The 493,015-nt window shown below is 53.9% G+C and overlaps 131 protein-coding genes across 131 annotated transcripts; 69 read left to right on the forward strand and 62 right to left on the reverse strand.

The window, feature by feature from the left end:
• Window positions 1-4,074: 4,074 nt before the first annotated feature.
• On the forward strand, window positions 4,075-6,144 carry sec2 (Rab guanine nucleotide exchange factor sec2; the record flags this gene model as incomplete). Its single annotated transcript, XM_037327641.1, has 1 exon — window positions 4,075-6,144. The coding sequence occupies one exon, from the start codon at window positions 4,075-4,077 to the stop codon at window positions 6,142-6,144; it is 2,070 nt and encodes a 689-aa protein (XP_037173833.1).
• Window positions 6,145-7,332: 1,188 nt separating this feature from the next.
• PMT1 (Dolichyl-phosphate-mannose--protein mannosyltransferase 1) lies at window positions 7,333-10,577 on the reverse strand (the record flags this gene model as incomplete). Its single annotated transcript, XM_037327642.1, has 5 exons — window positions 7,333-7,899; window positions 8,091-9,560; window positions 9,620-9,903; window positions 9,956-10,245; window positions 10,309-10,577. The coding sequence occupies 5 exons, from the start codon at window positions 10,575-10,577 to the stop codon at window positions 7,333-7,335; spliced, it is 2,880 nt and encodes a 959-aa protein (XP_037173826.1).
• A 2,252-nt stretch (window positions 10,578-12,829) lies between these two features.
• On the forward strand, window positions 12,830-14,485 carry sap114 (Pre-mRNA-splicing factor sap114; the record flags this gene model as incomplete). Its single annotated transcript, XM_037327643.1, has 2 exons — window positions 12,830-14,114; window positions 14,175-14,485. 2 exons carry the CDS (start codon window positions 12,830-12,832, stop codon window positions 14,483-14,485), a joined length of 1,596 nt encoding a protein of 531 aa, XP_037173653.1.
• A 1,319-nt stretch (window positions 14,486-15,804) lies between these two features.
• SNX3 (Sorting nexin-3) lies at window positions 15,805-16,494 on the forward strand (the record flags this gene model as incomplete). Its single annotated transcript, XM_037327644.1, has 3 exons — window positions 15,805-15,882; window positions 16,014-16,335; window positions 16,466-16,494. 3 exons carry the CDS (start codon window positions 15,805-15,807, stop codon window positions 16,492-16,494), a joined length of 429 nt encoding a protein of 142 aa, XP_037174218.1.
• Window positions 16,495-17,648: 1,154 nt separating this feature from the next.
• CGCA056_v012401 (putative mitochondrial carrier) lies at window positions 17,649-18,966 on the reverse strand (the record flags this gene model as incomplete). Its single annotated transcript, XM_037327645.1, has 3 exons — window positions 17,649-17,879; window positions 17,949-18,699; window positions 18,800-18,966. 3 exons carry the CDS (start codon window positions 18,964-18,966, stop codon window positions 17,649-17,651), a joined length of 1,149 nt encoding a protein of 382 aa, XP_037174667.1.
• Window positions 18,967-19,722: 756 nt separating this feature from the next.
• Window positions 19,723-21,824, reverse strand: CGCA056_v012402 (uncharacterized protein; the record flags this gene model as incomplete). Its single annotated transcript, XM_037327646.1, has 3 exons — window positions 19,723-21,149; window positions 21,209-21,322; window positions 21,710-21,824. 3 exons carry the CDS (start codon window positions 21,822-21,824, stop codon window positions 19,723-19,725), a joined length of 1,656 nt encoding a protein of 551 aa, XP_037173984.1.
• A 5,452-nt stretch (window positions 21,825-27,276) lies between these two features.
• lsm7 (U6 snRNA-associated Sm-like protein LSm7) lies at window positions 27,277-27,824 on the forward strand (the record flags this gene model as incomplete). The annotated part of the gene is made up of 3 exons (XM_037327647.1): window positions 27,277-27,490; window positions 27,554-27,625; window positions 27,694-27,824. 3 exons carry the CDS (start codon window positions 27,277-27,279, stop codon window positions 27,822-27,824), a joined length of 417 nt encoding a protein of 138 aa, XP_037174678.1.
• Window positions 27,825-28,546: 722 nt separating this feature from the next.
• Window positions 28,547-32,937, reverse strand: PAN3 (PAN2-PAN3 deadenylation complex subunit PAN3; the record flags this gene model as incomplete). The annotated part of the gene is made up of 8 exons (XM_037327648.1): window positions 28,547-29,631; window positions 29,679-29,831; window positions 29,887-30,031; window positions 30,080-30,262; window positions 30,322-30,422; window positions 30,472-30,632; window positions 32,082-32,187; window positions 32,892-32,937. The coding sequence occupies 8 exons, from the start codon at window positions 32,935-32,937 to the stop codon at window positions 28,547-28,549; spliced, it is 1,980 nt and encodes a 659-aa protein (XP_037173983.1).
• Window positions 32,938-33,229: 292 nt separating this feature from the next.
• On the forward strand, window positions 33,230-34,846 carry ucp10 (UBX domain-containing protein 10; the record flags this gene model as incomplete). Its single annotated transcript, XM_037327649.1, has 2 exons — window positions 33,230-33,367; window positions 33,434-34,846. 2 exons carry the CDS (start codon window positions 33,230-33,232, stop codon window positions 34,844-34,846), a joined length of 1,551 nt encoding a protein of 516 aa, XP_037174663.1.
• A 2,473-nt stretch (window positions 34,847-37,319) lies between these two features.
• On the forward strand, window positions 37,320-39,123 carry CGCA056_v012406 (uncharacterized protein; the record flags this gene model as incomplete). Its single annotated transcript, XM_037327650.1, has 5 exons — window positions 37,320-37,386; window positions 37,488-37,564; window positions 37,619-37,654; window positions 37,716-38,090; window positions 38,146-39,123. The coding sequence occupies 5 exons, from the start codon at window positions 37,320-37,322 to the stop codon at window positions 39,121-39,123; spliced, it is 1,533 nt and encodes a 510-aa protein (XP_037174664.1).
• An 8,629-nt stretch (window positions 39,124-47,752) lies between these two features.
• On the forward strand, window positions 47,753-49,458 carry CGCA056_v012407 (uncharacterized protein; the record flags this gene model as incomplete). The annotated part of the gene is made up of 3 exons (XM_037327651.1): window positions 47,753-47,842; window positions 47,922-48,175; window positions 48,231-49,458. 3 exons carry the CDS (start codon window positions 47,753-47,755, stop codon window positions 49,456-49,458), a joined length of 1,572 nt encoding a protein of 523 aa, XP_037174665.1.
• A 9,676-nt stretch (window positions 49,459-59,134) lies between these two features.
• Window positions 59,135-60,404, reverse strand: CGCA056_v012408 (putative transcriptional regulatory protein; the record flags this gene model as incomplete). The annotated part of the gene is made up of 2 exons (XM_037327652.1): window positions 59,135-59,839; window positions 59,892-60,404. 2 exons carry the CDS (start codon window positions 60,402-60,404, stop codon window positions 59,135-59,137), a joined length of 1,218 nt encoding a protein of 405 aa, XP_037174315.1.
• Window positions 60,405-81,561: 21,157 nt separating this feature from the next.
• On the forward strand, window positions 81,562-83,525 carry CGCA056_v012409 (putative methyltransferase; the record flags this gene model as incomplete). The annotated part of the gene is made up of 4 exons (XM_037327653.1): window positions 81,562-81,599; window positions 81,883-82,120; window positions 82,307-82,393; window positions 83,025-83,525. The coding sequence occupies 4 exons, from the start codon at window positions 81,562-81,564 to the stop codon at window positions 83,523-83,525; spliced, it is 864 nt and encodes a 287-aa protein (XP_037173787.1).
• Window positions 83,526-83,623: 98 nt separating this feature from the next.
• On the reverse strand, window positions 83,624-84,731 carry SHB17 (Sedoheptulose 1,7-bisphosphatase; the record flags this gene model as incomplete). The annotated part of the gene is made up of 4 exons (XM_037327654.1): window positions 83,624-83,717; window positions 83,793-84,011; window positions 84,164-84,427; window positions 84,553-84,731. 4 exons carry the CDS (start codon window positions 84,729-84,731, stop codon window positions 83,624-83,626), a joined length of 756 nt encoding a protein of 251 aa, XP_037174570.1.
• Window positions 84,732-86,231: 1,500 nt separating this feature from the next.
• Window positions 86,232-86,783, forward strand: CGCA056_v012411 (uncharacterized protein; the record flags this gene model as incomplete). Its single annotated transcript, XM_037327655.1, has 1 exon — window positions 86,232-86,783. The coding sequence occupies one exon, from the start codon at window positions 86,232-86,234 to the stop codon at window positions 86,781-86,783; it is 552 nt and encodes a 183-aa protein (XP_037174569.1).
• A 48-nt stretch (window positions 86,784-86,831) lies between these two features.
• CGCA056_v012412 (uncharacterized protein) lies at window positions 86,832-87,154 on the forward strand (the record flags this gene model as incomplete). The annotated part of the gene is made up of 2 exons (XM_037327656.1): window positions 86,832-86,945; window positions 86,996-87,154. 2 exons carry the CDS (start codon window positions 86,832-86,834, stop codon window positions 87,152-87,154), a joined length of 273 nt encoding a protein of 90 aa, XP_037174112.1.
• A 473-nt stretch (window positions 87,155-87,627) lies between these two features.
• On the reverse strand, window positions 87,628-89,334 carry ubp6 (Ubiquitin carboxyl-terminal hydrolase 6; the record flags this gene model as incomplete). The annotated part of the gene is made up of 1 exon (XM_037327657.1): window positions 87,628-89,334. The coding sequence occupies one exon, from the start codon at window positions 89,332-89,334 to the stop codon at window positions 87,628-87,630; it is 1,707 nt and encodes a 568-aa protein (XP_037174103.1).
• An 821-nt stretch (window positions 89,335-90,155) lies between these two features.
• Window positions 90,156-90,951, forward strand: Arpc4 (Actin-related protein 2/3 complex subunit 4; the record flags this gene model as incomplete). The annotated part of the gene is made up of 5 exons (XM_037327658.1): window positions 90,156-90,158; window positions 90,224-90,550; window positions 90,654-90,779; window positions 90,843-90,887; window positions 90,943-90,951. 5 exons carry the CDS (start codon window positions 90,156-90,158, stop codon window positions 90,949-90,951), a joined length of 510 nt encoding a protein of 169 aa, XP_037174345.1.
• A 2,383-nt stretch (window positions 90,952-93,334) lies between these two features.
• Window positions 93,335-96,085, forward strand: CGCA056_v012415 (uncharacterized protein; the record flags this gene model as incomplete). The annotated part of the gene is made up of 5 exons (XM_037327659.1): window positions 93,335-93,616; window positions 93,675-94,814; window positions 94,874-95,290; window positions 95,344-95,730; window positions 95,807-96,085. 5 exons carry the CDS (start codon window positions 93,335-93,337, stop codon window positions 96,083-96,085), a joined length of 2,505 nt encoding a protein of 834 aa, XP_037174582.1.
• A 9,674-nt stretch (window positions 96,086-105,759) lies between these two features.
• On the forward strand, window positions 105,760-107,185 carry sfh5 (Phosphatidylinositol transfer protein sfh5; the record flags this gene model as incomplete). Its single annotated transcript, XM_037327660.1, has 2 exons — window positions 105,760-106,421; window positions 106,492-107,185. The coding sequence occupies 2 exons, from the start codon at window positions 105,760-105,762 to the stop codon at window positions 107,183-107,185; spliced, it is 1,356 nt and encodes a 451-aa protein (XP_037174581.1).
• Window positions 107,186-110,940: 3,755 nt separating this feature from the next.
• On the forward strand, window positions 110,941-113,540 carry Ash1l (Histone-lysine N-methyltransferase ASH1L; the record flags this gene model as incomplete). Its single annotated transcript, XM_037327661.1, has 3 exons — window positions 110,941-112,135; window positions 112,188-112,567; window positions 112,617-113,540. 3 exons carry the CDS (start codon window positions 110,941-110,943, stop codon window positions 113,538-113,540), a joined length of 2,499 nt encoding a protein of 832 aa, XP_037174580.1.
• A 4,989-nt stretch (window positions 113,541-118,529) lies between these two features.
• On the reverse strand, window positions 118,530-119,086 carry CGCA056_v012418 (uncharacterized protein; the record flags this gene model as incomplete). Its single annotated transcript, XM_037327662.1, has 2 exons — window positions 118,530-118,845; window positions 119,028-119,086. 2 exons carry the CDS (start codon window positions 119,084-119,086, stop codon window positions 118,530-118,532), a joined length of 375 nt encoding a protein of 124 aa, XP_037174100.1.
• Window positions 119,087-119,288: 202 nt separating this feature from the next.
• Window positions 119,289-119,534, reverse strand: CGCA056_v012419 (uncharacterized protein; the record flags this gene model as incomplete). The annotated part of the gene is made up of 2 exons (XM_037327663.1): window positions 119,289-119,370; window positions 119,428-119,534. The coding sequence occupies 2 exons, from the start codon at window positions 119,532-119,534 to the stop codon at window positions 119,289-119,291; spliced, it is 189 nt and encodes a 62-aa protein (XP_037174099.1).
• Window positions 119,535-122,361: 2,827 nt separating this feature from the next.
• PFA5 (Palmitoyltransferase PFA5) lies at window positions 122,362-123,672 on the forward strand (the record flags this gene model as incomplete). Its single annotated transcript, XM_037327664.1, has 3 exons — window positions 122,362-122,476; window positions 122,533-122,967; window positions 123,017-123,672. The coding sequence occupies 3 exons, from the start codon at window positions 122,362-122,364 to the stop codon at window positions 123,670-123,672; spliced, it is 1,206 nt and encodes a 401-aa protein (XP_037174007.1).
• A 4,149-nt stretch (window positions 123,673-127,821) lies between these two features.
• On the forward strand, window positions 127,822-129,841 carry eso1-0 (N-acetyltransferase eso1; the record flags this gene model as incomplete). Its single annotated transcript, XM_037327665.1, has 2 exons — window positions 127,822-128,039; window positions 128,089-129,841. The coding sequence occupies 2 exons, from the start codon at window positions 127,822-127,824 to the stop codon at window positions 129,839-129,841; spliced, it is 1,971 nt and encodes a 656-aa protein (XP_037174008.1).
• A 241-nt stretch (window positions 129,842-130,082) lies between these two features.
• On the reverse strand, window positions 130,083-131,437 carry CGCA056_v012422 (uncharacterized protein; the record flags this gene model as incomplete). Its single annotated transcript, XM_037327666.1, has 7 exons — window positions 130,083-130,131; window positions 130,212-130,297; window positions 130,872-130,955; window positions 131,017-131,125; window positions 131,185-131,243; window positions 131,326-131,350; window positions 131,394-131,437. 7 exons carry the CDS (start codon window positions 131,435-131,437, stop codon window positions 130,083-130,085), a joined length of 456 nt encoding a protein of 151 aa, XP_037174720.1.
• A 2,407-nt stretch (window positions 131,438-133,844) lies between these two features.
• On the forward strand, window positions 133,845-135,096 carry CGCA056_v012423 (uncharacterized protein; the record flags this gene model as incomplete). The annotated part of the gene is made up of 4 exons (XM_037327667.1): window positions 133,845-134,087; window positions 134,146-134,227; window positions 134,291-134,830; window positions 134,885-135,096. 4 exons carry the CDS (start codon window positions 133,845-133,847, stop codon window positions 135,094-135,096), a joined length of 1,077 nt encoding a protein of 358 aa, XP_037174006.1.
• A 1,261-nt stretch (window positions 135,097-136,357) lies between these two features.
• Window positions 136,358-136,788, forward strand: CGCA056_v012424 (uncharacterized protein; the record flags this gene model as incomplete). The annotated part of the gene is made up of 2 exons (XM_037327668.1): window positions 136,358-136,605; window positions 136,719-136,788. 2 exons carry the CDS (start codon window positions 136,358-136,360, stop codon window positions 136,786-136,788), a joined length of 318 nt encoding a protein of 105 aa, XP_037174005.1.
• Window positions 136,789-140,701: 3,913 nt separating this feature from the next.
• On the forward strand, window positions 140,702-144,538 carry CGCA056_v012425 (putative importin; the record flags this gene model as incomplete). Its single annotated transcript, XM_037327669.1, has 7 exons — window positions 140,702-140,791; window positions 141,168-141,246; window positions 141,335-141,801; window positions 141,857-142,041; window positions 142,093-144,136; window positions 144,188-144,314; window positions 144,366-144,538. The coding sequence occupies 7 exons, from the start codon at window positions 140,702-140,704 to the stop codon at window positions 144,536-144,538; spliced, it is 3,165 nt and encodes a 1,054-aa protein (XP_037174719.1).
• Window positions 144,539-147,280: 2,742 nt separating this feature from the next.
• On the forward strand, window positions 147,281-148,787 carry tdiE-3 (putative methyltransferase tdiE; the record flags this gene model as incomplete). Its single annotated transcript, XM_037327670.1, has 8 exons — window positions 147,281-147,337; window positions 147,387-147,416; window positions 147,614-147,677; window positions 147,735-147,889; window positions 147,959-147,996; window positions 148,059-148,196; window positions 148,248-148,667; window positions 148,727-148,787. 8 exons carry the CDS (start codon window positions 147,281-147,283, stop codon window positions 148,785-148,787), a joined length of 963 nt encoding a protein of 320 aa, XP_037174003.1.
• Window positions 148,788-149,559: 772 nt separating this feature from the next.
• Window positions 149,560-151,282, forward strand: isn-1 (IMP-specific 5'-nucleotidase 1; the record flags this gene model as incomplete). The annotated part of the gene is made up of 5 exons (XM_037327671.1): window positions 149,560-149,584; window positions 149,636-149,671; window positions 149,905-150,063; window positions 150,126-150,431; window positions 150,495-151,282. The coding sequence occupies 5 exons, from the start codon at window positions 149,560-149,562 to the stop codon at window positions 151,280-151,282; spliced, it is 1,314 nt and encodes a 437-aa protein (XP_037174004.1).
• A 1,121-nt stretch (window positions 151,283-152,403) lies between these two features.
• Window positions 152,404-154,239, reverse strand: CGCA056_v012428 (uncharacterized protein; the record flags this gene model as incomplete). Its single annotated transcript, XM_037327672.1, has 1 exon — window positions 152,404-154,239. The coding sequence occupies one exon, from the start codon at window positions 154,237-154,239 to the stop codon at window positions 152,404-152,406; it is 1,836 nt and encodes a 611-aa protein (XP_037174009.1).
• A 10,163-nt stretch (window positions 154,240-164,402) lies between these two features.
• On the forward strand, window positions 164,403-166,234 carry roqT-0 (Efflux pump roqT; the record flags this gene model as incomplete). Its single annotated transcript, XM_037327673.1, has 5 exons — window positions 164,403-164,627; window positions 164,684-165,071; window positions 165,140-165,669; window positions 165,731-165,840; window positions 165,901-166,234. The coding sequence occupies 5 exons, from the start codon at window positions 164,403-164,405 to the stop codon at window positions 166,232-166,234; spliced, it is 1,587 nt and encodes a 528-aa protein (XP_037174287.1).
• Window positions 166,235-179,950: 13,716 nt separating this feature from the next.
• On the forward strand, window positions 179,951-182,253 carry SAT4-8 (Serine/threonine-protein kinase HAL4/SAT4; the record flags this gene model as incomplete). The annotated part of the gene is made up of 2 exons (XM_037327674.1): window positions 179,951-180,020; window positions 180,188-182,253. The coding sequence occupies 2 exons, from the start codon at window positions 179,951-179,953 to the stop codon at window positions 182,251-182,253; spliced, it is 2,136 nt and encodes a 711-aa protein (XP_037174051.1).
• A 6,843-nt stretch (window positions 182,254-189,096) lies between these two features.
• On the reverse strand, window positions 189,097-190,237 carry ATG3 (Autophagy-related protein 3; the record flags this gene model as incomplete). Its single annotated transcript, XM_037327675.1, has 3 exons — window positions 189,097-189,150; window positions 189,206-189,677; window positions 189,732-190,237. 3 exons carry the CDS (start codon window positions 190,235-190,237, stop codon window positions 189,097-189,099), a joined length of 1,032 nt encoding a protein of 343 aa, XP_037174050.1.
• Window positions 190,238-191,147: 910 nt separating this feature from the next.
• On the reverse strand, window positions 191,148-192,149 carry cwc24 (Pre-mRNA-splicing factor cwc24; the record flags this gene model as incomplete). The annotated part of the gene is made up of 1 exon (XM_037327676.1): window positions 191,148-192,149. The coding sequence occupies one exon, from the start codon at window positions 192,147-192,149 to the stop codon at window positions 191,148-191,150; it is 1,002 nt and encodes a 333-aa protein (XP_037174599.1).
• A 4,034-nt stretch (window positions 192,150-196,183) lies between these two features.
• Window positions 196,184-201,929, forward strand: apsA-0 (Anucleate primary sterigmata protein A; the record flags this gene model as incomplete). The annotated part of the gene is made up of 3 exons (XM_037327677.1): window positions 196,184-196,639; window positions 196,695-201,753; window positions 201,808-201,929. The coding sequence occupies 3 exons, from the start codon at window positions 196,184-196,186 to the stop codon at window positions 201,927-201,929; spliced, it is 5,637 nt and encodes a 1,878-aa protein (XP_037174598.1).
• Window positions 201,930-207,635: 5,706 nt separating this feature from the next.
• On the reverse strand, window positions 207,636-212,848 carry rev3 (DNA polymerase zeta catalytic subunit; the record flags this gene model as incomplete). Its single annotated transcript, XM_037327678.1, has 2 exons — window positions 207,636-212,560; window positions 212,614-212,848. The coding sequence occupies 2 exons, from the start codon at window positions 212,846-212,848 to the stop codon at window positions 207,636-207,638; spliced, it is 5,160 nt and encodes a 1,719-aa protein (XP_037174601.1).
• Window positions 212,849-213,240: 392 nt separating this feature from the next.
• SLU7 (Pre-mRNA-splicing factor SLU7) lies at window positions 213,241-214,626 on the forward strand (the record flags this gene model as incomplete). Its single annotated transcript, XM_037327679.1, has 1 exon — window positions 213,241-214,626. The coding sequence occupies one exon, from the start codon at window positions 213,241-213,243 to the stop codon at window positions 214,624-214,626; it is 1,386 nt and encodes a 461-aa protein (XP_037174600.1).
• A 261-nt stretch (window positions 214,627-214,887) lies between these two features.
• RPS9 (40S ribosomal protein S9) lies at window positions 214,888-215,695 on the reverse strand (the record flags this gene model as incomplete). The annotated part of the gene is made up of 4 exons (XM_037327680.1): window positions 214,888-215,299; window positions 215,390-215,488; window positions 215,567-215,623; window positions 215,688-215,695. 4 exons carry the CDS (start codon window positions 215,693-215,695, stop codon window positions 214,888-214,890), a joined length of 576 nt encoding a protein of 191 aa, XP_037174603.1.
• Window positions 215,696-216,040: 345 nt separating this feature from the next.
• CGCA056_v012437 (60S ribosomal protein L21-A) lies at window positions 216,041-216,760 on the forward strand (the record flags this gene model as incomplete). The annotated part of the gene is made up of 3 exons (XM_037327681.1): window positions 216,041-216,076; window positions 216,141-216,256; window positions 216,430-216,760. The coding sequence occupies 3 exons, from the start codon at window positions 216,041-216,043 to the stop codon at window positions 216,758-216,760; spliced, it is 483 nt and encodes a 160-aa protein (XP_037174602.1).
• Window positions 216,761-218,257: 1,497 nt separating this feature from the next.
• end4 (Endocytosis protein end4) lies at window positions 218,258-221,692 on the forward strand (the record flags this gene model as incomplete). The annotated part of the gene is made up of 5 exons (XM_037327682.1): window positions 218,258-218,289; window positions 218,365-218,505; window positions 218,560-219,041; window positions 219,100-221,510; window positions 221,606-221,692. 5 exons carry the CDS (start codon window positions 218,258-218,260, stop codon window positions 221,690-221,692), a joined length of 3,153 nt encoding a protein of 1,050 aa, XP_037174605.1.
• Window positions 221,693-227,882: 6,190 nt separating this feature from the next.
• On the reverse strand, window positions 227,883-228,898 carry CGCA056_v012439 (uncharacterized protein; the record flags this gene model as incomplete). Its single annotated transcript, XM_037327683.1, has 2 exons — window positions 227,883-228,553; window positions 228,604-228,898. 2 exons carry the CDS (start codon window positions 228,896-228,898, stop codon window positions 227,883-227,885), a joined length of 966 nt encoding a protein of 321 aa, XP_037174604.1.
• Window positions 228,899-231,143: 2,245 nt separating this feature from the next.
• On the forward strand, window positions 231,144-231,986 carry mta-1 (mating type protein mat1-2-1; the record flags this gene model as incomplete). Its single annotated transcript, XM_037327684.1, has 3 exons — window positions 231,144-231,343; window positions 231,410-231,735; window positions 231,787-231,986. 3 exons carry the CDS (start codon window positions 231,144-231,146, stop codon window positions 231,984-231,986), a joined length of 726 nt encoding a protein of 241 aa, XP_037174651.1.
• Window positions 231,987-232,868: 882 nt separating this feature from the next.
• apn2 (DNA-(apurinic or apyrimidinic site) lyase 2) lies at window positions 232,869-234,944 on the reverse strand (the record flags this gene model as incomplete). The annotated part of the gene is made up of 5 exons (XM_037327685.1): window positions 232,869-234,511; window positions 234,566-234,698; window positions 234,748-234,793; window positions 234,847-234,859; window positions 234,917-234,944. The coding sequence occupies 5 exons, from the start codon at window positions 234,942-234,944 to the stop codon at window positions 232,869-232,871; spliced, it is 1,863 nt and encodes a 620-aa protein (XP_037174042.1).
• Window positions 234,945-235,743: 799 nt separating this feature from the next.
• CGCA056_v012442 (Cytochrome c oxidase subunit 6A) lies at window positions 235,744-236,570 on the forward strand (the record flags this gene model as incomplete). Its single annotated transcript, XM_037327686.1, has 4 exons — window positions 235,744-235,891; window positions 236,032-236,056; window positions 236,297-236,464; window positions 236,528-236,570. 4 exons carry the CDS (start codon window positions 235,744-235,746, stop codon window positions 236,568-236,570), a joined length of 384 nt encoding a protein of 127 aa, XP_037174043.1.
• Window positions 236,571-236,773: 203 nt separating this feature from the next.
• Window positions 236,774-239,247, reverse strand: apc5 (Anaphase-promoting complex subunit 5; the record flags this gene model as incomplete). Its single annotated transcript, XM_037327687.1, has 3 exons — window positions 236,774-238,274; window positions 238,326-238,419; window positions 238,467-239,247. 3 exons carry the CDS (start codon window positions 239,245-239,247, stop codon window positions 236,774-236,776), a joined length of 2,376 nt encoding a protein of 791 aa, XP_037174044.1.
• A 772-nt stretch (window positions 239,248-240,019) lies between these two features.
• On the reverse strand, window positions 240,020-240,916 carry CGCA056_v012444 (Complex I intermediate-associated protein 30; the record flags this gene model as incomplete). The annotated part of the gene is made up of 2 exons (XM_037327688.1): window positions 240,020-240,777; window positions 240,838-240,916. 2 exons carry the CDS (start codon window positions 240,914-240,916, stop codon window positions 240,020-240,022), a joined length of 837 nt encoding a protein of 278 aa, XP_037174045.1.
• Window positions 240,917-242,001: 1,085 nt separating this feature from the next.
• Window positions 242,002-244,697, reverse strand: RIM4 (Meiotic activator RIM4; the record flags this gene model as incomplete). Its single annotated transcript, XM_037327689.1, has 8 exons — window positions 242,002-242,958; window positions 243,016-243,086; window positions 243,147-243,566; window positions 243,619-243,709; window positions 243,768-243,897; window positions 243,945-244,199; window positions 244,252-244,366; window positions 244,487-244,697. The coding sequence occupies 8 exons, from the start codon at window positions 244,695-244,697 to the stop codon at window positions 242,002-242,004; spliced, it is 2,250 nt and encodes a 749-aa protein (XP_037174046.1).
• A 3,492-nt stretch (window positions 244,698-248,189) lies between these two features.
• CGCA056_v012446 (Trichothecene efflux pump TRI12) lies at window positions 248,190-250,185 on the forward strand (the record flags this gene model as incomplete). Its single annotated transcript, XM_037327690.1, has 4 exons — window positions 248,190-248,417; window positions 248,472-248,530; window positions 248,584-249,257; window positions 249,308-250,185. 4 exons carry the CDS (start codon window positions 248,190-248,192, stop codon window positions 250,183-250,185), a joined length of 1,839 nt encoding a protein of 612 aa, XP_037174047.1.
• Window positions 250,186-250,909: 724 nt separating this feature from the next.
• Window positions 250,910-252,221, forward strand: CGCA056_v012447 (putative aspartate-semialdehyde dehydrogenase; the record flags this gene model as incomplete). Its single annotated transcript, XM_037327691.1, has 3 exons — window positions 250,910-250,937; window positions 251,104-251,358; window positions 251,419-252,221. 3 exons carry the CDS (start codon window positions 250,910-250,912, stop codon window positions 252,219-252,221), a joined length of 1,086 nt encoding a protein of 361 aa, XP_037174048.1.
• A 605-nt stretch (window positions 252,222-252,826) lies between these two features.
• CGCA056_v012448 (uncharacterized protein) lies at window positions 252,827-255,828 on the reverse strand (the record flags this gene model as incomplete). The annotated part of the gene is made up of 4 exons (XM_037327692.1): window positions 252,827-255,290; window positions 255,343-255,397; window positions 255,457-255,477; window positions 255,528-255,828. 4 exons carry the CDS (start codon window positions 255,826-255,828, stop codon window positions 252,827-252,829), a joined length of 2,841 nt encoding a protein of 946 aa, XP_037174049.1.
• A 6,128-nt stretch (window positions 255,829-261,956) lies between these two features.
• On the forward strand, window positions 261,957-263,240 carry CGCA056_v012449 (uncharacterized protein; the record flags this gene model as incomplete). Its single annotated transcript, XM_037327693.1, has 1 exon — window positions 261,957-263,240. One exon carries the CDS (start codon window positions 261,957-261,959, stop codon window positions 263,238-263,240), a length of 1,284 nt encoding a protein of 427 aa, XP_037173760.1.
• Window positions 263,241-263,523: 283 nt separating this feature from the next.
• CGCA056_v012450 (Zinc finger protein) lies at window positions 263,524-266,183 on the reverse strand (the record flags this gene model as incomplete). Its single annotated transcript, XM_037327694.1, has 4 exons — window positions 263,524-264,545; window positions 264,598-264,859; window positions 264,924-265,651; window positions 266,027-266,183. 4 exons carry the CDS (start codon window positions 266,181-266,183, stop codon window positions 263,524-263,526), a joined length of 2,169 nt encoding a protein of 722 aa, XP_037174155.1.
• A 376-nt stretch (window positions 266,184-266,559) lies between these two features.
• On the reverse strand, window positions 266,560-267,732 carry CGCA056_v012451 (UPF0173 metal-dependent hydrolase; the record flags this gene model as incomplete). Its single annotated transcript, XM_037327695.1, has 3 exons — window positions 266,560-267,418; window positions 267,490-267,637; window positions 267,708-267,732. 3 exons carry the CDS (start codon window positions 267,730-267,732, stop codon window positions 266,560-266,562), a joined length of 1,032 nt encoding a protein of 343 aa, XP_037174633.1.
• A 282-nt stretch (window positions 267,733-268,014) lies between these two features.
• Window positions 268,015-271,582, reverse strand: pheA-0 (Phenol 2-monooxygenase; the record flags this gene model as incomplete). Its single annotated transcript, XM_037327696.1, has 4 exons — window positions 268,015-268,020; window positions 268,071-268,756; window positions 268,818-269,663; window positions 270,364-271,582. The coding sequence occupies 4 exons, from the start codon at window positions 271,580-271,582 to the stop codon at window positions 268,015-268,017; spliced, it is 2,757 nt and encodes a 918-aa protein (XP_037174632.1).
• A 347-nt stretch (window positions 271,583-271,929) lies between these two features.
• On the forward strand, window positions 271,930-273,023 carry CGCA056_v012453 (NAD/NADP-dependent indole-3-acetaldehyde reductase; the record flags this gene model as incomplete). Its single annotated transcript, XM_037327697.1, has 3 exons — window positions 271,930-272,399; window positions 272,464-272,615; window positions 272,677-273,023. The coding sequence occupies 3 exons, from the start codon at window positions 271,930-271,932 to the stop codon at window positions 273,021-273,023; spliced, it is 969 nt and encodes a 322-aa protein (XP_037174631.1).
• Window positions 273,024-273,403: 380 nt separating this feature from the next.
• PDAT9-0 (Pisatin demethylase) lies at window positions 273,404-275,060 on the forward strand (the record flags this gene model as incomplete). The annotated part of the gene is made up of 4 exons (XM_037327698.1): window positions 273,404-273,596; window positions 273,656-274,014; window positions 274,072-274,671; window positions 274,728-275,060. The coding sequence occupies 4 exons, from the start codon at window positions 273,404-273,406 to the stop codon at window positions 275,058-275,060; spliced, it is 1,485 nt and encodes a 494-aa protein (XP_037174636.1).
• Window positions 275,061-275,713: 653 nt separating this feature from the next.
• On the forward strand, window positions 275,714-277,811 carry cocE-3 (Cocaine esterase; the record flags this gene model as incomplete). Its single annotated transcript, XM_037327699.1, has 5 exons — window positions 275,714-276,434; window positions 276,502-276,691; window positions 276,755-277,157; window positions 277,232-277,353; window positions 277,439-277,811. The coding sequence occupies 5 exons, from the start codon at window positions 275,714-275,716 to the stop codon at window positions 277,809-277,811; spliced, it is 1,809 nt and encodes a 602-aa protein (XP_037174635.1).
• A 1,314-nt stretch (window positions 277,812-279,125) lies between these two features.
• On the reverse strand, window positions 279,126-279,641 carry CGCA056_v012456 (uncharacterized protein; the record flags this gene model as incomplete). Its single annotated transcript, XM_037327700.1, has 3 exons — window positions 279,126-279,185; window positions 279,250-279,423; window positions 279,486-279,641. 3 exons carry the CDS (start codon window positions 279,639-279,641, stop codon window positions 279,126-279,128), a joined length of 390 nt encoding a protein of 129 aa, XP_037173997.1.
• Window positions 279,642-281,847: 2,206 nt separating this feature from the next.
• On the forward strand, window positions 281,848-282,530 carry CGCA056_v012457 (uncharacterized protein; the record flags this gene model as incomplete). The annotated part of the gene is made up of 3 exons (XM_037327701.1): window positions 281,848-282,346; window positions 282,410-282,438; window positions 282,492-282,530. The coding sequence occupies 3 exons, from the start codon at window positions 281,848-281,850 to the stop codon at window positions 282,528-282,530; spliced, it is 567 nt and encodes a 188-aa protein (XP_037174634.1).
• Window positions 282,531-282,929: 399 nt separating this feature from the next.
• Window positions 282,930-283,786, reverse strand: CGCA056_v012458 (uncharacterized protein; the record flags this gene model as incomplete). The annotated part of the gene is made up of 3 exons (XM_037327702.1): window positions 282,930-283,312; window positions 283,380-283,469; window positions 283,528-283,786. The coding sequence occupies 3 exons, from the start codon at window positions 283,784-283,786 to the stop codon at window positions 282,930-282,932; spliced, it is 732 nt and encodes a 243-aa protein (XP_037173650.1).
• Window positions 283,787-285,561: 1,775 nt separating this feature from the next.
• On the reverse strand, window positions 285,562-286,405 carry CGCA056_v012459 (uncharacterized protein; the record flags this gene model as incomplete). Its single annotated transcript, XM_037327703.1, has 3 exons — window positions 285,562-285,567; window positions 285,617-285,711; window positions 285,763-286,405. 3 exons carry the CDS (start codon window positions 286,403-286,405, stop codon window positions 285,562-285,564), a joined length of 744 nt encoding a protein of 247 aa, XP_037174637.1.
• Window positions 286,406-289,890: 3,485 nt separating this feature from the next.
• On the forward strand, window positions 289,891-291,818 carry MET3-0 (Sulfate adenylyltransferase; the record flags this gene model as incomplete). Its single annotated transcript, XM_037327704.1, has 2 exons — window positions 289,891-290,059; window positions 290,263-291,818. The coding sequence occupies 2 exons, from the start codon at window positions 289,891-289,893 to the stop codon at window positions 291,816-291,818; spliced, it is 1,725 nt and encodes a 574-aa protein (XP_037174568.1).
• Window positions 291,819-294,901: 3,083 nt separating this feature from the next.
• CGCA056_v012461 (uncharacterized protein) lies at window positions 294,902-297,559 on the forward strand (the record flags this gene model as incomplete). Its single annotated transcript, XM_037327705.1, has 1 exon — window positions 294,902-297,559. The coding sequence occupies one exon, from the start codon at window positions 294,902-294,904 to the stop codon at window positions 297,557-297,559; it is 2,658 nt and encodes an 885-aa protein (XP_037174024.1).
• A 1,623-nt stretch (window positions 297,560-299,182) lies between these two features.
• On the reverse strand, window positions 299,183-299,500 carry CGCA056_v012462 (uncharacterized protein; the record flags this gene model as incomplete). The annotated part of the gene is made up of 1 exon (XM_037327706.1): window positions 299,183-299,500. One exon carries the CDS (start codon window positions 299,498-299,500, stop codon window positions 299,183-299,185), a length of 318 nt encoding a protein of 105 aa, XP_037174093.1.
• A 905-nt stretch (window positions 299,501-300,405) lies between these two features.
• On the reverse strand, window positions 300,406-300,852 carry CGCA056_v012463 (uncharacterized protein; the record flags this gene model as incomplete). Its single annotated transcript, XM_037327707.1, has 1 exon — window positions 300,406-300,852. The coding sequence occupies one exon, from the start codon at window positions 300,850-300,852 to the stop codon at window positions 300,406-300,408; it is 447 nt and encodes a 148-aa protein (XP_037174094.1).
• A 4,892-nt stretch (window positions 300,853-305,744) lies between these two features.
• Window positions 305,745-308,274, reverse strand: rga7 (putative Rho-GTPase-activating protein 7; the record flags this gene model as incomplete). Its single annotated transcript, XM_037327708.1, has 5 exons — window positions 305,745-306,022; window positions 306,070-307,221; window positions 307,270-307,882; window positions 307,940-307,993; window positions 308,047-308,274. 5 exons carry the CDS (start codon window positions 308,272-308,274, stop codon window positions 305,745-305,747), a joined length of 2,325 nt encoding a protein of 774 aa, XP_037174096.1.
• Window positions 308,275-311,467: 3,193 nt separating this feature from the next.
• On the reverse strand, window positions 311,468-311,866 carry CGCA056_v012465 (uncharacterized protein; the record flags this gene model as incomplete). The annotated part of the gene is made up of 1 exon (XM_037327709.1): window positions 311,468-311,866. The coding sequence occupies one exon, from the start codon at window positions 311,864-311,866 to the stop codon at window positions 311,468-311,470; it is 399 nt and encodes a 132-aa protein (XP_037174097.1).
• A 1,980-nt stretch (window positions 311,867-313,846) lies between these two features.
• On the forward strand, window positions 313,847-314,861 carry CGCA056_v012466 (uncharacterized protein; the record flags this gene model as incomplete). The annotated part of the gene is made up of 2 exons (XM_037327710.1): window positions 313,847-313,984; window positions 314,046-314,861. 2 exons carry the CDS (start codon window positions 313,847-313,849, stop codon window positions 314,859-314,861), a joined length of 954 nt encoding a protein of 317 aa, XP_037174095.1.
• A 1,208-nt stretch (window positions 314,862-316,069) lies between these two features.
• Window positions 316,070-316,964, reverse strand: CSM1 (Protein CMS1; the record flags this gene model as incomplete). The annotated part of the gene is made up of 3 exons (XM_037327711.1): window positions 316,070-316,357; window positions 316,417-316,640; window positions 316,733-316,964. The coding sequence occupies 3 exons, from the start codon at window positions 316,962-316,964 to the stop codon at window positions 316,070-316,072; spliced, it is 744 nt and encodes a 247-aa protein (XP_037174026.1).
• A 1,428-nt stretch (window positions 316,965-318,392) lies between these two features.
• CGCA056_v012468 (putative RNA-binding protein) lies at window positions 318,393-319,570 on the forward strand (the record flags this gene model as incomplete). Its single annotated transcript, XM_037327712.1, has 3 exons — window positions 318,393-319,005; window positions 319,071-319,299; window positions 319,381-319,570. 3 exons carry the CDS (start codon window positions 318,393-318,395, stop codon window positions 319,568-319,570), a joined length of 1,032 nt encoding a protein of 343 aa, XP_037174424.1.
• A 793-nt stretch (window positions 319,571-320,363) lies between these two features.
• Window positions 320,364-321,235, reverse strand: ced-10 (Ras-related protein ced-10; the record flags this gene model as incomplete). The annotated part of the gene is made up of 6 exons (XM_037327713.1): window positions 320,364-320,427; window positions 320,480-320,712; window positions 320,765-320,945; window positions 320,999-321,057; window positions 321,111-321,143; window positions 321,206-321,235. 6 exons carry the CDS (start codon window positions 321,233-321,235, stop codon window positions 320,364-320,366), a joined length of 600 nt encoding a protein of 199 aa, XP_037174021.1.
• A 5,243-nt stretch (window positions 321,236-326,478) lies between these two features.
• On the reverse strand, window positions 326,479-326,910 carry ARI1-0 (NADPH-dependent aldehyde reductase ARI1; the record flags this gene model as incomplete). The annotated part of the gene is made up of 1 exon (XM_037327714.1): window positions 326,479-326,910. One exon carries the CDS (start codon window positions 326,908-326,910, stop codon window positions 326,479-326,481), a length of 432 nt encoding a protein of 143 aa, XP_037173896.1.
• Window positions 326,911-328,992: 2,082 nt separating this feature from the next.
• On the forward strand, window positions 328,993-330,555 carry cnp20 (Inner kinetochore subunit cnp20; the record flags this gene model as incomplete). Its single annotated transcript, XM_037327715.1, has 2 exons — window positions 328,993-329,840; window positions 329,901-330,555. 2 exons carry the CDS (start codon window positions 328,993-328,995, stop codon window positions 330,553-330,555), a joined length of 1,503 nt encoding a protein of 500 aa, XP_037174383.1.
• A 263-nt stretch (window positions 330,556-330,818) lies between these two features.
• Window positions 330,819-331,905, reverse strand: shy1 (Cytochrome oxidase assembly protein shy1; the record flags this gene model as incomplete). The annotated part of the gene is made up of 3 exons (XM_037327716.1): window positions 330,819-330,918; window positions 330,975-331,080; window positions 331,137-331,905. The coding sequence occupies 3 exons, from the start codon at window positions 331,903-331,905 to the stop codon at window positions 330,819-330,821; spliced, it is 975 nt and encodes a 324-aa protein (XP_037173898.1).
• Window positions 331,906-332,443: 538 nt separating this feature from the next.
• On the forward strand, window positions 332,444-334,034 carry ubxn-4 (UBX domain-containing protein 4; the record flags this gene model as incomplete). Its single annotated transcript, XM_037327717.1, has 4 exons — window positions 332,444-332,522; window positions 332,575-332,627; window positions 332,677-333,942; window positions 333,993-334,034. The coding sequence occupies 4 exons, from the start codon at window positions 332,444-332,446 to the stop codon at window positions 334,032-334,034; spliced, it is 1,440 nt and encodes a 479-aa protein (XP_037174661.1).
• A 324-nt stretch (window positions 334,035-334,358) lies between these two features.
• MIX17 (Mitochondrial intermembrane space cysteine motif-containing protein MIX17) lies at window positions 334,359-334,928 on the reverse strand (the record flags this gene model as incomplete). Its single annotated transcript, XM_037327718.1, has 2 exons — window positions 334,359-334,623; window positions 334,732-334,928. 2 exons carry the CDS (start codon window positions 334,926-334,928, stop codon window positions 334,359-334,361), a joined length of 462 nt encoding a protein of 153 aa, XP_037173971.1.
• A 617-nt stretch (window positions 334,929-335,545) lies between these two features.
• On the reverse strand, window positions 335,546-336,183 carry CGCA056_v012475 (Exosome complex protein; the record flags this gene model as incomplete). The annotated part of the gene is made up of 3 exons (XM_037327719.1): window positions 335,546-335,734; window positions 335,784-335,956; window positions 336,006-336,183. The coding sequence occupies 3 exons, from the start codon at window positions 336,181-336,183 to the stop codon at window positions 335,546-335,548; spliced, it is 540 nt and encodes a 179-aa protein (XP_037174659.1).
• A 673-nt stretch (window positions 336,184-336,856) lies between these two features.
• CGCA056_v012476 (putative 2-dehydropantoate 2-reductase) lies at window positions 336,857-338,125 on the forward strand (the record flags this gene model as incomplete). Its single annotated transcript, XM_037327720.1, has 1 exon — window positions 336,857-338,125. One exon carries the CDS (start codon window positions 336,857-336,859, stop codon window positions 338,123-338,125), a length of 1,269 nt encoding a protein of 422 aa, XP_037173895.1.
• Window positions 338,126-338,398: 273 nt separating this feature from the next.
• Window positions 338,399-338,964, forward strand: CGCA056_v012477 (Uncharacterized protein; the record flags this gene model as incomplete). The annotated part of the gene is made up of 3 exons (XM_037327721.1): window positions 338,399-338,422; window positions 338,500-338,603; window positions 338,682-338,964. The coding sequence occupies 3 exons, from the start codon at window positions 338,399-338,401 to the stop codon at window positions 338,962-338,964; spliced, it is 411 nt and encodes a 136-aa protein (XP_037174660.1).
• Window positions 338,965-339,204: 240 nt separating this feature from the next.
• On the reverse strand, window positions 339,205-340,062 carry CGCA056_v012478 (Ubiquinone biosynthesis protein coq4; the record flags this gene model as incomplete). Its single annotated transcript, XM_037327722.1, has 1 exon — window positions 339,205-340,062. The coding sequence occupies one exon, from the start codon at window positions 340,060-340,062 to the stop codon at window positions 339,205-339,207; it is 858 nt and encodes a 285-aa protein (XP_037173947.1).
• A 773-nt stretch (window positions 340,063-340,835) lies between these two features.
• set11 (Ribosomal lysine N-methyltransferase set11) lies at window positions 340,836-342,015 on the forward strand (the record flags this gene model as incomplete). Its single annotated transcript, XM_037327723.1, has 2 exons — window positions 340,836-340,955; window positions 341,011-342,015. The coding sequence occupies 2 exons, from the start codon at window positions 340,836-340,838 to the stop codon at window positions 342,013-342,015; spliced, it is 1,125 nt and encodes a 374-aa protein (XP_037173931.1).
• A 336-nt stretch (window positions 342,016-342,351) lies between these two features.
• On the reverse strand, window positions 342,352-343,912 carry CGCA056_v012480 (uncharacterized protein; the record flags this gene model as incomplete). Its single annotated transcript, XM_037327724.1, has 3 exons — window positions 342,352-342,461; window positions 342,910-343,478; window positions 343,530-343,912. The coding sequence occupies 3 exons, from the start codon at window positions 343,910-343,912 to the stop codon at window positions 342,352-342,354; spliced, it is 1,062 nt and encodes a 353-aa protein (XP_037174136.1).
• Window positions 343,913-345,368: 1,456 nt separating this feature from the next.
• CGCA056_v012481 (putative protein transport protein Sec61 subunit gamma) lies at window positions 345,369-345,636 on the forward strand (the record flags this gene model as incomplete). Its single annotated transcript, XM_037327725.1, has 2 exons — window positions 345,369-345,453; window positions 345,509-345,636. The coding sequence occupies 2 exons, from the start codon at window positions 345,369-345,371 to the stop codon at window positions 345,634-345,636; spliced, it is 213 nt and encodes a 70-aa protein (XP_037174283.1).
• Window positions 345,637-345,959: 323 nt separating this feature from the next.
• LE14B (LEC14B protein) lies at window positions 345,960-348,034 on the reverse strand (the record flags this gene model as incomplete). The annotated part of the gene is made up of 4 exons (XM_037327726.1): window positions 345,960-346,108; window positions 346,158-347,624; window positions 347,681-347,815; window positions 347,884-348,034. The coding sequence occupies 4 exons, from the start codon at window positions 348,032-348,034 to the stop codon at window positions 345,960-345,962; spliced, it is 1,902 nt and encodes a 633-aa protein (XP_037174138.1).
• Window positions 348,035-349,182: 1,148 nt separating this feature from the next.
• Window positions 349,183-350,847, forward strand: GDT1 (GCR1-dependent translation factor 1; the record flags this gene model as incomplete). The annotated part of the gene is made up of 3 exons (XM_037327727.1): window positions 349,183-349,800; window positions 349,853-350,726; window positions 350,777-350,847. 3 exons carry the CDS (start codon window positions 349,183-349,185, stop codon window positions 350,845-350,847), a joined length of 1,563 nt encoding a protein of 520 aa, XP_037174285.1.
• A 974-nt stretch (window positions 350,848-351,821) lies between these two features.
• Window positions 351,822-354,369, forward strand: CGCA056_v012484 (uncharacterized protein; the record flags this gene model as incomplete). The annotated part of the gene is made up of 3 exons (XM_037327728.1): window positions 351,822-352,464; window positions 352,526-354,306; window positions 354,361-354,369. 3 exons carry the CDS (start codon window positions 351,822-351,824, stop codon window positions 354,367-354,369), a joined length of 2,433 nt encoding a protein of 810 aa, XP_037174133.1.
• A 2,311-nt stretch (window positions 354,370-356,680) lies between these two features.
• On the reverse strand, window positions 356,681-358,215 carry CGCA056_v012485 (uncharacterized protein; the record flags this gene model as incomplete). The annotated part of the gene is made up of 2 exons (XM_037327729.1): window positions 356,681-357,550; window positions 357,607-358,215. The coding sequence occupies 2 exons, from the start codon at window positions 358,213-358,215 to the stop codon at window positions 356,681-356,683; spliced, it is 1,479 nt and encodes a 492-aa protein (XP_037174718.1).
• Window positions 358,216-359,747: 1,532 nt separating this feature from the next.
• CGCA056_v012486 (uncharacterized protein) lies at window positions 359,748-360,413 on the reverse strand (the record flags this gene model as incomplete). The annotated part of the gene is made up of 1 exon (XM_037327730.1): window positions 359,748-360,413. The coding sequence occupies one exon, from the start codon at window positions 360,411-360,413 to the stop codon at window positions 359,748-359,750; it is 666 nt and encodes a 221-aa protein (XP_037174134.1).
• A 753-nt stretch (window positions 360,414-361,166) lies between these two features.
• CGCA056_v012487 (Secondary metabolism regulator LAE1) lies at window positions 361,167-362,662 on the forward strand (the record flags this gene model as incomplete). The annotated part of the gene is made up of 9 exons (XM_037327731.1): window positions 361,167-361,283; window positions 361,338-361,370; window positions 361,427-361,520; window positions 361,576-361,617; window positions 361,671-361,825; window positions 361,882-361,919; window positions 361,982-362,119; window positions 362,164-362,583; window positions 362,632-362,662. The coding sequence occupies 9 exons, from the start codon at window positions 361,167-361,169 to the stop codon at window positions 362,660-362,662; spliced, it is 1,068 nt and encodes a 355-aa protein (XP_037174135.1).
• Window positions 362,663-369,397: 6,735 nt separating this feature from the next.
• Window positions 369,398-374,079, reverse strand: srb8 (Mediator of RNA polymerase II transcription subunit 12; the record flags this gene model as incomplete). The annotated part of the gene is made up of 3 exons (XM_037327732.1): window positions 369,398-372,568; window positions 372,615-372,819; window positions 372,869-374,079. 3 exons carry the CDS (start codon window positions 374,077-374,079, stop codon window positions 369,398-369,400), a joined length of 4,587 nt encoding a protein of 1,528 aa, XP_037174139.1.
• Window positions 374,080-378,491: 4,412 nt separating this feature from the next.
• CGCA056_v012489 (Uncharacterized protein) lies at window positions 378,492-379,071 on the forward strand (the record flags this gene model as incomplete). Its single annotated transcript, XM_037327733.1, has 4 exons — window positions 378,492-378,528; window positions 378,598-378,709; window positions 378,809-378,906; window positions 378,968-379,071. The coding sequence occupies 4 exons, from the start codon at window positions 378,492-378,494 to the stop codon at window positions 379,069-379,071; spliced, it is 351 nt and encodes a 116-aa protein (XP_037174286.1).
• A 473-nt stretch (window positions 379,072-379,544) lies between these two features.
• On the forward strand, window positions 379,545-380,543 carry APA2-0 (Diadenosine 5',5'''-P1,P4-tetraphosphate phosphorylase 2; the record flags this gene model as incomplete). Its single annotated transcript, XM_037327734.1, has 2 exons — window positions 379,545-379,667; window positions 379,719-380,543. 2 exons carry the CDS (start codon window positions 379,545-379,547, stop codon window positions 380,541-380,543), a joined length of 948 nt encoding a protein of 315 aa, XP_037174715.1.
• Window positions 380,544-380,806: 263 nt separating this feature from the next.
• On the reverse strand, window positions 380,807-381,415 carry CGCA056_v012491 (uncharacterized protein; the record flags this gene model as incomplete). The annotated part of the gene is made up of 1 exon (XM_037327735.1): window positions 380,807-381,415. The coding sequence occupies one exon, from the start codon at window positions 381,413-381,415 to the stop codon at window positions 380,807-380,809; it is 609 nt and encodes a 202-aa protein (XP_037174714.1).
• Window positions 381,416-382,249: 834 nt separating this feature from the next.
• On the reverse strand, window positions 382,250-383,143 carry pip-1 (Proline iminopeptidase; the record flags this gene model as incomplete). The annotated part of the gene is made up of 1 exon (XM_037327736.1): window positions 382,250-383,143. One exon carries the CDS (start codon window positions 383,141-383,143, stop codon window positions 382,250-382,252), a length of 894 nt encoding a protein of 297 aa, XP_037174713.1.
• Window positions 383,144-390,472: 7,329 nt separating this feature from the next.
• Window positions 390,473-391,099, forward strand: CGCA056_v012493 (uncharacterized protein; the record flags this gene model as incomplete). The annotated part of the gene is made up of 1 exon (XM_037327737.1): window positions 390,473-391,099. The coding sequence occupies one exon, from the start codon at window positions 390,473-390,475 to the stop codon at window positions 391,097-391,099; it is 627 nt and encodes a 208-aa protein (XP_037174712.1).
• A 49-nt stretch (window positions 391,100-391,148) lies between these two features.
• On the reverse strand, window positions 391,149-392,269 carry CGCA056_v012494 (Anthocyanidin reductase; the record flags this gene model as incomplete). The annotated part of the gene is made up of 2 exons (XM_037327738.1): window positions 391,149-391,792; window positions 391,879-392,269. The coding sequence occupies 2 exons, from the start codon at window positions 392,267-392,269 to the stop codon at window positions 391,149-391,151; spliced, it is 1,035 nt and encodes a 344-aa protein (XP_037174711.1).
• A 4,337-nt stretch (window positions 392,270-396,606) lies between these two features.
• Window positions 396,607-398,202, forward strand: CGCA056_v012495 (putative aspartic-type endopeptidase; the record flags this gene model as incomplete). The annotated part of the gene is made up of 4 exons (XM_037327739.1): window positions 396,607-397,023; window positions 397,106-397,543; window positions 397,597-397,819; window positions 397,889-398,202. 4 exons carry the CDS (start codon window positions 396,607-396,609, stop codon window positions 398,200-398,202), a joined length of 1,392 nt encoding a protein of 463 aa, XP_037174710.1.
• A 637-nt stretch (window positions 398,203-398,839) lies between these two features.
• CGCA056_v012496 (uncharacterized protein) lies at window positions 398,840-399,193 on the reverse strand (the record flags this gene model as incomplete). Its single annotated transcript, XM_037327740.1, has 2 exons — window positions 398,840-398,911; window positions 399,005-399,193. The coding sequence occupies 2 exons, from the start codon at window positions 399,191-399,193 to the stop codon at window positions 398,840-398,842; spliced, it is 261 nt and encodes an 86-aa protein (XP_037174709.1).
• Window positions 399,194-400,495: 1,302 nt separating this feature from the next.
• Window positions 400,496-400,902, reverse strand: CGCA056_v012497 (uncharacterized protein; the record flags this gene model as incomplete). Its single annotated transcript, XM_037327741.1, has 3 exons — window positions 400,496-400,588; window positions 400,646-400,811; window positions 400,871-400,902. 3 exons carry the CDS (start codon window positions 400,900-400,902, stop codon window positions 400,496-400,498), a joined length of 291 nt encoding a protein of 96 aa, XP_037174708.1.
• A 1,321-nt stretch (window positions 400,903-402,223) lies between these two features.
• Window positions 402,224-403,397, forward strand: alcB-1 (Alcohol dehydrogenase 2; the record flags this gene model as incomplete). Its single annotated transcript, XM_037327742.1, has 3 exons — window positions 402,224-402,375; window positions 402,434-403,158; window positions 403,216-403,397. 3 exons carry the CDS (start codon window positions 402,224-402,226, stop codon window positions 403,395-403,397), a joined length of 1,059 nt encoding a protein of 352 aa, XP_037174717.1.
• Window positions 403,398-403,530: 133 nt separating this feature from the next.
• Window positions 403,531-404,754, reverse strand: CGCA056_v012499 (uncharacterized protein; the record flags this gene model as incomplete). Its single annotated transcript, XM_037327743.1, has 1 exon — window positions 403,531-404,754. The coding sequence occupies one exon, from the start codon at window positions 404,752-404,754 to the stop codon at window positions 403,531-403,533; it is 1,224 nt and encodes a 407-aa protein (XP_037174716.1).
• An 820-nt stretch (window positions 404,755-405,574) lies between these two features.
• On the forward strand, window positions 405,575-406,988 carry asaE-1 (MFS transporter asaE; the record flags this gene model as incomplete). Its single annotated transcript, XM_037327744.1, has 2 exons — window positions 405,575-406,022; window positions 406,081-406,988. The coding sequence occupies 2 exons, from the start codon at window positions 405,575-405,577 to the stop codon at window positions 406,986-406,988; spliced, it is 1,356 nt and encodes a 451-aa protein (XP_037174362.1).
• A 6,658-nt stretch (window positions 406,989-413,646) lies between these two features.
• CGCA056_v012501 (Glucan 1,3-beta-glucosidase) lies at window positions 413,647-414,747 on the reverse strand (the record flags this gene model as incomplete). The annotated part of the gene is made up of 3 exons (XM_037327745.1): window positions 413,647-413,885; window positions 414,024-414,382; window positions 414,482-414,747. 3 exons carry the CDS (start codon window positions 414,745-414,747, stop codon window positions 413,647-413,649), a joined length of 864 nt encoding a protein of 287 aa, XP_037174768.1.
• Window positions 414,748-415,461: 714 nt separating this feature from the next.
• Window positions 415,462-416,937, reverse strand: SAP8 (Candidapepsin-8; the record flags this gene model as incomplete). The annotated part of the gene is made up of 3 exons (XM_037327746.1): window positions 415,462-416,360; window positions 416,410-416,658; window positions 416,715-416,937. 3 exons carry the CDS (start codon window positions 416,935-416,937, stop codon window positions 415,462-415,464), a joined length of 1,371 nt encoding a protein of 456 aa, XP_037174057.1.
• A 3,553-nt stretch (window positions 416,938-420,490) lies between these two features.
• On the reverse strand, window positions 420,491-422,351 carry CGCA056_v012503 (uncharacterized protein; the record flags this gene model as incomplete). Its single annotated transcript, XM_037327747.1, has 6 exons — window positions 420,491-420,678; window positions 420,741-421,116; window positions 421,162-421,728; window positions 421,776-421,865; window positions 421,918-422,171; window positions 422,228-422,351. 6 exons carry the CDS (start codon window positions 422,349-422,351, stop codon window positions 420,491-420,493), a joined length of 1,599 nt encoding a protein of 532 aa, XP_037174052.1.
• A 1,454-nt stretch (window positions 422,352-423,805) lies between these two features.
• ecdD-1 (Major facilitator-type transporter ecdD) lies at window positions 423,806-425,813 on the forward strand (the record flags this gene model as incomplete). Its single annotated transcript, XM_037327748.1, has 8 exons — window positions 423,806-423,909; window positions 423,972-424,207; window positions 424,263-424,342; window positions 424,404-424,816; window positions 424,880-424,994; window positions 425,049-425,339; window positions 425,406-425,552; window positions 425,622-425,813. 8 exons carry the CDS (start codon window positions 423,806-423,808, stop codon window positions 425,811-425,813), a joined length of 1,578 nt encoding a protein of 525 aa, XP_037174035.1.
• Window positions 425,814-426,013: 200 nt separating this feature from the next.
• Window positions 426,014-427,021, reverse strand: CGCA056_v012505 (Zinc-type alcohol dehydrogenase-like protein; the record flags this gene model as incomplete). The annotated part of the gene is made up of 1 exon (XM_037327749.1): window positions 426,014-427,021. One exon carries the CDS (start codon window positions 427,019-427,021, stop codon window positions 426,014-426,016), a length of 1,008 nt encoding a protein of 335 aa, XP_037174357.1.
• Window positions 427,022-427,479: 458 nt separating this feature from the next.
• On the reverse strand, window positions 427,480-428,523 carry terF-1 (Kelch-like protein terF; the record flags this gene model as incomplete). Its single annotated transcript, XM_037327750.1, has 1 exon — window positions 427,480-428,523. One exon carries the CDS (start codon window positions 428,521-428,523, stop codon window positions 427,480-427,482), a length of 1,044 nt encoding a protein of 347 aa, XP_037174360.1.
• Window positions 428,524-431,132: 2,609 nt separating this feature from the next.
• RTM1-4 (Protein RTM1) lies at window positions 431,133-432,098 on the forward strand (the record flags this gene model as incomplete). The annotated part of the gene is made up of 4 exons (XM_037327751.1): window positions 431,133-431,184; window positions 431,245-431,493; window positions 431,546-431,953; window positions 432,034-432,098. 4 exons carry the CDS (start codon window positions 431,133-431,135, stop codon window positions 432,096-432,098), a joined length of 774 nt encoding a protein of 257 aa, XP_037174771.1.
• A 2,030-nt stretch (window positions 432,099-434,128) lies between these two features.
• CGCA056_v012508 (uncharacterized protein) lies at window positions 434,129-434,461 on the forward strand (the record flags this gene model as incomplete). The annotated part of the gene is made up of 2 exons (XM_037327752.1): window positions 434,129-434,260; window positions 434,327-434,461. 2 exons carry the CDS (start codon window positions 434,129-434,131, stop codon window positions 434,459-434,461), a joined length of 267 nt encoding a protein of 88 aa, XP_037174366.1.
• A 679-nt stretch (window positions 434,462-435,140) lies between these two features.
• On the forward strand, window positions 435,141-437,289 carry CGCA056_v012509 (uncharacterized protein; the record flags this gene model as incomplete). Its single annotated transcript, XM_037327753.1, has 4 exons — window positions 435,141-436,034; window positions 436,081-436,138; window positions 436,200-436,407; window positions 436,458-437,289. The coding sequence occupies 4 exons, from the start codon at window positions 435,141-435,143 to the stop codon at window positions 437,287-437,289; spliced, it is 1,992 nt and encodes a 663-aa protein (XP_037174365.1).
• A 176-nt stretch (window positions 437,290-437,465) lies between these two features.
• est-0 (Esterase) lies at window positions 437,466-438,670 on the reverse strand (the record flags this gene model as incomplete). Its single annotated transcript, XM_037327754.1, has 2 exons — window positions 437,466-438,559; window positions 438,610-438,670. The coding sequence occupies 2 exons, from the start codon at window positions 438,668-438,670 to the stop codon at window positions 437,466-437,468; spliced, it is 1,155 nt and encodes a 384-aa protein (XP_037174622.1).
• Window positions 438,671-439,176: 506 nt separating this feature from the next.
• Window positions 439,177-440,043, reverse strand: CGCA056_v012511 (uncharacterized protein; the record flags this gene model as incomplete). Its single annotated transcript, XM_037327755.1, has 1 exon — window positions 439,177-440,043. One exon carries the CDS (start codon window positions 440,041-440,043, stop codon window positions 439,177-439,179), a length of 867 nt encoding a protein of 288 aa, XP_037174623.1.
• Window positions 440,044-440,912: 869 nt separating this feature from the next.
• CGCA056_v012512 (Isoflavone reductase-like protein IRL) lies at window positions 440,913-441,824 on the forward strand (the record flags this gene model as incomplete). The annotated part of the gene is made up of 1 exon (XM_037327756.1): window positions 440,913-441,824. The coding sequence occupies one exon, from the start codon at window positions 440,913-440,915 to the stop codon at window positions 441,822-441,824; it is 912 nt and encodes a 303-aa protein (XP_037174620.1).
• A 565-nt stretch (window positions 441,825-442,389) lies between these two features.
• On the forward strand, window positions 442,390-443,593 carry ddh-1 (D-2-hydroxyacid dehydrogenase; the record flags this gene model as incomplete). Its single annotated transcript, XM_037327757.1, has 4 exons — window positions 442,390-442,697; window positions 442,760-442,812; window positions 442,864-442,941; window positions 443,001-443,593. The coding sequence occupies 4 exons, from the start codon at window positions 442,390-442,392 to the stop codon at window positions 443,591-443,593; spliced, it is 1,032 nt and encodes a 343-aa protein (XP_037174621.1).
• A 1,277-nt stretch (window positions 443,594-444,870) lies between these two features.
• Window positions 444,871-445,786, reverse strand: FUB8-2 (Oxidase FUB9; the record flags this gene model as incomplete). Its single annotated transcript, XM_037327758.1, has 6 exons — window positions 444,871-444,983; window positions 445,037-445,111; window positions 445,164-445,331; window positions 445,389-445,407; window positions 445,623-445,725; window positions 445,779-445,786. The coding sequence occupies 6 exons, from the start codon at window positions 445,784-445,786 to the stop codon at window positions 444,871-444,873; spliced, it is 486 nt and encodes a 161-aa protein (XP_037174698.1).
• A 1,171-nt stretch (window positions 445,787-446,957) lies between these two features.
• qutD-2 (Quinate permease) lies at window positions 446,958-448,676 on the forward strand (the record flags this gene model as incomplete). Its single annotated transcript, XM_037327759.1, has 7 exons — window positions 446,958-447,060; window positions 447,113-447,777; window positions 447,826-447,996; window positions 448,060-448,085; window positions 448,136-448,276; window positions 448,328-448,392; window positions 448,447-448,676. The coding sequence occupies 7 exons, from the start codon at window positions 446,958-446,960 to the stop codon at window positions 448,674-448,676; spliced, it is 1,401 nt and encodes a 466-aa protein (XP_037174187.1).
• A 2,909-nt stretch (window positions 448,677-451,585) lies between these two features.
• On the reverse strand, window positions 451,586-453,485 carry CGCA056_v012516 (uncharacterized protein; the record flags this gene model as incomplete). Its single annotated transcript, XM_037327760.1, has 4 exons — window positions 451,586-452,175; window positions 452,310-452,405; window positions 452,455-453,149; window positions 453,202-453,485. The coding sequence occupies 4 exons, from the start codon at window positions 453,483-453,485 to the stop codon at window positions 451,586-451,588; spliced, it is 1,665 nt and encodes a 554-aa protein (XP_037174170.1).
• Window positions 453,486-459,016: 5,531 nt separating this feature from the next.
• nucS-0 (Nuclease S1) lies at window positions 459,017-460,169 on the reverse strand (the record flags this gene model as incomplete). The annotated part of the gene is made up of 3 exons (XM_037327761.1): window positions 459,017-459,261; window positions 459,333-459,992; window positions 460,106-460,169. The coding sequence occupies 3 exons, from the start codon at window positions 460,167-460,169 to the stop codon at window positions 459,017-459,019; spliced, it is 969 nt and encodes a 322-aa protein (XP_037173863.1).
• A 1,158-nt stretch (window positions 460,170-461,327) lies between these two features.
• Window positions 461,328-462,595, forward strand: CGCA056_v012518 (putative vacuolar amino acid transporter YPQ3; the record flags this gene model as incomplete). Its single annotated transcript, XM_037327762.1, has 4 exons — window positions 461,328-461,471; window positions 461,516-461,615; window positions 461,770-462,321; window positions 462,384-462,595. The coding sequence occupies 4 exons, from the start codon at window positions 461,328-461,330 to the stop codon at window positions 462,593-462,595; spliced, it is 1,008 nt and encodes a 335-aa protein (XP_037173775.1).
• A 2,474-nt stretch (window positions 462,596-465,069) lies between these two features.
• On the forward strand, window positions 465,070-466,109 carry CGCA056_v012519 (uncharacterized protein; the record flags this gene model as incomplete). Its single annotated transcript, XM_037327763.1, has 4 exons — window positions 465,070-465,212; window positions 465,274-465,283; window positions 465,346-465,614; window positions 465,701-466,109. 4 exons carry the CDS (start codon window positions 465,070-465,072, stop codon window positions 466,107-466,109), a joined length of 831 nt encoding a protein of 276 aa, XP_037173776.1.
• Window positions 466,110-466,774: 665 nt separating this feature from the next.
• Window positions 466,775-468,721, reverse strand: het-6-5 (Heterokaryon incompatibility protein 6, OR allele; the record flags this gene model as incomplete). Its single annotated transcript, XM_037327764.1, has 1 exon — window positions 466,775-468,721. One exon carries the CDS (start codon window positions 468,719-468,721, stop codon window positions 466,775-466,777), a length of 1,947 nt encoding a protein of 648 aa, XP_037174329.1.
• A 1,293-nt stretch (window positions 468,722-470,014) lies between these two features.
• CGCA056_v012521 (Secondary metabolism regulator LAE1) lies at window positions 470,015-471,358 on the forward strand (the record flags this gene model as incomplete). Its single annotated transcript, XM_037327765.1, has 5 exons — window positions 470,015-470,047; window positions 470,110-470,148; window positions 470,554-470,638; window positions 470,689-470,711; window positions 470,759-471,358. 5 exons carry the CDS (start codon window positions 470,015-470,017, stop codon window positions 471,356-471,358), a joined length of 780 nt encoding a protein of 259 aa, XP_037174328.1.
• Window positions 471,359-472,590: 1,232 nt separating this feature from the next.
• On the forward strand, window positions 472,591-473,689 carry npcC (Hydroxyquinol 1,2-dioxygenase; the record flags this gene model as incomplete). The annotated part of the gene is made up of 3 exons (XM_037327766.1): window positions 472,591-472,818; window positions 472,882-473,363; window positions 473,416-473,689. 3 exons carry the CDS (start codon window positions 472,591-472,593, stop codon window positions 473,687-473,689), a joined length of 984 nt encoding a protein of 327 aa, XP_037174327.1.
• A 1,624-nt stretch (window positions 473,690-475,313) lies between these two features.
• On the forward strand, window positions 475,314-475,971 carry SUI1 (Eukaryotic translation initiation factor eIF-1; the record flags this gene model as incomplete). The annotated part of the gene is made up of 4 exons (XM_037327767.1): window positions 475,314-475,341; window positions 475,494-475,568; window positions 475,682-475,774; window positions 475,823-475,971. 4 exons carry the CDS (start codon window positions 475,314-475,316, stop codon window positions 475,969-475,971), a joined length of 345 nt encoding a protein of 114 aa, XP_037174326.1.
• A 775-nt stretch (window positions 475,972-476,746) lies between these two features.
• Window positions 476,747-477,937, reverse strand: eos1 (N-glycosylation protein eos1; the record flags this gene model as incomplete). Its single annotated transcript, XM_037327768.1, has 4 exons — window positions 476,747-477,013; window positions 477,084-477,231; window positions 477,292-477,347; window positions 477,407-477,937. 4 exons carry the CDS (start codon window positions 477,935-477,937, stop codon window positions 476,747-476,749), a joined length of 1,002 nt encoding a protein of 333 aa, XP_037174333.1.
• Window positions 477,938-479,572: 1,635 nt separating this feature from the next.
• On the forward strand, window positions 479,573-480,595 carry CGCA056_v012525 (uncharacterized protein; the record flags this gene model as incomplete). Its single annotated transcript, XM_037327769.1, has 2 exons — window positions 479,573-479,855; window positions 479,919-480,595. 2 exons carry the CDS (start codon window positions 479,573-479,575, stop codon window positions 480,593-480,595), a joined length of 960 nt encoding a protein of 319 aa, XP_037174332.1.
• A 223-nt stretch (window positions 480,596-480,818) lies between these two features.
• Window positions 480,819-485,781, reverse strand: dur3-1-1 (putative urea active transporter 1; the record flags this gene model as incomplete). Its single annotated transcript, XM_037327770.1, has 5 exons — window positions 480,819-481,906; window positions 481,959-482,303; window positions 482,921-482,953; window positions 483,079-483,158; window positions 485,579-485,781. 5 exons carry the CDS (start codon window positions 485,779-485,781, stop codon window positions 480,819-480,821), a joined length of 1,749 nt encoding a protein of 582 aa, XP_037174331.1.
• Window positions 485,782-488,666: 2,885 nt separating this feature from the next.
• On the forward strand, window positions 488,667-489,140 carry CGCA056_v012527 (uncharacterized protein; the record flags this gene model as incomplete). The annotated part of the gene is made up of 1 exon (XM_037327771.1): window positions 488,667-489,140. One exon carries the CDS (start codon window positions 488,667-488,669, stop codon window positions 489,138-489,140), a length of 474 nt encoding a protein of 157 aa, XP_037174330.1.
• Window positions 489,141-493,015: the final 3,875 nt, after the last annotated feature.

Consider the following 493,015-nt stretch of genomic DNA (forward strand, 5'->3'; position numbering starts at 1 on the left):
GGGGCTGCCTCGAATAGGTTCCAGGGTCCAAGAAGTTGCTATTCAAAATGAGACTCTTCGGACGAGGACATCGGTGCCGTACCAAGACAGGATCCGGCGTCGGCATCGAAGACCTAAACGGAGAAACCACCCAAATTCGCTGCCGAAATGCGAGGGAATGCTGAATGGCTCACCGGTCGGATGTCTGTGAAACAAGGTCGAGGACAAGGGGAGATGGGATGAAGGAAGCTCACTGAGAACGGACGGACAGGGGAAAGGCAAGTATGGGGAGTGGCACGGATGCATTCGCGTCAACCACGAGGCGTCAGCCGTTTGGCTCACAGCAGGGGCTGGGAGGAACAATGTAGTTGTAAGTTTTGAGTCGAAAAATAGCAACGGCGCGGGATGAGGCGTTGATGGCGCTCCAAGGGCCGGATGACTCCGATGGTTGCTGCTCGCCGTCCGAGTGCTGGCAAGATCGCGGCTCTTGGGGAACAATGGAACGTTGGAAGAATGGTCAAGTCATTGGCGGGAGCCATTGTCCGCCAAGCCAGGTTAGGCAAAGAAATCAACCCCAAGGCGGCGGCAAACTTGCCGGACAACGCGGGAAATCGAGCCAGGCCCGGGCCAAAGAGGATGCCAGAGACGGCCGTGGCTGGAGAAGGCTTGAAGGGTGCCGACGGTGAGGCCCGAGGCGTCTGATGGAGCCAAGCCGGCCCTGGACAAAGAAAGTTAGCCAGAGGCGGGCAAATGCGCAGGCCTGAGGACAGTTGGACAGGTCTAGACAGCCGCGACGTTTGTTTGAGCAGAGTTTGGGGCCATTGGCTATGCTCAAAGAAGACGCGTCCGAGTAGCCGCAAGCATCGAAACCAAGACGCCTGATGCCAATGGACCAAGGAGATAACAACAACAAGGTGGCAGGCGATCAGGCGCCTCAGCTTAAACGCAGAAGCACTGCGCCGGGGCCTAGAAGGGGGTAGCCATGTTTTGTGAAGGACGTAGATTTCGGCTCGCAAGTAGAATTTGAGTGAAGACGCTAGGGTCCTTGTCCCCGGCTCTGGAAGGCACAAAAGGAACGTGCGGAGGGCAAGGTATCCATCCGTACGTGTTCCGGTACCTTGGATGAATGAATGGTTGTCGTCTTTTGTTGGGTCAAGGTTGGGTACGGATAGCGTAGGCAGGTTATGCAGCAGCAACACATCAGCAATCCCTGGGAGCTTGACCTGTTAATGACCGGGCTGCTCGGTAGATGCCGCAAGATATGGAGATGGAGAAAGGAGTGCTGCATACGCGAACACAGGCATTGTGAAGCCGAAACGCGAAGCAGACGGCGATACAGAATTGTTCAGCAGGCCTCGGAATGCAGGGTGAGCAGGGCCCCGAGGATGGGCTGCTAGTGTAGGACATGGAAGGCAGGCAGGCAGGCTAAGTAACAAACAGATGCCATGTCGCTCATGTTAGTAGAAGATGCCAATAATAGAATAGACTCGCTGGTCGTCGGTGATGATTGATGGGCCGCGACCTGAAACCAATTGGAGCGACGTCGCAGCATTCCACAAGAAAGATGAGCGCTGCATATGTACCATGCAGTACAGTAGGTATGTACGGATAGGCTGAGGGGGAAGGGGGATGACAGCGCAGATCTGAGGAAGGTTGGACACGAATAGGTTGGGGCAGGGAAGGATGGGATGGGATGGGATGGGATGGAGCCTCAAGATGGAAGCCGAAGAGTGGAAGGAAGTTCTCAATCTGGTTCTTGTCTGGGGGTCGTGTTCCAGAGATGCGTGCGCGTCAGGGTCCCAGGCGCGGGTCCGTTTGAACGGGCAGTGCGTCGGCCCTAGTTGCGGCGTAGCGAAGCAATAAAGCAGGGCAGATTTGACGATGTGTTCAGGAGAAGGGAGGCGAGAGGATCTCATGAGCTTACTCGAGTGGGTTTGTGATGCGGTTCACGGTTCGCGGTTCACGCTGGCAGGTAGGATTATCCATGCATTAAGCAGCAAGCACATTTTACATGGTTGTATAAGTAAGATGAGCGAGCGGTTCATAACTCTGACGGGGCCACCTTGGCACGTAAGGTAATTAAGGTATGTATGTATGTATGTACGGACAACGTTGTGACCAGCCAGCTGACCAGAGGATGGGACACGGGACACGGGACACGGGACACGGGACACGGTAGACCTGCCTTTTGTAGAAGTGCTTGTTTGGCTGGTGACAGCGTGGAATTGCATGTAATTGTCACCAGGCGCGCCGAGGTCGGGTTGAAATGCACGGGGATTACAGTATACTGCTGTACGGGTGGTTTTTGCGCATATTAGGTGAGACTCCTCGGCGCTGGACCCAATCAGATACGAATCGCTCCGAGGGCGGGTACCTTTTTACGCGGCGGGAATGACGGAGTTGATTTTTTGATTGATTTGTGGCTGTGGCGGAGGCATCTGGGGGCGAATGCGAATCATTCAACAGAGGTGGTCGTCATCTCAGGTACGTCTGCCCACTTGAATTCACCTCACCTCAGCTCACCTCACCTGTGCTGGGCTGGCTGGCAGGCCCGTCATCCACTCCCGACCAAGCGGCAACCGACAGCAAACCCCATAGCAACATCGTCACAAGCCGCTGCAGCATCTGCTTTTCTCGGGGCCCGGTGCAACACCGCAACATGCGATCCATGGATGGCAATAGATGCGCACACTAAGAACCAAGTGGTTAGGTGATGGTGCACTAGTCTAGTAAGGTAGTCCGTGGTTCAGCAAGGTAAGGTACCTACCCAAGGTAGGTAGGTTGTCGTCACACTCAGCTACCGCCTGCCACTTTGGCACTGACCTGACCGACTGACTGCCTGACTGACTGATGGCTGATGGGCGATGACGGACACCTGCATCGCTTCGTTTCGCTTCGCTCACTTTACTTCGTCTTCCATGTTTGCTGGCTGCCGCTGGCAGCTGCACACACTCTGCACTGCACTGCCTCCACCCCTGCTCCGGCGTGGCCCTGATCCCGGCCCAGTCCAGCCCGGCCCAGTACGGATACCGTTCCCGCCGAGCTCTTTTACGGGCGTCCATTTGTGTGTCAAGTGCATTGTGGCTAGCTGCAGAGGCTCCTTGGCTCCTGTCTACACACTCGCCTTGCCTTGAACCGGCGGGCGCTGGCACACTGATGAATAGGTACTGTAATGTGCCGTCAGGAAACTCGGGCGTGCGTATCAACATTTGCCCGTCTTTCAGATGGAGGTGGAAGGAGGGCAGCTGGACATGGGCCTGGACGGGGACGAGGACGTGGACCTTTTGAGACCTGGAAAAGTGCGTGCGCCCGGCGCTCCCACCACCCCAGTAAGGATGGTCCCTGTCACGTTTGAACCGTCCAATCCATGCCACCCATGTCATCCGCCCAGTTCCAGTCCTGGTCCTTGTCCCCAGTCTTTTGCTGCCCATCTCATTCTCTCTCTGGCTGGCTTCTTTTCGCATTGCCGCCGTCGCTCTTCCACTTGTACTTGCACACTTACTTGCATTTGCACAACCACCGCCGGTCGCCGCAGCGCAGCCAAGGTAGGTAGCTAACTCAACGCACAATGTACCTTGCTTGGTAGCTCGGCTCCTGCCACGACTGGAAAAGACTCAAAGGCTTGCTTGGCCCGCTCCGCTGCTCCCTCAGCTTCATTTCTATTCGCCTCTGCCTCTGCCTCTGCCTCTGCCTCTGCCTCTGCCTCTGCCTGCCTGCCTCACTTGTCACCTCTTCTCCTCTTTCCCATCTTACTTGATCACCACTGCAACGAACCCCTCTTCTTGCCTGCCTCGATACGAATAATCACGCTGCCATTACGATCACGAACCACCATCCGCCATCGATACCACACCACCTACCCTACCTACCTACCGATCTAATCAATCACCTTGCTCGCCATCATTCCCTCAACCGTCGTCGACTCAACCGCCGGAATTCAGTTCGAGAACCTGCATCGACACCACCGCCATGTCGTCTTGCTTCATCTGAGGCTCACCAACGCCCCCTTTTAGGCTGCTATAGAGACTTGTTTGACGTTGCCGTCTCATACAGCCCGTTCTGTCACAACAAATAGGAAAACCGCCATTGCCACCTATGGATTCCTTCATCGCGGTTGCTGGCTGGGCTCAGCACGCGAGCCCCCAACCCGGCTCCAGACCTTTCGGCCATTTCAGGTCCCTCTCTTCCATCGCCAGATCGCCATCTCCGAGCCCTAAGGCTACGAGAATCACAGGCAAGGCGCCTTCCGTTGCCGACGTCCCCATCATGTCCTCATCGTTGGCGTCCACACCTTCATCACCATCTCTTCGACCCACACCCGTTTCGCCCCCGGAAGATGAAGGCGAACTTAGTACTCTACCCGATCCCCGTAGCCGCGCTATGAGCCCTGCGAGCGACGCCGATACCTCCCACCATCCCGATCTCGACGACGAAGTAGCTACTTTGAGCACAAAGCTGATCAACGCCATTAATCACCAGACGACCCTCGATGACACGTTAACCGCTACGAGACAGGAATTGGAGAGAGCCCGCGAGCAAATCAGGCATTTAGAAGAGCAGAATGCGTCACAACGGGAAATGCTCGCCGGCGACATTTGGGTGCGTCGAAAAGTTGTCGAGGAGGAGAAGAAGACTATTCTGCTGCGCGTGACAAACGAACGGAAGTTGCGAGAGGACGTCGAAAAGGAAAAGAAGAAGATCGAGCAGGAGCTGGAAAACCTTACTACCGCCTTGTTTGAGGAGGCCAACAACATGGTCATCTCAGCCAAGGAAGAGGCGCGAATTGAGCAGGAGGCTTTGCAAAGGAAAAACGACAACTTGAGGTCTCAGTTGGGCGATATGGAGGCTCTGCTGACTTCACAACAACAGCAACTTGCCGATCTCAAGCATGTCATGGAGCAGATGGCACTGGAAAGGGAAGAAGGCACGACCGGAACAGCACCCTCATCTCCCGGCTTCAGCAAATCTGAGTTCAAGGATGACGAACGACCCGACGGCGTGCTCGCCTCGCCTCTCGTTGACCCCTCCTCACCAACCTATCCAACAAGCCTCACCCACCTTATCCAGCCTGTTCTCAGGACGGACTTGGGATCCTACGAGGATTTTGTCGCTCTTACCCGCATCTCGCGCAATCGTGCTGGCAGTCGTGTTTCGTCTGGCTCTTTCAACGGCATTAGCGGGCTTGGTCTTGGCATGGGCGGCAGCACTTCGAGCGCACACCCTTCAAATGCATCAACAGCTTCCCTCTCCACCGCTGGAACACCTGCTTCATCTTCGCCGCAGACCCCCAATACCCCAGCTTCCGTTTCTAGCACCGCCTCAGCAAACCTGGGCCCGCCTCCACCAGCACTGAAGGAGACCAAATTCTTCAAGCGTGTTCTGGCAGAGGATGTCGAACCGACACTTCGATTGGATATCGCCCCCGGACTGTCTTGGCTAGCTCGACGCAGCGTGCTGAACGCCATGAGCGACGGCTCGATTGTCGTGGAGCCCATCCCTGCGAATGCGCCATTTGCGGCAATCGTGAAGCCTCAATTCTACCCTTGCTCTCTATGCGGCGATTCGCGCAAGGGCGACGAACATCTGCGGACGTACCGCTTTCGAACCAGCGAGTCGGAGTCAGCGCAGCGCTACCCTCTCTGCAAGTACTGCTTGGGGCGCGTCAGATCCACATGCGATTTCCTCAACTTTCTTCGTATATTGAAAGATGGTCATTGGCGTGCAGATGATGAAGACGCCGAGAAAGCTGCATGGGAAGAGAGTGTCCGCTTGAGGGAGCAGATGTTCTGGTCTCGTATCGGCGGCGGAGTTGTCCCAGCAAGTCAACCTGCTCTATCCGCATCAGAAAAGAGCCCTCGCTCAAGCCATGAGAGTGACGCAAATGACGTGGAGCCGGTGGTTGCTCAAGTACCGGCTATCGTCGAAGCCGATGAGAAACCAGAGGAAGACAAGTCCGATGTCAAGGACGCGGACACACCGGAGGAAACTGAAGCACTGCCTGCGAGGCCAGAAACCCCGAACACAAGCAACCGAAAGTCCACACAGTCACTGGCACCCGAAACAGCTGCCAATGAAGGAAAGGACGGAGCAAAGGACGGCGAGAAGCGTTTGTCGCTCAGCATTCCCAGCTCTCCGGAACCGACAGCAACTATTACATCCGATTAGACGGCGCGCGATTGCGAGCTTTCATCCCTAGCAACAACTGAGTTGCCAGGACGTACACCTAATATTCAATGCTGTATTACTATGCCGTATGCCACGAGGCTGGAATGCCGGGGCTACTAATGATGGCCTCATGGGAGGGTTTGGCGGGGATCCTTGGGAACGAGAGTGATTCTGGTTGGTTCGGATGGGTTGGGAAACAACCTTACTGGCTGTTCATTTTCCTGGAATGGCAACGGCGTTTTGGAGAAGGAAAACCTGAGTTGTGAAGCGCACATCAACAGTAACAGTGATCATCGGAGGTCAGAGGACAGGCATTCGTTAGACGGACAGAGTAGGTCGACGGGACACAGACAATAGTCAGTGCGCGCTGCACTGCTGATAATACCAGACACAAGGAGAAGTTGTTGTGTTGTTCACCCAGTCACTAGCCCTAGTTCTTGTGCAAATGTGAATGACAGACAAGGACGCCCTTTGCGCTGCTTACTTTAATTGCCAACTTACCAAGCATGCTCGTCAATTTCCGCTCCGGGTCAAATTGCATGTCCCTTGCATCTAGGAGAACAAGCAAAGGAAGTGCCCACTAAGGGGGGTTGAGGGGGCACCTGAAGGTATGCTTGAATCTTAGCCAGCACTTCGTTTTATTTCAAAAGAGAAAAAAACGATCTGAAACCGAATGATGGATTTCAGACAGGCAATCCTATCAACACGTCGACCTTGACCTTGCAGTTGTGTCAACACCAGCTTAGACCTGTCGAAAGGAACAACGCAACATAGCTTGTTTGGTCCTTGTTGAATCACGAGGGGGGAAATGCAGACAACACCATCATTACGACGTGGGTTGAACCCCCCCTGTGATGACTGTTTACATACATGGGCACGCACATCTTGCTTAGCTCTGGACAACAAATGAAACCTTGATTTTTATGGCCTTATTCGGAATCCCCTTCTACTCCGTGGACAACGGGGTTATGTTGGGTTTTGCTGGAAAAACAGTTCGTGACATCCATCCCCACTGGGTTTGGTGTAAAGGACGATGCTTCAACGCCCATACCTCCGCTTCTGCGTCGCTTGCCTCTCCCCCCGAACGTACCACTCGTCGTCCTGGATCTTTCCCCGGCATGTGGTAGCTCCAGCAAGCGGAGAGGTGATACATCGTATTACATCGCCTCTAGATAGTTTTCCTCATACTCAAAGCTCCTCCTGGGCGGTGGCCTCCTTGCCGCCCTCGCTAGCAGGCTTAGCCTTCTTTTGCTCAGCCTCCTTGGCACCCTTGACGCTCTCGGCAGCCGGGGGAACGACTGAATCCTCTGCCTTCTCTGTAGACTTGGACTTGGTCTCCTGGTCGACACCCTGGACATCAGGGTGAGGCGGGGCGACGCTGTCCCCTTGATCTTGACCAAGCTCTTGCGGCCATCCGCCTTCGGGCATTTGCACTTCGTTCCCACTTGCGTCGACGACGCGCGTCCGCGTTTCGTACTTTGTCTTGAATTCGACCTTGCCCTCCAAAGCCTTGACCTGCTCCTCGTCGAGCAGGTTGCCGTCCTGGTCCCGGTACTCCACGCGCTCCTCCCGAGAGAGAACCTTTTGGGCCGGTGCTTCCGACATCTCGGCTGCCGCTGGTTGCTCTTTTGGGGCCTCGCCAACTGGAATTTGGCCGACTTGGCCGCCGGCCGGAGCAGCTGGAGCCTCGGACTTGGCGGGGGTTGGAGCCGCAGCGGCGGAGGTGCGGGTGAGCAGTTCAGTATACTGAGAGTACTATGCGGCAAGAAAGTCATGTTAGCCTCAATTTACCGTCACTTTGACCCAACGTCTCTCAGCCGAATCGAAAATGGCATTTGGCTATGAACTTTCCCGGACCAAAGCGCATTACATGGGCAATTGGCAAACTATTACAGTCCTCTCTCGGGCATGCCCTGTCCCGGCACATGAGCGGTAGTGTTACTTACGTTATCGTAGAAGGTATTGCAGTCAAAATCCCACGAGCTGAACAACTTGACCCTGTTACACTCGGCCTTGGTCCAGGGGTTGCCGTAGGCCAAGGGGGAGAAGAGCATGAACACCGCGATGGTGAAGGCTAGGAAAGCAACAGCGCTGGCGCGATTAATAATTGGGTTGTTGCGAATGCCGGCAAAAGAAACGCGAGCGGTGGCGAAGTCGAAGACGGAGCACAAGGCCATGACGCCGAAGTAGAGGGCCGGGAAATAATGGTGAAGGAAAAGCTGACGTTCCATCAAGTAGAATGGGAAGTAGTGGAAGGCCCAGCCAAGTACTGCCGTGCCGACCTCGTAATCGAAACGCTTGAAGGTGACGTTGCTGTAATCGTTGCAGCTACGTTGCCAACGCAGAGTTGCGACACCCTTGAAAAGGACATAGACAACGATGGCTAAAGTAGAGCTCCACCAGACGATTGGGTTGCCCATCAGGTAGATCTGACGATGGTCTCTGCCCCAGAAGTTGATACCGCGTTTGAGGACTGGCCAAGAGGGAGGACGGGAATCCCATGCGTGGGATTCAACCAAGCCAGCATTGGTCTTCCACATGACCTTCTGCAGCTCCCAGAACTTGCCGAAGAAGCCCGGGTGGCGGTAGTTAACCTTCTCAACGTTGTCGCCAACCAATTGAGGGTGCTCGTTGTACTCGACATACCAAAGACTGTTGGGAAGGGTACCCCCTCTGGCGCAAGTGACTTCCTGCTGCTCAGACGCCCAATCAGGAAGCTTCACTTTGTGCGAGAAGAGGACACAACCAGTCATGATGTGGACGAGCCTGAACTTGGTTTCGATGGTGCGAACACGTTCCTTGGATGCTAGGGTAAGAGACTGCTTCTTAACAATCTCAATCTTGAACAAGTCGTTGGCATCGCCCTCGAAGCCTTCGTAACCATAGGCCGAAACCTCGTTCTGCCAGTCGGCCTCCGTAACAGGGGGGCGGACATCGTGGGAATGGAGGCGACGGAAGGTGGGCAGATGGTACAAGCGGATGACATCGCCGTCCTTAATATGAACAGGCTGCGGCAGACTGTCCCAGGCCAGGGTTCCGTTGATCTGCTCGCCGTTGACACCGAGGGGCTGAGTCTGGTTCTCGAGCAGCCACACGTTGTTCTCGTCCTTGTGGGGGTACAGAGTGATCTGCTGCTGCTTGCTACCGGTAGGGTACATCAGGGGGTGAGAGTGCAGGTAGCCACCCTGGGTATTGACGTGTCTGATACTGACGCGACTGCCAAAGGCGACATCGGCCGCGACATCCTGCATGCCCTTGGAGTTGAGAGTGGACTGGAATTCGGAGCTCATGAAACCATCGCCGTCGCCAGGGTTGACGAGGCAAAGAAAGTGGATGGCGAACATGGCCATGTAGAAACCCCAAGGGATGATGATCAAGCAGAAGGCGCGAGACATGAAGTGCTTGGCCCAAATGCGCTGGTGTATGTGTTAGTTCCGAGTAGTACACACAAGAGGTGAATGTGAGCGACACGTACCGGCGTGACGTTCTTCGTGTCTCCGAGAAGCACCCAGAGCTGGACTAAGGTCAAGCTTCCGACCCAGGCGATGGTAAAGAGACCCACCCACTTGATGCTGAAAGTAACGCCGAGACCGAGGCCCGTCATAGCAAGCCAGAACCACCAGCTCAACTGAAAGGCCTTCTCAGGGCCCTGTTCGTGTTGATTCGTGAATGATTGGAAGGCAAGGGCGGTGAAAGCAGTCGCGACCATCAGCGGGGAGTCAAGCAGGATCAGGCGGGCCTGGGTTAGGAGACCGTTTTCTATATGTCTACGTTAGCGGACCATATCAAAAATGAATTACGGATGCCGTACCGAAAATAATGAGACCGGAGCCCAGTATGGCAGTGGTTGTGCGACACCCGGTGGTCTTCAGGGTCAGAAACATGAGAGGTGCAAGAAGGATTCCGCAGACGGCAGGGAACATGCGCATGGCGACATACGGGACGCCAGGCTCGAGGTAGTCCTTGCCGATCTCCTTGAAGTCGAAATCGCCATTGAAGCCCGCCAACCAGCCGGTCAGCGCAATAAGCATCTTAGCCAACGGAGGGTGGACATCCATGAAGAATTTGCCCTTGATGTATTTCGAAGCGAAACCACCGAAGCTGGAGAGCAGACCTAATTAGAGACGATTCAGGCTGGGAAGTTCGGAGGCTGTGTGGACTCACTGGACCTCGTCAAAGACGACGCTGGTGGGCTGGTAGATTCTGAACAGGCGAACGGCGGCAGCGAGAACGGTCAGAAGGATCATGATCTGGTAGTCGGAGACAGGCAGGAGAAAAACATCATTGTCATCAACGCCATCTGATTTGTAGCTCTTGTCGCGCCTCACGGGGGTCTTGCCATTGGCGCCATTGACACCGTTGGCACCATTGGCACCGTTGGCGTGCTTCTCGAGCTTTGGGCTCGGGGAGCGGACGGGCTTGGTAGCAGCCATGGTGTAGGTATCAGATCGCAGTGGAAAGGAGACCAGGTGGGATCGATGGGGGAGGTGGTCTGGTGGTCGTCCTTCGAGGGAAGGGGCGACGACGACGGGGGACGTCGACGGCGATGGTGGAGAGGGCGATACCTATGGAGGGTTTTTTTTTCTCTCTCCCCGGCAGGATGGATCGCAAATGAAGTGGGAAGAGAATCAACGAGAGTCAAGAAGAAAAGACAAGCATTAAAAGGCCGTCATTCGTGCAAGGCAGGTTGACGGGCGACCTTGATGAATGCCCTCAACGGGAAGTTGTAGTCAAAAGTATGGTGAAGGCCAAAGGAAAAAAAAAGGGAGGTTCAGGGACAGAAGAAGTCAGGACAATCCGGTCTGGTGACGGAAAGTTTAGCTGATGACAGCTGGGGGGAGAACAGTGGACAGGCTGGAAGGGAGTAAATGGAGGGATTAGGGGGTCAGGGTGAAAAGCGAAGTGGCCTGTTTGGCAGCCAGCAATTGGCTGAAGCTAGGGCGTACCCGGGAGCTGCCTGGTTCTCGCGATCACCCCTTGGATGATTTCCACGCCCCCTTCGCATCCTCTCTACGATTCCCCATGGCTATCCACCCTGGCTGGCCCACATCTGTCTTGTGCAGCCAGCATGCGGCTTGTCCTTCGACGTCGCGTCTGCTACTTTGGGCTTTGCCTCACCCCTGCTCTAGGCCTTTGGGGGCACCTTCAATGGATCCAACGTGTCTAATTTTACGCGCTCCACTTTATCACAACAGGGTCGTGTCCTTGGGCCTCACAGCTCACGGATTGCTTATTGCCCTGAGGTGCACGCGTCAAGACAAGAAAGCCTGGGATGTCTCGAGGCACTCGGCAAGCATCGAGGCAGGGCAGGAGTAGAAGAAGGAGAAGAGGCTAAGTCTGAAGATAGAGTGAAGAGATCGAGGTCGATGGCCAGGTCTAGGTGTCCCCAGCGATGTGGACGCGCATACTATGAAGGCGTGCCCCCACTCCCACTGATCCATCGGGGGCTGTCTACGGAGACCTTACCTGAGCTGAGGAAGCACTTTAAGCGGTTCGCTTGTCATGAAGCTCGGCCCTCGGGGCTGATGTCGCATTGGCATCCGACCCCCAAATCAGATCTGACGCTCATGTTGGCTGAACAAGACAAGTGGTCACATCACAGATTACATTCCCAGTCGGGAGGCGTTGGGAAAAGCTACCTGCATCGTCGTAGCTTCTGCGAACACCGGCACAGGTGCCCGTGCTCCCTCTCTAGTGCCAATCCTGTGGTGCAGACGGCGGGCGTGGCTGCCATTGTTTTCTGTCAGCGTGCGGCCTCTGTTCTCCAGCTGCTCCGTGAGGAATGACCGTGGACACTGGATGCCCTTGGATCCATCCGTTTCATTCCCACTTTGGATGTAATGTGGCCAGTGCGTGCTGCCATGAGGCTGAAAAGGACATCCAAGCAAGCTGGCATACGTAAGGCATTCTACTTCACACACTACCACCGCGCCATCCCTTCCACTTCGACTCATAAGCTCCGCATCCTTCATGCTCTCACCGAATTCCCACCTTATTTGACGTATATTTTGTCGTAAACCACCTTTGACTTTTCGATTTTTTCCCTTCTTCTTTTTTCGCCCCTTCACCTCCGTCTTGTCGGTCGACGGGCGATTCCTCTACTCAAAGGCCAGGTTTCTTCGAAGTTGGCTGTAGGTAGTGAACGGGTCTACTTGAGATCGATAGTTGCCCAGCCCAATTAGCGAGCGAATGGCTTGACACATGGAGACCTTTGAAAAATACATTAGTGAGATAAGATGACATCAGCGCCTTGTTTGTGGCAGCTATTCGTTCAGCCAACTGCCCTCCCTGGGCCCTTATGTCTCCTTCGCTATACACGCAGACGGCATTTCTTTCTGTTGGGAAAATAACATAGCCAAGAAATCTAGAGCTATATGAACAAGCAATGAGAATTACTGGTTCATCTTAGCACTGTTTTGCATTTCCAGCGTTGGTATTATATTCAAGATATCGCAGTTCAAGACAAACCCGAGTTGAGCATTTCGCACTCACATATCGATAAGTCAATGGCCCGTGCACCATGGGCCCACTACTGACTAAGGCAAACACTGGCCAATCTGGCTGCGAGCGTCTCCTAAAAAAAGTATCCCAAACAGGTTTTGTTCTGCGCGCTTGACTCCTAGCAAAGCTCCACGCGCTGCATCTTCACTTCACAATCTTGACTGCGCGCGCCTCTGTCTCCGCCATGGCCACAACTGCGACGAATGGCGATGCCACCGCTGCTCTCGACAGTCTGAAACCTCCTACCGGGGTTGTCCTTCCCCCGCGCGAAATTCGCAACGTTCTCGAAAAGACGGCCGGATATGTCGCCCGAAACGGCCTGGTTTTCGAAGACAGGATTCGCGACAAAGAGCGCTCCAACCCCAAATTCAGCTTTCTCAACAACGCCGATGCCTACCACGCTTATTACCAATGGCGACTCGACGAAATCAAGGCCGGTCGCGGCACCGCCATAGCCGCTGGTCGCGCGAACGAAGCCGCTGCCCCCGCCGAGCAGAAGCCACAGGGCCCTCCCAAACCCCCCGATTTCCAATTTTCCGCCCGCATGCCTAGAATCAACCAAAAAGATCTGGAAGTCATTCGTTTGACAGCTCTTTTCGTAGCGAAGAACGGCCGCCAGTTCATGACCCAACTCGCCCAGCGCGAGGCTGGAAACCCGCAATTCCAATTCCTCATTCCCAACCATACGTTCCACAACTTCTTCCAACATCAAGTTGACCAGTACACTGCTTTGTTGAGGGCCAGTGGTTTGAGTGGCGAAGGCGGAAAGCTGGAACAAGAGCGCATCGCCCATCTCCGGCAAAACGTCGACGACAAATATCATGTCCTGAGTCGCGCGAAGCAACGTGCCGAGTACTCGAAATTTCAGGAAACAGAGAAGCAAAAGAAGGAGGAAGAGGACGAGAAGAAGCGAGCTGAATTCGCCCGAATCGACTGGAATGACTTTGTTGTCGTGGAGACCATTGTCTTCACCGATGCCGACGACCATGCGAACCTGCCGCCCCCAACGAACCTTTCTGATTTGCAGTACGCGTCGCTTGAAGAGAGAAACAAAGCGTCTATCAGTTCCAACCTCCGTATCGAGGAAGCTTTCCCAGGCGAAGAAGATGCGACATATAATGCCTACCCCCAGGCGACTCACACGCTGCCAGTTCACACAGGCTACGCGCCTCAACAGCAGTACCAGACACAGCCCCCGCCGATGCCTCAACAATACCAAAACGGACCACCACGGCGATCGGCAGAGGAGGAAGAAGAGGAAAGGAGGATACAAGAGAGATCTGAGGCGCGTGCCAGAGAACAGCAGGCTCGTGCGGAGGCTCGCGGTGGCAACGCGCCGATGAAGATCAAGGAGAACTACGTCCCCAGAGCACTGCAACGCAATGCAAACAAGCAAAGCGTGCAGACGGCGTTATGCCCAAACTGCAAACAGCAGATTCCCATGAATGAGCTCGACGAGCATATGCGAAGTAAGTCATCTGCTGCGCCTACTACGTCTGCGACAGTGTGAATGTTAACGATACGTGCAGTCGAGCTTCTTGACCCCCAGTGGAAAGATCAAAGAGCTAAAGCTGAAGCGCGATATGCTACAACGAATCTGTCCACGGCGGATGTAGCCAACAACTTGAAACGTCTGGCAAGTCAGAGAAGTGACGTTTTCGATGGGGTAACTGGCCAGCCCATGTCGGAAGAGGAACTCGCTCGGAGGAAGAAGGCTGCAATTCACAGTTTCGACGGAAATCCCGACGGCAAGAGCCAGGCGCATATTAACCATCTGCACAGCCTAAACGTTGAGGAGCAGATTCGTGCCATTCACCAACGGTTCGCAGACAAGAAGTAAGCGGTGCAGACGGCGCACGCAGTCTGCGAAGGTCCTTCATGTGTCGCAGCGCTGCGAGCCTTTCATATTAAAACGAGGCATTCGGCACTGAGCTTGGCAGCGAGCATGTCACTGCCTTTGCCGCAAAAACCCGATTTGCGAGCGAATGTTCTCCACGAGGTCCCGGCCATGGGAGGCTCGCCAAAACCAAGGTTTAACAGTCGCAACTAGCATCGTATGCCAAACAATCAAGAAGAGCTTGGAGGTGAGATTTTGGCATTCAAGTTACTCGCGTTCACAGAACTTATGTAATGCTTCTTCAGCATGTGCTTCCGACCCAACTTCAACAACTGTCGGCCACCGGGCTGTTTTTCTAAAGATTGTCAGGGATCATTATGATCACGGGGCATATCTAAGCTACTGAGACTGCTTTGCATCGGAAGAGTGGTCGTAAGCAACATGTTTTGTAATTTTATATCAGATTGGGAGGGGCGCTGGGATCCGGGCCGAGCCAAGCTGGGCGACACCGTGGCACACAGGACCACGATGTTCTGTAAATGTATAATTCAAAATATGACAAGATTGACGAGGACTGAATTTGGTGATCCCAGTACTCCAGATTGTAGAGGTGCTTACAGCCGTCGCCGCTCCCCACTTGCTAAATCGGGCAGCGCGGCTCATGAGCGTCGGCGTCGTACATTTGTGATGTTAGTGTGAGTGTGTACGAAGAGCCGAAAACATGCGAGCGGGGGTGGCCCCCACAGACATTGGCTCAGCCTCCCTCGTCTTACAGTGCACCGTCTCATGGCCAGTATAGGCAAGATGTGGTACCTCAATCGCCGGACAACGGCCGGGCACCATTGGGCGGGCTTGATTGTAGATTGCTGCTCCCCCGCAATCCAACTCAACACCACCCGAACTTCTTCTATCGTAATCGGCCGCCTTCGCACCATTCCCCCGCCCCCTCCCGCACTTCAACTTTTTTGGCAAAAGCCACTCGTTCACGCCAACCTCGTGCAGCTGCGCCTCCTACACGTCCACAAGCCCAATCCGAAGCGACTCATTTGCAGCCTTCAATCGACCTCACGCGCGAACAACTAATATCCAACCAGGGGAAACAACAGCAACGTCGCAAACCCGATATCGCGCCGACGTCAGCCTCCAGCCAGGCTCCCTAAGACGAAGCCCTCGACGATCGATTTGCTCCCCAAACAGCCGTCAAAACGGATTCCGGAGGCCAGAACGCAGCTCGCGCTACTGGCGCTGAGCCATCCTCTCCCACATCTCCGACCGGATCACAGGCGGGCAGCCAGGCCTCGCCGCGCTTTCATCGGCCCATCATGCAGGCAATGCCTGATACGCGACAGCAGTCGTTCGATGAGATCTACGGCCCACCCGAGAACTTTCTCGAGATCGAGGTAAGAGCGACCACTCCCTCGTCTCGCCCAATGCGCCATCACCGCTGCCGCTCAGCGTTGACACTCAACTCGTCTTCCTCTGCCACCCCAACCCACCTGTTCTGTCTCTCTGACATAGCACCTCGCCGCAGGTCCGCAACCCCCGAACCCACGGCATGGGCCGCGGCATGTACACCGACTATGAGATCGTCTGCCGCACCAACATACCCGCCTTCAAGCTCCGAGCCTCGAGCGTGCGCCGCCGCTATTCCGACTTTGAGTACTTCCGCGACATTCTCGAGCGCGAAAGCGCTCGCGTGACCATTCCGCCCCTGCCCGGCAAAGTCTTCACGAACCGATTCAGCGACGACGTCATTGAGGGTCGCCGCGCTGGTCTCGAAAAGTTTCTCCGCATCGTCGTCGGCCACCCGCTTCTGCAGACGGGAAGCAAGGTCCTGGCAGCCTTTGTGCAAGGTGGGTTGTCTCTTCGGCCTCCAAGGGGTTTTGCGTGGAACGAAAGTCATCCGAGAGGGCCCTCCGGCGACATCCCTTCAACAATGCTAGCAGTGCCAACAGGCGAGAATTTGGCTAACACTAGAAACAGATCCTAACTGGGACCGTAATGCATGGTGACTGAAGCTCCGGGCCAGCTGGCCAGGCACCTTCTCCTCTTCGTCTCCAGCTCCGCGAACACCGAACAAATTGCGCAAACGACCACCCAAACACCATCGCTTCGATACACAGCTGGAGGGACTGACAAAATGCTCGGGGCGCGGTGGCGGGAAATGAGAAAACGGTCTCGATAATTACGAAGAAACTCCCCCCATCTTGAATGATCAGCAGAAGAGGGGATAAAATGACAATCCTGCAGGGGTGGGACTTGGTTGGTGGTTGCTTGTTTCGTTTTTCCAGTTTTCTCTCATATCCAAATGGTCATTTCATCATTTGCTGCTCCTCTGCGTTTGACCTTCCGTGTTATCCTTCTGCTCATAGCTTTTATGTCCCGCACGCCGAGCACAAAAAGCCGCCGAGGCGGACCGCATCAGCGTTGCTTTTCTCCTCGAGGAAGGGGGAGGTTGGCGTTCTCAAAATTGAAATCAAAATTGAAATCAAAATCGAAACAGTTCAGCTTCGTGTGATTTTGCAGTTGATCGGGGAAGAAGCAAGCCGTCTTTCCAAGGTGACGTCGAACTAGGGTTTCCTTGGCTCTGCGCCCGTTCCTTTGAATGGAGGGGGTTTCTGGTCTGCCGCGATGACCCTGTCTACTTCTCCCAGTAGTGTAGTATTTTACTTCTTCTGTTTATATACGTTATGCACAGGTTTCTCCTCTCTTGAATGACAGGAGATCACCCGGGTGCATATACCGTTTTCCTGTGTTCGTACATGACCAACCCCCTTAATACGCCTTCACAGGATGTGAATTTTCTCCAAGGCTCATTATTTTCCCCTCCAAATCCCGTTCGAGCCTCGCCAAGTCTAGGGCCACTCGCTCCATATCGTACATCCGCTTTAAAGACATGAGGTTATTTGGGATGAGTACCGTCATTGTTGAAGACGTGTCATACAAAGAAAAGTTAGTGAGAAGGGAATGGTGTTGATATGCAAGTGCGGGGTGAGCATGAGTGAAACGTATCTGTCCCAGAGTCGCAGTCGTTCATCGTCGTGGCTTATAGTACAAGAGACACATATCCAAGAGTTGGGTGGTGGTGGTGGTGGTGCCCAGTTTTCGTTTGATGTTGTGACTTGAGCCCCGTCCTTGCGAGGACGGAAACCCCGCCTTCGTCTTTTCATAGGCTGGTTCCGGTCTTGGACGATGTGTTGAACAGGCGGAGGATGCCCTCGTACATGCCGAACATGATGGCAGCGCTCGGCACTGTACGCATGAGATGAGGCGTGAGACCGCCGTAGAGCCCCATAAACCCTTCCTCAACCCACACAAGACGGAAGCACTGGATCAAGCCAGTGTACTTGAGCTGGCCGTTAGCCATCGGTGCCTGGCGTAACCTGGTTCGCGCAACCTGTTAGTTAATGTTAGCAATGTGTTTCCTACATGTCCCAGAAGCGACGCTGTATCGTCCACAACATACCTCATGAGGATACGCCAAGATGGCCGCGACTAATTTGGCACCACCGGCAGCACCAGCATTACCCATCCAATCCACCGTGCGGTCCCAGAATGTCTTTTCACGGCCGCTCCGGATGATGCGCTCCTCGCGAGTGGCCAGCTTGTTCTTGATCTGCTCGTACAACACCCACTGCAACGTGCTCTCGGCAACACCAAGGTAACTCGCGCTCATGCCCTTGTACAGGCCGGTGAAGCCCTCCGTACGGAGGACCTGCCGAATACAGTCCAGGCTGTTGCGATACTGTCGCTTCGTCACCCCGCCGCTCTTTTCCGCCACATTCTTGTCGAGCTGCAGCCGCGTCTTGACGAGCCAGATGGGATTCGTCGCAGTACTCGTCGTCACACCCGCCAACACGCCGGCAGACAGGTGCACCCACGCAGACTCTTGGCCTCCGTTGCCGTACTCAGCGATGAGGCGCTTGCCGTTGCCGTAGGTATAGAAGTTGATACTCCTCGCGGGGATGACGCCGACTAGGTTGGGTCCCAGGCCCTTGAACAGAGCCCTCGGCCCCTCGATCCTATAGACGGAGCCTAGAATTTGAAACGTTTCCTTCAGGTGGAAAGCAGCAGCTCGGAGAGGGCTAAGGCTGCCCACTGCCTGGGCGCGGGCTTGATGGGAGGCACGCAGTTGGGCTTGGTAGAAGTCGGATTGGAGACGGGTCTTCAACACGTCGAGAGGTGCTGTAAGAGTTGCTGCTGTCATTCCACCGACACTGTGTCAAGCAATAACTGTCAGCACCGAAGATTCACAGGTTTTCTCTGCCCTTCTTCTTTTCCTCTCACGGGAAGAGGCAGGCCAAGGTGCAGACATACCCGCCAGCAACGAAATGTACCCATGACTTGGCAAATGGCGACTCTTTGCTGTCAACAGCGGGGTTCTGTTTTGTGTCGGGAATGACATCACCCGTTTCTCTGGATGTTGGGTAGGATGTTGTGCCCGGGGCGCGGCTTGAGGCCGCCCGGTCGCCTGCTGCAGACATGTATTCGGCGGCCACGGGAGAATGGGCCATTAGACGAAGTGGCGATCGCAACCGACGAGTTGGTTTGCGGGGACTGGAGGGGGACAGTTCTTATGACGGTCGCTCGCAATGTCTAGGATTGAGAGTGAATGGCGAAAGCGCAACGTTTGTGAGATCCCACGTTGATACCAGACCGTGGAAATCAAGCAGGCGGAATTGGTGGACAAGAGAGCGGGCAGCTGAGAAAGCCGTCATTGATGGAGCTGGGGCAACTTTTTTTTTTTCCTCCCATCGATAAGTGAACGCGCCACGCTCAGATTTGATGCGATCCACTTAACCCCCTGTTGGCGTGGCCCGTGCGGCATCCGTTTCCTGTGGCTTCATAACGACATTCGATTGGGCGTATCGATTTCTTGCGGTGCCATCACCAGGCACATGCGGACGAGGGGACTCATCTCATGGCGCGCAGGTCAGCTCATCTGTAAATCGCGGAGGTAGCAAAAGGCGAGTTTTACAGGCGAATTTATTGAGTATCATTATGAGTATCTGACTTTTTCTTGGTTTTTTAATTTCCTTTCTGCTTTTTTCTTCATCTGTTCTCGCACTTCGCAATGCATCGCGCGCACACACATACACACGCACACAACGCACATACTTGTTTCGCTCATTCGATCTCGAACTCTCGCTGCTGTCTTTTGCTCTCGCAGGCGACATATGGGATTACTGAAAGGTTGTGACCCGTATCAGGTGTTTCGGCGGCAGAGCATTTCACATGTCTTACCGTCCCGTTAGGTTTCCTGTTGGCGTAATGTTGGCATCCCTGGCATCGGCCGCTGCAGTCGCTGCCGACGCCATATGACTCAGCAGCAAATGGTCTCTTTTTAGGCTGGGAAGCTGCTCGCCGCGATGCGGCTCTGGCATCCAGGGTTTCGCATTAGGCGGCGGCTCGTGTTCCACATCCATGAAGCTACTCGTTCGGCTGCGGGATCCAGCCTCCATCGGAGAGCGCTGGCGGTGTCCTTGGTGACTCTGGTGGCTCTGGTGGCTCTGGTGACTTTGCTGACCTCGGCTTGCCGGTCGCGAAACCTCACCAGGCACTAGACTTGCCAAAGGAGGCGCCTCGTCGTTGGATCGACCATCATCCTGAGTCGGATCGTATCTTAATGTTCGCGGCGGCTGCTGACTTGATGGGTTGGACTCGACGTGCGCCTCATCGGCACTGCTGCTTGCCTCGCGATTAAGCCAAGCAATCTCTTCTTCTGTGATAGTCTTCCAGCTACACTTGGCGTGCTTTTTCGTGCAGCCTTGGCAAGCTGTCAAATGCTTTACACAAGGCGACTTGAGTCTACGACAGCGGTCGCACGGGGGCCAAATCTGATCCCCTTTGCTCAACTTCTCGATTCGTGCTGTGATAATGCCTCTGTGCGCGGATGAAGGGTCGTATGAAGAGTCTCGCTGAGGGATGACCGGTGGATGCACTGCAACCGGCGGACGGCCCTGAAGAGGAAGCGAGTGCGGATGAGAGTTCGTTGCAGGGGGTGTATGCTGCCCGGACTGAACCTCTAGGCCGGCACTGGATGGAACGCGCGGAGGATAGATCTGAGATGTCGACAGAAACTGCTGGAGCAGGTCGGCATGTAGGTCATAACCGGAACCGTGGCTGCCTACATGACGTTGAGGAAGGTTGACGGAGGAGAACGTGGAGCTGTTCGATGTTTGGCCCCCATGGCGTGAGTTGATGCCGGCTTTTCGACCACTCAGATGGTAGTTTAATTGTCGCGCCCTCTTGGCAATTTCGTCGGCCTTCTTGATGAGCACCTGCAGTCGTTGTTCCACGATTTCCAGAGTGGCTACTTCGGCCGTCTCGTCCTCTTCCAATGGGGCCGTAGAGACGATGGAAAACCTGTCCAGAGCACCATTCATAATGAGTCGCCAGTCGTCCTCCAGGATCTGGACCTGCAAGCCGTTCAGGTAGAATTGGCAAGTGCGCTCTCCATCGTGGCCGGTGGTCAAGACGAACTTCTCTGGATTCGTCTTGGCAAATGAGACGATGTCCAGCCAGCCCACAGACGGCGCGCCGTATGCGGCGGGCGGATTTGTGATGATGGGGCCTTCAAAGGCACCCTCCATAGCCTTGAGCAGGCGAGGGCCTGTCAGTTTCGCGCCCAGGTTGGCGGCCAGACTCTCATGTCTATTGAGTACCCCTAATCATGGCTAAGTCTTGGCATTCAATAACACGAATCAGGACCAGGGCAAATCTTACCTTCATACTGGTTTAATAGGCCAAGAACATCGGAAAAAGTGTCAGGCTCGCCCTGGATGAGCCTGAGCTTGCCAGCACTGGCTTTGGAGAGGTAGTTGATGATGGATGAGTTGCCTTGGAGGTGACGATTAGCACTTGCTCCATGGCAGCAGTCTGGATCGCGCGCGAACGAGGCCGAGGGGAGAGTGGATTTGGTTGGGAAGGCAAGGTGAGCAAGGGCTGTGAGGCAACGGGCTTCGGGAAGAGAGGCCTCGATGCAAATTCCGAGTGAAAACATGCGAAGAGACAAGACGGAGGGGAAGGGGCATAACAAGGGCGGCGGCGCTGGCAGGCAGGCCGGGGCGAGGGATCAATGGCGAGTCTAACCTCGATTGCCTCCGGGCGCGATGACAAGATGCAGTTGCAGTTGATGGACGAGATCGACGGCTCATGCTTTCCGCTTGTCTTGTTCTTGTTGTTGGAGTTCGGCATGGATCACACACACTGGCGCACCGCACATACCTGACTGAGGCGGAGGAGGCTGGGGAATGCGATCGGAGTGAGCTGGCTGGCTGCCGCTGTCGTCTGCGTCCCGTTTCCGTTTATGAGGTTCTTGGGAATCCTGGGCATGCGCCATGGCGAGCAGATCACCAGCGAGTTGGAGTTGATGATGGGTCTCACGGAGTGGTTGGAGTCGCCAGGTGTTTGTGTGTGTGGCTCTCCTACTCTCTCTTTTGCTTTTCTGTGGTTTGCTTCTGCTGCAGCCCTCCCCCGGTCAAAGGGCACAACAAAAGATGGGAAGGATGAGTTGTCGGCGTCGGGTTGGAAAACGGGGGCGGCAGAGAGGGCTGAAGGCTGAAAGCCTTGGAGGGTAGAAAGAGAGATCAGGAACCTAGTAGTAGGTTGTTTGGTTCATGGCGAAGCAGCACCTTAATAGGTGCAGTGGCAACGCAAGCCGAGGGCTGGCAGGCGAAGAATGCCTGAGGTAACGGCGGAGTGGGAGTTGGAGCTTGACTGGAGCAAGCTTCGAACGAAAGAGGAACGAGAGAATTGTTGATGGAGGGGAACGCGACAAGGCGGCCGGGCCAAGAAAGACGGGGGTGGTGGTGGTGGTTGTGTGGTGGTGGGAGGGGGGGACCCAGGTCAGACAGAGTGAAGGAGAGAGGGAGACTGGGAGAGCGTGGAGTGAGAAGAGGGCGAGGGTTAGAATTGGGATTGTTACGGGGAGGTAGGACGTTTGGCAACGGCAGGCCTGGGGTGGGAAACGACGAGGGACTGGACTGAACAGGACAGGCTGGAGACCAACGGGGGCGAGACAGGGCGAGGGATTGCGGTGCAGTGCAGCAGCGCAGTGCCGTAGGTAGGTAGGTAATTAGGCATGGTACAGTGCCCTGCCGACTACCTAAAGAGAATGAGAGAATGAGAGCCCGACGGGACGTTTACCTAGGTACGTACCTTAAGGTAGGTAAGGCGTGGTAATTAACGATTGGAGGCGTTAGAGCGAGACTTACAGAGCACCTCGCCTTCCCTTTACTCGACGGGAACCACGGGCTCACTGCCCGCGCAAGAGAGAAGAACGGCGGGCGCAGCTTGCAGCGGCGAGGGGGAGGAGGAGGTGGAGGAGGAGCAGGAAGCGGGGAGGAATTGTCCAATTACAGGCGCGGAGGAGACAGCTAGCTCTAGGTGCCGTGTTTCCCACCCCCCTACACTGTGTGAGCCTGTGTGAGTCTGTGGCGGGTTCACTCACTGAGGTGCTGTAGGTAAGGTACCTACCTATGTAAGTGTAGGTGCTTGCTCGTGGGTGCTGAACGGGACACTGGGACTGAGGTGGACTTGGGGGAGAATGAGATGCAGCAAGGGCGGCGGGGTTCCACTAAACGGATGGGGCCAGGGGTGGGAGGGTGAGGGGGCCCGGCGTCCTCTTTCGTTCGTCGGGAGGGAGGGAGCCTAAAAAGCTTGGACAGACGGAACCCGAGGAGGGCGCGCTGGCGCTGGTTGAAGCTTTTGAGGAGGGTGGAGGACGCCTAAGAGGGACAAACGGGAAAGCGGGCACCGGCAGCAAGCAACTGGACCACCACCACCCCCCATCGGTCCCTACCCATCTACCTTATCCACAGGTCCAGCGCAAGGGATAATCACCTACCTACCTTACCTACCTAGGTATCTTACCTGCCTTACCAGATACCTTATAGTACCTTACCTTACCTTAGGTACCTACCTAGGTAAGGGAAGTGACGGCACCAAAAGCACGATGGATGATGGATGACCTATGGACGTGCCAAGTACGCTGCGCGGTCCTGCCTTCTCGACTCGGGACTGACGATGATGCGCCTTTTTGCGTCCCCGACTCTTGCGACTCTGCGGGCGTCTCGTCTCGTCTCGCTCTTGTCCCGAGGCAACCCAGACCGGCCCAGCCCAGCTCAGCCCGGCGGAATAAATGTCGCAAATATCCTACTGCAATGAGAAATAAACTGCGACAGGAACTACCTTACTTGAGGTAATAGATCGCTACGGGGGTGGCGCGGGGACCCGGCGCAACAACCTCCAGTCCTCTTCACGAGCCCAGACACGGTACGGATCTGATGCGCCTTAGCTAAGATGAGGTAAGATTGAAGGGCATCCATGTCACTCGGAGGGCAAGGCGAGTACTAATAAGAAAGACGAGACAAGGGACGGCACCACGGCAGCGGCACCACGGCAAGGCGGCGGCGGCGCGGCGTCGTTGAACGAGCTCCTCGCCGGCCCTTGAGAACCGAAGGGGGCCGCTGGGCGCAGTGTACTTGGGTAAAGTCCCTGCCTGCCTCCTCACCTCACCTGGCGCAGCAAATCTGAAATTAAGAGATCAAACAATACGACGAGCGGGCCTAACAATCTTTGGGGTGCCTGTCTTGTTTTCAAAGGTGCCGACGACTCCAATAAAGTGCAGTGCACAGCCTGGAAACTGGGGAAATGGAGCCCGCCGCGCCTTGTTTCGACCAGTCGGCTTGGACATGACACAAAAGAGAGAGACTTTCAAGAAGGACCGACGGCGCTGGCGCTGGTAGCTGGACCATCATCTGGCGTACACACTACACCGCAACCTGGTGCTGTGTGTCCACTGAAGAGAAGTAACTGTACATTCATTCATTCGATGGCTGACCTTGCCGTGAGACACGCCCGCCCGCCCGCCTGGATTGTGAGACTCCCAGTAGCGATCCGCCAACAGAACGAATGGCAAGGTTGGCGGGTGGGAAACCGGAGCGGCCTTGACCATCACTCGTAGATCCTCACCTGTTCACATGCCGCTTCAGGACACCGAGCCTCTGCACTGTGGAAAACCCCCGGTGGAATCGATACACCGTGTGTGTCCTGAGGTATGCCCATGTGTGAGTGTGAGTGTGGTGTGCGGACTGTGGAAGCAAAAAGCCGTGCCTTCGCCCGCTCATGTGCGCAAGGGCACCCGGGTCATGGCACAGAGCCTTGGATGGATGGAACCTTTCTAGAACTGGCACTGGAAACACACAGAGACCCGACGGTTAGGAAGCTTTGTCTCCTTCGGACGGAGCGGAACGCGAGGGAGACGTGGGAGTCTGGAGACGGACGGTGGAAGGGTATCGGGACATCAAACTTACGCTGAGCTGTCAAAGTATCTACACCAACTTTTCCATTACCACACACGGTACATACCATACACCAAACCATCTTGCGAAAGGTACTCCGACATTCTCGGGCAAAGGCAAAGGTACCCGGCAACATGCTTCCTCCCTCCGCCTGGGATGCCTGCCAGCGCGCCGGCCCCGTCGTGTCGTGTTTCGGGGCGACTCAGCAGGAGTCGGGCGCAGGCCATGGAATGGAATAGACGGCACTTGAGAGGATGCCGTATTAAGGCATGTTCCTAGGGCCGACCTGAAATGCTCCCGCAACGCTTCTAATTATGTCTAAATCTCACATGGTGTGTGCCCGCCGGCTCATCCCTGCTTCTTTTCATCTAGATAGTCTCAACTTTTGCACTCCTCCACAGTGTCTTTGCCGGATCTAGCCTGACTTTGCCGTTGTCTGTTTCCTGAACAAGACAGGAAGTCCATGTCCAAACGTCCCAAGTTCTTCTCGTCATGCACGTGCGGATCTTGAGGGCCGCTGAGGTGGGATGCAACACCTTGTAATGCGACAGTGATGGGCGAGAAAGAGTTCTCGGCAACCAACGACTGACCAGACCACGAGTACTAAGTAATGTTCTGTCTCACAGCATACCACCGTTTCTGAGCTCTCCCCCAGTGAAGTAACATATTTATTTTTGGGGGGCCCTGTCATGTTTGAGACTGTCGGCCGGGTCTCTCCTCCGTCGCAATGTAGATTGTTTGGTTTGGTTTGGTTTGGTTTCCCTAGGGTGTTAGTCCCCGTCCGTCGTTCTTGTCGATTGCGACCCCCTGTCCCGACTCTCGTGATCCCCCTCGCTTCGTAACTGCGGTACGTAAGGCATGTGGTCCAGAACCAGATTATCGGAGAACCGCAATTTCGACTGTTGCGCCCGGAGCCCGGCCTTCCTCTCTGGCTTGCCGTAAAGCAGAGATTTCCCACTGGCATTTTTGACCTGCCTTACGCGACCTCGCTTTGCCTAGGTACCTAAATAGGATATGAAGTAGGTATGCATGTACTTGCTTAAGGTAAGTTCGCCGTAAGTAAGGTTAGGTAAGGTAAGTAGGCACTTGACAAAAACCCTGGCTCCTGACGTAAAGCTTAGCGTGTCCCTCTGCATGGCAGACCTCCCGTGTGGCACGGAGCGGTGTGCCAAGACTTGCTGGAAATCAGAACAACGGCCGAACCTCACACCAGACACCACAAATATCGCTCACCACGCGTCACGGTTCCCCCAATCAGGCAAGAAAATTGCATCCCGCCACGATCCTGGATGACCAGTACCTGGACCAAATCTTCTGTACATGATGCATCTTGCATATGACAGTGGCAGTGTGCGTAAGGTTAGGTAGGCCTAGGCCTCCCCGTCCGCCCTCTTCCGTCGCCATGCCGGGCGCGCCCATCTCCGCCAGTCGACGCATCACTTACACGACGATAAACTGGCCGTCGCTGCCGTAGCATTTGAACGACACCAACCTAACCCATTCGCGCCAAGACGTTTCACTTTCCCCTGCCTTGCTGCAAAAGTCGCCAGTCAGACTGGCCGATCTGAACGAAACTAGATTGCAGTTCACTGCATTCGCAACGGTGACGAGTCGACCACACTGGTTGATTTTGATTTGTCCTGCACTGCAGAGACGTGCTCGGTATCGCTTGGGTTTGCACCTTGGTCTTGGCGTCGAGATCATCACTGTGCTTTTTTGGGACGTGTCTTCCGCCGCTTGCCGCTGTCGCTGCCTGAAATCAGTCATCCATTGGACAAGTTCCACTGCATCCTCAACTGCTTCAGCTCCGGTATCTTGGTGACCTATTTGAGTTTCACATGGCGGCCAGGAAGCGCCAAGTGAAAACGAGTTCATCCCGTGAAGCGCAAGCAATGGATGTCCATACTGCACACAGAGCAGAGTTCTCGATCGCCATGGTGTGGTAACAAACGCCGAAAATAGCTTCGGGCCCCTGTGTGAATGCGACAAGTCCATCTACGAAGCAAGCAAGCAGCGAGTGGAATGCATGCATGCAATGCAGTTCAACTCGTAAATCTCATCTCACCTCGCTTCATCGAGAAACCCGGCCGGAGAAGCTGCCTCAGTGCCTGTCCCGTCACGATCTCAAAATCATCGAACCAAGGTTCCCCGCCAATCACGGGGAAGGGTTACTTGACGGCGGGGGACGCGGGCCCCACTACAGCCCGGACCAAGCTCAAGCTTCCTCTTTTTCCCCTTCCCGCCGCCCACCACCGACCTCACCCCAGCAAGTCCAACGACGACCAGCGGCGCGACAGGCACACCACGACGTCACACCAGCCAGACCCGTATCGAGCTCGCGCATCAGCCAGGTACTCGGGCGATTAAGCACACCGCTTACCACGCACGAGATTACGACGACGAGCGGCCAACTGCGAGCACTGCAAAAAACAACCACGCACACACAATCATAACCCCGCCACCACTACTACACACCTTGACTGCGCGACGATGGCGGACAGAGGATCCCACAGAGGCGGCGGTCGGGGGGGCGGAGGCGGCTACCGCGGCGGGCGGGGAGGAGGAGGTCGCGGCGGCGGAGGCGACCGCGGAGGAAACCACGGTTCCGGCGGCGACCGCGAGAGACCCAAGAAGGAAAACATTCTCGACCTGTCCAAGTACATGGACAAGCAGATCACCGTCAAGTTCAACGGCGGGCGTGAGGGTACCGATTCGCCGCCCTCCATCACCCGAACTTAGTCCCTTGTTTCGCTGACCTTGGTGATAGTTACTGGTACCCTCAAGGGTTATGATGCCTTGATGAACCTGGTTTTGGACGAGGTCCAGGAGGTCATGAGAGGTAAACGCACCCAGCTCCACCCACCGCCTTACGAGCCGAATGTTTGCTAACCCGATTCCTTGAACCAGATGAGGAGGGAAACGAGACCACCCGATCGTTGGGCCTCGTTGTTGCTCGTGGAACTCTGCTTGTCCTTGTTAGCCCCGTCGACGGCAGCGAGTCCATAGCCAACCCCTTCGCTCAGCCCGAGGATGATTGATCGGCCTAAGCAACCAAAACTGGAAACGAGTCTAGACGACATGATATGTGGTGGAAAATCAACGCTACCGGCGCCATGCCCGGGTTATGCTGCATGGTGTCCAACTTATACCCACAACCAAGGGCATCAATGAATCAGGACATGTCGTAATGTTTGTGGTCATGAGAAGTAAAGGAAATACTCCCGCGCATCAAAATTGCGCAAGATATTAGCAGCGATGGGAACCACCCTTCTTCGACATCCTGGTGGCCAGTTGTAGTACTGGTGGTGCGTCTAATTTGATGGATACCCCCACATCGACATGCGCAAGAAAAGAAGGAACAGGAAGAAATCTGTTTCGCTGCTCTCTGCATCACCTCGTCTACCGATGTCTCGAAAAAGGGGGGAGAGTGAGATGTCAACCCCTCTCGTATCTATATCGCTTCCCCCACTCGGGGTCGCTTGAAACGCACTCGCTGTGATAACATTTGAACCGTGCAAGTGCTCTGTTTCTCGCTCCCGTCATACATCCAAGGATAAAATCCTAGCCCCGTCCATTCAGTCATTTCCAAACCTCAATAGGCCAGCGTCGATATTCGGTTCCAGGCCGTGAGTGTCTTGTCGCGCCAGAGACTTCCCGTTTCACACGCAACCTCGAGATCGAGATCTCATCTTCCACCTCGCCTCTTCTGGTACTTGCGCGCCCGTGTGCTCCATGATTTCCGATGCAGAGCATTCCGGTCCTAATGGGATGGGCCTTGAAATCCCCGACCCGCCGGCTGTTTCCCCCCCTTGAGAAGCTCCCCGAATGCATTGCCAAGCTGCTTCTTCAGCTCCTTATAGCTGACCACGAAGCTGGTCTGTTCATCCCGGCTTGTCAAGCAGATTCGGTCATCACTGCCAGCATCTAACCTGTTCAGACACCGGATGATGTGGCCCATATCAACCACAGGGTTTCCGTTGGCGTCGACTTGGTGGAAAACATAATCGCGGAACAGCTTCAACATGTACCTTTCGCCGTTCTCTGACCATGCTCTGTCACCGTCGAATTCTTGGCGTTCATTGACCGCACCCAACTTCGCCATGAGCCGCACCAATCGGCCATTTTCTAGTTCCCTGAAAAGCTCCGACTTGAGTGTGTCGGCTTCGTGGAGGCTAGCATCCAAGGTTGCTACCATGTGGACAGCGATGCCTCTTACGAATTCTTCGATTCCCTTGGGTGTAGCGCCTGGAGGAGCCGGCGTCAGAAGCCATAAGACAGTATCGGTGATTTCCTTAGAATACGTCCGGCCCATCTGCTCAATCGGCCCCTTTAATTGACTTGCTTGCAGGTTGGTCAGCTGGTTTGGTAGCGTGTTTATCGCCAATGACAAAATCAGTTTGCCAAAGTGGATCAAGTCCTCTTGCTGCAGATCCTGTATAGGCCGACGTGTTTCAAAGTGAACTACATCCAAGATGGAGCAGGCGCCAAGGCGAATGCGGTTTTTGTCTGTAACTATGATTTTGCTCATATCGAGACACCGAGCGGCAAGGTTCAAAGCGTGGATGGCCTTCAACGCGTTGGCTATCTGCGAAACATAGCCCCACAAGACGCCTTCGGCAATCGGCGTTTTGGCGGCAAACCTGCTGGCGTGGGCGGTGCCAGCGTGTGGGAAGTGTAGCTCGGCAAGGGTCTTGGAGAGCGGATGGTAGTCCTGGACAAAGAACAGGGAACTGTCCCCGAACGCGCGCGTGGTGAATGCATCATGAATCGACACCACGTTGCCGTTGTTAAGTCGTCGCCACTCCTTGACCGAGCGAATGGCATGCTCGTTTGTCAACCGAAAACCTGATACTGTCAGCTGATGTACGAGTAAATCTGGAGTAAGCCACCACCTTCTAGTCTTCGGAGGCAGTAGGTCCTGCCATTCTTGGACGACGTTGCCTTGTACACCCACGTCGTATATCCAAAAACACTAGAGCTCTTCCTATGGCTAGTGTCCAGGGGAACGAGCGAGAAGTAATTGTCCAGCGGAGGCAGTGTAGAGTCTGCCGGGTCGTTAGCATTTCTGGCCTCCCCCGTCGTTCCTGTGGTGATACTCACTTGGCATAACTTGCTGCAAAGCTTCGGATCTGCGTTGCATGTCCTCACGAAGCTTATCAGGAATAAAAAAATCATGAACCTGTCTCTGGAAGGGGGCCAGATCGTCTCGATACGGACCAACAGGAGCGTATAGATGATATTGCAGCTACAATTGTCAGTAACCGTGAAACCCTGCGGGCTAGCTATCTCTTACGGGTTGAAGGGGTCCAGTGTAAGCATTTTGATGTTGGAAGAACGCTGCATTAGAACCGACAAGGACTGTCGGATCATCTGCATAGGGGTTGAATTGTGTTGTCGGCAGGGCCTGGGCAACACTTGTCATTGTGAAGGGATCATAATTGATCCCCGTGTCAGAGGCAGCACCATTACCGGTGATCTGGTACAATTAGCCATGACTGTTTCTGATTCCTGACATGTTCCGCTGACTCTTCTTACACCAGTGCTTAACTCAAAGTTTTGGGGAGTGAATTCTCGCAACGTGGCGGGGTTGAAAACGGTTGATGAGGTTTCACTCTCTTGTGCAGCAGGTGTAGCAGCTGGCAGGCATCAGCAACAACTTCATAGTTTCAAAACTTCTAGACTTACAGCCGGCTCCCCTGGGAGTAAAGACTGCTGCACTCGCAGCCTGCGATGAGAACGTTGATTTCTTTGTCGGAGCCCCAAAGACATTGGAGCTTGGAGATGCTGTCGAGGGTAGACCAGCGGGAGTGAAGGAGGGTGAGTCGACATTAAACGTCTTCTTCGAGCTATTATAAACCTGTTAGCTCTGCCTACCCATTGCTTGTGTGTGCTATGTGTGTTATTTGTTTGTGTGTGGTGTTTCTACCATCGTTTTTATGGCAGATGACAAAGTAAAATGCCTGCACCAGCTTTCGGCCCAAGGCTACCTCTGACATCTCTCGATTATCCCTGGACTTTGTTGTGGGAAACCTTAAGATATTTGTTAAGCAGCATGTCAAGTCTCATTCTTCAACGAGACTTGATTTCCTTGCCCCCTGGCCTTTATCTCTTCCAATACCGCTTGGTTCAAGGGTTCCCGATATAACGGCCCACCCTCTACGCGAATCTTCCCCTTCACTATCTGCCTGAACATGTGTCGTGGAAATGACGCGCTCGTCCCTTGCAATGGCACAGTGCAGTAGTGATGCCTTGTTCGCCTTATTTGTAGCTATGGAGCAGTTGTTCCACTGGGGAGTCCTCAAGATGCGGGGGTGACGCCTAGTGTATCCGAGTGCTCGCAACAGCAAGATTTGACAGTCTCGTAGTGGTACCAGAACGCGGCGGAAGGTGGGCAATGGGAGGAGTGCGAGGCGGAGTGTATGAGAGAGAGGGAGACCACCTACAATTCTGATTGAGTGCTCTGCCCTCCCGGGCTATTCTGGGCCGAGTTGGGTCGATTTTGGTCATGGTTGAAGGCGCAACCAGCGTTTTCGTACCGGCAGTGGCCGTATATCATCACGTTTCGGCATTGCGTATCCTTGTTCTCTGAGCGAATTGACTACATGTCAGTCATACAGGATTGGACGGGTCGGGCAGGTAGCAAGTTGAGTCGCGGTTGTCTACTCGCCTCGGGTTTTGGGCTTTGGTGATCCGACTTGTCGACGGAGGTCGGACTGCGGGTATCGCGAGGTGGCCATGATCAGTACGGTTGATAGGTGAAAGTTTCGCCCCCTTGGTCGACGCTACGACGTCTGCAGAGAGTCAGCCAAATGCTAAGCCCATGGTCTCGACAGCGAAGGTGGTTCCTTGTGTTGGTTGAACGCGCGCGCGCTGGACGTGGAACTGGAACTGGGACGGGGCCTTGGACTGGGCGGGGGAGACAAAGCGGGCAACAGAATGGAAGCAGAAGGACTGGAGCTCGCGTGGGGCTGGGGCGACGGGGGGGTGGTAGAGTGAACAATTTTGGCCCGACGCACTTGATCCTTGCAGACATTTCCCATGCTTCGAACAATGTTGGTGGGGTAGGCTTCTCGGTCATGGACACGACATGGGCGAAGCTGAAGCTGGCTGAGGTTGGCCGACGGCGATTCGCAGAGAGAATTGGTGAAGTGAGGTCGAGCGGCTGGTAAACAATGCAAGGCGACGTCGGAAGAGTTGGAGGAGGGTGGTGACGGGATAACGAATGGGATACCAGACGACCGATATGCGCGCACCGCGACGACGCAGGTGGAGGAGACAAGAGATCTGCAGCTCACCGCAAGGTGAAGTCGGGCGGCGTAGCGACGTCGGCGGCAGCGACGAGGACGATGAGGACGTCGAGTGGTAGCCGCGACGATGCGAGGACGATGATGCAGGCCAGGCCTGTTCTGTTGTCTGTCAGGTGGAAGACTGGGAGAAGTGCACGCGCGGGACAGCCAGCCAGACACCTTCCCTACCTACGTGCCTAACCGTCGGTACCTTGCCTGCAAGCGTCTCGCCTTGTCCTAGGTAGTCGAGTCCTGTCCCGTCTCAATTTCGGGGGCAGGAGGAGGGGAGATGATGACACTGGACTGGACCCGACACCTGCATGAAAGGCCTCCTCCGACAGACAACTAAAAAGTGCTCTCTCAAGCCTACAGATGTGCTGAAGCCACTGGACTGGACGGACAGCCCTTGGAAAGCACCTAATTACCTAACCTAGGTAATGGAAAGCGCCAATGTCCTCCGCTAAGTGCATTAAGCGCATTGGACATGATTCATGTTCTCCGCGATAAGCGATAAGCCTCTTAACACGTTGCGACGCCCCGAACGCGGTGCATTGCAGACGCGATTCCAGGTATGTAGCCTGTAAGTTGGGAACTCTCCTCGGCAGAGCAGATACGTAGATAGACACCTACGGATACCTTAGGTGCTTAGGTAGCTTCCCTGCCAGGCAGCCTCCACTCGCGGACAAGTGTCGTCACCGGACGACACTCGCCTGCAACGATTATTGTCTTTCGTGGCAGCATCAAGTGGACCGCTCTTGGCTGCCCGCCTTCAAACACCTCACCGGTGCCTTACCTGCCTCCTCAAAGCCAGCTGCTTACTCTTCGTTTGTTTCTGCAGCGCTTTAGCCTCTTCCCTCTCAGCCATTTCACCTGTGCGCGGCTGGCTACCTTGTTGGCTCATCCAATTACCTAAAGGTACCTATACCTGCCTTTAGACGACCACCGTCGAGTTGGTTTCCTCCAACAACCGCCTTCTTTCATCCTTTGTTCCGCCTGCGACATTGGCGTCGCCGCCACCGAGCATTACAGTCTTCACGACCCTGTCATAAAAATCTTCCAGATCATTGCCAAGGCACAACCCGCTTGTCATCCACGTCCCTCATGGGCTGCCGAACCGATTCTACATCAAGCGCACCAGGACAGATCTACAGCTCAGCATGGCAGAGACCCAGGACATCGACATAGGACAGCTGTCCGCAAGCGAGCAAGAAGCTTTGCAGCAGTACACCCAGGTTACGAATCAGGAATTGAAGGATGCGATACCGCTACTGCGAAGATCACAATGGAACGTTCAGGTATGCACCAGTTCCACCACAAATAGCATCTAGCTCCGGCTTTCGCTCACAAAAGTCTTCCTACAGATTGCCATCGCCAAATTCTTTGACGGCGAGGGGCCTGACCCCGTCGCAGAAGCCATGGCACAAGAAATTCCCAGAACAGCCGCACGACACGAGAACCTCCAAGAGAGTCTAATGGCCTCCTCAGGTCGCCCGCAGCCGCCCCGAAGAGATCGACCCGACCCCGCCCCGCGAATCGTCCCCCAGCCGAACAACTACCACAGGCCACCATTTCTCGTCGGACTGTTGCTGGCCCCATTCTCTATCGGCTACACCATAGCTTCCAAGCTGTTTCGCACCGTCTTCTACTTGCTCAACTTTCTGCCTGCGCAGCTAAGGCCACGAGCGATTACGGCTGGGTCGGGTGCCGGCCTGAGAAGTACAAATGGGCGTCGCATGCTGATGCCGCGGGACACCGCTGCCCGATTCAAGCGGGAGTTCGAGGAGGAGTATGGCAACACCGAGCTTCCGTGGTTTGAAGGCGGAGTCGCCCAGGCGCAGGACCTGGCCAAGAAAGAACTAAAGTTCCTACTGGTCGTCCTCATGTCACCCGAACATGACGACACCGAGTCTTTCACCCGCGAAACTCTGCTCGCTCCCGACGTCGTCAGTTTGATAAATGACCCGGCCAACAATATCATCCTTTGGGGCGGTAACATCCTGGATTCGGAGGCCTATCAAGTCGCGCAGGAGTACAATTGCACGAAATACCCCTTCTCGGCTATTGTCTGCTTAACCCCTAAGGAAGGTAGTACCAGAATGAGCATCATCAAGCGTCTGGCCGGGCCCATGCCCGCATCGACGTATCTCTCAGAAGCACAAGCTGCGATCAATAAGTATGCGCCGGACTTGGCTGGTGTCCGGGCCGAGAGAACAGCACAAGAGGTGGCACGGAGCTTGAGAAATGAGCAGGACTCTGCGTACGAGCGCTCACTGGCAAAGGACAGAGAGAGGGCACGACAGCGACGCGACGCAGAAAAGGCTGCTGCAGAGGCCGCGCGAAAGGCGGAAGAGGAGGCAGAGGCTGCGGCGCATTTGGCAGAACAACGGGATCAGTGGAAACGTTGGCGGGCAACGACGATCGAGGACGAGCCTCCCGCCAGCAGCAAAGAGATTGTCCGCATTGCGTTGAAAATGCCCGAGTCGTCCGGAGCGGGCAGAATTGTGCGCCGGTTTCGCAGCGACACTACCATGGAAGCACTGTACGCTTTCGTGGAATGCTACGACTTCGTGGGGGCGTCGGAGAAACCTGCGGCGCAGCCTGAGGGTTACGAGCATGAGTATCAGTTCCGAATTTCATCAGTCATGCCCCGGGTAGTGTACGAGCCCAGCAAAGAGGAGACAATGGGTCATAAGATCGGGCGGTCAGGAAACTTGATTGTTGAGGAAGTATCAACAGACGGGGACTCTGATGAGGGCGAGGATTACTCGTCTTGATTGGCACAGGTCATAGAACACCACCCCATTCTATGCAGGACGCGTATATGATGAATCGGTTAATAGAGTAGACGGCGGCAGCATAATGATGTACAGAACAATTCAGCAGTATTTACAGCCATACTTGGTCCCATGAGGCGGCTTTGTCGGTCTAGACCGCTACTGTGCCGGACCCTCCGAACAGAAAACTTATCGCCGAAGATGTCAAGCGGGAGCCGTCTTGAGTGAAGTGTGTTGTCGCAAAAGATGTCAAAGCTTGAAATAGGCAGCCAGGGCCCGATGATGAAGTATCGCGGGGGCGCTAAGAGGGGTGATTTGCGTGGCCTATGGGTGTCTTGGGAACCCCACAGGAGAGGACCTACAGGTGCGTGAAGCTGCAGGTGCCGTGGCGCTGTTGATAACCACGTAAGTGGTCAGCTGTCATGAGGGTGTACGGCGGCAAGTGCTTGCGTGGAATAATGAGGCTGTGCAGCGAACGGCTTGGCTGGTGCAGCCGGAGTTTATGGACAGCAAGGAGAGAGTGAGAGAACTAGGCGGACACGGTGAAGGAATTAGAAAAGTGTGAGCCGTGTAAGACAAGAGAGAACGAGAGAGAGAAAAAAAGACAATCTACTTAGCTTCTGGCATGGGCTCGAAATAAGGGCGAGCGGTTCTGATGGCGGCATACAATGGCCGTCCGATGATTACATCGCCTTGCCTTACCGAGTGCGGGTAGGTAATACCTTAGGTACGGAGCGGGTGGAGGAGGACCCTGAATTATGGCATGAATATACTTTCCAAGTTAGACCTTTACCGGCACATGTCCAAACGGGGGCTGTCTCTGGTTGATGCGACTCCAGTTTTTGCTCATATTTTTTAGTTTCTTTTTTTTCTCCTTCTGTTGTTTATTGCTGTTATTTTTACAATTTGCGGTGTTGTTTTGCTGCGCATGACAGCAGAGCAGCAGGTGCGTGGTGTTTTTGATCTCCATGTCGTCTGTTTTGACTGGAATGCCATGTTGCAGATTACATGCGGGTGGACTGCTAGACCGGTCACTGGTCTGGGGACGGCATTCGCCCCGGTCTTCGGGACTGCTACCTACCTTACCTTAAGGTAGGTACATAGTAGGCACGGTTACGGGTAAGGTACGATAGAGTATCTGTACCTAATGGTGGAGATGGATGGGGATTTTGCGATGGCGTCGCCTCGTCGCCGTCGTCACGTCTGCACACGGGGCTGGACGCCGTACGAATACCTGGCGTTGGCACCTTGCCGCAGCAAGCAAGCCCTTCTTTCCGATGCTCCAGCCTCTCTCCCTCCTCCTCTCTGATACTTCAACCCCCATTCCTCCAACTTTCTCTCCGCAGCGGTGAATATCCCTAGATCTCGCAGCGACCAAACCATAAGCTTAAACTCATTGCCTTATCTTTCGTACCCTACTTACCTATACTTACATACCTACCCGTGTTACCTTGGACACAAGACCGCTACCGCCGGCTTCCGCTGTCGCACATCGCAAAAGGAGGCTCAGACTCAAACACCCGACCCGGCCCTGGCCCTTGCCGTCGACTTCTGCTGTCTCCCGTGGCTGCCGAGACTGAGAAGGTAGCAGTAAGGTGTCTGTCTGTAGGTAGGTAAGGTAGTACGAATAGCCACACTGCCACTGACAAGCTGCCCAGAGGCTAGCGGTGGCCCTGTCAGCTACCTACCCTTGCCTACCGGGTGCCTAGGTCGAGTGCATTCGTAGGCACGAAGACTAGCCCCTCTAACCACCCCCGCACCGACAGCAGATCGTCTCCAACGGTCGAATCCACTGCCCATCTAACACCCACCAACATCCAACACACACTTGGCACCGGACAGAGACGCACGTACGCACGCACTCACTCATTCACTCCCGTCACTCACTCCACGCACTTAAAGGGACCCCGTGGACCACAGAGCGCTGGGACGCCGGGCTGAGGTTTAATTTAAAATAACCCCCCAGTTCGTCTGGCCCTTCCCACCACCGAGCGTCACTTCCAGGCTGCAGCTCGACAGGCCCTGCGCATCCGTACATTCTTCTTTCCGACAAACAACAGCCCGCTGAACTTCCCGTCCTGCCCGTCGCTTCTTGTTACGGACAATCCAATCCAGTCCTGTCCCAATCCCAAACAGCTGCAACCTATCCGTACCTACCTCACCTACCTTACCTCTGCTGGGCCTGCACCCGCTCGCTCCTACCCTTCGACCCAGACCCAGACACAGACACAGACATCTGTCACTTCTGTCTGTTCTTTCGCATCAGCTATACTCGTCCGAGATATCCCCCCTCCCACCGCTCGTCCGCCATCAGTTTTATCCTATCCCCCGACCTAGAATCCTGACCGCCCTGCCTTTTTTTATTCCGCCGGTTGGTCCGCCTCTCCATCTTCGGACCCTTGAAACCCGTGCTTCCTTCATCTTTCCCCTACAACCACTCAGGCGCTCCGACGCCCGCCTACCAGACGCAAAGATGAAGGCCATGAAGGGGCTTAGCGTTAATCGCATGATGAGCACGCTCAAAAAGCGAACAACCACAAGTGAGTAAAGATGCGCCTGCGCGCGTGCCCGCCCTCCTTCCTCGGCCGGCACGGCATGCACGGTCATCGCGAAGGGAGTGCTGATCGACGTCCCTCCGCAGGCTTCAGTGGACCCGGCGAGGTGTCGGCGCCGGACCCGCAGAACGATACCCCCGAAGCCATCGCAGCTCGCAGCGTCGTACGCCAGTCCCGCCTCTTCCGAACCAATCTTCGCCGCTAATAATCTTCTCAGAGACAATTCTGCGAGTCTGGAGGTCCCAATGCCCAAGTTCGTTCTCTATCACGACGCACGCGACTCTCAGGAGACACCCGCTGACCCGAACCTCTAGGGCGATGAAGTCCTTTACCTCCCGCCCATCGTCGAGGCCGCCGAATCTTCTCCCGCAGCCGCGGCCGAGTGCGCCCGCATCATTCGAAAATACTTGTCAAAGGATAACATGGCCAAGGCCTCGTGGCAGTACAACGCCATCATGTTGATTCGCATTCTGACCGACAACCCGGGCCCAACCTTCACTCGGAACATGGACAAGAAGTTTGCCGATACCGTCAAAGATCTCTTCCGTTCTACGCGCGACCCTAGTGTCAGGCAGATGATAATGGAAACGCTGGATACCTTTGAGATGACAAAGTTCGATGATCACGGCCTCGGAGAGTTGATTGCCATGTGGAAGAGGGAGAAGGAAAAGAGCTTCAAGCAGCACGGGGTAAGGCTCACAACGTTCAAGTCACACATATGCCCCTTAGCTGACACTCACACAGCAACCCAGGCAGCAGCAGCCTGTTCAGCCTGAACCGCGATCAATGAATGCGCCTCCCTTTGATCCCCATTCACAAAACTACTTTGCCCGCCATCACAACAACCTGAGCTTGCCGAGTCCTTCAGAACTAGCAAGCAGGTTAGAAGAAGCCAGGACGTCCGCGAAACTGCTCTCTCAAGTTGTCATCAACACACCTCCTCAGGAGGTGCTTGACAACGACCTGATCAAGGAGTTCGCTGATAGATGTCAGAGCGCTTCGAGAAGCGTGCAGCTGTACATGAGAGCCGAGAATCCCTCGCCTGACAACGATACCATGGAGAACTTGATTGATACCAACGAACAACTTCAATCTGCTCTGAACCAGCATCAAAGGGCAGTACTTGGTGCGCGTAAGCAGCTTGGTATTGGTGCGCGTTCAGAGAACGCCAGCCCAATCAGTCCACAGTCAGCCACCGGCCAGCATCCGGAGCCGCCACAACAACAGTGGTCGCAGGCGCAATCATCATCATCTAGCTCAACGCCCGCTCCCGTTCTGCCAGCCCGGCCGGCCGAAGGTAACGGGAAGGGGAAAGCAGCTGAGTCGTTTGCGCCGCCTCCCGGCCCTCCGCCAAAGTCTCAGCCAGAACCCCCGGCCGAAGATCCCTTCAAAGATCCCCAGCCACAAACCAACTATTCGTCTTCTAGCAAAGCCGGTGGATCAGGCTACGCAGCGGAACTTCCATCCGAAGAACCACGCCTTGCTTTCGATCCATACCACCCAGGCTTCAATACCACCCCGAGCTATCTTGGAAGGCAGGACAGTGCCGTAGGCAAGGTGACTATGCATGGTGCTGATGCCGCCACGACGCCTGGCCCCCTTTCAGGTAACCCAATTCAGACTGTTGACCTTCGAGACCGTCACGAGGCGCCTCAGGAGGCATCTGATGACGATCTCTACGAGTCCACCCCGAAGAAGAGAAACCAAGGTCAAAGGTACTGAGTTGGCTGATAAAGCTCAGGCGCAGAGTGGTGGATTTGTTCCTGAGGCCCATTGGAGGCGATCCTCTTGGCGTATGGCTTTGAAGGCCCACTTGGGATAGAGTGAAGCCTTTTGCGGCGATATATGGGTAGCTTTGGCGTGGAGGAGTCACGCACGCTGCATAAGCGGAAGTTGTACAATGATTTGGAACTAAGGCATCAACAAAGCATGGCGTCTGGCTGGGGAAGCTTTGGGTGGAATCGGGCCGTTTACAACTCATGAATCTGTTTTTCAATTCTATTTGACAGTTTCCATTCACGATACGCTTCTTGACAACCCAGCTTCTTTGTTCTTATTTCCATTGTTTTTTTCCTTCATTCATGAACCATGACTTTTCGCAACTACTTCCCGACTCGTGCGGCTCTGCATACTCACCGACAATGTCGTGATATGCAGACAAGCAAGACAAGGACCCATGTGCCACGACATGCCTTGGCCTCGAGGGTTGACATCGCCGGGGTTATATCCGTCGAGGAGCAAACAATCGCCAGGAGGCGGTGGGCTGATTGCAACCCGAGGGAGGGCTTTTGTGGATCGACAAAAACCATGTGCCATCCCATCCACTCCGGTTAAGAGCCGGGATCATTGCTTATTTCTCCGGGCGACGTCGTCTTCAGCCTCCTGTATTGCCCGTCCCGGTCGTAACTTGATGCGCAAGTCCGCACAAAGTCTACTCAACATTTAGGTGTCAGATTTGGACGAGCAACTCATACGCTCAAGGTTGCCCGACAAAGACAGAATCACCCCACACGCAAGAGATGGGACTGATGGGGAGCAAGGCGTCAAGTCGAGAAGTCGAAACGTCAAGAGAAAATGGTCAGATTTGCTGCGGACATGCCACAGGGCCCCTCGCCTCGTGGTATTTCGGGCCCGAAGCCCAGATGATCCGATCTCTTCTTCCTCGAGGGCCGCCCGTGATGTATGCCGGACATCACCTACCTGCGCAGGCGAAAGCGGCAGTGCCTGCCGGGTTTACTTGAAGCTCCGCGTTGCTAAATAAAGAACGAGGTGCGCTTCTCTTCCTGCCCAACCGGCTCTGTTTCGGCAAAACGCCCTGACATTGCTGTCTGGCAAAGCAACGTCCTCATCTGGAGTCCGAGAGCAGACGGGACCTGGTGAGGGCTTGGGACATTCGGGTGCTTGGACCCTCTGGCGAACTGCATGCTTTTGCGGTCGACTTTCGGCTTGGAGTGGCTCGTCTGAAGGCATTTGCTGAGAACGCGAATGGGGTAACAGTTCCGGTGCAGGTACGGCGAGGAGATCGGATGGTGGAGGCAGGGGCTTGAGTCTGGGCATATGGAGAATCTTGCATGGTGAGAATGCAGACTTGTCGAGTTGTTGTTGAAGCCAAGAGGCTCGCAGAGAGATGGTCAAGAGAGCAACAAGTTTTATCACGGCCGGCAACCTTGCTCCCAATGTGACTGCAGAGGATCATAAAACAACGCTACCGGCAAAAATCAGAAAACTACCCATAAAGAGCACAAAAACATACAACACCGGGTATTCGCTGGTCGTCACCGACCCAACTACTAATCCAGCCCTCACTGGCTTATCTATGGGAGAGCGGACGGGATCCCGAGTTTTCCAGTGGGTATGGTCGTATGTGATGGAGTCCAATACCTGTTCTGGCTAAGTTGCCAGAAGAGCACAAAAACATACAACACCGGGTATTCGCTGGTCGTCACCGACCCAACTACTAATCCAGCCCTCACTGGCTTATCTATGGGAGAGCGGACGGGATCCCGAGTTTTCCAGTGGGTATGGTCGTATGTGATGGAGTCCAATACCTGTTCTGGCTAAGTTGCCAGTCGAGCTGTGCCCAGACTCCTGAATGGCCTAGCCGGACAGCCTCTGGCGATAGAAGGGGATGGAGGCAATGAAGGCAAGACAGACTTGCCAACGTAGCCGACATATGCTCGTGAGGTGAAAACCCTGTCATTTGAGATATCCATGCCAGAGGATAGTGTCTACGCCTGCTAATAGAGTGCTCGAGGCCATGACAAAAACGGCCAGAGGCTGCTCGAAGATGGCAAGCTTCCTTCAAGAGATCTCTCACCCTTGCTAGCTGTTCACATCCGGAGATCCGACCCGAAGCAACATGCAAGACGAGATGAAATCTGACAAATGGGGAGTCTAGCTCACGATCACGGGCGTTACCTGCGGCAATCAAGATGAAATCTTCACTCACGTGTCCCCCCCCGTGGCTAAGAACGGTGGTATTTCGCCGGCAGTCTCGGCGAACGCTGGCCGGGTCTTCTCGATCTCGCATTGAGCGAATAGGAGGGCAAGAAAGACGATGATCGTGAGCTCTGCATATATTGGCAGCCACCTGGAGATCCCCCCTCCTGAGGGTTGCAGTGGACTCGTTTCCATGAGACGGACGAGGTTGGTAGGAGGAGCGGAGCAGCATGGTTTAATCTGCGGGAAGGGGGGGCGTCATCCCAGGCATGGAGTTCGGGATTCGACATTGAAAATTTTGGGACGATTGATGTGCCTCTGTCTCTCTCTTTCTCCTTAGAGATGGGACGGAATCGCCTACCATTCTCCGACGTTGACGAGGAACTGTCAGATTTCTCCGTCTGCTTAAGAAGATGAATATGGCCGGATCGGATGATTATTGCGAGGGCAGATAGTTCAGCTGATCCCGTGTGGCTGACTCACTAAGAATGCAGCGTTGCGGGCTCTGGCATACGTCCGTACTTGAAAATGCGGTGCTATGGAGGAAGAGCTTATTGGTATGAATACCTTTGGGTAAAGGCAGTTCTTTTCCCCCAGACGGCAACACGTATTTAGATAAATCATATCCGATTCCACTGAAGCTCCCGGCTTTAGAAATTCCAATAGCGTTCTTGGTTACCGCCGTAGCGCGGGCAAGAGCCATGGAAGCCATTTCGAGCCGCAAGCCAGTCCTAAAAGGGGAAACGATGGAAGGCGTGAGCGCCACCAATCGCGACTCTTGAAGCGCTAGAAGCCCTCCCTCGTCGCCACTGTGCTAGGTTGATCCATTGCGTAGTCAGACCGTCCCTCCTTGCCCCGACTCTAAGGTCGGCAGGCAAAGACTTCTGTATGCTGGGGAAACGCCTGGAGATGGGACGTGCTGGGTGCTGCAAACAACACCCGTCTCGGCAGATGGGACGATGAAGTCAGCGCGAGCCCCCTTCTACCCACGGACGTTAGAAGCCTGCACGACGACCCTTTTGCTGCCAGCGTCCATAGTAAAACCTTCTCCCGCGCAAAGGCGGCAAACCATGCCAGGTTCGCCTGGCCTCAACTCCCGGGTTTGGAGGGAGAGCTTGGAACCCTCGTCCGCCAGCCTTGTTTCAACGACGCCCTATCAAAGAGGAGCAAGTGCCACGATACTCGGGCGTTGGAGACGCAAGGTCTCAAGTAGGCTTAACGCTCATGAACTCCTTGAATCAGACATTGTGCGGGCGAGAGAGGGAGAGAGGAGGGGGGGGGGGGGGGGGGGGGTGACGAGGCGGATGATATGCACAGAGCATGTTCGATCATGTCAGCGAGGGGTACCTCCCACAGATCACGTCCAAAGGTCCATATCGTGAGTGAACGCGAAGGACAGGACGGAAGTTACCAGCACATGCAGCTGCAGGAGAGCGGATTCGACAGATTGTTTCGTTGGTTGATAACCCGGGCTGTTGAAACCAACCACGCTATTGTTTGCGTGCTGGGCATCTTTCCAGCAGCAGCAGTCTGGGCGAAGAAGGAAATGACAGTCGTTGGTATCCATAATTCATTGCAATCGACTGCGATGGTGTTGATGGAATCAGGCCAGGCCAGGCCAGGCAAGGAGGACATTGTGAAGAAAGTCGTCAATGGCTGGTTAGCCAGGATGCAACGTGGAAAACCTAGCGGCGGGCTGTGCAGGGAGCTTGACATGGGTGCGATGGACCACTCGCATCTCTGGAATCTTTGGGCGGAGATCAGACGATGCGGCTGATGGAACAAGATCGACCAGCCCCTCAGCAACCTTAGGCTCCGTGCGCCCTGTTCTTGGGGTGTTATCCTTTTGTTCTGGAAGGAGAAATAAAAGTAGGAACGTCGAGTTTGATCGAGTGTCGGTCAGGGATGGTGTCGGGCCGGGTATACATACTTGGTGCTTGGCGGCAATGGCCAGCGTGCCTCTCGGTACCTATCGTTGTCGGCGGGCCGATTTAGAGTTCGCACCTATGTTCTAAAATCAGGGCCACCCGCCATGGCTTGCGGAAACGTCTTGAGATGAAGTGGGCAAGTTGCCATGTTGGACGTGGTTGTGCTGGAGCCTGGGAGTGCCTTTCGTGGTGCGCGCTTGTAAAGGGCTAGCCTGGTATCCATGTGTTTGACCGACGGTCTCTTTGTTGCAGAGCGGCATCGCCACGAGACGAGATCGGGAAAATGCGAGGGACTCGGACCGAAATTTGTGTCGACCTACGCATACGTAATACACAAGGCGGGTTTGGGTCTTCTGTATCGTTCCGATCTCTTCTTAGGCATGGAGGCGCACTGAGGGCGGATGATTGAGAAGTGGAATGACGAGCTCGTCAAAGTGAACTCGACATCAAGCGCCCCCCATTCAAGTACAAGGATTCCATCGTCAAAGTACAAGGATTTCGATAGCAGTGTCGTTGCGGTGTGTGGGGCGGGTCATTCACCTAAACGGTGTTGGAGCCGCCGCCGCGTTTGCCCGTCCGCCCGCATGCTGCCCTGCGCTGCAGCCAGTCAAAGGCTTTCTTGGTACCGACGTCGCGACTCGAGCCAAAAGCGGTTTCGCTCGTTGACGTATGCATGCATATGTGCACGAATAGCGCGGCGGGCAGTCGTCGCGACGGCTAGTCTGCAGTCAAGACGCATATTGACGCAGCATGTTCTGACATTGCGGCTTCTCACTGACTGACGTGGATGTTCCTCTGGCTTGGTTGGGCGCAATCATTCGTTCGTAAATAGCAATCCCGCGACGAGCGTGCACACAATGAGGTGGGATGTCATGCCGCACATAAGGTGGTGTAGGTAGGTACGCACGTACTGCATATGCATAGTATGCATGTACCGTATGCATGCATCTATCTTACGCGTGGAACCGCCGACGACACGAAAGTGTGAGCGGTGGCAGCCGGGATTGATGCTGCTTTTGCCCCGAACCACAACGTTGTTTTTGGGTGCCTGTCAATCCTGTGCCGCATCGGCGCGGATGTTTCTTGCGGCAGTGCAGAATCGGTACATCGTTCACAACAGCCCGGGGGGTTGAGAGAGATGGAGAGGGAAAAAAGCAAGAATAAAACGAATACTAAGCAGGCCGACCTTCAGCACAAGTCGCGCGCACACAGGGCAGAAGGCACGGGCGATCCGGGGGGCCCTGTTCGACAACGGATGCATCAGCAGGGGTGCGGCCGAGAAACCAGACGAGCAAATCGCATCCATTTGCTGGCCAGCAGCCCGGATAACGGAATATTGCCGATTGTGCCTAGCTGGTATGAATACTGCGTGCTTCGTACACACAGAGTTGAGAGCCTTGGGCGTAAGACAGAAAGAAGTCTTGCTACCAGTTCCCAGACAACGTCGTAGGAGACAATCCAACCCACCATGGCTCTGGGTCGTCATGGGATATGGGATATGGGTCCCGTCCCGGTTGGTTTGCGCGGGTCGGTCACTGGGTGGGAGTGTTCAGTCACGACCCACCCCAATCCAAAACGACTTGCGGGCCGCGAGTCGCAGGGAGCACGGAGGTTGTCGAGCAGGGGCTCTCGAGTTTGACGGCGGGAATCTGAGCGTCACAAGTCAAAGGGTTCACATTTCTTCATGCGTTGTGAGAAGAAATCGAAAGCATACCATAACACACATACCATGCCATATTGCCTCCTGAAAAGTGAGATGGCTTGACATGACATGCAGGGAAACCACACTTATGTCCCATCCCGTCTTCAGTCGCCAGCTTTCACCAGCGATTGGGTCGTGAAGTTGAGAGTTCACGTGTCAGGTCCTACACCCCTACGACCTCATGTCTGTTCGCAGCCCGGCTCGCGATTGGGTTGTGGGCTGGATGACAGGTGTGCCAGACGTGTGCGGAGTGAGGCAGATGACTCGAGCGTCGTCGAGATCAACATCTTTCTGTCGCCCGTCGCCCGTTGGGCCGGGTTGAATGGCTCGACAAGGCACCGACGCCCATTTCTCAAGCAGGGAAGAGCAGGTTTGCACGGCCATAGTACCCGAGAACGAAGTGGCTCTGTCTCGGTCTTACAGCCGGCGGGGTACCTCAAATCAGCGAAGAACGAGATGCTTGTCATCTCGACAAACATATGTGGTCATCTTGTCAACCGGGCAAGCGTCACCGTGGCCGTGGACTGTAACAGCAGGCCCCAGGTCAGACCCAGAGTCGCAGATTACGAGGTTAAAGATTGGCAGTGACTGCTAGGGCGGCAACGTTGGCATACGCAGCGTCTGCCATGTTGGTTCCAGCCAACGTCGTCCGATGATATGACGAGCGGATGGCTGGTGGTCGAGGGTATGCCACATGCGTTACCTCAGGCGGACAGGATTGGGTAACAGCGACGAGACAAGACACAGAGGTGGCCGCGGGAATCCACGAGCCATTGCGACGTGCCGAGCGGTAGGCTCCCTTGCTGCCAGCCAGCTAGCCGGGTCCTTGGGAAAGTTGGGAAATGAAGATGGATGTAGCCAGTCTAGTAGCGTAGTGTGGAAGGCCAGAATGTTTGGAGACATTGAATCGCGGGTGAACGATGTACTAGCAATACCCAAGGTTGGGTTGGAGGCAGGTTCCGTTTTGCTGGGAAGCAGTGGAGAGGGGCACTTTGCAAGGAAGCAAGGCTCTGGGATTGGAATTGGGATCGTGGTTCCATCCGGAGACGAAGACGCGGAAGATTTTTTTTGGTCTTGACGAGAGGAGACGACAGCGAGACAGGGTCGCAGAGCAGGGCAGGGAGCAGGGACAGGGCGGGCTGGGAGTCCGGGTAGCGGTTGATTGGAGGGTCATGAACGACGGGCGGTGCGTGGGACTCGCGAGTGTCGAGGACTTTGGGGAGTCGAGGAACTCTGATATCTGGTGCGGATATGCACAAATACCGTGTTTATGCATGCAGACGGCGGCGATCTTCGGATTGCTGCAACCCCCGCATTAGCCAGGGGGTCTTTCTAGACTCTGCCGGGATCCACCCATGTTGCTGAAATCTCCATTTCCCTTTTGGGACATTCTTGCGAAACGTCCCTTGACCTACCGGCTGCTCACCAATGGGCGCGCTCCCTTCTTCTTCTCTCTCTCCCTCTCTCTTTCTCGCGGCCGTGTCTCTCCACGTCCACCACGTCTGATGTTCATTTCTCTCACACCTTCGCTTTTGCAGCCCTCATTACATACACCTGTCTTCTTCTATTCGTCTCCTCCTCCCATGTTTCTTTCCCTGCCACTGGCTCATTGACGTTCCTTAGCACCAGGGGGTACACATTTACTATGCAGTCAGTACCTCACCTCCAGTAACCAGGACCCCCGTCTCAAGGCGGACCAGGTCAATTGAAACATGTTCTATCCACTCGGTCTGGTTTTCTATGTCCAGGGTCCCAAACCTCTCCAATCCCTACCTGCTTTTTTCTCTGCTGCTCCCAAAACCACCAAATGTACGAGGTACGGGGCACCCGGCGAGCTGCCCGCAGGTTCGTGAGTATCTGGTATCTCTCTCTCTGTGCCTGTCCGTCTCTCTGTCTCTCTCTGCCGTTGCTTCTGATGGCCTGCGTGTCACGCATAGCGCTGGCACGCTTGTTTGGCCTGTCTCATCATTTCACCTCCTTCAATGGCGCTTGTCGTGTTAGTCTTAGAAAAGTGTCTACTGCCCCGACCTCCGTCCACATTTTTGTTCCTCTGTTGACCCATTCGCCTCTTTTTTTATGACTGTGGCCTCCCACAAACGCCGCCTGGGCCACCATTTTTGGGCCTCTGTCCTTGTCCCTTTCCTTCATCACAGTCGCCCGGTCCGAGTCGGGAGTCGAACCAATATCAAGACGCCATATTCGCCTCTCCCACCAAATCGAGACATCGCGGCAGCCAAGAAACCTGTCAACATCTATACGTACATACGCATACGTACCAACCAAGACCTGGGCTGCATCTTGCTACGCCTTCGTCTTGCAGGCGGCTTCCGCGAGTTAATGTAGATGGCCCCTCGTTGACTCCATCACATCCCTATCCCGGCCCTGGATCTGTCCAGTCTGCCTCCACCTGGACCTCCTCCTCATCCTCCGCCTTTTCGTCGCCGTCGTCGGTGCCCCTCTGTGTTCGCTTCCGTCCCGCAGTCGCCACACGGCTAGTTAGCTTGCTGCTGGCTAACCTGGGTCATCTTATTGTACCCGCTCGTGACATTGTCCGCAAACAGATTAGCCCCGTCTGTCAACCGGCGGATCATGACTTCGGACCATCCCAGCTCTCTTCAACAGCACGCTTTCGCATTTGATGGAACCGTTGATAAGACCCTTACTTCCCCCCTCGATGCCAACCAGGAAGCTTCTCTGCTTGCCCCTACCTCCCTCCCCCTATACCTTAATCCAGCCCTGACTCTCTCCTGCTCCTTCATGTGGAAGCGCCACTTGTTGGCGAATGGCTACCGCATCCTCCCTTCGCTCACCTCCTCAAAAATGGTCTCTTAACGACCTGAGCTCTGAGCTGCTAGCTCTGATTTTCGAGCAGGTATGTATCTCCTGCCGGTCGAGCTCAACTGCTCCACAGGCAAGACAACTCGAAGCATTGACTTACCAGAAGCCTGCAGCTTCGAGAAATTGACGAGCGTGCCGTTTATGCATCACGATGTATATCAAAACGTTTTGATGCGATAGCGACCCCCGTAACGTACCAGACTTTACGTCTTAATGAGCGCATTGTGGCGCCCGACGCCGAAGCGCTGTTTCCTAATCTTCTGCGCCATGTTTCGACCTTTACCAACCACGTGGTCGTTCGCAGCGACCTGGACCCGGACGGCATTCGGAGAGTGCTGGATCGGGTTCAAAGGCTCAAAACTGTGCGGTAAGCTGATCTACGCATCGGCAGCGGTTCCAACACCCACTGACTCCTTTTGTAGGTGGCAGTATGTAGACGCGGAGTTCAGATCAGGGCGACTATGGCTTCCGTCAGACGTGCTTAACCCACAGCATACGCGGTTCAACGGGACCAAGCTGTTTGTAGAGGATCTTCCACTCCGAGAGTTCGAGGGGCAGCTGCGAGACACCTACGTTCGAGCGATACCGACCGACCTCCTTGTTTCCCTCAAACTGGCGAGCCCTGCACCACCGCTCACGACCCGGCTCAACTCGCTGAAACAGCTTCTCCTGCTGTCGCGCCGTCTCCAGACCTTTCACTACGAAGACCGAGGCCAGGGCACGAACTTCAAGTTTGCGAACGGTGAGCGAATGCCTCCGCTGAAGGACCTGGTGCTTAAGTCGTACGATTGGAACCACTCCAAGGAGGAGACGCGTGCGTGTTGGGATTTCGCCAATCTCGAGTCGCTCGATCTGATATCCGTCCCGGTCTTCAACTTCCTGTCTTCCGTCGACTTCACCGATTTGACAGGCCTACGACGGTTGCACTGCGAGGACTACAGTGCACACTTGGTAGACAAACGCCAGGAGGCGACAGGGGGCATGTACTTGCTTGTAGCCAACCACATACGGGCGCTGCAGACGCTGAGCATAACATGCCACGTCCAGCTCTTTCCCTTGGACGGTATCTTGAGGCATGGAAACTCGCTACAAGAACTTCGATTCCGCGATCATGTGGGATTTGGCGAAGAGGACAGACGATGCCCGACCCTCTGGGCTGAAGACATCGCGACGTTAGCGCAAGGACTGCCGTACGTCCATACGCTCGAGTTGGACATGGACGTGGCTCTCTGCGACCCTCCCCAATTCCTGCGCGCCCTCTGCAGCTTCCGCAGTTTGCAGACTCTCACACTCCACGTGCAAACGGTCCTCCATCCCCTGGAGGTCGTTCACCCGGGCATGGACCGCGACTACGACGCAGCTGTCCGCACCTTCCAGTTCCTGTTGAGCGGAAGGGAGCATACCAACCCCGAGCTGCCCTGGAAGCAAATCACCATCAACGTGGGCGGCTGGCGGAAAGTGATGGTTCGCCGGTTCAGCGCCGCCTGGCGCCGGCAGAACGAGAACGGCGTCTACGCCGAGCGATGTTTTGTGCTTGAAAGGAATGAATATGGACAGATGAACTACCGCGAGGAGATGAGCGTGGAGGGACGCTCGTCAACGCCAACGCCTGACCCACCAACACCTAACATGAATACTGATTACGACTGACGGAAAGGCAAGGGTCTCAGGGATCACAGCATTACGTGCGCGGATGGATGAGATGGTGCAAAAGCGCATGCGAAGAATGCATAATAAAATTAAAAACGAAAGGAAGCCGAGATACAGAGCCATCACCGGAACACAGGCATAGATGGAGGCTGGTCGAGACTAGCTCTCTAATCTTAATGATACCAACGACGTTCATGATCTGTAAATCTGGCTGTCCGGTCGCCCTAACCACTACGGCCGCACTATGAGTATCTGTGACCTTTACTGCGCTTGGTATGACTTCCCAGACACCAGAAACTATCCGCACGATGCAATTGGCTTGGCAGGTTAACCGAACAGCACAAGGTTTGCCATGGATGACGTCTCGACGGCCAGAATTGGAACGGCATCCCAAGACGGGTGTCGTTCGCGACTTGACCGGGCAGAAGATTGGAAGCAAGAGCAGACAGCCGTAAAGCATAAAAGAGCAAAACCACATGGCTTGAACGACGTTGACTTTTCATGGTGTGAAGCCAAGCCTTGTCCAGCCCGCTGGTTCATTCGTTCCGCCTCGGCAGGTTTGACAGGTGACAGCTCGCACCAAAACCGCAGACGGCCCCTCAAGCTCTCCCCCATACATGGCAGGGGTTGGTCGAACTTTGTGTTTGTCGCGACACGCGGAACCGGACTGGAACCCCCCGGGGCACCCCTGGTCGTAGCTTCGCTTGGGCATGGCGGCATGGCTGCCGCCGGCTTCGGGAGCCGGTCTACTAACCGTCCCGGGTATCCACAGTCGTCGGTGAAGCTTTCGGTGAAGTCTTTCGGTGAACAGGCTCTCACCGGTTACCACTCGAGCACAGACACCTTCACCTGGGTGAAAGGTGAGGATATCGTGGGTCAAGCTGCTATTCACCGAGACACAAATGAGAGGTGGGCAGAAAAAAATTAATTTAATTTGAAGCCGTTCCTGAGAAGACTCGATCCTGGTGACTTGGTCTTTGTATTTCGCTTGCCTGCTGAGTGTTGTGGTGGACTTGAGATTCGCCGAGAAACTTGAGACATGAAGGTAAATATTAGTTATTTTGGAACCCACAAAGCACACTGCAAGCCTGATAAGCCCATAGGTGTTCTTGATTGCATGATGATACCGTTACATCTGTAAAATGGCATCTGTCTGAGTCAAAAGGGCCTATTTGGCCTAAATAACGGACCCTTTAGGTCCCTTGACAGCTTCGCTATTCACAAAGTGCAAAACAACTCAAGGTGACGAAAGATTCATATCATAATCAAATTAGGAAGCTATGAGAGGGTATTTATGCATTCTACTTCAAGAGACAGAGCAGATGGCGAATTGAAGCCCCTTGTTGTAAGAGGAGTAGCGGCCTACGGGCATGCCAATGCATATTTCCACCGGGACGAGGGCACCGGCTATCAGTCTTCAATGCGTTCAAGGTCTCCGAATGTTTTTCCTTTTCTTTTACGAGAGTGAAGGAGACAGACGGAAGGAACGCAGATGTTACAGCGAATGGTGCCTTGCTTCATGACTACGACTTTTCTCCTGTCGTCATTGGTTGGTATGCGAACTGCAACAAGCAGACGCAGAGCTTCTCTCTTGCCAAGTCCACTTTACCTTTTTCTTCGCTTCTCTTCCCTTGTACCCAAGTTTTGCATGGACTACACTCGAAGCTGACTGGAATTTGTGGTCGAGGGACTCAAATCGCAAAATGGATCATTTTGCTGCCTGTCGGGTATCCTCAAAGTCACATTCGACCTAGCAACCACTGCTGGAATCTCGACCGCATACAGTTTCGATGAATCTCCATCCAGGTCGGTCATTGCCTTGTTGGTTCGCAATGATACGATTTTGAAGAGGGTCCTCAGCCGCAAACATCGCCATAGAGACATGGTGGTCAGCACCAAAACAAAAGCTCCACACGGTGTGGGAAACCCAATGTCCCGTGACAGATTGCTAGTCAAACATGGCGGTCTCCCCATGAGGTACGTATGGCGAGACATTGCATTTGCTGGGCAAACAAGCCGAGACCGAACGCTCCTGAGCGTTGACTGAATACGGCAAATGTCTCACGGCGGCGTCGGGTGTCGACTCAGAATAGACTATTGCCACTGAGCCGTATGCGTAAACAGTGAGACATTGGTCCCGACAGTCTGGTCCAGACTGGCTTGTGCCATGAGACTGGAATGGCCCGCAAGACATGCCCCAGCCGTGCCGCCTTCGCTTAACCCCGGGATGCTGGCGAGACCTGCTGGTATCATAGCTCAGACATTCCTCAGTATGCCCTCGAATGACTCGAGCGGAGACTGTACTCGGTAAACAAAACCTACATTTGCATCAGCGATTGCAACCCTAACCCTGGAGAGAACTAGAAGACATGACAGAGAGAGATACTGACAGAACCATAATTGCAAGTAACCATACATGTCGAGCATTCCAACATGAATATTGATTCTTATGTCTCTGGTGTCCCATCACACCCTGCCAGCGCACGCCTCAGGAAATATACCGGATAGAAACTTGCAGCTTCGGAGTAGACGCCGCGAAGCTGGCTTTGGATCGCGCAAATTCTTCTTCTCGATAACGTGTCTCGATCGATATTATGGCTGTCTCGCACAGGAATTTCGGTCTGTGTTCCTCGATCTGCTGCCTTTTTTCGAAGCCACACCAATGATGCTGTCAGTGGCACTTTAGGTCCCAAGGAGTCGGGCCTTCGGGCGGGAGGAAGATTCCGCAAGGGATCGGAAAGGGTAGCGGTCTCGTTTTTGATCGTTTTTGGCTAGCCCAGACCATCAGGATGCTTGAATAGCTGATGTGAGACAGAGGCCCAGTAGTTGATAACCATGATTCTTCTTGTTCGGAATGTCTGTACTGAAAATGTCGGTCTTCTCCGATCTCTGTATACGCTTTCTCATGAGCCCAAAATGCCATCGTCAGTTTGATGATTGGAATTCTTCGTGACTTCGACACTAGCCGTCATAGTGACTCTCCCTTGATTTCTCGAGCGGGGAGAGCCGAGACACAGGCGTGGGCGGGAGGGACAATCCGATCCCTCCCAGGAATGCGCAATGATAATTATGATCCATCTGGGATCGACAAGTATCCTCGGCTGCCTAGCGCGAACGGTTCAAGGGAGAACCAACGGAGTAGAGAGATGGGGTATTAAATTAAGCATAGCCTGTTGGTGTTGCTAAGGCTTGTCGTTTGCAGTCTCAAGGACAATTCGCCTTGCTCTCGAGTTGTCTCGGCCCTCGGCGCCTTTCACATCACATTTCGCTCGGATGACTTTCCTCTCGATCGACGGAAAGGTCTGCGGTTGGATTGGCCTTCGGCGGGCTATTATTGATAACAAATCGCTGTTTGTCTTCTGGAGGAATGTAATTAGCTAGACATAGTTTGAAGCAAAGGACGGGTAGAGGGAACCGTGAAACTAGAGGGAAAGATGATGGTCATTGAATCAAAACCATTGGACTCTGGAGAGACATATGCGTCCTCTGAAATCGCCACACGTGCTTGGCCCATGGATCTACCGCGATGTTGTCAGCCGGCCAGGGATATATCGAGTTCAGAAGCGGCACAAGAACTCCACCATAACAAAATCGATTGGAAACCGGATTGTGACAGCCGCAAGATGGGTGAGCAAGAGGAAAAGCACAGCAGCACGTGTCCGAGATGCCCGTGGTATCCTTCGCACGTCAGAAAGTAACTTCGATGCACTTCACCGGTCGAGTCTCAAAGTTTGCTCTCGCCATTATACGTTCAAGCACTGCGGCACCATACCATCCAAAATAGCTTGCCGCCTCCAGCTGAAATGTTGCTACCGCCTGCCTACCTTATTACGTTTGCTACGGCGGCGTGGTTTTCAGGTTCTTTCCTGTTTGTTTGCTGCCAATCCAAGACTGCAACGCACTCCCCTTCTCTTCCCTCGTTCGTACCTTGGCGCGGCCCAAACGTTCGTCCTTTCCCAGAACTTTAGCTCTCCAGCCAGGCTGGGAAAGCCACAACGTAAACCCAACATCCGTGCCGCTTGGGAGAGAGACACATCCATGGCGCCGCCGTTTTCAGTCAGCACGCCTCGTTCCATCCCTTCCTTCGTTGCCCCTCACGCCCAACTCCCACACCACCCCCTTCAGAACCAACTGGCCGCCCTGCCGTCATCTGCGGCACGTCCATCGTCCGAGCTTCGGGTTCGTATCGTCCTTTCCCCCTCCAACCCCGTCTCGTCTGTCCAGTGTGCGTCTTTGGACTCTTCCCGGGTTCTCTCATTCCCAGAGACTATGAATACGTATGTGCCTGGCCACAAGACGACACTCGGGTCAAGGCCGTACAGCCTCCGATGTCATCTGACACACGTACCTCAGGGTGTTTGTACTGCCCACGGCGGCAGGCGGCAGGCAGAGACGTCGCCATATCCTGGGGAATTGCGCCCGCATAGCGTCAAGGACATGTGACGTCCCTTTTCGAACCAGTCGGCAGAAGACCACCCAACCACAATAGGTAGGAAGACCCATTGGAATGGCCGTTCACAATGCGCCTCGACGTTTGCTGTAACGAATAGAGACAAAAAAACCACCCTGGTGATTTTAAACGGACAGATCGAAGACCAAGACTCATACGGACGTACCTTGATGCTTCCGGATGGACAGCTGTTCTGCAAGATTGATGCACGGCAGGATGTAACCTCAGAGCCAGACGAGAACGAATAGAGGCCAGATGAACGTCTGGTGTTTACGTCCCGTGTCCCGCCCGCCCGTCGGCCTGCCTCCTCCAGGTCTGTGAATAGGGACATTCGGATCTTCCCCTCATTCCTCGGTGGCCCCGAGCCGTCAAGTCCAGGTGCCGCTTGGTGCCCAGTGTCTGGAGCGAAGTAGATGGTACCTAACGATTACACCGCTCGGATGGCTTTTTCTCTCGTTCCCCCTTCTCTATTGCCCCCCCTCCACACCATGTGGTGGTGTGCGCGCTGCAAGATCCCACCCCCTTCCCCTCCCATCTTCCCAACTCTACACCTCCTCTTCTATTCGTCCATTCTATCCCGCCTGGTTTTCTGACCGTCTGTTTCAATCTCTTCATGGCCAAAAAAGATGAGCCCCTCCTCGCCTAGCAAACCGAACTAGAGCCGCTGGACAATACGGCCCAAGGGAACTAACGCAAGGCCGCTAATATCATGTCATCTCATTCATCCGCTTCATACCGCCAGATAGCGCCTTTCCTATCGGCCTGTAGCACCTCTGCCCCTCCTCTCTTGGCCTCGCTAGCAGACCACCAGGCCCGTCATCTCGCCGCCACCTTTCCAAGCGTACCAGGAGCCGGGTGGATGGCCACGTCGCCATCAAATTCCTCTAGTCCGCTGCGTTCCTTTGTCTTTCCGCCGGCTAGCAAGCCCTTCCCTTCGGACTTGGCCCTAAAAGAGCCAAAGGCCTTTTTAATCGGCTGAAGGCACGTTTTAGCACATCACGAGTCTGGCGCCATGTACACACAGAGATTCAATGCCTGGGTTGACTCTCCCGACCCTGCTCCTCTTTGAACATCTATCCACTCCATGTTTTGGGATTTAGATTCAGCGTCTCTCCTGGTGCTCCCCTTCTCCCCCAAGAAATGGACAAATAAGAGAGCACGGTGTCTAGTGCGCTGCTTGTGGCGTGGAAGTTGATTGTACGTCCATGTAGCTCCAAACACACCAAGGATATTTGAGTCCAGAAAGTAGCTGCCACATAACGTTTCTGCACACGCCATATCCACTTTAAGAGGGCAAAATGGACTTGATGGAGAAAAGAAAATAACAAAAAAGCGAGAGACCAGACCTGCGTGCCATGCGGACCTGCGTCCGAAGGATTTCCCACGAAGCAGGGACGGGGATAGGAGCGAGTAGTATTAACCCGGCGGCTTATCGCCCTTCAGCTTCCCCGTAAGACGTGTCCCCGTAGTCGATGTCGCCCTTCAGGCTTCAGCTTCAGCTTCCCCCGTCGAGTCTTGTCCCCGTCGTCGTCTGCTGTCCCTGTAGGTGACAATGTAGCCCCCTTTCACACCCTCCGTCCCCATCAACGACTGGTATTGCTGCAGACGCACATCTCTCTCTCGACTCGCTCCGCCCACTGGTCTGCCTCCTACTGGGCCTGGCTGGCTGGCCGGCCGGGACAAGGAAGTCGGGCCAAGCGCGCCCAAACCGAACTAAGTCCTTTCTAGGGACTGCTCTCCAAGTACATAGAAATGCGTTCCCTGCTCGCCCGCGCGCACTTGCCTCTGGCCTCCGCTTCAATCTTGCGGAAACCTAGCTCATCTGCAAAGCATCGGGAGGGTGCTTGAGTTTAGTCATGTACCTCATGGTAGTAGTTCGCCTTTTTGGACTGGACTGGCTGGGGCTGGGCTCACCGTTGAACTTGGAACGGCCCATGAACCGTCCGCGCGCAACGCGGACACACTGACCAGGCAAGGCAGAGGAGCTGCTCACTTGGAAGCCGCCACCTTTCCTTCCCTCCTGACTTTGCGTGTGCGGCGCTTCGGACCCGACTGACTTGCATCCATCAAGCACAGACGTATGTGAGTAATTGGGCCTGCGGGTGACAGAGAAGCCGGTGTTCGCCCTAACTGCGAGCTAGAGCTATGGGAACCTCCCATCAACTTTCAAAGATCCAGAATCTGCTCTTCCCTTCTTTTTTGCTAGTGTAGTTAGCAGTGATTGGTAGTGGTGGTTGGTAATGGTGGTGGTGCGTGTGTGTGAGTGTTGCTCTGTTCTGATATTGAGGGCGACAGACAGACAAGGGAGCTCCAGCCTCCTCACCCCTCGTGTCATGTCGGTGAGCAACGTATGCGTGCGTGTGTGGTGTGTGTGTGACTCGAGTGTACATACCGGTTCTTCGGACCACAGTGCTCGACGACGCCAACGGCATTCTCCTTTGGGTGACCGCCCTTACCCCCTCTCCCCTCCCCTCTTGAACACCCCCCCTTGCCTTGGCACGCTCGCGCGGTCTGCGCAACTAGGATCAACCCAATCCCAGTTCTCCATGACTGTTGATTGCGGAGAGGGGCACCGAGGCCCGGCCACCTCTCATCCAACCCATCACTCATCCGCTTGCTCCTCGTTTGTCGTTGACCCGCTGGGGAGCTGGGAATTGGCGGGAGGGGAAAGGGGACCAAAAAAAAAAAAAAAAAAAAAAAAGGTTACAGAGAGAGAAGGTGACCGAGCGAGTGAGAGAATGTGACAGCAAGAGAGACAGACAGAGAGGAGTAAGAACGAGCACTAGCGTCAAGGGTCCCCGAAATCTCGACAAATGGCCTGTCGAGTCCTCGTCCACTCCCCAAAATGTACCAGCCTTGACCTGGCCTTTTGCCTCGAACTGCTTGCCTGTCTCGCGCAGCAGCGGCCATCCAGCGCGGAGTTGTTTAAAGTGGCCCTGCCCAGAATTGGGACACCGGACGGTAAACGGTGGTACTGTTGCCGCCCGTACCTGACCTTGACCTTGACCAACATCCATCCGTTACAAGGAGGTCCAAAAAGAAGGGGAAAGAAGAGTGAACACGACTTCCATCCACCACCACCACCAACCACGAGCACCACCACCACAAACACCAGTCCGCCGCCGCCGCCACACAAATAACAGAAAATACGCACAGAGGGTAGAACGAACAATGGGCGTTAATTTTATGTGGGCCAATAAAATTCGAACCACGCAGATCCAGCTGACATCCTTTTTTTATTTTTTATTTATCTAATTCCTATTGTTCGTTCATGTTGGATATCCTTAATTACATTCCATTCTTGTCAGTAATAGTTCTCGGCTTTGTCTGGTGACGTGTGTTTTGAGCATCTTTGTTCTTTGTGACCTTTGTGTGTTGTTGTCTGGGGCAGAGCTGTTGCAGTGGCGTCGACGTGGTCTTCCTTTGTCCGAGTTGTGTTTGTATTCTCCTCTGGATACCCGAAGAGCTGCTCTTCTGACCCATTGGAAACAGAATCAGTCCTTTTTTTCTTTCTTTTTACCCCCTCTACTGATTCGCTCTGTTCGAGTCTCCACGAGGAACAAACTGGCTTTGTCGCCTTTTTTTTACTCTCTGGTGTCTTACCATGCCGTAGACAGCAACCTCACCGCCGGCTTTTGACCGAAGGAGGCAATGGAAAAACGGATGGATACCTACCAAGAGAAAGGCACGGCACGCACACCGCGCCGTACCACACAAGGAAAAACCGATTTTTAAAAAATAAAAACAAAAAGAGCGGAGCAAACGATAAAAAAAAATACGTCGCTTTTCACAGTTCTTCCCAACCGCTAAGACGGGACGGCCAACGGCTGGCTGGCATCGGACCGGCCCCAAACCTTGGCTTGGGTTTGGTTTCTGGGCTGGGGAACTGCCACGCGCGTGCGCTGACCTGTCCGTCCGTCCCCCCCCCCCCCCTTCCCCCGAGAGTCTCCCCTCCCCTCCCGTCCTTTGGCCCCCAAACCGGATTGGCCGGCTCAAGCTTTTCGGTCGGGGGGTGTGTGTCGTTGGCACGTACGTTTCCGGTATCGATATATTAGTGCTTGACGTCCGTTTTGGCAGACGTATGGCGTGTAGCAGACAAATGAACTGCATCTGGCATGTCAAACACGATTCAGAGATAACACGCAAGGGCCATGAAGTTCAGCAGCAATTGCAGTAGACGCCCAACGACGCCGATGCAGGCCTTTGACATTTTTTGTGTGTGGCAAAATGTATGCTACGCTCCTTTCATCTCATTACTGCCGCTTCTTCTGTTCCCCTCCCATTTTCACGATTGTGCGTCATTATATCCGACGATGGTGGACGGGACAGATACATGAGAAACAAGATGAGAAAACAATGTGGTAAATGAGCAGAAGAGAAAAAATGGGGGAGGGAACACAAAGCTGAATTTTGTAGCCCTCGCGGTGCCATTCAATAATTTCTGCCAAGGTCGATAATAAACGCAAAAGTGATATCTCTGCCGCCCAGCCCTACCGCTTGCGCGATTTCACATCGTAATAAGTTCGAGGTTTTTGGGTAACATAAGTTTCGGAAATGACACAATGAAAACTAAGAAAGCACAATTGACGCAAGAAAAACATTCCGTGGCAATGAATTGTGGACGATAGGATAACGTAGAAGAGCGCACCAAAAAATCAAAAGAAACGACGTGTGCCGTGAGGCAGACCATTCTTAACCCTCTCCGTTCCTTCGGGGAATGACTGTATGAAATGAAACAAGCGCAAAAGAAATCGATGTTGGCCATGTGATCGAGGCCTCATGCGGTCTGTAAGCAAGCAAAATACCTCCCACCATTTTCCCCCAGCAAACACCTAAAGCATAAAATCAAGACGATGCTGGCCCGTTTGGCTGTATGCCGATAATCGAATGGAATATCGTCCTCGCCCTTTTCTTTTGCTCCAAAGAAAGCTCTCCGTTTGCTTCGTGCTCGCAACAAACAGAGCCGAGTCAAGTTCGTCTATATGCGCCCAAGATAATACCACAATACCACATACAACGCCTTTGTTGCTGCCGGTAATCAGCGGCCCACCAGCAATCGCCAAGCATTAGGTAAGAGTGGAGATTTTTCTTGTCGTCTTCGTCTTCGGGAATTCAGAGACCGATTACCTGACCAGCAGATTCGTCCTTTTTGGGCCGGGCGAGGCGGCCGAGATCAGATATTCATGTTGGCGGGCTGGGCCAGAGCGACTTTGCGGTTCTGCCGATTTACCTCCTGGGAGGTGGTCTGTTCAACCGTCCCAGCATGTTTCTATCAATGTCATGAGGCGCAGGGTTGTCCACCAGATTGTTCAGGCTCATGACAGAGCTTGAGGATGCGGCAGGAGTTGATGAATTGCTCTGGCGCTGAATTGCGGCTGCCGCACGTTCGTCGCCTGTGGGCTGCGAAGGAGCCGAAGACGGCTGTACTGGGCTGTGTCTGGCCGGAGGTGCTCTCGGGTCGTATCCACCGGGCCCAGGTGGCTGATAGTTCATGTAACCCGGACTGCTGTGGTTCGAGCTTGATGCCGGAGATCGTCGGCGAGGATCATCTGCCGAATTGGGGTCAGGTGGTGGGGGTCGAAGCTGCTCATCACCATCGTCATCCCTTGGACGCCTTCTGCCTCGCTGCGTATCGTAGGGTGAGTAACCGCCTGTCGGCGAGGGCAGGGCCTGTTGTGGGTAATAGCCCCCGTTGCCTGGCTGAGGAGCGTATCCCTGACCAGGTGGCGGAGGTAGCGAGCCCTGAGGCAGTGGTTGACCGTAAGCTCCGTAGAGTGGTGTGCCGGGAGGAATACCACCTTGAAGAGCAGATACCGGAACGAAGGCGGTCGAGCTAGACGAAGACACAGGCTGGAAGATACATTCCTGGTTCATCCTGCTGCAGTTCACGCATTTGCCGCCAGGTGCGCTTTGGTAGCCACTGCAGCGAATCTAGATACTGGTGTTAGCAAGAGAAGACCTGAATCGGCGAATCTTGACCGACCTTTCTTTTGCGGCAGTATCTGCATGCGATGGAAGTTCGCTGTCTCGGAGCTGCTTGTTGCATATTTGGGCCTCCCGGACCATACTCGTACCTTGGCGGGCCCGGGGGACCGTAGTCGTATCTCGGAGCACCCGGACCAGGCGGAGGGTAGTCGGGATAACGCCCTGGGGGCGGAGGACCCTGGCGGTTGTAATGGTCCTGATAGTAGGGGTCATACTGCTGAGGAGGAGCCTGTTGCTGCTGTCTCCTGTAGAAATCATCTCTCGATTCAGGCGGTGGTGGGTAACCTGGAGATCTCGGATCGCCTCCTTGAGGCTGCAAGGGTGGCAGCTGCTGGTGAGCGCCCGGCTGCGGCGGAGGATATCCGTTCACAGAGTTAGGAGAGGCGTTGTAGCCGCTGGCACGTGGATCGCCTCGCGGGTCAGGATGCGGCGGGTATGACCTCGCATAGGTAGGCTGGCCGTATGCGCTGTGAGGATCTTGGATGGATGGGAGAGATACTGGTGCGGCCATGTTTGGTCTTTGATGTCTGTCGTCGTGATATCTAGAATCTTCAGGGGCTCCTACAGGAGGCAGCCGGTGACGAGCTTCGTCTTCTCGCTGTTGGACGGACAAGTCTTCTCTGTGTGTAGTAGAAGGCGGCCCTCGTCCTTGCTCCTCTGCCATGCCTTGGTTGCGGTTAATCCAGCAGGATGCCGCGACTGAAACCTGCCCTTTGGACGCCTTGCGATGCTAAAGTACTGAAAGTGAAGGTGAAAAAAGGTAGTAGAATGTGCTGAGGTCTTGGCGTCTAGACTGTCGCAACCAAGAAGCTTGCTTTGATGATGGCAAGCGCGTAGGCTAACCGTCAAAGCCCACTATCAGAAAAACTCGGCGGGCAGGCGCAGGAAGGTCAAGAATCATGACCAAGCAAAGCGTGGCGAAGAATTGGCGCAGTCAGCGAGTTGGCGATTTCGGGTTGTCCGTACACGGCCTGTCGTGCGAAGAAAGTCGACCGTCACAGAGTGGTGCGCCGTGTAAGCCGTCAGACTGCGCAGGCGCAAAAAATAATAATAAGCGGAGCGGCGCGGCGCGCGATGCAGTGCGGCAACAAAAGAGAGAGCGCGCAGCTTTGACTTTGAGCACGGCGCAACTGGAATGATTAATCTTAAAAGAGGCCGAAATCGATAACAGTCCGACTTTCTTGGGCGACGGCGAATGACGCAAAGGCGGGCGACAAGTGGGACAGGAGTTGGAAACTGCTGCTGTCGAGGAATGGAGGTGAGCTCGGGTCAGCGACAGTCAGTCACAAATGCCGATGCTGTGGTTGGCGCGCGAGAGAAGGCGGCGCGGTGATGACGAGTGCTTTCGTCGGGTTATTCCCTTCGCCGCGGGAAGCAAGAGACTGCGTCGCTGTCGTTGTCGTTGGTGATGTTGGAGAGAATAGTTGTGGCTGCGATGAACGCTGGAGGACGAGATGTTGGTCAGTCGGCAGGTAATGTATGGTCAGGTGAGGACGACCAGGTTGGGAGGAAAGGTAGAAGCAAAGGTCGGAAGTAAAAGCCAGACAAGGCAGGCAAGGCGGGTAATGTAATGTTAAAGGTCGGTCGGTAGGTGCCAGGCCAGGTGCCAGGTAAGGTAAGGTAAGGGTATTGGCAGTGGGGAGAAAGAGAGAGTGAAAGACGGAGTGCTAGGAGGGGGGGGCGTGTGGAAGAGACAGACTGGAGAGAGGGGAAGGATTGCGCCAAAAAGATGGGAAGATGTAAGAAGAGAGCAGCGGCAGCAACTTCGCACTAAGAAGTACGGCTAGGTAGGCGAACCCAGTATTCGTACTTGGAAGGGTTGCCGTGCGGTGCGGTACGGAGCGGTACTAGGAAGGTACGGACGGCACTGGGCTAGGGACGGTAAGGTACCCAGGACAGGGCAGAGACCAGCGACCAGGAGGCCAGGACAGACCAGGAGAAGGAGAAGAAGAAGAAGAAGAAGAACAGGGCCAGGGTAGGGCAGGGTAGGTAGGCGTGCGCGCGGTGTGTGGCTCCGGCCCAGGGGGGTGGGTAAGTTGTAAGGGTACGATGCGGTGCGGTCCAGTGCGGACGGGGGTGTAGGGGTCAGGTACGTTAGCTTACCCAGGTAGGTTGGAGGAGCCAGGCAGGCGGAGGCGGCAGCGGCAGGCTGGCCCCAAAAGAAGGAGAGGGAGCGGCGGCGGCGGCGGCGGCGGCGGCGGCAGCAGGGCAGCAGCAGGCAGTGGACACACGCCGTGGCTGCTGTGGCAGGGACCGTGGAAGCACGCCCAAAGGCCCAGATGCGCGGTGAATCGAGTGTGTGCGGAAGATTCCTACTACCACAACCATCCGTCGTCAGCTCAAAGTGCTACATACATTGCGGTGAGTAGCAGAAAGTGAAGTAAGTGGTCGACGTTTTCCAGAGCATTAGGTAAGGCAGCGAGGGTAAGGTGAAGAGACACCATGGTACTGGCAATAACCCAACGACATACCTCTCGTATGGACACTCTGAATAAGCGCGTCCTTGCTGCTGGCCTGTGGTTTACCAGGCAGTGTATTGGCAATAAACAACACACGGAAGGTGCCAGTTGGCAGAGTCGTAGACCAAGATGAGACGAGTTATTGTGGTTGAGGTCAGGAGAGATGCCGTCCAAAATAAGAGATGGATGGTGAGAAGAGCGAGCGTGCGTGCGTGCGTGCGACAGGCGTCGTGAGGTAAGGTAGGCAAGAGTGATGAAGCGTGTCGATGATGCAGGAGGTGCAGGAGTTGAAGTAGGTAGGCAGGCTGCCTGGGCAGGTAAAAAAAAAAAAAACGACTTGTTGCGCAGTCCCAGTCTCTCAAGGTCCAGGTCTCAATCAAGGTACGTGCGAAAAGTAGGTGAGATGAAGTCGGCAGGGTGCTGGGTAGGTAGGAAGGTAGGTAAGTACCTGACAAGTTAGGTAGGGTATCACCTGTGCCTTTGCTGCAGCACGTAAGGTACCTTATTTTACCGTGTGTACGCAGCAATTAAGGCAAGGTAGCTAGGTAGGTAATAAGGGAACAAGAGCCTTGAGGTCCCGTCGATGAAAAAGAAGGGCGGGATAATACACGGGGATGCGGCCGGGGAAAGGCGGCGATGGACGGCAAGGCAAGGCAAGGAAGGCAAGGCACGGAACGCACATCCTTTGAATATCCCAAACGCTCCCTACCCTACCCTGTCTGCACCTTCCGCACCTTTTTTTTTTTTTTTTGCTTCTCTTTCAATCGAGGTTCCTTACTGCATGTGCATGGTACAAGTGCCTGCATACAAAAGTTTACGAAAGGTGAAGGTGAGAGTTGAGGAAGGCGCAACGGTGTGGACACCAAGGTCTCGCTCGTCAAGAAAGGTACGATACCTTCCTTACCCTACCTACCTGGGAAGTGGTAGCCCAGGTAAAGCAGGTAAGGTAGGGGAAGGTCCAAAAGCAGGGAAGGTCCAGGTCCAGGTCCCAGCTGCAGTCCGAGGTGCCTGCCTGCCTTTTTGCATCCTGTACCCAGTACCACCTTTACCGACTCCTATCACCAGTGCAACAGTAGAGGAGAAATGTGCAGCAGGTCGCGACAGCAGAACCAGAAGCACCATCGCATCTTGCCTCTAGCTCTACTGTACCTTAAGGTAGGCCCTGCGTCCGCACCCGCATCCGCACACGCTGCAAGCACCTGCAGGCTGGGCCAGCTGGAGCTGCGAGTTCCTACACTGCACTGCACTCACTACACCACACGGTAAGGCGAGGTATTCATTCGTAAGGGCACCTTCCTTACTGCCACAGTACCTACCGTAAGCTAAGGTAACCACCATTACAACCTGAGGTGGGCAAAGTACCTACCCGTTCTCTCCTTTACACACCCCCTCCCCCTCCCCCTTCCCCCGGCCGCCAGGGTCACACGCCCCCTAGTCGACATCACGGTGCATCCCATCCCATCCCATCCCATCCCATCCCATCCATCATCACTCAACCTGGAAAGTGTGGATGGTGCAAGTACGTGGTGGAGAGCGGGCATGGCAGAGCGGGCGGATGATGTCGCGCCGCCCAATGGGTGACTTTCTTGAAGGCGGGAGTATCCCCCCTCCCTTCCACCCTTTCCCCCTTCCCCCTTAGGGGCTCCCGTCCTTGGGTTCGGTTCCACGAGACGGGCTCACTTCCAACTTCCAACAGGTAGCACACTCCGTTGGCACTTGCCCCCGCGAACCACTCACAATCCAGAACACATCACCGACCCAAACGGTCTGGCATTAGCACTCCCCCGTCGCTGCACTTCGGTTTGCATCGCGCAGTGCAGCCGCCCAGCCCTCTTCTTGAAATGCTCTTCGCACCAACAACAGCTGAGCCACGGCCAAACCCGTCTTGAAACTTCATCCAACAACGGAATTCAGTCACACCCTCTCGTCCACAGTGTTGCCCAAGGGAACCCGCAACACCACAACCGGCCATACACAGCCAGCCATATCGTACCCGATCCCATGCTACACAGAGACTGTATTCCCGAGGTCAATGTCTTTTTTCACCAAAATGTCCGTCGTAATATGGGCAAGCATCGAGGCGAACCAGCCCGCAACCCAGCTGCCTTCGTTGGCTCCCTTGACCGGCCCGTCTGTCTTCTTTCTGCCGCCTCCCTTGCTCGGTAGCTTGCCATGCACCGTGGCACTTTCGACATGGTACCGATCCATTATACCCTTCAAACGAGCCGCCTTCCAAAGACGTCGGTGGCCAAGTCATCATTTGGATGGCAAGGTCGTACAAACCTCTTGGCCTTGACAGATGAGCCCTCCAAGGGTGTGTGTATTATGTGTGCCCGCGCGAGGGGCCAACAAAGGGATTGAAAGGGTACTTCCGCCGCTTTGCAATGTTTTCTGCCGGCTAGGTATGAATGGCCCAAGATAGGTCTAATCCGCAATTGTTCACCTTGCGGCGACTTCCGCGAAAGAGTCGCAAATCCTACACGTAAGTGGTGGGAAGCACCTGACGGGGTGGGGAGACGACCCGGGTTTGCTGTTGGGACTTGGAACTGGGAACTTTGGGGCGTCGTGTTGGTTCCGGCTTCCGTATACCATCCCGTCCATCGCCTTACTAGACCGACAAGGTCTGCTTCCAATCCCTTCTTCCCCGACTGGCGACCCCCTCGCTCGGGGCGCACCCTCCTTCTTTTTCACCCTCTACTTCGCACGCCGAGGTAGCAAAATTTCTTTGCTGCAGACCCTAACACTTTGCGGGCCGTTGGCGGTGGTCGCCGGCGTCGTTGCTGTTGCCGCCCCGTGCTCGGGTTTGCCCGCTGATTTTTGGCCGCCGTTGTGCCAATCCTGGGTAGTAGTTCCCCCAAGCATCGCCATTCCCTGAACAGACGGACAATGAATGACTCTCGTCATTGCTTGGTCCCAGCGCGCACCGGATCGTTGGATTCGGACGACCTCGTGACAAAGACAGACCAGGGTCCGGGGACGCGGCAATAATGTAGAAAGGAATCAAGAACAAAGGACCTCCGCAGGTACCTGCGGCTGGACGGCTGGCTTGGGGAACGGTTTTGGGATGGGCCTCGAGCTATTGGATGTGTCACCTTCCAGCCAAGCCATTACGGGATAAAGAGTCAAAATCACTATCGACGGGCGGTTGAGAATGGAGGCGGCCTGGGTCCATTTTAGACCCGCGTCGCTCATCGTTGGCGGCTGAATGCTGGTTCAATCTTGTCCAAAGTGACGTGGGCGCCTGTCTGCTCGACGCATCTTGGGGAAATCGGACGCGTGCCCGTCCGTCTGAGCCCACTTGTTGCTGCGGATTGTCGTGCCGCGTTCACGCAGGTGGTGTTGGTGCATGTGTCAATTTTAGGACATGGTGTTGAAATGAGGAGCGTAACCTCCACGGAGTCCGACGATGGCTGTTGGAATGGTGATGGTGATGGGGCCCTGAACGCAGCAGAGAGCGGCGCCGGGACGGGAGGACGGCTCAAAGGCGACCAAGCTGGTTGGCTTGTTGGTCAGTACGGACATCGCGGGACACTCCCACAGAATCTTATAGCCACCTACGGCGTTGATCCCTTCATGGCGTGTTCACAAGTGCATCTTTGGACCCGTGGAAGTCTCGCGGCCGGTCTTCTCCAGTGGTTTGTCTCTGTTGCCCGTCATCCAACACTGTTGCTGCGAGCCGGCCCCCTCATCTCACCCCCCTGCTTGTGTGGCCTGGCCTGCCCTGTCCCGTCGGGCCCTGGCAAGGCAAGGTAGAGAGTGCCTTAGGTACGGCCCTGGCCGGTGTCGTCTGTGGGTGAGGTGCGTGGTGCGGTGCAATAATGTGGTGGAAGCTGTGGAGTGCGGTACCAATCAGGGTAAACGTGCGCCTTGGCTGGACTGGCCGCGCCTAATCCCGTGTCTGAATCCACCAGCCCGGGCGGTGGTCGCAGATCTGGCCGCAGGCAAGCCAAACAGTGTGTTGGAACTTGGGTAGTTGGGGGCGGCCACCACCGTCTGCTGTCTGAAGCACCGCATTGCCTCGCCGCAAGTCAGAACAAATCGCAGCGTTGCCTTGGGGTCGTGGCTTGTTGCCGTCCTCGTCAATGATCATAGGGGCTGCTGTTGACGTCTCTCTCCGTCATCTCGACACGAATTCGTTCGGTATGTCGATTGCCTTGATAAAGGGTTAAGACCGGACTGCGCAACACAACGCGACGCGACGCGACAAGAGTTAAGTTTTCGTGGTGTCTGCAGGGATGGACACGGGCCGTTGCTCTTTCTCATCACTTCCTGAGCTGATCTTTGTGAGCACCGTCTCTACACTGGCGACATGTATTTCCATCCTTTGCCGATGTGTCTCAAAGCGGGACGCCCCTTCTCACACAGTCCTGTCTAGCCTCTGTGTTCCTCGATCTCTGTACACCCACGGTGCAATCACTGCCGATCCCACCACCAATCACGAGTATGTCTCGTAAGGCCTTTCAAGTCCATATTGGGTTGGGAGGTGGAGTGAAGAAGACCAGGCTTCGCAATGATTAAACCACGTTTCATGACATATGCCATTGCTTGATGGAACCTGGCGAAGTCCAGGCCCTGGAGCGAACTCGTGTCGAAGCCACTACAAAGTAAGTAGTTCGGCTGGGAAACAGCCAATATCGGCCCGAGCGAGCCAAAGAAAATCAGGCAAAGCCTACCTAAGTCAGGTCAGATCGGTTCGAGCAACAAGCAGAACGGCTGCCCAAATCTGACGGGTAGCCCGCAGGGCACACGCGGGTGTGCAAACTCTGTTGTTCACTTGTGTCCGTGTCTCTCTGCACTGCGGATCTTGCCGCCGACGTCAAACGGTCGCGAGATTTTTGCCGTCATGGCCGGGATCCCGCTGTCTCCAAGTCCGTGAGCTCCGCCGTGGTAGCGAGAACGGATGGCGTTAATGCGGAGATGAAGGCTGAAAAGACCCGGCACGAGAATAAGGGAATCACCCAGAAGACAGAATGCGCAGTCAAACCAAACCCGCCGATGTTGAACAAATTTCGGCGCGCACCTGCAGCGTTAAAACTCGTCGCAGAAAATCGTGAAGGGACGGAGATGCTGCAGAAGCAGGCTCGCGGTTCTTCGTGCGGTGAGTACAGCTCACAGCGGTATGCTTGGAAGTGTCTCAAGAAGATGGCAGCGGGCGGTGAAGGCAACAGGGAACCATGTACGCCTGTGGGTGTGGACATGCAAGATGCGTGCCAGAGTAATGTACCGTTTGTACTCGGTGCACATACGCCGAAGGTACTTCCATGTTGACCTTTTTCTTGCCTGCGTATCGCCAGTCCCGGGCCTGCGCGTCCCAGTCAGCAGCAACGCCCCCTTGCCCGATTTCGAGCTGCGTCACAGGGCGCCGTGGTCCTGTGATGTCGACCACCTGCGCCTCGCCGCCATTCGCTTGTTGGTGGACAGCGGAAGTATGGATCACCGGGTCTCGATCCGAGCACACCCAGTCCACTCAGATGAGCTGAATACGCTGAGGAATTGATGCGTAAGATGGGGTGCGTCTCCGACGCACGCTGTTTAAACGGGGGCGTCGTTTGTGGTCATTCCAGGCCTAGGCCTTTCAATCCCCGATCCTAAACACCCAAGCAGGTCTAATCGCTCAAATCTAAGGGCTCAAGTTTTATTCTGGTCTTGTCCTGGTCAGCCCAGAGCTCCTCCACACCTACCGGGGCGGGAACTCTGCGATGATCGGGTTTCAGAAACTCCAGACGACGTCTTTCGTCAACTCCTTCAAGGCTGGTCCAAATGGAGCATCTCCTGGAGATACGAGGTTTCCAGGAGCAACCTTCTTGTAAAGAGTTTCCAATATCCCTCATATTACTGTGATTAGAAAGGGCAGCCCTGCTTGCTCCCACTCCATGCCGGGCTACGCCGTCCTGCTGACCGCATGTGGCTTAACTCAATTTTCCGGGAACACAAGATCGCGCGATGAGCCGCGTTCGACAGTGGTGGGACGGGAACCGTTGTGTCAACCATTACATAGATCGAGGTTTGTGTGGCGGTCGAGGTAACTGCCCCATAGTGCCAACTCAGGTGGTTGGCGCCCGAGGAGGATTTTCTCAACCTCAAAACCTTGGAAAGTGGTCAATGCTGATTCGTGATGATAATTGCTCGGATCAGCTCGCTCAATTGATGTCAAATTGAGGCTAATTATGGCCAATCTCGTCGTCTTCGAGAAAGTCATGCTGCATGACGAGGGTAATTCCAGTGTTAGGGATTTCGGGCGGTTTGGAGAGGTGAGCAAGGATAACAGTTGGAGTGGGTTTGATTGAGTATCGACTCGGGGATGATGTCTTGCTTTGGCGGGGGCTCTCCTGTTCTGGGTCCCTTTTGACAGCAAACGATCCGCACCCGTCCGTGTCTTTGCCTGCGTCTTCTTCTCGCCCAATTTCGACGTTGTGGTATGCCTGGCATGCTGTGTGCGATGAGCAGGTGAAGTAGGCATTAGCCTGACTCCTCCAGACAAGCGGTCTTTTCTTCCTTCACGTCGCCTTATTCTCCGCTTATTATATATTCCGGTGGACTGTTGTTGAATTCAGACCATTCAGTTGAATTGTGCGTCGTTTGTTGTTGTGTTGGCTCTGGTCTGATTTCGGGGTTGTCGCTCTGCTCAATGCTTCTTCTGTGGCCGCTGCGCTGCACGGCTGCGGTGGACATGGTGGCTGGAATAAATTGACGGGTCGTACAAAGGAGGCTCAGCCACCAGCAAAAACCCAGGGGTCGACAACGGCTGGGGCTTCTCTTCCGCAGCACCCAATGCGACTCGGGTACCCTCTCCTGAGTCTTATCCTCGTGCCTGGCCCCATGTTGCTTCCAAACCGCGTGCGGATGGAGCCTTGTTTTCCCATCAGCCCTTCCCGGTCCCTGTTCTGCTGCCCTGGCTTGTTGACGGCCGCTTTGTAGGTCGCCTGGGATGGGATGGCCTAAGACTGGGACAGCCCACAGGAACCGGCGGCAATCTGACGTTGACAAGGACAGCCGCTCTTGCCCCAACTGTGGGGTAGGGATAGTGGGTGGAACCGGTCGACGTGGAATGGGCCTGGTACAAAAGGTGCAACTCTCAAGGCCGACATAGGTATTCTTCCGATGAAAGTCGTGCAGGAGATGCTGTGAGCCGTGGTGCCATACCATCTTCACACACCAACAGGAGTTGTAGGTCAATATTGCAGGCAGCACAGCGCAGCTCGTACGCGTAGCTCCGAGGTCCGATCGTCCTCCGAGATGGCGCATCATACAGAGTTGTCGCATGAGAGCACGGTGCCCTGTGTTACGACGGCATGGTTGAGGCTGGGGTGAAGCTCGACCTCGTTGTATTAAACAAATGCCTTGGGCGTGCTCGAGAGTGTTAGTCTGCAGAAGGCCCAGGAAACAGCCATTCGCGCTCGTAGAAACTACTGGGCTTTGCGCATGATACCTTGCATGGCGGTGGGCGGTGGCATCCACTGCGAGGAAATGCCCGATTCCGTCCGCCCACGAACCATCGTCTCTTGCCGCAAGCCCAGGTTCTAGTACAGGGCCCTGCACGCTCCAAGCATTGCATGCCGTCGCTATGAAGGGTGACGGAGAGATTGGTACTAGCCAAATTCTGGCTTTAGTCGGAGGAAGACCCAGGATATCGCACCATCATTGTGACTAGACGCGCAGGCAGTTGACCCCAGTGGTGGTCGAAGGTCCTTGTTCCGGCTCCAACGCCGTTCATCTTCCATCAACTCGCTGAGCTCAGCTGAGCCAAACCTCGTGCTAGCCTGAGATTTCGAGTCGCGTTGGATACGAGCCAATGATGGACTCTATCCGGGAGGACGCAGGCTAGCTGTGAGCATGGGTATGCCAGGGCGGCAAGGTAGGCACGGTGTGGCCCTGGCGCATGTCGACTTGCAGATTCCCTTCCCGCCCGCGCCCGCGGCTCACCACCGAGTTTCCTATGCCCCCGTATACACATGGCTGTCAAGGCCGGGTGATCCACGAGTAACCGTTGTCCCGCTAAAGATTGAGTCGTGCTGAATCTGAGGAAGGCCGGATGGGATCTCGTAGAACTCCACGACGTTGCCGTGGCCCCCAACGGAAACCTATTTTCCTTCTTCCCTCTGTTTTCCACGTTGACCGAGACATTCAACATGTCACAATTCGCCGGGTGTGGCCGCGCACTTTTCCATGCAGGCGACGCAACGGCGGCAGACTTTGTCAGTCATAGCCAACGGCGGAGGGATGCGGTGTTCCCCCAGGACCCAGAGCTGGATGATGTCTCGGTGTCACATCACATTTGCGGCATTGCACAGGCAGCACCCCAGCGTTCCATCACATTCGGTGTGGCCACCATAGCGGAACCGCAAGCACAGGTTGGTTAACGAACGTTGTTTGACCAAACAGACGAAATCCATGCGACGTCGAAAGTATGGCGCGGTGCATGATACAACGGCGGGGTTGAAGGGCGCAGGAGGCAGATGGGACGGGCGGGAACTCCCAGAGAGGTGCCATGTGCTGCTGTGGTGCCGGCCGCTGATCAGCCGGTTCAAGACGTGTGCTAGACGGTGCGAGACCACCAATACAAGACAAGGCGCGTCAACGACTCGTCGCGTTCACGGATTGGCCCCGGGAACACGCCTGTTGATCGTGTGCCTGGTTGACTTGACAGAGTTGAAAGACTCGGTCGCGTGAGGTGGAGAGCAGAGTTAGTGCGGTGGTGTGTCTGCTAATCGAACTGCGCCCGTCAGACGGCGGCGATGTCGTGGGTGTTGAATTCGCGACGCGGCCTTTCGGGTGTCGTCCGAGCCGAGGAGGGTTTGGCCGCTAGCTGACACAACGAGAAGCTGAAGATTTGGAAAGGCACTTTGATGTGTCTGCACCATAATGAACGATGAACACGCGGCTCGGCCGATGATGCGAACGTGAGGACGGCGGCGGAAAAGTTCACCAGTCTTGGCAGCAGGTAGGCGATTCACCTATCTGCGAAGGAGCTTCTTTCCCTTCCTTCCATTGCTAGAATCCATCGCTACCTTCCCTTCAGATTGTTGGCAGGAAGGAGAGACGGCCGGTGCCTGAACCTGGAGGAAGGAAGGACTGTCCCATCCTCAGCGCCTGCCTTCATCTGACCCAGCACTCCGTACCTGAACTTGTTGCTGTGCAGACCGACGGGAAGTAAGGACCCTCCCTCCCTGCCTCGATACCTGCCCAAGATGACCAGTCTCTCCCTGCACCGCAATTCGTCTCCGTCTGCCATGGATCTCCATCCACATCTCCAACCTCCCTTCTCTGCATCTAACCACTCCCTCCGCCTCCGGGTCTCCCATCCCGCCCGACGCCAATTTTGCTCACTTCTTGACCGGTGCCCCCCGGCCATCCGTGACCAAGGCACGATCGTCGCTTCCGCACTCCTCGAGTTCCCCGCCTCGTCGCTGCCGTTGCCTTCGTCTTGGATTGCGTTCCATCTTTCCGGGATATCCATCCTCGACTTTGCCTTTGTTCAACTAAGCTTGACCCTGACCAACGTTACTCACGTCCTCTCTCAACTTCCCCGATCCTCACGCTACGTCTAGTACGTCTCTCGCTCCGCCTACGTCTCGTTCTGCTTGCCACACTGCAGCCCGTCCTCGCCGAGTGTTTTCCCTCCACCGTCGCAAATACGACACTCCCATTTCTTCAGACGCCCCTCACTTCTCCGGTTGTGGCTCCGCTCGTCTGGCCCCTCCCGAAAACGCAAACTCCCACGCGGTCCTGAAGCCCCAAATCTGGGCCGACCGAGGCATTCCGGTACCGCCGGTGATTGGTCGCTGATGCTACTCCCCCTCCCATCTTAGAGCTCGGCTGTGACGAGTTCTTTGGATGCGAAGCCGACAGACGTCCATGATCCAACAAAACACCACGACCAGGGGATTGGCTCCGCTGGGCGCGGGAGCAAATCGGCGCACATTCTTGCCATTCTGCCCGCCCATCCATGATCATGATCCATCAATTAATCACCTCAACTTCTCCTAGTCAGCCCGCCAGCCAGCCGTATCCGACATGACTTGCCCGGCTCCATACCGGCGCCAAATTTTCAACCAGTACGAACGTGCCCTTCACCAACAACTTGTTTGGCCAGTCATACCGATGCCATGGTGTGCTGTGCCCTGGACTCAGCCCGACGCCGTGCTAGTGGCGCACTCCAGTTCCCCTCTTCGTCATCCCTTCTCTCTATCACCGCGAACCGAGCTGATGGAACGCCGACGAGCCGTCTGCTAGCTACCGGGTGAAGACCCGCATCTCTCGATGTTCGAACCAGCAACCACTGCACCAGCCCGCCGTCCTGCGCAATGAGCCCTTCATTCGTCCCATCTCCGCGCACCCAGGCAAATCACCAAACCACGCCAGCAAGCACTAGGCCAGCTCCCGTCCACCAACTTGCCAACGATCTGCGACGATCAGGTCACGGAGGAGTTTCCTAGGTGCGAAAATCATACCCTGCAGAGCGCGAAACAGAACACCCGCTCGTGCCGCTGCCGCTCCCTCCACAGACCTAAAGCTTTCGCAGAGTCTTTTTCTCAATTATTGTCAGAAGAAAACCGATTGCAACGAGGGAAGCACACCAGTGACAGAGGCGGTCCACTCCGCGTCGTCAGAATGCGACAGGCGACATGACGTTACGGCCAATATTGGCGAGGATGGAGCATCCATAAATGGTACAGACTTTGGTCAAGATTGCCTTTGTTCTCTCTCCCTCTATCCACACACACCAGCTAGAGATCACTTGACTGATTTACCTGTCCGATGTGCGCCCCATCGGCTGGCAAACATGGGCCATTCAACGCCCGTCCACACCCAATGGCGGCGAGATGTCCACCGCCCCTGGGCTTTAGAGGCTTGTGCTGACAGCAGCGTCGGGCCATGGGCGACTAAGGCAGTCCCAATCGCCTGTCAGACTTTCTTTTTCCGTCCTTAGCGGTCCATACTGGCGGGAGGGGCTACCCCCCCCCCCCCCCCCCCAAGTTCCACCGGGCTCATGGATTCTCTTGGTGTTTGCCAGGCCGGCGACCCCAAGTAGTCTTGTACCCGGTACTTCCACAATACTCGTACCGAGCTCATGGGTCGGACAGAGACAGCCCCGCCCCCCTTTGTCTCGCGTCGCTTGACGCCGCTCTGGACACTCCTTGTTTGGTTCGAGTGGCGCGTGTGAATTGCGCCCTCAGACGAGTTTGGATTCAAGCCGCCTTGAGAGCTCTGCTTGCGAATGATCTCATGGAAAAGAGGTTGAGAGACAATTGCGACGGTGCACCAGTAGGGATTCTGACGACAAGTGCTGACATGGGTTGGTCGCTCTCCCCTAATCCCAGTCACACGCTAAGGCAAAAGAACAGGGGGCTGGCGCAAGGACCGGGGCCTGCCGACCATGCAACGCCGCGCCGCCCGCTCCCTAATGGGTACTCCCGTTTCTGCCGTTTCGTCGTACATATCCCGCATATCCATCTCCCTCGCCAACGCGAACGGCCCTATGACAATCTACTTCGCCGCGGGATCAACGCCTCCATTCCTACGCACCACTACACAGTCAGGGCACCAAAGGTCCATGACGGAGCAGCGAGACCACCTCTGCTGAACTTGCATCCGCAAACTAACCGATTCCGCTATCAGCTGCAGTGTCATACCATTTGTTGTGGCTCCAGGACAAGAATTCAAATAAATGACACAGCACTCAGCTTGACCGCTTGATATAGGACGCCACTCAAGACCGGGGCTCCATTCTGTTGCATTTTCACAAAGCGACTGATTGAGTCTATTTCCATCGCTCGCGTCTAAAGCGCGATTCAGGTCGAAAAAAATCGGACTTCGGGGAACCTCAGCTTCTTCATCAATCAGTTACCGAGGAGATGTTTTGGATACTAGGCGCAAATTCCAAGATTGAACCTCGAATCGCGAATCGCGTAGCCGACCTTGATTCGGGCATCGTGAAATGGACCAAGCAGTCCTAGCCCTTTCCAGCACATTCTCAATTATTCCAAACATTCAGACACGGCAACCCCACACTGCAGCTCCCCGTGGCTGGTGAACAGAGTAGCTTGGACTGATTGGACCTTCCTGCCGAGGCTCCAATGTGTGAATCGGAAGCCATGGTTCATCTGGTTGGCCGAGGCGCATGAGTTCAGGCGTTGAAAAGGGCCGTGTTGTCGGCCTTCCCCACAGTCTAACCACGAGGGGGAGTCCAGCCAGCTTTCTGAGGCCTGTGTTGATCTTCAACCGCCAGTGGACTCATACGCACAGAAGCAGACAGACAGCTCAAGGGATCTCAGCTACTGTCCACGACATTTTACTGACGCCCCTCTCCAAGTTGACTCTTGCATGTGTCAATGGAAAGTTTCTTCGCCGAGGGTCCATTTGGACGGTGACATGCGTCTAAAAGATCCTGGTTGGCCGACATCTTCTTGCGCATGCTGCTTATAAGCCGTAGCATTCTGTAGGCTTTGGGGTAAATTTCACCGCTTGCATCGATGCCCCGCGCCAGACAGCCTCTCTTTCAACAAATTCACACGGAATCATTCTATCTGCGAGGTGCTCCATTTTGCACACAGCAGATGTCAGCGTAGCGTGTTTTCTGGTAGAGGCAGGAAGTCACTGATCGTAAGATAAGGTCACTAGGAAACAACACGAGCTCTCTTAGGTTGACGATCGGGGGAAAGCACTCCACCAGATTAGGACGTGCGCTCAATTCAACTACCAGCGATAAGGTTGCCATCTGATGGCGAGAAACCTCTCAGCTGTGGCACGACACAGTTCTCTGCCACAAAAGCTCGACTCCCGATCCACAAGGGCGAGCTGGCAGTTGGATTATGACTTCCGTTCGCGTTTCCCACATCGGCACGAGCCTTAGGCTTCTTAGGAGGCCTATGGAATTGCATTAGATTTTATGCCGAGTCTCCTATCCGAAAGAGCCTGCTCTTGTCTCGTGATCAAACTTAGCTCTTTGCATCTCTATCGCGACCTTTTCAGCGTTGCAGATCGGGTTGGAGTGTCCGACGACCTTGGACGCGGGGAGCATACCTTGGGCTGGTGCGACAACGAAGCGCTATCAGTAATAGGGGTCATATGCAATAGATAGGGGTCCTGTTGACTACGGGAAATCGCAACAATGCAGTCGGATGAGAGGTTTCTGGCATATGGAAATCATCGATTGTGCCGTTCGCAACGAAGCTGGCGGCGAAAAGTCGTATTTCTTCGCGCCAGTATTATCCTGTCAAGCAGACACTTCAGCCATCCCGGGCCACTGCAAGGCGCACCGGAACCGAAACCTACCCGTTTCTTTACTTTTGCTTGTGTGTTCTTCGATTTATTGCTGCGTTTACAACGATGAAGCTGTGCCTGTCGGCCTGTGGCGATGACGTTGAACGTGCCTCTTAAGATGCCAAGATGAGTTTTGGTTTGGCAGAGCAAGCTCAGTGTGCGCACCTGACAATGAGAGAAGATCCGACCAAAACCGAAATCTATGATTAAGTAGAAATCAAGAAAAAAAGGCACGAACGGGCCAACCCGATTTCGTCCGGGAAACACGAACGGATGATGGTCCCTGGCTCTCAACGAAACGAACCAGTCCCCTGAGCGGCAAAGATGCAGCCATGACCTTCTGTGAAAATCAAAGTTGGAGCGGACGCTGTGTTGAGATGAATCAAACACTCACTCCACTGCCGCCGCAGCAGACAACCTCATAATACTGCTACTATTGCTGCGATGCAGGTTAGCTGCACGCCCGCCATCCATTGGCCCGGGCTGACGGATTGAACTTTCAAATCATTCCACAATCAATGTGGCTTGCTTTGTGACTAGACAGATTGAGCGTTGGCCCGGCTGGGTGTCGGAAGAGGTTCAACTTGACAGCCATCTTTCTGCTTTTTGTCGACTGTGCTGTGCATATTCCACCTCAGCCTAAATAGCAAATCTCCGTTGGCCACAGCAAAAGTCAACGCCTCGAAAAGCGACCTCGAGACTCGAAATTGAAATGCCGGTATTCAACATGGGGCTATGAAAAATTGACTGGGGCAGGTCAAGGGGATCTCATCAAGCAAGCCATCTCCAGGTTAATCAGGACCCTACCTTACAAGCCCATCAACGTGGCACAAAGATCTGGCGCTATCTTCCCTGGACGGCAGGACGGTGATTACGATGTACTTTGCGCGGTACCTCGCTCTACCTGCCAACCTGGCCGACGACTACCTGGGCAGACGGGGACGACGGGACGGGGTGGTGGTGGTTTGGGTTGAAATGATTGGATGATGGAGCAGACATTGAGTTAGGGAGGATCACGTGACCGTAAGCGTATGCATGCAGCCGCCTCTGGCCCGTCGCTCCCGCCCAGGTCCCCAATTTTACCTTCGATTCCCTTGTTTTGGCACTCCACGGCGGGCCACTGGAAAAAGGAGACGAGAGCCCGCTTGCCCCGATCAAGACCACACCTTGGGATCACGGACCTCTTCTCAGACAACCTCCATCCCAGCCTACTCGCCACCTACCTGCCTGGTCCTTGCCAGAGCCTGCTTCTCTCCCCTCGCGGCTTGAAGTTGGATTGGATGCATCTCGGTAACATGGTAGGCGACTGGCAAGTACCGCACGACGCCAGTAAGGGAGGGAAGGGATGGATCGATGGATGGGGGCCAATGTGACTGCGGTCGCCCCCCTCAACGCTGCTCTCGCCTTGTCACCGACTTTCAACCATCCATCTCTGATCTGTCGTCTCTGATTTCCGGTCCCTTACCACCAGGTGTGGCGAGCAGAGGTGTGCCTTTGCTGTACATACGGACGCTACTGGCAATTTGGGCTCAGAGGAATGGATGCATGGGTGAGCGGATGGATGCAAGGGAGGCGGCCCTCGTCCTCGCACCCTCGAAATGGATCAATCCGACCATGCGGCGAATTCAGACTGAAGAAGCAAAGGAACGACACGGGCGACGACGGCGACAGCTTCTGTGACGTGTCAACCGCTCCGAAGACGCGAACACGGACGCAGCCAGCCTTGCAAAACCGCACGTCCCTGTCGCAGCGTGACCACACCCTCCCTTTGCAATGAGAAAAACTACCCGTCCCTCATCTTCAGGCTCTGGGCGTCACATCGGGCTGAGGTTGGAAGTCTGCTTGGTACGGATGCCTTGCCTGGGACTGCGACACCAGCAGACAGAGCTGGGAGAGAAAGTGACTTTGTGATACAGTGCGAAAAGCTTCTTGTCACACATGCCAGGGTGCCACGACTTGACAGCCCGGCTGACCTGGCACGCCTGGCGGGATCGAAACAGTAGGGAAATTGCGGCTTTGTTGAGTCAGGGCCACCGGTGAAATTTCATGATGGAGCAGCCTCAACAGCTCCGTTCAATGAATATCAGACGGGGAGAGAAGGACAGGCGACTGGATTCAGTCATGGTTCATGGGTGAGGTCTATCTACCACTTGAGTGCTAAAGACAATTGTCATCTACAGCAGAATCATCTTGGTATGGTACACGAGCTACCTGGCCTACATTTCATCCAGTGATACGTTTCTGGCCGACACGATTCTGGAGATTTGTAACCGAGACGCCGCCGACAATCACCAATCGAATACGCACTCAAGTACGCACAGCATACCACCCTACGCAGCATACTACATGGCGCGTTGGCTTGCTTTCTTGGGCCCAAGAACCTGCCCACACGAAATGTCCATTGATAGGCAGCGTTTAGGCAATAGCATGCCGCCGGCGTTTGCGTGGCGCCGACAGAACCGCTGAGTACCTCCGAGATGGAGATGCAGATGCATACGGAGTACCTAGCTAACGACTGAGCTGCATCCGTGTGTCTAGTCACATCAACCGTCTTCCACGGGACCTCGGCGGCATGCAGGCTGGACGGGTGGATAGTGGAGAGACTCACCCGCAGTCAGGGCAAGCTCAGAACGGTGCCATGCCATGACAGCGCCCAGCGGAGGACAGGACAGCCGGCCGAACACGCTAGGACCCATGCCGGATGGACGATTGACGATTGCTCGACAGACTTCCCGCTGCGCATTAACCCCCCCCAGCCAAGGCGTGTGCCGCATACGGTTCGCTAAACTGAAGAGCCGGCTAGCAGATGGCCTCCATGTCCCAGGTTCAACGGCGACTGGATACCTACTACTACTACTGCATTACCCTAACCAGAAGCTATGAGACGGCATGCCCAAGTGGAAGATCTCGAGACTTTGTCGTTGGCTAATGTACTCATTACGGCACGGCACTCTAGCGCAACCTGACCAGGCCTAACGCGGCACTCATGGGTCTGTCACGGTGTTAGCGAAGTACGTTAATGCTCTACTTGCTATGAAGGCACAGAAATGGCTGTCGCCTTGCCTCACACAGGCTTCATGATAGCTGAGTGAATGATATTGCAGGGACAAGTCTTGGGGCCGAGGCTTAGGTGATGGACCGTCGACTGGGAAGTGGAAGTGGACATGATCAATCAGTACTGACAGGGAAGCAGAACACTTTCGCGGTCTGGCCAAAAACATGGGCGTGCTGAGTGAGCGCGCTGGACGCGAGATGGTGGGGGAGAGATGGAGACGAGCCATCGCGAAAGCAACGAGGATGGCTGGTCCAGGTTGAACAACATGGGATGAGCAAGGCAGCAGACGCATTACGGCGGCAAAGCAGCGGTGAGCAGAAAATCTGACCTGTTGCGTACTCTCAGCTCAACAACGGCCACGAAGTTTGGTTCGCCACGGCTTTTTCTTTTGTCAATCATTCTCTATGGTTTGTTGTCCCCCCATTTCCTGCCCGGTTTCTTATCTTTCGCGGACTCGACTCGGTGTTTCCCTTGAAGGTCTTACTTTGGCCGCTTTTTCACTTCAAGCATACATGATGCAGCGTCTAGGCCCAGAGATTTCGCTGTCGTGCGATGCGGGAGTTTGTTGTTGGTTGGCAAACGAGCAAAGATGACCTGTCAGATCTGACAAGAATTTCGGCGCAAGACTCGCAACAACAATAACAGCAGTACTCGTTCGCAGACAAGCGACAGCGGTATGTACCATGGTACCGACTAGACTCGTGTGGGAAGTCAGGCTCTAGCATCGAGGACGGCAGATCTGGGGTCCCGGGGTTCCTGATTTCTGCCCTAAGCACAGAATGCGGGTGAACCCTCGACAAGGCATCGAAACGGCAAAAAGAAAGCAATGGAGAGAGACTGAGAACGCGCCGTCATCTGACCGCCTTGCTATGTACGGACACTGCGAGTACACGGATTCGCTGCGCAACGCGGATACGTGGACGGACGGCCTGCGTGAGGGGAGGGGAGCTGCTTGCTTCATCTTCTTCTCCTCATCACCCGCCCATTCCCAACCCCAGTCCATGATCCAACATGTTCTTTTTCCTTCCTTCCCCCGCTTGTCTACCGACCAACCGTTCATGGAGGAAATGCTGTCGCCCCTCCCTCCGGGTCGTGTCCGTGGCTGCCGACACCCTGTAGCAGATGCAGGCTACAGAAAAAATGGTCCTGCGGTGCCCTGTCGTGCTGTCGCAGCCGGCGACTGATGTGGTGGTGATGATGCATCATGTCGAGGCATGTATGGTACTTTGGTCACTCTCTTCGCGCCCAGCCCCCAGGCAACCGGGCATCGCCCACCGACCACGTCGCTCACACCCGAGTCGGACCTCAGACGGGCCTGCTTGCCTAATCGTCCCTTCCGGGCCACCTGCATGACAGGTTGCACTCAGGGAACGGGTCGGACCAGTCAGGCGCGGCGACGATATTTGTGCTACTCCAGCTTGGGCCCGTCACCGCCCGCATGGTGCTGCAGTCACAAGCGGCGGACCGATGCGGCCTGCAGCAGGATCGGCGTCGATCCGCTTGTTTTTACCACCAAACCTGTCCACGGCAGCTGTCTTGGTCAAGTCCGGCGACCCGTAAGCCCCGGCCACGGTCACACCGTTTGGGCCCCCGTCTCTCCGGCTCTTGCACCTCCACGTCTATCGTCTTCCCCCTCGTGATGGGGATGCGTCGTCCATTGCGTGCCAGTGCGTCCTGTACGAAGCAGACGCTGGTCTTCGTTTTCCAATCCCTCTCGGCGACGGCGATGGCGACGACTCTTAATGACCGTGTGCGACTCGCTGCGTGCAGCTGCGTGTGAAGGGCACATAATCCTTCCCTGTACAGAGTACACACACAATATCTTAGCTGTTGGTATTATGGCGTACGTGTGAGGTGTCAGTTCCTGTCGTCCGACCTGTCACGCTTGCAGTGGGTATTTCGGACGGCCCTGCCCCTTTCTTGCCGGCCCCGTAGCTGTAACCTGATTTGGGCCCCGGATGCGTCTTCGCATTCCGCCCGGAGCGGCCTCGGTCGCAAGAACCAGACGCACCACAGAAGAAACCCTACTATGCTACAGAAGTGAGGAAGAAAGCATGGTCGCACATGAGCGGCTACATCCTACGCGCGCAGTCGGTGGACTGCGGAGGGAGCACACCCATATCCGTCTTCGACCCGGGAAACGATTGAAGTCGTCGTCTTGAACCATTTCTGACATACCCCAGGTCTCCAGGTACGTCCGAGAAGGCATGATCTGTCTGAGACAATATCATTCACGTGATTTCGAGTCTCGCTGCCTTTGGCAGTAGGCGTCGTCCACCCACCCTGCACTGCACTCTACGCAGTAGACCCCGCGCCTAGTCACCGAGTGTGTGTAATGTGTGAATGGCATGGCGCGCTGTTGTGTGGTGTTCGGGGACCAAGTTCGGGGCCTTTGAAGTGGGTCCACGCATCTACCTTAGGTACGGTACGGTACGGTACGGTACGGTACGGTACGCACGGTAGTGCTGAGCAATTGGGGTCTCCCGTCCGGACCAATTCCGCGCTGAAGTGGCCGAGAACTCTCCGCGATGTCGATAAAAGCAACTTCGTCGAGTCTGCGTCGCCTTGTAGGAGGAAAAGGAAGCAGACGGGAGCGTGTCACAGTTCAGCGCTTGATTTGACGAGTCAAGCAAGAGCACGCTATCTTCTGCCGAAGGTCTAAGTCCAGGAAATTTTCCTTCTTTTTTCCATATCTCCCCAACGAAAAGGCGGGGAAAGAAGAAAGCAATCCGCAAAAGAGTTTGCAAGGGAAACATAGACCAACATCTACCGACAGAATTCAATCAAATCCAGTCCAGCACCAACACCCAACGAGTCCACACGCACCCCTAAGTCCTAAGACCGTGACTGGCCTACCTCAGTAACAGCAAGTCGCAAAACTACCACACACCATGACGGACACGGCCACCGCCAACAAGGCTTACTTCAAGTGCGTATAGAGCAGCACCCTGCTCCAGATCACCTACCTACCTACCCACACAACCCCGTCCTTGCGGCGCCGATTCAGGCCCCCCAATCACGTCTGATTTGCCCACTGTTTCTCTCGCGGGTTCCTGCAGATACACCCATCGCGTTTCCATTCCATAACCGACGGGAAGGAGGTTTGCATGGTGATACGACGTGCCCTTGATATATCGATGGCGTTTGGCAAGAGAGGCACCATATCTCTCATGCCTACACTGCCTTCTCTGACTGACGTAATGTCGCCATAGTAAACTTGCTGCCGAGTACGACACCAAGTACGAGAAGACCATTTGGCAGCTTGAACGAGAGATTCGCAAGCGCAAAGATTTCATCGGCGTGGACTGGGTCGACGAAGACGACGACGAGGATGAAGATGGAGGCGACGAGAACAGCGGGAAGCCCGCCGCCGCCGAAACAAATCCGGCTACCGACAGCAGGCCGGTGAGACTGCTCGACTACGCTTGTGGCACCGGCCTGATATCAAGGGTAAGTTTGCTTGCCTCGACTTATGTCGAGTCTCAGCACCGCGCCGGCAATTCTGTTTGCTGGCGCGTTTGTGTACAACGCTCTCGCCCAAGGTCACAACCTGTCTCCCCGACAACAAACACAACAAGAGGAAGGGGGACGAGGCATCACTTGGTTCACTTGACTGACAAACATGGTATTGCCCAGGCTCTCGCCCAGTTTACCACGCATTGCGTCGGCATTGACATCTCGGGGAACATGGTGGCCGCTTACAACGCCCGGGCCGAAAACCAAGTGAGCCAGAGCTTTCTTCCGTTGTTTGCTCCTTTGCCCTTTACACACAGACGCAACCCAAGTTGTAAATACACCCGAGTCTTCCGAACGTGGCTGTCTTTCTTGTTTTCGCAATGGTGAGAAGGGCGCAGCAGCAGCAGCGAGCGAGAGCGAGCAGGCAGTAAGTGATTGCTGGGAGACATGACACACAGAATCTATTCGCGTGCGCCGCCTTGAATCTCTGCTCTGGTAACTCCAAGCACAGACGACAGTCTGGTCCGGTCTCTCGATCTCACCTTGGTCTCATCTCAGCCCTGCTGACCCCCATGACGTGGACGCGGACGGCGGTGCTGTGACCACTTTGACACTCTCACACGCCGCCGTCGCGCGCACACACACCCGACGGGACCGACGGCGGCTCATCGAACCACCCCTCCCCTTCCCTCCCTGCCTCCATCCCTCTCTCCTTGTACTTACTGCATTTCCCCCTTCCTCGTCCGGGCCACCCTTCCCCCGCGCCCAATGTCATCTCATCACATCCCAGGAGCAGGGCGGGAATGCACGAAATAACCTGTGACCGGACAAACTTCGTGATTACGTTGCAAAAACAGATGTGGCCTTTCAGCTGACCCCGAAACCTCTTCCGGCATAGGGCCTGAGCACCGACGAAATGCGCGCGTATGTAGGGAACCTCACGGATTCCGCCGACCCGGACCCGGCCGCCTTCGCCGGCGCCGGGTTCCGTGATTTCGATGTCGCCGGCGTCGGGCTGGGTTTCCACCACTTTGCGGACCCGGAGTACTCCGCAAAGAAGCTGGTCGAACGGCTCCGGCCCGGCGGCGTCTTTATCATTCTCGATTTCCTGCCGCACGAGAAGATGCACCACGGTCTGCCGGCCGCGCACACCGTCATGCACCACGGGTTCTCGAAGGAGAGGATGCGTGCCATCTTTGAGCAGGCCGGGGCCGGGAAGGACTTTGCCATGGAGGAGCTTGGGAGCGGCGTTGTGTTTGGTGGGCATGGGCATGGGCATGGTGAAGGTCACGGCCACGACCACGGTGACGGGCATGATCATGGCCATGGTCACGGACATAATGCACCGAAAGAGGGGATGAAGAGACGCGTGTTCCTGGCTCGTGGAACCAAAGTTTAGAAAAAGATAAAGGCGTTTAATGTCTGGTACGAATCGATCACTCGACGAACAAGAAGGAAGTGGGTGAATTGATACGCTGGCCTGCCCAACATAAGACTCTACTGCTGCTGCGCTTGTTCCTTCTCAATGATATCGACGGCGAAGGCACCTCCGAGCAGGATAGCCGGCTCCTCGATGCTGTGGTGTTCGTAGCTGCAGCATATGTGTTAGTGTCTCTGCCAGAGAAGTGAATTGCTGCTGCCCGCGAGATTGTGTGATGATACTCACCTCAAGGTGCCGACACCGCCGGCCTCAAGCAGAAAGGCCGGGCCGTCTTGAAGTGTCTTGCCGGCCCAACGCATGGCAAAAGCGCGGAGGATGTGACCGTGGGCGACGATCAGGACGTCTCCCTTCTGCGCCTCCTTGTCGCCGATGACGGGGCGGTGCCATCTGTCACGGATGTCCTTGATCAGTCGGTCCAGACGTTCCGTGACATCTTGGGGGCTCCTATGTGGTGCACGCGGTCAGCTGCGGTACTCATTTCACATGGTCTCCTTCCACTTCCTTCCCTCGAATATCCCACGTAAGGTGGGTTCTTCAGCAGGAAGCATGGCAAGGGGCTGATCCTCCGAGGATTGGGACAAGCGGAAAGTACTCACTCGCCACCCGGGCAGCCATCGCGCCAGATGTCCCAGTTCTCGGACAGGCCCTGCTCCTTGCGGATGCGACGGATCTCGGGGGACGTGATGCCCTCGTAGTCGCCGTAGTCCCACTCGCGAATGTCCTCGGTGACCTCGACACAGGCGTCGCACTTGGGTCCGTCGCCCTCTACTTGGCCATGCTTCTTCCAGGGGAGCTCGTCGGTGAGGCCGAAGTTCAGGAGCTCAAATGTGCGCTGGGCACGCTGGCGCGGAGAAACGTAGCTGGTGATGGATTTAGTGTTCTTCAGGGCAAAGGCAACACAGATGAAGTCGAGGATTTCAACAAAGTATGCGTAGGGTAATGTGGTGGTTGCAGTAGAATGAAGGAAGGAAGAAGGCAGACGTACATGTGTGATATCTTCTTCGGCACGATAAGACGGTCACTTCCCACAAGAGCCCGGCCGGTGGCCCGTACACGCTTCTCGCCGTTGGCCGTCAGGGGAATGTCGGTGGAGCCGGTATGGCGGCCGTTGAGGGACCACTCCGTCTCGCCGTGGCGGATGACGAAGGCGCGCGGGGTCGACATTGCGGCGGTGCGGTGCGGCAGAGCCTCTTTTCTCTTGCACACTAACGGGGCTTTGACAGCGGATGCAACCTCGGATGAGATGGGAGGAAGCCGTGGGTGGCGGCGTGACGGGGGGCCGACGGTTGGATGGTGTGGAGGAAGTCAATGCAATGCTCTACGGCGCTCCTCTCGTCGGGCTGGTGGAGGGGAGACAAGGATATCGAGTTAGTCTGCGTGGCGTTCTGCGGCAAGATGTAGGCAGTTCTGTGACGTCCGCGCATGAGGAAGAAATATCGGGCAGTAGGGGAATAGGGCCGGAGAAGTTGAGACGACGCGCGGGAGAGGCAGAGGTAGGTGTCGAGTGACGTGCCCCTCGGCGGTTTGGCTTTCCAGCCGTCCCGCCTTCCCGCGGTTCCGCCCATCTTCAGCCCAGCTCCGCACAGAAGAGCGGGATCTCTGGAAAGAGGGTTGAACCGGTGCTTTAACATGGAGCCCAGTAGAGTTCGGCAATCGGACATGCGAGCGCCAACTTTGGCTGATGAAATCGACGGTCCCAGCCCATCATCCCGCGTCCCGCGATATCATCCAAGCCAACGAGCCCACCATCAACTGCAACTGCGGGGGAGGCGGTGTTTGAATCGAACTCTTGTCGTCCTCTCGATTCGACTTGACGTGCAGGCCAAAGAAAAAAAAGACAAGCCTTCTTTCCCACGTCTTCCGCGGATCCTCCACCCCTGTATCCTGACCTCTTTTTCTGGCCGCGAGAACGAGACATGGTCCGCAACTCCTTTCGCGTGCACTTGCCACAAGTTGCGTCCCATCAGCGGTAGTCACCTGGCTCTGTGACAGACGTCTGGCTTCATGCGGGCCAGGAAGACCGGGGGAAGAGAGCTGGACAAGTGCCAGAAGAGAGATTCCTCCGTTGCGGTGCCATGAGATGGATGCGTTTCAGCCGGGGTTGCGACAGACAGGGGGGCCGCACACTTGTCTGCTCAATCCCCCCATGCAGGCAGATCAGACAACACAACACATCCGGGTAAGCCACCGATAAGAGGATGGATGGGAAGAATCCCGCCGTTGTCTAGCGGCGCATGGTGCTGAACAGGGCGAGCAGGGGGGAAGCAAGTCGCGATTGTCAGGCAGGAAGACGCAAAGAAAGGATGAAGGGTGGAGGAAGAGACAAAAGAGTTGCGGACGAGGGAAGGCCAAGGGGTGGTGGTGGAGGGGGGCCAGAAAGAGCTCTCACGAAGTTTGTTTCAACGCACCAGAGATGAGTGGGCAATGAATAAGCCCGCTGAAATGCTACCGAAGGACAACCAAAAAGGCAGTTTGGTCCTTATCTCTCCCGCTCGGCCGGTCGCTTTGGGTGTTGCAAGCGAAGAAACGCAAAACTTTTTTTCAACACTTCCTCTGTCTCTCTCTGTTGTTTGAAAAGGTAAAAGGCACGGGATATATATTGAATAACTCTCTTTTTACCTGCTCTTCTCCATTTACCGAGCGCCTTGCCCTTTGCAATCAGTCATGGCCGACGTCACGCCCGCCGCCGCCGCAGCAGGTCGATTACTAAGGACGCTGGGGCTGCCGGAATCACAGCGACAAAGTCTTGGTCTTCAGCGGGGCACCGGTGTTCCCGCTCCCGGCCGCTGCTCACACGGCGTCGCCTCTGCAGCAGTCCACGCTCTCCATTGTTCGACAGAGGAAGCCCCTGAGGCGATCTCGCCAACAACTTCCCTCGAGCTCGAAGCTTGGCCTTCAGAGCCATCGACGCCATCCACCGCCGAGTCGTCCGAGTGCGATTCCGTCGGCCCCTCGACGATCCCCCCAGCCCTGCGACGCAGGTACTCGCACTATTCGCCGCTTGGCAGGTTACGAGGCCATTCGCGAACCAATTCCCTCGACTCGACGGCGACAGACTCATCCGTCGCCTCGTCTTCTTCCACGTCCTCCACGCGGTCACGCTGGAACATCTTCGCGCCGGTGTTGGACGAATTGACGGCCTCAAATCACCGATCCGACTACGCCAGCGACAAGAAGAGCAGGCAGTCAAGAGAGGTTTGGAGGGAGTACTGGTGAACTCCTGCTCGTAGTAAGAAGGGAGGGAAAAAACCAGACACCGTCGCAATGAGCGGATTCACAAAGTTCCGCGCCGGCCTAACCGCTGCCGGCTGCGCAGCCATCATCTTCACGGGCGCCACATACGGCGCTGGGCTCAAGACTCAGGAAGAATGGACAGAGGTGGGTAAAATACACCTGGCTCATGCTGCCTGTATACTGATTCCTCGCAGGAACGACAGAAGTTCCATGGGTCGCCATATGACGAGCAAATTGCGCTCCTGGAGGGCCAGCGAGTCCGCCTTCTTTCTGAGCGTCGAAACTGGGAGAGAAAGTCGACGGCCTTGGAGGAGAGGATACGAGAGAGAGAAGCGAAGAAACCAGAGAGCTGATCGAGTTGGGACGTTACTCGGCACTCGACCCAAGTTGCTATGCGATGGTCTTGAGGGTGTCTTTGGGCCTTGAGCAAACCTGAACACGCCCCACACTACTTAACAGGGCCAAATGGAAGAGAGGCGAGCGAGAAAGATTTAGTAGCAAAGAACCGCGACGCCCGGTATCTTGCTGAATCTACTGCTCAGATATACAGCAGCAGCAAACCTGCATGCACATGTAATCACGCAACGGAGACCACCCCGACAAATGGGCGGCAATGTAATTGTAAATGTATTACAGAGATGGGAGCATCACCAAAAGCGATAGCGAGTAGAGTAATGAACTCTGGCCATTACATTCACCGACCTTTCTATCTATTCCCTAGTTTCATGTTCTTGTGTCATTGTGTCGTTTTGTATGCCACCCATAAGCTCGTTCCGCTCGTAAACGCCAAGGCCGATGCTCTCAACAGCTTTTCCGGCTGCAAAATCTACTCCGACTTCTCCTCGACGGTGGGCAGCGGGATAGCTCTGTAGAGAAGAATCAAAGCAGAGTGGGACTCGCCACCACCCGCCAGAGCATCGATCTTGTCTGACGTAACCTCCGAAACCTTGTCATCGTTGAACCACCACCACTTGCCGTCCTCCTCACCCTTCGCGCCGGTCTTGGGGTCGATGGAGGCAGTCTTCTTGACGTATGCAGTGTAGTGACCGCTGTCGGCGCTGGCACCCTGGTGGGTGACGACACCGCGCAGCTCGTAGATTCCAGACTGGTTGGAGCCTTCGTCCTTGGCCAGATCCTGGTTGACAAGTGCATAGAGCTCCTTCTTGGCAGCGAGGAGGGCGGCGTCCTTCTCGGCCTCGACTTCGGCGTCGGTCTTGAATGTCTCCTCCATCTCAACATCGCCATCAGAAGTCGTGGCAACCATCTTTCCAGCGCGCTCGGCCTTCTTCTCGTTCGCCTTCGCCAAAGCCGTCTTCTCCTCCTTGCTGGGAGCTCCGGACGCTCCCGCAATGTCGCCCCGGTCGTTGGGGTTGATTTTGCGCCTCTTGCGGGCACGCTCGATATCCTCCTCATCCTTTCGGATCTCGCGAACCTTGTCGCGGACGGGGATGAGCGCCTTCTTCAGCTCATCGGTACAGAATTCGACGACGTCGAGCTCGTGGGGGAAAGTGACCTTGCGCATGATCTTGGCCTTCTTCTGAACCTCGCGTTTCCAGAAGAAGCGAACAAAATGAACAGTAAGGTACTTTGGCAGGCGAGAAATCTGCGACTTCTTGGTGTAGGTGGTGTCTCTGTCCAACACGGACGACTTCTTCTCCAGCTTCTCCGACAAAGCGGCCAGAATACCATCACGCAAGTGGTTGATTGTTTGATCGATATGGCAGTTGAGCTTGAGGAAGGTCTCGCTGGACTTGATGGGCTCCTCGCCGCCGTCTCTGGCGGCTTGCTCATCAGCCTCGAGTGTAGACTGCAACTCTCCAGCCATGTATCTGTCGATGAAGGAGGAGCCTTCGGACTCGGCAAGCTTCTGCTTCAGCTGAATGAGAATCTGAGACCAGGCCTCCTCGGCATCCTGCTGAGCATATCCATTTCCTGTCTTGGACTTTTCGGCGAATTGGGGGTAGACCATGCGCAGAGTGCTCAGGAAGGTGAGCGGGGGAATGCTGCCCTGGGTCTCCGACATGTTCTTGTAAAGGTCCGTCAGCTGGGTAGCCAGGTCGGTCGATCCCATGCCAAAGCTGCTGCTGCCACCGCCGCTACCCGACTTGTGTGTGGTCAATGCTGTCTGGAGTTCGGGAATCGATCGGAGGGTCTGGAGGGTCGAGTTGAGGTAGCAGGTGTTGCCCAAGTTGGTGAGACCAGCGGGCGTAGCACCCTCCTGTTGAGCAGCTTCGGCTTCGGTCATGTCCTCGACGAACTTGACCGCTTCCTTGGGTCGGGCGAGATCGGCGTTCTCTCCGGAGGGCTTTCCCATCATCATGAGGGTCGCGCCCGCCTTGAGGCCGAACTTGGCCATGTCGTCATCATCCTTGACCTGCTTGCCCTTCACCAGGATCTTCTGTCGCTCGGGCTCGACGCCGGTCAGGCTGTAGAGCTGATACTTGAAGGTCTCGCCGTTGGACGAAGTGTCGACCTCGACTTGGTACTTGGTGCCTTGGTGGCTAACGGTAACTACCCCCCAGTTAGTAAGCATTGAAGCTGCCGATTGCTCCTAAACGTTCTCACCTGGTATTGACGCCATTGTTGCAATGCTGGCTGAACTTTTTGCGGAATGGAAAGGAAAGTATGTGTGCGGTATCTAGAACAGAACCCAACTGCAAGACGTGCAGGTACAGCAGAAGTTTGTTGAAGGCACCAGAGGTTTGCGTCAGTACGGGCAGCTGGTGGCAGAAAGACGTAGTACAAGGCACCGGGGGGTACGTAGGCGGGGAAGCGGTGTACCTGCAGGGCCCGTTTCAGCTGCCGATTCGTTTATTGGGATATCCCCTTGTTGCACCCTTTATCGCCTCTTATCACCTGCATTCGACCATCTTCGAACGTCTTCGGAAGGCGAGAGATGCTCCTGTTCGTTGCAGCAAAATCCAATGCATGCGGGCTCTGATGCTGTTCCAGTTCATTGATAGTGAATCTAGGAATCTTGGCACCCAACATGGCCCAGATTATCTCCAGAGGCACTTGTTGACTGAAAGTGACGTCGGCTGAACACCTCCATCTCGACATGCGTCTTGGCTTAACGGGGACATGCAACAAACAAGCACAGGCGGGGGATCGCCACTAAGGAGCTTGCTCCCAGATCACGTGGAGAAGTTTGAGGATGACTCAGCAATGTTGCGGTGACAGCTTGCGCATGAGCACGGTCGATGGAGCTCTGCGGCGGTGCTAGTCGCCCCACTACGAAACGTCAGGCTTCCGGCTGTGCCAACCTCAGTGCTCAACCTCACGAACCCCGCGGTCAACATCCAACTCCAACCTCTCAATATCACCAAAGGTTGGACGCGGCCAGGCTTCGCCATCATGGTAAGAGCTTCTGTGTGATATTAGGCTTTGTCTTTCGACTCAATTCGCTAACGTGACTCTGATAGTCTCAATCCTTGCGACCCTACCTCCAGGCCGTCCGGAGCAGTTTGACGGCCGCCCTCACGCTCTCCAACTTCGCTTCCCAAACCGCCGAACGTCACAATGTCCCCGAGATTGAGGCCCAAACCTCCCCCGAGGTCCTCCTGACCCCCCTCACCATCGCCCGTAACGAGAACGAACGTGTTCTGATCGAGCCGAGCATCAACTCCGTGCGGATATCCATCAAGATTAAGCAGGCCGATGAGATCGAGCACATTCTAGTCCACAAGTTCACCCGGTTCTTGACACAGAGAGCCGAGTCTTTCTTCATTCTCAGGAGGAAGCCCATCAAGGTATGCCAGATGCCTCAGTTGCTGGCCGGTCTCGGCGGCAGTTCGATGCCACGTGGCACACGAGCCCCTTTTCCAGGTTTAGGATGCTGATGGTTTTATTCAGGGATACGATATTTCTTTCCTCATTACGAACTTCCATACCGAGGAGATGTTGAAGCACAAGCTGGTCGACTTCATCATTCAATTTATGGAGGAGGTTGATAAGGAGATTTCGGAGATGAAGCTCTTCGTACGTGCTACCGACAAATTCAGGGCCACTCCGTAGGAGGACTTCATTGCTAACAATCCCCAGCTCAACGCAAGAGCGAGATTTGTTGCCGAATCTTTCCTCACTCCCGTAAGTTGATTTGTTCCTCACACTCAGCCTTGACGTCATTGACCGTGTACCTTAGTTCGATTAACTACCCATCAAAGCGTAACAAAGTCTGAGAGGTTAGTATCGGGAAACAAGTGAACGTTTCCCGCCTACTTCGCCCAAGATACTAGCCAGATCGAGGTTTCGAGCAAGGATCATGAGTTGGAGTTAGATGTTGGCTCGAGCGTAACCGGAATACCGGGATCCACATTGGGTCCGACTTCGACATCGGTCCGCAAATCCGGGGCCGTGTGGGAATGATGATTGGGACATACTTGATACACAAAAACTCAGATATGATCATGAACTTTAACCTTCATCGTGCGCTGAGAACGTCAAGTCGAGGTCCGCATCTTTCTGCATCATCTTGAATCAATGATCTTGCCAAGGATGTTGCTAACTTGGCAAGAGATGTACGATGGTTCACATTCCTAGCTGCGCTCGAGATTTTCCATGCACCTTCATTCAAGCGAGCTTGATGGAATTATCAAAAGACCGCCTAGTCCTTTCCTATGTGCGCGGCTAGATTTCCTATGTACTTAAATACTTGTATTATGGGCGATAGCAACGACGACGCAAGTGACGTTACCGATGATACTGACGACGGCGATGACGGCGACGACAACGAGAATAGTAACAACAACGACAATGATAGCAAACCAGATTAAGGTGCATAGCCACAGGAAAAGCAGTCGTTTTAGCACAGGAAAAAACAATCAGGCGGTCTCATTAGCAAAGCTTCTCCGTGGATCAGGTCGCGGTCACAGAACAATGACTTGTCACCCTTCTACCGAATCGACAGGAACTCGTCAGAGGTAGCGGCGCAAGCCAATTCTTCATGGTCCTGAGCTTCTGCTGTCTTCAGGTTAATTCAGAAGCTTGGGACGGGTTTGGCTGCACCTGCCTTCCTGGTCCAAAGTTATTTGTGCCAGTATTCACTATGAATTCGCCAGCACAGATAGGAACAGTGAGATATCTTATTCCTAGTGAGCCACGAGTCCGTCGTGGTCGTTCCTTCCGTCTTCTGGAGAACCTCTGGGTATCTGGTTTTCATCCTCGCTTAGGACCTCCCAGTCAGCAACCCTCATTCACTACCGAGCAACCAGGAGACCAACCTCACAGCAACTTTATCGCCCTGCACGGTCCTTCGCCTCCCGTCGTTTCTTTTCACTCCTCTCTACCTTGTCGGAACAACCGCTTTTGTCCTTTCGCAACTGGCACACCCCTACCTTCACCTCTGTCATCACCATCACCATCACCTTCACCACCACTACTCAGTGTGTTTGGCCACGATTTGGCCAGCCCGCCAGCGGGATCAAATCTACCTTCTCGGTGGACTTTCTTTTGGCCTTCACAAAATTTGGTTTTCGGTCGCAACTCTGGTAAGACTCGCTCTTCTGATCCCCGCCTTCCTTTTCAGTCTCGTTCGTCTGCAACGATGTGTGTGGCCTTGACGAGCAACTTTTCTCTTCCATGCAATTTTCACTTTCTCCCCTCCTCACCTTCTCACCTCCTTCCTGTTTCAGACCCCCTCCTGACTTCGTTCTAAAGAAACTACTTGCGGTCACTGAGTGTCAACAACTCCTTGCTCCCACCCCCCCAAAAACAATCAGCTCATTCCTTTCCCACCGACCACAACCTCCCACACTTGGATTGGTAGGTGACTTCTTTTTCTTTCGAAACTTCTTCCTTCCTCTTTGGTCTCTTGCCTTTTGTTTTTGTTTTCACCCGGCACGTTCGGTTTTCCTGCCTCGACCCAAAACAGCGAGAACCCAAACTCGTACTTCTTCCTCATTCACACCTACCACGCCCCTTCGCAGCCCACCAAAACACACCCTTCTTTCACAATCTTGCTCTCAAAACAGTTTCTGGTTGTATTATATACCTAGGAAACTGTCTGAGCCGGCCGCGCGAAGGAAGACGTTGCGTCATCACGCCGTCTCTGTGCTTGCCCTGAACTTGCGCCTCGCAAAAGTCGTCCCTCACATGTAAGAATCCATCCTAACACGGATACCTTTTTTTCCAATTTATTTTTGCACTGGCAAAATTGTCGTATCAATCAGATCCGAGGAAGGAGCACTGGGTTTGTCTTGCTCTTGCCTCTTTTCTTCACTTTCGTCTGTCGTCCTCTCGGCAACCGAGCACCTGTCACTCTCATTCACCAAGAGAATTTTCTTCTGCCCACATTGCAATCTTTTCTCTCTGTCTTTTATTTTTCGACCCTCCCTTCGACACTTCTTACCAACTCAACTTCCTTCCCCTCTGTTTGCCCTTTCCCTTCTTCGCTTCACCAATCCTGTCGCTAACCTTGCTCACCCAGAACACCTACTGTTCTCCCTCTCCTTGCCGACCTCTGCTCTTCATCCGCCTCTCCATCCTTACTTGTCAGCCTTATTCTTTCGCCCGAGATTATCTGGCTGTCGCTTATCATGGCTGTCCCCAAATTTGCCGGCATAGGCAAGGTGGATCAGAAGAAGATGCGCAAGCAGATGCGCGAGATGGCCCGCCAGGGGGCCTTCAAGGTCACCGATCTGCCTCAGACTGTCTCTGAGGAGTGCGAGGCCGTCGATGAGTCTGGTGGTGTACGTCTCAATGGTATATCATTCACTGCCCATTCGGACAAGTTCCAAGACAAGGCCTCGTCGGACCTGAACCCTGCGTCCACCCCTTGGCTTCCTAACGGATCCAAGGCCGACAACAACGACAAGAAGGTATGTAACAACTCCAGTCTTCACGACCAGAGATCGCCATGACTTACAAACAGAACAGGTCAACGGCCAAGTCTCTCGCAACCAGTCCTTCAACGGAATGACGAGCGGCTCTCACTCGGGTGCAACTTATCAGGATGGCGAGATCGACGAGGACCAGGACAAGCCCGACATTGTCAGTCAGGTCTCCTCTCCTGCTACTACAATCTTGCCTCCAGCTGTGTACAACAACAGCCAGATCATGTCCGGCTTGCAGTTCGCCCCCGGCCACTGGGCTGCTCCCCAGCAGAACGATCCTGTCTCTACCAGCAGTGTAGCCACTGGTGGACACCTCAGCGGCAGCGCTTCAATGGGCAATCTCCTTTACCACACCCCCACCCGCCAGAACAATGCTCTGGGTGTTCATCTCTCTCATGGAGGTAACCGAGCTACTCTCGACACGGTTGTCTCTAGCCCAGTTGGCAATGATACCCCCACAACGTCCAACCTTGGCTTGATGACCGAGCCGCGCAACTTTGCTCCCCGTGTGACCGACAACTTTGCTCATCTTGGCATGCCGCCCAAGTTCACTTTGAAGAGTGCGGACGGTAACCCCACGACCCCTGCCGACTCTCACGATCCCTTCGCTGCCCAAGCCAGCCAAGGCGGCCCTGTTCAGATGCCTCTTTTTGGCTCTCAATACAACGCTACGCAGATGTTCATGAATGGCCAGGCCTCCTTTGGCACCCCTACTGGCGAGACTCTCAACTTTGACAACCTCCCTCATGATGACCAGTCAGCCAGAACCATGGGACCCAGCCCCCAGCCTTCTGTCAACAACGGAGGCCACACTCAGAATGCTCAGGTCCACAATGTTCAGAATGTGCCTCTTCAGCATATCCTCGACAATGGCAACGTCACGACGCCGCAGGGATCGACTCAGTCCTACACTAGCCAGGGCGAATTGGTTCCATACCAAGTGGGTTATCCGCCGCGAAATGTCGCGCCTCAGACTGTCGTGACGCCCTACCTGGCCCCTCCCGAGGCGCCTCCTACCAATTACATTCGCAGCCAGCGGTCTCCTCAGCTCAACCGTTTGACGGGTACACCCACAGGTCTCCCCTCCGTCGAGACAGCTCTGAACCATGTCAACTTCCCGTTCATCGAGCCAGCCAATCGCCCGGGCAACTCTGTGGTTCGAGGTGTTGTCAAGATTGGTAACGTACGTTGGCCTCAAGACTTACTGTAACATCTTATGCCACGGATACTGATCAGCTATAGATTCCCTTTGTGACCAACCGTTCCGAGATCATTGCTGTTCTCGGCCGCAACTCCCGCATCCTCAACGATACTGAGGAGCCCGTTCACATCATCATGGAGCGTGTCACTGGCAAGACCACTGATGCTTACGTCGAGTTCCACACTCTGGAGGATGCCACCAAGGCCGTTGAAAAGCATCAGCAGAACCTCAGTCGCGGCAGAGTTACTCGCATCGGTCAGCGCCCCGTCGAGATTGAGCTCTCGAGCCAGTCTGCTCTCATGAAGGACCTGTTCCCTTCCTCTCGCGGTGTCTTCTGGAACGGATGCAACCCTCAGGTGCTTCCGGACAACGCTCAGGAGCCTTGGGAGAACTTCAAGGGTTTTGTCTCGAACGAGGAGATGACCATGCTCGTCAAGCACGTCGAGGTGCCTCACCGCGTAAGTCTGTCCCATCCTAATTGCCTAAACGGTACACTAACACACCGTGTCAGTCCCCCTTCTCCAAGGAGTGCCCTCAGCGTCCTTTCGAGTGCCTTATTAGCACCTTGACCAAGTTCCCTTGGCACATGAAGACGCACATTACTGTGCAGCAGCGCCATGCCATGCACAAGGCCACATGCGACCTGCTTCGCATCCTGGTCAGTAGCATCCGGGATCACCGTGACGAGGTCAATTTGACCCAGCGTCTCCTGAAGCGCGTGGTTGCTGCAGCGATGCGCTGTGAGGGCTTCTCGGCCACCCAGAAGGACGACGTCGCCTACCTGGTTGACATGGAGGAGATGGAGCAGAGATCTTTCGGACAGCCGCGTTTTGCCGAGAGCTGGCGCCACCTCTATGTGCTTGTACCCAAGAACGGCGTTCCCCTGGACGTGATCGAGGTAAGCTTCCCCCACCCCGAGCTGGATAAGATTTCGTGAAACTTGAGGGTCCAGAGCTAACCGCTTGTGTCTCCAGTGGTACATTTCTGTCATTCGCGACGAGACCAATCGATTCCTAGAGTCGCAGCCGTTCCAGGAGAAGTGCCAGACCCGCGCTGTCGGCGACGCCACGGATGGCTACTTTGGCTACTTCTGGCGCGAGCTGAACCACCCCGTGGGCCCGGTCTTTGACACTATGACTCTGGCTCAGCTGGCCTCTCATGAGTATCAGACGATGGAGTCGATCATTCGTCGTGCTTTGATCACTGCTGACGTCCACCACCGTTCGGCGCTGCCTGGCATTGCTGCCCACTGAAGGAGTACGCGTTCATCGAGAAGATAACCCAGCGACAACGGCGAAACTTGATTAGGGGGGCCGCTGCTTTCTGACTGGAAGAAGCTTGACGCGTTGCACTTTCTGCTCTTGGTACTTGCAATTTTGCGTTTTTGACTCTCGTATACATACACATACGTCGGGTCAGCTTTTCTTTTCGCTGCAGTTTGCATCCATACAGGTCGTTTTCTTGGGCCCGTTCGTCTTTTTTTGCGCTTTGGACGAGTCAAGGATAGGGCAGAAGGTTGCCAAAGAATTACGGGCTGAATTTGGTTTGTCTCAGGCTGAAGCTCACAGGAACAATGGGTGTTTTCTGGGTTTCCTTTCATCACAGGCGGGGGATTGCTTCGGATTGACTTTTTTTGAGGTAGACTTGGGGGTTCGAGACAGGCTGATCTCTATACCCGCTCAATGAGAATCCTACGGTAGTTTCTTGCGTCCTTTAGTTCGGTTGCCCCTTGAGTTCCTTTGTTTGAAACGAGAGTGCCACGGCATCTAGCCCGTAAGTTTAAGTGGCGTCGCGACGGCGTGGGTGGCAGAGCGAGAGGTGGGCAGTATTGGTGGTGGTAATGGTGAGGTTGAAGTTGGCGAGTGGAGTGCCGTAGTCGCGCAGTGTTGGTGGCACGCCTAGCGGCCCAGTCAGATGCGGCTACGGGCCACCGGGGTGGGGGACGTGGAGGGGGGGAGGTACCCGTGGACATGCTCTGGCTGCAGGAACCAGCGCGGCATCAGGACGGCATCGGCCGGCAGCTGCAGGTTGAGAGTGCAGGGCCGGACAGGACAGGGCCAGAAAGGGACGTGATAGGGCGACGCTCAGTGGGAATGGAATTTGGAGGGTTCCATAGGTTCCCCTAACAGGGCGTTCTACCGGCCCGCCACGGTGGTTTTTGGACGTGTAGCGTGCGTGCCCAGGCGTTGTTTGACGGGCTGCCCTGGCGAGCGGGAATTGAAGGGGCACGGGCCAGAGGCGGGGCTCGTTTGCGGTCTGGGGCCACTAAGACGACGATGGACCGTCACAAGGAAGCAGGAGCCCCTGAAATATTCCATGCAGGCTGGCTGCAGGTTGGCGACGACAGGACAGTGGAAGCAGTACAACAACAAAGTGTGATGGGCCGGATGGGCTCCGGCATGGCTCATTACGGAGGGCGGGGCGGATGGAATATTGGCAATGGAAGGGTGTTGGGAACTTGGTAAATGGCGACGGGGTGAGTTTGATGAGTTGAGGAAGAAGTAAGGCAAGTTGCCGGTATTTCTCCGATGTTCGGTTTGATCAGTTCAGTGCACCGAGAGCAAAGGAAATCTTGTGGAAGCCGTACATAATTGCCCAGACGATTGATTATGCCGAACAGCCAACACAGACTTCCGGGGTAACATCGATCAATGACTAGCCAGGCAACGTGGTACGTATGTCCAGTACCTTAACTAAGGTAAGGTAGGTATATCGTTGTTCCATTAGCCCAGTTACCCACCTCAGGCGCAGAATACGAATGGGCCACGCTCCGCGGCGCGCCCCTATTGTGGCTAGTGAGGCGTATATCTCTAACGACTAGCGAAACGCTAACTAGGCGGTTAAAATAGAGGCTTCTAATTAGCTTAGATTAGCTAGAGGATTAACTAAGGTTTTACTAAGTTATTAAATAGTTTAAAAACTCTTTAAATTTAAATAACTTAAAGCTTAATAGCTAGTTTTTTTTCAATTTTAATTAAAATACTATTATATTATACCAAGGAGCGGCGTTTCTCTCCTGCTACTAAATCCTTTTAGAAGAAAGAAAAATAATATTTTTTTAACTATTAAGAATTTAATTAAGTTAATTTAATTATATTAATTAGAAGTAATAATAACTATTAAATACTACTTTAACTATTATATTAAAAGCTAATTAGGCTAGTTAATTTATTATATTATAAGTGATAATATTATTTAGACTAAATATATTAAATATATACTTAAGGTTATATAAAAATCTAATACTTATAATATTATATACTTTTAGAAAATTATAAAATTTATAATTAAATCTATATAGAGAAGACTTTATATTATATTTTATATTAAGATATATTATATTAATAACTTATTCATATTATTCATTGTTTATTAAATATTAGTTTTTAGTTCTTAGTTTTTAATTATTAGTTATAAACTATGAAAGAATAACTATTAAGTTTATTACTCTAGCTTTTAGAAATTATATATTAGTTATAATGTGTTACTTTTTTAGTATTAATTACTAATTATTAGATATTAGTTAATAATTATTAGTTAATAAGTATGAATTATTAGCTTTAAATAATTATATATACATATAACTATATATTAGTTAATAATTACTATTTACTAGACTTATTCTCTTTATTATTCTTTATTAAGCTTTAAGTAATAAATATTATTTATTAGTTATGAGCTATTAAGCGTTTTTTAATATTTATAAACTTCTATTTATTAGTCATTTTATATTAAGTATTAAGTATCAGTTATTAGTTATTAAATATTAAATATTGAATATTAAATATAAACTATTAGTTATTAACTATGAAGTTTTAATACTTAATTATTCTATATTTATTCTTAACTCTTTTTAATTACTAAATTATTAAACTTTTAATATAATTATTTACTATTAACTATTAACTATTAACTATTAACTATTAACTATTAACTATTAACTATTAACTATTAACTATTAACTATTAACTATTAACTATTAACTATTAACTATTAACTATTAACTATTAACTATTAACTATTAACTATTAACTATTAACTATTAACTATTAACTATTAACTATTAACTATTAACTATTAACTATTAACTATTAACTATTAACTATTAACTATTAACTATTAACTATTAACTATTAACTATTAACTATTAACTATTAACTATTAACTATTAACTATTAATTAAACTAATTAGCTAATGAAATAAATTAAGCTTTTTAGGCTAGCTCAGCTAGTTAAGCTAGCTAAGCTAGCCTTATTATATACATAGAGCCCCTATAAAGCTCTAGCTAGCTAATAAGGCCTTGAGCCTTATAATATAAGCTAATAGATCTAGAAGTTCTTTCTCCTACTTTATAGAAGCTTTAGCTAATATATTTAAAGGTTTTTTCCTCTACCTTATAAGAGCTTTAACTAATATATTTAGAGGTTCTTTTATAGCTAATTAGTTTTACTTAATTAAAATGAGGTCTAAAGATAGTAGATTAAAAGTTATATAAGTAGTTAAATATAACCTTTCTTCTAAAAAGCATAATTTTAAATAACTATAAGTAAATATAATATATTAATTAATAGCTTAATTAGTTTTAATATTACTTAACTCCTTATAGTTTAGTTTTTTTTTCTATTTTTTCTATTTAATTAGTTTCTATTTTATTAATAAGATAGTCTGACATACTTCTCAATTTAAAGTGAATATAATATTATATTTACATAGTAATAAGTTATATATATTTTATAATATATCTAACTATATAGATTTACTCTTAATTTATAACATGTACTTAGTTAGTATAAATAGGTATTATAATAAGCTTAATAGTATATTACTAGTTAGATTAATTATTTTAATATTATTAATATATTTAAGAATAGTAGTAGCTTAATTTAATAATAATAATACTTAATATTAACTTTATATATATTATTATATTTAATAACTTTAAAACTTTTTTAAGGGATTATTATTTTATTAAGTATAGTTAACGCTATTAATAGTAGTAATAAAGCTTTAGTAACTTTAATAGTAGCTTTAAACTTAAAATAAGAGATATTAAATTTAGTAAATATATTATTAGTTTTTTTAATGATATAAAGATAGCTTTTAGCCTTAACTTATAGAGAGTTAAGTAAAAGTAAGCTAATAGCAATAATTATAAACTTAAGAGGCTTTTATAGCTAGAACTAATAAGAATAAACTTTTTAAAATAGTATTTATTAATATAAGTATTATTTATAATACTAGAGGATATAATAGTAGAACAAGCTATATATTTTATTTATAAATAGAGCTTATAACTATATTTTAGAAGTTAAATAAAGCTAGTTTTATTTATAATAAGTAGCTTAACTAGCTTATTACTTAGATTTTCAAGTACTTTATAGCCAATATAATATCTAATTTTATTAACTAATTTATTAAAGTTATTTAGCGCTATATTTTAGTATACATTATTATTAAGTTTATAGTTATAACGCAGCCCCCCTATAAAAAGACTATAGTAAAATTCATCTTATATATAGGCATAATTCTAGAAATACTATATAAGCATTTTAACTTATACTTTCTACTAATTAAGAAAAATAGTATAGAAACCTTGTATATTCCTGTTAGTAAGTAAACTTTTATATAAAGTTAAATGTACGCTCTAGCTAAATAGACTAGTAGAATAATAATAATATTAGCTATATAGCATAAAGCTAGTAGTACTATATATAGTAGAGCTAATTATATTAAAGCTAAAGAGGTTATTAAGGCTTTTATAGCTTAGCTAATAATAGCTTTATTAAACCTTTTAATAAGGTATTATAAATACTACTAAATAGAGATAACTTTTTAACTAAAGAGGTTATTATAAGAAGGTCTTATAGCTAGAAGTATAAAAAGCTTTACTACTATATATAAAGCCTTATACTTATCCTTTTTCTTTTTCTTTACTTTTAAACCTATATTAATGGTTAACACAGGTATAAGCGCATTCAGGGGCGTGGTATATGCGCCTATATAGTATAAGGTTATAGATGTGGTAATGTTATGATAAAAGGTAATAATTCTGAGCATTTATGAGCATTTAATTGTATAGATAAGAATAAGGGAACAGATGTATTGTGATGAGTCTGGTTGTTGTTGTTCGCAGGTTGCATCCTCTAGTAGGGAAAAGTGAGGGGAAAGATAACCTAAAACGTAACCTGCTAAACTGCTAATTACATAAGGTGCTTACGTAACTGTACGTATTACATAATCAATGTCATAGTTATAAGTTATAATAAATCAAGTATTTTTATATAAGGGTTTATACCTTAAACTTTATTAGTTTATTTTATATAGAGTATTAAAGTAAGTTTAGCGTTATTATTATTCTTATATTATTATTATTATTATAAAAGAATGTTATATGTTAACAGCAATATATTATTAAAGTAGCTATAACTAGAACTTTTATAAATGCTTTTAGAGGAAACCCTCTTTATATTATAATTAAAGTAACAGATAATAGCTTTATATACCTCTATATAGAGGCTATATATTTTTCTAGTTATCTTAAGGAGTAGCCCTTCTTTATATAAGCTTTCTATAATAATAAAGCAGAGGTAGCTTAAGTTTAAGCTTAGTAAGGCTTAAAAATTAATAAGTATATTTTATACTAAATAGAGAGAGTATTACTAATAATACTATAGCTACTATAAAGGCGTTAGCTAACCTAATTAAATAAGAAAACTATAATAATAGTAATAACTTACTTCTAAAGAAGCTACTATAATAGATAATAAAATAGTAATAGAAATAATATTTAATAATAGTATAAGTAATATATAACAGAGAGAATAGGTTAATAGTTTAGTAGTTAGTAATTAAGTAATTATAAACTATGTTATTACTAAAGTAAAGTTAAAGATTATGAGGTTATTAACTAATATATATATATAAGTATAGCTGAGGTTAAGAGAGGTAGTTAGAGATTATAATTATATAACTAAAGGCTATATATATTATTAAGAGGCATAGAGTTAAGAGGTTTATTGCTCTAAGTAGGTAAAAATCATAGTAAATAGCTAGAGGCTATATATATTATTATAGTAGTATAAAGTTTTATTTTATTTACACTAAAATATAGCTAGCTTTTTAAAGATATTTTTAAGGTTATTAATATAGCTATAAATCTAACGCTTAAGAGACGTATAAAATAACTTGATAATTAATATTATAATATAGCTAAAATAAGTAATCTAATTAGTTTAATATACTACTAGCTTTTTAAATTAAAGATAATCTATATAGAGAGAGTATAGTTAACTATAATATTGAAGTAGTTAGTATTCTTAAAAGTAGCCTTTTATTAGTTATATATATTTAGTATATTAAAGTATAATAAGTTGTTTTAGTTTTTAATAAATTAAGTAAACTGTAAGTAATATATAAATATATTATTAATATTCTTTATAGTATAAAAGAAGTAATACTTTATTTTTATAAGAATATTATATTAATATATTAGTAGTAAAAGAGGTATAATATATTATAAAAAGTAAGGCTAGTATTAAGCGTTTTAATTGAAGTAAATGTATAATTAATATAAATAACTTATAAATATTTAATATTATAGTCTTTAAATAAGTTACTCAAAGTATTAACTACTTATTTATTATTATACGTTTTTTTACTAAATAGGAAATAAAAAGCTATTTAGAAAGTATTACTATTATTAATAGTACTATAAATATTAAAAAGTAGTATATTAAAGTAGTTAGTTTTATATTTTAAATCTATTAATACGATATTAAAGCAGTATTTAAAGTAAATAATTACTCTATATAGCGCTATAAAAAGAGTAGTAATATGGTTTTTAAAGTTCTATTTATAGTAATATTAATATTAAGAGGAGTTTTATAGTTAGTTAAAAAGCTATTTAATTAATATATAGCTAATAAGTTTTATATAGTAATAACGCGCTAAAATATTTATTATATCATAATAGCTAATAATATTAAATTTAAAGCTTTTAATATATAATAATATAAATGTTTAAATAGGTTAAATACTATATTAGCAGTCTGGTCAACCTATATAAGTAGGTATCGCAGTTCACTCTATACTTTTTTTCACAGTACTAAAACTTAATAGTAGCACTTTGACTTATACTTAATCTTAATAAAGTAAACAAATAAATCTCAGTATAACTAGTTATTAATATTTAGCTTAACTTATCCCTAGTAGAAAAAGGTAAGTAAGTAGGCAGTAAAGCAGTAAAAGATACTAATAAAAGCGTTATTTATAATATTATAAAGATATTATCTATAATATAATGAGAGGTTAATAATAGCTTAAATCTATACTTAAGGGTATAAACTTAATAATATAACTTTTTATGTAGTCTAAAAAGTTCTTATAGTTATAGTAAAAAAACTTAACTATTTAAATAAAGCCTTAAACTTATTCCTTATATCCTCCTATATATATAGTAACTGTAATAACTTTCTTATTTTTCTTATTTCTTATAACTCTATATGAGCTAAATAAAGCTATACTAGATAACTTAATCTATAAAACTAACGTTAATAAAATTAAGAACTCTAAATATAGCGACTTTCTCTTTACTAAGAAGAAAACTCTCCTTAAATTCGCTTAGAAGTACTTACTTAAGATAGCTAACGAGAGCGATATATTAGAGTTATATAGCCTTAAGATTAATATAGATATAGTTAAAGTTATTAATAACGATCTTAATACTTATAATTACTTCACAGGCTTCCTCGAGATAACTAAAGCAGCCTAATTAGTTAGTAAGTTAGAAAGGGCGAATATGTTAAGAGTATAGCTAACGGCGGCAGGGCTATTGAGACTACGCGGCAGGGCGGAAGATATTATCTAGGCGTAGACGTCTGAACAGCAGAGGAGACTTTAACGGAAGACGGGCGTGGATCGAATATAGCGTAGGAGATAAAGGAGACTGATAGAGATAGAGGCGGCTAGAGGAAGACAGTTGAGGCTTATGATGATGTTTGAAGTTGGAGGAGCGTGGAGGCGAAGAAGATGTCTAAGTCTACAGTCATGTAACCTGAAGGTCGTTAGCAGAGGGCGAGGGGACCAGTCTAGCTTTCGCAGTCAATACCAGTCAAATTTCATAATATAAGGCCAGCGGCCTAGGTTTAATACTATAGTTCTAAAGATATATAATTTGAGAAGTAGCTACTTTAAAAAGAGGTTTATATAACTTATAATAAGAAGTAGTACTAAAGAATTTATAGTAATAATAGTTATAGTATTTAATTTAATGAAGTTATTTTTCTATTATATATGTAAAATAGTTATTATTAATAGAGTTATACTAAATAACTACTTATTATAAGTAAGTAAAAGTATAAAAAGAGATTTTTTGCTATTTTAATATATAAATAATCTTTTACTATTTATTAATTTAAACACAATTATAATAAGGTATATAAATATACTAAAAGATAATCTTATACTTATTACTATACCATTTAATATACATAACTTATATTTAGAAGTTATTAATAAAACTAATAATAAATAAAGTATTTTTAGCTACTTCTCCTAAGAAATATCTTTTATTAAAAATAAAGTTATAGTAAAGTATATTTCTATAGTTATTATAATTAATAGTATGAATATAAATAGGATTAAAATTAATAATAATAGTGATAATATTATTATTACTACTATTTTTATTAATAGTAGAGAAGTTAAAAAGGATAAAATTAGTAGTAATAATACTAATGCTAGAAGTATATATTTTAAGTTCTTTTTTTTTTAAACTTAATATATTTTTATAATAATATAGTAATAACTTTAAAATTAGTTAGTAGTAGTAATAATAAAGTTAGATTAATAGGATGTACATAATAGTACTAAAAATTAGTAGTAAGTAGGGTAGAAGGCTAGTATTAGAGTCTAGGTAAAATTAAGCCATAATGGGGGCGCGCCGCGGAGCGTGGCCTATACGGATAAGTCTAAGGCAAGGCGGCTGTTGATGAGCAACGGTAAACACAAGTTAGAGCAAAAGCACAGAGAGACGAGCAGCAGAAGTCGGCTTGTCAGCGAACAAGGAAGCAGATGTCCGGACTAGAGTGCTAGGTAAGGACAGAGGCCCCAAAGCAAGCACCGTCGAAACAGAAGGCGCGAATCACTCTCAGGAAAAGGGGGTCCATCCCCACTCCACTCTCCCGAGCTGCACGGTGCAAGCTTGAGCAGGAGCAGTTTGGGATTGGACAGATGGAAGCACTGATTGGATCAAGGTGGATTGGCACCCTCGAGTTCCCCGGAAGCAACGCACGGGGCACTCGGCGGTTCGATAAGGTACGAAGTAAGGAAGGCAGGTATCTGAGGTGAAGGAGCAATGGATGTGAAGTAACAGACCGGGCAGACAGTGTACCTGCCTATGCCACCCATACCTGTCACTTCTTTTGTTGCGGGCTGCTCATGCTGCTACGGGTGCTGTCGTATCAACTGTAGCCTGGGAAGTCATGTAGAATGGGATCAAGAGCAGAGACAGAGTAGGTAAGGTACCTTGCCTTACGGTAGCAAGGTCCCATGCCGACGTGATGATCGTGGTGGTGGTGTGGTTTGTTTGTTGCTGCCACTTTCCGTGCGTTTCCTTCATTAATAGTACTTACCCAAGCTATTCCGCACCTCCTGCCTCCGCCGCCCTGTTATTACCCAAACCCTTTTTTTTTTCCCCAAAGGAAGAGGGAGAAAAAAAAAAAGACACCCCAACGCGCACTCACTCAGCACACGGCACACACCTCAGGCAGCTTAACGCGACTTGCAGGAAGAGGGGCGGTAAACCTTTTTTATTTTTAATTTTAATTTCTTTCCGTCCTTGTACAAAAATACAGCCAGGAGTTGTCACTCGGTTTACACACGCGCACACACTATACAGATCACATTCTCACGGATTTTTCTGTCGCCATGTCTGCTCAACCTGCAAACGACACGCCTGCTGCCGCGGCGGCTCCTGCTGCTGCTCCCGCAGCGGCTGCTGACGCTCCTGTTGCTGCTGCTGCCGGTGCTTCTGCTCCTGCTGCCGATGTTGCTGCTGCGGCTCCCACCGCTCCCGCAGTCGCCGCTGCCCCTGAGGCCCAGCAGCAGAAGACTGAGGACGCTGCTCCTGCTCCGGCCTCCCAGGCTACCGAGACGAAGCCAGAGGAGAAGAAGGAGGAGAAGCCCGCTGCTGCTGCTGCTGAGAAGCCTGCTGAGGAAAAGAAGACTTCTCTTGCCTCATTGTTTGAGAAGCTTCCCGGCATTCTCGAGGCCGCTAAGCACAAGGAGATGTGGGGTGTCCAGCTCTCTGACAACACTCACGTCCCGACCACTGTTGTCCTCCAGAAGTTCTTGCGCGCCAACGACGATGATGTCGCCAAAGCCGCTGACCAGCTGCAGAAGGCTCTTGAGTGGCGCCGCGATACTAACCCCGGCAAGCTTCTCGACGATGTTTCTTTCGACAAGAAGAAGTTCGATGAGCTCGGTTATGTGACCACCCACAAGGACACCGAGGGCAAGGAGATCATCATCACTTGGAACATCTACGGCGCTGTCAAGGACAAGCAGGCTACCTTTGGCAACGTTGATGAGTGAGTATTGGTCCCATCATATAAGATTCTGATCTCGCCGAGAAAACATCTTAGCTCACCGATTTTGTAGATTCATCAAGTGGCGTGCTGCTCTCATGGAGCTCAGTGTTCGCAAGCTGGGCTTGGACAAGGTCCAGACCCCCATTCCCGAGGGTGGCGAGGACCCCTACCAGATGATCCAGGTCCACGACTACCTCAACGTTAGCTTCTTGCGCATGGACCCCGCCGTCAAGAATGCCTCTTCCCAGACCATCAAGATCTTTGCCATGGCTTACCCGGAGCTGCTCAACCACAAGTACTTCGTCAACATTCCTGCCCTGATGGGTTGGGTCTTCAAGGCCATGAAGGTGTTCCTTGCGCCCAAGACTGTTGCCAAGTTCCACCCTCTTGGCTACGGATCTGAGTTGGGCAACGAGCTCCCTGCTCTGAAGCAGTCTCTCCCCAAGGACTACGGCGGCAGCGGCGAGAGCATCAAGACCACCGGCCAGACCGTGAAGCTTGCTGATGCCGCAGCTCCTGTTGCCCCCGCCACCGAGACCAAGGCTGCTGAGACTCCTGCCCCCGCTGCCCCTGCCGCTCCTCAGCCGGAGAAGGCCGCCGAGGCTGCCCCCGCGGCCTCTGAGCCTGTCAAGGCGGAAGCTCCCAAGGAGGAGGCTCCCAAGGCAGAGGGCTCCGAGGTCCCCAATGTCGCCGACCTCAGCATCAAGGACGATGCTGAGGCCAAGGAGGCTGGCAAGGAGGAGGCTAAGCCCACCGCTGCCTAAACGGCGGCCTGTCTTCGTTTCCTTTCTTTGTATTCACTTCCTCCGGCTTGACTTTGGGATCGTTGTGGGTTGATTTGCGGTACAAGGAGATTTGGTGGCCTCGCGGAGGTCGAGGAGATGGATACCGCCGTTAGACAGACTGGATTCGCCTTTTCCCGGCTTGGGGTTGGTCTGTGTTTCTCCTTGCGTTCATGCCATAATACCCATCTTGTGTGTGTTCGTGGCGTTTTCCGAAATTCGTTTTCGATTGGAACAGAGATCCTCAGACAGACAGAACTCTTTTAATAGGAACAATCAAACCATGTGATTTACACTCTTTTTCTCCCCTTGTCATTTCAAGGTTTTTATTTTATGGCCCTGCCTGACTCGGTGATTTGTCTGCCGTCTGAAACAGATTGGTGAAGACGCACATTGGTCTTTTTTTGATGGACTTGCTATGTTTAGGCAGACTGTGTGCGATCGAGGTCACAGTGCTGGTGGTGCGCACCCACCTCGTCGACCCGCCCAGGGGGCATCGCCTGAAATCTGACATCCGGAGGTTTGGGTGCCATCGCTATCATTGGCACGACTTCGTCATGTTAGATTCATGGCAGCTTCAACTAGCTGGTTCGATTTATATTGCGGACACGGTCTTCTGAGCAGATGCGAATTGAACCAGCGTGATTCACATATCCATCTCATCACCGGATGGCGTGCTTCTTCGCTTGGGGCATGGCTTAAGGCGGCGTCCGTTTCTGCTGGAGATCACCTGTTTTGACTATGTTCTGCCGTCGTCATCTCTATCTAGTACTATCGCCGCTATCTCTACTTTTATTGACGTCCTTCAGCCTCGAGAATATGTACCTCGAACACGGAAAATATTGTCGCATATGCGCAGTAACGAAGGGCGGTCTGTTCTACTGCCACTGGGTACCCGAGCACTCAGCTAGCTTGCAGGGGCAACGATTCAAATACTGCTGCAAGCCGAGCGAAGCTACCTTGAATCCTATGTCAGATATGATCTCGCCCTCGAGAGTTCGCGCAGGCAACTCTCGTTCGGTAGTAACAATACTGACCTCTCATCTCCCCCATGAGTTTTACCTATATCAAAATATCGAGAATAAGAAAAACAATTGAGAGACGCCTATGTCCTCTGTGCTTGCGGTACTAGATTTTCCATATCCGAGGCGTAGATACTCGGTAAAAGTAGGAATATCGACGATAGTAAAGACGGCCATAGTAGAAATGCAAGAGACGTCACGGGATGTGCAGTCGCCAAAGCACAGCCGATAACAGGTCGTCTCACTATTAAGTCAATGGGCGATAGATAGTGCTTCGTCATGAAGTTGAAACAAGTTTGAGGTCAACATCTCTTGTTGTCCTCATATCCCGTTGAGTCTGCGGTCGAGATGTGCTAATGTGCTGAGTTATTTGACTTCACTCCGCCAGTGGCATTTTGGTGCGAAATCCCACGTCTTGGAGGTCTTACAGCATGCACTCCTTTCATCACTTCGGCCTGTTTTCACCACATGGGTTGTTTGAGGATTCTAACTGCAACTCACTTTTTCAAACTCTTTCCTCATACATGGAATTGAGTCGATGTAGGCAGTTCTCACGGAGCAATCCGTGGCCCGTATTGCACCTACCTTGCAGTCAAGTCGCTTGCCTGTCTGTGTGACTAGGCATCATGGGCGAAAGTCCAAGATTCCCTCTGAAGAGTTGAAATTGAGTCATTTCAATGCAGATATCGCAAGCCCGTGAGACTGAGGTTTTGTTGTGAACGGCTGGTAACTAACATTGTGGTGAATCGACTGAGACTCAAACTAGACAGTGCAACCTGGAGGGCGGCATGCAGCTGGGGCAAAAAGGACGATACGTGCGGGAAGTCCGAGGTGTGGTGTTGTCCATCATGCCTCTATCGGGGCGAGGCTCGGCCAGCACAGGCAAGAGTGGCGCGCCGGCGACAGAGACAGAAAGTAGGAGGTGGTCCGAGGAGATACAAACAGCACAACCAGATAAAACTTGAACATGTTCAACTCGAAACCCAGAAACCAACCACACATGATGCGATGGAAGGCTTTCAACTTATTGAATAAATTCGTTCTCCCCGCAGCATTTTGACTATATACAACTTAAATGCCCCGGGTCAGCCGGGAACTTGGTCAATTGCTGCGTAGTCAGCTGATGGAAGGATCCAATGTTCAACTTGGATGTATATAAGTGGAGGAGGACAGGATAGGATAGGACAAGAGCTGAGGAAGGGACAAGAGGAGACGACAGGAGAGGAGAACGGGGGACAGCCCGAGGGGAGGCACACGCACGAACCGTGGGTTTCTGTTTACCTTTTTTTGTAGAGACCAGGTCGGCGGCCAGATCACGCTTCTCTATGTACCTCGCTCATCCTTCCGTGTCTGCAGTCTCACTGCCCAACCTCATTCTCGTTCGCACAACCATTTGCCATCCGCATCCGCATTTACCTGCTTTGACTCGGCTTTTGACGAAGGACCGGACCTGACAATACTGGCCGCAGAGGAAAGCGAGGCACTTGTAAGGAGAGACCAGACTGCTGCGGCGTATCCGTCCACAATTAAGGTCCTCTCTGACACAGCGCCTACACCTCGCCGCACGCCAGACAAGCCTTCCCGCCCTGGGCCCTCTCGCTCTCTCTTTCTTCGAATAAAGACTGCGTGGTCTGTCTCCTCACCCCAGCAAGCACTTTACCCACCACAAGCACCTCCTGCGGGAAGTCTTCTCACAACCACCGGATCTTGACCACCGTCTCCCACTTCGTACTTCTTCGCTCAACCGCCTTCTTCGTCTTCACTGCTGTTGGATTGCCTCCTCGCACAACCTAGACAGTCTCTCTGTCTGTTCCAGAAGACCGTGACACTTTCACACGAGATCATCGCAAACAGTCGACGAGGAGTAGCAGCAGCAACAGTGCGGTAGCAACGCAAGCAATCAACCGAGAGGACAAGCGGGCGAGCAGTCACATCCGTCAATCAGCTCGCTCCATCCCCCCAACCATCCACGCATCCATCCTCCTCCATCAATCAATCAATCAATCAATCAATTCACATCGGTCGCGTCCCCACTCTCCGCAACACGACACGGAACGTCCCTCAAGCCATCCCGCCTTCCATCAAACCGCTCACTCACTCACATACCGCGTCTCCCACCTCATCTCTCACACCTTTTCGCGCCTCTAGCCGCGCAACCTCTCTTTACTCCCACACATCAGCCCGCTCTTACCACAACCCTTTTTGCTTATCTGGCACGGTCCAGAAAATTTCATCAACCGACAAGCTGCAAATTCAAAACTATTTCTCAACAACAGCCAACCTTTTCAAGTTTCTTGTCTTTGTTGCAGACTCCAATTTTTTCCGCCTTTCCCTTGTCAAACAAACAACAGCCCCCTTTTTTTCTCCCTCAGGGCGCTACTGTTCTTGCACGGTAGCTTCTTCAGCACTTGCAGCACAGAGAGTACCTCGCAGACCAGCTCCGGAGGTTACCTTATTGCCACTCAATGCCCGGCGAGTAAGCTAAAGGGTAGCGAACGAACGAGCCAATTCTGCGTGCCTGCCCGTTTCCGCACCCCTGTCCAATCCAAATCCCTCCTTCCGCTTTTCGTGTCGGGACCTCTGCCACCCCCAACTTTCTTCCACGCACACACCTCATTTTGGAACGCGTCGCAACTCGACTCGAGATACTCTCGAGAAGCTTGTCGACTTTGCCAACGCTCAAAATCGCGTCGAGACTGGGCTTTTCATCCCAATATGTCTCTTTTTCCCAGCGAAAGCGGCTTGTCCGCTGCCGCCACTGATTGCTCTTCCAACATCGCGTCGTCGAGCTCGACACCCCCTACTAGCATCTCCGACGTTGCCAGCCAGGCCTCGGACGGCCCCAAACTCGACGATATGCCCGTCCTCCTCGAGACCGAGACTCACATTGAAGCCCATATCGAGGCTCAGATCGAAATCGCTCCCGAACCTACTATTGCAGAGCCCGCTGCTCCGGTCGAAGAACCTGTTGCACCTACCGAAGAGCCAACACCCGAAACTTCCTCAGAACCGCAGTCTGCTCCCCGTTCACGTCGGTCTTGCTCCGGAAAGGCCGTATATAACTTGTCTCAACTGAGCGGTACCGCTAACCGCGGGCACCGACGCGCCAAAGGCGATGATGTGGCCAGCAGTCGTCGCAGAACCATTTCAGGCGACACACTCGTCAATGGCGAAGCTGATGCCGTCTCTCGTGTTGCTGGCAACCTGATTCGCGACGGGATCGACGCGTTGGACCTTCAATGGTCCGTCGGCGAGCTCAAGGCCCCGCGCGCGAAGAAGGCCAAGACGGAGAAAGCAGAGACTCCCAGGCTTACCCGCCACACTGCCCGCATTTTCAACACTCCTGTCGACTCGCTTGCGACCAAGGTTTCAAGCCTGGGCAAGCGAAGTCGCAAGACTTTTGAGCAAAAGATCACCAAGATGTCACGCGAGCTGCGCCGCCTCCAGGACACGAACGAATTTGCCGGTATCGAGGAAAAGCCCGTGATAAGGACGGTCTGGTCGAACGGAAAGATGGTTATTGTCGATCAAAATGGCGATCCGATCCAGCCCAAGAAAAAGGCCAGGTCTGAGGAGCCGAAGAAGGAGGAGGCAGCAGTGGAGAAGCCTGCAGAGGTTGAGAAGCCCAAAAAGACGAAGCGCACAAAGAAGTACCTCGATCGTGGACTGTATGCTGGCCAAGCGACTCCTGCCGACCTGACCAAGGGTCTGTCGAATGCGGAGCAAAAGAAGCTCGCACAGACTCCCGAACTTCAAGGTTACGGGCGTCCCAACAAGGCGCTTCCGCTGCCCATGTTCAGTGGCTTGCGATTGCTTCTCAGTGGACGCGACTTCAAGCTTCCATTTGATGTCTGCAACCCTCTGCCGCCCGGACAACCGAAGCCTGACGAGTTCAGGAAGATGACGAAGAGTATGTTTCGATTTTGTACGCTGGAGTACTTGCTTATACTAACTTTTGGTAGACCGTTTCATCGGCGATTCCATCATCTACTGGAAGAAGACTCCTCATTTCCTGGACCAGTCCAAGTGCGTCTGCACACCCGACGATGGCTGCGGCGAGAGCTGCCAGAACAGAATCATGCTCTACGAGTGTGATGAGAAGAACTGCAATGTTGGGCGCGAAAACTGCACGAACCGCGCCTTTGCCGATCTTCAGGAGAGAAAGGCGGGCGGTGGAAAGTACCGTGTTGGTGTTGAGGTCATCAAGACGGCTGACCGTGGCTATGGCATCCGCGCCAACCGTTGCTTTGCGCCGAACCAGATCATCATGGAGTACACGGGTGAGATCATCACAGACGAGGAATGCAGCAATCGCATGGAAACCAAGTACAAAGACAACAAGGTACGTCTCCGACCAGTCACATGTTGCGGACATGAAGCTTACATACCAGTGCTACTATCTCATGAGCTTCGACCAGAACATGATCATTGACGCTACGACTGGTAGCATCGCTCGCTTCGTCAATCATTCATGTGCTCCCAATTGCCGTATGATCAAGTGGATCGTATCTGGCCAGCCCAGGATGGCGCTTTTCGCAGGAGACAAGCCCATCATGACTGGAGAGGAGCTCACGTACGACTACAACTTCAGTCCTTTCAGTGATGAGAACGTCCAGAAGTGTCTCTGTGGCGCACCGAATTGTCGCGGCATTCTAGGGCCGAAGCCTCAGGAAGTCAAACAGCCCAAGCCGCCCAAATCGACTCTGAAGGCTGTGGTGAAGGGTGCTATGAAAGCTAGCAAGCGCAAATTCGAGACGCTGGTTGGAGATGATGACGAGACTGGCAGCGCTGTCAAGAAGCGCAAGATCAAGGCTGCTAAGGGAGCGAGACATTCGCTGTCGGCTACAACCAGCCTGAAGGCCGTCAGCAAGGCCGCTACAAAGGGCGCCGCAACTGTTAAGAGACGCGTGTCGGCGATGGCAATTTTGAGCGGCAATACGAAGTCGACTCCGGCAAAGGCGACGCCCACGAAGGCAGTCGCCAAGAAAGCGACACCGAAGAAATACACGGCTCCCAACCCGGCGCGCAAAGCTACCGCTGTCCGTAAGTCGGGCAATGGAAAGATGCTCAAGACGTACGGAAAGGGTTCGCCCAAGAAGGTGTCGAGCCGTGCACCCAGCATGACGATCGTGGCTGCGGGGGCAGAAGATGACGAGACACCCGTGAAGAAGACAACGATCGCTACCAAGCTGCACAGGAGCCTTAGCAAGGCCTCGCGCAACGCGTTGGAGGAGCTCTCTCGCGAATCTACTATCAGGCTCGTTAGCCCCGAGCTTGTGAGCCCCGGGGCGACCATCACAGCGCGACAGGACTAGAAGAGGGAGCGTGGCGGATGAGCTGTAGCTTGTGCACGGCCAGTGCTTAATCATTTAATCGAGTTCTGACGTCGACAAACGAGGGCGGTCCGGATATGTTTGGCGTTCGCAGGTGTTTTCGGTCTCTCAACAGGCGAACGGGGACTTGTATATTATGGTATGGACGGACATGGGGACGACGACGAAAGGGTTGATGAAGGGGTGGCGGGAGGCAACAGCATCAGCTTGTCACTCGCGGAGCAGAAGGCATTTTCTCCATCTCGCTGCATACGTACGATCGGGCCACTTGGCCAGTGCCGGGTCATGTTTTTGATAGTATTTTTTTTGCGGTGGCAGCAGAGACAGGTCTGGGCATATTTTTTCTACTGCATCATTTCCGATTGGCAAGGGTCTCTCCGGCGGCGGTTATCGTCGACGCTCTGAATACATAAAGCACACATGTTTGATGATGAAGTGGTTATTTTGCATCGAGTTTCGGTCTCAGCAGCGCAGGGTTTGTGGCTCACCGTGAGCTCACCGAAGGGTAAATTATAAGGCGGCAAGCGCTGATTGATGACTTGATGCCTTTCGAGGCGTCAGTTCTGAGGCGGCGTACTCTGAGCCATTCGTCTGACCGAGAATCGCTGAACGTGGATCCGTCACCGACCGGAAAAGGGACTTTTGTTAGCACCCCGGACGGAGCCTTTGTCTGGTCTTTCACCGCCTGAAACAATTGATACTGGACGTTGCTGAAGCGTGGCGGTGCTTCTAGAAGCTTGCCTGATTGATGTGCTCATCACCTGACGACGACTTCATGCCAGGGAACTTGCTGCGCATCTCTGTCCCGGGTTTCCAAGGTAGAGCGGCAACCAATCTATGTTGCCCGTTTGTGTGGTTCGAGCAAATGGATTATTACTTGAGACAATACGGGCCGAGATGATGATGTAATAGATTGTATGCCTTGAGCGAGACCGAGTGAGAGAGGCACAGAGGCAGAAATGTTTTAGTGTCACTTGGTTCTTCTATGAAAGGACCGCTGGGTGTGATCTGGTTGGTTGGTTCCAAGTCCGCCGAGTCTGTGCCCCAACAACGTCCAGTTGAAATGGGTAGGGCGCGCCATGGGGCCCTTGCAGCAGCTTGATTTCCTGACAAGAGGCACGGATGCGTTGAATTTAAAAGGTGCTCTGAGGCGTTGCATCCATAGCACCCAGTGCACTTTAATGAGCCAAGGATGGTGGGTATTGGAAACAGACTGTCGGGTTGGGCCTTTGCCTCGAAGGAAAGCAACTGGAGGGGAGGCGGAGCTGGTTGGCTGGTGATGATTCGACGAGGATGCGCGTTAGAACGGTTAGGCAAGGCGCGCGGCACAGTACTTTGTAGCGCCCTCCATTACGTAAGTGGGCTTGGGGAGGCTCTGCGTGAAGCGCACTCAGGTACCCAGATACGTGCTTTATCTTATCTACTTGAGCCTCATTCAATGTCCGTCCAATCAGAAGCTTACCCCACCACTTCCCAAAAGACCCCGCCATCTTCGTGTTCAGGGATTTCACATCACCCTTCTTTTTCCTCTGCTACTCCTGACCGACGACAGCAAACAAACCGAAAGCTTCGCGCGCTCGCCCTGCGCAATTCTGCCCACGATAGTGTCAGAAAACGGGTAAGCAAGGCATCTTTCATTCCTCTAACGCGAAATTCCAAGTGGATCTCAGCGTTGCGCAGTGGCGCGTTTCCCAGATTTACCTTAGCGTTATGGACTAAGTAGGCTTCCCGCAACGGACCCACGCCGTGGGCGAAAGGTACGGTGTATCGACGTCACATCCTCTTGGACTGAGGTCCAATTCGCGTGCTGCGGACGGCGATGCGTCACGAACGTCACCAAGATACCGAATTTTTTGAATTGTAAGGGAAATGACATTGTATTCTATCTGCTATCCAAGAAAAACAACCCTGTCTATCCTTCTATCCCGAACTCCACAAACAAAAGAAACTGTCGATGATGGCGGTCCCCTACCAAGAGAACTGTTGCTGGTTGTTTCGTAAAGTTACATAATCTCATCCGTGGCTGAGCAGTCGTTCTTTTCCCTTGCTCAACTATTTCCTTGCGTTTGCTCTCCGGATGCGGACCACCTGCTATTCACCGCTAGTCGTGAGCTTGAGTGAAGGCGACTGGGGTGGTGGCGGCAGTGCTGGTTCTACACCGAGCGATGTTGTCTTGAGATGATGATGCTCGGTCCGCCGTGCCATGGGCGGAGTTGTTTGCGGAAGTTGGCGGGCCAGAAGTGATGGGCGGCCAAGCTTGAGCTCACTCTGCTGGCTGTCCCATTGACTCGGCCGAGCAGCTATCCATGTGTCGAGATGGCATTTATCGGTTGGCTGGCAGAGCAACCTGCTGCATGCTGCAGTATTCACAGCGCCAGTGCTGGCAGCTTGGGCAAGCTGAGTCTGTGGAAGCGTTCAAGGGACCAGTGCTGCAGTTGCTGCAGTACCAAACCCAAGTGTAGGTCACCGCGGGCTTGCTGGATCGCTTGCTGCTGCCGCCGGTTCCACGGCTGGAGGAAGAGGAGTGCTTGTGGCTGTGGCTGGGCATCTTGACTGATTTGAGTGTTTGATGAAGGTCGAAGGTAAATTGAGAATGAGAGAAAGGTCTTTGCTCGAGTTGCTGCTGCTTGAAGCTGAGAGGAGTTGGTGGTATCTGAAGTAAGTCGATGATGAGGATGATGTGATCTTGTTCGGAAACTTCAACAACTCTGGATATCACAGCTTTCTTATAACTCCCGTGGGATCCCCAGAGAACGCCTAATGGCGTACAAAACCTTTCGCGATATGGTATTTGGTGTCATTGCGCACTTGGGCATTGTCGTTGAGGCACAATCCCAGCACAGGGCGGAGCCGGTTCCGGTTCGGTAAGTAACAATTCCCTACAATAACGTATATATCGAATCGCGCAACTGCGCTTCACGCAATTTCAGCACCAATTCCCAAGTTGAACTTGTCAATGCCCTGTCTACTACCGCAACTGTCTGAGACTCTACGACAAGAATACGTGTGTGAGCTTTTCTTTTGCAGTTCGTGACAGGGCGAGAGGCAGTGCCTCCGGTGTGTGTACCTCAGGTATCGGTGTCAGCTCCGCGATCTTCCAGCCCGCCCCGCCCCGCCTCGTGTGTCTCCGGCACCGAGACCTTGGACCGGTCCTTTCACACCTCCTTCTAGTGTGTGCACTTCTGATTCTGGTGCCTGGCGGGGGTCTTTTCGAAGCACCCTCGAAAACTTCTTGTGCGTGAGACTACCGACCCCGCGGCGCTTGATCACACCCTTAAAAGGACTATGCGTGCTCTAAAAACGGCGACACCCAATCGCACGTCTCAAAATGTCAGAGAGATGTTGGTCTCTTTGCGGGTAGGCGCGGTCCTTTTGGTTTCTGTGGGTTGCATTTCGCTTCATGCGGTTACGTGGGGCCTATGACTCAATATGCAATGCGAGAGAGCTTGAAGTGACTGCACTTTAAAAGTACCGGTGCAACAACACCATGGCCGTGAGAAATCGGGATGCTGCTGCTGCTGTCCTCAGCCGTGGGCTTCACTTCTCGCGATAGCTCTTCAGGTCGAGGTGGCGCTGGCTGTGGCTTGAAAATGAGGTTGGTTTCACGAACGAGGCACCGGGGGCACCAGAGGCGATGCAAACTGTCTGAGACTTCTTCCTCAGGCTGAACTCAGCGACAGAAAAGAGGCGTGTCTTCTTGCCAAGGATTACTGTAGCACGAGATCTATTAAGATGCGCTCTTATCTTCATCTTTGGACGAAGAAGCCCCTCGGACAAACCCATTCGCATCTCACGTCGACGTCATTTAAGGCTGACTCGAGGTTCTCAACGTTCGCTCACATCGCACAAACTTCAGGGGAGCCTTCGGAATATAGAATTGTGGCTGGAAACAAGGGAGTGAGATCTATTGTAGAGAGTGTGTCGTGAGACATCTAACCTGTAGACATGACCCCAGACCCGGACAGACATGGATGGAAAAGGAAAAGTGATACCAGAACCGCGCCAAGAAGTCTAGATGTGAGCCAGTCCATCAACAGGAAACCGCGAGCATGTCCCCATCTTGAATCATCCGACAGCTAAGAAACGTTGCCAAAAGAAAAGAAAAAATCATCAATGACACAGTTCCCCGTGAGAAAAAAGGTAGGTACATGCAGATCATAACTCCAAAAGATCAAACCCCCCATTCGTATGCTCACAAAACCCCCGAGTGGCAAGAGTCCACCTCGGCCACTTCGATTGGTCCAATTGACCAATGAGTCTTCGCAAGTTCCGTCTAATCCCGCTCTTCGACACATGGCAATTGGGTCGAGATTTGACTTGTCAGAGCTGCATCAGACGATTCTCTTCGTCGACCACTCCTCAAGTGCAAAGCGGCGAGGTAGTAACATGGTTCATGATCGAGGAAGCTCTTAGGCGACCCTGACCTTGACCTGCTGCAGAGGACAGTTTGCGCAGCGGAAGATGTTACAGTTGGGGCAACCCGGAGTCGAGTTGCAACTCATGCCCGAATCACCACATTGGCACTAAGAATCATGAGCATTGATAAAACATTATTCGGGATCGGGCTTCCACTTACGCATGTCCAGACCCATTGGTACTCGTACTTCTTGGAAGAAGACTTTGAAGAATGCTTGTGAGAAGATGCTGAAGGCATGTTGGAGTAGAAGAGACGAAACACTGGGAGCCAGTAGTGAAGATGGAGTAGTATCGGGGGGTGATTGAGATCTTCAAAGCTCTGTGAGGAGTGACAATAGAATCTGGAGGTCGATGATAATCCAAAACTTCAGGCCACAACAGCAGCAAGCTCTATCTTCTTATACATATCCTCCCAGAGGTAGATTCGAGACTTCTCGCGGGCTCCCATATGAATTCGAGGCCAAGTGTCATTGACATTGTAAGGCGATGTAATTACAGACAACCGAAGCTATCAGCCACATACGGCGACCACTAGACGCCTTTTCACGCGATGCCTTAGGCGGTCTCGCCGAAGATGTGAATGAGTCCTTGCTCGGTGGGGTCCCTTTTGTGAATCGGTGTCGGTAGCTGCTGCGGAAAGGCATCCTCGTCCAATATCAAGGATTCATAGTTCAAGACAGGATGGAGCAAGACATCCACCCCCGCGTCGTGCCCAGGCTTGAGGTTTGCGCCTCTCGATTGGAACGTCTCTGCGCGATTCATTGGCAAGGAGCCTCGCTCGTCATGGCCCTGCGCGTTTTGCGCCTTGAGAGCCAGGGCCGTCAAGGCCGATGCTACGGTCCGCCTAGGCAGATATGGCATGCTGCAGTCCCTGTGGAACAGTTAGCTCAAGACAAACTAGCCGAGTTCATCCACAGGGCATGGGGCCAGATGACTCTCTGGTTGCCGAAGCTACGGAGAAGGATGGCCGAATGAGAGGCGAACAGCAGGGTGCGAAGAAAAAAAGGACCGGAGAGCGAGGACGGGAAAATAGCAAGGGACGAGGCGAAAGACCTTGATTGCGGCTCTGCGCGCGAATTGGCGGTGGGGGCAGGTCTGTTGTCTGGCTGCATTGCCAGTTCTTGGTGAGGAGTTGGCAACCAGGAGGCTCAGGGATTACCACACACCAAGAAGGAGGCTCTGCGGCTTATTTCGGGTTGGTGCGGATTAATTATGCCTATTTGGTACTTTGAAGGCTGGCATTGGGAGAGTCCTCTTTGGCGAAGCGCAGCCGCCTTGGTTCCCAAGGGTTCCCAAAGTCCTGTACACCGACAACTAGGCAACCGGACTCCACCAGTAACCATGGAAGGCGGGCTTGTCTTCGAGTGTTGGGCAGCGCAGAGCCGCAAAGGAATCTCTTCGGCTGAGTTTAGCTCTGTGGCACACTGCAACCCGCGACAAAGTCGACTCATACGGCTGTTGCGGTCGTACATTCCACCAACCCGGGCCCGATCTTGTGTCTCTGTCTCCCTGCAGGCGTGCATGGTCGAGAACGGGGATGTGAGTTGCATGTGTTGACATTGACGAAAGCTTGAAGGTCTTTCTCGCTCTTTTGGCTAGACCCGCATCAACTTGCAGGCAGCAGTACCTTCCCATCAGAAAGGATAACGAAGCAGGCTCTGGTCTCACTGTCGGACCCCATGTCCCAAGTCTTGGGACAGTGTAAGCATGCAGCTGAACCCCGCCTTCTTCATACATCCCATCACGTGACCACTGAACATCCCGGTGATCGGCTCTTGGCCACAGTTGATTGACATTGGGGTTATTGTTGTTGATATCTCGGTGTGGTTGAATCTCGGCTGACCGATGGCAATGCAGTACATTGACGATCCAACTTGTCGAGGAATGTGAAAGCCGGGGGTGTTTTGTCGTAATGTAGAGGCTCGCCGTTCAGGATCATACGACGGCAGCGACATCACACTGCTATACGAAAGTATAAAGTTAGAAGGGGGGAAGGAAAGGGTGGTAAACATGATGAGTAGGATGGGGAAAAAATAAGGATAATGTCGACGATAGGAACAAAGCGGAGGTGAGATACTCCCTGCTCCAAAAGTGTCCGCCCTTATGTGTAGCAGAACTGTCGTTCGAGAAGATCGATAAAGGGGTAAGGAGGGTCGGATGCAAGGTTGGAAGCTGAATGAGCATATATGGCTTTGATGGGTTCCGATATCTCTGATAACGAGCACAGCATCGTTGGAATCTGAATTGTTGATGCGTTGGTGGTCGTCGACGGTCTCGACGTATTGAGAATCGGCAGCTACTCTCCTGTTCATCTTGATTCTTCACCGTCTGGTCGTCGGCTGGTGATGAATGCCACACAAAGGCACACTGTAAGTCCATTAATCGACAAGACTTTTCGTCGATTCAGTCGGCGGATCGGCGGATCGGTCGGTCGGTTTGCTTTAGGCGATTTGTGACTGAGATTCGGGTTGCCGTTGAGAAGACATTGAGAGAGGATGTGCCGTTATATACTCGATGTTGAGGCTCAACACCACACCACCTTACACTTCAGGCCAGCAAGCTAGGGCATCCCTGCAGCAGCCGTGATCAAAAGGCTCTCGCATTGAAGCCCTGCGAGACTGACCAGCTGACGACTTAGGAATAGAGGCCTTAGGAGGCTGCAAACTTGCAAAACTAACAAAAGTACTCGCTCGAAAGAGCCTCGGCTGAAGTATAGCAGAGATCCACTGTGAATGGACCCATCTGGTCATGCCGTTCTGGCGGTGGCTGGCTGTCTGGCTTACTGTACAGGCCTTAGAGCCGCAGGTCAGAACCACTGAGAGACGACAAGATGGTCTTGGTGTTACCTCACTAAACGTTTGCGGCTCCTCCGCAGCTCCTCCTGTCATCGTTCAAAATTGTCAAGCAAGGATGTGAAGCAAGCTGTGCGGCTTCTGAGGCACGCAGGCGCCTTGAGTAGCGAATGACCGAGCGCATGGTTGATGAATCACGGCTGGAAGGAGAGAAGATGTCTTTGAGAGAACAGTTGTGGGGCTGGTGAGCCCACACATCTGTGTAAAGTCGAAAAAGTCGTATTATAGGTGTGATACACAGGGTTTGTGAAGCTTGATGTAGGAAATGTGTGCCTGGGAGTTCACCGAAAGGTGGTGTGCTGCATCTCGACCGATAGTAAATCTCGACATAGAACCAGCATATTGACAGTATACTTCTATTTAACCAGAGCTGCTGAAACAGTCCTGAGAGAGGTCTGCAATAGGCGTTGATGGCTCGTATATCAGTCGGGGTCACCGTGGATGCCTAGATGAGAGCTGAAGTGAATGCGGTAATAAGAGCGCCGGTTGTGAAGTGCGCCGCGAATCGAAGTCCTGTGACCACCATGCCCAATTCAAGTTGGCGACATCGCTGATTACAGCAACGTAAACACTCGCAAAGCTACTTTAGTTGACGCCCAACTTTGCTGGGCAGCAAGACGGACCTCAGGCCACGCTCTGTTGCAATGTTTGACGCGCGTTTGTAAACAATCATCGTGATTCGCTGCCGGCCATCAATCTCTGCAAACGAGGGTTTGCCGGATTTCAATACCTGGACCGTCCGGGGGAAAGGGAAGGCCTGCCATTCGATGTAGCGAGGGGAAGAGGAAGAGAGAAAAGTAGCAGTTTCAGGGGGCTCCCAATGGCGAAGTGTGTAGACGAGACATACACCGAAAGCAAGATGATTCGCATGAACAGGTGGGTGTAAATGACGACGATCGATGAGTGATGGAAAGGCAGTGTTTCCGGTTCAATTGCCCAAGTAGGTCGGGTGTGACAGAGACGGAGGTTGGTACGCGAAAAGTGTTGCCCGAGAGGCAGTAACGAGACAATAAAGTTGCGAAGAGAACACGCGATGTCCCTATTCGTAGAAGGAAAGTACACTGTAATTAATGAGGTACCTAGGTGGGTGGGTGAGGTGATAGGGCTGAGTATGTTCCACTTTGGCAGGCGTTGTTGCGGCATTCTTCTGCAGCGCGTCTTGCCGTTGCATGCCACCATGTGTGAATGGATCGCTGTTGCAAAAGAATCTGAACAGTACGCCAGCCCTGTGGAAATTACAACGGGTCTTGCGCGGACCGGACGGCGGAGCAGTACCCGCTTCAGCGTCTGTCTACCTGTGGACACCGACACCCCTGCTCGCCTAGACGCTTGCTCGGCTGTCGTCCCGCCAGATGCATGGCACTGCGGCCTCCCAGCCAAACTTGTCTGGTGACGACAAACCCGATTGCCCGCGCAAACTTGACGCGGCCGCAAGTCCGCCGTCGATGCGCCGACCGAACCCTCATTCGTACACCTTACTCGTCACCAACTTGGAAACAGAACCTCAATGGTCCGGCAATGAATGCGCAACCGCCATGTCGGCCGCCACAAGCACAAAGTGCGCTTCGCGATGGGTGACGCGATTCATCCCAATCATCATTACCAGCACCAGCGGCTATGCCACCTACGTGATTATTGCGTACTTGGGAGGTTGGTCTAGCTCTCCCTTGCTTCATTTTCCAGTTATTAACCACTCTGCTCCGCAGTCGACTACTTGTACAGGACTAGACATGAACACGGTACCGCCATCGCGACAATCACGATATACCTCTTCTTCTACCTCTTAACGATTGCAACATACCTTCGAACCTTTCTCAAGATCAAAGAAGACCCCGGCCTGGTCCCGCTGGGTCCTCAGGCGCAGTTGCCCGATTCCAACTCGAAACGGAGGCGGAAGAAGGACGGAGACTTGGAGAGCCAACCGTACTTCACTGGTCCCGACCAAAACCCGGATAGCCCCGGCTTGGAAGACTTTTACAGCAGAGATGTCTTTGTGTGTGAAAACGATGGGCGTCCCAAATGGTGCTCGGAATGTCGCACTTGGAAACCCGATCGCGCCCATCACTCTAGCGAAATCGAGCGATGCGTTCGAAAAATGGACCATTATTGCCCTTGGGTTGGTGGCATGGTGTCAGAAACCTGTCAGTGATGAATCCCTTTGTTGGTGACGGTGATGCTGACCATGCACAGCCTTCAAGTTCTTCGCCCAATTCACCTTTTACTGCACCCTCTACTGTACAATCTCACTAGCGACCGCGGCCTATTGTTTGTCGAGACAAGTGCGGGAGGGCGGAGCTGACGGCCGGACAATATCTGGTGTTGCAATTGCCGGATTCTTTGGCATCTTTACATTCCTCATGACCGCAACGTCGTGGAGGTTCATTTTGCTGAACATTACTAACATTGACGCGCTCCGCAAGTCCTGGGTGCATCAACTCGCAATCCGAGTCCCCAACGACACGGGCCCCGGCAATGGATATGGTATCGTCACATATCCTCTGCCAAAGTATCCTCAGGGAGCACATGAATCATCAGATGCCACTGTTGACAGTGATACGCCTAGAGATCGCCTGGCAACCCGAGTGTTCGCTATTGTCAGCACCGACCCCGACGAAAACCCCTGGGACCTGGGCTGGAGGGGAAATTGGACGTCTGTAATGGGTTACAGCCTGATCGACTGGCTTCTTCCGATACATGGCTCGCCGTGCGCTGTACACGATAGCATGGTGAGCGATTACGAGATGGGACCTGTGGTGCAGGTCCTGAGAGAACGATACGGACTCCGGGACCCGAACCAACCAGCCTCGCAGGTTGAGATGCAAGAAGTGAGGCCAAGCGCACGTTGAGCACATATCCGAGATACCCAGTAAGACATGAGTTGGCGTTGGTTGTTCGATGAACATACTTTGACGAGCGTCTGCTTTGGAATACGCGGCACCGGCCACTCCATGCTCAGATCCGTTTTGTGTAATACTTAATCTAGTACAGAATAACCCTCATGCTTTATTTCCCCGCCGCCCATAGACATACCAGTGAAAGAAGTGTCAATCGAGGGGTTTCGGAGGATGGCTCCCCCCCCCCCCCAAAAAAAAAAAAAAAAAAAAGTGTCTAAACTGGGCTCCGAAGCTGTGATCCCTGGCAGCCACTCACACTTCTGGTCAGTTGACCAGTTGAGCCAGTTGGACCCAGGGCAAGTCCGATAGCGCAGTTATCAGATCTGAATCCGAATCACTCTATAAGGTGAGCAGGCAGTCGGTCCTCTGGGGAAAGTGCGAGTTGAGAGAAGCGAATAGTGACGTGAGCTGGGTGGAGTAAGGCAACATTTTCATGAGGCAGACGTCGGTTCAGCTACATGCAATATATATATTCCTGCTTATCAAAGCCTTAGATTTAAATATCTTGATCAGGAATAGTTGGAAATCACTCATGGTGGGAATGTCCCAACAGGGAAGGAAGTCAACCGCCACATCTGATTCTACACGCATCGCTTCATGTAATATCAGTGCAGGAACTGCACTTCATGTGCTCGCAGCCATTAGAGCACTTCATGGTGCCCTCGTCATCTGTCCCGCACATTTCGGCATTGTTATCCTGTTCGCAACTGCAGCATGTCCAAGACCCTTCAGGCATCCGTTGCCGGCTGTTGTTGGGAGGAAGGGATTCGGCGTCAGAATCAGAATCAGACCTGCCCCACGATTAGGTTAGCAAGTCTACATAGCAGGCATTGAATAATTCTCACATCTTGTGTAGTTGCCTTCCAGTTTGACGACAGATCGGAGAGTGATATTAATGATCGAAGTTGTTTGTTTTCTATCTTCCAGACCAAAAGCCGATGTGAGTTGAGGTATTGAGATGGGTTATTCTTGAAAGGATTCATATGTTCTTATATAATTCTCCTGAAGGTGTTTGTCTAGCACTGTCGCGAATTCGACTGTTTGAACTCTTGTCTTGAGCATGCTCGACTTTATACCACCGCCGCGCTTCGACGAGTAACGGCACGACAGAGCCGCCCCTGATGTTTCTCACCTACCTAGTAGCCACAATTCTTGGCCTGCGGTGAGAACTACGGAAGGCACTCGATTTCAGGAGATCTACCCCCAGTCATCAACATCGATGAGCACCCGTCGTGGGTAGGAGTATCTGTCTCTGACGACTCCTTCTGGAAGAGTATAGCTAGTCCAGGGGTGCATCCATTCTCCAAGATCCGATGGGTGGGTTGGATATTGCAGCTGTCTCAGACGCAGCAGGCAGAAGTTATGGGATGGCCCCCTCTAGGCTGGTTCAGTGATACCTTGGCCTCGATATTCCTGGTAAACAACCCATGGAGGACGACTTCTGACTGGTCTAGCTGCGAGATCAACTCTGGGAGATGACCTGATACCGATGACCGGGTACATCGTCCACCTACGCAGACCGACAGCCACCGCGGGATGCCCGAACTCTAGTCCGAGAAAGGGGCTAATGAGATGAGAAAGCTCGACCGCCGTGCTTCTTGACTTTACCGAGCCTTCACCCTCCCGGACGATGGATTGCTTGGGGTCCATGGGGCCGAGAGACAGAGACAAAAGTGCCGATTCTTTGCTCTCTTGCTCGGACAAGGCGACATCAGAAGGCAGCCAGAAGACCCACCCCATACGGCGTTACAGGACAGCATAGAATAAGGTTGCGTCAGGTAACTCGTTACTAGACTTCCCCCTTTCTACCACAGATACCACCTCCAGCCTTTCTTCTCTCAGTGCATGCTGAAATAGCTAAGCCCACAATGGACCCAATTGGAAGGGTCCACAGCTTGAAGTTGTCGTCCGTATGATAGCAATTCGTCCCAAGCATAAGATACCTACAAATAGGATACCAACAAACCAAATCGGAGTACAACTCCGTTGGATGACCGTAGTCGTCCAATCTGGCTTTGGCATCACAATATTGCTTCGACATTCCAAGTGGCTGGCGGGCCGCAAATTAGAGGTTTCAGGTAGGGCCAGTTGCCTGGTGCTGTTGGCGAGCCTCGCCTGTGACTTTGAGTTCTTACATCATAACCCAGACACTTTTTGCACTTCTACGGCCCCCCTCTGTCCGTAGGATCACGGGCCTCGAAAATTCACGCGATGGAATTGATATCGAATTTGTCGAATAGGTGAAGGCGATGGTCACGGCGTTACGTGAAGCGTGGGGTCGGGAGTATGGAAACTGACGCTCGTTGGCCATGTGAAAGCCCATGTCTCATTCCCCTCTGTCATCTTGGAGTACTAATCTCCAAGGGGTGTGACTTCGGGGCCTAAGATTCTGCACATGGTGATGGTTGGACCTGGAAGCCTTCCGTCAGCGAGCGGATGCAGGAGAACCAGAGGCTTCAAGCATCGGCGGCGTCGGATTGGCCGAATAAACGCTAGGGCAGCATATACGCCATGTGGTAATGGTAGCATTGGACAAATCTCAGCGCATAAGGCTGTAGGATTTCCCACAGCAGATGACGATGTCTTGCTTGAAGCGGCGAAAAACGGAGGTGTGAAGCGGGGGAACCGGAGCGGGCAGCCAGTCTGACTATGATGGCAGCTTGTGCCACCTTTTCTTTCGGAGAGGTGGGCAACCCGAATAGAAGCTGCAGCCTTACGAGCAGTATCCAAGAAGATGCTGAACGTGTTCGGGGGCTGCGTCTTCGCAAGGTAGGCTTGATTGAGGATGGCTGCCTCGCTCTCGACGCAGGCCGTTGATGACGCCTGATTGCATCAGCCTGCTCGACGTTGAGCCGTCGGTTCCAGCGGATAGATGTCAAATATGAGCAGCATGGGAGTGGAGAAGAGGAGTCGTCGTCACTGCCCGATTGGGAACAACGGTTTCTTGAACTGAAGAAGCAGGCCCATCAAGCTTAGATTTGCAGGTACGTGATGCTAGAAAGGCAGGACCATCCAATGGCGCATCCATCTGTGTCTCGAATGCCTAGAGTAGAGAAGGCCGTGTCAGGTCTCTCGTGGCATGAGGGGCCAAGTAACACCACCATCCCGATGTAGGAAATACTGTGTCTTTCGTCGATAAGAGCCCCAGTCTCCGGGAAAGAGTGTTGCTGCCAGTATATCGACCAATCAAGAAGACTCAACTGGCATCGTTCGCGTGGGGATCCATTTGTCGTCCACCGCCTCGCGAGACATCGGGTAACGAAGCTGAATGAAACGCCGTGGGGGAGGCAGCAACTATCGTTGCGCAGGCTCCAACTCCGAAGACCTGCAGGCCTGTCTTTTCAAAGCGTTCGGTTGGAATCAGGCTGGGCTTGCACGCCGGGTGCGCCAAAACTCAGTGACGTGTTGCTGGATGATAGTAGTGTAGCAAGGCAGGTTGGTAAGCCTAGACAGAAACAACGTTGACTTTCTGAACGATGTGGAACTTTGACACAGGTACCAACTAGGCGTTGCCAGCCAAAGAAGTATGTGAGAAGGTTAATGATTGTGACGGTCTTGTATTAACGAGTCCCACGGTGTTGGTCGGTATTGTTGGAATCCTGACAGTTAAGTTCGAAGTGGGAAGGTAGCAGGGGAGATGATGGATCGGAAAGTGACCCACGTCAAATCTGCGGATCATCGTTGGAGAAAGAGTGGGTCCAGACAGCCACTAAGCGCCTTACGGCAAGCTCGTCTCGGTGTTGAGGACATTGCGCGCCGCTGCGACCAGCACTTTCACGTCTGTTCTTAGTACACTGTGGTAGTGTGGAAAAGATAGGCGCGTCAAGGATCGCGTCTGCGTTTGCTTCGACTACCTACCTACTCACTTAGCAAGCGCAATCCAATATCTGTGCAGCGACCTCCAAACCTCAACTTACCTGCTTTCCCTTTGTATCGTCGTTGAGGCCCACTCATATTGCACACTTTCAGCGTGCTGCTACCATCAAAAACTCAAACCCCCTTGTCTTTATGCCAATGTCTATCTCACCCGGCCACCACTGAACTGGGGCAACTACGCCGACGACGCCGGCACTTGTTGCCACTGCTGCGACTCTCGAAAACATGTCGTCCTCCCAGCCCTTTCGGGATTCATCCCCCATCGCAGGCACTGGCAGACGCAAATCACACTTCACCTATCGACATCTGTCTCAGCTTGCCTCATACAATACCTCTTGTCCTTTGCGAGTCGTTGCGCACATCGATCTAGATGCCTTCTACGCTCAATGTGAGATGGTACGTTTGGGCGTGCCTAAAGACCAGCCTCTGGCTGTCCAGCAATGGTGAGTATGCCGCCTACACCATCTGCTTGCCTCTACTAACATGGCATAGGCAGGGTCTGATTGCTGTCAATTACCCAGCACGGGAGCATGGTATCGGCCGCCATTGCACCTTGACCGAAGCTAAGAAGATGTGCCCGAATCTAATTTCTCAGCATGTAGCCACATGGCGAGAAGGCGACGACAAATGGGCCTACCGCGATGATGCAGCAGCCAACATTCAGAGTGACAAGGTCTCTCTTGACCCTTACCGCCTGCAGTCCAGAAAGATCTTGGCAGTCATCAAGGAATCCTTACCCCAAGACCTCCAAAAGGTCGAAAAAGCCAGCATAGACGAGGTTTTCTTGGACCTGTCTGCGCAAGTGCACTCCGTTCTGCTGGAGCGGTTTCCGGAACTCGGGAACCCACCTCCATACGACGACCCTACTGAGAATCTGCCCAGCCCGCCTGTCTCAGCACTAGATTGGCAAGCAGATGCTCTCATCGACCTGAACGAGGAGGAGGAGTCCGTGGACCCGGACTGGGACGACGTGGCGATCCTCATTGGGTCCGAAATTGTACGAGACGTTCGACGTCAGGTCCTGGAAAAGCTCTTTTACACATGTTCGGCCGGCGTTGCCAAGAACAAGCTGTTAAGCAAGTTAGGCTCCGGTCACAAAAAGCCCAACCAGCAGACTGTGATCCGGAACCGAGCCGTGGATCAGTTCCTGTCTGGTTTCAAGTTCACAAAGATGCGCAATCTCGGGGGAAAGCTCGGCGAAAACGTTGTTACGACCTTCAACACTGAAGCCGTCAGTGAACTGCTGCCCATTCCCTTGGATCAGATGAAGGCAAAGCTGGGGCATGAAACGGGAACATGGGTATACAACACCATCCGAGGTATCGACAACAGCGAAGTCAACTCTCGTACACAAATCAAGTCCATGTTGTCAGCCAAATCCTTTCGACCTTACATCAACACGCCCGAGCAAGCTGTGAGGTGGCTTAGAATCTTTGTGGCCGACATTTTTACCCGACTGGTGGAGGAGGGCGTTTTGGAAAACAAACGCCGGCCAAGGACAATAAATCTACACCACCGTCATGCCGGTCAGATGAAATCACGGCAAGGCCCGATCCCTCAAGGCAGGTCTCTGGATGAGCAGACTCTCCTTGAATTAGCAAAAAGCCTACTCAACCAGATCATAGCAGAAGGAAATGTCTGGCCTTGCGCGAATTTAAGCTTGAGCGTCGGGGGATTTGAGGATGGTATCACAGGTAACATGGGCATTGGAGCCTTTCTGCTCAAAGGAGAGGAAGCCCAAGCCCTAAGGCAGGGCGCCCGTGAAGCAAGCTGCACATCGATACCGGAAGAAAATCTATCAAAACGACGGCGGACTGAGGAAGGGGCCATCCATCGCTTCTTTACACGGGGTGTTTCCACCGACGACGAACTGCTGCCCGACGATGCAACCATCAACGAGGATGTCAAATCCCGAAAAAGGGCCACCACGGCAGACTCGCCAGCGGCTACACTTACGGCGGATCGACGGCAGGAAGCAGTCAACGGTAGCCATGGCCAACCACCAATCACGCCCTTCTTATGTACGCGCTGCAACACAGGCTTCGAAACGCCAGAAGAACACCAAAGCCACGCAGATTGGCACTTCGCCAAGGATCTACAGGAAGAAGAACGTGGCAGTGCCACATTTGCCAATCGATCCACTGCTGCACGCAACTCTGGCACAAAAGCATCGGGTGCATCGGCCAAGCGAGGCGGCCGCGGAGGCAAACTCGAGCAAGGCCAGAGCAAGTTGAGGTTTGGATGAGTCCTGATCACACACCAAGGGTATCACTACGTCAAAAGTTTGTCGAGCGGGTCCTGCCGCTTGATACCTGATCTGACCAAATTGAGGACCTCGCGCCCTGAGACTCGGTTCCAGGGTCATCGCGGCAGAGCAAATTAATGATGTTGTCCCCGGCGAACCTCAAAGAACGGTTCCTGAGGATTCCGAACTCATATCTGCCCACCACACGAAGGGCGCAACAAACCTTGGATGAAGGGATCCATTAAGCAAGGACGTTGTTGGTTCGGATGCTCTGCAATGGCCACTTTTGGCTGCGATGCAACAAGTATTGTCAACTGAAATGCTGGTTCGATGCCGACCTGACGCCCTCATCTAGTATGTAGTTCCTCACTGCATAGTACAGGCGTATGCTGGGTCACATTTCATCGAAGTAAGCGGTTTCGAGACAATGAGGTCGGAGAACTTGGCCGTGACAGCCTGACAAGACAAGGAGACACATGCTTCCCGTATTGTAGGGGAGCGACGCTATCGATGGCTTAATGTGGATATACGATACCCTCCAGTGTCGTCATCCCATCTTCCGCCTGCAGCTATCCGCGACATGGTTGGGTCCCCGCGTGTTGGATATTGGGAGCGTCAGGGGCGATGTCTACTGAGGAACAGGGCCTCAGTCATGATAATTCCAGATGGCCCAAGGATCGATGCTGAAAGTCATAGAAGAAACATTACAGCCGCGCTTTTTTCGGAATGCCAGGACCGGGGCACATCGTGTCTCTGATTGAGGTCGTTGCCGCGAGAATGCCAGGTCTGCTCGTCGCGTATGGTTTTGGATGTGTCGGGTCGTCTTGTCAGAATCCAGATGGCGTCTGTCGATGATTGGCCATGAGTTAGGCATCTTTTGGGCTAATGTGGGTTGGGCCACAATTATTTTGGCGCGAAGCATTGATACCCAACGACACCAACCACCGCCCGCTACCAGGTTGCGATCGAGTTACCTCAGCACGGATTGTCTTCTAAGGCGGATGAGAGACGCAGAACACGCGTGACCAACCGCACATACCTTCTTGACAATAACGGAGCACCGAGGATGAAGGGGGAGATCAATCAGCGAGGGATTCTTTCGATGGAAAATACTCTTATATCGTTGTCAATGCCGCCCGCGCGTAAAAGCCTCTGGTCGAAGGAGTATTGCTCACCGGTGTCCGACAAGCGTCAACCACACCAAGCCGCTGGGATACGTGGGCGTCAAACGGCAGACGAACCCGACGCAAGGACGTGCCGACCATACTGAGTACGACCATAGTACTTCGCACGCACAGGGCCTTGGTTCAATCAGCTGGAAAGTGAAGTCAGGATCTGCCTACCTCACGTTACGCCGTTGCCACCGACTTGTCGCCGTTTGAGCAGCTGGGATGACCCGGCTCTGTAGGGTATCAGCAACTGTGACGGCCAAGTTGATAAAAATGGAAGAAAAACGGAAGAGAAAATGACAGGCATCACCTCACTTTAACCCGCCTCACCTTGGGCAACCTGACGAAACAATGATCATCAGGGTCTGGCAAATGAAGCCTACAGCGCGACAAAACTTTGGATGTTTGTCTCCGCGCTTTTGAACATGGAGTGCGCAAGGGGTTGGCGAGAAAAGCCTGATGTTTCGAAAGAGCCGGATTCGCATCCTGATTTCAAGTGGAAACCCATACTCATGGCATATTTCGTGTGGCATTGTGGTCCGAAGTTCAAGAATTAGAATTCTCATGGACCCACCCCGGCAAAAAAGCACCGGGGAGACAACCGACAACACCCTTTGGTGCGGTTGCCCAACGCCACTGTGCGCTAGCAAGCCGTCATTCTCGACACATCCTGGAGACGACCAAACGCTTGTTGGTCTAGAAGGGACTACTCACGAGCCACATCTCCCCCAAACCTCATCATCCCAAGCCGACGAACAGCATCTCAGCCTCAGCTGCATAGGATTCCTCAAACGAGAGTTTTCGGCACTAACGGTCTAGATCTCTGTCGAGCGCTCCCGCAGACAGGAGTGATGGCGATTTACACGATGGAGAGACACGAGTAACAGCGCCTGAATCACATTCATCTGAGCCAAGTCTCCCATCAAGGCCCCAATATCCGTGCTGGAACGCGAGAGTTTGTCGGCTTTGTGTTATTCGCTGGTCCCTTGGGCACTCGCTCCGTCGGCTCTCCCGCGTGTTCCACTGATCCGCAACATCCTCTATTGGGCACCAAATAGCCTTGTCGCATTAGACCGGAAAGGCGGTGGCAGTGACAAACAAACCATGGCGTCGCCAGACCGTACAACGACATTGAGAGCCCTGTTGCGACCCTTGTGTACAGCCGAGCCGATAAACCTTGCATTGGATCTCACCGCAGCTCGTCGCCTTTCTGCTGTCCCTGGGGTTCAGGGACAGACAGACACGCTGGAAATACCGATTCCTGGGCTGTGACCGCAGTTGATGGGGAAGCCACTGGCAGTGCTGAGTGCCGAGCCCTACCAGACCGCCCTCACCTCGGTTGTGCTGCCTCTCTGACTCGCCTTACTCTTTACGTATTGCGCCCACAACGGCTACGGGATCACCAGCCGCAGGTAGCATCCGGTCGCTTGCTCACGACGTTTGGGGGCTAGAAACCTGGAAACCCCAGAGGAGAGGATTACCTCATCTGACGCTCTCACTTAGCAGGCAGTAAACTGTGCAAGGCGGGCATTGACGAGCCAACGTCAGTTTGCTTCTCGGGTGGCTCATCTCCACCGTGGAAAAACGCTCATTGGATTTGCTTCTTCTTCTCCCGACGTCAAATACTGCCTTGCGAACCCACGCAACCAATTAACCAAGGCGGCGACGACGTTGGGATTGGCGCGTGCTAGAAGCCGGCAGCCAAAGTCGCTTCGAATTCTGCTAGTGCGCGCACCGGGCAGGGAAGCGGGAAGTACACGCCAGATACTCGTTCTAGACGAAGTACAGTCTCCTCGGTATCCTTTTTGGGGCTGCCCAACCTCCAGCAGCTGCACCTCATCCCGTCTCCATCCACTCAGAGCGGCCGCCACCCAGCTTCCTTGCTGCCGCCCAACCGCTGTCCGCCTCTTGTCTTTCTGCTGCTTCCCAACTTTTGTCTGGCTCGTCATCTCTCAGTGGCTCTCTGCTGGTCCTTTTTCCCCACCAAACCAAGACGCAGGCTAGGCACGGGCAGGCTCTCATCGGTCAGCCAGGCCAGACTTGGCCGCACCAAAAGACGCACCACCACCCACCCCTCCCAGCCCCTAGCCCCTCCCAGGCAAGGTCTAGGGAGTCACAGAGTGGCAGATTTGCCAGGTTGCTGGGGTTTTGCTGGAGCGCCTGGGAAAATCCGCACGGGACTGTCAGCCAACAACGTGGTGCCAACAAGCCCTGTTTCTCAGATCAGTCCCGAGGCCTGCGGTTACCGTTTCCTGTGTACCTGCTGTACCTCTGCGCTGGGCCACGCACAAGACAGATAGACAGCCAGTCAGCCAGAGACACACACACGCACCCTCACACACGACGCACACATATCCAGAGTGTGAGGACGAAGAGGGCCTCCCATCCAGCGAGTGTACATTTACGGTACATCCAACCCGACCGTTCGCTCGCTCTCTCCCGCCTCCCGCCTCCCGTCTTGCGTTTGTCCTGTCCAGTCAGAACGAGGACGAGGGTGTGCTGGTGACCACTCACCACTCACCACTCACCACTTAGCACTGACTTGATCACTGGCCACTGGTCCACGTCGGTGACTTACCGCTGGGGGTCCCGGTTTTTCGAACAATCCCCACCCCCAAGAGAAGAGCCAGACTCTGGCCTGTTCCTTTTCTTCTCCCACCACCCACTCCCTGCCCGCCTTTGCGCTTCCGTCTTCTTTTTCTTTCCGCCATCTCGCCGACATTTCCATCCTGCCGTCCCTCCCCTCTCTTCTCTCTCGTTCCCCCTATACCATCCTCTCTTCACATTCCGTCCGTGTCCTCGTCTCCGTTCGACCCTCACGAAACCCTTCGATCATGTCGTCCAGAACATCGCGCGGTGCCCCTCCTTCGGGCAGCTCCTCTGCGGCACCCCCCTCCAGCGGTCGTTCCAACGAGTACTTCGTCCCACGAGATGGTATTGATCGCGAGGTCATCACGGCAGACATCTGCCGCTACCTCGGAAACGATGCTTTGGTGCGACCCGGTCACTACGAGAACCCTCAAACCGGCCAAGTGGTTCAAGGCTACTACATCACCGCGTACCGGAACCTAACAACAGTGAGACTTCCGACTCGTCATGCCACCACAATACGCATGCTAATACGAAGCCCCGCAGGCTATGATTGATGATCTCAAGGCCGACTCTGCGCGTTGGGAGGCAGAGAGGCGGCAGCAGGCCGCCCGGAACACCCAAGGAGGTACATTTGCCTCGAGAGATGCGGCGGCTCCCTCTTTGTCGAGACGATCTAACTCCCCTACAGCAGGGTACCGCCAGTCGGAGACTCATTCCGCGCGCCAACACTATGGCCCCACGGATCCCGCTGGCTACCCGGACGTAGGACGTGACTCCTATGAAAACACACCCAGATACCCAGGTTCTCAAGCCCCAGGATACTCGGGAAATGCCGCACAGAGCTACTCTGGATCATCTGCTGCTGGTTACTCCCAACAGGCTCCGTCTCCTTATTCTTCAAGTGCTGGGTACTCCTACCCATCGGGAGGTTCTGCTTTCTCTCCCCAGCCGGACCCGAGAGATCCCAGATACTCTGGAACTCCCCAGTACGGGGGAGAGCCGTACACTGCCGTCAACGCGAACATGGCCGCTTCGCGCAACTTTGACTCCTATGGTTCCTCTGGACAGCCCGCAAGGATTCCCACCACTATGGCTCCTCAGTCGGGACAGACTTACATTCCATCCGGATCTCAAGCTCAGGCAGGTTACCCCTCCGGCTACTACCCGCCGTCATCGCAGGCGCCCTACGGAGCTGCGCCAGTATCCCAAGATCCGTTGTATGGACGCGGTGCGTGTAAACTCTCACATTCCCTGTCCTCGCCGACATCATCTAATTATGTAGCGTCCCCAGCAGGTGCCGCTCACCCTTCGTCGTACAGCTCAGGCCAAGGATCACAGTATGATACAACCCCAACCCCCCGCGCTTCGGCTACTCCTTCGAATTCCAATGCTCAGATGGGAAACAGTGGATCATCCTCGTCGCACTCCCGCCGCAGTGAGAGGGACTCCGACAGGCATCACACATCCGACCGCCACCGCCCTCCGCGCCGCTAATACGTTCTCTACCCGGAGTTTGATCTAGCCATCCCGACTGCATGAGATACCTGTCTCGTGAGTTGTCTGTTATGAAATTTCTTCCTAATGACCCTTGGATTTGGACCCATTTCCGGCGTCGGCTTCTTTCATCATTTGTTTCTCCCGGATAGAACCTCCCAGGCCCGGAGGAGGTTGTGGAAACCATCTCGAGTTGCAAGTCTGCATCTCTTGTACTCCGTTGTCTGGCTTTGCTGGCGTTTTGGCTTCGCGCCCTGGCTCGGAGCTCCTTAGCTCTATTTCCACTTGGACCGTTCCTGGACTTCTCTGCCATCTTTCCCGGATATCGCCCCAAGAATGGATTCTTGCCGCATTCTACTCCTGGACGTTTCACGACTGCATACATGGATGGGCCCAACGATTTTTGCTATTCGATTTGAATGCCCCATTGGCAAGCAAGACTGCGCCTTGCACATTTTTTAAGGCCCTGGACCTGGATCGGAAAAAAAAAGACGCGCTTTTCAGATGAATTATGTCGGCAATTTGCTCATCATCAAGGACCACCTTGCTGTCTGGATCCGTCCTGAAGGTGGGATGTGATATCGCTTGCTCTCTTCTCCTGGTCTGGGTTTTGTTTTTTCTACTACTTGGACTTCCGGAGTTCTGGGTGAACAAGGCTTTTCTAATAGAACATTGAGGTCGACATCTGGACAGCAAGGTGAGTCCCCGGACTGTATATACTATTGAACCCTTTTGGGATTCATTCTATGGACGACCTCAAGCCCTTCTCGAGGGGTCTCGTGGGTTCCTCCTTTGAGACTTCTCATTTACTGAGCGCAACAGCCTTCAGTTGGATTTGCACACCCCTGGACGTCAATCACCTTCTCGGAAGTCTGCCTAGACACAAATCTGGATCACTGGAAACCTTCAAGCCCTGGACAATATTACTGCCTGGAAAACACTGCCTGGACAATCTCATGGAGTTCGCCCCATTGCAAATGATGCTGGATAGCTCCTCCCGGACCCAAACGTGGCAGTACCACTACCTGCACACAGCCATCATGGAGACCCCCTTGACCTGTTCACTCAGTCATATTGTCGTGTCTACCAACAAGGACCAATGGCTCGTTGAGCTCAAAAGAAATTCTATCATGGAGAGCCAACTCTCCCTTTTGGGTAAGCTCGGATCATATCAGGAAGCACGATCCAACTGGGTACCCACACCAGTACACGTCCGTGGATTGAGTGAGATAGCTGTTGCGATTTTCTGCTCGGTTCAGCAATGAGCTTCTGGTTTCCCGGACATGCTTGTAGCTTTGATGCCTGCAGCCAGCCATGGGACATCAAGTCTGGCGGTTCAGATGGTACACTGCCCACGGGGAACTCTACGGTGCGGTCCCAAGTTGCCTACTTGGCTCCAGGAGACAAGCCAATTCCCGGATCAACCACCCAGGAGCATTCTGCCAACCCGAGGATCATCTTTCCCGAGCCACTCGTGGGAATGTCCGTCGCGACCTCGCGGGAAAGCTCGTTAGTTACCACTATTTCTTGTCTTTCGCTGTTTTCTTCATTTCTAGTTTGGAGCAGCCGTTCTGCCAACCAGGAGACCACTGCCGGAGGACTAGACTAACTCATCACCACAGGTCGGACCACAGGCAGCAGAAGCAATCAGGATCATGCCAGAGGGGGGATTGGGTTGCGTTGGAAGGTTGATGCTTGAGGGTTGTATGCATATTTTGTGCGAGCGTTGGTATTGTGAAGTGTTTCTCTACTTTTCTGTTTGAATTCAGGGAGCTGATATGAGTCTGTGGACTCGGTTTACGATTATCATTATTGATGTACTTGGCGCTAGTATTGGACTATGGGTGCGGCACTTGTCAGCCGTTGATTGAATGACACTTCAGAGTTTTTATGACTGAAAAACAAACCCGGGTCTTCCCGCGACTCGAATGCTGATCGGGAACATTTGTCAACTCTACTGTGGTATTTCACGCAGTGCCATGATACCGTGGAGGTCGCATCGCGTCCACGTTTCCGGCATCAACCCGGCTCGGATCGTTGCTGTGTGATGTCACCCACTACTGCCACCACTCAGATCCCTCTGCGGATATTTTGGATCATAACTGAGTAGGCGTGTTCGCGTGCGTGTCCCAGTTTTTGAAAACCCAACTGTCAGGCACCACTGTCCTGGGCCGCTTCACGTGGGGGGAAGGGGAAGGGATGAGAGAGCATAGTTGGGCAAAGTTGACACTCGTCGGACAGGGTCCTTGGGTGCAGCCTCTGGCAACCTTGATTTCTGTATAGGGTGCGAGTTGGCAAGGCACAGGGGATTCAGGGCGAGGACGCCTACACGCACTCTTGGGATATGAATAGAGTTTGTGATTGCGACTCATCGCATCCGTAGTGGTGTACGGGTTTTGAAAGTCATCGATGTGAGAAAATGGAGATGAACTGCTTCCCATCTGTTAGCCGCCCCCCTTCGAATTCGTATTGAGTATCTTTTGAGTTTCTCTCTCATTTTCGCCACGTTGATCTCCGCGACTTCAGACTTTAAGATGTTTCCCCATCCCTTTTCGCAATGCAGAATTTGAAAAATCGAATGTGTGCGTTTGAAGCGGAGAAAGGTGGCGAGTCGCTACAGGGAACATCCGCGCCGGGCGGAAGCTGTTGAGCTGAACGGCTATGAGGAGGGAGAGTCCTGGGATGAGGCTTGAAGCATGATTAGACGGTGACCCTGAAGATCGCGGTTTTATGCTTTCAGAGGGATCTGTGGAGGAAGGGGCCACGGCGGTGTTCCTTGCTTGGTTCTATTCACAGATCGCGGCGGCAGGATTGTTCGGATTACGTGTCAACTGCCGGAAGGAAGTTGAGTTAGTTGGGAGATGGGACATGAGGCTCTCGCTCACTTCAGGGGCGGGCCGGGTTCCCCGACTATGTAGCACAGGCCTCGATGAAATCTAAGTCTTGTCACCGTGTTCTTAGTGTTCAATATCTCACTTGTCATGGTCGCTCTGGCAAACAAATGAGGAGTTACAAAGCGTATTACGAATACGATGCTGAAAACATTGCCGTGCAGGCCGGGAAAGGGACGGTTTGCTCGGTGTCCTTCTGGAAAGGCTCATCGGCTGTCGATGGAACTCATTGAGGGGTGGTCCCCTCCCCGGCTATTCCACTCCGGTCGGTGAGGTGGGTGAGGCCCGCACCGACGGACGGGGCGATGGCGTTCGATTTCCCAACGATGAGACGGAGGGGCAAAAGAAAGGAAGAGGCCACGCACTCGGGACGGGCTGATGAGTAGGAGAGAGTGTAAGTAAACACACGCGGCGCCGGGAGCCTATTTCTTTGCCCGTCGATCTGGTGGCACGGTACGCACGGCATGAAATGATTGTTGGAGATTTTTTTCAGGAGGGTTACAGCGGGGAGCAGCCCTGTGAATTCAGCGATGGCACTGATGGGATGGACGGAGGGGGAGGGGGCTCTCTGAGGGGGCCGCGCGCAGGGCAGGACGGTGCCTCAGCGGGAGGGGAGGGGAAGGGGACGGCGGCGGTAGTTGGTGGCGACGGTAGTGGCAGCCCGGCTGGGCAGGACACTCGGGGCAGGCCAGTTTGATGGGTCGGGTAAGACGAGGTGGGAAGAGAGTCGACGAAGCAAGCGTGGAATCGTGGGAAAGGGGACGGGGACCCTTGGGAGGGGGGGGGGGGGGGGGGGGGGGTTGGGGGTTTCGGAGGGGTCGAACACTTCACCTAAAGTTGACCGGGGTCCTGCTGGGTTCCGGGCGGTGAAGAGAATGAGTTCTCTCTGCGAAAGGGAAACGAACACCAACCAAAAAAAATGAGATGCATTTATCGCGGCTGTGGAGACAGACACGGCTGGCCGATACCCATAATTACCGGGAAGGGGCCAATCAGATACTCGGGTTAACGCCTCGGGCTGCCCTGATGCCATACCGCTTTCGGGGGCCAGTGGAGGCGGTGGGCGGCGCACTTTTGCGCTTTTGCGCTTTTTCTGCCGACAATAAGCTCCATTCCAGCGCGGCGCCGGCGTCTGTCTGGTCTGCCATGGATCGCGGTGACAATTGACCCGCATCCTGGAAGATGCTTAGACAATTACCAACCACCGCATTGCAGAGCAGCACATGGACACAGAGATGCCACACGACACACAAACATCTGGGGAACTGAACCAACGAGTTGCGCTAGCTGGGAGTCTGTAAGTGTGTGTGTGTGTGTGTCGGTGTCGAGTTGCAGGCACTGGAATTTTCTTCCAACAAGGCAACCTCGGGGAAAATACACTCGAATCCAGGAGCCAACCAAATCAATGCAGGCAGTGTGTGTATTGTTGCATCCACGTCCAAATTCATGGATGGCCTTGTGCCTTAGCCGTCGGTACCCTGCTTGCTTGGGCCTTTTTTTTTCTTTGCTTCTTCACTTGCGGCGACAGTACTGCGTATGCCCACACACACACACCATATATACACAGGTACACAACACGTCTGCCGCTCCTTGTTTCCATGAGACGCGCTGTCATCTGTCTGGGGAAATGTGTGATCAAAACAAGCCCAGCAGGCCGACCACTGATGCGAGGGCTAGGCAAGGCAAGTCAAGTCACCGCGATTTCCTTCGGTGAGCCCACGTTTCGATGCGTTGAGCCGAAAGCAAACATCGTTTCTGCAGCAGTCAGTCAGTACCTTAAAGTAGACAAATATGACAGCATCGTTATAAATCAAAGATCATGCGCTGGTTATCCGGCATCCATGGAGATGCCACTCTGATAGCGCTCATGTCGAGGCATAGAGACAAGAAGAGCGGGACACACAGAGAGAGGGCATGGTCAAATAAATTGTCACGATACAGCCAACACACCGCACTGCTCACCCGCCGGCCTGAGGTCCGATCCTGAATCCGTCAGAACCAGAACCAGAGTCGCGGCATTCCAGCCAGTCCGGCGGCTGCCACCTGGGAACTCGGGGTTGCTGCCTCTCTTTTCTTCTTCTCTTTTGAAGAGAGAAGGGGCGCGGATAAACACACACAGCGATAGCCTGGACCTGTCTGACTTTTTTTCTCCAGGTCTCTTTCTTTTACCTAGACATTTACACCATTGTTGGTCTTGGTCTTGACTCTGATCCCCCATCACCTATCCACCCAGCACTTGCACCCGCACTCACTTGTACTGATACTTGTACTTGCACCCGGCGCCGCCCAACTCGTCCAGTCTTTTCTGCCACCCGACCTCTGGAGCGACCCCGAAATCCAGCAGCGCCTTCGCATTCACTCGGCGACCCCTTCTTCCCCTGACGCCTTACGTTATCCCGCCCACGATACGCCTGGACTCACTGCTACAGTCTTGTCCCTCCCCAACTAACTACCTACCTGTCCTGCCAAATACATAACCAACTACCACCTAGATAGGTACGGGCACGCACAAAGGTACCTCCCGCCTGTACCTCAACTCAGGTACCTCCTACCTCTACCTTACCTGTCGACCACCGCCGCCGTGGCATGCCCCGCCATTTCGAGGCAACACAGACGACCCGCCCAAAATTTTGTCTTCACCTCCCGCACCGCTTTCCTTCCTCTCAACTCCTATCCCGCCTTCGCCTCGACATCACCCCGTCAATTCACCCAAGATGGACACCACGGCGATTCGAGGCCTCCTCGCGGCCAGTTTGGACCCCGATGCCGACACGAGAAGGAGGGCTGAGATCCAGCTGAAGCAGGTACGACAACTCTCGTTTATCTCCAGTCTCCCACCACCCCCCGATGCCGTCCAACATGGACGTCGTCCTCCTTCCTGGCCGTCCCCCCTCCCCCACGAAATGGCCCCCCTACCGCTCCGAACCGATCCGCACCATATCGCACGCACGTACTGCACATATCACACACGCCCATACCAGACGCACACGCACACAAATGCCTACACGTCCATGGGTGGCTGGCTACCTTCGCGTCGTTGCTCTACGCTTTGTGCTGCCCGCTCCGATGAAGACGCCTACAGTGCCGAGCGCTTCGGGGGAGGAGGGCGGATGGACTATGCGCACTTGGCGACTCTTTGTTGAACCGGTTGACTGACATCATGTTTCTCTGCAATTATAGATCGAAGAGCACCCGGGGTTTATGGACGTTCTCCTCGAAGTCCTCCAGAACGAGCAGGATAACAGTGTACGACTATCAAGTACGTTGACGAAACACCCCTCCTTGCCATCGCCTCGCTTCTCTGGCACCACACATGCAGATATACTAACGCGCTCTCCGCTCTACAGCTGTCATTTATATCAAGAACCGCGTGAACCGGGGATGGGAAAAGTCGGATCACAACCCCAACGACACACCAATCGCCGAAGATGAGAAAGCGCGCTTTCGCGACCGCCTGCTGCCCATCATGGCCGCCTCTCAGGGGCTGGTCCGGCAGCAGCTGATTCCCGTCCTCCAGCGCATTCTGCATTTCGATTTCCCCGAGAAGTGGCCCAACTTTATGGACTACACAATGCAGCTCCTCAACACGAACGACGCCCCCTCCGTCCTCGCCGGCCTGCAGTGCCTGCTCGCCATCTGCCGTGCCTACCGATTTAAGTCTTCCGACGGCGACAACAGAGTTCACTTTGACAAAATTATCGAGGCTAGCTTCCCCAGACTGCTGGCCATCTGCAACGAGCTGGTTGCTCAGGAGAGCGACGAGGCTGGCGAGATGCTGCATCTGGCCCTCAAGGCGTACAAGCACGCGACCTGGGTAAACACGGATGTCTCTGCATCTGATTTGGTGCCGTTGGCTGACAGGATATTAGCTCGAGCTCTCTGCTTTCCTGCGCGCGCAGCAGACCAACTTTGGCTGGTGCACCGTTTTCCTTCAGACCGTTTCCAAGACGATCCCGGCCAGCGCCATGGTCGACGACTCATACGAGCGTGAAAAGCACCACTGGTGGAAGGCGAAAAAGTGGGCGTACTTCAACCTCAACCGCCTGTTCATTAGGTAGGGTCTACGCAAGAGTCGGGCGTTGAAGGTTTTGCTGACATTGCTTAGACATGGCAACACGCAATCTGTCGCCAACACCAAGGACGAAGATGCGGTTCGCTTCGCCAAGGAGTTCTCCGCCACGATTGCCCCCGAGATCCTCAAGCACTACCTGCAGGAGATTGAGAAGTGGGTTGCAAAGACAACCTGGTTGAGCAGACCCTGTCTGTCCTACACCCTCGTCTTCCTCGACGAGTCCGTACGCCCCAAGGAGATGTGGAACCACCTGAAGCCCAACCTTCAGAACTTGGTGACACATTTCGTGTTCCCAGTTCTCTGCCTTTCCGAGGAGGACATTGAAAAGTTCGAGGACGAGCCCGACGAGTACCTCCACAGGAAACTCAACTTTTACGAGGAGGCATCAGCACCGGATGTGGCGGCTACCAACTTCCTCGTTGGCCTGACCAAGAACAGGAGAAAGCAGACCTTTGAGATCCTCAAGTTTGTCAACGCCGTGGTCAATGAGTACGAACAGGCGCCGGATGACAAGAAGAACCACATTGCCAAGGAGGGTGCCTTGAGAATGATCGGTACTTTGGCGCCTGTCATTCTGGGCAAGAAGAGTCCCATCGCCGACCAGGTCGAATACTTCCTCGTCCGCTACGTTTTCCCCGATTTCACCAGTCCCCAGGGCTATCTCCGTGCCCGAGCTTGCGACACGATCGAGAAGTTCGAGCAGCTCAACTTCCAGGACCAGAACAACCTCCTCACCATCTACCGCCACATCCTCGACTGCATGGCTGACGTTGCCCTGCCCGTCCGTGTTACTGCTGCCCTCGCTCTTCAGCCCCTTATCCGTCATGACATTATCCGCACAAGCATGCAACAAAGCATCCCTACTATTATGCAACAGCTTCTCAAGCTCGCCAACGAGGCCGATATCGACGCTCTCGCCAACGTCATGGAGGACTTTGTTGAGGTCTTCGCCACTGAGTTGACGCCTTTCGCCGTCGCTCTGAGTGAGCAGTTAAGAGACACGTACCTTCGCATCGTGCGTGAGGTGCTCGACAAGAATAAGGACAACGGCGACGATGAGTATGGTGACTACCTCGATGAGAAGAGCATTACTGCTCTTGGTGTTTTGCAGACCATTGGAACTCTTATCCTTACTTTGGAGAGCACTCCTGACGTTTTGCTGCACATTGAGGCTGTTCTCATGCCCGTCATCCAGGTCACCCTGGAGAACAAGCTGTACGACCTGTACAACGAGGTATTTGAGATCATTGACAGCTGCACATTCGCTGCCAAGGGCATCTCCCCTACCATGTGGCAAGCTTTCGAGCTCATCCATGCTACCTTTAAGGCCGGTGCGGAACTCTACCTCGAGGACATGCTGCCTGCCCTCGACAACTTTGTCCAGTACGGAGCTGGCCAATTGGTCCAGAAGCCAGAGTACATCGAGGCGCTCTTCTCCATGATCTCTGACATGTTCAACGATAACAAGGTTGGGGGCGTCGATCGTATCTGCGCCTGCAAGCTGGCCGAGGCGATGATGCTGAACCTGCGTGGCCACATCGACAACTACGTTTTGCGCTTCATTGAGTTCGCCATGAACGTTCTCAACGCCCAGGATGTCAAGGTCAAGGCCTACAAGATCCACCTCATGGAGCTGGTCATCAACTCCATCCACTACAACCCCATCCTCACTCTGCACATCCTCGAGACCAAGGGATGGACTAACAGATTCTTCAGCCTGTGGTTCGGCAGCATGGGCAACTTCACCAGAGTCCACGACAAGAAGCTTTGCATTGTCGCCATCTCTGCCCTTCTCAGCCTCAAGGCTGATCAGGTTCCCCAGAGCGTTTCCGTCGGATGGCCCCGACTGCTCCAGGGCATCACTGAGCTGTTCAAAACCCTCCCGGCTGCCATGAAGAATAGGGAAGAGGCACTCCGTGACGATTACCACCTCGAGGCCGGCACCTACGATTACGGCGACGAGGATGAGTGGGCCGAAGACGAGGCCAACTGGAACGTCGAGGATGAGCCTGAAGAGGAAGAGGCTACTGAGGCCCGTGATGAGAGCACGGCATACCTTGAGTTCCTCAACGAGGAGGTCAGTAGAAGCCCATTTGCTATTGAAGTCATTCGAACTAACTGCCATCAGGCCCAGAAGTTCAGCCGCGGTGTCGAGGACATCGAGTCTGAGGATGACTTGGGCGAAGATAGCGTTCTTCTTGAGTCTCCGTTGGACAAGGTTGACCCTTACCAGCTGTTCAGCGCTACTTTGATGAGTAAGTGATGGCTACAGGTCCTAGAATGGCACATGACTAACAAACGTGCAGAGATGGAGGAGGAGCAGCCTCAGTTCTATCAGTCCCTGGCTTCTCATCTGACCGCCGAGGATCAGGCTGCCCTGCAGGGTGTCATGCAGAAGGCCACCGAAAATGCCCAGGCCGCCCAGCTGGCCCTTGCCCAACAACAAGGTGCTGCCCCCGTCAACGGCGGCGCCAGCTAAAGCCCTACCCGCGATTTCATCGATGACCGAGCCGGGCCCCTCCACGACACGGGGTTTTTTTCTTCTTCCCGAGCAAGAACGTAGTCTTCTCTGACCGCCCCGGTATGATGACGTGAGAGGGAGACGCGAGATGATCCGAGTGAGCCGCTGCCGCTACGCACGCCGGTGGACATGGCGCGCAAGTGCCGAGGAGCTGTTGTGGACGAGCGGTCACAGGAGAAAGATTGACGAGGCAAAGAATTACGATTATCCCCATCCCCTTAAGAGTACAAGAGGCCCCAAAAAGGAAAGATCTTCAAGAGCATTAGAGCGTGCAAACGATGGCTGGAGGCCAGCTGGATATGAGAGATGATGATGCAGCGGGGAGCTTTGGTAGGTGCTCAGAGCACGGCTTCCCCCTATTTGTTGTCTGTGTGGGAAGCCCAGGGGAGGAAAAATAGTCTTGTTGCAGCTTATTAGGTGTCAATGAGGACACTTCGATTGTCATCATGGCCGTCGTTTACTGTCGGCAGGCATAGCGCTGTGGGAGGCCTGCGTGTGGAGGTTGAAGCTCATGATGTCAGAGTTTTCTAGGTAGTTTAAATTCCCCCAATACTTCAAGAATCAGAATCAGTTCACAATCACCCGTCTCGTTGCCGTGTCTTATTGCGGGAGTAGTGATATCAACGATGATATCAACTCATAGCTTCATGATTTTGTAGCTTCGTGTTTCCGTTAGCCTCAGTTGTCTCCCGAAACCTTTGCCTAGTGAAAACAGCTACATGCCCCCGGGCAGTGTTGATCTCGGAAATGATGGCTTTGCTCGATCACTAGTCATGGTATAGTTGGCATTTGCCAGGTTAGACATGCGTCTTTCGAGAGGTTAGGTTGCACATTGCCCTTGATCATGCCGAGTGGAAGTTCTTGCAGATAGGCAATCCGCTAGAGGGCGGCGGGACGACTATTATGGCTACGGTGCTACAAGACGATATTCCTACCTTGTGGCGCACATGACGGATTGCGCGGACCTCATTGACGCAAATGTGATGAACCACGTAGATGCTTCTCATTCCGAGCTGGCAATTTTGTTCACTGCATCTCGAACCCGCCTCGTGGGTTCGAGTTTGGCAATGAAGGTGGGATTGCTCCAATCCAGGATTGTCGCTGTTGCTCCTTCTGCTTGCACCTCGGAACAGCACGTAGTTGATTGGGCTAACTTGGGAAGTACGAACAAAGGCTTGTACCGGCGGGCATTCTAACAGAATCGATTGGCAGAGCCAAAGTGGTTCACCTCTGACGTTTCTGCACTTTCGTTTGTAATGGCACCAACAGAGACTGCAGGTTGTCAATGGAATAAGCCTCCTAGTTTTGTTTTCGCTTTGGGGGGGCGGGGTTGAGATGATATCAACACACCAGGCACGTAACCGTTTAGAAATATAGGTTAGCTTCGATCTTCACTGCATTTTTAAACCGGCCCGAAGTGTTCTAAGTGTATCGAGTTCATTCAAATAAGAGTTGCTCCGGGATCCCGTCCGCTCTCCCATAGATAAGCCTATACGCGGGGGAGGAGGACTGGAGTAGAGAGAATAGCCCAAAAAGGAAGAGACATACAACACCGGGCATTCGCCGGTCGTCACCGACCCGACTACTACTCCAGCCCTCATTGGCTTATCTATGGGAGAGCGGACGGGATCCCGAGTTTTCCAATGGGTATGGTCGTATGTGACGAAAACAAGAAGCAAAGTCAATTATATCGTGTGCGACAGGGCGTATGCGCAAGTGATACCCTGCCCGCTGGGGTTCGGCGCATTTGACGAATCAGATGGATTTTGAGGTCATTCAAGCTTTCGGCGGATGGCGTTGGTTGACTGAAGGCTATTTTGAACATGTTAACTTGAGGTTGGCCATTAATAGTGACTTTTTGGTGAATGTCTCTCTGGCAGATATTCTTTCCACGTCGACGTGTGCTGCGGTTGTCCCCAACGTGTTGCATGGCAGGCAATATGTTTTGCCCACTGTCCCTGGATTTAGTACCTCAGTCGTCGGTTTGCCCATTGCAATCAGCAACTGGGCCGCAGGTCAGAATCTCAAGGTCTAAAAGTCCATGCTACTCGTGGGATTAGCTCTACTGTGATTCCAGCTTGTGGTTGTGGCGTCACGGGAATATCTGAAAATGTCCCTAATTCAAACCAACACCGAGAGGTGCGACTGCAGAACTCTCCGGTTGCGAGCGTGCGGTGTTTCGTTCGCTTCAGGCGGCAGCCCGACGGTCAGGTTCTGTTTAGCATGGAGGACAGTTGCCATTTTCGGTATGTCTCTCGTGGTTCCTCACTGGCTACCCTGTCCGCGGAGGCGGGCGACGGAGCCGAAAGAAGAGGTGCAGCGCAGCGATATCTGGACCGGTCCAACGGCGAGAGCAAACATGCAATCAATACGGGTGTTTCGCTTACCTTTTTACCCCTGCGAATGTTTTCCCATTCGCCGTGGAGATTTCTTCAGCTCCACACCGATCGCTGCAAAGAGGTAAATGTGCCTCGGCGCGCATATGCATGTTGACTTCCGTTGGTTCCTTCTCCCTGGTCGACGAAGAGGGGGGCTTACAGGTAGGATTGTCTGGCCACCACAAAAGGATTGTGCACCCCTCCGAAATCCCCAGGAGCCCCGTTCGTTTTCACATTTGAATTCAAGGTTTCATCCAGTATCGTACTCGGCAGTTTGATCTCAAAACTTCGTCGAGATTCGAACGCAAAGCGATCGTTAAACATGGCTGAGGCTGAGACTCGTGCGGTCGACCACGAGGTGGCGATCGCTGCTGATGAGGTGCGCGTTGCTCTTTCGGATGTTGTGGATCTGCTAACAATGTTACCAGGTGACCGATGATAGCGCATCGGAAGTAGGAGTAAGCTTAGATTGCCTATCCTTTCGCCTCCTGCTGCTGCATTATGGTTGAATTCGATCGCTCATGCAGGGTCTGCCCAGAGTCTCGCTTCTTCAAGCACAAGTGTGACCAGTTCTCTCCTTCAATACCGAATCGAGAATGGCAGAACCTATCACAGTTACAAGGAAGGCAGTGAGTCTACTTATTGTTGCTTCTAGGGTCGCAACTCACAGATTCCAGAATATGTCATGCCGAACGACGCGAGAGAGAGCGACAGACTAGGTATCTCTTGGACAGCGGAGAGTCTCTCTTATGAAGTGACTGACGAGATAAATGCAGATTCCCAACACGAGCTCATGATCTACACACTGAGGGACAGACTCGGCTTAGCTCCCCCATGCGACCCCAAGGCCAAGGTCGGCCGCGTCCTTGACGTGGGTACGGGCACTGGAATCTGGGCGGCTGACTTTGGTGAACTACACCCCGAGGCTGATGTAAGTCATCCACGTGGAAACTACATTACAGTCGCTCGATTGTTCTCTAACTCGGTCTCTGCGTCGCAGGTGCTTGGCATGGATCTCTCTGCTCCGGCGGCAGAATTGTAAGCATGCGGCTGGTCCTATGACGGACTATTTTGCTAAGCTGATCATTGTTATGTTCCAGCGTCCCTCCCAACGTCAAGTTCGAGATTGATGACCTTGAGGAGGATTGGACCTACTCGCGCCCGTTTGACTACATCCACCATCGACTCCTCAACTCGTGCATCAATGATTGGCACGCGTATCTCACCAAGATCTACGGGTGAGGCTCCTGGTTGCCTTTGCCATACTCTTTACATTGACAGCAAAATAGAAATCTCGTGCCTGGTGGTTATGTCGAGCTTCAAGAGGGCGAGATCCACCTGCAGTCCGACGACGACACTCTTCCCGCCGATAGCGACCTGGCTAAGTACGCAGACCTGATCCAAGAAGCCGCGGAGAAGGCCGGCCGCAAGTGGCAGGACATCCGCGACGTCAAGGCCATGATGATCGAGATTGGCTTCGTTGACGTCGAGCTGTACTGCTACAAATGGCCAATCAACGACTGGCCTAAGGAAGAGTACTACAAGATCCTCGGGACCTACAACTGCGAGAACACCTCGAACGCCTGCGAAGCCATGTCTATGGCCCTCTTCACCCGTGTTCTCGGATGGTCGCGGGACGAGGTCAACGTCTTCCTCATCAATGTCCGGAAGGATCTGAAGAACCGGGCTTATCACGCCTACTTTCCAATGTGAGTATCTACCCGAGGAAAACATGTCTTCCTGGTGAGCAGTACTGAAGAAGCGTCAGCCCCATTATTGTTGGACGCAAGCCAGAGGCCAAGAAGACTCCTGCGAAGACTGATGCCTAAACGGGCAAAACCAGGCATTTTGATAAAGCATCCATGATCTCTATGACGTGTCTACAATCAGAAGGAAAAGAAACGCTGGACAGCAATAAACTCGGACTCAGCTGGGATCGAGTGTTTCCTGGGAAATGACTGACGAAGCGATGTCAGGACTTCAGCACTACTCGCTGCGGTCAAGTACTTGTGCACTTGCCGCAACCCTATATAAGCCAATCATGTCTTGCATCTTCAACGTTTTGATAGATCAACCAGAAAAGAGTCACACATATCTCATCGTCTTAGTTTCAATTACACTGAAGAGGGGAAGTCGTCCAGGAAAGCGGCCCAGGCCAAGTCAGGTGCAACAATCACAAGGTACAGGGATGGCGGGGAAAGCTGCCAGCGCCGCGTTAGTGGTTGGCGCCGAGCCCAAACCGCGGGTAGCGGCGGCCTCCGGGCGATGGTTTAGCGGGATCCGACCCCTGATTACTGGTGCATTCCGGCGACAGCTGCAGCGGTGTCGCGGGGCGCCTGGGCTCTGCAGTTGGTGGTGGGGGGATCCACCTGTGGAATCTCAAGTGTCAACATCACTTCACCTCTTGCTCACCGTGTCAACTTTGACTACACTTCTTCTCTTTTCCCTCTTCTCAACCTCTTGAATCTACCAATCTTGTGTGAAAGCGTACTAATCGAGGGATACCCGGATCGATTAACACAAACCGGGCACCTAGCGTCAAGACTCTACCGACCTAAGAGACACCTTACTCCTTCCCCGCTCTTCCTCAACACGGCCAACATGACGACCAGATACAGAGTAGAGTGTGAGTAATACCTTCCGGTATTCGTCTATCATGTAACTAATACACGCTCAGATGCTCTGAAGACTCACAGGAGAGATCAATTCATCGGTAAGACAACACCAGTGATGGTTCTCGGCAGCCCGTCCCGCAGCACGTATCCAAGCACTTCATGCCAGCTTCACCGACCCCCTCTCTCACTAGCAAGGGCCGAGGTATCACCAAGCTCATCACCTGGCAATTCATCTCAAACAATAGCCCGGATGAGATGAGAACATCTTCAAAACCATTTGCCAAAATATCACCACAAACTGCATGAAACGACTCACTGACATGTCCCGCAGAATGGATCAAAGGCCTCCTCGCCGTCCCCTTCGTCCTCTACTCCCAACCCACCGGAGTATTCGACACAAACACAACAAACGTGGACCGCATGCGCGAAGAAGCTCACCGCCGCTACGCCGAGATCTTCCGTGACGTCGAGCACATGATTGACGACCACAGTAAGCCTCAGTCTCACTCACTCATCATCGGTCACTCACTAATGCTCCCTTCCCCCGCAAAGTCGGCCGCCAAAACAAGACAAACAACCTCCCCTCGAAACTAAAGATGCTCGTCCCCAGCGCGGGGCCCTTCTTCACCCGCCTGCCCCTCGAGGCGGCCTTCAACCACATGGACAGCAAGCGGTACATCTCCTCGCGCCGCTACGTCTCGCCCTCGTTCAATGACGTCCGTCTCATCCTCAACTCGGCCCAGATCATGGCCGTCACGGCTGGGTCGCTGCAGCTCGTCACCTTCGATGGTGATGTCACGCTCTACGACGATGGCGAGAACCTGGAACCCTCCAGCCCCGTCATCCCCCGTCTCCTCGGTGAGCAGCCGCAACACCCTCCCCTTCATCACCTCTGAGAAGCATCTAACACCCCTCCCGCAGACCTCCTCCGCAAAGACATCAAAATCGGCATCGTGACAGCAGCGGGCTACACCACCGCAGACCGCTACTACGCCCGCCTCCACGGCCTCCTCGACGCCATCGCCGCCTCGGAAACCCTCACCCCAACCCAAAAAGAATCCATCGTCATCATGGGCGGCGAGGCCAACTACCTCTTCGAGTACTCCGCCGCCTCCCCGCACCGCCTCGCCCCCGTGCCGCGCGACCGCTGGCTGACGCCCGAGATGGCCGCCTGGTCCGCCGACTCCATCGCCGCGCTCCTCGACGTCGCCGAGGCCGCGCTGCAGGACTGCGTCAAAACCCTCAACCTGCCCGCCACCATCCTCCGCAAGGACCGCGCCGTCGGCATCATCCCCACCGACCCCGCGCTGCGCATCCCCCGCGAGTCGCTCGAGGAGACGGTCCTCGTCGTGCAGAAGATCCTCGAGCTCTCGGCGCTCGGCAGCCCCAACGCGCAGGCGGAGGCGGGGGAGCAGCACGGCAGCGCGGGGCGTCCTGGCGTGCCGTTCTGCGCGTTCAACGGCGGCCGCGACGTGTTTGTGGACATCGGCGACAAGTCGTGGGGCGTGACGGTGTGCCAGCGGTGGTTCGCCGCCAAGGCCGGGCAGGCGGACAGGCCCATCGCCGGGGAGAACACGCTGCACATTGGGGACCAGTTTCTCAGCGCGGGCAGCAACGATTTCAAGGCGCGGTCTGTGGGAACGACGGCGTGGATTGCGTCGCCGGCTGAGACGACGGAGTTGCTTGACGATCTGAACGAGCGGGTTTAGACGGACGGACAGATGGACTCGAAGGGGGAGAGGAGGAGAGACCGCAGCCGCATGAAGAGCGACCTGTTACTGCAGGTGTGGGGCTCATCTTTTCGAAGAGGGCTCACCATGCAACAGGGATGATGGTGAGAGGAGGAGGGATAAAAGGGCCAGGTCCGGGAGAATTTGTTTTGGAGAGGGGATATGCATTGCCTTGCCTGTTTCTTGGTGCATTTTGATTTTGCCAGACGGGCGCTATTAAGGGAAATGGAGGGATAGGGAAGACTGACTTGCATTGCCTCTACTTGTAGTAGAGTATTAATTTATGACTTGCTTGCTCGTGGCGCAAAACACTTCATGAGCTTCCGACATGCAGCGGTGGAGGAGGATGACTATATTGAGGCCATCATGATGATGAGCAAAACGAGCAAGGGCGTGAGCATCAACATTGGAGATCACCAAAAGCATGTCACATGTCAGGCATTGTTTCGCACAAGGTTGACAAAAAGCGGCCGTCAGTGGCCGCATAAGCAATGGTATTTTGTATGACCAAACACTACATTGCCCTTTGTCTTTGGTGGCAACAGACAGCTTTGAAGCCGCCATTGATCCAGTGTCATTCTACCCCACCTCCTCCGTGTGGTTGGCATCTCAGTCCAGCCATGACCACTTCCGCTCCGTGCACTCCTTGCCTTCTTGGGCGCCTTTCAATCTTGGGTCGAGACGTATGCGCCGCGGTACCCATATAAAACAAAATCAAGCCAAGTCATGAGGATTCCTTGTCCTCTGGGGGTATTGTGCATTTTGTGTCGAAACCATCAAATCCGTCCCTGAAAAGTAATGTTGCTCCGCGGGGCACTGGTCATCTCATCCAGTCGCCCCTTTCTATCGCCGTGGAATCGAAACGCAAACCGCTTGTCTCGCGGGAATATACAAAGGAAAAGTTGTTGAGGCCGGTCTATTCTGGCGACCTATGCCAAGTAGTTGATGGAAGCCCATGACTGTGTACAGAAGCCCGGGACCGTATGTGCAGAAGGGGATCCGAGGATTATGAAATGTCTATGCGTTGTGTTGCGTCTGTAGTGTCGTGGAGACTAGCTCCAAATGAAGAAATGGAAGCGACGAGAATGCCTCGTCAATGTTTAGAACATGGAGCCCAGAGGCGCGCCAAAGTTGGTGCTCTTCTTAAGCTTCAGAGGAATGTCAACCTCTTCGATCTTTGGCTGAGACTCGGAGTCGTCGTCTTTGTCGATCGTAGAGCCAATGTCGCTGGCCGCGTCGGTGTCAGCCTTGGCACCGAGGTTGTTTTCTTTCTGCTCCGAGGGGCCAGCCAGGAGATCATCGGTCGAATCCCTCATACAGGTTGGCAGGGCGTCCTCGCCGCGACTAACGTCCTCCAGCTTCTCAGACAAGCGGCGGAAGAAGATTTCATCGTGAGCCGGAATGTTGCGGATCATCAAAGGGCCCTTCAATCCCGTGTCGTCCGTTGCCTCCATGGGGTACTCCTCGTAGTCGTCCCCGAAAACGTCATCCTTGACATCGGACGACTCGCCTCTAGCCCTGACGTCACAGAGGGTTGCTGGGTTGGAGCTCATGTCCGTCGGAGCCAGAGTAGGTGTAGAACCACCGGTACCATCAGCAGCAGTGGGAACCTCAGTGCCAGGCGCAGTTCCCAAGTGAGACAACGAGTGACTAGGAGTGTGGCCGGCGTGCATCACGAGCCTGTCAGTCTCGGGCGCCGCGAGAACTTGCATGGTTTGCTCCTTGGAGGGGCTGCTGCGGCTTGCCTTGCCAGGCTCTCCGGGGGGCGACACATTCCGAGAGGAGTTCTTGGAGTTTTCCGGGGTGACGCCAAAGTCGGTAAAGGTAGGTTTCTCAATGGCAGGCACCTTCAGAGGAACACCTTCAAGTTGAGGATTGATAATCTGGATGTCGACGATGGGAACCGGCTCCTCATCTTTGGGAGAAGCAAGGAAGTCGACGGCGTTGCTCGTGGTGGGCTGCATATTGGGGTTGAGGGGGATGAATGGCGAAGACTCTGGTTGTCTTGTGGGAGAAATCCTGGAACTGCCGGGGCTAATAAAGTGAGATCGGACTTGAGCCGGCGAAATGGAGGCTGAGGCAGAGCCGTTTGTTGGCCTTGGCTCGCCAGTGTGAGTGCCGTGAGAGAGGCCGAACCGCGCGTCATTGGGGTGCGAGGAGAAACCTGGGAAGGAAACTTCTGTGGGGCACTCGGCCCCACCGCCGCTTGTTCCTGTTCCTGAAATTGCAACAGTGACGCCGGCAACTTTGCCTGCCCTCTCTAGCTCGTAGCGGTGCAGCGCTCCTTGCAGCCGGTTCTTGTCGCCTTCGATCAGCGCGACTTGTTGCTTCATTAGGCGAATTTGCTCCAGCAGGTCCGTCTTCTCTGCATCCCAGGCGGATCGCTCCTCTTCCATAATGACGCGCTCCTCCTTGTAAACCTCTTCGACTCGCTCACGGTTGGCTTCCATGTACTTGCGCTCCGCTTCCCAGGCCTCTCGAATGCGTGCATTTTGCTGGGCGAGTTTGCGGATGATCTGTGCTGACGCTGGAGCCGAGGCTGCATCGGCCGAAACGGACCGTGGGTGAGGCATGCCGTTCGTTGATACCCTTCCGACGGCGGGATTGAGACCGACAGCTTGGTCCAGGTTCGTCGGCGAAAACGTCATGGACCTCGGCTCGTAGGGGTTGACACCGGGTTGGTAGTTTGAGCCGTTGGCGCCGTTAAAGCCGTTGGGGAGGAGGTTCGGGGAGAGGAAGCTCTGCGGGTGACGCACTGCGCCAGACGACTGAGGTGAGTAGATGGAGGTTGCTGGGTTGGACGTCGACTTGGTGTCGAAGTAGCACGAGGAGCCGGCCATTTTTGACAGTGACAGTGGTGAAATGACGGCCGAGGGTGGCATGTTGGGATCGTGGTCGGTGAAGCCCGAGGGCAGGAAAGAATCGGAAGCCAACATGGTTGCCGGCCGTGGGATAAGTCGAGGTAATTAGTCTGGGTTTTAGGCCCAGGAACGCAGCATCGAAAGTAGTGGTGCACTGGGCTGAATGTCTTGGGGGTGTGCCTGCGGCGGCAGGGAGCGAGGCGACGCAGGATTCGCAGGTGACAGTGCAGCGCGGTCGCAGGGGGATGACGCAAAGCTGTTGAATGGCTTGTTAGCGCAGTTGCTTTTTGGGGCGGCGGCAGGTCCTTTGAGCCGTGCTCTTTTCCGCCGGGCGCCTTCCAATGTATTGTTTTTTGCCCTGTGATTCTCGTTCCCTAGGGAGCTGGAGACCCCGCGGATCGCATGCCAAAACTAAATCAAATGACTTACAATATGTGCTTCCTGCGGGCGGAGTTGATTGTGTATCAAGACTGTGCAATGTGTACTTGATTGGTGCGGGCGAACTTGGAAGGAGACCAGGTCTGTGGAGGATGTATTGGCGCTGGAGTTTGGTTGGCGTGTGTATATATGCGTGAATCAAGGGCTTGTGAGAACCCGGAGATTCTTGTCGAGGGATAAGGTTCGTAGTCTCGTATGGTTCAGTCGCGATCCAGGTCACAACATAACCAGTATAGTAGCGGGTGAGTCATTCGCGGTTCGGTCGTGAGGGAGAGGAGGAAAGAAGAAGGGTGCGGCGAGGGGCCAGGAGTTATTGTGAAAATAATAATGGGTGGTGAGCCGTTGCGGTGGTTCAGTCCAGTCAATTGAGAAGCGGAGGTGACCAGGGTGACGACGGGTTCTTGTTCTTGGTGTCCCTGGTAGGTGGTAAGGGCCTTGGTTACTTGTAAGGACCTTAGGTTGGAAAGGTAAGGTAAGGTACCTTACTCCGCAAGGTCAGGCAGGTACCTCGAGGTCAGCCGGACATAGGTGAATTTCGCGGCTAGTGGTGACGGGTCGAGAAAGCGGGTTCGCGGGTCGGGTGGATGTGGACACTGGATGAGGGTGATTGTTTGGCTGAGGTTGGGGTTGGGCTGGACCGCCTTGCTTGCTTGGGCTGGGGGGCGGGCAATTATGGGAAATGCAGCAATTCGATTGTTTCGGTAGGGCAGCGGTTATTGTTATTGTGGGCGACTGACTCCAGTGCTCCACGTCCCATGCCGGACACTACTGCCTCTTTTTGTCCCTCCTTCTTGGGTCTTCTTTTTTCTCCCCCTTTTTTTTTTAGCTGTCGTCTCGGGCGGTCTCTATCGCTCTCGTGACACGCGATCAGCCGGGGAGGCGGCAGATCAAGGGTCGTTGGGAGCGGCGCAGACGGTAGGGTAGGGTACGGTACGGTACGGTGGGTGGACAAATGGGACGAAGGGGTCCTGTAGAGGATTGGCGGGATGTGCAGCCCGTCGGTCGCCAGACGGAACGGTTTGCCTGGTAGCCGAACGCCCCTGTTGTTGCGACCTGCGCCTGCTTCCTTTGGAGCTGGACCCTGAAGCTGAGCAGCCCAAAGAGGGAAAGGAAACGCTGCTCGATTTGTCCGTCGGGACAAAAGCAACGGGAGGAAAGGTCGTTGACAGCTCAGAGTGCAGGAGGCCAATCGACGACCACCCTGGAGAGACAATCGGCTGCCTTTGTTGCGGCTGGCCTGGGCTGGGCTGGAAGGGAGGGGACAAGACGAGCAAAGTTGGGGTAGGCGTGCCGAAGTCGTGGAACCAAGATGGTAATTGGTGGCAATATATTTGGTATGGCTGGCCGGGGGGCTTGCTACTGGTAATGGAAAATAAGTACCTGCCCTGGGGTGCAATGGTCGTGCTCGTGTGCAAGAGAGCTAGGAAAGGTAGGTAGGCAGCTGAAAGAAGGAAATGTAGTCGACCATTCGGTAAGGGCGGGAAGACGGTTGAAAGAGAGCGGATGGAGAGTTGGAGAAAGTGAAGGGGGGTCTGGGAAGGAGACGTATGAGAAAGTGGAAAGCTGACGATGCTAACTACGAACGAGAGTCCAAACTCTCGATAGAGGAAAGAGTCCTGACCGGAGACTAGATGCGCCCCGCAGCCTTTGGGGAGACACTTGATCAATCACATGCGCCTGAGAGAGGGAACAAGTGAACGGAAAGCAACACCTGAAAGTGTCTGTTGCTTTTTGGCTCTAGGTGAGCAAGCATGGAGCAACAGAAACAACCCGAAGTTGCATAACCGGTGCGATACGAATCGCATTTCCCAGAATCCCTCATCCCCCGTCCCTTTTTTGCCCTTCCATCTCCCTCGACCCGGCTTAGCCTTTTTCCTTACATGAGCTCCGATCAATTGTCCATTCACACTTCATCGCCGCAATGCTAGGTAGCCAAGGTACGTACGGCGGTACTTGATGCATCTGCTGGGTTCCTTACCTCTACACGTGTACAGTCGCACACAATTGGGTAGCTCCATGCCAAAATCGGGGTCCTCCATCCTCCATCCGACCCTTGTCAAGGTACCCGTACCTACACCACGGACAAAGTCTCTTACGCCTGGCTGGCTGGCGTCTGGAAGGGACGGGAGATGAGGACATCAGAGATGGTAGGGTGTGCCTCAGGTTCCTGATTGCGCATGGCATGCCTGCCTGTTCTGCCAAACAAACCCACGTCCGTTTCATCTTTGACCCCAAGTTGCTCAAAGAATACATCCGTGACTTGGGGAGCTCGGCTGGCTCTCTGGCTTCCCATTCTTTTTGGGATACTAGGCTTGGAGGCTTTCCGATTTTGGCGTCGGAGTGGCCTTTCCTCGTTGTCCATTGCTCTGAGCGCAGGTCTGTCAGCCCGCCGGGCAGCCCAGGAACGGCATCGCGGGGGTCGTTGCTGTTCCCATTTGTGTCTTCGTCAGCTCCCCCGTCTGTCTGCCTCACGCTCCGGATGGTGAGGCTTTCAAAGTTCAGGCACCTCTACAGATACCACGGACTCAAACACGTTCTCGTCGTCCAAACCGTGTAGGGGACAGCTGGTGCATTGGATCGAGCTGGTGTTTGAGTTCCAATCGGGGAGGGAGCGGCTTCGGGCCGTGTGGTTTGACTGATGATTCAACTGACTCTTGTCCGCTCTTTGTGATGGGCGTCGCAAGCCCCTCGTCCCTGGACGTGTCCACGTTGCTTCAGATTTAAGGTACAAAGAAGTCATTGGAAACGGGCGTGGAAAACGCTTGCTTGCTCTCGTTTGACACGTGAAGAGGCCCTGGCCACCGCTGGTTTGTGCTTGTGCCGGTGCCTCTCGTTGAGCCTGAGAGCCGGTTGATGCGACAAAGCATACCCGGTACGTATTGGTCATGGTTCGAAACGGACGGGAGCTGTTCTTGCTGCTCCGGAAGTCTGGCCTGCGTTCCTGGACAGCATACATTGGCTGTACTTGTCTTCCCCGCATCGTCATGGTGGTGAGCCAAGTACTGCGTGTGCTGTCGGTACGTAGCTGCTAGCAAGCCAATCAGCTGGCTGTCCTGTCTGGAAGAGTGCCGTGCCTGGGACGCGGAGCCCGTTCCTGATGCTCCTTCCCCCCTTCTGTTTTCGCTGCAGTGGTGTTGGACACCCGCCGAGACGTTAGTCCGGGGCGATAAGATGCTTCGACCACGTCGTTCGGGATTGCATCTATTGGATCACTTCCTATTGGTTCGGCTTCAGTGGTCTCAGCTTCCCTACGGAGTCGGGTCGGAGGGGCAAAGGGAAAGTGACTTGCGTCTTGTGCCCCCCTCTGTCCTGCCCCTGTGCAACACGTCGACAGCCCCTCAATCTCGAGAACTCATTCCTCACAATTTGATACCCCTTTCGGACTCATCTAGGTGCAGTCCAGAGGTAGCGCAGATAGCGCGCAGTGCGTTGTGAAGTCATCATTCCTGCCCAACGACTTGACCAGCTCTTCGGAAACCTCGCTCTGCCTCCAGCTCGCTCGCACCTTCAGGGCTAATCCCAACTCAGCCATGAGTTAGACAATTATTAGGGTCTCCATGGAATACTAACCGACACCATCGACGCCGGGCTTTCTGCTCCGTCAGGCTGACCTGTGTCCCGCCTAGCCGCAACAAAGGTACTGGAGCCACGCACGCAGCACTGGCTGGTCGGTTCGGTTTCAGTACGATACACTGCGCAGCTTGAGGCCTTTGACTCCCTGGCTCCCAGCCCTCAACTCAACTGTCACCATAGGCCAGCCCAGGCGTGATGAGCCCGGACGCAGTGTCTGGACCGCGAGATAACGGGTCTCGGCCAGCCAGAAAGAACTAGTCAGGGCGACTGAGACGAGCGAACCTTGGCCAGGGCGCGACCTCACAATCTTGAGTTTCCATTGCAATGGCGAGAGGCAAGCAATCGAGAATCTGCGTACGTCACAATCACCAGCAGCCAGCCCACTAGGCCGCAACCACCAGAGACAGCATCATTCTCTGCTTTGCTGCTTGCAGAAGCCCCGCCGGGGCAGACATACAGGCCCGCATGTGAATGATTGCAGATACACCATGGACAGTGAAGATCCAGCACGCACGGGAGATCTGGCAGTCCATGTGGTGCCGGTAAGCCTGCTCCAAACTTGCGACGAGACGGACGGGAGCGGGAACGGAGCGGGAACGGCGACTGGCCCTTTCACCATCTGCGTCCTTGTCCAATGTGAACGCTCCGTCGACGATAGCCCCTCAACAGTGGCAGCCCGAGATTGACAACAAGGCGTTTCGTCCCAGGAAAAGATCCAGAAATAAGCTGCATACCGCCTTACAACTCCGACGGGCGACTGCTGCAGCTCCTAGGGCCGGTAACACCCAACCGCCACGTCGGCCAGCGTCGCCTGCGTGCCTGAATCGTCTCACGCCAACAGCCCTCACCGGCGTTCACGCCACCGGATTGGGACTGACGGGCGATAGGAAAACCACATGGGGCGCCCGTCTCTCGCTGTCAGATGCCAGCCACAGCACCTTTCGTTTTCTTGTTCCTGAGACGACTGGGGCGGTGTGGCCCTCCGGAGCTTGTTCTTCTCCTTTCTCGGTCAGGTTCCAGGATCGCTGGCCAACCAATGAATGTGTCTTTCGGGATATTTTTCTCTCGCTCAATCGATCGGGCCTTCTCCGAACCACACACGGATCCACTGTCTTCATGCCCATTTCTTCAACTTGCTATCTCGACCCTCGCAGTTACCGCAATCGTAATTCGGCGCAATTCCTGATGCCGCGATACTCGTTGAAGAAAAGCAGTCTCCGTTGACGAGGAAGCTTCCTCACATTAGCGCTGTCTGGGATTCATATGACGCCTTCGTCACTGCCCAGCCATTGTCCATCTAGCTTCGTTGCTGTTTTTTCGCCAGTGGTCTTACTGGTTCAGACGGATGGAAAGTCTCGTCGGTTGAACAAGTCAGCAGAGTGGTCCCTTGGTTCCAATTTCTACAGATGTGCCAGCCACCATGAGTCAAAACCTGGTGGCAAAGGCAACATGATTGTGGCAGAGGCGACAATCATTTCCACCGTCAGCAGAGTCGTTGGAACATACCAGGTCACCAAAGTTGCCTCATCCACGTCTGACTCGCCCGCCGCCGAGCAGGCCCGCTTTTGTTGGCCGACGCCTCCGGGGGGCTGTCCCGAGCGCTGTCCCGAGCCGTCGCCGGACTTGGATACACGTACGGAACGCAGGACACCTCGGCAACCACGGCAGACTGTCGGCCCTTTTCCGCATTCCGATGGCAACGGTGTCCACATTGCCTACCAGGGGAAAGGAGAGAGATCCGCAACCTGTGGTCCTTCTAGAGTCCACCTAGAACAAAAATCCTGCGGCGCCGTCGAGCGGCATCAAAGAGCCTCCTGCGTGCATCCACATCCTCTACGCTAGACTCGAAACTCGGGATGTTATCAGTTCGGCCATTGCCCGGCAAAACTCTGCTCGGGTCGTTGGGGCGATGGGCTCATTCGTTGTTGAGGCTACATGACAACTGGTCCGTCAAACTGGTTTCGCCCGCATGCATTCGTGCCGATTCGGTGTATCATCGGTTTACAGTGTTCACTTTGCGGTGTGGTCTATCAAGCAAGCACTTTGTATTTGCTTAAACCGCCTGGGGGGGGGGGGGGGGGGGGATCCAAGGTCATGCGGCTTTGCATGGTCGGGAGCTAGGCCCAGTCCTGCAGCCGACCTGCCTACCTAAGACACGCGCGTAACAAACCAAAGTTGACGATGTTTCGAGCGCGTAAACCTTCGCTGTGCCTTGAATTGGCATGGCGCTAGACTGAGGAGAAGCGGACCGGTCAACCATCGCACTTCGACCAAGGTAAACGTCTGGGCATGCTCACTCTCTCTCTCACCTCTGATGCCTGCAGCACCAACGCGCCAAGGTCGCGCGTCCCCCTTCACCGACACTCTAGAAAAAAAAAAGCCAACCCCCCAGCTCTCGCCATTCCAGACCTGCATCGTGACCCACTTGGCCAGCTCACACCGTCTGCTCCTCGCCTCTGCAGCTCTGCCTAACGCCGCAGGCCAGTGTTTTTCAAAGGCAAAAAAGGCTGGTGCGTGTAGCTTGACTGCAGAGTACTCGAGGGAAAGTTCAGGTGACTCATTTACGATAGGGGTCAGTGACATTTTCTGGATCAGGGCGGCTGGCTTCGACCGGGCATGGCTGTTGTGCGGCCATCTGCCAGGGCTCTCGAAGTCGAGGAGGCTGGCGCATTGGAATACCTGGTCCCGTCGAGGAGATATCGTTTCTTGAGCTTGGGTAAGTTGGCTGGCTCCCAGAGCCTGCGGTCAATGATCCTTGGTATTGAGGTGCAGTCCCTGTTTGGAGTGCCGGTAATCTGCTGTGATGTTCCGTTCATCCCAAGTTGCAAGTCTGTTTGGATGGTCAGATATGGATCACCTATCGCCGCTTTGGACTCTTGCTCATATGATTTAGCCTGAGGGAAGTGAAGTTACGCGACAGGCAGGCGCTCCTGATGTTGAGACGACTGTTCGACTATTGCTTTCAACGGCCTCTGGATCGACCGGGTATTCGGTGCTCACGTAGAGGCTGCTGCAAAAAGGACATGCGAATCTGCAACCTCCAAAAGCCAAAGAAGACGTTGACGCAGCGGCAATGCTTCGTCACTAATATAATTTGGCTGTGTTCAACCATCCTGGACCTTTTCTGTCTTCAAGCCTTCCCAGGTCTTGTGCTGAGACGTGCTGTTGATCCAAAGTAAAGTAGCTTATATCGTGAAATCGTCCATTGCATGCGTTATATCCAGCTATTCGTTCTATACAGCTAGAAAGGCTTGCAGAAGAATTGACAATGACATATTGCCACTCTGTGAACACTGAGAAGCGTGTAGTTGACAACGCCCTTGTGGTCTATGCTCAGGTGAGCTGGATTCAAGTAATGCAAAGCACCTCAAGGTCGGAGCAGAAATCAACTTTACAGTATTCAGACTTTCCTCCTCGGAAAGCGAAAATACCTGTCTACAACATATTCGATCGTCGCGTTAATCCTAGGAGGCGGAGAGGCATGGAGGTGTCCAGTCGGCTCCACAACTTTGGATCTGGCTACTTAGTCAGACTTACCACCTATTCTGCCATAACCAATCACTACAGTCGGATCGATAGCTCAGTGGTAGAGCGAGAGATTGCAGTTTCACGCAGTTATCTCTAGGCCCCGCGTTCGAACCGCGGTCGGTCCTTTCCTTTTCACCTCATTCACCTGCGACTTCCATTTTTGCAAGCGACAATTCGTTCTTTGTGAGGGAAATGGGTTTTTTTTCTTGCCCGGTGTCATCTCCCAAGATGACAACTCGTGACTAGCCTTACCTTGTAATCTTTCTCGCTGCACGTGTAAAGACCATCTGGGTAGTTTCAATGTTCGATTGCTTACTCGGCTTTGGAATAGGACAAGATTGAGTCAATTTCAAATGATCGGAAAGTCCAAACGGTATGCATCAGTCGAAATTTGTGGCGATTAATTCAGATGATGTATGGAGGTGAACCTGTTCCGCGTAATCACCAAAAAGTCCGTGATACCGGCCATTGCAAGTCTAGTTCCATGCCCACGCGAGACCTCTCTCTGGCCGTCGAGCTGCATAATATACAACCACACAGCATGGCAGCTTCGGCAGTCTCGCTAGACTCATCAACAGGAACCCCGAAACTCAAGTGTTTGGCAGGGCTCCGTAAGTTAACTCCGACAACTGTTGCCAGAACTCAAAGCCTTCAGGCACTGCTACGCCGTCCGCAAACACGGGGTCCATCATTGCCGGCAATGTGCTGGTAGCCCCTGCAGGACCAATATTGGACAGGAACCAGCGCCTGATCGCTCTGTAGTGCTCCGCATACGACGAGAGTAAAGGTTGGCGGTTGACGAGGGCCGCGCTCCCAGGGCCGTGGACATGCGTTGCCGCATCGAAACGGTCGCCCAGAACCTGGAGAGTGTCCGCCAGGTTCAGACTTGCCCGTGCTGTTTCCAAGTCCCAGTCGCAGTCTTCCATGCAGAGCAGGCCGCAGGCTTTGATGATGGCGAGCGCGAGGTGGAGGATGGAGATGAATGTGGGCGACGCGTACGTTTCCACGGGTATGGCGAGGAAAGCGTCGAGGAGCTCTTGTGTGCTTGTCAGGCACTGCCACATCATTCTGGACCTGAGATGGGGAGTTTGCGGTTGAGTTTCTCCGTCAGCATGGATGGCGGGCTTGAACAGCCGTATGCGAATGGCAGCGCTTTGCTCTCGCAGGAGGTCTATGCCGGGATGTTTAGTCAAATGCCAGGCCGGCTGTGGTTTTGAGGATACTGACAATGCGAGCTTATAGGGCCCGGCAAAGAAGCAATGAACGCGCCCAATTCCTTCTGGATGGTGGCGATGGCCAGGGCGTGAAGTCCGCCGAATGGTTTGTCGTTGGTCACCTCGCTCTTTTCTCTAAATGCCTCTTCCACCTTGAGGGCGATTTTCCTAGCCTGAATGAGCTGCACAAGCAGTAGGTCCGTCGGGTACTCGTGAGCGTTTGCCCGCTTCTCGCAGCAGTCTTCAAAGTAACGCACAAACTCGAGCCGTGATGACCTACCCAGGAGACCGGACAACCTTGCGTCAAGTCAGTCGTTGCAAGACTGAGAGATCGCAGTCGCATATTGCTTCTTGGGCAACTTACACGGAAGATATGTGGAAAAGACCCAGCACGGCCCGTCGAGAGGTCGTATGCGTTGTGGGTGGGCAAAGGGACAAAAGGGAACTGTGGAACAAAGTCGGACGTGTAAAGTTGAAGGACGACGTCGGCTTCCTGGAATGTCGCTTGATAGCCAGGTATGATGGTAATAGCCTCGGTGAGCGAGGGTAGCCGAGCCGAATTCGCTTGGAATGAATGATACGAGCCGTCGATTTTATCCTGTGGCACCATTCCGATGGAAGGTGACGGGTGGCTTTCTGACGCCTGGCTGTTGAGGGTGGATTGCTCCCGATCCCGGTTCAAGAGAAGCATGATGTCGTCCAGTTTCCGCTCAGGGAACTTTGCATGGCTTGTATGTTATTGAAGGTCAGCTCTATGTTTCTCGTGTGAATATGGGGTGTTTCCTTACGTAGCTTTGCCTCTCTTCCTCTTAGACTGAGGCTCCGACGTCGAACACTCCAGTCCGTTGCTTGAGCATCTGGATCAACTGCAGTTAGCTCACACCCACCAGAGACGTCGCCTCACAAACCTGTGGCAGACGGGAGAGTCGCGATCATCTTCATCACCAGGCCAGACACATTTTGCCTTGGACTGAGAGCATTTAGTGCATGCCCTCTCTTTGTCGCTGCGAGGAGCATCAGGCATTGTCAAGGGTCTGGTTGGCTTCCCGCCACCGTAGTGTGACGACGTGTATCCGGAGCCGAGTGCACTCCGAGAACGATCCGCTTCGGGTACCTGAAATTCCAATTTCTGATTTTGCGGGATGGGAATTGGAGACGGTTGTGGGAAGACAAGAGTAGGAGTGCGAAGAGACGCCCGGGCCCGGGAGCCAAATAGCTCTCCGGGGCAGAGTGTCCGACCGCCACACATCCATGGACAACGTTCACGACTCCTCCGGCGAGCGTTTATGCCCTCCGGAAGGCATTTTGCTTCCCGGCACCGGAGAAATGTTCCGTATGACAGCAATCTCTCGAAAGGGCGAGAGTGATCGTTCTTGTCGACGAACAGATGTGATTTAATTTTTCTCCATTCAAAATATTTCTGTTCGTACGCTCTCTTGACTTTTCTTTCCTTCTGTCACCGCAATCCCATCGAAGCCTGCGACAATGGCTTACAACCAACCCGACCAACCTCAGCTGGGTGGAACTTCTCCTGAGGACCAGGAGAAGGAATTTGCCCTCCCCAGCAAGGAATCTCCTTTGAACGAAGACCCAGCAAAAGATTTGAACGACGAAGGCAGCTCCGTTGACGCCTCAGCCAGCTACGTCCAGGGTATTCCTCTGGCCTGCGTCGTCGCTGGTCTGACCCTCGCCGTCTTCTGCTTGTCGTTGGTACGTTTGCACTGCTCCCCTCTCTCCAGAAACCACAATTAAACTCGCAATGCCAGGACCGAACCATCCTAGCAACCGCAGTTCCCCGGATCACCACCGACTTCAACTCCCTTGGCGATGTGGCCTGGTACGGCTCTTCGTACCTCCTGACAACCTGCTGCTTCCAGCTCATGTATGGAAAGCTCTACGCCGAGCTTCACGTCCCCTATGTGTTTCTTATCGCGCTTGCCATCTTCGAGGTGGGCTCCATTGTCTGCGCCGCCGCCCCGAACTCGGTGGCCCTCATCATGGGCAGAGCGGTTTCCGGCATCGGCTGCGCGGGCATGCTGTCGGGAGTCTTCATCATCATCGCCCTCAGCCTCCCGGTTCACAAGCGTTCCATTTACACGGGCATGATCGGAGGCATGGCAGGTATCGCCGAGATCATTGCGCCCACCCTGGGAGGTAAGAACCCCCTCTGAACCAGTTCGATGCTGGAAGATGATCAGCTAACACGTTTGGCAACATCGCAGGTGCTCTCACCGACAACGCCTCGTGGAGAGTGTGCTTCTGGATAAACCTTCCCCTTGGCGCGGTAACAGCTATGATGGTCTTCCTGTTCGTCAAGCCTCCCCGCAAGTCAGGAGAAACCAAGGCGATTGTCCCGCTCCTGAAGAGCATGGGCCCCGTCGGAAGCGCTCTCTTAATGCCTCTTCTCATCTCTCTCCTTCTGGCATTGCAGTGGGGAGGAACCACGTACGCTTGGAGCAATTGGCGCATCATCCTCTGCCTCTGCCTGTTTGGCGTCCTAACCCTCGGATGGCTCTATGTCCAGTTCCGTCTCGGTGACGAAGCCACCCTGCCTCTCCGACTCATCCGCCTGAGGTCCGTCGCGAGCGGGATGATCTACATGCTGGGAATCAACGGCGCCGTCTTCATCATCGTGTACTACGTCGCCATCTGGTTCCAGGCTGTCAAGGACCTTACCGCGGAGCGATCGGGCATCAACTTCCTCACCTCGTCAACCTCCGTGTCGGTCGCCTCCATTCTTTTGGGAGTATTGGTAGGTCGAAAGCCAATCCTCGTAGCTCCCGATACGATTTCTAATCCCGTGCTTCTCACAGGTATCAAAGACCGGATACTGGGTTCCCCAGATGTTCTTCAGCGTCGTCGTCTCGTCTATCGCTTCCGGCCTCATCTTCAGATACGACATGAATACGACTATAGCGTACAGGTAAGCCCGGAGCCCCCCCTGTCGATCACACGTTTTTTGCCCTAACATGACTTCAAATAGGGCCGGAACGCTCGTCATGTTTGGCTTCGGCGTCGGAATGGGCATGCAGATGCCCTTGTCAGCCGTCCAAACGGTGCTCAAAGGAGCAGACATCTCTCTGGGCACATCGGCCCTCATCCTCGCCCAGACCCTCGCGGGCGCCATCTTCCTCGCGGTCGCGCAGAATCTGTTCCACACCAGACTGCTGACGGAGCTGGCGAAGCAGGCGCCGCAGGTCGACGACGGCGAGGAAAGCTGTCAAACATGTTCGAAACGAGAATCCTACGGGTGTCATCACACCATAGGTTTTCTTCGGGCCCTTTCTTGTACCATATTGCTTGTAATCGTCCAATAGACTTAAACACCTTTTGAGCCCGAGACGGCATCACCAAAACCTGACCTTGACCGCAGCCTAGTTGCAACGTGCACCTCGCTTGATCATGAACCATCGTCACCGAACGAGATAGATTGTGAGTGCTTTGCAAACGAATAGATTTGAATTCGCAGCCGATCAAAAACCTGCACTTGCAGTCACACGTGGGCGACCAAACGAATTTGACTCCAACTTGGTATAAAGGAGAACACTTTAACGCGTGCTTCCACCTCGACTACAGTCTGCTGAGCGAACAAGCGCCGGAAGCATATCCATCGAGACCCAATACCAGTCTGACACCACTTGGCCCGCCAGATTGGCCTAGCTTCGTGACGAGAATCATGACTTCAGATATCTCTCCAATGAAGTGAGGTGCACTTGCTCTCCAGCACGGTCAACTTCGAGCAAACATCCGTCCACTCGAAGCCTCCTCTACGGTCTTCTCGCACATCGGGAGCCAGTCGACGAGATCGACCCAACCCCTCAAGACCTCACTCAAGGCAAAGACGCAACCCACCCTCATCTTCCCAAAGATAGCAACGCCGCGTAAACCCCTCAAGCCGCCCTGCAAAACCCGTCAGTCACATCCCAATGACCTCCGTCCACTTGGCAAGACGCGCACATCGCCGCAGTATCCCAACAACGTCCAAATCGATGTCCCCAATAATCCTCAACCAAAAGATCCAATCGGTGCCGCCAACGAGACAAAGTTGTCCTCACAGCCACCCCGTTCCCGCCACGGCCCGCACAAAGATCGCCAAAAACACAGCCATCCCGCAACGCAAGCTTTCCACGTCAACGCCGCGCGAACGCCCCTCTCACCGCAAAACCGTCTTTTTCTCTCTGTCTCCGACAAGAAAGCACACGCCCCCTCTTGGCAAAAATCTTATACCAAGCCCCCCAAAGAAACGGATTGTCCATCACCTTGACAAGCCTAGATTGCTAACGAAACGAGACAGGAACCATCGAAACTCTCTCTGTGCGTCTATCTGGCTCAGTCTCACCAATATCAAATCCGCGTCCTCGAACGTGGGAAAGATCTTCTCGGCCAGGCCAAATGCACAACCCCCTTCGCCTTTCCCGCCAAGAGACTTCGCCAAGAAGTGCGAGGAACGCATCGGGAAAAGAAAAGCACGCTCGAGCGGAATGGTGCGAAAAAGGTGCACTTTCAAAACCAATGCCAAGAGGAACATCATCATCATGCTAACCCGCCGCTATTGCTATTTTTCCTTTTCATCCCATGAAGTCCTTGAGCCGTAGACAGCCTCGAACGGTAAGGGAGCTTGATAGCCGCGCGGACTACGGGCCATGCCATCTTGGCAACGTGCAGAGACACACGTCTACGTGAGTACCGCTCTGCACAGCAAAGGCACGCACCGGGAAGCCATCCCCGGGAATGTGTTGGGATGGCGCAGGACGCAAGAGAGCTCCGGGTGTCGGAGGGCGCATTCCCCGGGGCCGCACAGGTAGACGCCTCCTTTCTCCCCTTTGCCCACCACGTCCGAACTTCGGGGTGGGTGTCTGAGTTGCGTACCGTAGATTTCGTCCTTGCTTTTGCCCTGTTCTTACTTGTTCGTCCTGTTGTAATTCGCCTTGTCAACCTTGAGATGGTATTCGTAGAGAGCAGTAAAACCGTCGTCAAAGGGGACAAAAAGCTTGACACGTGGATTACACGAGATCGACCGTCGCCTATCGTTCAATAGGAGAGCCCGAAGAAGCCAAGATTTGGAGATGAAAATCAGAGCAGACAAAACTGGTGTTACCTTGCAGAGAGACTTGGCAAGGTCCGGTGGTCTGTTCGGACTCTGGGCATTCAGCTCTGCTGACTGGCTGCCGGCTGGCTTGCCTTTGCAACTTGTGTGGTAGCGTCTGGCAGAACGCCAAGCCGCCATTCACACATGTTCAAGTCTCTTTACTTTGAGTGGTTGATCGCCGTCCACCGCACTAGATATGCGGACGTCGCCGACTCGGGAAAGGCAGGAGAACCGTTCTAGAAGATCTGGCCCAGACATCTTGAGCATGCCACTGTTTCTTTGCCACTAGAGATAAGGTACTGCCTCCGAATGCTCGTAGGCTTCATCACCCCACTCAGGCTGGTGACGCCGTATGCAGAATGAAAAGTTTGTTATCAAAGGACCGCTCTGGAGACGCTCCAGGCTGAAGGGAGCAAAAAAATCAACCCGACCTGCGCATTTGGACAGGCTAATCTGACCATCGCTTGTTGAGCCGCAGAAGTCTCTACGGCAGATGGAGAGAGGCCAAAGATGTATCCGTGACTTGGACTCCCTATGAGCAGTACTTCTAAGCCGTGAAAAGGCAGCCACCACCTCCAACATCATCTTCGCCTTCGTCATCATGGTGCATAGAATGTGAGGGATTTTCCGGTGCTGTCAGGGAGAATGGACTGTTCCCTCGCAACAACGAATAGAGTTCCTTGGGTGTGATTGTGTCGGGACAACGGAGCATCGTGATAGGGCTCTCCATTCAGACCTCTCACCCCGCGAACCCCAGACTTTTGCCATATTGAGGGGTGTGGTGAGAGCTCACCCGCGTATTCCTGGAAAGACCCGGCGCAGCTGCCCGTCTGCGGTGCGAGCAGGACATCAAGCAACAGCGTTGTATGAAATGGCCAGCCAGGAGCCATGCTGCTGCGGCACGGAAAGCTGCGGTGAGAGGCGGCTCGACAAACAGCTCTTCGAAAACAGAAGGCAGTCGCATGAGCTCTCAAGGGTTTGAAGCCGGGGGCAGCGGCTGAGTATCATTGCGTCCGGTGTTCGCATCTCCTACAGCGAGATGCAGCAAGCATTGAAGCGAGATTCCCAACCCCTTTTACCAGCAGCATACCTACTGTACAGCACAGCGCAGCACAGCACCTCTGGCATCCTTTCGCTGGCACCGCAAGGCCGGTAACAGTTGTTCAAGGCCCCAAGGGCCCGCCCGCTCTGGGAGACTCCGGTGAGCAAAGGCGGAAGGCGGCTTCCAGGACGGGGATTGGAAAGAAACGAAAAGAGGGGCGCGCCGCCGGGCGAGCGAGTGCGAGGATCAGATGCAGGCGGACGCTTCCAGGGCTTGACGGGCCATTGCTACGCAGTAGCTCACCGCCACTTGGCTTGGCGGCAAAACCGTCTTCAAGGCGTGGAGAAGCCGCCCGAGGGGGGGGCTTGAGCGGACGGAGGGACGGCGAAGTGAGCGGCGGGAAGAGGAGACAAGCTCGGAAAAGAGGCTGGTGCTGGAGGTGATCGTGGAGACGATGATGTGGTGGTGGATTGGCAACGGAGAGCCTTCGATTGGACAAAGACGCCGTTTTGACAGCTTCTTCTCCGAACGCCGAACCAAGTGTTCGTCCGGATGCCCGCCCACTGACAATCGGCAACAGCCAGCCACATTCGCCCACAAATCCCATCTCATTCCACACAATATGTTTATCTTCCACCTTTTAAGCCCAGCTACATCTAATTTGTAAAGGTTTATACTATACCATAAAAATTCTATTTATATTTTAATATAGACTTACTAAATATTATAATACTATTTATAATAACTAAAAAAGCTTCAATTTAGATTTATAAAAATATTATTAATAACTTTAATAATCTATAGATAATCTACTATATAAGATTATATAAAAAGAAAAATATTAACTTATTTTTCTTTTATTTATTAATTATTTCTAATAAAATAATTTATTATATTTAAGCTTATATTAGTTAAAATACTAATTATAAAAATAACTGATAACTAAATTAAAATAAAATATTCCTTTATCTAAATAATAAAAGAAAATAAATATAAGTTTAAATAGTTTATTAATAATATTTTCTTTAATATGATAACTAAAAATAATTATAAAAACTACTATAAATATTTTATTTATATCCTATAAGTTACTATATATCTTCTATATCTATAAAATAATAAATTAAATACTAAATATATCTATTTATAGTTCTAATAGATATATTAATAAGTAAAAACTTTATAAAAACTTAATAATAAAGAGCTTAAAGAGGATATTAATAAATTAGAGGAAATTTTATAATACAAGGACTATATAAACGAAATAAGTATAGTAATAGCTATATTTCTTTTTAATTACTAAAAATAGGAAAAGAGAAGAAAAAAAGAAAAAAAAGTAGCTATAAAAGTAGCTTATATACTAGTAGAGTTTCTAAAAAATACACTTTAATACACTATATCACTTTAAAGTGAAACATAATGTGTTTCCTATTAGGACACCGAGAGACCTAGTGAATGGAATGGCAACACGAAAAAATTGGAAACTGTTCCCCCACCTTAAATGTTATCAAATGCTGCTGTCTTTGGCTGTTTGACTTGTACTGTACTAATACTGGTAGCATCGTTGAAGTCAAGGGTACCCCGTCATGAAATCCTTCACCTCATCAGGAATATCGGCATCCGTCGCCATCCCGTGTGGTTCTCTGCCGCATATCTCGATGCGAGGCAAGCTGCTGCAACCCCTCATATCTCATCAAAAGGCCCGTCTCTGATTTGTCGCCGTGGTTCAGTGTGGCATGCCGCATCAGCATCGAGGAGGCATAGCTCGCGCGTCTTGGCTGAGGCTTTACGAGATCAAGAGCTCTCGCTTGGCCCAAAAGGCGTCCTGATCTGCGATTTTTTGGCCAAGGCCAGACCTGTACTTGCCGTTGCCTTTGCTGTTCCAGATGGCTGTCCCCCCATGCAACAATCAACTTGCAGATATGCATGTCGATGTCGAATGTCCAATCCGCTTAGAGCTTCCAGCTGGGGAAAATTGGAGTTTCGGCGGCGCCATCTCAACAAGTCGCAACCACGGAGTTGGGGGTTCAATTTTGGGGGGCCAAGTCGCATCTGCTAGGGACACCAGAATCATCAATGTGAACCAGTGTTAGTGGTGCAAGCCAAGGCTCGCAAGGAGCAACGATAGAAAGACGGCGCTAGAAACACCGAGGCTCGAGCGAGGCACCGCTGTCTTGGACGCGGAATCGACGGGCGCGAAACGATCCCAGGAGAGTGTTGAACAGTTTCCGCCCTGACCCTCGATTATTATTCATATCGCCTAGCCCTGGTTGATAAAGGCGTGTGCGTGTGTCCACCGGCGGCTCCAGCGCCGTCGGCAAAAAGTCAGAAGAGGGCATATTAATTTCTGGGGCCGACTGTCGGTCCCTCAGTGACAGGAGACTCCGGGGCTCATTTCGGAGCAACTCGGTCGCCAAGTCATCGGCGAGAATCAGAGCGCGAGGTGTCTTCGGGTCCAGACGATCAAGTGATGAGACCCATGATCCGTCCTCTACTCCCTTCCACCCCTCTACGTCGCGCGCATCGCCAGCGGCCAGCGCCAATGCCAGCCTTAATTTCGTTATGCGTCTCCCGCCTCATTTGGGCCACCTGCAGTAGTGCATGAAGCGAACCACTCACCGGCGCTGTTGTAGGCGTCGCGGTCTTGTCCAGCGTGGGGGACCAAATGCTCGCGGATTTGCGCTGAAAGCCTGAAACAAGTCGTGGCCAACAGGGCTGTCATAAAAACCACTTTCAGCACACCCTCAGCTCCTATCGAATGCCGCCTTGGACGGTCCCGACCCGCGCGAATGTCACTGGATACGACGCGGGTGACCTGTGAAGCAAGCTCGAGTAGCAAGAGAAGCGGTGACTGTTTGATGATCGGGACCGACCTCCGCGTTTGCAAGCCTGGCACAGTATGATTGATGGTAGACGCCAGCAGAAAGGATCGACCGTCGGGGAGGACATGTGGTACCGACGAACATCGTCGTTCTCCAGTTCAGCTTCATTTGGCCCCATCCTCCATTTGCCAGTTGTCGTTGGCCTTGGGCCTCCGCGTCTGGGGAAAAGACTCGACAAAGAGCTTCCAGGCGAATGAAACAAGCCGTCAGCCGAAACAGGGTTCGGCCGGAGGGATGCGCATTTGCAGGGTGACAAGTGCTTGGCGTACGCAGCGCGCCTCTTGCTGGACCACCAGATTTGAGGCGCCGAGCCTTTGGTACGCTGGCCAGCGGTGCTTCTGAGGTTTTCCATGTAAGGTACTGCAGGGCCTGGTGCTGCACGCATTTCGATTCCCGGTACGGATCCAGCCCGGCCCAACTCTGTTGACAGTAGCCGCGTTGGCCAAAATACCATTGATGTTGATCAACGGAGGGCATTCGTGAGCGGAGGGTGAAACCGGCACCGATCAAGACATCCGGTTTAGGTAATTGTCGACAATTGAGACAGAGCGCAGAGGGTTAGTTCGCGGTCCAACAGCTGGGTATGCTTATCCCCGTGCCGTTGCAGATTCCCTGAAGCAGGCCGCGTGAGGAACGCAGCACAGACAACGCACTATGGGTTGGCGGTGCAAGTGCCAACGGCAAATTTCACCCTTCATGAACGCCCTTCTCGTGATATTGGCGATGTTCTGTTGCGTAGCCAGCCACCAGGTGTGAAAGTCTCCTTGAAGCTCGCAATGCTGGGTTAGACCGCAAAATACATCTCTTGGCAGGCGGCTCTCGTTGCTGGAATATGAGAGCATGTCTTGCTGTTAGATTTGGCTTCGAGGCTTTGCTGAGATTGAGTTGCTGGGCGTGCGCTTTGCTCCCAATTGCCAAGCGCTTCCTGACGATCTTCACAGCCTTATTCTGATATGGAGTGCAAGCTCTTGGAGATTAAGCAGCTAAAGAGGCGGAGCTCTGGCCGCAGCGAAGTCTCAAACCGCATATCGAGCCCAGCCGACAGCATGAATCCGTTACCGACGTTGGCACAAAGGTACTGGCCATACCACGACTTTGGCGGTGCAACGTCCTGGAACAACTGGTGTTGTTAGATGTAGCGGGAGCAAACAAACATTACTCGAGGCACTGCCAAGAAGGCGCTGCGCCTTTCCCTTGCGTCCTATGCCGAGAGAAGCAAAAGGCCAAAACATGAGACGACGGCACAAACCGTTCAACTAGTCTTGTCATCCCAAGAACGGTGTGGCCAAGGAATTTGCCATCGTATTGTGTCAGACAGGATTGCCCCCTTGAATCGGTGTCATATGGAGATACCGATGACTGTATCTTCCCTCGACCCAACCAACGGTCACGATGTACCAATAAGGTAGACGTGACGTTGGATTGCTTGGTGAGGCAAAGCGGTAAGCAGGTGAAGACTGGTTGGCACCCTCATATGCTATCAGCAGTAACGTTTCCGACGGTCGGTATTGGTGAGGTGTGGGAAAGACCTCCACCGCAACCTGGGGAGCATGACGCACCTTGCATCGTGAACCGTACCCCTGTCATTTTGTTCCCAGTCTGGAGGCTGGAGCCATCGGAGTCTCGGCACCTGCTTCAGCGACCCTGGTGTATCCTATTTGATAATTGAGCCGCTGCAGGCGCTTGCAAGATATCTTTGCCCTTTGTCTTGATGGCATAGAAAGCTCCAGTATCTCCGCCTGACGTCTTGATGATCTGTGTCAAACATCACGCGGTGTGGACACGTGCTTTCTGGAATAGCGACGACAGGTGATGATGGACGAGGACGGACGCGACTGCAGAATAATGGATGTCGCTTGTGGAAGATATGAGAGATGATGCCGAGGACGGACAGCACTCGGTACGTATTTGGTGTACCGAGTAAGGTGAGGTCAGTTCACAGGAAGGTATCGGCGCAGGGTCCAGATTAGGGCCGTTTATTTTCAAGCTAGCATTCCCTTGCGGGTCGCGATACCGGTTATCGAATGGCGATCCACAGACAACTGGGGTATTGGAGCATTCAAGGCGGGCTTGGCTGCGACTGAGAACAGATGCCGCAGAGCGCGAGAGATACCGAGGCGTGCGCAAGAGGATCCAGCAGAGTCGAGCTTCGTCCCTCTGTGTTGGGAATATCAATCACCATGTCCGTGACGGACCAAGACTGTCAAGACTCGCATGACGGTGATGAGGATCCGTTGAGGCAGAAAGTGGTGAGATTTGATGGAGCGAATACCTCTTCGCCAGAGTTTATCGTCTTCGGCCCTTCCAGAAGGTCTTCTTTCCGAGATCCTGGGGCTGCAAAGTCAATCGATGACAGCGAGCGAGAGCGACAACGAGACTTGTGGCATTATCGTCCGTCGGGAATCGACAATCTTTAGCCAAATAAAAAAAAAAAAAAAAAAAAAAAAAAAAAAAAAAAAACGCCTAACCAGGATGTGGCGTCCAGCTGCTAGGCTGTTCCTGGCTGTGACATGATGATAGACTGCGCCTGGCGTTCGTTTGGATTTGCGCCCAAGACCTGGTCGGATTGAAGTCCGTGTCGGGTTCAAACTCTACATACAATGTTGCCATCATCCGTAGGCGTAGGTATGCCGTACATTATTTTGAGATGTGTTTTCGTGTTTTACTTCTTAGATCGAATCAGACCGCCAGCACCATTACACCTGGTGAAGGGACATGCCCAAAACAGGCACTCCGAAGTGTTTGGTGATGGACGCGCTTGTCGTTTGGTAGGTGCAATCAGTGCCGGGTCTGCCGAGCATATCCAATCGGCGGAAGAGGTACACACGGCGGACGCTGGATGCTGGAGCAGCCGAGGGGACATCGGCCCTGCTGGTCCTCCTCGAGGGCGCTATGATTATTATCGGGGCCTCCATCTCGTTTAGCCACTGACGATGGGCACTGTGGCGGGACTCTGTCTGTCTACCGTGTTCTCTGTCCAGGCTCCATAACTCAGGGAGTGTTTCTTCTTGTGCTTCTCTGAGGCCTTGGGGTCTCTGTGGTCAGCAGCGCCTCCGAGGAAGGACCCTGACAGCCTGACAGGTCCACTGTAGGATAGCGGCTGGTTGGACGAGATGCTAAACAGAGGGTCAGAGACAGCAGAGACATGGTGTGTGTGTGGGTGCCGAGGCGCTGGACGGTGGATGGTTTGATGGATCGTGGGTGGATGGCGGCGGACATGAGGACGACAAAAGAATGCCGGGATTTTCCCATGACGAGGCAGTGGACGTGGACCCTGCGGAAGCGGCCCTGGTCTCCTGTCCTGTTCCTGTTCCTGCCCTGCTGCTAAGCCCGGGACTCTCACTCCAGGCTGACTTGCTGAGCACCGCAGGCGGAGGTTCCCCTGCCAGTGCCTGCCGTGTCTTCCTTGCCCATTAATACATTGTAGGTATTTTGGGTGCAGCAGGGAGGAGCAGCAGCAGCAGCTGTCACTGTCGGTGGTGTCGGGTAGGTCTCGCGAGACACGTCAGGTACCGCCGTACCTATTGTGCCGTGTACCACCCGGGTTCCTGCCGGAGCGCGTATTAAATCACTCACCCAAACGCTTGTCGATGGCCACGGTCATCCTCCGGCAGAGATATCTCGAGGCATAACTCATGTACTCTCGTAACAGCTTCTAATGGCAATCAACCAACAGAGTGACTGTTGTGTCTGCATCCACCGATCTGCTGCTGCTTTCCACTTGCCGAGGCATTTGCACCAAGACTGCCGCTGCTTGCTTGAATGCCTGCAGCATCGTCATCATCACCAAGGCTGTGGTGATGAACAGACCTGAGCCAAACAGCGGCTCAGCATCCATGACCTAAATGGAAGCCGCAGCCGCAACTCCAGCCACGAAGCACCTGGCTTCCCAGTGGCGGGCGAGCCTGCGGCCAGCAGGAGCCAGCCTGGCGGGTTCTCCAATGGTGCCTGTGACTTGAATCCCGTCTCAGCAAATTTGCTCCGCAATAAGCAAAATGCCTGCTGGCGGTAAGGCCTGTGGACAGTTTCAATCATGATAGTCACAGCCAAGAAGCGGCCAAGGACTGCAAATGACTTGGTGTTAGTCTTCAGAAACAGACCTGACCCTTACGGTCTGAGGTAAGAAGATCCAAATCACAAACTGGTAGGTATCCGTAATGCTGTCAGGTCAAAACACTGCACAGGTTGTGTCGGTGCTCGCCTCCATTCATCCCCCCCAAGCCCGTCGAGCGGAAACACGGGCAGAAATACGGGAATACGGATACCTCCACGGTCAGGAAAAGCGCACGGCCGGGATGACGATGGGTTCGGTTTCCCCAAACAAGCAGCGCCATCGTCATGGGCGGGTTAGCAGGCCCGGCATGGATGTGCATGTGGATGCATGCGCGGATGCGGAAGCAGCCCTTGGACAGGTACCGTGAATAAGACGGTCACTCACTCGTGTCGACGACCAACGAAGAGATGGACCCATCCCCAAAAATCAGTTGGCTGACGACCAGGTTTTCTGACTTGTGATGAGGCGAGGCGACTGAGGAACGAAACGAGGCAGAGAAGGCACGAGGGCAGGAGGAAACCCCAGATGACGCTGCGCGCTAGAGCAGATACGCGAGGGCAAAGTTCCCCATTCGCAATTCCTTTTCTCCAGAATCAGCAAGACAGCCAGGCAGGATATGGAACCATGAAGGATGATTTCCAGGAAAGCCGAGCATGGCATCATCCACCCCACAAAGAGGGAGACGTCTTATTCGCCCGTCTTGTGAAGGAATCGAGTCGGAGTCGGGAAACCCCCATGCAATGCGATGCAGGCCCCCTGGGGGGGTATTGTCTGTCTTTGTCTCTCCCACTTTGCAGAAAGGCAGCGACTGGATTGGCCTGGGCCAGGCTTGACGGGGGTTGACGATGGCGGTCACGCATGTTGGGTCTCGCGCTCGCCCACCTACGCCCCTCCCCAAATACACGCAGGCGAGGGGATGGTGATTCAGACACGACGGATGGAGCTGGAGCTGGAACTGACTTGGAAGTTGGCCTGTTGCTTGCTTTCGATGCTGGTCAGTGCCAATACCAAATGTCATTAATAGTAATAGTGTATGATAGTGCTTCGAGTAATGCCAACACCACAAAAGCTATGTATGGCAGTTGTCGTTACAGATACATGTGCATGTTGTACGTACTAGATTGGCTAACAGATATAGATGTGCAAAGTCGCAGTAGTATTTCGCCAATTCCGTGACATGAACACCGCTAGTAGACGAGAAAGAAGGTCGATATCTGAGGCGTCCGAGTCGTTGGTGCAGGCCGTTGCGATCGACAGTGTCAACAACGAGACTAGCAGTAGCAGGAGCCGGTCACTGCCGTAGTTGGACGTGGTTTGGATCTTCTCTCGGGACTTCCATGCTTCTCGGGGTATTCTCGCCCTGTTGCTGTCCCTGGCATGATGTGCGGTTTCTTCCGTGACTGTCCTTCGAACAATGGTATTTTGTCAGTTATCGCCTCGAATGGGACCGGTCAGGTCAGCAACATGGTGACAATGACGGCGGTGGGAGCGTGTTGTGCTGCGGCATCGCCATCAGAAGCCAGTGGAGAGGACCCAGGGACCCCGACTTCGGGGTCCCGTCGAGAGGCACGCACCTCAGCAGTGGAAGCGCCTAATGCGTGTAAGGTAGGATGTGCTGGGCGGCCGTCTGATGTCTGAATTGTGCCCTGTCTGGGCTGAAATGCTGTGCTGTGTACGGCGTATTGGCTGCGGCACAAGAGAGGATACCCTTACGCAGTGGTGAGTTGATTGACGGGCAGCCCAGGCAGGGCAAGGGCAGGGCTCATCGGTGCAAGTGGACGACCAGTGGAGTGGATCCCCAGATACCCACACTGCACCGTGGAGGACCCGCCTTTTCTTCGTCCCAGCCCAGGGCAGGGCAGGTGCAGGTCGCGGTGCAGGTCGCGGTGCAGTGTCGTGTTCGGTGCAGCAAGATGGAGGAGATTGAGCGGGTGCAAGTGCCAAGTGTCAGTGTGAGAGACGGGAGTGTGTCGTTGTTGGTGGTCACTGGTTACTGGAGGAGGTGGTGCAGCAGGTGCGAATACTCGCTCAAATCCAAAGCCTGTGTCTTGTGTCTTTCTTGGCTGCGCGCTGTCTTGGCAGCAACTCTCGCAAATTCTAGACGGGCATTGGACACGCTGAGATTGATACTGGAATGGACGAGGCTTGGCTCTCGGCACCAAATCCAAAATGTTTTTTTTTTTTTTTTTTTTTTTTTTTGCTTCGATGCCATCGTTGTCTGCCAATCTGCCTTCCCTCAGGTTACCTATGTGATGGTAAGGTACATATCGTTCTCACCTCTGATGCCTCCGCGGAATCGCAGCAACAACAGACAGACAGACTATCAAGGGAAAGTGAAGCAGGCCGCCACTTGTAAAGTGAGAGCGCACCGCATCCACTCCTCCAACTCCGTCTTGGCCAGTCAAGTCCATTTGTTGCCTCCAGTGTCTCCTCCCCCCCCCAAACCACCACATCCACCAATCCACCGCTTCCCCCAATCCCCATCGCCGCCCATCCACAATCCCCAATCACTCCAAAGTCATCCCGGCTGGCCCTGATTTCCCGGGTACCTTTCGCAGCACGCAGTACGTACGGCGGCACTCTCGCTCGCTCGCTCCCTTCCCACCCAGACAGACTGGAGACAGACGCCTTCCCGGAACCAGCCCAGTATCGTCCAGTAGTACCTACTCAGTACCGTACCCAATATTTCATAGAGTCCAGTGTCCCAGGCCTACCACCTAAATAAAACCCACTTTCACACAGTTCTACGTACCGCTTTTTGTACCTCACACCCGCCCCGCGGAAAATACCTTACAGCTAGCTAGACCACTCTACGACTTCAGATTTTTTCCAACACACACCCCTCAGGACCTGGTCCCTCCTCCCCTCCCCCCCCTCTAAGCGCAGCACCGGCAGCGGGGGGTTCTTGCTCAAGCTTGTCTTCATCCAAATCGAGAAACCGCTGCCCCCCTTCTCGTTCTCTCGCGAAGGTGCCCCTCGACGATTCAAAACTGACAGCCTTCCCACCACCCGCGCCGCCAAGCTGATTCCAGAAAAATGGATGCCTGAATATTATCACGCCCATTCCCTCCTCTCTACCCATCATCTCGTTTCCCTCTCTTCTGACCTAACTTTCTCCTAATATTACTTCCAAAGACCTTCAAACTCTTACCTCATCGCCGAACCGGACCCCGACTTCTCTGATCGTTGCTTCTCACCTTCAAGTACATCACCAAAGAAGTCGGCGTTCCTCTTCTCTACATATACCTCGACGGCAACCCCTCCAAAGAAGCACAATCTTCGCAGACTTCCCCAGACGAGCTTCCCGGGTTGTTTCCTTCTTCAACACTGCAATCCTGCAGACGCTCGCGTGCTCACCCTTCGTTGGACTGCGCTTACACACTCCCGGGCAAAAGGGTCGATTTGTCTGCAAGAAGCAACACCTTGAAAAAGCCGCAACAACCGTTTGGTTCGATCAGAAACACAAAAAAAACTGGCGGAGTCTGTCACCCACGCGACACAAGCACCCAAACACCCCTACAGCCACGAGCAATGGGATAAAGCTGAACGGAATTCAACTCCGTTGTCGTTTCGTCGTCTTCTTCTTTTTTCCTCCCTCGCCCTCACTTCTCTTGGCCTCCAAGGCTTATCACCCTCGCGAACTCGCCTTGGCCGAACACACGACCCGACTTATCGATTCGCTCACGTTGTCGCACCAAGACCGATAATTGGGGGGAGTCTGTCACCACTCCGCCCACTGGCCACTATCCTCTGCTACCGCCTACCCACCCCTCGGTAACGCCGTGGAAGTACCTAAACCCATTCTTAGCGACAAAAACGACACCGGTACCGACACCAAGCATTTCTCCTGGTGGTGTGCTGCCCAATTACGTATTGGCCCATACCTGATTGCACCCAGCACTTCGCCCTCAGCTGTCTTGTCGTCCTGCACACCGGACCCAAGCCGACCCGACAGGCGCTCCAACAATGGCAACCGTCATGTCCAGCAGTAACGTGCCTAGCATGGCAGTGTCCCAACCCCAGCCCATCCCCCAAGGTACGTTTCGCTGGTCACTGCACCCCCCAAAACCCAATGCCATGCCCCCTTCCCCCCCTGTTTCTCACTGTCAAAGCCCTTCCGTCATTGAGCTGCCGTTTCCAATCCGCCCTGTTTCCGTCCACCGCATCCCTGGCAATAGCCGCTAACAACGCTTGCGACTCCAGTCAAGCAGCCTTCTGCCCATCAACAAAACAGCAGCCTGTCTTCGTCTCCTCGTCAATTTTCCTCAGACCTCACTTCTCCCATCCTCGAAGCCGATGAATCCGAAAGCGAGTCCCCCAATGAACCTGTGACCCCCATTAGCAGCGGGCGACAGTCGCAAGAGTTCACCACCCGTCCTAGTCAGGACCACGACCTTCACCAGGCCCAGACCACCCCTAAGCCCCTGCTGGTCAACAACGCTGCCACACCTTCGGCCACGACACTGAAGCCCGCTAACTCGGAACTCCAAGCCCCATCATCAGCTCCTGCTGCTGACCAAGAACCGCCACCGACTCCGCTGTCCAGGCGGCCCACCCGAGGCTCTACTTCAAGCTTTAAGCGGACCATGTCCAACATCTTCCGGAGATCCAACTCGTCGCTGACTAGACCGGATTTCGGCTTCACCACTGACCAGCTGGCTGGCGCTTCAGAGAGTGCCTTGGTTGATACCCAGCCTCCTAAGAGCAGCGGAAGACGGCCCTCCATGAACACATCACATAACACAACGAGGTCCAACTCGCCTCCTTCACCGGGCTCCCCCGTCGACCATCCCGCCTCCTATAAAGAGTCTTCCCACATGCCTACCTCGGATGACTTCAACAAGAAGAAGAACAGGGCGTCCACCGGCCTTTCTCTTCGCGGACGCGCCGTCAACTTTGTCAACGCCAACGTTCCCGGGCGCGAGAAGCATGCGTACAAAGTGCACACAGTCCGGCGCCGCGCCAGCAGCTTCGACGATGTCCCTCGACAGAGTCCCTCAACAAATTACCGTATCAACGCAAACTCAGCCGTGCTCCCTCTCGACCACAACACCCCGTGGGCGCAACTCCCCGACACCGGTGTTGGTGTGAAGGCTCGCCGTCTGAGCATCTCTCTTCCCGATGACCTTCAGGTCGACGTCGCCGAGCTTGCGTCCGAGTTTGAGTACTTGTCCAAATTTGGCCGCCATGGCAAGCATCTCGGCAAGGGTGCCACATCAAAGGTCACATTGATGTGCCGAAAAGGATGCCCTGGCGAGCTGTACGCCGTCAAGGAATTCCGCGCCAAGCAGAAGTCTGACGACACACCGACTTACGAGAAGAAGATCAAGTCCGAGTTTACCATCAGCAAGAGCTTGCATCACCCCAACATCGTTGAGTCCATCAGACTCTGCACCGACCATGGCCGTTGGAACCACGTCATGGAGTACTGCGCGGCCGGCGATCTCTTCTCTCTCCTCGAGAAGAAGTACTTGATAGAAGAAGACCGTCTCAACGACCGTCTATGCTTATTCAAGCAGGTCATCCAAGGCATCAACTATCTCCACAGCAACGGCATCGCTCATCGCGATATCAAGCCCGAGAACCTCCTCATTACCCAGGACAGCAAGCTCAAGATTACCGACTTTGGCGCCTCGGAAGTCTTCAACGGCAGCCACCCAGGCTATCGAGAATCAGGCGGACAGTGTGGCAAGAACATGAAGACCGACATTGAGCTGTGCAAACCTGGTGTTGTGGGCAGTGAGCCGTTTACGGCGCCAGAGGTGCTGGCCAAGGACTGCGAATACGACCCTCGCTGCGTTGACGTGTGGTCCGCCGGTGTCATCGGCATCTACCTTTGCTTCGGCGGCGGATTGTGGAAGAAGGCCGAAAGGAAGCCTTCAGAAGAGTGGTACATCAAGCTCTGCGAGGCCTGGGAGAAGTGGTACAGAAGAAACCCCGAACCCGACGCAAAGGTCACAGAATCGAGCTACCCGGCCTACCTTCCCTTTGACACATCACTCAAGCCACCCGCCTTCCGCCGCGTCTTGCTCAAGATGCTCAACCCTGACCCCAAGAAGCGGGCTACGATTACCGAGATCATGAACCATCGCTGGGTCAAGACCATCGAGTGCTGCCAGCTGGAGACGTATGACGATCCGGCGACCATGATCGATGCGTCCAAGAAGAACGATGCCAAGCTGGTCAAGAAGGTTTTCTGCCACAACCACCTGCCGCTTGTGAGCCATGGACATTCCCTGGGAAAGATGCCTGGCCAGGCTGGGTATTGACTTATATACTCGGCCACGAATGTACGAATTATTACATGTTGGATCTGCATAGCTGCGATCTTCCTCTTTGGCGTCGGTTCTCTTTCATGAACCCGCGGGAAGATATGCTCTCAACATACACGGCGTTACAAGGGTTCTCGGAACAATCCTGGACGGGTGGCTTTTTTTTATTTCACTTGGATGGAATACATCATTAATCGTTTTTGGCACCATGGGCTACGAGCCTTTTCATGCCACAAAGATTTGTGCACGCATGCGACCCGGACTGAAGGTCTTTGGGACTCCATGTGCTGCAGCCGTACATAATCGATTCTTTACTTTGGTAAAGGCGCGCGCAAGAAGTCTGCAGTGACAGGCACGCGAAGAAGGAGACGTGTTGAAACAAACACTAGTATAGCTTCCATGGCATAGACAAAAGTCAAATAAATCCAAAGAGAATTACAGAACAAAACCATGATGCAATCAATTTCCCATATGTTGAGAAGTCATGTCTTCCATTGGCTCTATTCCTGGCTGTCTGCCTCTCAACAACTGCCAACCTGGTTTCGGTACTCCATACTTGCAATGATGGCCGCCATTGCTTCGGGCCCGAGAAGGATTCGCCAAGTTGTGTCGATACTACGTATGTGGCTCTCTAGAAAAGAGGGGGAAGGTGATATATTCCCCCGCAGCCCAGCCAGGTTAGGTAGGTGAGGTACCTTACACAGACATACCCAGCGATCCGGGGCGAGCAGTACGGAACATGTAGGTATCCGTGACACGACCACGACCCGGAAAAAATGTCCTGTGTTATCGTGGAGAGGGGGGGGAAGGGTAAGCTCGTTGGCACTAAACATTCAGCCAAGATGGAAAGGACCGGGCTGGGGAAGTGTTTGTTTGGTAGGCGGCCCAATCAGCCGGCGCTCGGGGGCTAAAGAATGACGATGTACCGAACCCCGATCCAAGCGCTTTCCCGCCTGGTGTCTCTGCCTTTTGGGGAGTCTTGTTATTTCTCGCTTGCTGGTTTTCTAACGGTGTAGATAGACGTTATTTTCCGTCTCTATTCACGGGGGTTATTCGGGATAGGTTGGGAGCTGGCCCTGTGCGTATCTCACGTTGCTCGAAGCTAGCATCTCTCGTTCCGGGGGGCGGGATATGCAGCCATTTGCTTGGTTTTTTTTTTGCAATTTCATCGGGGGACTGGATACACGCCCCTCTCTCTCTCTCTCTCTCTCCCGAGCGGTTGCTGCTCCTGCTCCTGCTGCTGTCCGTCATTCGGTACTTGTCCGGGACGGCTATGTTCCAAGTAACTTCGTGGGCAGGCAGAGAGCTACGGCACGCTCATTGGTAAGGACCGGTGTGTTGGCCCTGACCGTCGTTGCATGGGACAGTCGCAGGCCGAGTCCGGTGAGAAGGCAGGCGGGCATGCACGATCGTGCGTGGGGTTTGGAGTGGGAGAGGGAGGGGGGAGGAAGTTGGCGAGCGATGCAGGAGATGTGAAATGCAGCAAAAGATGGACGCAATGCACACGAGACACACGAGTGATGCGTCTTCTAACTGCCTTGTAGCCTGCCCTCTTCCTCATGTAAAGCAGTCGAGAATGGGGGACCAAGGTAGCGCGCAGTTTTGTTGGTAGCACAGCACCAGCACCAGCACGCGGCGCGATATCTGCATTGCAACGGTGCCGGTCTGCTGCTGCAGTGCTGTTGTGCACTGGTTTGGCGCTTGCTAGAGGCCAACGACCTAGCAAACTCGCTGCTGGTGCTGCTGCTACTGCTGCAGGGTGAACATTTCTAGGTGGTGACAAGCTTTTTGCCGTTTTCTTTCGAACTTTTCGATCGACGCGGGACCGAAGAGCTCGATGCCGTCTTGGCACACGGGGAAACCCCGTGTGCTGCCTTTGTCTTGGGAGCGGCGGTGTGGATCACTGGGATGGGATGGGATGGGATGGATGGAGGGCGAGAGCGATAAGTCCGCGGCGACGGCGGCGGCGGTTGGGGGAAAGTCGCGGCCTGGGGGTTCGGGATGCCAAGTCGGGGATGTCGCGCCTGTACCTGCCTCCAGTCTTTTCTTAACTCACATGTTCCCTCTCACACTCTGTCTCGCGCTCCCCCCCACGGATATATCGGGTTCTGATAGTTAGTAATCCGGACCCTGGTGACGACCTATGGTGGGAATCTGAGGATTTCGAAGGGAAAGTGTAAGCAGCCTCGGACGGGAACGGCTGGGATCTCGCTCTTGTCTTTGGGATTTCCAACCTCTCTCTCTCTCTCTCTCCCTCACTCACAAGGCCTCGACTCGGGCCGAAGAAAGGCGAGGGTACTGCTAGCCAAGTTAGGTAGCCCCGAGGAGCTGGGAGCTGGAAAGCCGGCGGCGGTTTTGAGGCTCGCGTGGTACTATTATTGCTTGATCATGTTAGACTGATCGCAGACATCGAGTCAAGCTTCTGCCAAGACGGCGGTGGGAAGCGGGTATGTCGGCAACCCTCTGGTGGGAGGCCTGTCAGACTTTGTTGTCATGCGGTATTGTTTCCGGCGGCGGCGGGGGGGAGTGGGAGTGGGAAGTGGGAAAGGATGGCAAAAGGCTGGACCAAGTACCCCCTTTGGAGGATGCATTAGTTTTTTTGGTTAGGGGGGGCGTTCTGGTTTGAGGTGACCACGGCGTCGGGCTGGTGATGGGCGGTTGCGTTAGCGGCGTGATTAGTGTTGCTATCTCTCTGACTGTCTCTCTCTTGATCTGCTGCGTGTGGTGTTTTGGGTGGTACGCGTGGCCCTGGCGAATCATGACTATAGCGGTGGGAAGATTGGGGGTCAACTCGCGAGGTATAGCAAGAATGCTATGCGTATTGGGTGGTAATGGGCATGTATTGTGTACCCGGGCTCGTTGAGAGTGTTTACTGTTGTCTAGTTCGTGGGACAAACTGCATATTGCCCACGCTTTTCAGACGCTGTGTGACGAGCGGGGCAGCGTAGGACAGACTGAGGGGAATGTTGCGGAAATACAGCGGGCATGTGAAGCGAGGCATGCGGTTGAGGAACAGCAGGCTCTGTTCGGCCAGGCTGGTTGGCTGTGCTGTGCGCGGATGACTGACACCTGAGTCCTGAGAGCGAGTGAGGGTGCGTGGCGTCGGCCGTCCAGTAAGGGGGAGTAAGGCTTCGCGCCGGTCACGGTGCACATACGTCGGCCGCTCCGGGTGCGGAGGCACGGAGGCAGGAGGGCTCCATCCCCGCTTGGTTGGCAGATGTTGTGTCTCTCGCGGGCGGAGACTAAACTTGCACTCTGCCGGCTGCCGTTGTCGGGTTTGCTGGGCAAGGGGGGTTGTGAAGTTGTGTCACCCTGGAGGAGTCTGGCGCTTCCAATCTTGGTTCACCACTTGGCGTGCTTTCGCGAGGCCGAGGTGAGATTAGTTCTCGAGGCATCCTTGTATGTTGTGCTGCCAGGGACGAGGTGGCTAGTGGTGGCTGGGGGTGTCATACTTGCCGATGATATGTCGGTTTCGCTGTTGTCGTACTGGATAGTTAAAAAGTGAGACCTGTCACGCGGAGACATCCATGACACTGGACAAGGTCATTTCTGGTGTCTGGCATGTGTTTCCTGTCATCTTACATGTGACGGAATATCGGGCGAAATCGTGGGGGTCCCGGGAACGAATGAGACTTTGAACACAGACGAAGGAATTATTACCGGGCAACGTGGGATCCAGGTTGTGCTGAGCGAGTCTTGATGCTTGCGATGTCTGAAATTTCGTCGGTAAGCCGAGGTATCAAGACTGGATTGATCGACCAAAGCAACACAGTGACAACTACGGATCAGTTTTCCCAGGAGTTGGTTTGCACCAGTATGTTGAAGGAAGAACTGTGAACTCTGACCAACTATTTACTTCGACAACTCAAATTACTTCAGTCATCTGTCATTTCATATATGGGAGAAGCTGGTTCATAGCCATGTCGCTTGACACAAAGTCTTGGATACAGGATACTTGAGGAGTTCGTAGCCCATGGTTTCCTCCACTAGTGTATTACATGTTCTAGTGATAGCTAACAGGTCTTTATGCCTTGAAATTGTGTTGAAAGTCGTCACGCAGACAATAGCAGCCAAACGCAACGTTTAAGAGGCAGCGGTCGACTTACAACGATATCAGCTCAGCAAGGGTAGATCACAATTCGTCCTCTGAACCTGAAAACCTGAGTTCATAACCACAGACTTTTATTCATTATGCAAGCTTTACTTTCATGTGCTGCAGACAAGTTCAGTTTCCTTGTCACCATACCCTGAGATACTTGGAACTGCGTTGAATTTTGTAGGAAACCAGCGTTCGTCAACTTTCTCATAGACTCAGGCGATCTGGCTATTTGCGTCTACTGCCAGTTCCAAAACCAGCCTTGTTGTAAAAGCTAGCTACTCGACTGCGCGAGTAGGATTAATGACCGACTAGGCAAATCTAAACATGGGATATGTTAATTTGGTAAAACATCAAATCAAGACATGCGATGACTTCTTCGCTGCTTGTGCACTGTCCTCTGTCTTCAGATGCAACAACAATTCTATCAGGACTACTCTCGCAGCCAGAGTTCTGATGACATCGAGATAGATTGGGTAGAGGAATGGTTTGCCGCGGTTTCAATAAGTGGCCAAGTTATTGAAGTAGTAATATCGCAGCGTCAAGAATAAGTTCAATCTGGTGAGGATTTCATACGGGCTCTTTCAGGCTGCCGCAGATCGTTTTCTCGATGCTCATCACCAAGCCTGTTGGAAGTTTTCGGAGCTGGACCTTGGCCCTGCTGCTTCATCTCGTAGACTCCAGAACCTACACTGAGATGAATGCCGTCTTGAAATAAGAAATCATCAGCCTTGCTCTTTAAGGCTGGTGGAAATCTTTGTATAGAATTCAAAACAGCATGATTGAGCTACAGCCCATGGAATAAGAGCAATGCACGTAGTTTACCTAGGTGCCGCGTGACAGAAGGGGCCACAAAGACAAACAGCTATTGAGGTTTAAGCCTAAGAGAAACCTGGCTGATCATAAGAAAGGTACTGTTTTTCAAAATCGTGATGCTTTCATGGACATATTGACTAGGTGGTCTCGGCAGGTCTTCCATATCTGTCTGTGGCTTCTACGACATTAACGGCTTATATGAGCCAAAGCCCAAAGATCAGTGCATAGAAAGAAGCTAAGCAATCGGAACTACAAGATGTAATGACATGCTGACTACATGGTTAATGTCGTATGAACATGCAAAGCCATGCGCATGCGCTATCGAGGCAGCTAGGAGTTGCGCAAGATGAAGTTTTTCGCTGTGCAGAGGGCTCTCGATCTCTACCAAAACGCCAAGTCCCTGGAGCAAAATAAGAGAGAAAGTAAGCTCTGGCCCCGAACTACATCAACGTCTCTCAGAAACCCCCCATCGCCCAGATCCGTCCCCATCATCGACCCCCACCCGAATATGAAGCCGCATCCACCCTCAGCCCCTCATCGATCCTAGCATCGCCAGGATCATCCAACCAGCGCCGATGGTTTAGTGGTAAAATTCTCCGTTGCCATCAAGCAGCGTCGGGGAGCCGGGGGTTCGATTCCCCCTCGGCGCAACTTTTTGGCTCGATTACGTGGGTTAGCGGTTGTGGGCGTTGGGATGTTGGCTTTTTGTTTGTCTTCGCCCTGAGGCCAGTAAGTCAGACTTTCAGATGGAAATTTGCGTGGAGCGAGCGAGAATCGCTCTGAAGTAGCGGGAGAAACGAACAGCGGCGTACAGTTCGTGATGTAGGCTTGAGCTGGGTATTCTGCGCTGTTAGCCGGAAGCTGAGCGCTGTGACAACTTTCCGCCACGGACCGCGCGGCTACAGGAAGAGATCTATCCGCGTTGAAGCAAGTTCTCAGCATAAATAGAACTAGATACGAGAAATTTCTTGGACTGTATTGGATATGTGTACAACAAAGGCAGTCCTGTTCGTGAAGCCAGATGATCAGATAAAGACGGCTACATAGATAGGTACAATTCAAACGTACAAGATATTGCATGCGCCAAGCACACATTGGAACTTGTGTATACATGGCTCAATAACGCTACGAGGTCGGTTGGCTTTGCTACTCTCTCTCGCGGCCGAAACATTACCAGACGGCGAGTCTGTCTGCAAAGCGGAGTTTCCTCACACGCAAGTTCTCAGAAGCTTATTAATAGGTGTTGCTTGGAATGGGTTTCAAGAAACTTGACTGTCTCAGGAACGAACAACCTCTATCTGATCCTGAATAAGGTAGTATTAGGAAAAGAAGACGAACCCATGTTTCCTGTTCTACGCAGCTATGGTTTCTACGTGCTCAAACACGACCACATGCTTGCAAACTCCAAAGAGAACCCACAGAGAAAATAAGCGTTTGTGGATCGACGCCATGTTTTTCAAGGTGGTGATTATCACCAAGACAAATTGAGGAGGCGCATGGCGAGGCACATAGACTCTGGACGGCGGCAAACCAGAGAATGTGACCGTGAGTAAACGTCAGAGACGTCTAGATGCTAGTCGAACTCAGCTGAAGTTCGTCTGCGCTGGAAACTTGGTCCGCTGTCTACGAAGAATCTCACTTGCCCCTGCCTCATACCTCTCTTGCTGGGTGCTCCCCTCCCGAACACACAATGTTAAGACCGAAAAGACGCCGCAACTCACGCAATGCCTGTCCATGCTCATGAACGCACGATGACCCGAGTGAAAAACAATGCCATAGTGTCTTCTTGACTTTGTAGTCTAATGGAATTCTCGTTATCGCCGTTACCCGTAATCTAACCCCGTGTCCAAATCTGATAATGAAAACCCGCAGTGGTGTGCAAGCCGTGAGGAAACAGACTCCTAACCCAGAACCGTGCCAAAGGGCATTTACACTCCCATCGTGAAATCGTGTTCGATGCCAGGTGTCACACTGGCCATAAACTGCGTTTCTGTTAGCAAACACACCGGCCATGCCCCCAACTTGCGTGATGCGAACCTTCAAGAAAACAACCAGGTACTGATCCACCCGGATAGCAACCTCCTGGTCGTCAACCTCGCTTTGCTCGACCTCCTCCCACTCGTCGTTCTTATCGGCGATGGCCTGGGCGTCCTTAACATCGAGCTTGCCGAGTTCGTCTACAAGGCCTTCCATGCCCTGGTCACCTCCCACAGCCTTGCCGGCCCTCAGCTTCTCCCGGCGGATGCGGAGCGCGGCGTCGGCGCGGTCGAGCAGTGTCTTCATGACAGAGGCGTGCTTGCAAGGGTGCACGCTCGCCATCTTGATGTTGTTGGCGAAGAAGGGGAAATCCTCGAGCGTCACCGTCTTGTCCTTGTAGTCGCCGACGATGTCGTCCATCATCGACTTTGGGGGAAGAGGCTGCCCGTTGGGGTTGTAGCCTGACAGGTAGAGGCGGGGTGTGCGGTAGTAGGCTGAGTACATGATGTAGAGGGTGTATGTTCGGCGACCACTTTTGCAGGTGTCAGCATCACATTGAGACGATTAACCCGGGGCCAGTCCATACCTGTTCTTGTTCTCTCCTGCGTCGGGAATGATAGCCTCGTCGTCATCCTCGTCCTCCATGTCCGGGATCTCGTCGTCTTCAACAACCTCCCTCTCGCCGACGTTGCCGGAGTCGTCCACCGTCCGAATCTCCTTCACCTTCAGCGGCTGCGAGCTCGCCAGACCGCCCGTCCGCAGCCAGCCATCCTCGTCGTCGTCACCGCCTCTAGCGCCTTCGACGACAGCCTCCTCGTGTCCCGCGTCGCCAGCAAAGTCGTCGTCCAGCCGGCGGTTGCAGGGGACGTTGCGGGTGACGAGATATTGCTTTCCAGGAGGCAGGTAGCTGACGCGACGGCTGTCGGCGTCGGCGTCGCCCCAGGACCAGGTCGGGAACTTGTAGACGAGGTAGTCGCCCGCTGCGACGAACTCGTCGGGGGTGATCTCGCCCGTCTGGCGGAAGGTCGACTTGTTCGATACCGGGGCGTAGCGGTCGCGCAGGGTGTTTACGGTCGAGTAGAGGAGATTCATGGTTGTTTGCTGCGGGCACGTGGGTGCGTGCGGTGTGTGTTCGGTCGTGCTGTTGCGTTAAAGATGGCGGGGTATGTTGGATAGTCTGTACTCGTTGTGATGCGATGCGATGCGATGCGCGCGGGTCTGTTGCGGTGCTCGGCTCGCGGGGCTGGAGATGTAGTTGGTAAGAGTGAAGTCGGCGTCGCGGCCCGGCTCTCTGTCGTCACCGGAATGATGTAGCCTCTGAGGTTCCGCCTGATGTGATGACTGGGAGTAGAGCTGTGGCAGCTGTTCCGGCCGATCACATGGATGGCGGGGTTGTCTCACGATTGGACAGGGAAGCAGGTGGCGGGGTGACGCCTGCCTAGGGGCTTATCTTATCGGTGCTGGTGGCTCTTCGGTGAGGTAGGGAGCTCTTGACTTTGAAATGGAGGTGACGGGATCTCGGAAGACACTGGCACCATTCATAGTGACTGAGGAGGAGCACGGATCTCATTTGCCAAAGCCGTTTGAACCGTCTTGAGTGTGCCTCTGCCACCTACGCAGTGTTTTGTGTAGGTGGTGCAGCACAGGCACTTGCCGATCCCGCCTGAAACTCGCGTCTGCTAGCTTTCTTGTTTCTGGGCGTGGGTGTTCTCAAATTCCATTTAGAAATCATGAAGCAAATCGGAACTATGGAGTCAAGGATGCGATGAAAGAGACGGTCATGCAAACTAAACCACAGCCTGCGAGACGATTCTGCGCACTTCATGAGTTGGAGGACAATCTGTAGTTTGGAGCTTTGTTGCTGGTGACTGGTTTCAAGGTCAGGTTTGCATATTTACATGGAATATCTCCCACGCCCAGATTACACTTCTGATGACGCTTTTTGCAAACCTCATTGGTCGACCCTATTTTGGCCAAATAGACACTGGTATCTACGTGGGACTCATTCTTCTTCCTCATCGCTGACCTCTTCACCGGCTTCAATCGCCTCCTGGCGCCTCTTTGCAGCGCGTTTTCTCTTGCGCTCCAACAGCGTCTTCAAGCGCGAGGCAGAGTTGAAGACGCCGTTTGTGCCTGCCCCGCAGGCAGCACACGTCGGGTCTTTTCTGTACCTCTTGAGCGCGCATGGCTCGCAAAAGTAATGCCCGCATCTCGTGATGATCGGCGCCTTGTACGCTTCTGTACAGATAATGCACGCGAATGGGATGTTCTCCAGCATCGCGTCCTCCTCATCGTCATCGTCGTTCTCCACGTTGGTCCTGTCCGCGCTCGCTACCACGGTGCCTCCTACGTTCTTCTTGCCCTTTGTGACACTCTCCCATTCCTTATCGAGCTGCCAGCCCGCCTTGTAGTCTTCACGAGCGTGCAGATACTTGCAGTTATCGCCAAATCCACAGAAACCCGTTTTTTTATAATCTTTGCATGTGTCCGGAGCGAAGTCGGTTACGGTGATGGTTCTGATATTCGTAGGTGCCTTGATGGGCCCTACTGTTCGGCTTGGCGCATCGGGGTTCTTCTGGATGAACGATGTCTGGTTTGCGAGCCCCTTGTATGTTCCGTCAGGCGCTTGCGATGGCTTCGACCGTGTCGAACCAAGAAGGTTCTTTGCGTCGAGCGCGTCCTTGCCGTCCTCGTCATACCAGTTGCTGTGTTTTGTCGCATCATTGCTGTCCGTTATGGGTACATTACGATCGGCTTTGAAGACTGTGGCTGATAGCTCCTGCCTCGAGGCGGCTTGGTCTTTTGAGGATGCGGTGATGGCGCCGGTCTTCTTCCGTCTCTTGACCCTTTGGCCCGTTTCGTCTTCGGAGGAGTAGTCGGAATCGGAGTCGCTGTTGGCGGGTGGTGGCGTGGCGGGCCTCTTGCGGATATTGGCCTTGCCCTTGGCGCCTCTCTTCTTGAATACGGCAACGGGAGCAGCCGCTGCGTCTGCGCCTGCGTCCATGTCTGAGGTGTCACCTGGACGGGCTCGCTCGTGGGGGTATGTGTGTTTGATGAAGGACGGACAGTGTGTATCTCGCCTGCGGGAGATTTTGTCTTCGCTCGCGGTGTGCGTGTGTTTGATGAAGAATGGAGAGTATTTATCTCGTCTGCCGGAGATTTATCAAGTAGTAATTGGCAAAGGCGGTAGTTGAAATGAAGTTTGGGTGATCCTGGGGCGCTTCTTTAGCTTGGGCGTCGATCGCAACTGATGAACTTCTAGAAGGCTGAAGATCAAGCCACAAGGCTGACAAAGCGCGTGGCTTGAGCTGGGCGACAATGGTGACGGGCGAGGCCAATCAGCTGACGGGCGGGGCAGCTGGGGCTGGGCCGGTGCCGGTTGACAGGTGCAAATCAGCGGTATACCAGGGCATGACATGATTGGGCAACAGCGGGGTCATTACGAGAACCTTGCAGGGGTGAGCTTCCACGACCGGCTAGCGCAGACTCATAGCGGAACCACTGGACCAGGCTAAAATTGGCCAAAGTTATGCGGGCAACGGCCAGCAGCCTGCAGGCAAAAACACATCGAGCAGATCGCGTGTCTTTTTTGTTTTGAAGCGATGAGATATGGCGGTATGGATTGGCGGGGGAAGAAGCGAGAGGTGGTGGATGAGTTATGCCTTGCCGACGCCATGCCATGCCATGCGCGATGCGACTGATTGCTTGCATGATGCCGCGCCGCGCTGGGGAAAATTGGCTTGGGGGCGCACCCGCGGGGACGAATAATCCGTACTTTGGAGGTTATCGCTCTATCTACTGCGCAACTTGTTAATGAGGAGGTTGGGAACAAGGTCGCCAGGGTCAAGGGCCGTGTGAGGACGAGGTTGTGTTGTTGAATCTGACCCCCTCGATTGGCTACGGCTTTGGTTGTGGAGGGATAACCAGCTACAAAGAGTGTATGACTCTGAAGGGTAAAAGATGGGACGAACGAGTAAACATTGCCCCTCGATGGTGCATGAAGCCATCGTAAAACACATGCCACTGAAGTCTAGTCAGACTCCCGATAGGTGCTCCGGAGCTTACCTTACCTGAAGAGCGCAGTAGCATGCAGAAGCTGTGCTGCGTGCAGCAGGAGGCGCCCCAGCATCTGACCGTACAGTGCCCTGTACTCATTCTGTGTAACTGAGGAGGAGGAGAGTGACACCCTGTGTTTGTGCTTGTGCTGCGATCTGATTCCCCAATGCCTGGCTGCAACCGGGTGCGGCGACCCTGCAACTGTCGTCACAGTGGCTTCGCAGTGCCTCGCCGGATGGATCCCCAGAAGCTTTCGCTAAGGCATGCTGAAATTGAAGGCTCCCCAGAAGGGGGTCGAGCTGAGCTGGGGCAGTTGTGGTGATGATGATTATGATGCGCCGGATGGATGACGGCCAGGGGAGTTTGTTGCTTGGTTCTGGGAAGTTGGCTCTGCCCATGCCATCATGCCGTCTTAAGAAGATTCAGGAAGCAATAACGGTTGGCGAGGGGAGCTTTGCACACCAGCTCAATAGCGCTACCGAGGGTCAGGTAGTTAGTTGGGTAGCTACGCCATGAATAGGCGTGCGGTGGCTTGACGGGAAAGGCGAATTATCGAAAAAGGCACGCAGCGTACTGCGCGAGAGCACACGATGCGTATGTAAGGTACATGCGTTGTCGGCGCATCCCGGCGAGAGTTCATGTACCTGATCCGCCAACACCCACATACTGTAAGGTACCCGAGTTGCACACTTTCACACTTGCACAACTCAAGAGTGGCAGCTCCACGGTGGAACCCTGAAGTGCACCTGGTCGTGGTTCATTGGAGAGGATGGAGACGTTGCCAACAATCCCAGGCAAGTCGCTGAGAAAACCCTGGGTCAGACAGGCATTCGCAGGCAAATGGGACAGGCTCAGGCTTGGGGCCTAGTTCACAAGCGAACGGGCAGAGAGGAGCTGGCTCTCTCGTCAAAACCTCATGTGCTGGGTCCTGCTCTTTCTGGTCCTGGTCTGGATCCATTCTGCGGTCGAAGAGGACGGGAGGAAAACACATTCTCAATATCCCCTCGCGTCTCCTCTCTCTCATTCTTTCTCCTCTTTCCCATTAACCCTCGCCTCGCCTCGCCTTACTAACCCCCTTCTCCCTCCTTTCCCTCCCTCCACCCCTCTCTCTGTTTTTCGTGCCGACGCCGACAACCGCGACCGCGTTTCTTTCGTCCCTCACTTCTCTTTACGGACCGCCACTTTGTATTCGTAGTATTCGTATCACGAAGTCGAACTGACGACCGTAATCGGAAACCAACCACGCACAGGACACAGATCAGATCAGATACAAGAGACGTAATAATCTCTTTTCTCTCTGGGCTGTTCATGTCTATGCTGGTTCGGGGCATTTTGTTTTAATTTTACCCTTCTTGTCACCCATCTTTTTTTATTTCGTCTTACATCACCTTGCCCTGTACACATTTAGGTGTCGCGTTTACTCCCACCTTCCCTACCTCACCTCACCGCGCGGTACCAACCATCATCCAGCTTGGTCGCCAACCTACAGGTATCTTACCTGCATCTACCCGACCCTACTACCCTCACTACCACCTCCCGTTACCCTTTTTTTTTTTCATTTTTTTTTTTTTTTTATCTATTATTCTTGTCACTCTTTTTTATCTTTGCGCAAGTCTTCGTCGTCCGCCCACAGCCCACTCCGTCCGCCGCAGCGCACTCTCATTCGTTTCCGACCGATCGACCGACCGACTTGCGACCCTGCGAATACCCAACCAGCGGCCACACAGAGAGAGACACAGAGTCAGTCACCACCTCGCCAATTGGAAAGCTGCAGTCTGCTTGTTGCCCGTCGCCAATCCAACGGCGACCTGTCACTGTCGCTCCCACGCCCACCTGACTCCTCCACCGCCGCCGCTGCGCACACCGTATCGCACTGCATTGCGGGCATCCATCGTACAGCTCAGTGCCGCAATCGCTGGATCTGCAGATAGTCAGCCTTTCCCAGGGACTGACTGAGACTGAGACCTCTGCTCCTCCCGAACACGCCAGATCATTTGCTTTTTCTCCCCCTGGCATCGTTCGCCCGTCCCAACCGAGACTCCGGGAAACGGCAGACCTTTCCTAGTAATACCTTTGTCTCTCCTTCTGGCGGTTAATTCCTCATTGTCTTTTTTACCCAGCTCTTCGGCAACACCTGTCTAAAAGACGTCGTCTTCCGCCCGGTCTTTTCAGCTGACCTCATTGCGTCCGTGTGTGGAGAGCAACCTGGAAGAAAGAGAGAGAATTCCGCTGGGACCTGACGTTCTAGCGCTGCAAGCAAAGCAAGTCAGTGGTGCGGGCGCGTCTAGCTTAGGGCCATCCCACCAACCCCGTCCCATCCCATCCCATCCTCTCTAGCTGCAGCCCCCGTGCAGATACTCTAGGCCAAACAACAAAGCCGACAGGCACTGCCCTGCTTTCCTGGGCACATCCTGCTGGTCGCGTAGCCCATTTCTGGCCAGCGGCTCGATCACACAACCCGGACCGGGAACCACCACTGCTGGGGACGCATTCCAGTCAACAACACACAGCCTGCACCCGCTGTCTGGGGGGGAAACAAACAACAAAGTCAAAGGTCAACAAAAAACATCACCTCTCCCCTCCCCTCGTCCCAAGCTGTTGTTTTTTCCGTTTTCGACCATACGGCCACCGCGATCCCCTCTCCGGACCCCTCTCCTCCTCTTAGGTTCTTGTCCTTCTTTTTCTTGTCCGACCTGTTGTGTCGACAAACTTCCTGCTAGGTTCTCCAGCAGAACGGCAGCCGGCTCTGCACGCCCCGCGCTTCCCTTGCAGCATCAGCAGCAGTAGCAGCAGCAAACACAACCTCGTCCACCTCGGCCAAACTACCGGAGCTTGCTTGTTCTCGACCCGGCCGCCAATTGCGACAACCACAACCACCACCCAGACACCGAGGCGATAATAGGACAACAACCTACACCGGATAATTGCACTGAATGTGGCCGCAACGAATCTAACGGCGGCGCCCCCCTCGTTACCACCAACATGGCTACTTCACTCGCCGTCGATAAACCACATTTGCCGCCCGGCGATGCGGATGCGAACGACCCCTTCGTCTCTCCCCCGGGTCCCGCCAACCAGCGATACTCTGGATACGACAGCCAATTCTTCGCACTCGGCCCCGGCGCATCGCCCGACCAGGCCAAGCGCGCATTGCAAGCACACATCGCCGACACCGAACGTCGCCTAGATGAGGCCGGAAAGCTGGGAACAGCTTTGGTTCAGCAGCGCAAGGAGCTTGCCGAGCGCTTGAAGGAGGTAGAGGAGCAGCAGACTGAAGGAAAGCTCACACCAGACCTGCGCTCAAAACTAGTCGAAATCGAAAAGGAATTCAATGATGTCGCCCGAGAGACTGCACGGGCATTTTTGCCCAAGCAAAGGGTACCCAGCAACGAGGCTGCTGGAGGTTCGCCCTATGTTCCGGACGGCAAGATGGGAAGAGTAAGTTTCGCATCTTCTGATGATGCGCGCTCTGGCGCTAACCTCGACGCTGCAGCGCTCCGTCAGCCCCTCAAAGTTCGAGAACATCGCCACAGGCTCGCCCTCCAAGTTGGGTGTACCAAATCGCAAAGTCCGCAACCAGCCTTCAAGTCGCATACACGATATCGAGTTCGCCGCCGAAATCAGCACTTCGCTTATCGCACAAGTCCGCAACCTTCAGTCCCTCCTCGCCGAAAAGGATGAGGAGCTCAAAGACACCAAGGCCGAAAAGTCAAGGCTAGAAATCGAGACGGAGAGCTTTCAGCAGCGCGTGAAGACACTAGACGAGAGCGAAAACAGGTACAAAGATGAGAACTGGAACCTCGAGACACAGGTACACGACTTGGTCGCTGCCCAGAAGGATGCCGCCGATCGCGAAAAGAAGTTGACGCAAAGTCTCAATGTCCTGCAAGCAGAGAAAAATTCGGCGCAGAAGGAGCTCGACGAGGCTAAGGTCTCTATCGCCAAGCTGACCGAGGAGCACGAGAGATTCGCCAGGCATCTTGACCTCGACTTGACAACGGCCAAGAAGAATGCCGCCGTCGCCGAGACGGAAAGAAACGCGCTGCAGCGCAAGGTCGATGACCTGATGAGCCAGAACCAAGAGCTTGCCAGAGCCATCTCCTCTCAACGTGGACGCCTGTCTGACCGCGATTTCGGTCGTCTCCCTAGTGACGAAGACCTGGACAGCGGAGCGGACGGCTTCACCCCCGAGCACTCACCGCCGCCGTCCCCAATCAAGGGAACTCCCCGCCACGCCATGCTCGAGTCCGAGACTCTCAAGAGCTCTCTTCTGCACGCTCAGCGCACCATTCAGAGCCAGAAGACGGTCATCCACCGCGAGAAGACTGAGAAGCTCGAGCTTAAGCGACTGCTTCAGGACACCCGCGATGAGTTGGAGAAGCTTCGCACCGACGCCGCTCCTGCTCCCGCTCGCCGCAACCGCAAGGTCGAGTCTAGAGAGTTCAAGAAGCCTTCCCGCGGACTGCTTGGAGGTCACCGTCACAGCCGCAATGAGATCTACACCGACGACGCTGAGTGGGAGGAAGCTACAGAAATTGGCAGCCCCAGAACATCGCCTACCTCTTACTCGACCTCGACTGTTCGCAGACCCGGCAGCAGGATGCAGATCACGGACACCAGTGATCAGTTCGACACAGCCAATGAGACTAGCGATGCCGCCTTCGAGACCGCGAACGAGCGGGGAACTGAGACTGAGGACTTCCAGACCGGCGCCGAGGATCTCTCCGGTTCTGATTCCGGAACCGAGACTGAGAGCCCGTCCAAGGGCCGCGAGCTCCGCCAGAACTTCGCGCTTAGTGGTGGTCGCAACTCCTACGACAGCACTGCATCGACCTCAGCGGATGAAGACGACGACTATGTCGAGTACGTGCGAACACCGACATCGCAACACTCTCATCAACGCATGCGCGTCAAGCTTAGCCGGGGACTTCTCAACCGCCGCTCTAGGCAGGCGAGCGAGGAGCCAGCCTACCAAAGCAGCCCGGCCAGCGCCGCCACCGGCAGCGCTGCTGGAACACCTCAAGCTGGTGGTCAAAGCCTGTTTGCTGAGCTTGCTGAGCTCGAGACCAGCGATGCCGAGTCCGTCGAAGGCACTCCCAGCCGCGCGAGATCTGCTACCCCGAGTGCTGATTCGGAGGTTTCTCAAGCCACGACGACCATTCCCTCGTTGTCTCTCACCACTCCCGACACCAGCGGCATGACGGACCCCGTCAAGAGGCCAGCTGCTCCCAGACCTGCTATGGTTGATTCCGGAATGATGACTGAGCCGATGGTCCGCTCTCCTCCGATGTCACCCGTCAGCGTTGTCCACGATGACCGAGATATCCCATCACTTGGTTCTTTGGTGGCCGCAAACCAGATCTCCGACGGACTCAAGTCTCGGCCGCTGTCCACGATTTCCTACAGCGATGCAGGCGCTCAGTACGACATGGACGAGAAGCTCGCGCAGTTCCCTATGCCGCCATCCCCCGACAAGCAGTTCGTCCTGCCGCCACTGCCCGAGCTTAGCATGTCTTCAATCGATATTCAGGACATCGAACCCGTCGTGGAGCCTGAGACGCCTCTGCCGGCGCCAGCCCCGCTCACTATGACATCGATTGTGTCTGAGGCGGTTGAACCCAAGGCTGAGCCTGAGATCGTGCCTCCAGCCCCTGTCTTGGCCTACACCCCTCTTGTCTCGGAGGTTGTTGAGCCCAAGGCTGAACCTGAGGTGCCGCCTCCCACGCTGAGCATCTCATCCTTCCTTTCCGAGGCGGTTGAGCCCAAGGCGGAGCCGGAGGTGCCACCTCCAGTGTTGAGTCTTTCTGCACTCCACGCACACAACCTCGAGCCCGTGGCCGAGCCACCGGTTCTCCCGCCGGCACTCAGCCTGTCTGCGCTGCAAGCTCATGACATCGAGCCAATTGCGGAGCCTGAAGTTCCTCCTCCAGCTCTCAGCCTTTCGGCCTTGCATTCCCACAACCTGGAGCCGGTTGCTGAACCCCAGGTCCTTCCTCCAGCTCTGAGCCTTTCTGCTCTTTACGCACATAACCTCGAGCCCATCGCCGAGCCCGAGGCTGTGGTTCCTACGCCCGACCTCACCATGTCTGCTCTTGTGTCTGAGGACATTGAGCCAAAGGCTGAGCCCGAGTCCGAGGCCGTCAGGGCCGTGCCCGCACCTATCCCGGTTCCGACGCCGGCGCCGGCTCCAATTCTTAGTCTCTCGTCCATTGCCTCAGAGCACGTCGAGCCCAAGGCCGAGCCCGAAGTCGTTCAGGAGACTCCTGTTCTCAGCCTCTCTGCGCTCTATGCCCACAACCTTGAGCCTAGAGCAGAGCCTGCCGTTTTGCCTCCTGCCCTCACTCTGTCGTCCATTGTGGCGGAGAATGTCGAGCCCAAGGCAGAGCCCGAGATCGTTCCTCAGTTGGCGTTCTCGTCAATCGCGGCCGAGAACATTGAGCCGAGGGAGGAGCCTGAGATCATCCCTGCTCCGCCAACTCTCAGCCTCACAGCGATTGCCTCTGAAGACATCGAGCCCAAGGCTGAGCTCCCCCCGACTCTCACCTTGTCTTCGCTCTCATTCGCCAACATTATGCCTCTTGCTGAGCCTGAGGTACTGCCACCGCCGCCTCCTGCGCTTAGCCTTTCGTCCATCGCGTCGGAGAACATTGAGCCGAAGGCTGAGCCCGAGGTCCTCGCGACTCCCCCTGCCCTGGCGTACTCCAACATTCACTCCCAGGCCGTGTCGCCCCGCGCCGACCCCGTCCCCTCCTTGGACTTCTCTACGCTTCTCTCCCAGCAAGTCGAGCCTGTTCAGTCGCCTGAGGCCAAGATTCCCAAGCCCAACTTCGCGTTCTCGAACATTGAGTCGATCGAAACTCACCCAATCTCGCCTCGCAGCCCCAAGCGGGACGGCTTCATCATCCCTGCCGACATGGAATCGCCATTCGATGAGGATGTGCCCAGAACGCCCAAGAACGGCCTCATGGGCTCTGTTTTCGGTCGCGGCAAGAGCAAGGCCCAGGCCGACCCCATCATTGCGGAGGACGAGACCCGACAATCCCCTAGTGAGGTTCGACCGTCTGAGACACCTGAGTCTCAGCGGCCCTTCAAGGAGATCTCGACCAACGCCAACGGTCGCCCTGCCCGCAAGGCCACGATCCAGACGACTGACATGGGCGCCCAGACTTCGCTCACAGCTGAGGCAATCGATGAGATGCTCTTGGCCAAGGCTCAGCCTGTCGAGGCTCAGGACAAGTCGTCGGTTTTCATTGGCACTCCCAACTCTTCGGGCACTGTTCGCATTCGCCGCCCGTCTCACGACAGCCTCAGCAGCATTTCCACCGAGCAAAAGATGGGAAGACCAAGCAGTGCTAGCAGCAACCGCATGCTTAACCAGCCGCTCCCACCGCTGCCGACGGGCCACAAGGAGGCTATCGAGGCGGCAAGGACTGGCTCCAGAGCTGGATCGTCACAGGGAAGCATGGGCCCCCCTCTGTGGCCCGCTTCTGCCATGAGGAGCCAACGACCGCAAACCCCTAACGGCGGACGGCCGCAGTCTCCCCTGTCAATTGTCACCAAGAACTCGGCTACTCCTCGCATGGCTCGGGCTGGTCCTTCATACGGAACCGCCGAGGTTGCTGTTCAGTCCCCGACTAAGCTGTCGACCATGAGCAGACAATCATCGGTGTCCTCCTTCGTCTCCGAGATTGACCATCGCTTCAACCCTCGTAACGAGCTGGGTGGCATGGACCCATCTGGATTTGGCGCCAACACCGACCCTCGCATGATCCAGGCCATCACTTCCACCATGATTGGAGAATACTTGTGGAAGTACACCCGCAAGGCTGGCCGTGGAGAAATCTCCGAACACAGACACAGACGGTACTTCTGGGTCCACCCATACACTCGCACCTTGTACTGGAGCGACCGTGACCCGGCAGCTGCCGGTCGATCTGAGCTCCGTGGCAAGAGTGTCCCGATTGAGGCTGTTCGTGTGGTGACGGACGACAACCCCATGCCCCCCGGCCTCCACCGCAAGAGTTTGATTGTTATCTCTCCTGGCAGAACGATCAAGTTTACATGCACAACCGGCCAGAGACACGAGACATGGTTCAACGCTCTGTCTTACCTCTTGCTCCGCACAGCCGATGAGGGCCAGTCTGACGTCGAAGAGATGGCTGGGCACATTACCCAGGCCGATGTGGACGAGTTCAACCCCCAGTTTGGCCGTCGCACCAACTCCACGGCTCGCCCACGGCCGCCTCCATCCGTGTCCTCGTACAACTCGAGGACGACCCGCAACCAGTCCCCTGCGATTGACATGTCGATGAATGTCCCTACTCTGACCCCCAACAAGGGTCAGGCCCAGAGACCTTCCATTGGGACCCTGGGAAGGATCAGCGGCTACTTTAACACCTTCTCCAGCATGAGGAGCCGCAGTGGAGTTGCCCCCAACTCCAGCATTTACGAGGCCAGCGAGGTGCACGATAGTGCGGAGGACCTCCGGGAAATTATTGAGAGACAAGATCGGGATGCCGACCGACTGGAGAACGTGCGCGCCTGCTGCGATGGTAAGTCTGGTCCGCAAGAAGCCTCACATTGCAACGATGCTAACAAGTTCACAGGCAAGCACGACGTTGGTACACTTCATCACCACTCTAAGAGAGGCCAGCCTTCTGGCTCCCACTCCCACTCTCAACCCGGACGTTCTGCGTCTGCCATGAGCACCTTAAGGTCGCGAGCCTAAGCTGGTGGTTCGCATTCCCATCGAACATCTCCACGCGGCTGTTGAGCAGCCTTCCTTCCCAAGTAATTTTAAAAGCAATGAAGCATTCTTCCCATCCACTCGCTACGCCACAACTGGCCCGGGGGTACCATCCCCACTCTCATGATCAATTCGCTCGCACGCAACGGATCACGACGTCTATGACAACCTTCTCCTTGCCGTCTAAACAGCCTGGGATTACCCTGCATGCCCAAGGCACCATTCTCCTTCCGTTTCCGACCTAATCAGTCACGACTTGCATCCAGGACACCGCGTCCTACGACCAATTTCCTTTTTGCGCGTCTTAGTCGAATGACTCTTGATCACGAAACCAACCACCACCACTACCGCCACCACTGCTAAAACCAACCCGCGAAAAAAAACCACCGGGGATTGCCAAGATCCAAACTTATCTGGATCATGCTGGCTCTTTCTTATCTTTTTTTGTGTCCGTCTCTTGTTGTACTACGGGGAGCAACCTGTTCTTGTTCCGTATGGGGAGTTGGGTTAATCAAACTTGCCGAGCTCTTCATTTCACCGGCGTGTCGAGGCGAACTGGGGGGACCCGTGGATTAAAGCATGCATGGATTGGCATTGGGCAAATGTACCACAAACACAAACCACCGCGATGGGAATCAGTGTGGAGTTTTCCTCTTTACCGTTTTGCTTTACACAGCGCGGCACTCTATTGTGTTTGTTGGCACTCACACACCAAAAAAACAACAATCTTCTATGTACAACCTCTCTCTCTTGTTCTCTAACTCTCTCTTTTTTTACGTTCAGTATTAAGCTGGGGCGTGGCTCCGGCAGTCTAGTGTAGATGTAATGCCTAAAGTTGATTCTGCCCTTGATCATTTGGCGCGCGCACGCGTTTGCGTTCTAGCGTGACTCGGGAACAGCTCCGACTGGGATCATCCCGCGACTTGACATGTGATATTTCAGGCGCCGTTTGTCATCTGTCACCGCCACCCGTAAACGGGGGATGGCATTTCGAGGTTAGCTTCTTTGCTTGTCGTAATTTCGGTCCGGACGGATGAATAGGTCCACTGGCCAGGCACAAAGTCGACGGTTGTCTTGATAAAGTGTGGATATGCTATTCTCAGCCCGGGGACACTAACCATCATATGTACAGGAACAGTTTTTCAAGCGTCTGTTGCGTGCTCTCTTTCCTCCTTTATGCTGCTGCTGCTGTTTGGTAATGATCATGGTATCCTGAAATAACGCCCCTTCCGTTTGCCCGAACCCGATTTACCCTAATCCCAGAAACCCTGATGCCAAAGAAACAAACAAAAAATTCACTATTTAGCTCGTCGCTGCCGTGGGAGCCGCAGTTCCATTACTTCCCGTGATGATGGGCTTCTTGTTCTCTTCCTCGTATACGTCGTTGGTGTTATCGTCTTCCATCCACGCGGAGTAGTCATCGTCATCGTCCATGTTGGCGGGCACCGCCTCGATGGGGCTCGTGCGCCTCTCGGGGAGGGGCGGCGGGGTGCGACTTGCTTCTTCGCTGGCGGTGCTGCCGCTGCTTCCACGGCTCTCGCGGGAGGGAGCGGTCGTAGAGATCGGTTCCTCATAGTCTTCCGTGTCTTCGGCCCATGGCTGGACGTATGCCGGTGGAGGGCCGTCCTCGTCCATCGGGGTTGTGGGCTCAGAGTCGAGGGGCGCTTCGACGACAAGCATGTTTTCGCCGCCGTCGTTGCTGTTGTCGATGTGGCGGCGTGAGGGTAGCGGGGGAGGCGGCACTGGTCTGCGCTCCGAGCGGTCCGACTTGCTTTCAACCAACGGGGGCGGAATCGGCTTGCGAGCCGGCCGGCTTTCGGACAGCGCAGCTGAATGGGGTCGCTCAGGCAGCTCTGGAGGGGATATAGGCTTCCGCTTCTGCACAGGGATCGTGGTGATTTTTGAACCCTTCACGGGAGGCGGGAGGGGTGTGCCGGGTGGTGGCAGAGGTTGTCCTCGTCCCATCGGTTGGTTCAGGTCTACCGGCGGATTTTGCTCACTGGCGTTTCCATTCCTGGCGTCCTTGTGTTTTTGGAGAGCGTTCCAACCCCACTGCCTTGCTGTGACTGCAGCATTTGCGACGGCAGCAAGCGTGGTGCGTTTTCCTTCGCCGTTTGTAGAAGCAGCGCTCGATGCCACCGTGCTATTCGTATCTCGCCTGAACAAGCCCTTGGAGATTGAGCCCGTAGCGCTCTTGATCGAGGCTGCTTTCGAGGATGCCGCCGTTGTTGAGCTTGGATCTGTTGACTCGGTCGCTCGTAATGACTCGGCGGACGATGTCGTGCTTCGTCTTTTGTTAGCTACTGGCGTTTGATCGGTCTCGTTCTCATTGTCAGTAGCTTCGCGAGAGGACGCAGAGGACTGGCTTCGTGCTTTCGCGACGGGTGGTGGCTTTGCGGGAGTATCGGTGGGTGTCGCGGCAGCGGAGTTGCCTTGGGATCTTGCTGACAGCGCTGCCATCATACTGGATGCGTGATCCGGCGGTGAGCTGGACGGCTTAAACATGTCTGCGTGAGCCGCATCCGTTCCGACCACTGGGTTCGCTGGACTCGATACGGATGGCGATCTAAACGGCTTAGGCTTAGATGCCGGTGATGTAGGCGAGCCCACGACATCGACGCTTGTGGACGAGCTGTTCAAGGGGCTGCTAGTTCCCTTGCCTTGTATCTTCCTGCCGAACAAGCCAGGGTGTGACGAGTTCTCAACGATCGGCATGCTGTGACTCTTCTCGAACGGCCTCATATCGCTTGGTCTGAGGTCGCTTTGCAGGTCCCCTGTGTCCTCCAAGCGGTCAACCCCCTCCACATCGCCCTCTTGTGCGACGTGAGCCTCCATGCTAGGCGAGCCGACGACAGCGTCATCGTCTTCCCAGATTCCGCCTCGCCACTTCTTGTGCTCCGTGTTAAAGAACGGCATATCGTCCCAGAACGGTTGCACCAAAGTTTCCGCAATAACCTCCTTAATCCGGTTTTCAATCTGTCGTAGAATAATGGTGTAGGTGATTTGCCTAGCACTGACAATGGGCTCGATGGTCATCTCCACTTTCGGCTGGCTCTGGAAGGAGAGCCAAATTCGGTTACTCGGTGGCGGCTTGATCTTGAAGAGCATGTGTCCTTCAAGCTTCTTCAAGACGACGGCGAGAACGAGGTCGACCTCGCGGACCTTGAAGCGTGACCCAAGGTCGATGCGAGCTGTCGCAGCCACCTCGATTCGGAAGTTTCCAGTGTACCGTACATCTGCCTCCATCACACACTCGCCCTCCACGTTCAAGTCCCTGTGGCGAGGGTTAGTGATGATGGGGGCTGATTCGCCAGTTTCAATCCCGCGGATGGCAATGTTAGTGAGGAATGACGGCCGCTTCACCCGCGCAATCTTCTTAGTGAGCTTCTCTCGAATCAGGTGTTCCAAATCGGTCGTTTTGTATATTCCGAGGAATATGCGTCCAATCATGGCATTCAGCCACCGAGTAGACAGATGCTCCTCGGACGAGTGCAGCTTCTGGACCAAAGAAATAATGTTCTTGACCTCAAATTGCTTCGGTTTGGGCGCTATCCGGTCATTGCCAAAAGTCTGCTCCTGGTTGCGGAGCAAAGCGAAGTAGAAGTCTTCCTTTGCTGAGCAGTTCTCCGAGAAGAGGTAGAACGGTTTGGAGAGCTGACTGTCCGGACCAACCTCCGGGCCATCTGGCCTCCTCGACAAACATAACGCGTTCCGTTTGATGTACAACTCTCCCTCAGGCGTTACGTCTCCTCCGGAGTATATACTGACATCGTGGTGCGCAAGTGATATAACGTGTCGGACCTCGATCTGCTCGTCATCGTCAAAGAGCATCAGATGCCCATGCCTGGTACTTGTCAGTCAAAGTCGTGAGGCGCATGGACAGGGTGCACCGACCTGAGAACAACATAGAAGACGTTGCCGGCGTTCTTGGGACGCTGGCTCAACCCGTTCCTGTCCAAAGGTCCTGGTGTCGGCTTCCGCTCGAAGATGCTCTTATACATGGTCTGGTAGACGCTCTGGCTCGGCGCGGCGACGGTAGTCGACCCGGTGGGCGTGGCTCGCTCGATGGGCTTCGCGTTGATCCCCATGGGCGTGTATTCACGGCACACGGCGAAGTACCCCGCTGCTACGTCGTTATCCTGGGTCGCAGGCCGCTTCGCCGAGCCGTCGTCCTTATCGCCAGCCTTTGCGGCTTGCAGAGCCGTGAGATCGTCCCCGGGCTGCACGACGGAGTCCTGACCGCCATCGGCGTCAAGGCTTGTGTCGGCATCCTGGCGGTAGGGCAGAGTCAGGTAGGCATGAACGAAGACGGCGACGACGACCAAAGGTATGAAGGTCAGGCCTCCCAGGAGATAGGTGAACAAGAAGCCGGTCCAGCCCCCCATGGCTGCTGTCGCTTCACCTCCGTCTCCCAGGCGTTCGTCTGTCGCGCGGCTGCACTACAATCTGCAGTGCTGCTAGCAGATGGGTATGACGAAGTGGAGGGGTGTTGTCGGGAGCATCGGACGCTTGTTTCTGCTGGCGTGAATCTCGGGGTGGTACGATTCGATGTTTCGCGGGGAGGGAATGGAAGCTCTTGTTTCAGGACGAAGGCAAATAAACACACGATTTAGCAAATGCGACTTTTCAGAAAGTGGACAAAAAATCCCACGCGGGTTTCTAGGTCTTGGCCGCAGGACGGCGTTTCTGGATCGAAGATGGATCAGGTAAGACCAGTGGGAGGTCAGGTAGGCAGGTACTCTGGTCACTTTTGGAGCTTCCGGCGTCCAATGAGTTGCTCGAATGCCGTCATGTGATGGAGTTGCGGCGGGTGCCTTCCATATGACAGCTGGCTTGTAAGCACCTGGGCAAGTAAAGGTAGGTACCTACAGACAGCCTGTACAAAGACCCTTTGACTTTGGGGGCGAGAGTGAGCGCTGTAAGGTTGAGTTGTGGCCGGCCCTTCGGAGGCGTTCTCAGGTCTGACCTTGTGTGGATACGCAGGGCGGCTAGTGGGAGTCGTAGCGCACCAAGAGCCTGAGAGTGCCGAATGACCCGCAGACCGCTGTTCGTCGGCGGGAGAGCAGCAGCTCCGATCGGGTCGGCAGCCCACATCCCTGTCTACCCCGCGAGAATCACTGGGAATGGGTCCCCTGAGCAGCGTGAGGTCACTGAGGAGCAGCAACCAGCACTACGCACTACGAAGGTAACGGGTCATGACAGAAGCCCAGACACTCTAAATTTGGGTTGACTGTTTGGCTTTGAAGAAAGACTTCTCAGGCTTCATTAGGTGTCGATACCTAGTCATAGCAAGTCGCCTCACTTTCTTCAAGACAGGGTCAATCTGGCGCGACGAGATGAAGGGAACCATTTCATTGCGGGGACCAATCTACATGCCACTCGCTTGGTGGTGTATCGCATCAGCACTTGAATCGCCCTCTTCTCATCTCCTTAAAGCACAATGAAGTCAATAACACGTCTTAGCGTATTTCTTAGTCCATCGTGTTGGACCAGTTGTATCCGTGCAATCTCCAGCTACTTTCCGTGTGTCTTTGTTGCGACCTTCCAACCGAAACCACCGCCCGCCCAACAGTGACATCATAGCTCTTTATCAACCCAAGGCCGTTGCATCAGCCAAACCGTCCCTCACAAACGCCGGGGAAGAGGCATCCCACACCAACATGGTATCTTGATTAAAACAAAAAAGCCTCACCATTCCAACGATCCCTTCCCTGCCTTTAGTACTAGTTCCTGAATGACCGGATCCAATGCGCTCTTCTCTGTCTTGAGTCTCGCGCTTTGCTTGACGCGCGAGTAGAACACGGGGCAGTCTTTGCTGTCGCAAGGGACGTCGTCTGCTGCAGGGAGTCCCGAGCAGCTTCGGCAGATTCTGACCACTTCCATGTACTTTCTTTCTTCGTGATTCAGGCGCGTCTGAAGGTTGAAGAGAGACGACGGCGCGTCTTGCTCGCACTTCGGGCACAAGACGCCCTCCACCTGCATTTTGGCGTTGCATGAGATGCAGGATGCAGACTTCAGATACGATTCTAGAGTTTTCTTGGCCATCCCACCACCGAGTGTCTGGTCGACGCGACGGATTCGCTGCACCTTGGGCATCTCGTCGTACCACTGCCGGACGTTGGCGCCCACCAGGTTGAAGATCCTCTCCAGCGGCGGGATGAGGTTCTTCGAAATGTAGTATTCCGCATCTAGCTGGGAGTGCGAGTCCTTGAGGAGGTCTTCCGGGGCAACGCAGCGATCGATGAGACGCGCTCCTGGGGCACCAGTGATAACTACATACGGCACTCGCTCTCCGTACTGTGGCTCTGCTCGAGCATCTTCAAGCATCCTTTTCGTGCTAATCAGTGCGCCGGGCGGCGGTGGGCCTTTGTCGCTGTATGTTCCGAGCTTGACTTCTCTCGCGTAGCAAAAGTCCTGGACCGAGACGGACCCACGCATAATCTTTTCGCATTGTTTCTGGAAATACGACTTGACCTCGCTCAGGTTCGCCGTCTCAAAGAGAATCTTGAGCGCCTTCTCCTCGATCTTTTGCTCTGCAGGCGTACCGTCTCGTCGGACAGTCTCGATACCTTTTGCATCAAAGTCCGGCTTGACCTGGTCCTTGCTCTCGTATTTGTAGCCCACGTAGCGTTTCTTCGCAAGCAGCACGCATGGGTGGTACACCTTCTCGAACTTAAGTTTGATAGGCCGCGGGTTCATGTCGGTGATGGCCTTGGCGATCTCGTTGCCAATGTCGAAGGCTTGGTCTTTGGTCCGGCCCTTGAGGTAGACAAACAGACTGTCAGTGTCACCGTACACAACTTCAGCCCCCCAGCGCTCTTGTGAGTGGATAAACGCAATGGCTCTTTCCAGCGTTTCTCTTCCTGTTTGCACAATGCTGTCGGCGATTTCGGAGCATGGCATCCGACCAGAGAAGGACGCCGATGTATAACCGTAGGTGACGTTGGCAAGGAGCTTCAGTGCGAGCTGTCGGTTGTTAAGCAATTGCTGCAACGTCTTGTCGTCCTTGTCTTGCTTCATCCCACTCTTCACCATGACTCGAGTTTCCAGGATCTCACCAAGCATCTTTGCGAGCAAAGACTTGCGAATCTCAGGCCTCACATACATCATCCCGTTGGGGGTAATGTTGATGTGGTCTTTCAGGAGCTCCAGAAGTCGCTTGTGTCTCTGATACTCTGTGAATCCCATCTTGTTCATCCCTCTCCAGTTGACAATACGGCCGAGGAAGGTTGAGTAGCAGAGGTTATAAGCGATCATGACGCTGGGATACAGACTTTGGAAGTCGAGCACCAGGAGTGGGCTGTTGTAGAATGCGCTCTGAGGCTCCATAACCAGTGGGAGACACTCAAGTGCATTTTGACCACCGACCTGCTTTCGGCTAGGAGAGACAAGCATGAAGTTCTCGGGTTTGGCGATCCTGAACATGATAGACTCGACCTTGAACTGCGACCCACGGGAGAACACGGAGAAGAAGTCTACTCCCAGCAGTCGGGCCTGCTCACTGGTCCTAGGAATCAGTTCATTTGATTCTAGGATCTGAATGTCAATCCGTGTGCGAACAAGATAGTAGCGCAGCAGCTTATCGAGATCCCGTTGCTTGCTGCTCTTGTACCATTCCGTCAAGGTTCTCCAGGAATAGTGAGGTATGCGGCGGTGGAGCACATGCCACACTACGTTTTCCATGGTGTACTGGAGCAAATTCAGCTCCCCTCGCATGGCTCGCCAGATGTTGATCATATGTCTCCCTGTGACACGAATAGTTGAAGTCGTGTTGAAACCCCAACGATCATTCTCTTTTCCGATTCGGCCATGGGAGTTGCTCTTCATACGAGAAAACTCGTCGCAGAGGTCATAATCGTACTTGAGTCGGGCCCTCTCAATAAGGTAGCCCCATGAACTGCCGTGGACCTCGTAGCCCGTCAAGATATCAGGATCGTGGGCCCTGACAATCTCCACCATGCGGACCATTAGATCCAGCTCAGATGACTCTTCCAAGATTTCTGCTGCGATGTATCGTCTCATCCGCGCAGCAAGCTCACCATCGGGTGAAAGAACGACAACACCAGCAATAATGCCGCCAGCCGCGTTCTGGCTAGCGCTGATCGTGCCGTCTGCCTTGATAGACCAGAAGATGCATTGAACCTCGTCCTCTTCAGGATTCGGGACAAATTTGCCTCTCGTGTTGACATGCACCTCCAAAGCCATGGTACTCATATACTGAGCCTCATGTTTGACGCTCGTTGACTTCCTTTTCGGCGAGTACTTGAAACCATGCTTGTTCTTTGGCGTAGGGCCGTCGATTTGAGAAAGGTAGCGTTTTGAAGCTTGCGGGGTTCCTGCAAGTTTTCCATCGATTTTCTTCGGGCCCTTTTTCGGAGGATGCTTCTTCTCCCACCATTCTTGCACTTCCTCAAATGATGGTGGTGGTTGAGCTATCTCCCAACTTCGGTATGAGCAAATCCTACCTTGCGCCTCATAAGCTTGGTCTGTCTTGGTCCTATCATACGGCGTGTCTGGCTTCATTCCCACACTTGCTGCAGATGTTCCAGACGGATCAAAGTCTGCAAGGTAGGGCAACGTGTTGCTCTCGAGCCGGAACTCCCGACCAGCATATTCTCGTGGCCGAGGAGGGACATCCTTTTCCTCGCCGTAATATGCATCTTGGTAGATCGCATCGGGTATTTGCAAGTCCTTCAAGGATGACGTGATATCCTTGAGAACGGGAGGCAGCGTTCCGATAATGAAATGTCTCTTGTTTGAAAAAGTCCCAAGCGCCGTCTGCGCTCGATGAAGAAGAGTTTCCGTCCCAGTCGAATCTTTGGGCGGACTCGCGATACGGACTTTCTTGGGTGTAGGGTTAGAGTCAAGCTTGGTACCTACGGTATCTGGAGCGAGGTTGAAGGACACGTGCTTCTGGGACTCTTTCTGCTCTTGCTGGGACCCCCGAGGCTGGCTCTTTTGGCTCAGCCGAAGCCTGGTGGTTGGGTCTTCCTGGCTCTTGACTACCGGGAAGGACAATTGTTGATTCGCCATCGGCTTCCCATCAGGGCCTTGAGAAGAGCGGGGGTTGGTTTGGGAGTTGGAAGGAAGCATCACAACCTGTTTCATTTCCGAGTCTCCTTCTGCTGGAAGGCTCGCTTTTGTGGTGACAGGAGGCGCAGAACGTGGTTGTTTTGATGGTTCTGTGGTGTCTGTTCGGGTACGTTTGATTGAAGGCGCCGCTGGATGAGGTGACACTGACCTCTTTGCTGCCACTTTCCGTTGCGTGCTTGAGCGCGCCTCTTCCTTCGATCTGGAAACGAGACCCTCCGCCTCGGCGGCATCAAGCAACTCCTGCCAAACAGGCATTACAGGCGGAGTGCCAGTTTTGAGACTGCTTGTACAGATGCCCTCGTATGGTGGGAGCGAAGGATCTCTCAGGCCCTTCACTGTGGTGTTTGGAGCCTTCACAACATGATCTCCATTGGCCTTATTGCCTGCCACATTTGCTTTCGGCTTTTGACGCCCCGGTCTCTTACTCTCATTTTCAGCAGCCGGGTCTAATTGGTCACCCTTCTTCAGACCAAGTTCGTCCAACTGCATGAGGGCCTCCCCATCAGAATCGACCGGAAAGGGGTCAAAGTCTTCACCGCCTAGTTCAAGAACGCCCTGCTCGTCGACTTCGATACTGCTCGCGGGGTTTTGGTTTGATGGGGCGTGGTTGGAAGGCAAACCTAAGGCGGGCAAGAGGTTGGTCGGGTACAAATCTTCTACAGACTGGAGCGCTGTTTTGACGTTGGATTCCAGGGGTTTATGCTCAACAAAGGTGTCGAAGTCTGGCTCAGAAGTGTCTTCTGGGTCCTTCTCGGCTTCGATGAGCCTAACCACTTCTTCTTGGTACTCCTCTTCGTGAATCCATCCTTGCGGCTGCGAGTCGCGTGCATTTGCTGACATCGAGATCAGAACTTCAGCTGGAAAGGGACTGCTGCCAGGGTCTGCGTTTGGCATCTTCAACTTCCGCCGGCGAGTCTCATCCTTCCAAAGCCCTGCCATGCTGTAGACCAATTTGACATCCGCAGGAAGTGGCTTCACCCGCTCCACAAAGTCATGATGTAGCCTGCGTTCTTTCACCATCCGGCGGTTGATGATATTTTGCACGCAAATATCAACTTCGACAGAGCAATGACTGACCCTGGGCAAGCTCAAGTCCTCCAGCACACGGCCTCTTGGGATGGAATGGTCGTGCCAGAGGTGCTGGGAGTTTCCTTCCACATCGTAAGACGGTATTGGGCCTCTGAAGAAGACATCGGACGCATCCAGATACCCGCAGCCGTACAGGTTGTAGTCTGTCATGAACTGCAACAAGTACTGAAGGTGCGCTTCGTAAGGCTGGAACTTCTTCTTCAGAATGACACCCTGTTGAAGCAAGTCGGCCAGCCTTGTCATGACGATCGGGTTGAACATGTAGATCTTGAGAAAGAATCTGTAACCGACATGAAAGCCGTAGAAGGGAACACCCTTCACAAGGGTGATTCGCGCCACGAACTTGGCATTATCTGCATATTGATCACGCCGATAGCTGACAGCCAGGGCATGATCAATGGAAAGATGAAGGCGATATATGTACGCTCCCACTGTACACTTGATGAGATTGTGATATGAAACAAACCGGAGAAAATACACTTACCATCCTCTGGCTCCAAGCTGCCTTGATACTCGACGTACAAGTACGGGAAAGCCCCATGTATATGAGCGCATACTTTCTGGCCAGTTTCCGTTGAACCAAAAACTCTAACGACCGGGACCTTGGGGCCCTTCTTGGCTTGTGCAGGGCCTATGTCATTGCGAAGCTGGGGGTCGTAACGTGTTGGTGTCGCCTGGTAGTGGTCGATGCAGTTCAACCTCACCCTGAACAGGTCCATCGTGGCTGCGAGCGAGACTCATGGAGGATGAGAGGAGGCGGAACCGACAGAAATCATGGTAAGCAGGCACCGAACATGCTGGAGCACATACTGAGGGCGTTTGTCTCCTTTGGGAAGCTCAGCGGCGACGCGACCTAGTCGTGTTGTTGCCGATGGGAAGCGCGTCACTAACGCCTGGGATGAGCGGTGTCACGTGGCGATAAGATTGGAACCAGCCACAATCTAATATCTCAGCCACGCTTTCGGATTTGCTCAAGCTCGGCCTCACTTTCGTCGCGTTCGCCATTTACCTCGTCAAACTTGCCTACCTATTTCTTTGCGAGGTGCGCTCGGCATATCTCGTCCCCCCTTCCCGACCAAGCAGAACGACGCACTCCTGTTCAAAAGCCAAGATGCCTCCACCACCCCCCCGGAAACCCGACCCGAAGGCCTCAGGCGCCGCTTCAAAGGAAGAGAACATCTACATCCCCTCTTTCATCAGTAAAAGGCCGTTCTACGCCGGCGAAGAAGGCGACCAGACCGATTATCTCGAGCATCAGCGTCTCCAAAACAAGAAAAATGATCAGTCAAAATGGTACGATCGTGGCAGGAAGGCTGGTCCGGCTGCGACCAAGTACCGCAAGGGCGCTTGCGAGAACTGCGGCGCCATGACACACAAAGCCAAAGACTGCCTCAGCAGACCGCGCGCGAAAGGCGCAAAGTGGACTGGCAAGGATATCCAAGCAGATGAAGTCATTCAAGACGTCAACCTCGGCTGGGACGCCAAGCGAGACCGCTGGAACGGATATGACCCCAAGGAGTACCGGAATGTCGTGGAAGAATTCAACGAGATGGAGGCGCTGAGAAAGAAGGCACTCAAGAAGGGCGACGCTGAGGACGAAGATGACGGCGACAAGTACGCAGAAGAGAACGATATGAGCAAGCACCAGAGTACTGCTACGCGCCAGCTCAGAATACGAGAGGACACCGCCAAGTATCTCGTCAACTTGGACCTGGATTCGGCTAAATACGACCCGAAGACGCGATCCTTGGTGGACGGAGGTGCGACTGCGGACAAAGCGGCAAATCTCTTCGCGGAGGAGGGCTTCATGCGCGGCTCGGGCGATGCCAACGAGTTTGAAAAGGCTCAAAAGTATGCCTGGGAAGCGCAGGAGAAGAGTGGTGACACCACGCAGCATTTGCAAGCGAACCCTACCGCCGGAGAGTTTTATCGCAAAAAAGAGAAGGAGGAGGCAGAGAAGAAGCGCGCGGAGAGGGAGAAGAAGCTCAAGGACATGTACGGCGACACTTCGCAGTACACGATGCCTGAAGAGATGAAGAACCTCATCACTGAGTCGGAGCAGTACGTTGAGTATGACGAGAGCGGCCTCATCAAGGGTGCGCCGAAGGTTATCGCGAAGTCCAAGTACCCCGAGGACGTCTACATCCACAACCACACCTCCATCTGGGGAAGTTGGTGGTCTAACTTTCAATGGGGTTACGCTTGTTGTCACTCGGTAGTCAAGAACAGCTATTGCACGGGCGAGGAAGGCAAACAGGCATGGGAAGCTTCGGAACGCCAGCGAACTGGCCTTGCCTTGGCTGCTCAGGAGGAGGCTCCTGAGGCTCCCAAGGAGGAAGAGAAGCAGGAGATCCCTCCTGAGAAGGTGGCAAAGAAGCGAACGGTGGAGGAGATGATGGGAGGTGTATCAGAAGCCGAGATGGAAGAGTACAGGAGAAAACGGACGGCAGCAAACGATCCGATGGCAAAGTTCCTGGGCAAGGATGAATTGGTTTAGACTATCGAGGCATTGCATTGGACAAATATGATACCCATTCCCTTCATCACTGGCGTGCAAGGGTGAACTGTGTTTCCTGAACAAAATCGACTTTTCTGTAACATTCATTCGTGGTATCCCGTATTTGATGCAATCATTCCATTTTGCCTCTGGCGAACGCCGTGACTATGAACACCCCAATTCCCACATGGTTGGTTTTGTTTTCCAGCCAGTCCCAGAGCTTTTGTTGACCTATCCTTAGCCTAAATGGTGGCGTTGCATTTACTCCTCATCCTCCTCCTCATCACCACCGTCGGCCTTCTCGGCGGCGGCGGCCTTCTTTCTGCGGACACGGCCGGGGCGGCCACCGCCGAAGGGCGAGGTAAGGGCGAAGTCAATGTGCTTCTGGGAGTCGAGACGGACGATGAAGGAAGGAACGTTGACGATCTGCTTGCCGACACGGATGTGGCGCTGGCGGATGAGAACGCGGGCGTGGTGGATGGACTTGGCGAGGCCGAGCTTGTAGACGCAAGTCTGGAGGCGACGCTCAAGGAAATCCTCGACCTTCAGGGCAAGGACGTAATCGAGCTTCATGCGGGACTCGTCGAGGACACCGACACGCACGAGACGGCGAATCAGAGCGTTACCCTCGAAGAGGCGCTTGGGGTCCTTCTCGTCAAGGGTCAAGAGCTGACTGTGATGGGTGTTAGCAAAAATCGTGCCCCTCCCACACCAAAGGCGCAAACATGTGTTCACATGCGCAACCAACAAGAGGAACACATACCGGGCAGCACGACGGATCTTGGAGAGGGTAAGCTGGACGCGCCAGACCTCACGCTTGTTGCGGAGACCGTACTCGCCCACGAGCTTAAGCTCGGAGTCCCTGTCATGTCGAAGTCAGTTTTCGGAATTCGCGACGTAAACCGAGCAAGCTCAAGTTCAGTGGCCGGAGAATACTGACAATCGGGCGGCCTCGAAGGGGCGACGGGGGACCTTGGAGGTCTTGGAGTAAGTGAGACTGTTGCGCAGTCATCGTCAGCAAGTCGAATTGCAATGCGCCATCACCATCGCCAGCAACTTACGGAGCCATCTTGCCGACCCGTCGATTTTCCTCGTTGTCGTTGTCGTTCGATACACGAAGAAAAAAAAAGTGTCAAGGCAGACAGTAAAATGCAAAGGTGGGCAAGAAAGGCGTGGGACAGGGCTCGCTTGTGGTGGAGACGCCCTGCGCTGGCCTTGCCCAATTGGGGATGGCGGGTCACGTGGCAGACCCAGGTGCCCTAAGGAAAGTGCGACCCCCCCCCTCGGGAAACAGCTCCCACACGACGGCTGCCGAATGCGAAATTTTGCCTGGAGTTTTTTTTTCGCGATCTCCCCAGGACCTCGACGACAACTAACCATCACCAACCGCCCTTAACGACAAAACACCGGCAAAATGGGTCACCCAGCGGGTCTTCGCGCGGGAACGCGCGTATGTCTAACGATTCCAACGAATTTTCGAGATTGCGGGCGGATTGCTGACGGTTCGTTTGCAGTATGCGTTCTCCAGAAACTTCCGTGAGAAGGGTATGATCAAGCTCTCCACGTACCTCCGCGAGTACCGCGTTGGCGACATTGTCGACATTAAGGCGAACGGTGCCGTCCAGAAGGGGTAAGCAATGAACCCGTCCGACCTGGGAATTACAATGGCACGACACACGGCGCAATCGAGGAAACCTTGAAGTTAGCCGAAATTGTGGCCGTGTGTGTGTTGTGTGTGGTGTCAAGGGTCTTGTGTGTCTTTGTGTGTGCGCAAAACAGGAGACTGACAGGACGGGTCTGCAGTATGCCTCACAAGGTCTACCACGGCAAGACTGGTGTCATCTACAACGTCACCAAGTCCGCCGTCGGTGTCATCATCTACAAGAAGGTCAAGCACCGCTACATCGAGAAGCGCATCAACCTCCGCATCGAGCACATCCACCCCTCCCGCTCCAGAGACGACTTCCTCCGCCGCGTTAAGGAGAACGCTGCCCTGAAGAAGAAGGCCCAGGCCGAGGGCAAGCCCGTCCAGCTCAAGCGTCTCCCCGCCCTCCCCCGCGAGGCCCGCACCGTCTCCTTCAAGGAGAACAAGCCCGAGACCGTCACCCCCCTTCCTTACGAGACGACGATTTAAGAGTGTCTTTGTGGGGGGTTTGGCAGTTCTTCTTTTGCATGGGGTGTTTACGTGAGGAACGGAAAGAATTCTAGCATGGAAAGGCATCACGTTTTCGGCAACGTCCATAGGGAATGGAAAAAAGAAACCAATGACACTTCTTCGTCTGCCCTTACGCCGAAATGCTACCCGTGAGACCCGTTGGCCCCTCTGCGACCTTGCCGCCGTGCCTCGGGGTCGTCCCTCTGGGTCGGGAGCGCGGTACAGGTCCGGTGTCTGGGTGTTTTGTGTTATTGAGGAAACCACTGTCAATCCAGTGCGCCTGTTTGGTTGACAGGCAGAATAGATGGCCCAGGTCCTCCGCCGGGCTTCATGATACCCTCGATCAATGGAAGAACATGACCTTGCGTGTTGGATGCAATCATTGAAGTGTGATGACAAAGCACGAAGCTTCCCTTGCCATCCTTGAAATCCCATCGGATCCTCTTCGTCTGGGTTTGTCATTCTCTTATTCTCTCAGCGCTACTCCCGTACCCGTTACAGTACCAATCAACAAGGTTCGGGGCCGGCATTGCATGAGTAACGGCCAAAATTGTTCCATCACAAGCTAATAACTGCCCAGCATATGGAAACAACCAATTGGCTCCGGGTCTGGTCTGGGAAAGAATTCAATGCACTTGGGCAACTCACTTGAAACCCGCCGTCGATGCGAGGGGCGATTCCTGGTGCATCCGCATATGCACTGTAGCTGAGTTTATCCCCTTGACTACAGTCATTAGTTTGTTCTTGATACATGCAATGCGCTGTTGTAACCGTGTGTCGAAGGAACGGCTGCACAAAAGCTTCCACAATCGCTTGCATGTCTTCTGTCTCATTCCAACTGTAGTTCATCACTTCGCTTGACAGGATTGTCGAGATACACATCTTCAAGAATCTGTCAGTGTGCATCGCAATTAGAAGTCCGGGCAGTGCCGCAGGGACCTCTTGGGGCCAACTTTGATCGTTTTACCCCACCATTATCGTCATCAGATCAGGCATCTGTCCGGACCTTAGGTACCTGGCCCCTCTGTGGCAGTGGTAAAGTGACAGCCCGTGTCACTGACATTTGCCCCGGATTAGCGTTGTTCCATGGCTTTATGCCCAACCCGACTGGAGCCGAGCCGAATCGCAACCTACGGGGTCGTCTTGGCGCTACTATCGCCGGAGCTTGCGCATGTTGCAGAACCCAGCCACACTCGAGCTGCCAAACGTTCTAGAGCTTTGTCACCGCTGACGACTCTTCCCGCCTCTCTCTCCCTCTCGGCACGGAAGTCGCTGACGATTTCTTTTCACGATTCTCTCGTTAATCGCTGCTTCCTGTAGTCTGGTCCCCTGCGACCGTCAGGCAGCATTGCACGTGGAGCTGTCTCCTTTTAAACGTTTGGGAGACGTCATATCCTCGGACCATTTCGATTAGAACACCAGCGTCAACCACCCCCCTCACGAGTTCCGCCCTCGCGCGCGTACGAAACCGACAAGATGGCTGCCGTGCCTGATACCAGACATACCAAGTCCGTCATTTTCCTCCATCATCAGCTCAATGCCTGGCTTGATTTCGCGGTGACGGTGCACTGACACTTCTTCAGGACCGACCAGGAGTTGGCGATCAACATTAAGAAGGCCACGAACCCCGACGAGACTGCGCCGAAGAGAAAACATGTCCGAAGCTGCATTGTTTACACATGGGACCATCGCTCTTCCCAGGCCTTCTGGGCCGGGATCAAGGTGTAGGTGAATGCGCTCGTAACGAAAAGGCAAACGCTAACAATGCTGCTCTGCAGCCAGCCTATTCTCGCTGATGAAGTCCAGACGTTCAAGGCTCTGATTACCTTGCACAAAGTCCTCCAAGAAGGACACCCTAACACCTTGAGGGAAGCCATGGCGCAGAGAGGGTGGATTGATAGCTTGAACCGCGGGATGGGCGGAGAGGGCGTGCGAGGATACGGACCCCTGATCCGTGAATATGTGTACTATCTCCTGGCCAAGCTTTCTTTCCACCAGCAGCACCCGGAATTCAACGGCACCTTCGAGTACGAAGAATATCTCAGTCTGAAGGCCATCAACGATCCTAACGAAGGTTACGAGACGATCACCGACCTGATGACCCTCCAGGACAAGATTGAGCAGTTCCAGAAGCTGATCTTCTCGCACTTCCGCCACGTCGGAAACAATGAGTGTCGTATTTCTGCTCTTGTGCCTTTGGTGCAAGAGAGCTACGGTATTTACAAGTTCATCACGAGCATGCTGCGCGCCATGCACTCCAGTGAGTCCCGCAATCCCTTTCTGTTTGAAGCGATGACCGATCGGACTGACTTTCGTAGCAACCGGCGACGCTGATGTGCTCCAACCCCTGCGCGAAAGATACGATGCTCAACACTACCGTCTCGTCAAGTTTTACTATGAATGCTCAAACCTCCGATACCTGACCAGCTTGATTACGATTCCTAAGCTGCCGCAGGATCCGCCTAATCTGCTGGCGGAGGACGATGAGGCGCCCGCGCTGCCCGCCCGACCGAAACAGGAGATCGAAAGACGCCCGACACCGCCGCCTGAGCCGAAGTCGCAAGAGCCAGATGATATCTCTGAGTTCTGGAAGAATGAGCTCGAGCGTCAAAACCGCGAATATGAGGAGCAGCAGAGGGTGTTGGAGGAGCAGGCACGACAGCAGCAGGCTATGCAATTGGCGGCACAGGAGCAAGCGCAGCGCGACTTCGAGGAGCAGCAGCGTAGGTTGGCTGAACAGCAGCGCCGCGAACAGGAGGCGCTCATGCAGCAGCAGCTCCAATACCAGACGCAGGGTAGACTTGCGGAGCTGGAGCAGGAGAACTTCAATGCCAGAGCTCAGTATGAGCGAGATCAGCTCATGCTGCAGCAGTACGACCAGAGGGTGAAGGCGTTGGAGAGCGAACTTTCTCAGATCCAAGGACATTTCGGCCAGCAACTCGGCAGCAAGGACGACCAGATCCGGGCTCTGCAAGAGCAGGTCAACACATGGCGCACAAAGTACGAGGCCCTTGCGAAGCTCTACTCACAGCTTCGCCACGAGCACTTGGACCTTCTTCAAAAGTTCAAGTCTGTTCAGTTGAAGGCAGCCTCTGCGCAAGAAGCTATTGAGCGCAGGGAGAAGCTGGAGCGTGAGATTAAGACCAAAAACCTTGAGCTCGCGGATATGATCAGAGAGAGAGATCGCGCGCTCCACGATAAGGACCGCCTTTCAGGGGCCAACAAGGATGAGCTTGAGAAGCTGAAGCGCGAGCTCCGCATGGCCATGGACCGGGCCGACAACATCGAGAGAAGCAAGGGTAACGAGCTCTCAACCATGTTGTCCAAGTACAACCGTGAGATGGCCGATCTCGAGGAGGCTTTGCGTCTGAAGTCTCGCGCTTTGGATGACGCGCAGGCTAAGCTCAGGGATGGCAGCAGCGACCTCGAGCAGCTTCTCCGTGACAAGGAGGAGGAGCTCGAGGTTTACAAGGCCGGCATGGACCAGACGCTTATTGAGCTCAACGAGCTGAAGCTCAACCAGGGCGATACGGATCAGGTTATTGACGGACAGATTGATGCCCTGATCATGGCCAACCTGGACAAGATCAACGACATTATTGACTCGGTGCTGCAGTCGGGTGTGCAAAGAGTGGACGACGCACTGTACGAGTTGGACTCTACAATGCAGGCAGGAAACCAGAACGCCTCGCCTTCGTACGTTCTGTCGCAAATCGAAAAGGCCTCTTCCAGTGCCATGGAATTTGCCACGGCATTCAACAACTTCATTGCTGATGGCCCTAATGCCACTCACGCTGAGTTGATCAAGACCATCAATGTCTTCGCCGGTGCCGTCGCGGATGTTTGCACCAACGCCAAGGGTATCACTCGCTTGGCTACCGATGAGAAGAAGGGCGACTCCTTGATGAACGGCACTCGTCAGTCTGCCATGTCGACTGTCAAGTTCTTCCGCGGTCTCCAGAGTTTCCGCCTGGAGGGCATGGATCCCATCCAGAAGACCGATGTTGTCATTAACAGCAATAACGAGGTGCAGATGAACCTGCAGAAGCTCAACAAGCTCGTCGAGACCTTTGCTCCCAATGCCGGCAAGCTCGCAGGCAAGGGCGATCTTGGCGACATTGTCGACCAGGAGCTCAGCAAGGCTGCCGATGCCATTGCGGCCGCCGCAGCTCGCCTGGCCAAGCTCAAGAACAAGCCTCGCGACGGCTACTCTACCTACGAGCTCAAGGTTCACGACACGATCTTGGACGCCGCCATGGCCATTACCAACGCCATCGCACAGCTCATCAAGGCTGCCACGGCGACTCAGCAGGAGATCGTCCAGGCCGGTCGCGGCTCCTCATCGCGTACCGCCTTCTACAAGAAGAACAACAGGTGGACGGAAGGTCTCATCTCGGCAGCCAAGGCCGTCGCGACGTCGACCAATACTCTCATCGAGACTGCGGACGGCGTCCTCTCGAACCGCAACAGCCCCGAGCAGCTCATTGTGGCTTCCAACGACGTGGCGGCATCCACCGCGCAGCTTGTCGCTGCCAGCAGAGTCAAGGCGGGCTTCATGTCCAAGAGCCAGGAGAACCTCGAGCAGGCCTCCAAGGCCGTTGGCGCCGCCTGCAGAGCGCTTGTGCGCCAGGTGCAGAGCATCATCAAGGACCGTAACGAGGAGGACGAGGCGGTCGACTACTCCAAGCTCGGTGCTCACGAGTTCAAGGTCCGGGAGATGGAGCAGCAGGTACGTTACCACTCGGCATCGTTGCCTTCTTGGCAGACGAGGCTTTTTTATGGCGATAGTTCGATGATTTTGCTGACGCGTTACGCTACCACTAGGTCGAGATCCTGCAGCTGGAGAATGCCCTGTCGGCGGCACGACACAGGCTAGGAGAGATGCGCAAGATTTCCTACCAGGAAGAGTAGAAGTCGCGCTGGCTACAGTAGTCAGTCCTGTCAGATGATGGACATATTTTCCGCCGTCAAGGGAGTTCCGACGACATCGCCGGTCACTTCCCGAGAGAGGAGCCATTTGTGTATTCCTTTTTTTTTTTTTAGCTTCAAAAATCACATCGAGGTGGATTGGCGATGGCGGGCACTAGTAGCATTCGTTGGTAGTCGTTGTTTATTTGCTCTTTCTTCACACCCAATCTACCGCGCGAGCATTTACTCAGGGCGGAAAGGACTGGCAGAATTTTGATGAAGTTTCTTGGCTTTTCAACTATCCGCGTGCTCTGCTCACCCGTTACCCGGTCTTCTCTCCCTCCGTTTGTGGCTTGTTGTCTCTTGTCTCCCTCTCCCGCCCTTCTCTCCGCCCCGTAGCGCCGACGAGAGAAGCTAGACATTAAAACGGAAAACGCCCTTTCCACAATCCAGCCCTAGCTAGTCCCCTCCCCCTCAACGGATACAGGACACATCACGAGTAATCAGGTTGAGCAGCGCCTCGACGTCCGAAAGCCCGGTAATGGGAACAGGTCCGTCGGTCTAAGGGTCTAGGGCGTAAGCGGTGAAAGGGCAGAGGCTGGGGGGAGCGTCGGAGCTGAGGCCGTTGGGTTTAGTTAGTTGTTGTTGGCGAGGGGATTCGGACCTGAGTCCGAGGCATGGTGATGTGGCTTTTTGGTGTGCGGTTGGCGTTTGCAAAGATTACGGGTCATGGTTCGTTTGACGAGTGAGGATGCTGCACTGTGTTAGGGAATATGGAACTTGTCCGAAAGATGGGTCAATCTTGGCAGTCAGCTTTAGTTTCTATGGCTCAGTATTGCTAGAGGAGATATCATATCGACAATCACCCGAAGCTAGACATTTTAATATGAGGTTGTAGCCACGGTATTGCTGCCGTCGCCGCTACTACTGTGGGGAATATGCGAGCAGCCGCGGGATCACGGAGCACTCTCCCGTCGAAACAGCAGGTACCCGTGTCACAGCAGCCTCGCATCCCAGCGTCGCAGCGGCTCCAAAGTGAAACTTCACGACATGTCTTGATCTTTCATCTCCCGCTTCCGCCAGGGAGAAAACAAGAGCGGTTCCGCGGGTCGTGGGAGGCACGCGAGAACGCCAGCTGACGTGCTAAGACAGCCCGAAGGCGGGCTATCGTCTCTTGCCATCCAATCATCAAGGACTCAGTTGTCACTATGAATCAAATTGCCATACTGCTTCCTCGCGCCGGTCCTTCCCTCGCGTCCGCTCTCGCATCCGCTGGCTTATCTGCTGGACGGGACGGGTCTCAGCTGCTAGAGTAAACCAAACGCTTTCCGTCGATAAATGGCAAAGGGGGCTCTCAGACATTTGACTCCGTTCTGAGTCGCCCGAGATCCCGCGTTGAGTCAAAGTGTCTTACAACACGCCAACCGGGGCGGGGTCCGGCCCTCCGAAGAACGTGGTTTTGTCGACTTCATCCCGGAGGTCGAGCCCGCCTCCGATGGAACCTACACGAAAGTTGTACAAGATGTTTCTCCGCGGTGTCAGACGGATTACGCATCGGATATACTATCCGGCCTAGGCCATCCTTATGATCAAAGCTACTGCTCTTTGTCATTTGAGAGAAAGACTGAGACGTTCAGGAGACCCAGAGTGGCAACGACAAGCGATTAATCTCGTTTTTCGGGATTCCCGTGACCCCGAGCGTTGGCTTCAAAAGTCCAGACTGAACTACAAGATCAAAGTCAGGTGAAAATCTGGACATGGTACCCAATCACGCTCCTCAGAAGATGCCGTCTGGAAGACGTTCATCCCCGAGTGTGGGCTCGGGCACCTCCTACAACCCCGGTTCGCCCAGAGACTACGATGAGATCTGAGCATCGAGACCTGTCCATGCGTGAGTACTGAATCGTCTAGCCGTTTGCGTGCCTGTATCATCAATGGGTGACTCCGGGGGGGTTAGCTTCTGCCGTGGGCACCGTTGAGAAAGCCACCAGGGGTATCAACCGTCCTCGTGTGATGTTGTTGCAATCGGAAGGGCTCCTGTCAGTCATTGTGGCGTACGTTGGGGGTGATCGATTGGCCCGGAATCAAAGGCCTCCTTTTGCCAAGGAGGGGGGCTGCAGGGCATGGCGGACGACATGGCGAGCAACTCCTTGGGGAAGCGGCAAGGAATGCCAGGGTGCTGGTGAAGAAGGGCGCCGCTCTGGTTAGACATGAGCCGCTTTTCCTAGCTCTGTGAGTGACGCTAGGCTTGGCTGAGACGAGTATGATGGCCTTGGGGGTCCCTCTTTCATGTCTTGTCGGCATGTCCTGGTCCTAGCCCACTCCTTTCCTCCCTGCTCCCTGGTATGTCTGCCTTGTGGCATTCAAGTACGAAGTGAACTCTAGTGCGCTAGCCAGACGAGGAACCACGTAGTCCAAGCAAAATGATTGGATATTCGAGGCAGGGTTGACGCGTGTTGTCGGAGAAGGTTATGTGTCGAAGAGAGTCTGCTGGTGGTCAGATTCGGAACGAAGGCATGGATTCTGAAGCGCAGATGACAGGTCATTGCAGGGGCTATTGGCGACCAGTGCTCGCCTGGTCTTTGAGTGCCTTGTACTGCTGCCTGTATACTTCATAACAAACGAACCTTTGTGCCACCACACGTAAATAGGCCACTCCAAGACCATGAGATCCCAAGCGCGATCGTATATCTCACCAATCGCCCCATTATCGATCCTCGCGCTTGTCCGCCACCTCCTCAATGACAGCCGGCACTTTTTCCCTTGCTGATACTCACTCTAGAGGCTCATGAGGTATCGTATTGGGTAGAGAATGTACTTCATGCAAGGCCGCTGAAAAGCGCGCGTCCCGCGCCAACCTGTTGGTCATTAGCGACGACAAGTCTCTGCGCCCGCTGCTGGTAATTTGTGACGCGCACCGACTTGTTGCATGGTGTAGTTCCCTCGTCTATCATTCCCAGCACATGCCTAACTAGTTGAGCCCTGGATCGGTCACTTTGGTCTCCCGACGCAAGAGAGCGATGAATCTGACAACCCTTCCGTTGCTGGCGCGACAAATGGAAGAGCTGCTTCAGATCTACCCATCTCTCAGGCCCATCTGTTCCTTTACTGGTCTGTCAACTCGGTAAACCAAGCCTCTAGTTTGACCGCATTCGTATCCACAAGGCTTTGTGAGGCAAATTGTGAGGTTCGAGAGATGAAAAGAAGGTAAAGGCCCCCATAAGATTACCACACAGCGACCGTAGCTAGCGCTGGAAACGCCAGGCCGTGACGGGAGTGTTCTCCAGGCTAACGGCCTCATCCATTATGTCTTGTTCCCACCTAACATCGGTCCCCTGTTGCCTTACGGCCGTACGTCTGTGCTGGAGACCAGGTGTAAGATCGAGTGCCGGGATCTGGGCGGTTGGACAGGGCGGTGACTTCCAGAAGGCAGGCGACGCTGTCCTTGACAATCGCTTGGCAGCAGGAAATTAGACGCCGATAGCTGATGGCAGCCGTTGCGCGGAGTGACCAAGGGGATCGTTTCCTGTGAAGACGGGAATCCCAAAGGGGTCCCTGTTACGTTCGTACCCCTGGACCTCCAGGCGTGTTCCTTGGGGGCCGTTACCAGGCGGTCAGGGAGGCCCGCAGGCTCGGATCATTTCTCACCAATGCGGGGGAGTAGCAGCGGCAGTCCAAAGCGGTAATGATTGGTCGGTAGAAGCGTACAGTATCCTGATTACTGTGCCGGGGCGGTGATGAAGAGTGCCGATGAGTCGAAGATGCTGGACAGATTGCGTGGGGCATGGGTCGATGGCATCTTCCAGATTCTTGGCGATGATGTCGGCAAGGTCGGTGAAAGCCTCCCTTCTTTCCTGACAAGGGCAAAAATAGGTTGGCAGGTGCGCGAGGATCACAAGGGGGACACGTTGTTGAGCCCTAGCAGCCAGCTCCTGCCGCAGCTGCAGAAGAGTGTCGCAATTTGGAGAAGGCGAGGGGGAGAGAAGGTCAACGGTCATGTATGTCTGGTCGAAGAGGGAAGGCTGCAACAGTGACGATGGCGCCTTCTTTGCTCCGCCTGATGAAGACAAGTGCTGGAGATCAAGTGGGAACATCGGCGACCACGGGGACCAAGAGCTGCAGGGCCAGGGTTCCGCGTCCAACCCTTGAGAGCGTGAAGTGATGGTAGGGGCGGTGCTCTCCACCACATATCTCGGATTGGATCGAGTGCCTCAAGAAGCAGAGCGGCTTGCTCAGACAGACCCGGCATAGCCAACAAGACTGTGAACAGCCCATTTCTCAGGGAGACGACTGCAGTGCCTGGGTCGTCATCCCTGGCGGTAGAGGCAGTCCTCCCTCGAAAGTGCCAGGACACAGGCGTCTATCTTGCTCAAAGCGGCAATGTTGTTTGCTTGCGCTGGTTCGGTATTGGTGGCTTTTGAAAGTGGGCTTTGAAGACGGTCAGCTTCTCCTGCATGAGTTTGGGGGGTACCCACCACACCAAGCGCACGTCTCAAGCAGATACGAGGGGCGCAATGATGTTCCTGTCGTCTGTGTTGTCACGCAATGCTGTTGTTTCGCGGCCCTTTTCGCGCATTTCTTTTTTCGCAGATGAGACATGTCAAAGATTTAGAGAAAGGAGGGGGGCATCCGTGGAGGCTTTCGATCGCAGAAACGGGGCCCAGAGGAGCCCAGTTCGGACGGCATGTGGGGCGTTGCAGGGGTCCTTCTGCCGCTAAGCGCAAGAGGCTGATCTAATTCGGCTTGGTCTAGATGCTAATCTCGACGACGAGGGTCTTGCTGCTCTTGGGGGTTACAACGCTTATTTGCTCTTTTCACTGTGAAGTGACATAGTGTATTAAAGTGTACTTTTTAGAAACTCTGCTAGTATATAGGCTACCCTTATAACTACCCCCCTTCCTTTCTCCCTTCGTTTCTCTTAGCTTTAATAGTTAGAGAGGATTATAGCGATCGCTATAATTACTTTTTTTTATATTCTTTAAATTTATTTAGTTTATTAAGTTTATTTTAAACCTCTTTTATTTTCTTATCATTTCTAAATATTTTATAGAGTTATTATTAATTAACTTAGTATTTTTTAATACTAAGTATCTTTTTATTAGATTAAAAAAAGAGGAATATTGCGATTTAGTAGATAAATATTTAGTAATAATATTTATTTTTAGATTTATTTAAAGATCTATTAAAATTTATATTATTAGTAAAAAGCTAAAGTTATTATTTATATATTTTTACTAAAGTAATAAAATTAATTTTCTATTTTATTTTCTAATTCATTAACTTAGTAATAAATATTTTAATAAGTTTAATTATAATAAGTTAATTTAATTAGAAATAATTAATAAATAGAGGAAGACGTATATTCTTTTTCTTACATAATCTTAGTTATTTATAAGCTATTAAAGTTATCAATAATATTCTTATAAACCTAAATTAAAGCTCTCTTAGTTATTATAAATAATATCACGATATATAGTAGGTATTTATTAAAGTATAAACAGAATTTTCATAGTGTAGCGTAAACCTCCACAAATTGGATATGGCTGGGCTTAAAGGGTAGAAGACGTTTGTTTGCTCTCGCAACCAGTGTCTCAGTACCTAATCAAACGCATCCCATGATTTCCAGCCAAGATTTAATTCGTCAAGCATGTTTGCCAACCGCACTCACATGGCTCTTGAAGCCCTGCCAGCAACAGTCACGTCAAGTGGCCCGCTTCGCGCTTCGCCGCACTGAGGCAGGGGTAGAGGGTAGGTTGAGGGTATGCTCGAGTGAGGAAAGTATCTGTCATTTCTGTCTCGTCTTTCGGCTGATTTCTATCTAGTGTCTAATCCAGAAAATTGCTAGAAACATGCGCAAAGCCTGATCATTGATCACACAGAAATGTATGGCGATCCAAAACCCCAACCAACTCCCCCTTCCAGAAGCTGAGGTTGAATGTCCTGCAATCATAACCCCAGTCGATAGAGCCAAATTCTGCTGAAGACAAGCTGCCATTTCTGGCCCTCCCAACTGGTTTTTGGCAGAAAACATCAAGCGTGCTGACCTTGTTCAGGACCAAACTGTGCCCAAGTTGAAACATGTTTGCCCAGAATTACAAATGATTGCATCCAAACACACAGTTTAGAAAGAAAAAAACCGTTTGCCACGTTTTGTTGATAACTCAAAAGGGCACGTTTGATTGGGAAGATAAAATTATCTCTGCGCCTTGACGGGAATAATCTCGCTCTCTCCGTGAGCGTCTTCGTTGTCGTCGTGGCTCTGGTCACCCCTGCTAGATCCGTTGCCTGTAGGGAAAATGTCTTCCAGGGCCAGCTCAAGGAGGTGCGTCGTCATCGGAAGGGCAAAACCCATGTCAAATGAGTCGCTCGCAATCATTGCCTGGCCGTGAATGCTGGAAGAGAAGTCATGTGATGTAAATGATTCAAAGCCGTGAATTTCTTCCGATTCCGGGCTGTTACGGAACGAATCGTTGAACATCGTGCTGGCAAAAGAGCCCGCCCCTATCGAAGGGTGCGCTTGAAATTCGCCGACGATGCTTTCTTCCGAAAAGCTGACGAAATTCTGGCCATGCATCGGCGCGGGCGGCAAATCCGTTTCTTTGTCTCGACGAGGTGCATGCAGGTGGGCGGCCGTAGCGGATGCGTAAGAGGGAGGACTCGCGAAGAAACTGGTGTCACCCGAGTGAATGAAGGGATCCTTCTTTTCTGAGTCGAAGCGATACTGATCGGCAGGTTGGGAATGGGGCCGCAACTGCTGGTAGTTGCCGTTGGTTGCCGCCAACCCGCGACCGAGATCCTGTTGCGGTTGGTGGCTGGCTGCGTTGGAAGCGCCGTGGAGTGCTGTGTCACCTCGGCTTTGATATGCTGGTGGATGTCAGTCATGGTCCCCGAGTGATGATGATGGTGTAACTCACCAGGGGCAAATTGATAGACGGTGCAGTGGTTGTAGATTTCCTCTTCGTTGGTGACTGCCGAAATATTGACTGGAGGCATAGGCGCGGGAACCAGATGTCCTCGCTGATTTGGAACGCAGTAGGCTGCCTGAAACTGATGAGGACGCCCGACTTCTGAGAGAACCCAGTCCCCTTCGGAAAACATGCGCGAGGTGGTGAAAATGTCGAGATCGCGGCGTGGTAAAACTTCGTTCATTGCCTGGGCCCTCAAGATGCCAGGGCTCTCGCTTGATGCAATGTCTTCGTCCCGAGACATGTTGGAATGAGGTGGCGGCGAAATACTAACCAAAACCGTAGCAGCCGTTGGCTGAAGAAATGCGGCGTAAATGGGTTCAAGAAGGGGATGAACAAGAGGCTATCGTACAAAAGAAGAAAATGTCGGATGGGGGCCAGTCCAAAGATATGCCGTGGATGTCCTGAAATGCGAAAATAAGGAGAGATGGAAGAGACAGAAAGGTCCAACGCTCGTGAAATGTAACAAAAGCAAGCGACCCTTGACCGAAAACAGCGTCGCGATGACATCCGGCAGAAGTATTTTTGGGGAATGACTTTTGGAGAAATGAAGAAGAAAAGAATACAGAATTGTGGGCACCAGATCGATTCCCTCTTGGTCGCAGCCTTATTGATCTAACCAATCTGGAGTCCGGAGAAAATGTCGAATGTACCTCGAGGGCAACGTAGGGTGTGAGTCCGAGCAAGACGTCAGGAAAGCTTCTCGAAAACATCAACTTGGTGTAAAACTTCGTAAAGCCTGCCCTGAACATCGCACGGCTTGAGGTTGTGATACGTTGATTTACGAAAGCAACAAATGCAGGAACGTCCACAGAGAAGCCCGGGCGATGTCATTGATCCCGGATCTTAGGGTTGAGATGGCGACCGCTGCAACCATGATGCATCAGAACTAACATGCCCCCTCTCTGCACAGGGCAGCATGCAGCACTTTCGTGACCCTCGCCGGGCAGACTAATATCTTTTGTTTTTTCTCTTGCCTGTCACCGAGGTGGATGCTGGTGCTGGCTGGCACAGGCGGTGTTGGCACCTCTGCCTTCCCTTCCAACACCAACCACATCAGAGGTGCAGCAGCAAGCCCGGCGGGGTGGTGTGCCTCTGTTGGTTGCTGTTTTCCACCCAAATGTGCTGAGAGCGCAGAGAGCACAGCCCGTAGTGTGCACCCAGGAGCAAGACTCGTTAACAGATGCCCAAACCGTCATTAGCTGTTCTATTTTCCTCGCACATCATCCATGCCTGGTCTTCTCATCCAAACATGCACCATTGCATCGTGCTGAGAGCAAGGTAACGTATCATGGATTGCTGCTGATATCGCCATCCCTTCTATAGCATTTGTTGTGCTGGAATACCATTTCAATGTGTATGAAGCTGGGCACGATATTTTCGCGAGAAAATGGGGAAATGATGGGGTTTCTCACTGCTCAGCTCTGGGAGTGAGGCACGTACGGGAGATAACACCGAACGCAGGTTTATACCCGAAGGATCCAAGAAGCCCAGCTACCTATGCCCGCAACAGAAAGCCAAGACGACGGTAGTGAGGAAAGACTGCAGCTAGCAGTGCCGGTGGATTAAGGTCGACCAAAAACTGCATGGTTGCATGGAGACGTAAGCGGCCGTTGAGATTCTCTTGACAGCTGGGCAGGCTGGACTTGCTTCTTCTCCCCAAACCGGTGCGAGGTACCTGCATCTCGGGCCGTCATCCAGCAAAGTATCTCCCTGCCCTTTTGCCTCCTTCTAACTACTTGGAGACAGGTGTCGCCGCGTCGTAGGGACAAACATGATGTGTACAGTGCAGGGTCGTGGTTTCGTCTACAGTGGATGGAAGCCAAGGAAGGTAAGGTAGACAGACAGGTGCAGATACCGAAGGACCGCCCGACATCGATGCACCTCCACGTCCTCGTCCAGGGCTGGCGGGTTCCTCCTCATCTGGCCCTGACCCTGGCCCTGGCCTTTCATCCCCTCTCCAAGAGTCCAGGGCAGGCCCCCAGACACATCATGTAACCGGAGCTTGCCATGGCCATCCAGACCTGCCACAGCAAGATGGATCCCCTGCAGTGATTTCTGGTTTAAGACACTGCCCCACACCAAAAGGCTGGGCACTCTCGCCAACCCGTTCCTCGTCCGTCGTCCTGAGGCATTGCGGTATGTGTTCTATGAGCTTGGTCTGTGATGAGGGGTGCTTTCCCCAAATTTAGGACCCTTCTATGAACGAGCCTTTCCCTATGCGATTTGCACTGCGTATCTTGCCTCTCGCACCCTCCTCATCACTCTCCCCGAAAGCTGTCCTGGACTACCTATGCCTCGTTTGTAATTGGCACTTCCTCGACAGTATATCTTGCCCGAGACCCCATCGATCTTGGAAGATCTTGTCTCCATCTCACGATCCATCCTTTCATCTACACACACCACTTCCCATACCCATAATTCTAGCAACGTCTGCGCCAACTTCAACCCCGCATCCTGTCCGTCTCACACCGCCTCGCCAGCTCGCCATGTCATTCCACGACTTCAATCCCGGCCAGACCATTGCCGGCTGCATGGATCCTTCTCGCTTACAACATGATATTCTACAGATCGCAAAGGAGACACTGGACCTTCAGCTCAATAGCTTCCAGTCCGTTGTTGCTGTCTCTCAAAAGGATTACCTTGGTCTTGGCCAGGACGGGCAAGCATTCATGGCTTTCTACATGGGGTTGGTCTACCTTCAGCCTCAGTTCCTTCAATCGACATGCCAAACGCATCTAACCATACGTCGCAGACGGATTTTCAGGAAGCCCGTCATGTGGGCAAAGGATGGCATGGACGGCAACGCAGACAGATGGGTCCTCGGGCCCTGCGAGAAGTTCGTCTCTGGCCCCCACATGATCGTCTCGGTCAACGGCATCGCTATTGTTGTCCAACGGCCACCGAGCCACTTCCTTGAGGACGCTTCTGGTTCAGAAGCTGGCGCCCATTGCACCGAGAGCCCAGAGCCTGTTTGCAAAATCAAGGTTCCTCGACCTCCCAATGCCTTCATTCTCTACCGCAAAGATCGCCATGCCACCATGAAGCAGGAAAACAGTCACCTAAGCAACAACGATATTTGTGAGTACTTTGACTTGGTTCCCCTCGGGAACCGGCGCTGACCAACAACAGCCATTAGCCTAGGCAAGAAATGGAACAGCGAATCACCAGCCGTGCGCCAGAAGTATACCGAGCTTGCAAAGATGCACAAGGAGCGCCTCTTGATGATGTATCCCGACTACCGTTACACCCCTCGCAAGCCGTCTGAGAAGCGCCATCGAAAGCCTAGTGGCCAAAGCAAGAAGACCAGCTTAGCAGCGTCGATGAGGTAGAGGCCGCCTCCTACCCGAGAGCGACAAAACCATCAGCGCGCCGACTTGTCGGCTCCAGACGGAGGAGTATGAGTTATACCTACCGACTGCGACAAGTCGCTGTAGTATCAGTCATGGAACGGAATAGATATCGGCGCTGCCAGACCACCTTAGGTCGTCCTTGTGTTCTAGACTGGCAGCATCAGCGACCAGAGGAGCCTCAGGACATGGCGCCTTTGGAGGCTGTCTTCGATCTCTATCCAGTCAGCGTGACCCAGGAGGCGACCACGCATCTGGTCGTCGATTCACTTCCCGCATGCTGTGGCAAGAGTTACCTGCGCGAGAAACCAACAGACCTTTGTGCGGCGATACTTAGACGTACGAACGCTAGGAGATCACCGGATCTGAGGAACCAAGAATCATCCTGGACCATCTGCTTCGATGGCAACGCGAAGCAGAGATCTTCGATTTGATGAACATATTGGTGCAAAAATGTACTCACAACCCATGTATTCGCATATCAAGCGAACACGAATCTTTTTCTGTAATTATAATCTGCAAGCCAGTAAATATCATCTTCATGGACCATCTATTCCAGCCCGATACCTAGAGTGTCTTTTGCCCCCCGCCATGAGGACCATTGATTCGCCCACATGTTGCTCTTCGCCACTGCAGACTGCCAACGCCATCCATGATGCCCAGCCACTGTCTCGACTGTGCATCACGGGAATAACTACGCCTGATCTTTTTTCCAGTCGCTGCTCCAGATGAACGTCCCGCATCTCCACTCCGTCCCCGATTCTTTGACTCCCGACTTCCCCAACGGGCGGGCACATACGTAGAATGATCTCCCTGTACAGATCGTCAGTACCCATTGCACCAATCACGACCCCCGGCATTCGCCTAAGTTTTCCGAATAAGGAAGACGTTGCTTGGATAGATCTCACCACAATTGATGCCGGGCTTCTTGGTCTGGAAGCTGACACAAGGCTCGCCGTGTTCGCATTTGGGCACGACCCTCTTGCCCAGGCTGAACTTGGACCACGCTTCTTTGGTCTCGATGGGATCAAAGACCTTCTCAGAAGTTTCGGTAGCCGACGGGTCCAGAGTTGATGCCGGCTGTTGCTGTTTGCTGGGCAAGGGCGAGGTCAACGGCTCCGCAGCCGCAGGGACCTCTGCTACTGTTGAGAGGGAACCGGCTAGCACTGCAGCCTTGTTCTCCTGTGACTGGTCCTCGGGACCATTGTTCTTGTCGCTGGAATCGAGGATGATCTCGCTGTCTACGTGGGCGCCTGTCGGCTTCGCAGCCGGGGCCTTGGGTTTGAAGAAGCCAGTCAGAGTGCTCTGCTTGTTTGTCTTGGAGTCGTTGTCGTTCGTCTTTGTTCTCTTCAGGGACCGCTTTGTGTCTTTCGCTTCGGTCTGCCTTTTTACGGGGGCAGATGAGGATGGAGGTAACGTTCTATCAGCGACGCTCGGATGTATCTTGCTCGTGTTCGACAGGGCAAAGGTTTGTGAGGGAGGATCGTCGGGAACATTGGTAAATAAGGGGCTCTTTGGCTGTTGAGAAGGGGTATCTTTGGGGATGGAAGAGGGAGGGGTATCGGTCGTTGGCTTTGTGGTCGGCTTCTTCATGAACATGTCTCGTATACTTCGTCGCTTGTCGAATTCGGGGATGAGCTTCGCGGAAAGAGGGAGGAGGTCCTTTGCGGCCCACTCTCGCAGACGGTCGCCCTGTCGAAACATGTCGCTCGGGTTCATCAGATCGACGATGGGAACCTGCTTGTCGTCCTTCTTGACCACATCCCCGATGATTGCGTATACCGGGCAGTGATCCGATCCCATTAGCCCCTCTTGGATGTTCGAATCCGTGAACCAGTCCTTGATGCCCGACGAGCAGAGAACGTAGTCTATCCTGCTCCCGTTGTTGGCTGGGCGGGTGTTCCGCTTGGTATCCCAGCAGGTGAACATGCCCTGTCGGTCGGGGTGGAAGATGCGCGTCAGGTCGTGTAACACAGGCTCCTCCCGCCCCTCGTCCCGGGCTCCGGTAACATTGCCGCCGACGACCAGCTGGTTGAAAATGCGTCGCGACGGCATGCCCTTCCAGTCCTCGACCGTCATGCCCTCCTTGCGGAGCATCTCGCGCAGGTTGCAGGTGTCCAGCTCCTCGAGGATGACGTTGAGGTCGCCCGTCAGGATGACCTCCTTGCCCTGCGCGACGAGGTTGCGCACGCGCATGTCGAGGGCGTTGAGGTAGCCGAGGCGGAAGTCGTCGCGTGAGGAGTCGCGCGTGGCGGGGCTGTAGGTGCCGATGAGCACGAAGGCGGGGAACTCGAGGACGACGCAGCGGCCTTCGGAGTCGAGGGTCGCGGCGTCGACTTCGGAGGACAGCTGGCCGGCGCGAGGGTACCCGCCGATGTGCTGGTCCGGGGGCAGGTCGCGGTAAGGGATGGAGGAGCCCGGCGGGGTGAGGACGCCGAGGATGCCTTCTTCCGCGCGGATGGGGGCGCAGGTTGCGTTGCGGGTGTAGATTGCCACGCCGGAGTATCCTGGGTGTGTTGGTCAGAGGTGAGAGAACAGGGCGGCTGCGGGGGAGGTGTTACCTTTCTTGTGTTTTGGCAGGCTGAAGAAGACATCCCAACCGGGGACGAGGACCATCTCATCTGTGAGGTCTTTTCGCTGGATTTTACATTCTTGCATGATTACAATGTCCGCCTCAAGGATGTCGAACATTGCCTGGGCAGGAGGTCAGGGAGGGATGCAAGTGAGGATGGGGGCGTCGGACCTGGTATGTTCGCTTCTCCCGCCATGGTTGGTATCCGAATGGGTTTCTGAACTTTGTTAGGCTGGCTTTTTATGGGCGTGCATATGGAGGCTTTCAAACCTGATGCCGTTGACTTGAGATGAGTTAGCGACGCCGGCCTTGAAGGGACACCAGATGTGCGCTCACTCACCGTTCCATGTCACGATGCGAAGCCCCATTTTGACGAACAGTCGCTCTTGAAGTTGAGCTCTGCAATTCTTAAATCAAATGGGTATCGCTCAAACGCCGGTATCACCTCGCTTCAACATCAAAAAAATCCCAGAGATGCCGAGTGACGTCGATGGAAGGACCAATACAGAGAAGATGCAGAAGCGAGCGGCGAGTCAGTGACTAAAAGAGGAACACAGCCCAAATACTGGCGCCTTTTCGTTCACGAATGCGAGAAAGTGAGACCAAGGCGTCTGGCTGGAGCAACTTCGCCCTCGACCGCTTACACGTCGTGAGTGACCGCGCGACGTCGCTGCCGTCATGGACGCGGCACGACCTTGAGGCGGTGTCACGTGACCCAATACAACGCTGCTTCAATTCAGCAATTGGCGTCCTTCTGATGACAATTCAGTCCATTATTTACACCCAAGAAGCAAGCGAAAACTCAGGTTCGAATTACGCCAATTTTGGGTTTCCCTTTTGGTAAACTCTGACCGTTTGCAGGGGGTTAAATGCCTTGCTCACCCAGGAAACCAGTTCCTACTTCCTCCGCAAATGACCTGACATCATTTAGTCATCCCGCAAAGCCCGCCCACCAAAAAAAGAGAGAGCGACAGATCCCTGCCCTCCATCTCTGCCTAACAATCCAGGCCACAAACCCGGCCATCACCAGCACCGGTTCCCGCTAACCGAGCTCCATGACCTGATTCCCGTCCCGCAACGAACCTCAATCTTCACCACCGCCGACCGACGACCGAACGTCACAAAAATCTCCCCTCCACCACCCACACCGGATACCGCACACACACCATGAGCGCCCGCCTCTTCTCCGCCGCCGCGCGCAGCGCTGCCCGCGCCCCGGCCGCCCGCTCCACCGTCCAGCGCCGCTTCGCCAGCACCGACAACGCCTTCGTCAGGGAGCGCGAGGCTGCCAAGCACCACGCCGCCGGCACCACTGGTTCGTCATATCATTCCTTCTGCTGTTGTGCGGGATTGCGAGAGGAGAAGAGAAGAAAGACATTGGGGACGGAAGCCAATTGGGCTTGTGGGGAGGAAATCGATTGAGTGAAATATAGAAATGCTAACGACCGTGAACAGAACTCTGGCGCAAGATCTCCATCTAGTATGCCACCCCCCTCCGGCCCCTCGAAGAAAATCAGCCCCTCAGATTGAGTGAATCCCTACGCCGTCGAAGAAATTGTTGATGCAGGATGTTGCGACGGAGGAAGTGTCGGAACTCCCATAGGGATTGGAGGGGCATGAATCACGGACTCGACGGCACGCGGGATTTGTCAATCGGAGATCGAGGGAAACCTTGAGCCAAGGAGATCGTGGGCTGACCATTTTTGTGTGTGTGATACAGCGCCTGCATTCCCGCCCTCGCCCTCGCCGGCGCCAACGCCTACGTCCTCTGGAACGAGCACTGGGAGCACTGGAGCCACATGCCCCCTCTGGAGGAGCGCGTCGAGTACCCCTACCAGAACATCCGCACCAAGAACTACCAGTGGGGTAACGGTGACAAGACCCTCTTGTACGTATTCACCCCTCCTGCGGGCTATGAGAGACGGGGCGAGTGTGCTAACGTAGTCCACAGCTGGAACGACTCCGTCAACTACCACAACAAGGACAAGGCTTAAATTGCCAGAACTCGGGCACCAGAATGCGTGAACTCGCATCGGGGAGGGAGCGATCCATAGACTCAGGACACGCTTGTTGGGGGGTAGACTATTCTGTACATTTTCCCTACGTCACAGCAATCGAAGAGATGCGGCCTTAAAGAAACCCCCATTGCATTACTTATGCACCGTCCCAATGCAAATGAACTCTGTCGGTCTATAGCCTATGATACCGAGAGCGAAGCAGCGCTTCTCCGTAACGCTACATATGCGGCCGCATAGTCGGCTGCGAGGACCTTGTCTCCCGCCACCTTCATGATGGTGGCCTTCTTGGCCATCATCTCACACTGCCGTGTGATGTCCTCGATGCTGGAATAGTAATCAAACGCCTTTTGGATGGCGCTGGTGGCTCGAGTCAGATATTCTCTGCGCTTCGCTGACTGTGGCGCCATCTTGCCTGCCATGCCCATGTTGGCGTCTGCGAGGAAGGAATATAGCTGTCCTGCCAGGGCCGCCGAATCACACTCGAGGCTGCGTGGGAGGATGGCGTTGAGCAGCTGGATGGAAGCCTCGAACTCTTCCAGCGACGTCAGGATGTTGGCGATGGCACCAATGGCCTGCCACAAGCTCGCTACCAGCCTCGACCTCCAAGCCATGCTGGCGGCCCGCATGGCGATGGTGAACCCTCGCTGTGGCCGACCACACTTGTCGTAGAGATGGACTTTGAGCAGCATCAGCCTCACGCGGAGCTGGATGTCCCTCTTGTCGTCCCGAAGCGAGGCAAGCATGCTTTCTACCTTGGAAAAGGCTTCTGGCAGGTTGCCCCGTCGGATGAGGCAGTCGACGTGAAGGAAGTCGATGACGAAGGCCATGTCCACCTCGAGGTCGTCTTTCTTCGACTGTAAAAGTTGGGCGAGGAGCTGCTCCGCGCCATCAAGGTTGTTATGGTGCAAATCTCTCCTCAGCTTGATGATTCCTCGGTACTTGAACCAGTATTGGTTCGGCTTCCAAGCTCGCAACGCGTTTTCGTCCAAGGTCTCCATCTTTTGCAGCGCCTCGTCGAATTTGCCCCTTGCCACGAGCTGTTGAGCTAGGCGAGCCGTGATCTTCAACTCGTCCTCAAAGGTCGAATGCCTTGCGTGACAGCGAAGAAATATCTCGCAGTTCATGGCCGAGAGCGACGCGAGACCGATCCTGTCCCACAAGGCAATCATGATGGAAAGCTGACCCCCAAACATGCTCTTCATGTTCCGCTCGACAACCAGGTGCGAGCTGCGGACCATGAGCTCGATGGACGTGGCCACACTCTCTCCGTTTGCGAGACCGAGCTTTGCCTCGCTGAGAAGCACTGAAGCCCATAGCATCCACATTCCCGTCTCCTTGGCCTTGACTCGCAGGTAGGCAAGGCTCTCCTTCGCTGTACCCAACAGACTGTCCGCTTCCAGGTCCTTAACCAGATCTGGATGGGCCATACCGAAGTGGAAGAGCCAGCTAAGGGCGAAGTTCAGGCAGGACATGTCGCGGTTTTCGCGGGCCGTGGATACGGTCTCGAGCATCGCGGCCACGGCTTCTTTGTAGCAGCCAAAGTCTGCCTGAAGCACGGCCAGGTTCATTAGCGCGTATTGGTAGAATGCTCTGTCCCGGTTCTGCATTGTGTAGTCAAAATACTGGTGGAGGAAATCGAATGCTGTGGGGTAATCGCCGGATTTCCACGCGTCCAGAAAGCTGTCAAAGGTCAGCAACCTAGCTGCAGCAGGAAGGGCAAACGAGACGAACCTCAAGTAATGCCTCAAGCTGGGTACCAAAAAGCTGTCGCCCAGAAGGTCATGGAATTGGTTGCGGAGTTCGAGCGGTATTCGTGTGCCGAATTCTGGTCTGGTCAGCTATGCTTCGGGCTTCTCGACGCGATGGACTGACTCTGCATCTGATCGATTTGAAACTCCAGTAGGAGCTCAATATCATCTGTACTGACTGGAATAGCAGAGGGCGTGCCGCTTGACACCATGTCCCCGTAGACAACAGAAGTCAGCGCCGCCACACCCTCCGGATCCCAGTCCGCCTGGTCTCCTGTCATGAGCACATTGTCGAAGCTCAGCCGTCCGAATGACGGATTCCTCCGACGCAGGTATCCCGCCGTGGGTTGTCGGTACTGGACAAAGTCTGTCCAAAGTTGCGTCACATCATGAAATCGCAGTCGTGAGAACTCTAGCTGACTCCTCCTGACAAATTGCCCGAGGGGCGAATTCCTCGACAGCGTGATGCCCGCCCGTTTTAGTTGCTCCTGTGCCGCCGCATCACCCTCAATCCCAAGTCGGCGCAGTTCCTCTTTCGTCTTGACCAGGCATTTGGATTGCCGACCAAAGAATTCATGGAGTGCATCCAGAGAGTTGATGTCCCATAGCTTTGCAAGGAACGTGTCCCACAGCTTTCTCCCGGGCAGACCGACGACAACGGAGTGAGCGCTGAGTAGCTTTTCGAAATCCTTAATGCCGATGACAAGGCTGACGGTGCTCTCTGCCTTCTGCCAGCGATTTTCTATGCTGGCGGCGGTTGTCAGACTCTGCGGGTCTGGGTCGAGAAGACGGGATGTGATGAAGGACAGGACCGGGATGATGGCTGTGCTGGGGACGTGTTCGTCTGTGTAGAGCTCGACGAGGGCGAGGAGGCCAATCTTGGCTGGCGTGAGGTAGCGCGCCATGGCGTGCCCTCTTCAGTGCGAAAATGCTTTGGTCTCGCTTCGGGATGAAGTTTCGAATTCAATCATCTAAAGTTGTGCCGATAATCGTCAGGGTCGTGGATGACCATGTTTTGGAGGTTCCAGGCAAGTGAAGGCGGTAGGCGCGTCGGGACCGCGCCAAACGAAACGCCCTTGAGCAGGAGCTGAACCAGCGCGTTAGGAACGTGGCAGCTTCTTCTGCCTTGTACAAAACAGTGATCTTACGACTTTTCGGCGCCTTCCACCTTCACTCAAATTACCGGTCGTGATGCGATGAGTGAGTTCCTGAGTGATGCTTCGAGGTCCACACTGTGACCTTGGCGGGGTATGATTGGTCATAAATGCCGGGGAATAACACCGTCATTTTGACCAATCATCAACACAGCTATCCTCTCTTAAGAAAGTGGAAATTCCTCCGATGATGGTCATAGGAGCACCTCTGAGCGGGATGATAAAATGGTAAAAGATTTACGGCAAGTGTTTCCGATCATCTTTATTATCACCCGATTGGAATGTTTGGGGTTGTTCCAAGAGCATTGATCTTCGTTTGGTATTTTTACAGAATATTTCTACACTGTCCAATCCAGCTCCAAGCATGCCATCAGTCGTCTCTGAGCTGCCCATGCTGCATCACTGGCAACTGTCTCTCAGACCTGCCTGCCAGCTCCCGCCGGCGATCTAGACGTGAGCAAGCAAGCTCCGTACTTGCAAGTTCTCCCAAGCTCCTCGTGCACCCTTCTGCAGGACTGGCACATCACCTAATTGACCACCGGATACTCTGCCCCTGCTTATTCCTCAACTCGCTTTCTCTCGCTTGCCTGGCCTTCTCCGTAGCAGCCGCATCGGCTTCCGCCTCTGCCGCCTCCGCCTCCTCGACATCGTTCGTAGCCCATATCCTCTCGATGCAGAGCTCAAACGGCCCCGGCCTCCGATCCGTGAGTCCAACGCCCACAGTCGTGACCTTAGACCTCAGCATCTCCGTCTGCGGCTCCACCACGAACCCGTGGTTCGTCCGCACAAAGTCGTTCCACTTGACAAACACCGTCTCCCACTCGCCCGGCCGCTTCGCGAACAGCCTGTGCTGGTGCAGATCCGTCGGTACGACCGAGTCCGTCTGCAGGTTGATGAAGTAGCTGCGCCCGTCCGACTTGACGCGCATCGCGAGGTATACGTAGGGGTCAATGTCCCATAATGACTTGCCGAACACCGTGGGCTGCTGGTTGGGCGTGCGCCATGCCGCGAAGCCTGTGCGCTGGATCTTGGGGTCGTCTTTCGGTAGGGCGGTGGATATCGTGCCGTGGAAGCGGGCGTAGCCGGTCCTTGTTGGTGGTATGCTTTCGGAGGGCTGTGTCGGGGAGGTTGATGTTGAGGGGACCCAGTCGAGGGCGACCTCGGAGAAGCCGCCGATCTCGCGGTCGGAGAGGAGTTTGCAGTCTTCGGTCGAGTTGGGTGCGCGGAAGTCTTGGAGTATGTAAGGGCCTTGCGCGCCTTTTATGCCTTCTGCTTTGAAAGCTGCGACGGACGAGGGTTAGTGGGGGCCGACGAGCAGACCTGGGGGCAGGAGGAGCTCACCAATGGTCGCGCTTCGCTTGAAATGATCCAAACTCCGAGCCCAGAAGCCCTTGCCCATGAGTGATGGTGTTGCCCGCATCTTTTTGGTATTTTGCCGGCGTAGCCAAGGCGTTTGGTGGTGTGGTTTTTGGAGCCGAAGCTCAGTCTGTGATGCGCCACCAGTCGCGGGGCTTGTTTCTTCGATCCCTCTCGCTGGGTAAATTCCGTGCTTCGAATCGCTGGGGAGCGCGGGATTGAATTTTCGTCGGGTACGCTCGAAATAGTTCGTCGGCGAACTTGAGAGATCTTCAGTTGCTTCCTTCAAGCTCCGAGGATGTACAAGGGTACATGGAGCTGAAGCTTCTCATCGGGATAAATATGGCCCGCGCTACGGCTATTTGACGACATCAAGACTCCCCGATTTCAACCTAGATGTCAACACCATATGACTTCCAAGCCGCAGGGAGCGTTCAAGCTCTTCATGATCTGTGCTGTATGACCCAATTCGCCGGATCAAACTTTGGATTAGTTTGGGCGGAAAGAACCCCCCAAAAATGCGTTTCCATCACATCACGCTGGGTCGGTGCCAGGTCTCCCATATCTGCAGCCGTGCTGGCTCTTGAACCATCCCGATAGCTTCAGAGACGAAGATGATAGCAATCTTGCAGCATATTATTATCCGTGGACCGAACTTTGCGCTCGCAAACAGGCTACGACACCCGCAAACGTCCTGGTCACGAGATCAATCGCACGGAAGCTTTTACTCAAGACTGTATTGCTAACTAGATGAAAGTCGGCCTGACATCGAGAGTAGACAAAGTGCTCTTTGGCACAAACCAAACCTTCTATGACTCCATTTTGTTTCCATTTCTCTATTACCGAACCTTGAATCCATCAACCATTACCCTGTGTCACAAGAAAAAATCCCATCTGACCACACACCAAATCCCAACACCAATTTTGTTTGTTTATGGTTTGTAAACCACGAAAGAAGGAAAGAAAGATGAGATTTGTCGAGCAATACGATTGGGTACCAGTCGATTTGGAACCGAAATGTTGGATTTCCGAATAATAAGCCGATGTGTAAGTAGTCGAATGATTGATTCGGATCGTGGAAAACCGAAACTTTTGGGAAAACCGACAACTGGAACCGGAATGATTGAAAATCGAACAAGAGAAAGTGGCCTAAGCCTGGGTGATGCTGTTGTCAGTCATGACAGGCTCAGACTGGGTGACCTGGTTGGCCTCAACCTGGGGACCAGTGGGAGCGACGCCGTTGGAGCGAGCCGGGGGAACAGGGCTGGTGAAAGCCATGAAGGCGGCAGGGTCGACAGGGAACGGGGTCCAGAGAGGAGTTCCGTGACCGTAGCCCCAGAAGGGAGCACCAGGGGAAGGCTGAGGAGTCATGAAGCCGTAGGCAGAGCCAGGACCCTGAGAGAAGGGACCCTGGGAGAAGGGACCCTGAGAGAAGGGAGTGCCCATGTAGGAGCCAGACTGGGGCACCATGGGGGTGTTCATCTGAGGAACGGGGGGAGGGCCCATCTGCTGGTGAGGATGATGGCCCATGGGAGTGCCCATGTGCTGCTGGTTAGGGTGGTGACCGATGGGAGTGCCCATGTGCTGCTGCTGAGGGTGAGGACCCATGGGGGGAGCCATGTTGAACTGCATCTGTCCCTGAACGGGAACCTGGACCTGAGCAGGAACCTGCTGGGCAACATAGTTCTGAACCTGGTTAGGAACCTGGTTCATGACGGGGCCAACCTGCTGCTGCTGGGTCTGGGCAGGAATCTGCTGAACGTGCTGGACTTGCATGCCGTTCTGGTGCTGAGGGGTCTGAACAACGGTGGGCTGCATGACGTTCTGGGTCTGAGCCATGCCAGAGTTCATCTCGTTGCGGAGAGGAGTCTGGCGAACGGGAGTGTTCTGGACAGCATCCTGGCTGAAGCTGGTACCGGCCTCGATAGCCAGAGGACCACGCTGCTCGCGAGCGGGAGTAGAAGGGGCTCTGCCGCCCATGTTGGAAGGGCCAGCGCCGTTGAAGCCGTTGCCATGGAATCGGCCAGGGGTGTTGGAGACACCACGACGGTTCTGGTTGGTGCGACGCTCGACGCGGATGTAGTAGCCCTGGATATTGTTGTTATGCTTCGAGGTGTCAGTCATCCATCTTGGTAAGTTGTCAAGGGAAAGGCGAATACTTACATAGCGCTCGATGGCCATCTCAGGGACGGTCGGGTTGGTGAACTCGACGAAAGCGATGAGCTTGGGTCCCTCTATTCATGTGTTAACTTGACTCTTGGGTATGGAAAGGAAAGGGAGAAATGGCAGCTTACCGCGGTGGTAATCAAGGCGCTTGACCTGAACGGAGACGACGCTGCCAACGTCCTCCATGAGAATGCGAATGTCGCTCTCGGTAAAGTTGAGAGGCAAGTCGCCGATGAAAATGGAACGACGGTCGCGGTCGTAGGTGTCGAGGTACACGCGCTCAGGGTTGCGAGACCTGGCCTGCATAGCCTTCTTGAAGTCGTAGGCTTCGACATGGTAGACTCTGTTCAGGCGGAAAGCCTTGAGAACCTGCTGGGTAGAGTCGAACTCCTTGAACTGGACGCGGATCGTGACGGGCAGACGCATCTGCTGCTGGATCTCGTCATCAAGGAAGCGAGCGGTCTCGAGATCGCCGAAGGGAGTGAGCAGCTCGTTGGCCTCCTCGACGGTGATCGCAGTGCGATTGCGACGGTAGATGATGTAAGTGCCTGTGTCAAGAGTTAGTATGGGAAAAAGATGAGGCAGGAAATGGCAACGTACGGTTGGCGCGCACAGTCTCGGTGCGGCAAGGACGGCCAAGGATCATGGCACCCTTGCCCTCGATGCGGGCCTCGTTGGCGTTCTCGTCGTTCTTTGATTGAAGTCAGTACGTTGAGGAGGTAATGCGAAACGACGAAGGAAGTACTTACGGTGAACTGGACGAAAGCGAACGGCATTCCGTTAGTGTCGCGGCGAATCTTGACAAAAACGACGCCGAAGCGCTGGAACTCCTTGGTGACCGCAGCCTCGAGAGTGTAGTCCTCACGATGCTCAGGGAGGCTGTAGAGGTTAGCAGAGGACCGATTAGACCTCCTGAGAATACTTACTTGGCAACGAAGATGCAAGCAGTTGCAGGCCAAGTAGCCTGAGGGTCAACGAGCTTGTTGCTGGCAGAGCGGGGCTTCGTGGGAGAGCCCTCGTCGTAGTTGCGACGAACGACGTCCTTGCCCTTGAAGCCGGCCTGCTGAATGTGGCTCTGGTTGAGCTTGTAGGCAGAGGAAGACATGCCCAGGGGCTTGTCGTCGGCGGAGCTGTCGTTGAAGACATCACCGTCATCCTGAGCAGGGCCCTTCTGGGCGTGACTAGGAACGAGTTAGCTGAGGTCGAAGCGAACGATCAGAAGTGTTGACTTACACAGACAAGGTAGCAGTAGCCGACATGGTAGGGCGCAGAGCCTTGCCAACGGCCTCGGAGCGGCGAGCCAAGCTGTTGGGGCTTCCGCGAAGGGAAGACACGTCCAGGCGGACACCTGTGATTGACATGTCAGTATTTTCCATCGCGAAGGAAGCGAAATCGCGTAAGATGGAAGATCGCATCATCGAAGCTATCAAAACAGAGAGGGGGAAAAAAAAAACAGAGGGAAGCTTACCACCGCCGCGCTCAGGGTCGCGATCCTCGGACGAGGCCGAAGAGAAGTCAGGCGACTTGCTAGCCGAGACAGACAGGTTCTGGAGGCCGTAGACAGGCTCAGCCATCTGGGAGGCCGCAGAACCAGCCATCGAGGCCTGCTCAAGCTCGTGCTGGAAAGAGAGCTTCTGGAGCTGCTCGAGGAGCTTTCTGTTATCGGTAGAACCAGACATGATGGACGATCTTGGTTTTTTCGCGACGCAAAAAAAGATGCAGCGAAGTAGTCAAACGAAGCTCGTGAAGCTGGGGATGCGCGAAGAAGGGAAGGATTTGGGTAGATGGAGATGGAGAGATGGATGGAGTAAGATGGTTAAGGTGGAAGAGGGTAAATGGAGGTGGGTAAGTGTGTGTGGGAGAGAGATGGGGAGTTGGAGAGGCAAGGTAGGAGATGGGTTGCTTTGGGGAGGTAGAGAGACCAAGTCTGGGGGTGGGTAGGGTTTCAGAAACCAGCTGGGTGGTGGTGGACGGAGGGGATATTCCAATATCTCAAAACGTGGGCTACATAGGGCTTCAATCGTGGTTAAGAGAGCTCTCGGCGTTTATGATAATTACAAGAATGGCGAGAGCAGCCTCCAGGGAGAGAAGGCCCGCCAGCTCTCGCCCTCTGTGAGATCAAGAGTAGTGGCACTCGCCTTTTGAAGCAAAAGAGATTCGGTCTGTGTTGGTCACGATGGTGGCAGAGGTGGTGGTGATTGGCTCTTTCAGAGGTGACTTAAGGGTCACACGCGCTGAACAGCCCCTGAGGTGTTTTGCACTAATGTTGGTGCTGGCCGGAGCACACCTCCGAGTTTGTGGGCCCTCCGAACCGGTAGTAGTCAAAGGACCTCCGGTGCCTCCGGGCATGTGGGTGCAGAAGTTCACAAAGTGGGGTGAACAGCCCTGGTGCTTTGTTGATATCAAGGCAAAAGAGTAGAATGGCACTTGGATCTTCACCCTGGAATGCAATACTTCATCATCCAGCCTTTGTTTATGCAGACCCCCATGAGCTGGCCCAAAGCACTCACTTCTTTGCTGGCTAATCTTCTTATTCATGAACTGGAGATAGATAAGTTGTGGTATGTCTTTTGCTCCTTGGAAGGCTATGGAGTTCCTGAGTCTGCTTGTTTATGATTTGGGCGGCTATCAGATGAGCTGCAGGTGCTAGTAAATCCTTCCGTCTGGGCCTTCACTCGCTGCATAATTGTGGTTCAAATTATTGAATAAGACAAGAGACTGTAGCTGGTCATGATGGAGGCAAGATTGTCGCTGTTTGTCATGACCGCAGAAGAACTATGCTGTCAGAAATAAGCTGCCTTGATCACACAATGACGAAGAAACGAATGCTGTTGGGTGTGAGGAGAGGTTTAGTCACTTATGTTGACGCGATAAGACGATGCGATGTTGACCTTCATTGAAGCCAAGAAAACCCATCGTGTTGGTTGTTATGGATATGGAGCAAATTGGGAATTAAAGATAGCGTCAGGTTTGGAGGCACGGGTTCTGAATATCGGAGTTATAGATGGAATTTCAACACTGGCGGTCAAGTCTTACGGATCCATAGGATGATGTGCAAAGCCTTGCGTCAAGTAAAAATCTCAGGTTTCGACGAAGTCAGGCCAAAGCTGAAGTATCTAGCCACCGATACCCGGCCTGGGCAGGCTCGAAGATGTCTCCTCGGGAATCTACTCAACATCGTAACTCTGCCATGCTTCAGACTTGACCCCCCTCGCCTTCGTCCGTGATATCACACTTGTTGTTCAAGCGCATCATCGCTGCCTGCTAACCTGACATATGTTTCATTTCCTTGCGAGATAAGGAAACAAAAGATCCTATGCAACGAGGGAGAAAACAGTGTCAAAAAGACACGAGGTAGAGTAATGGTGACAGAGACGGCGACAGAGACGGCGAACTTGACGGCAATGACAACTATGGGAAATATGTAGCGCTACGCGCAAGTAACAATCCCCATATTTGGGGCTCTCATGTTTCCTCTCAACTAGTGGCCGCGTCATGCACTCTTCCAAGAGCCACCTTGGAGTTTGAAGGTTGAGACGCGAGAGATGACCAACAATGGGCTGTCTCTTGGATAAATGCGTCACGTAGAGGCTTCTTTCCTTCTATTCTATCGGTCTACAAAGCTGAGCACCGTTTGGTTGCGGGACATGATGAGTGCATGGTGGCCGTCGGTTCTCGTCCGACTTGCGCGGATGGATGGCTAATCAGTGCCTTGAGGCGGTATTGTCGAACATGTGAACGGGCTCGAGTTGAACAGCTGAGACATATACCATTCCGGAGTTGATTTTCCACTGCGAGGAGGAAAGTTTCGTGGCTTAACTTTGGTACTTATCCATCCAGCTTTTGTCCTTGACGTTGTCTTCCACTGCAGACATAACACACCGTCGGACTTGTCGGGGAATCTGGGAATCTGGGAATGTGCTCAGAGGCCTTCAGGTAATCAGGTTCATCCAATTCAGCGTCCTGCAGCTTGGCTTACATTCGACAGTCGATTCCCAATACGGAGGTCAGCTACCCAACGATTGGCTCCGCAGCTTCATCTCTTGGCGGGTGGGCATTCCCAAGCACAACCGTCTTTCGACTCCAAGGTTTACGCCCCTCGCTTCTGAGCCACTTTTCTAGCCCGAAAAGACCAACTATTCTCGATCCCAGTCTTTGACGTGAACGTTGGAGAACCGTGTGTTCGGGACCTTCTCCGCATCTCCAAAAACCCTTGTCACAGCGAAGCTAGGAGGCAAGTACCGGTCCCCGGATTCCCCAGCCCTGGGATGTTTCTCCCCCCTCCGGAATTGGTTTTCCTCCTCCCGGTCTTCAAGCTCGCTCATGTTCATCCGAGCCCAAACATGCGGAACGATGTGACCGCAGCATGTATGCCACACCATGCGCCTCGATGATTCAGTGTCTTGTCTTTTCTGAATGCCACACGCAGGGTGGTAGCCAGGCTACCTTACCCAACCCTTCGAGTCCGACTGCCCCTATGACATGAGGACTGGTGCTCACTGCTCACTAACACCTGCCCTACGACACGAAGGCTTGGTGAGCTGACTGGATGTCATCCTGGCTGCGCCATCGCCTTGTCTACTTCAAGCCACTGCACGTTTGTGGCCCGCACTAAATCGCATCGATGGAGGTCCATCTCGAGTACGCGGATCCAAGCGAGACAAGTCCTGACTAAAAGACGCTCTCTCAGCCACTGGTCTAGCCGATGTCTCGCCCTAGAGCGCCCGAGGAATGCGACGTCCCAAGCCTATCTATCTTCTGTACCACCTCAATGCTGCTAGTTTCACTCGTGAATGCACAAGAGCCCAATCGCCCTGGACTCTTCATCATCCATGTCTCCAGCCTCTCACCTGCCTTGGGGAGGAACCCCCCCTGAATCACCCTTTCTGCCGACCACGACTTCCCCAGATCCCTGGATTCCGGGGTTGCGTGGGGAAAGGATAACCATCCTTTCCCTTGAACTGGGGTAGCACATTCCGGCGATCCATACGTTTGGATGAAGGCGTCCGTCTGCTGAGGGGAGGGTAGCCGTGCTATTTAATATTGGTCAACGTCCCAACTCCATGGTAGCGAGACCCGCAGCCAGCAGCCTGGATCTTTTCTTCGCTGGATCTGAAGACTCTACACGTCCAAAGATCTCCGCCGATATTCGATCTCCAGTCTCAACAGCCATGTCTTCCTCTGACGGGCAATCCGGCACAGAGGCCAAGGAGCCTAATACGCGCCATCTCGAGACCGAGAATGATATCAGCAAAGTACAGACCCACGATGGCAACGTCACGAAAGTGGTCCATGCCGATGGAACCGTCGACTACATTGATACGAAGGCCGTCGGTGGCAACTACGATGCCATGCCTGCCGGTTACTTTCGCAGCCCACAGTTCCTTGGAACGTTGACCGTATGCTAGATTGACGGGATCGATGTCTTTGGATTGAAACTGATAGGGTCTTAGGCTCAATGCCTCGCAAGTATCTGCGCATACCTGGGATGGGTACTACCTGCGAACACACTGTAAGTCTATTCATCAACAACGTTCGCTTGAAGAGATACTGACCTAATTGAAGCACACTCATCAACGCAGACCTCGGTCCCTCCAAAAACATCAACTGGGTTGCCACCATGTGGACCATGGGCAGTTCGATTGGTTTCCTTCTCGTTGGTCGACTCTCTGATCTGTACGGACGCAAGTGGATGGTACTGGGGACTTCGATCCTCGGGCTCGTCGGCTGCGTTATCGGCTCATGTGCTCAGACGGTTGAGACCCTTATTGCCGCCAATATTTGCAACGGCATCGCGGCGGCCGGGCAGTTGTCGTTTGGCATCGTCATGGGAGAGCTTGTGCCGAACAAGTGGAGAGGGCCTATCGTCACTATCGTTTTCCTTTCGTCGCTACCATTTGCTGTCTTTGGCCCCGTCATTGCTCGGTCCCTCTTTGACAACACCGTTTCAAAGTGGCGATGGAGCTACTACATGGGGGACATCCTTGGCGTACTCTCTTTGGTTCTTTACTGGTTCTTTTACCACCCGCCATCATACGATCAGCTCCATGTTCACGGGAAGACCAGACTCCAGATGACCAAGGATTTGGACTTCGTTGGCATCTTTCTCTATGTTTCCGGGTGCGTGTTGTTCCTCATAGGTCTCTCATGGGGAGGGTCCACGCATCCATGGGCGAGCGCGGAAGTACTCTGCACTCTTCTTATTGGCATCGCCACTCTTGCTGCTTTTGCCATTTATGGTAAGTGTCAAATTTGTTCTCAACGTGGTGCTTCAACTTACTTGCGGCAGAGGGTTTCTTCTGTAAAGTCCAGCCTTTGATGCCTCCAAGGATGTTCAAGAACATCGGCTTCGTCGCTATCATCGCCATCGCGACGGTCGGGGCGATGGTCTACTACTCCCTCACCGTTCTTTGGCCTACCATCATCGGCAGCATTTACACCACAGACTCGATGAAGATTGGGTGGCAGAGCTCGGTGGTCGGCGGCGGAATTCTTCTCGGCCAGACTATCGCAGGATTTACCATCTCTTACGTGCCCAAGGTAAAGTGGCAGTGCGTTGTTGCGTCAGCCTTATCATTTGCTTTCATGACTGCATTAACCACGATCTCGCCCGATCGATGGGCTGCGACGATCGCTCTGGGGACCCTGGTGTGTACCTGGATCGGCTTCGTCGACAACATTTCGTTCCCTGGAATCACACTGGTCTGGGAAGCTCAAGATATCGGGCTCGCAACAGGCGTCATGGGATCCATTCGTGGTCTTGGTGGTGCAGTTGCGCAGGCGTTGTACACGTCTGTTCTGACAAATGAGCTGAATAAGAACCTGCCAAAGTATGTGGTTCCGGCAGCAACGGAGGCAGGTCTTCCGTCTGCGTCAATCGAAGCTCTCTTCGCAGCCATCACAGCGGGTGACTTTTCGACTGTTCCGGGCATCAATGCGGACATCATTTCGGCAGTGGGGAGCGCGCTCAAGACGGCCTACACGAGCTCATTCAGGATCGTGTTCTACACAACAATCCCGTTCTCGGTCATCCTTCTGCTGAGCTCGTTTCTGGTACCGAACATGGAAAAGTTCCTCAGCTACGATGTGGCGAAAAAGCTGCAGAGCAGCGAGAAATCTGATGTTCAAGGGAAGACCGAGAAGACAACGACACCGTCTCAGGTCTGAAGTCCGTGGGTGTCGTCAGTCTAGAGTCAGCAATTGTGTTCAATGACATACCGAAGTTCTATCATCGTCGCTGTGAACAGTGCAGCCCATGATACCATTTACACTTGGCCGTCATCTCAGCTTGAAACCGTGACAGCATGCGGGGTTGAGATACACCGGGGCAGGCATCCTGTTGAAGCAGGCACAATGCGATGGGAGTTCGTGATGGGATGACAATGCACCGGGAACTGCTACTCCCTGGGCATGCCACACTCGTGACAGATCACCTGCAACTACTTCGTGGTTCCAATCGCCGGCCGGCGATATTGACAGACACCAGATCCCGACCGGTTTCTGGACCCTTGCCATCTGCTGGCGCAAGACCGGCTGGAGAAGGGCGGGAGATGACAGTCGCAAGTATGAAAAAAATGAGGGACAAAAAAAAAAAAAAAAAGGTCAGTTCCCAATCAGAGACGACCGATTTACCGCGCTACAGGTGCTCCGTCCCCTGCACTGCACAGAGACGCAAGCTCCGATGGCGGGGCATGGCGGGGTGCTATGTACCGACGTCGCTCCCTCGTCCCCAAAAAATAATCGGGCCAGGGCGCGGCACGACATGCCACTTCCCTCTTGACTCACATCACCGTCGCCCATATATCAAGCCCTCCCGCTTCTCGGACTGGTCTGTCTCTGTTTTTCTCACCTCAATTGATACCCTCGATACCCCCCGAAACCCTCAGACACCATGGGCGAATTCCCCGTCAAGAAGTGCGGTACGTGCGAACGCAATCCCGCCCAATTTGCCCCTCCCCCGCCATGAACCGCTGCCGCCCCTACGCTCCTCCGTCAACGGTACCTCAACACCACGCACACGAGACCACGATGATGAACCCCAGACTCGAGAATACACACAAATACTGACATGATCCGATAACACAGGCGTCCTTGGCTGCACCGGCTCCGTCGGCCAGCGCTTCATCCTCCTCCTCTCGCAGCACCCCTACCTCAAGCTCGTCGCAGTCGGCGCCTCCTCCCGCTCCGCCGGCAAGAAATACCGCGATGCCGTCCGCTGGAAGCAGGCCTCGCCCATGGGCCCCTTTGGCGACCTCGTCGTGCGCGAGTGCAAGGCCTCCGAGTTTGCGGACTGCGACATTGTCTTCTCCGGCCTGGACTCCGACGTCGCTGGCGAGATTGGTTCGTTCCCTTAACACACCTCTCTGTACATCGTCACAGCTAACACAATCCCTACAACAGAGATGGAATTCCTCAAGGCCAACCTCGCCGTCTTCTCCAACGCAAAGAACTACCGCCGCGACCCCCTCGTCCCCCTCGTCGTCCCCACCGTGAACCTCCCCCACCTCGACCTCATCCCCCACCAACGCGCCCAGCACAAGCTCCAAAAGGGCTTCCTGGTCTGCAACTCAAACTGCGCCGTCATCGGCCTCGTCATCCCCTTCGCCGCTCTGCAATCCGTCTTCGGCCCCGTCGACGCCGTCTCCGTCGTCACCATGCAGGCCGTCTCCGGCGCCGGCTACCCGGGCGTCTCCTCCATGGACATGATCGACAACGTCGTCCCCTTCATCTCCGGCGAGGAGGACAAGCTCGAAACCGAGGCCCAGAAGATCCTCGGCAACATCACGAGCAACCTCACCGCCTTCGAGGACCAGAAGGACCTCAAGGTCAGCGCCGCCTGCAACCGCGTCCCCGTCCTCGACGGCCACACCGCCTGCGTCTCCCTGCGCTTCGCCCGCCGCCCCGCCCCGAGCGCCGAGGACGTCAAGAAGGCCCTGCGCGAGTACGTCTCCGACGCGCAGAAGCTCGGCTGCCCCTCCGCGCCCGAGAGCCCCATCATCGTCTTCGACGAGCCCGACCGCCCCCAGCCCCGTCTGGACCGCGAGCTCGGCCGCGGGTACACCGTCAGCGTCGGCCGCGTCAGGGAGGACGAGAGCGGCATCTTCGACATCAAGTTCGTCGCCCTCAGCCACAACACCGTCATCGGCGCCGCTGGCTCTTCCATCCTCAACGCCGAGGCTGCCGTTCTCAAGGGCTTTGCTTAAAACGTTCTTGGATGGGTTTCAAAGATATACGCATATTCACATCAGGTGTCGGGCATGGGACGGGGTGCATTTTCTGGAAAGTCAAAAAAGATGTATAGGGAATCTTGGACATATATTTTACGGTAGATGAAAATGGTGCAAGCGGTTTTCGATGAGCAATTCCCCAAAACATGTGATGATCACTGCAGACTTGGAAGGTGAACGAATTACTTCAGTACTGAATTTCTACTAATTCTAAGCAGCTAGGCTCTATCTTGGGATGCCAATGACCACTTATATCTGCAGATGTATCCACGTGCTGCCTTGTCCAAGGCCGCCAAATATGTGCTTGATGCCATCTGGTTGCAAGCAACCAGCCGCTCCTTCCTAACACTGTGGTGCCATTACAAAATATTCTTTCTTCTAAATGAGTTCTTTTTCCCGTCCAACGCCTCATAATCCGTTTCTCATGCAAATTCGTTCAGGCCGGAGTGGCGGCCGTCTATGCAATGCTATGCAATAGTGCGAAGAAAAAACGCCATCAAGGCGTGTCAAAACGATGAAGTCGCAGGCTTGGCACACGGCGTCGTGGTGCCGTTGAAAACAATTGGTGTGTAGAAATCAGTTCAAGCCTTCTGGTCCTTCTCTTGGATGGGCGAAACATCCCCCTTCGTCTCAAAATACTTGTCCTCGTCTCCCTCATGGATTGGTGAGATCGTGGACTCATCCGACTTGCTGTCGCGCTTTTCGTCCGCAACCATGGCGCCAGGAGTCATAACGTGCTCCTCCGGAACCTCTTCGGTGGGCGTCATGATCCGGCGAAGCTCATTCGTTGACGCTGACCGCTCCGGAAGTTGCGTGTTGTTGTTGGATCCACGACCAAGATCTGGCTGGGATTCCGAGTGAGACACCTGTCGGAAGGAACCATTTCGTTGATGGCCGTTGCGGTGGGTAAGTGAGCCAGACCGCTCACGGGTCACCTGCTTATCCCACTCGGCGAAATCGGCTGAACTCCATGACGCGCGGTGAGAGTTTGCTCTGGCACGGCGCGGCAAGGAGTTAACCGAGTAGCGCGAACTGGCACTATTCGCTCGGTTTCTGGTCTTCGTGCCCGGTGCAAACTGAACAACCGATGCATTCACAGGCCGAATGACGTCCTCCATCTCACCCGCTTCGTGCTCATCTTCAATCTTGCGAGCTCGACGAACACTGGTTACGTTGAAGTACGGCTGTGGGGGCTCCCGAGGGGGAAGTTGGCTGTGGTCGGGTTTTGGGGGCGGAGGGAGATCGTCCGCTTTTGCTGCCATGTGCTCGTAGTATCTAATGCGAAGTCCGTCCAGCTTCTCGGGGAACTGCTCGCGGTTCCGGTTGAGCGACATCCATGACGAGATGCAACCGAGGACGATCAAAACCAACACCGCGACGACGAGGAAGCCCTGAACCACGATGATAATGATGCCAAACACTGTCGATAGGATGCGACCAATAGCAAAGGCGGGCAAGAAGGCGATGGAGAAACCGGCAGTCGCCACCTTTGCAATGCCGAGCATCCAAATCGCCAGGGAGTTGTTTCGCTGGCCCTCAAACGGGTTCAGTTTGATAAACACCAGGAAGGCGATGATCTCCCAGATGAAGAGTCCAAAGACTTGCGCAAGCGGGTTTCGGGCTCCACCGCCGACGAAGCATGCCCGAATGAATTGGTAGCCGAGCCAACACGCGAAAAACCACCATCTCGTCCGGCGGTATCGAGCAGCAAGCCAGCCGAATCGCTTAATGTACGCCTCGTCCTTGTGGACTGTCGTTCGGTTGGGGTCGTCATCAACGTAGCGAATCTTGAAGAAGGGCATCGATCCGTATCGTTTCGCTGTCGTTTCCTTCTCCCCGAGGTTGCTTGCGCGGGTTGCTGCGACAGCCGGAACCGAGCTAAATAGCTTGCCTTGCTCAAAGACGATCGTGTCAGGACCCATTTCGTACTTTCCGAGGCGTAGACGGAAGAAACAGGCATAAGCGGCTATGCCACCAACGCCCACCAGTAGTATGAGAAAGACGATGGCCGCAATAGCGGTAGGGCCGGCGGGTGCGCGGATGTTGAATTGGAACAGGGCCAAAGTCATCAGAGAGAAGAACGCAACGAGGAGCGTTCGCAGAACACCAGCCGCCAGGTACCCTCCTAGATGATTCCTGAAGTACAAGAAGCGGTCCTCGTTCATCAGCTTGAACCGTGCCATTCCATCAAGAGAGAATTTGAGAACGGTAATGGACACAGCAACAAGGCCGACTGCTACCAACCACCAGACGAGACCGATGGTGAAGGCATCCGCGGCCGGGATGCCAAGAGCTGACAGGTCTCCAGCAAATCCAATCCATTTACCAGGTGTAGGCATTCCAGGGGCTACCGGAGAGCCGGACCAGTAGTATTCGTAGGGATTGCTTGTGTTGAGCTCTCTGACAGCGAGCTTGGCGATTTGCGGAAGAGGGGCAACTTCGATGGGGGTGTCCGAGAGACTATCAAGTGAGCGCCCGTAGATCTGTTGGACTATACCGCCGCCGGTGTTGATGACCGTCGATCCTGCACCACCGACTTGACTAGCATTACCAGTCACTCCGGCAAATCCGTCAATCGAGTCAACCATTTGCTTGCTGTATATCATGCCCGCAGCCCATCCAAAGTTGCTCCACCAGGCAGGCAGAACGCTGGGCCAGTCGACAGATAGGGCGCCGGAGAAAAAGACGGTCTGGAAAGTCTCAAAGATGACAAGTACTGATAGAGAGTGGGCGTAATGCGTTCTGATGTGAGTAATGCTGACGCCGTAGATTGCAGTTGCAACCGAAGCAAGGATTGCGGCCAGAGTGAAGACGCCGAGGATCGAGGAAATGGCTGCAGGATGAGAGAAGCTGTTACCGTTCCGCATAACGGCCTGGAAGCAACCGATTTGAGTCTCGCTCGAGTTTGCAAAGATCTGGATACGGGCTGAACCTTCAAAGTCGGGGATGTCGAGGGCGATGGAGGGAATGCCATCGATCTGAGCTGGCGTGAGCCTGAACTCGGCGAAGGCAGTAATCGGAACGCTCGCATTCAAAGGGCAAAGACTACACAATGTCAGCGAGTCATTGCGAGGAGGATGCAGGGACGTTGACGCACCTCGCGATGTTGGTCATGCACGGGTTAAAGTTCATCTCGAATCTTGTCTCGCCATCTGCGCCAAGTCAGCACATCCCCATTTCTTGCATGCAAGTTCGTCTCAAGTCGGCTTACAAGCTTCGACGTTGATGTGCACTATTTCAACGTCAGTAGTCTGGAGGAAGCTGGGGGTCATTCAAGCATACTCATCAACGACTCGTTTCGGATGTTGGTTGTTCCATCGAGATGGAACTGGACCGTCATGTTGTCGGCATAGTAGGCGGCGTCGAATTTGGTGACGTTGAAAAGACTCTGTCCTCCAAGGCAGTCGCCAAAGTCGCCAGTGAACAAGGCAGGACGTCGGTTGGTGGCGAGCTCTGCGGTGTTGCCATCCTTATCCTGCCCGGTGATGTAAATGGTCTCCGTCGCAGCAAAAGCTGTCGTGAACGAGGCGAATACGGCGAGCCAACTCGCAGCAGCCGATAGTGAAGCCCCCAATCTGGCCATCCTGGGCAATCGAGGCAAGTGACGACAGAACGGTTCGGTGGGCTCGCAGGGCGAAAATGCCCGAGAAAAAAGATCGGGTGTGACGATGGACGGGTGTTATCTGGCAGCTGCAGAAGCGATGTCTAGGGTGTATCGAACCGAGCTGATGGTGAGCCAGGTCAAAGACATAGAGATGTTTCAAGCTGCGAGAAGCTGTGTTGCAGGTTGAGACTCGAGGTTGTTCGGAGGTCGCGGAAGATCGTGTACGCTCCCGAGGAGACGGAAAGCGGGTGGTGGAGAGCTCTAGGGGTGTCTCCGAGACGAAATGGAGCTGTTTTAGATGGTGTTGACCGGGATTCTCGGTACTTATTTCGTCTGTACGGTGATGACGAATGCGCAATGTTGTGGTGAGCCGGCGAAGCGGTTCTCAGTCGGAATTGGATCGCATTCACGACGTTTGGAGAAGACTGGTGATGTTTGACTCGGAGTGTTTTTGGCAGACGCGGTCGCAGCGGCGAGACGTGGCGACGAATGCTGGCAAGAAAAGGGTGTGTTGCTTTGGCGGGAGGCAGGTACAAGATATTGAAAGAAGTTGCAGGGGGGGCCTGTGATGTTCAAGAATTCCCCCAAACCGGCGGCAGACCCGATGGCAAGGATGAGTGCCCACTGCCCAGATATCCGCAAGGCGGTTCGCACCTGCAGTCTGCAGTGGTCAATCGTAGTGAACGTCAATCGCGGGAAGGAGGAGCGGCCTTCAGCAGGTCAGGGTTCATTCACCTCTCCCGGTCTGGTCAGGCAGTCTGGGGAAGAGGGAAGGATGAGGCAGGCCTGGCAGGAAGGACATGCATGGTGGAAGTCAAGTATTGGCAGGCACGGGTTGGCTGGAAAGCTCGTATTCTTAAGATGATTCTACGGCGGCAACACTGGGCGGGCTTCCTGGTTGGAATGCCCATTGCCATGTCATGGGCCTGTGGACAGCACTGCGGACGACTGTGGATGTGGACTGACATGGGTGGGTTTGGCCGTTTTCCCTCTGCACCATCACTTGCCCGAAACTGGTCGAAACTGGGATGCGAGCAGGGATAGCCCTCCCAAAGGGGACAAGACGGTAGGCGTTTAGCGGTGTTTTTGTGCACATATCTCGGCCTATCGAGCAGCCAGGCAAGGAATCTTATTGCTGCGTAAGTGCGAATCAAATGGACCTGGAAGTGATGGGCATCAGGAGCACGGAGTGAGCAAGCAACCGAGTGGTGCAGTGTAGGTACTGCGGTAGGCAGTACGGCATCCGTACCTGACAGGCAGTTGGCAGCTGCAGCGGCGCGCAGAGCTCGGGAAGGAAGCGCAAAGAAAAGAATTGAGGAAGGAATAAAAGAAGGTTGGCGCCATCTTCGCACGTGTAAACAGACTAATTCTGACCTGGCAATCTAGCTTGTCAAAGAGATACGAACCGATGGCGTTTATTGGATTGACAGAATTCCTGCTTTGGCTGCATAACTAGCTAGTGCCTACCTACCTTACTTAGGTACTCGTACCCAAGCAACCAAGCAACCACCTCAACACTTCCTACCTATGTATCTATATGCAAGAAGGTAAGCCGCCTGAGTCTGGACCTGATTTGCACCGCTCTGCTGCAGATACGCGGACACACACCTAGGTACACGACGAGCCATCGCCCGGCGATGTCACCCTGTGCGGTGCCCGTCGGTCGGTCGATTCCAGGCACTTAGCGTTTGCTGCGTTGCCCTGTACAAAACCCCCAGCGGATCGGTCGGACCGCAATGCGACGAGGGTGTGGTGATTGCCATTGCCACCACCATCTCTGCCCGCTTTTAAGCTTGCTGCTGGCGCTTCCTTCAAGGTACCTACGAATACGTTCCTATCGAAGAGGTACGTATCCATTCTCTGAGTTGTCGCTGGCCCATGCGCCATCGTGGCCGCACAGGTGCATCTTTCATCCATCTTTCAACCTTTCAACGTTATCTTATCTTTCCTTCCGCTAACGCAGTTGCCTCCTGCCAGAATCATGGGATGGGATGGGATGGGATGGGCCAGTCTGGAGCCCAGCCCTGGCTATTCCTCTCCGCTGGCGGTGCTGATTGGCGCTTGCAGCTTCGAGATAACCTCATCGCACCCTCTTCTGCGGATACAGCAGACGAATTCGCCATCGGGCTTGCGAGCCTGGAATTCGACACCTCTGTCATGTCTCGATTCGCATGCACAAATTCAAAGACCGTTGACCGGACTGAAACCAGCCACCTGAAGACTGCGGTCCACTTGTCGCCAAGCTGGAACACCATTGCCATAGCGCAGTTTGCGGCTTCAAAAAAAAAGAACACCCGTCGAGAAAGCAGCGGCCAGTCTATGGTCCATCAACGGATGCTCTTGTCTCACAGTTAGTGTTACGCGCGCTACTCCAAGCTCACCGCGGCTCTGGTGTTGCTCGAGTGCCAACCAAACGCACTCGGGGCCCCCAATCCTTCTGCAAGTCCGGCAACGTCGGGCTTGACTCTTGTCCGTCGTTCCAATCCAAGACACAAAACCCCTCGCACCCCTCACCCCACCACGGCGGGAAACCAGCATTGTCGTTCCACCCAAGGCCCATTCCCAACCACCCGGAAGCTTGCCAACAAACGTCCACCGCCCAATCTGACCGTTTTCTCTGTCCAGCAATACCAAGCCGGGATAGCCTATCCATCGCCGCTGCCAAAGACGGTCTCTTGGATCTTGGCTCCATCCAACTCCTCACCGCAGATCTTCGTGTCCATCTCCCGACCACTCGTCTGCACCGTCGCCCCGAATCCTACCTTGAAAAGCTCCGTTTCCCTCGTTGCGCCTCGCCATTGGCTGAGCAACCTTTCACCACGAGGTCTGGAAGTCTTTTGGCTCCTTCCCTGGTCTCGAAGCCGCTTGCCCTAAAACCGCCGCCACCGTTCCACGAATGGTAGTGGCGGCTGTGTTTGAGAGGTGCACAATGGATGCATTTTCCCTAGGAATAGGGCGAGTCGGATCATGTCCATTCCTCAAAAGCGATGCTGATGACGGAATCAAGCAGGTCTCAATATTTGCATTCGACATCTTCAGAAATGCATCGGCCGCATATACCCATGCTTCGTGGCTGCGCTAGTCGGCGTTAGTCTCACCATCAAGCATGCCAAATCGTGATTACGCAGAGACGGTCAAGACGGTTTCCCAACCATGACTTCACCATTTTGAACAACGCACAACCCGTGGAATTGTTCTCTTCAGTCTGGTTTCGGCTACGAATGAAGCCATCAATAGTTTGATGGCCATGATGTTGACACATGCTGCGCAAGACGATGTTGCCCGATCCGGCGGACGTATAGCCGATCTCGTCGAACAAACACATGGACAACCGCGTTGAACTCGTTGAAATGCAATGTTACTTGCCATCCTTTTTGTCGTCCTCGTCCTTGTCTATGTTACCACGATCCGTTTTGAATCATCAGAAGTTTCTGCGCGGATAACATGACCTTGCCAATTTTTCTAGAATAATCACATGTAGAGGCAGAGGCAACCTTGGACCGAGAGCTACCAGTGGTCATCGAACGGAGCCCCATTCACAAAGACGAAAGCGAGTTGAAAGATTGATGAGTCGTCGGAACCGTGAAATCAGCTCTGTCTTCGCCCGTGGGTAAACACCCGGTTTTATCATACTTACACAAGACTTCTACCAACAGCAACTCAACATCCTTCTCAGGTCCTTCTCAGGTAAACTGAAGTAGTGTTTGAGAAACTGCCCTCGCGGCCAAGGAGCGCCCCTCTAATCAGCTCTTCTAGCTAAAGGAAGTCCTCAAGCCTAAGCCCCGGCTGGAGACGTTGTTGCCTGGATTACACCTGCCGACCTAGGCCAGCTCACCGAAGTACACCAAGTGGTGCCGGCTGATGCGTCCCAAGGACATGACTTTGCGCTTCTGAGCCCCCTCACTGCAAAATGCGAAGCAGATGAAGCAAAGTTTCTCGATAAGGTTGCCGGCTCTGAGGTACTTGAGCTTCTCGCCCTAAGAGCGAGGTTCATGGCCTTACCTGGTACAGTTGCCAGACTCCGTCTCTCTTCTCTCGCCGATGGGTCCATTCAGGAGCCTGGTAGTGGAATAACACCTCTTGCGCAGGGTTCGAAGCACTCCGAGGTGCACCCCAGATGATGGCGGAGCCGTTTTCTACCGCGCAAAGTTCGGTCGTAAGATATCATACGTTGGACTCTGACCTTTTGTACGGTTGGAACATTGACATCTCGGAAATACTTTTCATTTGGCAGTCGTTAGCAACCCCCGTGACTCAGTCTCATTGGCATTGTGGCTTGAGGACATATCTGGCCCGGTTCGGCGAGCATGGCTTCGTTTGGTATGATTCTGGCGTCCCAAGCCTGTCAGTCCCAAGAAGCCATTTGGATTTACAAGACCACCAAGAGATTGGGTGAATGTTGGACGGCGTGAACCGAAGCCCGCCGGAATCACGTCTCTCCTCGTATAGAAGCAGTCACGGTGATTCAATGCAGACCCGTACGCGATCGTGGGCGCGTATAAATCGGTTTCAGCAAGGGAGAAGTTCTGCGTCGGCATGGTCCATGGTCTTCAGGTCGGACGAAGCTGACGAACGTGGGGCCGTGGGCGTACATGTCGATGGCTATATGTGCCGAAATCGTATTCATCAGCCCACGGCTAGTAATCGCCAAGTTGAAACAAAGGTGTACGCGAGAGATAGAGGAAGCGGGTCCAAGGGGATGGCGCGGAGCGACATGGACCCGGCTGCAGCGACGAAGGGTCGGGTCGGGTTGGATGAGAATACCACATGGTTGCGTATGACGTTAGCCGAGGAATATGGACAGGCAGATAAAATTATATGCCCCAAAGGCTCTATGTAACCCGGGTTTGTGCTCCCTCTTCCAACCTTCTTTTAGCTCCTGCCTACTAACCCAAGAGTCAAGCTACGGCTGGGACCATCACCAGTGTAGCGCTTTCGGTTGACTCGCCTCCAGGAGGCCAAAGCCAGGGAGAAGGAGTAGTCTGAGAAGATGGGGCGCGACGATAGCTCGGATACGGCCTCTCCTGAGAGCGGTGTAGCACAGTCTCTATCATTTTCGCTTCAAGCGGAGACGCCTGAGCAAGATCATGCCATCTAAACAGCAGGCAGTGTCTTTGGGGATTGATACCACCAGCCAGACGCCATGGAGTCGAAGCCACCCTCACCCTAAGTAGAGTTACGACAAGGCTGGCGACAAGAGGGATATCGGATATGACAGAAGCATGGCCCTGATTCGCGGCGCAGACGTCGCTGGGTGTGATGGGATCGTTGATGGTGTGTCCATTGAGGATCAGGGGCTTGGCGGCCTGTCAGATAGAACGTCTTTCTGATTCGTGCATTCTGTCAGCGCAACGATGGTCGGCGTGTAGCTATATGAGTTGGACTTCAACCATGATGAGAGGCTTGACAGCCGTTTGACCACCTTGCACCGCTCCCTCGCGTCACCGTCCCAGATACTAAGCTCCTTACAACGCATCCTCGAAGGCGCCCGTTTACTGCAGGCTCTGACCCTATAACTGCTAGTCATCTGGTCGCCGGCTATTTATGGGTTGAGGCTGAAGCTCAGGAAGGTCTTGTGCAGGGGTTATGGGTGGTCTCCTCTCCTTGGCTGCTGCCGTGATGGCGTAGGCCGAGCACATCAAGTCCGCGGTTTCCGAACAGCGGGCTTTGCTTTCAAAAGACAATGCATGGGGTACCGTAACCGCCTGGACTACACATGAGTCTATTGCAGATAAGGTGTGTGCCAGGTGTCACCCGACATCAGGCGCTGCTTCAACGATGCGTGATTCGTTTCCACCGTTCTCGTGGTAACGTCTTGTGGAGATTGCGAAGGACCATATCGCGACATACACGCCGGTTCGAGCGAGATGTGGATGAATATACCAATAAGGAACTGTTACATCCCCATGCGGCGAGGGCCCCGGTTCCAAGGACGGATACGGGCAGGGGTTGTGATAGTCAATCAGGCTGCGCTGTTTCAATATAGACCAGGCTGCGTCTTTCCGGTATAAGAAGCTTGTCGCCCCCACCAACAAGTTTCGAGGCTTTTTCACTGCGTTTCTGGCAGCCTTTTCTTTCACCGGTGCCGGCGCGCCCTCCTTTACAGCATGCGTGGCTCTACATTCGTTCGCTGGCATTGGTTGGTTGCCTTCATCATCGTCACAAACGTGCCCTCAACTCTCGCCGACGGTCCATTATTCCAACAGTTCTTTCCAGGATGGGATGGTCTCATAAAAGGGTACTTAAACGAGAGTTGCTCCGATGAACTGGGCAAATACATCGAAGACCCTATGGGTGAAGGGAAATGGATGGTGATCAACTGTTTGTTCGATGGACCGTTCTCAGAGACGCGAAAGGCAGAAGCTGCGGCCGCTGCACTCACGCTGGGTCTCGCCCCAATGGTTCTGCAGACCATTGGGCCCAACACCTCTGAGACGAGCCTCTTGTTCCTGCGAAGGCCCCTTCTTGCCTTGCTGCTCGCCATCTCGTCACCCTGGCCGCGCAACCCGGACGACAATGCCATTTACGAGAACCCATCCGTGGACTACCCGGTATGGCCTGCAATCGACAATGAACCTTCCAGAATCGTGGTTGTGTTAGTTGAGTACGTGGTGGCGATGGGTGCGGCAGCGAATGTGGCGTTGCTGGCATATCAGCTTGGCCACTGGTCGTTCTTCATGTCTGCGAACAACGTCAACGACCCAGTGTGGTGGACGTACTGCTCGTTCCTTATTCATCTGATTGGTATCCTAGGGATCTTTTTCAGGTTCAGGATGTGCAGGTCCAGAGGAGCTTTTGATCGTCAGAATAAGGCCGCCGGGAAATACTGGTTTCAACGGTGGTTTTATCGCGAGTTTCGTCCAGCGGCTTACAAGAACGAATACAACAAAATTGACGAGGAAAACGAACAGCAGAGCAACGGCAACAGCAGCAGCAGTAGCAGCAGCAGCGATGACGACGACGAGAAAAACAACAGCAACAGCAACGACAACAACAGAGAAAGCAACAAGACCAGATTGCGACTTAGGGAGAGGAAGAAAAAGCACTGGATACTGCTGTCAGTGCTAGCAACGTGGGTTCTGTCGATTGCACCAACACTGCAGGTCCTCATGGGGACGATCATGTTGTCTGGGTCGCTGCTTACCAACCAGGCTGATGCCCGCAACTGCCTGTTCAGATACGTTTGTAGTGCAATCGCTGCTCGCGCTCTGCTCTCATACGAATTCGCATATATGTCGCGCAAAGTTAAACGTCGGCGTCCGAAGTGCTGGGAGAAGGAACCGGAACAGGACTCTCAGAGTCGCTCTTCCACAAATCAACCTAAGCAAAGCTTTTTGTACAGGCCAACCTTTTCGTCTTCCAGAAGAAAGAACTCGGGGACGCTGCGCTAGGAACAACCAAGATCAACGAATGGCTGGGTGGGGGTTTGAGCTTGGAACGATTGGAGGGGGTTCGGAAGCTTCGTCACCAGCTTCTAGAAACAACCTGTGGTCGTCGGCGTATAAATGAGATTCATCTACGCTGCGATCAACTCGCGGCAGCATGGGCCATATGTCGTGGGTGACTACCATGATGTTGGCAGTGTAGTAGACGAAGTATTGCGATTAATAGAGACTAAAAGCTGTTGAACAATACAAAACTGCCGATGCACCTGAACCAGCCTCACACCGTCCTCTATCCGCCCTGTCGGTGAACTAGCTCTGGAGGATAACCTTTACCTTGCGACTCGAGAATCATCGACATCTCCTTAGCCATCCTCGAGACCGAGGATCCGGTTGCCATAATCCGCGACGCTTCTTTGTATAAACGAGGCACGCTGCGACCGCTGTGCAGGAGACCGACGCCAGTAATGTGAGGTCTCCTATGGTTTCTGACCTCCAACCAGCCGTTTAAAAGATCCGCATCAACGACTTGGTCGAGTCGGATAATCTCCGTGCTAGACGTGCTGGCGCCGACCCCGCTTCCGGCGGAATTGGGGTCTCGCTGCTCAAAGATATCTGCGTACACCACCATGTAGAGCACGCATATCAAGACGCTCAGAATGTCGAGTATTGTTGCGACTCTGGTAGTTCGAAAGTACTGAAGAACCTGCGCCGCGTAGTACAAGCAGTGCCTTGCTCTGCTGAAGTTCTGCGGTATGATGTCCAATAGTACGAGCCGGGCGTCGCTGTGGCCTGCATCTGTCGTCTGCCATTTGCTGTAGGAGTTGAGTAACCGCAACGGTGTAAATGAGCAAATGGAAAGAACTCGAGACAGTAAAGCGAAGTCGTTCGAGTTGGTGCCGGCGTCGGTTTCGCGCAGCACCTGAGAGCATCCTACTTGGGACAACGCATTGAAGGCTTTCTGGGAGAGCATTGTCCCCATTCCTAGAGCTAGACCGGGTTGACTACTTGTACTGCCGGCAGAGCCGAGTCCCATGGCTCGCAGCAAATCGCTCTCGGCAGCTTGCTGCACGATGGCCGAGAGCAGGATTGTAGACTTGATCGGTTGGTCCAGACTTGCCGGCACTACATCGCCGAGACCAACGCGTGCAATTAGAGCACAGATAGTCGATGAAGGCTGCGGTGGCGGGTGAAGGTGCCACTGCTCGTAACTCAATGACCAGTGCGCATCAGCTGTGGGCACCGGCGTTTGCAGCTCAGCAACTGAGAGCAGAGGAGGCAGCATGAAGAATGTCGCCTGGAGACACTCCCACCCTTTGTTTTGTAAGTTTATTAGCCGAGGATAAGTCTAGTGAAGATGGCTTACTCCAAGTGAAGTGGATGATGCGGCGTTTAGCTTCGGCTTGTATCCACTGGGACCACGCGTGGTTCGCGTCTTCAGCGGATGCATGCGTGTGCATCAGAGTACCCTCTCGAGACAGAAGCTGGCGACAAAGGGTGACGAGGATATTCCGGTGGAATTGCACCTCCATGACAATGTTCCACTCGCCCGAGAGCCACTGGCTTTGATGAAACAATAATAGGGATTGCGCACATGTCAAAACATCATTGCTCGATAGCTCTCGAATCTGCAATATGTTGAAGGTCTTATCAGCCCGATGTCATGACGAATAATTTGATGATGGGCCTTACGTCTCTTTTCAGCATATGCTGGGCAATTCGCTGCAGTAGTAGAACATGATCGTGATGCTGGTGCGCTAAGGAGTATCGACTGCCGAGACACACCAAACTGAGCACCAACTGCCACGTCTCAGACGACGCCTGGAATGTCGGCTTGTGTAACAAAGGCATGCGTGGATGAAAGTGCTCAAAATACAACTGCATGTATGTATCAAGGTGCCGCAGGGATGGGAAGTTGGCGTCAAGCCCTTGGGCTTCGTGCTGTGGCAGTCGGGCTTTGATGGATTGGATCATGTGTGCTCGCGTTTCTGCTGTCATAGGAGGTACATGAGGAATGTGCTCCGCGATCAGGATGTCTTCTTCTTCTGCTGTCAGGTTGTCTGGTACATTGAAAACATCAACGGCCTCTACGCCTACTCTTGGTGTTGCTTTGGCACCGAAGCTGTTTTGCACGCTCTGGTCATCCGCAGATTGACCGACGACAGCCAAGGCGGTGTCTCCGAAGCCGAAGTCTGTCGATGTCCCAGGTCCAAGAGAGGGCACCGGCGAGAAAGGAAACAGGAATTGCGCCGGGGTCAAGAGGGCATCCCAAAGGAGGTCTGGCTCGAGCGAAAGCTGGTCTGAGACGCAAGATTGCGAAGTGATGGGCTGCAGGTGCTGGCGAGGCGGAGAGAGGGCGGCGGATACGTCGCCATCGGCTGCAGGTTGCGCAACGAGGATAGTCTCGTCGTCAACAGAAGCTGGTTGGTACAAGCAGCGACGACCTTTGTTTGTACAGTTGGTACAAGGTGCCGGCCTGCGACCATCGCAGCGTTGTTTAGCTTTGGCGCAGGCTTCGCACGCACGACGTTGGTCTCGTGAGGAGTTATCATCATTGTTTTGCGTCCATTCAGCGAGGACTGCAGTGCCATGTGTGCGGACATGCCGTTTCAAGGTGTCCCTTTTCCCGCTGAAAGTCAGTCACAGACACACGAGACAAACAACATATTGAATGCGGGCTGTCCAAGGCACGGAAAATACACACCTCCGAGAGAAGGCTCTCTTGCAAATACTGCATGTGTGAGAACGGCGGCCAGAGTGGCGGTCCAGATGCCGACTTAGATGTTCGTGCCGACGGAACGTCTGCCCGCACTCGGGGCACGGCAGTGATGCGGAGGCGGTGGAGGAGGAAGGGGAAGACGGGGGGCCATTGCCGTCGCCAACGTCGTCGGCAGCGCCGTCGTTATCGGTGTTATCGCCTCTACCGGCAACTGCGGAGGCACGCGATCGCATGTTGAACGATGTAGTGAAGTGTGAAATTGCGGTATGTCTGCGGAGCAATAGGGGAAGTGTTGGGGTTCCGAAATCTCGGGGCGGCGGCGGGGGTGGGGGAACCCGAAATATGTGGAGAATGCGGCGGGCGGCGGGGGTGGAGGGATGCCGAGAAGCGACTCTCGTCTTGCACTCTACCGACCGCCACCGCAACTCGTTAGTGTTGAGGAGCTGAGGCACACTCGGTCTACTCAATCAAGCTCGGTTAAATCTGTATCAGTAGATCAAATTGCCTCACATGTGAAAGAAGTCATTACAGCTGAAACGTTATGAAAGACATCGTGTTGCTCTGAAGCCGTAGCTTGAAATCCTTTGTATTACAACCATTTTGCAATTTTCAGAAGAGTATATCCGATGTGCCCAGCTGCAGTGCAGCCACCGTGGAACCCGTCTCCCTCTCGACCGCTTGCGTAGCTGGGCTTACGTCCACCGTCCACGGCTTGATCGGCGCCTCATCGTGCAAGCACCAGATCACCTTCTTGGGCTCTCCCAGAAGCTTCGACACTTGTACCGCGAACTGCGCCGCCGACCCATCAAACGGCCTCCCGTTCAAGTTTGCCCGCCCAGCAATCGCCTGAATGAGCACGTCTGGCTGTGGCTGCACCGTCTTCAATATTCCATCGTATCCGCCCAGATGCCCGTTCCACAGCAGTGTCTTGCCCTCTCCAAACAGGAAGTTGTACATCAGCTGCCCTCCGTCAAAGTGAGACATACATCCCCTCGCCGGACCGTTGACGTAGTCGACGAATGAGCGCATGCCCGTGTCCATAGCGTCGCGAGGTATGTGGTCGCCGATCTTGAGGAGGCCGTATTTCATACCGAATGTGATATCCAGTGTGCAAGCGTACTGGCTTGCTCCTCCAATGTATTCCTTGCCTGTATCCATGATCGCAGGCACATCTGCATGCGAGCCACCAGGCATCAGACAGTGCAACGAAGGCCAGACATGGACGGAAGCCGCGGCGAGTTTAACATCTGGAGCCGCAGGTGCGCCTGGTGGCCCAGGAGCGATGTCAACTTCACCACGAGCCGCGGCTCGGCGACACTCAAGAGGGAAAAGAGGAATGCGCTCGCCACCAGATACCGGGATCAACTGGTCCTCGGGCACTCCAGTAAGCCGAAGGACGTTGATAGCTTCGCCGTTGGCAACTACATGCGCTCCGGTTTTGATTGCGATCTTGTCGGCTCCGGGAAGACTGAGAGACACCTGGTGAGCCGATTTTGTGTGTACGAACTGGCATAATTACAATGCTAGTGTGAAACTCACTGGTCAAAATGTGCGTGGGAGATGAAAATATAATCCGCGTCGGTCACATCGTCGATAGCCAACACTTTGGGCAGGACATCTGGTCGCTCAAGCCACGTGTCCAAGAAGATGACGAGGCCGTTGACTTTCACACGAAATGTAGTAGCACCTGGGTGATTGATGAGCTTCGTGAACTTCGGCTGGGCAGTCAAGAGATTCTGAATGTGGTGGCAACTTACCGAACCACTCGATTGTTGCATCCATGCTGTGAAGTTGTTGCTGCTCAGCACCGCGGAGTGGAGAACGAAGCAAGTTACAGTTCAGATTGACATGGCTTCGTCTGGATTGAATCTGATGCATCCACCTAAATATAGCCAGGTCGGAATCGGAGACCCTCCGGTGACCAAGCCCGGGGACCCCCGCAACTCCGCACCGCAAGACGAACGAGTCCCACACTCACGGCTTTGCTGACATTATCCCGTCCAAAGCGGCCTTTGCAACTACTAAACGACTTTCAGAATCCTGTCGACAAGCCGTGCCCAGCCATCATCTCTGGCTTGTGTCAATGATCCTCGCCAAGCGACAATCCCGTCGGGCCTCACAAGCACACCGCCAGACCAGTCTACACCGCGGTACTTCTCCCATTGCCCAGTCTTATCTTGCCATCCATCTTGTCCAACAACCACCACTTTCACCCTGTCGTCGTCGATCCCCTCCTCCAACGCATTCTCTACAAATAGGGTTAGTGCGTCCAAGTCCAAGAGATCACGCAATGCCACTGTCCTGTCGTCGCGCGTCACCCACGCATGGGGAAGATGATGCCCTGGAATCGTCGACATGTAATACGTGTGATGTACTAATGTGCCATCTGCGAGCTGTTGTCTTCCATGTGTCGCTCCACCTTCAGAGTTGATGTCTGCGCTTGGGTAGAACCAGCCTACTTCGTACCCTGGTGCCTTGAACTCAGTATCCAATGCTTGTGATGCCAACTGGATAAGGCGCTGCTTCTCTGCGTATTCGGGGTGTCCTTTGTCGAAGAATGACGCGCCTGCCGCGAGGTTCTCGGCTTGACTCTGCGACGCGCTAACGCCCATGACACGATCAATCTGACCTGAGTGAGAGCGCATGTTGTTGAGGCTGGTCTGTCCAACTCGTTTTCCGACCTCTGAGCGCTCTTCGTAGTAAGTGTCCAGGAGACTGTCACAATGCCTGCTTGAATCCTTGAGAGCCATGGACAGTTTCCACATAAGATTATTTGCGTCTTGTATGCCAGAGTTCATTCCCAGGGCTTTTCCAGATTCAGCATTGTCCGAAGATCATGTCACATCAGACGCGTGTGGTTTACTTACCGCCCCATGGTGGAATGCGATGAGCGCTGTCGCCCACCAGGAAATGACGTCCGACACGCCATTGCGATGCGTAAAGAGCATTCACCGTCCACTCACTTAAGGAGATCAGCTCCATGTTGAGGTCCGGTATGCCGATGGTCTTCCTCGCTCGAGCCAGTGCCGTCTCAGCATCAAACTTGGTTGGGTCATCTGCTGCCTGGGCGCAGACAAACATCCATTCCTCTATTTCTGGACTGGTCATCGCTTCTGGCCAGGGTCCCAGCTGATAAAGGTAGCCGGTGAGCGTGCTGCCGCCCATTGCCGGGTTCGTGAACCACGTTATGAAGTTGCGATTATCGGGATGCAGGGCTCTGATCGGAGAGCGAATATGTGCGCTTATCATGGTCAAGAGGTCGCCCTCGCCGCTCCATTTGACTCCCAGCTGTGTTGTGAACTGACGACCGCCATCCGCAACCATCACGTACGTCCCTCTGTGTCGGGAAATGTCACCCGTGCTGCGGTTCTTCACAGTAACTTCCGCGAAATCGCCATGATCCTCTGTCGTCAACACCTCATGGCTGTAGAAGATTTGATGAGGATTCAACTCCACGGCGCGTCGTTTCAAGATCGGTTCCAATTTTATCTGCGGCAGAATGCAGTATCTCGACGGGCTGTGCTGGGCGTACTCCGCTGCGTATTGGCCGCCTCCCCACGCATCTCTGGAGAAGACTTCTTTCCCCTCTTCTCCAAGCGACGTGTACCAGGCGGTTCGTCCGGCTATCTCGGCCGGTGCTGAGATTGCGTAGACGTCCTCTTCTACTCCCATGACACGAAGAATCTCAGTCGTACGCTGGTTGATGCCGCACGCTTTTGGATGGATTGAAGTTGACGGATGGCGTTCGAAAAGTATATTTGATATGCCTCGCAAAGACAGCAGTATGGAACATGTCAGGCCAACTGGGCCGCCACCAATGATGACAACAGGAACGACTCTATTATCCTCTTCACTGGCCATGATTGCAAGTCTCACTGGTTCATTAGCTGAATTACGCAGCGAGAGCGTGCTAACAATATATCAGATGTACGAAGAAAGCGAAGGTTAAAATGAATAGCGCAGGTGTTCCGCAGCACACCCCGCACGAGAGAACTCGCCTTACTACACTACGACGCTGCAAGGAGATTACGAAAGCACCGTGTGATTGCTTCTGGTGATGAAGCGGCGGGGTTCCCCGTTTGCTGCGGAGAATGTTTTGTTGCGGAAAATGTGCAACAACATATGCTCATTCCAGGATATCCATCACAAAAGGGGGTCGGCAAAATGAATCCCTTGTTATGCTACACTAATAACATCCTTCGCGTTTATGTACACATCAACTCAATTGCTAGATACAGATCTCCTATGTGCACTACTTCTCATGCGATACATAGTCTACCTTCACCACGGTTTTCAAACCAACAGTTTCCAAGGCTGAAACAAACCATCCCATCGCGGTCAATGCCATTCCAATGAAACTTATGATCATCTTGCCCGACACCGTCGTCAAGTCCAGCGAGGTTACAGTCTCACTGGCCTTCACCATCTTGAATGCGCGTGGGTACATCTCCGCATCGAATGTGCGCACCAAAGCGGCAAGCTCTCCATCAGACGGCACGTCCTTCTCGAATATTGCTTGGTGAAAAAGCTCGACAAGATTTCCAGCGTCAGTCAGTGCCTGGTTTGCACCCATACCTCGGCCCGGCGTCATTGGATGCACGGCGTCGCCAAGGAGGATTACCCGCGAATTCTTGTCGATACCATTCCGCCAATCCGTCTTCGGCTTGAAGGAGCTGGTCACAAGGCCTGTCCGGACAGCCTCAGTCGCCGATCGCATAATAACTTCCAAAGGTTCGCCGTAGCCCAGTTCGTTTCGGAAGTAATCTATAAGGAGAGGAATGATCTTCTGAGGATTCGAGCCGGCCTTCGCTATCAGTTCGTCTCCCCGAGCTCTAGGTATACCGACCGACCAGAACAACGTGTATGACTCTGTATCACCAGTATTAAGGTCCTTCTTGGCGTCGTAGACAGATGAGAACCCAGCAACGTCTTTTCCGCCCAAGAACATCACCGAGCCAGATTCGACGAGCGACTCGGGTAGCTCAGCCAGTACGGATCGTGAAATGGTGCCGCGAGACTGAATCAAGGTCATGGCCTCCAGCTTAATTTTGTTATTTAGGCCAACCTGTCGGTTGACCTGGCTGCCGCTGCCGTCTGATGCGATGAGAATGTCGGCCTCCTGTGAAGCTTGGCCATCGAAGTGCAGCAGCACGCCACATTGCTCGCCCGGCATGAGCTCAAAGCGCGTGAAGGTATGGCTGAAGTGGACCCGCCCTTGAACGAGTAACGGCTGCAGGAGAGCACCACGCAGTCCTGTTCTGGGTATGGCCTGACTCTTGGGATACAACTTGAGATCGCCTAAGCGTAGGCGAGCCGCGAAAGTCTTGGGGTCAACAATCGTGGGCGCTTCCGCCTGATCACCAGCCCAAACCTCGCGGATCAAGGACCAAAGTTCAGGGTCGGAGACTGTCTTCAGAGCGTTCAAGCCATTGGCACTGATGCGGAGCTGATACCCGCCACGCTCTGAGTTGAATGCAATCGTGTCGCGTTCGAAGACCTGGACATCGAATCTTACAGCTGGGTCTTTCAGCAAGCCGTTGGCGACGGCAAGGCCAGAAATGCCTGCGCCGATGATGGCGACTCGAATTTTGCGATGATTCCCTTCGTGAGGAAGAAACTTGGACGAGGCCATGGTGACTTATATGGTTAAAGTGAATGAAAGGGCTATATGCGTAACAACGAACCGCGGTAGTTAGAATGAAGAGAAACTTCCCATCTCGGAAGCCATGAGGTCTATCTAAAGTAACTGTCACCTGTGCCAAGAGGCCCGCATTATGGCCTGGTTGAGTTGCTCTGGAGGCACGGCACAACACCACATCGGAATACCCCACAATGCGGAGGCGTCCGTACGAAGCACGGAACCCTGGACGACGGCGTCATGTCCTTCTCCTCACCGTAAAAGCACCCACCCACCGTACGAGCGCTTGTTGTGTGCTGCCAGCATACAACGCATCTGACGTCCGGAGACACACAACAGCCATGGCAACAATCAACATTTCAGGAATAGCCATACCCCGCCTATGCTTCGGAGTGGGAACCCTCATGAAGTGGGCACCCGGCCACACTCACCCACTTCCTACGGACAGCAGCGTCGAAATTCAACAGGCAATTGACGCTGGCTTCCGCCACTTCAATACTGGCGATATCTACACCAACAACGACAGCTTTGCGAAAGTCCTCCGCCGCAGCAATCTCAAACGCTCCGAGATCTTCCTATCCTTAAAGATCAACACCTACGCATTGTTAGGATGTCGAGGGCGCGATCATATGATCCAAGCCGTAAAGCAGGAGGTTGAGCGGTTTGGGATGTTAGAAGGTTATGTCGACATTCTGCAGTTGCACTTCCCGCCCCGCGGTTACGCTGAGAACATGACAAATCGCGAGGCATGGCGTGTGCTGGAAGACCTCAAGGACCAGGGAGTTGCTCGGATTATTGGTGTGTCGAATTGGTATGTTGTCAACAACACGACAGTGTGGTGTAAGCAGATCAAGGCTCACAGGCGCGACTTGTAGGACCTTGCCCGATTACCATGACATCTTCAACGCCAGCGACCTCAAGCACCCTCCGCAGCTGAACGAGTACGAATTCAATCCATTCTTGCTGTCTGACCCCAAATTTCGGCAACTCCGCGAGTTCGAAGTCAAGCACAATGTTGTCGCAATGAGTATGAACACCATCCAGCCAAGTCTTTGGGGAATGAATCTCCCAAGCTGACAGCCGCGCAGACTACGGGATTTTGACACCCATCAACGGTCGCTTGGCTAGTAAAGATAGCACAGCATTGTCACAGAAGTTAGAAGAGCAGTCGAAGCAGACGAAGCTGTCCACAGCTGATCTGCTGCTCAGCTGGGCATACTACAGGCTTGGCGGCATTCTTGTGACATCTACATCGAAGGCAGACCGCGCTAGAAAGACCTTCGAGCTTCTTTCGACTAAGGATGCGCCAGTCAACGATCAGATCTACGAGGAGATAGAGAAGGCAGCAGCACTGGATGGCCCCGAAGGTAAGGTGTTCTATGGCCATCCTCACATGGAGAAAGCTCGCCAGGAGCATGTGAGCGCTCAGAAGTAGGACAGCAAGTAGTAACATCAACATCCACACCTACCAACGTGAGATGGCTTGGACACCTCATCCTTCATAGTCATTGGATCACACGTGAGCCTTTAAACCATGTGCGCTGCCAACCGAAACGTTTCGCTACAGTTGCGTCTTCTACTGTTTTAATGTAGGCTACTGAAGTCTCATGATATGACTTCAACCCCGCGTTGACATTCTCTTCTACAAGAGAGTTCAACTACCCCACCGCCACTTACCATGAGAGTTTCGGCACCCCACCACATCCTGCGACGTCACTAGTGTTTCCCCGCGCACTCATTTCTCAGGAACCATACGTTATAAGCTTTGCCTACACTACGAATTTCCAAACAAAGCATCTCCAGGCGAAAATTGCCATGTCTTATTTTATGCTCTTTGGTTCTCTCGCGCTCCTTGCCATCAGCTGGCTGCTCAGCCACATCCATTCATGTCTTTCGCTCCCTGGAGCGTACGGACCTGCACTCGCCAAATGGACTGACGCATGGTACATCTGGAAATTATGGCAGGGCAAGTATGAGGCATACGACATTGAAGCACACAGGGATGGCTGTAAGTGACTACTATTTGGCTCTACTCACTTCCTGGCCCGTTGTTAACGACCACCAAAGCCAGGAAGATCGTTCGCATCGGGCCTCGCATGTACAGCATTGATGATCCATCCATGGCCCGTGTAATCTATGGCATCTCATCTCCTTTACCAAAAAGCAAATGGTACGATGCCTGGGGAGATCCTCGCATCCCGAATCACAACCTCTTCAGCGCGCGCGATCGCGCCGTGCATGGCCTCATGCGCCGAAAAGTCGCCAGCATGTACTCCATGTCGACAATCAAGTCCTACGAGCCCTATGTGGACAGCTGTGTTGCGCTTCTTCTGAAGCGTTTCGATGAGTTCGCCGAAAGCGGAGAGACGTTCGACCTGCAGCAGTGGATGCAGTGCTATGCATTCGATGTGATCGGTGAGATCACGGTGAGTTTGGTGTTGGCTTGCTTGCCCGATTGCATCAATTTCTGACTTTCATGACAGTTCGGCAGGCGAGTGGGTTTCTTGGAATCTGGCGGGCAAGATGTCGACGGCATCATGCGAGGTCTAGAAAACGCCAATGCGTTTTCCACACTTTCGGGCGTCAACGCTGTCTTACTGCCAATACTTTTTATCCTTTACGGTAACCCTGTTCGTGGCATCGAAAGTTTTGCGCGAAAGCTCCAATCTGAGAGCGATGAAATTGACATCAAGGAAAAGCATGGCGGAGAGACCTTCCTGGCAAAAGTTCAACGACTGCGGAAGGAAGACCCGGAGGAATACGAAAAATTTCGTATCCGAACGATTACTCTGACAGGAAACGTCGCAGCCGGAAGTGACACCACAAGCATCTCTCTAACAAGTGCGCTATACCACCTCCTCACCACAAATCGTGTCGCAGAGCGCTTGCACGAAGAGCTCGATGCTCAAGGCTTCTGCTCTACTCTCGACGAACATTTCACTTTTGACCAAGCCCAGCAACTTCCGTACCTCCAGATGGTCATCAAAGAAGCCCTGCGACTCCATCCAGCCGTCGGCCTGCCCATGTGGCGCGAAGTCGTAGGGCCAGGTCTGGACGTCGATGGAACCCATTTTCCACCTGGGGTACGTCCTTACAACATGGCACAGCCGCAGGAAATTTCACTGACAACTTTTGACAGGCACTCGTCGGTATCAATCCCTGGGTAGCGCACCGGAACGCAGATGTCTTTGGCACAAACGCCACAGACTTCGTACCAGAACGGTGGGATCCCAAACACATCTCCTCGGAGACGTTAGCGGCCATGGAGCAGTACTACCTGCCTTTCGGAGCGGGCGCAAGGACCTGCATAGGGAAGCATATATCACACCTGGAGATGGTGAAGTTGATCTCAGAGCTGATCAGACGGTATGAGTTAAAGTGTATCGGTGGGGAATTGAAGACTTTGAATAGGTGGTTTGTAAAGCCGCAGAAAGTGCTCTTCAGCGTCAGGCGAAGAAGAACTAGAGCTTGAGTTTGCATAGCACAGTAAGGGGTTTACAAATTGTCTCATAGGCAAAGGGAAGTTAAGAAGTCCCCACCCATTATTGCGGGCGGTATGCCATAATGCTGTAGTCTTAGACAACTCTTGCGTGGCGTCCCACTATTCCAGTGTTATAACTGACCACAACTCAAGCTCACAAGCTAATTCTGGATCCTCTAGGTCAAGTTTAAGAACGGCTTGATGTCTGGAGAGTACACAAATTGTACATCTTCCTGGTTACTTGTGCGATTCAAGCCAGCTGCTTGGTCAACTTGTCTTTCTTCCCTTCTAACTTTTTTCTTCACAGTTTGCCGCCTTTGGTCAACTTGTAAAACCAAGCCACGTCGCATCATAGACGACAACGGAACCAGGCTTGTTCTCCTTCTCCCCCCACCAGTGGCTCCTCCCATCGCAAGTCAAAGAGTTCAGCACATCCTTGCTCATCCCGGCTTCTGACCTGGATGCGGCGCGTCTCCGATTGCGGGGGCGGGGGCCCGTACTTGGAGCATCGCAAAACGAAACTGGGGATTGCGGAGTTCTTATTTGGTAGTATACTTTATAATACGTAGAAATCTGCGTTTATGTCTCCAAAACCCCGGTCTTTTCATTATTATTGTGTGTTGAATTACGAAGAACTTCCCGCCATGGCACAAACTGCACAGCCGTTCTCTGTACCCGTCTTGTTTACCGAGCTCGACCATGAGCCAAAGAATACCTGGGTTGCCTATGGCTCTTATGAGAGGCGAATCATTGCTAAAGGATGGGCCAAAGAAGAGGGTCGCAAGGCTTTTGCCGTCGATACGGTCTGGGAGAAGGATGTCCGCATTCCGCTCCGAGATGGTGTCGAGCTCTTGGCTGACGTTTTTCGTCCGCTGACATCTGACGACAAGCCTGTCCCAGCCATCATGCCCTGGAGCCCATATGGCAAGACTGGAACCGGTATACTGCAGCTCGACATGTTCCCGTGGAGAGTCGGCGTGCCTCGCTCTGCGACGAGTGGTCTGGAAAAGTGGGAGGCTCCTGACCCTGCTGAATGGGTCGCCCGCGGTTACGCTGTTGTCAATATCGACGCTCGAGGGTCGTTCAAATCCGGCGGGGATCTTCACGTGTACGGAACCCAAGAAGGCCGTGACGGATATGACTGTATTGAGTGGATTGCGCAGCAACCATGGTGCAACAAGAGGGTCGCCATGGCCGGGAACTCGTGGCTTGCGACAACGCAGTGGTTCATCGCTGCTGAGCAGCCTCCTCATCTGACTTGCATGGCACCTTGGGAAGGACTCGGAGATTACTACAGGGAGTCTATCTGTCGTGGCGGCATTCCTGACCATGCTTTCTGGGACGTGTTGATGGGGTGGGCATGCGGTAAGCGTTGGGTGTTTCTCATGTGGGTGTTATTTACGAGCCTTTTCTAACGTAAAGTTTGTCATAGGACCTGGGATGCGCGAGGATGTTGGCGCGATGGTGGAAAAGTATGGTACTTGGAACGACTACTGGGAAGACAAGAAGCCGAAGCTCCGCAACATTACTGTTCCGATGTATGCCACTGCCAGCTTCTCAACTGGACTGCATACTGAGGGGTCAGTCAGAGAATTCCAGCTCTCTCGATCATCTGAAAAATGGTACGTCTACCGTCGGGGTGAAGCGTACTAACATCCACTTCAATTACTGAAACGCCGGAGTAGGTTGCGCTGGACTACAACCCAGGAATGGCACGACATTTATAAGCAAGAGAATCTTGACGACTTACAGCGATTCTTCGACAAGTACATGCTCGACAAAGGCAATGGCTGGGAGACTACGCCCAGGGTCGGATACTCATTGCTGGGCTACAATCGGCCAAGCATAGTCAACCAATCGGCTCCTCAGTTTCCGCCGGCCAAGTTCAGGTACGAAACCTTGTTCCTCGATGCGACGGAGGGCGTTCTAGGACATCAAAAGCCCTCGACTGAGGGCGTGGTTGAATACCAGGCGGATTCGCCTTCCGACGATGGATGGTCATTCCTCCACACCTTCGATGGGTACACCGAACTTTGTGGTGTATCGAAGGCCAAAGTGTACATGTCAACACTTGATCATGACGATATGGTAAGCTCTCCCAGTGCAAGGAGGTCATGTGTGTGCATACATCATAACGCTTAATACTGAACGATCTCCCGCAGGATGTCTACGTCGTGCTACGCAAGCTCGATAAGAACGGCAAAGCACTGTGGCACCAGAACATTCCCATGGAAGACCTCCCAAAGGGCACAACAGCTGACGATATTCCGAATGAGAACATATGGTAAGTAACAACCGTGCTTAAGTTTATCATCGTAGTCAGAAATCATGCGCTCTAAGGGCTTCTGACACTGACGAACCATGTACAGGCGCTACATTGGGCCCAACGGCCGTCTTCGTGCATCGCATCGCGCCATCGCAAATGAGTCGCTTGAGGGCCTTAGTCAAGATGCATACCAGGGACTAATGGGACCCGCGTACGTGTACCATCCACATACCGCACCACAAGCATTACATCGCGGCGAAGTTGTCGAGCTTGAGATTAGTCTTTGGGCCGGAGGTATGATCTTTGATGCTGGAGAATCTATGAGGCTCGAGCTGAAGGGTCGGCTCCCCATTGTGCCAGAGTTTGAGGGTCTGGACAAGCGCATTGTGAATCATAATGTTGGGCGGCATAGACTGCACACAGGTGGGAGATATGAGTCTCAGTTCTTAGTGAACCTGTGGAGGAGCGGTAAGTAAGGGCCAGACAGAATCGGTGTTTGACGTAGCTATTCTCATGTGAACATTGCTTGAATCAAGCCAACCAAGACATTTTCAGACTGACTTGCAGGTTGTATGTCTTCCAAGAAGGCTGAGTATAGTCACGTCGTCGGGTGTCAGCTAGCTAAATGAGAAGACTCACGGGTGCATGACAATATCTAAAAGAGCGTCGTGTCTTACATTCGTAATTTAAGTGAATCCCTAAAGCCAGTCGTCCCAAATGATGGCTTGGCAATGATGGCTTGGGAGGGATTTGCCACGACCTTTCGAGACATCTTCGCCTGTCCGCCCATGATCCTATTTCGATCATCGCACCGGAACTCAAGCATTTTGTGTCACTATTCAGGCCCGACACAATGCGCAGTCCTTGGAGACATTTACTCCGAAGGCACTTGGCTTCGGCACGTCCGTGGGCATATAGATCGAGATCGGTATGAACGACATTACGGCGGCTTGGCATGCCGGTGGCATGAAATATTCAAGTCAACAGCAGTAACAGTACTATAGCATCTGGAAACGCCCCTTCGGTCCATTTCTGAAGTAACACATTAACGTATCCATTGGAACATTCTCGAGTCTTGGTAGGGGCGATTGAGTTGTCGGTGACGATCAACCCAACCACCATTCAAAGTCAACTCCAACTACCTCCTCTACCACATACGACCATACCCATTGGAAAACTCGGGATCCCGTCCGCTCTCCCATAGATAAACCAATGAGGGCTGGAGTAGTAGTCGGGTCGGTGACGACCGGCGAATGCCCGGTGTTGTATGTCTTTTTTTTTTTTTTGCATGTGTTAGGTACTCAACTAGGGCGTCAATGCCTTCTTTTCAATTCCTGTGACAACCCACTTAAGACTTTTTGTCTTGGATATGCTGTCTTTCAAAATAAATCCTAGCTATTGGATATTGACTTGGGAGTCGTGGTTTTAGGCTTGAACATCTCTTGTGGACCAGGAACTTGGCTGGCCACGATCACAGGGAACCCTAACCCCCTTGGTGACGTGTCAGCCTTTTCGAGCCTTGGCTGCTGTCCTGCACACAACTAAACTAGGGTATGTAGCTGTAGATGAGCAGACTGCTGCGGCTCATGTCTACAAATCCTAACAAGTTGGGCGATTGCCCCAGCTATATAGCCCTTCGGTCAGTTCAACAACATACATAGAACAACTTGCTTGCATTCTCAAGGTCACATTTACAATGAAATGAACGAGCTGAGATTGACTGAAATGATGCATTTTGTGGCTAGAACGAAGATGGTATATTGACGAGTTGAAAAAACAATTGAACGAGTTTAGCAGGTTTGGCAGACGTTACCACTGCAGACCTGCCCTTTGTCTGCGCACGACTCAAACTAGATATCAAATGTCAGCTTGACTTGCTCTGAAGCTCCACACAATGTGAGGCAATGGACTTACGAAGTTCCATGTCATCTTGTCCCTGCCCGGGAAAACGTTACACTGTACGATATTGTTCCCAGAGCACCCAAACGCGTCCTTGTATACGCAGTCTTTGCCCTGATCGGCTTGCATCGCGACCGTTTCGCAGTTTCCGGTGTTGCAGATTTGTCCTTTATCGGGGCATGATGTCTCCTACGTAGAAAGGTCAGCTTTTGCTGTTCTTGTTGGAGCATGGCTCTGAACAGGGAGCTTACAAAGTTCCAGGTCATCCCACTGCCGCCTGGGAGAACATAGCACTTTACAACGTTGTCGCCTGAACAGTCTATGGCATCCTGAGTATCGCAGCCTTTGCCTTGGTCTGCCGCCAATGCGGCCGTGGCGAATAGTGGAAGGAGGAAGGAGAAGCGCATTGTGAGAATTGATGTGTAAGAGGGCAGTTGTTCAATGACGAATGACGAAGTGTAGTAATGACGATGGAGTTGAGGTGATTACGTCTGATCTTTGTAAATGCGGAAAGTCGGGCCCACGCACCTGGGCAGGCCATGTTCTTTAACTCTCTTGACCGGTAACATTAGAGCAACTCCCGTAAACTAGAGTTTGCACAATTTTCGATAACACATCGAATTTGTCTTGGCATTCAGGTACAATCCCATTAGTCGGATAGGCCGATGAGCATAATTGAAAATTTTATGCATAAGCGAGTCAGGAACCGTCTACTGCCTCGCATTTTTAATAGGGGAAATGAAGATCATAGGTGCATTGACATAATTTTCTAAGGCCCTTCACAGCCACGTTGATTAATTCGAGACTCGAGTCAGTTATGAAAATGTCTATTAGATTGATCTCCTGACAATACACGGCTCTAAATGGGTTCCCCGAGTCTGTTCTACCCCAGTGAGCCTAAATTACAGGCTGAACTTACCTCTACCAGTGCTTCAGACAGAGCACATAAAGTCTACAGCTCAGAACCCTCCGGTTGTGCTGAATCATGTTGCTGTCGGGGACCGAGACCGAGTCTTTGGAATAAAGACATAACAACTGGCACAACGCATCACCAGGTCTTCCAGCGCACATCTCGTCTCTCCACTATTCAATTCATCTTCTACCTTTAAGAAACCATGAAGCGCCACATCGAACTCAACAGCTTGCGAGCCACTGCCGCAGCCTTCCTTCTTGTCCAAGGCGCCAACGCCGGCAAGGTCTACTGCGCCAATGCAGAGGAGAAAGTCGTAGCCGAATCAAATTGCGACGGCACCGCACCACCAGGAACTTTCTACATGTTCAACAGCGAAGAAGAACTCGGCATCGGCTCCAAAGTCTCACTAAAGAACGCCGAAGTATACGACAGCAACGGAGCTTTCGAGAAGCGCCACGAACTATTCCCGGCCGACGAGCCTATGCAAGATCTCGAGGACAATGGTTTTGGGAAAAGAGCCTGTGGAACCGGATATGGTGGTGGTTACCGTGGGGGTGTATTTATTCCTATTGTTGTTCCCGTTATTGTTGGCGGTTGAATAGGCTCGTTACGCGCCTCCCCAACATACAAACTTGTCCCCTCACGCTTCAGCTGAGGATGGTCAACCGAGCGATACCCCTGAGTTGAAAAAGCAATAAATCTGATTCGTTACATCTTCAAACTTCAGCGGCACAAACGCAGAACGTGACTTTCTTGATATCGTGTGATCAGCCAGAGACAACTCCCCTAAGCCTTACTCTGTCCTGCTCGTAGCCAGACTGTGCGAACGTCATTACCGTTCCTGCCGGTTGTGGCACATTTAAGATTGTACTTCAAGGCCGTTCGTCTCATGTTCGTCTCATGCTGGCAACTTTGATGACACACTGATCATCCTGCTGCCCTGCGCTGGCGCAGTTGCAGGGCCCGAAAGGCCCCCACGACATGAGCACACTTAAGCACTTAAAGAGCCCACATGCTGCGACTTCTTTAAAAATAGCCTATTTCAAGGGCCCATTAGAAGCTGAGCTGAGCTGGGTCGCTCGTAAGTGGATCGAGTTGCGAATAGTGTCTCGATTACTCATCGCCCACCTGCAGTAGCCCCTTTGAGAAGGACCTTAAGGGAAGCGACATTCTTGTCTCAGTAACTCCACAAATTTGCGTATACGAGCCAGTCTTTAGAAACCAGTGAGACCAATGTCAGCTTACAATCACGAAAAGGGTAAGGCTATTTGTTCCTAGGTGGTTATAAGTCAAAGTTGGTCTTACTTGCAGTTGCAGCTGCCTGAATGTCTGGCGCCACGATGCAACCCAAGGGATTGGGTGCTTAGTAAAAGAAAGACATCGTGAAATGACAAATGTTGAGCCGATATTCTCGGAAAAACTCGGAGTCACGATGTTTCTTCGATCGGGCCTCTGTCCCTTGGCCAGCAGTTGTTGAAGTTCAGCCGTGGACGGTGGACGTGGAGATGAGTTGTCAGTTCGGAGAATGAAGAAGCCAAAAGTTCTTGCCATGTGGATGACCTCCGTTGCTGTTTGGGTATAAGTAACATAATATTTCCCCCTCTGCGCTGTTTGTCTTCACCAAGTCTGGCCTGCCATCACAGATTCTTCAGAACATCTTTCATCCGCACAACAAATAATCTCAATCTCAGCTACTCGCAATGAAGCTTTCTTCCATCTTTCTCTCCGCGACTGCCGTTGGCTCAGCCCTGGCTGAGACCATTCAGCTCCCCGACCTCGCTGATGGAAGCTACATCATCAGCATTGACGGAGAGGGCAAGCCGACTTGGACCGACATTACTGTCAACACCATTGACTCTGCCCCGGTCGCTATCGCGAAGCGTGATGGTGCCAGCAACAGCTTCCGCGCCAACAAGCGGTACAACTGGCCTTCTGGAACCTACCCGTGGTGCCCCGGTGGGGACTGGTTCTTGGAGAACGACTTCTACCAGCACGGTTGGGACGCGTTCTATGCTCAATGCAAGGCGAACGGCGATCACAAGTTCCCTAAGAACACTGTCTTCGCGAATTACCAAGGAACCTCCGTCTCGTACATGTGCGCGTACACTACGAACCCGTGCAACGTCAACGAGTGGGCTGATGCTGTCGGCTGGGCCGCTTCCAACTGCAAGGGCCGCAGTAATGGTTGGATGGAGCCTGGTATGTGTTCTAGCCAATGCTTTAAAGCGGACTGCTGAACATGGAACTGACCATTTAACACAGGATATCTCCATGTCCCAGGATGGAACAAGGTAAGAGATCTCAAAAGTGTTCGAAGGTCGAGAGAAGCTGATTGCGGTTATAGAGATACGGCTATGCCAAGTCGGGAGCTTCAATCTGCTAAATGGGGTTTCCGCCGTAAAATCCCCCTCGAAAGTCGGAATAAGGCAACCAACCACCATTCCACCGACATTGTCAATCGGCACAGATAATTCTTGTTCACGTTGGTACTTGTTTCACACATTTGGAAGAGATCGCATGGTAAAATACGTAACTACGCCGAGCCTCTGGGTCATGTGTTTCTAGGCAGCATTGGCACTACATCCGAAACAAATAGTAGCTAATCACCTTAAATGCTTATTTAAATACAAATACATGTGCCCTCATCCAAGCTAGAACTTATGTGACCAGTAGAACGGTATGTTTAGGGTTGGTATGTACTGAAGGCGATGAACATCAGACGTGGCCTTCCAAGCTATACACACTGACGTAGCCCAAGCCTTGTTTCAGCCGACAAAGATTCCTAAAACTTCTTCTCGAACTTCAAATCAATGACATCTTGAGGCTTGATAGCCTTGACCCTGCTCCCTCTGATATCCGTCCTGTTAAGTAGCTTCTCAAACACAGGGGCGAACTCTCTGCTAGTGGTGATCGGGAAACCGTGGAAGTTTGTCATGCCCGGCTCAACCTCGAGCTGAACCCGGTAGGCGAGGTAGACTTCATTGAAGCGGATGTTGGTGTCCTCGTTCTCGCGAGCCGCCGCGACGGCAAAGCTGAAGAGGGCGCCCTGGGTCACGGCCGGGGCCACGCGAAGACCCCACTCGCCCTGAGCGCCGGTGCACATTGTCCATGTAGTTCCAGGAAAGCCCTGATCGAGCAGGTAGGGCACAGTAGCGCGGTAAGCAACTGTAATATGCGTGAGTTAGCTGCTAATTTATCTATTGAAGAAGTGAGTTTTCGAGGGTTTACTGACCGATGTACGTCTCAAAGTTCGCGGTCATACTCGCGCGGAACGCGGCCACGTCGAGTTCTAGGATCTTCGCGTCCGCGTAAAGCCAGCCAGCTAATGACGATATTTCAGCTTTATGGTCTAGCGTTTCTGAACTTTTGATGAAACTTACGCGAGGCCCAGACGTGTTGGAAAGCAGGCAGCTTGCCCTCCCGCACTTGGTCAACCACCCCCTTAATCGAGTCTTCCGAAGTCGTGTCGGCCTCGACCGTCGTAATACCCTCGCGAGTGCCGACATATTTGAAGATTTTCTCCGCGCTTGCCTCGTTGCGTACGATAGCAATAACATTGTGCTTGGCGTTGAGGGCGCCGATAATGGCGGCAATGCCCATGTTGCCAGAGGCGCCAAACACGAGAACAGTTTCGGTCATGTTGTCTTTGATCTTGATGCGTCGTTGGAAAATTGTGTGTTAGTCTGTGACTGATGATCTGAAGTTCATCCCAGCGATCTCGATGAACTCCAGGCCTTTATATGACCTCACTCCCGCCCACTATCACCATCGCTCAACCGAGTCTCTCGCAAATCCGGACGAGCGGCCGGATACGACTCGATTGAATACTAAGCAGCTTACACAGCAGACGGCGCAACCCGGAAATTCGTCGACGTTGAGGCGACAGTTTTTTATTTTGCAAAGTATTCCTCGGTCTTTTCGCGTGTTAGCAATGGCCGAAAAGGCCGTATGGTGGTGATTTGGGTGCTCGTAGACCGAAATGTCCGTGCTGCATGGGTTGACGCGGTTCGCAAACGCGCGGGGTTCCATGATTAATAATGAGTCATCTTACTCCGAAGGCAGCGGAATAAGACGGCGCAACCCTACCCAAGCATGAACAGTTGTAAAGTCAGAGTACCATCGTGTATCGGCAAGCGTTTGAGGGCCGTGACGGGGTCTGCCGGAAAATTGAACAGTCCCCCGGCCATGCTCAGACGAAATCTGGTTGAATATCCTTGTGGAAGGGTACAAGTTTATTCGAAAAAGCTTTCAGAACGCGTATGGAATCAGAATGGCGTGTTCTCGGTAACTCTGTATACAGTTTCGAGTTCGGCATCCCACTCCGTTAGTAGAGGGCCCGGTTCGTTTCCCCCGGTGTGAACGGATCGGCACCCGCTATAAAGCCCCACAGGGACCGACGCAGCTCCGCCGGCCGGGCAGGCAGCCAAAGACATGCTGACCTTGGTTAGCTCTAAGGAATGAGCAACAACAATGTATCTGATCGTTTCTCCCAAAACAAACCATGAAAAGGCGTTGTGATGGTATTTGCAGGAAACAAATGAAATCATGATTCACTAATTTCAAAGCCCTTGAGCGTGACGTATAAATAGCGTCTGTAAGTGTTCCGACAAAATGTGAGATCTGTTTCTGGGAATACACCTAATGATATTCAAAACCAGTCACTTGGCTGACTTTACTCGAGTTCGGGGCATATCATCTGCGTGTGACGTTACATGCTTTCAGTCCTACGACCGATCGTATGTCTCCGTTCTCCATTTCTCGACCAGTGCCTGTTTCTTTTCGCTTAGTCCGGTAATTCTACTGAAGTCGTAGCCCTCTCGGGGCCAGTAGCCGTCAGCACCTGCCAACCAGAGGTCGGCTCTCTGTCTTTCAGATCGCCTGACATCTTCGTCGGTCCAAGAGGCTCCCAGCCGTTGGGTGGAAGGCCCTTCTCGTCTGATCGCCGAGGATCTGCCTCGCAACCGCATCTCGGGCACCTCATCGACATCCCACATAATGTAACCACATTCCCAGAAGCTTTGGTCCAAGGGGTTGAAATTTGAGCAGATGGTTGGTTCGGTCCAGTGCATAGCCAACCACACACGGAATGGAGTCGAAGAGAGTGAATCCTGTGGACCATCCATTGGCCCGGCTAGTACATCTAGTTTGCCCTCTTGATAAAGTTGAGACAGCCTTGCTTCCTCTTCAGTATCGAATTCAAACAGCATTTCCGGATCTTCCGGATCGTAATTGTCGTATGTCGTTGTTGCCGCCAGACACAGCTGTCCGAAAGGCTGGTAGTCGGTATCTACCATCTCAAAAAAGTCGATTAGATATAACAGTTCAAGTCTCTCTTCGTAAGTTTTTGCCTTCATGACCGACACCAGAAATGGAAGACCATTGCAAAGCTGCAACTCAGACGTAAGCTAAGGTGTCTATAACTAGTTTCTGAGAGATCGAAGACGCGGAAGAACTTGGTGCATAACTCACATAGCTCTGGACTAGGCCCAACTCCTCAGGGTCACGTCGCCATTTCACAGGAACTCCGCCCCACACGACGTCATGTGCAGCAATCTCATCGTATGCTCGGGTGTTAGTTAGTGATTGGAAGCTGGCACGATACCTTCTACACGTACCAGTAACGACCTTGTTCTCAAGATAATAGTACACGCAGATGAGTTGCTCGTTGACCCATGGCGAGAATTCTGAGAAGAAAGGATATTCACGGTCGATGGGGGAGAGGTTCCTTTCAAAACCCTTCCTCCCGCAGTATAGGTTACACATGATTTGGTAACGATAGAAGGCCCTGTCCAGACGGAACGTTTCCTGCGGGTTAAGATGCTCGGCATGCTCCAGCTCGAATCTTTCGACAAACGCAGGAATCGCCTCTCTGGAAAAATCATCGCGGAGAGACTCGACGGCCGCATGGTTCTTGCTGAGGATTGCGTACTCGTCTAGGGAAAGGTTGATGAGAGCTGCTGCGGCATGGCAGGGCTCGGATATGTCTGTGATGAGATGATCCAGCAAATTTCGGATGCCATCGTGGTTATCGCCACTGAGCCTTGCTGACTTGAGCAGTACAAGGGCGAATGGGAGAGTGACGTGAGAAATCTGATTTGTGATAATGCTGCGGGCTACGTAGTGAAGGTTATCGTGAAGAGCATTATGGAATACACGATGACTCAGGATTGCGAGCCCGAGCTGTTCGAAAGAGTCCAGGTGAGTCAGGATTTCGGCTACCACATGCAGCGACACCCGCTGAAGTGGATTCGATGCCATTTCTTAACAGATGAGGCCCCGTGAATTTTACCGAGGAAAAGGGCTGGGGGAAAACAGAGTATGACAGCGGGAGACGAGATGGGCTGGGTATGAGCATATAAAGCGACGGGCTATCGCAGGCAGCAGGACAGCATGCCAAGAACCGGGAGGTGTGCTTGCCGCCGAAGGAGGATTGACTTGGTCGGTTCTAGTCAGGCCAACAATAGCACTGCATACTGTAGCTGATTGGCTGCAACCCTGCCATATTAAACGCCCTCTATCACTGTGATGTTGAATTCCTCTAACATTACTCAGCTTCTCGGCCGCTCAAGCTACAAAGCCCAAATATAAACCAAGTGTGATGTATGGCTGTGACATCTAACCGTCAATTTGGAATTTATCTCTGAACAATGTTTGTCAATCTTATATGCGACCAGTCGCTCATAGATTACGAAGAAACAGTAATACAAACGACAGAGGCAACTTGATAGTAACTTTGGGAACGTCGTTAGAAATGAAGAAGAGAGCAAGGCGGGACCCTTGATCAACACGAGACGAAAGCGAGAAATCAACCGTCGCGGCTCCAAGCTGCAGAGGAAGACTGAGAGTTAAGTAAATGTGAAACAAGGATGAGACATGCGATATATTCAGTCAAAAGCCCCAAGGTAATTGTCTGTGTAATTACGATTGGCATAGTGAAGGCCTCACTCTGTCGGTGAAGGGACAGATTTTGTGGCGGCCGGTGAGAGCCGGTCATAGCCCCACTCCAACCGTCGCGGGGCCGCTCCACGGGCCGGCGGCTAGATCGGAGGCAGCACCGAGCCATCGTTCCAAAGCTTTCGGCGACGAATACGATTGTTCAGTATGACGATTGCTTCTGCAGAACACCACGGCGAATTATGGAAGAGCCATATCAATGAGAATCGAGACGAAGATATCGGTGGCGACGGCGGCGGCAGCAAGGACGAACAATCGCCACCTTCAGCTTTGGGGTAGTGAGGTCAGTGTTTGCGTCCGATCTAGTTTCAGCTCTTTGCCATGGACAGGCGGCTAGGTAATTCCAATCGGCCACGTCCTTCTACGACCGGTTCTTAGCGGGTCATCTTCGACCAGTAACAAAAGTCCTCGCTCCGGCCGACGACGCTGGTCTCCGAGTCGCGGCTTTCTGGGAGATCCGCCCGTGTTCGGGTGAGATCTGCTACCCACTGAGCCAAGATCCGAGTGATCTCGAGAGATTGGGTATCAACCCCAGTTGATGTGACGTTCGAGGGCGGATGCATTACTCCGACCACTAGTGCTACGCGGCAAGAAGACACGACCGTCCCCTCGCCATAAGCCATATGGGTCAAACTCGAGACGACTGAAATACTTGCGAATATCCGCAATGAAATGAATTGACCAGGCAACTAGCTTATGTTTGTGAACAGCAACTTCATGTTCACTTGCGAAGCCGAAACCATCTGTCGTCTCTAATGGGTTTGTCGTCAAAGTCTTCAACAACCAAGCTAGGCAGAGCCCCAGTCAACTCTGCATAAAGCCCGATTTGCTCTACACAACCTTGAGGGTTTCCATCGTCTTTGTCATCGTTTCCGCGCCGCGCCAAAGGCGGGCAAATGGTCCGCAGCAAGCCCAGTCCGTTTCTTGTGGCTGAGAGAAAACGGTAGCCAGCCATCTCCAGTCGATTGGCCAATTGCGTCAGCGGATCGTCAGGAACTGGATCTAGCGTGTAGAATGTTGGCGACGGGTGGGTGTCACGGTGGAGAATCACGGAGCCGAAAAGTGGACATGGAATGTCATCGTTGACCAGGCAAAATGTGCGGCGTGCCATCTTTTGCCCATCTCCGCGCAGCAGCTCAAAAACTGGAGATGATGGCTCTCGGTGTACCGCTAGCGATATCGGGTCCGACCCCGCAGGCCCCGGCAGCCGCGAACCGACAGCCGCTAAGCCGATCGACGCGGACGTCGGGGGGGTCTACCCGTACCCCACCAGCCCTGACCGAGGTGACCGACGACGTTTGTCCATGCTTTCGCTGGAGCGATGGGAGGCAGATTTGGGGTCAAGGTTAAGCGGGCATGATCTGCGAGCTGTCAAACTTGCTGCTGTCGAGGATCCTGATCCAGAATATTGGGTTCATGTTGGTTGGAATGAAGTGCGGCTTTGTAAGACACGCAAACGCCACATGTGACTCGCCAAGCAGGACGTTGGGCGCGGTGGGATCACGACATAATCATCACCGCAGACAAGTCTGTTGGAACCAGATATCTCTCGCTGCTTCCCTGTATGATACATAGCGGTTTGCTTCTTGGTATGTCTTGCCAAGGCGAGTAGATCCTCGGTGCTCTTAGCCCATCCCGCGCGATGGGCGGGAGGAGGTTCAGTTGAACGGGTGGTTGGCCCGCAGCCAAGAGACTCGGCACCAGCACGCCAGACGAGGCTGGGATTGCAACTTTGACGAATTTGCTGCATGCCTCTTCCAACAAACGTGGTCATGCTTCGCAATTGGCTTTTGGGCTAAGGGAAGACAGCGTGGCGCGGGGACCCTGAAGGACGAGTTCGGTGAACAAGCCACATTTGGCGGGGTAATTATCTCGCTTTATCAACGCCGCACCGCGAACCAGACCCCGGCAGGACACCACGTCGTTGTCTCGTCGTCTGATCGCAGCTGGCGCCTGTTAAGGTTGTTTCTCTTACAGCTGGCTAGGCGTAGCTCAGAACACAAGGCACAAGCAACCACAAGGTGTTGTCTCTCTCGCGGCGGGCTTACAAACCTTTGCGCCCATTACCAATCCGTCGTGTCTCCGGTGTGCAACGGATGGATGCCGGAAGACCGAGCCGCCGCTCAAGAAGACTTGCGACACAACAACAGAAAGGGACCCCACGGCTCCATGGATCTCCCATGGGTCGTCATCGGGGTTCATTGTGTCAGCCATGCGTGGGTTCAGACTTTTCTATCCCTCCCGCGGCTGCACCACGAAAATGGCCATCTCCATTGGGACGGGGAGGATGGATCTTACGGGCACATATCGTGGCGATACATGACTTATGCGTCGCTACAGAGTGCTAAACACGCCGCCAAGGGGGGGGTACATCTGCAAGGTAGCGATCACGTCATTTGAGCTAAACAGCCTCCATTTTTACCTTGGACAATGGGCATGCAGCACCAGCAACCGCAGACGACAGCAACGCCGATTTCACGCCGGGGGACACTTGAGGGACAATTTTTCTTTCTCTTTACGTGTTGAGCCCGCATTTCGCATTGAGGAAATAAAAAGACACCGTTGCGCCCCTCTGCTCTGCCGCATTGTCTCTTCCTCCTGCTGGTTCTCTCCTGTGTCTCTGTCCTCTTCCTCCTCTGCAACTCTCCCTCGACCAAGCCAATTGGTTGTACTGTGTCTCTTCTGAGCTTTTCAGGAGCTTCGTATACCCCCTCTAGCGTCTTTGTTTCTGCTCAATCCCGAGTCTTGTCTTTGCCCCGCGCAACTACTCTCAATACTTCACATTCACAATGGCCAACTCTCCCCACGGCGGTGTCCTCAAGGACCTCTTCGCGCGCGATGCGCCGCGTTCCGCTGAGCTGCTCGCCGAGTCCGAGAAGCTCCCCTCGCTCGTCCTGACCGAGCGCCACCTCTGCGATCTCGAGCTCCTGCTCAACGGTGGCTTCTCTCCCCTCGAAGGTGCGTTGTGTTTTGCTGCTGCTCCCTTGCTTGTCTGCGATGGTGGGGTTGTTGCTACCTGCTGCGGCTGCCGCTGCTGCTGCTGGACGGAGACGACCCCGCCATGATTTTTTGGAGGGGCAATTCGTGCCCGACGATTACGTTGCGCTGTGGAAAAAAAACAGTGGGAACCGTGAACTGACCGAGGCACTCCCGCATCGCAGGCTTCATGACCGAGAAGGACTACAACGGCGTCGTCAAGAACAACCGCCTCGCCGATGGCAACCTCTTCTCCATGCCCATCACGCTCGATGTGTCCCAGAAGACCATTGACGAGCTCTCCATCAAGCCCGGCGCCCGCATCACGCTGCGCGACCTGAGAGACGACCGCAACCTGGCCATCCTCACCGTCGAGGATGTCTACAAGCCCGACCGCACCGTCGAGGCCATTGAGGTCTTTGGCAGCGACGATGACACCCACCCCGGTGTCAAGCACCTCTTCTCCAACACGGAGGACTTCTACGTCGGCGGCAAGCTCGAGGCCATCCAGCGCCTCGCCCACTACGACTTCCTCGACCTGCGCTACACCCCCGCCGAGCTGAGGCTTCACTTTGAGAAGCTCGGCTGGAACAAGGTCGTCGCCTTCCAGACCCGCAACCCCATGCACCGCGCCCATCGCGAGCTGACCGTCCGCGCCGCCCGCTCCCAACAAGCCAACGTCCTCATCCACCCCGTCGTCGGCATGACCAAGCCCGGCGACATTGACCACTTCACCCGCGTCCGCGTCTACAAGGCCCTGCTCCCCAGATACCCCAACGGTATGGCCGCCCTCGCCCTGCTGCCCCTCGCCATGCGCATGGGCGGCCCCCGCGAGGCCATCTGGCACGCCATCATCCGCAAGAACCACGGCGCCACCCACTTCATCGTCGGCCGCGACCACGCCGGCCCCGGCAAGAACAAGAACGGCAAGGACCACTACGGCCCCTACGACGCCCAGCACGCCGTCCAGAAGTACTCGGACGAGCTCGGCATCCAGATGGTCGAGTTCCAGGAGATGATCTACATCCCCGACCGCGACGAGTACCAGCCCGCCAACGAGATCGCCGCCGGCACCCACACCGCCAACATCTCGGGCACCGAGCTGCGCAACCGCCTCAAGACCGGCAAGGAGATCCCCGCCTGGTTCTCCTACCCGGAGGTCGTCAAGGTCCTGCGCGAGCAGAACCCCCTCCCCGCCCAGAAGGGCTTCACCATCTTCCTGACGGGCTACACCAACTCGGGCAAGGACCAGATCGCCAAGGCGCTGCAGGTGACCCTCAACCAGGGCGGCGGCCGCTCCGTGTCGCTGCTCCTCGGCGAGACGGTGCGCTCCGAGCTGTCGTCGGAGCTGGGCTTCAGCCGCGAGGACCGCTTCCGCAACGTGCAGCGCATCGCCTTCGTCGCGTCGGAGCTGACCCGCGCGGGTGCCGCCGTGATCGCGGCGCCCATCGCGCCGTACGAGGACGCGCGCAGGCAGGCGCGCGAGCTCGTCGAGAAGAGCGGGCCCTTCTTCCTCGTCCACGTCGCGACTTCGCTCGAGTACGCCGAGAAGACGGACAAGCGCGGCATTTACGCCAAGGCGCGCGCCGGCGAGATCAAGGGCTTCACGGGCGTCGACGACACCTACGAGACCCCCTCCAAGCCCGACCTCGTCGTCGACGTTGAGAAGCAGACTGTGCGCTCGATTGTCCACCAGATCGTCCTGCTCCTCGAGAGCCAGGGTCTGCTTGACAGATTGTAAAGGGAAAGCGCATTCGTTTTTGGGAGGGGCATAGCGTATCAGAGATGAAATGAACACACCGGGTGGGCAAAGACTTTTGTTCACGGAGTTGATGAGAAAAAAGACTTACATGGATATGGGTTTTTAGAAAAAGCCGTTGGGTTTTTGTGTTTTTGGATTTTTTCATATATTACATACACTTGAGATGAATATCATGGATATGGATATGGATGGCATTTGGCATCTAGGTCAGAGTCTTCATCTTTCCCCCTAGGGGAGAAGAGAGAAGAGGATTGAATTGACGAATATGATTGAGCCATCGTTAGTATTCACGTCTCGCTGCATGGTGATGAATAGTTTGAGTTCCTTATCGCGATCGTATTGTTTAGCCTCGCATTCGAGTACCGATTGTCGAGGCGATCAGATTTGATAAGCATGGACGACACGGCGTTGCAGGGCGGACGGACGGACCCCCCTTCCCAGGCCAGGAACCCGAACGATCGCAAACGGCCGAGCTCAAGTGCATGATGCATTCCCGCCGACGCGGGTTCAGAGGCGTGAGTTCAGGCTTGGTGGAGGGTGGGAGTTGGTTCGGTTTGAGATGTTGGTGTCTGTACTGCTGCCGTGCGTGTGTGGTGGTTCAAGGTTAGAGTGATGGTGGTGATGGTGATGGTGGTGGTGTGGTACGGCCTGGCTGCAGTGGTGGAGTGGGGGAGACACACGGTTGGGCGCTTAGCTTGACGCGGGTATTGGGCGGGAAGGGCCATTCTTGGTGCCCGACGATGGGGTTGGCGCATTCGTTGGCGGGTAGCAACACATGGAGAGGTGGTATTGATGGGATGGGCATGCAACCGATGTGAACTGGTGAGGGGTTTAGTTAAGGTGTGTTTTATTTTAGGAAGCGGCCTTCTTTTCGGCGTTGAGGGGTAGTTCCGATCTTGGTGATGATGGGTGGTGGTGGTGGCCTGCTGTGCTCGTTGAAATGATGGGTTTCGAGAGACAGAGAAGATTAGGACTGCAAGACAGGTGCTACGGTCGGTGAAGTGAGACGAGTGCTTCGGGATGGCAGGTGAGAGAGCTGTGTGAGGCAGATAATTATTTGGTGGTGTTTGCCGCGTTACTACCATGGTACCAGAAAGAAGCTACGAGAGCTGTCTCGCGGGGTGTCAGACCCGTGGCTCGTTTGCCTTGGGCCGAGACATGGCATCGCGACCATTGACAGAGCTGCCAGTGACCTACCTCAGGTCTGCGGCTTCGATCAGGAACAGAAGGTCATCTGCTGCTACCTTACCCAGAGACATTCGTTGCGTAAAGTAGCCGACAGCTCCGCGTACCTGACGTGGGGCCCAAGACCAGTTGGTTTGCAGCAAAGCGATGCGATGTACGGGCCAATGATTTGCAGATGCGATCCAATGGGCGGTGTCCTGCTTGCCTGCCTGTCTTACCTTGGCCGTAGTGTAAAGCATCTGTGCCTGAAGCTTCTCACCCGTTTCCAGGTGTGTCTTTCTTGCCTTGACCAGCAGCTCAGACGGGGGCTCAGGAACGCAAACCCACGGGCCTTTTCCGCCATCCCCGGAGGCTTCTTCAGATTCAGCCAATGTTATGCCTTTCGGAAACATGCGGAAAATGAGCCACTCGCTGGGCTTCCTTGGTCGCCTTTGGCCGGCGACCGTCCGCTGCCTGCCAGCCACGCCCGTCGGATGAAGGATTACAGTGTGCAGTGTGCAGTGCGTATGACGATGCGGTGGTTCAGTGCCTGAAGTGATTGACCTTTTTGCCGGGTGACTTGGATCTGGGCCAGGCCCGAGCTTCTGCCAGTGACCGTTGTGGGGCTCAAGGGACCTCACCACTTGAACCACCTCACCTCTCACACACACCACCACTCAGCCCAGTACGGATGCACTAAACCTGCGACTCTGCCAAATGCTCAGCCCGGGAAGTTGAATGCGCCCGCCACGTCAGGATCTGGCCACTGTGCAAGCCAGCTGCTCTGTGTCTGTCTTATGGTTTGTTTCTGGCGGGAGGAAAGAAAAGAGGGAAAGAAAGCAGTTTGCAGCCAACAGCCAGCAGCAAAGTGAGTGACTTGTGTCACCGCCCCAGCCCTTTCACATCCTGACGGGAGGGACAAGTTCCCACTCGCCCCCACAGCCCAGCCCGTCGACGGCCAGGTTGCCAGCGTCTAGTGTGCAGCATCTTCCCACCGCCCACCGCCCTCCGCGTCCACCCCCTTCCCAAGTGCCTTCCCAAAGTGCGTTCCCTTCCCTCTTCAGTGACGGGTGATCCACACTTGCCGGCCCTGCCCAGCCTGTCCAGCCTACCAGATCCCCCAGGCATCGAAGCCCGCAGCACCAACGCTGGCAACGCAGCAGCCGACAGGGGTTGTTGCCTTTGCCTTTGCAAACCACTTACCACAAGAGAAAGGACACTCACTCGTGGAAGGTACGCCGCCAGTACGGATACAGTACAGAGTAAGGTACTCTGCTGTGTGCTGTTCCATTCTCAATTTTTTTGGTCGAATCACACCCGCCCGAGCTGCCTTGTGTCAACGAACACCTCCCGTCCTCCCTCGCAACCGCCCACCGCCCATCGTACGTACGGCTCCTTCTCTCCTCCGTCTTCCTCTCGCCGCTCTTGCCTCGCTCCCGAAGCTCTGCTACCTCACCATACATCATCCCGACGGCTAAAACCAGCCTCGACGGCGAACGTCACTGACGACGGGACAGACACTAAATCTTCCAGAACCCTGAACCCTCGACCAACGCTCGCTCGCTCAAAACAGGGGGGCTAAGGGGAAAAAAAGTCACCGCAATCCCCGGTTTTTAACGACTGCCGAGTCGCCTTCAACCTCTTTTGATCGGTGAACCCCAGACCAGGTCCTGCCTGCTTCCTACCCGCACCTCTTTACAAACTCGTCCAAAACCTTGACCTCGACGACGGATCGCCCGCCGACGGGCCCCAAAACCTTCCCACCCACCATCTCCTCCCTCGACAAACAGGTTTATTCAATCCCTCCTCACCCGTCGCCCGACGACGCCCACGCCTAAGCCTAAGCCTCGCCGCGCAGCTACCTGAGCTTCCGGGCTCGCATCCATGCGCCAGCCACCATGTCTTCCGTAAACCGTGACGTCGATACCGTCGTCGACGACCTTGACAAGCTCCCCCGCGAGAAGAAGTCCTCCCGCATCAAGTCGGAGCGCAGCCTCAGATCCGACAAGGGCGACAAGGAACACCGCTCCTCCCGTGTGAGCTCACGATCCTCGAAGTCGAAGATGGTTGACGGCAGCGGCCTCGGAAGCGATACCCACTCGCGTTCCCACTCTCACCGCCGTCACCGCACCCGCGAAGAACGAGACCGCGACCGCGACCGCAGAGACCGGGACAGGGACAGAGACAGAGACAGAGAACGTGGCCACGACCGCTCCTCCTCCATGACCGACCTCGTCCCCGAGCTGGCCAGAACCTCCCTGACCAACTCTACCGATCGCGTTTCCGTTCCCTACCCGACCTTTAGCAAGGCGCACAGCAAGGAGGCTGTCCGCAGCAAAGATGACGTCTCGGCCGTCGCCGAGAAAGAAAAGCAGAGAGATCCCTTTACCCCCGAGGCGACCGACCTCGGACAGAGCGACGTCCACCGATCCAAGAGCGTGAACGATGCCTCGCGCAAGGTTTCGACCAAAGAGAGGCCTCCCAGCCCGCCCGAGACAGATTTGTCCGACAAGAGACGATCTGAGACGCCCGAGTCGTCGCGCAAGGAGCGTTCAAGCTCAAGATTAACCGAGAAGAGGGATAGGGATGACCGACCGATCTCGCGACTGAGCGGCCTTTCGATTTCAAGGTCGGGATCTAGAGCCGACGAAAGATCCCGGGTGAGCTTCAAGTCCAAGAGTAGCAGTCAGGCCACCTACGTCAAGTCGCCCTCTTTCCCTCCCGGCGTGCAGGAGAGCCTCAACATCAAGCCGAGCAGGTCTTCCTCCAAGCGCAGTTCGTCGAGCAAAAAGAGCCGACGATCCGATATCCAAGATGGCGACTCGTCCCCTGAGAGCGTGATGGATTCGTCCCCCAAGACCCCGACCCAATGCCCGAACTACCCCCCGCCCTTGCCGCCGGACCAGAAGCCGCACCCTGGATTGGCTCAAGTGTATGCTGAAGAGATCACGCCCTCGGGCACCCCAGCGACCGACCTCCCTGGACCTCCTCCCCCGCCGCCACCTCCTCCGCCCCTGGACGTCCACGAGGCGCCTAGAGTCGACTACCTCTTGCAGAACGGCGGACTGCTTCAACCTCTACCAAAGACGTTTTTGTCTGTTCTTCCTCGTCAGAATGGCGCCAGGCCTTCCAACCCTCCTCTCGTTGGCGCGCAAACGCTGTTCGCCCCTTTCTTCAACCTACTGGATCAGTACAACTCAGTGCTGAACAGAAATGGCTCGGTAGCCGTTGCAACCGGTCACCGATCGGTTGCTCGCAGACTCCTGGACCGCCTTGAGAATGTGTTCTCTCGGGAACTGCCCGAGTATGGATGCACCTGCGTTTTGTGCGAGAGAGGGCCCGATATCCAGCACCGCGGCCTGGGCTGGGGCGAGGTTCTTGAGTGGGTTAGCGGTCGCATCGAGCTCCCACAATGGCCTCCCTTTGACTTGGCGACCTTGGGGTCTGCCGCTGCGGACATTGCCGCGGATCTCCCCCCTCGTCCCGATTCGCCCATCCAGATCGACCCCGATATCGCCGAGGAGTTCCGCGAGCACTACCTCCAACGGTCTAAGAAGGTCAGGGGAGCTGTGGACAAGTGGTTGAACAAGTGCGGTGACTCGACCGCCCCGACGCCACAAGACGTTGACGACGACACACTCACGTTCGCCATGCTTACGAACCTGGACCCTGAGGACCAGCCGTACTTCAACGCCATTCTCACCGGCTCTAGCCAGCTCAAGCCCACGACGAGAGCCCCTACACCCTCTCACTCTCACCGTCCCCGCCCCGACTTCATTATCAAGGCTGGTCTTTCCCTCCAGCGTCTGTATCGCTTGCAACAGACGCCCCGCGATGCCGAAGTCGCAATGTACCTTGTCAAGAACCCTCATACCCACGATCTCGTTGTGACAATGTCCGATATCAACACCCAGGAGTGGGAGATCTTGACTTCGGGAAGATTCGATGGCTTCTTGTGGTCTGGCGCCGACGGAGACGACGTCAACACCCCGATCGCCGACTCCCGGGGAGCCACTCCCGCGAGCGGCTACTTCCCTTCTCGACCCTCGACTGGAGGGCCTTGTCGCAACGCCACCCCGTACTCTCGTGGCGCCACTCCAGCTTCCTTCGTGAGCGGTATGTCAGCCGCCGCGAACCGTCAGGCAGTGTCCCGTGATGAGGAGATGGAGATGGCCGTCTTGGCGGAAGTGGAGCGTGAGATCTACCAGGGTATGGAAGTGCTGGAGGATGCCTTCGAGGCACTTCACCTCAGGGCGGAAGTTGTCCGGACGGCGCTGCGCAACAGAGGCGCCGGTCTCGCGCACAGCCTGCAGAGCCGCCGACGTATCGATGTGCTGCCCGGCTCCGGCAACTCCCAGTCTTCGGGCTACGAGCGCCCGGGATGGGCCCAGGGCGATTTGGACAACAGCGATGACGACTGGATGGGCGGCGACGACTTCGAGCTCGCTCCCGACGACTCGGCCAGCAACATCAGCAGCTCGAGACACCGCCGACCCAAGCGCCGGACGGAACGGCGCACACCCGCTCCGATCGAGGAGGACGATGAGGAAAACTGAACTCAAGGATAATGAAATGCGATTGTTACTGCTCGGCTTGTTTTGATGTCAAAGTGAGCGGGCGTCATGAAAAGCTGCATGTGCGGGGAATACCAAGGATTGATGAGTAAGGACGCCTGGACATGATGGGATGAAGTGGAAAGTTTCTGTCGGAATTTGCTTTGGTTTTTTTTTTTTTTTTTTTTTTTTTTTTTTTTTTTTTTTTTTTTTTTTTTGGTCACGACGTGTTCATCCCAGTGTTTTGCGCCGGGGAAGATTCGAAATGCCTCCCGGTTGGATGGGATGATGACATAACGAGGGTGGTGGAGGTCTGAACGAAAACGTTTGAAATTGGAGGTTTGAATTTGCAGCGAGATTGAACATCTCGCGTTGCGTGGCATCCGTCTGCGTTTGGATTTCTCCCGCTCCCCTCTCACAAACACACACAACACATACACACATACACACCTTGTTCGTAACGCTGAGCTTGGCTATGCCGGATCTTGGTGGTAGCTGCATGGTCTTGGAGTCTAGGTTCATTACTGCCCGTCCTGGGCCGGTTTTCTGTTGATTTTTAATGACAAAGTGTTTTGAGATGAGGATGCTTGCTTTGATGATTAGACTTGTGATTGTGAGATGTCCATGGTAAGGAAGGGGCAGGCGGGCGGGCGAAGGTGATGGACGGACGGCCTGCCTGCCTTACTTGGGTGCCGATGCTGCCTTGGTTGTCAACTCCCGGCGAGAAGAGCAAGATGGACCCAGTGGTCGGGACAAGCGCAACCGCAGCGCCCTGGTGTTGCCATATCTGATCGGTGGGAGGTTAAGGGTTCAAGTGGATTCTTTTTGGCTTTTTTTGGTGGTGTTTTTTGTTCTTTGCTTGTGGTTCGCTCGTCTTGGTGTCACGGTCTGAGACGTACGGTTTTCCCATCATACTGCATCACCAAAAGAATATTTTTCAAAGAGCAGTGTCAATCAAGGAAATGGAATAGCAATCCGCAACTTGACCTTCTAAAGTACAATTGCCCCTTTTTCTTAGTCCAAATGAACGCCGAACTCGCCAAACTCCGTAACTGCCCCCCGTCTGCCCAACCATGAAGCATGGCTCTGGACGGGTAATGATAGGAAAAAAACTCGAAACCTGTTATTGGAAAGTTCCAACTTGTAGAGTGAAAAGAAAAGTAGATCCGGAAACTGGTGTGCTTGGGGACGGCAAGTACGTATGTCCTTTGCTCCTTCCGTGTTGATGCTGGTGTGAATACTGGAACGCCGTGGCGTCGATAAAAATGATGTCTGACTTTGGTGAGAAATATTTGGATGGTATGAAGTACCAGTCGCTGTTTAGTAAAACTTGGTCGAAGAGTTCGCGAAGTATAGAAAAGACGGATATCATGGCCGGTATGGCTAGGTCCATCAGACCTTTCGAAGATATTTGAAGAAATTGAAGCATCCCTGCGTGAGGAAGTAGCCGAGAAGAATCAACGTGTGGGCGACATGTAGTACCATGAAGATGCTGAAATTCGAAAGCGTACCGAAGAGCTGCGGGAGGCAAGACTCTCGCTCGCGCGTAGGGACCTCGGGTTCGTCAAGACTGGTTAGAAAACGGTGAGCTGCTGACGAATGAACGACTCCGTGAGACTGGCGTTCTTACTGTACCGGCTGCACCTCAACTCCATCGGCGTCCAGAAGTGTCTTCAGCGCCGCGATGGTGATGTTCTGCTGCTCGAGGGCCATGTCGAGGTCGCGCCGGGCTATGTCGAAGGCGTTGCCGGCACGTCCGACCTCGCGCGAGGCGTGCTCGACGGCGAGGAAGGCGCGGCGGAGGCGGTCTTGGTGGTGGTGGTGTTCTTCGTCGCGGAGCTGGACCTGTGCGGTGACGGCGGCGCCCATGTCTGCCATTTTGGACATCATGTCGTGGAAGATTGGGGGGAAGGACTGGTCTGAGGTGAGAGATTGGGATCGCATTGGCGTGCTGGGGATGGTTTGGTCTGCAGATGGAGTGGCGATGGGTCTGGCGAAGTTTGTTGAAGGGAATGGCGTGGGAGGTGGTGGTCTGGTGGGGTTATTGAGGGAAGACGCTCGGGTATTGGTGTTTCGAGGCGCAGCTGAGGAGTCGAAGAAGTTCTGGCGCGGAGTGGTGATTCCACGCGGGTTGGTGGTGCTTGAAGGGAAGGTCTGGTAGTTGCTCCTTCCTCCAGGAGTGAAGCACCCACCTATATTGAGAGGATCGCCCGGCAACATGCTCATTCTCTGTCTCTTCGCTTGCTGAGCAGATTCTCCGTGGTCGTCAGCCGAAGGGCGCCTTACGGTTTTGGTTTGTGGAGGCGGCATTCTTCCCTCCTCGACCTCAGTGCGCGGTGCCGGTGTTGACTTCCATAGCATCTCCAGGCGTGGGTATTCCGCTGGGTCAATTTGATTGTCAGGCGAAGAGGCAAAGCTCGATGGTTGGGGTGGTGCTGGCGTCTGCAGTCTTTCAACTTTCTCGACAACTTCAGGGGAAGCGGGGGTTATCTCTTCATCGCCCTCTGGGGTCTCCGGGGGGATGTGCGTGACCTCTTCACCTCCGTCCACTGGTCTAGGGGTAGTCGGCTCTTGTTGCTGCGTGGGTGCCGGAGGATCGGCTGAGACTTTCTTCTCCGCGATAGACAGCTTCGGGTTGCAGCATTTCTCGGCATCCCAGCCTGCATTGGCGAGCCACTCGCACAGCTCTTGAGGCAACTTGCCGTTGTTCATGATCCTCGTTGCCTCGAGGTCGATGACGGAAGGCACGTCATCCGGTTCGCGTTCTCCATCAGGACCCCAGCGCCCCATGAGGAAAATAAAGGGCTGCTGCAGCTTGTAGCACTTTGGGGTCTTGACATTCCATCCCCTTAAGGTATCGGCTCCTTTGGAGCAAGATCTTCCTCCTTCTGCTCTGGTGGAGGTGGAGGCGGAGGACGCAAGACTCTTTCTATCGCAATCAGCAACGGATCGGTGCATGCGCTGGGCTCCCAGCCTGCGTTCCTGAGGAGGCTTGAGATGATGTCGGGGAATTCGCCGCCATTCATTATTCTCACTGCCTCGCAGTCCACCGGCGAAGGCGGACGCAGTCTGTGGTTCTGAGCATTGCCTAGGAAGGCCAGAAGTCGCATGTAGGACGGCTCCTGAGTGACGAGTACTCTCTTGCGTATCTTGTCCCAGGAAATGGTGTTGATAATTCGGCGGAGTTGGAAGTCCAAGTCATGTACTTCGGCGTACTTTGGGTGCATTTGGGCCTTGGCCCATTTCAGCCAGCCTCTCTTGCATCTCGGAGGATTCTGGGCAGAGGTTGTGGACATGGTGATGGATGTGCTGCCAGCAAGGGCCTTCGAATGAAACTAAAGAAAAGAATAATGCTGGCAAAGAATTTGAAACGAAATGTAAGAGAGGTGTCTGTAAGCTCCAAAGATATGATACCGACAAGTAAGAAATGCCTTGGATGGTCTTGGAGACGGAAGTATTGCTGTGCAGGTAGAGGACGGCGTCTAAGCAATCAATATGGTGTGGTTGCGTTAAAGAAAGACTAAAAGATGATAAGGAACGTGGCTCATGAGGCAAGGAACCCTGTTGAGATGGAGCTTGTGTCTCGAGATGGTTGGTCCATAGACATGTAAGGAATGAGTTGAGTGAGAATGTTGTTGGGTGTGTGGAGAGACCTGCGTGAAGGAAGTCGTGATTTGAAAGGTGAGAGAGCACGCCGTGTTATGTTCGTGCGGGTCGCACCTGCTCTTGCATTGATGAATGGCTGAACAGGTCAGAGGTCAGAAGCATACGCCTCGTATGGGTTGAATGGTTGGATGCAAAAGTAATGAAGTGGAAGTAGTTCATACGGATAGTGAATTTTCTAGTAATGTAAACTGAAGTGTGAAAGAAGTTGGTGGGTGGGAGTTGGTGGGTGGGAGTTGGTAGAGAGGTGGGCGGCTGGGAGGTATGTAGTTGTGCAAGTTGCATGAATCTCTCGACCCCCTGCCACATTTATGTAGCCCTGTTCCGGGCACACAGGGCAGGCTCGAGGAGGACGACGACGACAACGAACGGCAGTCAAGGATGACGTTGGCGCTTGCCTCTCTGTGAGAACAGTGGCCAGATCAGCCCTGCTAATCTTATTTCTGGTTGGAAACACCCTTCTTCCCTTTCATATCATCGCTTATACTTTCGCGATGACGTCTCTTTGGTCCCTGGAGGACCTTACTATCATGTCAATTGTGGAAACCAACAGTTGCACTATATATCCATCGACACTCAGAGACATAAACGGCTTGTCCTCCTGTTCTAATGTTTTGGCAGGTGTACCATTCTGTGTCATCCTTGATATGAGAGTCAGCAATCAAGAGAGATATTTTCAGCTGCTCTGGGAGCTGTCTTGAAGTTCAAAGACTATATTTCCGGCAAAGGAGCTGGCGTAATGAACAGTTGGTTTCAAGGAGTAGATACCCTTCCGCAATTCATGTTTACATCATACATATTCACTGGTGACGTAAAGCATTAAAGCACCTAACGCACACGTCGGACGGCATGACTGGTCTTTTCAACCAATTCAGTTTGACCCTTTTCTCCTTGGCCTTGTTTGATTATCATTTGACGGCTTGTATTCTAATACTCTGGAGGACGCATAGTAGGCTATGAAGACTAGCACGCGAGGCCCCAGCGCTTTCATCTGTTCATTTCATGCGCCGGCTTCGCCCCACCTTGTCTTAGAGCTATGAGAACCAGAATAAGCCCATGGAAACCTCAGATTGCTCGACGCGCCCATATCGAATCATCATCTACAAAAGAAGAGACACGGCGCTTGATTGGGACAGAGTTGGCGCCGTTCTGAATGGTGGTGTGTATGGGCTGCAATGGTTGTCCTCATGTATTGTCCCTGCTTGAGTGATGACAGTTGCTAGATAGGCTATATATGATCTTTCTTCATGTTTTGTAAGTGTCTTTAGCTCATTTGGAGATTTCTCCATACACGAGGGTCGTCTAGGTAACTATCAGTAATGTTTGTTGTGTGAGGCATTGCTCGTTGATGTCCTCTGCCTTCCAAATATGCTGAATACGATCAAGTTCAGTGAATTGAAAGGCAGAGGATAAGTATAAAACGATTGAGGAGTCTTAGAATAGGGTAAGCCAGGCAATTGATCGGACGCATCTTTATTGGTGTCTTTCAACCCTAAACTAAAGGCTGTCTACCGGAAGTCTCTCGCCATCAAAAGCAGAGGCTTGCTAAGGTCCAAGCATGAAACGACATCCTCGATCGCCTTTGGTATTCAGTTTTCGTCGAGTATCCTTAATGTATTCATACAAAAGTCATTGTTGTACGTCTAATGCCCCACACTTTAGTCAGAACTGGTGAGGAGAAGGCCCCTACGTGTTGTAGGGCGCATCAGAGCAGCTGGAAGGCTGGCAGTTTCAGGATATTCAGTGCTGATTTGTCGCTTAAACATTTACAACGCCAACTTGACAGAGACTTATACACAACATGCCAGAGCCACAAAGTGACATCCGAGCAGCGGCCAGGGATGTGCTGAAGACTCTTTCTTGACACCTACGGGGTCTCGGTAAGGGTATAATTATGCTGTGATAACCGCCTCAGAGTGCTTTCGAGGCCCAATTTGAAGAACCTCTCTTAGCCACGCGAGTCGTTGCTTTGCGCCTTGGTCCGAACATGCCGAAGGTAAAGTACATTGATCCTGACTGCTATGGACCCATATCACAGTTTGACCGTTCATGGTCTATCATTGGCGTCTCTTGAGGTGTATTCAGATATTACAGGTAAAGGGAGAAGGTTGAAGGTTAGTTCACGTGGAATGATGGAGACCAGTTGACATCTCGAATTTCACCAGTAAACAAAGGCAGCAAAGACCCTTTGGTTATCTATAAAATAATTGATGAATCTGAAAAGATTGTTGCTAGATAGCGGCATTTGTACAGAGTTGTCGTTCGTACTAATGACCGTCAACGTCGTGGACTTCCATCACACGGACAATGGCGAAAGCAAGCTCTATAAAACAGCCGTGTCTGACCGGTATAACTGATTCCACAATGTATTCGCGTTGTCATGATCGTTCGCCGATACGAACAAGTTTCAAAGATATCGTGATCCTAGTGATTGCCTCCATCTTGACTGACCTCGGATTGCGGTTTACCCAGGTATTCATCGTCACCGTCGATATGGTATTCATCCCACACACTTCGCGAGTACCTCCATCATGTAGCTACTCGTAGTTTCCTCTTACTCAAAACAGAACTCAAAACATGACATCAGGACCCACATTCGACTCCGTGTCTGAACAAGATGCGGTTCAGTTCATTCTCTGCGGTACAAAATACAAACAGAGTATCCCTCGCGAGCTCTCTTTATGTTATGCCGGTGCTCAACTCCACGAAGAGTCCATCCTTGAAAAGGCAGGGATACTCCTCATACCCAAGTTTTCATTCTCAGACGCAATTCCGTCCTCTTTGTCTTGCTCGTAGCCGATGGCAGGCAGTGAACTTATCAGGCGTCTAAGCAATGCCCACACGACATTGCTCGCTCGCACTTTTGTCTTGAGGCTCAGCCATGAATCGTCATGCATCGCTTCTATCGTTCGTAACTTTCCTTAAGCTATTCCAACGCATACTCGACTCTTCCACATGCAGAAGTCAAATGCTTGAGATCGCATCATGTGTTTTCTGTCCAAACGCCATGAGCCTAATGGCGAGGCAGGAGCCAGTGGAAGGTAGCTGCGGTAACGCTCCAAATGCTCATCGATTTCCTTGTCCCCGCTCGTCCAGAGAATGTCCCGCCAGGCCCCCTTTTATACAAATCGTCAGCGGGCAAGCCACTCCTATGCCAAAGCAAGACAACGGCAAAGCTCCCATCGTACCCAGAAACAGATGGCGAGACTGTGGATTTCCCATATAAGTATCAGTGACGGCATTTCTTGCAATTGCGAAGGCAGAAGAAACCGAATTAACTTCGTTGAACACATTTGATGAACGAAGCGGGAAACGGTGGTCCCGCTGTCAACGTAAGAAGACTTTTCCGTCAACCTCCGTGATATGACAGCTTAGCCGCAGTCTGTCTGATTATCCATCGTGAATACAGCCAAAGCGATGACCGCTAGGAGTCGAGAGCCGAAAACGCAACTACCTAGGTTGGTAGGCGTCGGTACTCGGCCCCTTCCTCGTGATTTGGCAATCTAGGCATTTCCGGTGTAGCAAACAAAGTACAACCCGGCAGATAATTTTTCTGAGTTCGATCCATGCGCAAAAAAGGGATAATTAATACTCAAAGGCAGGCCTGCCACTGTTTTCAAAACAAAGGGGGAGGTGGTGAGAGAACAACACATCCGAAGAAAACGTACTAGGAGAAAGAACCAAAAATGAAATCGAGCACGAGGATTCGAACCTGGGCTCTCGAGGGGATAAGCATGATCTCTGTGTTCAGCTGGCACACTAGTTCTACCATACTGGGCATATTCACGGCCATTTATTCCAGCTCGGTTGTTGGGAACTCTCGGCACTAACCACCTGAAATACCTGGCAGCGCTCAAAGGTGAAGTACAAGGTGAAATTCCAGGCCGGCTGCCTCAGTCTCCAGGCCGCAATACCTCGGGAGGTGAGAGGAACTCGCTCGCCCTCGGTCTACTGGTACCTGGCTTCTGTCATCCTTTCCTCACATTCGCTCCGAAGATGAAGGATTGGCCTACGCCCCCATCACACCACGGACCCTTCACACATCACACAGGCAATCATCATGAACGGCAGCAAGGATTGGCTATAAAAGGAGGACGCAACGCTGTGCTGCAGAAAGCCTACGGTGGTATCCCTGAAAATAAAAAGACGACCGATCGAAGATGGCGAGAAAACAAATACAGAAGACCATTTCCACCCACCTCCCCAACGCCGCCGCCCCCTCAGTTTACGCTCAATGACCGTGAATAAGGGAAAACAAGGTGAAAGTAGAATAAAAAGCCAATGGTCCGAATATTCTCGCATCCTGCTCGCTAGATACCTGAAGAGTGGGAAGTAGAAAGGGGGAGCGTTCCAGCCGCATGAGGACGCAAGCTATATATGTGCCCAGGATATGCGTGGTTCATACGTACGGTCCGACCAGGGTGGCAAGAATGTACAAAGCGAGAGATGGAAGATCCGCCAACGCCATGATGCCTTTTTTGCTTTTGGAAACACGTCAAAGCGAAGAACTACGACGGCGGGCCGTCTACTCGTCGTCGAAGATCTCGTAGCAGTTCTGCAAGATCGTGTCGACAACCTTGATCTGCCAGCCAGCATCGGCAATGCTCGTACTCGGGTCGGTGCCCATGACGGTGGGACCGAAGATGACGGCAAGATTGTGCGAGTTCATGCGGTTGACGTGGGAGTTGTCCATGACGCGGTGGAGGTGGAGGGTGAGAGAGCGCAGGGTGGCGTAGTTGGGGTCGGGAAGGCTGTTGATGATCGCGTGCAGCGAGTCGCGGCGGACAATGTCATCGTCGTGTTCTGGCAGTGTTAGATAAGGAAGGCTTCGGAATATTGGTGAAACTTACTGGCTGCCTCAATCAATTCGCTGTGATGCTCCGTAGTAAGCAAGGGGTCCGGGAGATCGCGGCAGAACTGCTTCAACAGGCCCGTAACACTATTGACGTCGTGGTAAAAGTTCTCCGGATTCCTGAAATCAAGCGCAGGGTTGCTGGAGTCGGTATCGAACATGGTCTTGAGCTTGTTGATGTGCGTCAACGAACCAGACTGGCGGTAGATACCCTCAACGCCAAGACCGTAGAGGTCCACTGCCTGGATACACTGATAGACGACCATAGGCACGGGCAGACCGTCCCGCTCATACAGGCGGGACAAGGTGAGCCCGAATACGGGCCTCGCGGGGTTGGGCGTTGGTGCCGAGTTGTTGCCGGCAAGAGGAGGAGACTGCCTGTTGTACGCTTGGTATTGAGGAGCTCCGGGAGGCGGCCCTTGGGCAGGGTGTTGCTGCAAGGGGTTGCCCTGCTGCCGCTGCTGAGGTGGCTGCTGGTACTGGCTTTGAGCCGGCGGGGTGGGCTGCTGTTGCGGAGGGGGCGTTTGACTCTGCGAAGTCTGGAAGGGCAAAGCCCCGAGCTGTGGTGGGCCCTGAGAGGCAACGGTGCTGCCGCCGCCATTGTACCGCGATTGCAGAACTCCAGAGTTGCGGTTGGCCTGGAATTGCTGCTGCTGGCTGGGCTGCTGGTTCAGCATGTTGCTGGTGCTGAAGCTACGGCCATGCTGCTGCGGCTGAGGGGCGGACTGCTGCTGAGACGAGGGACGCTGATGTTGAGCTGCCGGCATGCTAGGCGGTTGGAAGCTCGACGGGGACTCGGCGGGCGGTTGAAAGTTGTTTGGCCTGGCGGGAGGCGGCATTTGCTGCTGCTGGTTCTGCGCAGGCGGCGGACCGCTCGGCGTCATCTTCGGCACGTTGGAGACCGAGGCATTTGGTTGGTGGCTCATGTTGGGGTTGCGAGGTGTCGCCAAGATGGGATTCTTCTCGTACTTGATCTCGTTGTTCGCCGGTAGCTTGGAGTGGTGGCTCATCAGAACGTCGCTCAGGTCCTTCTCGTTGTTGATGGCCATGACGGCCTCGCGGAGACTGCGCGGTCCTCCTCCAGAACCCTGTCCCTTGATTGGGCTAATACTGAGGCCGTTGCTCAAGAGGAGCTTCTCGCTGAAGGACGCTGCCAAGATGTTAGCTCAAATTGGCCAAGATGATCAACATCACCTACCGAATTTCTGCATCTGAAGTGCCAGCCCGGCATCTGTGTCCCTAACCAGATCCTGGAGCGCAGCAATAGCCTCGGGTCTTGTCCTCGCAATCAACTCGGCCTTCTCGCTCTGCAATGTCTGAACCTTGGCCTGGTAGTCCTGGTCGGCGGCTTGTGCCTTTCTCAAGAGGTCCTCCTCGTGTTGCGGTCCCGACTTGGCCTTCAAACTGAACATCTTTCCGCTGTTCCTGCTGGTGTCGCCGGTACGGGCGCGGTCGTATTCCTCCGCCAGACTGTCGTACTTGGCCTTTGACTTGCGCATAGCGGCCTCGAGGTCTGCCACGCGATGCTCCGCCGCCAAGCCGTTCGCCTTCCATCCTTTCCGGCTGCGCTCGGCCATGGCGGCCATCTCGATGAGGTCGTCGTGCATTTGGTGCAGTGAAACGGCAAACTGGATGCCGTTCTCGGCCATGCGCTCGTGGATGTACATCATTTCGGTGTAAGCCTGGGCAAAGGAGCCTTGCTTGTGTTCGGGCTGGTGCATGGTCTCCTGGCTCATGCGGGACAGCTTCTTCATCGCGGACGCGTGCGTTTCTTCGATGTGTGATCGCTTCTTGAGGAAGAGGGCGAATTCCTGGCGGGGTATGCGTCAGCGGCCGCAGCGACTTGCGAATGGACCAGCGTTGCTCACCTTTGCAGACGCGATGCTCGCCTTGAGTTGGTTCAACATGGTTGACACGCCAATCTGCATGCTTGTCAGCGTCCGGATTATGGGAAGATGGCATGCGGCCGCCTTACATCGGACGACAGGACTTCTTGGACCTGGCGCGAGATTTCTGGGTTGGGCGCCGAAGGTGTCTCGGCACTGGCGGCGGCGGCGGCAGCGGAGGCGCCGTTCGCGGGGCCATTTGCGCCATTCTGCGGTGGTGTTTCTGTGTTTCCGAGCGACATGCTGCTCGTTCTATCGCGCTGCTCTTCGTTGGTTGCAGGCAGGTTGTCGTCGGAGGGGGAGCGGACGTCGGCCATTTTGAGGGATCGGGAGAGTTTGGCAACTCGGCGCAAGTGTCACGGAGTGGTAATACGAGGATTCGGGGCTCCAGTGGCGACGGCGGGAGGCTTGAATCGGGGGGTTAGACAAGGAAGTTCCAAGAGGTCGGTGGTTTCGAGCGTCGGACGTGTGATTGCTCAATATTCTGTGTGGTGGTGTAGTCTGTGTTCGCCGAGGTGGCAGTCTCTGGTCGAGGCAGGTTCCCGGGCGCTGGCTCTTTGGGAATCTGATCAGGTGGAGAGGCAGGGGGTGAAACGGGGGAGATTCATGCGAGAAGGGAAGCTCGAAGACGGGAAGGATGGGTCGTCCAATGTGACTCGTGAGTACGGGGAAGTGATGGGTATCGTGTGGAAGAAATGTGGCCTCGAACGGTGCACACGGATGAGCGCGGCGAGAGGTGATGGTGGTGGTGGTGGTGTGCTGTGTGTGTCGAGCTGCAGTGACCGGGGAGCACGGAGGACGGAATAACGTGGGACGAGAGCGACGAGGATGAGGACGAGGACGAGGGGGGGTAAAGGCCGCTAAGCAGCTCAAGGACAGCCGGGGCGACGGGGGTGGCGCCTGAGGGGAGCTGTGGGTGATGGTGAGTGGGCTGGACGAGGGTTGCTCTGCTTGGTACCTTACCTGGAGCCTGGAGGCAAGGCAAGGCAAGGTACGTCAGGGTCCAGCGACCACCGGACAAGAGTCCAGACAAAAGGTCTACAGAGACGGACGGACGGACGGAGAGGGGAAAAAAAAACACAGAGAAAAAAAAAGAAGGTGATCTGGAAGCAGCATGGAATCTGCAATGGAATGTCTCGGGTTCGGAAGACGAGACGAGACCAGACTACTGTGCCTTAACCTTAGCGCAGCCAAACTCCTACCGCAGTACTACTAAACTTTGAGAAGTTGCTTCCGCTGTTCCCTCTGCACGTCGCACGGACAAGAACGTTCAAATACAGTCAAGTAGGTCTTGCAGATTGACATTGGATGCTGCTGCAGTCAGCCCAGCCGAGAGTAGCTGTTGCAGCTGCAGTTGGGCAACCGTGGTGCGCTTTCGTCCTGTTTGCTCGGCAGATGCAAACGGAACCTGCAGCCAGCCTTGCGAGACAAGACAACACATTGAAGCGAGCTGTGTTGGTTAGCTAAGATAGGTATGTCTGGCAGTTTTGCGACGCGCGGATTCGGAGGCGAAGCACCACCGAAGAATGCTGATATGCGCCGCCAGAGCTGCGACACAATCCAACACGTAAGATGAAGTACATGGTCCATACAAAAACAGAATCATAGACGAATATCATTTTGTGTGTGTGTGTGTGTGTGTGTGCAGGAGGGCATGACCAATTGCTTCCTTCATCGGGCACCAACCTCGTGAACCCGCATCTATGAATAGCGACAGATAAACATCCATAATCCAGCAGATCGCGCGCCCTCGTTCCAATTCCTCCGCTCTCCAGGCTAACACAACTCATCGAACATTTTAGAGTGGTACCCATCCGCCAACACCACAGACCTCGCACCACCACCGCTGCCAATCGCGGGTGTCCTACTCCCCTTCGAGTCTAGCCCCCTTCAGTTGAGAGCTGAGCACAGCCACCGCTGAAGAATTCGGGGCCCGCGTGGGATGGCCCGTCATCATCTGCATTGCTGAACGACACACACGCACACAAACCTGAAGCAAGCCGCACGGAACGGGGGAACCAAGCAAGATAGTAGACAAGCGCAACACAGACTGCAGCAGTGTCGCAACGACGAACCAAAGCTTCTCCAACTTGATGATCCTCTTCAGCCCAGTGACACCTCGCCTACTCCGGGAAGCCAAGTCCAACCCAAATAAAGTTCGCAAATCTCACTCACGGTCCTGTTCGCTCCCGGCCGCAGTTTAATTGCCATCAGGACGACCCTGAGTGGGACCGTATTCCAGCTTAAGCCTGCCTCCCGGGCTCGTATTCCGCGACTTTTGAGTTGCAGCACTCGCAGTTATTATCTGATCAACTCGGCTCAGGCTGCCCTTGCAACCCGCTCAACTATCATCGTGTGCTCAGTCCTCGCACTCAACACCTCAACTCACCAACTTCTACAGGCGTCACACATACATCATGTTGAGGCACCACGTCTCGTTGCTCAACGCCAGCAACCTCCCGCGCTTCGCCAACCTACATTACATTCCTTCATGCAGGCCCCCGTCAACTCGGCAGAGCGAACCGCTGCATCTTCACAAATCTCCAAACCGGCGCCGTCCTCTTCCTCTTCGTCCCAAAACCGTCCCCTCGACGTCGATCTTGGTTAAACTGTATCAGCCCCCTTGTCCCAGAACCCCGGCACCACCACCACAACCACCATCAGACAAGCACTAAACCCCCGTCTTTCTCAGACCACAGAACCACAACGTTCAGACCACTGCAACCGAACAGCTTAAACGGTTCGAATCCTCCTCACTTACAACCCACCCCCACTTGCTCGGCACTTTTTTTTTCTAACTTCTCGAACAACCAAACACTCGCCTCACTGAACCATGCTAGCTCACAGTCCCGTTCGTCTAGACTAACCGCATAAAAAAGGTGACAGACAGCTCACGGCCCACGGCCTCCAGGTGGCGGTCGCGGATCCACACGCCCTGCAGCAGTCGCTAGAGAATGAGAGCAGAGCCTCAAGAGCTACTTAGGAATAACCTTATCGTCTAGCAGATGGATTAGGGTATAGAGGGTTCATAACCTGCGTGAAGTGTCTTGATTAATCTATCTACGAGCGCCGGGCGTGCCTGGCTACAAAAACGCGTAGGCGATCCCTTACGTGACATTGGCCAAGGGCCGACTTCCGTCTCGCGAGAGCGGCTGGAACCAAAAGATAACACCCGTCAATCAACATCCGAGTCAATCTTGTGTTCTTTGGCCATACAAAAGCTCCGTAGGATCGCGTCGGGCGGCGGTGAAGCATCACTCTCTGAGCGAACCATTGGTAGAAAGGTCTGATCTGTGTCGAGACGAGATGTTTTCTGTTTATCCGAGGCAAGTTTGATATCCCAGTGACGGCCTCGAGCATGAGTCGTGCCCTGCTTTCGCGTCGATGGAGAACAAGAGTGGCCCGTTGCCAACTTCATGAGCTGTCAGCTTTCCGATACTACCATCTCGTGTTTGTGGACGACTGTTTCGGGACGCTTTGGAATTCTTTTGAATTTCTTCACAACGAAGGCTATGCTTTGCATCTCTCGTAGCTTGAGTATCCCATATCATCCGACCATTGAGTGAAAGAGGCGACCAGCGAAGGACTGATCCCTCGGTTCGTTTTGAGGAAAATCGTCTCGTACGGATGGACGCTGAAGCCGAAGTATGCTCCTTCTCGAAGAGTATCTTGAACAGCCGGCATAATTGAAGCGCAGTATGTCTCGGGGTCGGTGTCTTTGTGGAAGGACGTCAGCAAGGCGTCGGCCTTGTAGCCAGCCTTCGTAATGATCGAGGTGCTTCCTATCTCGGCATGGACAGCCTGGTTATATTCGTTGTAGCAGCCGCTCAGCCCAACACCGTCGTCTGGAGTGCCCCAGTAATCTGATTCGGAAGGCTTGCTCAATTCCGGGTCAAGGAGTAGCCCCATGCCGATCGTGTCTGTCGCCCAGATCATGGATTGAACATGATATCGAGGGGAACAGTTGACAGTCATTCCAACAAGCTACGTGCCACGTCAATCAGGCTGGGACTCAGACGAAACAGCGAACCAATCAAATCGATTACCTTGACTTCATCTGTAATAAGATCGAGATACAAGTCGGACCAACAACTCTTACTCCAATATGGAAGGAAGGGACCCCGTATGCTGGCGTTCATGGTTATGAATCGGTCGTACTTTTTCCATAGATTGTGTGACCGCAGCACCTCTCCCATGGCTCCCAAGTCGAAGCAAGTGTTGTTCCTACTGATGACCCGAATATTTGGTTCTGTGCGTGGCACCATTTCGCTCGCATCCGTCTCACCATTGAAAATGAAGACGAAATCAGCAGCTGAGTGCAAGCCATGCTCGATAAAAAAGCGGATGTTCTCTCGTGCTTCGTCGGAATCGTAATACGTATAAAGTACCAAAAGTCGATTTGGCGATTTCGTTGTGTCCGGTGTCTTCGGGGGGGTGGGAACCTCTGCATGAGGGTCCTGGTAAACCGATTGAAGCGATCCATACTAGTAGAAGTCAGTGGTGAATTATGAGCCACGTACTCGAGACCGTGAACATACTAATGACTCTGTCGGCAAGGTAAGAAATAGCAGGGCTGCGGCAATCATCAAAATCATGATTGCGCGGTAGGCAGCAACTCGATAACCAATGTTCGAGAACATTGGAAAAACCAGATAGCCTATGCTATTTCCCCAAAAAGTAAAGAAGAAGAAAAAAGAGCCTCGACCAAAAAAAGTATGTCACATGCGGCGAGGGTGCAGAAACGCAGCCTACATATGAGCTTTCGATCTGAAAGATCCCCGATTATGCCACGTTATGTATCGCTAGCGGGCATTCTTTCCTCGCCTCCCTTTTTGTCCTTCCTTTTTTCTTGAACAAATTCACTCAAGCGACTAGCCGAAAGTGCGCTCACTAATCTTGACATCAAAAGGGGGCATTCTTTTGCCCCAACTTTCAAGACGATACATAGCTTGATCTGCCCTTGAAAGGGGCGTGTGGCTTGCCGCGGAATGGATGCTGTCCGATCCAGCCATCAAGAATCGTACAATACAAACCTTGAATTTTTGTTAGCGTGGTACTTCGTTAGAAGACTGTCTCTCTTTGGAGTCTACTTCGGTATGTAGGAAATATTCTTTTGTCTTAGAGATAACGAGGCGATTCAGATAGAGGGGGTAATAAACCTTTAAGGATCGTATTATTTTCTTCCCTTCTAACTTTTCCTTCGCAGTTTGCCGCCTGGAGGCGCACCTTGTGGCTGCCTTATGACTCTCACGGGAAAATACTCGAGGGCCAGGATGGCTCACAGAGAAACCTCCATGGCCACCTACGTTTATGCGAGACTACAAGTGAAAGACGGTGTTAACTGGTTTGCCAGGAGAAGAAGGGCTGCGTTTCTCAGCATACTGTGCAAGGAATCATATACCACCGACCACCGTTATCACCCAACACATACACAGGGGAACCAGAGAAACAAGGGGAACAAAATCCGATAACTCTTGTGCCGTCGTTGATCAAGGGAGGGATAGACTCCGCCGATTGATTGCCAAGGGAGCTTTTGGTGAACCCCGGCCGCCCTGGATTCTTTCCGCGCCGACAAGGCGTAAATCGAGGCGTAAATAAGCACGCGATTCCCATTCCGAATCAGTAAATTGATTCTAGATTCATTAGTGGCCATACCGGGAGACAAGTGAGGAATGGCAGCACGACAGCCTCATGCCAAATGCGTGTGTGTGGAAAAGCCCGACAAGGGAGCTGAACAAGAGAGGACTTAGGAGACGGCTGATGGCACAAAGAGGCGCGCCCTCCGTCGAAAAAAATCCATGATTTGATTGCACAAAGTGTCAACCCCGTTATTGCTAACGCATTTGCCTAGTTGCAGTCCATTCTCTTTACAGTTCACTTGTTCTTACCATGGTCTCCATCGTGGGGTTCAAGTTGACCAGTAAGCATTCTCTTTGGGACCATGGCAAGTTTAAGCGGAAGCATCGCACTCAATTGATAATCATCGTCGTTTTCATTTTGCTACTGACAATCTGGAACATATTCAAGGTATGACGTTATTGGGTCGACCGGTCCTTCTTTCGCAATCCACTGACATATTTTGATTCAGGAAAAAACCTCAGAGCACAGCGGCTACCTTGCAAGGCGTGGTGGTGTTCAGAATGTCCTTGTCGGAGACGATTTCTACACCTCGGATGCTCTGAGTGCACGTCAACCCCGAGAAAGCAGCAACGTGGCCGTCATCATCGAGACGGACATTACAAAAGTGCCTAATCTGGTGCCCATCGTACTCCATTTTGCCATGGTGTTGGGACCTACCTGGCCGGTAGTTCTCATGACACTTGAAGCAAATTGGAACCCTCCCGACTCTCCCGCCTTCAAACGCTTGATGGACGACAATCAGATACGGGTGATATTCCTTCCATCAGAGACAAGCTTGTCAGAGCATCACTCGGTTTCTGTGTTCCTCACATCACCTTGGCTTTGGGAACAACTGTATTCCTTCAACCGGGTGCTGTTGTTTCAAGCGGACAGCATGATATGCTCCAAATCTCCGATGAAAATTGAGGAGTTCTTCGAGTGGGATTTGATTGGGGCTCCCATCGCTCCTCAATTCGGCCACGGTTACAACGGCGGCTTGTCGTTGCGTAACCCGAAGTTGATGTTCAATATTACCAGTGATCCAGACGTTGCTCTCGGTGCAAACGAATTTGAGGATCAATGGTTTGACGCAAAAGTCAGGGAACGCAGTGGGAAGTTGCCAACTCCGGAGCAGGCCATGAAGTTTGCAGTGGAGACCATGTATCACGAGAAGCCTTTGGGATACCATCAACCACACCGATGGCAACAGGGAAATTTGGACGAAATAGCTGAGTGGTGCCCAGAGATCAGCTTATTGCAAGGAGGTGGTCATTTTTTCCGCTAGAATACCAATGGGAATAACCCTGGTTGCAATAATAAAATAAGTCAGTTAACAGGATGAATATGTCGTGACATTTCGAAACAGTTCTCAGATCTCTCGTTGCTACCTTGCACAGGATCGGACAAGGAGAGTGGTGAGGGTATCGCAATTAGAGCGACTTCGGCCCGCACTCCCTCCCCTTTCTTGATTTTACTTTTTGATCTTTTTCTTCTAGAAACGCGCTGTTTGTGCAGCGTTCTATTTCCTTCTCAATTTTCACCATATCTGGTATCTAGACCTGAACCTATGAGCATTAAAACATGCATCTCTTGAATGAACAGGGAACCTAAAACCTTAAAACGACCGTGGGCAATAAAGGGATAGAAATCATCCTTAAGATAACTGACACAACCAGTATCAATTATGCCGAAGATGCATTCCAGCACCCATCCACCCCCCCTGCTCGTCGGTGTTTGGCCCCATCCAAGGAACCCCTTCGTTCGCTCCTCGAGTCTTCTGCCAGGGAGGAACGAATGCAAGTCGGTTGTGTGGGAACCCACCCGCCTCACCTCATCAGCACTCGAGTGTGAGGTGGTCGCTGCTACCAAAAGCATCATGCTCTCAGACCGATGTGCCGCGGAATAACAGAGATCTGATATAACACGCCATCGCCGTCGCCAAACCACCTTCAGACAAGCGGGTGCATGATCCCCCAACGAAGCATATGCGCATAGGGTACACTGCAGACGCCAGCCAATGCAAGCAAGCAAGCCCTGGTTCTCCCTCTCATTTGCGAAAACCTTCGAAGATTCAGGGCGCAGTCAGTCAGCCAAACAGCAGGTTCGCATATCGTGAACCACCCGCAAAAACGCCTGTCATCTAGCAGCGGCGGCCCACTACATGCCGAGCGTGACCGCCGTCATCGTCTCATGTCTCTCACATCGTGCGGTACTCCACGCGCAGGCATTATATTCAGCAGTGAGACGTTGGCGATCACGTCTGAACAACAACCCGGCTCCCGCCTCATCTTCCGATTCGTCTTCTATGCCAGTCCCATAAGATGGTCGGCCTCTCCTAGTATTACACCGTTCCGGTACGGCGTTCCGGACTCCCACGGGACTTCACCGCCGGTATTACTCAAAAGCTTCGCGCCATGTAGCCCTTTTGCATCAGCAAATGCCTCCTCCCCCTTACCAAGCATCCTCCCATGATGACCAACCCTTCCCGCACCCTCAGAAAAACACCAAGTCCAAATGCCTCTTGTCGTCCGTGTACCTCTCCTTCAGCTCCTTGCGCGACAGCCACCTCGCAAGCGGCATCATCGTGTCCTTCATGTCCATCACCCCGCGCTTCTTCGAGTCGATGTGCGACGCGTCGATCACCACGCGCTGCACCTTGTCCAGGCACAGCGCGCCGTTGTCCGCGAGCTCCATCAGCCGCGCCGGCGTGCCGACCGCGATGCCCGTCCTCGTGCCCTGGAGGAACTTGACCTGCTCCTCGACCTTCATGTGTTTTGCAAACTGTGACACTCGTTAGTGAACCCGTCGTGATGACAAAACAAGGAGAGAGCAAGACTGACCAGCTTCGCCACGGTGCTCTTCTTCGTCTGGAACCCCCTCACGGCCCTCACTATGTCCGCCGCCCTCAGCCCCGCGCCCGCGACGATGATGGTGTGCGGCGTGCCCTTCTTCTCTGGCGCCGTGGGCAGCTTCTCCGGCTTCTCGGCGAACTTTTCCAGGAACGCCGCCAGCTTGTCCGTGGACCGGGGTTCCGTCCATGACGTGGTGTCCTTGATCGCGTTTGCTGCGTGTGTGTGTAAGCGTTGGTACATTCTCTACCTCTCCTCACGTGAGAGGAACATGAAGTGAGTGAGAAGGGCACAGAGAAAAACTCACCTGAGAGGGACAGATCGGAAATCTCGACGGGGCTGAGGTCCGTCGCGAACCGCGCGAGCTTCTGCGCGGTGTAGTCCGCCAGCAGCTGGTTGTCCATGACGGCGAAGGACTCGTTGATGCCCAGCTCCTCGTTGAGCAGCGTCTCGTCGACGGTGTAGGCCGACTTCTTCTTCTTCTTTTTGCGCTCGCCGTCCTGGTCGGGGTCCGCCGCTCTCTTCTTGGAGTTGGACATGGTTTTAATTTTTCGGGGAGAGTTTCTTGGCGGTTGAGGAAATTGGGCGAGCGGCGAGGTGAAGCGGAAAATTGCAGGTCGATGAAGGATATCAAAATTTTGGGGAGAGTCGTTGTATGAGACTGAAGGTGTCGCCGCTGAGACGAAAAATTCAGATCCATGTCGGGAAAAAGTCAGTTTCGCACTGTGGGACCACGCATCTGGGGGGTTGGAGCGTGGAGCAGGCCGCTGGACTTGACCGCTACAAGGTGCACAGTGCGGGAGGTCTGCTAGCTAAAGCGGCCGGTGACATGCCGTGGCAATTCGACTGCGTGGACTCGAAGTCATGTTGGCGACCCCCAAAATCTCACAAAAAGGCTTTTTTATATGTATAAAAATCCAGATGACTCCAGATGGTGGTCACACGGATGAAATAGTTTTGGAATGAGGAAAAAAGCCTGGACACCTTGGCCAACAAGTAGTCTACGTACATATGACCACCACCGTCTAAGCCTGCCACATGAGAAGTAGAAGCGCAGATATTCCGTACGAATGAGCAGCATGCCCGGGTCGAGGAAGTATCAGTCTGCTCTTTGCATCCGGGGCTAGAACTTCATGGCTCTCATAAAAGCATTAGAAATTTCGCCGTCTGCGTTTCCTGTGTATACACAACTATATTCTCTACGTTTGCCACATGCTTGAAGATAAGAAAGTTAGCAAGAGAGTAAGTAATAACAGCAATGACTTGATAAAAGCTGATGAGAGGCAATGAGAGACAAAACAACAATGGCAAAGACAACAGAGAAGATACAGTTGCTACAACACAATCAAAACGCGTCATCTCTTCACTGCACCCAAGTTCACATACCAGGCCCTTGTGTTCGCCCAGTGTCTTCTAGCAGTCGCAACGACAGCCTCAATTCTCACCAGATAACTGCAGAACTTATAACACCGGCAGGTATCAGTGCCTCCTCATCTGCCAACAGTACTACCCATGCAATGCAGCCACCTCCAAAAAAAGCCATGCATCACCACAAAATCCCCGCCGCCGCCGCCGCCGCCCATCCTCCGGCGCGAAATCCCTACCGGAACCGCTAGTCCCCACACCCAGGCCGCCGAACAGGCCGCATCCACCACCCCCCCTTTCCACCTGCAGCATGCCTCCGACCGCCTCGGCGGCCCCCACAAAATTTTCACGCGCGCTGGGCTCTGGCGCTCCCTTATCCCCCCACTCCGACGACTCAGATAAGAGATTTTTTTGCCCAGCGCCGTCTCGTCGTCTGCCGGCCTACCTTCGTTGCGTCCCTCAACCAAACCATTTTTCCTTACCAAAATTTCCGGGGCGGCATTCGCGTTTCTATACTCCACCAAGTCGGCCGAACCGTCCTCTCGCAGACCCAATTCGTTCCTGAACCGATTGAATCACCCGCGGCCGGTCAAGACACCACAATGGCCTCCGCCGAACTTTCCAAGAAGCGCAAGCGCGCCGACGACGACGCCGCCGCCGCGAAGAAGTCCAAGTCCGACAAGAAGGAGAAGAAGGAAAAGAAGGCCAAGGCCGCTGCGTCCACCGAAGAAGACGAGACCACCGCCCCCGCGACCGACGAGTTCATCGCGCTCGAGGAGTCCAAGAAGGACAAGAAGGAGCGCAAGCGCAAGGAGAAGGAGGCCCGCAAGGCCGCCGCCGCTGCCGAGGAGCAAGAGGAGGCGGCAGACGTCTCGGCCATGGACGTCGACCCGCCCGCCGACGGCGAGAAGAAGAAGAAGAAGGACAAGAAGAGCAAAAAGGCCAAGACGGAAGAGCAGGAGGAGGCTGCTCCCGCGGAAGAGGAGGTGAAGGAGGAGAAGAAGAGCAAGAAGGAGAAGAAGGACAAGAAGAAGGAGGCCAAGGCCAAGGAAGAGACCAAGCCCGAGACGAACGGCGAGGAAAAGTCCAAGAAGGACAAGAAGAGCAAAAAGACCAAGGAGGAGCCAACCGCCCCGGCACCGGCGCCGGCTGCTGAGGAGCAGGAGGAAGAGCCCGCCGAGGGCGGCAAGAGGGAGAAGTACATCGTCTTCGTCGGTGAGTCTCTCCCCTTTCCAAGACACCTGCGACCACTTCCCAAATACTAACCACACCGTCCCCAGGAAACCTGCCCTACACCGCAAACAAGGAATCCATCCGCGCGCACTTCTCCGCCTACAACCCCTCCGCCGTCCGCTGCCTCAACAAGGACAACAACCCCAACGTCTGCCGCGGCATCGCCTTCCTCGAGTTCTCCAACGGCTCCAACATGCGCACCTGCCTCGACAAGATGCACCACACCGAGTTCGACGACGGGCTGTCGCCCGCGCGCAGGATCAACCTCGAGCTTTCGTATGCACTGCCCTATCCTCTCCCCCCTCTCTGTCTTTCTCTCAATGGACCCGTATGCTAACCATGACTCCTCTCGCACAGCGCCGGCGGTGGCGGCAAGAGCAAGTTCCGACGCGAAAAGATCAAGTCCCGCAACGTGCAGCTCGACGAGAACCGCGTGAAGCGCATGCAGAAGGAGGAGGAGTACAAGAAGCAGAGGGTGTCGGAGGGTGGTACCAACACCCAGCAGGATAGCATCCACCCGAGCCGTCTCGCCTTGATGCACCAGTAATTAGTGGGGGGTTTTCCGCAGAATGTATGATTCGTAATTGGCAGCAGGTATCTGGGCATAGACAGAGAGAGAGCTCTTGTATACACTCTTGACAGCTTCAGGCAGGATCAGGATTAGGATTCAGAAAAGTCTTTTTGTTTCACTGTCACGCAGGGCAATTCACACACTTTGGTCTCTAAGCCCTTTTTGTTTTGTTGCAATAGCTGCAGGTTCCAGTCTAGATACCAAAGGGCACTTGCAATGACAATCAATTCTCAAGGCGAAGCTCGTATCCCGTCCCGACCCCAATATCTAGTTCCTCCATGAAAAAAGAAGTGTGTGTGTTTGTGACTGTGTGTGCTATCTACAGAAAAGCTTGGGATATCCTTTGTGTGATGAGATGCAAAGCTTGCCTGCTACCAACGAACCCCCCTCCCTGACATTTGCAGCAACTCTCTTTGATCTTTTCCGATGAGAAGGAGGGAAAAAAGAGCGACAACAAAAAACCACCACCATTCCTGACACCGCCACACCTATCTGAAAGATACTCTCATGTCCAGCACACACAAGCGCGGGCTGAGCAAGTGTGTAATAATCGGGGGTCGTTGCCGTCATCGCAGGCTATGCTTAGCTCGGCCGTCATGTGGGGTGCTTCCGAAAAGTATTGGTTGTTTCCTCCAAGATAAGCGCAAGGCGCGGGTCGAGCAACATGGTTGAGCCCTGACGGTCAGGTAGTGAAGATCGGTTCATGTAATCCACCCCGATACGCCGTTTCCAATGTTAAACCCGCAACGCTCAAGTTCAATTTATGTGTTCACAAAATCGTGCACTTGGACTTCTTCTTCTGCTGAGGAACAGGCCTGGGGTTGAGGACAGCACTGGGAGGAATTAGCAGGTTGGTGGTGGTAGGCTGTAATTATTGAGACGTACCGGATAGCCTCGTCGAAAACGCTCTTGAGATTTCTCTGCGTCAGGGCAGAGCACTCCAGGTACTTGTGTGCCTTGATTTCCTTGGCGCAGATCAGAGCTTGATCGTACGACACGGGCTCCATGCGCTTCTGGCGGAGAGACTCGAGGGTGTTGGGGTCTTCTCTCAGATCCAGCTTGGTGCCGACGAGGATGATCGGGATGTTGGGCGCGTGGTGGTCGATCTCGGGGTACCACTACGCATGATTAGTGCTGATCTTCACGCGGTGAGGCTGCAGGATGTCATACCTTGGCCTTGACGTTGTCAAATGATGGCGGGCTGACGATGGAGAAGCAGATGAGGAAAACGTCGGTCTGGGGGTAGGAGAGCGGGCGCAGTCTGTCGTAATCCTCCTGACCGGCAGTATCCCACAGTCCCAAGCTAATTGGCTTTCCATCGACCATGACACTCGCAGAGTAGTTATCGAAGCTGTTCCGGTCGTTAGATTGAGTCTTGCCGTCGATCGAGGACGCGAGGCTTACACAGTGGGGATGTACTCGCCGGGGAAGGCGTTCGTTGTGTAGGAAATGAGCAAACATGTCTTTCCGCATCGTTAGCTGGCAGTCGGGAGATGCGATGCTTGTCGAGACTCACCTTTCCGACGGCACCGTCACCCGTCACCACACACTGAGATGATCATTAGCCTTGTGCTGCCACGGGGCGCTGTCGAGATGGCGATCGCGACGAACCTTCAGCGACTGAACTCCTGGCTGAGCCATTTCTGTGATATTTTGAAGAATGCGTGATTCGATTCCACGACAGTGTCTAGCGCGAATAGAGTTCGCGGGTTAGGAAGGGCGGCGTCGAATTGGGGACCGATCCGAAAGGGGAGACGGCGAGATCGAGTGTGACGCAAGGTTGCTGAGTTGGAGGGACAAGGGAAAATGGCTGAATGTTTCTCGGCAGCAGCCCTCGGACCTTGGTGCTAGGAGCTCGCAATTATTGGTGTGAGGTATAGGTGGTCTGGTATAGTAAGGTGCGGGATGGCACGATGTGGGCGGCGACGAACGTTGTGTCGAACAAACGGAGCGGAATGCGTTGCAGGTGGTAGGGTGTCGATTGAGCGAGTCTCGAGCGGTCGGTCAGCGATGGGAAACGATGGCTCTGTGGGCGGTCGGTGGAATGGTGTGTGATGTCGAGGTGTGTGGTAGAGTAAGGTAAGGGCAGGTAGGCAGAGCAAGGAGAGAGGCAAGATGCAGAGCAGAGCAGAGCAGAGCAGAGCAGAGCAGACACAGACTGCACGGCAGCAGCTTCAGCAAAAGACAGTTGCGGAGTCTAAGCTCTGGTGGGTTCCCTGGGCTGCATAAAAAGTCGAGGTCAGAAATGTTTTGACACAGCGGAAGGAATTAGTGCCGCAGGAGGTGAAGCTGGAAGGGTGATAACGGTACCCTGTATATCTAACCTTCTTCTCAGGCAAAGAAAGTGGGGATGGGGGCAATTGGGAAACCTGAGGGAAGGGAAGTGGAGGGGGTCGGGGTGGGAAGCGGTTTAGGTAGAGTCGCAGCGCGGTAGGGTCGTCGTATGGTCCAGTCCAGTCTGGTCTGGTCCCCGTCTGCTTTTGTGCTGGTTGGTGCTGATGCTTGGTGTCTGGCGCTGGTGGTGGTACTCGCTGCACAGTACCTGCTGCTGCTGTCTGAAGTAGTGGCCGGGGCAGGCAGGCACAACCAGGCAGTCGATTGGGAGTGGGAGGAGGAGCGGACGGGCAGGAAGCGGACAGGCAGGCGGATAGGCCCGGGGGGGGGGGGGGGGGGGGGGGGAGGAGAGGCGAAGGTCACGAAGGATAATGGCTGGAGGGGAGAGAGAGAGGCAGAGAGGAGGGGGGATGGCTTACCGTTTGGCAAGAGGGAGCGAATGACTCTGTTGTCGTGCGCAAGTCAGTTGAATGTTGGAGTTTGGCCGTTGTTGGAAAAGAAAAAAAAAAAAAAAGACGACGGGCGAGATGGATAGGTAGATGTCGAGGAGACAAAGGCGACGAAGCAGAAACAAAAGGCGAGAAAAGACGCTTCGAGTGTGGAGGGGGAAAGGATGGGAGGGTGCTGCAGCAGTGGTGGTGGTGGTTGGAGACGGCGACAGCGAGCAGCCGGACGGCGGTACAGCCAGATGCAGAGCGGACCAGGTACAGAGGGTAAGGGGAGCACAGCGATAGGTACCTGGGACTGAAGGGAAACTGCCGTACAGACTGCTACCCAGGCAAAGTACACCCAGCAGAACTGCGTAGTACTTGCGGACCCAGGCAGGTTCGGGTTCAGGATGGCACGTACCGGTGTGCGGTCTGCGATGCGATGCGATGCGATGCGCTGCAGCGTGTGGTGCGGTGCGGGCAGCAAGGAGCTCCTGGCTGCAACAGTTTCGGCGTCAAGGCGCTTTATCCCAATGGGAAGACGAGAGGAGACGGTGGCGGCGAAACGATGATGGTGGTGGGCAGACAAACAGAGCAACAGAGCAACAGAGCAACAGAGCAACAGAGCAACAGAGCAGCAGAGCAGCAGAGCAGCAGAGCAGCAGAGCAGCAGACGGATTGCAGTGCAGTCTGGTAAGGCAACGCAAGCAAGGCAAGGTACCTATTGTATGGCAAGGTATGGGGAAAAGGGGACCGGACGAATGATGCAGATGCAGCCCGGCGGCAGAGGTAATTAGGTACTTTGGGACAGTGTACCGTACTTCGTAGTGGATGAGGGATGCAGCAGATGCGGATTGTGGTGCACAAGGCGAGACGAGGCGAGGCGAAGATGAGACCAGCGGCGCGCTGATGACTGTTGCTGCACGGCACTGGCCTTTTGGTAAGGCAAGGCAGGGCACGTATGGATGCTGTGCTGGACTGGAAAAGGAGAATTGTCTCGATTGGTGATAAAGATCCGGCAGGCGGGCACGGTGCCGGAGCCAGTGTGCCAGGAGCAGGACGGGAGGGTGTGGAAGTGGATCTCAGGGTGGGAATTGAATCTTTACGTACATCACATCCCACACTACTGCTGCAACCTGAGTGGATGTCGATTCTGCTTCTGTGGCCCTGTGGATGCCGATAGTCTTAAGTGTGGATGATGTTATGTTGAAGACGTTGAGGCCTGGCTGGTGGTACGAGGACCGAAGCATGCGCCGACGTTCTGACAGCCTTGCTGAGTGACGAGTCTGCCAATTGCGAGGCATCTACGGATAAGGTATCTCACCTGTGGAAGACGAGAGGCTGGTTGTGGTCCATGTGAATCAAATCAAAACCGGTGGTTGGAAGTCGCGGTGGAGGCCGTTCCTTCCTTCCAGTCGGTTGGGAGAACCGTAAGGCATCTCGAGGCGCATCCAGGCACAGACGCCGATGCTGGCCACTAAAAGCCGACAATGATGCTGACGATGCTGCAAGGAACTAACTAACCTTACCTTACCTCGCTTTGGTTCGATAGCGTAGCCTCTTAGCGCCGGATATCAGAGACGGGCGACTGGAAATGGCAGCACACTGGCGGAGAAAAAAACAGCAACAAATCACGGCATGAAGCTGCATTCTTGCTGGTTCACTGGCTGGCAGTCTCAGGCTCCTCACTGAGAAAAGTATTCTACAAACCACTGGACCCCGCTGCTGCCGCTGCCACTGCCGCCCGTTCTGGGTCTGACTGCACTTGCAGTTGAGACTCGATCAAGATCTCGTCGCTTTGATTGGCTACAGTTCAACAACAGCCATCTTGGAATGGACAAATGACGATATCAAGTCTGACGGCGCGCGATTCGGGCATACTCAGCAACGAACCATGGAACAATATTGACGTTGAAATTGGTGCCGGGCGTCTGTGTGGCCTACGGCAGTCTACCACGACGGCTTCCACTTCTCGAAAGCTGTCCGATGATGGCCGCCCAAGAGAACTCTGCTGTTCATCAGACCAAAGTGTGTTCAAGGTTAGCCTCTCGCAATGTGTTTCGCGCCAACCAGCTGTCATGAGATTTACAGGCCGTGTGCGATGATGCAAGCCGACAGTGACACTGACAGACGCGATCCAGGAACGCAACGACCTGAATGGGTGGCAGTCCACGTACGGCGGCAGCGAGGTGGTGTAAGGCAACACCAAGCAGCAGGAGGCAAGTGCTGGTTGCAACATCCAGCATTCTGACTGCGAGCTGCCACTAACTGGACTGGTGGTCGCCGTCACTCGTCGGCCACGAGATCGGATGTGTGTTCCATGCGCACTGGTGAATGAGAGCCTCGATACTTGATCCCTGAAGGCCCCCCATCGATCAATCTTCACTCCTCCTGTTTGTCTGCCAATGGCCGGTTTCTCACTTGAATCGGGGCGGACCACCGTTTCTGGGAGGCGTGGGGAGGGGGGTTCTTTCCCTTCACAGTGCTCTTGCTGGACATCCACGGCAGGGAGGCCAGCACCAGATAAGCGGGTCTGTGGCCCAAAGGGGCATGGCTCCGGCCCGTCCATCCAACTGGGAGACTTTGCGAGACTTGCGAGGGGTTGGTCGTGGTAACTGCCAGTCGCGCCAACCGCACCAGAAACATGTTAGCACATGCCATGTGCTGCCTCCGGCTCGACGTCGCTTCAATGTTTCGACGACTCGTCGCCTCTGCTCTCCTCCTCTCTGCTCCTCTCCCAAGCCTCCTTTGTTTCTTGTCCGTCTCCATCGCTGTCTCCAGTCCACCACGGTCCATGGCCATCAACACCACCATTACTACCACCATTAGGACGGCCGACGAAAAAAAATTGTGTTCTGTCTCCATCCCTTCTTTGCTGCTGGTTTGGGGGGCTTCTACCAAGAGGGTGAGGAGGAGACGACGAACAAAAAAAACCCAGACCAACAACAAGAGGTCCGTCCCCCTCGCCGCCCGCCCCAGACTCTCTTTGAGTGAGTTCAAGCGCCACTTGACGCATCTCTTGTTACAATCTGCAGTCTCTGATGGAACACCCGAGGAACGTTTTGAAGCTCCTTCTTTCCGCCTTCCAGCCCGTGTCCACCATGCCTGCTTTCAAGGGGTGCCCAGTCACTGGCCACACCGTACCTTACCACAGCCACTTACACATCCGCCCATCTTCATATTTCACCTTTGCACGCGAAAGACGAGGCTCCGCAGCAGTGAGATTGACGAGCCCAAGGCGGAAGGACCGCTGGTCTGATTTGCTGGGAATTGCAACGGTCCATGGCTCTATTGATTCCAACCGCCGACCAGCCCACATGCCCGACCGGCCATGCCTCGTCGTTCGTCCGCCAGGCACGGATATTGAGTCGGCTCCATCCATCATCCTAGTCGCAATCCCCCTTCGCGCCACCTCTTCGCCGTCCACTCCAGTCATTCGCTGTGGGGGCCCTGTCCGCCGCTGTTCCGGCCGTCCACACCAGCCGCCTTCGGAGTCCATCCGGCTGCCATCAAGCACACCTTGTTGCTGACTTTCTCTGATCCCGCCAACCCGTCCTATGTCTTCCTTGCCCAGCAACTCCTGTCAAGTTGAAAGAAACAATCGTCAGATCATCCGTTTGCTTGGCGGCTACATTCCCGGCCATCACGACGTTTCCCCGGCTTTCGAGAGCACCGCCCTTGGGGCCTGCTCGGGGCTGTCATGGAACGTCAAGAACCAGGGCATGTGTTTCCTCGAAACATTCAGAGGTCTCATCCGTACCTCGTCTTCGAACCGACCCAACTTGTTGCGTGCCGCACAGATCACTTTCTCACATGTAACCGCACCTGTTTCCTCATGCGCCTGATTACGCACTACAGCACCACGGACGTCATCACATCGCCGTGGCTTGCATGCGAAATGCACAGCATCGTCGGCCTTGCAGTCAGTTCGTCATCTGCAACGATTATCGATATGAGCTTCGCAATGCTGCATTCGCCAATGCAACCTGGCGGTGGGCATCCGGTTTGAGATTCGGAAAACGACTGGCATTTCTTCCAAACGGGTTCTAGTGGCCTTCTATGGATGCAAGGTGGTTGCATTACACTCTGCGAGCTAGACGAGCTGTCTTGCTTTGCTTTTTCTCAGCTTCTTTGCTCGGCGAGCTTCACATACTGCGCCGCAACTTCCGTTACTACCTCCTCAGCAGTTGCAAACCTGCGTCCAAGTAGCTTCTCGCCGTCGGAGGCATCCGTCGGAATGCTCACGGTTGGCTGCACGCCGCTCTCGCTAAGAATGCCCTTTTCAAACGCATCGGGGAATGCCTTCTTCGCGATTTCCCTTGCCTCTTCGAAATCGAGATGTTGAGAGAGGATGACAGACTGGCCGCCCGAAACAGACGGGGACAACGCAATGACGTGCGCGTCCGCTAGATCACCAACCGAGATGTAACCCGTGTTAATGGGGTAGTCGCGCTCGCCGCCTACTAAGCAGTAAAGCAAGGCATTGTTGGAGCCTGACAGGATAGCTTCTGTCGATGTGGCAAGTTCCTCGTGGCCCAAGACCCAGCCGGGCATAATCGATATGAGGTCAAATGGCGGACGATGCTCCTTCATCCAATTCTCAGAGGCTTCGAGGACAGCAGTCTTGCTGGCGCTGTACGGGTCCTCGTACGGAGGAATGGGCCATGGAAGTCGGGATTGTCCGGTGAAAGCTGGTCGATCCAAACCCTCGCCCCGAAAGCAGGACCTTGGCATGATGGCCACAATGGAGCTTGTCACAACGATCCGCTTTACTGTGTCGTTGGCATGCGACAATGCGCTCTGAAGCATGCCCAGGACGCCTTGCACGGCAGGTTCGACGTAGATCTCGTGTTCTCTTCCCAGGCCGCCGTCAGGTTGGAACTTGACCACCGGAGACGCACAATGGATGATGTATTTGGCGCCCTTGACTGCCTTATCGAAGGTGCCCACTGTGGTGAAGTCCGGGACGACAGCCCACTGTAGCTGTGAGTCTGACGGTCCGAGGTCACGCAGACTAGGCGCTGTCAGAATCTTGTCGATGCCTGATTGGGACCGAACGGCGCATCGAACGCGATAGCCAGCTCTCAAAGCTGACAGAAGTGTTCTGAAGCCCACAAAGCCGGTTGCACCGGTCAAGAGTACGAGATCGCCTGACATCGGTAGAAAGAGGGCGTAGAACAAGATTGCTCAATACGTAGGTTTGGTAAGTTTCTGGCTGCTGTATGCGTCCATATGGTCAAGAAACGCCCCCTCAACTAATATTCAGATACTTCTTCGGGTTACAAGAAAAGTAAGTAAGATATGAGATCTGGGCATCTGTCATTCACTGCATTGGCCCAAGAGCGGATATAACGTAAATACGACATACACGAAGACAACGTTATGATATCAGTCTACTTGATTCCTCATCTTCACTCAGAAGTCCATTTCACTCCAGCTGGATTTCCCTGGAGATGTCGTCGTATTTGTAAGACACTGGCTTCATTGGCTAGTGAGACCCCGACCTGCAGCCGAAAATTTACGGGCTCCTACACTGTTGAAGCAACATGCCAAAGTCCGGATTGAACTGCGTGAGAACAGACGGCTTTACTGCTAAGTCCGAGGTTGAAGACCATATCTTGATTTTGTAAGCGAGGATGCTTGGAGTAAGCACTTATGGTGTTCTACGCTGATGGGATTGAGGACCGACCCGTGTTGGATGGCATGGAAGTTGGGGGCGATTTGCACCAAGGTTTCGGGAGTTTAATCTTGACTGAAAAGATCTTCCTAGCAGGGCTGAGTGTTCTTTTTTTGGAGTTTGGCGCACTGAATGTGTTCGCAATGCTGCTTTTCTCGAGAACGAGAACGAGATGTTGGGAGTGAAAGGCGAGGTGGTGTGGTGTGGTATGATGAAGGCTGCGAGGTAATTAGTCTTAAGCTTAGTTGAGACCTATCCCACTAGAGTTTGACAGGTCGGCGGTGGAAACCGCAAGGTCTGTAGCGACCTCGGGCTGGAGGTGCGACGACACGATGCCGAATCGATATCATCGGAATGTTTCTCCTCAATGAAGCACATGTCGTCCTCGGAATCATCTGCCCAGCTTAGCTCAGTCGTCAACACCCCAACGACTCAAGAATCGCCCCCTCGTTTTCGGGTTCCAGAAGCTGTACCGCCAGAAACGAAAACACCAAGCTGCATGTTATTCTAGAAGCACAACCCTTGCCCCCGATTGATTTTCTGCTGCACGAACTTCAGTCAACCCTTAGTAATGGATAGAGTTCTCGGTGAGCCGGACAACTGAAGCCCGGCCGGAAGAGATCCATGTTGATGGAGGTGAGGCGTGCCGGTGGGTGGGGCCGAGAGAAAACATGGCCCGTGCACACCCTGCTTGTTCAACGACATCCCGTCGAAGCTGGGCGCGTCGATTCAGTCGCGTCTGTGTCTGGCCGCGGGGGAAGTGAGTGAACCATCAGTATCGCAATCCACACACCGACGACCGACACAACTCCACCGGCACCCCGACTCTGTATTGCGGCCGTGATGCCACGGATTGAATCAGCTTTTCAGCTGTAAGCCTCACACACGCCCGCCTCCTACCAAGCTCGACCGACGACGAAAGCGAGGGTGTAGCACACCATCGCAACACACACACGACAATGTCGTTCAACACACCCACCACCGGCCGCGACGGCGCCTCCTTCCTCTCAGACGACGACGACCCCCTCTTCTCCTCCGCGATCATGGACACGCACACAGGCCGCCTTAACGCCGCAGCACGCACCCCGACCGCCCGGGGCCGCGCCTTCAGCCTCGACCCGCCGTCCAGCCGCGCATCCCTCCAGACGCCGTCCAACCCGGCCCCGCTGCGCTCCTCGCTGCGCAGCTCGGCGTATCGCGGCGTCCCCGGGACGCCGGGCCTCTCGGCCTCGGGGCGGCGGAGTCTGGCGGCCACGCCGCATGCGCGGGCGGCGTACCGCACGATCGACCAGCGGCGCGCGGCGGCGCTCACGCCCGGCGGGAAGAAACGAAGGGAAAGCATCCGCCCGAGAAGGGAGAGCATGTTTGATGTGCTGAGGGGTCTTAGTAGGGTGGCGAAACACGATACGCAGGCGATCGCGTCGAGTTCGTCGCCGAGCGAGAATGGGGCGACGGGGCGCGCGACCAGTTTGCCGATTCGGAACCGGAGTTTTGCGTACGATGAAGATGATGATGAGGACGACGAGCTGCCGATTGATCGGCCGCGGCTGTCGCTGCCGCTGGATGTGGACGAGGATGATGATGAGGATTTGGTGCCGCCGCGGCTGAGCGATGTGAATGACGAGAATGCGACGATCGAGTTCTCGCGACGGGCGTACACGGAGCAGAATAGCCGGCTGTCGATGGGGGATGTGAGGGAGTACCGGGACTACGGGGATTTGGACGATGACGATGATGGGGGCGGGTTTGATCCGGGCTTTGTCGATTTTGACGAGGATGGGAGGGAGAGGGAGCGCAGTCTTGAGAGGTGAGAGCGCAATGATTATTCTTAGAGGAAGAAGACGGTGGTGCTGACGATGATGTCTAGGATCGAGGAGGACGCCACGAGACGGGAGACGCTGATCCCGGCGCGGGAGAGCGACTTCGGGTTCCAGGTGCCCGTAGACGCGGACCAGACGACGTTCATGATGGCCGTCGAGGGGCAGAGCTCGCCGGCGCGGCCGCTGCCCGAGATCACGGACGAGCAGCCGTCCATTAACATCGGCCCGCTGCCCGGCGACCAGCCGCCGCCTGCGTTCGGGGACTTTGAGGACTACGGGCCGGCGTACGATCTGCGCAGCTCGAGCCCGGAGGATTACGGACCGCCGGCGCCGGAGGACGGCATGGATCTGACTGGCGTGGACGCGGATGCGACGGAGGAGGAGGGCGGCGAGGCGAGTGTGCATCTCGAGCAGAGGCGGAAGCAGCTCTCGAAGAAGGGGCTGAAGCTGTCCAGGTATGGTGTGGAGTACCCCTCTCTGCCGCCTGCGGTGGTGAAGAGGCTAGCGGGGACGTTTGCCAAGTCGAGCGGTATTACGAAGACGAAGATCAGCCCGGAGGCGCTGGCGGAGATTCAGCGGGCGTCGGACTGGTTCTTTGAGCAGCTTGGGGACGACCTCTCTGCGTACGCGAAGCACGCGAAGAGGAAGACGATTGACGAGAGTGATATGCTTACACTCATGCGAAGGTATGTTGCCCCTTAGGAGAAACATGGTGGCCCGGTTTTGGGTATCTACTTTTTTCTTTTACGGATTGTACATGTGTGGCGCTGATATTTTACATTTACAGACAACGCCAGACCAACTCGACAACTACGCCCTTCTCCCTGGCACAGAGACACCTGCCCCGGGAGCTGTTGCAGGAGTTGAGAATGCCCAAACCATTACCGCCCGCTGAGCCTAGGAAGAAGCGGCGCTCCACAAAAGGCGGCGGCGAGGATGGAAGCTGAGACTGATTGAGTCTAAATCTACCAGTGCTTGTTCATGCGAACCCGGCGCGAGATGTCGGACGCAGGCTTCTTGACGACCATCCACAACATGATGGACGTCGCAAAGGCGAGGCCATACCTATGATTAATGTCAGCATATACCTATGGGAATCAGGAACGGAAAGGGGGGAATACCATGTAAATATGTACTGGGCGTGGTTGTTCCGCAGGTTCACTTCTGCGGCTCTGCCGATGGGGATGCCCCTAGACTTGAGGTCGACGATACGGAAGAACTCGTGCTCTGCGCGAGCGTCAGCATGCTGTACAAACAGAACAGAGCAAAACGACGAAACATACCCATAGTAGCCTCAATCCATACCGGCTGGCTGCCCGTGAGCTCCGCCATCTGGTGAACATCGGGGAAGAAAAACTCCCACCTGTCGGGCCTGTTCTCGGGCGTGAACATGTTCTTCTTCCACGGCTCCCGCAGCAGGCCCTCGACGGTGACCTCCCCCCGCGGCAGCCCGTACGGCCGCTTGCCCTGCTCCGCCATGGCCTTGCTGATCCACCCGCGGTTCACCAGCACCGTCGTGCCGTCGCCCTCGCGCTCGAGCGGCGTGACGACCATGTAGCCCTGCTCGCCCTCCCACATGCGCGGGCCGATGAGCATCTCCTTGTCGTGGCGGAAGCGGCCCGTGGCGTAGACGCGGCGGTAGTCGAACTCGCTGACGGCATCCGGGTCGATGCGCGGCGGGAGGGGCAGCGGGTCGCGGACGAGGCGGTCCTCGTACTTTGCGATCAGCTTCGTCTTCCAGTCCAGGCGCTGGACCTGCCATGTGCCGAGGACGAAGGCCGTCACGGGGATGAGGGCGAGGATGATGAGGCCCGGCCCGTGGCGCCGGCCGGTGCGGACGAGGTCGGGGGGGTTGTCGACTATCGAGTGGAAGTCGGGGCCTGGTTGGACGTCGGCGCGGCGGGGGGTTGTGTGGAATGAGCGGCGGGAGGAGGGTGCTGGTGGAGGTGGTGGTGTTTGGCGTGATGATGCGCGGAGGGCGATTGACTTTAGACAGAGGTTTGTCGTGGGCATTGGCGCCCGGAGGAGGGCTCGTGGTATTGGCGGCGGCATTGTGAGTATTGTTGGCTGGCGGGAGGACGACCGCTGTGTTGGCCAGAAGTGAAGCTTTCCGCGGAGCTCTGGATGAGGTCAGGATGGTTTGGATTTTTGGGGTCTCGATGTGCCCCCCCCTGTAAGGTACCTACCTCCAGCTGCACCGAGAGGAGCTGCAGCGCGGGAGGTTCGGTGGCGTGGCGTTGGGTGTGGGGTTCCCTTGGGGTGGTGTGTGTGGTGTAGGCCTTGCCGGATTGGTGCTGTCTCGGACGGAAAGCGGAAAGGGAGGACGCAACGGACGACACCTTGTCCCTTGTCATCATTGCATGTGCGTTTTTGATATCTCGTCTGCGGGATCACATTCACTGTTGAAGTTTTCGACTCAAGCTGGCAGACGAAAAGCTGTGGTGAATTTCGAAGCTTCAACGGATCATTGCGACCCTGGAAGCGTTTGCAGAAGCTCTATTTAAGGCAGCACGTAGCTGTTCATACCTCAAGCTTCAGATTCTCCAATCTTCTACGCCCAAAGCATTGCGCCAACAGCTTCGATATCGCCATGTTCTTCACAGGAAGCTTGCAAGAGGGCATCGCCTCTGCGCTTCAGCAGAGCAAATGCGTCTTCTGCTTCGTGACAGGTAAGCTCATTTACGCCGACGACGCATCGACCATTCACTCACATGCCCACAGATGAGCAGGAAGAGAGCCAGCGCTGGGAGACCGAGTATCTCACCGAGGACTCTGTAAGTCTCTCATCTCAACCCATTTCAGCCATGATCTCACACATACCAGGTCGCTACTCTGCTCCAAGATGAAGCCGTCGCCCTGCGTCTGAAGCAGGGTTCAGAGGAGGCAGGCTTCCTGGCCGCCATCTTCCCCCTCCCCAATACGCCTACCGTGGTGGTCATCAAGAACGGCGACCTGAAGGAATACATCGTCGCAGGCACCACCAAAGACGAGTTTGTACGACGTCTGACGACTGCTTTCCGTGGAGCCCAGGGCCAGCCCGCCGCAGCGCAACCTGCTCAGACGGCTCCCGCCCCGGCGCCGGCAGCTCAGCCAGCCGACGACCTGTACGACGAGGAGCCCTTCTCTGCCCCTCAAAGCGCCACCCAGAGTCAAGCCCAGACTACTGAACCCCAGACCCAGGCCACTCAACCCACCCCAGCAGCAAACGCCCAGACAGACCGCGAGCGCGAAAACGCCCGCGCCCTGCAAGCCGTCCTCGCCGAGCGCGCCATCCGTCTCGAGGCAGAGCGTGCCGAGAACGAGCGTAAGGCCAAGGAAGCCCGCGCCGCAAGAGCGGAGGCCGACAACTCCAAGCAGGCGGCGGACACCCGCAACCACAAGGAGGCCCTCAAGAAGGCGCGCCAGGAGGCGGCCGAGGAAAAGGCGCGGATCCTCAAGAAGATTGAGGACGACCGCGCCGAGCGCCGGGCCAAGGCCGCCCAGCGGGCCGCGCTGCGGGAGAAGGAGGCCGAGCCGAAGCTGGGGGACGTCGCTGCGGCGCTGACGAGGTCTGAGTCGAGCTCCCTGGCGCCGGGGAAGTCTGCCTCGAGCGGTATGACTTCCCTGCAGGTGAGGCTTCTGGACGGGTCGACGATCCGCAACCGGTTCTCGAGCGGGAAGAAGATGGCTGAGGTTAGGAAGTGGGTGGACGAGGCCCGGACGGATGGGAGCAAGGAGCCTTACCGGTTCAAGGTTGTGCTGGCGCCGTTGCCTAGCCGGAAGGTTGACGACACGGAGGAGGGCAAGAGTCTTGCGGATTTGGGGCTCTCGCCTTCGTCTACGCTGGTTCTGGCGCCTGTCGGGGCGCATGTTAGTGCGTACGACGGCGAGGGCTTGGGAGGCGTGTTGGTCACGTTCTTGATGATGCCTCTGTCGTTGCTGCAGTGGCTCTGGGGACTGATTACTGGCGTGTTTTCTGGTCTCGGCAGGAGGAACGAGGAGGGGGCCGCGGAGCCGGTCACGGTCCGGGAGCAGCGCAAGGGCAGGTTCTCGCAGTTTGAGAATGCGGATGATCGGAGGGGGGACCAACAGTTTTACAACGGCAACTCGGTAAGTGCAAATTTCCACCGTTGGAATGAGGCGGATGCTAATCCTTGCAGACCAACTTTGAGCCACGACCCGACGAGAAGAAGGATGAGTGAAGGGCGAGGTCACGACGAGGAACAGCTTGGATGAGGCAAAAACGCGAGTTGGCGAGTGGGAATTTCCATCTATTGTACACCTAGGAGATGTAATATACTTTCGAGAAAGCCCCTCATTCTGAAAATGCTTCCGCCAATGCAAAATGCCCGTGATGAATCAACCCCAATGGAGCAGGCCTTGAGCCCATACGCTCCTTTGTTGATATTTTGGTTCCCATTTCCGTTGTGTTACATTAAGTACATAAAAACATCCGACGTTAACTCGGCATCACCCAAGTCGCCCCAACGCAGCGGACTGCGAATCAGCACCTCAGGAAAAGAAGCTTAGTATTGGCTAGCGGCAGCCTGGCAAGCCTTGAGCTGCTCGAGGTACCAGTTGCAGATCTGCATGTTGCCGTTCTGCTCGTCCATGCACTTTGTGAACTGCTGGGTGGCGCCGGCGCAGTTGTTGCCCCATTGGGAGGTCGTCTGGGACTCGGCGCCGGCGGCGACGGGGGAGGCGGACTGGGCCTGGGCGGGAGCCTCGGAGGAGCCGCCGGAGAAGAGGCCGCCGATGGCGTGGCCGACGGAGGAACCGATGGCGACACCGCTGAAGGGGTTGTTAGCATTCTGTCATGGTCTTTGCAGCTTTCGGGCGGGGTGAGGTTCCGGTTTCAAGGTTTAGGAGGAGGATCTCGAGGGACGGGACGGGACGTACGCAGCGGTGCTAGCCATCTGGCCAAAGAGACCGGGGCCCTGAGAAGGGGCAGCGGCGGCTGGGGGAGCAGCCGGGGGAGCGGCGTGTTGAGGGGGAGCGGCCATGGTGGTGGCAGGGCGAGCTTGGGTGGGAGCGGGCTTGGAGGCCGGAGCGGTAGGGCGCGAGGGGGCGCGGCCGACGGAGCGTTGACGAGGCATCTTGGATGTATGTGTGGTGGTGGTTTGTGTGGTTCGTTTGCGGCGGGCGACGATTGTTGATGTCTTGGGGATATGTAGTTTTTGGCGTGGATTGGGAGGGAAGTCGGCAGAAGTTATGCGCCGGAAGGGTATGCGAAAGGTGGTTTGGAGCTCGGCTTTTTTTCTGGGCTTTCGGCCGGGGGGTGGCGAGGTGTGGCCAATCAGCAGAGGGCGAATTCGGTCGTGGTCCAGAGCGTGGAGAAGGGTCTTTTGTTTTTGTGATTGGTGGGTATGCTTCAGAAGGGCATATCGCTAAAAAGGGGTACTTTGAGATGCGGTTCTGTCTTTGGTGATTTCATTAAGTGATTCCGTGTCTATTTGAGGGTATAAACTTTTGATTCCGATGCGTGAATGATTCCTTCTCCCATTGCAATCTGCTGATCCCCTCTGCCTGAAGCCGAGACTAAAGCTCGTATGTCCGTGTTGCGGCCGCCTGCTTGCCACCTGTTTAGCCGTAGGATCCGGAGAGCAGTCTCCCACGCAGGCACCCCTCGTGACCCTGAGTCACATTCTGGATCCAGTCTGCCCGAATGCAATTCCTTTGCTGCAAATTTCGCCAAAAAATCGTAAACCTGCTCTCAAGACTTGTTCTTCTTGCCGGAGCTCTTTCTCCTCGAGTTCCTCTGCTTCTTCTCTGGGCCGGAGGAGCTGGCTGACGGCGAGTCTGGCGCCGGTCTCTTTGTCTTCTGCATGGAGTTGAGAAGCGCCTTAGCACGCTCCTCAGCCAGCTTCTCCTCCAGCTTCTTCTTCAAAACCTTGTCGTCGCCCTAGTATTGTCAGTATGGTTCGCCGAGCACGTGAGATGGAGAAGCTCACCAGATCCGCCTTGAGGATTCTCGTCGCTGCTTCCGTGTTGACAGTCATAGTCCGCTGGGCGGGGTTCTGTGCTTCCTCAACCTGCTTGATCTTGCCAAAGTACTGCTGCACCCGCTTCAGTTCCGTCATGACATTGTGATCCTTGGCGTCGACGCCTTGAAGGCGGAGGGAAGCTGTGAGGTGGTTAGTTGATGGCCTGGGAGAAATGAGGTGCGTACTGACAGAAGAGGAGGGACTCGATGGCGTAGGCGGTAAGGGCGAACATTTTCGCTTTGTCGAGAAGGGGCAGCTCGCTGGACATTTGAGGCAGGTCGGAGACTAGGGGCTTAAGAGCATCCTCGAGAGAGTCGATGTGAGTCTCGAGCTTGTCGAGCTCATTTGACATATCCTTCATTGCCATCTTTGAATTTTTGTCGTGTCAGGTTGAATGATGGCGGTATACCTCTGATGAGTTAAAGAAAGCACCAAGAAAGAGTGAGCAGCGACGCGTTGATGTGGAATGTCACCCTGATTGAGCCCGCGATGAGATCGATGTTGAAAATTCAGAAATCCGGTTATGGAAGGGTGATCATGCATCTAACGAGGTTCTGGGGTACCTGCAGGGCCAGTGGGTCGGGCCTGCGAGCCGGGAATTGACGGCTCCCACGTTGAGCGCCAAATTTTTGAGGTCAATGTCCCCGTCATTAGTCTTCGCCGCCTTCCAACTCCGATAACGACCCTCGGTCTTAAAGTAACGAATTGACCGCCCCTCGCGCTCCGGGGCTCCTCGACATACGCGACGAAATATCTCGGTGGCACACGCAAGAACCACGCTCACTTTTCACCTTATAAATCCGACGTACATCGCGCAGCGCATGCGCCGAACCCACCAACCCGTCACCGTGGCAGTCACTTTGGCAAGCCTCCCGAGACCGCGGCTCTCCGCGCGGATACCTAAAGCACAGTCAATATGGAAAGCAGGTAGCACTTGCGCCGGCCGGGGAGCCAGATGCGTCTCGACAGACACCTCGAACAAACTAGGCCTCGGGAGACCAACCCATGGCATTGCCCCCGGGAAGGTGGCGCCCAACGAGATGATGGCCACGGTACCTGGTTCCTCGACACTGGGTGTGCCAGAAGCGACGAAGGAGAAGTTTAATAAAGTCTTGGGTCTGCAACCAGAGCAGCATGAGAAGGAGCTCTACGCCATCTTCAAGGCGGATTCTTTGTCGAGGTTCTACGTGCCTGCCGTAATGATGGGGCACGACTCACCGCCGCCGCCATCGTCGAGGATGGTACATATTCTGGGGGCAGACGAAAAGACAAAATTCATTTCGCATGCGCTACACGGTGTTTACGACTCGGTACAGACGCTCGATATACCGAAGGACACACGCTATGTGAACGTCACTGGTAATGTGAGCAGAGATTCTAAATGGAAGGAAAAAGCACCCTGGAGTGATCGCAACCATGCGTTTGCAGAGCGTTCGGAATCTGTCGAGGATGACGGCCATATCAGCAATCTTATCGTGGGCGGACGACCTGGCCAGGTACTCGAGGCGCTGGGCAAGGTCCGGCACCGCGTGGACGACCGGACCGCCATCTGCTACATGTCAGACGGGCTTGGAGTTGCCGAGGCCGCGAATAACAAGTATTTCAAAGATGAGGAAAAGAGGCCTTCCATCGTTCTCGGGCATTTCAGCAGCCCAGTCGCATATAACAGGAATTCCAAGTCGGTGCGGGTTATGCATCCAGACTACGCCACATCACTCACGGGGGTGCGACCGCTCGTGGAGGGTAGGGACGAATACCTCTCGGAAACGGCATGGCTTAGGACGCAGTCTATGCTGCAGAAGTTCGCGACGGCGGACTTGCTCAAGGCCCAGGGGATGCAGCTCGAAAACTGGATGAAGGTCAAGATCCCGGCGCTGATGTTCTCGGCTGTCGCAGAGCCGATCTGTGTGCTTCTGGATAGGCCGTACAAGGACCTGACTAGAAATCGCCACGCCAACTTGCTGATGGACCAGCTTTTGGAAGAGATCGCAGATGTGGTGGCGATTATGCCGGAGGTGAAGCGGTCGCCGGAGCTGCAAAATATGCTACGGAGAGGGTACATGAAGAAGATGATCATGAGCCAACTCTGGGGGAAGAAGGATGCACCAAGCAGGATGGCACTACAGATTCGCAGGGGGGCGCTTACGGACATCGACTATCTGAACGGTTTCTTCATCCAGAGGGGTGAGATGGCGGGCCTGAAGCTGCCTGCGAACAAAATGGCCGTCAGTATGGTCAAGGCGAAGCATAAGACCGTCTGGAGAAAGACTCAGTCGTATGTTCATGTAGAGGAGACTTCAAGGCGGTAGATCAGGCATTAGCATTTGGACATTTTAATAGCGACATGATTTGTATGATTTCATTGGAAGTAGACGTGTTGGTTATCTTTTGCCAGTGATATGTCACTGCGTCGGCTGGCGGTCAAACCATCCACCACCCGCAAGCAAATTGGCTGTGAAATTTGTAAGGCGCCAGTTGAGCAAGGTAACCCCGCCAAAAAACTGCCGTCAGGCAGGGCGGCCCAGCGTTTCCTTGAACCAAACATCAACACCGGCGCAACCCACGCATCACTCCCCAGGAAAATGGACGACTCCGAGCTTGACCAGGTGAGCGCACCCCCGATTCCGCGGCTGCTGTTGTGACGGGGCAAAACAAATGCTAACACCGCGTGCGCGCGACGCAGATTCGCAAGGCCCGCCTCGAGCAGCTCAAGGCGCAGGCCGGGGCTGGAGGAGGTTCCGGCGGCGGCGGCGGCGGTTCCCAGCAGAAGCAGGCCGAGCAGAGGCAGTACGTCATTCCGTCATTTGCTTCCCCTTCATTCTCTTTCGCACAAACATTGGCTGACTTTAAGGACACATGACATAGACAACAAGAAGCCGAAGCGAGACAACAGATCCTCAACCAGATCCTCCACCCCGAGGCCGCGGACCGGCTGGGCCGCATCCGCCTCGTCAAGGAGCAGCGCGCACAGGACGTCGAGAACAGGCTCATCATGCTCGCGCAGTCGGGGCAGCTGCGCAGCAAGGTCACCGAGGCGCAGCTCAAGGAGCTGTTGGCTGCCGTCGCGGAGAACAAGGAGGAGGAGAAGATTGTGGTCAGCCGAAGGAAGGGATGGGACGACGACGACGATGACTTGCTGGATCTGTGAGAGGGGTACGTGAGAAGATTCTTCGGGCACGCCGTTCTCTATGCGGACGGGGCGTCATACAAAAGTCAGGCATCTGTCATGCAACTTGCCGCACACGAGATGGATGTGCCGGCGATGGAATGGCGTTATTAGCATGCTGCAACCGCAGATTGGTTTGCGACTATTGCAGTGCACCGCGAAAACTACAATTTTTAACCTACACTACAAATACATTGGCTCGTCACGATTCCCGAGAGAAAGCTATGGCCCCGCGGCCGTCTTCTCCATGGCCTTCTTCCTCTCCTCCCGCTCCTTCTTCCGTATCGCCCTCATGTTAGGCGGCCTCTCAATCCCCAGCTCCGCCCTTAACTCGTCCACGTCCCGCTCCATCTGCTCCTCCCAGTAGACATTGATAACCTCCTTGGCCCTCAACCCGTTCCTCACCGCCCACGGGCCGTAAATCTCCCTGAACCGCCTGCGCCCCCCCTTCTTCAGCGTGACGTAGCTCATCGTCGCCAAGCCCGTCATGGGGATCAGCGTGTTCGCGAACTCGAACGCCTTGAGCGCGACCTCGCCCTCCCTCACCACCGGCAGGCCCGTCAGCGCGTGGTAGAAGTCGTGGCACTCGCGGTAGCGCTGCATGACGTACGCGCACTCCGGGTCGTCGATGAAGCGCACGCTCGTGCGGGTGTCCGGGCTGACGCCCTCGGCGTCGAGCCAGCCGACGTAGGCGCGGCCGACGCTGTTGTCCGGCAGCTGCCGCAGGCGATCGAGGTTGAGCGTGGTGGAGGTCATGCGGGGCCGGTCGCGGAGGATGCGGCGGCCGGTTGGGTCGGCGAGCATGGCGTCGCGGAGGCGGTAAATGAAGTAGGGCGTCGCGGTGGCCTCGCCGACGGCGGCGATGAGGTCGGCGCGGTACGGGGAGAGCAGGGACCAGATGCCGGCGCCGATGGCGAGGGAAGCCTTTTCGATGCGGTTTAGGGGGACGTGGCCTTCGTAGTTTGGCGGCGGGCGGTTGAGGACGGAGAAGGGGCGGGAGGATGGTGTTGTCGTCGTGGTGGCGGCGTAGAGGGCGGGGAGGGCGCCATTTGTGCGCGGGATGGCGCGGAGAGCTTTCATTTTGGGTGTGAGAGGTAATTGAAACCGTATATGGTATGCAGAGGAAGCGTTTCACGGCAAGAAGGTGAAATTGGAGCTTTTTGGAGCTATGAGCTCAGCTCGGCGTGGTGGTGGTTCGATCACGAAGTGCAACTTTTGGGAGCTCGGACGATGTCAATTACCTCACAAAGTACCCCCGAATGGCGCTGCAGAGGGGCCGAGGGGTCGGGGCATCGGCGGGGTCTAGCACCGACATGAAATGGTGGGTGGTAGTGGCGTTCCAGGGTACCTATTTTCCGATAAAATCGAGACTGCGTCGAGAAGAAGCCAAAAGTTCAAGCTTTCCTGCGGTAGTGCCCCGCAGGCGAGATATGATTGGCCAGTCTGGTTTTTGACGGGTGACCGTCTCATCTTGAGCTTGATTGAGTCTCTTTCAACACTCCATCCATAACTAGCAAGCTTGAATGACTCTATTCTTGAACACCGTTCCGATCACGGAGTCTCTATCTCGATCTTGTCTGCTGGCCATGTTATGAATGAGACTCGGGGATGCTGTTCGTGTTGAGGTACGATTGCTGTGTGTCATTTGAGAGGACGGTCAGTGTAACTGGAACTCACTCAGATCGTTTAGGAAGCTTAGTTACACGATTAAAGTTGACGACTTCTGTGGGCATTTGTTTTCACTTTTGAAGTAATTCATTGAATTCTGGGTAAACCGTTGAGGACCATCTGCCACGAAGACGACGGACAGCAGTAGTTCCAACTAGGTATATTCCAACACTCATCCACTCACCATGGATGCCATCGAGAACCTCTTAACCTGGGCAAAGACCCAAGGCATTACCATAAACAACGTTGGGCCTCGCGCCCTTCCCGGCCGCGGCATAGGCGTCGTCGCAACCTCACCCATCAAAGTCAGCCTCTTCCCTCCCTCTTCCTCGCCCACGACATCACTAACACAACCCCCAGAAAGACGACGCCGTCCTCGACGTGCCCATTCCCTGCCTAAAAACAATTGCCACAGTCCCCAAACCCATATCCTGCCTCTTCCCAAAAGACACCGCCGTCCACGCCCTCCTCGCCGCCGACATCGCCCTCGACACCTCCTCCTCCTTCAAAATCTGGTCCACCGTCTTCCCGACGCCCGCAGATCTCTACTCCTGCCCGCTCACCTGGCCCGCCGCGCTCACAGCCCACCTGCCCCCGAAAGCGGCCGCCCTCCTCGCCGCGCAGTCCGAAAAGTTCGAGGCCCACTGGTCCCTCGCCGCCGCCGCCCTCCCGGACCTGACCTACGCCGCCTACCGCCACGCCTGGCTGCTCGTCAACTCACGCACCTTCTACCACGTCACCCCGCGCACGGCCAAGCGCAGCCGCGATGACCACATGATCCTGCAGCCCGTCGCGGACCTGCTCAACCACGCCTCGCGCGGGTGCAACGTCGCCTTCGACACCGAATCCTTCACCATCCGCGCGGACAGGGACTATGCCTCCGGGGAGGAGATCCATATCTGCTACGGGCGGCATAGCAACGACTTTCTGCTGGTGGAGTACGGCTTCGTGATGGGGGATGGGGAGAACGAGTGGGACGAGGCGTGTCTTGACGAGGTGCTGCTTCCGAGGTTAGGCGCTGCGCAGAGGAAGAGGCTCGAGGAAAGGGGGTTCCTGGGGAAGTGGATGGTCGATGCGGAGACGGTGTGTTATCGGACGCAGGTTGCGTTGAGGAGTATGGTGCTGCCAGCGAGGAGGTGGGCGAGGTTCGTGGATGGGTTCGAAGACGGGGAAGCGGAGCAGGCTGAGGTTGATGACATTTTGAAAGAGGTGCTCGTGGCGTATGACGGGGAGATCTCTCGCAAGGTTGAGCTGATAAGTAAGCTGAACGAGGGCGAGGAGTTCCAGCGGGAGATGCTTGTGATGCGGTGGGGACAGATACAGGAGCTCGTCCGCACGACGATACAGAAACTCAAGACGAGATGAAAAATGTGAATACAGTAACTTTGATAAGCAAACGCAGCCTGGATGTGTGTACAAGGTGCGGTTTGTTCAAACAACTCTAACGCCAGGACCGAGCTGCCGGAAACCTTTCTTCCCATGCAATCAAAATTCTAATAGTACACTCTGTATCCGATCCTGTGACTTAGCAAACGAGCAGACAGCATTGGTCTCATTCTATCCAGCTGTACAATGTGCTGGGACTGGTGACCTGTTCGCAAGCAACACTCCATTATTGTTGAAACTCTCCCATTGAAGTCCAAGACACTATTTCGAGGTGGGGCGTGGGTGAGTTGCCGAAGAGCCCTTTCTCCAGGAGCCCTACTCCGGCCGAGGTCTCTTTGCACCGTGAGGGTTGCCCCAGTCGTTGCCTCCGCCCTGGTTTCCTCCAAAGAATGCTGGGTTGAACTGTTGGGGCATGCCATGGAAGCCTGTTTTGTCGTTAGCGTGCGGCTCTCCACCGACGAAATAACTGTAACTGAAAACAAAACAGAAGTAGGGTTAAAGAAAGCTTCAGCTTGTCCAGGAGGTTGCCTGCAGCCTGAAAAAGGCATGGCCGTCATGGCTCAGGAGAGATTCTGGCGAGCCAGTCTTTCAGACGTCGGTCCCTCAGGTCTGGCAACTCCGCTATTACTTCCGCTGCACGTTTGCTCCTCAGGTCTGACGCCTCCGCTACTACGTCCGCTGAACGCTTGCGTTTTGCGGGTTGCTCAGTGGTGGGATGAGACGCAGAGAGAACGGATCGCCCGGGAGCGGAAGAAAATAACGAAAGTGGCCAACTGCTCGGTTGAGATGGAAGGAAAGGGGATTGCCCAAGGAGAAAACCAGCAATTGAAGGTGAAGGACGAAGTTGAAATTCGCAGGGAAAGGGGGTCGTACCAGGCATTCCGCCGCCCATCATGTTCATGTTGGGCATACCTCCCATCGGCATACCGCCCATCGGTCCCATACCCATACCACCCATCGGGTTGTTCATGCCGCCACCACGGCCGCCGCGCATTCCGGGACCGCCGCGCATACCTCCACCGAAGCCGCCGCCCCGGTTGAAGCCGCCGCCGCCGCCGAAGTTTCCGCCCATGCCGTTGTTGAAGCCACCACCCATGTTGTTGTTGAATCCGCCTCCCATGCCGCCGCCACCTGAAAAGTTGCGGTTGAAGCCCTGGTTCATACCTCCGCGAGGTCCATTAAAACCTCCTCGGCCGCGGTAGCCGCCGCGGAACTCGCCGCCCATCGAAGAGCCTTGGTTGTTGTAGCCGCCGCGAGAGGATCCCTGGTCCTTACCCGCGCGGTTTGGTGCATCCTTAGGCAGCGTACGGAACGGGTTGACGTTGGGGTTCGAGTAGGTGACGTTGTGCTTCTTCGGGGCACCGTTGACGCCATCTGTTGATTCAATAGCATGCTTGGCTGCTGTTGCTGCTTGTTGAGTGGTAAACTCGATGTATACTTGCCTTTGGGAGAGTTAGCCAGCCGACACTCCCTAAAGGACCTCTGCAACCTACCCTTTGCTCTTGCCGTTGACCTTGTGCTCACTAAACGTTATGTCCTTCAGCTCGTCTTCGCAATGGCCTTCTCTACACCATCCCCTGATGTCATCATCGGTGTTCCACCAGTTGAGGTCAGAAATCATGATGGCCGTCGTCGCACCGGGGTCGATAGGCCGGTCGTCGCCCTTTCTCTTGACGCCCTGCTGAGGGGCAGGTGCGTCCTGCTGGTCCTGCTCGTTCTGGTCGTGATACTCTTCGTGGTTGTCGTGCTTCTGCTCCGTGTGGTGATCGTCGGCGTTTCCGTTGGTGGCACCTCCATCGTAGGCCTCAGCGTTGCCGTCGTGGTTATCTTGGGGCGCGTCGCCGTAGATGTCGATCTCGAATTCCTCTTCAGCCATGGTGCCGGTGGTATCTGGTAGCCGTGAGTTGAAGTAGAGAGCTTGGTTGTGGTTGTAAAATGGTTGTTATTAGTCTGCGAAGATACAGGGACCGTCTGCAGTCTTTGAACGGGATCATCAGCCGCTGCCAGGTACAGGGTCATTGCCAGAAGAAATCTTGAGCCAAATGGAACTCGAGCAGGAAACAGGATGGAAGCAGAGAACAACTGATACGTACACTCCTCGTTCCGCAGACAGGACAGGATGGGAAGAGGTTGGATTGAATGCCCCAAGCCAGGAGTCCTCTCCCTTTTCTTTCAGCCAAGTAAAAAATTGAAGACGAAGCTCTGTGCCTCGGTCTTCCGTCTTCCCAGAAGGCGTGATAATTTGTCTTTCCTTGTTTTTCCGGCCCCAGAAAGCCTTAGGTACAGGCAAAAGATAGAAGTTGGACGAGGGAGAGAGGTGGAAACAGGATCCCGAGATTCCAGAGTCCGTTTGCCCGTTCTGCCACCGCCTTTTGGCCGTCGCCTCCTTGCGCGTGCCTGCCCGCTCAACTTGCGGCCGAAGCTGTCAGCCGGGGGTGGTTAGTAAGGGATCTAGGAAGCCAGTTAAGGTTTCCGGGCGAGGTCAGCAGCCGCAGGTGCGTCGCTGGCGACTTGGTCTGGTATTTTCAAGGGCGTCAAAGCGACGCGTCGGGTTCGATAACGCGTGCTGGGTCGGTATCAGCCAGCGGATGGAGATAAAGTCGTCTTGGTGTTGACGCGATGAAGAAATGCAGTTGAGGAGGGAAGCCGGAGGAGCGTTTGGGAAGAGAAGAAAACTGGGGGAAGCTCCTGAGAGAGCTGAGGTCGCATCCTGAACCAGGCGGAACAAGGCAAGGGCCACGGCTGCCAGGCTGCGGCAGGCACAGACGCCGCCGGTGGATGCCCAAGTGGAGCCCGTGTCCAGCTTTGAGGTGCTTAGCAGTGGCGGTACGTACCACGGTCGCTAAAGCACCTTATCATGTGCTGAAGACGCGGGACTCTTTGGCTGGACCAGGCCCAGTCCAGCACTCCACTTGTCCACTGGCGGGGGAAATCCAGGGCCTCACGAGCACCACTCCACTGAAGGAGGCTCCATTCGCGCAATCAACCTTGCGACACCTTAGATAAGCAGCCCGTGGCGTGTGCATCGGGGCCCGGCGCATCATTCCTCCATGCCTCCTTTATGGCAATCTGGCTTCCTGCCATAGCGGGAGCTTAGCCCGAAATTTTGGGACCCTTGGTGACAGCGCGTGCTCTGTCCCAATTTAACACATCTCCCTTCGCCATCGACCTCTCGAATCTTCCACCCATCCGACCTGCACGTCTTGAACACTCGACGTCGCGCCCTCCTTTAGTCCTCTCGACGGTTTCCCTTCTATATCGCGACCCATTGGGATTCTACTGCGACCTTTACCCCGTCTTCTCTTCTCGATACCCACGCGCTTCTATCCACAATGGCCGACCAGGTTAAGGAGATCCTTGAGGTTCCCTCCGAGTTCGCTCAGGACGGTGTTCAGTTCATGAGGAGGTGCACCAAGCGTACGTAGCGCATCGCAGTCCCCATCTCGTGCGCCAATTGCTAACGTGTCAACAGCCGACAAGGTCGAGTTCCTGAAGCTCTGCCAGGCTGTCGGTGTCGGTTTCCTCATCATGGGCGCTGTCGGCTACATCGTCAAGCTGATCCACATCCCCGTCAACAACATCCTCGTCGGAGGCGCATAAACGGCGACACTTTCGTCAAGCGGAGGCACCAGTAAAGCGGACCAGCTTCTCAAACCAAAACCGCGTCGACAATTGTTGTCGGCCAAGATGAACACGTTATACGAATAGCAAGGGGTTCAAAAGCATCGCATGGCTAGATTGCAATACAGCAACTTCGAGAGGCGGAAGACGCATGCAGCGTCAGGAGATACCCCGGACCCAGAGGCTTCATCGATCATGTATCATTGCCAAAAGAGGGGTTGACATTTGTGGAGGATGTACAAATAATCGAAAATAATCATCCCATGCTGCCTTTTTCGCTAGTGATGTGTGTTGCAGGAAATCTACATGTGGAATCCGACGTCGCCTACCGGACGCAGCTTCTCGTCCAAACTACGACCCATCTCGGGCTCGGCCTCGTCGTCCTCGGTTTCGTTGTATGAATGCAAGGTGCACGTTCCATGGGCCATATTGAAGCCGTTCCAGGCGGAAGCTGCCATTGTTAGCTACTAGGCTGTAGGCATGGGTGTACCATTACTTACCAACGAGTACTGGCGCATTGGGGTGCCAGCTCACGTCTCGCACGCATGTGTTCCAGCCTGGGAAGTCATCCCCGTGGTAGATGCGATATCTGCGCTCAAGAGGCCGCGAGTTCTTGGTCGCCTTTCTTACATCAATCGTGCCCGCCAAAGTAGCATCCAAGTTCCAGATGTACACCTTTCCGTCCTGGCTGCCAGAGTAAACGTATCGCGAATTCGTGCTGGCAGGTGGCGAGAAGTGACAGCGGATGAGTGTGCGCATCACCCGATGGCCCCTGAACGTGACAAGGGAGTTATCGTTGGGATGGGGGAACCAGTCCTCGTCCCTGTACGTTCCCCATCTGTAGTCGAAATCGCTATTTCCGGTCACCCTGGTGGGGTTGACTTCGTCGTACTTGGACATGGACATGACCATTCTCAGATCCCAGAGCTTCATCGTTTGATCTTTTCCGTTGCTGAGAATGTATCGGCCGTCGCCCTTGCTGTCGATATATGTGAGACCCTCGACGTGTCCAACGAACGCTCCGGCAGGTCTTTGGTCTCCCATGCTGCGTCTGTCCCAAACCTTGATGGTTGCGTCGTCTGAGCCGGAGTAGAGAATATGCGGGGAGGATTTATCTGCAAAGCAGACAGCGTTCACGTCGTCTTCGTGGCCAACGACGTTATGCAGTACAGTACGCGACTCAATGTCATAGACGACAATAGATTGCGTGTTGGTACCCGCCACAAGTTCTCGACCGTCACCCGAGAATCTGACGGACCAGATTCCAAAGGCGTGTCTCGTGCGCCATCCCTGGGCACGCTGTTGCTCTACACTTTGTTGGGCAAGGTCAAGCGTGTACGGATCGCCGGTATCGTTAGGATCCGTAGGCGCAAGACATACGTTACTTTGAATGGATGTGTAAGCCAGCCAGCGGTTGTCAGGGCTGAGAGAAGCGTCTGTCAAAGTCCATTGACCCCAGGGGTAGGTGACCGTCTTGTAATACTTCCAATCGTACGGATTCGAGGTGTCGTACATGCGGACCTTGAAATCATGACCGCATGCGTAGAAGAAGTTGCCGTCGTCGGAAAACTGGCCAGAGTAGACCGGGTCGTCGTAGTGTACAATCATCTCGGGTGTTGTTGATGGAATCATACCCTGGGCCATGAGGTCTTGGTTTTGTTGCCGGTCCCGTCTGCCACCGAGTCCCAGCTCGCGATCAAGCATCCGCCTTGCCAATTGCTTCTTCGACACGCGGTACTTGTTTGAACCAAATGCGCCAGAGTGCATCAGCTTCGTGCCCTCGTCGCTCGGCACCTTGGGAAATTTGACCGGCTCCCGAGGCCTCCTCCTGCGTCTTCCGGCTCCCCACGGGTTGACGTCGTCGTCCTCGTCGTCTTCATCAACACCGCGCAACGTCACTTCCCCCCTCTCAATCAGACCAAGCAGTTGGGCCCTCGTTAGAAAGCCCGTTCCGGTGCGCGCACCCGCTGTTGTTTAGTGTCAGTCGTGATGCCAGGAGCTGGTCATGGGAGGCAAGACATACTCAACAGAGCCATAATTCTTGAAATCGTATTGTCAGGTCCAGTTTCGTCATCGTCATCGTCTTCTTCCTCGTCATTCTCCCCTGCGTTCAAAAGCATTTCGACCTCGACGTTGCCGTCGCCACCGTCGTCGGCATCTGCGGGGTGTAAGCAACGAGGCCAATGAAGCTCGCAGCATCTCAACGCAGGTGGTAATCTGGCTCACCATGATATTCACTTTCATCGTCGTCCTCTTCATTGGGCTCGTCTTGGAAATCAGGGTCATATTCGTCATCGTCATTGTCCATCTCGTCAACCTCCTCGGGATCAAAGAACAGCCTCCACGTGGGTTCACCGTCATCGCTGGACGGCGCCATATTTGGAGGAGAAGGCGACCGCGAGTCACCGCCGAATCGAGGCATTTCGAGCCAATAGTGTTCACGGAAGCTCGGATTACAGCGGATGATACAACGGAGCTCGGATATGAGACTGCCGATGTGTGATGGGGGTTGAAAGCGAGAGCGTATGTGGCAGCTTCGCTATCGTCTGGCGCGCGAGAGGTTCTATGGTGAATTTCAGGTGCAAGTGGACGGTTATTAGGTGAATCACGTTGAGAAGCGATGCTCGGTTTATGTTTCACGAAGAGGCGGTCGTTGACGACATCCATAAAGAGTCCCGGGGTAGGTGGGGTTCCCTAGCAAGTCGCCGGTCGGCGGAGATAAGATAACGAAGCTGCTGTAAGCTCCGGCACTCAGTGCACCAGCAGCTGGAGCTTCTGCGACAACCCACAACGATGATGCTGATCCGGTACGTATCCTGGACGGGAGCCCGTTGTGGCCAAGCAAACTCTCGGAATTCTGCGAGCAAATCTGGGGTTGGTTCAATGGATGCAACCTGGTCCACGGCTGCATCCACCTGTCAGGAAACACGATGAACAGCAATACCTTATTTTCTCAGTTAACTGTGTCCCTGTCCATAAGGCATTGGCAGTCCAAGGTAAAGGCAGTTCTGTACGTCTTGCGCGTTGCAGCGGGCCAACAGTAGCAGCATGATTTGCAACGCCACTGATGAAGCTCCGTCCAGTATCTGGGATGACCGTGTCCTCTATCGAGTTATCCCATATAGGCCCCCTCAGTGGAATGGAACGACTCACCCGCTGCAAGAGGCGTGTTCTAGGGGGCCGCCGGGGCCCGCCAACACAGGTTCACAGTTGAACCTAAGACTGAAGTCGCCCCTTGTGGGGCACGTTTAGCCCGTCGGAACATGGGGGCACCGCGCGGCGCGTCCTCCAAATGGCTCCCCCGTGGCCGTGCAGCAGAAAGATACGTAACAATTTTAGAAAACCCGTGGCTTAGCTGCAGTCGCATTAGCACAGTTAATCAGAAACCCGTTGCCCTTTTCTTGCTATTGCCCCTGGCGAGGACAGAAGAACTTCTGGGCACTCACCACACTTTCTTTCACATCCCACCCTATTGCTCCCTGCTGCTGCTACTTCGAGGCACGATCCCTCGAGAACCACTTCACCATGAGGCGACCCTCTCCTCTGCTCCTGCTCCTGATCCCTGGTCTTGTTGCAGGCCTCTCCGTCGACACAGCGGATAAGAATGTCGCCAAAGCCGTAGCTTCCACCGACAAGTCTACGGATAAGTCCGCCGATGCGCCAGTTGGCTCGACCAAAAAGACACGATACGGCACTGAACACGCACCCGTCGACGGCAAGGATGGCATGCCCCATCAGGGTCCTTGGGTCGACAAGAGCGACGGCGACAAGAAGTCCGCCGACGCCGATTCGAAGAAGGGCCTTCCTCCCTTGAAGGGACGCCCATCGGACCCTACCGTCATCGATGGACAGAGGATTCCCGAGTCCAACGATGGAGTCATGGACGATAAGACCCGTCAGAAGCCCAAGGAGGGCACCACCGGCACCGAAGGAGGTGTCAGCGAGAAGGACAAGGCGCGCAAGGCCGCGGAGGGAAGGACAGGTGGAAAGGTTGACACAAAGCCAGTTGCTCCGAAAGAGCAGCCTCCTCTGCCACATAGTGAGCAGGAGAAGGTTCTGAGCGACAAGACTGCCAACAAGGATACTACCAAGGACAAGGAGCATGAAGACCGCTACACGCCTGAGCACGTCGCCGGCCTTGAGGTAAGCTTCTGGCATCTTAATTATCTTGAAGCGTAATGCTGACATGCCCAAGAAACCCGCAGATCTCCCTAACAAGCTCGACGACAAGCCCAATCCGATCCCGAACTCGGCTCACAAGGATCATCTGGATCTCCCGAAATCCAAGGGCAAGTCGTCCACCTCCGCCGGTGAGGCCGAAGAGGGTGTGATTCAGCCCTTCCACTCCTTCGTTCTGTCCTTGACCATGATTCTGGTCTCCGAGGTCGGCGACAAGACCTTCCTTGTTGCTGCCCTCATGGCGATGAAGCACGACCGTATGGTGGTTTTCTCAGCTGCTTTTGGCGCTCTGCTGGTCATGACCGTCCTTTCTGCCGTCCTCGGCCACGCGGTTCCGACTTTGATTCCCAAGCACATCACGAGCTTCCTCGCCGCTGCTCTGTTCTTCGTCTTTGGCGCAAAGATGCTGCGTGAGGGTCTCGGCATGGACCCCAACGAGGGTGTCACTGCCGAGCTTCACGAGGTCGAGCGAGAGCTTGCTGAGAAGGAGAAGGAGGGCAAGCGTCGCGGCTCTGCCGTGTCCCCCTACGCTCTGGAGATGGGCCTGAACGACAGGAAGTCGAGATCTAAGAGCCGGTTCCCCTCGCCTCCTCGCTCACCGTCTACCTCTCCCGCTCGAAGCCTGTCTCCGGGTCCTGGTGGCCTCCGGGGCTCCCTGCAGGGCTTGAACAACCTCCTCTCCCTTCTTCTCAGCCCTGCGTGGGTTCAGACGTTTGTCATGACCTTCCTCGGCGAGTGGGGTGATCGCAGCCAGATCGCCACGATCGCCATGGCCGCCGGCCAGGATTACTGGTGGGTCATTCTCGGTGCCATGGTCGGTCACTGCATCTGCACTGGCGCTGCCGTCATTGGTGGTCGTGCTATCGCAGGTCGCGTCTCTCTCAAAGTTGGTAAGTTTTGGTGTCATTCTCTGGTAATGTCTCCTGCTAACATTTCTCAGTCACCGTTGGCGGCGCCGTTGCTTTCCTCATTTTCGGTTTCATCTACTTCATCGAGGCCTTCTACGCATGATTCGTCCTGCACCCAACTTCGACTCCTAAAGTTCCTTCTTGTATAGAATACGCATTCCACACGTTCCATCAGCCTTACTCTTAGTGTAGTCCATCCAAACGACGCACTCCACATTCGCTGCGTACCAACTTTTAATCAGAAAGGTCCTCGGTTGATTTCTACTATTCGGCGCGGGAAAGGTACGAATCACATGGCTGAAAGATCACACGAGACGTCGAGTCTGCCTTATTGTTCTGGATCATACATATGAAAGCAAACGGTTAAGGGGAGGGGACATCCCCTTGGGCAATCAGCGTTCGGCTGCCACGGAAATCAAAAAACAGAAAGAGGTGTGAGAGCGGGATCATGTATAATAGCGACAGTGCTGGCCATAGGGGCATAGGTTGGGAGTTATCAGGAAGAGGAACCTCGGGTGTCGTGACCTCGGAGGCTCCATCTGCACACAATATATTGACGTTATCTGCACTACTCTGACTCGTTTCTGTGAGCTGCTCCTGAACTCGGGCCATCACGACTTGGTTGGTATGAAGACCTATGTAAGAGGGACTGCGGTATTCAGGCAACGGAACGACGGGAGAGACGAATGACCACGAGCGACGACTGTTTTCAATGACTTCACAGAGAATACACCATGACGCACTATCCGGAGCTTGTCAAGAGTAGCTCGAAGCCATGCTGCACTAGAGTCGTAGTCCAAGGATCCGGTTCCTGCAACGGACCAACACGCTGGCAACCATGTTGCTCCCCTTTCTCCCCCACCTTTTTTTGACGTTCATCCATGGCGATTGAGTCTTTCGGACTACAATACAAAGACGACACAACCGTGGGCTCCTTTTAGCGAAATCATCCTGAGTCTACATAGCCAAGTGGGAAACAGCATCATCAACCCAATTGTCCACTTTTATTTTCCCCCAGACTTTGACCTCACCTCTCTCAAACCAAAACCCGCAACTCAAACTCCACCAAGGACCCGAATGCTCGGGCGAACATACTTCTTCCGCGCAGACATCGACTTCCCCAAAGGCGGCGCCCCGTCGACGAAGCACTACACCAGAGAGCTCGCCGCGCGCCGCCCCGACGATCCGAGCCCGCGGCTCTGCGCGCGGTGCCAGGACTGGGACGTCCCCGAGTTCGCTGCGGGGCGCGGGGCCAAGGCGCATTACTACCTCCCGCTCGCGGCGGTCCTCCGGGCCGGGAGCGGATGTCTTGTTTGTGCCGCTTTCGGGGCGGCCGTGGAAGCGAGGAGGGCAAATGGGCAGTGTGAAGGGTGGTTGAGGGCGGCGTCGGTAGAGGAGGTGTATGTCGCTGTGCAGGGGCCGTTTTTCTTGGACTCGGGGTATAAGGTCGACCAGGAGAGGAGGCTGGCGGACGGGGATGTGAGGTTGTTTTTGGAGTTGACGGTTGGTCTTGTGAGGAACGGGGAAGGCGAGGTGCCGGTGCCGTTTGCTGTGACGCCACAGTTCCGGATGAAGTATTCTGCGGGAGGGGACGAGGTGCCGCGGCTGGTTGGGGTTGAGGAATGGGAGGTTGAGAGGTTCGAGATCGGGACGTTGAAGGGGTGGATCCAGCATTGTGAGAGGTGGCATGATGCTTGCGGTGCTGAGTATGCGTCTACATGTGAGTTGTTCCCTGACTTCGGGAGAGAGCTTGGATGGCTAGCTGATCATGGAGGGTATAGCTGAGTTGCCGCGCGGGTTTCGCGTGATTGATATGCGGGAGATGAGGATCCTGCAGCCGTTTGAGCCGGTGCGGTTCGTCGCGCTGAGCTACATGTGGGAAGCCAGCGAGGGCGCGGGACACGCGCAGCTTGTGAATGCCAACGCGGAGGATCTCGGGGCGGAAGGCAGCCTCTCGGCGGTCTCGCTGCCCCGGCTCATCACGGACACGATCTCGCTGTGCAGGGACCTCGGGGAGCGGTATCTGTGGGTGGACCGGCTGTGCATCGTGCAGGACGATGAGCGGTCGAAGCCGGACCAGATTGACGGCATGGATCGGATTTACAGGTCGGCCGCGTTCGCCATCATGGCCGCCTTGGACGACCGCACGGGGAAGGGGCTGCCGGGGTACATTGACGAGAGGAGGCCGGGGGCTTCGCTTTGGGGACCGCCGAGGAATCGTAACAGTCGTCGCGGGATCGATCCGAACGGCGTCCAGGCCATTGTCGATCCCTCGCTGTGGAACAGGCGTGGGTGGACGTTCCAGGAGAGATTGTTCACGAAGCGACGGTTGTTCATCACGGAGTATCAGGTCTTATTCGAGTGTTGTCGCGCGCAAGCGGCGGAGGAACTCACTTGGGGCCCGCGTTTGAAGGATGATCCGTATTACTCGCCCGTCGAAGAGGCCGGCCACGAGGATGATCATGATTGCGGCGATGGCGATGCAGATGCCGGCGTCAGTCACGATGATGAGAAACGAAAGAAGAACAAACACTCGTTCGGAACGGGGTTCTACTGCAAGCCGAGGTTCGGCAAGTCCACCACGATCCAACTCCAAGACCACATCACGCTGGCGGATTACTGCCTCTGGGTGGAAAACTACACGCCTCGCGAGCTCTCGCACGGCGGGGACGTCCTCAACGCCTTCGCCGGAGTCGGCAACGCGGTGAAGAAGGCCATGAAGACGGAGGTCATGTACGGGCTACCTGCGACGTGTCTGCCGCAGGCTTTGATGTGGAGTCACACGGGCAGGGCGGCGCGCCGCGAGGAGACGGCCTGGATCCCAAGCTGGAGTTGGGCGGGATGGGTTGGCAAAGCGGGATACAGGTGGATTCACGGGGAGGAGAAGCTCAACGACTCCAAGCTCGTCCGCGTCGTGACGCTGGTCGCGTTCCACTTCCAGGATCCGGGCCGCGGCCTGGGGAGGGTGGGCGTCAGGGAGCGATGGCTGGGCATGGAGATGCGCAAGATGAACATCATCAGCCCGGACAAGCTGCCCAAGCTGCAGCGGCGGATGAGCGGCGGCAGGATCAGCGTGTCGGAGGAGACGGACCGGATGTACGAGGAGATGTGGAACCGGTGTCCTCACAGCCCATGGGAAGCCCTCGCGCGCCCGGGGCTGGATCCCGCGGCTGTGGAGATTGCGAGCGACTTTCCCGGGTGCTTGGTGTTTAATACCACCGTCGCGTCGTTGCGGATTGGGCGTGATCACAGACGGTCGGGGACGAGGGCAGCGGGCGAGTTCGAGGACGCAGAGATTCTGGACGTGATGGGGCGGCAGGTTGGGTACCTTGACAAGATGGACCCGGAGTGGATTGCCGGGCGGAAAGGTAAAAGAGATCGCAGGAGAATGCTCGATTTCATCGTCATCAGCGCTGGGCTGCAGGAGGCTACCAGCGAGAGAGGCCAGTGGGCGTTTATCGAGGGGCAGTTTCATGAGTTGTGGCAGTTCAATGTCATGCTTGTTGAGCGGCTGCCGTACGAGCAGTTTGTCGCAAGGAGGGTCGGGGTTGGGTGTGTGAGGGTGAGTCGGTGGAGGGAGTGCAATCCGCGCTGGGAAACTGTGGTGCTATGTTAGATCATGTGAAAATAACATCCCATTGAGCGTTCAGATGCTCGGTGTGCTGTCGAGGTAAAATCCGCTGCGCTGACGATATTGGGCGCCTTGGACCGTTGACCTTGGTGATCGCGGCGCGAACCTCAGAACGGCGGATGCTGCCGTCTACTTGACGGCTTTCGAAGCAGCATCTCTGATCTGAGTGCTCAAGTTCTACCAACGTAGTCTGTCATAGGCACGAGACGAAGTTGGACTCGTGGGCTGAGGGAGGTGGATGGCAATTGCGAGTGTCGGGATTTCCTTCCTCAGACAGGGACGACACGGACTACGACGCCAGGGACGACAGACAGCAGCAGCAGGTACCACAGCATGTTCCAAATATTCGACAGATCAACTACAACGCGTACGTAGACCAACATCTCACTGAAGATAGATTGTACATAGTCACATCAGCATCTAGGTGTCAGATCTCTTCTTCATACCACTGCTCAAGGCAATGCGCACAATGAAAAGGTTGTCTTGCGACAGGCAAATATCAAAAATTGCACCCACGATGGCCCCGAAGGACAATCGAGAGAGGTCGACTCCGCGATGTGCAATGCAGGCCTCCCTCTCTGCCGCCCGGATTTCTTGATCCCCAGACAGCCAGATAAGGTAAGTATGAAGAAAAGAAAAGGAAGAAAAACAAGTTAAGGCGTGCGAGGAGGCCACATATTTATAGACTTCGTGAGGCCCCAGCTTCGGATATTGGATGCCTGGGGTGGCCTGACTTGGGGCCGAACCACCACGTGACGCGATCGGAACTTTGTTGCTCGGGGAATGGTGCTGAGCCAATTGGGGAAGAGAGGGTGGGTTCAAGTCGTTGCCCATTTCACTTCGAGAATTGCTGGGGCCTTATCGCCGATGGGCTTTCAGTTACTTCCACAAAAGGTTGGTTCCCTCTGACCTCTCGTGGAGATGAGTCAACCGCCACCATTGCGGGAGCTTTTGCCTCTTACCTTGAGGGGCTTGGATGATATTGAGTTGGAGTTGCTCAGAGATGATTGACTGGGCCAAACGCAACAGGTAACTAAGCACCCAACTCAGAGGCAAGTGGCTCAGTTTGCACATCCTTATTTCTATTTAATGATGGAATCAACCTTCATATTTTCTTTCTCTCATCGCCGTTGAAACGGTATTGTCTGGTACTGTCTTAACGAGACTTTTATGATTGTTCATTGCGGCGTCGCTCACGAGCAGCGTGGGCGAGACCGACTGGCACACCGTTGTCAGCTTCTGCAAAGTGGCGAGTAAAAGGAAGGAGGTACTGACCATTCATCGCACCATGAGGTCAATTCCTTGAGCTCTCCCGTCAAACCCCCAGCCCACTGGTCATGTAGCTCAAATGCGCGGTGCAGGTTCTTGTCAAACTTGTCATTCTTTCCGAGGTAGCGTTTCAGCTTGCGCAGCTTTTCCCATTGTTCGCGTGCCAGTGCAACATTTCGCGCGTCTCATTCATAACCTTTATAACTCGATCAACAATATTCTCTGCCGCTGTAGCCACAGGATCATTTGAACGGACTAGCCGGTATAACCATTTGGTGTTAGCTGAGATGACTTCGGTAATCATTTTATCGATATCGACGACGATAGCGTCAACGGCTTGTTCGGATAGTTGAGACAGGGGCGGTGGTGAATATCAGTGTGCCTGCAGTAAGGATAAGGAGTCGTGATAATGATTTGTTCTAAAATAAGGCAGAAAGATACTGGTCTTCCCTCTTCAGTAAAACAAGGGGTAAGAGTTAGTAAGAGAAGCTGAAATTGACAGAGGTTTGGGCTAGGAAGAATGGAATGTAGTTCTTAGCAATAGTGTTAAAGTTGAAGAGAGTCAAAAATTCAAGATCCACGAATCGCTATAATCGTACTGTCCGCGCAACTTTGGTTCAGCGGAGCAAGTAGGACCAGTAGTAATACTAACTTTGATCTGAAATACCTGCCATCCAGGCTGCGAAAAAAAGATGGCCAGAGAAGAAGAAGGGAAAAAAGGAGGCTTCCATTATAGCCTAGAAGTCACAACTACGAACTCTATTTACACCCAGGCAACCCGGATTAGGTTTATCGTTAGCTTCCATGAAATAACTGTAAACTCAGACTCATTTCATATTAATAGCAATCGTTATTAACATTGTATTTTCTGGTTGATCATTGAAAAAGTTACATTAGCCGTATTTGCCTGTCAATCTGATAATTAGGCATTATGGGCTACTCATCAGGGACAACTCCATTACGAAACTGTTTCCATCAAACGATCGTGTGATTTACGACATAAAACATCCCGTTTTCTGATATATGAGGATTCCACCTAAACGGCAATGAGTCCGCTCTCAATAGCATCCACTAGACCAGTCTCAATTTTTGGAATGAGTCCCTCCCCCTCTGCCGGAATTTCCGGAATGTTGACGGGATCAGCCGGGGGCTCAATGACCGGAGGTTCGATGACTGGGTCGCCGCCAGCCGGTTCGTTGTTCACGTCAGGCCCAGGGCCTCCCTCCGCAGGGTCGACAGGTTCTCCTTCGACAGGCTCACCATTCTCGACAGGCTCAGATGACGATAGTTCGGTTTCTGCACCCGTCGGCTCAGGAGCACTGCCTCGAAATTTCTGAATCGAGTTGCTGACGCCCCTGAAGAGAGCTTTGAGGCTTCTCCAAAGAAGAGGCAGCCCCTTCTTGAGGAGCTCAATAACTGCCTCGCCCATCTTCATTTGCATGTACATGTTCATGGCTTGAGACCCGAGCGACGCTAGAGCAGCCCAGCCGTTCATGTCTTGAACTGCCGTCTGCGGAGTTCCTGGGGAGGCCGATGCTGATCCGCTACCGGCGGTATTGTTGGGACTCGGGGCACTTTGCCCATTAACGTACCCGTACCAGTTGTAGGCTGCTGGCTGCGGATCGCTCTTCGCCCAGTAATGACCTGCAAATTGATCACCGGTAAAGGGCGCATCAGAGGCAGCAACGGTGGCATCTCTCATCTTATGAATAGCGTTCGATTGATTTCCGGCATCGAAGGTCCACTCTAGCATGTCGTTGTTGAAGGTTGGTTGATTGATGGTGGTGCCGTTCACAGTGACGTTTCCACTCGCATCGATTGTCACCAAGTTGGTGCTCTGCTGGAGATTGGTCACAGAGCCCTGCTTTGTCTGGTCTACGGTGTAAATCTTGTATGTGCCAGCCCACTGCGGCAAGGTCGAGGCTTCAGTTGGTCCCTGGCTGGACGAGACAGCACTTGCACTTGCAGTGGGTTCTGAGAATTTCCCCATGCGACCCCAGATATTGGCATCGCTAGGTTGATGGCGGCCTTGAGCCCAAAAAAAACTTGGAACTGAGGACCGATGTATGGATTTGCGATTCCAGCGCTGGTATCGTCTTGGCCCTGAGTTGTTCGGAGATTGGGAGAAGTTGGATCACTTTGCGGGTTGAGATCGACCATGCTGGCGAAGGTGATCTGGCCGTTACTGGTGTTGGTGCTGTCCGTCCATGCGAGGGTGAAATTATTGAATGTGTAATTGTTTATCTGAGTCCCCAAAACTGTGACAACCCCGGCTTGGATGACAACTCTGGGGCCGGTGGAACCCTCGTCGACGAATTGGGTGTTGTAGTCGCCCTGCCAAAAAGACAGGTCGTTGGCGGAAACGCTTGCCAAAGCGGCATTCACATCAGCTAGATTGGTATCATAGCCTTGACTTTGGATGAATTTCGTCACATCATCCGAGCTTGGAGGTGCGTCGTCGGAGCTGGACACGAACTCGTTCGTGTAGGCTTGATAAAGCGTTTCGTTGCTTCGCAAGGCGTGGACGAAGCTCGTAGCCACTGGGGTTGCGGTACCGGCAGTTGAAGACATCCTTTCAAAAGTCGACTTATGTTTATGTGACAAATGTTTGCGATGGATAATGGAGTGTTGTTGATGAAGAGCTTGGGGAGAACAGACATGTTGGGCGCGACTTCATGCCCATCTTCATAGATCTGTCCCCCTCCATGCATGATTTCCGACACGGGCAACGTCGCATGGACTATGTTACCACCAGAAAGATCCCCATGAAGTCCAAGATCTGTCAAATTTCCATATGAAGCGTATCTGATTGCCGCCAGACTAGAGAGTTTGCAGTCTCACTTTCTTACTGCTTGTCTCGGTGACGGTGTGGGGCATCGCGTCACATAACGCATTCAGCCTTAGCAAGCACCAGTCTAATGAGAACTAACAGGGATTCCAAACGCCAAATTTTACTTGAACCGCATAAGGCTGGCATAAATAACTGATATTCTAACACAACTCGCCCCTGCAAGGAGTGTGCTCTGCGACCCCCTAGTTGAGGAGCTTCCAGGCGCAGCCACACCAGACCCAGCTGATTGTGATCGTACGACGACGCACCGAATACGGACAGTCAAGCAGCAAACAGGCTTCAGCCATGAGAGCATTCTGTGATCGGGAGGGAGCTGAAAGCCCACGAGACCAGTGAACACAGTTACGCATGCAGATTCAGCTGCAAAATACGACACATTTGTTCTCGACAAACGGTAGCAAGGTACACGCGTACACGTTGCGCCATTCAGTCTAGGAGATGGCACACCGCGGCAATTGAACCTCACTTGGTACTTTGTTTGGACCTAGAAGATGTTCTGATGCCTACATGTACCTACGTTGTAGTACGGGGTACTCGCCTATGATCTTCCAAGGTGCTTCGGTTCTTACGAGTCCGGGTAAAATATTACGGAAACAGAATTAACATCACACGAAGTACGTGACGGACGGCGCTTGATCGGGCATTGCGCCCAAGTATAGAACAAACTTATGGAAGAAGCGGCGCCCCAGGAAGTGTGATTGGAAACAGAGACCTGGGGCGGTCGTAGCTTGCCGCTCATCACTCATATCAACAGAAGCAAGCATCTGCAGCTGTATTCATCTTCATTCCACAAGCATACTGGTGGATGAATTACCTCTAGTAGTTGTCCAATTTGTTCACTGATGCGTTTTGCAATCACTGTTCGTTTTGAAAGCTTACATAGGGGATCAAAAGCTGAAGACATCTGATTCAAAAATAGCGAATATCTGCCATTAGAATGAATATTTAGGAAGTGCCCCGGATGTTTCTATCAGGAGATTGCTTACAGATTGTATGAAGGATCTAAACCGAATGGCCCTCATCCCCTTCGTTGAATTGTGCAGCTGAAAGACGTCTTGTCACACCCAAGGTATGAATCACAGCCGAAAATGGTATGTGGTCAGAAATCACAGCCCAGAACTCTGTTTGCATTCAGATCGTTCGGGTCAGGTACCTCATCATCCTCCCCGAAATGAGTGTACCAGGACAGAAAGTCCGGGATGGTCTCAAATATGTGCTCACCATCAACGGCTGTGCACAAAATGTACCTCCACTACCAAGCATCCTCGTCACATTGGCGGCAGTGCAGGATGCTGAAGTTGGCATCAGGTCCGGTTCCCGGCGTCCAGCCTCCCGCAATCTGCCAGGAGCTGCCGAGGCCCTCACACTCATCCAGTTCCTCGGGCGTCATGACTGTTGAGGCATACGAGCTCAGGTACCGTCTACACCCCCACCAGAAAGCTGGCTGAGTTGTGTTGCGCCAGAAAGGTATGCCGTAACCGAGGACGCCGTCGACCAGCCCGGCCAGAATACGAAAATCTTCTGGGATAGAGATCGTCTCCCGTACGTTCTCTCTTGATTTCAGCTTGATATTCTCCTCGATTTCGTCAAGGTACTCGCGTCGCTTAGCCTCGCGTTCCTCGTGACTGCCCTCGTGCATTACGTAGGTGCCATCGGCGCCGATCTTTGGGGCGAGCTCGTCGTAACGTGTTAGAACCTCATTTGGCTCTGAAACACCAAAATCTGCAAGAGTTGTATCGAGAAGGGAGTCCAAAGCTTCCAGACGGAGCTGGTTGAGATCTTCGTCGTCTTCCAGCTCATCAGGTTTGGCTGTGGCGATGAAGGGTACGTAAACCTCGAGAACGCGGCAGTTTTGTTCTGCGATGAACGATCGGTAGGCTGCAAGCGAGGCCGCGATATCTTCTTGAGATGAAGGCATGTTGTGAGGTGGATTAACGCCGATACCTCGTCCAGAAAAGGAGTAAACTTTGATCGCGGTGATAGAGAACAAATTGGTCGGGCACGTATGATGTTTGGTAACAAAAGAGCTAATGTCGATAATTTAATGACCCCGCATCGGACGCTGGTGCCTGGAACTGATAATAGTCTTCCATCCTTGATGATAAGATCTCGGGCTTCATGCTTGCTGAGGTCGACAACGCGAGTTGCCTGGTCCTGTTAGGCTGTCTTCCACTAACGCCGCACTTTACTACTCCAAATTTTACAATGAAGCAGAAGTTGCTGATTATCGCTTCAAGTTGATCGTATTTTCTATCTTTTCTGTGTTGCCTCAGGCTTGCTTCTGATTGCTTGAAACGAAATTGCGAACCAACAGGAAACCAACGAGAGTCGTCTCATAGCCGCCAGATGGGCCCTTGCCGCTGTGCTGCATCGCAACTGCATGATTTTGCGAGTGGCTCGCTACCAAAGGTAAAAGAATGCGGGTTTCTGCAAGTGAATTGCAACAGATATGCATGGTGTCTTCAGCCGAGAAGAGGGGAACCTGGAACCAACAAGGCCGAGTCGCCCACTGCAGCCACATCGCCGGACGGCAGAATGAGTTATGATCTGACTTATATACGCCCGAAAGAATTCTTGTTCGCTTCAAAATCAAGACCCCTTAGTTTCTTTTCTCTCTTCACCAACCGCTGTCGAAGAGGTCTTGCCGAAAACCGTGCTGTCTTTCCCCACTATGTCTGACCAAAACACCAAAGCCAGAGCTGGGCTCAGCGATGACGCTCTTAACCCAAAAGATCGACCAGCTCACGCTATCAGTAACGATAGCAACGGTGTGCTTGCTGCCGATGAGGTCAAAAATCACATGCTATTGAAATATACAATTGCTGACTCGCTTGACGGTTAGGTCGCGGTTGACGATGTCTCTTCAATCAGCGGAGTAAGCGATAATCTCACATATCATGAAAGTACGACGTTGAAACATCTGTATCACAGGGAACCTTCGCCTCTTCAACGACAAGCGTGACTGGCTCCATTCTCGAGTACCGACAAGAGAATGGACGAACGTATCATGCGTACAAGGAAGGAAGTAAGTCTGTGTATGTCATCAGCTACAAGAACGAGGTCTGACCTACCGAATTCAGAGTACATGGCGCCAAATGACATCAAAGAGATCGATAGACTTGGTAAGAGCCCATAACATTGCACAATTGAAGCGTTTGGAGCTAAAAGATGGAAGACTTGCAGCATAACCTGTTCATTCGCACCTTTGACGACCGACTTGGAACTGCACCGCCCAGCCAGTCAGGCTCTAAGGTTGGGCGTGGACTGGATGTTGGCACAGGTTCGGGCTCCTGGGCCATAGACTTCAGTGATGAGCATCCTGAGGCTGAGGTTGCTGGATACCCGATACCTCCTTCTCTGTGATGCGGAGTAATGACTTTTCACAGGTTGTCGGCATTGATCTGTCTGCCGTTGAAACCACATTGTATGAGATCCCCTGAGAAACTTCTCCTGAGTTTCATTCCCAAATATTGACCCTTGTTCTAGCGTACCGCCAAACGTGACTTTCATAGTCGACGACATCGAAGAGCCGTGGACCTTTTCGCAGCAGTTCGATTACATTCATAGTCGAACCATGACCGGAAGTATCTCTGACTGGAAGAGATACGTCCAGAGATGCTACAAGTAAGTCACATACCTCGGCCAATACGCCACGCTAACAACACAAGCAACTTGAACCCCGGCGGCTACTTGGAGCTCAACGACATTGATGCCGTACCCGTCTCAGACGACGGGACCTTGACTCAAGACAGCGCGATTTTGAAGTGCGCAGACCTCTGCCTGAAGGCGATGGTCATCTTCGGATCGCCTTTCCAGGAGTTTGGTCGTCTTGAAGGGGTCCTGAAGGAGGTCGGGTTCGCCGACGTGCAGGTTCATCGCTTTAAGTGGCCGGCTAATAGCTGGCCTAAAGATCGGAAGCATAAGGAGATTGGTGCCTGGAACTATGAGAATATTGCGCCCAACTTTGACGGGTTTATCATGGCTCCCCTGACACGAGCCCTCGGCTGGACGAAAGAGGACGTTGTCGCTCTTGCTGCGGAGGTCTGCAAGGAACTTGGAGACAAGGGCATCCACGCTTACTACAACATGTAAGTGGTATTGTTTCTTGAGGGAAACCTTGTTGCTAACTCGGGCAGTTGGTCCATCCACGGAAGAAAGCCTCTGTGAGCCACATGGGGTCGGTTGATGGCTGAAATCAGGATGTTAACCAGATCGCGGTCAACCGAGAGACCAAATGGTTAAGAGAAATGGATTTACTCATTCATGTCTGTTACGAAGTTTTCCCGATGTTTTCCTTCAATCGAAAAGTCATATGTGTCAGAACGAGGTGCCAAAAAGTGACATAGTGACTAACGAAGACCTATTTCCTCCTCGGTGGACCCTAAGGAAGGTACAAGGGGAGACGCAAACCTGAATTCTGTCATTCACGTCGAAGATCTACTCAGCAGAATGGAAAGCTATTCCATCACTGATATAGCTGTCATTTCGACAAGTTGCAGTCCTTGTAGACTCTATCCGACTGCAAAGCAAACCTCCAATCCAGAAACAAAGCCATCCTACAATTAAAGGCAACCTCTCCAGAGCGGTTGCAACTATCTCTCACACCGGAATGCTTTGCTAACCTCAGTTCTCACACCTGACTTTAAATCCAAACCTCATCCGTCCATGTCGTCCTACACCACAACGCCATGTCTCACCTCAGCTCCAAGCAACCAATCCCCATTTGCTCACACCTCACGATCTTTCCGCCATAATTTCAAAGCATCCCCTTTTTCCAACAACAAGCGGGCGATTGGTTTAGTGGTATAACGATCCCTTCGCATGGGATAGGTCCTAGGTTCGATTCCTAGATTGTCCATTCTTTTGCCCCTCGTGACGGGCGTTTTTGCTAACGTGCTCCCTGAGAACGCCACAACTCCGTTCTCGACTTCCGACAGGACCAGACCTCCCCGAATGCCCATTCCGGAACATTCCTGTGCATTTAAACGCGATCAAAGCATGTTCTTTCATCAAATGGGCGACTGGTTTAGTGGTATAACAACCCCTTCGCATGGGGTAGGTCCTATGTTCGATTCATAGATTGTCCACGTATTGCTTTTTGCTGTGTTTTACCCGTGTCTGTTGGCATATCGCTGTGAATGTCAACCATTTGAAGCGTCAAGGCACTTGCTATGATGCTTTTGTGACCCATGACGAATCGGGTTAACGAATCTCATGCGGCGACCAAGCCTCCTTACCTAAACTGCATTTGGGTTTAAACTAGGTAAAGCTACGTAGAGCACATGAACAGATAACAGATAACGATGAAGGACCTCCGAGTGCTATCCTCAACAGTTCTTATGCAGCGTCCCCAGCCATCATTCCTGTTCTCCATTCATTAGAATGAACGAACGACACACCACAAGCCTAAGGCTCGTGACGGTGACAGGTCTCCTGAGGACACGTACTCCATCAGAAACAATTACAGTAGTGAAGCAAGCTGCTAATGTTTTGAAAAGCCAAATTAGTTGCAAAAAACACGATGTTCCTGGCAAATAGCTTTCCAATATATACTCCTTCTAGAAGAGTCCCTAAAGATGCTCGGGCTACGTTGTCAAACAGGCGACTGGATTTTACTAAGGTAGAAAATTAGAAATCTCGATTGAGTTTGAGAAGCGCATGGATATTAGCTGCATAAGATCTGACAGCAAGCAGATTATGCCCCGGCGTCAACGCCATTCTCTCTACCTTCGATGAGGGGGCCTGTACACAAGGCGCAAGTCGGGACCAAGATCCGAGCTCATGTCCATCAGATTAGACTACCGCTTGAAGAAGGTTTGGAGAAGAACACGCTGAAGAGCATGACGGTGATACACAATAGAAAGAAAATGATATATATGAAGCAGTGTATAGCAGATTGTTTCATGAAAAGCGCCTGTGTCCTAATCCGAGAAAGGCTGAGACTCCTCTACAATCTTTCAGATGTGGTCTTTATCGACGATAAATAGAAAAGGATGAGAAACATGATAGACCACTATCACATTTCCATTAGTATGATGGTGTTTTAAACGCGTATAAAATACTGTTGAACTATGCTGGGGGTTACTTTCTTGAAAAGAAGGAAGCGGAGATGCGAGTCTGGTTTGAACATCTTTGTGTTTTAGGAACAAAATTTCTGGGGATGATGAGTGACAAATACAGATTGGAATACGTTATATGTGAGAATCTGTTATGAGAGCCATTAGGTATGCACTGATAAATACGCTGGAGACAAGACGGGTACTGACCGGCGAGTCCGAACGGCACCCTCAGAGCATAGTATCATGTACCCAGGGCAGAGACTTGCCGGCTCGTGGTCACTACTCACTTTACAAGTACCCAGCAGACCGCGATTAACGAGATTTCTTCTTCAGATGCGATTGCTGTTGCCGACTCCATAGACGAAGGCAATGCCTGGTTTTATATTACACCCAGCTCCCTAACGCAATTGGCACTCACGAGCAAGCCACGCTCACCTGAGCATATATAAGGCAGGACACCTCGTGGTTAAATCTCACTACAACGCACAATGCTCTGGCCGCGGTGTGCTAGAGAGATCGCTGATTTTCTCAATTGAAGTCGAATTAGGGCCAAAAGCCAGCGACGGTAAGTGAAGAAGGGAAAGGCTTGCTCTTTACTAAGGAGCTTCCAGAGCGCTGTTCATCTGGACTTCAAGGCGAATAAGCCACAAGAACCATCACAGGAAGACGGTATCGTTGCTTTTTACAGAATACCAAATCAATCGGGCAGACTCCACGCTTTCACCATACTCAGAAAGACTATCCTTCCAAGAAAGAAAAAAGGTCCGAAAATCCCGAGACTCAATTTGATGTCCTCTGATTAGCACCTGCAAATGGGCCTTATAACCGCTCATTGCACGGCAGCACGGCTAGCACGACTGACACCTGGCTGCTGTTCGTCCCGCGCAGTATATTCTCAGATACCCATCTCCCTTCGAACACGATTTAGGCACAGAATGAGCTCGTTCAAAGTCGTGGATCTTCTTCACGAATCACGATGGTAACTGGGATGTTTGCAGCGGCTGCAATCGCCAAATGCCACCCCTTGGTGAAACAGCAGCTTGCGCTACTGACCCTATGGGATAAGGACACATCGCCGTTCTCTGTCGTTCCTCCTCATGCATTCACCTCTGGAATAACTTCACACTACCACAGCATCCTGTCATATATCCCACTCAAGCTTCACGACCTCGGGAAACCCTTGCTGAATACAACGGGCTGCTGAAAGTTCTCTAGCAGCCTCTAGTGTACCGACCACTAGTCACAGATGTCATCATCACGGTTGATTGGGGATAAAAAGAGGGACAAATACAGGCGGACAACTCATGATCTATATTAGACAGCGTAACGCATGTTGTGTTTTCATTATGCGTGCCCCCAGACCATTAGCGTTCAACCCCTGGTATCTTCAAGGGCATCTATAAATGTCCACATCTCTATTCCTAGAAATGTTTTAACAGCAAAAAGAACGGAAGATTGACCTCTTCCTCTGATAGCGTCCTTAACAGCGGTATTGAAAGAGCCAGCCATACCAATCCACTCCAAAAATGAGATGAGTTGGAGGAATCACGACGCCCCCAATCACAACAGAGACACACCTCCATCCATCATGTTCTCTTGCGTATCCACCTGATGAATTTTCTACACTGCCACGCCATTATCGCCCATTCAATTGAGCCTTGATCCGCGTACTCGGGAGAATTCACTGAAAACAGTGGGCTGTTGATAATTATTGAGCAGCCGCCAGCGGCCTGGCAGAATCATCGGGATGAGGAAAAAAGCCAGGCCGAGACGATGACACCGTGATTTATATCCAAGAACATCCAGACCGAGTGCCCTCCGACATAGCCCCTAGCCCAGATCTCTTCGCCTTCTCGTAATAAACAATCCCGTTACATTCTTGTCTTCTCCGCTATCACAGACAGACAAATGTGTTCTTGTTCCATTTCTCGACACTGGTGATCAGAAACAGATGTCAGCTGGTCAACCCATGAAGGCAATCACCCAAGTTCAAATAGACAGAACACCATCCAACCCCATCTTCCTCCAATCCGTGGTCGTCCTCGTCTTCTGGCGCCTATCTCATCCGTAATACCACAATGTCAACGACGCCGGCCATATAAAACCGCACGTGAACCCACGATATCCCACCGCCTGTTGCTTGAGCCTGAGTCCTCGCACTAGCGAGATTATCGTTGCACTAGAGTGGGTGTGAACCGTTCTTGAGCAGCTCAAATTCTACCACTTTTACAAAATGGCAGTAATTGTGGAAGAAGAGGAGGGCAAACCAGACCAGTAACTTTTATTTTATACTCGAGAGCGTTGGGTATAGTGCTTCCTCAACACGCCCCCCCTCTTCCCTTTCATAACCCCAACATCCAAGGCTTCACTAGCAAACTGCGGATATATAACGCGAGGGATGTGGCGATGTTGTAGCTTTCTTCTACACACAAATCGTGCCCTTCTTGACATGTTTTCAAGTGAAGAAGAGCATACAACCAAGCGCTCAACGGTGCGAAACATCTGCCGAAGCCACGAACCCTACATCTTGACGGATCAACGCTCCCTATCCGCCTCTCGCGCTCATCGCCGTCTTTAGCTGCGTATCCCATCCGTAAACGCAAAAAGAAACCACGTCAGCCATTCTCTGCCGTCTGAATCCATCCATCTAAGCCGCAAGGCCCTACGCGGTCTCGATTGCCAGACCCTGCTTGTCGAGGTCAACGCGCAAGTCCTCATTTCTCATTTCAATAGACCAGGGACAAGACTGGCCGTCCACTAGCGAAGATGACCGCGAGACCATCATATCAGTTCCTACGCCTAAACCTTTTTGTGCTCAAGGAAACTTTTCGCTCTCTGAGATCACGATATGATACAAGAGACCAATGATTGCGTCGGTCCCAAAAGCAACGTACCAAACACCTCCCAATTTATCCAAACACAACGCCTCACAAGGCTCAACTATCCCTCAACGCAACCACAAGAACATCAGACTGACCCGCAAAGTATAAAAGACCAACCAGCGCCCATACTTGTCGCCCAACAACCAGCAACGAGCCGAAATCGTAGCGTTTGTAGCGCAAGAACTTGCCCGGTTCCAACGGACTCTCACGAAACTTTCTACACGTAAAAAGGATCAGGCATCCCTCACTCCCGCAGAATTACCATCTACTTCCCCGTCCCCTATTCGTCATCCATATCCTCTGATTTCCCAACGAATACCCCAAACCCGGCATCAGGGCTACCCAAAAGACACTCACCAACCTCCCTCCTTCAGGACCAAGGCTGTACGTCGGATGATGTCTGCATGTTTTCTATGACACTTGGAACCCGCCTTGATTCAGACAATCCACATTTTGGCTGTCTTGCCCATGGCTGTAAGTAAACTCAAGGGCATTTATACCCCACCTACTCCCTCACTCACCTCACACCCTCAAGTCCCAAGTCCCAAGTCGTCATTACCATCCACCATCACCAAACAGAAGCAACTCATGCTAAGGCGCAAATTACCACCAGCACCAGACCAATTTCACAACCTACAAAAGCCTAAACCAAATTACTCAACATTGTAGGCACTCATCGGCAGTGATACTGAACACCGCCACCTCTCTCTGGCTAGCAAAAGAAGACGACCATGACCTCAGAGCGTCAGAACAACATGTAACCGCATCTTCACCTTCCACCATCCACACCCTCGTATCCGCCAAGGAATACTCCAACGACGACGAAGCAACGTCCACAGGACTTACCCAACATCGCCCTTTACCAGAGTGACCGTATCCCGGATGACGATGTGTGGTTCAATGGCACTTTCAACCAGCACCGTCCGAAGGAGACAGAGGCATTGAATATTTGTCTTGCCCATTGCTTTACGAAGATCCGAGGGCTTCTTATAGCAGCCGCCTCGGCCCCGCTACTGACGTATCTCTCGATCAATTACCTCTAACATTCACAGTCATCACCAAGTGATTCATTATCATGATCATAATATAGGCATGAAACATGCTAGAATTGAGTTTTTCTTTCTTTTTCTTTTTCTTCTTGAAAAAAACAAAAAAACAAAAACAAAAACAAAAAAAGGAGCCAACTCAGGCTCGTCCATACCCGCAAGAGCAACGGAACGCAATATGAAACCACATCTTCACCATCCATCATCCATGCCTTCGTATCTGGCGATGCATACTCCCACAACGAAGCAGAGTCCACAGGCACCCATCTCATCATCCACCCCCTAAAGGACCGTACCTGTATGCAGGATAACGACGTCCGGCGAACCAATCCCATCAACAACCTCAATGTCTACGATCCCCAGACAGGCCGATTGCCTTGCCCATTTCTGTATCTAGACTTGAGGGGACTTTTATATACCGACCTCCTCGATCGACCTGACGCCGCGACTCCCTCTCTCATCCCTCTCGGTGCCATACCTTGCCGAAACATTCAGTGTCATCACCACAAAAAAGTCATCATTACAGTCATAGGATAGTCATGAGATATGCTGAAATTGAGTCGTTAAAAGGAGAAAAAAACAAAGGAACCAACTCATGCTCGCCCGCCTGTGCATCACTGATACAAATGAATTCCCAACCACCCCTTGCTCGCTCGACCACTGTTCTCAAGCCAGCCCCAGCCGACGCCGGCCATTTTGCCCATCCTGGTATCAGAAGCAGCCTTTCTCTCGTCAATGTTTCGCAACCACCCGAGTCGTGGTATGGGTTTCTAAAAACGCGAAACAGCGGAACCCCAGTAATGGATGGTATCTATGATGAATGAAATTTCCTCCTCGTCCTTCCTAATGACATAAAAGATGATGATGCAATGATAATGTAATGTTGTATGCGTGTGTTTCTTCCTCCATTCTCGTTTACTGAATCTTGATGGCCTCGAATAAGGTGAGGCTCAACGCCGTGTCGTTTTCTCCAATGTTGGGGGTCGGCTCGCTAAGCATCTCCCATCTGCGGTAGGTGAACGGCGTGAGCTTGTCGGTTCCTTGCATGGAGATGGGAACCTTGAGTCGCGGTGGACCGGCTTGCTGTGTGGTGGGTTGCTGACGGTGGGCGAGCACGAACTGGTCCGTCGGCGGGGCCATCTGGCTGAAGAGGTATCGCAGGCGGGCGTCGGAGGACGCAGGGTTTTGCGGGGTGCCGTTCATCAGCAGGACACGTACGCACTGCAGGCGTGTGTCATCGGGCAGGTTGTCGACGAGCAGCAGGGCCAGGTCGAAGACTTGCTGGGTCAGGGGTCGGCCGGTCTGGGGCTCTTCGAAAGCGAGTCCGTCTAGCTCGAGAGTGAGGCCAGCCAGGACGATAAGAACCCGTCCGCGGATCTCGAAGGCGGTAGTACTGGTTGGAGGTTTCATGTTCGCCCCTTGGGCCGGGACAGGTGCTGCTTCGTTGGCGTTCGTGTGGAGAGTGATGAACTTCAGCAGCGCCGGAAGCCAATGCCTCAGGATAGAAGCGCGTAGCTCCCGCTTGTCGTCACCGCCAGCTGCCAGGATCTCCCAAAGTTCCGATAGCTTCTCTACCATGCCGGAGGTAAGTTGGGAAGTCCTCGGTGCCGGGCGGCCACGGACAATCGCCTCGACCACAGACAACAAACTGCCAGCAAGCTGGATGCTGTCCTGAGAAAGGGGGTCGGAAGATGAAGGGTTCTTCTGAGACGGGAAAAGGCCGAGGAACCGCAGATGAGCCTGCCTCTTGAGGTGCTCCGTAACCTCCTCGTTGAGATACGGCAACATGCTCGTCCACATGACGTTGTTCGCGGACACAGCCCGGTCCATAGCGCGGGAAAACATGTCGAACTGCGACATCGCCTGCTCCCCACCTCCCGGGCTTGTAGTGGTGTCTGCGGGCAGGCCGACGGACAATTTCAGCTGGCAGAACGGAAGAGTGAATTCATTGGCGAGTTCAAGCACAGTCTCGAAACTGAGTGGCGTTCCCTCTTGAGCTCCCGGCATCAGCAGCCTGGTCGTGATCTGCGCGAACAAACCGCTCAGGGCAGGGTCGGCTGTCTTCGTTCCCAGAGATTGGACCACGGAAGGGGCGTCCAGCAAGACTAGGAGCTTCAGAAGCTCCAACATGTTGCCTCCACATGCCGAGTTCGACAAGGGTAGTGAAATCCCGGCTTGGCTCTGCAGACGTGCGTATTCTACAAGGGCGTTTCGGACGAGAATCACCATGTCTTTGTGGTTCTGACGAGGCGCAACCTTTTGTTGGATATAAAATCGGTATGTCTCTTCCGGCGTCAATGCCGTCTTGAGTGCGAGAGGCATGACACATAGGCTGAGTACCTCCTGCATGTACGTCGTCGTGCTGTTGACGGGCGCAGCAGGATTGCGGGCGACGCTGCTCGAATCGACGGTCGTCGTGGTGAGGAGGATCGGCAGCGTCAAGCAACCTATGCTGATGAGCAGAGGGTAGATGTCTGCAAGGCCCGGCCGGCTCTTGAGCGCGCTGACGTGATGGACCCAGTCGGTCATCCGCAAGTCGAAGTGCTGCGTGTCGAAGATGCGCAATCGACCGAGGAGTGCACTGTAAGCACGCTGCCGTTCCGGCGATGTCGACCATGAAGATTCCAATCGGCTGACAACAGTCTGGAACAGACGGTCCATAGTCGGTCGGTCCACGCTCGTCCCGCTCGTCAAGAGCTTCTCGATCTCCTCGTGCAATTCCCCTTCAGCATCCTGCAGCCTGCCAGCCATATTATCGGACACGGGCGAACAAGCGTCGATAGCAGTGTTGCGGTCACACTGGTGGAGTTCCTTGCGCAGATGCGTAGCCGTGTTTGTCAGGCCTGGTAGACGAGCCGCGAGGTTCGCCAAAGACGCCAAGAGAGGCCGAGCGGCGACGCCCTGCTCTTCTCCCACCACCTTGAGTCTTTCTAACAACACATCGAACAGCTCCTTGCCGACGCCGAGAGCGGCGAAGATCGGTAGGTGTACGTTGACGGTATCGGCGCATGAAGCGAGAATCTCGGGGTTCGACACACGGATAACGACCTTGACAGTTTCAGCCAGCACGGAAAAGTCCGAAGCAGCCTCCAGGATCGCGCGGGCAGAGTTGAACATGGGCACAGAAACCTGGGGCCCGTTCTTGGTCATGACCGTCTCGGTCGTGAAGATCTGCAAAAGTCGAGCCCCAACCTCGGTCTGAAGAGCACGGTTACTGTTGGAGATTAGGCGGCAAAGTTTACCCAGAGAGACGGGCTTTCGCTGGAGAATCGGGTCCCCAGGCGGAAGGGGAAGGCCCATGGCATGTTGAATGCATTTCAGGGCCGTGTTAACATCTTCTGCTTCATCGGTGACATCGTATGCCGCTCTTCGGAGTAAGCTCGCTCGCGTTGCCAGAGACGCTGGGTCCAAGGCGTGAAGCGGCAGGTCCACCAGCAGCCTTGTTGCGCATGAGCCCTCTTGTTCCGTGTCGGAAGGTTCCCGAAGACCACCTCGCGCAATCAACCAGAAGACATATCCTTGAAACCGAAAGTCCCCGCTGCGCGCGATTTCTGATACCAACATGTGGAACGTCTTCTTCGCGTTCGGCTCGGCCGGTGGGCATTTGCTCAGAAATTCTAGGATCGCCGTCGTCACGTCTAGTCCGGTCGGAATCCAGGCTCGCAAGAGGGCGGCAGTGATGTAAACCTTGGCAGCGCCGGGTCGGTGAGGCGAGGTGCACCATTCCAAAAGCGTGCGCACAATCATGCCCTTATCCTCACTGACTATCCAGCACTGCGTAGCCAAGTCGGCTGTGTATATCGTTTGAAAAGTTGCGTCAAGTTGTTTGACGAGTATTTGGCGGTTCGCCGGCTGGGAGTTGTTCGCCGACGCAACCAGCTGTTCGTTTCTCGAGTCGATCGATTTGAATGCGGTCTGCGCAAAGTCGTTGTCGATCGGGATAGAGGCGAGGAGTGCGTCCCTGTACTTGAACCAAGTCGCAGGCGCAACAAAGTTGTCGGGGTGAGATGATACAAGCGGGATAAGGAGTGACGTCAACCTCATGGACAATTGGATGAGAATGTCTCGGTCGGGATCGTTATGAATCTGTACCCGTTAGATATGCGCGCGGGTCTATGAACGAGCAACTTACCGTGTTGAGATGGCCGAGGAGCGCATTGACTAGTCTCCGGCCATATCTTCTCAAACGAAGCAAATCCTTCCAGTAAATCTGTGTGATCAAAATCCACATCGGCAGCTTCGCCTGCGTAGAGTTTTCCAAGCCAGACACGAGCCAGTCCATGTAATGGTCGCGCTCGAGTAATTGCTCGGCATATAAATGTGTCGCAAGTCGTATGCTGCAGCTTCGTTAGCTTCGCCAGGCCGGGCCACCGAGAATAAACTCACGCATATTGAACCTTGGCCTTCCAGTCGTTATCGCCAAAGGCCGTGGATACTCCCTCGACAAACTGCTCGACAAAAACCGTCCAATCTCTTAGCCACTTTGCCTCGCCAGTAACGACGAAAGGACCGTTGGGGCCGGTTCCTTTCCTCTTGACTGATCGGATCTCGTTCGCGCCAACGCACTTGACCAGCCACACAGCCCTCTCCGTCGGCACATTCTTGTTGAGACAGTGGTCCAGCAGGACCTTGCCCCTGATGCCGTGGGGGATGGTTCGGCTGAGGCGGCGCAACGATATGGAGGGGTTCGCCAAGTCCCTCAGCCACATTTCTCGCTTCGTATCGGTAAGGGTGACACGCGGTGGCGGCTTAAAGGTCGAGGGCGACGAAATCTGGCCATTCAGTTTCCGCTGGTTCAGAATGCCGGTGAAGATGTTGGAGAGCAAGTTAAGCCCAGTCTTGTGCTTCAGGGCAGGGAACAGGGCGGCCTTGGCGGACGTGGTCTCGGCCGTGGTCGCGGGAGGCTTATCGAAGTAGCCGTTCTTGATGATGGTCTCGGACCACTGGTCCTCCGGGTGGTTGCCGGTCCACGGGAAGAAGTCGGCATGGCCCAAGTCTTGGGAGTCGCGCGCACCGCCGCTGCCGCCAAAACCTTGTTTCGCCGTCGCGTCGGATCGAGGCTTGCCAAAGGGCGCGTATCGGGGGGCGGCGGCGGGAGTCTCGAGGTGGTAGGGCTTCGGGCGGCCGTCTTTCTTGATTGCGACGACGGGCGCAGGGGAGTCTTTGATGGGTGTGGGGACGACGAATCGCGGTCGGCGTTTCGGCATGGGCATCGGCGGGTTATCGACGTCGATGGATTGGCCTTTTGCGGAGGCCGGCGAGCTCAATTCGGTGAGGTTTGAGGGCTCGTTCTTGGGCATGGGGCGGTTGGGGGTGAGGATGTTTGGCGAGTCGCTGGGGTGGTGCTGAGGGAGCATGGCGTCGTTGGACAACTCGAGCTTGAGGCGGGAGCCTCCCCTCCGCGGCAGGGTGCCATATCTGTTCTGGGCGACGGCAGCATCGTTGTCGGCGCCGGTCAGGTCGATCAGGTTCTCCTTACGAGCGGGCGACTGAGGCAGATACTGTTGGGATAGGGTGCGCTGGTGGGTTGGCCGTTGGACCGACAGGCCGGAGCTGCTGAGGGTTCGCTGCTGGGGCGGTCGCGGCTGGACGCCCATTGGGGTCCGGGAGGTCATCGCAGGCGGATGGACTTGAGCGACATTGCTGATGATTCGGAAGAAGTCTGTTGGTGGATTTGGGGGGGCTCAAGGCGGGATGAATGGGCGGCGGGCTGGGATGGGATTGTGTGCGGCGATGAAGGGTTGTCGTCGTGATAGGAAAAGGGAAGGGGGGATATCGGTCGATGGGTTTGGGTGATGTCGGGGATCTGACGGCGTCAGCCGCGCTATCTGTGCAGGGCCTTGGGTCTGGTAGGGAAGGCACAGGTACCGTGCCGTCCAGTGGTAAGCAGGTGCGTGCGTGCGGTGCGGCCAGAGCCCAAGGTGCGCGCGGATATTCCACGCCTGGCACGCTGTGGGTTGAGTACGGTACGGATACGGGGGTTCGGTTCGGGGAGCAGTGCGGCGTTACAGTGGGCCTCTGGTGTTAACCTAGGTGGGAGGTGACTTGGTAAGTGCCCCAGCACAGTGGGCGAGGGAAGTTCAGGCGCAGTATCTCCGAAGGTTCCCGCGCGTGCCGGGTTCGGCTTGTCAGATGACTCGCGACGGCCCGCTCGAAATCTTGTTGCGCTCAGCGTCGCGTGGCGATGGCGGAGGTGGTGATGTGAGGGGAAGAGGAGATGTCTTGATGCAAGAGAGATGGAGAGGATGTCATGGGCGAGGGTGTGTGAACGTGACGAGCAAGTTGCCGAGTGATGATGGCGGCCGGCTGAATACCAAGTCGGGCAACTAATAGAAAGAGACAAGCTGAATCATCAACCGTGAGGGAAGGAAGGTAGCTTCAGCTTTCAGTCAGCCCAGCGCAACAAAGTCCGAACCCAGGGTTTGGGTGGTGGATGGGAATGCGATTGGGATTGTGATTGGGGTTGGGAAATGTATGGCAAAGGGGGCACAGTGGCAGCAGCAGCAGCAGACAGCAGTAGACAGCGGACAGCAAGTCTCCATCGGCGTTAACCCGTGTTGGTGGTGTGTCGGGGTACGGATGCCAAAGTAAAAATCGCTAGCCGTGGGGCGCCACCGATGCGATCTGCAGTTCCAGCGGGACGACGTCGCTGTTTGGGACACGGCCTGGGGGGAAAAGATTCCGAGCTCACGGACGATTCCTCACATTACCTTACGGAGCATCCGTAGCTTTGAGTCTTTTGTTGACGGGGTTGAGTTGCGAGGCGTTGCTTACCTAGTCTGCTGGGTGTTCTCTGCATCATGTACCTTACCTCCACCTCATCACCTTCAGTCAGCAACTCGTGTTTACTGCATAGGTAGCGGTCTCTCTGTCGTTCGGCTACTGATACCGCAGAGTGTCGGTGGCAGGAACGAACTCCACGCCCTCAGTCACCTCAGACTCAGCATCCGCTAGCAGGCCGTGGTCGCGCCAAGCCCGTGTGGGCAGGGTTCCTCCTCCTGGGCCGCCGTGCCTTTACCACGGATCCCATTGGCTTCTCCGCCCAATGTCGTACAGCTGATTCGCCCGCCGCACCGCACCGCAGTCTGCCAGTGGCAGTCCCTGACTCTTGCCGGGCCCTGGCTGGCTGTCGCGAATCCACTCCACTGCCTCTCCAGTCTCCACGCCGGCCAACTTACCAAGTCTCGCTGCTCCGAACATTGCCCGGACCAAGACACCAGGTCTCGGAGCATGCAAGTCACAGTCACAGTCGAATCGAGAATCAAACACATCTTCATCGTCATCCTGTACCTACCTACCTATCCAGGTCAACTGCTGCTGCCGCCGGCCGGGAACCCAGGAACACCCCCCAAGCCCCCGGGTCCCCCCTTCAAACCCTCTCTCTCGGCAAACCGTACCGCTGGAATGGGACTGGGAAACCAGAAACCGCAGAGAGCACGCTCACGGAACCCGGAGAGGGAAAGCCGCCAACGAGAGAAAACTTACCTACCTTGCCTACCTAAACACTGCACCTACCAAAACGCCTCAAGGCCTGGCCCGCGCCCATGACTTCAAGCTTCCCCTTTCGGGACGCCATCCCTCGTCTTCTTGTCCCCAGCAGACGCCACCAGAGCCCACGGCCAACCAACCACTCGCCCCCAACACCGCATCCATCACCAGTCACCAGTCACCATCGCTGGCTGTCTCTGTTCATCTGCATCCGATTTGCCCCTGCAAACCTCCGCTGTCGTTTTGTCTTTGCCTCCTCCTGGGCGGGCAACATACGACGAGCAGCAACATAACAAGGCCCCCCCCCCCCCCAAAGACGAAAACATCTGAGCGGCGCACCGCCGTCAGGGAAACGTTAACGGCACAGCCAACAACCACACACAAACACCCGGCCTTCCTTTTCCCGCGTTTCGTCCAGAGAATCCAAAATCCCACCGGTCCCCAGCCAATGCGGACGTCGCTATATTACCCTCGGCTTATACGATCCCCATCCTAATTAGTTGTTGTCCCAAGTCTGCTTGCCCCCCCTCCACGACTGCCTACCACGAATAGCAAGTTCGGTTTCTTTTCCCCAGGTACCTACGTACGGAATCCTCTAAACTGCTGGCGCGAACGAACCAGCCATTGACAGCCCACCCGTCGGGGGGCCTGTAAACGCAAAATCGGACAAGACCAGACCAGACCAGGCACCGGGCCGCCATGGGATGGGGTGGTGCGCCGCCGTCTGTCTATGTGTGTATCGTGCTAAGTCGGTGCTTGGGGGCCCTGTCTCGATATGGCCGAATCGTCGCCAGGTGTCACGCAATCTGCCATCGTACTGCATGCGATCCGCCGCCAATGAGGTACCTCTCCCACGACGCCTGCCGAGCCGGTCCAGTGCCAAACAAACCACTGATGCACTCAACGATTGCGCATCGGGAATCCCTTCAGCTGACACCCGCCGTGTGACCCCATCACCACATCGCACTTGGCAGCGTGCCTGGACTCACTGTCCAACATGTCGTGGAAGCCGGTGCAAGGTTCACTAAAGGCGAGACGGTGCCAGCTGGACTGCCTCTCTTCGGGCTCTTCGTCCCACCACGGCCATGTCCATGTGGCATGCCGCGCTGCCCGACCGGGACAATGTCTCGCTCGCTACCTGATTTAGCCAGCGGGTAATTGGCCCAAAAACACATGAGTGAAGTGGCGGCATAACCGTCCAAAACCACAACAAGTGGTCGACGTTGACGATGATGATGCCCAAGACAGTGACAGACAGCTCGGCAGTCCAGCTGGCCCACTCGTCGTGTCGCTGCAACCAGAACCTGTCCCGGTACGCGCACCATACAACGCAAACACACCGCATCTCTGGCCGACGCACCTCGACGGGAACACCTTCCATCCGGCTGAAGGGACCTGCAGGGCCCGTGTGGGGGCGGACTGGAAGCAAGCACCTCAAGCAAAGCAAATGCTCCTGTAGGTCGGCCGCGGCGTGCCTGCAGCAGCAGCAAGGCGGCCTACGTGCCTATCTTTCCCTGGGCATGCAAGTCTGCCTGCCTGCCTTCGCCAACCTGCAGAAGGGTGGCCCGCAGATGACGAGACTTTCCGCCCAAGATAACAAGACCATCGTAAGAGCTGGGCATGCAGGCCACTCAAACGACACCAAGCCCCCGAGAGAAAACCTCCGGTGGGCAATCTCGGGGAATGCGGAGGAGACGGCCGCTGACCAACAACTACATGTTTTTGCTGATTTTGTGTTTTTGGCCTGCAATATGTAATCAACGCTCTCGAAACCCAGCTTTCCGAAAGGTGCAAGTTCTGCCGTATCCATAAGAAACTCCATAGCCCGTGCCCCTCCGCAGGCCGCATCTCCCGAAGCAAAAGGCCCCGCAAAACCGGCCCCCAAGATTTCTGACGCTGTTGAAGCTCGCGAAGCCGGACTCGCACCGCTCCATCTTCACAGCCGCAATTTATCCAACTCTCGCACCGCGGCAAAAAGCAACGAACGAGAACAACCGCATCCTCGTGAAAACCCCCCTCGCAAAGCCAACCGGGATATGCCCGGCCCGTAGCACAGCTCAGACGGTGCTCCCCGTCCGGTCTCAGGCCAAGACGACACCGGAATCTCAGAGTGGCGACCCTTCGTTATCGGAACCTCACCCGCGCAAAGTATCGTAATCATGGCCGTGAAGGATGCGTAAACTTGTCAGATCGGGTTGAGCAGCGCGGCGTTCGGAGGCCCCGCCCGACGGCTCGCGCGGCCGATTGCAGCTGCGGCGACCACGCCGGGGGTGTGGTTGTATCCGGGAACGTGGTCGGCTGAGAGGGGGAGGCCAGCCGGCCGCCGGATTTGCTTCCCCAGCTTGGGAGGGTAGATGCCTAACCTTTTAGGCGCGAGGTTTGATGTGATTGCGCCTGGGGAGCTGGGGAAAGCTTCACCTCGCAAGGTAGCAGCACGTGAACATCGCGACGACGTGCAGCAATCTTTCTCAACCAATTTGCTCGTCTCGTAACCCCAACTTTCCGCACCGAATCCGCAACAATGGCGAGCAAGAGGGATATGCGCCGGCCGGACCTGAGTAAGCACTTTCCGCACGGCTCAATTGTCAGATATCGCGATGGCTGACCTGTGATCGTTCGTGCTACAGTCGTCCCCTACCAGGAGCCCCGAGCCAAGGGCGAGAACGCCGAGTTCTCCTCGACGCTGTCGTCCACGCTGCCCATGGCCGCGATGCTCACGCGCAACAAGTTCATCGGATGGTACGCGAAAAAATACCTTTGATTTCCTCGCCGGCCCCTGTGCGATACGTGGCAGGTCGGGATGTCTGGACAAGTTGCTGACACGATACGAAAACGCAGGGCCTCCGTCGTCTTTTCCGTGCAGACCTGGCTCGGCGAGAGCGAGGAGACGAAGAAGAGCTCCGCGACGCCGGGATATTTCTCCGTCGGCATGTCAGGTACGTTCCCCTCCTGAAGCTGAGGCCTCCGGATGGCAGATAGCTAACGGGCGCGCGACAGTTATGGCCCTGGCCGTCACCTATCTCCCCATGTTCCTCCCCCCGCCCGTCCAGCGCGGCGCCGCCACCGGTACTGGGCCCGCTGCCCCCGTGCCCCCTGCGTAGACGACGGGTTGTGTATGATTATCACTCCGGACGGGTAATACGAGATTCAGACGGATGAGGCTTTTATGGCGGTACGACATCATGGGAGGGCCAGTTGCAAGAACAAAATACAGCAGGTGGGCGGATGACGAGATGCCGGGGGAGTTGGGCGGACGATTTGTAGCATAATACCTCACCGGGCCCACGCACCGCGTGGCGTCGTTCTTTTGGTACAGAATATCTTAATAGCAGCAAGCAAGCATTGAACGCACATGATTCTGTTCAAAGGATTTCCCGATTGTGCATGTGACAATGCTCGCAGTGGCATGTTTTTGGGTGGTCTCAAGGGAGGATGTGTCGTATGTCGTCATACCCTTCGCCGTCAGATAACAGGGCGCAGCCTTGCCTCAGCTGCGACGTTGCAGGTTCAACCACCAGATCTGCGCAGCACAACAATCCCTTTTGAAATCTGCGAGGAAACAGATCCGGGAAAGATGGGATCCCAGGTCATAGACGAGGCTTCCGTCCTCGCGCAATTCGACGCCCTCGTGCGCAAGGGGACAGTCCTCTACAGCGACAACCTCAAAAAGATTCACCACCAAGATGGCGGGTCCGAGGTAATCCCCCCACCTCACCACATCTCCCGCACACCCATCTAACAAACACAGTTCGAGTTCCGCCTGACCTCAGCCCTGAAAACCAAGCCCGCAGCCGTCTTCGACAACTCGGAGCTCGACGCCGCTACCACACCGCCAAAGTCCCCCTCACCCTCACCCGCAGCCGGCACCGACGCCATGGAGCTCGACGCCGAGGGCCAGATCCCCGGCGGCGACATCTCCGTCGCGGGCTTCGTCATCTCCCCCGTCAACAACACGCACGTGCTCATGTTCAACAAATTCTGCGCGTACAGGCCGCACCTGATCCTCCTCACGGCAAACGGCTACCGGCGGCAGTTCGAGCCGTTGGGGAGGGAGGATTTAGAAGCTGCGAGGGATGTTCTCCGCGGGCTGAATTCGAAGGGGGGAAGTGAGTACCTTGTGATTTTCAACTGCGGCAAGGACGGCGGGTGTTCAAGGCTGCATAAGCACATGCAGGTCATACCCGCCCCGTCGGATTTCCGGCTATGGCCTGATGAGGAGGCGTTGGAGGCCGCGGTACCGTATGAGTACCTCCTCAAGCGGTTCGAGAACGGGGTTCCCGGGGGGGAGGAGGTAGCTGGGATGTATGGCGAGATGCTCCGTGCCGCGACGGCGCTGGTGCCTGGGCGGGAGGAGGTTGTCGAGGAGGACGGGGTTGCGGTGCCGCATAATGTGGTCCTGAGCGAGCGGTGGATGGTGGTTGTGCCGCGGACGAAGATGGATGTGGACGGGGGCGGGGTGAATGCGGCGGGGATGCTGGGAATGGTGTGGGCTTCGGGGGAGGAGACGTATGAGCGGTGGATGGGGCTGGGGCCAAGGGAGGTGTTGGCGGAGGTTGGCGTGAGGAAGAGGTAGAGTGTGGAATGATGATAGAAGGCAGAACTCGTACAAGAAGGGATGATGTACAGGATGTAAGCGATAGTAGAGCAAGTAGACGATAGTATGGTTTGGATTAGTTTCTTAGCAGCGAAGATATATGTGCCATTATAGAATTGCTTCTTCTATCTCTAATACTCCTCATCGGCATCTTGACTGGCTTATGCGCCGCCGTTGCCGTAGGTAGCAAGAGACTACTCTCACGATACCCCCCTTCTGAAAGAAACCCCAACCCTCACCCTCTACAACTTCCCCTTCCTCCCCTTCTTCTCCAGCACAACATACCCCGCCTCCGCCCTCGCCAGCACCGCCCCCTCCTCATCCACCATCTCCATCTCAACCACAAACGTCCTCCCCTCAACACCCACCAACCTCGCCACAACACCAACTACCGCCCCAACCGGCACCGCCCTCCGATACTCGAGCTCCAACGTCCGCGTCACATGCGGCAGCATCTCCATCCTCCCATACATCTTATTCACGAACCCCACCGCGCCAGCGCACTCGTCGAAGATGGAGGCCACGACGCCGCCGTGTACGCGCTCGCGCTCGAGGGTGCTTAGCATGTGCGCGAGTTTGAGGGAAAAGCGGACGTGGGCGATGTAGCGGTCTCCCAAGGCGGAATCGGGGGCAGGAGGGGATGTGGAAGGAGGGTGGAAGCAGCCGATGAAGTAGGGGATGGTGGCTTTGCTGTGCAGGGTGACGCCCCAGAACTCGGAGGCGCGGAGGGAGGGGTCGAAGTGCCGGGTGATGGGCGGCATGGAGATCAGGCCTGGCTCGCGGAGGGTTACGGAAACCCAGGGGATGGTGTTGAAGTAGGCGATTTGGTCGGCGTAGGCTGGGTCGGACATTGTGGCGAGGATGGTATGTGGTTGATGCGGTAGATGGTTCTGGAGAGGGGAGAGTAAGTTCGTCTTATGTTTTGTATGAAATTAGAGATGAGTTATCTGGTAAAGAGACGGCCGAGTTGGCGAGGGACATACTCCCGGGTCTGCCGTGTTCAAGTATCTACGGCGGAGGTAGCCCGGCGACCCGCCAGTTGGCCGTCGGGTTCGCGGAGTACGGCAAAAGCCCTATCGATGGATCACGGCAATTGAGGAATGGCATGACGTGGAGAATCGCGATATCAGAGTTTATTCTTGGCAAGAACTTTGATATATCATGTTCGGGGGTGTTCGGTAATCTGGCGGTTTGAGTAAGGTTGTGTAAGTTGGGATGGCATGACTGGAGATGCGAATTCGACAACCTGTGATGATAAAATATTAGAGGAAAACAGCTCGTCTTTGTTATCACGAGTTACCTGGCGTTGTGATTTGTATTTCATTGAATGATATTTGCCACCTGCTGGCTACCATCAGTCAGTAAGGTATCACACTGCATTGCAATTGTATTTTTCTTTTGTTTTTATTGTCATACATCTAGTCGGTATAGTTGGACTCGTCGCTGTTGCTAGGCTCTCGTGATATCTGTCGTCTCTATCGTCCTCATCGTCTGTTTTGTCGCCTCTTGTCGTCCTAGCAATGCATTGACTACGGTTTTTGCCATCACTTCCTCTATTCAATCGAATAGCAGTACCTCCATGGATAGCAGCATTGAGCGAGGTTGTTTTCAACATCAGGGGCAGTACGTCACCACCGTTATCAATCTCTTCTCAATGGCGATGGAGTTGTTATAGACTGAAAGTTTTAAAGCTTCACGAAAGCATCTGCATCCCTCCAAAACTTCTCTGGGGCCTCGATCCAAGGGAAATGCCCAGCTCCCGCAAGAACCTTGATCTCGGAGCCTTCGATACCACCAGCAACAGCCTGTGCTCCCTCTTCGCTACAAACCGAATCCTCTTCCCCTTGAAGAATCAATGTCTCAGCCTTGACCAATCCCGCATCCCTGATATGAGGTAGCGCATTCTCCTCAGACATATCATTACGGTTCGTCTGCCACGCTGACGCAGTCGCGGAATTCTTGCTCGCCAAAGGCCCAGCCATATTCCGTCTCAGAAGGTCAGCGTTCTTCACATCAGCGAACCACCAGACCAACATCGTGTCGAGAGACTCTCTGAAGTGCTCATCGTCCCTGGGTCCACCGGCCTTCGCGATTTCAATCAGCTTCTTCACGGAAGGAGCATACGCCTCATCGTCCTTGCGCTTCTCCATCCAGGCTCTAACATGTCCAGGAGCGCAATCCATCACCTGCGGCGCGATGAGAAGTAGTTTGGAGACGTTGTCCGGGTACCGCTGGGCATAGCGCAGAGCGATGGCGCCGCCGTGCGAGTGGCCGATGAGAAGCGGGAACGCTGTGAGACCGAGGTAAGAGCGGAGGTGTTCCAGGTCCTCGACCATGGTCCTCGCGTTCATCGTGAATGGATCTGCTTTGCCGGAGTCGCCATTGCCGCGGGGCTCAAAGTACAACACCGTGCGGTTGGTTTCGAGGCGCGGGCCGAGGCCGTTCCAGAAGTAGGATGCTGAGAGACCCCAGCCGACAGACTGGATGACTGCTAGGGGGCCGGCTCCGCGGATGAGGTAATTGAGACGGACGCCGGATGTTTGGAAGAAATGCTGGCCGAGGGAGAGTGGGAGTGACATTTTGAGGACAAAGTTTCTCGCGTATGAATCGTGAAATCTCGTCTTGGAATGATCGGAAATAGTGTGACTTTGTAGCTTCTTTGATCTTGACGAAAAATGGAAAGGGGGAAGCATCCGTAAGCAAAGCTCAAGAGGGTTAGACACATTAACCGAACTAAAATCTGACATCAATTTTGACAAAAGTTGCTCACGATGATGATCATCTTCGAAAAGGCGTGTATGATCAGATGTATACACAAATGTCTCAGTTCCTAGTTACTAACCCATCTTCAGCTGTTGCCATTGTCCATGATGCCTGCCATCCTACTTGAAAAACTCATCGAGCTCTTTTCCCCACGAATCCAGCTTGTTCATGACTTGCTTCTCTGTGAGCCAATTACCGTCATCCCCCTTTATCCGAATATCGCGTCTCTGAGCGCCGATGAGCAGTTTCATGGTCTTGAAGCGCTGATACCCGCGATTTGCCCCCTTTCGACGATCTCTCGATACCAGACAAGAATGGTATGACTCATTGTAAATTTCGTCGGTGATGGGAATAGAGAAGTCCGACCCAATGGTTCTCAGAAACGCGACCGTGTAGCTCAGGTCCCATGAAATAACCTTCCTTATCATAGGCTCCGTGATCGTTAGCGCATCCTTGCTCAATCTCATAGCATGGGCTATGTTTTCGTAAAAGCTGAATTTCTGTTCTGTTTGAAACCAAGCTTCAAGACAGGTTTGGGTGATGTTGAATCCATCTTGACTTGCCAACACATCCAAGGTGGCCTTGCCTAGCCTGGAATTGTTCATGGCGCTCATAATCAAGTCAGGCGTGACTTGTTCGCCGTCCCTCAACTCGAAAAGAAGCTGAACCATCTCTATACTGGAAGAGATGTTCTCGGCAGCCGCGCGAAAAGCCTTTTGAGGAATGTTGAGGCTCGGACGCTTTTCGAAAAAAAGCTTCATGATAGCCACCCCATTATTTGCATTGCCAGCCGCCACAACCAATGCCTTGTCGGTCACATTAACTTCCGGGCTTCTCTCGAATAAGAGTTGCAGTATTTCCGAGCCATCAGTCCACCTGAGGGACGCTGCTTCCACTATTTCCTCCGTTACACGAAGATCGGCATGCCTATCGAAAAGAATCTCCAAAACCTTTGGGCTACAGGATTCGTTCTTGACAGCCAGAGTGATTGTATTGTCCGACGGTTTCAGATCTGGGCGTCCGTGCAAAAGTGACCCTAGTGCGTCGCCGCCAGTGGAGGAATTATTAACTGCCAACTCAAACAGCATTTCTGACACTTCCAAGTCTGGAAATCTCTGCGAAATCAGTTCTAGTAAACTCCTACTAAGGTGATATCTCGATGCAGATTCTAAAGTCTCTTTCCTGATTAAGGGCACAGGAGTGCACGAAAGGAGGAATTCGACGACCTCAAAATGTGCATTCCGGATCGCACACTCGATGGGTGAACCCATGTTTATGGGATCGTAATCGATGTCGGCTTTGTTTCGAATAAGTGCTTTGACAATGTTCAACTTTCCGCTCCATGCCGCAGCTTGCAGAGGGCTGACTTTGTTGTCTCTTGCCTGGACAGAGTCATGAAGGTCAGTGTGTTCAGTATTCTCAACTAGGCGCCCGAACCCAAACAATGCAGCAAGGCTTGGAGAGTCAAAGTCCTTCAGTTGCACCCGTCTGACCGTCGTCAATTGTTTAAAAACTTCGTTGTACCGCAACCATCTGGCAGTACCAGGTTGCGTGGTATCGCAGAGAAGTCGGAGTCGATCGTCATATTTTGCCTTTTCGTCATCATTTTGCAGCTCATAGTGTATAGGCCAGTTTTGCGCCGCATAGTGCCCAAATTCGTGGTTCCGGTCTTCCTCGTAGGGTAAGGGCAAAAGGTACAAAAAGCGTAGTGACTCCAGACAAGTAGAGAGCATCTTTATCTGGGTCTCAGTGCCACTGAACCGCCCCTTCCAACAGTTGGTTGTAGGCTTCGGGCCAAGTAAAAACTCTCTGACCGTTTGATGTAAGAACGACAGCTTTTCTTCGTTTTTGTCAACCCCGGTCACTACCACCAGAAACCCGGTGCAGTTCTGTACCACACTTTGAAAGTCTTTGCCCCAGTAGTCGTTGGCAATATCCCCTCTGCATTTCCATTGATGTGACCGAGTGGAAAGAACCAAAGTCAGGGCTTCGTTGGCCGCCTTCAATGTGAGCGGCTCTGAGGCCGCTAACATGAGCTGTAAGAGTAATTTGGTTTTAGGGTTATCGTAAAAAGGGCGAAGAATTTTCTCATAGACCTCTGAAACTTCGGAAGGTAGACTTTCCAGAAGATCAAGAATGTCTGATGTCTTTCTGTAGTTCATGCGGTCTTCTTTGATAATCTGAAAAAATAGACGAAGCCAAAGATAGGTACGGTTTTCCATGTCCTTCATACGTTTTCCAAGGAGCATCTGATCGTTCTCAGGGAGATGTCCTGCAATGGTTGGAAGATTCTGATCAATAACTAGCTCTATTTCCCCCCTAATTCGGCGCAGTCTTTGATCTCCATTGACGTGTGAGCTCTGGGAGGGATGCGTCGGCATGAAAAGGTCTTGCAGAGAGAATTCTATGTCATTCCAAGTACGGCTCGTAATGATAAACTTCAACGTCGAGGTTAATGGTGAATTTTGTTGATGTTTGTTATAAAATTTGCTGATCTCGCTGGTGAGTCGCTCTCTTTCCGATCTCTCGCATTCGTCCAGGGCATCCAGGACGCATATTATTTCCCCTGCATCCGGCGAGTTCATGCAACCTATGAGAATGTCCCAGAGCTCGTCAAAAGAATCTCTCAGGCCTGCACCCGCGCGATGGTATGGAGTTTTCGCCTTCTTGATGAGTCTCCCGGTCAAATCTTGGGCAAAAAGCTGATGAAGAATGGCCGCAACCGCATCACATGCCCTTTTTCGCCTCTCGTCGCCATCTTTGAAGAAGAAATAACAGACCGATGAAGTTGTAGCCCTGGCTGGAGACTGTAGGAGTTTTTCATCGATGAGCGACCTCGATAAAACTGACTTCCCGTAACCGGGACCAGCTGATATCCACAGGAGACTCGAGAATGCGTTGTCACGCCATCGATGGAATTTCGGATCTTCCAAGACCCACTCGCAAGTTCCTTGGACTCGCTCAGGGTTGGCGTTTTTGTGTCCTTTGAAATCTGCGTGAAGATGTCCCAGCAACTTCCCCTCCAGTTGGTTTTCATATTGAAATTGTATTTCCTCCAAGCTCCTGGAAATGTCTTCAAGAGCTAATCGAGAGTTGTGGATTTCGACCAGCTGCGCCGCCATACCATCTTGGGATGTTTTACGCTGAGCGGCTTCGAGATAGGTCTGACAATTCTGGTTTAACTCGTTCATGCTTTTGGTCTCGGCCTTCCAACCGTTCCACCCCAAAAGATTTTCCCGCGCTCGGGAAGTCTGAGTGGATGACAAATGGCAAACTGCATGAGCGTAGTATCTGATAATTTGACGGTGCAAGTCAATGAAGACGTCGTAAAAGCTTCCTCTTGCGCGGCTCCTGAATGGATAAACAGAGCTCTCTGAAATTTTCCAGAACACCAACATGCGGTTGATCTCTTCGAGGCCATTTATCATTGCCTCGTGCAGCTCGGTTCCCGCATTCACAAGCTGACCACATTAGCATGTGTATTTAGATTACAGACTCAGACACTGTATATCTTACAGGTAGAAGGATGGAAACCGCTGACCATGCTAACGCGGCGTACGGCTGGGTGCTGAGTGCAGGCTTCACCACGGCGTCTGTCCAGAGCAGGAATTTCACCATTTTTTCGACTTGCGAGCGGACGTGAATACTCTTCCCGGCAAACGCAACTTTCCACTGCTTCTCGTCTCGCCTTTTTTCAAGATTTTTAACGGTTGACTCGACAAAGTTGACACCGAATTCAGCGGTATCCTCCTCATGTGCAGGATTGATAACCTTAGCGTAAGCTTTGGCTAAATCACCATCGCTCTCCTGGAACTTTCGAAAAGCTGCAGCCCACACATCGTCAGGCGTTTCAGGCTCTTTTTGTTGTATGTCCAGTGCCTCAATCTGCTTCGTTGGTGTTCGGTCGGGTGTGTTCGCTCGAGGTGGCGAAAGCGCTGTGGGTGCGAGCTCAGAGGTAGAGGAGACCGACTTGCTATCGTCCGCTTGCGAAGCCTCCAGTCGTCGGTCTTTGGACCCGAATAGACGGAGAAAGGTATCTCTTTTGCGCTCTCGCGCCATGGCGATGTTGAGATCCTGCTGCAATGCACTTGATCCCCTGGGAACTGCCGAATGCCGCAAGGGCTTAGGAAACGCTCTTCTACCGAAGTGATGTGATGAACGTAGAATTCATGACCAGGCTGGCAATGGACATGCAGTAAACCCCGCATATCACGTGTGTATGCCACACAGAGCTGCATCTGTATTCCGAGATCCACTGCTGGACCGCGATAATCTTATGCGGCGCAGCACTTCCTCGCTCATTGGCGATTTACTGCCGGCCAATAGTCTTCGCCGCTAAGCGCATGCATTACCCCCTAGAGTCTTAGAATTGCCAACCAAGTAAGGCCCAATCATGATCTAAATCTAAGTCAGGATATCTGGCAAGGCAGTACGCCTGCCACCAGGTTCGAGTCGGCGTTCAGAGTCGGTAGGTGTGACTTCTAAGAAAGCAGGTTGTCCCGAAAGCCGGTAAAATACGCCTGATAGCATCCTCCTGAATTCACTGATTCTTGATCTCAAAAGGGGAAGGATATCCGCCCGGCGACTGCTAATCCCTGCTGGCGGGTTGGCAAATGGTGGATGCAACAAGACGTGCGCGACCCCCAGGCGGCACGGGTCGCCAGAGCACGAGGCGGCTATCTCTACAGTACAGAATACAAAAGGCCTCCAATCACCTTGGTTGTTGGGGATCATGCGATGAACTCCGCCCCAGTAACAGCTTTCGTCTGCCCGACATGTCCAGCTCGTATCAGCCCCGTGATAAGCCTGTTGATATCCGCAACGCTTCTATGGAAGAACTACAAGATGGCGCCGATCGCATCGATAACTTTCTGGCTACCATGAAACCAGGCCACCCGGACCGGGCAGCCATATTGAACGACAAGTGCACGGTTTACTATGTGAAGTGGACGAAGTCCGGAGTCCCAGAAGACGTCGTCAAGGCTGTTCAAGCAGGTCAGGCAGCTGTCGAGGCGCTTACGCCAAACGATACTAGCAAGGGACCAGTCTTCAACAATTTGGCCGCCTCACTCAAAGGTCTATTCCGATACTCGGGCAAGGCTGAGGATCTCGAAGATGCAATCAAGTACGGCAAACTTGTCTTAAAATGCTTCGCTCATGGTACCCACCAGTGGAGGGCGGCAAATGCAAACCTTTGCGATATGATTTGTGATAAGGGCTGTTTTTATCGCACCAAAGAGTCTCTTGACGAAGCCTTCGAGTTTCTAGGACAAGCAGGCGCACCTGGCATCTTACGGACCTTTTATGAGTCCTCGCGACTTTCGTATCTCTCGGCTGTCCTAGTGTCCCGGTTTGAGGCAACTGGATCCGTCCAAGACCTCGAGAAAGGCATGGAAGCGGGTTACAAGTCATTGAAACGCTCCAGGACGGAGCCATACGTGACCACTATTACATGGGCACGTCAGCGGCTTTGATTACGCATTTTCATGTGACTGCTCATTTGAACAGTCTGGAAGAAACAGTTCGACTTTCGGAGCTCTTTTTGGTTCAGATGAGCGATGCGCGATATGTGTAGCGACGCGATGCGTGCCTTTGGTCTCTGCTCTCATGGCCCAATCCTCGAGCTGAAAAGCACGAGATGCCAAGAACCAAATCCGCAATTTTCTATGGAAACCCTACAGGAGGCAATGAAATTTGGCCGGGGAGCTCTTTCAATCGTTACGCCTCACGCAGAAAGCGTACCGATGCTAATAAGCACTGTTTCTTCGTGGACGGGGACCATGGCTAAGTTGACGCAAGATGTTAAGTGGACAGAGGAGGGAATCGAACTCCTCGACCGCGCACTTGAACTGAAAAAATGCTATTCAATCGATAATTCTGACCTGTTTGGAGGCCTCTCGCGTCTTTGGCAGATTCAGTACGGTGTCCTCTGCGGGAGCACGTCAGATGGAAAACACAACGACATTCTCCAAAGGGCGATAGAAACCGGGCAGAAAGCTATATCGAACACCAAAACCGACAGCAGGATAATTGGAGGGAGACGAAAGAATCTTGCGTTGATGTTGTACACTAAATACCTTGTCTTTCAAGACCCCAAGCCCCCAAAAATCAAGGAATTGTTCATTGAGGCGGCCAGGACAGAAACGGCGACACTTCTGGTCAGTATCCCTTCGGCACTCCGGGCCGATCTCATTCACTGGGAATATGGAGAGCTGACACAGACCAACGACATCTTCCAAAATGTTATTGGGCTGTTGACTGAAAGCAACATCCAAGCGGCATCTGCAGAAGACTTACAGCAGACACTTCGTGAAATAACGAACCTCGGAAGCTTTGCAGCATCTGCTTCATTGGCCGTGGGACGCCCTCCCATTGAAGCAATCAAATCTTTAGAAGCTGCGAACTGAATTCTGGCGGGGCTTGCGATGAATTCAAGGAGCGATGTTTCAGCACTCGAGAGAAGATACCCCGAGTGCGCCAATGCCTATATTGACCTCAGGACCCGAGTTGCACATGCAAGTAGGCAGTCCCAAAGCGCTGCCAACTACCGAAAAGACACGGCCCTTCAGCAATCTCTGATCCGGGAAATGGCGTCCAAGGAAGAAGAGATCAGACATTTGGAAGGGTTTGAGCAGTTCCAGTTGCCCCTTAGCGCTACTCAGATGATGCAACTTGCGACAGATGGTCCCATTGCAACGATCAACGTCTCCGAACTCCGCAGCGACACCATAATTGTTACAGAAACAGGGATACAATCTCTGCACCTGCCAGGCTTGACGCCTGCCGCTCTTCAGAGCCATGCCTCAGTTTTCAACAACCGTGGGAACCCAGCCAGAAGGAACATCCGAAGACCGCCGATCTCCCCAAACGTTCTCACTGCGGCCGGTATTCATTGGTTATGGGAAGTGGCGGTACGTCCAATTCTGGACGGCACTGAACTCACATCGTCGGGGCGTTTGTGGTGGATCACTAGTGGTTTGGCGGGAAGGGTGCCGTTCCATGCGGCAGGCAACTATGCCGGCGACCCCGAATAAAATGCGCCCAGTCGGGTAACCTCGTATTATATCTCATCATTCAAGACCCTCAAATATGGTCGAAACAAGGGTGCCGCAGCTTTTTCTAGTCAGAATATGCTTCTAGTCACGATGTCCACCAAATTACCGCCGCATCGCCATCTGAACACCACCTACGAGGAAGAGGCTATTGGAGCAACTTTTGGAGCAGACAAGTTGCTTCACCTAGCCCAACCTGACCCTGAAAGTATTCTCAAAAAGATACCGGAGTTTTCGTTTGTGCACTTCGCCTGTCATGGTGCCTCGATCAATAACAACCCGAACAGGAGCGGGCTTGTACTGGTTAAGGACGGAAAGCCTGCAGATCTGACGATTGCCAATCTTGAGGAGATTGAGCTTAAAGAGAGTTCCGCAGCTTATCTTTCAGCATGCTCTACAGCCCAGCAAGCAGATAGCAAGCTTGCCGGGGAAGCCATACCTCTGGCTAACTCTTTCCAGGCATTGGGCTTCCGGCACGTCATAGGGACTATGTGGGGAGCAGACGACACTGCAGCCGGGGAGGTAGCGAGGAGGTTCTACAAGAAACTCATGTCACCCACTGAAAATAGCATGGGCGATGGGCAGCTAAATGCTGCGACTGCGCTGCACGAAGCTGTCAAGGAGTATAGAACTGCGTGCTTAAGTGGGGTCCTTTCATTCATGTTGGTATCTAGGAAAGCATGGTCTGTATGTGTATACAACGAATCGTCGTATAGTTGATGGTAGAACCGTTGTTCATGAACGCTTGACTCAATACTCCAATCAATATCTACCCTTTCCATGCTTGATAATGGTCCCTAAGAGTAGTCTCCAGAGGTCGATACTCAATTCCGAGTTCCTCGATACTCCGGCTGTTATCCACGGCGAACTTAGTCCCCAAGTTTCTTGATATCCACTTCCTCGTTAACCCAAATAAAGGTCCTATAACCCGAACTAGAAAGTCAGGCAGAAAGTGGTCTGGAATGAGCATTGATTTACTCAGCCTCCGGAACAGCTTTGACATCTCCAAGAAATTGGCCATGTCTCGTGACGCCACGATATATCGACCGCTTGCTGTGGGTGTTGATGCAACTTTGATATGTGCCGTGACAACCTCACGCACGTCGACTGTCGCAAAATTGAGGTTAGGTACGCCGAAGAACAACTTGCCACTGAGAAGCTCGTCGATCAGAAACAAGCTGCCTGAGTCCGATCCGGCAGACAACGGTGGTCCAAGGACTAGTCCTGGGCAAACCACGACAAGATCCCATCGGTTCTCTTCTTTGGCAATTTCCCAGGCTTCCTTTTCTGCGAGTACTTTGGAGTAGTGGTATGGGTTGTGCGTTACGGTGCTGGTCTCGTTGAAGTACTTTTCGGATAATGTGCCTCCCATCTTGTCGTTGACATCCTCGTAGTCCCCAAATATGGCCCCGACTGCAAACACAATTTCGAAGTCAGCAGCCTGTTCTTACCGAAACGACGTTGCTTTCGTCGTAGAAAAGTGGAACGCGCGGACATACTTGTAGATGTTAGAACAACACGTTTTACTGACGTTGTCTCTTTGACGCTTGCGAGTACACTTCGGGTACCTTCCAACGCCGGTTCGACACATTCCTTCTGCCCGTCCTTGATCATCTCCGCCATCATAAATGGTGATGCAACATGATGGACCACCGAGCACCCCTGCATCGCCTCCTTGAAAGATCCAGGCTTGAGGAGGTCGGCCTCGAAAAGCTGCAATCGCCCTGCATGCTTTTCTTGAAGACCCTTGAGAGAGGCCACCTTTTTGGCATTTCGGAGGCTTCGTACTGTCGCGTTTACGCGGATACCCTGCGATAAAAGTTCGTTAACGAGATGTTGTGCGATGAAGCCGCTGCCGCCGGTGACAAGGTGCGTTTCGGCAACTTCCATGCTGTATCAAAGAAGACAACAAAATAGCACTTTATTTCTTGGTGGCTGGCCTTTGCGTAATGGTAAACTTTGGATGAATTCTCACATCATCCCTTTTTGCACAGAATAGCCTTGTCTTTTGTTTGTCGGACGAGCGAAGTGTCTTTGTTCTGGTTGAGAACCACTAATTCCTCGGCGCCCGCGGATAGCCGATCCCAGGGCGTTGCCATCACAGGGAGGCATTCTTTGGTGGAACTGATCGCCTCTTTCGCATAATACGATATGCTCGGGTTGCTCTGTAAGATCCGCGGGTTGACGCCGCGATTACGAATAGAACTGAAATTGTCACGTTGCGTTTTTACTTGTGCGTGTCATCGCATCAGTCATCGCGTCTCGCTGAATGATGCGGTTGTCTCCGGCATTCAGACACACATCTGCTTTCTCGAGGACTGTGGGAGGATTGTACTACCTCGCCGCGGAACACCGAACGTCATTTCAGATGGCAGTAAGTCGGCAATTCGTTGAGAGGTTTGAGGGGCCGAGTACCCGAACCCCTGACCGCGTACTACATCGGCCGAGAGAACTTTTCAAGCGCAGCCATTTTCATGTATAAATCAAGAGTATTTACCGTTAGAAGTTTCCGCCATCCCAAATTACCATCAAAGGCCATCTTGTGGCATCGATCAGTCGTCAAACCAAGATGACCGGGCTCCATTGTGGATTCGCACTCGTCCAAGTCTCGGGGCTAACTCTCCCAAGAGCCAGCCTTGAGTACAATGGACCTTGTCGGGATCCCACCATGACAACGATCGCCCAGGGCTCGAAAGGTTGAAAGTATGGATACTTCACTAAGAAAAACACATTTTCTCTGTCAGCACTTTTGAACATGTGGCCAGCAGCAAGAGCGAAAACAGGGTATGTTTCCTCAACGAACTGCCTCTGAGCCAATTCCCTGTCCATCAATGCAGTTTCTCCGACGAGTAAGCCCTCTTCGGTGTATAGACCCATTCGAATGGCTGAAGTCTCTTGACTCTCTACATCGTCCTCGGGCAGGACCCTGAGTCTCAGTAGAGCCACAGTAGTGTTGAAGACCAGACAATGAGGATGCTCTTCAGCCATTCTCCGGGTGCTGTCATCAACATCAATGTGTTCGAGAGCATTCAAAGGGCCATGTACGCAATTGTTCCAGACACCGATCGGATCCTTTCCAGGTCTGCTTTTGCTGATGGTGTTGCCAAGTATTTGCCGTGAGACATTGGCCTGCTTCCCCATCTCAAGTGGCTTTGAGTTGAACCAGATTCGGTCTTCTTCCAGCGGCCGCAAGCGCGCAACCCCGTTGAGTTGGTCGCAATAGAACAGCGAAACCAGACTGCCGAAATGAAACCGACTGAGGGGACGCAAAAACCTCAATGGGTGATCATTGAATAGGACTTGGCCTGCCCACGCCGCACATGTCCAGGTGGGCAATCCGGGGGGCTCGACCGCTAAGCCTTGCGTGCCTTCGTAGCCCCAGAGAATGGCCTGCAACATGAAACGTTCAGGGATCCCGAAGAGAATGAGAGTGTTGCTCAAGAAACCGAAAACCTTCAGCACTCCTTCAAAAGCGTTCAGGATGTCGCTCCTGTAAGTCATCGCTCGGCGAGTATAGGTCTCAGTCAGCCACCCATACATTTCGGCGAAACTTCCGTAGTAGAATTCGCTCTGGCGAAGACTAGTCTCAAATCCCTGGCCGTGCGATTGTCGACTCACTCGTTGCAGGGCGCTAGGATTGGTCTCCTTTGCACCAAGTCTTAAATTGTCGTGGAAGCAACTGAAGAATACGTCTGAGTCGCCGAAAAAGAAATGCCGGCGACTGAGCAACCTTTCTTGATATGTCCATGCTCTAGTGTTCCATTCAGACTTTTCAACAACCTCAGTTATGGTGATCATGCTAGCTCCGATGCAGTGTCCGTCGATACTCAAATGCCAGCATCGGTTACCAAGGGTTCCCTGTCGTGGCCTGTCAACGAGACCAGGCAACCCAGTACCAACACCATCAGCGCAGGCAATGATAGTAGCAAAGGCCTGTTGATATATTGTGTCCATGCTCTGTATCTGCGAGATTTTGAGATCGTCATCATCCTGGACAATGCACAGTCGATCTACCCATAGGTACCGGCGGCCCATGTTTCTACACAAAAGCATCGCGTCGCTGATTACCTCGGGTATCAGTGATTCCTTCAAAGATTGAGGTCTTTCAAGCTCATCCATGTTTTTCTTTGTCAACTGGAAATCTGCCTCTGGGTAGGCCGTCGCGGTTCGCCATTGATAACTCAGGGCCATGTATTCCATCCCCTCCTGAGCCCGAGTGACACATCGAAGAGCGGCATCGATGAGTCGGAAGCCACTCGGAACCGGTGTTTGAGATATTGGAACATTGCATTTGTGGTCATGATAGTTGGCGCAGTTTTCGAGGTACTGCTTGAGCTTTGCTATGTTGCTGTATGATCGATCCCAGCGATTAATAGCCTGCAATCTTTGGCCCCATAACTCATATTGAAGTTCGAGCTCCAATACTAGAGGCTCAAATTGAATTATGCCATTGGACTCTGTTCGCAAGCATATGGGGAGAATGCATTGCTCAACCATAGCTCGAGCTTGTTCGTCGGCGGAAATCCCCTCGGTGGGTCGACAGTGGTGCACCGGGAAAGGTCTCCAAATAGCAAGTTCGGCATTCCCCTCGCCGAAGACATCCAGGTGGGCGAGTTCCTTGCCTACGTGAGAGCAGAGAATACACCTTTTCTGCTGGGAATAGAACTGTAACGGATAGAATTTGAGGTCCGAAAAGCCCTGGTCAAAATGATCATCTCTCTGAGGGTGGTATTGCGAACCGTCGGCTCCAACGTCGAAAGATTGAGGATTGATCCGAGTGTACACTTCATCTTGGCAAAACACCACGTGTGTGAAGTCATCCCATGGCTGGCAAACTTCGCAGAGAAGCGTATTGTCGCGTCGCTTGAAAGGAGGGTCGTTGCAGAAGGAACAAGTCCAATCATGCTTCCATTCGTCTGGGCAACAACGGCACTTTTTGATCCGCAGGGTGTCTTCTTGCGTGGGTTCGGCCGGTGGAATCTCTAACGCTGGCAGGTCCATCTTCGTGAGTTACTGCAACTGAAATTGTGCCCAGGAAAATATGTTTGGCTTCAAAACCGATTGGCATTTCAAGCTGCAGAGTGCTCCTGTGAAGTTCCCTCTCGAATGTGAGCCTGTTGATCAGGCAGCAGCGTGACGTCTTATGTAACGCAGTAGAGATCGGCGTGCAGCAGCGAAAGATGGGGCTGCCAGATTCTGAGCGAATAGAAGCTGACTATCTGTTGCACATTCTCATGAAGATGTGCATGGTCAGTCGCAAACATGTCAAAGTGGAGAAAAAAAAAAAGGCTTCCGAAATGGGGTCATGGACTGATTAGTGAGGAGCATAAAACTTGCTAATGAAGTACCAACCATCGTTCGAAAGGAATGTCGACAAGGTATGGCGCACGTCTGATTGCTCACAAGGCTGGGCGTAAGTATTACAGGCAATGCGGGTCAGCGATTCAGCGAAGCCTGGCACGTCGAAGCCCAAGAAAGGTGTTGACGGCCTGTCATTTAGTTCTGAGACGACTGCAGACGCAACTCGGAGTCGACGCTTTGCACTGGTGTCGGTGTCAACGTCCAATCTAATCTCCAAAGACTTTATTACTAAACATCTGGGAAAGGAAACTTTCGCCTCTGTGAGGACCATCTGGAAGACAAGGAGAACACGAAGTCGGGATGGCTCGGTATACTTGGACCGACTGCCGTGACCAGGCGACTCCACAGACCACCAGCGAGAAAGCACACCTTATCTGGGAGGCTTGTCGTCAGACGATAAATAGCTGTTGGTCCGACTTAAGTTTAACAAAGGGTCATGAGATCTTATCGTTGACATTGAACTGCCGCAGATGTTTATCGTCGTCTCTGCGGGCCGTTCAGACTAGCTCACTGACTCGGTAGATCGGCAACAAAAGCTTAGCCAAAGCTTGAATCGTGTCCCAGGCACTGTCCATGCTCCAGAGACCTCTCCTGCCTTTTCGGGCAGGAGACTATTCTTTCCCCCCAGCGCTTATCAATAACACGAGCAACGGAGAAATTGAGAATTCGGCTATTCGGCCAACATCAAATGGGTCCATGTAGTGGAACTGTGATCGCGAATTCCTGTGTACGAACGCGCACTCAAGGGATGGGTATAAAATCATGACGCCTGGTCGCCAAGCCATAGAGTATCTTGCGGAGATGACTGCATAAGGTGTATAGACTCGCAAGACTTGATTCATTCTCACCAACCTCTTACGCTCATTATGAAGTCCGTTGCCGCTATTGCATCGGCGGCAGGCCTGATCGGCTCTGCTGCTGCCGCATCCCGCGTGCCTCTACAATTCGACATCGCCGAGGTCGACTTGTCGTCTCTGCAGAAGCGCAGCGTCAACAGCGAGCCGTTGGAAGTGTCTCCTCACGTCCTCGAGCTAAACAGAGTTGCCGGTACTTCCCCTGCTCAGACATGGATTCAGTCCATTCGAAACGGACCTAGTGCGAACGGTCTGTACAAGACAGGTCATGTCACCAACATGACCGACTTGAACGGCTTCGAGTACATCGCCAGCATCGGCTTTGGCGATGAGACGCTGCAAGTCATCGTTGACTCTGGATCTAGCGATACGTGGGCTGTGCAGAAGGACTTTATTTGCCAAGACTCCGACGGCACGAGATTGAACGATGTGAGTAATGCGTTGTGGTAGAGCACCCGACGCAGGGGCGAATTTGCATTGAGACGATCTGACTCGGAACCTTGGCGAGCAGACATCATTGTGCGATTTCGGGCCCACGTACAACGGGACATTCCAGCATGGCTCCATTCCCGGCGTGCACTTCAACATCACCTACGGTGACGGCGAATTCGCCACAGGGCTGATGGGTTACCAGGACATCACCCTGGCTGGTCTCGAGGTGCCGCATCAAGAAGTTGCCTTGGTGAACAAGTCTTACTGGAATGGTGACAATGTTGCCAGTGGTTTACTCGGCCTCGCCTATGATCTGCTCACCAGCGAATATGACGACGCTACTGGTGACTCTAAGCCTTACGACTCTATCTTCACCACCATGTCAAAGAAGGGCATCGTCAAGCCCGACCTCTTCAGCATGGCCATGGACAGCAAGTCTCAGACTGGCCAATTGGCTTTCGGCGGTTTGCCTCCTGTCCAGACCAAGGGCGAGTTCATCAGCACGCCCATCCGAATGGTGAGTTGTCCACGTAGTTGACGAGCGGAAAGGTGAAGCTGAATTGAAACCAGATCGCCCTCTCCTCCCGCATGCCCAAGGCGAAGACCGAGTATTCTTTTTACACTATCCTTCCCGACGGCTACGTCATCAAGAACGTGACTATGGCTCCTACTACCAACGAGACCCTGGCTTCGAGCAAGTGGAACACCGCGGTTTCCAAGCCCGCTGGTTTCCACAACAGCACTACTCCTACCATCGTTGACAGTGGCACTACTTTGATGTACGTGCCTTCTGGTAAGTGATTTCGGAACCCAGTGAGGCCGTAGCACTAGCGAAAGACGGTCGGCTCACTCATGTGTCCAGACATCTCCGATGCCTTCGCAGCTGCGATCCCTGGTTCATTGTACAACTTCTTCTCGGGCGCGTACTACGCTCCTTGCAACGCTACGGTGCCGGACTTCGGTGTTGTGATCAATGGGCACACCTTCTACGCCGACAAGGCCGACCTGATCCAGACCAGCGACCCTGTTGACGATGGCGATGGCACCTTTGTCTGTCTGCTTGGTGTCAGCGACGGCGGCGAGGGACCTTACATCTTGGGTGATACCATGATGAACAGCCTGGTGACCGTGTTCGACGTCGGTGCCGGAATGATGCGCTTTGCCAGCCGCAAGTAAGCTGGCGAGTGAGGACACATGTGCAGCCAAGCCTTGGATGCTGCGATTCGCGAGTGCTGGTGCGCATGACTTGCGGAAGCTTGTATATAGTAATTGTACATACTGAAGTTATGATGATGAGATAGTGAATTGGGAACATTAGTATTGCGCCTGAGGATGCACATGATATGTGAGTTCCCAACTTGAAGTGCTGTTTAACATACAATTCCTTTAGTGTCGGGTGGTCCCTATCCGCTTTGGTCGTTGTAAGTAATGTACGCTTGTCATGGTTGCCTCCTATTCTTAATAGGGCCCTTAGGAGTATTATAGGAACTAACTTAGGCGACTGGACTTGCCACATCGTCCTAACTTGTGGCTATCAGTGTTCAGAGTGGTCTTTAGCAGCCCTCCTAGCTGATCTTCTAAGGGCCTGGTGTGAATCATGGCTCTCCAATGACGTATGTAGACGCAGTAGTAACCGTGGCTGCGTGCATTTCCCGTGATCTTGTACCTGGTCTTGGTTTAAAGGCCTTACGATCGCTCAAGTCTCACAACATGATCAATGAAATATTTGAAATTTTGAAGTTGAATGTTGTCAAAGCCCACAGGCTTTGCGAGCATCTTATTAACATGAATTGAAGTTGCAACCTTTGAAGCTTTAGATCTCCACGCATCCAGGGAAACCACTTCCAGTTCCCGCACCCTGTCTATCGCAGCAGTTCTGGTAGGTCTGTTGCCTCGTTAGTAAACGTGGTTCCATTTCCCGGCGCAAGGGGCCTTGAAAGGTCTCCGCGCCAGGGTCTGCGTTTGAGTTTTGACGTACACCAGGGTCAGGACCATTGTAGCTGCAGCAAAGGAACCATTCTCCCCAGACGAGCTCGTGGGGGAAGGGGGCAGAAGTGCCGTTGTTGTAGGGCTCGCAATTGGGGGATTGGCGCTCGACGACCGTGGAAGGGGCGGCGCTAGTGCCCGCGATGAGGGGAAGAGCAACGGCGATGATGGAGAACTTCATTTTCGTTACTGTGATTTGGAGATGACTGGGAAGAATGGAGGATGTTGAGACGAATGGTCTGGAGGTGATGAAAGTTGCTTCGAAGACTGGATGTATGTTCGTCTTATAAAAGCATCAGCACGTGGCCTGAGTTGTCTTGGCTCAGGGGTTGTCATGATTACGGATGAACACTGTAAGGCGGTAAAGGCGGGGGATAGCCCACTCGCTCGCGCGCTGTGTCGAATCATTTGACGCGATCACCTCGGTCGACTCGGTTGTTACTTTTTAAGTTGACCAACTTTCCGGTTTGCTTTTCACTTTGATTGCCTGGATATTAGCCAAGATGTTATCGATGTGGCTAAGCGAAGTGTTGATCCTTGCACAGCCTGACAGGACAACTAACGATCAGCGTCTAGGTGACACTCTTGGCCAGACTTCCAACCCGCATGTAGAGTAATATGAGTTCCAACATTTTACTATGTCCATTCAAGCCTGACATTTTCGCGCAATTGCAACTCGCAGCAAGATACAGAGCCTCCGATTGGGGTCGATGAATGCGACGGAACGCTGTAACTCTGCGAATGCTTAAAAGAGAAACAGTGAAGGCCGCCAAGGCGGCTTTATGAGATGCCCAGTCCGATTGCATCATAGCTAAACTCGATTGCAACTTCATATCTTGAATATCTGAAAATGAATGTCTATTCCTTGTGACAGTCGGAGCAACAATTCACCCGTGTTCACATCTGCACGGAGGACTCCAGTGCCTGATTTAGGAGGCGGAACGTCCCACGGCGCCGTGTGACAGAATTCGCGGAGGGGGCCAAGGACCAGCCATACAAGCGATGGGGCCCCAGGCGGGAATATCACCCCGATTGGGGAAGGATCTGAGACGAGCCATCACGGACACACAAGGATGGCTTGTTACCCAAGCAATAACACAATACCCAAATGTAGGAATGCACTTGTAGTTATTGGAGTTTGAGACTAGGTACGCAATAAGCTTTGAACCGACTTTTAGGTTCCTCCCACATTCGGCTGGTATTGGACGGAGAGCAAAGAAGAAAATGGAACTACTTGACCTGGTAAGAAGATCAAGCAAGCACGCGCGCAGAGCATCCAGTCTGCCGTGTCCCGATGCACGTTAAATATTGCTCTAAGCCTTTCAATCATTCGTCCAAGATGAAGTTACAATGTAGCTGACGTGTGTAGTCTAACCATGGAAAATATGCATCTTGACAGGTTATGTGCATGATCCCGGGTCTGTTCCCCTGCATTCCGACGTCTTGCCAATGATCTCGCTAAAAAGCACTCAGGACATCAAATCTAAGCGGGGTTGAAGTTGATGGCGTTCTTGCCGCTGTTGGAACAGCATGAAGACATGTAGGAAATAGCCGCAGAGTCAGAAGTGGTGCAGCACTAAACTTGTAGTTAGCTATGTTCCTGTTCAGATAATGAAACCAGCGGAGAACGAACAAATGTTCCAGGGCCATCATGATAGGTCGTTCCATGGGGAGACTGACAGCAGCTCTGGGTGAGTGCTTCATGACGAGCTCCCGGGGCGTGGACATCCTGGCAAACGCCAGCGTAGAAGCTTCCCTTGCAGTCGGCAATAGACGCAAGTGAGCCAGCTGCGAATTCGCTGTGATCGAGAGGTAAGCGCGGCCCAAGGAGGCAGACGAATGGTGTCTGAATACTTACGCGATGATGACAGAGATGTGTTGGAAAAGCATTTTAAGACGTGCCAATAACAACGGTTGATCGGATGAACTCCTGGCGGATTGAGACAAGGTTTGAATGGCTCAGGTTGTGGTTATGTGTGAGGATGTGAGACCAGTTGGAGCTGCGACATTACGACTTTTTTATATTCTTTCTTCACCTATCTTACCTCGCAGAGAATTCGAGAAGAGCGAGATACTGACTCAACTTGCAATTCAAACCCTATACGTACCAAGAAAAAGGTTTGGACTAATTGAGGCATTCAACGTTTACCGCCTTCACGAAACCCGAGGAAGTCGGAAAAGTCGGGTCGATAACACGATATGATCTGTGGATTTCCATATTTCAAGAAAGCTTGATGCTCAAATTGTCAGACGTGTTGACATGCCGTCCGCGTTGGTGCTGTCATTATTTTTTTCAGCTCTTGCATCCGGCCGAGTTGATTATGATTTGAATTGCCAAGGGAATGGATCCCTTATTTCTTCCGTGCCAGGTACAGAGATTGTGTTCTTACGAATTGACATACACTCTGTATCACTGTGACGGTGGTCTTCGTCCCCTCTACCTTTACTATTGCTGTTACTCCTGTCGTCCGCACTACCATTGTATCTACTACTGTTGTCCTCGATGGAAGTAACTTCAGTACTCAGGAAACGTAGTCGCGCAGACACAAAATAATCAGTTAGCACCAACTTGTTGATTCGATAGTATGCATAGTATGAAGTTACGTACGCCCACCACTTGTTGACGTGATGGTTTGCGAACGACCGCAGGCTAACGTGTTCGTCCAAAGAAAGAGGAAAATGGAACCGCATCATAACATAGTGATTCCATGCTGATCGCCCGAATCAGCAATGTGCCTCACTTTGATTCAAATCTCATGGCGATGCACACGGAAACATATGGTCTACTATACCATCCAAAGTCATCCACATTCCCGTATTTATGACGTTGACCCAAGTGAGATATGCTGTGCCTCCAATTCGTGTTAATCCTGACAAGCCTGAGCATTAACTACGAAGACGCCTCGTTCAAGACGAGGCCCAACAAGACAGATCTGCATCACATGTAACTCCTTAAACCTTATCACGGACTTCAACTCACTAAAAAAAGAAAAAGGAAAAAAACATCGGATCTTGCAGCCCATCGGCTCGACTCCGAAAGTTCCCCACATCGACGGCTGCAACAATGCCGGCCGCAGGACCCGGCGCGGGGTATGCTCCACCGTGCTAGACTACCCCGTTAGCGACCATAATCTTACGATATTGTTGCCTTTTTTCAGCCTCAAATCATCCCCTGCGATCCTTCACTCTGCCTTCATTGAAATCTCTCAACATGGACGAAGACGACGAATTGCCCACGGTGCAGAAGGCCGCTGTCATTCGACACCCAGGGCCGAACGCCAGTATCGTGGTGCAGCATAACGTGCCCGTCGGGACTCCCGGACCTCACGAGGTACTCGTCCGCATCAGTGCCACAGGCGTCTGGTACATCTTCTCATGTTCTTGTTGTATGACTTTCATCGCTGACTTAAACTCTGGAAAGCGGATCGGAGACTCGAGCTTTCCGGGGTTGGGGTGTGTACGACCCCATCGTAGGCCATGAGGGCGTTGGGAGGATCGTCAAACTGGGCCCTGGCGTCTCTGAAGAATTTCTTGGTGAAAAGGTCGGGGTGAAATGGCTTTACAGTGCCTGTGGGACCTGCTCGGTCTGCGTCCGCGGACACCAGAATAATTGCCCGAAGCAGCTCAACACCGGCAAACATCGCCCCGGGACGCTCCAGCAGTATGTCGTGGCGGATTCAAGATATGTCACGAAAATTCCCGACGGGTTGCCCGATGCTGAAGTTGCGCCCTTGCTGTGTGCCGGTTTGACCATGATGGGCGCGGTTTCGAAATTGGAAGGCGACCTTTCTCCTGGCGATTGGGTCGTTATCCAAGGGGCAGCGGGCGGTCTGGGGCATCTGGGTGTGCAAATTGCCTCGCGAATGAGAGGGTACCGAGTCATTGCAGTTGACTCTAGTGGTCACGATCAGTTTTGCCGTGACAACGGAGCCGAAGTGTTCATCGACTACACAAAGGAAGAGGTCGACAAGAAGGTCATGGAGTTGACAGGGGAGGGAGCTCACGCCGTTCTCGTTGTGCCTGGGTCGGAAGACGCTTACATCACGGCACCCAAATTGGTCAGGTCCATGGGAACAATTGTGTGCGTCGGATTGCCCCGTAACGATTTCGATATTCCCATACCAGTCACCTTGTGTGCTCTCAAGGGTAAGTCTCCATCGCATTCTTACTGGTACTCAGGCTGACCTGGCTGCTCTTCCAAAGCTCTCAATATCAAAGGCGCCATGGTCGGAACCGAGAAGGAGATGGCTGAGCTATTACGGGAGGCTGCCAAAGGTCGCATTCGAGCATCCGTCGAATACTTCCATATTAATGACACGGAGGAAGTCGTAGGGCAGTTGATGAATCAGGAGATGTATGGAAGAGCTGTTATCACTGGCATTTGATAGATGTAAACAAGTCGAGGCACAAGACAGGTAGATCTTATGTTTACCAAGCTTCTGGTACCATTGAAAGGCTCCAGTTCTCTGGAGAAGACAAGTATTGCCTCTGATCAGATGAACTTTTATAAATGTAAGTCTAGTAGTCTTTCGCTGTGGAACCAAATAGATGAACCCCAGTCTCCAACACCTCGATCTCATCACCGACCTCAACATACAGCCCCACCCTCTGCTCCTTGGCTTCTTCTAAGTCCTGGTCCTCTGGTACGCAATGCATACCGATATATCCCAGCGCGGATGGATTCCCCGTCTCAACAGTACGGTGCTCTATCAACGTCGCGCTCGGCTGCGGCTTGCCCTTCTTCTTGCCCTCCATTGGTTTATCTGCTTCAAAGGTCCCCGTCTCAAGATTGACGTTCGGCATCGTGCACCGCGACGTACGACAAACAACCGACAACTTTGGCGCCACCTCCGCCCTTTTCTCATCTGAAACGGCCTTTGGTAAGATTCGATAGCGTTTCCAGGACTCTTCGGCAAAGGCCGGAGCACCCGTTATCCAGATGTTCGCGCGGAAACGTAGTGCGTCCAAGGGCTGGTTTTCTGGTGGTAACAGCGCAGAGACGGCGTGTACTGAGGAGAGGGAGTTGAGGTTGACGGGTTGTTGGTCCGTGTAGCCGTGGACTGAAGGTGTTCCGATGGACTTGAGCGGTGCGAGGTTTCTGTCGCAGCGGGTCAGGGTCTCTGGGGTGCATCGCATAAGCGTCAGGCCGCGCTTCTCCGGGATTTGGAGGTATTTTTTGAGCTTGGGTAGTGCGGCTGCGACGGAGGGGATGTCGCCTAGATCCAGTCCGCTAGCCTCACGAGCGTGGATGCCGAACTTTTTGATCCTGATGTTCAGCTTTTCCACTTCTGTCGGCGTAGGTTGAAGAGGTGCTACCAAAAAGACCTCCGGCACGGCGGAAGGATCCCAGGTATGAAGAAGGGTCTCCAATTTTTGAGTCCAAGATAGAGGATCCGGATCTTTGAATGATAGCACAACACAGCCCCCAGCCTGCACAAGAGGGTCGCTAGGATCACTATCCTTGTGAGGAAGCCATATCTCCGTGTTGATGTGGCACATGTTAGGTTTGGTACGTTGACTGATGAATTTCCACGTTATTGAGCCATTGTCCGGGTCCACGACCTCGGTAGAGATGGCGAAGCATCTGTCGTACAGAAATCCGGTCTTGGTGAGCAATGCGCGGTTGACCTCGATGAAGCCGCATGACTTCACTGGGTGGATGTAGAGAGACTTGATCCGGATCGGCCCGTTGGTTTCGGCGTCCTCCGGAGCGGCGTATTTGGCCTCGAACTGATCCGTCATGTTGCTTGTTGACACGCCGAGTCTCCGGAGATGGCGGAGCTCTCTCCGTACCCTGCTGATGTTGCCATTTCGAAGGACGACGGTTACTGCAAAGCCCAACAGGAAGACGAGACCGGCAACCAGCTTCACAAGTGGGAAAGCCCCCAATTGACCAAGGAGGCCAATTCGTAGGCTGGCAAGCATCTTTTGGTCGGTCTTGAACTCGAATGTTGGTACAGACCCAAAGAGAAATGCTACTCTGCAAAGACTCCCTCTGCGATATGCATCCGGTCGGGAGCTGATAGAGTTGCCGATTCTCGGATGTCGTCATATCGCGGAAAGACTCCCGCCAATCATTCGGCATCCCGCAGCACACGTCCCCACCAAACGTCAATTCAAGGCGCGATTGACGTTGCCGATGCGCGTTGAGCCGAAGCCGAGGCCGGGGCTATTTCTAAGGCGAAACTTTCCCAATTCGATTCGAAAATGTTGGTCGAAGCAATGTATGCACTCAGCGATTGGTGTATGGCAGTCTTTGTTGCAAATTTGGGTCATTAGCGGGTCTAGCCAACAGTCTTTTCCTAAAGTAATTTCCAACTTCAGCAAGACATGTCATTGTAGGGCGCGTTACCACATAAAAATATGAGCGAGTGAAAAGTTTGAGCCGACAGGTTGGGGGCTGACTGAGATATACTGATTGGAGAGGGGAACTGGTTTGATGACTTTATGATTAAAATGAGAGTCGTTCACTTTTGGTTCTGGGAAGAGGATCCTTTATTCTCTAGCTGTGCGCATTGTGCTTAATGTTGATTTCAGTCTTTGATACGTCGCAACTCTAACCATGGCATCGCGATCTTCAACTTCAAGGTCACCACCTGATCCGGAGGTCGCAGCTCAAAATCGCCCTATTACCCGAGGACAAGAACAGCATGAGAAGTCTGAACAGCCAACAAGCGTAACTGCCGACGCAGTATTAGCACCTTCAGGGAATGACTATCCAGAAGGAGGACTTCGAGCTTGGTCCGTCGTCCTAGGATCCTGGTTTGCCTCCTTCTCAGCCCTCGGCATATCCAACACCATCGCAACGCTCCATGCCTACGTCGGCACGCACCAACTCGCCGGCTACAGCGAGGGCACCATCGGATGGATCTTCTCGACGTACATGTTTCTCGTCTTCTTCTGCGGCATCTACGTCGGGCCCCTCTTCGACAAGTACGGCCCTAAGTGGCTCATCCTGGCTGGCACCATCGGCGTGGTAGCGGCACAGATGTTGCTGAGTTTTTCGACAAGTTCGTTCTTTACCACTGAGGCCATGTATTCGCCGCATCCGCTAACCTTGGATACTAGAATACTGGCAATTCATGCTCGTGTTCGGCGTCCTCAACGGCTGCAGCGCGTCACTCTTATTCACGCCCTCGTTCGCTGCCATCGGCCACTGGTTCTACCACCGCAGAGGACTAGCCACGGGCATCGCGTCGACGGGTGGTTGTTTCGGTGGGATCGTATATCCCATCATCTTGCGTTACCTCTTTGAACGCGGGGGATGGGCATGGGCTATTCGGACCATCGGGTTCATCGTGCTCGTATGCTGCGGCACGGCGACCCTCCTCATCGACACCCGTCTGCCTCCCGCCCCTAATGCTTCGCCCCATCCAGACCTGCGCATCTTGCGCGAGCCTGCTGTCGCGATGACGACTATCGGTCTCTTCCTGTTCGAGTGGTCCCTCTTTATCCCCCTCACCTACATATCAAGCTATGCAATCAGCAAAGGCTTCGACACCGATTTCGCATACCAGATCCCGACGATCCTCAACGCCGGCAGTGTAGTAGGTCGTGTCCTAGCCGGCTGGTGGGGCGACTACGCCGGGCCCTTCAACTCGCATATTGCGGCGCTGTTCCTGAGCTGCGTTGCATGTCTGGCGATCTGGCTACCTGCGGGCTCTTCGATGGCGGGCATCCTGGTGTTCGTGATTCTGTTTGGATTCGCTAGCGGTAATAACATCAGCATCAGCCCGGTCTGCATCGGACGGCTGTGTAAGACGGAGAACTACGGCCGCTACTACGCGACTTCATACACGGCTGCTTCATTTTCTTGTTTGTTCGGAGTACCCATCGCAGGAGAGATTATTGCGGCGCAGGGAGGAAGCTATCAAGGTCTGATCATATTTACTGGGGTAATGTATGCGGCTTCAGTTGTGGCATTCGCGGCTGTTAAAATCACGCGCGTGGGGTGGAAGCCGTTGGCCATCTTTTAAGTATGGAAGTTGTAATCTAGAAAGAGACATTTTCTACACGTGTAATTAGGTGGATCTTATTCCCATGCAATAGTTGCTCCTCGATTCGAAGATTATTGGGTCGGTGGGCTACAACATTGTACACGCCATCTCAGCATCAAATTGACAGCGGAGTTGACGTCTTGAATTTCCTACGTCGAAAGGTGTGGCATATGATAGCTCACTCGCCAGTCATGTGTATGAGCAAGTCTAAATCTGCTCAACACCAAATGTTGCTGTGGGCTGTTTTCCCTTCGAAACTGTGGCCAATATCATTTGATATGGCCCCATAGAGACCCGGGAAGAACCAAAGGCAAGCCAAAGGCGGCTTGGCCAACCGAACATCTGAAGGCCACCATGGCTGGTAAAAACAGTGTGAGCCTTGCTAGTGCAATACATGCGATTGCTCCCGGTAGCCTACAACAGCGAACGACGAAGGAGGTACTGCATCATAATCAGTATCGGAGAATGGACTTACAGCCCGTTCGGTTGCAATATTTCAATCGCTGATGTCGTCAAGGCCAACTACATTTTCATGCATAGGCGGCATATTGTCAGGTCTTTTCCTCCCAGCTTTGCTTTCTTGACAGCGAATTCATTACGTAGCAAGAAGAGTTAGGCTCGATAGGATTCATCAGGTGGCCGTTACAGAGTCATGAACGTCACTAGGACCTTGGCAACGAGAAAAATACGAGAGCGTGTGAAGTCATGGCTACACCCGGAACAAGATTCCAGCTGATGATCGCTAATGAGAGACGAATGAATTGCTCATCGAGAGCAACAGCCTCTCCCACCGCCTTTCTTGACATGCGAGTAATACCTTTGGGCTGATTGAAACACGAGGCACAAGACAGGTTGGCTGGACGTGCTAGTTGTGGTACGAACGTAGATTCACTCCACACCCCCATGACATCTAGCCTTTCAGAGCATGGGTTTCTCCAGACGTCATGAAAGTCACAGAACGTTCCTCCCAAGAACGTAAAACTAAACATAAGTTCGAGTTGGTTGACAGCCTCATTTAGCAAACACGACCAACAGCCAATGATGCACGAGTGATCGCGGGCAGCAACGTGTTTCCAAACTCTCGTACCCGGCGATCGAACGGTGGCGAAAGCGGTTCGTCTGGTCCCCTCCCGCCCAGATCTGCACCTAACACCGAAGAGATCCCATGAATCGCCGACACCTTGGTCAATAACCTACTTAGTCATTCACGCAAATCGAACATGCCCCACGGACGGGAAGATGGCTTCTGGAAGCTTACGAAAGTGCGGGTGGGTCCTCCTCATGGCGTATCACATCTCCAGTCTGAAATCGAGGGCACGGGCGATGACGTCGACGCGGATTTGATGTCTGAGAAGCCCCAAGCACGGCCCAGGAATGACGAATGACGAATGACGAAGATTTTTTTCAACGGTCCTCGTGCCGCTTGCCCGTTGGGCGCGTGTAAGCGTCCAATGACTCGGACGCATTCCTCCGATGCCAACGGCCCGTTTTGCGTGTTCAACATTTTGGTGGTCGTGAGACCCTCCTGTGTCACTCCGGGCCAACAACAGTCGAGTAGCACCGAGACAGTGTCTCGATCGAGCCCGGTAGCACCAGCCAGGACATATGTGCCCCACAGATGGAATCGTTCAATGTTTGGCAAAACCGGAAGATGGCAAACACACTGTTTCCAAAACCCACGGACGCGATCCAGAACATCGCTTGGTGAGTGCAGCATGAAAATCCGGGCGGGAAGGGTAGCATCACGTTTCTCCCGAGGCGTATCAAAAGATCAGCGAACACCCGCGGGATGTGCGTCAGCGCATCCCGAGTGCCCCCGGGAACGGAACGGCAGAGCCGCAAGAACGAATAAGTCAGCGGAGAACGCGCCGTGCCTGGCTCGTGCTCCCTTCTGCATCGCGGCCCCCTCCCTCCCACTGCTACATGGCTGTTTCTGCCCCCTTTTCATGGGCGGCCTTCGTCCCTACGGGCTCGACGGCATTGCAGAGGTGAGTATCCGCGGGGGAGGCTCAGGGTGGGACCCGGGAAAGGTTCTGCCGGTGATTGAGGGAGAGTTGGGCTCGTCAGCGATACCGATTGGGACATGGAAGCGACAGCCTCTGCGCGTGAAGGTTTCCGACCACACGTTGCTAGAGCACTGTAGCAGGTTCTAGCTGTGTGGGTTGTTGGTGATTTGTGGAGGGAGGTGCGGGAGGAAGGGAAAGTAGAGACGTGCCATCCCACGAGTGTGCGCGTGTGGGCGAGAAACGAGGTTTCGATAGCCGTGGTGATGCGTCGCGAGAGCATGATCGCGAACGACACATCACCCCCTTGGATCACGAAGATCCTCCTCGTCGAGACAAGCCACAGCCCACGCCCACGCCCACGCGTCCGTCATCCTCCCAAGCCCGCCGAGCCCCCCGTCAAGTTTTGGAAGATCATATGCCCAGCCGTCACGCCCGCCGCCTCCCTCAGTCTGAAGGTGTCGCCCAGAGATCCACGAACGACAGCATTGGCCCCCAAAGGGAGACAGGAGGAGAATCTCCCAGATCAGCGCCAGGTATCCCGCCGATTACACACTGACGGAGTGGGATTGTGGACTGATGACTGTCAATGCAGTGGATATCGGACACAAGCCACCAATGACGAAGGGGGAAGGGAGGGATTTGGGATGTTGGCTCGTCGTCGAGGTTGTTCTGAATCCGAAATCTGTCAACCCAGGATGTGGCCCGCATTCCTCACAGTCCTGCGTATCCGCAGAGGCACCAAGGTTTTGTCGAGTGACAGGCTGACAGCGGAGCCCCTGTCTCAGCCAGGCACGCCTTTGCTGCGCCATGTGCGTGAGAGACTCGCCAGCCAGGTTTCGCCCTGTCGTGAGCTCTTCCCCCTCACCCCCTTGGAGTCGTAGAGTTTGCGCTGTAGTCTCTGTCCATGCCATAAGCATCAACTCACAGAACTTCATTCTGGCACTCTTCTGCAGAGCGCAGCCTTTTTTGTATGGCGCTTTTGGCTTTTGCCCCTTGAATTCCCGCCCTCCCGCGGTCCCTGCGTCCGCTCCCTCCTGCGCGTGTTCTCTCAGCTTCTCCAGCTTCTGGCCCTCGTTGGAGCAAGAAAGGCTTCCATCCCTGTCCCGATTAACGCAGACGACCAACCACAATCCCAAATCTGCCCGCGTACCTGAACCGTCAAAAAAAAAAGGCAAAAGACTCTTACAGTCTAGCGTGACTACTTGCTAGGCAGTAGTAGTGTAAAAGCACCACCATCGACCCACCAACCCGGGAAATCCGCAGGTTGTGGCGCGGGCTTGAAATCGCTGGAATCCCAGGTGTCGCATGTCCCGTGATGTCCCTGGCGCGTCCCAATCAGGCGCCCCACCCGTCGTCCCAGGGGTTCAGGCACCGAATTGCCGCCCATCCTACCGTCTGCTGGCTGCCGTTCCAGAACATCTGGAGCCCCCTGGCCAGCACGGCGCTCATCGGCCACCGCCAATCTGCCATCAACCGTCCTCCTGCCCAATCGCTGCGAGATACGTACCGTCCGTACAACATTAATCACTTGAGGCGCTGGAAGAAGAGGAGGAGCCTCTAACGATCGTCGCGGGAGTCCTCTTGACGCCCTCTTTTTCTCCGAGGACGCTGCACCCGCCGTCGCCACAAGCGCCTCGCCCTCGATCTTGGAGATCTTGGAGTCAACCAGCTTCGGAGTCTGGTGATGGCCTCTCGTGATCCATCGTACGGGCCAAGAATCGGCTTCATTTTCCAACCTGCACTTGCAATAATGGTAAATGATCCCAAGACTCCCACCAACTCTCACCGTAATCGCGCACCGCGCAGCGCTGGGTTTCAACCCTGAAACTCCACCCGCTCATCTCGGTCCTCCTCCCCTTCAGGAAACCCATGCCCTGCTGCCCGCGATGGCCTCCCCCTGGTCGCCAAATGCTTAGCATCGATAGCGGCATAGTCAAAATTTCTTAACCCGCAGGGCAGGGCACTGGACTCGTACCTGAACAAGTCCGCTCACCGCTGACCACTGGCCAGCGACCACTCACGTCCGCCCCCCTCCTCGCTTCGTCCCTCCGAGGTCCAGTCTCGTCGTCCCAGTCGTACCTACCTAGTTATCGTGTTGTGTGCCCCCTCTACCCCTGTCGAGACGAGTTTCGTCACAGCCCATCATCGTCCCATTCCCTCTTCCCACTTCCCTCTCTCTTCTTCCTTATGTGCTCTGCTAAACCACCACGTAAAACCATCCCATCTTCCATCCCTCCACTCGCTTTGCCTCACCTCGTCTCACCACACTACCACCACCCACCCCAAAACCACCAAAACGCCTCTCGACGCAACGCACGGCACCGCACGCACGCCAAGAGATCTGCACGCTGCACACCACCTTCCGCCGCCTCTTAACCACACCCACCACCCCGTCCTCTCATCCATTTTGCCTTCCTCCCTCAAAAGTCTAATACTTCCATCTTTCGTATCTCAGACCCGCGAAAGGAAGCGAAAGTCACCTGCATCACGCAACGCAGTCTCTAGCCAAACACACTCTCTCTTTCAATACCCGTGCATACCAGCTGGTCTGAACAAATCTTATTCTGCATACATATTCCCAAACTACCCAGCTGCCACGCTCGTCGCTCCCATTCTCTTCACGCTCCACGCTCCCTTACCCACACCTCCAACCCGACCCGACCCGTTCGACTCGTCGCTAGTCCGACGACGACAACTCCACGATCACTCTTTGAAGGAAACTCAGGAAAACAGGGGAAACATCTCGACCAGAAAGAGAGAGGAATTAGAAGGGGACAAATATTGAGAGCAGCGCTCCAGTCCGATCCGCAACGCCAAGGCAGCTATCCTGAGCAGCCTTTTCTTTCCTACGACCTCCACCACAAACACCGCAAAACCAAGCAAAGATGAAGGTCTCACTCGCTTTCCTGACGACGCTGTGCGCGTCCATGGTCTCCGCCGGCGTCGTCATCACGCCCGTCAAGCAGAACCAGGTGGTACCAGCCAACTCTGGCGACTGCTTCTTCGGCGTCACGACACCGCAGGGTTGCGCGTAAGTCTACAAATCCACACTACCAAAATTCCTCAGTTTACTAACCCAACCCGCAGTCCTTTGAGAAGATCATGAAATCCACCCTCAACCCTGTAATCGCATCGCGTCCGGGGAAAGCGTGACAGGCCGGCATGTCAGCCCTCAGAAGCCCTCTCATCGGAGAGAACCATCGGAGAGAACCATCGGAGAGAACCCTTCTGTAGCCAAGCACCACCGGGCACTGACACAACACCGATGATCCGTCCACCTTTCCCAACATCGCCACCCACCACATCAAGCAAGCGAGCCACGACCAAATGTTTCCCAACATTCCATCCCGTGACGGGTTCACGAAACACAACCAAGCATCAGCATCAGCGGCTCCTTTCAAACGGCATTTTCATCCAGTCCACGGGGGGAGGACTACTTTTTTTTTTCAAGCGGTATACGGCGACCATTTGGCTATGGTCTGCTATGAGAATCTAATGAGCATCCGAGGCTTTCCTGCGCTCCTTCTGCTTCCACTCACCTCGCTATGGTGATGGTCATACTGCACCGGACGTCCGAACCGGGCCTCCCGCAAATTACCATATCACCCAGCGCCACTGAGCGGATAGAGGGGCGAAGAAAACCTCGGCACTTCCATTTCTCTTCTCCACCCCCCAATTTTTACCATATACTAGACATATCACCCCAAAAACCACAAACATCAAATAACCACAAAAATTGAAAATATTGATAAACCCCCGCTCGCTAAGAACGGTGACACTCACATCCGACTGCAAATCACACACAGCAAAAACACCACACCCGGAAAAAGACCAGGGTAAGGTCCCATGTCTTCCTTGGTGGTGTCGTGGCGGTGGTCGCGGCCCGTCAGGAACGTGTTTTGAATGTGATGCCCGACGTGCCTCAGATTCTCAGCCTGCATCCGCGCGGCGCGGGGTAGGGGTCCGTGAGTTTGTGTGCTGCAGTAACGCAGGCAAGGCGCTCCCTCCCGCATTCTCAGTCTTCCCACCACTCAGCGCAGCGTGCCTGGCCAGCCCAGCCGTGAAAAGGGGGGGGGGGGGCGGGATTTCCCCACCTCGCGGCTACGGGACTTTTATCCTCTGTAAACTGTAACACCGCGAGCCGCACGAAACTCTATTCCCATAACCTTAACACTGACCCTAGGTGCAGACTGGAGTGCGAGAGGCGAAGGCCCAGCCTGTAAGGGAAGGTAGTGAGCTACCGCGCCCACCTCGCACGCTCGCGCTCACTGACGGACACGGAGAATGGGCCACTGAGGACGCCCCGGCGCACACACACTCTTCGCTGCAGCAAGCTTGGCAGGCGCAGTGCCTGGGCGGGCCTCGAGAACCATGTTCGGTCCCGAGACAACCTGACCTTTGGACGACGCGTCAGATGCTCAGAAAATAGAACATGTCGGCTGGATCGTGGGTCTTTTGGGCCGCCAGTCTTCACGCCTCTTCATCGATTTCCCAAAAAGGCATCAGAGTGTGAAAGACTAATCTCTTCTGTCTAGCTTCTCATAGGGTATCTACCATCTCGACGTCATAACTCGTAGCAACGGCCAAAACACGAGGTGCTCACGCGAGCTTCCTCACATCAGGCTGCGCTTTCAGCATTGGAGGGAATACTTGGGAGTGCGGTCGGCCTTCATTCCGCCCCAGTGCACTTCGGGGGCTGCGTTGCCGTCCTCGCCAATGGCATGTGGCTTCCAGGGCTCGTCAAAGGCCTCGAAGAAGAACACGTTGAAGCCCCAGTAGACCATTCCGCAGACGCCCTCTCTGTAGAAGGCCGCGGCATTGTCGTTGCCAGGCTCGGCCTTCTGGTACTTCGCACCCTCGCTGGGCCAGCCTAAGCTCGGACGGATTGGTTAGCCACCGTTGACCGAAGATCAGATCAAGGCGCAGATCACGAGAAGTGAATAGGGGAACGGAACAGTCAGCGTACCTGTCTCGCCAACCTAAAGCTCAGGCTTGTTGAGTGACCCACTGACGTGCTGGATGTGACTAAACGCCTGCATGATGGAGTCGAAGAACGACGCGGTGGCGTTGTCGCGAGTCTGGCCCTGCCAATACGAGAAGGCGTTGGTGAGCAGGATGTCGGCTGTCTTGATGACAGCATCGGCGGTGCCGTCTTGGAACTTGTTCCAGCTGTCCGCGGTGCCGATACGGATAGTGGGGAGGGACTTTTGCATGTCCTTGATCTTGTCGGCCAGCTCGGACCCGGTGAAGTTGCCGCGGTAGAGGGACTCGGAGCCGACCGTCACGGCGTACACTTGGTCCTCAAAGCCGGAGATGTGCTCCAGAATTGCGGCCTTGTCGGCGGCGTAGGACTCCTCCGTGTCGGGCCTACATCGGAGTCAGTCGGCATCTGAGTTTACAGTTTGCGGCAAAGTTTGGCTGACAGGGTGGCCGTGATTGGTGCGCCGGGAAACTCGGGGAACTTACCAAACGCCTAAAATGACTTGGAAATCTTCCTTCTTCGCAGCGGGAAGGATCTCCTTGGCAGTGTTGCACTGGTCAGCGGCGTAGATTCTTACAACAGTACTTCCGGAGGCGTCTCGAATCGCTCTGAAGTCTGCTTCGTAGTCGGCTTGGTACTTGCATTGCCCGCTCGGCTGCTTCGCTCCCAGAGCGAAGCCCAGGGCTCCGGTGGCTGCGGCGAGACCGGGTGCCATGACCAAGACGGCTGGAAAGGCTGCCGCGAGACGCATGGCGGTGGCCGGTTTTCTTTTTGAAGTCCTTTGTGAGCGACAGTTTGATAGGTTCTAGGGGTTGAGCAAGAGGAAAATTTAACAAATGATCTGTCGTGGATGGTGAGGTCTTAGGGATCGAGGTTGAGATGAGGTGGATGTGGTGGAGATGCAAAGGGACGACGTTGAGAAGTCGAGCAACATCAGAAACAAAGGTAGGGAAAAGATTCTCTCCATACCTAGGCAGGTGCCGTGTGGTCGGCGGCTTCCAAGGCAAGAGCAAAGCTGGGGAAAGAGCCTTTCTGCCATGTCCCAATATGGAAGGCGTAGATGCAGCAGGGATCCATGCTGCACTTCCCGCACCTCCCTCACAATTTGGATGAACCAGTGGGAAGGCGTGATGCCTGACTTCCTTATTTAATCACAAGTCAAGTGCCGACAGCTTGACATTCACAAAGCCGACCTTTTACCAAAGACGCAATAACTCAAGTATCAATCACAAAGCAGCTTGAATTCACACACATGACGTCATGAGCAGAAGATACAAGATTACCATCTTGTGTGTTCACTAAGCAAATACTATGTAGCCCCAGGCCTGGGGAGTAGGGTATAAGCAATCCGCCATGTACAGGAGGCCCAAATCGTCGTCTCTATTGCTGACGCAAACCCTGTTTGTTTGTCCAACCCCAACTCCAAACTCATGCATGAAAAGCCAGCCGTTGAATTACATTATGCTTAAAGGAAAGACATGAAGACCTGCACAGCCATCAGCGCGCCAGCCACAGGCCAGAGGCTGCTGACCGAGGCACGGCCGGCTGCGTTCTTGTTGTTGCCGCTGCCACTGCTGCTGTTGCTAGCCGAGCACTCTCCACTGAACTTGGCCGCGGCGTTGGCGCCAAGGGGAATCTTCTGCAGGTTGGTGCCGCAGTTGACGTAGGGAGCAAAGTGCAGGGCAGGCGTCTCCTGGTCGAAGACGACATATGCCGAGCGCAGGAATGAGTCACCCAGGAGGTAGGAGCCATCGCTGGCCTTGTCGGCTCCGAGGACACAGGCGTTGTCGGAAACCTCCCAGATGAACTCGGAAATGGGCACCTGGAGGGTAAAGTCGCCGAAGGTGAAGTCGATCGTACCCGAGGTGCTACACGGAACGACATACATATTGACAGAGGAGTCGAGGCGACCACCGAGATCCGAACCAAGGGAGTCGACGACGGCCGAGGGGAAGTAGCTGAGCGTAGCACCGGTGTCGAAGAAGACGGGGAACTGCGAGTTGGAGTAGGTCGTCTTGCTGCTGCCAGACTTGCTCAGCGCAATGCTGTCGAGCTGGACCCAGTATCTCCACAAGCTCTCGCCGTTCTGGGGTCCCAGGATGGGGGCGGAGTGCAGGTTGCCGCTGAACTTCTTGGTGTCGACACCGCCGAAGGAGATGAGACCGCTGCCGGTGGGCTCATCCTTGGTTCCGAGCGCAATACCCATAGTCAAAGACTCGATAACATTCTGAGCCTTCATCTCCTCCACAACGGTAGGGTAGCCGGTGTTGTTCTTGTTCTCTCCGAAGCTGAGACCGAGAATACCCCTGTTAAGGTCGACACTGTCGGTAGCATAGCCGAAGATGACCTGAGAAAGGTCGATGTCTACGATTTATTAGTCATTGGTAAGGCTCATGAGCACATTGGGACATACCACTGCCAGGCAGAGTGATGTTATCGGCGACATATTGCAGCGCGACTTCTCCCTTGCCGTACTTGATGCGGCCGGTGTTCTGGTAGACAACCGAGGTTCTGGAGTTGTCGGGATCGTATTGACCGTTGGCGCGGCACGACTGAGCCTGTTGGGTGCTGCCGGCCTTTTGGCAGTTGGGATTCACCCACAGCTCCGAGGAGCCAGTGTCGAGGGCGACCTTGGTGTCCTGTCCGGGAGTTCCAATGTCCACTGTTGCGCATGTTAGTTGGATGCGACAATTCGGACGGTAGTCCGGTTCCACCTACGCTCAATCAAGTACGTCGTCGAGGTAACGTTAATAACTGGAACATCCGTGTCCGAAACGGCTCTCCTCCGAAGCTTCTCGAGCGGGTGCAGTCTGATATCCTGGTACACGGGCAGCGAGAGGACGCCGGGAGTCGAACCGGAGCTGGACTCGTCGCGGGGAGCCGAGAGGGCGGTTGTGCCTGCCGCGAGGGCAGCGGCGATCGAGGCGTAACGGGCAACCATAGTGATGCGGGTGTCGGAGGTTCTCGAGATCGGGCCGGTTCGAAGGTGCGCGCTGGAGATGTGTAACCACAGAGATCAGGGACGCGATGCTATGCTGCTCTTGAGAAATAGATGCAAAATCTAGAAATCAAAAGCGAAGCTCGATAGGGGATCCCAAAATTGAGATCGGGGGACGGAGAAGGCAAGCGACTGGGGGTATCCAAGGAAAAAGAGTGGGATAGTAATGCTTTTAAGCAGCCGGCCTGAGTGTTGCCTTGGCGAAGTGGACGCCCAGGCTCGTAGCGTCAATCCGAAGCGAACGGCGAGGTGGATTTGGTGGTCGAGAGTGACCAGGCCAAGACAAATGCGTGGAGCAAATGTCTAGGCGCCCTGCAGCTCCAAATGCTCACCTGCAGCACCAAAGGGGAAAAGACGAGTGACCTCACTCGCTGATTTAGCATATGGGGAATCAATCCATGGAAATCTGGGTATCCTTAGTGTAATGGCACCTCAGGAAGGCAGCCCGCAGGCAGGTACCTTCCTTCCCTCCATCCTTCCTTTGCTAACGTACCGGGGCAGGGTGGGCAGAGCAAGCAGGCAGGCAGTGGGGAGGCGGGCATCCACCGAATCACTTCAGCATCAGCATCTCTAGCGTGGCTGCGCTCGCTGTGCATGCTGTGCTCAGCAGACAAGCAGGAGAAGGAAGGCACGAAGGTCCCGCGCATTGGAGGGAAGGAGCCTCCCTGAGGCTGAGCTCATCGAGCTTTCCCTCTGTCTGAGCAAGCATGGACCATGCAAACACAGCAGCCACCTGGCGCGGGTGCAGTTCGATTGGCCCGTTCCTGGAAACTGCGGGGACCTGCTTCTCCTGCCAGCAACGCGGTGCGTGACCTGCAGCCACTCCCGGGCCTTTTCTCTGCCTCTGGGCCCTCAGCTCCAGCCGATCAACATCACCAAGCCCAATGCTGACACTCATTTGTGTCGTCGCAGCGCAGCAGACGGGAGCTGACGGCCTTGGTTGAGCAGCCAGCCCGTGATTGGAGGCTGGGGAATTGCGCCTCCCGACTGAGAAACACGCAAGCTATTTTTCGCTCTGCCCAAAGCAATGTCTTTTGTCAGCATCTTCTTCCCGCCAAGCTTTCCGCGAAGCTGCCCGTTTCTCTGACTCGAATCCCTCCATCAACCAACGCCGAGTCTACCCTTCGCGCCACTGCCGCTTTTCTTTCATAGCACAATACAGGCCAGGGTATTTCACAAATGGAATCCTTCAATCAACCAGCGGCCAAAACAACCGACGAACATGAAGGATTGAAGCGGCGCCCGAGGTGAGGAACTACCGCCGCCAACACAGAGGCCAAACGTGGCGTCGGAAGCGACGGCCGTGCACAGCCTCCCAAGTCGTAGGCAGCGGCCATTCGGCACAGTTGGTGCTGGCACCCGGGGTCCCCTCTCAGCCTGGGGTGATGCGCTGCACAACCTTGAATCGCTGAGCTGTTGTCACTCCCGTTCTCATTAGACGTTCGAGTCGGTCAGAGCCAGAGTCACCAAACACTATTGGCTGTCGGGCGGAATTGAATGCACCTGTGGTCGCCGAACAGTCCACCTCCTCTCGCCCAGCCGCATCCTGACTGGACCACACGGCAAGTGCATTACGACGACTATCGCCCTCCATCTCAGACCTGACCAGACGTGGTGGCCTTTCGCAACGGCCAAGAGGCTTCGCTGTCTCGCTGCCCTTTTGTGGCGATCCTGTTTGCTGCCCGTTCTAGCGAGGGCCAGGACGGAGCCCGTTCGCGCCCATCAACTCATCTCTCGCCGCTGGGCCCATGCTGGTGAGAATTTGGAGGGGTCTTGGCCTCCTGTCTCGAACGGGACGCAACGGCAGCCATGGCAACTGGGCACTTGGCCTTGGTCTCCGACTTTCCGCCTCGGCCGGTTGGAAGTCTTGTCGACCGCTCTGCTCTAGCTGCCATGGCGAACCATCGTCCGACGGCATTCCCGGATTGTGTGCGGCTAGAAACCAACCATTCTGTCATTGTCAGACCGGATTCCATTGGAGTTGCCGCCGCGAGTCGGGGAGGCTTCGTTCGTCTCAAGACCAGGCATGTCTCTGACTAGCGCTGCCGCCCAGCCCCCAACGACCAAAAGAATCGATGACGCTGAAAAAGAAGGAAAATCTCTCCGGGTCTGCCTACGCTATTGATCTTTGCCATCCCCGACACCGTCCCGGACCGTCGGCATCGGCTCGCGGATTGGAACTTTCGCACAGCAGCCATTGGATTCCCCTGTGGATGCGCAGGATTGCAGATCTGGGTCCAGCGGTGGGGAAGTAGTTGCCGAATTTCCCAGCTCGAGCCACCGTTACCGCCCCGTCTCGCTGATCTGGCACCGTGACGTCCAAACAGGGAATCTTTCCAGCCTTCTGGAGTTTTCGGGGTCCGCAGCTGACGAAACTATGCATCTTTTCCCGTGTGGATACCTGCTGAGTGGATTAATGATTGAGCCGTCAGCCTGCTGCCTGCCATTTAACCCAAAATCCGCCCTGTTCCAACGCTTAGCTTCCGCGCTCACCTGCTTCGGGCGTAATCTGCGAGACTTCTGTTCTCAGCCCTGAACTACACATGTGCCCGGATGGATACCTGCAAGCTCAGCTCCGACGCAAATGTTAACGGAGCCGCATTTTCGCAGCCAGCTGAGATTTTAGTCAGTCAAGGAGGCGATTTTCAAATCATGGCCACGCTGCTCCTCATGCAAGCTTCGAGTCACGTCGCGGGGACGAGCTACGGCTCGAGAGGCGAGGTTGTCACCTCTCAGCATTGGGCTCACCGCTGTCCTTGCCTTGACGTTGCTCTCGCATCCTGACATAATCGTGATCAATGGAACACCACTCGACTCCAGTATCTATTCCAATGGTTGGCTGCTTGCCGCTCAGTAACGCTGCCACATGCTTCACGTCATCGGAAGACAAGTCATGGAATCCTGTTCCTGCGGATAGCAGGCAACTCTATCTGAGGAAACGCAGTTGCCGACAAAGAGTTCAAGATCTGCCTTGATATCCCTGCCAACCTGCCAGAGATAGATTTGGCCAACCCCAACTGCCCGCTGCGTCTATCCGTGCCAAAGCGTGTTCAATCTCTCTGCAATTGATTGGTCGTGCTACTGCATCCTTCCCGCCAACCCGCCTCGGCTGCCTGGGCCAAAAGGAATGCCATGCGCCCAAGCAGTAAGCGCCAAGGTAATCCAGAGGCAAAGTCGGATGATTCCTTTCAGGCTTTGTAGTACTTGCAGCATTCTTCCTAGAATCCATCGATGTTCAGCCCTACGGAGCTGTCATATCTGTCGACACTAGTTCGCGAAAGCGAAAAGCCCGCAATACTGCGTACCCCACTACTAAAGACACGGTTGAATCAGCCACCAGCCATCGGCTGGTGTAGCGTAACGGTCGAATTGTATCATGATACAAATCAGGCTCCAGACTAACTAGATCCAATACCTCTGAGCCCCGAATAAGCCTCATTGACGGCATTATTCCAGCTGGTTCGGCAATGTCTCAATGCCAGTTCCTAAGACTGCCTCATTCGTCACCAAACGACGGGATGCCAACGATAGAGGCATCCAAAACAACTCCCTGCTTCAATAGCCTCTCTCTCAGGGGCCCATACGGCACATCCTGCACCAAGGCGTCCTTCTCCAAAGCGATGTCACACGCGTTGGCACAAGCCTGGCCAAGTGCGTAAAACTGATGTTCCAGCCTCACAGCCCCTAACCACCCGTCAGCCAAGTTTCACCACGGATTCACAAATCACCAAGGATGCAACACTCACCATATCCGACGTGCGACGAGCTGGGACAAGTAACACTGACGAAATTGCCCGCCTCCTCCCTCCGTGGCACCATCGCACGGTAAGCGATACCGAAGGGCCGCCAACGGTGTCCGTCCTTGAAGATGAAGCCTTCGTTGTGGACCCGTCCGTCCCGGAGTATGCGCCGCACGCTATGCGTATCTGTCGGCCAGTACGCTACGGCGACCGGGTCTGGAACCTCCGGCGCGCCGTTCTGAGAAGCCGTCGCTTCCGTGACGATGTAGTCTGAAATCATTCGCCTGGCGTCTCGCACATAGAGCTCGTGTGGGAAGTGCCCATTGTCAGGGAACTCGTCGCGGCAGTATCCAAAGCGTGACCACTCTTTGCGAATCGGTTCCTGCTGCTGTCAGCAACATATCTCCAGGAGGACAGCCAAACCTACCGGGACGGCCTCGTCCGTTGCCAGGAACCAGAAGAATCCCCGTGTGAAGTCCGCTGTATCCTTCAATATCCTCTTCCGCCCTTCGTACCGCGCCACAGGCCACTCGTCGTTCATCCCAAGCAAGTCCGTCGACAACGCTCCCTCGCTTCCGATCAAGTCCGTCTTTCCTCCTGACAATCTCTTCTTTGGCACATACATCTCTCCTCCAGCTCTCAAGAACCGTCGATGCAGTTCAAACCATGCAGGATCATACCCCTCTGGCTCGGTGAAGGGCACGCGGTTTTCTGGGTCATCGGTCAGCGGCATGCGGTACGAGTACGATTGAAGATGCAAGTCTCCGTCACCGGGGTTGCCAAAGGCTTCTGGGGAGATGCCGTAGAGCAGGCCGCTAGAGGGGTCGCCGGGTGTGGTGTACGGGTCGATGTCGACATCGATTTGGCGGTAGAGTGTTTCCGCGCGGACGCCGGCCAGGGATTCGCTGTACGTCGCTGAGGATTCGCGACCGTGGGTCCAAGATATCGAGGCGGCGGCGAGAAGGTCGCCCTCATAGCTTGCCTCGACGAAGATCTGGGTCTGTGAGAAGAACGACTTTGAGCATCTGAGGGTGGACTTACCTTTCCGGTTATCGCCTGGCCATTCTCGAGCCGAATTGCTCGAATGGTCGTTTCATCCTTCTCAACGGCATCTTTCTCGACGAGCCTCGACTGGTGCCTATTAGCAAGCACTTTTGACGGAACCGCTTCACCAACAGCTCACCTTGACGATGGTAATCGACGGGTTCTCAGCCAGCCAGTCCTTGATCACCTGCTCCGCAACCCTGGCCTCAAACCTCCAGACATCAGGATCCTTGAGCTTCTTCTCGACAACCTTGTTCAGCCTGTCCAGGCGGCCATAGTGACGACTGATCCTCTGGTGAAGCTCGAGATTCAGACCACCCAACGTGGTGCTGTTCTGGAACTCGGCCTGGTTGTCGATATCTGTGGCTCCAAGGCCATTAATCTGGATGCCACCTGGTGATGTGGTCAGTCTAACCCGCGAGGTCTGATGGAATGAAGGGCGATGATACCGATGTGTTCCTGCGGCGAGACCAACGCGACTGACCTCCCGAGCCGTGAGGCTTGGATGGCCGTCGCGACGGCGCCGGACGTCGAGCCGTATACTACAATGTCGAATGTCCCAGTCTGCGACATGGTTGGGCGTGGCGCACGAACGAGGTTCAGGAATGAGGCAATCATCGAGTGATGAGAGCAACTAGGACGCTCGACAGCAATGGCACCTAGACAGGTGTCGAATCTCGCTGCCGCCTGATTCGTCGCAATTGCGCGTATAACTTACTGGAAAAGGTGTATCTCAAAGTTGACTCAGATGCCATGCGTCGCCGCGGATAGGTGGTCGTCGTTCCGAGGTCGGGCGCGTGCGATTCCCTGTTAGAGTTCCCTGTTCCCCTCGCATCTGACGCAGCGGGAGGATTGGCGTCATACGCTGCGATGATGAATGTTTATCCACCCTCGTTTGACTCACATCGACAATGCAGCCAATGCTTGAGCAAAATGCCTGCACTGCTAACTATGGATCCTGCATCTGTCCTTCTTTTGATTGCCATTTCTACAGACTCTGATCCCGCGCCTGGCCCATGGGCGTTCTTGAGCATTCGCCGGAGGAGGGGCACAAGCGGGGCCGACCCCGCATCCCGGATTTTGCAGGCGGAGAACCGGGGGCACCACCGGATTTTGAGATCACGTTTGAGGCTCACCATAAGTGACAGGCTTCACAAGTATTTAGGATGTGAGGCTAGGTAACCAAAGATCTGGGTTGATAAATATGAATCAAATAGGGAAGCGCCTATTCAGGCAAACAGAAGCGCCGTCAAGCGACACAGTCAACGGCTGCTGGGTGAAACAGCGGAAGCGGGGAGACTCCGACGAAGGATTTCATTATGGGTCTTGACCAACTCGCGTTCCGCCCTGGACAGTGTTGCGATCCATAATGTTGCCGTTCTTGAATGAACATGGCAATTCAGACTCTGCTGCGTAGTGGGGTTTCTTTCGGTCTTTCGGGGGATTGAGATGCGAAATCTCTAATGCACATGAAGACGAGCCGCATGCTGATCAAAAGCAAAGCTCATACACGGCGGCTCTGGATGATGATTTTGGCTGAATAGAGCCGAGGTCGAATGCTGCACAAAATACCGGCAGACCTTTGGCTAGCCTTAGAAGCAGGCATGTCTAGGACCGAGGAAGTTACCCGCGCAGATGTCCAGGTCCGCGGTAGTCTTTCTGGAGTCGGACAGGTCCCGACGTGTCTTTCTGACTATTACACCCGCCTTAAACCCCGGGTTTAGGAAGTTGGCAGGAATGTCGGTCAGATAATCTTCGCTTCCATGCTTTCGCTCCCCCACAGAACCCACCCCCGAACCCCAAGTTCTCTACTGCGGGGGAGAGTGGTGAAAGGCGGAAAACGGTCTGTCGCTGGGGTTCCGGTCATCGGCCCATTCGTGAAAGCTCGGCTGGGGGTTGGGGGCCGGTTGTTTTGATGGCTCAAAAGGCGTTGCCTCCCAGATGTTGCAGTGAAATTTGAACAAGTTTTGATATTCAACCCTGGTCCCTTAGAAACCATTCAACCCGCGTTATCTCGATCACCAAAGATGGGCCGCGGCATCTTCGCAGGCAAGGCGGCCTTCGCCAACGCCACTCCCCGCCTGATGCTCTACTGCCTCATCTATGCCATGGGAAGCGTCTTCTTCGGCTAGTGAGTCTCGCTTTTATACTTCTCCCCCTAGATGTCAAGTTCTGATATGTGTCTGCGACCAGCGACGGCGCCTCATTCGGCGGAGTGCAGGCCATGACGCCCTTCATGAACAAGTTCGGTTCTTATAGCGCGGCCAAGAAGGCGTATTACCTCCCCAGCCGGACGGCGAGCTTGATGAACAGTCTGCCGCTGCTGGGCAAGTTCACGGGGACGGTGGTCGTGGGACCGATTATTGAGAGGATCGGGCATAGGAGGGCGATGGCGGTGACGTGTTTGGTGCAGATTGTGGGAGCCATCAGTGAGATTTGCATCCGTTTGAGAGTGATGGGAGAAAGAGGCTGACGAGGATGAAGTCCAGGTTACGAGTAACCACGCCGCGCAATTCGTCACGGGCCGGTTTTTGGTGTACACAGCCGTCGGCCTGGTCGAGAACGTGAGCCGAACCTCACGGAATACCTTAGTGTGTGCTCGATACTAACGAACATCGATGCCAGGTCGTCCCAACGTACCAATCCGAAATCGCCCCGGCCCCCCTGCGCGGCTTCTTCGTCGGCTCGATCCAGCTCTGCCTGACCTTCGGCTCGCTCATCGCCGGCATCGTCAACGAGTCCATGTCCCGCCGGACGGACAGCTCAGGCTGGCAGATCGCGACGGCGATCCAGGCGCTGCCCGCCGTGCTCATCATGTGCGGGCTGTGGTTCACGCCCAACTCGCCGCGGTGGCTCGTCTTCAACGACCGGTCGGACGAGGCCATCGCTGTCCTGAGGAAGGTCAGGAGGCAGGAGGATGTGGATAACGGCAGGCCTGAGATGGAGATTGCGGCGATGAGGGAGGAGGGCCAGATCGGCAAGCGCGAGAAGGGGCCTTGGAGGGATCTGTTTAGTGAGAAGAATCGGAGAAGGACTGGGTAAGTCGCGCGGTGATGGTTTGATTTGTTGGGAGAGGATGTGCTGATCACCGGGGGGTACAGGATCGCATGCTCCATCATGGCTCTTCAGCAGCTCACCGGCGTAACCTTCTCAAGCTCCTACGGCCCGACATTCTACAGATCTGTGGGCTTGGCAGACAAGGCCTTCGTCTACGCCGTAATCCCTCCTCACCCACGTCAAGTCCGTCTCATCACTAATCGTCAATGATAGGTCGTCAACAACGCAACCTCTGTGGTCACGGCGATGATGGCCATGGTCTTCCTCGACATGTTCGGCCGCCGCACCCTCGTCTTCCACGGCGGCTGGTCCCAAGGCGCCTTCCTGATCGCCATAGGCGCGCTTGGTCGCAAGGCCAGCCCCAACGTCCACGAGAGCAACGGCATCGTTGCAGGGATGCAGCTGTATACGTGTATTCTCCACATGACGCTGGGCCCGGGTGCATACATCACCGCCGCGGAGGTGGGGACGCAGACTTTGCGAGAGAAGACGATGGCTTTGTCGGTAAGTTCTCCAATCTTCATGACGACCCGTGACTCCCGGGGAGATGGTTGCTGACTTGGTCCTCAGACGGCGCTGAATGTTGTCGTCGGGTTCATCGTCGTCTTCGTCACGCCGTATCTTCTCGCGGAGATCGGTGCCGGGTTGGGGTACATCTGGAGCGGATTCGCCTTCTTGACGTCGGTTTGGGCGTGGTTCTGCATGCCTGAGCTCAAGGTAAGCTTATTTCGAGAAAGGATTGGAGAAAGTTACGGGACAGCGTTTGGCTAACAAGACGGACGATAGGGCCGCAACCTCGAGGAAATTGACCAGCTGTTCGAGGCCAATATTCCTGCTTGGCAGTTCCACAAGTTCCAGACAGACGGGCTCAGCCATGATCTGGCTGTGTTGGAGGGCGGCAAGGCTGATGTGAAGGTCGTAGAGCAGTTTGAGGACGCTGAACGGGGGGCTCCATCTGATACTCAGACTCGAACTTGAAAAGATGGGTGTTGGAATAGCGGAAGTCTCTGGCGTTGAGAAATGTAAGCTTCCAAGTCTTGAATCACTTGGCTTAGAAATGCTTCTAGTGTCAAACGTTTGTTCTGGGCCAAATCTTAAACAAGTTTGATGATATTGCCTACCTATGAGTACACACGCGATCGTTATTACATACAAAAACGTGTAACGGCACTTGCGTCTTAGGCGTGGCCTACATGAACAACTATCTTCCCCGTCGTCCGTCCCAGCCTGAGCTTCGCGTACGCTTTCGGCGCGTCCGCCCACTCAAACTTCTCATCAATCAACACTTTCACCTTTCCCTCGACTGTCCATCGACCAATTTGTTCCAGATCCTCTCGACTAGGGCTGACTCTCACCGTCTGGAACCGTCTCTTCCCACCGCCCAGAAATCTCGGCAGCATGTTCCTGCGCAGCATGCTGACCATGGATTTCTGCATGGCAACCTGGACGAAGACGCCGTCGGGTTTGAGGAAATGTGCGCAGCTCTCGTACAGACACTCCGGGCTGCCGACGTTGTCGATTGCTACGTCAAAGATGGGCCCCTTTGCCTTTAGGTCGCTCAGGACATCTGCCGTTCGATAATTAATCACCTCATCCGCTCCAAGCCTCTTGCAAAGGTCGACATTTGCCGTGGAACATGTCGCAACGACATACGCACCAGCGGCCTTGGCGAACTGAATTGTGAAGGAGCCAACGCCGCCGCTACCGCCGTTGATGAATACCTTCGAGCCAGGTTGCAAGCGATCTTTGGGGAGTGATTGGAATGCCGTCAACCCGGCTGTTCCCAAAGCAGCCGCATCGTCGGGATCAACACCTTCAGGAACAGGCGCGATGTGAGAGCACGGAGCGATCATAAGCTGGCCCAGGCTGCCAAACTTGGGCAGCTTGGTCCCGATGCTCAGAGCACCGAAAACGAGCTGGCCCTCGGCAAAGTCGTCGGCGCCATTTTTGGCCTTGATTCGACCGCAGAAGTCCAGACCTGGACTACTCGCGGGCTGGATCATGAACTTTCCGAAGACAGGGATCTCGGGGAGCTTGTACTCGACGGGGTTGATGCCGGCTGTGATGACTTCGATGAGGACATGATCTTTGGGGAGAGACGATGCGTCTGGTGGAGTGGTGATTTTGTTGAGTGATAGGGAGTTCTCGAGGGTTTTGGTGATGGTGGTGTATTGCCAGGCTTCCATTTTGCTGGTAATTGGAGACCGAGTTGCAGTGAAGCGCGTGAGATTGTGGCGGCAGTAATAGGGGACCTCTCTGTGAAAAGGTTTACGGGCAGAACAGGGTGCAGAATCACCAAATATAAGGCAAATAGTACTCTTAGCAGACATTCAACTACATCGCTACCATTCATTCACAAGTGTTATTCAGCCAAAGTCCGCATCTAAGCCGTCGAGTTGCAGGGGTGGTTTAAGGTTATCTCGGGTTCGGATTGATCCTGGTCTACGTTGCGGGGTTTCCACCCTCAACGCGCTTCAACCCTTTGAAGATAGCGGATGTTGAATTCTCTTTCGTCTAAGGACAGCCAATTTGAGGGAAGAAATGAATTGATGGCTAGCTAGATGGTGTGCGGCTAGTTTCCTCCACAGCTCATGCGCGCCCGCTGATCCCAACGAGCGAAAAGGGGCGGCGGAGTTTGATCCAATCACCACTTGAACGACCCAGGATGCAAGACCTCCATGTTATCAACAATCCCAAAGTCGCGAATGCCACCTCCAGGCGTGTAGATGCTCCCGTTGAAAGCAACCGCCGCCATGCCGTGGCGGGGCATGTTCATCGGCTGGAGCTTCTCCCAGCAGTCGCCGCGGATGTCGTACACCTCCGTCTCGTTGAAAACGAAGCCAGCCTCCGGATCCAGATTTCCTTCGCCGCCGAACGTGTAGATGCGCTGCCCGAGGATCGCCACGGAAACTCCTCCCCTGGGCGTGGGCATGCTTGCGCGCTCGCTCCACTCCAGCGTCTTGAGGTCGAGGACGTAGACCGTGTCGCGGACTGCGGTTTGGCTTCGGAAGCGACCTCCGACTACGTAGAAGCTGTTGCCGACGACGCCGCCACCGGCATGCTCGCGACCTTCGGGGAGATTGGGCAGAGTTTCCCATTCCTGAGTCTTGATGTTGTAGGATGATACGATGTCGACGGTCTCCTGGAGCCCATCGGCTCCCAGCTCGAGCAAACTGATGCCGCCGGCGACGATGATCTTGTCACCATACGCGCCAAGGATGGAGCTACCTCTCTCCGTACCCTCGGGCATTGATGGGAGCTCAGTCCACTTGTTGGTAACAGGGTCGTATTCGTAGCAGTTCGGAAGCGCCCGGAAGGCGGCGCCGCCGGAGAGCCCGCCGAGAACGTAGATCTTTCCGTTGGTAGAGATGGCGTTGGCGTGGTTCATGGGAATGGGCAGGGGAGCAACGAAGGACCACTCGTCCTTCGGGACGTTGTACTTCTCCACCGAGTCAATGGTTGAGACCCCGGTAGGCTGACTTGCATCAGGCTCGATTCCCGCGATGACGTAGATGTTTTCATCGAGAGCCACGGCGGCGTGTTCTTGACGTGGGCCCCCGACGAGTGGATTGAGAACTTCCCAGGTTTCGCTGGCGGAAGGGGTGCATCGTGAAGCCGGCGGTGCGGCTTCCGATTGTCCACTGAACAACTGCAGCAAGGCAAGAGAGAATGTAAGTTGTTTAAACATATTTGCATGCGAAAGAGGGGTTCGTGTTCGGTGTTGTTGGAGGTTATTGAGCTAGTTGGTGTAGTGTTGTGTGATGATGAACAAACAATAAAACACTTTCGACGCTGACGATATGCCTCTTCAATAGGAGTCACTGGCCATTCGAAAGTGCAACTTCTCCTGATGTCTATATTGCTAATACGAACGCCAAGGGAATGCCTGGCCTGTAAACTTTGATTGTCAACTACCCACGCCAACCCTTACGGTACGAAGGTGACAGCCAATATTGACAATTCTTCAACTTCGTGAAGCTCCGTATCATCAAGTCAGTGAAAGAGAAAACAAGACTAACGAAGCACTGCCTCTCGCGGCCCATGTGAATGACATGGCATTTCGGGTTCGGTCCGCCTCTATTCTTGGTGCTGCGCCCATTAGTAGCTGGAAATTCCGCGGAGAGAAGTCGTAACCAACACAATGGTAGTTTCTCGACGGGCTGTCAGGTCTCAACCAAGCATCACATACGTAAATGTGTTACGCACGTATTGCCATTGCCAGCGGAGTTAGGCTTCTCCAATGAAATCCAGCGCACTAGCCAAACTCAAGGCATCATCATGAATGGCCAGATTCTGATCATCATACTCTGTTGTACGGTCAAACCCATCCGAAATTATCCTGTGCAGCATCCTCGTTATAATTAGGGGTGTCCGCATTGATGTAGTTCACAGGCCAATCAACCAGCTCTTGCCACTTCGAAGTAAGCGATCTCAAGATGATGTTCATGAGATGACTTCCCCAATCTTTCATGAACCAGAAATGAAGACCCCCTTCGTGAAGAACAGTGCAGTAGTGTACGAGCACAACCAAAGCTGCTGGGTGCTGGGCTTCCAACAAGGCCATAAATCCACTGCTGAGGACCATTGGCCAAGACACAGCAACGTTCAACGCCGGAGTTGTCGCTGATGCTAGTCCGACGCTATCTCGCAACCCGGAAACTGCGCCCTCAACGAGACCTTTGACCTCGGTACTTACATCGGCTTGATCCATTTTATCAATAGCACCTGCGACGCTCCGTAGTAACGATCCCAGTAGCTTACTACCGCCGGAGTACCGGTCGCATTGCATGAAGTCCCTTAATATGCCATACCGCACGTTTTCCTTGGCTGAAGTCAGGACGCCGCTGACTCCTCGGATAAGGGTGAAAATCTCCAGGATGTGGCCCATCTCCAACTGAAGAGGGCTGTGTAATGCTGGGCTGGACGCGGCGAATGAACCGATGAACAACATTGATGATGCGGCAAACAGTGCGTGGCAATTCTGCGGAGTAACATTGGAAATCTCGGCGTAAACTCCGCGAATCGCGTGTTGTTGGTGTTGTAAGCCCAGTGAAAGATTTTCCTGTCGCTTCTGCGGCTCGAGGGTTGCAAGATGGAATGCGGAGACTGCGAGAATCTGATGCATGAGAAACGGATAGTCGGTAGCCACTTTGGGTACCTTATCTCTCCATGTATGAAGATTGGCGCCGGGTAAAGTAGCGGAGGTCACAGACGTAAAGTGGTTCATAAGCCCGAGGTCCGCCGTCCAACAAGACCACCGCTCGGATGCGGTTTCGGCGGCGGAGTCGGCCGTCAAAGAGGACGACGTTGTCAATGAGGCTCCGGAGGCGCCGCTGGACACCAGGGTTGGCGAGAAGCCCCGACGTTCCAGATCCGAACCCGAATGGCCTTGTGTCGTCGGCAAAACCCCATCAATGGCAGATGGGGCTAGGCTGCAGGAGATTTGCTGTCTAACGCAGGCGCCACATGGTTTCCTCTCATCGCACTGGAGCAGCATTGGCTCCCGAACTCTCGAATTTGAGTGGTTCACAGTTTATTTGACGTACCTTGACTTTCCTCTGCTTGCAGGTGGAGCAACCGTTTCGCGACTTCTTGTGTCCAAGTCTTACCATGTCGAGGAATTTAGCCGAGAAAGATGAACGAGAACGCAGATCCAAAGAAGATGATTGAGGTTCAATTTTGAAAGAGGTCCGCAAAAAGTAGGCTTGTGAATCCGAATCCGACCGGCCGTTCTTATATCAGATAGAGTTGCGGAGATTAGTTGAGATGAGCGGACTTTGCCAGCCACTCACAAGCCATCCCGCCTAGATAAAAGCATAGCCAGTCTGGGGCTACTAAGAGGAACAGGGGTATCCCAGAGGGACGCCCGCATCATTATTCAGCCATATCTTGGGCGGGATGTAAACACCAAGACATCAATATCGCCAAAGGCACGAGCATAGCCTCAATCTAGATACGAAGGATCCGCGGATGAAAAGTATTTACAGATTTTGTATACGAAATGAAATCTCCGGATTGCTACTGTTTAAGTAATGTTGAAAGAAATAAGAATCTCGAGGCATCACCTTTCCTTCGGCGTCAACCAGACTATCGCAACTCCAACTCGTCAACAGGAGGTTATAGTACTGTATTATTTGTATTTGAAAATCTTTTTTCCGTAATCTCTACTTAAAGCCATGGCTTCATCAACGCCGGATCCTGGAGAATTCGTCTTCTACCACTATGATCCGTCTCTTCCAGCAGCATGCGTATTCATCGCTCTATTCGGCATCTCGTTTGCCCTGCATGTTTTTCCAGATGTTCAAGTTCCGGGCCTGGTACCTTGTGTCATTTCTGATCGGCTGCTGCTGTGAGTCTGTTCTGCCCTCCGTTGTCTTTTGACTTTGCTGATATCTGGTGCCTTTCCTAGTTGAGATAGTAGGCTACATAGGTCGAGCGCTATCTGCAACTGAGACCCCGAATTGGACCACGACATCATATACCATTCAGAGCCTGACGCTTCTTCTCGGGCCCGCACTCCTCGCTGCATCCATCTACATGGTTTTGGGCCGTCTGATCCGGTTTCTGGAAGCCGAACATCTGGCTTTAATTCGCACGAAGTGGCTGACAAAGATCTTTGTCCTGGGCGATGTCATCTCATTCGTCACCCAAGGCGCAGGTTCGCTTCCTACACATTTTGAAGTGCGTTTGATCTTAGCTGACTTTTACAGGTGGCGCAATACTTTCCCGCGCCAAGTCGCTGAGTGATGTTGATCTCGGCGAGAACATCATCATCGCCGGCCTCGCCGTTCAGATTGCCTTTTTCGGGGTCTTCATCATCGTCATCTGCCTCTTCCATTACCGAATCAACAGATCGCCCACCGGCCCCTGCAACTCGGCCACACTTCGATGGAGACCCTTTATCTGGATCTTGTACGGAGCAAGCATCTTGATTATGGTTCGATCTGTGTTCAGAGTGGCCGAGTATGTCACAGGCAGCAACGGACCGCTGATGGCAAGCGAAGTCTATATCTATGTTTTCGACGCGGTCCTCATGTTCATGGTCGCTGCCATGTTCAACCTCTTCCACCCTGGGAAAATCATCCGGATGGACCATAAGTTGACAGCGATCTCTGAAAGTAGCATGAGTGTTTGTCTGCAAACCTTGCCCTAGTAAGGGATGACTCGTCGTTGGTCTGGAGACTGATAACTAAAGTAGGAATCAACAGCGCTGCTAGGCGAATTGTTGATGAGAGGTGTGTGGAGATTTCTCCTCTGTACTAGACTACTATTTGAGTCAGATTCAAGGAAAGAAAGACACATGGCACCGAATGAGAGGCTTGAGCTAAGGAGTCCTGCCCGTATGTAATGAGCTTTAGTAGGCAATGTGAGATCTAGAATATGCCACGAAATGAGTTGTTAGTATTTATTACATGTCCATGGCATAGGGCTTTGACGTATTGGTTAGCAAAAACAGCCTAATGAAACAAGATCAAGTAATACCTGTCAATCGGGAAAATCTTGACAAGAGACGATCTTACAAGATTGAAGTTGAAACGCTCGATTTTCAGAACATTCAAGGGGCACATTGTGCGACATCCAGGCTTGTTTTGCTCTTTCGAAGCGGGATCAAGGACTTAAGTCGATCCTGCGTGTTCGAGCCTTGCACACGATTGGCGATTATAGACAAGAAAGGGGTATGGCATCCTTGTGTTTTGAAGCCAGGGACACCCTTCAGTTCCTAGATAGCTTCCTGGTTATGTTTGCTTTTGCAACGCACTCGGGCATAAGACACAACTTTTAGGAATGGCCATATTGGTTTTCTCAACATACGATCCGTTCCTATGGGCAGATCATTTAGTTGAATGGCTTCGGCAAAGTTGGCTTGGAGCAACCTGGAGAGAGTCACGCACATGACCTAGCCTACTCATAGCACACAAAAGTGTGGAAAAAAGGTCAGAACAGAAGAAGAAAATCCAAATATACTGAGGAAGACTGATACTTGGATTCATGTATGCGATAGCAAGCGATCACCGATGAAGTTGGTACGACAATCCTTCGACAGGACAGCAACCCTCGGAGTTTTGTTGAGGAAATTTTGGCCCTCGTCGGGGGTTTCGCAGCAGGGGAAACGCTCGGAGTCTTATGTGAGATGAACTGTCAGTATCCGAAGCCAATCATAGTTTTCATGAACGAAATTGATCTTCGACTATCCTGGAAATGTTTCATTGAGACTGCTTTGGTATACAAGTTCTACCCGGAAACATGTTGATATGTAACCCCCCAATTTCTGGTTACATCTTTTACACGAGACCTTTGAAGACGTTACATTCAATCTATATAACAGTGTGATTTGCTAGACTTTTCAAGCTCATCATGAAGCTTGATTGGGGGACTTGATCAAAGAAGCCTTGAGAACGAAATAGTGGTATGCTCAGCCATGAGTCAGTTAGAACTCCAGAGACTGCGTTGAGATTCCTCTTTTGCCCTGTAACTGTTGCGCTGCAAGTTTCTGGAACACGCGCTAATCTCTCTGAGGACACTAAAACCAACTTCCCCAGAGAATAGAGTTGTCTCTTATGAGACCTGCGCCACTTGTAATAAGGGAGCCCGCCGGCCGCCCGCACGTTTGAAGGCCGGGCGGCGCGTGACCCCACACGGACTTTACGCCGTTTTCCGCTGCCCGTTGACCGCAAGGCACGAATGGCGGTATGTCCGCCAGCGGTGAGTAGGTTCGGACAATTATCAGATCTCAACTCTTTACTTGAAACCAGGGTAGTCACTGTTGGTAATAGATCATGGGGTAGGATGCCGGAGTTCAGCCTTGGTGTTACGCGTTCTAGAATGCTTCAAACTCTATTTCCGCTGAAACCGCCAGTACGGCGGTAGGTATGCACCATTTGAAAGAGTTGCAGGAGCCCTACCAGACACACCGGACGCAAATTTTGCAGATGGCGAGTAATGAATGTATCGGATGAGTTCCACTTCGGCATAGTGCTCCCACCTTCGGTCACTTATGCCGAGCCAAAATAGGTTGCATCAGATGAACCGGCGCCCGTCCACAGCCCCTGGTCCTTGAATCCGATACGGAGTGTGTGGAATGCTGGTACGTAGAGCAAGTTTACGTGGAACATAGCTTCGCAGAGGATAAAGGAAAGCAAATAATATATAAAGCGCAGACATTTCAGTAATCCGAAATATGTTGCTGCCCATCTTCATTACAATAGCTTAACTGACTACAAGCACCTGACCCAATTCTTTCTTTTTAATCCTCCGAAGAAACATTTTGCAACAGAGATCTCCAGAAATCAAAAATGTTGTTCAAGTCTGCCATCGCCGTCGCCACTCTCTTGCAGTTCGCGCTCCCCGCATCAGCAGCATTCATTTTCTGCGCGGGAGCTCCCGCCGATGGTAGCTGCCCAGCTGATAAGGGAACTAAGTCTAAGGTTGGTTAATCGATAGATCTCTCCATGCGAAACCCATCAGGCCTGTGCTAACTCGTATATTCATAGTGCCAGGATGTTTGCGGCAACTGCCAGCCCAGGTGCTTCGGAGGCGGTGTGAAAGATCTGGGCGCAACATGCTGCACTCAGTCTGATGGAACCATCAACATCTTCTGCTTCAGAACAGGAAAGAACACCTGCTAGTGTAAGATACGATGAAAGGCGGTAAATGGTTATGAGATAAAAGAGCAAATAAATCACGCCGTAAGCAGCGCTTGCGGTTTTTCTTCAGCGCAGTTTTTATAGCTCACATGCATTCATGTTTGAAGCCTGCTATTCACTAGTGACCAAAACCACCATGCGAATTAACCTGACCAGGCCGACATTTGGGGAGCATATCCCAAGGGATATGAATAGTATTGCAACTTCGCATGTCTATCTGCAATAGTAGGTGGCTTCACACACGTATTGAGAAAAGCCGGGATTCGAGCCCTCAGTTGGGGAAAGCGGGGTGCACAAGCAAAGACGGGGAAATCGGCACGATGCAGAGGACCACTACCGCAGGTTAGTTAAGTCCATTGCCAGGGTTTGGTTCAGCATTTCCTTTTCTGGCCTGAACTGAGGCCTTCCGGCTGCTTCCCCGCGACTTGCTCCGCCGAAGCCATGATCGCCGCGGGCTGCTGCTCGCTTGCAAATAGCACGACAACCGACAATCCACGGACAAATCACTCGCGATGTTGCATCAACAAACCAGCAGTGCTTCTATGCAGTCATATAATATGAAGTTCACCCTTACTATGCAGGTTACCCGTCGTCGCATCTAGATCACCAGAAGACGGGGGGATCTCAACCGCCCCAGGCCCCTCGCAAATCTTCTACCAAGATGCTTTTGTATCATGGGACATGGCAATTCTTTGCCGTCATCGCCTTCTTTGCGCCTGGCTCATCAGCAGAATGCTGGAGAACGACTACCTGCGATGGACCAGACTCGGCAGCATTCCCGGGAGATTGGGACAAGTACAATTATGCCCCCAGCTCTCGCAATGTAACGCCCAAGTTCATTCTTTCCCTTCCTTCCGGCGAAAAGATATCAGATTTCAATTCCTCAGTTGCGCTTTCACCGGACAGCAAAGGATTGGTGTTTGACTTTGGCATCGAAGTCGGCGGCATAGTTACCGTTGACTACGAGCTCTCTGGGTCTAGCAACGCTACTCTTGGACTCGCCTTCACGGAGGCCAAGGACTATATCGGTCAAAAGTCGGACAACTCCAACGGCGGAACTGGCCAGGATGGTGCCCTCACTCACAACATCACATCCGAAGGGCCTGGGACCTACGTCATGCCCGATGCCAAACTGCGCGGCGGCTTTCGCTACCTCACTGTATTTGTCACAGATACTCAGTCGAACGTAACGTTGGATATCCGCAACATAAGTCTTGAGATCAGCTTCCAGCCAACCTGGTCGGATCTGAGGGCATACCAGGGGTACTTTCGTTCCAGCGAGGACCTGCTGAACAAGATCTGGTACAGCGGCGCATACACACTGCAGACAAATTCTGTTCCCGGAAAGACGGGACGTGTAGGCACGAGCACCTTGAAGTCTGGGTGGCAGAATGACGCATATATCGGCCCAGGAAACACAGTTCTTCTCGATGGAGCAAAACGAGATCGCTGGGTTTGGATTGGTGATGTGGGAACCGCAGTGCCAAGTGCTTTTGTGAGCACTGGCGACATGGAAAGTACCAAGAATGCATTGCATGCGATTTACGACAATCAAGTTGGTACTGTCATCCTGTTCAGAACCACTATCTGACATTTGAAAGGGATCAGATGGTACTTTACCCAAAGCCGGACCCCCGTATCCTTCGAAAGATAGCGATAGTAAGTCACTACTCACGTCCGAAATAGTATTGATAGTTCAAGGTTGACGCCACATAACTAGCGTATCATCTTTGGGCCCTCGTCGGCACGTACAACTACTTTTTGTACACTGGGGATGAAGAGTTCATGACTTCCATTTGGGCCAAGTATCTGAAAGCCATTGCCAACAGCAGGGCGAAAGTCAACTCCAAAGGTATAATGGCTGTTACCGGAGAGAAGGACTGGGGGCGTTGGACGTATTCGAATGAGCGAAGCTCAGCAAGTATGCTGTGAGTAAACGTCTCGTTCGCAAACATACCGGCCATGCTAACGGACTCAGCTTGTACCGGGCGCTGAAGACTAGAGCCGACATCGCGTCATGGGCACCTGAGCTCACCAATGCGTCCACTTCCAAACAAGAATGGCTCGATGCTGCAGCGACGCTCCAGGGGGCCATTATGGCAAATTTGTGGGATAGTGACAAAGGCGCTTTCAAGGAAAGCCCCAACGACACATCTCTATACCCTCAAGATGCAAACAGCATGGCCGTTGCCTTCGGCGTCGTGTCAGCTAACAGCACCGAGGCATCACAAATATCGGACTATCTCGAGTCGAATTGGACGCCTATTGGGCCTCGCTGCCCTGAACTCACAAACAACATTTCTCCATTCATCTCCAGCATTGAGCTTTCAACTCATTTCCGCGCTGGCCGAGCTGATCGGGCTCTGAGTCTGATCAGGGATGCATGGGGTTGGTACTTGAACCATCCCAACGGCACTCAATCTACCGTTCCGGAGGGCTATCTGGTGAACGGTACATGGGGCTACCGAGGAGACCGAGGTTATAGGAATGATCCTACATACATGTCTCATGCCCATGGATGGAGCAGCGGGCTGACATCGACCATGACTGAGTACCTTGTCGGCTTGAGAGTCATCAAGCCAGGGGGCAGCGAATGGCAGCTGAAGCCCGTGCTGAGTGAGATCTCCGAGGCAGAGGCTGGATTCACTACTAGTTTGGGGAAGTTTTCTGCAAAATTCACGGTGGGCGACAATGGTACAGCAGTCGTAGAATGGAGCACGCCGGCGAACACGAAGGGCAATTTGGTACTACCAGGGAAAAAGTTCCTTATGATCAAAGGTGGAACGGGTACCACTACCATCAATATTTGAGGTAGAATACTTTCCGACGCATAGTATGCCGCTCATGAGTTCATAGCTAAGAAGCTGATGGCGCTGAGTGGGCGTCGTTGACTGCCTATCTGAACAAGAGTATCTGCCCTGTCCATACATGACCATATCTCTGCCATCATTGAAACAGTTGTAACAAAAGATCAAGCCCGAACCGATCAGGGCTCCCTATTTGGTACTAACACACTCCTCCACCAGGTTTTCATGGCTTCCGTGCACTTCCCACCGTCTTTGAAATTGCCTTCCATGACGAGAAAGTCGTGAGCATACCTCGGCTGCAGGTCCAACCGCACAGGCAGCCCAGGATTACCACGGCGCACCTTATCCACGAACTCAACGTCCTGGTCTAGGAAGACTTCTTGCTCGCCGGCGGTGACATACAAACTTTTGACAACCTTGCTGAGCCCACCATCCCAGATGTCGTGCTTGTGCAGTGAAAAGACGCGGCTTCTGGGGTTCTTAGGGTTTTCCGACGGCCTAATTTCCTCAAGGATGTCTCTCGCAGCTTTTTGAATAGGCCACGACGATAGCAAGTCGACATTGGAGTTTTTAGCGAATGAGTTGTCGTTTGTGCGATCGCTTAGCCATGGAGACACAAGGCATGCGCCACTCAAAGGCTCGGCGAGCTGAACCTGCGCAACCATAGGGTGAGGCTGAACCAGATGCCCTAAGACCTGTGCTACCAGATTCCCACCGGCCGAGTCCCCAGCGAGAGCAATATCGCCGGGCTGGAAGCCGGACTTGATGAGATGGGAGAGGGCGCTCGCAGCTTGAGTGAGCTGACTGGGATACTTCACTTCAGGGCAAAGCGTGTACTCGAGCACGGCTACCGCAGTTTCGACGTCTTCTTCAATGCCGGCGGTAACGTAGGCTCGCCAGCTCCAATCCAGATGCCCATCTAGCAACGGGATGACGTAGCCGCCACCATGGAGGAAAAGGACAACCTTTTTGGCCTTGTTCTTATCTCCTACCCAAAGCAGGAAAGACTTGCCATCCTCGAGGGTCTCGACGTCGTGACTTAGTCTGTCGAGGACGACACGATCGTTGACATTCTGGGCTTTTTGAATTCTGCGGCGTACCCAGCCGTCATACGTCTTTCTCGTCGCTGGTGTGACGAACTGGATTTGACGGGCGCGGAGACTGTACAGGTAGGTTTTCGCAAAAGCGGCGAGAACATAGAATCGCAGGGGTAGCCCTCTGATCCAAGCGACGGAGACGACAGTCACTAAGTTCACAAGCAGCTGCAGGGGGACTGATGAGCACGGTTAGTAACATCTCTCACATTGGAGCCGCCGAACGTACAGATGAAGATCAGGCGCAAAGCCAGGCGCACCTTTTCCTGCAGAGAAAAGTCGGGATTCATGATGGTAATGACTGAACCTCTCTTGAATGGTAAAAGAGAAACTTTCGAGCCAGATTTAGGAAGACGCGTTTTGAAGGGGGCTGGGTGGATTGATTTATCAGCCACCAATGAAACATGCAGCTATCTCCAGCCGAGGCTCCCCACTTCAGCTGTTCAGATGAACCGCCGACATGTCACAGCTTGGCACATGTACCCAGCCGTGGCCTCAAAACAGTCGAGCAGAAGATGAGTGTTCAAATGAATGCGCCAAGCACCTTACGTAAATCGAGAAGAAACCATAAAAAGCAAATTTGGCGCATCCACACGGCTTCCGAGGCACGAATGTTCAACCGGTAGTAGTGTTGGGTGTAGTTTCATTTACGACGGACGAAGTAAATAGGCTGAAGCGGCTGACACAAATAATGGAGCATAACTGAATAACAGTAGTCTGATTACTCGTTATCGATCATTGCACTTTGTGCGCTTCTCCTTGAGTCATGCGTAATATTTCAAATTTATCAATGACTTTAGTCCTCTAAGCCAAGAGTTGACCAAGTTCTCTGACAGCTCTGCTCTAGGAGGAAGCGGTTCCACCTCTGCGGGTAGCGACGAATCATGGCTTCCTCAAGCTTCTCAGAATCTCCAGCCTTCTCCAGCTCTTCTTCGAATGCCAGTATATAAGCCCTTGTGGCCTCAATTAGATATGATCCATCGATCTGGGAGGCTCGTTTGTGGCCAGGTACGACAATGTGAGGATCCAAGGCCGCTATTTGGTCCAAAGACTGAAGCCACATTTGTCTTTTCTCGGGAGTATTGGCTTCGCCAAGGAACTGATAACAATCCCCGTACACTATGTCTCCACACACGACGAGTTTAAGGTCAGGAACGTGAAGAAATGACGAAGCATCTGTGTCCGAGTGCGGTACGTCGATGCCTTGGAGTAGGTGGCCATCAATATCAAACTTTCCGTCCGCAGGCAAAGCGATGGGGATATGCTGGTCGCCAGCGATCTGCTTGTTGGGAAAGAGCTTGTCCCAGAACGCCAGACTGCCAGGCCATTGTTTACGGATGCCATCAACAACGGAGACAGTGGCAACGCATTTGGCTTCTGGGAAATGGCGGAGAATAATGGGGTTGCCGAGAAAATGGTCTCCGTGTCGATGCGTGGTGTAGATGTACTGCAACTTCTTGCCAGGGGCTGTCTTTTTCACCCAGGCTGCGAGGCCTTCGGACAGTTCGATGGTGGCCGGCGTATCGACCAAAACTGCTGATGTTGGCCCTTGGATGAGGGTGCAGGATGTGGGCGAGAACCATCTTTTAGACGGATCCAGGTGCCCGGTGGCTATGGGTGCAGCCGGTGCAACATACACATCGACCCGAAGATTGCTGATCATGATTGAGTATGTGAAGAATTGAGAAGAAGTTACTCAAGGCTTGACAGACGATACTGCGGCCACCTCAATGTTCCTCGGTGGCTTCTTATATGTAGGTTTCTTGTTGAGTATTACCAATAATGGCAAGGATATCTCGGTAATCATCAAGCCCAACAAGAACAACTCGAAAGCAGTTATCTCCAGCTACGGAATACGAGTACGAGACGGCGGGCATGCATCTCGTCTTGGGTCCGCGAGAGGATTGCTAAGCAGAACCATGATCAGGACGAAGAATCGTGTCATAGATCAATACACTTTGCCAAGCCGTGCTTTATCCCATCGGCAGCAACTAATTTGACATGATCAAGGTCACATATTGGCCAGTGGCCCAGTTTGCAGTGTCGTAGTTATCGCTGATGTGGGGTTGATGCGAATAATTGGTCCACTAAGAGCAAGCCAAATTGATTACTGAACAGATTCGCGGTCGTCAACTCCCGGTGTGCGGTCAGTCTGACAGGGATTAGTAAGGTGTTGCAGGTCAGGAATGTTGTAGATGGTCAAAACTTACTTGGAAAAGCCTACTGAGGCTTTTACGAGTTGGTGTTATCACTGTCTAAAGCATGGTATTTGTAAGCCGTTGGACAAGTTGAGGACGAGAACTCTGCCTATGGCGCCATCACCGCCATCAGCTTCAATCATTCTGACTCGTGGTGACTTGCTGACGTTCGAAGTAAACTTCTTGTGGATCAGTCGATCTGGAGAGTCTCGAGGCCGATTTCAAAGATATAAGTTGGGCCAGACGGGTCGTGTTTAGATCAATCTTCAAACCAAGAGCACCATCATCCTATTTCCATCTTTGACTGTATACCTTTGCTTCAACTTATATCAACATGAATTCGACTTCTATCCGAAAAGTGCTCGTCATTGGCGCAAGCGGCAATGTTGGAACTTCCGCAATCAAGGCGCTCTTGGAGGACGGGTTCCAGGTCACTGGACTTACTCGAGAAACTTCGGTAGCATCGCTGCCGAAGGGCGTCACGCACTTGAAGAGCGACTTTTCCGAGGCCTCACTGGCGAATGTTTTCAAGGGCCAAGACGCAATTGTCAGCACCCTATCAAGCATCTCCCCAGCCGGTGCTCTGGCCTCTCAGAACTCCCTCATAGATGCGGCCATAGCTGCGGGAGTCAAGGTCTTCATCCCCTCGGAGTATGGCGTCGACACGTCTGATCCATCGGCCCCAAAGATCATCCCATTTCTTACCGACAAGATTGACACTCTCGACTATCTCAAAAAGACCCAGGACAAGATTTCATGGACTGCCATTGTCTCCGGGGCCATGTTCGATTGGGGCCTTGCGATCCCTGGTTTCGGGGGCTGGAACGTGGCAGCTCGAACTGTCACAATTTACGACGGCGGAGACATTCCCTTCGACGCCACCAACCTTGGCCAAGTTGGCAGAGCCATCTCCAAGTCCTTGAAGAATCCGGAACTCACCAAGAACCAACATGTCTATGTCAATAGCTTCACCATCACGCAGAATCAGGTTCTCCGAGCCTTGGAGAAAGTCACCGGAGAGAAGTTTGATATTTCTCATGGTTCTGTTGAAGAACTTTGGCAGACCGGTGCTGCTCAAGTCCGAGACGGGCAGCCGCTAGGTGCTCTGGGCCTGATTGCAGGTGCTGTGTATGGGAAAGGGGGGCTGGCGCAATACTCCGCCAAAAGGGGCCTTTGGAATGAGAAACTGGGTTTACCAGAGGAGAATCTTGAAGAGTTCTTGAAGCGCTATGTTACAGGAAAATAGTGACACTCAGCTAGAGCCATCGCCAACAATGGCATACAGTTGCTCCTAGTCAAGATAGCACTGGATGCACATTCACAGGTCCAGATTCAAGCAAGCAAGCCATGTCAATTTAATAGATGGACTCGAAGTGGCAAGTGATAATACGGCAGCCAGAATTCCAATGTCGTTCAGTGGCAAAGCCCATTGAAGCCGCTGTCGCCGTGACGATCAGGTACCCAGCTCCAGAGCCGAGTCAAAGATTGGCCTCCTGGAGTGCGGGGGTTCCCCACCGACAATCAGCGGAAATAGGAGGGGATTGTGAGCCACGGCACGGGACGTCCGTCAGTGGAGAGAGTAACTAACTGAAAGTCACTGGGACTCTAGATAGTGCTGGCGCATCAAGGCAAAATGGTGCAAGGGCCGAGTCAACTGTGCCTTCAACCTGCGTAAGCCAAGCCAGTGTCAGAACTAACTCTGTTGATAAGTCGCATAAATAAGCCTCAATTCCAGACGAAAATGAAAATAAGCCGTCATTTCTTGCTGCTGCATCTTGTTGTCTACCTCCAGAAGAATTAAAGCATTCAAAATGAGCACCGAAGATTTCCTCCTGATTCTGATGCCGTGGACACCGGACCCAGCTTGGGTTGCCAGTCTCGGAATGCCGGTTGAGTCCCGCAAGCTCGGTATGTACCAAACAGAACTACCAAGCGACATCAGCCCGGAGACATGGGAAAAGGTGACTGTCCTTTTTACGTGGAAATTATTTCCGACCAAAGAAATGGTACCGAATTTGAAGTACTGCCAGCTTCTCAGCGCTGGGTGCAACCAGATCCTGGGACTGCCGCTCTTTGAAGAGACAACCATCGACTTTTGCACGTCCAGTGGAACGCACCCGTAAGCAACCAACGCAAAGCCACGACGCTGTTTCTACTTGCACCGTAGCTCACATGAAACAGACCTCAGATTGCGGAATGGGTTTTCTCGACTTTCCTGGCTTTTCAACATCACAGTAGGCCTACTATGAAGCTCTTCATGCCGACAAATGCTGACTCGTTCCAAGTTCCCGAATACCTTGACAACCAGAAAGAGTCCAAATGGATCGACCCTCCATCAGATGAAGACACCGAGGATTCAGTGGGTCTGCGAGTGAATGTGCCAAACACCAACACCCATAGTTTCAACTAACAAAACCTAGAGGAATTCTCGGCTACGGCTGCGTCGGTCGCCAAGTCGCCCATGTAGCCAAAGCTTTCGGGATGAGCGTCCACGCTTACACACTGCATCCACGCCTCACACCCGAGTCCCGTAAAGACGACTCTTTCACGGAGCCAGGTCTAGGAGACCCCAACGGCGAGTATCCATCGAAGTGGTTCTACGGCAAAGATCAGCTAGACGACTTTCTCGCCTCAGATCTTGATCTGTTGGTCATCACGCTTCCACTCACGGACCAGACCAAGGGGATGATCTCTCACAAGCAGTTCCAACTGTTGAGCAAGAAGAAGACTTACGTTTCTAATGCCGGAAGAGGCGCCGTGATCAACACCGACGATCTTGTTGATGCACTTGATGAGGGCCTCATCAGAAGCGCAGCGCTGGATGTCACTGATCCAGAGCCGCTTCCTGCTGAGCATAAGTTGTGGAAGTACAAGAATGTCATCATCACACCCCACTGTGCTGGAAACTCCAATCATTACTATGAGAGAGTGCGGAAAATACTTGTGTATAACCTGGAGAGACGCGCCAGAGGCCAGAAGCTTGTGAACATTGTGAGCCGGTCAGAGAGATACTAAGCTAGAAGATCTTGGCATTGGTAGTGAATACATGGTATCTGTCTACCAAACTTTGAAAGTGATATCAACGAAGTAATATTTAGGAGTTTTACTATCCAGGCGGATACTTCAAGTTATCCAGGCAGGTAGTAGGTATCAACAATAATAAGGATAATAATAAAGGCAATAGTGAAAACGATAGGAATAGGGACGATAAGAACGACAAGGACGACAGGGATATTAAGTTATTAGTATAGAATAAACTATTTGACTTAGTATAATAGCTATCTAACTAATTAGCCAGAAGTATCCGCCCAGATAGCAAGACTCATATTTGGCTATTACGTGGTGATCTATTTTTCGCAGCAAGCTTTCTATCATCTGAGAGTTCGCAACGGGGAGCTTTCTTGTAGGGCTGGGATCATATATGATGGGGTGGCAAAATTTGGTGAATTCACGAAAACTGAGGTGTGAAACTGATTGCTTCGACATTCTTCCTACGCTCACGTCACGATGCTGTCATAGTTTAGGGTGTCATCCCAGCCAGCTTTCAGGGTTGGCGACTAGGGATAACTCTGAGTACTTTGTAAACTCTTCAGCCAGCATAGTTCGCCGTTCCTGTTGTAGCACTTCTACTATCACCCTCTCTATCTTCGCCTACACTATTTCTAGCCGCTCGGACAGCCCAATTTTCTGCGTTTCTTGTGGACACTCCACGACCACGTAAAGCGAATCAAGTCATCGAGAGCAGAAGATTCTATTTGTTTACTGCATGTAGACCGTTCAAGTGAACGCAGCTGTATAAATGGCACACATGTATTCGAGGTTTCAGCGAAGAGGTGCCACGCGAAATGCTCAGCTAAAAACCTCGCTCTTGTGATTTAATTACTCCAGCTCACAGCTTCGCCAAAACTCAGTTGGCTTGAAGGAGTGATAGACGTCCTTTGTTGATGTCTTTTACAATCTTGCATCTGAAAATGATCAGTGTTGCTTCTCATCAGCTTCGTCTAGGACACCTACCCAGCAAGACATATGGCTAGTTTCAACTCATCATGAACCAGATTGACTGCCAATTGGACACCTTCAGATCCGTTGTACTAATCCCGGGTTCATCAGCTTCTTTGAGAACAGTTATCGTGACGTTTGTTTTGAACCTACTGCCAATCCTCAGATGGGAACTCGTCCTGCGAAGCAGAAGTCCGCACCAAGGGCAAGGACTTTGAAGATGTCAGTGCCTCGTCGGATTCCACCGTCGACTGCAATCTTGATTTTCCCCTTCGCGATAGGGGCACATTCTCTCAGGGCTCGAGAGTAGCTGGAACGCCATCAAGTTGTCGACCGCCATGGTTCGAAATGAGCACACCGTCAACACCATGCTCGATGGCCAGTGCAACGTCCTCGGCGGTGTAGACTAAGAAACTCGGTCAGATGGTATCTTTGTAGTCTTTACAAATGGCCTGTTACCTCCTTTGAGCCATACATCCAGCTTGGTGTTCTCCCTTATCCAGCCGAGGGCCTGCTCCCAATTCATGCCGTCCTCTGGTAATAGTCAGCATTTCCATAGAATGTGGGTACGAGAACGTTCTATTACCATATGTCAAGTCAAGACCTTGATCGACGAGGTTTCTCATGTCCATTCCTGGGGCAACGTTGGGATACCCCATTCCTTCGGGCAGGCCAAATGCGTTCCTGTACTCGTTCAGGCGACGACCAAGCATCGGCGCGTCCACAGTCATCATCACGGCCTTGTATCCTGCCTCTGTCCACAGGCCACGTCAGTGAGTACCATCATAGCCACTTCATCCCTACAACTTACGCTCCGCCCGCTGTAGGATCTGCCTAGTGATGTCTCGATTCTTCAAGACACTAAATTACACGATGTAAGGGTTCCCCTGGCCTTGCGCGGTGACATCTTCGAGAGAACAAGTGGCGTACGCAGAGAGTGTCATGTGAATGCCAGCCGCCGCCGCGCTCGGGACGTGGCTACCTCTCCCTCCGGATGCGCCAACTTATGAGTTGCTGCAGGCGAGAATCCGAAAGGTAGCGCCACCTTCGCGCCGAAGATTGTGGTGGTTGTGTCAATGTTGGACACATCTCTGAGGACCCGAGGTCTGATCTTGTGGCGATTGTAGGCCTCCTCATTGTCCCGTACTCTACAACTTCGTGTCAGACATTTGTGAAACAGCTAGACGATAGCAAAACTTACGTTATCATGTCCATAGCTCCTTCATTCAAGAATTCTGTTTCACGAATGAGCCTGGATATCCATGGTTTGACGAAAGAGTTTTGCCTTTGTAAGCCCGAGGTAGCTTCTTGGAAGCTTCTTACTTCAGGTCTTTGATACTAAAGACCTTTTCATCAAGAGTCTTTCCGCAATTAGCCATGCTGGAGATCGTGTTTCAAGGTGAACAACTGGGTAATGAGATTGGTTGTGAGCTTGCCCAAATTTGGAAAACTTGACCAGCGGAAATTAAGCATCGCGACGGTGACCCAACAGCTATACACAAACAAAAGTCATTGAAAACATGGGCACGAACTCATTTGGCGTATTCCACATCCCCGGCCGATTTGGTTTCTCGGGTGGTGCGGGGGCGGAGCGGCGGTTGAGCCGAGTCATATCTGACTCGGCCCGCAGCTAGGCGGCACACCCCGCGTTCCTCCCCCGACCACTGCAATCAGAACCAACTTCGTTCCGTGTGATGAATCTCCCAACTGAGTTTCTTTAGGCAATCGAGGTAAAAACCATGTCATTGCGGGGCAACAGTCCCGTTGACTTCATCCTCGGGCATGCTACGGCCGTGTGGGGTTGCACGGGAGCCATGTGCATTGAATGCTGGCGGGGGAGGAGCTCCAACGGATTGCCTATCTCTCACTATTTCCATCACTCTCTAGGCTTCACTGTATTGATCATCGGTGCATCCCTTATCTGATGTCAGTTGGCAGGGGTGACAATCATGCACATGATACACCCTCTTCTATCACACAAAGCCGGAGAGCTTGCTAGTTGGTTGGAGCATGAACCCATTTGGGCAAAAGAACGCGCAGCCTTTCGATGGTTCTGGTGTACTCGTTGGTTCGGAAGCCTTGGTTCTGATAAGCAATAGTTGTAGTTGACTTGACTCGGCTCAACATTGACTTCACATCCATGGGAACGTCGAGAATCGCAGGAGTCGCGATGTCACCCGTCAGAGAACGTGTGGTGTCGACATGTACCACGAAACGATAGGAGATAGAGAGAGGTAGACATGTAGCTTTCAGGGAATATTTAAGATAGATGCAGGTCCAATAGATGCAAAGAGTCCGATCTTGACTTCATAGGTGAAGCTTCTCGCGCCGCATCTCCTAGCAGCTGTGTATGCTCATCAACAATTAACCATTGTTCGTCATGGCGCTCTCGGCAGCGTTGCAAGGCCCTGGAAAGAGATTCTTCCACAACTACCGATTCTACCTGCTAGCAACCGTGTCTTACATGGGCTCCCTCCTCTTCGGTTCGATCCCATCACCCGCAAACGTCCCAACTCTCCATTCTAACTCTACCAGGCTACGACGTCGGCGTCATGGGCGGCCTCCTCCCCTTCGAAAGCTTCAAACGCGACTTCGGCCTCCCATCCGGCTCGTCAGGCTTCGCCAACGAAAAAGTCGCTGAAGTGTCCTCCAACATCGTCTCGCTCCTGACAGCCGGCTGCTTCTTCGGCGCCCTCTCCGCGGCCCGCGCCAACGAGCGGTACGGGCGGCGCTACTCCCTCATGGCGTACTCCGTCGTCTTTCTCCTGGGCGCCTCGCTCCAGGTGGGCTCGCCGAGGAGTCTGCAGTACGTTTACGCGGGCAGGGTCATCGCCGGCCTGGGCGTCGGGGGCATGAGCTCCATCACGCCCGTCTTCGTTGCGGAGACCGCGCCGCCTGAGTTCCGCGGCCGTATCACCGGGTTGTTCCGGGAGTTTTTGGTGCTGGGGAGCAGTATTGCATACTGGCTTAACTACAGCGTGGAGAGGAACATGCCATCTACAACAAAACAGTGGAGGATCCCCTTGGGCGTGCAGCTGATTCCCGCAGGCCTGTTACTTATCGGGTTGATCCCGCTGAAAGAGTCCCCGCGATGGCTGGCTAAGCACGGTCGGAATGAAGAGGCGTTGGCTTCTCTAGCTTACATGCGTAATCAGCCGACCGATGACCCCGACGTTGTCAGCGAGTTCAACGAGATCACCGTGTGATGTGGCGTCGACGCCGAAGCAGCGCGCCAGTTGACTTGGAAGGAGTGCCTCAAGCCTGGTGTGCGGAACAGATTCTTACTCATCTTCGCACTCATGGTGTGGCAGCAGCTCACCGGCACGAACTCCATCGGCTACTACGCCCCTCAGATCTTCCAGACGGTTGGTGTTTCGAGCGCCGATGCGTCGTTGTTCGCGACGGATATATACGGTATCGTGAAGCTCATCTTCACTGCAGTCTCTCTTCTCTTCGTCATTGACAAGATTGGCAGGCGCTAGGCCCATACACTCGGTGGGTTATGGATGTGAGTTGCGTATTCAAGGATGGCTGGGTAGCCGTACTGACGTGCTCTAGGTCTGCCATGATGTTCATCCTCGCTGCCGTCCTAGCCACTCATCCCCCCGGGGATGGCAAGGCGGTGTCCTCGGCATCGATCGCTATGTGTGTCTTGGTCTATCTATATGTAATCGCCTACACGGGCTTCTGGGGTCCAGGGTGAGTTGCCTCCGTGAGCTAGGAGGTGCGAGTTGCGACTGACAACTGCAGGCCATGGATCTACGCAGGAGAGATCCTCCCGACGCATCTTAGGCCTTACAGAGTTGCATTTGCCGGTAAGCTGGTGGAAAGCGGGATCTTTCTGGGCTAACAAGCTAACGAGTTCTCAGCCGCCACTCAGTGGCTATTCAACTTCATAGTCACCCGCGTAACGCCGCAGATCATCTACGGAATCGGTTGGAAGACGTTCATCATCTTCGCCGTCTTCTGTCTTTCCATGAGTATCTTCACGTTCTTCTTCATGAAGGAGACCAAGGGGATGAGTCTTGAGCAAGTCGATGTTCTTTTTGGGTCGGCCGGGCAGCACGGCGGTCACTCGAAGCTGGAGAGACCGAGGTAGTGCACGGCGTGGAGATAGAAGAGCAAGTGAGAGGCAAATCGCACCCCAAGGGTGACGATGATTGAGAGAGCGACTGTCTTGGATGAAAAACACGTCATTGTAGAATGTGGTGGTTGTTGCCGTTGGCAAATATGTGAAGATGGAAGGGGTTCGGGTCATGATGGAATGGATGGCCAACCGCGTGAACGCAAGTGTAGTTCGCTGAGATCGAATTACGTTACCACAGGTAGGGCATCTCAGGACGTCACGAGTAGAAATAGATATTTTCAACAAGATTCCAAGGGCCAGCGGGAGCGTCGTCTTTTGCCCCCTCTCATCTTCAGAAACGCAACTTGCACGCTCGATCCCGAACTCTCGGGTTTTGAGCAATACTCGAATGCAAAAGCGCAATCCGAGCCTTTGGCAGTACCCTATTCGAGGCGGCTTCCCACAAGACTGAACAAGATCAGAGGAACACGGCTTCCGGAGGACGAAGCACCGGCGCCATAAGTTACTGAATGACAGCGTGCGAACGACGTATGGCGATCACGTCGAGACCTTGGAAAAGAGGCCATGTATTCGTGTTGATAGAAGACACCCAATGGTTTCCGGAAACTTCAGCTGCAAAGTGCACGGTCGCCCACAACAGCGAGGTCACCCAGCAATCTCGCCGGCCGATCTCCATCAACGCCAAGAACCGTCGGAGCTCCAACCACGGTATGCCGCTTACAACCAAGCTTCCAGATCGAACCGGCGAGAAACCTCAAGCCTTCAAACAAAACCCACACGGCCCATCAAGCGTCATGTCCACCTCCGCCGGACCAAACAACTCGGCACAGCGCCATAGCAGTATCCAAACATCGCCATCAGACAAGACTCCCAACATGCCACATCACAGGCGCAGTCGCATTTGCAACAAACGCGTCAGACCCATCGACGCAGACTCGCTTCGTCATCTTCGACGCTGTCGCCAGCTTCAACCCTCCATTCCTCATCTTGGCAAACCCGCCAAGACCGCTCTCGAGAATGCAGCCCCAAACCATCGCCGACCGAACACCGTCCAACCTCCATCTCAGCCCTCCAAGACTCCCGTTCATCGCCAAGCCGACCGGAGACTTTTCCAGTCGACGCAACTCAAAACATACGCCGCCGAAAAGGAAAACGCTGGTTATCCCGACTCTGGAGCGCGCGCCTCGGCGAGCGGCGAAGAATAGGGCGAGCAGCGCCCGAGGGAGCAAGAACGGATGAAAATGCGGAAATGTGACTCGGAGAAAAGACCCTAAACTCAAAATTCGTTTGCGCATCGGGGGTCCCGCGATAACGGCCGGAAATGCCCTCACTCGAAGGTTTCTTCCCACCGTGGAGCTGAGGAGGGAAAAGCCCACTCACACACACCATCGCGACGCAGCCCAAAACAAAACTCTGAAAGGAAGGCGCCGAGGAGGCCGAATAGCGAGGGTTCTCTTATCGTGCACTTGCCACACGCCTACCCAAAAACATAGCATGATCGATGCATCGCAAGCGAAGCAAGAAGAGACAGACGCAGAAAGAGAGAGTCATGAAAATAAACCTTTTCCCACGCCTCAAAACACCTCCCACTTTCCGCCCATTCAGCGGCGCGACCCAAGAAAGACGAGATAAGGCCATATTTAAACATCAATCAATCTGAAGAAAAAGGGGGACTGGAGACCCGAAGGGCGGCGCTAAGGCTTAAGCATGCCCTCTAAAGAAAATTGTCCTAATTAAATGCAGACCCCCGGCCCAGCGTGACATCACACCCAAACAGCAAACTATCTAAACTCCCTGTCAACAGCTCCCCCAGCTGCCCCCCTAAGCCCCAACGTCACAGACCACCGCTTCTCCGTCCCAACTCCGGACCACAGAAATCACATGAAACGCCGTCTCGACAACGCACAAACCACCTCATGTTTCGGACCAAGGTCCGCGACCTGACCCCCCCTCGTCCCCCGACACCTGCCAAGATCTAGATTGCCCTCAGATTGTAGGCACGGATTCTTCCATTGCGCGGGATGGCAGGCTGACATAATCGGATTGCATGAAGGTGCCAGCCAGGAAAGAGAGGAAGACGAGACGAGAGGGCGATGATCAGACGCCGCAGCTTGGACGGGGGCATCCCACACCACCACCACACTTTCTGTCGTTGCTTTCGGTATACCTCCTGCCACCCCAAGATTCGCTGGCATGAAGGTGAGAGTGTTCAACCCAAGTGAGATTAAGGTTGTCAGGCCGTTGGCGGAAGTTAGCCCACCACCCATTCGGAATTGTCACGTCAAAGTTAGTAGACATCACCAAGTGCGCGTCTGAAGAGAACATGACCGAAGAAAAAAGTGAACAAAAAATTATGTGCACTCTACTGGAATTGTGTCTTCCATTTCTTTCCAAGCCATGCTGCGTATCCTGTCAACGGAAAAGAAAACAACTCCCTCTAAATGTACAGAAAGGTTTCGATCATGAAAACGGTTTGGGTGGTCGTCGAGGAGGAGGTAGGAGGAGGGGGGGGACATTAGAACAATAATACGGGGAGGTGTGTTGAGGGTTGCTCTGCCAATGTTGTGTGGTATCGGGGGGTAAACGGTTTTTCATGATCCAGGAGTAACAACAAAATAAAGAAAAACCACCAACACGGTGCCCACGACCCATTGGCAACCAAGATTCGTCTAGTAATAAAACCTTCATTGTGTGTAGACCCATTCGTCGTCGGAAAAAGGTTGGACGACTCTCTCACAAAGAGAAAAAACAAAGAAACACCAGAACATTTTTGTCGTAAACCCGTCATCGGGGGGTAAAAAGTAAATGCCGGTAGGGTAGCCCCGTTGGGTGAGCGGTGCCGTCAAATATTCCAATCCTCGGGGGTCGTCGTCGTCGTTCGTCGCAGAAGAAATGGGGAAAACACTCAAGAGGGGATTCGATTACGAGAGCTCCTGGATGCAGGCCTGGACCTGGGCATCGCATTCGGATGTGGAAGCCCCGTTACCCTGTCCACCGTTGATAGCATTGAAGCAGGAGTTCCGTTGAATGTCGCAGGCACGCTGCACGGCGCTGGCCTTGGAAATGAAAGAGTTGCCGTTGACGGAGAAGGGTCGGCTGCTATCGCCCGAGTCCGTGACCGCCGGGGCCGCGAGCCCGAGGATTGCGTTCGACGTTGCGCCTCCCTTGCCACCAGCGGATCCGGAAGAGTTACCGTTGGCGTTGTTGTTGGAGTTGCCGGAGGCGCCTCCCGTCTGGGTCGGCACCGCTGCCGACGAGGCTGCCGAAGAAGTCGCCGACGAGGCGGGTTTACTGGCGGCGTCCCCGTCCTGAGCGGACGTGTTAGCATCAGCGGAATTTTGGGCATTCTGTCCGGACTGGGTTTGTGAAGTGGCCGCACCAGGGTTACCGAATCCGGGGAATTGGCCTTGCCCGAACGGGTTTCCACCGTTCTGGCCGCCAGGGAAGCCTCCTCCGTTCTGAGCACCAGGGAAACCTCCATTTTGAGCACCGGGGAATCCTCCAGGGAAGGCTTGGGTACGGGTATTAGCGCGAGGGTAAGGGAGAGAGGGGGGAGAGAAGGGGGAAAAGAAATTGAAAATGCCTCGGGTTCAATGTGCGAAATGCAAAGGGGGGTTCTAAGGTGTTATGCGTTGTTGGCATTACCTCCTTGACCGGCGCCTCGTTGTCCCGCACCAGCAGCGCGGTTGCCGCCTTGAGCCCTCTTTCCGGCGTTCTGCTTACCTCCTCGGTTGCCGCCGTCTGTTCCAGTGGTTAGCTTCAGAATCGTGAAGTCTGCGGGGTCACTCACTCTGGCCGTTGTTTGCGTTCTGGCCATTGTTGCCATTCTGGCCGGTGTTGGCGTTCTGGCCGTTGTTGTTGTTGTTGTTGTTGTTGTTGTTCTGGCCGCCGTTGTTGTTGTTGTTGTTGTTGTTGTTTCCTCCGTTGTTGCCGCCGTTTCCGCCAACGGTGAACTTGTTGCAGTCATCCTGAGCACCACGCTGAGCGACGGGCATCAGAACAGGCTGGTGGTTGGAGGCGGAAGACATGGTGCAGACGCGGTAGTTTCCAGCAGGGAGACCACCAGTGACGGTGGCCTTGAGGTTGCCGTTGCCATCACCGGCATCGTTAATACCCTTGAAGAACACGAACTTGGACGCATCCAGAGGCTGCTGAGGGGTGAGGGAGTTGCCCATGTCCTGAATGGTGACGTGAACGTGACCGACGATCTGACCCTGGCCGTTGAGGTCCTGGGGAGCAGAGTAGTAGGTGGCCTGGGCATCAGTGAAGGAACCGGCAGCCAGGTTGTTGACCTTGAGTTCAACGTCAAAGTCCTGGTTGGCCTGAATGTTGCCGTTGTGAGGGGGGTTCTGCAGGACGGTGGAGACCATTTTGGTGTTGGCGGGAATCTTGCCCATGACGATACCGTTGCAAGATCCAGCGGTGATCTGCTTGCCGTCGGTCACTGTCTCGCCGGAGCAGAAGTTGATGAAATTGGCGTCGTCACTGGCCGAGTGGTTAGTACATCGCCGGTGTTTGAAGGGCTCGGTGGACTCACGTAGCGGACTGGGCCTGCTGGGCAGCGGGTGTTCCGGCAGACTGGGAACCCTTCTGGACAGCGTTCTGTTGCAAGCAGAGTTGGCCGTTGTTGCCTCCGTTGTTGTTGTTGTTGTTGTTGTTGTTCTGGCCGTTGTTGCCCTGGTTTCCACCACGGTTTCCGCCACGGTTCTGACGCTTAGCCAAGGCGGCGCTCAGGGGAGAGTCGATGTCCATGAAGGTGACGCCGGCCTCGGCGACGACGGCCATGCCCGCGAGGGCTGCGACGAGGTTCTTGATCTGCATCTTGATCTCGGATACAAAAAGTTGTCGAATCGAGGGGGTTCGAAGGGTGCTGTCGACCGAGTCGCTCTCAATAAAATACTATAGTTGTCGTTCGAAGGGGTGGTTCCAGACCGAGGAGCGAACAGAGTAGAGTACGAAAGGAACGGTCACAGACACCGGATACGCAGCTGAAATTGAAATGAATGAATGAATGTGAAGACACACTCCCAGCGTGAGGCAACAGGAAGAATGAAAAATAAAGGTTGGAGGGACGAAAGGAATGATCGAATCTGGATGTCTGCGGAATAAGAAGGGGAGGGCGGGAACAAAATAGTCTGAAATGCCAAGACTTGGAGTCTTATATGCGCAGGGCTGTGGTTGCAGGCTGCTGCCGGCATGGGCAGGGGACCAGGGGGTCGTGGGGACGGAGACAGGCACCCATGGCTTGACTGGGAGGAGGAATCGTCTCCACGAGTCCAAAACGCGGCGCAGGGGAGGTTTGGGAGGAGAGGACAGCGGGCGAGGAGAAGAGACTAGGGCTCGTTGACAGGAGGAGGAGCGGTAGCAGCAGCAGCAGGAGGAGGAGGCAGAGGGAGCAACAGAGTGTGCGCCTCAAACGAAGGACTGGGGGGTGAACACATGGATGCTGCTTAGCATCCGATCCCCGTGCAGACCCATGGGCTGCGGTATGCGAGCCCGCAGCGGATGACGAGCAAGGGGCGTGGGAGACGGATTGGGGGGCTTTGGATAGCAGACTGTTGTACCCAGCAAGACGAGAACAAGGGCGGCAGAGTGGAAGAACGGCAGCGGGATGGAGTCGAAAGCGAGGCAGAGACGGAGAGGCAGAGACTAGCACGGGGGTGGCATCTGTCTGATGAGATGCGATGCGACAGCTAGCTGACAGGGGAGGACGCCTCCGGGGAGAACTAAGAACTGGAGGATTCGGGATCGAGGCGACGAGGGAAGAGAGAGAGATCTGAGCTTCGCCTGTGGCAGGGGTTGTTGGGTATGGCATGGGACGGGAACGGCGACAAAGTTGTTAGTCAGACAGTATTTCTGTGTAGAAAGTGTGCAGAAAGCAGGCCGGTTGGTAGGACAAGCTACGTCGGAGCAGGGGTGACCGCTGCCAATGACGGTGGCCGTCCAGGACGGACAGTTCCCGACTCAACAGGATGGCAGGTAGCAGGTAACGGGACAGGAACTTGAGTCGAACCTGGCGGGCAGGGCAAGTTCAGGCCGTTCCGTATAGTTTGGGGGAGAAGATGGGTTGGCAGCAGGTAGGCCGGCTGGTGAGTAGCAGCGAAGTGGGAATTGGTGTTGGAGAGAGACGGCACAGAGGTGGAAATGGAAAAGTCGTCATGTCTGATGCGGCTCCTTTCGTCGCAGAATGGGGTCATGGAGGCTCCACATGGCCCCGGCGCGGCTTAGCGAGCCAATAAGGAGGTGGGGCGCCCAGGACATCAGGCAAATGGCGTTTCGCCCGAGGCGTCGATGAAGCGAAACGAGACACTGGACGACATTTTCGACCTCCTTAAGCGCGGTTGACAAGACCTTGGGTAGGTATCTACAATAGGTACCTACCTACCTTACCTTAGGTAGATGCCTTAGTACCTACAGAGTAAGGCAAGGTACGGTTTGACCGTCTGAGCGGCGCCTCCTCCGTTGCAATCTCCCTCCTTCACAGCAAAGGCAGCAGCAGCAGCCAGCGAGACACCCTTCAGCGCTCATGACAGCCTGTCAGCCCCCCCTGCTTAGGGCGTTGAGACGGATGGCACGCTGTAGTTTTTGGCTCCGTCGACAGCCAACTTTAACCTCAGTGCCCACCCCCAACGGTGCGGATGACCTTAATTCCTGAGTCGCGAATTATGGTTAGCACCTCATGCTAAGCCTTGAGGGATCGCCCATGATTTGCTTCCGGACACCGGCTGCCCTTCAGTCTGGATTGACGCCCAGACGAGTGACGCGCACGCTACAAACGTTGGCTGCCGTCCGTCCAGCGCCTGCACGGTGCCACGGCATCACGGCGCCAGCAATCCGTTCTGAGGAACACGCACGCACACCAGGCATCGTGATGAACGCGATGGGTTTTTCTGATTGCCGTCGCCAGTTCCGCGATCTTCCTTCGAGCCGCGCTGTTTCTCGTTTTCGAGTTCGTCCGACTCCCCCTTTCTTTTCCGTGGCTCGGTTTTCTGTGGTGCTTTGCGGGCACCCGCGACACGCAGCGGTCTCAGTCTTGGCCGGAGAGGAGCGGCAAATGGATGATTGGCAGCGGAACGGTCTGAACGGTTCGGGGGGTCCTCAACGGGGCGAGACACACATAATGTGGTACAATGTTAGTGCGACGGCCCGTCAGTCGCACCAAGGCGATAACAGCCGCTGTCTGTCCTGCCCTGCCCTGTCCGATTGCATTACCATCGAAGCGCCGGCCTAAATCCGGGACGGCGGCTTCAGCAAGCTGGACTGGACTGGACTGGACGGGATCGCTGTAACCAGGCGCATCACATCGTATCGCATATCAGCATGGCATCATAGGTGCCTGCCAAATCCATTTCAAATTCCCACCGCATTTTGTTCCACCCAAAAGCTTGCTCCTAAAGGCTCCTCCGCACCGTGGCACTCGAGGTATCGTGTGCCTCGCTTGCATCGTGAGCGAGTGCCTCGTATTGCTTGGCAAGGAGGGCACGGGTGGGCGGCTCCTCGGCGCCGGTCGTGGGGGGCGGCGGAGTTGACTCGCCGGTTGACGGCAGCAGCAACGACGCCGCGGTGTTCTTCTTGCTGTGTTGGGTCGGAATGTGGAGTTTCGAGGAGGAGGCGGCACAGAAGCAAACAGCAAAAGTGCCCGCAAGGAGGCCAGTATGGGGATGCGAGAGAAGCGAGGACGAGGGTCGCGATGCGAAAGCCCTGCGCGCGCAACGGTGATGGCATCAAGCATCCAATAAACCTAATCTTCCACTCGGCAACTTCGGATGACGGCCAGGCCCCTGGGACGAGTGGCTGCGGCGCCCCTCTGTCTGACGGTCAGAGAAAAGAGGGCGAGCCACACTCACCAGAAGACGAGGCACGCAAGTGCAGGGAATGCGCTTTTGGTGTGGTTGGTGTTGGTGTCAGGAAGGAGACGTGCCTCCTCCTGCTTCTCTGGGCTTCTCCTCGGCCCAAACGGTGAGAAGGAGCTGTGCACTGAGAGTAAGGTAACATCGAGAAGGTGGGAAGGAGGCCGGTACGTACCGCTGTGCCTTTTCTCCCATCTCCCCCAGTCCCTACCACCAGCACTCGGTACCTGCAGCGGCCCCGTTGCGGAGATCCCAAGAACCCACAACGGCCGTCCTAATGAGGAATGGTCAGGTTCACCCCTTCCCTTAACACACTTTTAAGGTTGCCTCTAGCATCCCGTCCGCTAAGACCCGCCCCGCCTTTTCAACCCTGGGACACTGGAAGCTCACACTCGACGTGGGACCGGCAGGGGCAAGACGTGGAGTCCCTGGCCATCGGCGCTGCTTCACCCCGTGTCTCCCATCTCCCCTCCCGCCGCTCTTCCATGGCTGCCCATGCCGCCTTTGCCGTTCTTCCTCTGTTCGTCTCTCTCGACCGGCCTGCCTGTCACTCCGTTGCTGACTGGACGACGCCTCCTCAGTCGGGCTGCGATTGGACCGTCGGCGTCGCACTGCATGAGCCATCCGAGAAAAGTCAATCTGATCTTCCTCATGGCCAACCCCTGGACGACAAGATGCTTATCCATGGGATGACGGTTTCGATTTGCATTTCGTCTGTTATCTTGCAGTGTCAACACGTCGTATACGACTCGACAAGTTGCCCATTTTGGCTCACTCGACGTCTATTCTGGATTCTGGGCTGTCGGGCAATTTTCAAACGTTCCTGAGTTTAATGCTATTGATCGCCCACACCCAATTTACGAGCAATCTAAACTCCTTGCCATAGCGCCAACGCTTTTTTTCCGTTTCGGTGGATGACAAGGAAGTCCGCCAACACCCATACTAGCACGTTTGGCTAGCTTGCCGTCGTCGGCGTGGGCTGCTGGAGAACCGGCATGGGGGACGGGCAGTCTTTCTGACCGATGGCAATTCTGTGCCGCTCACGATATCAATACGAGCCGTGTTTTCCTCCTCCTTCCCAAACAAACGGGTCATCGGCTCGCTTGAGGTCATTCGTCCCCAAAAGATCTCCTCGCGAAACCATAAAATTTGCACCAACACGTCCAGCACACCAAGCCCTCGGCACACGGCAAGCTGGTGCCCCCCCATCTTGGTCTCATCATCAGCCCCTCGAGATGCAGGAACAATCAATTAAAGGGCTGTTCTATCAAGTGAATCCTTCCTTCGCCAGTGGCCCACAGATCCGGTTTGCCTGCTCGATGCGACTCCGGACGGCAACCCCTGCACAGACAAGCGAGAAAAAGTCGAGAGAGAGGCCCACCGCACCTCCGCCAAGGGGGCGCACCATTCTGCGACACGAGGCTGAGTTTGAAGCCTGTGCCAAAAAACCAATGGTGAAACAGGTTCACCTCAACTTTCTTGCCCGTCTTGTCACTCGTGTCAACCGGCCCAACCTCGCTTCCGCCACACTTCCCGTCGAACCTCGCTGCAGGCATTCTCCTCGAACCCGGGCCGCATGCCTGCCTTTCATCCCAGCTCGGGACGGCCATGTTGAAACTCGACGACCGTCGGAAGAGGCAAACACCACCCTCGCCAAAGGAAGGAACAAAGCATGGACCGCCCGTCGTCGCAATATTGCGCTGAGAGATGCGCAGAAGCCGTGCCAATCCCGTCCAGCAATCCTGCCATGCGTTTCCAACGGCATCCAATCCCCTTTGCGCCTCTTGCTGGGACTCGGACCCTCGGCAAGGGCGTCGAGAACGATGGCAGCCCTCCACCATGCCAGACGTCACCTATCATCCCAAATGCCACGCCCCGCCGCTGTCACGGCTGGACTTGAAAGGTGACGCTCCAAGGACAGATGGCGGATTCCAAATCCCCCCACCCAGGACGTCGACATCACGCCACTTTCCCTGAGCCAGGAAACGTTTGCCGAGTGTCGCTCTGGGAAACATTCTTCCCATGCTAATCAAACCTGCGCCGTCATCAGAGAGACATTCTGCCGCTGTTGGGCCGTTGAACACCTGGCCAAGACTACAACGTCCCCGGCGTGATCACCTTCTTCCGCAACGCCGGTCCGTCAAGCACTCTCCGGGTCCGTGAGCTGCCGATTCAGAGGCTTCGGTACCGATCAGACTTGTCAAAGGTCACGTTGGGAAAGCTGTCAAAAGTCCTTGGCAAGCCACCCATCGGCCATTGTTAGATGGCCCGCATGGTGGTCGGCCTCAGCCCGATGCTGCACCTGAGCGGAAATACCATCGCGCGGAGATAAGCAGAAATCAAATTACGCAGTATGAGCCCCCAATCACAGTCGGCGAGGCAAGCCAAGCTTTCGCTGCCTCAAAACACGTTTTGCCCTGCGGGAGAAACGAGGGGATCTACTTGTAAGGAAACTGGAACGGGGGTCATAATCGACGGAACATGCTTGGCGTCTCATCTCCATCACAATTCCTCCGAGCCCATGTCGGTGCCGCCCACATCGGTGTTGCCGTCCTTGCTACCCTCGGCGCTGTCCATCTTCGTCGTCCCTGTCGTCGCCTGCGTATACGCTGCTGCAATAAGGTCGAGCCAAGCCGCCATTCGCACGCCTGCCTTGGCAACCTGGAGCTCGATGACTGGCGCCGCCTTCTGGAAGTATTCACCGCCGAGCTCCTGTCCGGCGATCGCACGCGGGCCTTCGGGGAACACTTTCAAGCTTAAGTCAGTTTAAACGTCACCCAGCGGGTTGTGGGGAGCCGTCCTCGGGGGATCGACATACCGTGGGTGCAGACGAATGCGTTTCCCTCTCCTGCCCACGCAAGGGCAGTCGCCTTGACGTCGTTGAAGTCGAGCGTCTTCAGCCAATCCTCCTTTTGCGCGGCGAACTTGCCCGTCTTGATCTCATCCGCGAGCTCGTCCGCCCAGCGCTTCGCGTTGTCGTACGGACGACGACGAGCGCCACCGATCAGTTTCTCGGCGATGGAGCTATCCCATACGTGGTGCAAGTTGAAGTCGGTGCCGTACCACTTCACGTGGATTCCGTTGCCCCCTCGAGCGACGTCCTCGTTGTGAAGTGGCTGGTGGATATCGCCGATGAAGTGGACGACGAATCGAGCCGCTTGGTTGCGCTCCCAACCGCTGAGCTCCGTATCCAGCGACCTGGTGGTGTAGTTTGCTAACGCGGTGACAACGCAGCCCTCCGCCTTGCAGTCCCTTTCAGAGTCGATGCCGCAGTAGTCAGGCGGGCTGTCGTGGGCATCGATGAAGTGGAAGGGACCCGTGAAATGACCCCATCTGGTGTAGCGAATGGTATCGGCCCACGTTGCCACACCTGCCAGGTAATGTTCGGTGTCATTCCGCAAGAGGTCCTGGAAGAAGGCCTCTGTGGTGTTGGCGACGAAGTGGCTCGCGATGTATGCGGTTGTGATGTGGCCCAGGCCTGCAGCGGTGACGGTCAGCGACAGCGACAACACTGGCGATACCGGAGACCAGCGCCTCCACCGGAGACGACTCCGAGGACGGCAGACGGGGCTGGGCGAAAGAGACACTTACTTCCCCACGCCACAGCACCGGGTAAGGACGCGCCAAGCAGCGCGACGGTGCGAGACAGCTTCATGGCTGCGTACAACGAAATCACGGGCGGTATCGAGGTTGGATTTGGTAGTGCAAGCGACGAGTCCAAACTATCGCGAAATTGAGTACGCGAGATACGCTAGAAAACAAGACAGCAAGCGACGGAAACCTTTCAACCAAATACACCGTCCAAAGACAAGTCCGGACGACGCGAGCTTAAATGGCGACGCGTGGTCGGGTCACCAGCGCATCTGCATCCCCCACGTCAACAGGCCGCAGTGCAGGCCGGCAAGTTGGCCGAGGAACGGATCTCACCCAAGCATCTGCAGCACGCACGCTCACCCACCATCGAGACTGCATCAGCCACAGCGAATCATGGCGGTGCATGTGAGGGGCAGCCACGTGCCCCCGATCTGGTATCGGAAAAAGATAACGCCCGACGGATGTCCGATGACCAACGAGTGGTGCCATTGAATGCAAGATTCCTCTGACAGTCTTCGATTGGTCACCGCCATCAGCAGGATCAACGGGCTTTTAAACTTCGGATGATGGGCGCCCATCGCATATGCATCAAGACAGCCAATCTGTGCAAATCTGGGCTGAGCTAGCCGGTTCATCTCGATGCTGATGCAAGGCAACAAGTAAGCTTGCCTGCGCAGTAATGCTCTGTTCAGTGAGGCTTCTTCATCTCAGCTCTGGCTTGCAGCTCTCAGCTGCGATGACCAAATAACCTCGCCTCATTGGCGTGCTGAGCTCAGCTTTTTCCCACAGCACCCACATCAGAGAAAAAGTGGCGGTAAGCCCGCCTTTCGATCAGGTTTTGCGGGAGACTGGAGTCATGCCACACCGCCGTGACCCCCACTAATTTCCCTCTTGAGCGTGTCGCCAAGACTTTTTCAACCCATTGGCTATGTCATGCAGGGTCCCGTCTCTTATCGCAGCGCTTGACCGCAACCGATAGCAAGATAACGGCGAGCAAGGTGGATGGTTGGACGACGGGTGGCTATCCGTAGCCGGCCTATCAATTCCTGCTGCGTGACTCTGCTTCCAACCATTCATCCCACTTGATCTTCCCCCAACCCACCTGACCACGGCCAGACACACGACAAAAGGCGGCTCTGCTTCCTCCTCTCCCCTTGCTTCAGCAGACGTTACGCCAGTCCTGCACAGTTCAATCGCGTCTTCGGAGGAATCAGACACCATGGCTTCATTCGCCGTTACGGCCTACGCCGCCTTATCGCAGACACCCAAAGTTGAAGATGCGCTATCCGGCATCTTTGGCAGCATCAGCTTGACCGCCTGGATCTGCCTTCTCGTGCGTCTTTCTGGAGAGTCTCCGAAGCACGTGAGCTTCGTTTTCGAGCTCCCAGTTTGCTGACATTTGAACAGCTTCCCCAGCTTATCGCCAACTACAAGGCGCAAAGCGCAGATGGCCTCTCCATGGCCTTCCTCATCGTCTGGCTCCTCGGTGACGTGACGAACCTGCTAGGTAAGAAGAACACGACCCCGCGATACTTTTGACGCCTCCGAAACACCACGCGCCCCAATTCTCCGTCTGCCAAACTTGTCTTTACGACCCCCAACAACACCGAAAATTTCTCCCACTAAGAGAGCACGCACTGACTCGAAAACCCTCCGAACAGGCGCCCTCTTCACCCACCTCGCGCCCACAGCAGTCGCCCTCGCCTCCTACTTCTGCGTCGCCGACCTCGTCCTCATCTCGCAATGCGTCTACTATAACACCAAGAACGCCCGCCGCGCTTCCCGCCGCCGCTCCTCCGCCCACGTCACCGCGACCGGCGCGGAGCCCACCGAAGACGAACCCCTCCTCGCGCGCCGACGCTCCTCCTCCGCGGGCCTGCCCGGCTCCCACCGCCGCCACGCCGTGCACAACGAGAGCTCCCTCGACCCCCTCCGCAAGATGGTCACCGGCGAGGACGAGACCCCCGACAGCAACCCCTGGCTGCACAACACGCTGAGCATCTTCGCCGTGTACCTCGTCGGCGCGTTGGGCTGGTTCGTCAGCTACAAGGCCGGCGCGTGGAACTCGCCCGACATTGACGTCGGCGCGCCCGAGGAGGTCAAGGGCACCATGGAGAAGGTCGGCTTGTTTCTGGGATACGTCTCTGCCGTGTGCTACCTTTGCGCGCGCATCCCGCAGATCATCAAGAACTGGCAGGAGAAGTCTTGCGAAGGTACGTCTCTTTGGGTATCTGCTTTTCGAGAGTGCAATGCGTGCTAACGCAGTATTGAACAGGTCTCGCGCTGCTCTTCTTCCTCCTCTCCCTCACCGGAAACTTCACCTACGGCGCCAGCCTGCTCGCCTTCAAGCAGGACAAGGACTACCTCCTCAACGCGCTCCCCTGGCTCCTGGGGTCCTTCGGCACCATCGCCGAGGACTGCATCATCTTTGTGCAGTTCCACCTCTACTCGGGGCGCCGCGAGGCCAAGGACGGAGACCAGGCGTGATTGTGGAATGCACAAGCGCGTTGTCACGGAAACCTGCATGTGCGCGCCTGCGAGGCTGCGCAAATATGCATCGTGTCTCGGTCGGATCTAGAGACATGATTCATCTTGCATCGGCCGGCAGCAGCTGAAGAATGTCGTGGATTTTTAATCTTTGCATGCTTGGGAGGCTTGAGGATGGGGGTGTTTGTACCAATTACGACTTTGCTGCATTTCCGGCGTTATGGGATTGATGGTTTTTTAATCATGGGTCACCTCAGGTGTCTGCATTTTCGATCACGATGGTCTTGTCGCCTCTGACCATGAAGCATGGCTGCATATATAATGAATGCCGAATTTACGCTCTGATTTTCTCAAGATTTATGAGCAGTGCTCCCAGCTATCGAGCGCAATGTCTTTGCGGTGACTACGAATCGTGAACAGATTTTCAAGGTGCTCAATTCCATGGAGTTTCGCTGGCTTCGAGACCTTGGGAGGAAGGTGGGGCGTGTCGCGTGCCGCGCATCATGGGTCACGTGAGCCATGTTGAAGAGCAATAAGATCACTCTTTTGGCAACGTTGGGCGAGTAAGAATGTGAATCCGAGTCTTTGACTACTTAAATACGGTTTATTCAACTGGTTGAAAGTGATTTTAAGGTAATTGGAGGGTATTGAGGGAGTTCTGGGTAAACTATCATCATCGTCTTCTTTTCCTACAAATTTTACAACAACAACCGTACGAAAACATTTGTCAAAATTCGCAGATGTCGCCACAACTGGTAGGTGATCACGAAAAATATCAAAATGGTGGAGAAACGGGATGTGATTCATCACATAACTTTATTTTATCACGGAGAGTTGGTTATGCAGCTGGAACCGAGTCATCTATCGCGTTGTCGCGTAACGAACGGCTGGATCTCCTCGGAGAGCTGCGTAGCGTGCCGCGCTCCCGACGGACACTTCAACCGGTTGAACATTCAAGATACGACGGAGATGCATGGGGGATGGAACGTAGATCTCGCGAGCATGTTTCCGGTTCGTAGATGCTCTCGTCGCGAGCTGCGCAGCGGTGCCGCCCTGCCGGTCCCGACGGAGATGCTGAAAGATGTAGATAACATGCGTATGCGTGTGCGTATGCACACGTGTAATAGGAAAAACTCAATCCTATCAAAACTTATCAGTAGTCCGGAGTGTTGCTGTGAGCTGCGCCCCCGAGGGCTGGTCAGTTGTAGTCAACGGCGCGACGCGATGAGATGGAGGGATAGAGAGAGAGAGAGAGAGAGTCAGGCGCGGAAAGTTAAGCGGGATCTTATCTCTGGACATGAGTCGTTGATGAGTTGCTTGGATGATGCTGGGGAGGATGGGGAGGCGAGGGTGAGGTTTACCTCGTGCTCGGGTCCCGAGGGAGGGTGGTGACGGCGGTTATCCCTGTTGCGGGGGAGGGGGAGGGGGGGTGGGGAGGATGTGGTTTGGTAAGTGCATTGAGAATGCCATGTCGCGTGAGATGTCATTTGGTAATGGGGAGAGGATGCAGGTTTCATGGAACGGAGGGCACGTCATTTGGGCTCTGGTTGGTGGTCATGAGGGACCGAGACAGCTCCAGGGCTGTGACTTTGAGAGGCTTCGGACTTCGGTAAGGCGAGATGGGGCCTCTCAGGTCATTTGAACAAGCTGCCCGCTATTTAGAAGGTCCATCCGTATGATAGTGGTGTTAAACGCAGTGGTGGGAATGAGCAAGTAGACGTTGGTCTTTGGGATAGGTCACGATGTCTGAGGGAGCTGTGATAGACCGTAGAAGCCGCGAAGTAAGATCTGGGACAACACACGGGGAAGTCCCACGAGGTCTACGGCAATTGAAAGCTCCTCCGTAAACGTCTCTGCAACTAATTTCAATCCATAGACTTTGTTTTATTGGTCATGTAACGCCTTGCCGCAATCGAGGGGAAACCGCTCAGTCGGCGGGAGAGGTCGCAGCGAGACCGTAAAGATCCAGTGGAACGCCCCACTATAGACACTCATGCGCCGATAACGACCCACCCTTCGGATCCGATCCGGAACGATGGGTGGAGACAATCGGCGCCGGTGTACCGAGCAGTCACTGCATGACGGCTGGAGAATAGACCAGATAGTTATGAGAGTAAAAGTCTGCCTTCATGGTCCAGACAGGCTGCGGTAACCTGGCCGCGAAGACTTCAATGCTTATTGTTACACTAAACCACTTCACATTAGATAGCCTCAATCCAATAGGTTTCTGTTTTCTGCTGACAGCAACTGCCAATTCATTCTGTCAAGTCTCAGAACAAACCCATGCCTGGCTATTGATGCAGGCTGCAGTTCAGGCTCTAATCAGGCTGCGTTGGGCTACGTAAGCCGACAGCCCCTCCTCCATGCCCGAGAGATCTTCAAATTTCTCGACTTTGTCATTTCTTCTAACAGAAGGTCTCTTTGATGTGTGTTGTGACCTAAATTGGCTTGTTTATCTGTATCGACAGACAGAAATGAAGTGGCTTTCCTCTAAATTTCGAGATGCGGACCGAAATCGCCCCCAAAAACCATCATCCGGACTTCCCGAGCCGATACCCGATCAGTTTCCATCAGGCATCAAATTGCTCCACAGCCCGGATGGTGATGTTCTGGTTGAGTATGCCTGCAAGAGGTGATCAGAAGCTCATGCGAACAACCTACTGATAATATGTCTCCAGCATTGTCTTCGTTCATGAAATCTTCGCGATACATCGGATCACCTCAAAGCATTAACAGATATTCTCGAAAAGTTTGACGTCGAGCTGAATAAGTACAACGAGACGCCCGAGAACTTGAGCACACTGCTTTCACAGGCCAAACCAACGATTGAGGCATGCAAGATAGCGTCTGAGGAGTTCCTTGCTTGGTTGAGAAAGGCCACACGGCATTCGGATGCGAGTCACATCAGCTGGCGGGACCGTATCGGTCTTCTGTATGAAGACAAAACCATCAACGCATTCAAGTCTCGCTTACAGAGCTATGAGTCTACAATTAATCTCGCTCTTTGTTTTACATCCCTGTAAGTATTGCTGTCATCGACAAATCACAAACTTATGGAAAAGGATGCGGACGATGATACGTTAAGATGCTGATCTCTTTACATAGTAATCTGATGAGCCAGAACGCCGGAGACCTCCGGGGCATCGGAGACACTGCCACGAAGACTCTAGAAACAGTAACGAGTCAGATACAGGGACTTTCCATCGGGATGCAGGCTGTGATTGAATTCGGAGCGGAGAAGAACGAGCTGATGAGCGCACTGGAAGAACAAACCAAGATGCTCACGCAGTGCGCGCGTGTTTGCATGCCTGTTCTCGAGGCAGCCGCGAAGACTGAAGGCAACACGTTGAGATACGCGGTTGCTCTGGATGAGGCTCGGCAGCTTGTTGGTGTCATCGGTGATGTCAAAGCTGGAGGAGCTACTGTGGCAATCGATCAGTTGATTGCGAAGGACAAGGCCAGGCAGATGGGAGGCACGATCTCTGGGGATGTTGCACTTGCGTTCATGAAATAGAAGCATGAACTCCGAGCTACAAATAGCGGCGAGTTCGGACTTTGGGAGCATTCAAGCCACGAAAGATGGAAGAAGCAAAATCTTCCTCACACTCTCTACCTACGTCGGGAACATGGTATTAGAAGTTGTCTTAATTCATACATATTCTATCTTTGCAAGCTGTATGCAGGTGCAGTCGTCTGTGGCGCAGATAATGGATGCTCTGGGTAAGAGTCTTGAATGTCTACTCCAGCGCATCCTCAACTCGATTATCTGGATCGCGGTATCGCCGTAGGTGTAGTTGCCTAGGCCCTGCACGTACTATCTATCATGCTATTTATTCTGCGACTGTTTCCAAGTTATCATTTGACGGAGAACCTCGAGACTCCAACTAGTTCACTTATCACGATCATTGTCTGTTCTATCGTTTTGATAGTTTCGGCTCTCATCGTGTCTAGCTTCTGTGATTTCGATAAAAATACTTAGCCTGCTCTGAACCAAAGTGTCCAATGTTTAACCGCTGGGTTGGCTTTGAAAATCTTTTGTGTTGAACAATCGACTCAATATGCAGATGGAATCATTGTAACAATGTGCTTTCAATATGGTATGGGCCCCAACGCATCTGAACCTAGCTTCCGATTATTTGCTATGCGCTCTTCACAGGCGCTGTTTCCCAAAGCGAAGTATCATAACAAGGTCAAAACAGGCCAGCTTGAGAAGGGAATATCAGTGACACCTTGTCCCTCCATCAAACCGTGCACGATGCTGTCGCCGATCATCTGGTATCGCTCCTCGGCAGCTTCCCGAGATACTTTCCTCAAAACCACAGGCACACTGCAACCTTTTATCAGAAACAGCTCATCTCCAGGCCTACAGGAGCTGGTAGCCCAGCCTAGGTTACTGTGATCTGTAGTAAACAGACGCATCCCCATCTGAACCGAAGAGTAACAGCGCCTGGCTTTCGTCGCAGTCTTCACCCTGGTCTTATCGGAATATGCGCAAAACCAGTTTGCGAGCGGGACATCATCAATCTTGAAACTGAGATTCTGTCGACAAAAGAGCCACTTGTAAAAACCCGGGACGGATTTACGGACTGATTTTCGCACGGACTCAGTCAAGAGGTAGTGAATATCCCCAATCTTAATAGCCTTGGCGTCCGGGGACTTCTTGTTTGGAAGCAAGTCGTACAGCAGCCAGCAAAGAGAAATCAGGTGTTTGACTCTGCGGGCACCGTACTTGCTCACTTTTCTCAGCTCCCCGGTTTCGTCCTGGTTTGCTTCATCGTCGGTAGCTGAGCATTGGGTGATGCGGCCAATCCTCTTGTAATGCACCCGAAGCCCTTTTTGGCCATCAACACGCCAGAGTGATCGAGAACCCAGCGTAGCTCTCCATTCTGTAATAGTTCTGCTTGACCCGGAATCGCAATCAGATCGTTCTGGCACAAAACTGCTCTTCCCTGTCAAGTAGTTGTTTGTTCTCTCTTCTTTCCAAGTATCGGGATTGTCTAGTTGGGGCACCCAGGTTTTCGTTACGTGCGTAGGGAAGATCACCATGTCGAGATCTTGATACATCGCGATGAGCCGGCAGACGGTCCGTCGATTGAGAGCTTCGAGAGACTCCTCATAGTTCGGAAGCGAAACGCTGTCCCTCCCGTCTGAGGCGATGTGTTTCAAGGCGTAGAGCCTGTCTCTAGGATTTGAGCACTCTGCATATCGAGATCGTATAAGTGCTTCGAGAAGACGGATGGGTGATTCCCGAAAACTTCGGAAACCCATCAGACGGTCGACGTGCTGGAACTCTTTGCTCCATCGCAGTTCCCTCGCTTCGAGTGTTGTAGGCGCCAAAGATTTGCACGCAGCGATCGCTGCTTTGAGTTCCCTGACCGAGAAGTGTTGGTTATTCCAGAAGAATTCCACTCTCCGCGAAACCGTGACTTCTTGTATTATCCATGCGCGACTCCAATACTCCCTTTTGAAAACGGCCAAAAGCTCCGTCCAGTATGGTTGAATTCCCGGTGGAGGTGACGACGGTGCATTCGACTTTCCGGCAGACTTCTTGCCTTTGTGCTGCGCTGTGCCTTTATTCTTTTCTCCCCAGGCGACCAAGGAAGTCACCAGTGATCTTGCGTTCTCAAAAGTCTCGATATCTGATCCCCGGCAAAACCCAAGCCATGCCATAGTTTGGGAGGCATATCTGTAAATGTCTCCCATGCGCTCCACTTGAGAAGCCAACTCTTCGGTGTTGTGTTGATTGATGCAGAGTCGGTCCACCCAAACACGGTAGTGCTGTTGTCGGCGTAACTCCTGAAGAGCATGAGCGAGACTTTTGGTCACCCGAACGAGCCTCCCTGATATGTCAATATGAGGGCTGTCATCGACCAATTCTCCCCAGCGATAAGAGAGTGCCACGTATTTGCCAGTTCTATGTTGTGGAAACTGTTCTAGACTGCACTGAATCGGGCTCATTGGATCTTCGGCCGGATTCATCACAAGAAGTCGAATATCTCCCTTCCGAAGACTGAGCTGCCAGTATGGGAGCTTGCTGCCGCCACTCGATGCTGATCCATATTGGGCACCTCCGGAATCGTGATAATACGTCCAGTTGGGATAGGGCTGGCCATGGTCGAATTCCATGTTGACCGAACCGGTTTCAGTGATGGCCGAGCCGTTGGGCAATGTCTGGAAAGAATTTGCGAGAGTGCGACTAGCCGGTGCGGCGGTTGATGAATGTGCATCCAAAGGTGGATGCGAAACGATTAGTTAGCTCGGGTTATACGAAGCATTAATCAAAATGACGGAGTGCGCTCTGGAGCGACTCGCCAGACTGATTTATCAACCAAGTCTACAAGTCTGCCTTGATTTCTGCCTTGATCACGCCCGTCAGCCCATATCATACCCACGAGCACCCATTGGCCATATAGTGAGAAATAAATTCCAAATATGTGCTGGTGGCAGAAAGAAACCGGGGGCTGCCTCTGCCCAGCCACACCGATCTCTTTCCCCATAGGCTACACCACAGACGTGCAGCAGCAGCATGCACAGATGAGTACATATTGTGCGCGCCACATGCAGCGTGAGTGGCAGCCATATCGAACGGTCTGACACTCCTCATGCAAGAATGGACGCCTGACGGCGCCTTCCCATTCGGGACGCAAACTACCCGCCCGGCAACTAGCCTCGGAGGCTAACCCCACTTCCCCGGCCATCCTCCCGAATCAAAAGTGGACCCTCGGGAACGTGGTCCGGCAAGCACGGAGTCCTCTGCAAACGCAGCGCCCAAAATAACCACGGTCCCTCAAATGACCTCATTTCGGAGGCGAGAAATCTTCCACGAAGGTTCATATTCCCGTGGAAATTTCACAAAACCGTTCACCATCTTTGCCTCCCAAAATAACCTCGAGTCATGTCGTTGTAGCCAGACCGCGGATCGGACATTGACCCTCAACCCCCGACGCCCTTCCCTCCCCTACATTTCGTACCTACACGGTCAATCAAACGCCTCCCACCCAAATGCCCACGAAACTCCTGCCCAAATCTCCCCGGAACCAAATAAACCCATTCTCGCGGGAGGACCCTGCACACACCCATAATGTTGAAGAGAAAAGGCCCAAGCTCCTTCTTATGCCTGTATCCTACTAGACTTTCAACGCCGGCAGCCGGCGGTCTCGCCGCTCGGTGGATCTACAACGTCCCATGTCAGGGGTATCCCCGGCTCCGCGGCCATCGCGGAAGACAGGTCGATCTGATGTTTGCTTCCCCCAAGGGGAAAATGCGAAAGCTGGTGCTTCCCTAAGTTTAAGCTCCGCTCCGCTCCCACACCTTTCTTCAAACGCTGTCCTTATCCACCTTAAGCTACCTTGCCTTTCTTCAAGCCGGCCGCACGTCGCCACACTTGCAACCTCACCCTACGACGACGGCATATCTACCATGGCGTCGCCGGAGCCAGGACAGCAGCCTCTGGTGAGCTCCATTCGCTTCTGCAAGATGCTTTTGGGTTGATGCTGATGAAAGTCGGTGAACAGGCTCCTGATGACTTTGATTCCGACTCTGTCATTTCCCAGGTGAGTTGCGCGATCCCCACATTTCTGTCTTTCGTTCCCCCCTTTTGATGGACCACGCGTCTGAGTCTCACGTTGGCGGTTGATGATATCTTGAACTGATGATGCGTGCGCAAATAAGCCGCCTGAGAGTTTAGAGTCAATCCGGAGCAGCGTGTTGAGATTCCATGTCGAGAATGGGCGGACGTACCATGCGATGAGCTCGGGGAGTAAGTTGCGGTGTAGCTATTCGTGGAGATGTGACAGAGCGACTAATGCGGTTGGACTGGGAGAGTACTCGTTTCCCAACGACGAGAGGGAAGCGGAGCGATTAGGTATGAAAGTCCACTGAGAGTGAGGCGTTGGTTCGTCGGCTGATGAGAGACAGATTTGCAACACCACATGTGGATATTGACACTGCGCGGAAAGCTGTGTCTGTGTCCCAAGGGCGAGGAGGAGAATAAGCGCGTCTTGGACTGCGGCACCGGGACGGGAATCTGGGCGATGGAATACGGTACGGCTTCCTTCCCTCGCCAGCATGAAATGACACTAACATTCTCTCAGCTGACGCACACCCCGAAGCTCAAGTCAAAAACTCACCTCCCCGTCCTCACTCTCACTAACACCCACCAAGGTCATCGGCGTCGATCTCAGTCCTATGCAACCATCATGGGTCCCCCCAAACCTCTCCTTCGAGCTCGACGACCTCGAAAAGGACTGGACCTGGTCCAAGCCCTTCGACTTCATCTTCGGCCGCGTCCTCGCGGGCTCCATCTCCTCCTACCCCGACTTCTTCGCCAAAGCCTTCGCGCACCTCGAGCCCGGCGGCTACCTCGAAATGCAAGACTTCGCCCTTCCCTACCGCTGCGACGACGGCACCCTTCCGCCGTCCTCCCCGCTGCACCGGCTGTCGACGCTCTTCCGCGAGGGCACCGCCAAGGCCGGGCGGCGGATGGACCTCGCGCCGGCGTACGCGGGCATGATGGAGGCGGCGGGCTTCGAGGGCGTGACGGAGTGGACCAGCAAGTGGCCGATGAATAGGTGGCCGAGGGATCCGCATTACAAGGAGATCGGGATGTGGACGCACGCGAATCTGGATACCGGGCTGGAGGGGCTTACGCTGGCGCTGTTTACGCGGTTTCTGGGCTGGAGTAGGGACGAGACGCTGGCGTTTTGCGCGGAGGTGAGGATGGCGTTGCGGGATTGTCGGACGCATGCGTACTTGCCGATGTGAGTCTTCCCCGTGTGAGGTGGTGGGAGGTTGCTGATTGTCGGCAGATATGTTGTGTATGGACGGAAGCCGGTGGGGAAGACGGCGGCGAGGGCGGGGGAGGGGGACGGGGCGGAGGGTGAGGGATCGGTGCCGGCTGGGATTCAGTGAGGCTTGGGAGTTGAGGATGGTTTGCGAGGGCGGCGTGGTTTTGTTGGAGTTGGCGGGCGGATCATTGTGAATTTTGCAAGTGCTGGGTCGGTTGCATGTGTGGTTTCGGGAAGAGAGGTCGTTGCATACCCGTTGATCAGAAGAAAACACGGAAGCATTTCATTTTGTTACTCTGTAATCCCGGATGATGTTGCAAGTGCTGTGCTGGTATAGCCGTTGCAAAAGCCGTTTCCCATACCGTTGTGGTGGCAGCAGATGAAAGCAGGAATAAGTTACATGAAGGCAACCCATAAACGGGAAATCACGGCGAAGTCAAGCCCCGGAGATACACCCCCGGCCCCGTTAATCCGTAAATCCACCCGCCGCGGCGCCGGAATGCTCTTCCAGCTTCGCCGCTTACACATTCCCCCCTCCCTTTCCTTCCCCGAGCCCGCCGCTTCTCAAGTCCCGAAGCAAGAGCCGGGGGGAGTCGGAAATTCCCCAGGGCCCGTGCTCGCCTCCACCTTTCCGCGACTGACGTGGGGGCGGGGCAAGAGCGACGCTAAAACCCCGCAGAGCATTCCACCGTTTCCCCCCTCCCAGTGCTCTGCTGTGCTGTAGAAGGAGGGGTAAGGGAACTGCCGCCAGCTATGTGACGGCGTTGACTTTTCGCATTCTTGGGGTTATTTGAAACGTACCTGACGTAGGGCTCTTTTGTATTCAGCCGGTCGTCAAGATGATTAAATATCGACTGATGGTCCGCGCAAAGTGGTTCGAAAGAAAGGCCATAACCATCGGCTAAGAAATCACCCGCGACGTCAACGACTCGGTAAAGTATCATTGTTAGAGGATCACCGAGCACCAAAGTAAGGTGACGCGGGGCACATCAGGTACGGGACACGCTGCCGGGAAGTGAAAAGTCCACTCGGAGCTTGGTGATTACCGAGCATTACATAAAGAGGGCCCCCCTAGCATTGGAGCTTCGACGACGCAACTTACACAGACGGGCGGGAGACATACTTAATCGTTCAATCCCGGGCAATCTCCAAGGACTCGAATTGTAGTAGCGGAAAAGCCGCAATTGAACCAGAAAAGAAACAGCAAACATGGCGGACAAGACACCGGAGCTGCTGGATCTGACGATCGACAACATCACGCCCAACACGATCCGCATCAACTCGCAGAGCCAGAATGCGCGCCTCAAGTACCTCATGGAGCGGCTCGTCACGCACCTGCACGACTTTGCGCGCGAGACGAGGCTGAGCACCGACGAGTGGATGGCGGCGCTCAACTTCCTTGTGGGGTGCGGGCAGATTAGCAGCGACGTGCGGCATGTAAGTCTTCTCGTCTCCTTGTGGCACTCTTGCAAAAAGACACAGACGGGCTGAATAGGCTAGGAATTTATTCTCCTCTCCGACATTCTCGGCCTCTCCCTGCTCGTCGACAGCATCAACCACCCCAAGCCGTCCGACTCGACCGAGGGCTCCGTCCTGGGCCCGTTCCACACGCACGATGCGCCGACGCTGAAGAACGGCGCGAACATGTCGGGAGATCCCGAGGGTGAGCCGTTGTTGGTTGTCTGCACAGTCAAGGACCGCCAGGGAAACCCGGTGTCTGGGGTCAAGATCGACATCTGGGAGACGGACAGCAGCGGGCATTATGACGTGCAGCACGAGGGACGGACGGAGGCAAGCGAGCGGTGCGTCATGGTTTCCGATGACAATGGGCGATTCTGGTTCCAGGGCATCAAGCCCGTCAGCTATCCCATTCCGCACGACGGACCTGTAGGAAAGCTGCTGGACCATTTGGGCCGACACTGCTGGCGTCCTGCGCATTTGCATTTCATGTTTGAGAAGAACGGCTGGGATCACCTAATCACGTAAGTTCTCCCGGTGGCCTACGGAGAGAGAGATGAGCTGACGACAAGCAAGTGCGCTGTACATCCGGGGAGACCCGTACGAGAAGTCGGATGCGGTGTTTGGTGTCAAGAAGAGCCTCGTGGTGGACCTCGACAAGGTTGACAAGGCGACGGCGGAGAAGTACGGGGTCAAGGAGGGAAGCTGGCTGTTGGAACAGGACTTCGTGCTGGTGACGCAGAAGGAGACGGAGGAGCTGAGGGATCGCAACGCGGTTGAGGCTCTGAAGAAGCTTGGGCTGACGCATCTGAAGCTCGTGGACCATCTCCCCGTGCCGGAGCTGGACTGAGGGCGCCCGTCTGTATGGAAATTGCCGTATATTATGTCATAATTGGAAGGCCGGTTTGACCACCAGATTGCTGCACGGCCCAGATCGAGGCTTTATCGGCGCAAAGCCCGGATGCGGATGATCCGTAGGGCTGGGCGCAGCGCTGGATGCGGCAGACGGAAACGCCGGGCTGGCCACTTTATTGTCTGGACCGCCCCGGCTGGCGGCAGGTGGGGACGGGACGGCGGGATGGGTCACTCGTCCGGCGGGATGGATGCAAGGGGGATCCGGACTCTTCTTTGGTGCGACTGCAACGCAGTAAAGAAGTCGAGTCGAGTCGCATGGCACCGCCGACCGCGCGCCTTCCCTGCTAGATCAAGGTACAATGCTGGTTGATGGTCGTGTTTGTTTCCCCGTCAGATGATGGCCATTGTCTCAGCCCGAGCTGGGCGGGAGGTAGCGGGATCTGATGGGATACCTGGGCGGAGGGTACGAGAGGGCCGCGGTAGCGCAGGGGCTCGGCCGGTGGTCGCGGGTGGCTGTACGTGGGCGATGGGTATTTCTAGTTGCCGAGATACGAAGTACGCAGTCGGAACAGTTCGTGCTACTGCGTACGGCCCACGGTGCATGTATTGCTGCTTTCCCCAGCACTAGGCCGCAACTAGCCATGGTTCGCAGTCGACCTCGAGAAGGGCCGGCCTTAGCTGGGTGCTGGGTGCTGGGGGCTGGGTGCTGGGTGGGGGCCGTGCTGGCGTGACTGCACCGACTGTGACTCTAGCTATCTTATCTGGTGTGCTGCTTTACTGGATGACCTCGTCCAGAGGATGTGTTGTGAGTTGTGAGCGAGAGTCACTGCGAAAAGCAACCTTGAGATGATGGCTGCTGTCTGTGACTGATGTCGGTGATGAAGCGAGTGTGTGTGTGTGTGTGTGTAGCTTGGTGCAGTGCAGCGAGGTGCGGTGAGTGGTGGTGGGCTTGGTGGATCCTCCGTGGGCTGCCTCAGGGCGGTGCTCATTGGCCAGAACCGTCGGAGCCTGCCTTATCTGCCAATCACCACCAGTCACAGGGTAAGCGCTCTCCCAGGCGGTGGTTCTGGGCAGGCATCGGCCACGGCGGTCAGCACTCAGTCCAGTGCCTTCCCACACCTCTCAGGCGCTGAGGAGATGCTGGATGGGCGACGGGGGCCGTGCGCCTTGCCCCTCGTCACCCGTGCCTCCCACCTGCGCCCCTCTCTGGCCTTTCCGAAGCCCACACTGATGCAGCGGGCAGTGAGCCACCCCCCCTTTCACTGAGCAAGCCCCCCCGTACCCGACCGAGTCCGTCATTTCTCCCAACTTCCACAAACATCAGTCATCGATCTGCAGACCACCCACCCCCCATAAATCTTCCGACGTACAAAACCCAACAGGCCTCGCCAACTCTCAATTTCGACTGACTTCGCCACCTTCTCGTCACGTATATCACCGCCAGCCCTCCCGACAGCTTTAACTGCCAGACATCCATCCGCGCTACTCAGCTACAAAACAACTACCACTCATCCAAACGCACGCTGCAGCGAGACCGCTTACCGCAAGCCGTCTGTCGCTGACCTTTCATTCCTTCAACCAAACCCATTTCCCACAGTCACCCCCGAACAGACGAGTTTATGTCAATTGAAAATCTCAAGACCTACGGTACGTCTGCCTCTCCGACGTCTGCTCCACGTGTTGCCCCGTCGTCGTCGCGTCTCCGCGATGTCGTCGGTCACGTCACGTCACGCCCGGACACGTCGCCTCTCCTTGACCGCCCTGTCCAAAGACAGATCCGCTGACATCCACCTCCGTAGACCCCTTCGCCGAAGCCGACGAAGACACCGGAGAGACCAAACAGGCTCAAAATTATATTCACATACGAATCCAACGTACGTCTCGTCCCCGACACCCTCGACCATCGCTGCCGACGACAAATCCCGCACGTGCCATGCTCAGCCGTGCGCAAACTTGGATGAGGACAACCGCTGACATTTCGACACAGAACGCAATGGACGAAAGACTCTGACCACCGTTCAGGGTCTTCCAAAGAAATTCGACCAGAAGAAGATTCTCAAGGTCATCAAGAAGCAGTTCGGTAGTCCACCCCGCCTTCCCACTCCACAATCAAGCTAACCGAACCTAGCTTGCAATGGCACCATCGTAGCGGACAGCGAGATGGGCGAGGTCATCCAGCTCCAGGGTGACCAGCGCAAGGTCGTCCAGGAATTCCTCATCAACAAGAAGGAGGGTCTCGGACTTGATGCCAAGACCATTAAGGTCCACGGCTTCTAAGCCCGCCGCAGGTCGCCGCCGCTCCTGCACAGCACCACAGAATGTGTCTGCGGAGCTGACGTCCGGGTTCGAGGAGTGTCAGGCATGAATAACCTGGCAGTCTCCCGCCGCGCAGTGTGGCGCCCGATATCGACGTAGTAGGACGGTATATCATCCCTCCGATGGAAGAGGTTATCGGCGTGATGGTTTAGGGCGACTTGCGTCTTCTCCGACGCGATGATGACAAGTCAGATATCGAGATATCTTTTGGGGTTTGCCGTACTCTCATTGATAGTCGGGCAGCCCAGAGATTACAGTCTTAGAAATTGACACCTTCGTCACACCTGCTGATTTTGCATTTGCGTGACCCACGGCTAACCCGGATAATCCAACGCGCTGCATCGTTCCAGAAGCCTGCAAGGTTTAGATAACATTGCGTATGACTGCACCCAACGCAAACTCAATTTGCCCAACCGTGACTCGCGGATACTTTTTCGAGATCAACAGAAAAGACGTCAGTCACTAGAGATAGATACCGTGTAGCCCTGCGCCCACCACAATATTGACATTTCCCATCATTAACCAGCGCAATTGTTCCTTGATCGTGGGTATCTATGTTTCTCAAACCAAAAGGGCATCCATCCATACAAAACGACGAAAACATTCAAAAACATCGCTGTTCCCATGCCCCCGTATCTTTTAACCACTCCCCAACATCCGAATGTGATGATTGTACGATTCTGTATTCCTATGTGCCTTCACCTCGTGCTGTTGTTCTCAGGAAATACGTCGTGCGTCACAGCTCCGTCCGCGCGGTGGTGGAGGATGAGTCAAAGGACGCGGGTATGATGCCGTCCCCGACAACGTTCCGCGCGAGCTCGAGCAGCAGGCGAGCGAGCGACTCGAAGGGCTTTTCGGGGTAGTCTGAGCCGTTGTAGTGGAGGTGCGCGAGCAGGGAGACCATGCTGATGAAGCTGGCGATGGAGAAGATGTTTATCGAGGTGGAGGTTTCCTTTTTGATGTTTATACTGCGCTGGGTGATGTGGTAGGCTATCGTGAGGGTCTGGTCGGAGAATAGTGTTAGTAAGAGAGAACTGGGAGATAAGGACGGAGAGAGGTAAGGTGGTACTGACTGTTGCGATTGTGACCCAGCCCGGGAGTAGGAGCCTCGGGTCCTCGAAGCCGCCTGAGAAGGTGAGGATTCGCTCCGTGAGGAAGGCGTTTGTGGCGTTCATTGTGAGGATGCGGATTATAGTCGCTGAGGGGGTGTAGTTGATCAACCTGTCGAGCGCGTGGTTAATTAGCTACTATAGCTTCCTCGAGCTGGGAGAGGGTACGAACCAGCGGGACATGAGGCAGTCGATGAAGAAGAAGGAGAGATAGGCCGATGCGCCGCACTACCAAGCTGTCAGCTAGCTTTCCCCAAACTACATGTTTGATCTGTTGTACTACGCACCCACATCAGACCCAGGGACATCTCCGTCCAGGGAAACGGTATCGCGGGGTGCGCCGGGGGCCAATTGCTCGGCGGACAAGCTCCCGCCCCTCCACCAACTCCTCCTCCGGCATAGCTTAGCCCTCCCGTGGCTGCGGCCCCGGCGGCAGCAGCAGCTGCGGCGGCATTCCCGAGTCCCGCGGCGGCGAGGTTCGCAGCGGCCTTCTTTCCGCCGGGGACGGCGACGGGGATGATCTGGACGAGGAGGGTGACGGCGGGGGAGAGGGCCCAGAAGATGTGCGGGCCGATGGAGAGCAGGCGGCAGGCGAAGAGCCAGGGGCGCCAGGCCTTGGGGACGTTGAGGACGACGGCGATGCGGGGCTCGAGGAGGGAGGAGGAGATGTGGTCTGCGTTGTGGGTGTTCGCGTAGGGCGGCGGGAGGTCGATGTCGTCGGTGCCGCTGGGGTAGGAGGGGGCGTCGCGGTGGTGGTGAGGAGGGTGGCCGTTTTGGGAGGAGGTTGTGGAGGGGCGTCGGGGGCCGGGAGGGGCCATTTAGGTTTGTCGTCGGGGGCTGGTGGCCATATGGGAGGAGGATTCTCAGGAGTGTGGCATGTGGCGATTTGGGGGACTGGTGGTTTGTTTTGTATGGATAAGGATACAGATGGAGGCGAGGAGAGGAGGAGGAAGAAGAGGTTATCGTGGCTGGGGGGGTTTGAGCTTGGAAGAAGGAAGGAGGGGACGGCGGACTTGGCCGCGGTGCGTTTGTCTGACGGATGGTTGTTCGGGTGCCGGCTTGGCGGTGGTGGTGGTGGTGGTGGTACCGTTAGGGTAGGTGATAGAGCTCCCGGGAGCTTTGACTTTCTTCGAAATTGGGTAGCTGTCCTTTTCTTTTCTTTTTCTCGGACCTGACGACGACGGCGCCCGGGGGTTTTGGGCGGCGGACGGATTGACGTTTTGGAGATTTGGGGCAGCCAGCGGGCGGGCGCTTTTTTTCCTGCGGGAAAGCGAAGTGATGACAGGAACCCTGGATGGGGATGGGGGTCGCGTGCCCGCAATTGCGTCTGTGGTTTCAGTTGCGGAAATACCCAGGCACCGTCGATACGATATGACGGGATACTGCTGCAGAACCTTGAAAGATTATTTGTGTGTGCGTGTGGGATTATTGCTTCAGCGGGCGTTCTTTGCAAATTGTGTCATTGGCTGCGGATGGAACCTTGGGATGCCTGCACCACCTCCTGCATTGGGCCCGTCATTTGTTATCAATTGACTGGATACGGTGTGTCTGGATAGTCTTTGGGGGATGGTGTCAGAGGAGAGAGTGTAAGGGTACGGTGGTTGATGGCAATTGGATGGTTTAAGCTGTGGACGGACAGGTTCGTGGAGTTCTGGAAGCGCCGCATCCGCATGAGTGCCCAATCTCTCAAACGCGTAAACGGTCAGCCCAAACGCAGCTTCACTGGCAGTGCGAGGGGGCAGAGAGTTCCCGTGAGGCAAGCGAGAATGTCGGTTGCCGTCTTGCGAGTAACACGAGCTTGGCCGAGTTATCCACAGAACTGTAGCTTTCGTGTTTAGAAGTAACGAAGCTTCTTATCGACATCTCACGAGATTGCGGACATGGAGAAAAGGCAGCCTTCCTGGAGGCTTTCACCAAGTCAATCAATGTTTACATTCGGCCTCGTGTAGGTAGTCAAGATACCCCACCTGTCGCGTATCACACCTGAAGGCGCAAAGTACGAAAAGCATCAACTTGACACAGCATCTCATTCAACCCCAAGTCCCTGAGCTGAAGCAATTAATGTCGACCACAGCCCAGCAGGGTCCCTACATCCGGTCCCGCCTTGGATGCCCCGTTCCTTACGTTGGCGGCGGATCCCCTAACCCACCGTCCACGTCTTCCGTCGTCATTTCCATTCAATCCCTCCAAGAGAAACAGAAATAACGATAAAACGGCCCACAACCGCGAGCACGTCCATTGAAGCTATGCTCATTGGCCAGCATCCGCCATACCTGTGGCTGTCATTCACGCCGCAACCTGCCTGCGCCACACCGATGGGCCGTTCGAGAAAAAACGACGTCCCGAGAGCTTGGACCAATCTTTTTTTCGTCAATTGGAGATTTTTGGTGATCGCCAGCCGCAGTGTTCTGCCCCGGCAACGTCAGGCCATCGCTCTCGCCCGCACGACAACGATGAGCAGCAGCACAGTATACCGCTCTGCGAGGCCGTTACTCGGCTTCGGCCGGCCAGCTGCCATGCGTCCCCAGACCTTGTTCCGCGCTTCGTTCCCGACCACGGCAAGGAGGATACCTGCGACGACGAGGGGCTACGCCGGCGCCAAACCCCCCTCCGCCGACATGCGAATGATGAGCAAGGCCATGTCCGCGCAGGACAAAAAGGCTTCTGCTCAGTTCTCCGCCAGGAACATGGAGAAGCAGCAGCAACAGCAGAACATGGCGAACATGCTGCTCCCTGGTATGTCACCGTACGCTCCGGTACAACACTACATTCCCCCAGCTAACCACCACGGGTCGACAGGCACCTTCGTCCCCCTCCCCCTCGCCAGCACCCCGAAGCCCTACTACCCATACCTCGTCGCCCGCTTCAAGCAACTCGCCAAGGACCTCATGGTCTTCGCCGGCCTCAAGCTCCAATCGATGCCCAAGTTCTGGAAACGGCCCCGCGCGCAGTTCCAGGCCTCCTCCATCGTGCCGACCGCCAAGGCCCTGCACCAGCAGCTCGCCGAGGCCCTCGCCGCCGGCGACAAGGCCACGCTGCGCCAGATCTGCGTGCCGCACCTCTACGAGACGCTCTCGGCCACCATCTCGCGCCGCAAGACCACGCACAAGCTCACCTGGGAGCTGCTTGCGTACGACGGCCGCCCGAAGCTGCTCAGCCACCGCCTCGCGATGCTGCCGCCCGTGGGCAAGTCGCCGCTGCTGCAGCAGGCCGTCGTCGGCATCGTCAGCAGCCAGAGGCTCGGCCGCGTCGACAAGCAAACGGGCGAGCCCGTGCCCAGCAGCACGCGCGTGGAGAAGCTGAACGAGTACCTCGTGCTGTCGCGCAGCCTGGACCCCCAGACGTACAAGCCCGGCAAGTGGATTGTGTGGGGCAACACGAAGGTCACGACGATGGAGCGCTGGAAGGCTGAGGAGACGCAGGTCGCGGCGATGGAGGCGGCGGAGTTTGAGAGGAGGCGCGGCTTCAAGGCGTAAGATGGGTGTCACGGCGGGAGGGAATGTGTGGATGAGGAGCGAAAAACATGTAATGAGTGTATTATATGTGTCTGATTATCTTGGCTGGAAAATGGCCGCGGTTGCATTGGAGCGGAATGAACTCCTCCAACCACGAAATGCAGAATTAAAATCTCCCCCTACTTCGTCCCCCTATGTATGTTTTCGTCTTAAGACGTCATGTTTACTGGCTTTAGTCAAACGTTTAGAAGAACTTGCCAGCGGGCTTGACAATCTCAACATCGAACGTGACATCGGTATACTCCTCACGCGAGACGGTATGCGGCACGCCGTCCGCGTCGGGGGTGAAGCCAGGACCGACAGGACGGTCCAGCGCGTCGAAGCGGCGGCCGCTCTTCTTGGCCATCACGTACTGGAACCCAAGCCGCACGCCGAGCGCGCCGAAGCCCCAGAGGAAACTGCCCACCGGGGCGGCAACAAAGGCGCCAAACACGCTCCAGTCGTCAGCATACAACCCCTCGGAAATAATCAGCAAATTCGCCGCCTTCTGTGCGTCGCCCTCGTAAAAGACCAAACCAAACAGGAAGACGGTGAGAATGCCGCCCAGCCCGCCGACGACGACCTCGAAGCCGCGCCACCAGTAGAAGCGGTCGACCAGCCCGAAGACGAGGACGGGGATTACGGAGGCAGAGACGAGGTCGGAGATGAGGTAGATCTGCAGCACCGAGGGGGCCTTGAGGGCGATGACGACGGTGGGGACGATGATGAGCACGACGCCGGCGCGGATCCACCAAATGTTGAGGCGGTTGCGGAAGAGGTCGTTGGAGGCGGAGGAGACCATGGCGGACTGGAGCGAGTCGAAGGCCGCGGTGGAGAGGGTGCAGACCATGACGAGGACGATGCCGACGACCCAGGCGGGGAGCTGCTGCAGCAGCAGGAAGAAGGCGACGGAGCCCGAGTCGGCGATCTGGTCGAGGGGCAGGGCGCCGGACCAGGCGGCGACGAGGCCGGTGACGCCGACCATCGTGAGGACGCAGAGGATGACGGCGACGGCGATGGAGACGCCGATGCGCAGGTCGCGGTCGGTCTTGGAGGCGAAGGTGCGCAGCCAGAAGCCGGAGAGGAAGAAGTCGTTTGTGAGGATGCAGATGGGGAGGATGTAGAGGAGCTGCCAGCCGAGGAGGGTGGGTTTGAGCAGGCCGGAGGTGTCGATGAGGGAGGTGTCGATCTCGGTCTTGACGCCCATTGTGATTGCGACGATGATGATGAGGCAGACGACCATGGCGCCCTGGAGGTTATCTGTGATGAAGGAGATTTTGAAGCCGCCGAGTGCTGAGGGATGTTAGTGAAAGGATGGGAGATTGAGAGGATAGGGGGTAGGTACAGGTGTAGATGGTGGTGATGACGCATTGGACAATCATGACGGGGAGGCCGTCGAGGCTCGTCAGGGCGTTGACGACCTGGCCAATGGCGGAGAGCTCGGCGACCATGTAGAGGAACAGCGTGACGAGGGTCATGAAGCTGAGGTACAGCATGGCGATGGTGCCGTAGCGCTGGCGGGTCCACGCGGTCAGGACGAAGCCCTCGGGCGTCTTGCGACGGATGATGGGGCCGAGGACGGCGAAGATGAGGAGCGGGAGGGAGGAGGACAGGGCGTAGACGACGACGCCCTGGACGCCGGTGATGGTGGCGAGCTCCGGGTAGGAGAAGAGGATGCCGGAGCCGAGGGCTAGGGTGGTTAGTTTACCAACACACACAAGGAGGGGGGAGGACGGGGGAGAGATATTGGAGCGGCAGCACGTTTCCCACGCAAGCATTAACTTGATCGAGTAATTACGGTACAATCTCAGCTTCATTTCCCCGGGGGCGGGCATCTCCTCTCGGGGGTGAGAGGGTGGATGCCGGCGCCGCCTAGTTCAAATCCGCGCCCGTAGTGAGCCGCATCCTCGGGGTCCCGCCCGCTCTTCGGCCGGTCTGGGGACTTGATTCCTCGACTGCCGTGTTCCAGGCCAAGGTGGACGGTGGACGGAGTAGAGGGGGACAAGTCCGCCAGGCCAAACCGAAGAGGGGGAAGTGCCCGCGAGGACTGTTGTTGATCTTTGGGTTACGAACCTGCCTGTCAGTTTCGTCGGATGTGGCACCCTGGATCTTGCTCGTGACATTGATACTCTGGGGGCATGAGGAGCGATGTCGCGCCCTCTCATGTCAAGTCTGTCGTCTCCGCGCGCATGGCTTCCGCTGGGTTGGATTCGTGGTTCTTGCTGCTGCTGCTGCCGTTCTGCCGCTCTCTTGTTCTCAAGAGAATGATTCGGGCCGGAGAAGCGCTCTCGCGTCTTCCTCACTCACCAGAGGCGATGAAGTTGAGGGCCAGGGGGAAGGCTGCGGGGAGGAAGAGGTTAGTCGGGTGGTGTCCAGTGAGGCGAGACATGCTAGCAAGGTGAAGAAATGGCGGCGCAAATGAAGATTCGTCAATGCCGTCGCGAGAACGTGAGGGGATTTCTGACCCGTCTGAGTCCTGTTACCAGAGAGGAACTCTCCCTTGGACTGGTTGCGGAACTTCCACGCAATGGCAGTTCCCGTGATCCTGCGCGCGTGGTCAGCGAAAGGATCTTTCCAATGACAGCGCTGGCAAGGGGTCATGAAAGGTTGCCCAATGTGTGGGACTTTGGTTCGTACAGGAAGAGTCCATAACTGACGTAGATGATGGCATTCGATGCCGCGAAGGATGGCTGTCCCATGATTGCTGTTCGTCGCAAAGAGTGCGTATCTTCTATTTGACCAAACTATTTGGGGGGTTTGCAGAGATGACGCAAATGATGCGATTCGTCCGTGACGGAGGGTTGGAAAAAGCAATGCTACGAGAGCGAAATTTTAAAGACGGCTCGGTTCGTGGCGTGAGCGAGAACAGAGGCGAGATTTGCGCGCGAAAAAAAAATCCTTGCGCCGGGCGACGTTCAACCGCGACGGCGACAGCAAAATGAACCTGGGAACCTTGGCCGAGGCCCTCAGCTAATCAGATTCGGGAAGCGTGATTTGACAGGACAAGAGCATGCTCGTCCTTGATTAGTTAATGGTCTGCTAAAAGAGTGGATACGACTAGGTAACTTTTCTGCGTGGGGGAGAAAGAGGTTTGGTCACTTCGGTGGTGTCGCGATTGAGTGGCCGACTGCGGCGATGGGCCATTCAGAAGGGCAGGTGGTGCTGGCGGGTGGTGGGGAGTTGCGCCGTTTTTGGGCCGCCGGTGTCACTCCGGGGCCTTAGTCCGGGTTTTGCCAGCACTTGTTGCAAGTGCATGTCGCTGTTTCTGTATTGGTTCCTGTATGCGTGTGGTCAATATTAGCTGCAACTCAAATCATCCTTCAGAAAGAAGGCAATGCCTATTCTCACGTTCTGGTCAGAGCTGAGAGCGATAACCTTCCATGTATTACGAGAGGGTTGTCTCTCTTTTGAACAGAGGTCAAGTCGATTGAGATTTGAGATTGACCTCGAAGGAGCCGAGTATTGCCAAGAAACAGCTTCTTTATAACGAAAGTCTTCCATCCAGCAAGTCAACCATGTGGACGTGAGACCTACAGAGCTGACCCTCAAATGCTGTTGCAATATGCGGAGGTCACGCAGGGCACCCGAAACCTTCTCCCTTCCGGATGAGGGGCCGCCGCCATGTGTCCGGAGCCCGGAGCTCACCTCCGGCGTCGTCCGTGCACCCCCGACGTCAAGCCAACATCCCGTCCCGCCTCGACCAAATGTCAACATCTCCGGAGAGGCCTATCCAGCCGCAGCTACCTCAACTCCAACGCATCCTAACGTAACCTGGAATTCTGTTCCAGCCCGCGACCCCGCCACGGACCAAACGGGTGTCTCGACGGCCCAGCAACGCCAGCCACCAATACTTCCATCCCGAAGAACGCGAAGCCCCGATCACAACAAACGCCCCTCGCCTTCAGCGATCAAGCCTTCCGCCATGTGTGTCTCAGCTAGACTTGTCTCTGCTCGCGCGGGCACCATCGTGCATCGCGGCTCACGTCAATCTTGTCTCACCTCCTAGCCGCTCCCACAAACGGCCTAGCATCGTGCCTGTGCCGTGTCCTTCCCGCCCACGCACATGCACATGATGCAGCTGGACCATCGCGCGTGAGATCCACGCATCTCGACCCCGCCCCAGGTGGAACGGAAAGCTCGTCATGGTCCGTCATCTGACCTTCCCCGGCTCGGCATGGGATGCGAGTGGCTGAGCGTCGAGCTCCGGCAGGCTCGTGTCTGAGATCCCACACCGGCGCATTCCTCTCTGGATCACGGCGTTGATCGACCCTGGAAACACGAGGGGGCAGGCACAGCACACCGCCGACGTCGGGAACACAGACACGAGAGCCTCAGCGGAATCACCAAAGGTGCAAGACAGCATGTTAACGAGGCAGTAGAACACTGGCTTCCATTGAGTGTGTGGCCGGTTCAACCGATCCGAGGGGTAAATCATCAACAGACTGGTAAAGTACACTTTTTTTTTGTTGGGTGCGAAGACCCCGCTTCCAATACTCCAAAATTCCGAATGGGAAACCGAGAAGACAGAAGAATAATAGACCATTGTGAAAACTGAAAGCAAAAAAAACCAGAAACGCAGACTGACTCCTCAACAGGGACCGAAAAATCAAATGGGTATAAGGTGCGCCGAACCCTGATGCTCTAGTAAGCCATGTCCGCGGCTACCTACACGATAGCGATGCGTTTTGCCCAACGCCGCTGCGGGGAGAAGATCCGTCTCGCCCATGATGAGAAGAAAAAAAGAGAGCCCACGCCGTCTGGAGGCGATTCATTAAGGAGGGGGTATTGTTTTGATGTGCCTGATTCCTTTCCGTGTCAGGGCTTTCTTGCCGTTTGGTGCCGTCATTACGGCAGTTGCTGAATATTCCGTTGTCGTTTCAAGATGTTGTCTTTGTTTCCCCGATGTCAAAAAGAAGCTGGTGATGGACTCTTCTACATCTTCACTCGTCCCGGCTGGGATCGTACTTGGTCCGGTCAATCATGTGCTCCCAGGGCACCTCCGTCTTGTGGCCCTTCTTCATGCAGCTCTTGCAGACCGAAGCGTCGTAGTCGACCTGCGTCACGACGACCTTGCAACGCTTCTGCGTCTGGCTGTACCGGTAGCACCACTCGGAGGCGCCAGTGAAGTGGTGCCCGCAGGCGTAGTTGCGGCGGTACCACTCGCACATGTTGGGTTGGAGCTAATTGAGAGGGCGGTTTGGCGTGGCGTGGTTTACGTTCCGTTTGGATACCGATACCGCACGAGGGAGGGGCCTCTAAACGAAATAATGGAGACGGCGGGTGGCAGGATAGACGGGTTTGTTTGCTATGGGGTTTCTTGTCAGCAAAAGGCTCCCAACCCAACGTCGGGCTTGTCAGACGTACAGCAACAGGTGTGTCGTTGTGTGTGATTGTGTGTGTGAAGTCGATTTAGACTGAGAAAAGATGGGGACTTGGCATGACAACTCGGTCAAGGCAAGTGCAAGGGGCGACAGATACCGGTGAGAGGAGTAGCCTGTCAGAAGACGTCCGACGTCCCGAGGTGCTGGTTCGACGAGCGGGTATATGTAAGATCTTAAGCCCAAGTGGCTGCAGCACCGACCTTCTTTTCACAATGGGGACACTTGCGAGCGAGGGCCGACGACATGGGGGGTGATGGGGATGGGTAGCGTAGTGCCGTGTGAGAGATGATCCCCACGCACGTTTCTATCCCTTCCTTCTCTCATCCCACCCCCGGCTGAGTCTCGATGCGCCCGCCAAGGTGTTTCCCAGATAGAAAGACCGGGGGGTGTGTAGGGGAAGGGGAGGGGGGGGGGGGGGGGGGGGGGTGGAAGGTAGGATGTGGACTTTGGGCATATCCGGAATGGTTTCTTTTGGAAAAGGTAAGATGTTGCGTTGTTTTACCTTGTAATTGAGTGTGTGAATAACCGAACGGAACAGATTATCAAGGGAACAGAGGGTGGACTTTTCGTGTGGAAGCCAGCCCTGTTTCAAGCCAAAAGAAAATGGGAATAATATTGCCTATGTCATTTGGCGGTGGGCGGGAGAGAAAAGACGAAGAAAAAACGAAAGTCTGCCAAAAGAAATCAGCGTTGCTCTGGCCCAGGCTCGTCTTCGAGCGCGGTCTCGCTCATTCGTGGCCGCCGTCTATCGTTTGGTCACCGAGAGACGACGGGGGCTGGAATGGAGAATGGAACAGCAGAAAGCAGAGGCCGAGTCAGAAGTACCCTCTTCTTTCTCGACACCCCCGACTCTAGGCGGCCCCTTTGCTAAGTGGCTTTCGGGAAAAAAAGAAAGAATTTTTGCTGCTCACGAGTGACGCTTGGAGGGGAGGGGGATACGATGAGCATTTTGAACCCCAAGCCGGGACCAGCCTTGTTGGCCGAGGCCGTCGTTCCCCCCTGCACGCATGCTTCCTCGGAAGACGGACATCCCAGCGAATATCAGAGCAGCGATGACAGTGTGGTGCGGTGTCTGGTCGCGCGACGGGTTACCAATCAATCCAGTCTGAGAAAATTAGCCGGGAGGAGTTGTTGTTCTGCCTGCATGGTAATATTCCCGAAGATAGGATGCTGTCCCTCAGAGGTCTAGACAGATCGGACTGCGAGATGAAGGGATGAGGGGCAGTTTCGCTTCGACTAGCCAGACGGAGGTTGCCATTTGTTGGCCCTCCATCTCACTGAGTCGGAGACACACACGCACACAGTGAGAGAGACAGAGTGAGAGGTACAGCAAGAGACGGGCGAGGAGCAGCAGCAGAATTCACTGCGGGAAATCCTGGCGTGGCGCTGTCATGCGTCGTGCGTTCTGAGATGTGATAGCGCCATTGCGTCCGCAGATGGGGTTCCGCGCGATTGGGGCGGGCGATCGCCCGGGTATGCCACCCCGGTCTCTTCTCTGACTTCGAACCCGGGATGGCAGCTCGAGCAGACAGGCTAAGAAGAAGCCTGCGAGAGTGACATTGGCACAAATTGTCGCTTTCTCTCTACTTTTTTTTATTCTCGCAAATGGGTGTCCACAGAGACGGGGCGGAAAAAGAAAGCATTCCGTGGCAACGATAGCATGAAGCGAGGGGACGACACCACCACCACCACCCGGCTCCTTGCTCTCTCCGATTTTTCGTTTTTTTCTGGCTCTCTCTCTCTCTGTCTGGTTCCTCGGCTCTTGCTACAAAGTCTTCAAGACACGCATGCCACCCTCCTCCATCATTATGACGGCTCAGAAAAATGAAGAATAAAGCCACCCGGATGAGGGACTGCATCATTGCGGGCCCCGCCAGAGGAACCAGGGCCTCGCTGCCAAGGCAAGTGAGACATCATGGGGAAGCAAGGCATGCAGAGCCAGAGCTGGGGTAACGAGAATAGCCATAGGGAGAAGCAAAAAGAGGCCACTATAAATGAACAATTGACTTGGGCTTCCCGATCCTTGCATGGGAAAGCATGGGTCCCGTCCCTCCGACCTTAGCCTCGCTCATCCGCCGCCGTCCGTCCTCTCCCTTTGGATCAAAGACAACAAACCACATCCAGCTTCTCCCCTCGTGTCAAGGATTCGCTCCTCCCGTCGCGCTTCCGCTGCAAGGCCAGCCCTAGCATCGCAGCCAGCCCAGAGCGAAACAGCAATCAGGATCCTCGCGTGGTCGAGATTTGGGATTGGGATCGGAGCCCGTCAGGCCTGAAGAGGGAAAGGGAAAGCAAAGAGAGGGACGGGAGAAAGGAAAAAGAACAAACCGGTCTTGGATTGGACACTTCGAGATACATTCGCTCGCTCGCGTGTTCTGTACCGCAGTACACAGTATCCGTACCCCTTTGCCAAGTTCACGGACAAATCTGGACACTGTCGTGTTGATGACGCCAGACCATCGACAACACCCTCGTGAGCCTTGCCTTTTCCTACACCGCATACTCTGATACCCCACAATCATCCCACCGTCGTCGACGCAGGCAGCCGGCCAGACTAACGATGCCGCCTCCCGCAGCTCCTCCAAGCCATCGTCCACGGCGGCAACGCCAACAGTAGCATCGCATCGCATCGCATCGCATCACCAGCAGCACCACCAACGGCGCAGCAAGCAACCATGCAGCTCCACCCTCGGACCAGCACCCCCAAAGCCTCGACCGTGCTCCGCGACTTCCTCGCGCAGGCCAAGTGCATCTGCTGCACGGTGCGCGTGGTCTCGCTGACGGGCTCCCGCGCCGTGGTGGAGTGGGGCTCGGTGCCCTACTTCACCGCGCGCGGGCGTCGGGCCGAGTTCGTCTACCATACGGCCGAGCGCGCCGCGGACCTCCGCCCGGAGGTGCTCCGCACGTACGCCGGCCGCGAGGAGAAGTCGGCCGAGTGGGTCCGCGACCGCCTGCGCGACAGCTGGCTGGTCGAGCGGCTCGTCTACTGGGCCGAGTTCCTCGAGGAGTGGAAGTTTTATCGCGAGTGGTACGTCTACCGCGCCGACTTGTTCGAGAGGCTGCCCGACGTGTTCAGTCCTGGGTGCGAGGGGTGCGTCAAGACGCATCGGCCTGACGGCATGCGGCGACGGGCTTCGTCTGTGTCTTGAGGGGAGGCAATCGGGACTGTGTGGGGAAAGGGGGGAGACAACCGGGAATGGTGCACGGGATCGGAGTACATCTTGTTTAGGAAAATGCATCAAGAGGAGGATGTAATGTTTTGGGCTGGGACCAGCGCGGGTACCCGTTGCGGTATCTTGGGAGGATCTGGCTTGCTTTCCCTTCTTTACCCGGTGGAAAGGTTTTAATCGCTCGGCTAGTGCGCGAGGCTCTCACTTACAAGGTTTAATCATCGCATCTAGTATCGTTTTTCGGCAAAGGGGATGGTTTGGGGAAGGTGGTGTTGTGGAGGAGGGGCTGGTTGGTTGCAGTCTGCGGGTGGTTGCATAGGAGATGTCCCGGTTAACAGGTCTTGGTGTAAGCCGTCCGTAGGTAGCCCATAGCTATAGCTTAGGTAGGTAGTTAGATAGAATAATCAAAAAACGGTGGCGGTCTCTTGGCCGCATGGATGTGAGGTGTTCACCGGTTTCCTCTTGACCTCATGGTGGGTGTCACTGACCGAAGCCGGGCATGAAGCATCACCACCTCTCAATCTACATCTCTCTCCGGCGCATCCCACACTCCGTCACCATCAAGCGATGATTCCTCCCAGGCTTCCTCATCTCTCGATATCTCTCATCCTTCGTCTCAAACAGGCAAGCGATTCGGCAAGGGGAAACGCGATGGCGAACACTGCCAAGAGCAGCAAGGGTCCTCGGGAGCAAGGATTGCCATTCCGCGGGCATCCCATGATCCCTCCCCCGGCGATAAGTCAAAGATTCGTCTCTGCCAAAACGACTTCCAAGACGCAAGGAAGGCCGTCAATGGCGGCCCATTGCGACATAGTGCTGGATTCCTCGCCAGAAAACGAAGCCTGCGCTGCCCTACCGCCAGACACGTGTACCACTGCCGACCACGACCCCATGCTCCGCGGCCTTCCCCGTGAACCCCGGACCCTGAGCAGAGAGCAAGCCAACCCTTCAACACTTCCAAACACAGCAAATCTCGATTCCTCTCGTTCTTCCACAGAAAGAAAGTCTGGAAGCGGTACTCTATTCATCCTTCGCACCCTCGCCACGGTTTCACCGCTTCTCGATTCGCCCTTCCGTGTCATCCCGTGTGGTCCATGTGGATCGTCCCCGGGACAGGTGGGCGTGCCGTTGCGTTACGTACGACTCGAACATGTCAGTCAAGAAATGCCACGCCTTCAACGTCTTTTGAGTTCCTGCCATCAGTCAAAGTCTTTATTTCTTTCCCCTTCCCCCTCCCTCACTTCAAACCCCCCGGCCGTTTGCTTATTCCACCTCTCGTAAGCCGGACGGGATCAACCGCATGCAACCTCGAACCCGCGGGTTTCGCCCACAGACATCAAGCCCTCGCCATAGATGATCCCGTCGACAAAAAAACACGCAACAAACACGCACCATCTACGGACGTACCCGCTCCCGGAATACCCGGTATTCCCATCCATGACTCCTGGCTGCTGTCACCGCCAGATGTCATCTCAACCATCGAACGGGCGGGCGGCGCGGCCCCTAACGCAATCTACCCGGCTGCAACTACCCGTCCACGGGCTGCGATCCCAAACTTCGATCTGCCTCTCTCCATCGTTTCTTATCACAAACTCTAACCACCTCGCCTGGCCTCCCCGATCCTTGTGGTATATCCCCCCGTCTATCCCTACATGCCTCTAGCAGTGACGCCGTCGACGGGAGTCGCCGGCCGCGAGAAAGGCCCCGCAGCGGTTTCTCAACCCTCTTTGCCCTGAATCCTGTTCGAGTCGTGATCTCCGCATGGCTGGGACACTTTCGGGCACCATCAGACGCCCTGCCCCTCGACGCCATCTCATAGAGCCTCATCATCCCTTGCCTGCCTCAAGCCCAGACATGGCGCCTACGAACGCACTCGAGAAGCGAGAATGTCTCAAAGGTTAAAAGTCTCGGATGGCGCTATTTGCCGCCCCCCTTCTCTACGATGGAGCAGGGTGATCGTCCCGGGTTCAGGTCACGGGATAGCAGACATGTGTGAGCCCAGACGTCTCGTTCAGCCCCAGGCCGCCCAAGATCCGAAACGGTGACCCTGTTTGGGTAAGAGAGAAATCCCTCCCTCTGAAGGAGTCTGTGAGTTGCCCATGCGGTGCCAAAAGGGAAAATCCTCCAAGCCAAAGAGAAGAAGAGAAGATTTGTGTTCGCAAAAGCGAAAGGAAAAAGCAATGTATGCGTGCTGCGGTTGGGTACATTCAAGGATCGGAGTCCACCTCTCGATCTGCTCCCCTCCCTTTCGCCGGGATACCATCCCTGTCGTTTGACAAGGGTCTGCCGATTACTTTCCCCCCTCTCTCGTCTCGCTGACGCACTGGGTGCTGGGTGGGCGTTCCCACCACCAAACTCCTCCTCTTCGCATCTTGCGATCTCGCGATCTTCACGCGGCCGGCAAAACCCACCGCGGGCACGATGCTCCGTCCATCCATCAGGTCCATCCCACCCGTATGCCGGGGGGTTCTCGACCTCGTCACTTCTCACGGAGGAATTCGCTACCGCCGATGGGAAAACTTCTTCCCACGTCGGAGGTTTTTCTCGATCGGAAACCCCGGGCGCGTGCCGCATTGTTTGTCGATGAGGAGCCGGGAATATGACCAGATAGATGGACGATGTGAGATTTCATCACTTCCAACCCAGCAAATCTACAACCGGAGATTAACAGCACGCGTGGTAGCCTGCCCCCAAACGTGGCTTTCGGCGGCTTGCATTGGGGTGACTGCACTGTGTAAGATCGTGTGTTTGGTTAGAAGCCTCGTCTCTCTGCAGCCCGTCAGCACGCCGCATGAGAGTCCGCGCGGCCCCCACACAGAGAGAAGGACCCCCATGTCGATCTGGACCACAAGATCAACCACACCAACTGCGCATGAAAGACCGCCGGTTACCTGCATTCGCAATATCTCTGAAGACTCGGCTAGCAAAACGACACCCAAGACGAAAGGATGAGAATGCCACTTGGGGTAGAATGCTACCGTAGCCGCGTGAGTAGACGAAGAGGGGAAAAGACGAGACCGGGCAGCGCGTATTCTTCGGAACGGCGTTCCCAACCAACATCGGATGAACTGAAGATCAAACCAAGACAGCCATTCAGGCCCGCTGTAACATCAGACGGCACGCCGAGAGAGAAGTGTGTGCCCAGTCCGTAAGTAGGTATTGCTCGTTCGCCTCCAGAGCCCAGTCTGTATCGATCCCCCGCTGCATCTACCCGTCTGACGACATCGCATGCGTCAGAAACCTGTCTTCATTCAGTTCCACCGGCCGTTGTCTCCTTCTCACAGTGCTTCGGTCTTCAAGCCATGACGGAACCTACAGCATCCAGTCCTGTCTCTCTCTTTCTCTCTGGTTCCCTCTCCAGAAGAGGAACGGGAAAAAGCAATGGTTAAGGCAGACATCAATTCAGGCTCCAATCCCGATGTAACCCCGTCCCATCGAGAAGGTTTCCAGAAAAGCAACGAGCACGTGGTCCCCTCTCCGTGGGGGGGCGTGTCATCTGCGCTGCCAACTCATACCTGTATCTGTCCCTCAATCTCTCGTCCACCTTGGCCCGCTTGTCGCGCGCGCGCAAGACCGAAGTCCGTAATCTTCACGGCGACGACGGCTGCTGGCGGCAATACCGGGCGGCAAGTCGCAACAAACGACGACACCCTTCACCCCCCTTTTCAACGAGGAAAACGCACACAAAGTCAAAATGGGAAAGAAAAGATTAGATTTGACGGGCTCGTTCTCGCAGGACCAAGACTGGCTTGACGGGTTGACGGTCCAGAGTGTGTTCTGCATGCTCAAAGATTCCACCGAAGAAGAGACCGACGTGAGCATGAACGAAGACGGAAATACCCCTTCGCTTGTTC

The sequence above is a fragment of the Colletotrichum aenigma genome (assembly GCF_013390185.1).
Source record: "Colletotrichum aenigma strain Cg56 chromosome Unknown KSG_Cg56_contig08, whole genome shotgun sequence".
NCBI lineage: Eukaryota > Fungi > Ascomycota > Sordariomycetes > Glomerellales > Glomerellaceae > Colletotrichum > Colletotrichum aenigma.